The following is a 429527-nucleotide window of genomic DNA, read 5'->3' as shown; positions in this document are numbered from 1 at the left end:
AACGATCCCTTTGACAAGGGACAAATTGTGATGGCTAGATGACTGGGTCAGAGCATCTCCAAAACATCAGGTCTTGTGGGGTCTTCCTGGTATGCAGTGGTCAGTACTTACCAGAAGTGGTCCAAGGAAGGACAACCACTGAACCTGTGACAGGGTGACAGGCGCCCAGGACTCATTGATTCATGTTGGAAGCAAAGGCTAACCCATCTGGTCTGATCCCTCAAATGACCTACTGTAGCGCATATTGCTGATGATGGACAAGTATCAGAACACACAGTGTATTGCAGCTTTCTGCATATGGAGCTGCACAGCCGCAAACTGGTCAGAGTGCCCATGCTGACCACTGTCCAATGCCAAAAGTGCCTACAATGGGCACATGAGCTGCGCATCAGAACTGGACCATGGGGTAATGGAAGAAGGTGGCCTGGTCTGTTGAATCACGTTTCGTCTTACATCATGTGGACAGCCGGGTGTGTGTGCATCGTTTACCTGGGAAAGAGATGATACCAGGATGCACTACGTGAAGAAGGCAAGCTGGTGGAGGCAGTGTGATGCTCTGGGCAATGTTCTGCTGAAACCTTGGGTCCTGGCATTCATGTAGATGGTACTTTTACATGTACCACCTACCTAAACATTGTTGCAGATCAAATACCCTTCATGGCAACAGTATTCCCTGATGGCAGTGGCCTCTTTCAGCAGGATAATGCACCCTGCCACACTGCAAAAATTGTTCAGGATTGGTTTGAGGAACATGACAAAGAGTTCAAAGAGTAGCTTTGGCCTCCAAATTCCACAGATCTCAATCCGAACAAGCATCTGTGGGATGTGCTGGAAAAACAAGTTCGATCCATGGAGGCCCCACCTCGCAACTTACAGGACTTAAAGGATCTGCTGCTTACGTCTTGGTGCCAGATACCAAAGGACACCCTCAGAGGTCATTCGGAGTCCATGCATCGACGGGTCAGAGCTGTTTTGGAGGACCTACGCAATATTAGGCAGGTGGTTTTAATGTTATGGCTGATCAGTGTAAACAGTAGTAATAGTGTGCCATAGGTTGACTAGACACTAGGTGGCAACAAGAGTAATTAAAAACATATATAGTGTAATAATGTAATAAGAGGAATACCACATGCCATGTATGTATATAGAGCCTAGAAAAAATAAGACAGGAGACAAATGTTTATATGTATATAAATATACACCTGGACTAGGACTATATGAGTGAATAACCTACAAGAAGTGTTTAATATCAATGCAGTTAAACAATGCTGAGCAAAATAATGAATCTGTCCAGAAATGACAAATATACAATTAACTCCATGTGTGAGTCAATTTGTGACAATAAACTGTTTTGATATATAACATTTAATTACAAACATGTTCTCTATTACATCTTAAAGGCATATTATTTAACTTTTGCTGAACAGTGCAGTTAAATGAAAATGGACCATTGAATGTCCCTTTATTTAATATTCCCTTAAGTTACTTATGTTACAGTCATTTGGCGAACAGTAACACAAGTAGAGAAAAGTCTTCATATCAATATTCAACTCAAGTTTGCTATAGTTACATTAACCACCATAAGGTAGTGGTCATACCAGACCAAGTTAGACATTGGTAACAAAAGCCTCTGGGTGTAATGAAATGAGCTACTGTGTGTTTTATTTCTTCTGAATTCAGCTTTTCTTTTGTAAGAGGAAGATTATGTTATTTCTTCTTTAGTCTCACTTTGTATGAGCCTACTTAGAAATACAAAAAAAAGTGTGCTGTGTAGTTACATCTGAGTGTTGTAGTTACATTTCTAAACTTCTAGGGAAAATATAAAAATGTTATGCTGACCCTGAGCTCTCCTAAATGGGCATTTCTCTGATTTTATGCATGTGGATTGATTTACTTGTCACAAGGAGTACTATTCAACCTGTGATGACAGGCTATAATGTGTTTTGGCGATGTGATCAGGGTTATCTTGGTTTAGGTTTGAGACTTCAAAATTTGAACAGACTGCCTAATATAAACTTGGGCCCTGGGGTTTGAAAGATGTGGGCATTTACCAGACAGAGAGGGTTTGATAAACGATGCTATTGAAATGCATTATGGACACTGTAGGATCCAGTTTTTTAGGAACTTGACCCATACTAAAAGACTAAGTCTAAGACTAAGTCAGGATATCTCAGCCTCTGCTGCATCGATTTTGACAATTATTTTTTAATTCTGTCTCTTTTGAGTCCCTCAATGATTTGACTGTTATCAAGCTATTACATACACATTATCATCATACATCTGTCCCAAATATATGGGCCAATAGGGGCCTACTAAACCTTCCCAAATTGGGTGCAATGAACACTAAATTGCTGGGGTTCCCCTTTAGGCTTCTCGTCAGAGGCTACAGTATTTTTGTGGATATGAACTGGATTTTTCACACTGCGGGGAAAGTGAAACCTCTTATCAAAACAGACTAGAGCCAGGCAAAGGTGGACAAAAGTAATGTTACTTTTATATATCTATATCATATTTATGTAACAAACTAGAACTTTAGACTATAAATCTAGTCTCAAATAGATGAAAAAAAACCCTCTAAAAACACATCTTTCTCTCAATGTACCAAATACAAACAGGCTGAACTGTGTCAGTTAACTATATTAAGTTTCAGGGATCTGTTTTACTAGCCTTGAAGGACCCGTTGATCTTACTTCAGGAACCACAGAATCAGAGTGCGAGACTGCAAATTATTTCCCTGCTGAATTAATCATTTAAAGATAAAAAGTCCCTGATTATAGTGTCGTACACCCACATAGCCGCAGGTTCCTCATGATTAATACTGTTAATGATTTGCCTTCAGGTTGAGGGGAAAAAAGCTAATTTATTCTTCTGTGGTCCAACCATCAGGCCACTGTAGTTAAAAAGCAAAGATTTGTGTGGGGAGGAAAATGTGAGCAGTTCACAGTTTATTAGCTGACTTGTATGTAAACAGCGACCGTAACTGCAACTAAACTAATTTGCAGCGTGCGTGTGAGATTGAGGGTGACAGAGGAAGCAGAAAACAAACAAGAATCCAAATATTTTAAGTGATATTTATTGCACCACATCATAATAAATGCACCTGGGCTTTAACATTAGTAAAATAGTCAAAGCCTAATTTAAAAGAAAGGCAAGAAGTTTCCAAAACTCTTCCAGAGGTAGTCTAACTAATCAATCCAAACATCCAAAATTAAAGCAGAAAGTAGGCTGAAATACAAAGACATTAGTCTGGTTAATATTTGAATGTGTAACATTTTGTTACCTTCAGTCAGTCTTTTTCAGTACATTAACTCCACCCAAAGCAAACATCAGACCAGGAAACAACAGTCAGTAAGAAATCCTCAGTAACATACAATACCAGTGCAGATTTGTTTACAGTGTAAACAATTCCTCAGAGAGCCTGAAGGGAAGGTCATTTTAACATACTGCTCCTTTAAAACCAACACTAATTTAAGCTGCGTGTCCCAAGAGTGGAACAAACATATGGCTTCAATATTCTGCATATTTATTTATAGAGAGGTAATTCCTGCCAGTGGCATGAAAATAGCACTTCTTTTTTAATACCCGAGGAGGAAAGTGCTCTTTAGTAAGAAATGATTAACACTGTTAGCTGCCTGTATTTAAACAGTGAGAAACACAGACTGAGCGAGTGTGTTCAGGCCTGCTGGCTCTGGGGGATCCTGGAGGATTTTAGCTGCAGCGCTTTGGGAAAGAGGAGGAGGAAGAGGAGGGGAGGTGCTGTCCTAAGCTGATCTGTGCAGGGGGCTGCAGAGCCAACAGGAACAAGTATGTAAGCAATGCTGCCGCCATACAGAATCCGACTTGGGACAAAGAGAGAGTCACGTTGGCAGAGCAGTAATAAGACAAAGTAGAACTTTTAGATAAATAAATAAAATCCGTGTTAACAATCATAAATTAATAAATATATTTACAAGTAGATGGATCAATAGTGTAATATCTTCTCAACAGACTTAAGAGGATTTTCTCGTTAGATTCATCATGGTCAAATCTTGCAACAGCTTCCCATTAGACTAACCACATCCTGTTTTGCCACATCCTGTTTATTCTAAAACTAACAGACAGTGCAATAAGATGCTGCAACATGCATTAACTCTTTTATCCTGGTCGAAAGCTTGAAGGAGGCACAGTTCATCCAGTTTGTAAGACATGCTCTGATGTTGGGATTTTCACCTTTTGACGACACAAAGAGAAAAAGACAAATTAAAGTCCAGCGTGACACACGGTAAATGTAAACCGACAGCTTGTGTTCATGACATTATGAACACAGAGTGGGATGGATAATCTGTATCACTCCTACATTAGAGCTGCAGGCAGTTGTTTCTTGCATATTATACACCAGAAAAAAGATATTGAAAAACTAGAATACATTAGAATACTGAGACATAAAAACCCTTGCATCTCTTAATGAAATAGTCATGGAGCACAAGTGCAGCAGGAATTCTGCAAGTATGCAGAAAAAAATCTGAGTCCTCTCTTTGCAGTGACCACAGCTGCAGATTTTCAGCATCCAAATACCCACATGAGTTTTAAACAGGCAGCTACCCCTAACTGCTCGCACATACAGTATATATACAGATTTATCTCATTAATTTTAAGGCAGTTTTACCAGCCAAGAAGTTATTTTACATGTGTAAAATTATTAAAAATGGCAGCAAGAGGTAAAAAAAATCCAAATTTCTGCGATAAATAATGCAAAATATTAAAGGAATAGTTTGACATTTTGGGAAATACATTTATTTACTTTCGTGCTGAGAGTGATACCACTCTCATGTGTGTACATTAGACATGAAACACCAAAGTGTAAAAACAACAACTTGTAGTTATGTGTGGACTTTTTCTTGGCTGACCGCAATGACTTCCTGTAGTCTCCACTGGTTGTCTGATAACCTCACAGTGTCAAAAAGACTACGGGAAGTCACTGGTTCCTGCCAAGAAATAGTCCAGCATGTAACCCCCCACAAAACCACAACATGTCAGTTTTACACTTTGGTTTTTGTACGAATTAAACAAATGAGAGATAGCGTGTTAATTAATAAGCTACAGAGGCATTGTTGCCTGGATTTTGTTACTTTTGGACAGAGCCTGGCTCGCTGTTTTCCCCTATTTCTAGTCTTTATGCTAGACTAAGCTAACTGGTTGCTGGCTATAGCGTCATATTTACCATAAAACTGTGAAAGTGGGATCTTATCATCTACCTCCTGGCAAAAAGCAAATAAGTGTATTTCTGAAAATGTCGGACTATTTCTTAAACAGCTGACGAGGTTACATGTATGTCAAAATGACATAAATGCTGTACTAAAGTGAAATATTGACTGTTGACAGCACTTGATCAAAATATTACAAAAATGTAGCTAAATCAACACTATTTTTCTCTTTTCTCTCAAAATATTTATTGTCTTAAAAAACCTACAGATTAAGTCCTTTCCCAAGTTTTATCAGGGCAGATTATCAAGTCCTCTACTGAGAGGTGCACTTCCTTTGAAACATTTATACGGCTTTAAATTGCACTGCTCGCTGCTCATGGATGCAGACTTAAGCTGGTATCTGGTGGCAGTTGATCAGGCGTTAATATTACAGTGTAATTCAATGCTTTGGGTGAAGAGAGTGTGGGCCTCAACTACATCTGAAAAGACCGACTATATACTGGGACAGTGAGCCTGGGAAACTCCCGTTTAAAGAATGCACAATCACCATTTTAAAAATAGCATATTTTCATTGTCATCTCATTTTTCAGAGAATGCTGACAGTGTGAGAAAAGACTTACCTATTTGCCTGAAAGCTCCTTCTTCAAGCAGGACTTAAAAGAAGTGAACTTCTCCTCCACTCTGACGCCCTGTGAGTATATATATACATATATATATATATGTACGTGTGTGTGTGTGTAGAGAAACAGAAGGGAAAAATGTTATGAGAGGATCAATTTCCTGACATCCCACTAGATGGCAGTATAATTTCACAATAATCACTAACTCAAGGTGAGACGTGTTTCAGTGATAAAAAGTGGCAGAGGGTAATTTAGACATTATGGTACAGGGTATTTAAGTATACCACTACCTAAAGGAAAAAGACTCATAATTAGTGCTCACTCAAAGCCATATTTAAACAGGAAAGGTGTCATTTGTGTTACTAATAGTTGCTTAAGTATTACTAATTGTGTACAAGCACCCTATTTTAAAATTAAACGTGTTTCTGAGCTCAGCATCCACCCATATTTTCTTATGCGACCTCCATTGTGTTAAATTCGACTTGAATTTGCATCCATGCCTCCATCTTTGAGCCCTATTTTGGAAGCTCAACACGTATCTGCCCTGACTGACATTAAGAAGTAGCTGACAGAAGGACTGATAATGCTGGTATCTTTCAGATCAGCCCGCGCTACTGTGGAGTCCTCACACCAACACCTCTGTGCTGCTCTCCTCCTGGTCAGTCCTCCGAGAAGCTGCTCTCTCGGGCTGACGAGGGTGGAGGGGAGCTGAGTGGGCCGTGTGGGCACATCTCTTGTGTCACCTTCAGTGTCATAAAACAGAGATAAATGTCCTCAGCTATCTCACCCCGTCGCCGCGATGCAACCGTTCCTTCATGATGCCGATGAACTCCTTGTAGCTGAGCTTATCATCGTGATCCTCGTCAAAGATCCTGAAGACTGTGTTCACCAAGTGGTGGGTCAGCTTGATGTCTGTGGCCACATAGACAGCACGGCTAAACTCCTCTGCGAGAGAAGAAAAACAGTTGATCAGGTGACTCGGAGGAGAGTATTATTCATTACAGATATATTTGTTACCAATATTAACATCAGTATATCCCCTAATGTGACATTTAAATGACTAGTTTTGTTTTTCAGGAGTTGCTTTATGCAAAAACACCCCTAAATCCAGTAACTCAGCCGTACAATCAGTGTTTGACGTTACCTTGACCAATAGAACGGTTGGCAAAGTTGTACATTTGCATGGCGATAGCAAAATCCTCCAGGTTGTTCAGAAACTGGAAGAAAGACCTGAATTCCTCAAAGGTGATTCCCTGCAAAGAGTTAGAAACAATAAAACGAATACCTTTATTTTATGAAACATAAACCTTGTGAACTACAACTTGAGAAATTATAGTGACATGAAGCAAACGGCTGCATGTGTCAACACTCAAAAGGATAGCGCTTCAATTCACACAATACATAATCTGCTTTCTTTCATCCTGAGGGGGAATCCTTTAGTGTGTGTGGGACCTTGAAGCCATCAGATAGATAACACACCCAAACAGACAAAGTATACATTGCTGGATTTTCCCTGCGCAGTATGGACACGCTGAGCTGTCAGCAGCTGGGGGAGGATTGTAGCTTTTGGGAAGAGGTCAGGCTGCTTGCAGACTTTTCTAAAGCAGATTAACCTGATACTTGAATAAACAAAAACAAAAGTGATGAATCCCCAAACATCTCAGGCTTGGCTGATGACTCAAACACTGGGCCTATTGATCTCCACTCAACCATCCTGCGGCTACTAGCTCCTTCTCTCGCCCGGGGCCTCGCCAAACAGCCTACACACACAGCCTAACAAATGGAGTAATGACTAATCTGTGACGCTTTGCTGTTTTAACAAGTTGAGGGCCATAAAATATCTCTTAGCCTAATGATGAGACCCACTTGATTATCAATGGAGATCTAGCAACACGCTACTCGAGGCGGCTGAGGAGCTGCTGGTGTCTTTTCATGCGGGTCAGCGTGCCAAGGAGGAAAACAAATTAAAGCTAAAATGAGGATGCTTCACTCAACAGCTTATTCACAGAGCAGAATCAAAAGAAACAGAGCAGAATACTCCCGTATTCACATGCAACCATATACCTACAAACTTTTAATAGTTAAAGCTACATGTAAACCATTTATGTTATGTAAACTATGTGTCTGTAGACAAATGAGACAAAATTGCTGCAATTCAAGTATTGTGAAATACTGATAAATGTCTTTTTACTGATACTATGTGCCGTTCGAAATTTAACACATTGTGGCTTTCAAGTTTTCCTAAATTAAAAGCTCTCAGAAAAAAGGAAGGGAGCTGCCAAATGTGAAACAGTGAGAGAATGAATTATGCTCAATATGTGCATGAATACAGACTCTAAATGACGAAGAACACAGCATCGATGCTGCCTGAGGAAGCTTGAAACGCGTTGCAATCCAGAGTAGCTTCTGATTCAAGCCTTTTCTGTGTTCTTCATGCTGTTAAGTGCCTGTATTCGTGCACATATTCAGCGTATCAAATTCTCTCACTTGTTTTACATTTGACAGCTTCCTTCCTTTTTTCTGTGTATTTTCACTGACCCACTTGGAAAGCCTTTTTCCATTGCTTTCTCATGAAAATGAATAGGTCACATTTGGGGATTAGCTCATTCATTTTCCTCCAGAGAGTGAGATGAACAGATTGATACGACTCATGTCTGTCCATATGGAGCTGAAGTCTGGACGTACTTAGCCTAGCTTAGCATAAAGACTGGAAGAAGGGGAAACAGCTAGCCAAAAAAACAAACAAAAAAACAAATAACACAAAAATGCACCTACTATTACCTCTAAAGGTTACTAATTATCCATTTGTATTTTCTTTGTTGATGTGGTCACAAACAGAAATGCAATTCCTCAGATTTTAGGTGGAGTTAAGTACTTTCAGTACTTCTTGGCAAACAACAGCAGTCTTGTTTTCACAGTGAGTTTGCCTGCAGATATACCAAAATATGTGCTCACTGACTGTATCTGGCACACTGGTATGGCTGTAGCCGGAGACACTGCACAGAACTGTTGTTTGTCAGGAAAATACTTCCAATACTTCCCCAAAAATCACAAATTATTTTTACATCTTTGTTTATGTACTGGTTAAATGACATGCATGGTGAAAATAAGTTTTAGAGCTGTTTGTAGGCATATATTTTAACTTAATACATAGCCAGGTGAGCTGTTTCTCTCTGCTTCAAGTCTTTATGCTAGGCTAGGCTAATCCTGTCCTGACTCCTTGTTAGTGGGTGGTGTAGCATGAAGGGAGTATGAAGGATTATGAGAGGTATAGGATATGAACATGAGTAGTGACGTTAAGTGCTGGACACAAATATAATGCAATACAATACAATAGTCCTATTACTTTTGTGAATCTTATAATGTTGGAAGTCATTTTTGAGGCTGCCGTTTGACGTTGCTCTGTTAGATTGCATCATATTGTAAGACGTTACTGTCAGATGAGGAGTAGGAATTGTCAACTTTCAGGGTGACTAATTGAATCTAGGGGAGAAATAGTGCACCTTTTCTTCTGGCAAACTGTGGTGAACATTCTCCAAGTATCCACTGACGTTGTCCAGGTTGGTGAAGCGAAGAAGGATCCGAGCGAAGTCCTCCTCGCTGATGGTGGGCATGCCTTTGGAGTAGGAGAGGAACTCTATCTCAAGCAGCTCTGTCTGCAAGTTGTCCATGAACCTGGAGGAGATAGGACGACAGCTGCTGACAGGAAACGCCACCACCAGAGCCTTGCACGCACAAAGGAACACTTAAGATGGTGACTAAGAAAACCACAACAGGTTTATTTGTTGAGGGTTCAACGTCGTGTGAAATTGATGAATGGTTGTATTACTGTGCACTGTAAGATAAAGATTTTCTCAGGGAAATCAACATCAATCACAGAGTAAACAAAAGGTTTCACAACTCACTTGTAAAAGTCTTCAAACTTCAACTCAGCCTTCCCTTTTTTCCCAAAGAAGTGTACCAGCAGAGTCGTCTCTGTATTTTCATCCATGTGCTATCACAGAATAAAGTTGATCATGTTATGCTTCCTCATAGCTTTAATTATCCACCTCACATTTGATTTATTCTGTAAATGCAGCAACCCACAATGTACAACTGATTACTGCAAAACTTTATGTTAATTTGCACAAAATCTCTGTTCCAGCAGTCAGGGTGAGCTGTTCTGTCACACACTGCATCTATCACAAGTGTATCATGGTACCACCAGGTAAACATTAACAATGACATTTACTTAACCATGCTGTGAGCTTTAAGTAAAGATGTTAGTTAATAGCTATGCACTGATTCAGCTATTGAATAATTTCTCAGAGTTAATGGTTAATGCTTCACTGTGCCTGAAACCAAACAGAAGGTAAGCATTTCCCATTTTCTGCATGAAACAAACACGTGCCATGCAACAGACTGATTAAACATGCTACTAGGCCTTGGTGCAGATGTGCTTCTGTTACAGGAAACATTAGAGGAACTTTCTTTGAATATTTATTCTTACTAACAAAGACGGTAGATGCATAAATCAAGAACTTGTTCCACTGCTCTCACTAACACAGAACCTACAAGACTTTCTTTGAGAAACAAAAGGATAGTGAGACGATACATCAGGATCTGTTGTATTGAACTGCTGTAAAAGCAAAGTCATGAAGAAGCAGCTTGAAGAGAGCATGACTACCTCAGTGAGATCAGAAAACAGAACTTGACTTGTGCCACGTCTCAGAACATCCCACATGCCCCGGGCCTCCACATGCTGACTGTCTTTTTTAAGGATCTGTGGCAGCAGTTGAAGCACAGCTGTTAGAAGACAAAATAAATCTGGTACATGTTAGATTAGGGAGAGGGTGACAGACAGACAGACAGACATCTAAGAGGGCATGCTGTGGAGAGCAGGACTAGATAGAAGATGAAGCATTTGACACATTTTAACAGAGGACAGACAGGTGAGCATGCCGTCCACAAAGACAGAGGGACTGACTGGCATTTATCCACACTCAAACAGGCTGAAACAGACCGAGGCTGACACCGATGTATCTGGCAGGCCCCTCAGCCCTGACATGAGCCTGTTCTGCAGCGATGCATGCAGGACATTGAGCCAACACAGCTAACACATGCCCAAAGCATGCAGGGAGACAGACCTGAAGGATGACTCATGCTGGGTTAACTGAACCACCCAATACATCATCATTTGATGCTAAGTTGCAAGGTAAATGCTGGTTATCAGGCACCTTCCATCTCACTGTTGTGAAATTGGGTCAGATGTTGATCATATGCATTTTCTGGAACACTTTTAGTCTTTTATCTGTCTCTCAAAGCTCAAATTTAAAAGATGATGGTGCAGATTCTAATGTTTCTGATGTGATAAAAAGCTGTCTGGAACAAAGAAGCCACTCTGTGCTATTTTTCTCAATGAGGTCATGCTCCTGATTTAGGATTAACCAATCATTATTATTATTACAGTTTACTTACTCCCTTCACTCTCTCAGCTGCTGTGGTGCTATTTTAACTACAGCTACACTAAAACACAACTGTCAACAACAATTTGCTTATAATTGGGGTCATGTGCAATAAAAAAAGATCCAAGTAGTGTAGAGAAACTCAGATTTCTCACTCCTAGTTACAAACTAAACCATGTTGGTGCCTCTTGCTCTCATTCTACTTTTTGAACCTATCATTTGATGCCTCTCAAGTCTCGACATCACCTCATTCGAATGCAGCATGAGCACAACAGAAACCAACCAGAGACAGCCAGCCGCTCCTCGACACGTGTTCTTAAATATGGCTTGCTTCATTTCATAATATTTATTTATCTTATTCAGTTTTTTTTTCATCTCTCAGGCCTGAGGGGGAATGTGAGACAGCTGATAACTGTCTGAACAGCTCTTCCTCTGCGCCTCATCGCTTTTCACCAGGGAGATTTACGACATGATCCCACAGCTAATTACGGAACAACTCTTTAATGCGCCACACCGTTCCCATCTCATCCCATGAAAAGATCCTGATACACTTGTAATTAGAATATGCTGGGGAAAGCCCAACCGCAGGACTAAAGACATGTCTGTTATGTGTTTTTTTGAAAAGAATCGACTTTTGAACTTTTTCTGTAAAGATACCTACAGTGATGGCGAAGGAATCAAAACAAAAAAGACACACCTAGAGGTAAAGTCTTCAAACAGTGCTCTGAAAAGATGGGTCTGTCCCTTGGTTAGCTGTAGTGTGTGCTTTGAGTGCTTTTCACAGTGCTGCTTCTTCTCTCTGACTGGCATCTTCATGGTCAAACCCATCACAAAAGGTAACCTGAGCCCAAATACCACTCCTCAAGAAACTGTAAAAATAAAACATGGGGGTCTGGGAGAAACGATGTCAGTCTTCAGGTAAGAGCTTTTTGAAGTGGAATCTCTCGCCCGACGTTGACAAAAGCCGAGTACATAAATCATCTGCACTGCACTACCACACACACACAAAGACAATATGTCAGATAATGTTGTAGTAGGCAATGATGTATTTCAATTTCAGTGAATGTGAATGAGGTTATCTGGTGTTAACAGAGACAGATACGGGTGGTGTCAGCCCCTGAGATAGATTTTCGGTGCTAACTCACTGTGAAAAAACATTTTCAGGACAAGAAGACTGCATGCCAAAAATACATGCAATAAGCAGAACAGGGAAAAAGAACAATAAATACACTGTGAGGCTGAGATTTGCGTTGACCGTACAGCTGCAGGCTCTGAGATCCAAAAAGAGAGAATGTGCATGCGTGACAGAAATACAGCAGAAAGAGAAAATTCATTCATAATTCATGAAGTATTTCAGAAGAGGAAGATGGTTTGAAATAGCTTTCAACTGATTTTTAAGTCACAGCCATCAAGTTTATATGATGTGCCTTTACCTGTCATCTAAGATCAGTCCTCCTATTCTTAAGCTTTATGAAAGCACCCAGTCTTCATCCTCAACTTTGTTTTCTTGCAAAGCATCATTATATTTCAAATCTAGAGTACCCATTCTAATGATCTTTTTGAGGGTTATATGGGCTTCAGATTAATGCAAGACTTTCCAGAGATACAAACATTTGTCCCAGCAGAGTAAGCTCCTCCATGGTTGTGTTTGTGCGATAAGACCTCAAAGAGTTGCTCTTATCGCTCTAGTCAGCTCTGCCTGTTTACATCCACCTGCATGCGGCATAAGACTGCCCTAAAGAGATGAAAGCCTCAGGCATGTTTTACCCTGTATGACCACATTCACCTCTGTACAGCCTGTGTTCTCTCTAGGAACGTAGTGTTACATGCAAAATCACTGCTGTGTTAAACATCGCTTCAAAGTTAAGATGCAGACCAATGTCTTAAAGGTGCATTAATTGATCTTTTAGCCATTTGGGGGCAGCAGCAAGGCATAAACAACACTGACATATTGTCACTTTATAAAGTTAATGTGCTAAAGCTAATGTGTTAGCAAACTGTTGTCTGTTTATACCATTGACTGTACATAAAGATGGATGATATGACAGCTCCCTAAAAGTGAAGCCAAAACATCTCGATTGCCCCCTGGTGGCTGGCTGCAGTATAGGTCATAAGTCCCGCCCCCTCCATGTTAGTGGATGGGACATGAGCCAAACTAAAAATTAAAGTACAAGTCAAATGAATTTTTCCCAAAGATGGTTTCTGTCATTTTAGGTAATTCTTATCACACTGATATTTGTCCAAGTGCTAATTTTTCTGATAAGTTTGTTTTTAATAAGTTATTCAATGATATAAAAAAGGGGGTGTGACATCGTGATGGCAGGGGGATGGCTGAGGGGTTGTGTCCCGTGGGCCGTCATCCCGCCATCTGACTCTACTGCACAGAGTCTGGCTCCAAATGATGTCACACAAGAAAGATGGCAGCTCCAAGAAAGGAGATATTTTGGCTTCACTTTTGCATAGCTGTAGGAAGTGGAGACGCGTAGTCCATCTTTATATAGCCTACAGTCTATGGTTTATACATACAGCTTCAAAATTGTAGTGGCTCCACTATGTTCACCAGCTAGTTGCTAACTTAGTCTGTCTGCTGTTTGGTGGTGGGAAATGAAGAGTGAGAGTGGACTTTGTGTGCCATAAAAACAAAACAATGAGCTACAAGGGGTTAAAATGCTCCATAGAGCTGAGAGAAACTTCAAAGTTAGGTGTTAACCCTTTGTGAGTTGGTCACTATGAGCAACCCTTTCACATTACATAGTCGTTTGATCCATTGTGCATATAAAAAATTGTGATTAGAGCAGCATTACAACTGTCGAAAGGCATGTGAAAGCAACTCATACCTGCTGGTCAAATCTTTGCCCCTCTTCAGTAACTTCCTTTTTGTCCTTTTTCTTACGGAAAATTTCTTCCAGCTGGTAAAAAGATGATAAGTTATGCAAAATATAATTAACTATAAATAACTGATCGAATGTATTTTAATATATCAGATCATCAAGATGAAGCTCGTACTACTAAGAACTCCCTCTTGTCCACCATTTCATTCCCATCTGCATCAAACATGTTGAAAGCAATCCTGAAGCCTGCATGGGGCTCTGAAATAAAAACAATAATGAATTATATAGGAGTTAAGTTATTTTTCAATCTGTTAATAATTTCCAAACTAACTCTGCCAAAGTAAGTTAAAACATATACTGACTTGTTAAAATGCAGAGCAGGAAGAGGTACTCTGTGTAGCTGATGACACCTTGAACAGAGAGAACAATTAGTCAAGAAACAAAAACCAAAATGTTCCTTTTTGCACACAAGACAGCATCAAATACCATTAAGCAGTTAGCTCAAGGTGTTTACAGATGTTCAAAGTCATGCGTCCCAGATGAATAAGCCATCTAAAGAAACGGTGCACGCCTTCAGACAAGAGTAATCTTCTCGTGCTCACTGATAGCATCTTAAAAGGTGCCTTTTACTTCATGCTTGGTGTTCCTCTCACACAAACACTAGGCTTTACAACTGAGCTGACCTATCTGGACACAAACCCAAACAAATTTAAGGCCTACGGCTTCTGATCGTGTTTGGGTAACAAGGTGTAATACATTCTCTAGTGATCTGTCACTGATTGAGAATGGACCGATTCAGGTTTTTGTGTCGTGTCCTTCAGCTCCCTTTGTTGTGTGACACGGAGAAGGGAAGAGTAAGTGTCAGGAGCCATCTCAGTCGACTCAGGAGGCTTCTCCCCTCTGCCTCTGAAAGCATTCCCAAGCTTTTGTTTGCTCGGGAAGATAGAGAATCGAGCACAGATAGTTCTGGGTGACTGCTCCTGGTGTTATGGGAAAAGAATTCAGGTTTGGGGCTTGCTGCAGGGAGATTTCCAGAAAAAGGAAAACTCAAAGGAAAAAAAAACAACACTGGCAAACAAAGATGTAGTGACAACTTTTTCTTTTTGCTGATCTTCTACATTTCCTCTAGAGGATAAACTAAGCTGCTAATAGGATGATGTAAATGCCAGTAAAACACATGTACAGACTGAGGTGTGAAAAGAAAATTAGCAATGCGTGCCATTAGGCAGAGTATATCTAAAAATTCCCCACAACAAAGTGCTCCGTCTTCTCACCCCAGCTCTATCTGTTTGGCAGGTACGGCCCTATAATGACAACAGATCTCTAGCTTCAAAGCCTTTAAAGCTTAAATGAGTTGAGGAGAAAGAGAAAAAAAAAAACTTTTAAGATTCCAGCCATGTCTCACCAATACCACACACCTTCACTCCTGGAGGGAGCCGCCCCCCTCCCTCCAGCTCAGCCTCTGAGCTCAAGTAGATGTTGTTAGACAATACAAAGAATTCCACAGAAACACTTCATACAGAGTGGCAGTCCCGGAGATGTAATCCAATGCCATTCTTAGGCTTCATAATGTCCGTGGTGATCAGGGGGGTGGCCAGTGGGACATGTCTCGACATAGCTGGGTTCAAACAGCTCCCTCATTCTCTAAAGCAGCGCTTTGTTCACAGATCAATCCAGTCCTTTTTTCCCTGACAAAGCCGCAACGTTTAACAGCAGGATTAAAAGCCCCAAATCCCAGCATTGGCACTTAGCTAAAGCAACAGGGGAGAGAGAAGAACAGTGAGATCTGATGCTCCACTGGCTCGTCTGACCCGCTGAGAGGGAGTGTGCAGGTCCAGGTGGGAAAATTACAAAGATCTTTGCTCACACTGACAACGACATTTTCTTCATCCAACGTTACTATGAACTGTGCAGTCAGTATTATTTAACAACCCGCATTAACAGAAGCAAGATTCTCTTTTTGAAACCTGACCATGAAGTCTCCAAGTCCAGTCCTTATACATGGTGTCATATGTTTACAATATTTAAGTCTGTGCAATAACTGTCAACTGACATACTGACAGTCTGAGAAGTCCTCAAGCCAAGGCCTGTTGCTTCCTTCCCCTAGTAGTCAGGATTTGTTGAGCCACAATATGGAGAGTTTTAAAGGCCTTAAAGGTATGTCAAAGTGTTTAGGGCTGCAATAAACGACAACTTTCATTATTGATGAATTGGACAAATATATTCTAAACTAATCGGTTACATGTTTTCTCTATTAAATGTCAGATTATAGTGAAATATTCCCATCACATTGTCCCAGAGCCCAAGGTGACGTCTTTGAGTTGCCAGCAGTGCTAAACCTAAAATTTTTTGTTAATGGTCATATATGACAAAGCATAGCCACAAATTGAGCAACTGGAACCAGTAATTTTTTAACATTTTTGCTTCATAAAATACTGAAACAATTAATGGATTATTCAAATAGTTGCTGATTCATTTCTGTCAACCGACTAATAGAATAATTGACTAATCATTTCCGCTCTAAACATTTTAATCGTGCATGGGATAATGCACAAAAGGAAACATTGGGAAAAGGAGAAAACAACTTTTTGTCATTAGCAGTGGGAAGTCTTTTCAGCTTGCAATACTGTACAATGTAGAACTGTCACATAAAGTGCTGCAAAAGTCATACTTAAGTCTAATTAGCAATAGCTTTTAAACATTTCAGTGACGCTTTATTCTACAAATCTGCAATTTTAGAATAATTTCATCGTCATTTCCAAAACATTGGAACTATGTAATTTGGTACTGACTGCAGGGAAACTACAGACAGCGTTCAATTGAAACACTTCCAATTAATTAATTCCAATTAATCGCTAGAGAGCATGCAAAAATATGAAATTTGTCTACAGGCGAGCATATATAGAAGAACAGAATAAAGTTTCCTGTAATAAATGAATATTTAAATTGAGTTTTTCTTTCAAGAAAGTTCCTAATTTCCGTATATTTTAGTAGCAAATTATATAGTTCTTGCATAAGAAACTTCTTAGGTAATAATCATAACAGACCTGTAAAATAAAGCATTATCACAGGGAGGATCAGTCTGTAAATATTATCAATGGACCAGGCCCTCCTGCAAAGGTTACCTGAGAAATAAATCTACAGCATGTTACCAGACTGTTGGAGAGATAAGATAGCATTTACAGCACACACTTTCTGTTCTGGATCATACAGAGATGACATGAACAACAGAGCTCAAATGGAACAACAAATGGAGGGCCTTAACATGACGGCTTAAAAACATTACAGCATAAAAGGGAATTACTTATATTCAAGGGATTTGTGTGCGCAGCTGCAATACATCATGACAGACCAAACAGGTTACTCTACCTCGTTCCCGGAGATTTCTAAACAAATTAGATGATCCTTTCCAAACAGGTGGGGTATCAGCTAGCATCTTGTCTAATTCCTGCGAGAATAGAAGAAAATCCCAAATCACTCATTCTTTTCCAAATCCTCAGTGCACTGGCAAATCACAGTGTAATGCAGTGTTGTTGGCATTACTGTAATTACAGAGGTTTTACACAGATAAAGAGGAGATTCACCTCAAATCCTACAAAAGGGAAGAAGTAAGAGTCTTTTTTATTGAGAATTTCTGTAATTGAGCGTTTATTTACCTCTTAGGCTATGTGAAGAGCATGAAATACCTCAATGACAGACCAACTCACCTTTTTTGTGAGGGACTTCCATGTCCTCTTACCTAAAGAAATAAGGAGAAATAAACACTTAGTGGCTGATATTCTTGTGACTTATGATAATACATTTCAGTGGTGAGTTCTATATCGGGAATACAGAACCAGGAAACAAAAGTGAAAACAGTGTTTATGTGGATGGCTACACAAGCCGTGTCTTTCCATGAATGCATTCCGATGGTCAATAAAGCAGGAGATAAGACGGAGACGTCGTAAAAACACCTGGCTGGGAAATTACATTGATAACCATGGCAATAACCCTCCGCTGACACTTTTTAAAGCTTGCGTCTGAAGCCGGGATTATGATTGCCATGTGATTGCCTGCTCTCCACCAAAGTGAGGTGTTTAAGTGAGCAAAGTGAAGATTAAAGGGGGATATTGTCCTCAATGTAAGCACTAATCTGACGCTTTTAATTAATGTTTCATAACCTGCAATGCCTATGAAGCTGATATGAATAACTTACACGACAGTGCTTAAAGTTTTGACTCAAACATGAGATGCTACAGCAGGCAGTTCACTTATTTAAAGGGAGTGGACAATCTGCCAGTTCACTCATAGGGTTCACTGCTTAATGGCCATAACTCTCATCAGTGATACAATGGTCATGTCCAAGGCCTTCCTAGACATAAAAAAACCCATCTATTTTCAACCACAATATAACCATAAACTACCATGATTACCATTTTTCAACGCATTAGCAATTAGCAAGCAGAAAATAATGACTAAATGTATGTTATTACATTAGTGCTTCCTATTTACTTTCCTAAATTATGTGGCAGTGAAGCCATGTTCAAACCATTAAACCAGGTCACACACCATCAATCACAATCAAGCAAAGTAATCAGAATGTCTTATCATTACATTTATGACAACCATGCAGTGTTGTTTGGTCTCTCGGGTCTCGAGTTTGTTGCCACATAAGTGGGCCATAAAAGTGGGGTTGCTGGTAAAGATGTCTATCTTTATGCAGGTGTTTTGACTGAAGCACTTTAAGCCACAACTTATTGTCCGATGACACTTCACAGGCCCACAGCAACAAGTACTTTTACAGGAAACAACACTGGGACTTTTAGAAATCTCTAGTATTTGGATGGATGAAGTAGCAGGGGTTTATCTGATGACTTGACGTAAGTGTAATTAATCAAATGGCCACTGATTAATGTAGTTAATTTATCAACAGAGCTGCAAAGATTAAACAGGCTGTGTGGCATTTACAGAAACACCCACAGTTACAGCACAGGAACACTGAGGAAAGACAGGCTGCCACCTCTTACAAAATGATTGATAGCAAACATTGAAAGATCCACTAATATTTTTAAATTAACAATGTATTGAATGGGAGAGAATTATCGCCGATATTTTCATTACCCCTCAGCTCTACAGAGCATTTTAAAATCTTTCAGCTTGTTGTTTTGGCTTTATGGCCACAACTTCATTGTTTTGATTGATTCTCACAGCTCTCATCAACCCTGCCAGAGCAGGCAGCTGTTTTCACAAAAAAACCTCTCATAAACCCGCTATACACTACCTGTCCAGCACCAAATAGCAGACAGACAAAGTTAGCAACTAGCCTGTGGGGACAGTGGTGCATTTAGCAGCTTAAGAGCCAGGTATCTCCTTCAGGAGTTGGTGGAGACCAAAAACAGAGCAAAAAGGTGGCCAGACATGATTGATTGATTGGCTGATTGATTGTAGATTGATTAATTAATCAATGATCAATTAATTATTGACATCCCTAGTAGATAGGCAACTGTTTGCTTATTCATTTGCCACATCAACTTTGTAGTGTAATAGTATGCCCATGTTTTACAGTTTACTTGCTGCCGAGTGTGGCCAAAAAAACAATGAATGCAGGTTTAAAACAAATTTTTATAACTTTCAAAAAATATCAGGTAACTGATATTTATAACTGTCTTATAAAACCACTTTCACAGACTTTGTTTTTGTTAACAACGAATCATTACATTCTTTTAATTATTATTTCAATTAATTGATTCATTTCCTGTTCTATCAGATGACAAAAGCAAAAAACAAATAAAGTCAATCATTGTTCCACAGTGATGACTTCAAATTGCTCGATCAACAGTGCAAAACCCAAAGATAAGAAAAAAATTCACTATTTTACTGTCACTATTTAGAAGCTGGAGCTGGAGCTGGAGCTTTTGATAAAATACTTCAAATATTGATTGATTATCAAAATGCTGATACTCTTTCTGTTGATTCCCTAACTGATTAATGGACAAAATGTTTCTTCACTAAACATCAGTACTAATTCTTTGTTCCTGCAGAGGATGTGTGGTATATTAGGAAGGAGCTGAGTATTAACAGCACACTCACTCTTGGGTTCATTCAGTGTGATGGACTCGATGAAGTTGAGCGGAGTCATGTAGAGTTGGCCCTCATACTCAACAGAACTGAACAGGCGGAATCTGTTTTCATAGGATGACATGTGCACATCTCCATCATTCAGGCCATAGGTCCTAGCCTGTAAACACACACACATACACACACACATACACTCATGAAATATTGCAAATAATATCAACAGTGATAATACTGTCTGAAAGATGCTTTTTACGAAATCCACGGGAGCTTTTCTTGTCACGAAAAGCCTCGCTCACACGGAACAACAAAGAGGCCCATGCTTTAATTCAGTAATGGGGCGCGTGTTATGTCAGCCCTATTTTTCATCCCTGTGCACCAGATAATGTCCCTACAAATGTTCAAACCCAGCCAGATCAGAAGGCTGGATTGGTGAAGACAGAGTGGATCTCTCTGTCAGGTGGCACAGTGCCAGGTCCACTGGGCACAGAGCAAACACCCAGGGAATGTGTGCCCCCCTCTGCTTAACCATTAAACCCCCTCTAACCACCCCCGCCTCTCATCAAATGTCAACCCCTCCGCCAAGCCCCAGTGTCCAGTTTCCTGTGTCCCTGGATTCCTGCTGCCTGTGGACACCAGTCAAGGTTAGCTCCCTCCTTACCGCAGATATGAAATAAGGAGCCTGCTCTCTGGGGAGAAATGTGCAAACCAGACCTGGTTTACATGCTTACATGGTTGTTCAAATCTCCTGTGATCTGTGAAATTCTTATCAACACCTATATTTAACACCTGCTGTAATGCAAACAATTACAACAGTGCCGCAAAAACCTGTATAAAGCTTATAATTACTGCTTGAATAATTTGTCCATTAATCAATCAGTGACTCAACATGAAATCATGTAATTAACACTTTAGATGATTGATTAATTGTTTAAGACATTTATCGAGCCAATGTGCTGACATTTGCTGGTTTTAGCGTCTCATGTGTGAGCTTCTGTACCTTTGGGAAACCTTTAGTCTTCAGTTTTTGTTGATAATGTACCAGAAAGGTGTTGATTCCATTCTGGGTATTTTTTCAGGCCAGATGTTTGTGGTGTTGTTTTTAGATTTAGTGTGTGCCTATTTTCTGTCCATTTCAGGTATAAAGAGTTGAATCAGTAAGTCTCGTGCTCATTTTCTGCTTTTGGGATTGTTGGTCAAACAAAACAATCAATGTGAGGACTTGACCTTCAGCAGGATGTTTTATAGACTAAACAATGAATCTGTTATTTAAATAAATACAGACTAGATTAACCAATATCAAAATAATCATTAGTTGCAGCCCATGTTTGGTTTTTTCAGACATAATAACAGATTAACTGATTCAACTGTTGTGTTTATATATCTGATAGGAGATATATCTGGTATACCTCTCTAGATAATGGACAAAATAACAAGAACATCTCATCCAAAAACATCAACAACCTAAAGTATGGCCTCAAAAATTGTCCCAAATTTAAACAGATGCATATCACTCTCCAGTCAGTCTGTCTCTATACTACCCACTGCCCAAAAACAGAAATTTCCATAAATTTGGATCAATACTTCTCTGATATCAACAAAGCTGAACACTGAAAACTTCCCAAAGCTACTAGTCATTGATAGGCTATTGGCTTACATTTTACAGTCAGATGTTCGTGTTATTTTGTCCACCCCCCTATGTAATGTAAATAATATAAATGTTGGCACAAATAAACATGCACACTTTATCTTAATTTGCATGAGGTTGGCACTGAAGTAAAAAAGTAGACCTTTAGACCTTTAAACCTTTAGTTATGGCAGCTATTAGGTCACGTGATCTAAAACGCCTTTGACCATTTTGCCATTTCAGCACCAAAGGTCGCGGATAGCTCCCTATGGTGACGACACATCATGATTGTGGCTAATTTCACGTGCACGAAATGATGTCATTATCCATCTGATAGAAATGCAGACGCTGTAGTTACCGTGCAATAAAAACCGATATTGAAACTGAATCATTTTTCAGGACTGCGGGGGTTTGGGGGGCAGACTTTATGTGAGCTGAGTGTTGTCACCAAAGCCCCGCAGCTTCACAGATGTCCCACTGTACCTTGTCGGTGGCAGACACTGATGGCAACGCCAGATGCAAGAGTCGAGCCTCGACATGGCTCGCCAGTCCCGAGCGCCTACCGACAAACGAGCGGCAGTAATAATAAGCAGCACCGGCCGCGGCGGTGACGCACGCTCCAGCTGCGATAACTCTCAGCGCTTTTGTCGCCTTTGAATGTGTTTGTTTCCGCGCCGCAAACGTCCCTGTTTTGGAGCTGTTGGTGAATGAAGGGATAAGTCTGCGCAGGGCAGCCATGGCTGTTTACACTGAGGTGTCGTAACCGATGAACGAGCCGCCTGCTGCTCCGAGCTCGCGAGAAATGCCGTGGGTATTTCAAGTCGCTCTGGGATTAAAGGGCGTCAAATTCGTGACAGTGAAGGAACATGTTGAAATCTTTGGAATAAACATAGAAATATTCACTAAATTATGCATCATCTAAAGTGGGTGAATTTTAAGAGTCTTACATGTTGTGTATGCAGGTTTAATTTTAAGTGATGCGAGAGCTCAGTGTAAGCTACCGTCAACTCTCTCCCCTTATGACTCTTATTTTATGCCTTGGGAGAAGGAAAAAAAATCCCTGCCAGGGCACGTCTGAACTGTGACAGCCCCGCCCATTACTAGTCCTGTGGTTTTGCACCTGCCTCACCACCCCTGCCACTTTGAGGAGCTCCTTTACCTGCACTGCAGCGTTTAACTCAGCCCTTCTTACTAAATCCTGCTCCGCTCTGTCTCCTCCACGGACCCACTAAGGCATCACCATCCGCTATGAACAGGTATGCAACATGAGGGCTCTCTGAGCAGCAACTGTCTGCAGCCCACCTCCAGCTGATGAAGACGCAGCGTTAAAAAAAGGAGAAATCAGTGCAGCCAGCAGCGGAGATTTGGTAAGTGTTTCATGTCAGGGGAGAGAAATCCGCGCGTCCGCATGTCCTTGCACAACGGGGACATGTGCTAAGTGACGGAAGAGGTGGACGTAAACATGCAATAAGTGACAGTAGCAACCAGGTAGCCTACTACGCAAGAGCGCTCCCTCCGGACCTCCTCACTGAACTTTACCCGCTGCGGTTTGCCGCGATGGCTGCTGCTGCTGCTCTGGGGGAAGTTGGAGGCGTCTTGCACGGTATTGATGGTATCGCTCAAACCGGGTCCCATTTCCTCCTGACCCCTTTTGGGGACAGTCCGACCCTGATGGGGGAGCACCTCATACCTGGGGACAGCCTCTCCCGGAGCACCCCGGCGGATTTAACGCACCTCAAAGGGATTCTCAGGAGGAGACAGTTGTACTGCAGGACTGGATTTCATCTGGAAATACTTCCGGATGGCACAGTGCAAGGGACGAGAAAGGACCACAGTCGTTTTGGTAAAAACTCAGACACTTTTATATACTGTATTTATATGTGTGCAACAGTTTTGTATTATAACAATGCTAATAATTATCTAAATAAACAGCAAGAATAAAAGTGAACATGAATTATTAGAGTAACAATGTTTTAGTATATTCCTATTCTGTCAACTGTGTTCATTCAGATATTTTCTTTTGCATAACTGACATGGCTTAATTATGACTTTTGAGCTTCTTTCTTTCATCTTTGTCAAAGTCTGTAGAGAACAACTGTGTTATTCTTCTCCAGGTATTTTGGAATTCATAAGCCTTGCTGTTGGGTTGATAAGCATTAGAGGGGTGGACAGTGGACTCTATCTGGGGATGAACGACAAAGGAGAGCTGTATGGCTCTGTAAGTATTACTTTGCTTATTCATGTTGCCCAAATCATCATTTCTTTTACCTGTGATGATAAACAGGGAGTTTTTTTTTTCAGTCCTAATTTTTGTAGAATTTGCTTTTCAGGGAGATAAATACAAAGAAATAATTAATGTGTCATGTGTTTTTCTATTTCTGCGTCATCAGCCAAGACTTCTCTTAATGTTGTCGCATTTGTTTTCAGGAAAAGCTCACGGCTGAATGCGTCTTCAGGGAGCAGTTTGAGGAGAACTGGTACAACACATACTCCTCCAACCTCTACAAACACGGAGACCGAGGGACGCGATACTTTGTGGCATTAAATAAAGACGGGACACCAAGGGACGGGACTAAATCCAGGCGACACCAGAAATTTACACACTTCTTGCCCAGGCCTGTGGACCCTGATCGTGTGCCAGAGCTGTACAGGGATATCCTGGGACACAGCTGAGACCTGTGGAGGCCTGGTCCAGATCAGGAATAGCCGCTGCAGCCCTCGCAGGCAGGGAGTAGAGAGAGAGGAGGGATGTGGGGAGGGATGTGGCCAGTGCAGGCTGGTGGACAGCAGCCCGACCGGCAGGGATAAAGGCATGTCTCTCAGCAGCCAGGAAGACAGGCTACAATGTCTGACTCTGTCAGCCTGCACGCTCGGCATGAGGGGCTCGTTTGTTTCAGAGGATGGACGACCCTAGAAGTACCTGCGCGGAATAGGAGATGAATGGGAAGCAGAGGTGAACGGTCAGGGAGCATCTCCTCTGGTCGGACGGAGACGTCAGCTGACATGGAGTCTATCACAAGATGGTGTTTTTATTTGGTGTCAGAGAGTTTGTTCAGAAGGACTTTGAAGGAAATCTGTTTTTTTTTCTAACCTGTGTCTAGACCTGTTTGAAAAGAGCAAAGTGTAACAATTTATTTATTCATTTTAGATACATATATTTATGTTATATATTTATTTATTTGAGAATATATTTTTACAGTTAGATACGAGCAATATAGAAAAAACCACTAGAAACTGTATCAATTATGTAAAGACTGAGACACTGACTGTACCACTATGACTTTTATCCCGAGAAACACTCCACTATACTGTAATATGACTAAAAATATGAAACATATTGGCAGAATTTGGAACAAACCCCCATATCCCAAATGCATTTTATCACTATATGGCAACTGTGAATCAAGTTTTTTTTTTTTTTTGAAAGAAATCTTTGTCTTTTAGACTTGGTAATTATATCCAAACTACTGTTACATATGTCACAAACAGAATCTAAAGTCAACAAACTGAAAACTAATTATTCATGTCAAACAATAAATTTATCAGAATGTGATAAGCATGCTTGTTCTTCTCAGCCAACGATCAGAGATATTTTGTATGTTGCTCACTATGTGTCCACTCATAACCAGATTTTTACTTTTAATAGAGCAATATTTTTAAAGAAGTATACTTTATTGGTTGCCTTTTGTCTTTCAGAGTTTAAACATATAAACCTGCTTACAAGATCAATGTTGTCTTTCTTTATGGACACCATTATGCCGAGGGACAAGTCGTAAGACCTGATGCGCACATAAAACTTCAAAGCCTCCCTCCTGAATCCTGTGAACGCCGAGGCTGCACAACAACACGATCAGGGCCAAATAAAATCTGACCTTTAGCTCAGGCCCAGAAACTTAGCGGCTGCATAAAACTGGAGGTCAGAGCGATAAGGATTAAGTAACCTCTGCTGACAGTTTCGGGGTTGTCGTCTTGTTGAAATGTCATATTAAACAATGGAAGTCAAGGCAGCCAACACATCTCTACATAATGCATTTTTGCTTCTTTTTCTGTGTGTTTAAAGGACGGGTTCAAAATTTTTCAAATCTGTGCTGAAACAGCAGTCAGGTGCCCACATGAACATCAACACGTTTTTCTTGCTGTAATCATTCATCCTGTTCATACTGGCCAAGAGAAGATCCCTTCATAATGCTTTCAATGCAAGTGATGGGGGACAAAATCCACAGTCCAAAAGTTTACTTGAAGCCAATATGAAGCTTCAGCCGTCCAAATTAGTCAAATGAAGTCAACATCTTTCAACGTCACAGTCTTTTTAGTGCCAAATTCCCTCTTTTTGTTACTTTACTTCCATTGTTGCTGAACAGGAAAACACGGTCCACTGAGACACAAAGAGAGAATTACTACAAAGACTAACTGTGGAAGATATTCACTTTATTTGACTAAACTGAAGCCTCATATTATCTTCAGATTTTGTCCCCCATCATTTACATTTAAAGTGCATTTGGAAGCGATCTTCTAATGGTCAGAATGAACAGGAGGAATGATTACAGTGGGCAAAACCTTTTTCACTGTTCATTTGGGCTCCTGACTGTTATTTTAAGACAGACTTGTGAAATTGTGAAGCTATCCTTTAAAAATGTTTCATGAAAAGATGGCCTTACTATTGTCACGTCTTTTTGACCAACAGAAGAAAACCATAAGCAGGCGATGATGGAACAACAGCTGAATTATTTGTAAGAAGCCACTATCTCGTATCTGTGCACAGTTTCCTCCACGGTTGGGAGCAGATCTGTGTTGAAGCATGAAAAAGCTCAGCCTGTGATCTCAGCGCGTGTGTGATGGCGAGCCAGGGGGGTGTCTCGATACGCGGAGTCAACCCTGCTGCCAACTCTCTCTTGTCTACAGCGTGATACTGTGGGACTTTCCCACCTGCACACCTTGAACATCAACACGCTTCTGTCGTCGATTAATGACAGCACCCAGAGTGTTTTATAACCTGGCATGCACGTGGACATCCCCTGTCCACCGTGCATGCCTATTATGACATGAAAAAGGATTGTGGAGCTTGTTTTTGGAAATATACTGTCACTCCTCACCTTTCATTAGCTTCACACAAAACTTAACAAGCGCAGAAGTGATCGACAGGGTGTGTGCGGCTGTCTTCATTCCTGTCCGGTCCCATCTTTCCAAGGAAAAGTTGCGGTACTGTAATAGTTGTTTTTCTGGTGTTGCAATACATCCAAAGAGACTGAAGTTTCAGTGCAGGGCTTGTAGCCATTACCTTTGTGGTCATGAAAAGCAGACTTTGTGCAAATTTAAGAGCGTAACCCCCTCCACCCCCTCCTTTTTTTTGACATTTTGAAGGTCATCTCTCTAAACACGCTGGAAATCCTGACTTGTGATACCTGATGCCCAGAAGTGCTCTTTGGCATTTGTTTAACCGATGTTTTTGGAGTCTACCTGGCCCTGAGACAGATGCTTTTGTTCCACCTACTCCGCCTCCTCCAGGTGGTCTGTGGCTCCTCGCTGAAAACACTTAAACCCCTCATCCGCACCCACTCTGAAGGCCGTCTCACACGCTTAATGGACGCTCCCTGACTTTCATCACCTCCTCAGCAGCGGCCTTAAAGGGCTCTCTCGAGGAAACCCAATCAAGTGTGTGTGTGTGTGTGTATGTATGTGTGTGTGTGTGGCATGGGTCTACGGGCAGGTGTGGAAGTCAGTGATCTTCCGCGTCTATCTTCGCAGTCCGGTCAGACAGCGCAGGTGTTCCCTCAGCACTCTGATCTCAGCCCTGCTGTTTGTCAGCTGGGGATATGACTTAGCAGGTAGAAGGGTGGAAATATAGCCCATAGCTTTGTTGTCTGCCCCCAATTATCAGAGAGCATAATTTCTATATTTAGAAGGCTGCGTTGGGGAAGACAGGGGAGGTGCCGAGAAGCTCACCTGTTGCTCTAAAGCCGTGGCCACTTCTAAAGAGTGTGTTTGCCCAGGGATGGTGTCTGCAGCTTTGTGTCATTTGAATCCTGCAACTATTGATTTCAGGCTCTTTGTTGTTTGTTTATTCCTTAGTAAATTGCCGTGCGCACAAATTATCAGCTGCATGTGTGTTTATAGAGATTACACCAGCAGTGTAAGTATAGCGTTATCTACTTGATATTTTGGAGTCCACTGAAAGGCATTCTGGAAAAATCTGCAGCCAGTCGCTCCAAATATCATCCATCAATCCAGCCATCGTTCATGTTTTGTGGCCTGAAAAAAAAAAAATCATCTTTCACACTTTCACCGCATTGTACTCCGTTTGAGTTCAATCATTTTTAGTGTCATAGCTAAGAGGATTTTGTGGTCTGCCTTCCGCAAGCGGCAATTAGAGCAGCATACCCGATTTACTGACACTCCACATCCCAAGCTGTCAGCTCCAGTGGAAAATATGCTCCTCTGTTTGCATCTCCATGGAGACATTAGTAGAAAACAACTATGTTTAGTTGTTGTGGAGAGCAGAAAAAAGTAGTAGAAGAAGCCGGGGGAATGTCATCTCTGCAGAGTTTAGTGTGTCAGTTAAGGAATACATAGTGAACAATACACTGGTGCGTTTGCAGTGGCTGCTGGTGACTGACAGTGTCGTGTTTAACTAAAAGGATGTGAACACACAGTACCTGAGGGAGGCTGAGCAGAAGAGCCACACAGGTGCCATCTGTAGCATCTGCAACACAGCACACAGATACAGAGGCAGGTCAACAAGAGGACAGGATAAACAGGATAAAGTTGTAGTTATATAATACATACAGTACAGTATACTATAATATGCTGCATATTTTTGTGTAGATGACATTGTTTTGTTTAACTAAAGAGATGTGAACAGTTTTAGAATATTAAACTTTGGTGTTTGTGGACAAAAGGATTTCACACTCTGAAGTTTACTCATGAGGGGCAGCAGTAGAAAGTAACTGCTATAATTGTGCTATATTACAAATTCAACATACTCACTTTAGAATTATTCTACTTTATACTTATATTCCATTTCAGAGACAAATATTGTACTTATTATTACACTACAACATTAATCCGAGAGCTATAGCCACTAGATTTAGCAAATTAAGATTTTACAAAACAATTTAGTGTTTTAAAAATATGATTTATCATAGTTATAGATTAAACTATCTGTCAGTTTGTAAAGTTGTTTAGGATATATGAGCTCCATCTTTACCAGCCACAACATTGCTGCTAATATGTTCATCAATTGGAATTGTGCTTTACTTGAGTATATCCATTTTCCACTACTTTTTACTTCTACTCCACCACATTTCAGGGGGTAATTTTGTACTTTTTACTTTACTACATTTATCTGACAGATGAAGTTTCTAATAATAATCCAATAAAATATAATAGTGTAAAACTCACAGGGGTCATTTTTCTGCACTGGGTACTTTTTTAATGCTTACATAGTTTACCAGAATTAACATTTAGCTTTTACATATAATGGAGTATTTTTACTTTTGGATATTGCTACTTTTATTCAAGTGAAGGGTGCAAATACTCCTTCAGTCACTGTTGAGGGGAATCCAAGTAAAGCCATAATACACTGCAAGCTCAAAGCAGATGCAGATAAACAGTTAAAAAGGACGTTTTTAACCTTTAAAACAACAATTTTTTTAAAAGGGGGCCCGACATGATATCAGACTATTTTCTCTAATCATTTATAAAATTCTGAAATACAGCATCACAGACTCTTTAAGCTCTAAACGCCCCATGCTGTAACGCCTCCAGCCTCTCACATCTGCTGACCAAACCGGCGTGTGAGTCCCTCTGGAGCAGCCGTGTCACCCCTTCCTCTGGCCCATGTGTGTCCACATTACAGAGTCACAAATTAGGTCTTGACATTTGGGCGCCATAATTGCCCCCTGAAAAGCATGAGGCATCAATTAGGCTCTCAGCACCATGACAGGTTATCCCTACAGGACATAATCACCCTGCTGGACTCCCCCGCCAGGACACACACACACTTTCTACTTCACTGGTGAATTTTTGGTGGCAAATTTCAGCCAAGATGGGTTGTAAAATTTGCCAACATGATGTATAAACAATGTGACATTTTCAATAAAAGTTAAATAATCATTTCAAAGTGAGAGCTGTGTGACAATAATGAGTATGTGGAGGCCATGCTGGAGGAGTGGCAGTAGGTCTCAGGGTGCCATTGCACTAATAACAGCGTAGATCCCTTTGATTTCCCGACTCTGCTGCCGCCTGACAGTTTCTGCTCCCACAGGGTGTGGAGATCTTTAGGGTCAGAAAAAAGGTCAATTGGTTCATTTCCATAGCTTCCACTTTAAACATTCTTCTAGGCTTTGGAAGCAATTCAATCAGCAGTGAAAACACTGGTTAGCAGCGTGGAATTACCAGCCGTCGTTAACGATGCAGCATACTCATAAACAAGATGGATGTATCCCTCAGAGAAATACAACATGAACTGTGTGAAGCTCTGCGGGATTTGTTGTTTGTTTTTCAGTGCTGAGATACATTACACATAATAGTCACAATATTTATTCTGAATGTTAGGCATAACTGAATACATTCAACACTCAGACTGAAGAGGACTGTCATTTATCTTTAAATCATTTCTACTAGTGTTGTGAGATGGTAGATGATGACTTCACATATTAGATTTCATATTAATTATTTGGTTTTATGGACAAATACACAAACTTTTACTTGCTTTACTTTACTTTTACTTACCATTTAATTTTTACTTTATCCATTCAATTATCATTTTCTTTTCACTTATTCACAGCAGATATTCTTTCTTTTGTGCATGTACACATACACATAGAATAACAAGACAAACTCCCAATCAAAAGACAAAACAACGCAACAGAACAAATAAAACAATACATCTTCAGTAGATCAACAACAACAACAGCTCAGCACTCTCAGATCATGACAATCCATGAAACATAAAGAAAATGTATGGCAAGACATATATTTTAAATTAAAGCTGCTATAATCAATATTTTTATATTAACAGTGGATCAATTTACTATGTCTAATGTGAAAGGGGTTGCTAATGGTGACAAACCCACAGAGAGCTATCACCTGGTCTTTGGAGCGTTTTAGCATCTTTCAGTTTATTGTTTTGGTTTTACGGCTCACAAATTTACTGTTTTGCTTCACTCTTGCTGTTCTCATCAGTGTTGTTTCCAGAAGCAGCAGGAGGCAGCTGCATTCAGCAAAAAAAGCTCTGGTGAACCCATTGTACACTACCTGCTCAGTACCAAATGGCAGAAAGACAAAGTTAGCAACTAGCTGGTGACTATAGTGAAGGATTTAGAAGCTAAAGAGCCAGAAACTTCCCTCAGGAGTTGGAGGAGACCGCAACTGAGCTAAAAGGACTTAAAATTCACCATGCAGGTGGCCAAAAACATGACTCAAATGTTGTTCTGTGTCTGCCTGATGTGTAATTAGGCGATTGCCAACATGCTCGTCTTAACAACTTCATAAGGTGATGATGATGTGAATGATGTGTACAGCTTGTTTCAGGATGATGTCAAAAATTAGATAAGTGAAAAACAGGCCTTCCTCTCTTCATCAAGAGATCCCCTCCCTGTGTGAAGTCTGGAATAGTTGTCTTGATACATCACTTTATTTGTATAATTTCTGGCTGTAAGAGTGATAGCTGCAAATGCCAGAGTAAAGAATCCAGCTGTGTGTAATTCTCTCTGCCTGGTTAAAGAACATGATAGAGGAAGACTGTACTCTCACTGCCTACCAGTGAAAGTGGAAATGTGCTTTGTTGCCCCTCAGTCAGGCGGAAAATTGCAAACCCATTTGTCATTGTGTGCCAAGATGCAGAGGTCAGTCAATGGATTCCTTCATGACAAGCTTTCGGAATCGAATGTTTTTCCACGGCCTCACCCTTTCACACCTGCACCTCCAGGTAAAATAACAAAACATGGGAGAAAGAGAGAAAAGAGGGCTTAGAGCAAGCGACTTAAAGACAGGGAAGAGAAAAACGATACGCGAGAAGAATTTACCGTGAAACCCTGCACGTCTATTGGCCATTTCAGCTCATTTGAGCCCAACATACATTTAGCTCACAGTGGCAGATGAAATGCCAGGTTTTGGCCATCGTCCAAAGCTGGAGAATACCACTAATTATCCCTGCCTGCAACCACAGAACATTCTTACAGGCTCAAAAGGATGTTGTTTGTTATCCTCTCGCTCAAAACAGCAACTGCTTGATTTGAGGTAATAACAGAAACACTTAACAAAACTTTTCCAATGCTTGATTGACTGCTTAATCCTGCAGAGAGGCTTCGGGCTGCAGCCGTGTTCCCCACAGCTCTGATGCACAGGGAACATCAAAGACAGATACAAAACTGATTCGGCTTTTAAATTAGTCATTTTAATAGTTTCTGTGCCGCAAACAAATGATGTAGTGTCTGCAGAAGATAAATAGAGATCAATATCAAAGAAAAATATGTGTAAACGTGTTTCTGCTTCAGAGCAGCTTTGTGTGAGAAAAGGCTAAAGTCATATATGCTGAAATAGTTTGTGTCAAATTCAATTTTGTTGTGTTGGGATTTTGTTTATAATGGCATTACATCTAATAGTTGTTTAGATATTACAGTCTGGACCAAAGTTGTGGACCAACAGACCGATAGACTGACATCGCCATCTCTGTAGAGCTATGCTGCTAGCATGGCCCAAAAAGCATTTTCCCAATGGACCACCATTATAAAAGATACTTCTGTTTAAAAAAAAAGGACACTTCAGTCTGCAAACAAGGTCCATTATTACTCTTTGTATTATACATTTTCAAACCATGATGATTGAATGATTTTTATAACATTTTCAGAATCTGGAAAAGCCATTTTTATGCATGAGACGTAACTTAAATGTAAAGTCTATCAGCCAAGCAGAGGACAGACACACAAATGGCTGCACATCAAACCAGCAAACCAAGATGAGAGAAATGTTTATGGAGGTATGCGCTGGGTGAGCAACTTTCACCAGACTTCCATCACAAAAGGGGTGCCATCTTGGAGTCAGGTAGCCTATCCAGTTCTTACAATATGTTCATGGATCACAAACAGCGAAACAACATACACGTCTCATGGTGAGCTAACATGTGTTTACTTCTTCTTAATATGCTAAAACATAATGTAACAGTAACACAAGTAGAAAAGAGACAGTTACACAGGAAAGTATTTCTATTTCTTTAAGTTAGCTAACATTCGCTACTGGTCATACAAGTAAGGCTGTAGCAGCAAATCTCCTGAGTGTATTGAATTGGACTAGGCTATACTTTATTGCTCATGAATTCAACCTTTCATTTGTAGTAGGAAGAGTGTGATATTGTTTATTTTAAAAATTAAATAGTCTCACTTTAAGGTGTGAAATCCCTTTTGCACAGGGCTTAGATCAATTCTTGTCAAGTAATCCTCAAATTAAACAGACGAAAAACATTTCCTCTCCAGACGAGCAATTGTGAACATCATGTGTCTTTTGACAAGATTTCTGCCCAGATAAAGTTTAAACAGGGCTTTGCCATACAGTACATTAATCTGTAGCTCTTACAAAGTTACACTGTATAAATCACAGGGCTAAACATGAACAAGTCCCGGCGAGTTACAAGGCACAAGTGATCCAAGAGTGCCGCTTGAGTCCCAGTTGTTTGGGGGAACAGAAAAGAGCCTGAGCCAACAGAGAAAAACCACTTCAGAGGAATCAATGTGAATAAATTGACCTGTAATCTGTTGCACTCCAAACGCTACATTCAATCCCTAATTACATCACTTATACATAGTGTATGTGTGTTTAATATAAAAGGTGGATAAAAGTGGATTTAACAGATTACACAACTGTCATGACGATTGTAACTTCAGAATGCATTAAGATGGATGTTTATAAAAAAGAAAAAAGAAGACGTTATTGACTTTTCTGTTTGTGAGCTCATTGCTGCTATGGCTGTGATCTCTGGGAGGGTTAGCAGAGCAAAATGTTGTGGGGGAACTTCAAACAGGCGTTGCAGCAGATCTCAGATCCTCCTCCACAGTAATAACTTTGAGTGCTTCTGGAAGAAGGAAATCCCCTGGCCAGGAAAGACACATCACTCCACTACAGAGTCAACGAGCCGGGTGGTTTAACACAGCCAACCCACAGACTCCACCTTGAAATAACAACACACAAGACTACTGGATGGTTCCAACCAGCGTTGTAGTTCGAGAGTACATGTTAACTGCATGAATCCAACAGTTCCTGCAGATTTTAATGACATTTAAATACTGTTGATTGTATTTCATTTCAGTGAGCTAATCCCTAGGAGGTGCCTTCACGTATTCATGTTTTCAACTGTGTGTACTGTACGAATTAAAATAACATTAAGACTATAAAATAACACATAATATAAGAACAATGAACAATAAAAGGTATAAATTACAAGTTTGTCTCAGAGAGCTTTACAGTCTGAACACTGTACAATCCTTAGAGCTTTGATTCAGATAAGAAAAAAATCCAGAAAAAAAAACTTTATCAGGGAATGGGAGAAACTTTATGAAGAGCAACAGAGCAAAAGCTAATTATTCCAGTTATAAAAAAGGTAAAAGTAGCCCTATGAAAATTACCCTAAAAACTCAAGAACCAGACATGTTTCACATAGAAGCTCTGACTTCAGTCACAGAATCTACAGAGGACTTTCAGACCCGTATCCACTCAAATCCATCTCAGCATGCTTCTTACGACTGCTGATTTCTCCCAGCTTATCACAGATTCAGACGTTAATCAGGAGATTTTTGCCGAGGCCTGCATTTCCCTCAGTATCAAAGGCAACATGAAAAACCAGAGTAAGAAGCTGCAGCAGGTGATAAGCTGCAACCACAGTGAAGATTCACCCTTCAAAGAAAACTTTTGGACACTCTTACACTCCTGTCGTTAGAGGATTAAAGGATAATTCATGAAGTAATATAATCATGCAGTGTAGTTCTTATGATGTAGTTAATGCATTTATATAATGTAGATATAATGTAGTTACTATGGATTTTATGAGATTAGCATATTGACTTTTTTTTTCTTTGAGAAGGTGCAAAACACACAATTAAAATCTAATTTTGTCCAATTTGGAATGAAAATTGGATGTAAAGAATGTAATAAGTTTTCTTGAATTGCATAAAAATGTGCATGAAAAGAAAGGAAATTTTGGAAAGTCTATATATCAGATAAATCTTGTCAAATTTAAGTACAAAATCTGTTAAATTTACTAAACAAGGACTTAATGAATTTGCTCTCTAAGTGTTTTCCAGGAAATAGAAGCTTTCAGGGTCCAGTAATTGGTATAACAAGAAAATATAGATACACAGCTGTTAGACTCAGGGGTTTTTGATGATGCCTTAGCCTTCTCCTCCTCCTCCTCCTCCTCCTCTTCTTCTTGCTCATAAGGCATGCATACCTTTCCACGTCCCAGTAACTAATCATCATACAGATCTGCCCAAGAATAGAGTAGCTGTTTCATATTCAAGCTTTCTAGAGTTTCACCTATGCTTCCCAAGTTCATTTCCCATACCTTGACCAAGAGGATGTCAGTATTGTCTGCTTCAGTGGTCAGAAATTAGACTTCAAAACCATGACACTCCAAAAGAGCCATTTATTTCTCCACAATAATGTTTACTGTGCTTGCTTTAATAGGCTGCTCCAGCCCACATTATTCTGTCTGGTGGCTCTTACTAAGCCAGGTGTGTTTTTATTAGATTCAAACTTATCAGTGAAGTGATCAGAAAGCTGTTGCCAACTAGGCAGGTCAAACTTCAATGTTATGAAACCAAAAACAGCTGTTGCAAAAAAAAACATCCTCATATTTCTAAAGGAGGGTTCAAACATAAAATGTCCCATAGTATGTGGCCGGAAAAAAAGGAATATGATCAATTTACAAGTGCAGATAAAGTTTAAATCAAATTTATTGAAGCTACTTTTAAGAGAAATGAGCCAGAACAAGCCGCAGCCCTTCTTCTCAGATAGTTGACACCCGCCTGCTCGGGAGGATCAAAGTGCTTCTCTGTGCACATTAGGAAAATACAGGGGACTCATTTCAACCGCTCAAAGTGCCACCTAGATGCTTAGCCACACATTCCCCCTGTCAGAGGCAAACAAAGACAGTTTTCTGGGAGGAGAAAGGCATGCCGTTTCACCAACATGCCTCACATGTGGTGACCAATCACAATTGTAGTTACAATCCCGAGCCCTGAAGGTAGATAGGTGAGGGTTTATGTTGTCATTGGTGGATGTTTTACAATCGGGTGTAATACATCTCGCAGTTAATGTTTATTTTCACAGGGACAGCCTCATTCCTTTGGTCTGACCCAGAAAGATGCAGCGTGTAATCATAACAGCATTGATAGGGACACGTTTAAATGTCTGCAGAGCGGCAGACTTGTGCTGTGTCAACAAGCAAGCTGTCAATCTGTGAACTGGAATATTAAGTAAAAAACATGTATATCAAAATACAGGCGCACAGCGCTAGATAATAGAGTTCTTGTTTTGTCTTCATAGTGACTTTTAAAAGAAATGCGTGAAACAGAGGCTGGTTATAGTGATAGTGAAGGTGCAGCCAAAGGGAAACATTCGTGCCAAGTTCCTGCAGGCAGCGAGCGGTAGCTCCCATATTATTGTGTTCCTTTATTCGTCACAGTGGGTTCACCTGAACAAAACCATGTTAAAGGGTTAGTTGAAACCAAATTACCAAAAGCATATTTTCACTCACCTCCCTGGTATCTAGCCATGCAGAATAGATAGATAGAACAGATAGACAGGTGATAAATTAAAGGAAAAACCAACATAAAGTGTCTTAGTAAAGTTTAGATTCTACAGTGTCTGAACTCTACTGGAAGGAGGAACATTTGGTGTTTTGATGATGGTGGTGGAGAGCACTGTCTAACATGTCAGTCCAAAATCTCCCATAGGTGTTCAGTTGGGTTGAGATCTGGTGACTGTGAAGGTCATGGCATATCATTCACATCATTTTCATACTCATCAAACCATTCAGTGACCCCTCGTGTCCTGTGAATTGGGGAATTGTCATCCTGGAAGAGACCACTCCCATCAGGATAGAAATGTTTCATCATAGTATAAAGGTGATCACTCAGAACAACTTTGTAGATTTGCAGTGACCCTTCCCTTTAAGGGGACAAGTGGACCCAAACCATGCCAGCAAAATGCCCCACAAAGCATAACAGAGCCACCAGATCCCCTCACTGTAGGGGTCAAGCATTCAGACCTGTACCGTTCTCTTGGTGAATGCCACACATGCCCACTTTTCAAGAATATGGTGAAGGATGAGTCGTATCGTATGACCATATCACTTTTTTACACATCTCTGTAGACCAGGGCCTTTGGTTTTGCACCACTGAACTCTCAAATGTGCATTCATCTTTGTAATGAGGGGTTTATGCACTGCAACCCTACTATAATATCTCTCTCTATGTAATTGTCGACAGACTGCTCTTGCTGACACAGTCTGATCATGTCCTGCATTGACATTCTCAGTCACCTGAGGAAGAGTTGCTCTTCTGTCTTTCCTCACACTGAGTGTCACAGTCATCAAATGTGCGCAATTTCCTATTGACCCTATTTACTGATGTCTTTCCCATAGATCTAAATGCAGATGTCACTTTAGTCACTGTTCCTATTGAAACACCAGCCAGTTGAGCAGTCTTTGTGACTGAAGCTGCTGCCATTGGTGCCCCAACAATGAACCCTCTTTCAAAGTCACTTAGATGTTTTCCTCTTGCCATCTTGATAAAAAATCAGAATCAACTGTGCCTGCTCAGCATTGTTATACATGTACACAGAGCATGACTGGATGTTAATTGCTTAATTGTACCATGCAGTGCAGTTCTCAACTCATTTATTCAGGCAAAATGTACTAAAATATTCACAGTAAAGTATTCATTATGCAGAAAGGCCCCTTTCTTAGTGTTATATTATTATATTATTGGATTATTATGATCCTTAAAGTAGAATTTTTGTGTTGTATCTGCAGATTATTTGAACTATTATCATATACTACTCTACTGTTGGGTAATTTAATCTATGACGATGCATCAAATTTTAATCCAAAAAACAACAACTCCACACTCATGCAGTGGAGTAAATAGTACAATGTTTCCTCTGAACTGGAATAGATTATAAGTATAAAGTTGCACAAAATGGAAATACTCAACAGCACCAGAACCACAAAATTGTACTTAAACTTGCATTAACTAATGTTTTGGCCTCAGCAAACAGTGTCTTATTTACCCATCCAGCAGGCACGGAGCAACATTAGCATTCATTCACCGTGAGTCATATTTATGGCCGCCTGCCAAATATGCAATATTCACTCTCCTTTCTTCCTCTGTTTTGCTCTCTACTAACTGAAGGATATATCTGACTCTTTAGCTGCTGAACTCTATATTCAGCAGCTAGATGTTAACTTTGTCTGCTGTTTGGTGCTGGGCGGGTAGTGTACTGCCTGTTGGAGCTTTTTGGCTGAGGGCAGCTTCCTGCTGCTGCTGGGAATGAGGTTGGTTGATGAGAGCGGTGAGAGTGAACCAAAACAGAAAAGTTGCAGGCCCAAAAACCAAAATAATGATCTCAAAAATAGTCGTCAGATGTGATAATTCTCTTTGGGTACATCTCTTCAAGCTTTTCACATTACATAAAGTCATTTGATCCATCATTTATATAAAAAAATGTATCATAGCAGCTTTAAGTATAACACTTAGTAAATGTTTTAGTGACTTCAGTAATTCAGCAGCAATGTATCTTTCCAAATATGCCTCAGTACTCTGGACTATGTTGATAGCATCATCTGTGCATCATACAGAGTTTCAGGGACATGGTTTCTCAAAAGTCCAACATTTGAAGACTTATACTGCCTGAAAAGAAAAGATTGATTTATTGAAAGAGACCACTGATAGATATTACAGCTGAAATAGCACTATCCATGTTTTAAAAAATAACATGAAAGGGGCCCCTCAGTCTCACAGGGAGCCCGTCGCTGTTTTCAACAGATAAAGTAAGATTAGCCAACTTTGAAGAAATGCTGTTTTAAGGGCGGAGATGGAGATTGTAAATCTGCTGGCTGATGTGTTGGCACTGTGGCCCAGGACCTCACTGCAGCTCACAAATTACAGGACACACACTGGAACTCAGGGCCTCCAGTAATCTGACAGAGCATCAGATCAATAATAAAACATTACCTATAGCCTCAAGCTTTAAGCTGCCCAGAGACCATGTAATGGAGAATATGCACACATACATTTATGATGGATACAACAACAGACGAGCCAATGAGGTAGATAATTATTGGAGCAGACAGCTGAGCAGTCTTTGTGAAGCCAACATCTGTTTTATTTTGCTTCTGAAAGCAGTAACATAAAAAAGTATTGTCTATTCACTCTGCTGTGATGTTGTGGGACAGAAAAGGAGAGAAGAAAAAAGCTGATGACAGGGTACTTTCATGTTACTTATCGTGACACCCTATCAGAGTGATCTAGATGGGCCAGACAAAGTACCACCACGTCCCGTAGCTTTGAGCAGAATTTCATCTGTTTCATCATATCTCCCTGTCTTTACTCCTCGGGGGAGATGAGAGGTTGGTGGTCCACGCATTTGGACCACAGTGGAAAAAGGAGAGCGGGCCTAAATGACAGATAAGTCTAGTCTCATTCAAGAGGAGGCATCTGTGTTTTATGAAGAACTTACAAATATGGAGCTGGATAAAAAGAGAGAGACAAAAACTTCTGATAAACTACACACACGCCGTCTCACGCAACACTTCTCAGGAGGAGATAGTGGGCTCATCTCTTAAATGTCCCTAAAGCTTTAAGAGGGTGCATGTCAGGATGGAGGCGAGAGGAAACATGCATGGACTGTTGCATAGATTTTGGCGTGTATTTCTGCAATAAAAAAAAAAAAAAGCACACCAACACGTCAGTACAATGCACCAGCAAAAATAAACATTATGAGAGACAAGTAATACCTCTGTGGTTGACTTATCAGTGTCAGTGTATCTCTGACTGTGACGTGGAACAAACTGAGCTGGTGCTTTCATCTTAGAAAGTACTGATTCCCACGCAGCACATCTTGTCGTCTCTCTGGGCCTGCACCCTTCAGCATGTGCTGTGATGATGTTCCCATACGTCAGTAGATGTATATCACAGAGTCGGGAGGGAAATGTTAACATGAGCAGGAGCTCCAGCCTGCCTTGAGAGTGGTGTCAGACACAAGGAGCCAGAAGGCAAATCCTACTCTGTCGACCTCTGAATAAATCTAAAATCCACATCTGCTGCACTAATTTTCTGTGACGTGGTAATGAAAGATGATAAGACTAGTCCACAGCCATGCTAGCAGCTCTATGAGGCTGTACTCAAGCAAAGCACTGCTTTCAGTTCAATGCTAATGTCACCACACTAACAGGTATTTGGCAGTGAAGGTATGTAATTTCCTTTTTTACCGTAGCTCTTGTTCAGTGCTTGTTCCTGCATGGAGGTGTTTGCAACGGGAAACCCCAGCTCCCCAAGACACAGCGCACTCTGCTCACCTGCAACAGTGCTGCCAGGTGTCAACTTGTGACATTACTGCAATAAAAAAGCATTTTTTCCACACTAGTAATGCCTGAGTGAGAAGTCTATAAATAGTTTGAATGCTGGCTTGATTGGATTTGTCATTTCTTCATTCCTAGTGTAGACTCTGTCCTAAAGGAGTTAGTTTCTGCTTTTAGATTTGTCCCGGAGTGGTATATTTGGAACATTGTGCACCGAAGAAGCTGTCATCCTTTATCGCACTCTCTCTCCACTCTTAAATATAGTACAACTGCTGTAAATGAAGCAAATTTGCAAATGAGACTAATTTTAGACTAAGCGTACTCTGCATTATTCAGAAACTTCAGACGCTGCAGTCCTAAGCAGCATCAGCAGCGGTGGAATTTTTACATGGCAGAGATAAGGACAGACTGCTCTATTTGTCAGTGCATGGGGCCCCTTAAGGGCCCAAAGAATCTGATGTCCACACACTCTTTTCTCCTGCACTCTGACATTTTCTCAGCAGTATGAGGTTACATACAAGGGAAAAGACATCTACATCATCAAGCCCCCTTTTCTGCAAACAAAACGGCCTCTTACTCTTGTTTCTGGTGACATCAGGACAAAATGTCAAAAGTTCCCAAAAGGTTGCCCGCAAAACAAAGTATTCTCTAAATGAGAACGGACAGGAGCTAGTATTTTTAGACGACCTATGATTCACTTGCTATTTTTATCGGCAGCTTCTGTTTAGTCCGCTGACCTGTGCCCCGTTAGGTTCTTACTGAATTTTAGACAAGGGCAAAGAGCACAAAGTGTACTGAAGTACATCCCCAGGATTACAAGCGTTCCAGGGTGAGAGTTTGTAACCTGCGGTGGCTGCAGGCTAGCAGGGTCACAGCCCACCCATGGGGGAGGGAAGATCGGGTCACAAAGGCTGAGGAGGATGCATGTTCCCAGACACAAAGTAGACAGCTCCAGAGCCTAAACACAAAACAGGAAAACACTCAAAGACGGGCAGGAGAGCCATGAAGAAGGATTGCCTGTAGAAATCTATGGATAAATGTGATAAATGCAGAAATGTGATGAGGCCAATAAAGAGACAAATTCAGGTCAGATCTTGCTCACAATTGCACTTTGAATCCAAAGATACATCTAAGCAGTGCAGGAAAGATTACAATTTGGATAGCAAAAGCAAAACGAATGACAATCCTTTCTTGCATACTTGATTGCAGCGCAGTCCCTCAGGAAGAAAAGGTTATAGGATCTCTGAAAAGGCAGCCATTGTTTGTCATCTCCAGCAAAATGACTTCGTAAAATTGGGAGGAAGAAAGGCAAACCACTGGACCAATGTGATAGCAGCCCCTGAAAGTGGAGAGCACTGATGCATGAGTGAAAAGCGCCTTATGTCAAATATAATTGTCCTGCCCTGAAAAACAAGCTAGCGATGTCTGATTTGATTCCCTCCTGTTCGGATCAAGTTACTTCCTGTCTACTTTAAGCATGTTTGCCGTGACAATGAAGCTCCCGGAGAGATCCTGGGACGCTCCATTGTCTTTGTCCACCAAAGAGCTGAATTTAATTTACCTCTCATTTCCTTTTCTTTAGCCAAGTAAGCTAGGGATGGCTATATGTGTTGGTCAACCACTTTCGTTCAGACGAAATATCTCTTCAACTTTTGGTTGGATTGCTGTGAAATTTCATACAGACACTCGTGATCCCAAAAGGAAGAATTCCTCTGACTTTGGTGATCCCTTGACTTTTCATCTAGCTCCACCAGCAGGTCAAAATTTCACTTTATCCTATACTTTTGTTTATGACCAAATTCCTGCAAAACAAATGAAATTCCCACCAGCCTCAACTGTACTTTATGTGTAGTTGCTAATTAGCAAATGCTATGCTGATTAGATACAGTCACCCAGCAGCATGAAGTCAAAAGATTTGAGGTGTCCTCAACCAGCACCTGTCTACCTGTCACGTCCATGTCATCATCTCGATATTATTGGTCTTGACGTCTCCCCAGTAGATCAAATTGCCAACCTAGCGAGGTGTTGACCATCCCCACTCCTTCAATCCCATCCAGATCAGGAGCCATGTTATGCTAACACACTAGATTAAGATGGTGAACATGGCTAATATTACCAGCTAAACAACAGCATGTTAAAGCTAGGGTAGGAAATTTATTTTAGGAGCATTTTTTGCTATATTTGTTGAAATTCTCTTTATATCCTGACAGCAATCAATAAATCAAATGCTTTGACAATAAAAAGAAAAAATCCGGTATCTGTGGCTGTCTAAGGCCTGTAACAAGCCCATCCAATCATTTCATTCAGCCTGCATGTAATGATTGGATGGCCGATCTGCCTGTGAACCTACCTACCTGCCTACCAGCACACACTCTACCTGTGCACTCATTGCGCATTGCTCCCAGAAGTGAAAAGCAGTGATAGATTTTTATGCATCACTGCAGCTTCAGGTCAGATACTGACCATCTCTGCGCCCTGTTGCTTTTCACCAATTTGGGACTCGGTTCAGAGGTGCAGGTCTGGGTCCAGCTCTCTAATGGACTGGTGAATGAGGAAGTTTTGGAGGCAGACATAGAAAGAGATGCAATATCACTTGAATTCTAGAAGGCAGATGGGACACTCATTATGTTACGTATGACTTCAAACAGGTGAGAGGTGGTCCTGTTTAGTGTATACTGTTTACTAAAGGTTGTGCCTTGAGAGGAAGTTGTGTGTGTGAGTGAGCGCAGTAGTAAACACTGTTGTGTTGCGTGCACGTATGAAGCATGTGCATATGTCCGTGCTTGTCTGGTGGGAGGGGCTTAGGACAGAGAGCAGAGGGGGGAGAGCTGCAGGAGGAGGGCTGTATTTTCAAATACTGGCGTTTTTTTTGTTTTGTTTTTTGTTTGTTTGTTTTGTGTTTTCAAGAAAACTGCCTACCCCAGCTTTAATATAGTCATTATTAGCATGCTGACATTAACATTCAGCTCAAAGAATTGCTGTTCCTCACAGAGCCGCTAACATGGCTATGGACTCTTAACCTTTTTTGAGTTTGAAGTCATATGTTTCATTTCACATCAGATTTTAAATTTAAACAAAGAAATAAACCAGTGTCATAAAACATACTCAAAACAAATCTGTTCTTTTATTCTAAACTCTGTGACTGGAGATCCATGCAGTCGATATGGAGGGAGTGGACGTCTCCTGTGGACACTTGTCATACTCCCTGCTACTTCGCTCTGCTGTCCAGAGTTGTTGGCTCCGTGCTGAGATGTCTGCAGTGGCCCTTCTCTTGGCTTTTCTTTTGCCCGTTGCTGCTGGCCTGGAAGCATGTCCAGCTGTCCCATCATTCTGTCAGCGCCGCTGTCTCCCTCAGCCCCAGATTAAAAACGCCAAAGGGGCCGCCAGGAAAAGTGGCTCGCCCCGTCTCTCAGGACTTATGTCAAAAATGTTTCAGTCCTCAGGTAATTTGCTACAGTCTGGGATCCTTTCACTATTTACTTCAAAGAACCTTGCAAAGAGGGGGACACAGAGAGAGAAATGAAAGGGAGGAAAAATGATATTTAGTTGTGGGTAGTGACAGATCTACATTCTTGAGTATTGACATGCGATCTGAGTGAGGAGTCCTTCTCCTCCTCTGTGCAGGGATGCTGACTGAGTCTGTAGCCGTCTGCAAATCTAACTGATAAAGAGCAGTGTGTCCATGGACTGTCTTTCTAAAATAAGCTTAGTTAAACAAATTGACTCAACTCCAAAAGAATGCACAGCCACTCCTACACAAATAGACACCATATTAAACAAATGTTCTTTTTATTGTTTCAAGTTTTGGAAAATCATAGTTACTCTATTGAGCCATTTATCATATGATTAGTCACATTTAACACATTATAAGATATAAACGAGTAACGCTGACAAGGTTTCCCTGAATTGTAATCTAGCCTGAGCAGCTACTCTTACAGGTAGGCCTAAAGTGTCTAAATTGGCCTGAAATGTTCTTGGAATGGTACACTCATGTCTTTTATTTAAACGTTGGCAACAAAAGTGAGTTCTGCCCTCTCTGTAAGATAATCCTCTGGTGTTGGAATTTAATACAAACTGGTTAAGACCTGTGGAATGAGGAAGAGAAATTGGAAATGTCAGTGCAATTAAACGCAGGCTTGGTAAACCTCACAAGGAAGTTTGTATTATTTAAGTGGATCTGTCATTGTTGACATAGTAAAAGCCACTGAATCAGTGTAAATGTGTTATTTACATTAGTTTGAACCAAAAATTAGACATGACATCCAGATCTGGCATGTGTAGCAGTAGATTTTTTGTTTACAGGGTGTGGACGTCTCTGTCAGGGACAGTCATGATGTATATCTGTCCTGTGTATCTGCTGGGCTACATACCAGCAAAGCACAGTGTGCACTCTTGCTGTTTAGTGTGTAGCCTATACATTCAAAGTGCACAAGTGTGCACATGCGTGATGAAAGTGTTTGACATCAGTCCCCTCTCAGCATTTGGATTTTGAAATGCACCAACACGAAGGAATTCACAGATCCTCAGCAGGCCATGACAGACCCGTGACATCTCTGCAGCACAACATCTCCAGTTTTCCCCAAATCAGGAATGCATGGACGCGTTCACGGCAAACAAAACGGTGATTAAAGAGAGTAACAGGATCAGCTGTAATCAGTGTGTCCTGAGAAAATGCCAGGGAGTTTTCAACAATTGTCAGGTCACTCCAAGAGGTGATCTTTCTCCCCAGCGTAAGGGACCTTCTCTGCTTTCATAGAGTGATCAAAACATCCAGAGAGACTGTGTGGAGAATCAAGCTCCAAATGACGTGCCTGCCCTCTCATTTCTCTGACAAAGAACAATGGTCGCCTCATAAGTAGGCCTAATGGTACTCGCACAGACTTCTTCAGCGCAAAGGGGAGCAAAGAGGGGGAAAAAATAACCATTATCCAAAGACATGTTCTATCATGTGATAAATTCTGTTTTCTCAAGCCAAATCCTTCGGTGCCTCCCTGCTGAAAATATTCAGAGCTTGTAATAGAGATTTGATCATCAGATAAAAAGTGGGTTGAACATTTATGCAAGGCTGAGAGACAGACAGAGAGAAGAATGATGATGTGAAGACTCATGCATCTTGGGCTTATCACTGATGGATTAGCTCAATGACATCCTCTATTTAGCCGAAATGACAGCCCCTTTTATTATCCCTGTTTTGAGAGGTCAGGGAGGGACAGAGATCACCTACTCTGCTCCTCAACTACACTGTGTCAGTGCTGCCCTCTGTTGATCACAAGTCAAACAGCCTCAAAACCTCTCAACCTTTGGGTGCTTCTCACTTCTTTTCTCTCTTTTCTTTCTCACATTTAGTTCAAGTTTATCACTGGGTGACCAGGTGATGTGTTAACATGAAGAAGAGGACAAGGTGCTGTATAAATGTATTTCCAGTTGAAATGTTGCAAAGGACATTCTCCATTAAGATGCTAATGGACTGATAAAAATCTTTTTTTCTCAATCTGAACAATCTTCAGGGGCTCTGTGGGCCCTGGAGAGCGTGACATGCTCCCAGTTAGGCTCCTGGTCAGAGGAAACAAGCAGGCTTAGAGATGAACAGGAAGTTCTTTGATTGCTAAGGGCTTCCTGTGAATGTTATGTACATGTTGGATTAGTGAGACTCTTCTTTCATTCATCATCTATTTAACTCAGACCCCCCTGCTTTGAAAATACCATGCCTCTCTATGGATACACTGTGAGAGATCTGCTCAGTGGAAGGAAAAGTACAGGTGTAAATAATAAAATGAATGCTGGCTCACTGCCATGACTTACTGGGAAATTCAAGTTCAACCTTGTACCTTTACTTTGTTGGTTAATTAGTTGTTTAAACTTTATTTCTTCTCTTCAGGAATGCTATTGTTTGGACAGATGTTAAAGTTTTGGGCATTTGAAAATACCACAAGTTTTTAAGTGGTCTCTTTAACATTATCACCAAGTCAGTCCTGCAAAATGGAAACTTTATGTTCATGCTGATATATTGCATATCTTATGCAGGATTGAAGTTGAATTTCTTACCATCATTAAACAAGGAAAACACAGCCAACATGGTACTTCAAGTGTGAATCTTCTACACAGTACTGTGTCCAAAACACATAGTAATCTTCTGATATGGGACTAAATGTTTACATATAAAGTCTGCAGCAGCACTGCTGAGGTTTTCTGCACGCTCAGTTTCTAACTTTGACGACGGATTAGTCATGTCACAAATAGATCATCACCATATACAGAGTACACAAAACAACATCATCTTTTTAAAATAGTTTATCAATATTAACTCCTGGTGGATACATTTACTAGAGAAATATGAAATGACCATAAATACAAAACCTTCATTATTACAACCAACTTTTCTAAATATTCTTTACCAAATAGAGTATTTCACCTAAACCCATCAGTAGGTAAAAAGGTTGAATCTACATTTTGAAATACAAAGCAACAAATTCTATGTTGTTTTGCACACATAGTATCTGTGGTGATCTATAAGTCACATGGCTGATTGATGTAAACTGGAACTGGACACCAAGATAGACACAAGATAGCGCAAAACATTAGGTGAATAAAGTATGGAGAAGAGTTGTGCTGCATAGTTAATTTTGATAATCTTCTGCACATTATATACATACATTACCACGGAAGAATCTGGAGAACAGGTTGATAAACGGCCCTATCTCTCTGCTGGGTTAGGAAAGGATGCTTGAGGTAAGAAACCATCAGAGGTTTCTTTGCTTTTAAACAAACACTACTTACTACTTACATTTCCAAATGTTCCCATCCACTCTGTGCTGTTCTGTGATCAGCATGGTTCTAATGTTTTACTCAGTACTCTAATATCGTGAAGAAGTGCTACAAAAACACATCTTACTTGGAGCCCCAGTAGCTAAGCACTGAGAGCAGCTACAGTAAAAGTTACAGCTCAACAACAACAAGTTAAGGTGTTCATGCCTGAACACCAGCTATGACTTTTTAAGACAAGAGATATCACATTCCAGCTTTTCTTATCTCCAAAGAGACTCCTGAGAGATTCATCAAAGTTGTTTTTTGATATAAATTACATCTCCATAATCCAAAAATGAAAGACAGGTTGTCTCTCTAACTGTCCTCCTGTAAGTCTTGGGAATTCAAATCTTGAGTAAATCTTACTGTAGGCCTTTTTGACATGACATAGCTGGAAAATCACAGATGTAATCAATAACATTAACAATGGTTGCATGTTATTAGTTCCACTTGTGTGTGTTCTGCTATGAAGAGTCACAATACCTGCAGTGAAAAAAGGTCACAATGTTACAGCTTATAGCCTCAATTAAACATTTTCTTATTTAATTTAATTCTGCTATTCTTGAAATGTAGTAATTTATTTCTTTTTATGAAAGAGTAAATATCATAATGCTCTTGCAGGTTAATATAAACCCTGTAATGATGAGTGATACTTATACTTTATCAAGTTCAGTTTTATTTACAAGCGAAATACAAAATATAGACAATATTAATATTATATACACTATACACTGCAGGCATGGAAAGGGATCCATCCTTTTACCCTGTTGTTACAGTTAGTTCCCACTGGAGGGCACTACACTTCTTGGATTGTCAGTCTCTGCTTCATCTTCAAAACCAAGGTCTCCACATGAGTGAAGGAACTGATGACCCCTCCCTCTGTGCAGGGTGTGGGGGGGATCTCAGTGTGGTGAGTGGGGGGAAGTGGGCGACTGTGGGCGAGAAAACAACAGGAGCGGGCAGGGTGTGTAGGGTCTGTGGAAGTGTGGAGAAAGAGGTGTTGGAAGACGGAGGTGACAGGCAGGGGGGGAAGGAGAAGTGACAGGCAAATGATGGGAAAGGAGGAGAGGCAGCATATGTGGAGAAAGAGGGGGAAAACCAGGGAGAGGTGGGAGGGGAGAGGGTGTCGTGGCATGGTGTGGAGCAAGACTGAGGCTGAGGCGGGGAGTGGGACAGGAACAGTGACCTGCGGGACTTTACTTTACTTTCAGATGTGTGGATGACAACTGCTGATGCTGCATCTGGCATTTCAGTCATTCTCTGGCTTGATTGTGTAACAGAGGATGAAGAGTCCTGTCCTGGGCTTGTGATGTTCGGCTGTTGATTCTCTGTGTGATCTTTCAGTCTCTCAATCAGGTTCGTCCTCTGTGCCGGGGTTATCTTGTGCATGTAGCTGGCCAGTTGAGCCACACACTGCTGAAAACCTGCACTCTCAATGGTGAGGTGAGAAGGAGCCCTGGACTCTGAGTGATGAAGGCTCACCACAGGAGTCTTCATCTGACCATAAGTTGCATCTGCAATAAGTGAAAAGACACAAGGGTGAGGGATAAAAAACATATGATACTTTGCTGATTTGTTGCTGCAGAATTGGAATTTTTCTAAACATTATTATACATTTTTACAAGATAATTAACTATTTTGTTTGACTAACCATTGCTCAAGTTCTTCCCATCTGTCCACTTCTGAAGATACTCCACAACCAAGTCCAGAATCTCTGCTTTCTCTAGTTTAGGATTCTGCAGCCGCTGTTGATGATCAACGTTGAAATATGGGGAAAAATACATGTCGTTACTGTAAGATTATGGTTTCTGCAAGTACATGTAGTGACTAGATGTGATATTTTTTTATATGACTCACTGGATCCGCTGTATAATTCAACAACATAGTTCTCAGTTCCGCAAGACTTTTATTTATTCGATCTCTTCTCTTCTTTTCCACAGCTGGTTTCAGAATCTAGAAAGAGATAAACAGTGTTGTATGAGCATGATAAAGCTGTGGTCACTCATCAAGGTGTCTCATCTACTTATCACATAGAGTTAGTTTCATTAACTTCTCTGATCAGTAACAAATATACAATATATGCGTTTTTCCAGCTCTAAGTCTTTCTTCTATACGTTGTAAGAGATGCTTTTATGCATGGTTTGTTGATCAGTTACAGTGTATTGAGAAGTTCTGAGTTGCCATGTAAGAAAGTCTTGTAGGTTATCATGTCTGCAGTTACAAATGTTAGTATGTGTCATTAATAAAGGACTTGCCATCAAGTCTGCACTTATAAAAGTTAAAAAGTTTAATGGATTTTGGTCCAGGTGCTCCTCAACTCTTTTCAGGAAGCTCAGAGGTCAAACTGTCTTTTGGAGGAAACTTCCTGATCAAATAAAGAGCTAAAAACACAAAGCACCTTGAAAAGTGGAATTTTTCACAAACTGGAAACCAAAGATCTGTTCTTATTAGATTGTAACTGATCTATAAAGCATCAGTAAATCATTTGAACTTTAAATAAAGCATTATTACATAAACTTTTCAATGTTCATATTATAAAGTGGTACCAAATAAAACAAGTTCTCACCCTTTTTCTGCTCTTGGTATCATCCACAACTGGATTTTGTATTTTCCTGGTCATGGTGCAGTGTTTGGTCCTGACTGAGAGCTGCAGCAATGAAGAAGCCTCCTGACGGCCTGCTGGCGCTTTTAAGAAGACCTCGTGCTGACTCTGATTGGCTGACAGGTGTGAGTGACGACACTTAACCGAAAATGGTTTTATTGTGGGACTTAAACAAAAAAACGAAACTAATGTTCAAATCAGGTCATTTAAATGTCTCTTTATTATGTGAAACCGAAAATTTAAGGCAAAATAAAAAAAAAACCTTCATCAAGTAGGATTATCTCTAGAGCTTTGGGTCAGAAAGTGCAAGAAAGTTTTTTTTATAACTTGTCGATGGTTAATGTATATATAACACTTAAAACATCTTTCAAACAAAATCAAGGTTGCTTGACTTTCTTATATTTGCATATTATATATAAAGCATATATGAAGTAAATAATAAACACGGTGTAATCAGTCACTGTTAATTCACACACCAATTATCACTAATTTAATTTTACGCTAATTGTAAATATTCAACGCTTCCCACAAAATGCAGCCGTGAAGTGAGACTATGGGAAACTATTTCTTTCCCGTGGGAACAGAAATGAAGTGAGAAAGTGAGCAGCCATGGTTTTTATGATGTGTGAGACATCAGCACTTTGCATTAAGTGATGAAAAAGACCAAATGAGAACACACAGAGTGTTGGTCCAAATAAAGAAGATTCTCCTATTTATCCATACGTTTTGATGTATACATATGGGTGAAAACTACATTCATGTAACTAATAAATTAAATATTTTTTTAGTGTGAAACCACAAAGTAGCTAAAAGCCTCATATGGAAACTGAGGGCCAAAGGGAGCAGGTCACGTTTGGCTGCTGATGTGATGAAGTGTGAGGATGATTATTACACCTGAGTGTCAAGTGTGCTGCCTCGGGTCAGCTTCGTACCTGATGTTTACACTTCACACACAAGCTCTTTAAAAAAACAAAAATCAAACCAGTTGTTGACTTCAGTGCACACGTCCCCAAACCTGCAACTGATTTTGACTCTTTTTGTCAGTGTGGCTGATACACCCGAGGAGTCACGATATTAGAAGTGAACGGTCCATTTCTCTGCCAACAAAAGGACACATTTTCACTAATTAGTTTCCATCACAGGCTCAGGCGAGCACATTATAGGACTTATTTATGGGGCGGGTCCACGTGGCTTAAATCCTTTAGACACACACACACACACACACACACACACACACACACACACTTGGTATCCTTTTGGTATCATTAATATTCAGACTTGTTCGCTATGATAATCTTAACATCATATCAGACTTTAACTATACTGACATAATGATCACAACGCTTGGGGACATAATCATACCATAATAAAGTAAGAAAACTACAAAAACACATGAAATATATATATGTTTATCCCTGCTATAGCCACGTTGCCATAGTTTTCTACTTCGTCCTACAAACAGATGCCTAATGTTAGAAATAGCTATTGTTACAAAGCTATGTGGTGGTTTTCTTTGCTCTTCACTGGGCTGCCATAGCTACCAGCAGTGATCTCTGAGCCTCCACTAATCGGCCTCTCTTTGATTTTAAACGGAAGTATCATTGCCTCTGAAAAGCCACTTAATCTCTGCGGGATACCCGTGATCCGATCATCCCAGTGTTATCTCCACACTTTAGCCTATTATGGGGATCAGGGTGACCATAAATGCAGTGCAGAGAGAAAGCTACCCCAAACCCCAAAGCCCAGTCACCTCTCACTTCTCCCTGCATCACTACGAGGCAAAAACAGACGGATTGTGAATATTAAAAAAAAATCAGGATACACGCGCATGATCTTGTCTAATCCACAAGTGTCCTCGTGCAAGTATTTCTGAGGAACCACGCCCACTAAAGACAAACACAACACGAGCCTTTAAGTGTGAATCCAGCAGTTTGGTTCAGGCAGGTATGAGGGTGTGGTGTGGGGGGGGGATGGGGGTCGATGGTTTCAAGTCAATAAGAAGAAAATGTTCCTTCACTAGTTATCTTTCATTCTAGGCTGGTTAGAATTTACTTTCATTTGTAGGAGTATTGTTAGCATTATAGATGGTGTTTGTAGTAAATGTCTGCTCCAAAACCTCCTTAAAATATAATTAAAGTCAAATCAACTGAGGAAAAACAGTCTGTACAATCATTAGACCTCACATTTAACGATCCTCTACAGTACAAACTACTTCCAGTAAAATATAAATTTACCTTCATTGTATTAAGGTGGTGGCTTCAAAGGGAGGTATCTCAAAAGTTTTGCACAATTACACATATCACTGAAACTACTGTATCTGAATAGCTTGATACATTTATTTGGGTGAACTGAACTTTCAACGGATTAAGAAACCCTTAAAAGACCACAAGGCACATCCTATCTCAAGCTTGATGTATCTTATAAATAAAACCCTTATCATCCTCTTGCTAATTCTACAAATCAGATAGAATATACCGTGATATTATTAGTGCAATATATAAATTCATGCATTAGACTTGCAGCAAAGACTTTAAAATGTATGTAATTCAGCTCTTCAGTGTCAGTGTGCCACAGTCAATGAGGGGCGGGTCCAGCAGGGGCGTGGCTGTCTGCAGAGGGATCAATATATTGCAATGTGGACACAAACATGAAACCTACCATTTTCAGTTTGGACTTCATTAAACACGGACAGATGCGAGTCGGCTTTGGCCATGAAAGTCTTAACTTCACCAGCGTCTCATGGACAGAGGACTGTGAGAAGGGTAAGCTGCTGCATTCTGACTATAATGAGGTTTTCTGGTGAAAGATAAATAGTCTAAAATGTTCAGTGTTATTCAGCGTTTTCATTCTCGTGTTTAATTCTTCTAGGTGTCTAAACCTGTGATGGAGAAACGCAGACGGGAGCGGATCAACCACAGTCTGGAGACACTGAGGCTTCTGATGCTGGACCACACCCACAACGAGGTTCGTCTGCGTTATAGTTTGATTTTGGGTTGATCTTGATTCCTAATAGTATTATTATTACTATGATTATTGTTGAAATCAGGAGATATACAGTAAAGCCTCTAAAAGGGACAGAGCTATGGCGGCAGTTTGTTGCAGTTTTAAATCAGGAGCAGGTAGGTGGCAGGGAAACAGTCACACACCAGGTGTGCCAGCTGATTGCAGTTGGGCTGATGATGCCGCAGGCCTACAATGATTGTGAATTAATGCTCACAACTTCAGTTCTTTAGAAGCGCTGTTCAATGAAGGTTTGGTGATTAATTTGTACTTCATTTCTCCTTTTAGAAACTTAAGAATCCGAAGGTGGAGAAGGCAGAGATTCTGGAGAGTGTGGTCCACTTCCTAAAGACAGAGAAGGATGTGGAGAAGGGTCACCACACCGTGAAGAGAGTCCTGTCCAGAGAGCAGAGACCGACCTGCGCCCGCCAGCACAACTACCAGGAGGGCATGACCTCCTGCCTGCTGAGGATTAGCCACTTCATAGCCAGCAAGAGCCAGGACCCGGAGGAGGGCGGCGGGCACGCTTCACTCCCCGAGCCCCAGACGCGCCCCTCTTCTCCCGGGCTCATCCACCACAGGGCGCTGATACCTGCCGGAGACTCAACTGCTCTGTCTCCTCAGCATCTGCCCCAACATCAGCGTCAGCGCGGGGTCTCTCATCCCTACCTTACCCAGAGGACCGAGCTGTGTGACACCAGGACGCTGCTGTCCTCCACAGCTGCCTGCACGAACATCACTGATCCTGTGTGGAGGCCCTGGCCGCAGTGACACACTTTAGATAAGCCAACAGACTGTGTAAATATGTATTTTATTGTACAGCCTGGATTCTTTTGTACAGTGAATATATTTTCCATGAAAACTCTCACAAAACCTATTATGTGGCGTTTTTACTTTTCTTGATGATTTATTTCCATAGTGTCACATAAACGTGTTTTACACGTTCACATAGGCCTATTTTTTTACTTTTTACGTTTTCGGTGTAAATATGAGTCAAAGTGGGCGTGTCCACAAATGTACGTTTTAACACCATTTTATTGTATTGGTGTTGCTGAGACTTGTATGTAAATGCATTATTTGTTTACTCTGTTATTTTTCGATAGGGAGTCTATTTTTGATCTGCTTTGATAAGTCACATCATGACACAATGGAACAAATTTTATAAATGTGTTTGCTGATGTGGTGAATTCAATAAAAAGCCTACAATTTCCCGATCATCTGAGTGGCCAATCTGCTCCGTGAATAGCTTGTACTTGAGCATTTACAGCTGCACTTTTGAAGAAATGGGGGGAACATCTACAAGACAGTTAACACATACTTCATCCAGGCTGGACTGCAGTTATGACACATTTATCTATTGAAATGTTGATGCTGGAGAGCTCGTTGCTTCTATGATCTTTAAGAGTTGCAGAGTGGCCATTCACACACTGTCCAGCATCCAGACTGCTTCTGTAGCAGCCAATCTACAAAACCACAAAACCACTTCACGTCTAAATTCTGCTGGAAATGTTTAGTAAGACAAGTACATTTGTATTGATCTGCCAGAGAGAGCATCCCGGAACCAATCCGATATCAAGTTTAGTAGCACGTGATTTTAATTTATGTTTCATTCATTTTCATTCATTTGTAAATATTAAATAGGCTAATAGCCTATTGTCAAGCATTAAAACAGTCGAGGCCACCAAAATATGCTGCTGTTTGTGCAACTATTTAGCTTGATGAAATGTTTGGATTTTCACTTTATTTCACATAATCTGTATTTCAAAGAAGCATTAGTTGTAATAGTCATACAGTATATGTCTATTCAGTCAGTTTTGGCTGACCAGCAACACGTGCTTAACTATTTTTACCATCTACTCAAACTCTCAGGTGCTGATTTGAGTCTCCAGTGTGTGTGTGTGTGTGTGTGTGTGTGTGAAAAGGCCTCTCAGCCAGCTGCCTCTCATAATGTGAAACCAACATGTCTTTCTTGTCTTTTTTTTTTTTTTTTACATTTTAACAGTTAAAATTACACACTAGTAACATTAATGATTATTGAGTCTCATAAAGCACCAGATGAACAATTCCAGCTTTTTATTGCATATTTGGAGTCAATTTATTTTTTCCTGCCAATAAAAAAACATCTATCAGAATCAGAAATGCGTTTATTCCCAAGTAGGTTTACACAAGATATTTTCCTTGATGTTGTGGTGCATAACAAAACAAAAATATAAGGCAAGAGAAAATGAAACTACCACAGAAATCAGGTAAGTCGTCAGATAAATAGTATAAAATTGAAGGCTACAATAACAAGTAAAAAAATATATATTCTTAGTGAAAAGAGCTGTTGGAGTTTTAAAAAGTAGAGTTACCATCAAGAATTATGTTAATGTACCGTTCATGTTGGATGTGATGGGTTCACAGTATGTGTTGTATGTGCAAATGATTACATTTTTACGTTAAAGTAAATAAAAATAATAGTATATATACTACAGACCCAAAATGAAACCAAGCAATTTCACACTGAGTTATTTGGGGCTGTTGGAGCTCTAAAGTGGTTTTAGGACACTTGAAACCATCTGGATGCTGCAGAGTGTGGACAGTGTGTTAATGGTCGTGTGTTTTTCTACATTTGAATACTGCACTGAAAGCAGCGGACTCCCCTACATCAACATTTCAATGCACAGTTTAATGTGTCATAACTGTTGTCCATCCCGGATCAAGTGTGTTAACAGCCCTGCAGATGGTCCCCTCTCTCTGGAAATGTTTCAGGTAGACAGTTTATCAAACTTTCAGTGGCCTGATCGTTTGGAGTATTTGAAATACACTGTGGTATCTACCTGGATTTGGGGCTGCAGTTGGTCGATACTGATGCTCAATAAATACCTTACAGGACAATAATATGCAGTTATTTGGCGTGTGGCCCCTAAAAACAAAACACCAACCCATCATCACAGGTTAAACCATGGTCATTTCATAAGAAGTTTCGAAATATAATATAAATATATCCCATCATCATCATCTCGTGCAGCCCCATATTTATCTTCTGGCCCTCAGTGGGTCCAGACCCCGGGCTGGTCCCACTGAGCCAGCATTCCTTCAAAGCCTGTTTAACATCTTCTATCAAAGGAGGTGTTAGTCCCGCTGCGCTGCTCTCTGGACAGGATGCTCTTTTGTGCGTTTTGAGGCTTAAACCCCCTGGAGAAAAGTAAATCAATTAAAGTTTGAATCAGATTAGTGTTTCATTCGATGGGCAGCTGTCTCAATGAAGATTAAATGGATCCAATGGCAGAATTTATTGTCAGTGTGAAATAAGGATTAGTCCAATGCGGATATTTTAGGTCACTTGTTTTGGCTTTAGACAAAAAGCGCACGGAAATTAATCTGACCTTAAACTTTACTTGGAAGAAACTGCAAACTGCAGTTTATGGACCTACAGAGAGATGAAGATTTCAACAGTCTAAACACTTCTGCACGTGTTGGTTTTTACCACCACAACAACACGATGGGTTTGTTAGGTGATAAATCACCTTTTGGCCTCATTAACAAACCATTTGATGCCTGTAGTTTATAAGCTACATAACAACACCTGAAATCGTTTTTTTTTTTGTTTTTGTTTTTAAAATATTATACATAATATACCTCTGGAGTTATTTCAAGTTTGTGTAGATGGATGCTATTTTGAAACTTTCTTGAGGATTTATTCCTTATTTCTGCCAGCTTATGTTTGTTGCAACATAAATGAGTTTCATAATTAACCCACACAGATACAGAAATACAGTTTGACTTTAAAGACCATGATGTATTATTTTAAGCTGTATTTGACCAAATGTGTAGGTGATATATCTCCTACAAGTGGCCACGTGTCGGTCAGCTTTACAGCCGGAGTCTTGATGTTAGGGTTTGTTGGCACCCGCGCGCCGTGAGGTGACAGGCTCGTGCGCCAAACAGCTTTGTGACAGTGTTATTATTGTGGTGTCAGTTATTTTTAGCCCACATTCAATACAACCTCCAGCATATTGATGTATAAGCCTCGACTGAAAACAAACGGAAACTTTGGGTACGTTTTTACAAGGAAACAGAATTGAGGCTGAACAATATTCTGTCTTTAATTTGAAGAGCTACAGTTCTTTGTACATTTATTTATAATGTTAGTTAGCTTGGTCAGACTAATTTGACTTAAATGCCAAAACTGTAGGTTCTGCATAATGATGTTAAAATGTCGCTCAAATGTTCGGACGTTTATGTTGTAGCCTTCAGTACAGATAGTTTATTATAAATGAAGTCTATATTGTCTGAAATGATTTTATATGGTTTAGTGAAAATGTAAATATAGGCAGTCATAATCGATATATCAGCCGTTTGGCTTGATTTGGCCGTTGCTATTGAGAAGTTTTGTTTCTTACTCTTGTAAAAGGCTTGTTTTTGATTAGCTATTCATGTTGTCTTAATCCCCTGCTGGTGGTAAACGCGGAAAACAGACTTTAACACACATTCATGAATGTGAACTGTGCTGCACCACTGCCGCAAACTGATGGGCGGGTCAGTGACAGCACAACATCTGTTCCAGTGGTCACCAGACTGCCCCAGTAATTAAAGCAAATGTGCGACAGAAACACACACAGACCTTTTTCTGATATATATTAGTATCTGTGAGTTAAGAGAGAACACTGCTGACACAATGAATAATGAAACTGTTGAAAATGGTAGGACCTTTCATGAAAAACATGTTTATTAGTTACAAGAGAAAAGTCACAGTAATAAAACTGCACATTAATGACAAGATACAAGCAGAATTTACTGGGCATGATGCTGTAGATTTATTCCATAGTACAATACCGACTAAACTCCCTCAGTTTTCTGTATTGGTTCGTGTGTCAGAGCATGCATGCAGCATCATCACTTGGTCAGACTTTTCCAACAGCGAGACCCTGAGCTTTCTGAAACTCCTGCTGTAAACTGGACAAGACTTCTCGGTGCTGTTCAGATTTCTTTTCCATGTCTTTCAGGAGCGTCTCATACCTTTGACTGTCATGGAAAAACAGAGAAAAACAAAAAAGCATAAGATTAACTTATCAGATGTTAATGAAACATTACAATAAAATACATATAACCTAATTAACTTACACAATTTTATATAAAATAAAACATTTTTCATTCCCTGCCATGGCATTGAGAATCTATTTTGTGTAATGATCCATCTCCACAAACCTAATTAGGGGACCAGCATAACAGAAATATTATAAAAACACTGTTATAAAATGTGATACAATTTAACAGCATTGAATTATAAAAACAGGATTTATTGCAGGACTGTTGTATTGGAGTGTAATAGACTTAGCAGGTGAACCTGATAAACTGTAACAGAATTTAGACACTGGACTTTTTTCTTTAAGATTTTCCGTCTCCATTAGTGGCATAAGTAAAAACGATGCACTAACAGTGTTCATGTGTAGACAGAGATGCTGTCAATCATCTATCCACCATACTCTCTAACATGTACTGCTGTTTACAGCTAAGTTGTGTCCCAATACTCATACTTCAGCTGTCATGTTGTTTTCTGAAATCTTTCTGGAGCTGTCACACCTTCATCAGCAAATTATCCTAATTTTTTTGTACTGTTGTTTTTAGTGTGCATACTGACAGTTTTGAGTATACCTCATTTTGTCACGTTCTAGTCTCTAGTAAAATACGTCAGTGAACTGTAGTAGACCCTCACTGCAGTCTATTACAGAAACATCTCCCCACTTCTCCTTCACCATTACCACAGCATGTACATTTTTACAAAACACAGAGTGAAGGTACCTGAGCAATGATCATAAATGACCTTTACCAAAATCAGGCTGAACATGGATTTTTCTGTACAGTATGCTATAGGACTGCACAATTAATCAAAATAAGCTCACAATTTTGATTCAGGCCTGTTGCGTTTGTATTGGCGTGGAGATCCACTGTATCCAAACAAGCACTCTTTATTTCTTCCTGTACTGCATCAGCAAATGACAAGTGTGCATTGCTCGATGTGACAAACTGAGCACAAGAAGAGCTGAGTAGGTCATCGATGTAAATACATCTAACGTGTGTGAGAGACAGTAGAGTAACACAAAGTGAGAGAAAAAGCTTCTCAGGTACAACAAAAATATTTTAAGAGTGGCAAAAACACGGTGATGGTGAGGAAGAAGAAATATATTTATCCAACCCCAGTTCTGACAAATATGCCTCTCAAAAGCACCGGCAATAATTTGCAAGTGAAAGCAACACTGCAAATGTGCACAACCACCTGAAAGGTTAGAAAAAGGCCAGGAACACTTCAGGAGAAAGTCTGAGTTGATCAACCACTCAAACATCCACAAGTGGGGAATTAACACACTATGTATAGATTACGACTTATTATTCGAGTTAGATAAAGATATGGCTCTGTTCATTACTGCAAAACAAGGAATTAAAGCTTTGCTTGACAAATGCTACTGAAAGTCTTAAAGCAACTGTTACTCAGCAGATTTATGGTGAAGCTGAACTATGAAATCATACATGAGTCTGACAGTCTGTTTTGATCAGTAATTACTTTACAGACTGTGAGGATCCCTACATGAAAATATTATTATTATTATAATTTTGATTAGAATTGTGCAGTCCTAATACGCCGCTGCTCTTCTACCATTAATAAATATCAAACGTTGTGCTCTGTAAGGGGCAGTAAATTGCAGTGTGTCTTTTTGTGCACACCACACACTTTTGAGATGTAAAACACATTTCCTGTGCAGGTTGAGGTCCCATAGCTTCAGTGAACAGGATGTAGAACATGACTATTATGCTGGTCCATAGCTTGAGTGACTCACATTTCTCCATTAATATACTCCAGCCTTTTTGCGACTGTGGCTTTGGCCTCATCAAGGTCTTGCTTCACTAAAACGGGGCCAATAAGCTTATAAACTGTGTTTGTGCTGTCCAGTAGATCCATCTCCTGTGAACACAAACAGAGGGAGAGAAAGATGTAAAGCTTAACTCTGCATTTATTCAAAATGAAAGGGGCTAATAACACTGACTCCAGTCAAAAAACAGGTTTTTAGAAGGAGTTACCTCTTTGACAATGTTGTTCTCTGTCAGCTGCGTCTCCAGCTTCTGTCTGGCTGACATGCTCTTGCTAACATCTGGACAGGAAGACAACACACAGTGATTACACGTATTTTTAAAAGGATGTAATGGAAGTGCGAACATAAATAACAGTTTAAATGTAAAGGAAATATCTCAATGTATGACTGACGGTCCTAATATGGTCAGTTAGCACGCCACAACATGGCACAATATGAGAAACCATGCAAAGCTAACTAGCACATACCTTTCTGCATCTGCGTATATTTTTCTAATTCCGCTTTCAGTTTCTTTTGAATGGCCTCTGCCATGTTTGCTTCTAGTTGGGGAAAAAAGTACTAAAGACTGAGTAAATATACCGAAGAACAAATAAGTAGCTGGCTAAATGTGGTAGATGAGAGCTCTGGTGGCTAACAGGAAATGGCTGCGGCTAGAGAGGAAGTTACGTCGGGTGTCTCTTCAAAGTAAGAGCCTCCGCTACATTATGGTTTTATCCTGGGTGTATTGGGATTTATTCATGTGCTAATAACAATAATAATAATAATAATAATAATAATAATAATAATAATAATAATAATAATAATAATAATAATAATAGTTACGTTATGAGATCATGTGACGATTTCACAAACCAATAAACGGTCACAAAATACCGTTCAAATTAAATACGTTCTTGTTGGATTCATCCGGTTAGTTATTTCTTTATACTGACAACAGTCAAACTCAAAAACAGTAATATATAAATAAGTTTGAAGAACAAAAAGAGGAAACTATAAAAGTGCCAGTTGATTCAGTTATGACATTAAAACATTCTGTAAAGGGATTGTACAAGAAGCTTTCGACGTCGAATAAAAGCTAAATAATACATGTAAAAATGCCGACTAATGTCACTTAATTATTAATCTGTACCCTTTATTTATTTATTTGTTTATGTGATTTTTTTCCGCTGTCATGGTTGCGGCTGTTTACGACAGCGTTTTACGACACTGCACGGAGCTCCTCGTCACCCTGGTTCAAGATGGCCTCGTCGTTCTGGAAAGGTGTCGTCGGTGTCGGACTCTTTGCCTTAGCTCATGCAGCTTTCTCAGCGGCACAACGTGAGTGTCGTTAGAGGGGGTGAAGGCACAGGTGTCGGTATCTGTGTCTATCACCGGGGAGGGGGCTCCGCTGTCACCGGGCGGGCTGATAAAACAGCAGATTGGGCCTCGCGGTCCTACGGCCAGCTAACGAGATGCTAACGCAGTTTAGCATCTTTATCTGCAATTAATGTCACAGTATCATTTGCTACTTATAACGCCTGCTATGACTTGTATAATGTTAAAACGTAAAAACGGTAACGTGTTGATCAACCTGTCCTCGATGCTTTCCTTTGTCACTGTTTAAAGGTGTAACCGCTAAAATAATCTGTAATCTTGTCCCATCAGATCGATCATACATGCGACTCACAGAGAAGGAAAACGAAACACTACCAATCGACGTGAGTCAATTTCATCCCTGTAATGTTTATTTCTAGCCTCTGTACTCTTATCAAACTGGACTCAACATCTCTCATCCCTCTTTTAATCTCTTCACTGGTCACTTTAATTTATATCACTACACTGGACTTTGCATTGTACATTTTATATATTTTAACGTTTATTTGTATAGGGACAAGTAAATAGCATGAACTTAATGCACACACCACCACAGCATTTATAGCCTGAGCTAGTTTGCTATGCCTGTCCCTAGACAGGCTTTTAAAATGCATATGAAACTGCACCAGATTCAACAATACATACACATACATTTAAGAAGGGCACACATTCATTATTCATTAGCCGGTGAACAAAACAGTTAATTTTGCACTCTGCATTTAAGCACAAAACACGAGACTCAACAATACATATACATACATTACAACATGAAACTCAACTACAAAGTACATATAAAGCAGCACAAAACACAAACATACCATAAAGTTTCATAAAACAACATGCAGCAGATCAATCATGATTACATGACTGATATCTCTGTAAAAGTTTGAGTTTAAAATGTTCTCAGTCATGATCCACATCACATCCAACCTCCACTGTTACATAATTTAATTCTTTTTTGCACATGTTACATTTAATTTTTTCACTTGTCACCTTCATATATTTCATACACTTCACACACGCACAGTCTATATTTCCTTTGTATAAAGTTTTATATCCCATTTCACAACTATAATTATTCCATTCTGTAAATAGATTTCACATTTTTGATTTAATTTTAATATTACCATGTTCATGTCATTATAATTATTACCTTACTTGTGTTCTATTTTTATTCTTCTATGTTGTGTTTGTGGGAGCAAACACCAAGACACATTCTTTGTCTGCTGTATACTTTGCTAATTAACTTATTCTGATTCTTTGTACATCAAAGAAGTGTCCACTCTTTACCAATGTCTGTTCTCTTATTGCAGATTGTATTACAGACCTTATTATCGTTTGTCATGACCTGTTACGGTATCGTCCACATTGCTGGAGAGTTCAAAGACATGGATGCCTCCTCAGAGCTGAAAAACAAGTAAGTTAAGATTCACTGCAGCACCTTAATCCCTTGATAATGTGGTTGTTTGTGTCCTCTGCCACAGGGGAAGCTTGTCACCTCAACATTTATAGTAACAACACTGTTACAATTCCCACAGACACACACTAAAGAACCCTCCGCTGCTGTTAGAGAATACATCTGTTACTTTAGTAGCCTGCATACTGTAAAAGTCACATGCAGCTTGATTTCATACACCTGTACATACTCTACATATGTCAACAGCAGACACTCTGGACAGAAAAGATTGATAATATGAGCGCACTGAAGGAATATTCTAACAAAAAACAACAAACAATTAAGTGCAGAGTTTCAGATTTCATCACCTTATTCTATCTGCCCAAATGATTTGCATCAACTGTTTTTAAATCATTAAGATATAAAGAGAAAGACTAGTGATCAAACCAAAATAGCTTGGTTTCCTAAAGCTATTTTATATACAGTATGAGATTAATAACTGCATCACCACATGACGTGGTGGCAGTTTGGATTTTCTGACAAAAACTCAGGCACTTCTCAGTGCCCACCATGACACATAGAAGCGAGCTTTGCCCAATTGGTAGGAAAAATGAAAAAAGGGACAAGTTCTTTCTATTTGTCAGCTCCAGTAGTCTATAAAATGTCAGAAAATAGTGAAAAATGTCCATCACGCTAAAGTTACAATGATAAAAAATTGTACAATTTTATATTTGACAAGCTGTGATAATAGAATGTTTGATAAACGACTAGAACAATTACTCAATTATCTAACTGTTGGAAATTAATAATCAACTGACCAATTGACTGACCAGCTGTTTCAGCACTGGATGACCCACAATATTGTGATGTAACACACACAATATTGATGAGAGTGTAAGGATTTTAATATCAAAGAGTTTTTCTATTATTACTCCTAGTTTTTCAAAGGGGAAGATTTAAACATAATAGGAGTGTAAAGATACGTGACCTGCCATTCTAACAGAAGTTAGTCACGTCTGACACGTGCAGTCTAATACACCTGCTGTGATATGACAACTTAAGACAACTTCCTGTTTGTCTCTTTGAAAGCAGAAGAATATTTTTGCAGTGGTTGTATTTTCATAACTTTTTTCTTTCTTTTTTCCCAGAACATTTGATACACTGAGGAATCACCCATCTTTTTACCTTTTCAATCACCGGGGTCGGATGCTATTCCGCTCGCCGGAGGAAGAGCCCTCCTCCGTACGCAACCAGCAAGCTCTTCCCAACCCCATACGGCTACGCAAGCTGGAGCATTTGCACTGAGACTGGCCTTTCCTGCCTGTAACATTATCAACGTCAGATAAGATTTTTTTTTTTTTTTTTTTTTTTTTTTTGTTAGACAGAGCGGGCAAAGTGAGAATTCCTCTTCCTCTACTTTAATTTGTATTTGTACATAAACTAATATGCTGTCTAAACATGCATCTCTGTCCATAAAAGTGGTCACCACCATATTCAACATTGACTGTGCCAACCCTTCAGTTTTTCAAGCAGATTTGTTTGTATATACAGTATGTAAATGCTTTGGAGTCTTAAGATACAGAGACATCTGCCATTGTTGTCCCTTCTGAACTGAATCGGGATACTGCTGTCCTTTGTACTGTATATCCTCTTTATGAGGGGCATAAAAACGCCTGTTTCATTACTGTTTCATTTCAACCACACATCAGTCTTCAGCAGCCGTCTGGGCAAAATGCAGTTTAGAGTCAACTGAAAAGAGTTTGTTTGTATGAACTGAGGACCCTTTATTTCCTTGATGATTTCCTGGAAGCATAAAGCTCATCTATACATCCTGTATTCAATAAAGAGGTTTGATTTATGTCACAAGAAATCAGCTCAAGGCGAGATGTTAGAACAGAAAACATTAGACCACTGTTCTAATGATGCTGTGAACACTACGGTGAAGTAGAAAGTAATGGTACATTTATTTGGGTGAAGTTTATTTTTCCTTCATTTTACATTTTGTTAAGATTCAACAGATTGTTTTTAATTTAATAAAAGCATACTGATTTTACAAGGGTGTCAGAACCTTTTTTCCCCCTTATAGCTTATTTTGGGAGTGGGAATATTGCCTCTGCTAGATAAGTGAGTAATCTCTCCTGAGAGCTGGAGGGACTGTTAAAGAAAGGGGTGGTGGGGGCTCATTGAATGTGATGAAACTGGTTGCTAGTGCTATCACCAATTAAAATCCTCTTTCTGTGTTTAAAAGTTCTTAAAAAAAACAGTTATGACTTTGCAGATATGTATCTGACCTTTGATGTTGCTTGACTGCTGCATCATAAAAGTTTCCACCTGATCAAAGACCAATTAGCTACAAGTTGGGATCTATGAATGCAACTGAGGATCTGCAGAAGTCTGAATGTGATTCAAAAGTCTACTTGCAATGCCATTCAGAAATCTGCGAAGGCCAGTCAGGATCAGCAGAAGTATAGTCAGGGTAGGAATTGGAAATCTGTGAATGTAAGTCTGGATGGGCAGTAGCCAAGCTTCAAGCCTGGAATCTGAAAATGGAAGTCAGTTTCTGCGGTAATCTTGAGTGCAAATCATAACATACAGATGTTTGAAAACAAGTCAAGACTGCAGATGTCCAGTTGCACTTTGTTTTGCAGTGATTAGCTGCTGCGTTCTGTAATATTTTCATAATGTGAGTTGTAATCTAAATAAGTCTGAATGCAAGACTTGAATTTGCTGAAGTGCGAGTCAAGATCTGTGGAAACTGTAGAGCAAACCACCAATCTCCAAATGTAAGTTGGAATCTGCTAATGCAAATCATCTGTAGGAGTCTTGACATGTCACAACTCTGCAGATGTAAGTTAGTTTCTGCAGAAGTCCGAATTCACATCAAGATCTGCAGTAGTTCAGATGCAAGTTGGTACTTTGACTCACAGAAATTAGCCTCCACATCACACCAACAAATTTGCTTCTTTTGTTTTTAGACGCCTGAATTGGGGGAAGAGAAAGATTTTAAAGAATTTGAAGTCCCCCCGTTTCATGCAGTGAAAAAGACACAAAGTGCAATTTTGGAATCTCCAAGAAGGAGACTAAGTGTCTCAGACCAAATATCTCAGGCTGTTATAGGATTGTTGAGAAGTTCAGAGGTTGTGGGTTTGTGCGGGTTTGTGTGGGTTCAGTATATTTTGAAGTCCAAGACCCAAAGTGAAACTCAAGTTCTCAGAGAGAAATTCCCAGTGTGCAGTAGTTCTCAAACAGCCTGAGCTATCTGGCCAGAGCCACTTAAAGTTTGTTTTGTAGAGATTTTTACTCTTTCCTTTGTTGACTGGACCTTATAATTCACTTGAGAATCTATTACTCTATTTATATATTGGGTCTGAGACAATTAATACATCTTTTTTCAAGCTTTTCATGCTCTCATTGGTACATCTGCCTTCAAAATTCACTAAACCTTCAACCTTTAAACTTCAAATCAGTCATCTAACATCCTGAGCATTTTGGTCTGAGACAGTTTCTCAGACACTGTTTCTTAGAGCATTTCACATTTTTTTCTTTGTAAATAGGACTTATATTCACGAAGCCTCACAAGTATATAATTAGTGACCACAAAATGCCTGAACAGTCATCTACTTCATTGAATCACTGGGTCAAAGATACTGAAAGCTGTATTTCATAGAGCTTTTCAGTCTTTCCTCTGGGTTTTAAAACAAACTGGCTGACTCAGGATCAAACCTGCAACCTCAAAAAGTCTAAGGATTCTTGTAACATCTTGAGCTACGGTGGTTTGCCTTCTAAAAGTTTCTGAATCTTCACTTTGGTTGTTGGACTTATATACATCAGTTTTTGGTGAGGATTGAACGCACACCCTCAAAATCTTCAAGGGGTCTTCCAACATGTTGAGCTACAGATTAAAGTAACAATTGTAGAAAGGGAAATCAGTTCCCAAAGAAAAACAACGGTTGAAGTATGAACTATGATATACAATATAAACGGAGTAGCTACGGTGCACTCCTCTGTTGTTTTAATCTGCTGGCTTCCCTTTAGTAGACTCCACATGATTCTCAACTATATGAGTACAGTACTGTCTTTAACCACACAGACTGACACATTTGCTAGCTGTTGCCATTCAGAGTGGCGCTGTTTCAGTCATTTGAAGAAACTCTGAAAACTGAGGAAGAGATGAGCGCAGCATTTTTGGTGTCTGCTCTTACTTTAACTGTCATTGAAGTCAAATTAAAGCCAAACATCCTGTTATTTAAAATACAAAGAGGGACAGACAAGCAGAGTGAAGGTATTTCAACATTTCCAGCACCTGGAGGATGTTAGCTCACTATCATTCTTCATCCTCCCACCACAGAGAGCCAAAGTCCCTGTTCACACCTGGCATTAACATGCGTCTTGGTTGAGCTGATCACAAGTGGACAGCTCCAAGTACATCAGTTCACACCTGGCATTAGAATGCATCTTCACATGCATCATGAGTGACCACTTGTGATTGGATCTCACTTCCCTGCTCTATATGCAAATAATACACATACATCATTTCCGATTGCAAAGACCAAATGTGGGGCAGAGGAGAGCAAAACTCAGGAGAGACTCAGCAGCCACACATTTCTCCATTGGGAGCAGCTTAGATTATCACTAAAATGAGAATAGCTGGTCCACTTTAAAGGTCAGTCCACCTTTAATGAGCCTGGTCAGGTAAGGCTAACCCATTGTCGTTAACTTTAGGGCTAATCCCCTTCAGTTTTTATCAGCAGGTGGCAAGTGAGATACAGGAACTTGGCTTAATTGGGTCTTGAGGAGTTGTAGCATTTATTCACTGACAAACAGCCTAAACTGTACACACAGTGCACTGCTACATTCACAGCTATACTGCTAACTTCATACTGTCTGCTCAGGTCGCCAGTCCCCATGTTGTTCTGTAGTTAATATGGTGCCGTTGGCATGTGAATGAGGTTGTACTTGCGCTTACACAGGATGTCAGTTGAGTAGGCAGTTCTTCAGTGTGGCTCAGGACACATTTGTGTACACACTGCTAAAAGAATGTGGCCATATGCACCTCCGAATGTGGCCTGAGCGATTGGATCTCAATGCATCCTGAATGCATCTTGGGTGCATTCACACCTCTGCTTAGAGCTGTCTAATTGTGATCAGATCACCTAAGACACATTTTAATGCCAGATGTGAACAGGGCTGTGAACAGGGCTCTGAAAAAAACTTCAAAATCCTACACATAGTGTCAGTGAGATTGTTTACACTTGGTTTTAAAATGTGTTTCGGTGATCCGAACACAAGGGGAAAGCCAAGACACATCAGCGTCATACTTGCGTCTATCATGCGTTTCCAAATTGCGCAGGTGACCACTTGTGTTCAGATTTTGTCACTGCCTACATCACCTCCACTAAAAGGTCAAAGAGCCCCGCACACAGTTATTACATCAGTTTGTCACCAGACAAGTGCCAGATATGTTTCACATGGGTTAGCTAAGAAAACATAAATGTTTCAACAACAAATATACATGTACAGGCTATTCCAACTGTTGAGATTGGCAGGACAAAGTCATTTGGTGTTGGGGTGCTGTCACCAAAACAATCACCACGACCTGCATTGATGATATATTTTCCTGTTACGTCCTTGTTGAGGACAAATCAGGACCCATTAGCGTTTACACTACAAAAGACAGGTGGTCAAATGCATCGCAGACTACCTCGGCAAGTGGTTTGAATGATCACAATGTGTCTTGGTGGTTGTTTACACTTGTATTTAGCGCTGTCCACTTGTGATCAGGGTTTGTAAGAACATTGTTCTGATCATTTCTCTCTGAATAAATATGGATCATATAGTAGGATCAACATCAGAATTAATAATGATAAGTAGTAAAAAGTCTTCATTGACAGACAGTCAAGGACAATATGTAACACAGTTCAGAAGTTCATAGCAATGCTCAAATACAATGTAATAAACAAATATTGAAATTATTACTTTGATATAATGATAATCCATTATTTATTTATATATTTGAAACATGAATCTAAAAAACACAGTGTATAAAGCTTACAAAAACTGCAAAAATACAGTCACATCATCAATATCAGGTTGATCAGTTTATCGGTAAGAACCACCACCTCATCACCAACTGGATAATCATACTACCACCAACCAAGTTAAAAACAATAGCAAAGAAAATAATCAGCACAAAACCAACAATGTTACTGCTCTGGTGATACAACAAGTAATCAGTGGAGATGTAGACTGGAAACATGGGAACAGAGAGAGGGGTATGACATACCATTAAGTTCCCCTTACAGAATCCATGATATTATGGTTACATGATATTTATCTGATGGGTCTTAGTTTTCATTTGTTCATTCTGCTGATGAAAACTGTCGGGTTTAGACACTGCATTTACAACCAGTGTGAGATCAGGCAGGTACTAAATAACATGTTTTTCTAACGGGAGACTCTCTGTCCTACAGAGAACACAGAGACAGTGAGGAACCAGGCTGACCAGCCCAGAACCCTCTCCCAAACCCAAATCCAATCCCAGCATAAAGAGGTTGAGTGAATGTGGTGTTGAAGGTGTGGAGGTGAATCAGTGTGTCAGAGGAGACTTCATAGAAGGAGAGAATGCCAGCAAGACAGTCCACATACACTGCTACTCTGTGAGAGACAGAGGATGAAGAGGAGGAGGGGATGACTGCTCCATTGTTATTGTAATTGATAGAGTAACCACTATCACAGCAGTACAGACTCCAGGACTGATCATTCCCTCCAAACCTGCAGTCATTACTGCATCCTCTCCTTCTGATTCCTTTGTAAGTCACTGATACATAAGCCCTTCCACTCCACTCGACCTCCCAGTAACAGCGACCAGTCAGACCATTTCTACACAGCAGCTGAGGCCAGACTTCAAATCTGTCTGGATGATCAGGATATGACTGATCCTCTTCCACATATGTCACCTTCGTGTTGCTGTCAGACAGTTGGAGTTTTCTGTTTACTGTGTTTGGATCCAGTGTGAGTTCACAGGCATCTGATGGAGAGAACAAGACACAATACAGCTGCGGTTATTGATCTATCACCTGTTTGAAGATGACATCATCTTCATCCTCAGTGGGATGTGAATGAGTGATGTCACAGTTTGAAGTTCTTTTTGTTTGCATGAATGAAATTAAAAACACACTTACATTTCCTCAGACCTGGTGTCAACCATTGAACTCCAGCGGGCTGCATCCTGAAAGGAGGAGGTCAGAGCAGCAAGTTTTATTATTCTATTCAAATGTGGGGTTGGGTTTTCATAGCATTTTATCCAATCTGAATCCAGTATCCCAATCCTTCTGAAACCCTGATTGAAGCTAATCAGGTTTAACTTTCAACATTTACAGGAAACTGCATTTATAAATTACAAAAAGTCAGAGATTTAGTTGAGATCTACACAAATTCATTCACCAAATAAAAAAAAGCTGCAGGCCATATCTCATAATTATACAAAGCCTGGGAGGTGTCACAAAGAAAAAAAAGTATTCATGAGCATAATTTAATATGTGTTGAGTTTCTGATGGTGCTACCTGATTTAACTTGCTTTCCTCCTTAGTTTGAGACACTGGGAGATATTAATATCACTGAATAATGTGTTCAGGTGGAAAACACTCTGAAAGCTGAAAGTTGCTCTATTCCTTCAGGAGCAGCTAAACCAGGACAAGATGCTTCATGGACTCTGACCTGGCTCTTAATTAACAACTTATTCATGTCAAAAATGCTCTAAAAATGCTCCCTATAAAAAATTTAGAGTAAAGAATTGTTCTAAACCTTGGTTCTCCCCAAACATTTTGAAAGCTGTAACTGTTAGAATGGAACTGCATGGAAGACAAATCTGCCAATAATCTGACCAACTGGCAGAATTTTAGCCATCAGTGGAATCACTTCTTTAGTCTTATTTGAAAAAAACAAATCTGACCACTACTTTTCCTCCTTTGGTAATGTTTCTGGTAATGCAACTGAGTTTCTGAAAGTTACTAAATCCTCTCTACCCCCTAAAATCTATTTTGATAATCAACTAATAATCAATAAATCAAATATATATAAGACTTTTAATCGTCATTTTATTTAATCTGGCCATGTTTGAGATACAGCAGTAGTTTTCAACGGCTCCATAACTAGTGCTCTTAAGGTTAGTATAGGAGTTCTTCAAGGGACTACTCTTGGTCCCCTTTTATTCACCATATACATTAACAATATCATCTCTGCCACTCAAATTGTAATGTACACTTTTGTAGATACATAATGTATCTAATGTATGCCACTGACCTTTCTCTTAATCTGGCCATTGCAAATCAGTCCGCTTTTGATACATTTTTTCTGACAAAACAAAATGTATGCTATCCTCAAGGTCACTTAAGAGTATCCAGATTACTGCCCACATTCAAACTCTTGTGAGATTGAAACTGTTGGATGTATTAAATATTTGGGAATCTAGTTGGATTCCAGACTCACTTTTAAGACCCAAGTGGAACACCTGTCAAGCAAAGTGGTCACAGGACAGTTTAACATTAGTTGTACCACATGTTCAAACTAAGTTTTGAATAACTGGTTTCAAATACTTTGCTCCCTACAGATGGAATGAGCTGCAGAAAATATTGAAATTAAAATGTCACTTGATCATTTCGCCTCAAAAACCCTGCACCTGCTCAACATGTTGGATAGCGATGGCCTACCCCGGAGCTAACGGTGCAGAGGCTGCTCTCCATTGCTGGAGACATGACATTAATAACAACACAGCGGAGCACACCACCTCCTCCTCAGTTTTTTATCAGGCAGGAGTCTGTAAGATTCTTACAAATTAATTTAATCATTGATTAATGCAGTAAACTTTTTAAAATAAAAAGGCTGCGGACCATTTATCTTCTCTGCCAGTTACATTCCATATTGTATTTCAGTGGAATAAGGACAGCAGTGTATGGTTTGGCATACAGTATACTGGAGCAAGAGACTGAAAATAGTGCCCCCTTTTCTATTCATTCAATCGAGAATCTGTTTTAAAATGAGAATTGATTCTGAATCAAGTAGTATTGCATCAGGAGATAAGCATATTGTCCCAGACTAACAAAATAGACACTGGCATTTGTAACAACCTTTATTTTTCATCTTTTTGCTCCATCTTAGTATAAAATTTAAATCCCCTCACTTTTAGCTGTCGAATCATGATTTTTTTTTCACTTAAGTGCACAACACTCTAAAGGTATGCACACAAACTGTACGTCACACCACACACATTCTCCAACCTTTGCCACCATTGTCTCAAAAAACCCCAGGGAAAACCCTACTCTATTTGACAGTGTCTCTCCATACCTGAGAGTTTCCAGTTTCCAGTGTGGATCCTCCCATCCAGCAATCAGCAGCCTTACTCCTGTGTCTCCTGGTTGATTGTAGCTCAGATCCAGCTCTCTCAGATGAGAGGGGTTGGAGTTCAGAGCTGAGGCCAGAGAAGCACAGCCTTCCTCTGTGATCAGACATCCTGACAGCCTGAAAACACACATAACAACACACATCAAACAGTCTGAGTACTGTTGTGTGCAGTCAGGTACAACAAAAAACTGTCTACAAACAAACTAACTAAAAGATGAATTGAATCAGGGAGGTCCAGAAAATTGAGCATCCAGACAGTTGTGATCTGTGTCCTAAATGTTAAAAAACATTCAAATGTGGTTATGAAGAGTGAAGCTTTAGCTTGACATTGGTTGACAGTGGTTGACCAAAGTATCCACCAGACAGATGCAACTAGTCTGCTCTTTAGCCTGCAACTGGTGCTTGAGGAACCCCCTGTAAATACTTACTTGTCCAGGTACAACAGGTTTTAGACACATTTAGAAAAAAAATATTTAAGATCATCTATGGTATTTAATAACTCAACAACAAAGGCAAAAACAAAAAAATTAAAAATCTGCATGAGAGTAATATCTCTACTGCTGTGGTTTAGTAAAAACCTGTTTGACAAATCAGAGACTATCCAACATAGGTTTAATGGTTGTCCTCTAATATCATTCAAATTTTAAATGGTCATCTGTTGAACAGGTTGAATCCAGACCTGAGAGTTTCCAGTGTACAGTGTGGACTCTTCAGTCCTACAGACAGCATCTTCGCTCCTGAATCTTGCAGGCTGTTGTTACTCATATCCAGCTCCCTCAGACTAGAGGACTGGGAGCTGAGGACTGAGGACAGAGCTGCACAGCTTTTCTCTGAGAGGTTACAGACACTCAGTCTGATGAGGAAATAAAAAGAAACAAGCGAGAAGTTATTTATTTTCTCTTCTATTGAAAAGATAGAGTATTTAAATGATGATGAATAAATCTAACTATCCATATACTTACAAAGCTTTTTTGGAGGCTTTGACCACTGGCAGCAGCCTCAGAAGAGCCTCCTCTGAAGCAGAGTATTTCTTCAGGTCAAACACATCCAGATCTTTTTCTGATGACAGTAAGATGAAGACGAGAGCTGACCACTGACCAGGAGAGAGATTATCTGTGGAGAGACTTCCTGAACTCAGGTACTGTTGGATCTGCTCCACTAGAGAACAGTCATTCAGTTCATTCAGACAGTGGAACAGATTAATGCTTCTCTCTGCAGACAGATCCTCACTGATCTTCTTCTTGATGTACTTTACTGTGTCCTGATTGGTCTGTGAACTGCTCCCTGCCTGTGTCAGTAGGCCTTGTAGGAGAGTCTGATTGGTCTGTAGTGAAAGACCCAGAAGGAAGCGCAGGAACAAATCCAGGTGTCCATTTGGACTCTGTAAGGCCTTGTCCACAGCGCTCTGGTAGAGATGTGTCATTGCAGATTCTTGTTTAGTTTCAAACTTCTGGAATGTTGATTGTTCTGCCAACAGATTGACTCCAGAGTCGATGAATGTCAGATGGACATGAAGAGCAGCCAGAAACTCTTGAACACTCAGATGGACAAAGCAGAACATCTTTTCCTGGTACAGCCCTCTCTCCTCTCTAAAGATCTGTGTGAACACTCCTGAGTACACTGAGGCTGCTCTGATATCAATGCCACACTCTGTCAGGTCTGATTCATAGAAGATCAGGTTGCCTTTCTGCAGCTGCTCAAAAGCCAGCTTTGCCAGAGATGCAATCATCTGCCTGCTCTCTGGATTCCAATGTGGATCTGTCTCAGCTCCTCTTTCATACTTGATATTCTTGAGTTTGGACTGAACCACCAGGAAGTGGATGTACATCTCAGCCAGGGTCTTGGGAAGCTCTCCTCCCTCGCTGCTTTTCAACACATGCTCCAGAACTGTAGCGGTGATCCAGCAGAAGACTGGCATGTGGCACATGATGTGGAGGCTTCGTGATGTCTTGATGTGGGAGATGATTGCATTGGCCTGCTCCTCATCTCTGAATCTCTTCCTGAAGTACTCCTCCTTCTGTGGGTCAGTGAACCCTCTAACCTCTGTCACCATGTCGATACACTCAGAAGGGATCTGACTGGCTGCTGCAGGTCGTGTGGTTATCCAGAGGCGAGCAGAGGGCAGCAGTTTCCCCCTGATAAGGTTTGTCAGCAGCACGTCCACTGAGGTGGACTCTGTGACATCAGTCAGGCTCTGATTGTTGTGGAAGTCCAGAGGAAATCGACACTCATCCAGGCCGTCAAAGATGAACACAACCTGGAACTCTTCAAACCTGCAAATTCCTGCTTCTTTGGTTTCAATAAAGAAGTGATGAACAAGTTCCACCAAGCTGTACTTTTTCTCTTTCAGCACATTGAGCTCTCTGAAAGTGAATGGAAATGTGAACTGTATGTCCCGGTTGGCTTTGTCTTCAGCCCAGTCCAGGGTGAACTTCTGTGTTAAGATTGTTTTCCCAATGCCAGCCACTCCCTTTGTCATCACCGTTCTGATCGGTTCATCTTCTCTAGTTGAGGCCTTAAAGATGTCTTCATGTCTGATTGTTGTTTCTGGTCTGACTGGTTTCCTGGATGCTGTTTCAATCTGTCTGACCTCATGTTCATCATTGACCTCTGCAGTCCCTCCCTCGGTGATGTAGAGCTCTGTGTAGATCTGATTCAGAAAGGTTGGGTTTCCTGCTTTAGAAATCCCCTCAAACACACATTGGAACTTCTCCTTCAGGCTGGATTTGAGTTTACGCTGACAAACTACACCAGGAGTTTCTGAATAAACACAGAAATACGATCAATAATTGATTAATAAAGACATTATGACAAATAATTCCACCAAAAGAATGCATACATGAACACATTTTCCTCCATCTCCTGAGACTTAAGTAAATGTCTCATTTATCCAGAATGTTTAATCTTAATAGAAATCCTCTTACTGCTCTGCAGACAGTCAGCCAACTCCTCCTGCTTCATTCTCCGCAGGAAGTGCAGTGTGATCTTCAAAAATGCCTTTCTGCTGCTCCTGTTCAGCTCTTCCTCCTCCCTGTCCAACACTTCCTCATCCTCCCTCTGACTCTCTAAGTATTCTGGGTAATCTGAATTCAGAACCTTCTGCATATTCTTCAGCTCCTTCTTCACAAAAGTGAAGATGTTCTCCTCCAGCAGCTGGAACAGAATACTATATGAATGACACATTCAAACTAAAATCATGGAAGCAAATATCAGATCCATGTTTGACAGACTGACAATCCACTGGTCTACAAAGTGCAGCATGGAGATGATTGTGAACAGAATAGATGTAAAAGTAGTTGTACATGTACAGACCATAAATATGGAGTCCAGGTGTGTTTGATGCTGCTGGGCAGACTGAGCACTGGGAACATCTGAGCTCTCCCGGTCCTCTCTGTGGAGGATTCATGAAGAATGAGCTAAGATTATGTCTGTCCAAATAGAGACAAACACAAGCTAAAGGTCTATTAAAAGATATTTGGATGTAGACAGTGAATCAGATAACTCAGGTAAAGCTTTACTAGTCCTGCTGATCCCACTAAGAATCAAAAGCTCAGTCTCTTTGTAGCTTTCAGCTCAGTGTCAGTTTGGTTTAGTCCCAACAGCTCTCACCAACCCTCCGTGAAGCTCTCCCTCCCTCACTGCATACTACTGAAGTGCCCTGGAGCAAGGCAGCTAGAACCAGTGTGTGGTTGTATCAGACTGGTTGTACTGGGCAGCTCTCAGAGTGAATGTGTTTGACTGTGTGAGTGTGAGTGCTGCTAAAATACAGCGCTGCTGCTCACAAAACTTAACCTGACTCAGTAAGTTTTTAAAAACTCTAGATATCATACCTAAGATCACCATTTAGACTGTGGCTGCCTGAAATATGCATATGCATTCTTTTCATTACATTTATAAAGCTATGTGTAAGCATGATTCAGTTTTATAAATTTCACTGAGATTTGAGTCACTGAGGAACTGGGGGCACGTACACAAGCCTCATTTACACTCCCACAATAGCCATAAATGGATGAAGACACGCTCTAAAACAGCCATTTTCATACCAGTTTGTTGCCTATTCTACCTGTCTGTACACCTGTTATTGAAACAAACGGGAAAGAAGTGCAGATTCACCGATTGTATTGCATTGGCAAGGGTCACCAACAGCAGAACAGCTGTCTTTATGCGCAACCATTACGCACAGCTGTACAGCTCTTCATACTGTACATATTATTAATTCATATTAATCACATGAACTGTAAACCATCGTCAGCAGTGATATCTCAGAAATGTAATCAATGATTAGTTTGTAGCACTCATATCTAAACCAACTTCACAAGGTGTGATAGAATAAAAAGAATATTAAGAGCAAAATAAAATGTTGACTCCTATGTAAATTAAAAGAATGATAAAATTATTCACACAAAATTAATCAATGTTATGTTTATAGATATGCCTTTGATTAGCATTTTACAAATCTCTGTAACTGCAGAAAAACAATTACACATTCAGTGCAGTTGGTTATCAACATAAACAAACAACGTTTTACTAAAAGATTCCATCTCTCAGTTTATATTTCATTCAATCTCTTCACATCACCCTCAGATCGCTAATGGACCCATGCATATGCACCCTTTGATCGCAGATCGAAATGGTGTATGAATGGTTTTTGAGCATCACATCATTTATGCATCTGTCCCCTTAATTTTGCTCTCAATGTGCACCATATTGATGCATTTAACTTTCCTGTGGGAAACACTGCTGATGATATCAAATAATCTTGTTTTCATTATCAGTTTTAAATCCTTACCTTTGATCAACAGGGCGGTGCCTTTTCCTTGAATTACAAGGATGTTTCTCAGTCTGGTCACCCTTCATGGACACACAGCTGGGTTCAGGGCAGTCTTGTTTCTCCAGCTTCCTCCTGATAAAAATAGAATAGATTCTGCACTGTACCCAGAAGACACTAAGACATTTACTGGTAGTATATTTGATCAAATATTTTTTTAAATTTCATAAAACATTGTAAAAACATGTTTCACTGTCCATACTAGACTGACTGGCCATTTTCAGTGGTTCTTCACCCAAAATGGAAAACACTTTTTGACCTATGATAGTCAACCCCACAGATATGACTATGTACATCCAAACAGCAGCAACATAAAAAAATTGATTGTTCATCTAAGGGATAATGCCTAGAGAGGTTTATGTTCTACAAGTGAACTGGATGACCGACCTCAACTTTGCATCAGTTGATTCTTTGCTTCTTTGTAATCTATTACAATCATGGAATGTACACCTCAATGAGTATTATCTCACTTAGACCATGTCCACTTGCAAAAAAATGTCATCCCATGCAGCCATTCGTCCATTTTCTGAAGTAAACCCAGATCTGGGTGACAGTGGCAGAAGGCTACCCAAGGATATTTAGGAGGCATTATGATGAAATGCCTAAACCACCTCAACTGTCTCCTTTTGATGCAAAGGAGTAGCAGTTCTACTCTGACCTCCTGCCAGATGTCTGACCTTCTTGACATCATGTGAAGGAACTCTTTTTGGCCGCTTGTATCCACAATCTATTTTTTTTCAGTCATTTCCCAAAGTTCATGGCCATAGATGTGGGCTAGAATGTAGATCATTCAGAAACGATATGGACAGCATCCTGGGAGCTACACTAGCAAGGCGAGTTTGCAGGAAAATTCACTCTCTCTCATGATTTTCTCTCACTTATTCAACTAGCTTTCTGCCATTGCCTGCTGAGTTGCTCACTTGACTGCATGGTGGGCCAGCCATGCACTGAGAATAAAGCAGACAGAAACTAAACCAAAATACTTCAGGGATGTGGGTTATCATTCAGTGTACATCACTGTCCCAATGAAAAGTTGCTTTGTGGTATGCCACTCTCAAGTGTTCATATCTCCACTCTCTTCTCACTCCGCTGGCATCTTCTCTCCGGGCGGCTCATATTATGTAAGACCCATCCTCTTAAGTTGGCAACCAATGAAAATGAAAAAATACAACCTGTATCCGTGCATTAGTAACTAACCACAATGAAATGCAGACCAAGTAAAGTTGCTTTGGTTTCTGTTTAGTTTTGCTTTTATGCTTTCTCCACTCTCTCTCCTCTGTGCACTCCCTCATATTTTTTCTCACATTTTCTAACAAGGAAGTGAGGCTTTTAATTCTATTTTGGGAGTGCCTGTTTTAGATTTTATCTCATATTGTCCCTATTTTAATACTGAGAACAACTTACTTTTTATCAGATGAATGTCGTTGTTTAAAATTAATATTGGAACGCTTTGACCTGTCGCTCATGAAGGACACACAGCTAGGTTCAGGTGCAGCAGAGTCTGGTCTCTGATGGATCCTGACAGAAAAGAAACACTTATAGTTATATTATAGCTCACGTATTCAGTAAAATTCTCCCTGGATGAAAACATTCTGAAATTATGTCATTTTAACTGTTTTAATATAAACAACAACAAACCAAAATGATCTAATTACAAACATTATGGATCAACTCACTTATTGTATATCAAAAATATCAATTAATTGTGTGACTCTCTAATAATTAAACTGACAATTATTTATCCCTTTTTAGATTTTATCTCATATTGTCCCTATTTTAATACTGAGAACAACTTACTTTTTATCAGATGAATGTCGTTGTTTAAAATTAATATTGGAACGCTTTGACCTGTTGCTCATGAAGGACACACAGCTAGGTTCAGATTCAGGATCAGATCCAGGTTTAGGTTCAGGTTCAGGTTCAGGTTCAGGTTCAGGTTCAGGTCCAGGTCCAGGTCCAGTGAAGTCTGGTCTGTGCTGCTTCCTTGTTCTTCAACACAATACACACAGAGCTTTGAATGCGAATAATGATGGTGGAGTGATGTGAGTGGAGAACAGTCATGGACAGAGATCCCCCATTTACACCTAAGATACAATCTTTATCTGGATACATTATCAGGATAAGGGAAAACACATGTTAATACATGTGTAAATGCACTCAGAATGCATTGTGATCAGAATGCGATCAGATCGGTCAGAGCACATTTGGAAGTGGACATGCTCACATTGTGATCTTATCTGAGCAGGTGTAAATGCAATCTGTACAGCATGACCACTTATAATAGATCCATGCTATATCCATGAGAAAAAAAACGGCCTAGTAAGTTGAAAGGTCACCTAGCTGCACCTCTTATTGCCAGCTAAAGCAAGCCCTGCAAAAGCTACAGGTAGCAGCACCTCAAAAAAAAGAATGACATCTATTCATGGCAGCAGTTTCTTTGACTTGGGACACGTCATGTTTCTTGACAAGTCCACAAGCTCCGCCCAGCTAATTCTCATTTTTAGATCCAATCACAATGCAGGCACAGCTGAGAAAACAAGAACACATTTTAAGACCAAATGTAAGCAAAGTTTGATTGATTAGATGTCATTATGCAGATAGCGTATCCAAATACAGATCACACCCTACCAGGTGTAAACAGGGCCTTAGAGATTCTTATCTTACCTCTGAGCTTTGGTCTTGCAGTCTTGTTCCCCACACAGAGAGCTTTTAGAGGGAGGGACTCCCTCCCCTCTGTCCTCATACTGATCCATGCTGCTGAAGTCACATCCACATCAGTCACACACACTTTCTACCTTCACCTGTAGAGGATACACAAATCATCCTTTCATCATCATCATTTCTCCTGTGAAATCCTAAATATCAGCTGCTCCTCCTGTGATTGGCTGTTATTCTTCTTTATTATGAATATTTATTAATTTCAGTAAGTTCAACACCACTAAACATTTAAAGGACCATTGTGTAAGATTTAGTTGCATCTAGTGGTGAGGTTGCAGATTGTAACCAACTGAATACCCCTCCTTCTCCCCTTCCAAGTGTGTAGGAGAACCTACAATGGCTGCAAAACTTGCAAAAAAACGCCAAAGTTCCTCTCTAGAGCCAGTGTTTGGTTTGTCTGTTCTGGGCTACTGTATAAACATGGCGGTGCAACATGGCAACCTCCATGGAAGAGAACCTGCTCCCTGTGTAGATATAAAGGGCTCATTCTAAAGTAACAAAAACACAATGATTCTTATTTTCAGGTGATTATACACTAATTAAAATATACTTATGAATTATATATTCCATTTCTGCCAAGTCTGCTCTGCACCCATTCTACACACTGGACCTTTAAATAATTTCAGCTGTACATGATTATGAATGATCCACGGTATTAACAAAGGAGTCAGAGTGTGCATGACACAAAAGCAGATCAGCTGTTCTAAAGCGTCGCCCCTATAATTTACTTTTCATGGGATTTCTTTTACAAATAACACAAACATAAGTAGGCCTAGATGTGACATGTTAAACTTCTCACACCAGTTAAGATTTAATAATGTCATCTGATCTCAAATTCAGTTTGATGCTAAGTAGTAATTTTTTTTACATTGACTGTTTTGAACGTAGTGATGGAAACCTGAGAAAAACTGGATACTGTCAGTGATGCAAAGCAGTGATGATCTTTTGATCTTTTCCTGCCTCCTCAGACACTTTGATGATGAACACCAAGCAGATATTATTTGATCTGAAAAGTGGCTGTCAGCAGGAACTCTGACACCCTGAAGTCACAAAATATCTGATAATTCAGTTACAGATGAGCTTACAAAAGGAGAGAAACTGATCAATCAAACATCAACATCATTACAGTCTTACTGCATTAAAGCAGTGCTCATTTAATTTACAAAAACTATGATGAAAAATATTTGTTGAAAATCCTTAAAAAATTTAAAATGTCACTGAGGAAAACTACTGAAATATTCTTAGTTTTTGTTGACTACAATTAACAGGAACACCTGTGCATATGAAGAGGTGTTCTCCAGCTCCAGATCTGGAACACTGCATTTTATTTTAAAAGGTTTCACAGGAAACAGTGGTATTGGCCTACTGTTGTGTCTGACTTTGCACTTTATGGAGACAATGTAAACAATGTCGTATGAGTTTGTTTTCTGTCAGCTGAAAAAGGAAATAATCATCAGCTGTTTGTTAATATCTTTGATTCCAAGAAATCAATAATTTCAGACATGAGAGTTCTCTAAACTTTCTGATGAAGTAAAAACATCAACACATACATACATACGTCATACAGCAAAAAAACAAACTCTGAAGTTACTAAAGACAAACTTAAACTATTAAACAAACCAAACCTTCAGTTTATACAAACAGTCCAAACTGTTGAAGACAGAGACTCTTCACTCGACGTCTGTCAGAAAAACGTTTGCCATAGGTGAGCTGTTTACTGGAATGAGTCAAGAAAACTAAAAGAAGGAATGAGTCAGGGCTGGAGAGGAGGCGGGGCCTTTAGAAGGTTTCTGAACACCTGTAAAACCTGTTGTTGTTATCAACATTTCTGTCATTTAAAAAAAAACGTTCATGTAATCTGTGTTTAGAGCTGCAACTAACAATTATTTTCATTGTTGATTAATGGATTAGTTGTGGTCTATAAAATGTCAGAAAATGGTGAAAAATGTTGATCACTGTTTCCCAAAGCCCAGGATGACGTCCTCAAATGTCTTGTTTCGTCCTGATCAACAGTCCACAACCCAAAGATATTCAGTTTACTGTCACAGAGGACTAAGGAAACCAGAAAACATTCATATTTAAGAAGCTGGAATCAGAGTAGTTTAGCATTTTTTCTTTAAAATTACTCAAAACAATTAATCGATTATTAGAATAGTTGCTGTCAAATGAAATAATTTTCTGTTGATTCATCAATCAATTAAAGGATAGGTTCACAATGTTTCAAGTGTGTCTTAAAACATCAGTGAGGTGTCTACACAGTCATTTTGTGCAAAAATGCGTTTAAAAGTTCTGAAGATCTGAAGCTTATATGAGGCTTCAGCAGTCTGGGTTAGTCATATCAAGTGGATATTTACCAGATTTACAGTTTTTTTAGCATAGAATTCCCTCTTTGTGTCTATTTGGACAGACTGAGGCTCATTAGCTTCAGATAAACTTTTAAATACATTTTTGCACAGAAGGAGCACTGTAGATTTTGGCCCCCAGCACTTGCATTATAAGTGCATTACCCAACGGGTTATTTTACCCATGTGCCTACCAGGGTGGGGGATGGGAGGAGGCAGAACTTGAAAGACTGGAGCAGCAAAGAGGAGCCCTTGTTGGGCAGTTGATGAATGTCATAATGTACATGGATAGACAAGAGTATTATGTTTGAATGCTTATGTTAAAATAATCTATAGTCAGTATTATATGTGTATGTAAAGGCTGATGATCTGCTGTTATTTTAAATCTAACCTCTAGTACTGAAAAATAAAAATTTCATCACAACCCCCCCCCCCCCCCCCCCCCCCCCCCCCAAAACTAACAACAATCATAGAGATAAAGTCACTCACCTGAGCAAGTAAAATTGTTTATTTTTAGTTTTTAGGGATATAAAATAAGGCCATTTGTATTTTTAAATGTATCAGATAAATGTATCTTTATAATTCCTGCTGTGGTTAAAAATAAATAAAAAATCCCAATTAAGAGAAAAGGGGTGATATATTTGAATACATTACCTCAGTAAAAGTACTAATACCATTCTGTTAACATATTCTATTAGTATCAAAAGTAAAATCATGCAGAATGGCCCCTGATATTGTTGTATTATTATATCATTATTGCATTAACGCATTGTATGCATTTATGTGTTAACATATAGTACTTTTTGTTGGTTGAGATGGAGCTAGTTTTAACTTTTTGCGTAGTTTAATCTATAATAATGTAGATTGTGCAATTGATAGATGTATCTGTTTTTATTGTTGTTGCTGAGATGTTATACTGCAGACACTGTCTAAGGCAAATTACCCACTGGGACAACAAAGTCTAATCTTACCTTACTCATATTTTATAGACAGATCATTTATTTTTTATTTAATCATAATCATACTTAATCATAGCAATCAAATAAAGGTAGTGGTGTAAAGGGTAAAATAGAGGGAGCTCTGTGATGTAAGTTAACTTAGTGGAGTGAAAGTATAAAGTAGCAGAAAATGGAAGTACAAGTACCTCAAGACTGTACTTAAGTACAGTACTGGACTGAATGTATTTTAAGTTAAAGCAGATGGATCCTTCCAAAAACTTCTCAACAGTTCCAAAATAAATGACTAACAGTCTCAATAAAACCTTTCCAAACACATTTGATGACAAAATTACATAAAGAGGCGACACTAGTTCCTGTTGGAGAAGTGTCAGTAAACCCTCTGACGCAGCTGTTTTACTAAATACGGCACCTGACAGACCCTTCACCGACACTGCTTTCAGTTAATGTCTCAGACAGCGGGAGAGCAGCGGCTTATTCCATACACTGATTCCACACTTTCAAACTCCTTAATTACAAAATGGCGGAAAATGTTCAAACGAGTTCACTATCATTTTCAATCGACACTTTTAACTTTAACTTTTTTAGATATCTGCTGTTTCTAGAGGAGCTAAGCTAACGGCAGTTAAGTTGGCGCTAACAACATGAACAAAGATCCACTTAAGTGTCAAACACTAAAAACTGTCGGTTACATTACCTTTAGATAGAGAAAAGAATCCGCACTGCGATAACAAGAGAAAGTGAAACTATATTCCCTGATTTGAACCTCCCTCGGGCCTCATTTGAACCGGAAGTCGCTCTGGTCCGCCCATGGATGTATTATAGGAGCTCTTATTATACATCCATGGGTCCGCCATCAGAAATCTGTCTTTGTGACCATGGAGTTTGCCAAAAAGACACAGCAATTTTATCAAATTATCGACTTCATCATTGTTATTGCATTCAAAAATAAGACCATACTCTCTGTAATAGTGACCAAAACTTTTTGAGTCTCCCAGATCAATAAGGAAATTTGAGTCCAAAAGTTGCTTGAATGAGTACAGACATAAAATAAATGAGAAAAGGGCTTATCCTCCTCCTTGCAGAGAAAACAGGGGAAACATCGGGTCTAAAATTATGAATCAATTTATTGCCGAGATGGCACCTGTATAAAATTTTAACATGAATTTCTTTAACTTTATTGGTGACAAAAAATCTATTAAATTCAGTCCAAACATCCCTGCTAATGTTAGGAAACATAACCTTCCAACAATGGATTAAGGATTATGGGAGTGTAGACGCTACTAGGCATATTAACCATTTCATATATAACCCTGAATCATGCAGGAGCTATAAAACTGCTTTTGTGATCAGCTGGTGGTTCTCATTTTGGCCAAAGAAAGTTTTAATAGAAAATGACAAAACTCCTAGGTCTGACAATTTCTTAAAAACATTTTTTTTGTCCTTTCTGTATTATATTTGCTACATTCCAACATGCCTGATTGTTTCAAGACGGCCACATAATCCAGTAGGCTGTTTTCCTATAATGTGCTAAAAGTTCTACCTGCAGTGTCCCAGCCTCAGTCTGCAAATTTTAACAGAATCTCTTCGGGTTCCAGAGCTATAACTGGCTTCTTTAATCTGAGGATGAAGAGAAAAATAGTGCCTTCCTTAGGTCTCTTTTTCCCATAATCCCTGACATTCTCTTTCAACACTCACCTTGATTTTTCCTGTAAATTCCATTCTTCTCTGGGATATATTTACATCTATTTCTCATTTCTTTAGGATTGTTTTTGCTATAGAATTGGCTATTTCATTACACCCAGCAAAACTTGACTTCACAGCCAGTCCTCCCAATTCTGAACAAAACAGATAAGATCTCATTAATAAGGTCAGGTCGAGCTTTTGATTTAGCTCCTCTTAAAGCCATCAGAGCAGCTGCTGAATCAGAACAAATGTGAACTTTGTTTGGTCTTATGTCCTCTGTCCACCACAAAGTCCAAGTAATTGCTAATAGTTCTGTGGGACACTGACTTTGAATAGAAGTAAGAACACTTCTGATATGAGCATTATTACAAGAACGTTCCTTGAGAACCTTTCCACCAAGCCACAGTCTAGGAATCACCCCTGAGAAAGGTTCATATAATAATGTCGCATTAATGAGAGACAGTAATTCAGTGGATATACTTTTAAGTACTTCCCTTTCTTCTAAACAAAAACTTGTTTTATGTTGAAATTTTATTCTACATAATAAAATATTCTGATTCTGTCCCTGAGGTATCTAAAAACAAAAAAGCTTTTAAGACATCTCATCTCTTGAGAAACATGGACAACATTGCTAGATGATTAATGTTGGTTTGCAATATTGCTTATTCACTTACATTTATTTTTCTTTCTTAATTTCTGTATCATGTATATTTTTGTTTGTACAGTTGTACAATTTTCTGTCTACTTGTAATTTTGTGATTATTTAACTTTATATATAATACTCCCTGTACAGTTATTTGTATTGTAATATTACTATGTTGTTAATAAAGTTCATACTTTGGTATTTTAGAAAAATAATTGGCGTGTCAGAAGTATTTGCTCAATCTAAACTCAAGGCTTTACAAGATATTTTTATGCAAACCAGCAGATCACAGAGATAAAGTATAACTACATTTCTGTGTCAAATAAGATGATTTTCTTTTCTTTGAACTCCTCTGAACACGGAAAATGTGGTAAGATTCAGTTAACACATCTGTGGATAAAAATACATTGATCTATTTACAGAAAACTAATTCCTGAAACGAAGCAAAATACTCAGTTGTTCTGTATTCAGTTAGAAATACACACACTAACACACAGCAGTAGATACCATTCTACTTGTGGTTTATTCATTTGTAAAAAGACAGTCGCTCAATAAACTTTCCACTTTATATATGCATTTAACAGTTTACAAAATTGGCTTCCAAAATATTTCTTATACTCTGAAATAAACAAATTCACAAAAATAATCTATTTTGTTTATGAACATTAAAAAGTAGTGTACATCTGTCATAAAAACAAAGAGAGAAACGAAGGAGGGCTGCTGTGTGAAATGTTTAACAACAGGTGACAGACAACTGAGCCCAGACAGATGCAGAAATTCCTTAAAATAAAGCTGCAGTTCTGGGAATCAATGGAGGGTTTGTGGTGCTGTGGAGGAAGATGTGTGTGTGTGTGTGTGTGTGTGTGTGTGTTGGGGAGTGGAGGGGTAGCCTCTCAAAGTGGACACCAACAGCTGCATACAAGTTATACTGAACATGTGTTCTTCTATTGCTGTAATGGCAGGTAACTGTCCTGTGTTTCATGAACACAATAAATTCAGTTTGACACAGTTTTGTGCAAGAGCCTTAAACACAGACACATATATATACTGTTGTATGAAGTTTGTTTCCAGGAGCATGTCCGTACACAATATAGCTGTCGAATCTGTACCCAAATTAAGAAAATTTGGACATTTAAAAGTCATTTATTTACCTTAAGACTGGCGTGTGTGAAGTTGAACCTTTTACGGACAAAAAACTGTAATTTAGGGTTGTGCAATATGACAATAAGTACTGTGAGATGAAAGATATTCGTCTACCATTTGAGATTTTGCTACACCATTCATACTGGGGTACGCATCAGTTGAATTTGGCGATTTTGGATATCCAGGATTTTTGCATCAATTTGATGAAGTACCTTCATTTGTTCTGTATTTTATTGTCTGGATTAAGCAGAGATAGGCAGTAGCATCTGGTTGTTTTATCTGTCAGTGGTTTCTCAATTGAATTTGCAGAAACGTGTATATATTGCAATCACGATATATAAAATGACATACACTCATACGCTCACACATATCAGTATCAGCTAGTAGGAATGGGATCATATTGTTGAACAGCATCAGCTTTGGAACAAAATAAACATCAGTGCATCCCAATGAAGGTAAAAAATATATCAGACCAGATTTCTCCTGTCAGAAACAAATCTATGAAACATTTTATAACTCATAAAACAAATTGTTGCAGTCTCACAAACACTTTTCAGACCAGCTGAAGAAAGGTCTGTTTTTAAAGAATAACGAACAGGAATAATCCTGTGTATCCCTCGCTCTGCCATTCAGGGATCTGTCGGCTTATTGTGTGTGTCTGACGGAGTGTGTGTGTCTACTGAATGAATGTGCCTATACAGACAAAAGCCATGTGGATGTTTAAGGCATCTGTCAGTATGAGAGGGATTATATTTAAAGTCTCTTTACTCATCCCCCGGGGGTGGATCTGTCCTGAAGGCCCCTCCTCCAGTTGAAACCCTTTCCCTCCACCTCTAACAGGAAGTGATGTAACAACACATTGAGAATTGAAACATCTGCTATCAGTGCATTTGTCCTCTCCCCCACTCCACTTCCCCAATTTGTCTTTTTGAGGCTACTCAACAAGGACGTCTTTTAAGGTGGTTTATCCAACGTTCAACACAATGTTCCTCCAAAAAAAAAAGGAAGGATTCCTTTTTTCTAGCAGCAAAACTATCTGCCATGATCATTGGGAAGCTGTGAAGATGTTGTGTGCTTCTCGTCCAACTCGGTGAGGGCTAACTCCAGCTGCTGGATCAGTACCCGCTTCTTGAACCTGGCACAGAGGCAGAGGGAATCAGAAAACAATCCAGGGATGAAACATGTGGGAAAACCTATTTTAAAAGACTATGAACATGACTGCAGTGTGGCTGTGACTCAGTAGTAATAGCTGCTGAACGTTGAGGACATTTTACAGATGTGACTCACACATCAGGCATGTTCTGTGTCATGTGACGTCCACTTAAACCATTTAAACTTACCTGGAAGCCTCTTTGATGGCATGTTGGATGAAGTACCTCTGTACATTAACCGGTCCTTTCACCTGCTGCAGTAGTCCGAGTATTGCGTCATAGTCTGAGAAAAAGCGTGCACACACACACACACACACACACACACACACACACACACACACACACACACACACACACACACACAAATATTCAATATGACAGCTTCTTCAGCAGATCAGATTGAATGAAATCATGTTTCTGCTGTTTCTGATATGTGACACACTGCACTGGCTCATACTCACTTCGTCCAGGTTTGCGGACCTCCTTGATGATCCTAGACCGCAGCTCCGCTTGGCTGCCATCTAGTGGGGCTATGTATATGGTCTCAGACGCAGGTGGGTCAGCTTCAGCATCCTCTAGCTGGCTCTGCGGACTCAGCCGTTCGCAGTTGAGTTTCTCCTCCAGCGGCTGCTCATCTGGATGATCCTCCACAAGTCTCTCCTCCGTCATGTCGACGTCCTCCACCCGATCCGTTGCTCCCAGCCTGGCCTTCTCCTCCAGGCTCACTGACGATGGGTTCCCTGCTGCAGTGTCCATCTCCGTGGGCCAGATCTCCCCCGAGTCAGGCCCAAGAGCCCTGTCACCATTACTGTCAGTGACAACAGCGTTGTTGCCATCCACTCCTGCAGGAGTAACAAAGAATGTTTTAAAAAGTCTATTTCATATCATGTGGTGCAGACAGTCTGTGCGTCTGCAGTTTCATGCTCTGTCTGACTCCTACCTTTGTGTTGCGGGATGGGTTTGAGGAGGTTCTGCTGCCCCGGAACCCCTGCCGGACTCTTTCCAACCACCACATGGTTTGTGTTTCCTGGTGGAGTCTGCGGCCGCCGCAGCAATGGGGACATGCTCCGCCTTCTCTTCATCGTAGCACTTGAGTTGGAATCACTGGAATTTCCTCTTTTCTTGTTTTGAGGGCCCACTACAAACTCATCTGCCTCATCGATCATCATCCCCTGAGATAAACACATAAGACAACGGCACATAAGGGACTAAATGTGACGGAACATTAAATAAATATTTATTATTTTTTAACAACATGGTATGAATTGTTGAGTTGTATCAATCAGTTTTTATCTTCATATATTGTTACCTTCTTATCCTGCTTGAAGGGATTCCCAAACGTGTGCAGGCGTTTAGGTTGATCAGGGTCAATCTCTCTCAGTGGGGACGGCATCATTTTTAAATACTCCTGATAGTTTCCCATCTGAGCCACTGGAATACTGTGCAGATAGTCTAACAACCACAGGAAATGTTATTAGTATTTACAAAATACTGCAGTAACTACTGTGCGTATTTCCTTTAGATTTTTTGGTCTGGTGTTTGGGATGTTTCAGATTGACATCATTCATTGTTTAACGGCTGCCTCTCACCATGTATGTTGCAGCACAGTGTTGGACAAATTAACAAAAAGCTTTACTTGATGTGTTTGAATGAAACCTTAAATTTAAGAAAACAGAAATGATAGAAAAACTGAATATTGTTATAGAGAATATTCTGTTGCAAATTTGTTTGAACTTTTGTTACGACAGAATTGCAAAGTCAGGAGGTAAAGTTAGAGTTTCAAGATGACAGTCAAATATAAACTTCCTCTCTTGATCTCCTAGTGGAGACTCGAAACTCAACACTGACCAGATCAAAGTCAATTTTCAACTGACATTAAACTAAAATTCAAGGTTAAACTTTCTTTTGATCGTCTCTTTAGTGTTAGGATAATATACTGTACCTTCATCTTGCCCTCTGATCAGTTTTTGTGATGTCCGCAGTAAATTGGAGCGCATTCGTGTGAGTTGATCCAGAAGGTTCCGTCTTGGGATGTCGTAGGCATTTCGATAAGCTTGAGGCTTTAAATCCTGTAAACACATCATGTATCTAGTCAGAGAAAACCCACCGGACATTGCGCTTGCCTTGTGTTTCCTGTAACCTTTCCGCCCCCACATGAGGTACTTTTCAGAAGAGTTCTTGTTGTTTTAAACTTGCCTTGTTAAGCAGGGCGATCTGGAAGCCGGCAAACTCTTTGAAGTTCATGTCCACCAGGCGTAGTGGCCCCTCCCCGGTGATTCCCTGAAGTAACTGCTTAAAGTCTCTCCGGTGAGCCAGAGACAGTGAGCTGGAGTGGTTCCTCACCTTTATGCCTGTTTCTTGGGGCGCCTTCTTCCCCACGGACACGATTAAGCGGTCTGATTCTATCTTTGCCTTGATACCAACAAGAGACAGAGAGAGACTACGTGTTACTACAAATAATCTCTGAAATCAGTTTCTGATCAGGAATATTGTTTAGAGCACAGGCACAACTAAATATTCTGTCTGGATTCAAACAATGCTGCATTATGTTCACAGCAATATGATAATATATAAAGAAGGATAAACATTATTTAACTGCCCTACCACATAATATAATTTTGCTTTCCTAATTTTTGGGTGACAGTGTCTAAGGTACATTGCATTACAAACTTAATTTTGTGAACTACAATCACATCATCAGTGTCAGTATCTCTTATCTTAGAGCAAAGACACATTCCTTCTCAATCTGCTCAATCTATAATTTTTTGACCATCAAAATAATACCCATATTCATATACATGCTGCACTCATATTCATGGTGATGTGTTGATCATACCTGAAAATACAGGCTTGTTTTATTACTGTGTTTTAAATATTACTAATGTTACTAATAATAACTTAATTCTGAAGTTATTGTCTTATATGAAAAGACTTGTCAATCAGTTTAGGGATTCCATGCGTATGAGGACACTTTGACCTCCTTTACACCCTGCATTAAAATATGTTTAGGGTGATCGGATTGCAAATGGATAGAGCTTGACCACATGCAGATGCACTGAGGACGGATTTTGATCTGATCGGCCAAACCACTTCCGGAGGTGGTCAGGGATACTTTGTGACCACATTGAACACAAATGTAAATGCGATTGTGTTGTCAATCCACATACAATGACGACATGGGCAGAAATACGTAATCGCATGTGACTGTTCCAAACCAGTAGCCATTAGCCAGTTAGCGCGCTAAGCTACTAGCAAGAAAGCAGCAAGAAAGCTATGGATATTCAAGACACTCCTGGATGGAGTCAAGACAAGACCAAGTGTCGGCTTCTTTCCCCGCTTCGAAAAGCAAACAAAAGTCCATACAATAGGACAGCTTCATGGGTGGCTACTATCTTTTTTTTGTTGTTGTTGTTGTTATTATTTTGGACCCTTGCAAATGAGAAGAGGATGTGACGTTTAGTTGTTTGAGCTGGACAGAACGATCAGTTCTCAATGTGGACACTGGAGACACACATTAATACCAGGTTTTAATGTAAACAGGTTAAATCCTATCTAGATACAATCAGGATATGGGGACACTGCTTGGAGGGTGTGTTTACCTGCTGGCTGAGCTTCTTCAGGTAGGAGATGACACTGTAACTTAGGCCGCAGTCCATGGTGTCGGCAATAAGATTGGGTGCACCCATCATCCTTAACGCCTTTTTTAAGGGCTGTCAAAAGATGGTGAGAGGACATTGAGGATGTTAGTTATATGCAAAAACGGTATTTGTAAAAATGATGTGATTGAAGTATTTACTGCAGTCAGCAGGAGAAGAGACATTCATTTACCAAGAGGTAGTATGGAGGCATGGTCTTCAGGTACATCTCAAAGGCCTGTCGCCACTTGAGGTTGGGTTTTAGTTTGTGCACTTTAAACAAATCATCTGAAAGGAGACAAAGAATTAACGCATTAACATTTAAGCAGTGAGTCCAAAACAATCATCAAAACATACACTACCCACTACTACCCTGGAAAAATCCTCATTACCTCGACTATTTCTTACATACTATTATTAAAAAGTAAGAGTTTATAATGTTGCTCTGTCAAGTTATTTGTGATTATGTTTATAGCTGAAGAAGATTGAAAACAAGATCCCAGATGAAGATGTGCCCCAGAAAAGCTTTTTAAATTTAAAATCAGCTCAGACCTACTGACCCAGAAGTTTTGGGGCCCCTTTAAAAACAAAAAAAGCTTTATTGCCATATGTCTTACCGAGGAGTGGGAGAAGGACTGGAAAGTTGTAAGGCATGACAAAGAGGTTGACACAAGTGAGAGTGGTGCTGGCTTTAAGGTAGCCAAATGGCTGTCCCAGGTCATTTTGCTTCCCACTGCTGCTAACAAACACCTGAGGACAAAGGGGGTGAAAAGGTAAACAGCTTTTTTAAATTACACAGTCAAACATCATTTTATCTACCTCTGTGGCTCTGTGCGCTTCATAAGTGTGGCTCATTATTCATTCACCACTGACAAAAGGTGAAAATATATTTTGATTAAAGCTAGCAACCTCATTATTTCTTGTTTTCAGAAAAGCCCCTGAGGCAACACTAGTGACAGTACAAGCCAGCAGAGCTGATGGGTGTGTGAATGTCTACCCTACCTGCCAGCACATGTGTGGAGACTTCCTTTCCAGAATGTACTGAGTGAGTGGAGAGGGCTCCAGTTCATATTTGTCAAAAGGAAGCTTGTCTATCACCATGGGCTCACAGTCCACACACGAGAAACGGACCGTGGGATGAGCAGAACGAGGCGGCTGAGAGCAGATGACAGAGATAGAGAGAGGCAGCAGAGGGAGAAATTGTTAAAACATATTTTTCTGCGGTAGGGACAAGTGTCCTTACAACAGCAACAGTGATTTAAAACAAAGCATTTACAGTTAATAGAAATCATAGAGTGAGTTTGCAGAGTTGTACACTTCATTACATTAGCTGTAAATCAAAATTATTGGCAGATGTTAGGTAGAGAGACCAAGGACTGCCAATAAAAGAGAGAGAGAAAGACAGAGAAAGACAAAGTGAAAGTCAGAGAGCAAGTTGGGGCGTAAATGTGTTTCTGCACCTACACAGACAATAAAAGTAGCCAGAGAGGAAGAGAGAGGAACTGTTTCATGTCACACACAGTCATGACTACATGTAATGTAGAATGCAGAATAACACACTAATGGTGCAGCTAAGATCTCTAAACCCTCTCTCTGCTCACCAGAGTAGGAGAGTTCTGGTCTGGCCAGAAGGACTCTGGTATGGGCCAATGTCCAACTGGCACCCCTGTCTTTGGGTTCGGCCGCACATAGATGAGTTTGTGGCAACTGTGCCACGGCTGTGGACTGAAGGATGAAACAGGACGACTTGACTCCACAGAGTTCTCTGTAAAAACAAGAGAGGAAATTAATCAGTCAAACGCTGACAAACACAAAGCCTGTGCAGTAATAGCTGGATGAAACTCCACAACCTCACAAAGATGAATTAGCTTTTATCGTTTTGTAAAATATTTTTGAGCTCCGACTTAGGTGTTGCGAAAGTCAAAAGTATTTCACTGGCTGTGAACATTTAAGGAGAATCTTCCTGTACACAACATTATTTTCATACTCCTCAGATACAGAAAATGCACTCAGTTCTCCTTTTAGTGTCAAACTGCGCTATAGAGATCCATGATGATAAGATTCTCTTCTGCTTTCTTCTGTTTTACTGCCCACAGTATCTTTGTTCCAGCTAACTGTATAATATGTGATAAGATATGTGATAAGAGGTAAATATTTTGTCTATATCAAACTGTAATGCATTTTAACTGTTCACGCAAATGTTTGTTCATTTTTATATCATGATTTTGAAGACAAAATTTGCACAAAGGAACAGCTGTTGCCTTTTGTTTATTCAGTGTACATCATTCAATAACTCACCGTCCCCAGCTAGAGGCGGATCTGGCCCAGTTTTCTCAAAATTAATGACGACACCACTTTGAACCTTTTGGACCAAAGACTCCAGACACTGGTTCAGCATCCTCTGTGTCCGCACACAATATGATCGCCCTGCGTTAAAAACAGGAGCACAGAATCAATACATAAGTGCTACTAAAAAGAGCAAACCAAAGTTATGACTTTAAACATTCTGCTGTAATACAACGGAGGAGCATCAAAGCGAAAGAGAATACCAAACCTCCAGTGACTTCACACATTTGGGTGATGGCAGACTCATCAGTGGGGACGCTACCAAGCTGCTCGTTGTCTGGTGTGGCTGCTCCTGGCAGCCTCAGCACCAACGCAAACAGACGCTGGTCCCAGCGGAAGGGCTCTTTGGTCAGCTCACTGCCCGCTAGAGGAGAGTTCAGAGGCAGGTGCAGCTACACGGCCAACATGGGTGGGAAAAGGTGATGTTAGATGAGCTCTTAGGTCACCAATCGCACAGTTTTACAAACAGTAATTATATAATTATTTTATAAAACAGCAGACAGCATCGGTGGTACGTTACATAGCGGCACTACTGCATTTGTTTATGTTCTCACCTCATCTGGCACCCCAGAGCTGTGTGTGAGTTTGTTCCCATCAGTGATAGTGATGATCACAGATGGCTCAAGGAAGAAGGGGTTACAGCCCTGAGGAGGAAATAGTAACATTCAGCAGTTAATTATAAGTTCAGGCAAACAGCGACCCCATTCATTCTCACTAATCCACTTTCCCTGTCTTTACGTTCCACACCACAGACACTGCTCTAGTTTGTGTCTAGCAAAACATTTTCATCTCCTAAAACACAAAATCTAATAGGTCTTTCATGTTTGGAGAAATGGAGAAATACAGGTAGAATGTTTGAACAGAGTTCGACTTAAACAGTAATTAGTGTGGTATTAGCATCAGATTTATGAAAACCTCCTTGATACTAATATGATCCGTGTTCTGCAGCTTATAATCTTTGCTTTGTGTCAAATGCATCGAGTGTCCTTGTCCTCCTCGTTGAGGACAGAGGCCTCTACTGCTGTACCGTAGGGGTCATCCTTGTCTAATTCGAACATACAGAGAATGCCTAAGTAGATTTACACACTCCTGATGCACAGAACTTGTGTCACTACTTGAGCGTAGTAATCCATCTCTGCCTTCAAGCAGAAAAGATGTTTGCCAGGAGCTGATGACAGGGCTAACTGAGGCAAGATGGAGTGGATTAAACTGCAATCAAAAGTCAATCTTCTACGATAAAGCAATGCCAACTGCAAGCTTCGTTACACTCATCAAAACCTTTATTTATGCAGTCCACATACGGCACTGAAATTCACATCTTAGAACAACTTTAATCTTTAACAGGGCTTCCTTTTCATGGATCAAAACTAGCATTATTCTGTTTCGAAGCCTTTCTAGTTACTTCTAGTCCCACCGCAATATTATTCTGATGACTTTAAATGTTAAGTTGGATTTTCTGATGTGGTCTCACATGCCTAATCCTCACAGAAATTAAAATCACATCATCAGAGGGGAAAATATATCTCAGTCAATATCAAAATAAAAATTCTTCACTGGATCACTGTGGCCAGATTCATTTTTCCTATTAACATAACCAATTTATCACTGCATGATCTCAAAAACATAACCTTGTCATCATCTCATCTATCAGCGTGTATATTAAAATGTTCCTGATGTCTGAAGGTTTTATGAAGTTATAGTACTTGCTCTATAAAAAAGTAATAATTAAAATGATTGTCAAACAAAACACTGACACTACTACGGAGAGTAATTCTACTTTTCTCTCATGGCAACAGATGACACTGGAGAACAGGATGTTGGTGTCAAATACCTGTCCGTAGTTGTCGATGCCTGAGACAAGGCGGTTGAGGTTAAGCAGGTCAAAGGCTGTGCGAAGAGCATGGCCCAATGTAGTCAGCCCAGATGCCTGCAGGTTCTTCAGCTCACACATGAAGGTTGCATGGTTCTCCTTCCAGCCTGCCTGAAATGCATACATACATACATACATCAACAGTGTGCTGAATGTGCTGCATAGCAAACAGCCATACAGCTCAGCAGAGGAGGCCTGAAGTCACAGAGGAGGGTGAACAGCCACAAACCAAAATAGACACACACCCACAGATACCCATACTGTGTAATTACAAAGACAAACACTAAGAGTTCTGTTCACCGACATACCACAAACTGATGGATGTCAAGAGGACTTTAAATCTCAGCAACCCACTAATTCTGCATCTATCATAACATAATAGTAACCATAAAATTAAATCAGGTTATGTCAGGCTCTGGAAATAGAAGATAATATTGTGAAAATACAGACTGTTCAGTCCCACGTTTGAGCTGGATAGTTCTGTTTAAAGAGTCTAATTTCATACATGACAAGCATCCAAAAATACACATCCCACTGCTGCCTGTCCTCTGTCACGGAGATATACTCCCCCAGGAGAGGATGTGGGTGTGAAACTGTTCTTGGACTTTTCTCCAGAGAGGTCAAGTACCTTACTGCTGCAGCTTCATGCTTAATCTATGGATGACCTGCAAGCTTACCACTTCCTCTATCAGGAGAGGGAGGGGTAGAGGCTAAAGACACGGAGAGATGGAGACCAAGAGAAAAAAAAGCTTCAGTATCAGCGTGTTTACTCTGAATGACCAGTGAGTAGATGTTGGTTGATTGGTTGTTTTGGATTCTCATTCCAAAATCTTGAATTCTGTGGAATTTCTAGGAAAACGCAATGTGTTGACATAAGGTCATACGAGCAATATCACTGAGCTGCTGAAGCAAAACTGACGGTGAACACACATTCACTGGACTAGTAGCAGAGTAATAACCCAGACATAGACCCTTGTGTAGGCCAGCAGAAATGTAAGGCTTAGCTTGCACTCAATAATTCAGACTACAGAATATTTCTATTTTCTTCCTGCCCAACCTCCTCCTCTCTCCCTCTACATCAACAATTTATTGCCTCTGTAACTGTGCAATCAGAGTAGCCCCATTCAGTATAACCTTGTCCTTTCATCATAATACTGAGTACACAAAGCAGGCAGAATCAACAAAGGAGAAGGCAACAAAGACAAAGAGAGGAAGGGCATGAGGAAGAGGAGTTGAGGACAGACTTTACAACGAGGGAAAAGCACTTCAGACATCAGCACCTGAGGGGAGGAGGATACGATCTTGGATTATTTGGCCACGTTTTGATATGATCTGGACTCATGGTAAACTGCAAAGTTAATTTGATGATTGAATACAATAAGCAGCATCACATGAATGTCAGCATCCACACACAGCAGTTTGTCATGATGACCCTGTCCTGCACACAGACCTGCAGCAACACAATAATCATTATGCAATAACGGTTTACGTGCTGAGTAAGTGAGCTGAACGTGGTTTTATTTCCTGTTTTAATATGGAGGTCAATAAAGAGCCTGACAGTTACTAATAATGTCACAGTTATATCTCTAGTCTCCTTCTACTTTTATTTGTTTTTATATATGTTTTATAACTAAGTCAGTCTTTAGTTATTGTATATATTTTAGCCCCCTCTTACACAGCTCTTAATATTAGCACTGAGCCAGACTGTACATTAGTTGATTGAATACATAACTTGGTATTCAAATAGTTATTCTAGTCATATCTTTAAAAAACGTGATGAATTATGGAATGAAGTGTTGAAAGTTCACTGTACGTTGCAATAGAAGTACACTCATAAATTTAATTTGGTCAGAATTATTTTTGACCAAATTACATGTTTTCTAAAAACAGCTCTACTTCTTTCTCAAAATGTAGGGTTGTCAGACTATAATAATGCATTAGTGTTTCAATGCAAGAAAGCATTTCAATGTAGATTTATTTACCTAATATGGATTAATATAGACATTAACTATATAAAGCTTTTTCCTTTCTCAAAGCAAAATGTAAGGTGCCCAACAAGGGACAAAGACAGACTAGTCAAAAATATATAACTGAACTGAATACAGATACCATAAGTAAAATATTTTTAATTGGTTGTAAAAAAACAAAAAAAAAACAAAAACCCAACTAAAACAAAAAGCTGTTTTACTTTACTTCAAATCAGTTGGTAAAATAAAAATAATTTATTTTACTCCTTTTCAACTTACTAGTTCTATATTTTTACTCCTAGCACATGTTTCTAATTCTTTACACATTTCCTATTTTCTTTGTAGCTTGTATGATTCATTTAAAGTGCATCCCTAATCCCCGGGAAGATAAATGGCAGTGCAAAATATTACATTATTTTTACATAGTTAAGTTATTCAGTTATCATGAGACAGACTGTGACAGTGGGGCTCCATAAAAAGCTGCAGCTGTTGGGAAGATGCAGTGAAGTACACTCTGAAATTTCAAAGAGTATTATAAAAACCAGAAATATGTTATTAACTAGTTATTACTAGAAACTTGTAACTCGCAATGTACTTCATACAAAAAATGATGCCTCTGTATCATCTCTAAACCTCATACCAGCAACTACTTATTAAAGATGAAGTAATTAATTACTTTCAAGCTCTGGCAGAATAATTTGTTTATGAGGCATGCAAAAATATATGTTAACAATTTAATAGGAATGCAGAGTGTTTTATGTGTCGTCAAGCATTAATGACATGGGATGGAGTCAGCCTCCAGCATACTGTGTTGAGAGTAGAGTGTTGTTTGTTGACAGTTAAGAAAGCCAAGAGATTTCTACTACAGAAGAGCCACTGAAGCAGACCTGGGACTTCAGGGATTCATGTGGGTACTTAAGGATTGCATTTTATTGGGCATGAAAAGCTTAGAGAAAGACGGGTGCCAGGTCATAAAACAAGTCAATAGATGAGTGGCGAGGATAGCTTTGCTGACATGAAGCCTCTGAAATTATTGAAGTGATTCACAGGTTGCATGAATATTTTTTTCCTTGAAGTGTGAGGAAAACGATAGTGTTTTTGCATGCTGGGCTTTAATGCTCATAGTATCGGCATGACAGATAATTATCATATGAATAATGATAATTTTCTTCTAGCGAACTCACATAAAAAAATACAGAAAAAAATCTCATGATGAAGAGGGCTTATCAACTTTCAGCCCAGATTGGCCAATAGGAAAGCGGGGATGATGCAAGGGGCGGGGTTAAGGATGATTGGCGGTCTCCTTGACCAATCTAAACATTGTACTGTCAAAAAAAGAGCGACGTCATAGACGATAATAAATCTCTCCGCCTCCATCTCGACGCCCGAGAGTTTTCTCAACACAAAAGCAAAATGTCCGCTGGATGTTAGGAGGCAGTGCAGCTCCGGGTCTGCGGATATTTGGAGCAAAAAAAGACGTTTTTTTCGCCACCGGGAAGCCGCCCGACACTGGCTACAAACCAGAAGGACAATAAAGTCTCACTGACAGAAAAAAACGTTGGGCTTGACAGTGTAATAATTGTATCAGTTGCTAATTACCTTCACTCCGTATGGTGGATCATCGAATGTAACTAGCATGTACCTGTCGCCTCTACTAGCCGGGTCTCGGGCACGCAGCTGTCAAAAACAAGAAAACCAAAACAACATATATTAATTTCGACCGATCTTGCCCAAGGAACCCTAAAGCTCACCAAAAGGTGCATACTTGCTGAGAAAAGTCGGGGGTAAAATCATTCCTTTACCTTCATAAAGACCTCAACCGCGCCTTTAGCAACGTCCAGATACGTCGTACCCAAATAAGTGCGCTGATTCATAGAGGCGGACGTGTCTAACAGGAAAAGTAAAATAGGCATTTTAAATGTAAAGCCGCGTTTGTATGCTTTTCTAAAAATAATTGTTATCCACATATGACCTATCGTGCGGCTACACAGTTCACACGTGTGTATATATTTGTTATAATAAGCCCCCCCCTCAAGAAGGGGCCGTTGCCTCTGCCCTCTCTCTAACCGCCTTTCCAGAGCTCTGTCTCGGCTCGCGCTGTTCAACTTCTGCTCCTAACCGAATGGAACGCCCCGCTCCCTCCACTGCAACGCCATTGGCTCAGCCCGATCACGTTGACCACGCCCCCTCTATATAAACATATATAATGAGGTCGACATGGCTTGTGTTGTGTACATTTGCCTTCATGTTTATCTTTCTATATGCCAACAGGGTGGATATTCAAAAGCAAGGTGTATGAGCTGATTGTATGGCTCTGGTGTCCATTATTATGTTTGTTGTTCTTACTATGTAAACATCTGCCTGTCTTGAAACCAGACAGTTAACAGGTGTAGATAGAGGTCATTCTCACACCCGAAATGTCTTGCCAATTATTCCCTTGCACCCCTTCCACACACACACACACACACACACACACACACACACACACACACACACACACGCACACACACACACACACACACACACAAACCTTTCTTCTGTTACTCTATTGCTAAGTTCAAGGCTCCTCAAAAAAAACACAATATATCAAGACAGGCATGTGCAGCAGTGGGGTAGGGTGGGGGCCGTTGCAACACTTATTGCATTTTGCTCAATTACTCTGAGACTATATCTACAGTAGACTACCACAATTTTAATAGATTGAACTCACACCTGTCAGCTTAGTACCCACATCATTAAAAATATGTGATAATAAACTCATAATTTGCATTGAAGAGAGGAAGTCAGGTGTTGCAACCGAGCGCCATACCTGGGAACAACGGTCTCCAGGGACGGTTGCAACATACATTAAAATGCATTAAAATAGTTGGCTAAACATGGTCTAACCAAGTAACAAAATATTTTTGTTGGAAATTGTTCATCAAGAGTCGGAATAGACAGAAGATTTTAGGTTACAAACAAAAACTTGAAGAAAAATACACATATATTAAGATACTTTAACAAAGGAAAAGTATTTTCCATTATCAAGCCTGTAACACCATTACACGTCCCGCCTTAATTTTTGTTTGGTTTGGTCATATTCTCATAATCTTAATAAATCCGACAGCACTTGAAGGCAGCATCTCTGTTACATTAAATGGTATTCTTGATGTGTCGTTTTAAGACTTAATCTACAACTTTACCACAAAATTACATATAGCACTGCAAATGTATATTCATTGTAAGGACTTTGTATCAAAAGAGATTAGAAAAATGCCTAATAGGTTTAAAGGTCAATGGAAAGTCATATTAGCCCAACAAAGACACAATGTCTGTAGAATTAGTGTCACCTGGTCTTTCCTTATGCAGCATTTACCTACAGCCTTTATAAGTAAACCGTTTACAATTGCATTTATTTTGCCTCCACTGCAAAACAGAATGATAAATTAGATAGAGGCAATCCAATAAACTGACTGTGAAGATGTGTTTCAACCCTTTCACTTTCTGTCTGAGCAACGTGAAATACACCAGTAAAGTGTGATCTATTGTCCTTATCATCGTGATGTAATACTTCAAAAAAAAACAAAAAACAATTAGCTATATTTTCAGAAAAAAACGCGAATGTGTGCTGCTGCTTAACCAATAATTTATCAGTTTACAATGATTGACAACAGGAAATACTCCACTTTGAGTGTTTTTGTGTCTTTATACGTTCGTGTATCATGCTTCCCCCCAGGCACGTCATTAAGTTGTAATAAACATCTTGTTTGGTGTCTTTACGTATATTTACGTCTGTTTTGTTGACGTCTTGCACGTTGTCGTTCGCCCTTCGCCATCCCAGCATGCACCGCGAAGTCTGCATTGACAAAGAAAAAAGAGCTGAAGAGAAACAACAACAGGGTGGGATCAGGAGCACAAACCCCGGCGCTAGCGCAAACATTTAGACAAACAAACGCGCTGACAACAAGGTAAAGTATCACCTTGACTTTTTTCTTGACATAAACAACTTTTGTTTTTTTTTCTGTAATGACACCGCGTGAGGACAACGTTTAGTGGCTATCTTAGCTGGCTAACGTTAGCCAACGTTAACACTATTACACAGCCTTACACTATTTTATCTTATGTTATTACAATGTCAGAGCAAGAAAATGTCATAAAACTGCAGGGTTCCGTTAGTGATTAACAGAAGTTATGGCTTATTTTGTTCTAAATGACACTGCCGAAATGTATTATCAACACATATGTTTTAAAGACCTCATTTTTTTGTCAGTTTACGGTTCAGCCTATGATTACACTGCAGTTTAACGGGAGCCTACATTTATGCTTAAATACCATGTTCACACGAATATAAAGCTTGCTGGATAATCACGTAATCATGAAATAATATGCTGTAGATAGTGAAAAGCCACTTCACAACAGCCGTGTTGCTGAAAAAATGATAAATTAACTGTGATTTTTTATGTGTAAGGTTACGTGGAGAAGAAAAAGTGTTGCGACATAACGATGTAAACACACACGGACACGTGACTAGCCACATGGCGTGTACTTAATGCTGTTGGCCTTGTTGAACTGCCACTTAAACTTGAAAAAGTTTCAAGAATCAAGTTGCTGTGGCCCTCTCTTATCATTTCCCTGCACGAACTCTTAAAAGCTCTGAGATACCTAACCTAAAAAGCTAAAAACCCATTAAAATCATGCATCAAGTGTACAGTTCTGAAGAATGGTACACATATATTGGCTTGTAATATTGTGCTGATAATGTCAGCCAATATATTGTTTGTAGATTTGTATAAACTTTTCAATATTATATATGTGTATGTATAACACTATAATAACCACTGTACCTTCAAATTATATATACATTTATTTAGGCTAAAATACAAATTGTGCAATATACTTTACTCATTACTGTATATCTGAGTAGATTGTATATACTGTATATAACCACGGACTACAGCACTCTTCACTTCTTTGCACTATTTGTATCCTGTTTACAATTCACAGAAACGGTTTCAGCTGTATATAGTCATTCTTTGTGTATATTTTCGATTGTTGTGTTGTTATATTTGTGTAAGTACTAGGGCTCGACCGATACTGGATTTTTATGGCCAATGCTGATACCGATATTAGGGAGTAAAAAAATTCCGATATCGATATATCGGCCGAGAATCTTATATATACAGAATATATACATAAACACATTTTTTTTGCAATGAGCCCTCAAATGTGGTTATCAAACACTTGTGACAAAGATATGTAATGGAGGCATGATATTGTACAGTTTAACAATAAACTTTATTGTATAAAATTACATCAGTGCACTGAAACTGTAACCTTCACTGGGAATTTAATAATTGTGACTACAAATAAAAAAACTCATAGAACAGAAAAACATATGTACATATATATATTAAACTTGCTGCCTTTATGACTTAAAAAAAAATCGGTGCATATCGGACAACATATATGCCGATACAGATATATCTGTGATAGGCCAATATTGGCTGATAATAGCGGCTGACCGATATTTCGGCTGACCGATATATAGGTCAGGCTCTAGTAAGTACATTGAGACCCACCAAACAGGAGTTAAATTCCTTGTATGTGTAAACATACTTGGTCAATAAAGACAATTCTGATTCTGATATTTTGGTATTTGCCTCAAAATCATCAGTATCATTATCAGTTGGACTATAGTTCAATGGATTGGTTCATGTTTTTTTCAAATCCGTCTCAAAATACTTTATATATTGGACATATTACTAACAAGGCCTTACATATAATACATTGAAATAGTCTTTGGTTGCTGATTCTCAATACTGGCATAAGGAGATCCCATCCAAACACAATCCAAATGTAAGTGAAAAAAAAGCATTTTAAAGTTCAGCTGAAGCCAACATGAGGCTTCAGAAGTCCAAGTTAGACAAATCAAGGTGGAATTGTACCAAAGCTGACTGTAACTTTGTAAGATTCCCACTTTATTTGACCAGTTCTGACTGCCGAAGCCTCATATTAGCTTCAGATAAGCATTGGGATGAATTTTAAACAGAATAAGGACTGTGTATTTTGTCTGCCATCTGTTACATTGGAATCACATTTGGAAGCAATCTCTTTATGGCAAGTATGAAGCATAGAGACAGTTACAGCCACCAAAAACTGTCTAACTGTATGAGCGTCGTTTTGGGACAGACTTGAACAAATGTGAACTTATAATTTAAACATGTAATTTGTCACATGCAATATATTAATCTTCATAGTAACTAGAAACAACAGCCATCGGGTAAATAAAATGAATAACAACTGTGATATTTTCCTCAGAAATGTAGTGGAGTAAAAATATTAATAAAAATGTAAATAAGTGGAATGCCAGTGCCTCGTGAGTAAATGCACTTACTCATTCTCCACCTGTGTCTTTTCACAGTACCATGTCATGGCCTTAAGGAGCTGATAGCAGGAAGTGCCATTTTCACCTAAAGGGAGTTTACACAGCTTGATAGTTTGTGGAGAGAGGGGTGGGGGGCCCAGGCAGACCGTGGACGGGGAAGGGGAAGAGCTCAGCTGGAGCCAATGCAGCAGCAGCATCGACAGCCTGAGCTGGTGGAAGGAAGCCTTCCCGTGTTCGTTTTCCCCACTGAGCTCATCTTCTACGCAGATGAGCAGACGTCTCACAAGCAGGTGCTCACCCTCTACAATCCCTATGAGTTCGCCCTCAAGTTTAAAGGTCAGTTGGCAGAGAAGTTCATTAACTACATTTACATATATGGGTTTCTGTGTATGCTTTATTATGTTTGGTATATATCCCAGATGATTTAAATAATCTATGTGTTTTTCTTCTTTGTCAGTGCTGTGCACAGCGCCAAACAAGTACACTGTGGTGGACGCTACTGGAGCTGTCAAGCCACAGTGTTGTGTTGACATGTGAGTTTCTTAGGTATCATGATTGTAATGGTATAGCACCGTAGGGGCCAGGTGTCTTATCAGTGATGTTCTTGTTGGATTCCTGTTTAAGTTGTAAGTCAGGTGGTTCTTTACAGCTTCCAGCTCTAATTTTCATGAAACTTTGTAATTACATGCTGTGTGATCTTTCCAGCGTTCAGTGCTGTTTGTGTCCCATATTTCACGCTTCTCGTCTATCTCATTTACTATGTCTTCGCAGAGTAATCAGACACAGAGATGTGCGGGCGTGCCATTATGGGGTGTACGACAAGTTCCGACTGCAGGTGTCGGAGCAGAGCCAGCGGAAAGCTCTGGGTCGCAAAGAGGTGACAGCCACGCTCCGTCCCTCTGCCTCACAGGAGCCGTCCAGCCCCCGACCCCAAGATGAGGAGCGCAGAATCAGAGAACAGCTGGCAGACAGCGAGTTCTTTGAACAGACTGCATTTCAAACGGGTAGGAAGTAGGACTGATGTGTTGTGGCCACTAGATGGAGCCAAATACTCATAAGACTCATATTTGAGCATGTTTTACTATTCACAAGACATGATACCTTATATTCCTTTAAATGGCCTCTACACACTTATATACCCATCTATATTATCTAGTGTTAAAATGATCATTTAGTTCACAAAGTAAGACAATAATAATAAAGTAATGTTCATCCTCTCCTGCACTTATCTTTTAGCAAGGTTGGTGTACACTATGTCTCTTGGCTGATCTCCTGTTTACCAGCATACTGTTAGGATAATCATATGCAAAGACTTTACTCTATAAAATCTAACATAATCTTTACACAGACCAAGCTACTGGTGGCAGATAGTCACAATCAGGCTGTTATTTAAAGTTGAATGACAAGCTAAAGTAGTTTTGCATACAAATTCAAATTTATCATCATTCATATGTGCGTGCTGTAGATGCACCTGTCTATACTGCATACTGACAAAATACATAGTGTATTATCTGTAGTGGTTAGTTACACTCTTGTATCAACACCAGAAGACTGTTTTGCTATTCTGAGTGCTGAGTGTAGTTATTATAAGAGCGTCAATGTCATAAAGTCCATGGTTGTTTAGCTGCAGCGCTCTCACTTTCCCCCTCTGACTCAACTGCAAACTAAATAATAAGTCCATGAAATGTGTTTGTTAAAGGATGTAAGTCTTATGAAATTAAACCATTCTGGTATTGTCAACAAATACAAGATGCAGGGATAAAAAGACCTTAATTGTCATCTCACCACAGTTACATTTATACTTTTCAGTTCAAATGCTACATATGATGATATGCAGTTGTGTTTCTCAGAGCTTTGGTGATAAGGTAGCGTCAGTGCAACAGAGGTATTTAAACTTTAGAATAATTAAAATTAAGGTTTAAAAAATGTAGATCAATAAAGAACATAGTGTGCAAGGTTGAGCTGATGCAGGCTGTTGAAACTGTAGCAGCATTCATGAACATGGATTGTGAAAAAGATGTTTTGCTAAAATGCTTCAATACATAAATATAGAATATAGAATAAACAGATTTCAGTAGTGCTGTGAAAAGACCAAACATAGCAATGAATAAGAACTGTCTTTGTATCCAAAGCCTTTTATATCTTATCTCTCTATTCCATAGACCCTCATTGTTGTCCTAAAACTATTAAAAACACATCAGACATGTTCCTCCATTACCATGAACATGGGCGGTGTGGTTTATTTTGAGTCAATCCCACACACACACCATCCTGCTGCCGTAAATACTTCACATCTGAGAATGCAAAAAAAATCCCCAACTAAGGCACCGTTTACTCATGTTAAAGTTACATTAGCTAAAATTGACAATGCTGAGCTTTCTTTTTCTGAAAGCGCATTTTGGTGACTTACATGTTCAGTAGAAGCCCATGAGCTCAGGACTGAGAGCCATGGACAGACAGGGGACATCAGAAAGTATTGAGAAACCCATTAATGGTTTGTTGGTTTTGGTCTTTTCATGACGTGTTGACATTAACAAAAAAGTAAAATATTGTCAGCCTTGTCTTTAAATTGCTTGTGTAGCGTTCTCACGTCTGATCGCAGTATGTGCGTCTGTGTGACTGACAGAGAGCCGTCCTGTCGCTGGAGGACCCAGTCTGTTGACGGTGCTACTCGGGCTGGTGTGTATGGCCGCCCTGATGCTCCCGACGCTGGGGGAGCAAGAATCTACTGTGCCTGTCTACCTCCACTTAAGTGTTAACAAGAAACTTGTAGCTGCTTATGTTCTCGGTGAGTTGAAAAGATTTACACCAATGTACGCAATTAACAAAGATGTTCAAAATGGATGTGTTCTTCATGAAATCATATTCTTGTAACACTAAACAGCATCCCTGTTGCTCTGTTTTCTTTCTTGTTATATTTTAGGTCTTCTTACAATGGTCATCCTACGCACATGAGGTGCCCTGAGCTGAGAGACGAGGAGGAGAAATGATCTAAAAAAGACGGAAGAGAACATTCTCACACCAGAGGCACTACTCCACTTCAATGAGTAGAGCTGACAGCGGTGGGGACGGGGGTCTCCTGTCCCCTGAAAACATTCAGTACATTTTAGAATACTTGTTATAAAATCCACACATTTGTGTTAATACATAAATTGACACAATAGTGAACTGATGCAAACAGCGGAGGCCCTCCGGTGTGCAGGTCAAAGGCGTGGTAGTGTGAGAGGAGCTGTCCCGTGAACGGGGCCCGTGAAGAAACTAGAGTCCATTCAAAGTGTCGTCGGGCCTCATATTCCCCGTGTCTGTATTTCTATTGCCATTATGTAACGGAATATGGTTAACTTGAGTGTGAAGGAATTTACATGCAAACATGATACATGTATATAAAGCCATTAAAAGTTTTCTTATGGTATTCACCTGTAACCATCATTATATTGATGTTTCAAAGCATTTTTAGTGTAGACTCTGAGGACTAAATGCAGTTATTTGCATGTGTGGGTACCTAACTGAATGAGTTTTTATTTTTTCAGCAGTAATATACAGAACTTTTACATGTCACCAAAGGAAGGTCTTCTTCTGGAGATAATGGTTTGTCTGCCGCAGTATATCAATGCTACAAACGTTTAATAAAGTCTCAATGCATCTGTCTGGTATAATGTTTACAGGTTGGGTCAGGAGGCTGTAGAGCAATGTTATGTTACAATAAGACCTCTGTTAGCTTTGTGATGATGGTTACTGAAAATAATACAGTCTCTCTCTCTTGGGGTCGGGACGTTGTTGTCAGGCCTCACAACTGAAAACATGATTTGTGACTGCTTGCATACCATTTAGTTCCAGAGCTGTAAATAAAGTTTCCTTGAAGCAGTGTTAACATTTTAACTGAGTAGTGTACTTGTTTAAATGCTGCGGACAAGAATAAAAAAAAGAGTTACATGCATACACGTATAATAAAGAAATAATTTATTTAGTCCTGATGTCTGATGGCAATCACAAAAGACACAAGCAAAGGCATGGTGTTCGCCGTCATGGCGGATTACAGCCTTTCCATTACAGACATTACTAAACTCGCGCCCTAAACACTTCCTAAGATGACTCTGGGGAAAAATAATCATCTTGGAAAAAATATCTTGTTGACAGCAGGGCGAGCTGACTGCTTTTTCCATTTTCTTTTTTTGGATAAAAGGAAAAACAATCAGTGAAAGAACTGCAACCACACTTTTCTTTATATTAAAAAAAAAGGGCACACTTCCATAAAATGATTTACAATCACTTCCTTGTTTGCACATAAACATCAAAGGCTACAGGAACCACGGAGGGGTTCAGACATATTCAGTCACACAGAGGATATTTGGACACTGGGGCAAATGTAGGTGCAAAAATTCATCACAGTACAGGCTTAACCTCATACTGCACTCCTTTGATTATTTTTTTTAATTACAAGAAGGTCAAGTTTAACTTCATCCCTGCTTTAGACTAACACACAGGCTGAGACATTACAGGATTGAGTGTCTTGGGCAAAAAGCTCTTTTAATACATGTAACCACAGCAGAAACAGCAGCCTCTTTACTGACAATGTAATGGTGCCATTTTGTTTTTGCTGCATGCTCCAGCAGTTCATGACGACACGAATGGTTCATTTTTACCGGGGGACAGAAACCTATCAACCTCTCATTTTTATAATAAATTTTTACCATAAATAAGAACATTTTGCCAGAAGGAGAAAAAAAAAAAACAAAAAAAGGAATCATTACTATAATCTGTTCAACTACAAAAACATCCTGACAAAAACACAGGATACAGAGCAGCCTTTAGTGTTGAAAGCCCAACAGTGGTGACCATCTGATTTTTGTCCACAATTAACTGCTCATACAGGGCAATTAAAGCTGCAGCATGTCATGGGGAGGGGGACGTCAAAGCCAAAATTATAAAAAAAAAAAAAAAAAAAAAAAAATCACCACAGTTCACAGCCTATACCATAAAAATAATCAGAATATCTGTTGAAAACATAACTTCTCTTACATTATAACAGTAAGGAAATCTCCATAGTTCTACCCTGGAAGTAGTTTGTTCCTTTAAAAAGAAAACATTTGCTGTTGAGGACCTGTGCCCACATTCATCTCACAGCCACAAACTTAAAACTATGTATGACATTTGACAAGGTTAATATGTACATAATTACAAACAAAGCAGGAAAACAATAAGTTAAATCTTTTCTTACAAAATCTGCAGACTGTGTACATACAGAGGCCTGTGGACAGAAGTTCTCCAGCACTAAACAGGTTAATGTACACATCCAAATAGTCTTTTTTTTTTTTTTCTTTTTGTCCAGTGCTCGATGTCTCTCTCCAGTGAGGGGAACTGGTAGGACAGATTTGCAGGATAGCCACTTATGTAAAAACACAATATCACTATGAAGCCAAGCACCATCCAAAGATCCTCTACTAGCAGCTGGTGCTCAGTGTCTTCAGTCCATCCCAGTTCGACTAGGTTTACCTCTACACACACACACACACGAGAACTCGTCCATGGCTTTTGTTTCCTTAATTCAAACATATCTGGACCCTCCCAGAAGAAGCCATGAAAACTGCTGTTCAGAAGCAAACATGGAATATTTCACTTCAACTAAATCTATGTGATGGTGAGGTGGAGGGTCTGAGAAGAAACTCGTTCCCTGGAGAGAGAGAGAAAGAGAGAGAGAGGGAGAGAGAGAGAGGTCTGCTTTTTTGCAGCCGTCCTTTTTGTGCGTCTCTTGCTATGCCACGCTCACTTTGGAGACAAGTCCTGGAGGGAGGCGAAGGGCGAGTTGCTGGACGAGGAGGGCGACACTCCCTCCATTTTGCCCGGGGAGTCTGTGGAGGAGCCGACGCTGCTGAGGCTGCCGTCCAGTAAATCTGGAGAATGACTGAAAGAAGAAGAAGAAGAAAAAAAAAAAAAAAATTACGTTCTGTAGGACTGCAGGCTGTAAGAACAGTGACTGTTGCAGGAGTCTTTTTAAAGCACTGCTGACTTATACAGTACATCAGTACATATGAATAACACTCCATCAACAATTAAGTGATGCATTTTTCTAAAAAATAAATAAAAAATCCCATCGTTCACATATGAAGATAGTGACTAATCTTTAAAAAAAAAAAAAAAAAAAAAAAAAAGATGCTGATATTGACTGGGCAACTAGGTGAAAAATACCAAGTTGAATAACATTTTCACAGCATTCAAGTATTAATATTTAAAGGAGCATAAGCTCAGCAATTAGACAAGATACATTATGTAGCTACAGTATATCTTATGCTTGGTGAAAAGCAATATTTCTCAACCATTTTCAATCTCCAATTTGAGTTCAGTAAATAACTGAATATAAGTAACGCTTCAAATGTAACAAAGTTGATCCAACCATGCTCGAGTCATAATGTGGCTGGTTGGTTTCTTGCTTGACTGTTCACATGACTCATTACCCAAACTGGGGGAAAGTTCTCGTCTTACCAGGAACTGAGATCTGACAGGTTGGAGACGTCAGAGGACAGCATGGTGGTGGTTCCCTGGAAGAGCCTCTTGGGTTGACTCTCCGTCTCCATCTCACCTGTAGCAGAAGAAATGGAGCCTCACATTTAGAAATCTTTACAACACATGTGGTTTACAGCTGATCTACCTTGTGCAATCCTAATCTGAGATACAGTGAATCACAGATTACTTGTCAGAAAATAACCACATGGTCAACACAGTCCATAGCGTGATACATCGAGTGTGAACAGATGAAGATTCAAGTGTAGCATTACTAGTGTCCAAGTATCAAGAAAAAGACTTCATAAATCACAATTCCTGAAACATTATGTAATAAATGTTCATCAAATACTGTATGTAAAGAAAACACTATGTTTAATTTTTTTTTGCTTTCAGCATTTTTTTTTTTTTTTTTTTTTTTTAAAAACACATACTGAAGAGCAGTTCTCTCTGGTGAATAAAACTGCACAGTAACGGTTTTTGACCTCAATGTTGATTCCAGCCTTTGTGCTCATTGATGTTTGTGGGAAACATGAACAGCATAGACATATTCATTTTGAATGTCTTTACATTTGCTTTGATAGTTACACTTAGAATACAAAAATTAAAAAAAAAAAAAGATTCACATTTCTGTAAATACAGTCTAGACAGTTACCGTTTAAACATTTAGCAGCCAAGTGTCCAATTATGTTTGAACCCCTAAACTTTGGGCGCTATGTGTTAAAAGGGCTACATCTCTCACAAGGTTCTCTCTATATTGATGTAACCCTCCTCAAATTAAAGCTGAGACTTTTAGCTTTAATGTAGTATCCATTATTCTATTTCAAATATACTGTGCTGAATCACAGAGCCTGTAAAAAAGTAAAAAGTAACTGTCTACATCCTTACTGTCTGGACTACATGTCATCTTCAGTGTCCTGAACAACCTTTAGTTTGAAGAGGTCAATTCTGTTTTAAATGAGGTGACTCTAGTTGTGATATTTATTAGATATTCTAAAAGCACACAGTGAAGCATTTAGGCTTTCAAGGCATATTAAGTACCTCACCTTTGCGTTTTATTGGCCCGAGTATGCTGGCTCTGATGCAGTTGATTGGGCTTTGACTCCGTCGGCTGAGGAACACAGAAAACATGCAAGTTTACACACCAGTATATTTGTTAATTAAAAGCCTTAATCAACTAGAGCTGCTAATGAACCTGTACAAATGCATCAGCCATATTAGCATTTATCACAAAAAAAGGTACAATTATTTTAGTCATAACGGCACAGAAATCAGACATTCATTACAGCAGACATTTTAACTCACAGTAAGAAAAGCACAGGTGTTATTGATAACAATGACGGCCCTGTTCCATTTAACCGCCTCAGTAAGTCATGACAGTGTGACAGTGAACATACACAATACCAGGACCCTGAAACTGAAGCAGCTAAATGGAATTCACTCCTCACTTGTTAAATTATTTATACCCCTTTTCCTACGGTGACATGTCAAATGTCTTCTATGAAAAAGGCCTGTTATCTTATTTTGTACGCACACTGGCAAAGACAAATCTTTTTTATGCCAACAGGGGGAAATTACAGTCAAATTGGAGCCAGCTGTTGCTAGTGTAGCCTCACAACAAACAGAGTACTGCAGATGTCCATCAACTACATACTGTTTAGTATAAGAGTACAGGAAAAACTGGTTAATTATAAAGGACAATAAAGCTATCACTCAAAGACTTGTTGCTCACCTAAATCGCCGTGTTGGGCTGGGTATTGGGCTGGGTGTTAGGCCGTTGCTGCTCACAAGGATTTGTAGTGAAGGAGAGAAACACTGCTGCTTGCAAAAAAATAAATTATAAAAAAAAAAAAAAAAAAAAAAAAGACACTTAGACAAGATGGTAATGAAGCTAAATATGTGCTAACAGCTCAAGCATCAAAAAGTCTCTTCAAATGCACATAAATACATTTACATATGGCCAGATTACAGCTACAGTCAAGTTAATGTTCTATAGAGGGTATCTTTGTAAAATAAAAGGGAAAGAAATGGAGCATGTGTGACCTGATTAGCAGACAATTTGCTGTTTCTATACACACAGTGACTTGGCCAGCAGTATATATGAGAAGATGTTACATATTTCTGGAGCTGCATCAATCAGAAACAGCTTTACCCAAAATGCTAAACAGCAACAAGGACTCTTGTTTACTTGTTTTTTTCTGTGGCTAATAAATTGCATCCTGTAGGCTACCACAGTCTTCCATTCATCAATCTGGATTGTGACTTATTGGAGAAATCAGGTTACTGCCAACCATGGAAATACTTTAACCATTACCTTCATCTGGTTATTCACAGTATAATCAGGTTATGTGCATGTAAACAAATTGAGGTCAGATGTACCTTTTTGCCTATCCCTCTGGTTGGGGATGGTGCAGGAGACACAGGAACAAAGTCGATGCGCTTTGGAGATGAAGATGCAGACTTCTCCAAGTCATTGTCACTCTACAAACACACAATTACCAAACACATTCATCATGTCACAGTGTTTCTATGATACTATGTAGTGAGGTAGTAAAAAAAAAAAAAAAAAAAAAAAAAAATCAACAAAATCAAGAGTGTTGGAGTTTTATACTACCAACTCAGTCTGACCTTGAGAGACTGGTGGCCCTGTTAACTCCCAACTGTTAATCTAGCATGTTTGTACTTGTCCACTCTACAGAAATACAGAGAGGCCAACAATGGCCCAGGGCCAAAAAATGCAGTGGGAAGGTACAGAGCAACAGAACATATCAACGACACTGATGTGGGTTGGACAAGTTGTAATGAAGTCATTCTTTACCAGACTCAGGCTTTCTTCCCAGGACTGGCTCATCTGCATAGCGGCTTGAACTTCCCTATGTGTGCAGAGGTAGAAAACAAGGAAGAAGTTGGCAGCGTTCTCCTTGAAACAAAACAATTGAAGCAAATCTCTTCATCCAGCCAGTGTATTCATAAATACACAGCTTACCGCTCATGAGCAGTTTCTCTGTTCATCACGTCTACACCCTCCTCCTGCAAGGGCACACAAGAAGGTTTAAGGTTGTAAAGTCTTAGTTTACCAACTTATTTAACATTTTCTGGATTACATGTGTCCTTAAAAAGCATTTCCAATTCACCAATTAAAAATTCTATCATTCCTATCGTTGCAGTTCAGGCCTGATTCATGCTCACAAGTTACAAAGCTTAACTTGTCCATTACTTCAAATATGGAGATGAAATTCTCTCTGTTGGAGTCTGATACTACCAATTGATCAACTCTGGAAGATCGATGGCCCTGTTAACTCCAAAATGTGTTATTCTAGCATGTTTATTTGACACCGTCACTCCCTATGGCTTGAGAGGGAGACGGTGGTCTGACATGCCCACCATCAGCATGAAACATTTCAAAACATGACACGGTTTTCTTACTTGTTTTATCTGATGAAGTCTGGTGCTGGGAACTCGGATGGGTGATGAAGGGACCTGTAAGGAAGGATGCGTGTGGATTGAACACTCAGCACTGAATAATTCAAGACACAAATTACTTGAGAAAACATGTGTTTAATTTAAGTATTGTACCATGTTGGGCCTGTTGACAACTGTAGTGCTATTTCTCCGGCTACGCAGGACCTCTCTCTGGAACACTTGGGAGTTATCGCTGTAATGACAAATTCACAAACCAACCATATGTCTTAGTTCATCTCTTCTACCCATGAGGTCAGTGCAATGTGAGTACACCGGGGAGTTACTTCAATGTATATAAAAGGACATAAAACACATTCAATGAAAGATTCTGCATTAAGTTATTGTAACTGTGTTATATTGTAGAACCTTAAGCCATTTATCATTGGTGCACTGTTGGATCTCCTCAAGTGTCCATCGGTCTGAACTAATGAAGATGGGATGTCCAGATCCAGATCCATCTTTTCTTGTGGCATGACTCCTGAGTTGTTCATTTTGCTTGCTAACGCTGCCTGTCACCAGCTCATTAAATTAAAAACGGTGTTACATTGCTGCTCTCCAAACTTTGCCAACTTTACACGATTCGAGGAATCATCATCATCACCATCATCATCAACATCAATCAAGGCAACTGAGCTGATGTGAGACAAACCAGCTAACGCAATGCCGTCAACAGTGAGCTAACTTAGGCCCTTTGCTCTATGCAACTCCGGCGTTTTAACAACTTCACACTGGCTAATAAACACAACGTCTCCTCATATCGCAACTATACAGTCAGCTTCACCTGGCCTGTGCTAACGTTGCCTGTAACGTTATGACCAGTCACCAACTTTCCTGATGGATGGTTAGCATGCCACGGCTACATACCGCACAATGCCCGGTAACTGTTAGCTACCGACCGGATAGTCTGCTGGTGCGACTGAGACACTGCTGAACTACTGCTGCATATTAGCGCGGTGAAACAGGTGACGTTAAACTCCCGACGCTGCTGTTAAGTCAGTCTCATAACGCGAGTGTACCTTCTGACTAACAGCAACAACCAGCAAACCCCGCTACCTAGCCGCACAGGCTAACTAGCTATGTTAGCATTAATAGCCACAATGCCATGTCCAGAGAGAGAGGCCGGGTCACCATTTCACCGGCTAAATGTTCCCGTCCATCGGCCTAATTGCTGCTACGGCTCAAAAAACTAACTAAGCCGTATATGCTGTAAATATTAAATGCTACACTGTTTCGTCTTTTCGTTTCTGCAGAGCAGCGCCAAGAATGAACTGAATCCCACAGCGGCTAGCGGTTAGCAGCTAAGTTCACGCCCCTTTTAACGTCAGCAGAACTGTCCAATCAGACAGCGTCATCCGCCGGACCTGTCCAATCAGACGGCGTCATCCGCCGGACCTGTCCAATCAGACAGCTTCCTCTGCCGGCGTGCCCGTTAGGAATATAGTTACCTGCAGCGTTTGGTTCCTGGACTAACAACTCGACCTGTAGATACACATCTTTTAATTTTTTTTCCCATCTGGGTGACTGGACTGTGGATTTCAACATCTCGTTTACTCTGTGACAGTAGGCATACGCTATCTACAGTATATTTAAATATGTTTATACAAAAAGATAATCTTTTTGTATAAACATATTTTATGGTGAGCTTGGAAGCTATAGTCTATGGTTTTGTTTTGTTTGTTTTTTTCAGTTATTTTCTATTATTTTTCTATTTGTAGCCAAGAGGTACAGGGTATAAGGGGTTGGGAGAGTACAGGCTGCTTGTTTGTGGAGTTGTTTTGGTAATCTAAAGACCCTGGACAGAGATGCTTGATACATCTTGACTGAGATTTTGATTCACATGGAGTGCATGTTTTTTGCATGGCAATTCCTTGTGTGGTGTGAGCCCTGTACCAATACCAAACTACATAGGGGAAAAAAGCAATAAAAAAAGTTGGTCACACAAAAACCAAACACAAAAATTGCATTGACTGAATTTGATTTTCCTCTAATCCAAGGCTGTAAAAACTATGAATGCCTGTTTTTGTTTAAAATCTTTATATGAACTGTAACTGCCTCTTGCTCAGAGTTTGTTTGTTTGTTTTTAAACTTTTCTTCTGCAAACAGTAAAGTGAATATTTTAAGATATTGATATTCTGTATATAATCACTTTGTGGTAGAGGAAATCGTAACTCTTTTTTATGTCAATAACGGCAGAATGTCTCATCACAAATTATGTTGCATATCACAGGTTTATACTGAAACAAATTTAAAGTCTTTTTTTTAACCTTGTCAACTTAAATCTTAGCCTGCAAGAGGCTCTAAGCAGACAATTCAAGGACAGAGATATAATTGTTCTGGCAAATTTTCTGTTTTCATGAGTGTTCAACAACTCAATAACTTAATAACTGCAATGTGGGCTGCAAATAACTTCATGTGAATTATCATACCACTTTCGTGCAGTCTTGAATCTTCCTTCCAGTAAATCTATTCAGACTATTAATGTTTAAACTGATGAATGCCATTTCCTCAACCAACTGTACAAAGTAATCAGCAGCAGAAAAGTAAAGTATTGATTCTAATATGAAGCAGATTAAAGAAAGCAAATGTTAGCATTCATCAGACTTTTACCAACAAATGTTTGTTGCTGTCTTTAACATGACAAATAAATTGACAAAAGGCATAACATAGAAATGATGATTTGCAATCTCTAACTCATCTTTTGTCGATTTGCAAAAAACACAGACACCATCAGTACATAAACATGAACAGATATAGGGAGACATTTCCAATGAACTTACATTGCAACAGGACACATGAAATATGTAATGTGAAGACGCTTTGCAAAAGACTCTAAGTGGTGACACATTAGATAACACGTTCTTTCTTTGGTCTTAATCAGTGACCTTATGTACAGTTAGGCAGCTTGTAGGTCAAAGTTAGGTGACAACATCAACAGGTCAAACATGCATGGTCTTCACCCTCACTGAAGGCTGAACTTGTCCAGACAGTTTATTTCATTCTTAGAAAAATCGGAGCTCAGTTAGCTCCTGGACATGATGCAAGAACACATAAATCACACTTTTTAGGGGGAAGCTACTCATCTTCTCTGCACTACTGCATTTCCCTGTATTTTCATACATTGACCAGAAACTATTTTAATGTTCCATGTATTTGGTGTTAGATTATGTACAAAGCTTCTTTTTTTTTTAGTAAAACCCACTAGTCACAGGAAGGGTGTGAACATTTAATGGCTGGTGTTGCAAAATTCAGTTGACAATTGTTTAAAGCCATGGCACCATTGAATGAGAGTGATTTATATAGTAGCACAAAAAAAGGTAGTTAAATTATGTCAAGTCTGCCTGATCGAATGATAGGTAGATACAGATGAATTGTTTCAAACATACGATTGAATAACATTTAACTTCAGTTGAAGTTTAAATATTTTCCATCATATAAAATGATGCTCGGTGGTACACAAAGAAATTGGATGCATGTTCAGACAAAATAACCACTATACACTCATAAATAAGAGGATATTTCATCTTCAGCATATCCATGTGTTAAATTAGGGACAGCAACCAGCATTTGTGTTACTTTTTTTTTTTATACACAGTTTCTATTATCATATAACATAACACGTAACATAAAAAAGTCTTCTGTCCCAAAATATACATAGAGACTTAAAGAAAATGTAAAATCCTCTTCAAGAGTGCCCATAAAAAGCAGCTATTGATAGTTCCCGGTAAAAGTAGGATTACAATAAAAGCAATATTTTATAAAATAGGAGGTTGTCGAATGTTGGAATCTTATAGTAGCACAAAAATTGTGATATTGTACCTCAAGCTAGCAGCATTAAATTACTCCATTGCTTAAACAGTGATTAATCAGTGTTGGGGCTTAGAAGCATTGTACTAATTTCAAGCAAACTGGGCTCCATGCTGTATAACCCAGACATGGTTCTATCTAAAGGCAATTCATTTACTCCAAAGCGTGTGTGGTGGCCTAAAACTGTCAGGATTGTCACTATACCAGTGTATCCTCAGGGACCCTGAGCAGGCTGATTATTTTTTTTATGTCACAAATATGATGTAATAAAATATAAAATGAAACTCAAACAGAAAAGATATAACCATACGTTAAAAATTGTTATTAAGTGCTCTTCATGCCTTGTACTTCTCCTTCCCAGTTTCACTAATGACGCAGATATGCTGAAACAGAAAACAACCAATTACTATTGCAGCATGTTATTGATTTACATTATTTGTTCTGAAGGTTCTTGCCCTGGTCAACATTAACACACAAACTGTTGGTACAAACTGTACAAACTCTAACAAGCATGAAACATGAACTACTTTATTTATTATGCTCTTTTATCTAGCTCACATACTTACATTTAGATCTCTAAAGTACTCGTTGTAGTCTAGTGCATATCCCACCACAAATTTGTCAGGGACCTCAAATCCTACAACTGAAAGAAACAGGTAAATAAATCAGTTACATGTCTTTGTAGTGGTAAACTAACAATACTGATAAAGTTATACAAAGCCTCACTCTCTGGAAAACTTTGTGGTAACTATACAGTGTATCATTCAGTATAATCTACTTACTACAAATTCAACAAATAGTCTGATTAAAACATTTTAAACTCACAGTCTGGTCGGTAGCCAACACTCCTTGGTGTTCTCTTCACCAACAAACTGAGAACAAGAACCAAGTTGATAAGCAAAAAAAAGATACAGTCTGAGACAGGTTTCCGGTGAAAACCACTACAATCTGCTGTTATGAAACATTCATAGAAAACATGATCACGAGACACAGGAGTTTGTACTGGAAAGGCAGCTGTGATGGGATTAAATTACCTTGCTACTTTAACCATTTTGGGATTGTACTGTTTGAGGAGTTGCAATAATGTCTTCATTGTCTTCCCTGTGTCGATAATGTCCTTGAAACGCAGCATGAGAGAAGCTCGTGTTAGTGGTATTGAAATAGTAAGTTGATAACAACAATATTAGAAACAAAAATCAATACATACCTCCACAATCAAGACATTCTGTGAAAAAATGGAAAGAATAACAATTATTTTAGTTGGAGACTCTGGACTGGACACATTTCATGTGAGTGTGACTCTCAGCTGTCTCTGTCTCCATGGCTGTGGCCTTTTGGTTACACTGTTGCATCAGTGCACAATAATGAGAGTGGTAGGGAGTGAGACCGCTGAGAATAATGCTCACAGTATCATAATAACCAGATTTAGTCATGATTATGCTCCCCTCTTCCCTTCTTACCTTGCCTGTCAACGTAGACAGATCATCTCCTCCAATTACTTTGATTTCACCTGTCGACTGGTCATTCTGTGAGGATAAGCATGAAGCGGACTTCTCATTATATGTTGTACGAGTGCAGAAAGTAATTCAAGGAAATATCATGTCAAATTAACAAATAAACAGAATATTGTGAATTATGTAAATTGGATATGCATCAAAATATACAAATCCAGATATTCTGCAGAATGGATTGTATGTTTTTAGGCAAACAAAATGAATGTAATAAAAAGTGATTGCTATGTACACAGTAGCTCTTCAGGCGGATGAAGTCCACTGTCATTGGGATGGAGCGGTCACTGTTCCTGTTCAGGGCCTTGATGTAGTCCAGCAGGTCTGCAAAGAACTTGTAGCCCCCTTTGAGCACGCAGAGGGCCACGATATGGTGTTCCCCCATTTCCTTCATAATCTCTCTGGCCAGTCTCTCTGTCCTGGGATCACGTGTGGGGAAAACAGAGAGTGACAGAGAGCAGGACACAGACAGAGAGGATGGTCAGCTCAGTTTTCTGCTACAGTCAGCAGTAGTTTCCATTTCCTTTCTGTTTGTGTCAGCAGGCCCAGCCGTCATTTCTATAGCTCTACTAGAGTCTAAACTATAATACTGTAACACCAAAGATCTAGTTTTCAGAAGTTAGTTTTTTTTTAAAAAACACAACTATGTATCATTAAAGCTCAAATTTGAAAACTAAGGGAAATAGAAATAGAAAAGCAGAAATGAAACAATCCCAATAAAGTCCAACTTACAACATGGGCTTTTGACACAGACTTAAAAATGTGAACCTGTGCTTTAAGATTAAGTAAACAAAACATCTCTAATGCACTTTAAGCCACCAGTTACATCTTGGAAACCCAAAGTTCAGTATATAAAGTCTTCCTTATGCCCGTCTTTTGTTGAGGCAGACTAGTCGACCAATCATTCAGACAACCCCCCTTTAAGTTGACCCTGACAATCCATCGCATTTTTTACAACTGTGCTACAAGCTGCTAAAAAAAAAAAAAGTGGCAACCCACCTGTCCAAGATGAGTCCATGTGGGATGTAGACCTTCTCCAAATCGGTGGCGTAGTGCTTTGGTATGCAGAAAAGGTCCAGGTCGTAGCCCTGCTCCTCATCACTGATCTGAAATACAGCATGACACAAAGGGGTTAAAAAAATCTCAGGGGGTATTACCTAACATGGAACACGGGGCATTCATCTGATACAGGGCAGTACGAGGGGAAGGAGGTCAATAGCGGTCTATTTTCCCATCCACTCCCTCCATATATTTCACTGTCTCAACAGTTTGTCTGCAGAGAAACACAAACTGGGAGGACAATGCCTGATTCTGTACAGTTTAGCGAGCAGCCAAGCTCGACACTGAGACAGTTGTTATTGCTCAATACTAACCTGAAGTTATTAGAGAGAGGAATCTGTTAAAATGTCAGTGAATCCTTCCCTTTGCCTCTAATGAAAGTCTCTTCGAAGTAGACCTTCTATCCAAATAGCAAGATCTTCACACCTTAACACCGATGTCTTTCCTAATTCTTTAGAAGATTTCTCATATTTTGTAAAAAATAAATAAATAAATTAAATTTCCTGCTCTCGCACAAACTGCTTGCCACATGAACCCAGATGACATAACGGGTATCATGTGACAGCTGAGAAGCTGGTGCAGAGCTTGGAGGTGCTGTGGGAATGATATGAGAGACCAGAAGCAGACTCACAGTATTTATAACAGGGCAGTTTTTTGAATCCTCTCATGTCAACAAATCCACATTGCTGTAATCCAGTGGTAAGCAAAGCACCCGCCCTGACATCACATGTGGTTGAACTAGAATAAAGCATTTCCTCTTATGCCCGCCAAAATGAAAAACACGTCCATCTGTTTGGGCTACACCCTTTAAATTCCAAATAATAATGACTTATATTGAGCAGATGTCCTCGGAGTCACATGATCTGAAAGAGTGTTTTCTACTGTTACTCAAAGGCTTCTTGTCTGTAAGTTAAGAAAGCAAAGTTGGAAAGCAAAATACGGAAAACAACCCAATGAACTAGACTGAGGTCAATGGCGGGGCGACCTTGTAGTTTGTGCTGGCAAAGTCCATGTTTGGCAACGGTGCACTGTACAGCTAATTTCATTTGGAATGGGATACAAGAGGCCGGATCTTTTACTGACTTTTTAAATGCAGTTTTCGCAAAATGTGTATTAAGGTTCATTATCTGTGTCAGCAATTATGCCTGCTGCAATCTGCTGGCAAGGTTTGACCACAATAAAAACACTAGCTGTACTGGAAAAATTTATTTACTTATTCCAGGAAGTCAGTTTATCTATATTGCATTAGAAAATGGACACAGATCCCATGTGTGTTGACTCAAACTGACACAAAATACCACAAAAGAAAAGCCTTTTACTTGCACCATTTTAGATCTTTCATGCCATTTACTCAGAGTGTGGAATTCACGCCTATTCTTACTGCCAGTGAAGCTTAAACAACAAACTGTGTGTTTTCTTTGGAACACACATTTATTCCTGCTAAAACTGATTTTTGTTCTTAAGCAAAACCAGAAACTTTCCCTACATAATCTTCATTCTGTTATTAAAAACATGTCGACACTTTCAAAACTGTGAACACATTCTTTTGAATGGCCTCAAAGACATGTTGCATATGCGTCTGAAGCCAATCAGTCAGACATTTTGTAGGCCAGATATACACATAAACATCTGCGTTGCAATGTTACGTGTAACCCAAAGACGCTAAAGCCGCGCGCTCACTCAAACACGCCCCCCTGTTTGAGACTCGTGCATTTCTTCCTGTAATTGTGTATAATCATGTAATTACACTAGTATAACCTGTAACCGGCTGTCAGACACATAGACACACACACACACACACACACACATAAGGTTTTAACGTGTCCATCCAGAAATGTCTCTTGCGTCACGTACGCAGCAGCGTGGAGAGCGCGTGTCTCCGCAGCTGCAGGCCACGCTACTAAGGAAACACACCGCGTTATACGTCCAAAACGTGTTACCAAGGTGAGCATACAGCTCCTATAGACAGGTCATTAAAGACAAACGACCTATAGTAGATTTAAGGGCTTTATTTAACGCAGTAGCGCCCGCGTACGACCCGTTATTGCAGTGTGGACACAGCAGTAACCTACGACCAGCACCTCTGTCTGTTCATCTCCGTCGTTGGGGGGGAAACTTACCACAACACAGGAGCTGGATGTCGCCATGTCTCTGTCGGTGCCTGCCGTTCCCTTTGATGTAGTCTACCGTGGTCTTCAGAAAGAGAAGGTAAAATATACAAGTGTCAGATTGGTTTCGCAGACCCTTTACCCTTGTGACAGCACACACATGGAGGCTGCTAGCTCCGCTGCTACAAGAGGCGCTTCTGTCTTTTTTTCCGGGCTGCAGTCGGCTCTGCTGTTGTATATATGACGCAGGAGCGCGGGGGGCCAATCAAATGAGAAGGAGCAGGTTAGCCCCGCCCCGCCAGGTGATAAAAGTGCTGGAGCTGTGAGCGGCTGCCAACACCGACCCTCATCAATAGCGTACCTTCATTACCTTCTGTGAATATAAATACATTGTTCAGTGGCACCCATGAGCCTGACTCTTAAAGTGAAGTCTGCACTTCATTACATTAACGCAACTTGTATTATTATTATATGCACACAGTACTGTTTACTCCTGATCAACACTTCATCTTATTCTCTTCAATTTGAACCTGTAGCAGCTCTTCTAACTTAGAATGTATTTTACATATTTTTTTATTGTAATTCTTTCTTTTTATATTACCTAGGCATACTTAATTTTGTGGATATTTTTGACTTTTTGATGCACAACAACACCAAGGCGAATTCCCTGTATGTGAAAACCTACTAGGTAATAAACCTGAATCTGATTCTGATTACTATGACTGACTGCTGTTTACCTTTTTAGGGCAAGGACGGCTCAATGCGGGACAGTATGTTTATACAATTCTCAATGCTATGCTGAGAAAATACAGCATTTGTGAAGAGCAGTGAGCAGGGCTGTAGTTACACTTAGGACAATGAAGGCATGAGTATAATAACAAGCCTCTAATATTGCATGGCAAACACCAACACATTTTGGCTGAAAGCCTTCATCAGGGTATTAATAAAATACAAACAAACTTGGTTCACAGGCCAACACAAAGGATGTTTCCAATGTGGAAGATGCAACCATTGCATTGTCGCCTCTGGTGTCTATACAAGATAAATGTGATCAGTGGATTTATTAACTGCAACACCTCTTTTGTTGTTTATCACTGATGCCACTGTGGATGTTTTTATGTTGGCAGGCTGAAACTGGAGCTGAAGGAACTGAGGTTGAACTGAAAATTGCCTAATATAAACATGCTAGGAGTTGGCAGTGAGAAACATCCCAGGGCCAGACATAATAAAAACTACACAATAACCCTGATTCTCTCAAAAAGTTGGCATTGAAGTCATTGAAGTCATCCTGCAGTCCATTAGAGGAGAGATACTTTTTTTTTTTTTTTTTTTTTTTAAAGCACTTCACAGGGAAACTTGGTAGATGTGGTGCAAAAGTGGTGTTTTAGGGTGTTGTATTGTATTTCAACAATCTGATAAAGGCTTTCAGCCAAAACATGTTGGTGTCAGAATGCAGTATTAAAAGGGTTTTTTGTTATTTTTCCCATTTGTTTGCAATTGTGATAGGCCTTGACTCCTAAGAGTATCTTTGTTCACTAAGTGTGATTTTTTAGAAAAAAAAAAAAACCCAAACACTTTTAATGTTTTTTTTTACAAGACAAAGACACACTCCAGTTTTTTTTTTCTTTTGAAAATGAAGTCATGTTGAGGATTTTTGGGGAATTAGGGAGTTTTAGCAACACAGGAGGAGTTTACATTCCAAAGTTATTAAAAAAAAGAATGCAAAGTGTGTTTATTTGGCTGATTAAAGTTTCAGTATATTTAAATTTGACAACTTTTAAGCCAAGGAAATAAATAGAGATTCAGTATTTCTCCGAAGAAAAAAAAAGTCAATTCCTCCACACACATCAGGACTTTCTGAAGACAAGATGTCTTCAGAAAGGTCCATGTGACCAAAACGTTGACACTTTTTAATAAATCAACGCAGATGTGATAAGTGTGCGCAGGAAATGACTTTTTTTTTCTTTGGACTTGAATCTTCGGGGGAATTGATCCCTGCGCCACAGAAGACACTAAGCAAGTGGTGTGTGTGTGTTGCCTTCTACTCTTGATTCAGTATTTCTCCACCAGAAGTTTGTTTATGACTTTATAGTGAAGCCTTTAAAGCAGAATTTCAGCAGATGTTTTCAGGAACCATAATATAACAGTTGTTAAGATAAAATATATATTTTTTAATTTTAAAAAATGAAACTTTCCTTTTAGTGTCTGATCAGAATGTTTTGAGGGGAGGTGTGGTGTGGGTTGCCTATATAAGTTACTAACATCATATAATAATGTTATTCACTAACAAATATTACTACCATTAGAGGGAAATCATATCTAAAAGAGTTTACTGTGGTATATCAATGTTTTTCAAAAATCTAACAGGACAAACATCTCTTTAAACTGGAAATAATGATGTCATTTAGTTTTTTGGGGAGTTTATCCTCTAACACTGAATTTGTGACTAACCACTTACATTTTATTCAAATGTAAAATTGTAGCTGTGAACCGAAAATTGTCCATATCAGAGCACCACTGTCACCAGTATCCACAAGAGTATTAGTTGTACGACTTGTCTGACATAAGCTGCTCCCAATTCCGTACTACACATATATAAACAGGTTTTACAGGTTTTTGAGTTTGTAGTGTGATCACAATGGAAGTGGCAACATTAAGTATACTCAAAGAGTCAGTATGCATACTAATCAATTCTGGATTTTTAGTGTGATATTAATGTACATTGCTGTCTGACAATAAAATGCACAAAGGAAATTAGGGAGATACTGCTGCAAAAACAAAATGCTGCTGATGGTCAAACAGCCTGAGGAGTCTGTTTAGATTGATTTACAGTATCTTCTTAAAGTTGTACTCTGACTGATGTTCATTTCCTATTAGTACAAAACAATAAAAGGACTTTTGATTTCTTTTACACAAACTGCAAAAGCTGTTGTACTACACTGTATACAACATAAAATACTATATACATTTAGTATGTTGTATGGAATTGGGAAACAGCTTAACAGAAGAAAGCTGAGCTGCAAACACTGTCAAATTTACATATGAATTCTTTTGTTTACTTTTTTGTCTGAAGGAATTTCATTTTGTCTGGATATGGAGTGTTTTGAAGGGAAACATTGTGGCTGCAACCAAAAAACACGTTTGTCCTGTCCTGTCCTGTCCTGTCCGTCCTGATGACGACTTGTTTTTTTAAAAAGTCATATGCAGTCAGTGCATAAAAAAAATGGGCATTTATATGAGTTAAATGCACAAAATGATTAATACAAAATACTACAAAGAACGAATGAATGTTCCATATGGGAGGATGAGAGGACTTAGTCTGAATGGAGAATGTAAAACTAAGGTAATCTCACATACTCACAACTCTACAGCCGGTGTGACATTCCTCACTCTTCAAACCACACCAGACAGCTTCACAACACCCTGTTACCAGCCATATGAGTACTTTTACCCCACAGACACATCGTTCAATAAAAGACTCAGTTTTTTCAGTAAATGTGTAAAATAAAAATATTTTCTATTTCCAATCATTCATGGATACATTTGTAGAGATACAAGTAACAGTACATCAAACAAAGTCAAGCCAACTCTTCTAAAGAGCTCTACTTTGCCCTTTAGCAGCTAAATAAAAACAATGCCACCTTTAACAGTGGGGAAAATCCAAGTGCATGCTGGCAAAACTTGTACTCGTGACTGTCTGAAATCCAGATATTCAAAATTACTCATGATGATAATACAGTAGCAAAATATTACATATCAAGAAAGAAAGGCTAACGAAGAGTTTTTAAGACATGATTACAGAAACAAAGTAATCAAACTGCACAACTTTATAGAGACTAGTAACAAACAGACCCCTCTTAAAAGTGAGTCCTTCAAAGCTAAGGAAGAGGAAGAATGTACAGTACCAGTCGAAAGTTTAGACACACCTTCCCGTTGAATGAGAGAGTGTGTTTTTGAGTGGTACTGTATCTGTTTTCAGCATGTGTAGGTCATATAATCTGTGGGGACATGGGCAGTGAGTGACAATCGAAACATCAGTCCATTCAGCTCTTATTCATGGCAATAGTACACGTATTTGAAACTGAGCCCATAACTGACTCTTAGGAAAGATAAGCCGTGGCTTTTCACTATCGTGCAGCGGTCCAGAGTGCTGCAGAGTACAACCAGTCTGTGAAAAGCTCATTCAGTCAACTCAAAAACAGGGTTTCATGAAAAAAAAAACAACATCTGGGACATTGTGTCCAAAAAAAACCCAAGAAAAACAAAACATGTGAACGACTCGTGGGTGCTTGTAGACCACGACTTTGTGAGTAGGCTAAGATTTAGTATAAAAAAATATTTCTCCCCCATCTTTGAGTTCTTCTGTTTTTCCCCCACGTCACATCCATCAGGCCAACCTGTAAGAAGAACAGCACCGATGAAAACACTCAATCCTCATGTTTGACAGTGAAAGTGGACAATGAATATATTTTTAATGATTGTTTTTTTTTACTTTAATAACCATAAATGGTAATATTGTACCTAGTTGCCATTCACTTGCGTTGACGGTGTTCCTCCGTGGTTGATTGCTGCCCTTTCTCTACTGCGATTCTCTCGTTCCTCGTCTTCCTCATCCCTCTCCTCATTGCCACTGTGGTTCTTACAATATAGTCTAAAAAACACACAACAGCATTATTTAGTGATTCTGAAGAGCTCTAATGCAAACGAGTGATTACTCGAAAAGTCTGATGCAGTTCATTATGTATCATGTATTGAGTTACAGAGGTAATCTCAATCTGTGATTGGAACCTCCATACAAAAAATACATTATACTATAATATAGTCAAACAATATCGTCTCATTATGCTTCCTCTGTGAAAGTATTTTATGTTCAACTAAAAATCAGTTTATCAGCAGTAGAAGTGGAGCTCACTTGTAGATACCACGCGCCATGTTTTCAATGTACTTGGCTTTGTCCTGCACGCCGCAGTGATAGTGGTAGGTCTTCACACATGCTTTGATTTCACACCCAATGGTAGCACCCAACTGAGTGCAGAGTGTGCATTTCTGAAAAAAACAAAACAAAACAAACAAATCCAACAATTTATTTGATCACACATTTAAAAACAAAAATTTATAAATAATAAAAAACTGAAACTAGAAAAATATTCCAACCATTCTTTTCCCTCTCTTGATTTCCTGGATGACTGTTTTCACGTCAAAGTTCCCGAATTCAGCTCGTGATGTAGTGGTCAGCTGGACCGTCCCCGATGAAAAAAGCTGCAATGAATCGTAGAAAACAAAGATGCAATAAAAGTCATTTAAAGGACTATAGTGCTTTGCAACATGTTGCACGACAAGATGCGCACACACACACACACACACACACACACACACACCATCTTACCATGCACTTGTAGTGTGCAGCCACCTTTTTGGAGTTATCACTATGAAGCATGCCCCTTGTTTCGTTCTCTTCCTCACCAGCGTGGCAAAAGCCACAGCGTTGGCCGCTATCTCCTGGGCTGGACCGAAGAGGTGACCTGTCCCGCTAGAACACATAGCACACAGCTCAGAAACTCCTAGCACACATGCAGCGAACACACCAAGCAAGTGAACTTCATAGACCGCTTCTGTGAACAGGCGTGTTGCCTTACATGGGAAGAACTCTCCTCGTCCGCAGCCTGTGAGGAGGTGGAGCGAGTGTCTTCTGATTGGCCACGAGATCCAACCTTCACTCTCCCCTTCTCAAACCTTCCTCTTCCCCTGCTTTGTGGAGGCGATGAGTCTGAATCGTTGGCCACACCTTCCTCTTCATCTGGTAAGAAAACAACAATCATGCTTGAAGGAGAACTCTACTGTTTTAACACATCACAGTCTGTCTACAGATGTTGGGGAATAACTACTGCATATGTTAAAATGTTGTATGAAGCCTTTTGTGGCTCCAGAGGGAGCTGTGTGAAGCCACCAGTCATCGCTTCAGTTGGGGGCCGAAGAGAAGTTTGAAAATGTAAATTAGAGGGTGTGAGGTTAGAGGTGAGGTTATAGACTACATTAGCTGCGTAACACGTCTGAATCTCAGATCCAACTATTGGCGGTAGAGTTGCATTGTGTGTTATGTAGGTGTCCAGTTTTGACAAGAGGGAAGAACGTGTGGGATAAAAAAAAAAGACGATATCTGAATTTTTACCTTTTTAAAAGAATCTGAAATGAGTCTGACGATGTTAAAGCTGAATCTGTGACGTTCTCTCTTTTTCTGCCAGATATGTATTCAAAGCAAAGAGCTTGTGTGGATGCATTTTTGATGACAACTTTGACAATAACAAAGATGTAAAAATCAGATCAAAATGAGACTAAATGTAAAGCACAAAGCAGATAATTGGGGTCATGTGAAATATAAAACCTCAATGATCACCATATTATTGATGAGTACAGTACAAATGTATCTGGAATCTAAGTGTTTGTATTTGTGTTGTGACTGAAAGCAAAAACAGATATCCAGCTGTAAATCTCATTACATAGCCTAGTAGTATAACAGATGTTAAAGCATACTTTACCTTGAATGCCATCCTGAGAAGCATCCCGGTGTTTGCGACAGTAAACACTACATTTAGGAGCAAAAAGAAATATATTTTTATTGAATTTACATTAAATGAAAACAATATTTAGAGTACAATGACATGCAGAAGAGTTCAAAGGTGAAGTGACTTACAGGTAAATCCCTTGTGAGGGATTCTCTTTGATCTGGGCTTTGTCCTTTACAGCACAGTAATAGTGATACGTCCTCCGGCACGTCTTCACATCACAGCCGATGGTAGCACCCGGCCGGTGACATGAAGAACACATCTGTCGGGGAAGAAAAGAGAGCATGCGTGTAGTCCCCACAACCTTTGATGTTCATTCTATGATGAACAATAGCTGACAACCAGTGATGTGATTTTAATTCAATTAGTAATGTGAAATTTCTCCACAAAGATCACGGGGCCTGACGGACACACGCAAAGGCCATATGCAAATATCATGAAACGGTGCTCCCTGTGGGGACGATTTGATAGTTGCAGGGGCAAATGCAATTCAGCAGTGGAGAATATACAGAAAACAGCAGAGAAACAGTAGAGACAGCTAAATATTAATAAAGTTGTAAAGTAAAATATAAATTATTTTAAGATTATGCAAACTTCATTACTAACATCTAACATTTATGGATTAATTTAGATAATTTGTCTGCTTAAAATACTTGCTCTGTAATACAGATTTCACAATATAAACATGAATTGTACATGTAGGTGTAAACAGTAATGTAAAAAACATGTTGGTATAAGTCTACAGTACATAAGTAAACACAATGCTTACAGCTATGTGTGTAAATTAACACTTTACTTGAAAATATATAGATCATCTTTCACAGCGTGGTATGAAAGTTTCATATAAAATCATAATTTAACCTGCATGAGCTGGTGGGAGCGCAATGATAAATAAGAATACAAATAGCATGTGAAACTGATTCATTTACAGCAATATACATGCAAATGAAATGAAATGTGCTGCAAATTAGATGAAACCACATTTCAGTGTCAGACTCCTTTGAAATTCACACACACACACACAAGAAATAAAACAGCACAATCTTACAAACAGCTACAGCGCATCCCATTAACATTCAGTGTCTGACACACACACAGGTACACACTGCCAGTCTTCTTCACACAGTCCCATTTCCCGCCTAAACGCACACCACCCGTCCTCCGATTCAGGATGATGAATAAATTCTACTAGCTGTTAAATCTGACCTGTTGAACTCTAAATCTTATATCCAACAACAAAAGCTGATGTTCCCAGATAAAACATGAGAGAGATCTGGTGTAATGCTATTAGTAATGTTGCAATTACAATTATTGCAAAACCTCTCTTGAGTTCACCACAGTGTCCCATTTCATGAACTGCACTGAAAGCTGAAACAAAGTGAAGTATAACCTGCAGCCAATAGTGAAATTCTTGTAGAAAATAACCATTTGCTCCCAAGATTATGCACATTTAAATAAGCTCAAACTATTTATAATCTGCACATAAAATATCTCAGAAGTAAATGGCTTCTTGTCTGTTACTGTGTCACTAATGTTACACTGAGAAGGACAGCAGCACATACTCACCAATTTATTTCCCCTCTTGATCTCCTTTTTCACATCCTCAATGGAAAACCCTCCAATGTTTTCACTGTCTGAGTGAGATGTGACCAGGGCAGAGGAGAAAAGCTACATGCAAGAAATAAGAAAACAGATATGAAACGAGTTGTGCTGTCTTCTCTTCTCTAACATACACTGATGTACAATAAACTGTGATGATGATGATGCTACAACACTCCAAAGTTCCTTGTGAGTTGCTGTGTACAAAATCTGCATGTTTATTTCCCATTACCACTTCTGGTGCATCATTTCCACCTAATTAAGATATTTTGAATTCAAATCAACAGATTTGATGTGTTTGCTAATGTCTGACAGTGATATACTTAGCAGAAAATCCTACAATTGCCATTTTCACTCTGCCAATTTTTCTAGTATACTTTCAAGATCATGTATCAAGAATAACTGACTTATTTCTACCATAAGGATGGAATTTTCATAATTTCTCTCACTTTCATTTAATGAAACACATATTTTTTGTAAAGCCTCTAGGCCTTCTGAACAAATGAAACAATATAAAAAAGATAATATCCTCCTTTGGCAGAGCTGTTCACCATGACTGTGTTTTAAAAGGATCACAGGCTATGAGGCTTAAAACCACTTTGCTCTCCTCACCATGCACTTGTGGTGGGCTGCCACCTTCTGGCTGTCGGACAATAGCAGTTGTCCACACTCCTTGTCCCGGTTGGTTCGGCAAAAGGCACATTTAGGCAGCCGCGCTGCAGCTCCTTTCCTCTGTCCTGACATGGCCGAAGGCTTTTTTGTGTGCCCAAGTCTCTAATGAAAAAAAGAAACAACACACAAATGACGAAAAGTAAGAATGACAAGATAACTTTGAATTGCATGTGCTGGTACATCCTTTACTAGATATTATCTAAGCAGTTATAAAAACCATTGTCCAGTCTACAGTAATCCACGAACAATGCCTATATCATTAAAACAGCTGAAGTGATACACGTTGATGCATACGTTTAGCTCATAATCACAGTTCATATCTGATTCAAACTGCATGCCAGAAGATTTATCAATGCAAACAGTAAATGGGTAATGCTAAGAATTTTTTTGACAAAGTAGATAAAAGCGATGATGAAAATGGTAGCGCAATATGTTAGCAGTAAGATAACAGATGTTCAGATCATATATGCGTCCATAATTAGGGAGAAACATTATAAATGTGAGAATCTGCATAACTGTTCATTGTCTGGTTGTCAAACATCCACTACATACTCAGTTGTAAAAGAGTAAACTGTGTTGTGGAAATTTTTTCTTATTTAACCTAAATAAAAGTGAGTATTGTGAAATAATGAATAAAATTCTGGGAAATGAGCCACTAGAAACTCATTCCCAGAAACAGCTGGAAACAAAACTTTGACTCAACTACCACTTCGAGTGACTCCAAAATAGAGCAACGAAAGTCACAAAAGAAGAGTGGTGTGTCCTGAAAACACTGTTAAAGCAACTGACTTGTTCAGCAATGCCTCTGATGGATCACACATGGGTCCCACACTTCAGTTGTAGAACAAAAACTTGAAACTTTTCCTACATCTGATGCTGGCTAATTGAGTCTAACTGAGCTATGGAGAGTTTCTGATTGTTTGCAGTATGAATACTAAAATCAAGAGAGTAAGTGTATAGTACGATTGCTATCAAATGCCAGAATTTTGTGAGATCTTGATTATCAAAAATGTTTATGTGTCCTGGTTGAAGGTGTCTATTCCAGGGTATATCTGCATAACGCAGGCCTGCAATAACGACATTCACCAAGCATCCCAGGTCTAATGTGATTAAACAGGAACATGAAGGGAAAACAGCAGCAGGACTCAGGACCAGTCTGACTAGATCTAACTTAATGAACAAGGAGCAACCCAGTTTACCTCACACACAGGGACTACTTAAAACACCCCCACATGAGTAGTTTTGCTGAAAAATGATGCAACATGTTTCTCATTTTGCATTCTCAGTCTGTTCCAATACTCCACCACATCTCATCTGCCCCAACTTGCATCCACCCTTTAAAGAAAAGAAAAAAAACAACAACCTACGATTCTGTGGAAAATGTGCAATTTTAGATGTGTGTGATGATGTGATGAGCAGTTTGCCTTGAAGACATACACATCTCCAGGAGCTGAGGTGATTTAAATAATAGTGTAGTTATTGTATCATAATCAGCTGCATTTTAATTAAAACTTTTAAATGTGTATTAAACATTTGCTTAAAATTCATGCAAGATTGGTTGCAAAATCATCACTGTATTACAAAGAGAAGTGGATCAACCTCCAATTTTGTGCTGTCATTTGCAGAGATATGTCTATTTGATGTAGTAATAATGTGCTGAAGGCGCCATAGATACATTAAATATGAGGATTAAAAAGATCCACTCAGTCCACAGACGAAAGTGGGTGTTTTTAAAATCACAATAGCAGTGTGCTGCGACGCCTTGATAGAGCCATTACTGCCATGATAGCAGGGCCAGGATTTCACTGCGGCGGCTACAGCGGCGGAGCCGGCGTGCAAACACACAATACAGCCCATGTAAATAACACCAAATATCCTTTATTTCAGCCTCTGGTCTCCACTGAAAGGCTCACATGTTACATTTGTGAACTACATGGCGATGTTGTGGCCGATTTGTAGCTAGAGCAAGTGAAACGTGAAAAGTCCCCCAGATTTCTCTTACAAAGTTTTGAATTAAAGGGGGTGTGTGTCTCTTTCACCAGTTAAAACTAGCTGTTACTGAAAACAATTTTCACTAAGAACATCTCAACGCCCCGAAATCCAAACCAAGGCCTTTTCAAGCAGGGAAATAAAGGTCGCTGGTAGGAAAATATGACACTTGGACTTTATGTTTCTGCGGGAACCCGAAAAACTGCGAATATTTCCCTTTAAATGTGGGAAATTATCCTGACAGGCGCGGGTCTTTGCAAACCGTTTCGAAGGCAAGAGCGCCATACGTGATGTCTGCCTGCGAAAAGAGAGCAGCTCGGCTTGTCCGCCAGCAGATACGGCCTGAAACGACTACAGGCCATAAAACACAGCAGCTACCATCCAGCCGCTGATACACAGCTCACATCTTACCTGCTTCTATAGTTTTATCGCGCCAAGATGTTAAAAAGATGGAAAAGTGTTCCGGGCAGCGGCTGTATTTCTCCCCGTCCTTCACAAGCTATCGTGTGCTTCTTTCACACTAGCATCAAGTTAGCTGCAGCCGCCATGACAGCTTCACTTCCGGGTGTGGCTTTCACAATGAAAGTCCTGTTGACGAGTTTGTGTTTGCGATGCTTTAAAGGTGAAAAGCTGCAGGAGGCTATTGGTGTAGAAATTGATAACACTTGACCAAAATACCCCACGGAAATGACTAATTTTGAACTATCTATATCCCAAAAAAGCAAATATGACTTTAGGGAGGGTCTTATTGCATGCATGCAGATTTGACAAGCACATTTTTTTGTCAGATTTCTATTTATAGTGCGAGTTGTTGCAGGTAATTCCAGGTCTATTAGGTACCAAAACTGCTGTGTATTTTATGTGGCATTACTTAAACCTGCAGTGTGGAACTTTTACATATAAATGAACGTCTGTTACATTCAAGCCCTTGCCAAACGAATTCACACAATGCTGATCAAGCCTATCACCGCCAGGTAAATCTGTATGTTTTTCACAGTATAACCTGGTGTCGGTTTGACATTCCCGCTCTAGCCGGATGAATGCTTAGTGCGCACGCTCTATGGGCAGAGCATGCGCACTAGAGACTTCCGCCAGCAGGGCTAACTTCCTGTTAGCTCTCTGCTAATTTCAATAGTTTAATGGTGCCGCTCTTCGAGACTTTCCAAATATTATCAGACTGAATGGATCACGTTCTGATAGTGAAATGAATCATCTCACGGAGGTTGTGTGACGCTCAAAACAATTTATCCACTGTTTTACATCCGCAACTGTAGCGGTAGAGCCTATAATGTAAAAACGTGAAGATAAAGACTTTAAAGGTGCAACATACAACATTCAGCCCCACTAGATGTCACACTAGAACACCAGCATCTCAGACCAAAACAAATGCGTATGTTGCTTACTCAATAAAGTTGAGAGAAAAAGAAAGCGGCCCCGGAACTGACAGCTCACGAAACTCAGATCAAACAGTGCTGATCAAATATGAATCAAGATTCAGTTACTCAAATGTTTTCAGAAACATATTTTAGTGTGCTGTTTAGCTGTAATATGAGAAACTTTGTGACCCAGCCTCCATGTTTTAAAACAGATGCTGGAGGACACAGAGGGACTCACATGCACTCACATGCACGCGCGGCCGGACTGGCAATTGAAACAAAGAACAGAGGTTCGGATCACAACCATTGACTGTATATAAATATGAATGATGGATTTCCACTTACTACCACTATGCAAAAGTGAAGCCAAAATATCTCCTTCTCAGAGCTGCCATCTTGCTTGTGCAACATCATTTGGAGCCAGAGTCTGCGCAGTAGAGTCAGGCACACACAGATGATGGCCCACAGGACATGCCCCTTCAGTCGTCCTGCCGTCTGACGGAGGAGTGGCTATCAAAACTGTCAATCATGGTGTCACACCCCATTTTTATATCGTCAAATAACTAATTAAAAATAAACAAGAAAAATGAGCACTGAGGACAAACATCAATGTGATAAGAACAACCTGAAATGACAGAAACCATGATTGATTTTTGATTTTTTAGTTTGGCTCATGTCCCATACGCTAACATGGAAGGAGTGGGATTTATGACCTGTACTGCAGCCAGCCACCAGGGGGCAATCGAGATGTTTTGGCTTCACTTTTATGGAGCTGTCATGACATCCATATTTATGCCATTACTCCACAATATCTTTACATAGCAAATCGTTTTCTGACATCTAGTGGGGTTGAATGTCGTATATTGCCCCTTAATATTGCCCCAAACAAGACTAAGCAAAAACCTAGTATATGGTTGGACTGACCGTGTATGGTCAATGTGTGAAATTGTGGCCAATTTGTTACAGGAACAGTCAGTGGTAGAATCTATAATGTAAATTCCTGGATATTAAATGTTCATCTGCAATTTTCTGTCATGGTCCCAGTAATATTTGTTGTTAAAGTGTACTGAAGGAGCATATCACATGACATGGTTAAGCTACGTTTGAGTAAAAATAAAAAAAGTTATAAATGCAGTTGCCAGAACAATACTTTCAATTCATATCTTGAGACGTTTGATTTGAAAGAGAACTGATTTTAATTCCAATTATAAACTATTCTAATTATCTGTTAACTCCCCCTGCTCTTTCATCTTTTTCACTCTGCAGATGTCTCTCGTTTCTCACTCAGAATTGAGTGTTTTGTCAGAGTGATGTTATTTGGGATTTAACTCTACACTCTCATGCCTCTATGCGCCTTTTTCTCTGCCTCTTTCCCGGTTGATGATCATGGAGGCTGCACTGGAAATTGTAAATGAAAGTTTTGACAGCATTTTGGGTGCAAATTCAGGAGGTTTATCTCCACCCAATTACTGCAGTTATAGTCAAATCAAGCGCAACTGCAGAGCAGCTGCCCGACACTAAAACTGATGTAACCGTTACATAAGTTGCATGTTTTATCTTGTGTTTTAATGCTGTTGTCCATCGTTTGTGATGTGAAAACATCAGAAAAATAAAAAGCTTACTTCCAAACGCACCGTGGAGCAGGTTCAGCCAAAAAGCAAATATGACTTTAGGGAAGTGTTATGTTGCATGAATGCAGATTTGACAAACACTAGTTCTGTCATTTCTAATTACAATGAGGATTGTTGCAGGTAATTTGAGGTCTATTAGTCACAGAAGCTGCAGTGTATTTTATGTGGAATCGCTTAATGTTGTCATAAAATCCTAACAAGATAAAATTCATATGCAAAGGGAGCAGAGACATGGGTCCCATCTTGTTCACTGTGTGGCAAATTAGTATTTCATAATTGGATAACTTTTTACAAATGTTACACATTTGTTATAAGTGTTTCAAAATTGCCCCGCTGAGGTACAATATCGACTATTGCAGGCCCTGTATTATTACCTAATCTTGGGATCCTGACTTGGAGTGGCCCTTATGATTTTAGTTTGTTATGTGGTCATATGGTTCATATTCCTAAAAGAAAAAAAGTTGTCACAGTGGGGTGTATAATGAAGCCTCTATGTATAGTCTACTGCTTGAAAATGCACAATGCAGAGTGTTGAGATCAATAGGGACTGAGGTTAATCACAACAAGTTAATCTAGTTGTCGGCTTGACAGGTGTCAGAACGCACTGCAGCTCTGAGTTGATGAATAAGTCTTTATTAATGTGAAGAGCAAATAACAAAGGGTCTAAGGGTGCTTTCAACACCTTTATTGACAATTAGGGAACTGATTTAAAACCATTAGTGACAACAGTCTGAACAAGATATTTAAATCAGCTGTAAGCAGAATATTCAAAACCAGTGCAAAGTGTATTTACCAAAATGTTGTGATCAATGTAATCAAAAGCCATGGACTCAATGCTAATCAAATCTACAATGTCATCCCCAACAGCATGAGGCAGCAGTTATTACACTATGGCTAGGTCTAAACTGCTAAAATAAATGATCATCCTCCAGAAAGGCATAGTTTTGAGTTGTCTAGTGATTCTAGGATTTTAGACAAACAGGACATCTTAGATATAGTCTGAGTGTTGTTTACTGTCATCACCTTTGTGCAGTGGAACTACCTGAACTGCCGTTGCTTACTTGTGACACAGTTTCAGTCAAACTTGTAAAATGAGCTCCAAAAAGCTGGATATTATTTAAAAGTATGGCTGGTATTTAGAAACCATTTATATAAATAAGAACACACTGAGATACATTACATTCTATAATGAGCACAAACCTGATGTTTTTCACTAATGTTTTCAACATCTGTATTGATTTACTGTATGTTTGGAGAATGCTCAAGGGTGATTTCCACCCACAATGCCTGTCATGAACTGTTGTGGGGATCTGAAATAATATGGGCGTCATATTGGAGTCATAAGGACCAAAGAATGTTAAACATGTTTCATGCAGCATTTTGCACAAGTAGAGACTCAAAAGTTTGAATCAGAAGAGCAAATACATGGACCAGCCCAAGATTGTGTGATACCACTGTGATGAGTTTCAAACTGAGGGAAACAAACAGGATATTAATGAAGAGACAGCCTCGATAAGACAATGTGAAATGTTTTTAAGGTGGAAGCTTAAAACATGAGAGGAGGATCCTTGTGTTTTAGGCAAATAGAATTATAAAATATTTAGCGCTGTATTATTCACAGGTGCAAAGCAATTTCCGATTGGGTTATCTATCTATGAAGATTAGAGTTTAGAAACCAGGAAATTGCTTTTTTGTCATATCTGAAACTTGGAGGATTTTACAGCTTTAAAGAAGTTGCCAAAAAAAAAAAAAAAACATTTTAAAGAAATTATTGAGTGAATATTAGTGTATGATAGCATCATAGCTCAAGGATGTTGCTTTTGTTGGGGTTCTTTAGGGAATAGGAACTTGAGATGCTTAAACTGTGTGTTAAATAGATTCAAGATGTCTTATTGTCACATGCACAGCAACACAGCAGATGTCAAATTTGGCTTCCATTTAGAGTATATAATACAATGAGAGAGAAATATACAAATATTGCACATAAGTAGTAAATAGATAAATAAGTGTATTGTGATGGGTGATAAATATTATAAAATACTGTGTGTTTACATCAAATATATCCAACAATTATCCAAAGAACATGACTTATAGGTTTATTACATTATGAATATTCTTGTGACTTCTGTGAGGAGTTATGTTTTTTAATCCATCTACCAAAATATGTCGAACTGATGTTGAAGACTTGTGAAAATGTATTTCTCTTCTTGTTCCTTCAGTTGTATGTTTGAGCTTTACTGTGCAGAAAGATGTATGTACAGAGTTTGACACCAGAAGGCTGTTTTTACAGTCATCTGGTGAAAGTGAAAGTTTCTCTGTGCTCACTGAAAATGCGGTTAAAAAGGGGTGTGTCTACAAACATGATTTGTGACATCACAAACGGTTTGGAAACCTATCCTGGTCCAATATTCAACTTAGAAGTGTGATGTGGAAACTTGTAAGAAACCAGTATTTTTTTTAATGAACAGTATTTGCATATTCATTCATTCTGGATTTTTAATGAGGGAGAAGGAGTAGATGTCATTTTAAGGATTTTAACAAGATAATCAAACTTTTTTTGTGGAAAACCCATTTCAGACACAAATTATTATTCAAAGGAAAGTATGTTATATACATCTTACAACATGTCTGGAGGGGATCTTTAAGGAAAAATTCTTCTAATAGATATAATAATAATGTTATTAATGTTCTAATGTTAATAGTTATAGATACTCTGCTGTGCTTTAAAATGCCTCTTCATTCAAACTGCTTGTGATACTCAACGTTTCATTTACATAAGATGAAAAGAACTGACTCAAATCAGTCTGTTTCTAATCAAAAAGTCTTCGCCTCGTCTTTTCTCGAGAATTCAGGTGCACTTGATTACCATCACGGGGCGGTCCGGTTGTAGGGGCTTCCCGTGTAGTGTTTAATGTGTCCACCCACACGAAAAAATGCGAGCTGTGAAACATGCGCACCTTCAGCGGGGAGGGCGTTTCAACGTCGTCACTGTGGTTAAAGCTGACTGGCTAAAAGTAGTGACAGTCTTTTTGTAAAGCAAAACATACCCGCCCAGTGTCCCCGGGATGAGGAGAGGACGAGAGCTTCAGCAGAAGAGAACAGGGAAATGAAGTTGTCAGACTGGCCAGCCCAGCAACTCTCTCTTCACAACTAGGCAGCTAGCAAGTTAGGTGACAGACGGTCACGGGTGGAGAGATTTACATGAAACATCACAGCTATGAAGGTCGTCCGTTTGAGCAGTTTGTAGCTACAGTTAGTACGAGTTAGACAGCTACAGATCTCAGATAACGTTTCAGACATTTCAAAGTTAACCTGACAGTGGTGAAGCAAAGTGGAAACAACTCGCTAGCCTGCCAGCTAACCTTTAGCCACCGAACCTCCTTCAGCTTACAAACTCGGTTCAGTCGGTGAGTCTTGACAGCTTGAGCTGAATATTTCAGCAGTGTGTTGTGTGTGTTTTCTGCGGTGCTCGCTGCCGACGTACCGACGCTAGTGTTGCTTGTTTCTCGCTAACTTACAGCTAACTAGGTCACAAGCTAGCTGAACTTTGCTGTAGCTTTGACATTTTCAACGTCTTCTAACCTTGTTTCAGTACAAAGTTCACGTTTTATTTCACTGGGCTAATATTAACGAGGGGAAACTATAAACCCAATGCAAACTTAGCGTCTAAGTGTTATTTTAGCATTTAATGTTCCCTCATTATTTTTTAAAAACTAACTAGTGTAGGTTAACGTTAGCAACGTCAGCTAGCTGTGTTGTTATTGTGTTCAACACTGTTACTTAATAGTTCACTTTTGAGTGTCGACAGTATATGTGAACTAGCTGCAGCCTTGTTTTCTTCAGGTGTGAGTGTTTCAGCCATTTCCTGATGCACAAAGGTACAGGAAGTTGAAGTGCATTCAATGGCACATTATAATGAAACGGTGTTTTTATTTCTTCAGAGATTGGGCTTGGTTTACCCTCTTTTCAGCCATGCCTTTTCCTTTTGGGAAGTCTCAGAAGAGTCCAGCTGAAATAGTGAGGAGTTTGAAGGAGCATGTGGCTTATATGGAGAAGCTGGACGCTGGAGACAGCAAGAAGTGTGAAAAGGTCAGTGCTGGTGTTTCCTCTGCTCGTCTTTTATTTTAAAAGCTGCCTCTTTCTCTAAACATGATCTGATGGTCCTGCTTATCGTCTGTTTTTTCTGCCAAGGTTGCAGAGGAGGTGTCTAAAAATCTGGCTTCCCTGAAGGAGGTGCTTTGTGGAACAGGTGACAAGGAGCCTCAGACCGAGGCAGTGGCTCAGCTCGCACAAGAGCTGTACAACACCAACCTCCTCATTGCTCTCATTGCAAATTTGCAGAGGATTGATTTCGAGGTGGGGAAAATGTTCTTCTTCTGCAATGACTGTGTGTCTGTCAGAAGTATTGATTACTTTGTGCAGACAATGAATTAGTCAGTGGGCATGTGTATGCCTGATATGAACATCTTTGCCCAAAGCCAAAATGTCATTGCATATCATCAGCACTCAGTCAGATTTTTTTTTTTTTTTGCACAGGGGAAGAAGGATGTGGTTCATTTGTTCAGCAATATTGTGAGACGTCAGATTGGCACCAGAACACCCACGGTAGAATACATTTCTACTCACCCTGAGATCCTCTTCATGCTTCTAAAAGGGTAAGTCAATAGTTTCAGGCTTCAGGAACTGTAAGATATGAGTGCTTTTTCCCATTTACATGTTTTAAAGGCAGTCCACTCTTACGATACTCGTAAATTGTTGGAATTCACCTGACATTACGTAGAGTTATTCTGTAATTTTTTTGGTATAATCACTTTCCCCCAACATGCCTTGTGATTTTCTACATTACCCAGAATGTGTTTGAACAACTCCCAGAGAACGAGCATGAACTTGTTGCATTCATCTGTGGGTTACCGACACATGTACTGTAGATGAAGAGAGTGATAGCAGAGTGCTGGTTTTACAGCTCTCAGAAACTGAGTCATCCTGCTTACTCAAATAGCAACATGTCTAACTGCTGCACTGCATTATGGTCAACTGAGGCTGCTGTCAGTTGATCAAACGCTATCTTTTCCACCTGATTGATTTCTCCTGCTATGACTTTTGAACGTTGTGACTAAATGTCACAGCTATAAAAGAGATTTATTAGTTTGATTGTGAAAGATAGCCTGTTTGACGGCATTAAAAGTTTTTAAGGTGGATTTCCTTCAATGAATACATCATTATTTGCTGTTTTTAATTTGTGTTATGTAAGTTTTTTTTTTTAATTGACGTATGGTGACTCCTGATAATGCTAATGGATTGACCCAGACCTGACATGTATTAACCTGTACAGATATGAGAGTGCAGAAGTGGCTCTGAACTGTGGAATGATGCTGAGAGAGTGCCTGCGTCACGAGCCTTTGGCACGAACGGTGCTCTTCTCTGAAGAGTTGTACTGCTTTTTCCGTTACGTGGAGCTCTCAACCTTTGACATTGCCTCAGATGCTTTTGCCTCATTCAAGGTACATTCTTTCAATTTTCTTTGTGTTTCCAGCGTCACAGTACTAGCAATTTTAATCTGACATCCTGGTCTCTTCTGTTCCCTGTCAGGATCTCCTCACAAGACACAAGATTATGTGCGCAGATTTCCTGGAGAACAACTATGACAGGGTGAGCTTTCAGTTGTCATTCATGCTATTTAACAGAAAGCATGTTCATGCTTTATCTAACCTACTTTTAAAATGTTTTATCAGGTGTTTACAGAATACGAGAAGCTCCTGCATTCTGACAACTACGTCACCAAACGACAGTCTTTGAAGGTACTAGCTCCACCGCTCTGCCAAATCTACACACTTGAAACTACAAAGTCACTGTTTAAGTTTTATTTGAGCTACAGTTTAAATGTAGCTGATATGCTTGAGTTTATTATATATTATTTTTCAGCTCCTTGGGGAACTTCTCCTGGATAGACACAACTTCACTGTCATGACAAAGTACATCAGTCGGGCAGAGAACCTGAAGCTGATGATGAACTTGCTAAGAGACAACAGCCGAAACATCCAGTTTGAGGCGTTCCACGTCTTCAAGGTGTGCACTCGAGGACATTCAATTTTAAATCTACACAATATCTATGAAAGTGTCACTCTCTCTAACACAGGAAAATAATAGTAAAATAGTGAAAGTGATATTTAAATTTAAACACTGGCCTTTGGATGAACAAGCCGAAAAAAAAATCTAATCATTATTTGTATTTTTTTTGTTTTATAACCTTTGAATTGTCCGTTCTATGATGTGTCTCTGCTGTCACAGGTATTTGTCGCAAACCCCAACAAGACTCAGCCCGTGCTGGACATACTGCTGAAGAACCAGACCAAGCTAGTGGAGTTCCTGAGCCACTTCCAGACAGACAGATCTGAGGATGAGCAGTTCTGTGACGAGAAGAACTATCTGATTAAGCAGATCCGGGACCTGAAGAGGCCCACGGCACCGGAGGAAGCTTAAGGCATCAGGGTCGACTGCTCCGTCAGGTGGTAGATGTAGAGGTGGTAGCTGGAGCTGCAGAGGGCTAAAGTGAGAGTCTAAAAGTCATGCTTCATTAAGATTTAATATTAACTACAAAATATAGGAAAAAAAGTAAAGATTACTTCCTTCACTTTCTGTTTTTAGTGTGGATCTGGAGGTGATTTCCATCCAGAAACCTGAGTGGGCCAAGAACTGTTATATAAACCATAGTGCTTCTTTAGTGATCATGAAATGCATTTAGTCTGTTCTTGTAATGTTGGACCTTAAACTGTTACCCTTCCACATTGTTGCTGGCAGAGACCTTAGAATGACAGAAACTTCACCCCATTCACAGTCAACACAAGCTCTGAGGTGTTTTCCTGAAAGGGTTTTGTTTTTTTTTTTCAGAAACTTGTCTATATTTTAGAGATTGAAAAACCGGGGAGAAGAAAATATATTATTTTTCTAATGTGTCTTCATGGTAAACAGTAACTCCTTTCTCTGACCATTGCTTAGTCTAACTAATTGCATAGGTTTGGTTTATTGCCTTATTGTACGCTGGTCTGTTGTACAGGGATTTGAATGATCTTTAGAAATATGGCTTCGGCACAGTGACACATGAATCACATTGGCCAGGTCAGCACGTAGTAGTTTTTGGTGATTAATGTGTAGTTAGTAGGCCTTGGGTTGCGTGTGTGAGGTTACAGAGGTCAGAAATGATCCTGCAGTGCTGTACTCGCCAATGCATTAGCTGGCACAGGAAGAGAAAATCAAAACCATAGAGGAATCAATTTATTGTGCTGTGATTTTTAGGCTCAGCGAGGCTTACATGACTGAAATAGAAACGGGGCATCAGATAATGCTGCAGGGTACCTGCCATCCATTCACTGCTAACATGGACAGCTAGGATACACCAATTGATCTCACTGAGAGCACTCCATTTCACCCTCACATACTGAGCACAGATGGCGCTGATTCATTTAAAACAAATAGACTTAAACAATTAATTCATGGGTTGATGAACTATTTAATGTTTCTCCTTTTTAAAGCATAAGCACTGCTCAACAGAAGAAATAACATTGCAGTTTACTCCGAGGGGTTGCCCATGAAGATGCATCACAAGTATGTTATACTGACATCTATTATATTCATATCAGAGTTTTGTTATTTGATATGTTGAGGAAACTTATACTGAATTTCATTAGGGATTGCCTTTTGCTTGAATACATTTACTGATTTCCCTTTCATTTGACACATATTCAACATCTGCTTCATTTGATTTGGGACAGACTGTAGTTAACTATATCTGTCTAATCTTGTATAAACAATGTCTCTCATCCATATAGTTAAGCTTCTAACAAAAAGAAAAGACACTGGCAGATGCTTCAACAAATACGCATGATTAGAAAAGTCATATTTCTGTGTGACTTTGTTTTCTGATATGATTGTAATATTACATTTGAATCACTGTAACGTGCCTGTGATGGATCAGAAAGCACCTCCCATCAGATGTCACCAAAACTGTCAAAATACCAACACGCACTGTTAAAACAAGAAAGTTTTGGATGACGAGCACTGAATTTATTGAATTCCTCACATGCTTCACTGATATAGATTACTTCTAAAGGATTCTGTTGAATAATTGCCTTATTTCTGCCATTGTAAGTAAAATGGCACATTAGGGATTTCAAGATGTGTTTTCTGTGCACACAGTCTTCTAGTATATACCTCATGGGATTTGAGTTTGCAAATGCTGTGTTCTTTTTTTTTTCTTTTTTTTTTCCTTGACAAGATATTTTATTTGACATTTTAAATACACCACAGTGGTTTGTATGCATGCCTAAACTTGATGTATATGTTCAAACTTGAATAGGGACTGCAAACTGGTTTTCACAATGGAAAACTAGATTTTTAAACTTAAATATTTCATTGGGTGGTTCCACACAAATGTTAATTCATAATGAATTGCAGCGTGGTACCTCGTAATGAATGTTGCCTTATTTAAAGACATTTAATAGATCGTAATGATCATGTAAATTTCCAGACCTCTAAATTTGTTTTTGTTTTTTTTATAACCAAAGTCAATATGAAAAGGGGTAAAATGTACATTTCAAATCCCAAATGCATTGCAAGTTAATTTCTTCAGATCCACATCCAGTGTAGTGTAGGTCCGTCAACTGCATTACGCTCCAAATGTGATCTGTGAGTGTAAATAAAGTTTTAATAGAGATCAGTAGACGACACTCAGGATAGTGTTTTAGTTGTAGTTAACTGGCTTTTTAAAAAAATTACTTATAACTATTTGGTACACTGTTCCAAACAGTCCTGAGTTCAGTATCAGGCCTTTTAGGATCTATAAAATAATTTGGGGAAATCAGCTGATACAATATGCACAAATAGACTGAAGTCATGTCACCAGTTTATGAAAGGTTTGTCTGAAGGTGTGTTTGAGTTTCTTAAAATATCTGGACTTGTGTTCCATTTTTTTTTCCAAATCATTTGTGATATTAAATGTGAAACACAATTTTCTTAAATGATATTAATGCATTGGGCTTAAAGGACCAGTGTGTAGAATTTAGTGGCATCTAGTGGAACAGAATAATATTCATAAGTATGTTTTAATTAGTGTATAATCACCTGAAAATAAGAATCATTGTGTTTTCGTTACTTTAGAATGAGCCCTTTATATCTACAGAGGGAGCGGGTCCTCTTCCATGGAGGCCGCCATGTTGCACAGCCATGTTTCTACAGTAGCCCAGAACGGACAAACCAAACACTGGATCTAGAGAGGGACTTTCCCATTTTTCACGAGTTTTGCGACCACCGTAGGATCCCCCTCACACTTGGAAGGGGGAGGGGGGGAGGGGGGTATTCAGTTTGTCAGTTTGTTGCAATCTGCAACCTCACCACTAGATGCCACAAAATCTTACACACTGCACCTTTAACACACATACACATCAGTCATTATTAATGTTTCAATGGGCTCAAACAAATTTAAAGTCCCAGTGAAATGGAAGTTAGATCGTCTTAAGTTTCTGTACTGTGATGTATTTCCCAGTGAAATAGAATATTTGAGTGGTGTACAATTACAAGAGGGATTTAAGACAAATCCTTGGCATTTGATTGGACCGCTAAAAAGTGGGTGGGGCTTACAGAGTTAAGCGAGATATGGAGTTACAGAGGACTGTTTGCTCCACACACACCTCCCTCACCTGTTAGATCAGGAGGAGGATGAGGGAGAGATGAATGAATTAGACCTCAGCAGCCACATTGTTTTGGAAATGAAAACAAAGTTTTTGCATACTGATATCCAAACACATCTCTTCTATCTCTCTCCACATTGCTCTGTTAGCTACTACGACCCGCAAACGGTGAAGTGCGGTTTTATGTGACTGGTTACTCGCCCAAAGTCACATTTGATTGGATGAACTTTTGTAATGTAAAAATACTCTGATACTGATTTTTTTTTTTTAATATATATTTATCATATAACGAGATAAATGAACAATTAACCCAGGGACACAAGATTAAAACTGGGAAAATGTATTCTTCATTTCACTGGAACTTTAGCGTGAAACAGGCCTTTCCCTGTAATAATATTCTTTTGAAAGAAATACCCTGCAATATCACCAGATTGAATGTGTGACTATTCATCCAAACATGAGTCCAGTCATGACATGCACTTTGGGAAGGATCTGCTGTACACAGCTGTACCACCAGAGGGAGCTGTTGGCAACAATTGGCACCTTGTATTAGTTGTACAAACAAAGCATTTCATGTTTCTGTAACCCTACCTCTAATTATGACTATATAAATCACTGGCAATATTATGTAGACATCAACTCAAATTCCTTAAAATCAAGGCTATATATTTCCTGATTTAGAGTTTTCTGTTTTAAATATTTGTTGTGTTTTACTTTCTTTTTTTCTTTTTTTTTTTTTTACTCTCTCGCCTTCTTTCCCCCCCCCCTATCTTTTTCCACACTCTGGATATTTTCTTTATTTACCATGGGAGCAAATTATGTGTACATAACTTTATAAAGGACAAAAAGTGTGAAAGCATTCATGAAAATAAAACTTTATGGCAATTTATTTTTTGTGTGGTGTTAAGAAAATGATTTTAGAGAATTGGAAACAACCACCAGAAGAGATTATGGGGATAATGTTCAGTATCCTTAATTCTAAAATTTATTTATACTAACCTTTAAACATAACTTATTTTGAAAACTGTAATCTAGATCATGCAGGCTTAAAGTAATGCTTCAGTACATACACTTGTTGTATGTGCAGATCACTTCTGTTTGAAGACATTTTGAATTGAATATGTAGTGGTATCTATGCTTATTCATTAACCATGAATAGAAGCCATGTATGGCTGTTTTGTAAAATGTTGGGATATTGAGTCAAATAAATGCCTCACACAGCATCACCTTTGGTAGTATGGTAACAAATTGTCAATATTGCCTACTTATTTCTTATTATAAGCAACTTATTTGATTCAAATATGTGATCTGTAGTGTCAAGAAGATACTTGGATAACCTTCTTCTATTAAAATGCACCTTTATCTCCCTCTGGGAAAGTCAGTGACCATTTGCATCTGCTTCAACTTATTTATCCAGAGCTGCATATTAATATTGGCACAAATAACCCCTCCTCCCTCTCTTCCTCCTCCTCCCACCCTCCTCCTCCTCCTCCTGGTTGCAGCTCTGAGTGTGGAGCCGTTCAAAACACTGGGACACATTCCAGCCTACCAGGAGGTATCCAACATGAGGCCTGTTCAATAGGCTGGCAGGCTATTGTCTGTGTGGAGGTCAATTATAATTTGCGCAAACTTAAATCAACCAAAGAAACATCACCGTCGACTTCATGAGACCACGATTTAATTGATGTTAAAAGCAAAACGACCCTCTATCTTTGAAGTAACCCTAGATTTCTGCATTAAAACGCTCAAAAATGTTACAGACCATAATTAACCCTCTTCCTCTATCAGCGGCAGGCTTTATGAGATCAAACATAGGGTGAAATGTATTCAGCCAAAATGGGCAGATGCAATTTTTCTTCCCATGAACCCAATCCCAGCCTACAGAAGCAGAGCAAACGCAGTATGGGAAAGTAGGTTAAAGTTCAATCAGGGAAGAAGGCAAGTGAGGCAACGCTGCAGCCGGTTCCCACAGTGCAGGGAGTGCCAACCATGCTTTGACATGGCTCTGCACCTCTCAGCGTTGTTGGTTAGGATCACAGTTAAATACACTGTTGCAAAAACACAAAGTTACTGTGTGATATTTGTGTGCACATGAGGCGGGATTGTGGAGGGGACGTGCTCCTGCAGACAGAGCAGAAGGCTATGTGGGGGCAGGGTTTACAGGGGTTACAGGTCACAAGCCTCCTGGGTTTCTTTGACCAGCACGGTGCTGAATGGAGGAGCGAGATGGGTTATGAAAACTACTCGCAATTTTCTCTGCAAACTCCGAGTTTGCAGGAAAACTTTGCAGGGCCGCTGCTACAGAAGAGAGGTTTACAAATGTTGCGCCAAAAAAAAGGAAAAAAAAAAAAAAAAGGCGGCGTGTAGCGTGTTTGTGTGAGGATTTGAGGACGACATCCGCAAAGACTGCGTCGCCTAGCTGCGCTCCTCTCCCCACCCCCACAAAGAGAAAAACAACAAAAAAGATGCTCTCACAATTTCATGCATGACAAAACTTTTTGTTTGTGCGAAAGGGTGGCAAAGAGGGCTGCAGAGGACGCAACATCTGCGAGGTAAGGTACGTATAGCAATACTGGAGTTTTCTGCATGATGGGGAGCAGAGTAGTGGAGGGATTAGTTCACATGCACCAGCAACATCCGAAGGTAGGTTATCTGCAGCTTTTCCTCCTTACTCCATTGTCCACTAAAGAAAGTGTTGTATAAATGCAGAGATTTAGAGGTGTTTCTTTAAAAAAAAAAATCTCATAAGCAGAAAAGTGTTGTGACTTCATTGCACTTTATTGGATTTATGGTTCATTTGGCAGCATGTTGAACATGGCTGGTGCAACGATCTTTATGTCATAAATGTGTTTGATGATAATTGATACCTGGGAGAGTCATATATTTTGTATTTCAGGAGCGACAATAGCTTTTTAAAACTTGATTTGTTGAGATCTTTGTTGGCACATTAAACTCAACACAAGGCTCCACTTAAATAGTTTGTAAAGAGTGAATAATTCAGCTACTCACTGCGTGTCTATCTGGGAGTGTGTCTGTGTGTGTGTTTGTGTGTGTGGGTGCGTGTGTGTGTGTTAGTTACGTAATTGAATAAAAGCGGATGTGATTGTCATTGAGACCCATTTTTTAATTAACGGGAGTGGACGCGCTCATCACAAGGCGCTGCTGTTGGCGCCACTTTATCAAAGCTGGACACAGAGACTTGGACCGCATTCATCAACCTGTTTATACCTCTGCTGCTGAGCTCTGTAAAGTTGTGGTAGAGACATAATAACCGACAAGAAAAAAAAAATCTGATGAACTGTTTTTGCACTTTTTTTTTCTTCTTCAAACTGGACCCTTTAAGTTTAAACTCCCCCCTCATGGTGTGCTTTACATCATTGTGTTCAACCTTAACAGTGAATGAAACCTTTTGCACATTGGAGGAAGTCAACAGGCACAGAACTGAAAATACATGTATTGAGTAATGCAAATAATCAGCACTGTAATAAGAAAAACAATAGCATTATCTTAAAGACTAATTGGTCACAATTTTTCAATTAAACTGATGTAATGGTTGGATTGAATACAATTTCTGAAGTAGCCTATTGTAGACTATAAGTACAGTTTTAGTTCTCCTGCTAGTAATTTACTTGAATATTTCCATTTTATCTTCTTTACTGCATTTTAAAGGGACATATTGTACATTTTCTCTCTACATTTATTTCACAGCGATAGTTACTTTGAAGATAAAGATTTTACCCATATGCTTAAAGATTCAACTACTTAATATATAGTTATACATAAAAAGTAGCTAAAATGAGCACCACCCGCCAGCTGCAACAATGCTGCTTATGCGTGTTAATGCACCAATAATAATAGCAATATATATACATAGTATTATGGCACTGTAGAGGACCATTCTTTATAGTAAGAACTTTATTTACTTTATTATTTATTTGAATACTGTATATATTTTTGGTGATGATACTTTGAGTTAAGTAACTATGTGAATGCAGGGCTTTTACATGTAGCTTAATGGAGTGTTTTTTATATTGTGGTATTGCTACTTTAACTTAAGGATCTGAGTAGTGATTGTTGAAAAATCCATCTCCAGTCAGGCAGCAAGAACTTCAACAAAAATCATTCTGCTTTCAGAAGTGTTTTTTTTTTTGTTGTTGTTTCTTTTTACATATTATTAACAAGATCCTATCTTAGTGTTTTGTGCTCAGATTTGAATTTTAAAGGTTTGTCATCCTTGAGAATCTGTAACTGGAAGTTTTGCTTGGTTATTACATCCCTAACTGTGTAGTTTTAATGCATTTATGTTCATTTAACACATCTGTTGATTTTGTTCTTCTTCAGATCCACATTGGAAGTGTCTTGCCTGAACCACGAAGTGATCTGGTACATCAATCCCCTCCAACCTCTCAAGCCTCTGCTGACCTTAAGGTCCTCCAGCTAAGGTGCATCTAGTGTAGTTAGTGAAGTAGTTCAGTATCTACTGCCCTAGTTGCTCCTTCTGGCTGGAGGGCTTGTTCTTTTTCAGGGTCAGAAATGTTTTTTGCTGCAATCTACTTTATCTCTTGTGTCTTTTTAAGTGTTTTTCCTGTTACTGAGAGCCAGCGTATTGTAGCTTTGTTGCAGTCATTATACAAAACATATTCTTAAAATCTTAAAAACAAGAAAAATCTTAAGAGGCTTGAACCAGCAAATGTTTGGTATTTTTCCTTCATAAATGAATATATAATTTGGTTTTATTGATTTTTATTTAAAAAATAATCAATTGTTTCTGCAGGTCTTGCAAGTGCAACATATTACAACATGTGATCGTTCAAAATTAAAGGGTCAAACCTCTTTCGTGACTCATGATTTTCTGTCTCATGTTGTCGACTTGGCAGTTCCAAAGTGCTCACAGTGCAGGTAGTACACTCTGATCTACTGCAGTTTGTGCACTTCAGGTACTGCCGGTCACCTTCCTTCACACGTCAGCCTGTTGATGGTGGAGCTCATGTGGGTTGACAGCGAGTTTTGTTGGTTTGCTCTCAGCTTCTTCCAGTCTGTGCTGTGCAAATCCATGCAAAGCTCTTTGTTTCTCAGACACACACCCAAAGAAAGAGAAGTGGTTTTGTTTCCTGTTGTTCCAAGCTTTGATGAACACTTGAAAGAGTTTAAAAAATCGTATTCACCGCGGGCACAAGAGAGCAGCTGTTGTTTTTTCCCCCTCCTGTTGCAGCCATTTTAGACTATAAAGCCATCTTTACATCAAGTTTCCTTCACACTGCTGTTTGTCTTGCTGTTTTCGGGTGGATGACTTCGCAATTTCAACACTTGACGGAATGAAAGAAATTGCACAGTATCCATCTGCAATCCGCCAGATGTTGTGAACAGCTACACATTTGTCAGCTTCTACTAATTAGCATAAAAACATTTTAAAGAAACTACCGCAAGAGAATTTCTCCAACTGCAGACAGGGTGAGATTTAAAAAAAAAAAAAAAAAAAAAAAAAAGTTGACACGCAGACTGAACACTAGATGGCATCATTTCAACTTTATTGGCTCTGTCCAGCCGAGAGGAGGTGAAGTAAGTGTCCACTCAAGATGGGATTTAGATAAAGAAGTAATCATTGTGGAAATAAAATACTGTTAAATAAAGCCACCGAACTGTGGTTTGAACAATTTAATGAGACTCTTTTGCCTGGTTTGTGCACATTTTGTGAGTCAAGAGGGATTTTGAGATTGTTCCATTTGTTTTCTGTCTGTAAACTTACAGTTGAATAATAAAAGCTTATTTTCCAAATAATATACGCTTTTGTGTCATTTTCATTGTAATATATGTGCATCTCCTGTCCACATTATGCGCCTGTGTTGCATGAATAGTAAACTGCACAGGTCCTGTGCCCTAAATGCATCCTATAAAATACAATGCCATTCATCTAACACGACAACAGCTCGTGCACCGCATTAATCCACTCCCGATGTCTCCAGTCCTGCAGCCTCATAGGACCAATGTATCAGTTCAGATCTCTACTTTTAGGCTGCATGAGAGGGGAGATAGCTCGCTATACGCGCAGGTTCACGCGGTGGCGCGCGTTTTGGGGGAGCGCGCACATCTATCCGGGGCTCGTTCATCTGTGCAGCGAGCTGAGAGTCAGTGCCGCAAGTGAAGAGGGACTCATAAGTTATCAGCATCGGAGTAGATTCACCAAGAGGCTCAACCGAGCTGCTTTTCCGGGCGGACGGGCCGTTGAGCCAACTCTGGTCGCGCGCGGAGGAAAGGAAAGCGGAAGGATGCTGATCCGGGCAGAGTCAGGAGCCGCAGCCTCACCTCATCAGCGCCAACACGGGATCCTCTTGTAACTTTTAATGTGTTGAAGTTTATCTCAGCTGTTTATCTAGCTTGTTCTCTTCTGTCCGGTGCCACTCGCCTGCCATGGTTGGTTTATCAGCCCACAGCGCGCTCTTTCTGTGCGCCTTCCTCCAGCTGTTCTCCCTGCCCGGCGGACAGGTGCCAAACTGCCAGGAGGTGCGCACAGTGTTTCAGTCTCTGCACCCGGGCTCCAAGTGGGTCCCCGAAACTCCGGTGTCAGGTAACTGCCATCAACCTAAAGCTTATACATATAGATCTTTACGCACATGATGTCTGGTCACTGCATCCTTAGATTGTCTGCACTTCTTTTTTACTGAAGGTTAGAATAGCTTTGTACAATTTTACCACAGACTGAGAACACTTCAACTCAGTTCCACTCCTCAGTTTCAGCGGGCATCACCATTACAACAGCTCTCTAACCACTATCGAGCTTTTCTCGCATTTCATGGCTGCTGACCTCTTCAGTATCAGCAGTAAGAGCCAACCCACACACACTCTCCAGCCCTCTGGCTCAACATTTACCAACCTGCTCTGGACAAAAATAAAAAATCAATCGCTTCATATTAAGCATCTTGTTAAACATGCAGGTTGACTTATATAAACCACCCTTAAATATCAAGCTTTAAAAAATTGATTCCTTCTGGTATTGATCCAAACATGGAGCCAAGTGAACCTTTCCTAAAGCCCAACTTTGATTTGGTCAGTACTTTTAAAGATGGGAGGCAGATACAGGCATCTTTGTGCAGGTATTTGTTGTGTGGGTTTGAATCTTCTCCCAAGTTTGAGGTTTGTTCAATAGAAAGATCAGCACTCTTCTTTTATGAGAGATGTGATTTACAGTCTTGTTCAGCCTTGACTCTTGGCAGCATTTCCTCTGCCACATTGTCCCAGAATATAGATTAGTGGTGAGTACCCTGAAGACAGTTCTGTAAAAGATGCAATCATCCAAACAGGATCATTATTGCTCCCTGGAGTTCAAATGTCACTCGGATGAAAGGAAGGAAAATATCTCGACAAACTTGAGGACTTTTGAGACTTGAGAAAAAATACCACACTGAGCCAACGGTGAAATAATTCAAGGCTTGTGCGATGGAGTAACAACATCATCCTGTTTAGCAAAACGCAGCATGTTGATGTGCTGCTGGAGCCTGTTGCATGCATTCTGATTCAGTATGTAAATGGATATCTCTCTCATGTGGCTGAATCACAGCCAGCTGCAAATGTTAATTGGTTATTTTAGTGTCATGTCAGCATGGGGGAAGTGCTCCAGGTTAAGTTAACTGTTTTTTCTCTCCGTTCCCAGCGTGCCTTCCTCTCCACACCTCCCTCCCACCTGGTTCCGATCAGTTTACCAGCAAAATAATGCTAAATGTTCTGTGAGCATGAAAGAGTGTGACGAATCCGAAAATGCTCCAAATCAAACAGCAGGAAAGATGTGCCACGCACTTTGAAGCATATTTTGTCATGCTCCCTCTACTTCGTATTAATCTCCCATCTGTGGATGCATGTGGCTCCCTACGTTTCTCCATACATCCATCTTTAATCGCACAACCTCCACCTGGGCCATCAAGCATTTTATCCGCCAGCCAAAGGGGGGAATCATCCGAGAAGGCCAAGAGAAATATTTAGCCTTCTCAAGTCTCAGATCTGTCTTCATGGAGGAGTCTGTCTGAGCTGGATGCCACGCACACCGGGCAGTTCAAAATCATTACTTACACAGGAAATCAATTCACCAGTCAGCCAGAGCACAATACATCTTAGCCAGTTAAGAGATATTTAGATATACATGTTCCCATAGTACCCATGGCTCCCCTGCTGCAGACTAATTGCTGGTTTTATTAAGTGTCCTGGTTGTACAGTGAGTGACTGATGACAAAGTGCCAAATTCATACATGTAAAGTAAATATTGATTTCTTGATTAGAGGAACTGTAGAACAAACACAAACCTGAATCTTGTGATTGGGGTCCTGGAGACCTCAGGCTCTTTAACAGCTCAAAAAAACCATGCTCAACATTGTTCTCTCACTTTGATATTTCATGTCTTATTCTAGTTTGAAGAGAAAATCTTATACACATGACTGATTATGTGTAAACGCTGCCAGAGAAAATAATGCATTACTCAGTCTGGGGTTAAACACAGAGGATTTCCATCTTCTAAAGGTCTGTGATTGATGTTAACAATACTTTTTACGCAGCACTACCTCTCCTAAATCTTAATTAAGGCGATAGATTTCTGTTGTTGGAGTTTTCTAACAGTTTGTTAAAAAGAAGACCAAATACTGTACACTTTTTGCCTGTGAATGACTTTTTGGCAAACAAAAGGAACATAATTGCTCATGTATAGCTCATATGACTTATAAAACATCAAATATCTGCTTATTTGATGTGATACAACAAAGCTTTATGGTCGTTTCCATATTTTGTCACAATCATCAAATGTGAAAACCCAGTTAGTGGCAAAGGGAAGTGTCGCGGCTTCAATTCTTCTCAACATATTGTGGTTTAATAAGATCATAAGAGAAGACAAAAATATATTTTTGCAATTATTATTACAGACACAGCAGTGGGGTGTAAGGAAACCCAAACCTCAAAGGAAGTAAACATCAAAACATGAGGGTTAACATAAGATTACGAATTGGATCAACCAACATAAACCTCTTTTATTACTCACCCCATGGTGACTAGGGAGTAAAATAACGCAGAAATGAAAGAAATTCTGATTTTCAGTCGTCTTTCTGAACCCTCTCAATCACAGGGGATCTCAGGACCCGACTTCATCGTAGTAAAATATAATGGGATGTGAATTCAGGACTCAGAGGCAAAACAAAATAAGTGAGAAATGGAATGCAGATGGAAGACAGCTTTAATTGTAAAATAATTTAACAGTGTTAGGATTTGCAGAGAGAAAGACTTAAAAAAAAAAAAAAAAAAAAGATCCCCAAATCACCTCGGCTAATGGAGGCTTGCAGTAAGGATGTCACATGGCCTTGGCTGTGCTGCAAGAGGTCTTTCAAACACTAAATTACTGAAGCCTTTTCACTCTGACAGCAGTATTTTTGTAACAATAAGGTGAGAATCCAAAGAGCAGTGATTCTAACCTTGTAAAATGTGATGATTCTTTTGATAGAATGGTGGTTGCTAACCTTGTATTCCATGGATCATTTTCAGAGGTAACATAGTTCTGTAAATCACAAGAAAATACGCAAAGATTAGAAGAAAGTAGCACAAATATGTCTTTTCTGCTTCCTCATTCTGTCAATCATCTTCCAACCCTTCAGATATTCTTGTGCGACTCTTGCGACCCCTAAACTCTAGCAGTTTGGGAACCGCTAGAAAAATGCAATATTGATTGTTTTTCAGTGTGTGTGCATAAATACTGTAGTTGCATTACCAAACATTACATCATCAAGAAACAATCACTTTTTCTGCTTACACTCTAACATATTCAACATCTGTTGGGGATTTTTCTGTGCGGATCCAGATATTCACATACTGGAGAAAAAGGAAGAGTAGCTACTGCAAAAAAATGTTTATTTCATTATTCTCAAAAGCATGTAAAGTCATATGCTAGTTCTAAATAAATGATATTCAGCTTTTTTTAAATGGAAAAATGTGCTTCCATTATTAAAAATATAGCCCATATTAAACTTTGCAGGCATGTTTCCAGTATTTGTGATAACACTGACACTTCTATAAAAATTTCAAAAGTAATATCCTGAATGAGACAGAGTTATGATGCAAGGCTTGTACTTCAGGAAGGATTTCCAAAAATCGCAGCTCTTCCTCTTTTGTCTTAATGAGCTGACTGTTTTGGGTTTTTTTTTTTTTTTTACGTTTTCCGAAAGCATAAAATATGCAGTCACTTTTCATGTATTTAGTGCATTTTTTGTCCAGTGTTACTTTGATTGTGCCTCATCTATAATATATCCTTGTCACTAATTTATACAGAATAAGTTGGAGGTTTTCAGTCACAGTTAAATCATCTGTAATTGTTCAGAACTTTGTGCTTGCATAAAAATTTGGCAAGTAAACGCGGAACAGAGGGCTTGTCATGCCCCCTAATGTAACACCAGCTCCTCACTCAGCCAGAGAGCAGATGAAAGATTGATGAAATTCAGTGTTGAGGGTGGCTCACTGTGATTTGACTGAGGGAAGAATCACTTTCTGTATTGATATGGTGCATTGTGTGTGTGTGTGTGTGTGTGTGTGTGTGTGTGTGTGTGTGTGTGTGTGTGTGTGTGTGTGGTGGGGGGGCTGATTCAGAGAGATGTCCGCAGGAAGGCAGAGCAGAATTCTAATAATGCTGCATGTGGTGCCAGGGGGCAAAACACCGAGAAGCAAAGTTTTTCTTTCCACCAACATGATTCAAAAAGAGATACAACATTACAGCGAAGACATGAAAAAAAAACAAAACAACAACTGTGTTGTGGGAGTAGCTACCACTCATGTTTGTTCTGGCGTTTGCTGTGGGTGGTTGTAGCGTCTGAAGGTGAAATGGAGGCTGGGTGTCACTTCGCTTCATCGTGTCATCATATATGTGCAAGAGGGCATGTGAGGAGCACGGAGCACTTACCCCGGGACATGAGCGTTAGAGCGACTCCATCAGTGTCAGCAGCGGTTTGAGTGGAGGACGTGGTGGATCTCTGGCAACAGCAGCTGACCTGATTCATGAGAGCAGCATCAGATTCTCACTAAATGGAAGAGTAATACTAGTTTGCTGGAGGCTCAGCTGACAGCTGCCACTTATTTCAACAGAAAATCCCCAACAGTGGTCCTGCATAGGAGGAGGTTATGTTTCCCTTTTTTTGGCTCTGAGCTGAAACAATTATAGCTTCGTGTTGTGTGATATTGCTTTGCAGGATGCCAAAATGAAGGTCCAAAGGATGCGTACCTCTCTGTAATTAGCTGCAGGGTCAGCTCGTCAGGGCAACATGGAGTCTAGGCTAATTGTTTATCATGAAAAAATGAACAACAAAGAACAAACGTCCCTGCTGTTTAAATACCACTGGACACAGCTAATAGGTGGATCAGTCTGACCCAAAGCGAGAGAGGTCTCTCTGTCTAATTAAACACTGATTTGTTTATTCGGTTTTTCTTTTTTAATGAAGCGCATTTGTGTTTGCTGCCTCATTGTTTTGTGTACACTTTTTTAAAAACACAGAAAGCGGGCTCTTTCACATTCATGCTTCCAGCTTTCAAATTATTGCTTCATCAAACGACTTAAAGTAGAGCAGTGAGCAAAGCACTAAAAATACTTAAAACAATTGTAATCCCCAGTAGCTAATGATATTACCATTCCTTAGGTTGGTTGTAAATTACGCTATCTTCATTTCATTTATGCGTATTGTCTTTGCAAAGTGACATTGGCTTATTTTGCCCTGGAGAGGAAGCCATGGATTCCCACATGCTTCCACCTAACACTGGTAGATCATGTATAATTTATACTCATAATGAACAGCTTTTAACATATTCTATATCTTAATACAACTTGTTTTTCCCCCATGGTCTCCGTCATTAAACTTGCATAGTGATAGCTTTCTAATTGGTGCTGGGAAACTAAGAGACACACTGTATTTGTGGCTACCCCGGTTCCCCTCGGCTTGCAGTCCACAAGCTTGTTAGAGATGCGAGGAGAGGGACTCCTCTCATCTGTGTGTACACAGGACTGTTTGAGCCCCAGCTGGAGTTCTCATCCATGGCATTTCTAGAAAAACTTTCTGTCATGTGACCGTGTGAGGATTCTCAGATAAAGCAGCAACAAACTGAAGGCCGGTCAATGCCTTTTTAAAGAGGCATTCAAAGACCTTGACGCTCATGACAACGGCAACTGTTCTGCATGTTGAATTGTCTGGCCCGCCATTTCAGTGTATTGATTGAGAGCACGTAACAATTTTAAAGGTGTCACCTTGAACTGAGATTGTATGTTGGGGAAATTTACATCTAAATTGCTACTTGCCCACACCTTGTCTGTCTTCATTTTGTTTGAGCGAATTGGCCATCAGGACACAAAAATCAGCTAATTAACCAATAACAGACTGATAGAAAAGGGCTCTGGGCGCTCAAGGTAGGTGAAGTGAAACAGGCGCAGAACAAAACTGTGCAGGGATGACAAGGAATTCAAAAAAAAAATGGGGGAGGAGGAAGAGAGCTGAGCTTAAAGCAAAGAGGAGAAGCAGGAAGCTTATTCCCAAGTGATCTGTCAGTCAGAAAGAAGGCTTTATTTAGACGGTGTGATTTTATTATTTGCGAAGCTCTACGGGGAATCATTTTCCTGCCGAATCTTTCCCTTATTCCCCACCACTGTGGAACTTGTGTAATGAAACACATTTATCATCTGCAAAACGACACACGTGCAGATGAAACTGTCTGTTTTGTCGGAGGTAATTGCTAAATCCCTGTCTCTTTCTCCACCGGGTGCGCTCACCGCACCTTTGGTGCTATTGACAGCTTAATAATTTTGCCCCTGCAGTCTGAAATTAACTTGATCTTATCTGTCAGGAGTCCTTTGTCGGTATTGATTTAAGATATTAAGCCTGTCAGTATGCATACAAAAGGTGCAGTGTGACAGATTTATTGGCTGTTTCACTCATTAGACTGTGCACCTGATGGGAGTCAGGAGTGAGCTTGGAGTTAGCTGAAGCAGCTCCCTGTGTGACTCCCCGCGACTTGTTAATTATCAAGACTGTCACTCTGTTGCGTCTCCCGCTAGTTTAACTTCCCCTCAGTGCTTGCTGTTTCATTGTCACAATCTGAGCTCTGTTTCTGAGGATCTATTGTTTGAAGATCTCAAAGAGACAAAGCCTCAGACCAATAGATATTCACTTTTCATATTAAGATAAACCCTCTGTCTCGACAAAAGCCTTTCCGCTGTCTTTTGACACGCTTGTTATCGAGACTTTTCTGATATATGTATATGTATATATTTATATATATACATTCACAATCCGAGCCCTCCTTCCAAATTAATCTCTCCGCTTCTGTCTCTTTATCCTCTGCACCCCCGAGCAGCAGCAGCTGAAGCTGGCAGACTCCCCTGACATTTGTTTACCACGCCATCAATCAGGCCCTTGTCACTGACGCTTCTTAGGCAGCAGATCCTGCAGACAACTCCTCGACACAGTTTGGCACGTTACGGCTGCAGCCTCCACTGAAGCTTTCGACATCCACACGGGACAGACAGAGAAGGAGCACAAAGGAGAGGGATTTTCACAGGAACTCCTCTTTGTATTTAAATATCACATTCTTGTGCCCTATTTATGTCTATGATGTCTGTGTAGCTGGAAATTTATGGCTCGTGTATAGAAGGTGTATTTTCCACTAGACTTCTTTTACTGTTGAGGTGTTTTGACACAGAAATGTGTGTTCTTTATTATTTAAGGGTGGCATTGTGTACACACCGCATTCGTTTGACCCACAGTATAATCTCTTTTTCAAGCTTTACCATGATATTGTGCTAGTAAAGGCATGTTCACATAATAAGACATGAAAACATGGCTTTTTTTGAGAGTTGTCCTTCGCCGCATCATCACACAAACCTGCAGTTTATTCACCATCGCTGTGGCAGCAGCTGAGGCACCTACACTATCCTTGATCAGACTAAATTCAAACCGCGTAGTCTTTATCTCCCTCCTTCTTTCAAATTGAATTAATTTCTTCAGGGTGTTTTTTCTTTGATCTGGTCGTGTACGGCTACATCGCCCCAATGAAACATCCTTGTCACCCCAGTTTAGCTTTCATTGGCTTACATCTGCACCTTTCAAAAAGTGCTCTGGGAATCCAATTATTTCTCATGTATGTGTAAACAACCTTTAGTGTCAGTGGCCAGGTGCAGAAATGTTCTTTCATTGCCTCCAATCTTACTTGTGGCTGTTTTGTTTAATGTCATACAAAGTGAGAACATGCTGGAACCTGGGTTTGTTTGTCTGTACACTGCTCTGCTCCCGGCTCTCATCTTTGTGCCTAAAGAAATACTTTTTAAAAATTTTTATCCTCAGTGTGAAAAGTGTAGCCTCGAGTGGGAAGAACGTTTCTGTTGACCAAATTGATCTCTGAGGGAAACAACATATCGCTTGAATCTGTATCAAAGTGACGCTTTTTTTTAGCTGCAACCCTGCTAAATAACACTGCCTACATAATAATCATAAGCTCATTAAGGCTGCAGAATCTGCTGTGGATGGTGTTCCCTGTGTGTTTAGCATGCAGAGGATGTTTCTGAATCTTTTGTGGGGATGTGTGAAGGAGCAGGCTTTAGTTTGGAAAATTAAACATCAGTGGCTCTGCTCATCCACACTCCTGTCCTGTCTCTGTTGATTTCCTGCCAGGTGCGGATCTGCAGGTTTGCCAAACCAAAGGCCCGAGCTGCTGTTCCAAGAAGATGGAGGAGCGGTATCAGGTAGCCGCACGCAGCAACATGGAGTCTGGTCTGCAGGTTGTCAGTGGTCAACTCAAGCGTCTCATCATCCAGAACGCCGCCATATTCCAAGGTAAGCAGTAGAGTTTGTCCAAACCTGCATCAAACAGATGTTTTCTTCTTAAAACAACATCATAGTTATCCTGAGATTTTGGCGCAGTGCAGTGATGACTGAAAAATGCCAGTCAGCAATGGTCCAGAAAACCACTGACAGATGAGAGAGGTCACAGGAGGCTGATTGGTAGGACTGGTTCAAACTAACAGACAAGCCACAAGTATTCAAAATCACAGCTCATTCAACAGTACAAATCCTCAAACCTGGAGGCTCCAGTTCCACTCCTGTCAGCAGAGAAAAAGAAGATGAAGGTACAGGAGGAAGGTGACTCCTTAAAGATGTACTATGCAGGATTTTCCTAAAAAAAAAACACCGTGCTCATACAAAAGTAATCCCTCTCAATCATCACTTATGACCCACTAGAAGTGTGTGGCAGTGTATGTATCTACAGAAACTCTCTCTGCCTGTATTTTCTTATTTTCTTATTATTTTGCTGTGTTTAGGACGTTTGTGAGTGTAAACCTTTGGGCAGTGGGTGTGTAGCTCCCAGTCAATAACAGTGCACAGGGTGTGAGGTCTGGACTCGTAGTGACCAGGTTACATTGCTGTCTCCGTGTCTCTCCTCTGCTCCGCTCTGCTCTCTGTCTGTGTGTCATAGACATACAAAAAGCTGAGCTACACACGCAGAGCAGAGAGGCCACAGCAGACAGGATGAAGCTTCATTCACACAAAATCCGGCAATGTGGCACCTTCCCGCAGGGTTGTGTGGAGGTGTGGGCATGTTTGTTTGTGCTGTAGAACAAAACTGCAGTGAAACAATCAGAAAATAACGTTTTATTTATTTGATTTACAGCTTTGTTCTCGCTAGCGCTGCTCCCTCTTTTCATTCACTCTCTAGCTTGCTTGACCACTAAATGAATGACTGAAAAGTGAAATGACACCTGGTCTAATGATGGTGGAAGCAGATATTGTAAAGTCAGCAGGAGCTGTACATGTGACACAATCAAATCCGCATTTTTAAAGACCTGAAGCTTCTCTGGAGAAAAAGTAAAGTTACAACTGGTACTACGTAGGTGTACATAATGGAGCACATGCAGAGTGTATTTGCTTTAATTGCCACATTTGCAGCTGTGCCTTTACCCTCTCTTACTTTTCCTTATTCTTGGCTAAACCAAAGTTTCTCAAAGTCCCTTATGAAGTTCTTAAGTGTTTGAGAAAATCTTCAATCAAGCAGCAACAACAAAGTCTGACTCTATGGGTAAAAACTCCTCGTAAAAGAACAAAAGCTCAGTAAAGACTGGCTAACTGGCCGCTGCAAGAAAACAAATTTGCTGCCTACCTTCCTCAAACATATCATCAAAGGAGTGGCCTGTGAGTGGCCTTGGAAGTGATCACATGCAGTGCATTCTGGTTGTTGTAGGATTTTCCCCCTTAGAACAATAGGGTTTTTTTTCTCAGTTTTCTCTGGCCATATAAACTGAGAAAATAATTTTGAAAATAATTGCTCATTTGTACTACATATGTGACCCAGTTTTAAGAAATCAGTCTCTTTCCAGCTGTCACATTCATCTTTAATAAGGCCTATTAATCTTGTTAAAGGAATAGCTTGACATCTTGGGAATTATTGGCTTTCTTGGATGAAAAGACTAATACTACTTTAATGTCTGTACAGTAAAAACGAAGCTAAAACCAACAGCCCGTTAGCTTAGCATATTACAAAAACTGTAGAAAGCTTTAGAGGTGCTGGTAAGTAGATTTTGTTACCTTAGGACACAGCCAGGCTAGCTGTTTCCCCGTCTACACTCTTTATTCTAAGCTAAGCAAACTGCCTCCTGGCGATAGCTTCATTTACCAATTTTTACTGTTTTTTGCGAGTTTCGCGGCCACCATAGGTTCACCTTCACGCTTGGAAGGGGAGGGGAGGGGGAGGGGTGTTCAGTTGGTTGCCATCCACAACCTCACCGCTAGATGCCACTAATCAACAAAGAGGTACAAAACTTTTCTTTCACTCTGCAGCCATATTAGAAACAGTTGTTTTGAAATATCCTTTTCACGTTTAATGTTGACTTTTTGTTATCACACTACACAGGCCTTTTCAATCCAGCACAGCAGCTCTGTTTACTGTCTCGGGGTTTCCACTTGAAGTGGGATGTGCGGACTCTCTGGGCCAACTTTTTTGAGAGTGCAGACTCACAGGTTGTGAAACGCAGCACCACCCTGACATGCCAATTAAAACTTGAGGTTTAATGGGGACCATGGGGTTTGCTTGACTTGGTTGTTACGCACTAACTATGTTAGAGACTGCCGCTGTGGTTTGGCTGCACTTTCCTAGAAGGGGTTCAATACTAATTGCTTTAGCATAGGGCTACAGAGAACTCCCCAAACAACCCCCGGACTGAAATCCTTTTAACATCCTGGTCTTATCTGTTTCCCTCTACTTTATTTTCATCCTCTCTCTTCTCCTCCCTTCTTCTCTATCGCTCTCTCCGACCCTGTCATCCTCTCTCTCCGTCTGTCTCGCTCAATCTACTTGACTTTCTTTCTCCTTCTGTCTTTCTCTCTCCATCTGTCTCTTCCTCACGCGTTCCTGCCACTATTGGGAATTGAGTGCATGCCTTGTTTGCAATCTTCTTTGCTGCTCTCTGTGTCTTTTCTTCAGCTCTCACTGCTGCCAGAGATCAAAGGGCTTCCCCTCTCCACTCCTCTATCTCCCATCTCTTAGCGCTCTCTCTATCCCTGCATCCCCCTCTCCTTGCAGCTCCACCTGCCTTGCTCCGCTTTCCCAAGCCTCAGACTACACCAGAGGTTTTCACCCTTTTGAAGTCAACTTCTCCAAACAACAGAAAAAGTAATGGCTCTCTCTATCTTTGTCTTTTAAGCGGTAAGATGACAGGCTGCTTTAACATTAGGCTTTTCTTCAAGATCAATACCAGGAAATAGGTAAAGCATTAGGAATTTCTAATGATGCGTGGCGCAGAATGTCTCATATGCCATTTGACAAACTAATGAGCCTTAGCCGAAATCTTTATGGTATACCAGGGAAATATACGTAATGTATAAACTGCAGCATCCACTCTGATATGTAACAGACTCCTTGGATTTCATTCTGATTCACATTAGCGAGATCATAACACCATCTTCCCCGGCGTGCTGTGATTGCCTCTCTCTGAATGGGCCTGATGTTGTCAATTTAGTCCAAAATGAGAATCTGGAAACCTGTGCAGGATGCTCATTTTTAAATCTAATATTTTAAAATGAGAAGCTGATCTTGTGCATGCTGAGAATTAAATTTAGTAAATTAATTGTGAAGTCCAATATTTCTGAAGAGTGTATCACTACGTGATGCAGCCTGACGATAGCTTGTCTTACATGAGTTTATTGCAGAGTTTTGAGTCACTGCTGAGGGCAGAGGCCAGTGCTAAATGTGACATAAGAGTACTTAAAGGTGCAGTACACATCTATATCAGTATACTTGTCCTATGGAGTACTACAGTACACTGTCTCGAACTTTCCAAAGCCTGAAAAATAAAGCCCTGATGACGTCACTGATTAGATGGCAGGAGAACTCCTGTGTTATAAACTGTGCGTGGAGTTTACAGCTTATGGGCATTTACAAGGAATGGATGTTCTAGCAAAGAGATGCCATCAAGTTGCATTATGGGAAGTGTATGATTCACTGTTTTTGGAGCTTGACCAAAAACACTGGGCACACTCGGCCTTTACTGTACCAATTTTGACCATTTGTTTTTTAATCTGTCTCTCACAAGTCCACCAACTTTATGGAAGTTTTTGAGTGCATCTAATATGTTGAAATATATCTAAATATTTAAAATGAATATATTTGAATATCTGAAATGCTGAAAAATGGTGAAATTATTCATCACAATTTCTCGGAGCTGAAGCTGTGAATGGTTTGTTTTGTCTAACAGTTCAAAATCCCCAACGTATCTAATTTACATTGCTACAAAACAGACAAAAGCACATTTGAAGAGCTGGAATCAGCAAATGTTTGACATTTTTGTTTGACAAATGAGGTAAAACTGAAAACTTCAAATCTTAAGTTTTCTTCAGATCTTCAAATCAAATTCTTCACTCTTCAATTCTTCAAATTCTCCAAATCTGAATAAATAATTATGGCCAAACAACCAAATTGAAAAAAAACAAATCCCCATAGGTATCATCTATTAAGGTGGAATAAAAAATACATTTTCTCAGTCCTAAATTTGCATCCCTGGGTTAATTGTTCATTTATCTCTTGTTACATACTAAATACATGTCAACAAAAACATTTTTGAGTATTTTAACATCAAAGTCCCTGTCTTTTCTCTTCCTGTAAAACATTTTCAAATGTTTTATGACTCATCTTGAACTGTGACTTTGGGCGACTAGCTAACCGCACACATCATATAAAACTCCACTTGACTGCTTGTGTGGGTCGTCGTAGCAAGCGGTGTGTGTTATATCAGTGAGCAAAAACTCTTTTTTCATTTCAGGCCAACAATCCTCTGCAGCTCCATATATCAAATCCCTCCTGTGATTCTACACCGCTCACATATTCCGTTTCACTAGAAAATATGGCAACATGAGCAAACAGCCCCATAACTGTCATCAGATATTGATTTAAATGTTACTAAATCCTGATTTCTCTTAGTGTGCTCGCGTTGAATCACATCACTCAGTAAACAGCTGAAGAGAAAATAACTTTCCATGGCCTTTAAACAATGTTGATTAATTTTCTACTGGTCGATTTAGGGATCAATAGATGAACTATTTTAGCACTGAAGTACTTCACCTAGTACACTATTTAGAAAAAAAGAGGGGTGGGGACAGAGCGTATGTGTAGAGGCCTGAGATGAACTCACTCAGCTCTACTTTGGGGCTGTAACGATTTTCTGATTCCAAAACAACGGAAAACAATAACTCAGCTGACTATGGCATAGATTTATGTTTGTGATGCGATTATACTGCACATCTCATGTCATCTCCTCTCTCTCATCCATCTTCTCTCTCTCTATCCGTTGTATAACTGCCCGACATAGCAGAAACTCATACAAAACCATCTTTTGGCATTTTGGGTGACTGGCAGCTTTAATTGTTGTTATTTCCCTAGTGATGTGTCCTTCAGAGCTGCTCTGCTGCTGTGACGCTCACCCTGAGCCACATCCTGCAGATTAGAAATTAGATTATCCTCCTTTGTTAATGAGACAAGCTTTTACTTAACTTCCTTAAAAATGATTTGTTGCGGGTAATTATTGTGCAAGAGCTGAATGCCAGTGCGGCTGAGTGGCAGTGCAGACAGGATCTGGGTACTTTTAGTTGTGCAGTGCTTGTGTAAAACGACACATCAGAAAACAAGCTTCCCCTGACTGCAGTGCTAGTGGAGAGAACAAGACCACACTGCTGTCTCCTCAGTTTCATCACAGCCCAGTGCTCCTCTGCTGCCCGAGGAGCAGTTTTAACCCAGAGGGGAGCCACATTCAAGTCCAAAGAGCAAACCCAATTAATAAACATGAGAGGACAGGATTGGCCCGATTGCTTATAAAGTCAAATATGTGGGGAGGAAACTTGTGCAGCATGAGTGTGTGTGCAGATATCAGAGAGTCTCTGTGATATCTGCTGAAAAAAGTGGGACAGCCAGCCTGGTGCTCCTGGAATGACTCAATGAGTCCATAGAAGGCTGGCACAGTGGGGTGTTCGAAAACAGGTCTGACTTGGACTACTTTCAGGCAGCATGAGGGCTATCTGTATGTGGCTTCACTCGTTGCGGCAAGGCAGGGGAGCTTTCTCCAGTTTACTCTGAACTCAAGGGGGCAATGCTCTGTAAATGATCGGGAGTTTTGAGGGAGCTTAAAAGGATTCTCATATCTTTTTATCAAACATGAAGACACTGGGCAACCTGCGGTGTGCACTGCTCAACAAACTCGTCGAATATCTGCGAAGACATATACACACACACACTCACACGCCATAATTTAAAAAGTTAACTGAACAGAAGTGTGAATAAATCTTCTTTTGTGTCCTTGAGTTCCTCATACCTCATTCCTGGCGGGCCAACAAATTAGCATCTCATTAGCAGTCTCAAAAAAGTCTATCGACTTCCCCCGCTTCTTCTGGATGCGTTTTAATTACTCTAAGTGTATAAGGAATTAGAATGGCAGACCCCCTGTGGCCCTGGTGGAGGTGGTTGTTGACCTTGAGAGGAGTTTGCCCTCATTTGTCTCCGATACTGCTGAATGGACATTTGCCATGGCAGTAACCCAAAAGAGATGTGGCAGGAGCTGGATGATGCAGAACCTGGCAGGCTCGAGCTGCCTGTCCATCCAGCAGCCAATAATCAAAATCAGACCTCGCTGGCCTCTGCATCCATTCCCCGTCTCTCGCTCGTTAGCCGGCTGCTCGATCGTAAGTGCTCCAGGCGTCTGGCCTGAGCAGACCTTTCCTCTGTTCTTCCCATCATCTACTCTCCAATAATAACCCCCTGCCTCTCTCTCTCTCCATGGAGTCATTTTGTCTTCTGGAGAAGTTTCCCCAAGTAATCCAATAACAGCAAGGACTGGTGGGATGTATGCCTGCTGTGAGATGTCTGAAGTTGTTTACCCACTGCCCCAGGCTAATCTAATAACTTAATGATGGGGAGAGGCAGTTTTGCTATGTCCAATGAGCTCCTTCGAGCATCGTTTACCAGACTCGATGGGGTATACCAGCCATTACCACATCTTCTTCTATCAACTTGTAATTTGCTTTTAACTTAATTGCTGTGTTTTATCATTATGCATCACTTATTAGTTTGGTTGTAATGAGATTTTCGGATCTTTTTGAGCACTCTGCTGGGCTGACAAACTGTTGTACAGATTGATACTACATAAAGCAGTGTATTTCTGAGGAATGCGCTGTCTGTTTGAGTTCTATGGTTTCTTGGAGCTCTGGAGGCACAAAGGAAAAAAAGCTAGTGTGTCTCTTTGCAGTGAACAGCCTGAAACCACTTTCTAGTGTTTGTGAGTCTGTGAAAGAAACATCATCCGCAGTTACGGACCCACAAAGCACCAAAACATCGAAGTACAGCAAATGCGCCAGTGATGCCACCCTTCTTATTATTTCCCCTCATTATCCAGTCTGCTGTTTGTGGAGAGAGTCTACTATGGAAGTGTGTATCTGGCTTATATCACCAGAGGCAATTACAAAATAGATGTTTGGGTGCAATTTGCCACCAAATTATGATGACATGGTTTGCATGTGAATCTATTAGCAGTGGTTGTGGGGTTTTTGGGTTTTTTTTTTCATTTTGTCTTTTCTCCATCTGTGTCTGCTGTACAGGACAGTCTGCCTAGACTGAACTGAACAATTCATTAATGTAACATGTACTGGCATCGTGGAAGTGGATAATGTGAAAGTGTCTAAAAAGAGTTTTATTCTTAAACATATACTTGCACAAAAAATATGTCTCTAAATAATCATAAATGACTTTTTGAAAAAAAAAAAATCACATTTGAAAAAATTTGAACTAACAAGTAATATATTCATCTGGCAATTTTATATATTTTTCTTACTGTCAACAGCTCTTGTGTAGAGCCAAACCAACAATGAACTCATCCTACTTACAAGTATTGTATGTGTATCCAAAGCCTGATATATCATATTCCTCTGTGCATTGTAAATTTCTTAAAGAAATTCAGTACAAAGTCAAGAGATTGTGATATGCAGCACCACGAGCTAGCGAAGCTCTGTAAGCGAAACCCCGTTCTCACGCACACGCAGTGGTGCCTGCAGTACAAGGAACTAGTCTCTGGAGAATGAAAACATGATTTCTCTTACTAGTCTTTGGAGCTGTTTCTAAACAAACTAAGGTGCCAAAACTCTTCATGGCGAAGGAACATGTCACCAGTGCAGCGGTGTGGCTCACTGGCGTGTTTTTAATGGTGTTTGGACAACAAAAGAAGTCTACGGCACAGAGGAATAAGATCAGGCTTTGGATACACACACAATACTAGTAAGTAGGATGAGTTCATTGTTGGTTTGGCTCTGCACATGAGACTTGTTGACAATAAGAAAAATATAGAAATATCGCCAGGCTTATCCTTTAAGGATAGTTTGGGTAGTTTTTTTCTGTCTTAATATAATACTGCTGTGCTGATATGTAGGTGGAATTAGGTCTTGGTCACTGTAACAAATACTCTCCATATCGGCCCTGAAGCTATTCTCCAGAGCAAGACTACAATGTACGAGATGCAAGGTTAGGGTCACGTTATAAACATCTCAGAGGACGACTGGTTGAGGTTAAGGATAAGGTTGAGTGCAGGTTAAGGTAAGATATCATCAGGGAAACAGACTTCGACACACCACCAGCAACAGATCTACACATGACTACTAGAACGTATTCCTCCACTGCAGCTTGGCAAGGAACATTTCAGGAAAAAAAAGAGGGAATTTCATACTAAACAGACCTTAACTTTGGAAGTTACTGACTCGATTTAGTTAACTTAGACTGCTGACACTTCATTTTAACTTTAGCTGAACTTTGGTGCATATTTGCTCAGAACGAGGGCTGTGGGTTTTGTCCTTCATCTCTTACAGAATAGTCGTGTTTCGGTGGAATACCTTCAGGGCCAGTATGGAGAGAGTAGGAACTGTTACAGCGACTAAGACCCATTTCCATGTACATATTGGCATGTCAGTATTGTATGAAGACAAACCTGTCCTTTAACATACAAGCTAACGTTATTGTAAAATAGTCATGTTATACGAAAGCAGTAAACAGCCTTACCTTTGTCCATGATTTTTCCATTTATTGTGGAAATGCTTCTACACGTTACTTCTAAGATGGTCTGGTGTCACAATTATGCCTTTAGCAAGCTAATTTTCTCTATTTGATGTTAGCATAGACATCAACAGTCTCCTAGTTTACTTTAAGTGCAACATCTTGGTCATACTTCAAGAATGCCTCCAGCTGGGGTACAAGGTAAGCCATGCTGCATCTATATATTGGAAAATTTTGTATTTGAACTGATCATTATTAATCAAATGTTTAATTGTTTCCCATGTTCAAATGGTGGTCTGAGTTTCAAATAAAACGTGACAACGGTTTCATGGTTGAGCTCCATTGTAACATTGTAACTAGTTTCATGATAGTAACAAACTGCAGAGAGAAAATCTCCACTTAAAACAGAAAAATACACAGGTTGCTGTTGAATGATTTACATATTAATAAACTGATAGCTGCTAACAGAATGCTAATCTGGCTTTGAATGGGGTCACTATGATTGTCTGAACAAGGGTTTCTTAAGCAGGTGTCAAGAGCATGGAGGGATTCAAATGTACTGTATAAATATATACACATTACATTTATTAGACATTGTAATTTTAATATCATATCATTTTAATATGTCAAGGGATCCCGTTAGTGTTCCAACTCTTAGCTTTAGAAACTCTGGTCTAAAATAAAACAGGAACTTGGGTCCAACTTGGGTCCTGACTCACTGGGGGAAACAGTAAAAAAGGAGGTGAGTAATCGCTGCGGTCGTCTTTCTTAAGCCCAAAAACCGGGTGGAGAGGCTGTTGAAAAACTGAACACGAAATCACCTCTTCCCTTTAACCATTTCACTTTTTTCTTTACCCAGATAAAGCTTTGTTTTTATTTTTACATGCTTTCATTTGTCATTGTCTGGCTTTCCAAACTGTCTTATCTCTCCGGGCTTTATGCAGGTTGCCAGGCACTCCTGTCTCCACAGGAGGCCTCAGCATCCTATTCCCAACAGGGCTGGCATCCTGTTTAAAGTGCTCCTGTTGTCTCGTGCGCTTCGCAGTACACCTTTTTAATCGTGCCTCCGTCTTTTGATTTGACCACACTGAAACCCAAATGCGACGGCTGCCTCTCTGCTGATAATATGTCAGCCACTCAGCACCCCATGGGGTGGATATTTGCATATTATTTCAGCTATGGCTTTGCAAATCTTCAATAGCAGAATTATCACCTCTGAAAGAGAAGAAGAAAAGAGCCAACTCTTCCAGACTTACACTTTGGGCTGTTCATCTTACGCATTTCCTCTATTATTCTTAAACAAAGGCTGATTTCTCGACTGAGATTAAGAGTCTGTGTATTAAGTTTATATTCAGCTTGGGTAGATCTGTGGCGAGGAAGATTGGTTAGCTCTGCTTTTGAGCTTGTTTTGGAAATGAAGGGAAAAGAAGATAAAAAAAAAGAAGCAAATTGACTTAAAAAGTTGCGAATTTTTTTTTTATGTCCATGCTTGTTCCAGCTTGTGTCCTTGAATGTTTTCTTGTGAACAACAATGTCTTAGTTGATAAAGAAAACCTTTCATGGATTTGAATTGAAGTTTTTACTAGTAGTTGCGTCTCCAAATTCTTATAAAGTCTTATTTTCTTTAGCTTTAAGGCAGGAATTTGTGACTTACTCGTCCCAGACCAGAGACAACACTTAGCTTTGACAGATATGCCTCATTAGATTCATTTATTCTCGTTCAGTCTTTGTAGAGAGGCCCGAGTTTTGATTCAGCTTTGGTGTCACCTCAGCGGAGTGTTATCTGCAGGGAGAACACATAATTTCTGTTCATCTCTACAAATCCTGTGCCACCTACCCTGTCGTGTTCTTTACGCCGATGTGACACAAAATTGTCATGAGCGGTTTCTAGGGACGAGCATGGCTCTCCACGTTTGAGCCACGTTTTAATGATGTGCCCTGTTGCACGCCTCTCGAGCTGAATTTCATCATAGAAGAAAAACAAACAGTGTGGAGTGAGGATCAAAGTGTCATTTGAAATGCTATCATCAAACAGAGCTGAAGGGACTGACAGCTCCTCCCTGCTCCAGCTGAGTGAAGGAGCCTTTGTTTCTTTGGCTGTCTGATGACTAGTGTATCAGCCGGGACAGAGAGGAGAGGAGAGGAGAGGAGAGGAGAGGAGAGGAGAGGAGAGATAAGGGCAGGGTGATGAGTGAAGGCAGCATATTGACATGTACACATCTCATACTGAGCTAATGAGCTCCTTTAAATGAATCACCCAGCATCTCCATACATCATGTGAGACTTTTTTCCAACCTAATGGATGATACAGATCTGCTTTTCAGAAATGCCCTCAGTTCTATTTAATCAAAGCCGGTTCTGTGAGCTAAATCAATGCAAATGTAAGATCACATTTGCACAGGCACATCTATTAACAAGACGTGTTTGAGAAAGTGCACAATGGTCTTCATATTCACCCAGATGGAGGCTATTCTTAGATGCTGCTTTCTTTATTACTGGACTATTTACCACTACTATACTACTTAATATTGACTGGACTGGTCTGGGAGCACAGACACTGTGTTCAAAAAGGACCAGAGTCGACTCTTCCTACTGAGGACGTTTAGGTCCTTCAACATCTGCAGGACCATGCTGTGCATGTTCTACCACTCCGTGGTGGTGAGCATCATCTTCTGTGCAGCGGTGTGCTGGTGCAGCAGGGTGAAGGCAGCTGATGTCAGTGTTAATTTTGTCAGTGAAAATTTTGACAATAAGTATTTGTTGATGTCATTTTATTTCATGACTAAATTGTAATGACAATATAAATGAAAACAATATTGACAACAAAAATTATGGCAAAATCTCTGTTCATTATGCCCTGACGAGTAAAGATGAGACGAAATAGTTGGCTGTGTTTGGGCGGACAACCTCAAAGCATTGGTTGGTTTCCTTTTTAACCAATCATTTATCTGCAAGTGCAAGTCAAATTCTCACTGCCCCATCTCATTGGATGATATTTTTTTCCTGCTCAGTACATGTAAGTGCGCGCTCAAATGCCAGTGACTGTGAACAAGCTAATCTTGTCAGTGCCAGAAACTACTAGTAAATCTAAGCTAGCTAGCTATAGCTAGCCATACGAAACCATTAGCTGCTGCTGGCAGCTGGCCTTAAACCGTGAGTGACTCATCCTCACCAGCCTGTCAGGTGGGAAGAAAGAGGAGAGACAACCTGCGGACACATTTCTTGTATATTCAAACTGAAAGAAAGACTGAGTGTATCATTCCCAATGAGGATGGAGTGTCTTGTGGATTCAAGAAAAAACACAACCAATTTTTAAAGACACCTGAAGATACATCGTTTCCGCCAAGGTAATCATCATTTTTGTATGTTGACTGATTCGATAACATGTATATATATTAAAGCCCTTTTCGGACTAAATTTAATGTTGTTGTAATGTTATAGCTCAAAGTTGTTTGTGGATTCAGGGTGCATTAGTGATTAGCTTGCCTTACTCTGTTAACATATTGTTAATTTTATTGGAGCTGAGCTTATGGTAAACATGTAGCCTACTGCCTCTAAAAGATCATTTAAGATTTCTTAAGACTCATAAACAGCTTTAGTTCAGCTCAGTAATGCATAAGAAGTCTTTATAATCTATATAATAATCTGTTTTGACAGATTATAAACATTATTAGTGTCTGATCACCAATAATGACCCACTGCCATTATTTATGGTTAAGGTCTGGTTAGGTTTAGTCACAAAAACCACTTGGTTTGGGTTAGAGAAAGATCATGGTTTGGGTTAAAATTGTTCAGAGCAACAAGCCCCAAATAGTGTCTGTGTGTGTGTGTGTGTGTGTGTGTGTGTGTGTTTGTGTGTCTGTGTCTGTGTGTGTCTGTGTCGCAAGTGTCAGTTGGGGGGATTATGGGAAACCCACAAGCAGTGAAAAGGTAAAAAAGTGAAAAGTTGTATTTCAGAGTCTTGTTAAAAATATGACCCTCCAGTCAATGAGTAGGAAAATAAGATGGACCAAATAATTTCACAGTATTTGTAACCTTTCTGTATTTCTTCAGGTTTTATGCAGATGAAGAGGACTGTGTGCCCTGTCTACAGGGTCTGCTTCACTTTTATTGTAGATCCAGTCACATGTCAACATCGTGCCAATGTATATATGCAGACAATAAATATGACCTGTGAGGGAATATGATTGTATTGCACTTTTTCCAGCAAACTTAAGGCATTTTTTTTATATGATATATGAAAGAAGTACAGTAAATCAGTAACGCATTCTCAGCCTAGATGACTCAACACACAGTTCAAAGTATGCTTACTTCTCATTTTTACAGTCAGCAAAATACCTTACACTATCATGAAAACTGTCTAAAATTAGACTAAAATTAAAACGTAGCTCCACTGACTGAATCTTGACTAAAACAAAACAAAACAAAAAGGCTAAAATGTAACTTTAAACCAACTACAATTTTCAGTAAGCGACTAAGACTAAAACTAAATTTAAAATTCTTGTCAAAATGAACACCGGCTGATGCCGACAGACTTAACAAGTCCATTAAGAAGGCTGGTTCTGTTCTGGGAGACTCGAGACTACAGACTCTGGTGGACGTGTCTGAGAGGAGGATTATGCAGTAACTTCTCAGCATCATGGACAATCCCTCTCACCGCCTGCATGCCTAGAAGGACAAAAGAGCAAACGCAGCAGGAGACTCAGTGCTCCTCAGTGCAGGACTGAACGGTACAGGAGATCCTTTCTGCTGGAGGCCATGAGTCTCTATAACTCCTCACTTTGCAGGGAGATCACCTAAAAACCCTTTCAGTAAAGACGATAATGTAACATTTTATGGGCTTAAACTGAATATGTTCAATAAGTAATATACTTTCCACATTGAGTGCAGTATCTATAGAGGGAGAAGTATCTTCACCACATGTGTTTTGCTCCTGCTATCAGTACTGTGGCCTTCAGTCTATCATTTGATGTTTTCAGTATTAATATGAAATCTCACTTTCAACTCATTACTCACAACTATTTTGCATTGTCACACCCATGTCCATAGCTGCGCTATGTAAATATTTTATTCTATTTTTATTTCTTCTTCCTCTTAATTTTTATTTATTGTACATAGTATTTAGATGTGATTAAATCGTACCTTATCTTATATTTGTCTGCAGTCCTGGGCAGGAATATTCAGTTTAAATGTAGAGCCTGAATAATTCTTTACATCTGATGTGTTGTGGCTGCAAAGGTTCCCGCTCCCTTTTTACTCATAACTATCACTCACTCAATCTAAAGCTATTTGAGTTCAGCTCTATGGGGGCAACCCCAGCAAGAAGGTGTTGGCATGTCAATCTTTTTCTTTGTGCACAACGTTTGGCAGGTTGTGGCATGGGACCCCTACTCCAGAATTAATCTTCAAGGTCTCGTTGTTTATGAAAAACATCCCCGGCTTTGACAAAGTGCACTCTGCAGTCGGTTCACTCGCAGGTCTAAGTTGTTTGAACTTAATTCAGGTTGCCGCTCCATAATATCAGAGCAGAGTTTCCCTGTATATGAGCATTATAAGGCTGTCACGGTGTCCCATTTATTCCTGCTCATCTTCTTTTCATAGTTCTTAGCTCACCTCGCGACCCCACAAGCTTGCCCTCTTCCTCCTATACTCCAACCGTGCACTTATAGTTCAAAGAGATGCATTTTTCATTTCTGCCCATTAAATATTGAAACGCTTATGTAACATGAGCTCAGTCATGCAGACATAACAAGCATGTCAGGTCAGGGTGGAGCAGGGCACAGGGGCTGATCTTACATCTTTGGGATCTAATGGCTTATTTACAACAGTATAAATATATAACAATTAGCCAAACTTAACTTATGCTGAAGACATAGACTCACCTGAAAAATTACAGTCAGACCTCTGTTTAAACACTTTAATTACACTTACACTTTTCTGACAAGTGACCTTTCGCTGTCATGAGTTATTTCTGTCTACTTAGTTTAGACAGAAATAACTCATGTAACTTTGACATGGTAGACTGCAGTTTTTACATCAGCCATCAAAACCGGTGTATTTAAACATTGATGGCAATGTTTTTCTAACCTTAAGAAAAGGTTACCCTTAATCAAGGCTATCCCTAAAGCAGCCATTGTCAATATATTTTAAAATAACAAATGACTGAATGACTGTTTGTAATGTGACAGGTTTTGCACGTAATGACGGACCCACATATAATTATTGCCCAACTCTACAGTTCCATCAGCACTATGTAGCATGTTAGTGTCTTTCAGCTGTTTTGGTGTGCCGGCCCCCAACTTTCCTATTTTACATCACCCTCACAGAGTTGTTTTTGGCAGCAGCAGGCAGCTGTTTTAAACAAAAAAGCTCTAAAAATCAACTTTACACAGCCTGTCTGGCACCAAACAGCAGACGAAATGAATGTTAGCAACTAGCTTGTGAACACACTGGAGCATTTAGCAGCTAAAGAGACAGATATTTTCAATAATAGTTAGTGGAGATGTAAAACAGAGCTAAAAGAGAGAGAGAAAATACACTAATATTCTCCAGGTTTCCACAGCTCCAAATGTGAATATTCCTTTATATCCACTGAATGTGTAAATAGGCAACTGTTACTTCATCAACTTAAAAGGTGATAATATCTCATTGTTGTGTTTAAACGTTGATTCTGCTCCTCCCACATGGACAAAAAAATTCAGTTATTGCAGGTTAAAGGATATGTTAGTTCCCTAAACGTGAGTGAAACTTGAACTTTCAGGTTCTGTTCCAGAAACAAGAAAACCTCATTAAAAATCACACTGGCGTTTGTAAAAAGGCAAATTACTGAAAATTCAGCTTTGGAACATAACTCCACTCTAAAGTATGTATGGTTCACTCAATATATGTAGATAAGGATGGTGCATTTTCTAAATTTGTTGTATATTTAAGTTGTGCACATAAGCCTTGTCCTTGAGTCCTTGAAAAGAAAAAGTTGGAAAACGACTTTAGAAGAAAGTGTCTGTGGATTCATTTGCTGTGAAAGACATTGAGTTACAATGATGTTAGTACCCTTGCTGCCGTGCTGTTACATTTTTATGAGAGCTATTGTTTTTTTATGCTAACAAAGTAATTGTGGTTTATCTTTGTTAAAAGTACAAAGCTCTCAGCTTCTCAGCTCTCAGGGAAGCCACCGCTTATATTTGACCTCCTGCAGTGTGTGCAGAACGCAGTAGTTTCATTGTCGGGTACTTTATGAAGGAAGAAGTAAGCCTCCTGGAGCTCTTTAGAAAAGACCGACTGACTCTCTCTTCAGCATGATAGCTAACCGTTAGCATACTGATAGACTCTGTCGCAAGCATAGGCTAGCAACATCCTTGACAATGACACATTGATTGACACACATACAGACAAATCAGTGTTGAATTCAGATGCATGGTGCATTGTTTATGTTTTTATATTGGATTAGGTAATAACGAGTGGGACAGAACATGATAAATGTCTATGTAAACGCTGAAAACAAGTATAACATAATTACTATTTTAATTGTGGGGAAACAGGGACAATTGGGTAGTGAATGTTGAAAACCAGGACATTTTAGTGTTTTACAGATATTTGTTGAGACTCAGCACACCCAGCTTGAAACTGGAACAATCCCGGCCAAACTGGGACGTCTGGTCACTGTAGGTATATTTACAGAACTTTTATGGACAGTGAATTGACAAATTGGAACAGAAAATGTGACTCATGGACTCTTTCTTTTATTATAATCACTGAACTTTCTTGGTCTCAAATTGTTCTCTCTTACCAGTTTGCTTCTTGCCCAGGTGCACAGATTGGGGGGACGGCCTGATTTGACAATGTCTGTATTGTATGATTCTCTTTCATTGCTTGATGATATGGTGGACTGTCCCCATGTGGTTCAGAGACTGAAACAATTTTTTGTACATTGCTCCTCATATCTGCTTTGTTATAACTTGGCTCTTTTACTTACTTTGGAAAGTTCTGGTCATTGTGATTTTCTTGTCTTTGCCTCAGGTTTCACTAACTGACTGAGGGTCCTCATTAAAACAGGTGTATTATATTGAAATCTGTGATTGTTCATTTTGAATTATTATTATTACACCACCCAACTAATTAGGTTGCTTCTAAAGGTTACATTGTGTACCTAATTGAACTGAGGTTTGCCACAGTGAAAGGCGTTGGATACTTTTCTAAACAGCATCTTCCATTTTTCATTTTCTTAAAAAATATTTTGTGGCATAAAACTCATGTTACTTACTAGTAATTCATTAAAAGTATTATTGTTATAAATCATATAAACTATAGAAAAATATTGATATATTGTTGTCCAGAGAAATTAATGATTTAGCAGGGGGGGTGAACACTTTTGCAAGGCACTGTATGCATGTCACATTCTCATTAGGAGCTGAGCCCCCCTAAAGGTCTGATCCTAGAATCGCTCTAAACTCATATTGTTCCTCTATAATAAAAACAGTACAGCAGCAATCACATGTAGTTTAAAAAAAACACCGCTGGCACCACTGAGCCTGCAGCTGAGAGCATAGTTGCCCTTATTGAAGTGATTGACCCGAGGAATTATTGATGAAGCAGGACACCATGTTAGCCCAGCAGGAGTGTGTGAAGAGGGCACCGCAATCCAAGGGCGCGCCAGGACTGAACGGCTTAACGAAGGAAAGAAAGAGAGATGGTGGAAGGATCTGCTGCACGCTTCTCTGCCCTCGTGGCGTGACTGATGTGAGGAGAAATGTTTGGGTGGTAAGGAGTCTGCTCCGAGTCCCGGCGGAGCCTCATCAGTGGAGCACCTCTACATCCCCACCCCCTCCCCTACATCCCTACATCTCCAACCACCCTGGCTGGACGAGAGGCTAAGTGGTGTGAAGCAGGGAGCTCTCCGACAAGCTCCATTACTCCTCCTCAGCCAATTCCCCGGTTCGCCTGTCAGTGGAGAGGTGATGGGGCGGGTGCTGGGGTGTGGTGGGTCGATCAAAGAGTAAGAAGAAAGAGTCAAGTCACATTCATTTACCAGCTCCCTCGTCAAGTGTATACGCTTTTTAGCAACTTCATAACGATGGCTTTAAAAGTAGTTAATTCTGCCTTGTTAGCCTGACTCTTTAGCATTCAGTTTGAGATCAATTTGTCATTTTTTTTTCTTCTCCTGAGAGGGAAAATCAGGCAGTGCAAGTGGCGGGAAGATGGGAGGCAAAAAAAGAAAGAGGGAGAACTGTGTCATGGCTAACTCGGACCTTGTTAGTATCGATCCCTTCAAACCGAGTACCCTTTCATTTATAATTCATCTCCGTCTGATGGGCTCAGATGGAGGTTGGAGAGGGTGGAGGTGAACTGCGTTTTAGTATGTTTTCATTAGCAGTCTGCAATGTTTTGTTGTGAGGGTGCAGTTAATAATGAGCCACCAGGGGGTTGTGTTTCAGCCTTTAGTGAGAGCCCGTGTGGCTGGGTGTCCCAGGCCTGAACCCTCCTCTGTCAGGTCTGACGGGTGCTGTAGGCGGCATCTGCTGCGTTACGGGAGGTCAGGATGTCTGTTCCCAACTGCGGCGTTGCAGTCCACTTCGGGGAATGTCAGTTTGAACAAGGCGAGTGGAGGGGGGTCGCTCCTTATTAATATTTGAGGAGCTCTCGTTGCTGCAGCTGTTTACTTAACAGAACACGCTCCGGGGCTCCCCTGAAGAGCACGCCACAGAAGAGCTGACAGCGTCACCCTGTCACTCACTCCTCTTGCCCCCCACCCCCCAGTCTCTCATGGGTGCTGTACTGCTACCTGTCTCTTTTCCCCTGAGCTTCATCTCCCCCCTCATCCATCACTATCTCATGGTGTTGTTTCCTACCTGTCACCCTCTGCAGTGACTGTCATTATTTTTCATTTGTACAGCGGTGTTCCACGAGCTAAGTGCGCCCGCTCGCTCAATGAATGATGTCATTTTTACCGTCTGTGTCTCCCTTTCAATTTGTAAACGTATCTGTATCTGTGATCTGCTCAGTCAAGATCTCGCCGATGTGTCCCAGCACCGGTTGTCATCTCAGAGCAGTCAAAGTGGATTAATGACTGTTATGACCAAACTCTGTCCTCCTGCGCCACTTAAAAGAAGATGACAAGCATTCACCCGTTCAGGCCGGGACACTCCCAGCCTCATTCGCTTGATGTGTATATCACTGCTCTGAAGTCAGACAGAGTTCAGGAGTTCATGCAGTTTTAATAACTGAGTTCTCCCCCCCCCTCTAATTTCTCACTGTCTCATTTCTGCGCTTATGACACAGTTTCATCACTGTTTCAGCAAAGCGAAGGCCCGCAAAGGCGAAGAGGCTCGTCATCGAGAAGGCCTCTCTGCGAAAACACAGACGTGAATTAATGGAACAGAAAAAGATGCAATTTAAAATGGCCTCTTTACACTTTTAAGTCAAGTGTTTTTTTTTGTCTCTGTCTGCCTTTTTCTTATTCCTCCTCTATGCTTTCCTACTATCCGGAGGCTTTCTGTTCTCCGCAGTTGAGCAGGATTTGTCACAGGTGTTAACAGGAAACTCTCGTTCCCATTAAACCGCAGAGTCTTTTCCTGTCCTGCTTTGAACCGTGCTTCATTTTGGGCTTTCTCATTATTGGAAGCAGGCTTGATATGCGTGAATAGATCACTAATCTTAATGTTTGAGCCAATATCAGACTGAGAGGTAAGGTCTGTGTGTGTATATGTATGTATGTGTGTGTGTGTGTGAAACGCCCCATTAATTGAAAGAACAAGAGCTTTCCCTGAGCCGGTGCAGATTTCCTCTCATGTTGAGCTTTGTCTTGTAGAGCTTAATTTGCACACCTTATACCATGCTGTTAGCTCTTATGTTGTTTTTTTTTCCTTGTTTTTTTTTGTTTGATGCCAGACTGTGTTTTTCTCTAAGTGGGCTTATTTGTTGAGCAAAACTGCACAGTCAAATGCACCAGGGAAAGTTTTAGAGGCTGGTCACGTGTCTGTCTCTGTGCAGATACTGTAGGTTGTATACAGGTTTGTTTCATTATCATATGTTTCTCTACCATTTTCTTACTCTTGCCACATTTTGCCGTATGAAATCAGTTCCTGATCAGCTTCTAATGTTGCAGGTGAAGGTTTGATGTTGGTTTGTTAATTAAATAGTTCAAGCTGAGAAATGTGGGCTTCTAAAATGTTTCACATTTTTTAAAATATTTGTAAAAGCAGCACACTGAGTTCCTACATTAACGTGGAATGAAGGACATCGTTGGACATCGTTATGTCAAAGGTAGAAGGACGGATCATTTTTCTGATTAATGACGTTTTTTTAAATTTGAGGTTTTAAATGTTCTTCTTTTCTTTTTCTTTTTCTTTTCCATCTGGATTTGTAAAGAATTGTACAACATTGATCAATTTGAACTTGATAAAATATCATCATAATGGTTCGAGCAAAGTGTTTTGTTACATCGAGGATATTTAAAGGGTGAGACGCAGTGTTCCTGCTGGTTAAAAGGTAGCACACGCAACCTTGTGTTAATGACAAAATGGCAGCACTTTTTTTGATGTTATTCATGCATTTTTCAGAAGGGCAGAGAGTTTTTTTGAGGAACAGAGCAGTTAGTAAAGATGACACACACACACTAAGAACTGTCCGAACTCTGGTAAAACCCCAGGAGAGGTGTTGGGTTTAACCACGACATTTCAGAGCAAACTGTAGACAAGACCCAGGGGGTGTGGTGGTGACTGGATCTCCTTACAACACTCCAGTACGAGTACAGATGCCCTCATGAGGTTAAGAGGGTAAAAATTAGAGCGGTGCATGTGCAGGCTAATGACCAACCCAGGGGAAAAGCTTGGAAGCAGCTGCTAAGAGGAAAGAGAAGCAGGCTGGTGATGAGATAGCTGCTTGTTTGAAAATGAAGAGGATAAGGAAACATACATTTTCTCTCTTATAGTCTAGACTTAAAAGCTGCCCTAATCAATATATTTATATCAACGACGCATTAAGAGTCAGTGTGCAATGTTAAAGCTGTTGCTCATAGTGAGAAACCCACAGAGATTTATGACTCAACTCTGCAGTTCCCCTCAGCTTTATGGAGCGTTTTAGCGTCTTTTAGCTCATTGTTTTGGTGTTATGGTCAGTAAATTCTGTTCTTACCAGCCTTGGTTCTAGCAGCAATAGGCAGCTCTTCAGTGAAAAAGCACCAAACAGCAGACAGACAAAGTTAGCAACTAGCTGGTGAACATAGTGGAGCATTTAGTAGCAAAAATCCCAGATATGGATTCTTAAACAAGAGTGAATATTGCAACTAACATTTGTCAGATGGACAGAAACACACCTCTGAATTAATGTTTATGTTGCTCCATGTCTATGGGATTTGTTAATAGGCAACTCTTTGCAAATAGATTCACCATTAGCTACAACTTTGTAAGGTTATAAAATGTTTAAATCTTGTTCTGTTGCCCTCAAGTGGTCAAAAAATAATTTATTGGAGCTTTAAACCATAAGACATGAATGCAAACCCCAAAGAGACATGACTTTAAAGTCTCTTTGAAGTTTGATTTGGTCTGATGAACACAATAGAATTAAAAATAAAGGTACATAAATGTTCAGTGTTGAGTTGGGAGTTACAGTGGGTTTCTGCATGGTACACAGAGTAATTAGGGGACGACTTTATTTTGGCAAGTTCAGTCCGGACTGTGACAGCAAGCAAGAGGATCTTGACTTCCAAGTGGCTTCTCTATGGCAGCAACTTGATTGTGCATAAACTCTACTCACTGAATTAAACGCTACGTTAATTGGGCCGCACAACAAGCTGAAAACACAACATCTGACACATTTTGTCCTTATAAAGTTGTTGCAGCGAACGTGTTAGCAAACAGTTGCCTATTTACACATTCAGCAAATAGCAACATTAGCATTCATTTAGAGTCATGTTTGTATCCACCCGATGAATGTAAGTCTAATATTCACTCTGCTTGTAGCTCTGTTTTGGTCTCCACCAACTCCTGAGCGACATATCTGCTCTTTAGTTGCTAAATGCTCCACTGTGTTCACCAGCTAGTTGCTAATTTTGACTGTCTGCTGTTTGGTGCTGAGCAGGTAATGTACAACTGGTTTATAATGCCTGTTTCTGAAAACAGCTCCCCGCTACAGCTGGAAATGAAATTGCTGAAACTGAACTAAAAGTTGTGGGCAGTAAAACCAAAACAATGAACACAACATGTTGAATAGCTCCATAGAAGTGAGAAGAACTGGGAGTCAGGTTATAATTCTCTGAGTTGATCGCTGTGAATGATACGTTTCGCATTAGACGTGATCATTTGATTCATTGTTATTATAAAGATATTGATTAGTGCAGCTTTAATTAGAGCAAAAATAAGACTGAACTGTTTTAGTCAAGGAGTATGAAGTCAGGTTGATTGGAGAAAAAGATCAGACTACTTGTGGACAGCAAAGTGATACAAATAGAGCAAAAAATAGAAGAAATAAGAAGAACATTGAAATAATCTACTTTATTACTTTAATAACATAAATAACAGACTTCCATGGGCAGTTGAAAGTCGACCTTTGTGTCCTAATCCCACCCACCCATAATCTATCTAACATTATGGGTGCTGTCCATAGCGACATGTAATCATAGTTTAGTGACTTTTTTTTTTTTTTTTTAATTTATCCTTATTTGTACAGGGTGGTTTGACTGAGCAAATGTGCTGTTTTTCATCACCATGTTAACAGTTACACAGTGAAATAAACAGGAACAAACAGAACAGAAGTAACATAATTAACAAGGTCCAGGCTGAATTAAAGCAGCAACAGACAGCTAGAGGACAAGTACTGAGAAAAGTTTTGTTGGTACAAAGAGGTGTTTCGTGCATTTTAGTCGCTATTCATTCACATCAACTGTATCATCGCCATCTTTGTTGAACTAGGGTTGATTTTTTACACACAAAAATTGCCATGTATAGCCAAAGAACCTTGCGTTCTTGGTCGCTGCAAACAAGAATTTTGTGTGGCTGATAGTAGATACTGGCCCTGGCCAGCTATTCTTTGTATTTCTTTGGTTCATCCTGGCAGAAAGCTCCACTGTTCTTTGAAAAATAATAGGCAGCCTTGGGAATGTACTGAAAGAACAAGACAAGACATGTCAGGAAATTACTTTCTCTCTAAATTATATTTTAAAAAGAATTCACTTCTCTGAGGCAATGTCTCCTATTGACTGTTTCGCTTTGGGTCTTTTTGTCAGTCTCTTTGTGTCCGACCTAAAATAATTATTTAAAAAACACACACAAATTGAATGAGGCTTAAACTAAATAAGTTTCCTCGTAAAGAAAGCACAATCAGTAGCTGTTGCTGTCATTTGCACGGCAGGAGAGACTTTGACTGTCAATGTCATTTGAAAGTCTGCGCAGTTTGAATGACAGTAGGGACGCGGCTGCTTTGAGGCTCTCAGTGAGACACTGAAGTGAGGAACACAGAGAAATTAAATCTACGACACAGAGCCGGAGTCTGACTGACGACGGCTGTCACTTCGCCTGTGACTCCTTTTCAACCAGCGTGACACTGCACTTACACTGCTGAGCCTCACACACAAAGTTAAACTGTATTACTTATGAATACTAAATAAGGAAAACCTTCAGCTGTAAGTTTTTTCAGCTGTACTGTGGGAAATGAACGTTTGTTTATATGCGTGTGTGTGTGTGTGTATGCTGCTGTACAGCCGGGTGTGTGTGTCATGCTCTTGTAGTTGTGGGTCTAATTATTGAGCCTCAGCTGGAGCCAGAGGCCAACAGGTGTCTAGGAGAGGCTGCTCTGGATCAAAGCCAGTGAAAATAATTACACAACCCAACTCTCCCCTCTCCTAGATAAGACTAACAGCCTGCCGCCCCGCACTCGGACATGCTCTAACCGCAGACTACATATCCGCAGCCCTTTCACTTCGAGGCAAAATCGCACAATCAGTTGCGTTTGTGCACTGTGGTGCAGATGACGTCGGGCAGACAGATGGACGGACACCCTCACGCTTTGTGTTTATGCGTGCACATATGTCTGGGTACGCAGAGCGCTGGGGGTGAGCGCAGGCAGACAGATGCCGAGTAACGCCACTCAGTTGAATATTTTATCTGTTCATCATTAACATGCAGCCAGGAAGCCAAGAGCAGACATTAAAGGACACAGACACACGCTCCACCAGTGCTCTGGCATTTTCATGGCCTCATTTCAAAGCGTCTCTTTGAAGTCTCTTAACTATCTACATTCGAGCCACATTTATCTAAAACTACTGTACGGCGATAAAACTGATCAGTTCATCAAAAAAGGAGTTTGATTTGATTTGATTCAACTCTGACGGACTTGCCCCACCGTGACGTGACTAACCTTGACGCGGTTTGATTAGATTTTTAGTCAAAAGGAGATATGAATGTTGAAAAGATTTCCAACTGTGACCGGAAAATAGCACGTGGAGGTTTTGGAAAACATGATTAATAAAATACCAGCAAATAACAGGAAGTATTTAAAACTGAGTGCATCGGGAGGTTAAATTTCTTGTTTTTAAAATCACACACAGCCCGACCGTTCTAAAAACTAACTGCGCATGAATAAAATATCATATATGACAAAAATTGAGTTGTGTCAATTGGCTATTAATCAGATATGTATTCATATGAAAATGTTACAGGTTATAACTTCAGCTCTGCACAATGATGCTCGAGTGATATTTTATCTGCGTGTTCTGCAGCATTAGCTCAAACCCTGCAGTTATACACAGGGATATACGGCCTCTGGCAAATATGAATATGTAAATGAAGGCATATCTGCCTTTATATTATGATCTGATGTCTGATTCTGACTTTGACTCCTGTCCTTGCAAAACTAAAATCCCCAAACTGTGACTGTCTCTCTCCTCAGTTTCATGATGAATATACATTTACTCCCAGTTCATGAAAATGAAATATTAAAAGTATTTGAAGTCATAAACCTGGAGTATTTGTACTGTATATTGTGTACTACTGACATCCCTCATATGTTGCTCCAAAGGGTAAACCTGTGTGAACAAAAGTATATTTTGGGTTGATCTAACACGCCTGTTGTCCGACCCAAGACACAGTTTAACACGATCAAGAACAGATTATTCTGTATTGTGTGCTTTCCAAATGTCATCAGTGATATTAGCTGTACACATGAACCCTGAGGGTACAAAGAGTATTTGTTGGCTCTCTTTATGAGAGCCCTACCTACGTTTTTCAAAAAGAGGCGATTAGGTGTGGGTGGGTGTTGGGTGTCTGGGGGTGATGTTGGTCTGCTTGTGGCACTATGTAGGTTCAATCATACATTATTAGCTTAGATTTACTGTCACATCCTGAGTGCAGAGGTGACTGTGACTCATAGTCCATGGCCTGTGTATTGTGTTGGGGTCATGGCAGCCCTTTTAAGCCTGTATAGCTGTTGGAGGGTAAGGTCATGTGAAAGAGGACAACGGTTATTCTTTGTAACCAAAGTTCTGTGAGCAGAGGTGGAGCTCTCTGAACTTGTCCTCCCGCTGAGTCAGGTTAAATCCAAATGTCCGGAGTTCATTGCATTTGCAGACGTTGCAGGCATGTTCCCGTGAAGCCTGCGAGTGCAGAAGGCTGTCAAAATCCACAAGGGGCCTCAAGTGGATTTTCTTGGGGACTTCCAGTGAGTCCACTTGGATTGTAGACTTCACCAGACCTTGCATGGACAATTACACATAATCCAATAGGAAAGTGACAATGTTTTATCAATAATTTTAAAAAAACCCAATAATGATCATCACAATAATATGTACAATATTCACTTTTGATGACAACTGCTTTTTTCAGTTCTGTTGTAAAAGTTTTTTGCTGCTTTGAGGTGTTAATATGAAAATAATATTGTTTAGCAGTTCATGTAATTGGAAAATATCACTGAGAATTCTGACCAGATTCGTTGTAGCTGCTGTGTAAAGCAGCAGACCTGCTCGTTATTTATGAGTTTCCAATATAAAAACCATTAAGAACTGTTCAGAAAAACACTTTGAAATTAATTACAGGGTCAGGAATTTCAATTAATCTCCATGGAAACACTTGACGTCTTAAGTCTCGTAGCGCATGTTGTCGCCTCGTGGCCCAGCGCCCTCGCAGAGTTGACAGGAAGATGTTGAACACGTCGCGGTACATACGAGGGTTCACATTTGTATTCAGCTTCACAGACTTTGTGGATGCTTCGCTTTGGTACAACTATTTATACATCCTAGTAGTGGGAAGAGTTGATGTGTCTGTTCAGGTACCTGCAGGGTTGAGCTGGTGGGCCTTTATAGTCTGTTAAAATGATCCACCTGTACTCACAGAACTACAGATACAAAGCGTACTATACTTTCTTCATACTCCTTCTGTGCCACTCTGTGCTGTATGGTATTAGTATGTTGGACTTTGAGGACTTTGATTGATTGAAGAAAGCAGCATTGGTTGGTTATTTCTAACATGTTAACCGACTTACTGACTGCTTTGCCGGATGGTGTTGCTCCAGCTTTCCTATGTTAGCACTGACCTGGGAAAGACAGATTTTACATTTTGTGCTCCACATACCTGGAACAAATTGGAGCATAAACTGAAGGCTGATGCTGTGAGTGCACTGGGACAAATCAGAAATCTGATGAAAACCTGATTAACTTTGAACGTGAACGTTTTAACTCATTTATATTGAATGTTTCGACAATGGTGAATTTTGTTTGTGTTATTAATGCCTTTTTTTTCTTTGGATGTAAACTTGTTAGAGATAAAATAGCGTGTGTTTCTTAGTGTTAGGTATGAATGAAATGCAGTAAAAATGTGAGAACATTTAGGTGTGTATGTGCAGTTTGTCCTGGCTTAAAGTGGAACAGTGAAGCTTTTACCTCACAGCTCTGATTTCACAGAGTGGCAGGGCTGTGTCATGGCAAGATCAGGCATCACTGGACGCTCGAGCTCGGCAGCCTGATCCGCCCGCGAGCCAAAATCCCTCCCTGGGGTCTGACTGCCAGGCTCAGCGCAGACTGTGTGACAGACAAACTGCGTCTGTGGCAGCCCACAGCGGACCAGAGCCATAGAAGGACAGGGCCCAGCAGGGGGAAGAGTGTGAGTCTAAGTGTCTGTGTGCTCACATGTGTGTGTTTAACTGTATATGTGTGTGTGAATGTATTCATATAGTCCAGGCTCTGGCTGAGCTACTTAATACAGGCAGAAATGTGACGGGACCCCCCAGTGAGACCTGAACTATCGGCCCTCATGGCTCAGGCCCAGAGGCTGTCAGGGGCTACTGTTAAGTCTCTCTGCTCTGTGATCATATGATCAGAGCTGGAAAGACCCGCAGTTTTCCTCTCAGGTGGAAATATAATGTTACTTTAATGAAATTTCATTCAAGTAAAATGAACACTTTCAAAGCTGTGACTCATAATTTTCCACATCTTCAAGCTGAAGCCAAGATGACAGAGCATATCGTATGGTGGTCATCAGTTGTATCTTGTTGCCAGTCTGTAGTGATTGTAGTGTTGTGTCATTCACTGCAAATGGACCTCACTAATGTATTCATTTAATGGAAAAACTAAAGTAGTCACATGTGCAAAGCATGTGAGTTCAACTTATGAAGTGCAGTCCTTCAAAAAAATATCAATAGTTAAAAGGAAAATTAAATTAAATGTAAAAATACAAGCACACATGAAGTTACTGGGTTACAGTAACAAGAGTAAATGTAATTATTTACTTCCAACCTTGAATATGATGAGCAATAATCTTTACTTACATGGTGGAGCTCAAAGGTATCTTATAACATGTTTTACATCAAGAACAGGAACATGGTTCATGTATGTTAGGCAGGATGTAAAATACACAAGAAACAGACTTGTTGCTGTGCTGAAAGCTGGATGCAGGTTAAATTATCATCTGTAAAAGAGCAAGGCTCGTCTAATGTAATTATTTCAAAACACTAAAGCACCTTCAGTCATTGGTTTGACTAAAAAAATAAAAGGCTTGCAGGTTTCACACTGTAATCTGGCTCATAGGGGATTAAAGACTCTGGTCTAGTGCAGCCATTAGTCAGATCCAGCTTTATTTAAAATGGAAAAAAACAATTCTTTACACACAAAACCTACTGACAGAAACTACTTTTTTATGTGATATTACTGTAGATGAAAAACATTTTATAGTTCACCTTGTAAATAATAAAGACCAAGGCCTACTGTACGTGTTCTTGATGAGATGCTGAACTACATGTTGTCCATAAAAGAAAATACTATGAATACTATAAAAAACACGATGGTCACGGCTCAGCAGTAAAATACAATGAAATGACTTTGTGTGAAGCTGCGGTTGTTAATGTAATCTGTGTTTGGTTGTAATCCATGTGCTCCAGTGCAGTTTTAATTAGACACAAACACAATAAAACGCACATAAAAGCTGACATAATTCATGCCGTTCCGCAATTTTCCAGTGAAATCACATAATAATTGTACGCCAAAATCTGTAGGTTTTTTTTTATAGATGTGCGGATTTTCCGGTTGCTCAGAATTTCCACAGCTGACGTCGGCAACATTAAGGAAAGCACAACACAAAGGAGTCTGTCTCTCGCCGTGTGTCGGTGCGTGTCATTGTCCAGTTGATATATTTACTGCGTGCATTCTTTGGCGTGTCTACTGGTTACCATTGAGAATGACAAAACACAGAGTAGACAAGAGACTCTTCATCTTCCCTCAGCATCACATCCTGTCTGTCAAACCACCGGGGAGACTGTGACTCAGGAGACATATGAACTTTTTTTTTTTTAATATTAGTGAATATATGCATTAAATTTTCACTCTCTTCCTTAAGTTTTGAACTACTCTAACTACCAACACATGGGCCTTCATTGGGAAAGAACGTAATCTGGCACTGAAAATCTGGTCAATGCCCAGAATGAGAAACAATGACAAAGCATACGGTCATAGATTATAAACTAACTTTCCTATCAATCTCATGATTAAAGCAGTGTAAACTCTCTGCAAACCATCAATGAAAAAGACATCACAGCTCAACCGGCCTGCTCATGTGTAAATGATGGATGTACGGAGGAGTGTGTGTTAAGCTCAGCACATTTCTCGGCTCCCTCCGTGCGCCCGGGTGATGCCGTTGCCTTTGATGATTCCTTAAAAAGTCAATCGACTTGTGTGAGAGATGAAGCTGTGTATCAGAGTGAGAGCGAGGAGCAGTGAAAGTGCACACAGAGCTTTTCCGCTGTACGTTTAGTGGATTGAATCTACTGTGAGTAGTTTAACTGTGCTTGTAGTTTAATAATGTTTACTGTTAAAAGGCTGCAAATGATGCCATAATTGTTGCTTGGTCACAGAACATTGCTCAGTCGTGTGAAGTCATCGGAAAGTGCGAGTGCAAAGTCGACAACATTTCTTTTGACTGTTTGTTGTTTTTCTCGAGCAAGGACCGCACCATTGACTGGTATGCTAATGAACTGTTGGGACTGGTGGAGCAGGATGACGGCCGCAGTGTGGGGAAGGCTTTGGGAAGGATCTATCATGGCTCCCAGGCTCAGCAGACCCCCCAAGGGACCCTATGAGAGATGACAGAAGAGAAAGAGAAAAGAGGGAAGGAGGGTGGGGATTTCTTAGATGTGTGACAGGAAGAGGAGAGTTTGAGGTGTGGTCCTGCTCCTGAAGTTCAGCTAAAAGTATCACCAGTATCCAAAGTGATGCAGCTGAAGTTTGCCAGTGACCAGATTTCTTGTTTCACCTCGAGAAACATATGGGAGCGCTCGTAATGACCAGGTGGACAAACATTGATTTACATATTTATCACCTGAATGAATCTCTCAGGCTGTTTTACTACAAGTTAGTTTGCATTTTTAACTCAGATTTTTGGTGAGCACACAGAAACTTTCCACTTTCAGTAGCTGAAAACCACCTTCAAGTGTCAAACTCTTCACAAACATCATTCACAGTGAGGCTCAAACATCACAGTGAGGGGAAGGCAAATTTAAACAACAAGCATTTTTCTAACTTTAACCAAATTGATTCAGCGATATAAATGAACCTGTTAGCTAAAATTTTCAACTTTATTATCCTCAAAGCGAAATGTGTCTTGCCTGAAAATCTACCACAAATATTCATATAACACATGATGTACATGAAGCAACAGCATTATGTAAAGCCTCCGGCCATGACTGCTGACCCTAAAAATGTTTCTGGAAGACTCATCATCAGTTGACAAATGAGCATTTAACAGTTTGATGAAAGAGAGAGAGATGAGAGAATTTCTCTCCCTGTTCTCAGATTTATTTATTTTTTCAGATTTATTTTGTGACAGAGCATAAATTTCAGCGTGGTTTGAAATTCTGTCTGATGTTTTATTGTTGACCCATTTAGAAGAATCTGCACAGCTGAAAATATACACATCAGACACTTCCATTATCCTGCTGCCTTCAGCCCGCCACTCATGAGTGGTGACGCACACGACAAGTGACACATTGATGCTCTTGGTTGTTCAGTGTTTACCTGTACATTTATTCCTGTAACATAACACTATAGGACTGATACATTGAGGTGTTAATATTGTTGAAAGCCTGCTGAGGTGGACGAAGTTGAGGTAAATCATCCATAATCACAATTCAGACAGATTCAATAGTAATGTAATTATTTACGTGTACACTTAGAGTAAGTACAAAAAAAAAAAGTCCTCATCATCACTCTAAAACTATTCTCTCTTTCCTGTCTTGTGTTTGCTGTTGTGAAACATCTTGATGATCAGTGTTAGTACAAATGCATAGCATGTCATTTAATCATGCAGTCAAGGACAAATCTCAGTTGACTAATTCCTCTCTGGCTGTTTGTGTTTAGTCGGTTGAACACAATGATGTTTACTTTGCACTGTCACATCTCATTTTCATTATTTCCTCAGTCTGTGTTCTGCCTCTTTGTCTGCCTCACTTTCATTTTTCCATCTCATTTTGTTTCTCTTTCTGTCTGTCACTCGCTATCTTCCTCTCTCACATCACTTCAGACACATATTTCAGAGAAAACAAGCACTAAAACAGAATGCAGAAATATTTCTCTAGTAATGTTGGGTACTTAGGATCATTCGTTGGGAACGACTACGGCTCATTTTCAAAGCTATAAAGGAGAGGAATAAAGCTCTAATGCCTCTGATTTTGTAGATATAAAGACAGGAAAAGCCTCCTCTGATGATATTCAGCCTGAGCTTCGGTAACTGAATCCACATATCTTTGGGTGAGTATGACATTCAATAGTGTCGTGTCAATAATGTGTCCTTGTGAAGAACCTTCTCCCCAAGTTGTCTGAAGAACATTGAACACACAGACGCACTGTTTGAACATTATTGTTATTATTATTATCATTTGATATTTTTAGCAGTCAAGTCAGTACATATCTAATACATCCTCATTCAGTAATGTAGTAATTATACTTCTTTTGTCATGTCTTCCTTTCTTTTGGTAGCATACTGTATTTTTATCCTTTTGAAATGACATCAATTGTGAAGCCGAGGAGACAGGAAGGTCCATTATTGACCTTGGAAATAGCAGTTTGACAATAAAATCTAAGCCTTACTGGAAATTACCTGGAGCTTACAGCAGCATCAGGTGCCTCAGCTTTGGAAAATTTCCAATAAATGGACCTTGTACTAAGAATTTCTCATCATAAATAAATAATAATAATTAATCTTGATGTAGCAGCCAGAGCTACAATTGGAGTGTGTGTGTGTGTTTTCAGGTTCATATTTCTACAACCTCTCTCAAACCACATTTTGACTGAGTGTTTATAATGGCAAATTTCCAACTACGTTATGTTCATTTAACCGATGCTTTTGTTCAAATTGCTTTACAATAAGTGCACTCAGCCTCCATAACTACATACATAATTTCTCACTTAGTACTTTTGCATTAGGGGTATAACACATTGCACATATCAGTCAACAGAGGCGCCTAAGTCAAACCATAATTTAGCTGCACATGTGGCTGAACAGAACAGAGATGTGGTTGCTAAACTGAGATGATTTCTTCTGTTTATGTCCTCTGCTTGTTTGAGCTGTTCTGAGCTGTATTGTACCGTTGCTTTTGTTTTGCCTGCTGCTGAGAAAGAACTGTGATGTAAATGAATAAAACAAAACTTTTGATGTTTGAAAGAAGAAATATCCTGACCTTCCTCTAACAAATGAAAAGTTGGATTTATAAGAAAAAAAAACACAAAGTTGCTCAACTCAGTGCACTTGTTATGCTGCTAAAGCCTCACTTGGTCTGGTGTGACCTCTACCTTATGGTGGCTAATGTTGGTTGGTAACGTTAGCAAACTGTAGATAAATATTGTGGTTAAGACTCGCCTAATGATGATGCCTGTAACACAAGTGACAAGATGCAAAGAATCTTTGAAAATGAAGGATATTCAATGATTCATTATCCTTTAATAGTGTTGTTCAGCAAAAGTTACACAGTCTCCCTTTAAAGAGTTGAACGTTATAATTAAATTAAATTCAAACTAATGATTTTTGTTGCACATGTCAAGTAAAAGGTTATTCTAAGTGCATCATCTCATACGTACATTATGTCATACTTATCAGCACTGTACTGTTTTTAAAAAAGGCACATTATCAAATTGCTAAGAAAAAAAGGAGTGTAAAATTAGAAACAGTAACCATAGTTACTGTATTATAAATGATAAAAAAAATTGTCATAAAGAAAACAGTAAAGTGCAAACAGAGAATTATTACAGACATGTTGAATCTGTGCAATATGTCAAATTCAAGCCTGAATTTCGGGAATCTATACAAATGACAAATTATTGCCTCCTTTTGTCTTAAACTTTGAGATTTTTATGTCATGTTATTGTTTTAAGAGGACATACTGTGTTATACAGTTTGATTTGTTTTATAAATTGGGCTTTTAGAAAAAATATGTGTTCCTTAAAGTAAGGTATCAACTCTGTAAAGTAATGTTTGGACACTGAAACTCAGGTACCATATTGACAGAAGTGTTGACCAAGATAAATTTAGTCTTAAGTCTTGTGTTTTTTTCCAGCACTCAGCTCCCTGTAGAGATGAGTTCTTCACAAATAAAACCTGAGCTGATTAACATAATCTGAATAAATCTTCTTTTAGGCTCCGTTTTTCCTTTAATTCTCTACTCTCCACCTTTGTCTTCTGATTAATTTGTTGCCTCATCTTTAGACTCTGTAAATCACCCCTTTTAACTCCTGCACTCACCTTTCTTTCCTTTCACACCTTCGCCTCTGATTTCCTGTCCTCTTCCTCCCTGAGCCCTGCCACTCCTCCACCTTTCACCACTATCCACTCTCTTTTCATCTCTCTCTCCATCCTTTCAGCCTTTTAATGTCAAAGACATTAAAGAGCTTTCCTGGAATGATAAATGTTTTATTAGGCCTCACTCCCCTTTTTTTGAAGGGTAAATACAAAGAGGAAGTGAAGGAAAAGTTCGTATCGCTGTCTCCCTCTTGACTTCATTTCCATATCTGTCAGTCTGCTCTACCCCTCCGCTGTGACCTCTCATCTCCACTCATCCCTCTTTGCCTCTCCTCTTTCATCCAGTCTCTCCATTTTGCTCCCTCGTCTCCGTGTACTGGAAACCAGCAGCTATGCACTTACTTCATAAAAGTCTGGTAATCTCCTATGGTTTAAAAAAAATGTCTCATGATGGTTAAAACCGTAGAGAAAACCACATTTCTGTCTTTCTGCAGTTATAATACTGTGCAGTGGATTGTCCTCAGTAGGTGGACAAGTATCTTTGATCAAATCTCGAAGCAGCTCAAACACATTTAAGAGCTAGTGGGGGGTTGCTGGTTGGACTTAAAAAGGACCAAACTCCTCTGCTGCACTGTTGCCGAATCTTTCATTTAGCCTCTGGGCTCGTAGATGATTGTATTTCCTGTGCTGTAATAGCTGTCTGTCCTCTGGGACTGTGTGAGTGCTCCCTGTCTCTGGTGCCCCTCGGCTGTGCTGCTGATTGCTCCTCCTTTCTGAAAAAATAAAAATGGGTCACGTTATTTGGGCTGCAGTACGACACCTGCTTCTACCTGTATTCAGGACACCTATCAGTCCATGCACACCCCCCCCCCCCCCCCCCCCCCCCCCCCCTCCCACTGAGTAACATTTGAGGACGCTCCGTGAAAACATGGAGAATGTTCCATTTTCTCAACTTTAAATAAGAGTGTGGCACCTTTCACCCGCCGATCTGCTGCGGCAGAAACAGATGAAAGCTCGACACGAAGCATCCAAACACGATTTCCACTCTCCACAAAGGCCCGCGCTGTCAGCGACCCCTCCCCCTCCGTGTGCACTCACACATCCTCCATGTGTTTTTCATGTTTGCTGCGAAAATCCAATATTTCTCAGCTATGTTCCATTCAATCCCGGAAGGTTGACATATTTCCTTTCCAACTTCATTTGTGCCGTAATTGGTGCGGCCTCGTCCATTAATACTCGAGCACAAAAACCTGAGAGACCACACACTCAGAGCAGCTCTACAGCGTCGAAGTCATTTCCTCCATTTCCCCTCAGTTATCCCATTATGCTATAGGGACATGTGATTGGTATGCTGGCTAGGCCAGGACTAATGATGCATACAGCTGTAGCCTCTGGTTAGGCGTCACAGACCAGAGTTTTGCAGCCAGGCGCTTGTGTACGCAGGCACTAATCGGTCATCCCCCGAAACATTAAGCACGTCAAAGTGGGTAATGGATTGGCCCAATTAGCATGAAGCTTTGATGGAGAACACACCTGTTTATACATCCTGACTACTACACATCTTTCATTTACCTAGTAGTTGTCTGAGTGACTCTCTTATCAAGGTGAACGCAATTTAATTTGGAAGCCGAGTCCTCACTGCCGTCCGCAGACAATTAGAGTTGTGTGATTATTCTGAGTAACAGCACCGACAGTGGATTTGCCCAAACAAAGGAGCTGAAATAATGGCTCACACCCCCTTCACAGTTTTAAAAAGGCTCTCCCCAGCCTTGCTCTGCGTCCTCATTGATGTTGGAATTCATTGTGGATGTGTGTTATATGTGTGAATGTGTGTGTGTGTGTGTGTGTGTGTGTGTGTGTGCCGCTGTTTCAGTGTTTGACCCTGGAGTTCAAGGACAGTCTTGTATGTGCTGCCTCTGGCTGCTCCTGTCTGTACCCAAGTGGTGTTTATTTAAGGAGCTCATCTACCCACACACACGCACCCACGCGCGCGCGCGCACACACACACACACACACACACATACACAGTTGTGTTTCCATCACTTCAGAGGATATTACATTGGCTTACATTCATTTCCTGGAGACTTATCCTAACTATAACCACTACTTGTCTAACACTAACCTTAACATAACCCTAAATTAACCTTAACTTTAAACCAAGTCTTCACCCTAAAATTCATGATTTACGTTAAGGGGACTTGCTTTTCGTCCGCATAAGGGAGGCGAGTCCCCACAACATGAGGAAAAGCTGGTCCACACACACACGCACACACACACACTGGCCTAACCTTGTGCTCTGAAACACATCACCCCCAGTTCTACGCAGATAAAAACACTCTGTCTGGAGTTTCTATCTTCTGTTTCCAATAATGTACTCCAACACGCACACACACACACTGTGTCCTGAAGCTCACAGTATGTCCTGCAACCCTGCCTCCTATCCTACTGGATTAATTACTCTCCTCCCTGCCTATGATCCCTGAGAGTGTCTGAGCTGCGTTAGCCGGCCTCTGCCTCTCGCTGGTGGGCACGGAGATGGCAGCGCTCACCCATTCATCACCGTGACTTTGGGAAGGGAGACACGAGGGATGGGGTGCGTGGGCGAGTTAGAGTACGAGAGAGGGAGAGGGTAGGAGTGAAGGTGAGAGAAAGGTGGTGGGAGAAGGGGAGCGGAAAAAGCCAGGTCCCTTCTGACCAAAGCCCTGATTAAAAATTAAAAGTGTTGCCATTTCGCTGGTTCCAGAGGTCCAGATTGTAATGTATGGATTGCTGAGGTGATTCTCAGAGGAGGAGGAGGAGGAAGAGGAGGGGAGTGAGGGGGCTGAAGAGGAGCACTGTGGGAGTACAGGATTGGGAACCAGGGAGGAAAAGTAGGGGATGAGACACATCTTTACCAAAGATAAATAACCTAGCATAGCACAGCGCTGGTACTATCCCCATTGTTTCCCCCCCAAAACGTTGTCATATTCATTCTTTATTCCACTGGAGATGTCTTTTTCACAGTAGATGGATGAAGGCTGGGGTGGAGGGGTGAAAGAGGGAGGAGGGGGAGGGCAGCACCGAAGGTTAGAGCAGCTCTAATTAATGGAGATGGAGAGAAAAGTAAAGACAGATAGAGGAGAAAGAAAGACAAACTGTGCAGTGTGTATCTGTGTGTCTGCGTGTGTGTCGGCCTTTGATCAAACCAGGAACTTGTCACGGTGTTTGTGAGCCCTATTTGTGCCTCCGTGTGTCTCATTTGTGTTCTGGTGACTGAGACGCACACCGTGCAAAACTGACGTCAACCTTAACAAGTATGTGTGTGTGTGTGTGTGTGTGTGTGTGTGGGAGGGGAGGGGGGGCAAACAAGGGAGTCCTGTTCTGTTCGTAGGATGAGAGAGATGCAAGAGAGGAGGCAGTGAAGAAGAGAAAGAGGATGGGTGGAGGAGTGGGGTGGGGGTGAGGTGTGTCTCAGCCATTCAGGCAGCGTAGGCGTTTGTCTTTCATCTCCTCTCTCACACAAACAACAAAGACGCTCCGTGAGGGTTTTTTTCCCCCCCTCCATCATGTACAATACCCTTTCTTAACTCTCACCTATTTATACTAGTGCAGGTTGAGAAGTGCCATACAGTTTGCAGCATCATTTAATTAGGCGCTTGTTTACCAATAAACTCGGCATGATAAACAAAGCTCGGAAACTGATTTGTGTGAGCAAACAAGAGATTCAGCTTTGTTGCAGTGATCCATCAACTGACAGAAGGAGAAGAAGAAGTGGCGCACTTGCAAGCCAAGAAGTGTGTTTTTCCTGCTGTGGAAAAGAAGGATGATCATTATTACAGTTTCTGGGATTCCTTTTTGGCTGGACCACATTGGGCCAGCCCTATAAGCGTGAATGTCCCTGACTGAGTCACTGAGTCTCAGCTGGTGTAGGTACCAGATCAGCTCAGGGTCCTAGCTGTGTGTTCTGCAGAGTAATGATGATGTACTTCCTTGTGGTCTTTGTTTGTTAGCTAACATTAACTGGCTAATTAGCCTAATTTGAGAATATTGTCCTTTACAAAATGCAATGAATTATGTTTGTTTGTGTGTTTGTTTGGAGTCATGCTGCAGTCGGTAATCCTCACTACCACTCTAAATGCATCCCAGTGCATCTTCTCTGGAAAACATGGATGCCTGAAGCAAACTGATGTTTGAATGGCAAGTCTCTGAACCTCTACTACTGAGGACCTATATCTACTGAGGACCTATATCAACTACCACAGCTGATTTAACAGATTAGCACAGTTAAAAAGAGACGGGAGGAGTAGGCTAGTACCACATGTTCACAAAGACTTCTGTCAAGCACACATCAACTGAACGGAAATGGCAACTACAAAGTTGTTACTGCACATTTCACAACACAAACAGTACACAAAGTAAAAATTGATGAAAAGCTAATTCTGCACCATTCAATGTGTGCGCCGCCATATTACTGTGATGTCAGGTGTGTTTCTGTTGACAAACTCAGTTTCTGACTTGGAATACTGTTGTAATACTGTGCTGTTTCCATGTTGGAGGGTTTTTTTTTCCAAGTCCTGAGGACAGTGGATTGCAGATTGTAATTAGGATATTGTATTAAGAGACAGCTGGTATGAGATTTGAATGCCTGAGACACAACTGAGGTTTCCTCTGTCAAGACAGGGCAAACTACTGATTTGTCACAGTTTTTGCAGCATTTTTGCCTCACTGAATTCCATTCTTGGGTTGTACATGTTATTTGTTGTACTTTTCCTAATAAATAATGGAGCAGCCCATGTCCCAGACTGCAGCAGTACATTTATGCCCAGTACAGAATTAAATAAAGAATTTAAAAAAACAAAATCTTGTGTAAAGATGGGTCACTGTCTGCATTAAACATAATTAACATATTAAAGAAAGATGTATTTTTTAGATATAAATATTGCCAGTGATATTTGTTCTAATAAATATTAGTCCCAGACTGCAGCAAAACATTTATGCACACACACATAAATATATACCCTCACCACCCACTCCATTCAGTATACCTGTGTAATCTAATGCAATCCAATACAACAGCGCTGCCATAAATTCTACATTTACAAAGCTCATACATCTTCAGTTTTTGTTGAGATTGTCAGAAAGGTGATAATTCTACTTTATGTTTATTATTGAGGTTGTAGTGGGTGGTGGCGATGTACTGGGGTGCATCATATTGAAAAGTGTTCCTCCTCATGTATGTTAATGGAGTGGAGCCAGCAAAGTTCTGTAGTAATTGGGCTCAGGCATGGCCAGTGGGCTCCATAGCGCCCCCAAATGCAGGGTCATGTTGGGATAAAGTTGCTTTGATGTTCGTGAAATTCAGTGGGGTTATTGCTCTCATTATTCTTGACATCATACATATTTTTGAAAAATATGTGACAAAAATCATCTGATTTACTTGAAATTTACATGGTGCTGTCTACACGTGTTATACAGCAACATATCCAACATCTCCAGCATCACGTAGTCCATATGGGAAATAATATTTTCCTCATTCAAGCAGTGTCCAATAGTCACAAAAATGAAGGTTTTTATCTAACATGATGCTTGGGCTCGGATGTGGCAAGATGGCATGATAGCACCCCCTACAAATTTTCAACAAAGTAGCACTTGTGCACTTGCCTCTAAAGCTCTGATTGCTCAACTGTTTCTCCAACCAAAAAGAACAACCATCAATCAGCTCAACAGCAATTCAATTGCTGATCAAATCAGAGATGTGGGTGCTGAATCAGAGCAGAGGTCTGGAACCAGATTACACCAGCACCACTAAATCTCTGATTAACACATTGTATCCTGTTTGTAATAAATAAAACGTCAGTCAATGACAGTTTGTGGTTTTAGAGGGAGTTTCATAGTGTAGCTATTCCTTGATGAACAACACAACACCATAGTGCCTCTTTGCAGCATGACTACTGGTCTCCTGGGTGCTTTACACATTTTCTTTGTGTAAGGATTAAACAAACAATATATAACATGTTGAATTATGAGCTTTTGAGGAGCTGGTAGGACTATACTTGAACTTTAGACTGAGCCAGAATAGCTGTTTCCACCTGCTTCCAGTCTTTATGCTAAGCTAGGCTAATCGCCTCCTGGCTCCAGCATCGTACTCAATTTACAGAGATGAGACTGATATAAATCCTCTCGTCTAACTCTGAGAAAGAAAGTAAATAAGAAAAGTTCCCAAAATATTGAGCTACTTACTTTGTTTAACTGTACTGTACTTTCTTTGTATTATTTATTTTCTGTGTCTGTCAATGACAATTTTAGCTCCGTGTTCGCCGTTCACTGTTCTCACAATTTTTATTTTTGTTGTTATAGGTTTTTGTCTAAGATTTGCTTTTGTTTTCTAATCCTTATCCCTTCTGCTGCCCTTAGTTGTAAAATAACATTTTCCCCATGTCTTTCCAAATGAATTCCTTCATCACCTTGCTGAATTTAAAAGGGAGATTATGTTGTGTGCTGTAATGACAATTTTGAGGAAATGCAATGTTGTGGTAAATTACAGCAGTGAAACACATTTGAATGTCCTGTAAAAAAGGTTTTAACCAGATTTTGATGTTTGTTACTCGAAAAGATGTTTGTGCTGCACAGTGTTGCTAATCCAAATGCATTTTTCAGATGTCAAAATACAACATGGGAATCTCTGCTCTGTTGTTTTGCTGATTGAATTTGGTGCCAATCATGCTTGTGTGTTTATATACCCAGAGATGTTTTTACTTCCTGCGTGAATGTAAATTTGCTGGTTCATTTGTCTACCTCTGTGCCATCGTGCTTATGAAAATATTTGCTTCTACGTTATAAGGGCTTATGGGCAGAAATCATCAGAATTCCTCCTCCTCTTCCTCCTCCTCCTCCTCCTCTGCCTCCTCCTCCTCCTCTTTGGTGGAGAGATTAATTGTTTCTCTCTTTTGTTTCATAAATTGACATAATCCCTAAATCTCAGGACATCTGGTGTGCTTGTAGGAGGAGACACCAGGGGCATTGTTAAACTCATTTGTTGGGGATGGTGCCATATCAATATTTTAGTGTCGTGTAGTAAAACAGTCCTGGAAAATAAATACTTGGTTACATCATGTCCAACAACATGCCACTAGCAACTGGGGCCAGTTTTGTAGTGATAACAGCAAAGCATATGTCCCTTTGTTGTTTGAAGCTCTTTCATTTGGCTGCTGGGTAGTGATGTTGATTTTAGCTTCAGATGACTCAGAATAATTAATCCCACTGATCACAGTTGTGACCACATTTTCATATCAAGTTGGTGAAGCTCCAAAAGAGCTGTCTATATGCTTGTGACTGATTGTCTTGACTCCACACAAAATATAAGCAATATTACATACAGTTACATTACATATAAAGCTAAATTCATGTGAGGGGTGTAAATGGCCACATGATAATAACCAAGTAATGAATTTATAACTTATATATTTGCATACTACATGTACATGTACATGTACATTCATAGTATATACTGATACATTTATACCATGCACTCACAACATGTAAAGAGTTTTGTTTTTTATTTTACTGTAGAGCAAAGAGTAAGAATAAACCACAAATTGAACCATCTCCAGGTCTCTGTGGAGCCATTTTTTTTAAAATACTTTTATGACCACTGGGGTGCACAAAGACTGAAAAAAACAACTAAAAAAAACAGAAACATGGCCCTGATATACCACCAGTTGAATAATTACACACATAGTCGGACTGGCCACTGGGAGAAATCCCAGTGGGCCTGTCACTCTGTGGGCTGCTTGAGCAGCCCATTATACAAAAACAAGACCGAGAGAGATGGCCACTTTGATTATGCACCAGCCCGTGGTGGAGTATCCACAGGCTGGTTATGGTGGGCTGGTCTGGGTAAAAAAGTCCAATTTTTAGTCCCAGTCCATCCCTGCTTACACATCCAACAGTCAGTCCCAGATGAGTTTCTGGCTCTGTCTCCTAGAAATTTTGTTCATATACAACTAAATTGAAACAGCAAATACATTTTGCGAGAAATGTAATGCTGGCTGAATTACGTTTTCTCTCAACATAATGTTGTTAATTCACATATTTGGCAAGTTGCAAAAAATATTGACACTGAACATATCAGTGAAAGGTTCATAGACAACATACCTAGTCATGTTTTTACACAGAAAAATGGCTGCAGTGACTTGAAGCATAACATGTTCATTAACATTTAACCAAAACCACAATCTTTCTCTAACTTTAGCCAAAGTGCTTTTGTTGACTAAACCTGACCACAGGTGAGACTCCGGATGCAGGTCTCTGTGTCTCTAACTGTGTATTGTCTGCATAACAGTGAAATAAGAAGTTGTGGTTTTGAATGATACGACCTAATGGTAGCATATACAAAGAGAACAGAATTGGTCCAAGAATTGATCCTTGAGGTATGCCACATGTTGTGTTTGGAGTTGAAGACATGAATGAATCAATTGAGACATAAAATTTTCTATTTGACATATAGGAGGAGAACCACTCCAGGGCCGTTCCAGAAAAGCCCACCCAATCCTTAAGTCTATTAATTAGCATAGTGTGATCGATGATGGTAAATGCTGTGCTAAGGTCAAGCAGCACTAGTACATAGCAGTGTCCAGTGTCTGCAGCCATTAATAAATCATTCTTAACCCTTAGAAGACATGTTTCGGTGCTATGTAGCTTGCAAAATCCAGATTGAAATTTCTCAAAGATGCTGTTGTTATTGAGCGCTTTCAGAAGTTGTTCTAAAACCATTTTTTTGGAAATGAAAGGCAATTTTGACTGATGGATCAAGGACTGGTCCTTTTAGCAGTGGATAGATACAGGCTATTTTAAAATAATCTGAGCAAAGGGAGCTGTTCAGAATTTGGAGCAGAACCAAATAAACCAAGCAATGATTACACTTACATCACATTTGCCAACGCAACATAATTGGCAAAATAATTTAGTTGTATATGAATGTAATTTCAAGGAGACAGGGTTGCATATAATGATAACAGTATAGTTGCTTTGAAAAATATATACACAGCATCCATAGTGTGTTGTGGCCTAGCCTTGACTGAAATTCAGTCAAAGCAAAGTAAAGTGTGCACTGTCACCTTGGTACACAAGGAATTCTTCACATCTGTTAGAAACTTACAGTAAACACAATATAATGTGAGGCTTTGAAAGATCAGGCACTATTGTATCATAAAAATGAAAAGATTGTAGTCAGTGTAAGAACACGAGAAAAAGTTGTGATGCTTACAGCACAACAAATCCGGTGGCAGTTTGTTGTTGTTTCCATCTCCTCGGCCTTTCAGCTCCCACAGTTTGCTGACTGACTTCTTGCTTCTGAGCTATCTGTGTGGGATGATTGAACAAGGCTGAAGAACACTCGTTGCGTGTTGGTTCTGATTTTGGTCCTCTTCAGATAACCCTATTTTCTATTTTCACTATCTGCTGGTGACTGACAAAAAAAAGCTGCAATTTTTTTTTTTTTTTTTTTTTTGCAACGATTTCTGGCAGCATCTCATCCTTTTGTGTCTGATGTACAATTTCCTCTGGTGTTATTAGCACCTTAGATGAAAAACATTATCACATCAGAGCTTAACTTAAACTTGTTTTTTGATGGATGTGAGTGCTGTTGGCCTCTGTTCCAATAATGGTGTGAGTACAGTAATGCCCCTGAGAAACACAATTTTGGATGTTTTTTGTCATCTAACACATTCACTTTCAGTTCTGGCTACTCATGTGATCGCACATCTGAATTAAGATTCCACTTTGCCAATATGTCGACTTTTAGAACAGTTTGCCCTCTCCTTTGGTATTCCTACATTTCACACTGAATTTTAGCATTGCGTCACCTTTTCTAAAAAAAAAGTCTTGATATGAAGGGTTAACAGATAAAAGATTGCAGCAGATAAAAGGAAAAGCCACTGTATAAGCAACATGAGACCATGTGTGATTATGAAAAAAGGCAACAATAGGCTGATGGGCTGTCAGCTGCAACACAAGAGGTTTATGTGCAGGTATACTGTTGCAAAGAGGATGAATAACTCTGTCTGGATTGTTTGTACACTTAACTCATCTCCACAAAGAATAAGTGACGAATGATTTCATGAATTTTAAATGATCCTTGCAAAATGCTGTCTTAGCTCATTCTTCTTCTTGGTTTCTTCTTGGCATCCTTTGCGGTCGTTGGTGTGATCAGGGATTCTTTCAGTTTACTCTCAAAGCAGCACTGATGCATTCTTTGTCATCTTCTGAAGTCTTACTTTGTGAGCTGTCTTCTGCCTTGCTCTCGCTGTTGAACTTGTTGCTGCTTCCCCAACATTTACTTTTTGTTTCTGAGACAGCTGCCTCCTTTCCCTTCATAAACTCCAAAGCTCTCTGCACTGTAGCTTTACTCTGATAACTTTCCCGGTTTTGCTGAGTGTTTCTCAGCTGGCCTGTCAATCAGTGTTTTTAACAGCATAAATCAATTCCTGCTCCCTCTTTTTCATAGCCTTTGGCTATTGCAGTTTTTTCTCGCTGATCATTTTCCTCCTTGGCCGTCTGACCTCCATGCATTTCAGTCCTGATATCTCTCTCCTCTGTGACAGCAGTGCTGATAATCTGAGAGAGGCAGTTTGCAGCCTGTTGCTGAACTGCAGGGGTGCCACTTTTTTTCTCCACCTCTTGTATCTTAAGGCCTGTTATTCTGGGATCAGACTACATGATATTCATGTCTTTCACAATGGTCACCATGTCAGATTAGGCAATCAAAGTGCCACAAATCCTTGCTGTGTCTTGCTCGGGAGACTGGCAACACTACAAGTATGACACCGACCAATCATCGTTCATGACCTTGCACAAATTCATAGGTCGGTCTAGAATTGGGGGAGGTGCTACAGAAGCGCCATGTGTCATGTTGGCAGTTTTGTGTTCCAAAAAGAAAAAGAAAAGAAAGAAAAAATGACTGTGGACCAAGGGACAGTGGTGGCTACGGTATGGTCTATCCTTCAAAGAGAACTTTAGATAACAAATGTGTTAAAATGTTAGAAGATAACATAAATGTAGCTAGCTACCAGGTTCACTGTATGTAAAAAAAATGACTGGGTTTTGGGAATTGGGCACTCTGGTAAATGAAGATACAAAGATATGTCTTAATATCAGGTGGTTTCACAATCACTATAACTGAAGTGCTCTCTGGTGCACATATGTCAAAGAAAGTCAAAGCTATCCAGCGGCTGTCGGCCAAGCTGACCGCATTTAGTGTCTCAGACAGATGGGAGAGCAGTGGCTCATCTCCTCCTCCTCCTCCTCCATAGGCTGATTCAGGCAGGAAAACCTGCCGTCAGTCATCAGTGACCGTTTTCTTCATCAGGTTTTCCTGCCTGAATCAGCCTGTGGAGGAGGCTGCTCTCCCCACTGTCTGACACACTAAATGTGGCTCAACTCGCCCAGACAGCCGCCGGACAGCTTTGACTTTCTGTGTCGGTGTTTACATATGTGCACCAGAGAGCACTCTGTCATCCTATTTGTCAACATCAAGGAACACGTTGTAGTGGATGTCAAACTAGGCATGAAAATGCAAAAAATTCTGACATGCTAGACTTTTCGTTGCCATGTCATGAGGCGTCCCACACTGTTATGTCACACTACAAGGCCCAGTTGTCGCTCCTAATGTTCATAATCGGGCCCGATGCTGGAAATTTGTCGGCAACAACAAAATCATGTCAAAATCAGACTGAATCTGTGTAGTCTGATCCCGGCATTAAGGCAACTTTCCATCAACCACAAAAAGCCCAGCCAGAGCTTTTCTTCCTCCACTCCTCTTTCAACTGCTGCTGGTAAAAAGCTGCATATTTTCATGTCTACATCAAAGTCTGTTGGCATGTTATTTCTCCCTGAGGCCATCCTTCCTTTCACAAGACTAAAGCTGAAATATTCCTGCTGAAAAGGGTTTGTTAATTTTAATTTTTTTTTTTTTTTCCCCACATTAACGAACTCCACTTCATCACACATGACACCCTCGGATGAAATGTCGTGTGTTGCATTCAAACCCTTATTGTCACAAGGAAGAGATACAGTAAACATTGAAGCCCTTACGCTGCACTCTGCAGTTCGGTAATGAAACTGTCATTGATGTCCTTCAATCCTCAGGGGTTCAGGCAGTCAATTACAAACACAATCACACACTAACACGCACACACATACTCACAAACCATTTGATCTTATGACAAAGTCATCTTCAAGTAGTCTTGCACGGCAACAGAGAAAATACACTATGTAGCAGTATATCACAGTACATCTAACATACTGTGCATCATTATAAAGAGCCCATATAACTCAGAAATTAATTATTAAAGCAGCAACGCACTGACCTTTCTAATCTTTTATTAAATTCAGCTTGTATCAATTAAGAAGGAAGGTAGACTTTGTTCTCATCTGATTTGTTCCATTTTGTAAATTTTTTTAACACACAAGCATGCACATACACACGCACAAACATCACAAGGGGTTCGAGTGTAACTCAATGGGTATAATGTGACTTGTGTTTCGATTCTAACCTCTACTATTCTGAGGTCATGTTGACAAAAATGACATTGTGGAGCACCAGAGCTTCCAGTCGCAGGTCAGATACTTTACAGCGAACAAAAATCCGACATCATAGTTTTCAACATCATTTTTTTTTAAGCCTCTGAAAGTCCTTTGTCTTGTAGCGACTCTGCAGCTTCCCATTCACAATTAAGGTAGCGGTCGACCAGCTTTCCCTCCTGTATCCCCACTCTTTCTCTCCATCTCTCACACTCCTTGTGTCTCTCTCTATCTCACACTGTGCACCCATCTGTTTCAAGAACTTCAAAAACACTCTGTATCCCCTCGCTGCTTTTCTTTATAAGTTCACTTCAGTTCAGTTCATTGCTCTTTTATGTCTTATAAGCCCGACTTCAAAAAGGAAAGAACCTCATCTTTCGTTACTATTAAAGCACTTTATAAAACGGCAATACAAATACTTATTCTATAACATTTGTTTCTGTTACGAAAGCGAGCTGTGCAGAATTAAGCCGATGCATGGGCGTGATGCGTTGCGAGCATGAAAGATAGACTGAGGGTGAATGAGTGGGAGTGTATTCATCTTAAACCACAGGATCTACTTAGAGATGCATATTGGATTAATAGAGCTTGGATGCTTGATTTGGAGTGGAGCACTCAAGCTGTGTTTGTCGTGACCTCTCTCATCTCCGCTCAAATCATCTCCACTCTGGATGGGCTGCAGGCTTTTTATCCACGTCCTCAAATCACAACCCTGGAGAGCAACAAGAGCTGTGGGTGTGTTTATGTGTGTGTGTGTGTGTGGTGGTCTGTTTGTGTGTCCTGTGTCTCTGTCTCGGTCTGTGTGCTGGAAATGAATCCATTATTGGAATAGCCTTTCACTCAAGTATCACTTTTCTGAGTGGTAGGATTCCTCAGAGTCTGAAGATGTATCTACTGTATGCGTATTTTGTCCGCGAGGCGAGTGTTTGATTGGGGTGTCAGGTCTCTCTCACCCGTGGCTGAGTTTTGGCGAGAGGTGTGCGATGTGTCTCACAGCTCTGGCACTGCTTGACTCCAGCTGCCTTTGAATGCAGCTTCAAAGCCTGCCTCGCTGAATGTTTCTCTCCACACGTTCTGGCACTTTTCACTAACCCCCACCTCCTCCTCCCCTTCAGCTCTCTGCTGTGTTTTTCCAGTTCACTTTTGCCCTTGCGTCCTCTCCACCTCACTGTGTCCTCTATTCTGCTGTACATCGTGTCCTCTGACAGCGCCAGTTTGCCGGTATGAGATAGAGCACGACTCAACTTTGACCTCGGCGAGGACCGCAGCACCAGAGATCAATGGAGTCAATGGTGAAAGGCAGAAATATGGCAGCAGAGGAAGCAGCCTGGCATATTCTGTATCAGCTAGAAACAGCAGTATTGGTCTGTGTGCATGTCCAGTGCTTCCTGTTTTTATCAAGATAAGATGGGAGTAGGTGTGGTTCATTGTTACTAGACCTACTATCACTTCAAATTAGGTGATGTGCTTTACTGTTTATGGATGTTCACAGGGTTGGAAGGATTACTTTAGAGATGTATTCTAATGCAATTACTAATTATCTGTTAAACAATATTAAAGTAACAGAACTTGATTACTTTCCATTACTTTTGGATTACCTCAATACCAAATATGCAAATAAAGACAAGACAAAAGAAATATCAGTAAGATGACTTTTATTTAAGTGTATTCTGTAGGACAACAGAACAATGTAACCTTAGAAAAGAAAATGTGGAAGCCAAGATTTTTAGCATCAAAAATCTTTCCTCTGCTCAGTGTATTTTAAAGAAAAACAAAAAATGCTTTTCATTTGGCCAATTCAGGCAGTAGCCTATAGACCTACAATGAAAGTGCACAACACATGATGTGCATTACAGAGAACATTCTCAGGGAAAGCCTCTGACGAAACAGTGCTTTGCCCACTGGCTGTGTGAAGCTATCACACAGGCATACTGTATGTCGCAGTGGGAGAAGACCCCCCACTGGGTATTTGTGCCCACTCTACAAGAGATTTGTCCTCCTCCACAGCTCTTCTCAGAGGAATGGCAGTGGTAGATATATGTGCAGCAGCATCATGGGCTTCACCGTGTCCTTTTATTTGGTTCTATCTACATGATGTGTCTGAGTTTTCTCTAACTCATTCAGTATTGAACAGGCTCAGCAACCAGTGACACGCTGTTGGCTCACTGTCAGGGTATTGTTCTGATAATGCAAGTTGAGTTGGTCAGGATAGGCTATACATTTTCTAATTCCCTGTAGTGGAGTAAATATGTTATATGTTACAGGTTCAGAATGAAGCTCTGGGTCCAATCTTGTGCAACACATTTATTCACAGGGGTTAACTTCAGCTTACAGTCCTGTTTTAAAGTTTTCAATGGACTTCACTTACTTTAAAGATCCCGTACACAATGCTACAAACATCTACATATGTCCATATGAACTATTTCTACGCAACAGAAACAATATGGAGCATAAACAATCATAAACATATTTTCTTATCTGCATGAGTAAATCTCTCTTATGTTCCACATACTTCTCTTACTCAGTTCAACTAATGGAAAATATCACATAACACCTTTAACTGTGTTTACTGAATGACCTCGACAGTCTAACAATGACTGGAAAATACAATAAACCTCACTTTCCAGCCTACATCTCTACAGGCTCACAGCTTTAACTGGGCTGGTTAAGTGTCTGTAGTCTAGCAATAACCTCACTCTTATGCACCCTGAATACAAAACTGAACAAACTACTGTGGTGGCCGTAGAGATATCTCTCATCACTCCAGTACAATGGAGCTGAATGGCACTCGGTTTGTGGCACTCAAAGCCCCAAAGAAATATATTTGAAAAATTCAAAAGCATTGTCTCTTTACAGAAATCATGACCCAGTTACTTAAGATAATCCACAGGCCTTGTTCTGAGCAGTTTCATGTAGGAACTATTTTCTATCGAAGTACACCCCCATTCATTATAATGATGGGTGTAGTTCAGTACAGATGACGTAATATTTACTAATAGTCTATTCACTAGAAGTTAGCACAATGTATAAGAATGACTATTCTGATCAGAGGTTTCACCCTCTCCAACGTTATCTCCCCACCTACAGTACAGACACTTTCTCTGCTAAATAATATGTAACAACTATCCTCTCAGATAGAGGTCCCAGGGGGAAAAATCTGATCAAATAGGGGTCTATGGCTTGTTACATCAATTTGGGAGTCCTTGACATGAAAAGGTTTGAGAACCAATTGTCTAATTACCAATGGTTCAACAGTTAACTGAAGGACTGATTAAGAATAAGCATCGCACTATAATATTCAATAAACAGATTCCAATTCTACATCATAAAGATAAATAATAACCATGTTAATTTAAATTGCCAAAAATCAAAATATATCCAAAGTGCTTATTCTGTTCTGTATAGCTATCATTAAATGTACAAAATGATCATATTCCCTTAGCAACTGTCCAAATGTCCCACTCATTTTTTTCTAAATCTTTATTGGTTAAACATCCCATTCATAAGGGGTGAAGTGTCCCTGTTACAATGACTAATGTTGCAGTAAACTAACATTAACTGCATTTAGAAATAAAATAATGTGCATACTACAATAAAGTGGATCAATCATATTGGGCTCTTAGATCATTCCTATTTTCTGTGGCTTCAGTTCGGATTTGAGTGGGTATGTTTGCTCCAAAGATTTGTGTTTTGTCTGTGGTGGCTTCACAATCGCCATGGTCTCGGATCATATGAGACAAACTGGTTTTGAACTGCCCATTGAAGGTATTTTCTTAATTTTACGCATGTAACTACAGTCATTGTGTATTGGGCTCTGAAACAAGAAACATGAGCAATAAGATGATCAGACTGGCGTCAAACAATGCCCCAGGTTATCCAAAGTTATTGGGAGAAGAAAATAAAGGTTAACCATAAAAATCATAACCCAAACTGTCCATTGCAAACATCCATCACAGTTTCAACCTAATGTGATTACTCTGGTTGTGCAACCAAACAGTTTTCCTGTGCAATGAGGAATCATTACTGACTAGACTGTTGGTTCTGTCAGAGACACAGCTACACAGTTAAATTTGTCAGAAAAGGCTCTGCTCTTTTAGGGTTTCTCAAAGTATCAGAGCAGCAACAAGGATTCTGCTGAGAGAGCTAATCCCCCAATAAACCACTAAACCTAAATAAATCAACAATACAAAATACCACATTAGGAGGAAGTTGGGATGGTGGAGGGAGCTGCAGCACCAAACAGAGTTGGCATGAGCATAATCAGCAGAGTAATATTAGGTTACGCATGAATGTGATTGGACATTAGTCACACAGCAATGAATTAACCAATGATTATGAAGCATATTATGGAAAAAGCTGATGCCAATCAGTTAATACAAGCATGACTGAAGTGCCTGAACTAACGCCACGCTTTATTTTTGAAGCACAATTAACACATTTAAATTGGAGTTCTTGTGTCTCCATTTTCCCTGATCATGAGTACAATTTTATAAAATAATGGACAAAACTACAAAGTTAGACCTGAACTTCAACTTAAAGTACAGAAAAGCGTTGATAGGTATGACTATGAAAAAAATGTATCGGCTGGACTGTGTAAGATTTATTTGTTTGTGGGGAGCAGACTACAGGTAATAAGACCAGAGGACAAATTTTCATTGTTTCCTACTTGGTCTGGCTGCAAGGAAACATTTTCCAGAAGCTCATGGAGAGGCAGATAAATGAATGAAAAGGAAATTATGCCTCTGTGTGTGTGTGTACGTGTGTGTGTGTACGTGTGTGTGTGTATGTGTGTGTGTGTGTGTGTGTGTGTGTGTGTAGCTCTAGCCCTTACACCTGACTCACACCTTGCCCTCCCACTACGGTTTGCCAAATGTTCGCCCACACTTTCACCACCTGGCTACTGCTGTGCGCTGTGTGATTGCATTGTGTATGTCTGTGTGCATGTGTGCGTGCGTGTGTGTGTTTGTATGTGCAGCGAGGTGCTCTCTAACAGATGGAGTAACCTAATACACATCTCATTTCTGCCCCGCTGTCCATTGGCCCTCATGGTCTGCTGGTGATGCTATCTGGGCCTTACCAGCATCCTGTGTGCTTTGTTCCTGGAATCAGCCAACCCCACCCTGCCTCGCCGCCCCCGTCCCGTAAGCCCTGGGCTACTGGACTCAGACACACACCGGTCCCGCAAGAGCAGCTTGTCAGGTGGAGCAGCTCTCAGGTTACCTGGGACAGGTTGCTGTGGGGGAGCTGAGTGAAATGTGTCTGGAAAAACAACATATTGTTTACAGTCAATGAACAGATGCTGCTTTTGTTGTAGACAGACTCATAATATCATAAATGGACGCAAAGGCTGCTGGGAGGTTTCTGTGTGTGTGTTTGTGTGTGTGTGTGTGTGTGTGTGTGTGTGTGCTCAATACACTCAGGTAAAAACCTTATAACTCCTGTTTAGTGATGTGCATGGTGAATAGTAACATATCTGTCTGCATAAATGAGAAAATTTAGAAACCTCTTTCAGAAAATTCACTGTTGCATGATCAACAAGCTAAAAATACTAAAAAAAAAAAAAAGAAGCTAAAAATTCTAATAATACTAATAAAAATATAAAACTTTGCAGATACAAGGTTTCCACCTGACACACAGTGTGCTGGCATGTGGCTTTGTGAATGGCTCTCCAGCTCTCCTGCAAGTCCTCTCTCTGCGTCCTGGACAGGTACTATTTTGTCACCGCGGGACCAGGTGGCAGCGGCCTCTCCATCCGTCTCTATGGCGGCTAGAGGTGACACTCCATCAGCCAAATGGATTAGTCTCATTGGCTGGGTAATTTATTGATGTTTTCCTCTCCTGGGGATAATGGGTGTATGGCCCGCTGATTGATGAGGCAGCACAGCACATGTCTGCCTTCTCAGCGTGTCAGCTGCAGTCAGCGGTCAGTCAGTCAGTCTGGCCTGTTACGAGCTGCGGAGTTGAATTATGTAACATCCAGACTGATGGCTTCACCGACATCAAATATGTTCATTTGACAGGTCATTCATAGATTATGTGAAAAACCTGTTTTATGTCGGTTGTGCAGTCACTTAGAGCTTTTGGATGTCAAAAATAAGTGACCTCGCTGTGACACAGATTTATTATATTTCTTTTACACTTTAGATAACCTGAAATCTGCAGGACCTGATCGCAATTTAATTACCGTCTTTGATTAATGACACGATAAGCTCAGAAAGTAGATCTGCCTCTCATAATGATAAAGCATTATAATATAACACTGCTGACTTATGACGTCCTTGCTGATGACATAAGTACCTGTTGAATTTTACTAATATCCATATTTTAATGCACAAATGAAATCCTTAGAGCAAACATTAGCTAACTGGTGAAACGGGTGAACAGAGGTAAAAGAGGAGAGGCAGAGACATTTCCCTTTGTGTTGTACTGCTAATCTGTCTGTAAAAAGCCTTTCGTCTCAGAGGGGGAACCGTTTTCCAGCAGCCAGCCCTTGCCTCCATCTGACAAAATAAATGCTACTGCTAATTTTAAGCGTGACCCAATATGTTGCTGTGGGCTCCTGCTCTGGTAATGTGTGCTCTTGACCTCCTATAGTTGTATCCAGAATGTCACAGGTCTCTGACATACAGCCCCTCTCCCCTCCATTAGAGGATACCTGATCCCGCACAGGCTCTCACTGATGAAAGAGAGTGAGCAGCATGCGCAGGAAATGGGCTTGCAGCGGTTCTTGCCATGACCCCGGCTACTTAGAGCCATTGAATTGCATTTATGAAGAGCCCTCTAGTCTTTCTCTTTACCATTACAAAGTGGCTCCCCTCTTTGTGGTGTAAGAGATACTACAGGTAGCAGCTGAATTACAGGTTTTATGTAAGAGGCTTTCATAGAAACCAAGAAAAGGAGAAGCAAATAGCTTTGAGTTAGATGTGCATTTTGACACTTCCTTCAATTTTCAAGCAAATATAAGGAGCTTCTACTTGTATATTACCAGAATAGATATGCTTAGTATTTCTATTTACATCTGTGTATATGTTCTTGTGTGTGTGTGTGTGTGGGCATGTCTTCCTTCCTCTCAGTCTGTCTCCTTGTCTCAGCTGGCAATCTGCACATCTGTCTGCTCACTGATCACAGAGGGAAGTGTTTCGCAGACGCAGCAGGACAACCGCAAATCTAAACAGATGTGTGCTGCTCCCGAGCATCGTCTCACACTCACCCAAACATCCTCTAATGTTTTTCTAAACCTTCATTCACCCAGGAGCATGAATGCTGCTTTCCACTTTGCTTCATGTTCACACACACATTCAAACCTACGACGAAGGTTTGCTTCTGTTTATCCCTGAGACAATGTCATGTTTGCTGAACAGTGGCCACTGTGACCACATGTGGTAATTACAGGATAATAGTGTATTGAATTTATCTTTATTTCCCAACAGCTTAAACACATCCCATATACGTAAAAATGCAATTCAAACACAGACACACAGCCTCCACACACTCTGTCTCTTTTGTAAGTGACATCACCTTGTAGTTTTGAGGTGTGCAGTACAAGAAAACATCATAAAATGTTCACTTTTTCCTTATCTACAGCACAGCGTTACTTGATTTTCAGGGCGAATAACTGCTGTTGCAATGAGCACTACACACTGGGACCAGAATCAGTTGAGAGTACACTAGAGTGACTGTACAAGACTGTCTGGACTGTGACGCAAAGAAGTGAATTGAATTTTAAGTTACTTTTTAAGGTGTGTTCAGTATCCTCGTGTAATTTGTGTGTATTTGACCACTGGGGTATTGCAGTCTGTGTTTGTTTGCCCCAAACAGCAAAAGCACTGACTGTACAGACTAGCTGTAGCTAACTAGCACCGTGTTTGTGTGACAGACTCTCCAGCTCGAGTCACACAGCCCAAAGTGAATTTGTGTCCGTCCATGTCCACTTGTGTTTTAAAATAAGCTTAGTGATCAGTCTGAACTGTTGATATGACTGAAAGAGAACTGGTGATATCCAGCGTGTTTACTTCTTGTTTTACTTTTGTGAGAAAGCCATTAGGTTAATATGTTTATAATGACATGCTAAAATGTAGTGTAACAGTAACACAGTGCACGAGAGTCATAAAATGGTTATTTAAGTACAAACTGGGCCAATAAAAGCAATGATAATAAGGTTAAAAGCTTAGAAACCAACCCTCTTCACTAGAGTTCACACATCATGATTGTTTTTATGGCTTCTTCAGTCTTTCAATAAGCTCCTAACAAGGACATAAATTACTGTTTATCACAGTTGATCTGCCATCAGTGCCGCAGTCACCAGTAGAATGAGCTCCACTGCGAAAAGATACTGGTGACACAGCCAGTGACAAGAGGATTCAGTATAGTCTATAGTCAGTTCAGCCTGAGGGTTTGAAGACTCATTCGTATGTGTACTGAAAACTAGTTGAATGGAGCAAAAAGCTTTTGTTTCTTCGATCGATTTAACTCTTCTTCGAGTTGCACAGGTTAAAGGCATACGGGCAGTTAGTAAAGGCAAGGGAGTGATGCTCATTTCCTCTGCTCAGACATCGTCATATACTCATATAGACTTTATGTGCCCTGAAAATGCACACAGCAAAACACATTTTATGTTCTACACAAAATAGAGCTGTCACATTGTCTCTCAGTGCTCTCCAAGGACCCAGAGCTCCGTGCGTCTGCCGAGCTTCATTTGACCTCAGAGTAGCATGAAGACAAAGAAATTAAACCATCCGAGCAAGAAAAATCAAATAACAAAGATGGAATGTCTGGCTGTTGTAGCGCACAAACCAATAACTTCCTCTAATGTCCCCTAAACCCCCCCCCCCTCCACAAAGCAGTTGTGACTATCACCCTCAACAAAGTGATGTAGTGGACTAGCTGCGGTATAAATGGGATTTCAGCATCCCTCACTATTCTCCTGCCCAAAGCTTAATTTCACTGACTCTCAGCTCCCCTGCTAAGTTCAGTAATGGAGCTTTAAATCCCCTCTGTTGTTGGGTCCTCACTCATTTTGCTACTGGGTCGATGATAGAGCTCTCGCTTCTTGTGCCACCTTCTTGATAAGACTTCACTTTGTGCCTTGAAACACCACCGATTATTTTCCCTCCTCACATCAACCACGCACTCCTCCCTCCCGCGTGCTCTGTATGCTTTTCTCCCCGCAGACATCCTTGTGGCTATGCTTCTACCAATATGTTGAGATTAATACGCTCTTTTTAAGGGACTTTTATTAACATTCTGTGAGTTCATTTTTATTCCTCTCTTTTGTTGTAGTGAAAGGTTAAACCCCAAATCTTGCTTTTCATCTGCTGCAGCAGCTTTGCTCTCTTTATATTTGAAGTCATCATCTATTACTGTGGTATTCTCTATGTGTGTGTGTGTGTGTGTATTTTGTGCATCTGTGAACAGTCCCATTAGAGAAAACAACAGATCGAGAGAACCTGGGGGAAAGGGGAAAGGAGGCTGTGCGTGGGAAGTTTTCTCTGACTGTGATCATTAAGAATGGATGGGTGTTTGAGGGGGATTGCATCTATTTGTGTGTTTCATGTTTCGGAGATAAACTGCTGCCTGGTTTTTGACAGCTTGGCATTGTTATGGTGATTATCGAGGCATATCTGCTGAATGTAACAGCTTTCAAGAGGAGGCCTAACTTTCACCTCATCTTATTCTTCTTCTGTTGTTTTCTTGCAGAGGCTTTTGACCTGGTGCTGCGTCATGGTCGTAACTCCACGCTGGCCATGCTGAAGTCAGAGTTCCCAAGTCTCGGAAGTGGGGCCCAGAGCTCAGTGGGGCAGCTCTTCCTGGACATGTCACTCTACATCCTGGGCTCAGATTCCACAGTGGACCACATGGTGGCGGTGCTCTACGGCCGCCTCTTTCCCCTTACATACCGCCGCCTGCTGGGGGGCAGTGGATCCTCTGCATCTGAGGAGTGTGTAAGAGGCGCCTGGAAGGACTCAGGAGCATTTGGCCCTTATCCCAAACTGATGATGACCCGTCTGTCCCGCTCCCTCCTGGCCACTCGAGTCTTCCTTCAGGCGTTGAACCTGGGCATCGAGGTTGTCAACACCACAGACCACCTGCGGCCTGGCCGGGACTGTAGCCGTGCCCTGCTGAAGCTGTGGTACTGCCCGCACTGCCAGGGCATGCTGGGGCCGCCAGCTTGCAGAGGCTTCTGTCAAGCAGTGATGCAAGGCTGCCTGGGGGGAGCAGCCGAGGTGCAGCCTCACTGGAGGAGCTATGTAGACGGATTGGGGAAGCTGGCTGGCGCCATGAGGGGGGAGCAAGACATGGAGGCTGTTGTTCTCAGACTGCCTTCAATGATCAAACTCGCTCTCAAGCACGCTGTGAATGCCCGTACTCGCCTCAGCGCCCTGGTGAGTCCAGTACACAGATACACATACACATTTTCTAACTAGGTGTCATAATAAATGCAAGAGGCTGCGTCGATGCGGGTGCCTTCCTGAAGGTGAGACAATAAAATCCAGGAAGTCCAGTTGAGAGTTTGAGTGAACCTGAAGTCAGATGTCAGAACATGGCATAGCAGCTTTTATAATAACAGAATTTTACAACTCTGGAAATTTATCAGGGAGATAATAATGTTGTTCTCTGTCTCAGTGGTTGTGAGGTAAACTGTAGAATTAAGGTACAATCACGCTAGAACAAATTTCTGCAAATTCCAGCGATCATCATTTGACCTGCAATTCTGATGCCAAAATCACTTTGCAGCCCAGTGTTTTTCATCCTTGTTGAACTTCTACCTGCAAATTTGTAGTTGCCTAAAAGAAATAAAGATGCATTGTGTTTGGAGGAGGAGAAGTCATTGTTCTAGCAGTGTCATCACCTTGTTTGGTAAAGTTTCACCTTGTTTGGTACTAGACTACAAACCTCAGCCTTGCACTCCTAGACTGGTTTCATTTTATAAGTGTGCTGCTTAATATTATTTTCCATGTTAGACCCATGTCATCACATCCTTTTTCACTTGGACTGAAGGCTATGATGTTCATGTCTCAGTGAATTTAGCCAGAAAGGTGCACTTGCAAGTAGCTTGTTAACCAGACTGAATTACCATTTAGTTTCACTTAATTAATTCACTCAGACATTGTGTTCATGTCAGCTGAATTGTTGTTGCCAGGAAGGGCAGTTTTCTTTAGTTTTGCCCAAACCAATCAATAGCAAGTGATGTATCCATCCCGCTGTCATTTTCAGTTGATACAGAAGCCATGATACTGGATGCTGCAGCAATCATTTTCACTTTTTTCAGGATGTCTGAGGAAATTTTAGAGTTTGAGAGTCATTATTTCCGTAAGTCAACTGTCAACAGCCTGTACAGCTGGCAACATTCTTATTTCCATTTCTCAAGTCAATTTATTTCTGTGGGTATTTTTCTGTCTCTACTTTTCATGGAACAGGTTTCTCCGCACATCTTCCAGCAAACAGCAGCTGACTCAGGTGCTTCTCAGTTCGAGGACAGCAGACTTACAGAGAACAAAAGAGACTGGAGCACACCGATTAATTCACAGCCTTTAATTGTACAAACAAACTAACGTTTCTTCTTTATCAGAGTCAGAGACTCTGACTCTGATGAAGACACAGTAATGTTCCAGTGCTCCAGTCCCTTTTGTTCTCTGGAGGTCTACTTTTCATGGATGTGAAGCCGGGATCAATCACACACAACAATTTGTGGGATCTTTATTGTCTTTATTGTCTGCTATTCGTGAGGTCTTTATTCTCTCCCTATTTAGTTTTCTTATTCATGAAATAACAGTAAAATGAAGCATGGCTTTCACAATGGTTTCCAATATATAAAAGAAACTGTACAAACACAGTTTCCTACCTAGCTCACCAATAAGGAGCTCTGGAAGTACACTAGGGCTGTCACTTTTTCAAAAAGCGAAGTTCAAACAAATTCAAACTAAGAAGTCATTCAAATTAATTTGTTGTGTTTGACAACTCATATTCCATAAGGTGTCAGAGATACAATTTACTGTGACTGTTATAAGCACATTTATAGCCAGCGACGTCCATCCGTCAGTGGTCAGAGAAGGCATCTTTCTGCTCAGTATAGTCTGTATGTTTTCCCATGTGGTGTCATACAACTGCACTATGTGTCTTGAGACTGAACTGTGTCAGACGTTTGTTTGATCACTTGTGTGGTACACTGGCTGGTGAGTCCTCAGATTTGTTGGCATTGTAGAGTAAGACAGCTGCTTTCATTGGTCATTTTGACGTCTATGGTGTAACCACCAAAATACTTCCACACACTGCTTCTCAGTAACTTCAGTGTCGTCATTATCCAATCAGCACGGCTTAACTCGCTGCTGTCCTTTTCCGCTTTTGTTTATTAGCTTAGTTTGCTAATAGGTCAAAGATTGTGTTTTAGAAAGTAGATTTCAGACTGGAGGACACCTATTAAGTGAGGGAGGATATGTTTTTTGTTGCAGGTTGCAAGTGATCCAGGCTAAATTTCTTCACTTGTGATAAGACATCATGTGATAAGACACACTCACAGCAGACAAGCAGTGGCCAGTTTATTCATTTTTCTTAGATAACGCAACACATTTTTCCTCCACATTCAAACCAAGATTGTACCTTTTGTCAGGGTCGAATCAAGAAAGAGAAATAATATGAATGAACGGGAGAGAGGAGAAAAAGCATGTATTTTTCAGGTAGTCAGACAGATGCTCCCAGCACGTCTCGCTGCAACACGTCTCTCACTCCTCAGCAGCGGTGACCCGTTATGTGTGGTTTCCACTGCAATAAAACCGTCAGGTTTGTTCTTAGCCCATATGTGAAGTCAGGGAGAAGTGCTCATGAAATATGAAGGTCTTTTTCTTGCAGAGTTACAGAGCTGGATGTGCTTTTGCTCCTGTATATCTGCTGAACTTTTGACTCTCACACCCTGAATCCCCGCGGTGACCAGGTTTCCACTCAGAAGCCATCATTTATTAACACACAGGTTGACCTCACTTACTCTGCAGCCTGAGGGCGTGGCTGCATCCATGAAACGCTGACTTGGGGGAAATCACTCTTCCTCTCTGTGTGTGTGTGAGAGAGAGATCCTTATCCAAAATTAAATAAGTCTGTGTGGGTTTATTTAAGACTGCAGCTCCAGTCACCACAGATTACTTTACACTATGTTTATGGCTCGGAGTCTGGTTCCAGTATATGGGATTAAAGCTACTATGTCAGTGTATTGTTCAGCTCTGTGACAAGGTCGAGTGTGTGTCTGTGTGTGTGAATGTAATCTTGCAGAGACACTTGCTCAGTGGTGTCATTGAAGGGACAGAGGCATTGTTTCCCTAACAGCTAATTTTGTCTCACTGAAGAGTCATGGGAGATCAACCAAAATTAGACAACACCTGATTACTTCAAATAACAGTTTAGGATTTGGCTGAATGGACTTGGGGATTAAAGGACAATTGCAATAGTTTTTCATGTTTTAGCCCATTAACTACAAATTGGGTATGTAATGAATCAAAACCAACTTGTAGAGTTGCTTAAACATTTCATCAAGTACATTTTTTTTGTCAGTCATGCTATTGTTTTCACTGTAATGCAGTAGAAAGCAGGGACAGTGTGAAAACTCTTCTTGGTGGTGGGTTTAATGATCGAATTCAGATTCATCATATCTCATTTGAAGTTTTTTGATGACTTTTATGAAAAATACAATTCAATTCAAATGTATTTGTATAGCACCATCTCATACAAAAGCAGTTCAAAGTGGTTTACATGAAGAAGAAACAGCAAAAATGTGCTTATAAACAGAAACATCATGCATACATATGCATAAAATGACATATACATCCATACATATTAACCCCTAACCCGTACAAACAGACATGCTGTACAAGTACGGTGTGTTCATTTAAGAAAGTGCTTGACTGAAAAGGAAAGTCTTCAGGTTGCTTTTAAAAGAACTCGGTGTTGGAGCAAGTCTAAGTTCAGCAGGCAAACTGTTCTATTCTTTAGGTGCATAAATACTGAATGCCATCTCACCAGACTTTGAAAGTGCCCTCAGCACATGGAGGAGATTTCCACCTTGTGACCTGACAGAGATCTGCTGTCTGAGATGTACTGTGGAGTCAGACCAGCAAGTGCTTTGCAAACCAAAAGGGGGATTTTGAATTGTAACCTGAAAACAACGAGTGGCCAGTGAAGGTTCCAGGGGACTGGAGTTATATGGTCTGATCTTTTTCTCCTGGATATAATAGAAGTAAAGGAAGAGATTCTTTTAATAGCATTTTCCTTGATTTTGCCCACGCATCCACAATTTAATATGTTTTCTGCTGCAAGTGGTTCTCTGCAAATGATGTGCTTATAATCAGTTTTATCACCTCTATTTTAAAATTAAAGATAAGAATGAACGAAGGCCACTAGCTCTAATCACTAGAATCCTCATGTGATTAGAGCTTCTTCAAAAATTATTCAGATGACGTAAGTTTTTGTTTGTAGAAAAATTAGACAGTCCTGGTGAAAATCGTCGCAGCTCATATTTTGCTTGCAGCCTGATGTGGCTTAAACCTGTGTTGACTGTCTGTCTGAATGGGTCATCAAGTGTCAGCTAACCTTCTCTCACAACTCTTCTCCTGACCTGGGTTGAACTGAACTTTTGGTAAACAGGCATCTTTATTAGGGACAAAAATGATATTTCCATTTCCAGATTTTTATGACAAATAAACGCCTACACTAATGAATCCTAGTTTTGTTGTCAAAAAAACAAGCCCAGAGGACAAACAATATGCAAAAATGAACATCATGAAACCTTTTCGAGCATCACTGAGTGCATTAAACAGTCCAAGACTGTCTGGATATACACATTCCCAGTCAGGTCGGTAAATGTAAACACACAGTTAAGACCCCTTGTGGTGCCGGGCCAGAGTAAAAGGTCTCAGTACTTCTTCCAAATGATTCACCTGATGTGAAGTCACAAACCTTTTGTGTCAGCTGTGATTCAATGTTCCAACTCTGCGTTCACATTCACCAACCTGACGGGGGAATGTGTATAGTCAGTCTTGTGTATAGTCAGACAGTCTTGGACTGTTTAGCGCTTGTTGACACTTGACAGAAATCCATTCATCATCCTGTTATAATCAGAATCTCTTTATTTTCCAAGTACATTTTATATACAAGGAATCTATATTCTGCATCCTATCCTTACCCATCCTATTATGTTGTTGTGCTATATACCCATCCTAACTATGTAGGCACAGTGGGCAGCCACAGTCTGACACCCGATAGTTAGAACAGATGCATTCATGCTCTGGGGAGAAAGGCTGGTCTATTGTGCTGTGTCTCTGTATATACACTTATCTCCTGCACACAAATTAACCAAAACGTGGGGATGAATTGTATCTCGTGCACACACGATAGCATTTTGAGTGCTCGATGTAGTAAATTGTGGCCTCAATATATATATTTTTTGCCCATGTCCCCTTAGGGAATCTGTAGTATTTAAAAATTTCAATAGTCTGAGTTAGTCAAATAAAGTGGATCATATTTTAGAGATACTGCAATATTTTGTACAGCAACATTATGGATCTACTACGTTCTATGGCTTGTTTGGTGGTTTCATGTGATAGTAAGTGGCGCAGCTGCAGATGGTGTCTCTCACTTAACCTCACCTCCACTGAGAGTTCAGACCCCCTGATACTGAGGGTGACAGACAGATCGACTCTATCTGAGTAAAAGAGTCCTCGAGGTGTGAGAGAGACGTCTCTTTCCTTCTCTGCGGACTTGAAACATGTACTATACCGGCGAGATGACCACTCATCGTCTGCCAGCCCGCTCCCCAGCATGTTAACATTCATATCCTCCATCCGACGCAACTCCGGCGTGAATCAACCAATGTTCAGAGAGACAGAGAGGGCAGTCGAGAGCCCTGCAGCTCCAATCTATTCTCCTGTGAACTTCCCACCCCTCTCCTGGAGTTTGATGTCATCCACCTCCATCTGTACATCTCATCTTGAACATCCTTCTCTCTCTATTTCAGCCCCCCCTTCTCATTTATTTCTTTTTCTCTCATTCTTACGTGCTGCTGTGAGAGAGGATGCATGATTTATGAAGCTCTATTTTTACCAGTTACTGAGGAGAAAGAGAGGAGAGAAAGAGCGACAAAGACAGGGAGAGAAGAGAAGAATGGAGAGGAGAGTGTGTGAGGAGCGAACCCAAGGGGAAGGAGGACAGGGGAGTGTGGAGGAGACATCCATCACCCTGCGACCCCTCGGCTGAAAATGAAGATGGGAAGTAGGTTGAGACAGAAATGTGATAGATCCTACCAAGATTACAGGAGATGTACGGCGGAGTACATGAGTTGTGTATTGTTACACACTCGACACATTCGGGTGCTATCAGTCTTTTACCACATATCTCTTTGTGTGCCTGCAACATTTTTTGTCAATAACACACTTTTCATCAGCTCTTGTTTTTGTTGTCTTTCCTTTGTGCACAAAAATAGCTCAAGCAGATCAAATCCCATCCAAGCGGTTGCTTCACTGAGGAAACAAGAGCGCTAATTAAATCTCTGCTGCATTTTTATTTCTGATTAATCCATTCAAACATGTGGGCCACTGTAGACACGAGAGTCAGACTTTTTAAGCAGTTAGAGCCATTTGAGCTTTTAAACATGCAATAAATCATTAATGTTGTAAAATCTCTAAGTCATTATTTATCGAGTCATATGGTTAATCTGAATTATAGAAGACAAACTGTGGTATTTATAAGTCCTTAAAGGCTCAATCTGTCATTTGTTGGCCCGTGTACATTACAGATATAAGAGTCTGAAATAATTATGAAAAATATTTTTGCTTAATTAACTGATTATAATTGACAAAGCTGGATTACTAATAAACCGGGCAACTTCTCTGTGGCCTCAGAAACTTCAGGCTGACCGAAGACTCCAGGTTCACCGCCTGGTGTTTGAACATTATATGACACATATTCCTAAATAAAACAAGTTACAATGACTAATTCCTATTTACTAACTAATACTTCTGCATACATTACATACACACAATGCACAAAGAATGTGACAAACGGGGGGCCCAATAGGGGCCCATTTTTGCCCCAGGGCCTCTGAGATGGGCAATCTGGCCCTGTAATTGATTTTTTTTTTTTTTTTTTTGGAGGGGGGGAGACAATATCAAAGAATATGCAAACATGTTGGATACCTGTCCAGTTTTTTAAAAGATGAAAACATCCATTCCAGATTAAAAACACAAAGACTGGGGTGTTTTTGTATACTATCTCAACTTTACTGGCATATTTCTTATAAATATGACTGTAACTTTAGATAAAACCAGTTTGCTCAAGGTTGTTGAGTCTTACTTGTATGTTATTATTTATATAATTTATGATAATTATTGATAAATTAGTCACAAATCTCAAGTAAACATTTTTGAATACCATACCAGAGTCATTTTTCAAATCTTCAATGCAGACAATTACCCTCTCATTGCACCTTCTTAATGACTCACATTAGACATGTTTTCTGTCCTACTTTGAAGAAAACATCATGTTCTCATACTTCAGTCTCACAGATCCGGCTGTTTCATCTGCATCCGAACGATGTCTATAAAATCAAAAGAAGAATTTAATAGCTTTTCACAGCTCTGAATGCTACAGGAATTACAGACCTGTGAGTGAGAAGTGTGAAATCAATTTTGCATCTCTCTAACCTTGATGCACAAACGACTAATGTCTCATTTTGAACTTGAGTCTGATCTGCACTGTTGCCTCGTCTATTTTAATGAGATTAACATTTTAGGTTCAGTATGCAGGTTTTAGTAACAACAGTTTTACCATGCAGAGCGGCTTTTGTAAGCCAAATTTGTCTTAAAATATCAATAATTCATTATTTTTCAAACTATTTGGGGATTTGTTGTCATATCTCGTTGATGTGAAGCTGAAAATTTGTGAAGCGGCGGATTTATTTAACAGGCGTATTGAGCTGAACTGATTAGTGAGATTTGGAGATTAGACTGAAAGAATCTGTGCAGATAGTGAGTGTGAATACAAGTTTTACATTTCGAAAAGCTTTGATCAGTGTAGGAAAATGCTTAATATTCACAGTATACACCTGCATGCACACATCCATCATATTTTCCCTCAAAGCCCTGCATTTTTTATTCAAATCTGGAGACATTCTGACATGTTAAAACTACAATTCGAGACATTTCTTAAACCATTTACACCACACAAGACTTAAAAGAGTCTGTTGCACCAAATTCCTCATTTACAACCCAGACTCTGCAGTATCCATTTGAAGATATGACCCTGATAGCTGTCTGGTATTACTTTCCCCTCTGACGTAATAGTGAGACTTTCTCCCTCATTTTCACCTCGCTGAGAGACTCTGAAAGGGAAGGTTGAGCTGAAATAGGATGCCTATAATGTGTGCATTTCACCAGAAGTCAGTTCCTTTGCTGGTGACAACAAAGCAGGGAGGAGGAGGGGGAGGAGGAGGGGGAGGAGGAGGAGGGCCGAGTGCTGACTCAGTCTCTCCCTTGAGCCTCGACTCCCCTGGAACACAAACATTACTCACCAAATATTCTTCAATATGTTGTTACAGCTGGGCATGGCACCTCGCCATGTTTTCAACACTGATTGTATCATCCTTCCTCTTCAAACCGTTTGCTTATTATTAACTTCCTTATGATCGAGATGAACGTATAATCCTGATCATACAGGAGTGTCGGGATCCACATGCGTTTCCATTGATCTGTTTGGAGTTTATCTTTACACTGTGTTTGCACAAGCAGAGCGCCACATGGAACCTGAGATGCAGGTGAGCAAGTGTATGCACACGTGGACTGCAAAGTGGCAAAGTGTGTGTGTGTGTGTGTGTGTGTGTGTGTGTTTGTGAGTGCTGTATTACTGGCCGTCAGCATCTCTCTCTCTTAGCAAGGCGGGCTGCTCAGTGCAGATAAAAGTGTGCAGATACTGTATTTCAGAGCACTCAAGCTGAGGCAGGCTTTATCTGCAGACTCTCCTGTTGGTTGTGTTAGTCCAGCCCTGGGTGATATTAATACCCCACTAATGAGCCCCTTCCTTGAAGAATCCGGAAACAATCGGCAGGGGGGAAGGTGTGGGGGGAGGGGGGGATGTGCTGAATCAGTCTCTCCCTTGTGCCACAACTCCCCTACGGCTTCCCGGGAACGCACAAACAAAAGGAGGAACACAGCTCCAATCACATTAATCATGGCCTGTGGGAGCACCGGCGCTCGCTCCAGGCGCAGGAGGACGGGGAGAATTACATGAGAGGAAGATGTTGAGGGAGAGAATGGGGTGGCAGAGACAATGGGCTGAGGTGTGTGTGTGTGTGTGTGTGTGTATGTATAGACTGTGGTGGCTATCATCACACCGTATCCTTGGATGACAAGGCTGTATTGATTAACCCTGATGATTCTGTCTTACAGCTGATCAGCATTTGTGTGTGTCAGCATGCATGCAATAAACAAGTTGCTGTGTTCGGAAAGCTAATCCTGTTCCAGGCCAATAGGTGGTACTGTGTAACTGCTGTTATACTACTTCATAAGAAAAAAAGACAGGAAATATTGCAGTGTCTGGAGTTGTGAAATTCACATCCACAGTAAAGTAACATGGAACATTATCCTCTGTCCAGTGCTTCTTTTTAAGTGCTTTACTACAAATACTTAACAAAATTAGTGACGAGGATGGCTGTGGCTACTACTCCTTTGCCTCCCACTTTCCTACAATGTCCAGGAGAACCTGCAATGCCATTTGAAACATGACTGAAAACTACCTACTTGTGATTGACGTGGAAGGAGCCAAGTGGCCCGATACCCAAAAGTGAGTTGTGCTGTTGCATAGCATCAGAACCGAAGCACAGAGGATCTTCTATACCTTGACTGAAACAGGTACCACCTACGATTATGCTGTGGCTGCCCTGCAAGCATATTTTGTGTAGAAGGTAAATGTCATTCTTGAGAGACATAAGCTTGGCCAATGAGCACAGAGACATGATGAAACTATTGCAAAATACGTCTCTGTGCAAGGTGAGATGCTCACTTTGTGTGAGTTTGGAAATGCAGAGCAAGATATGCTATGAGATCAAATCATGGAGAAAGCCCACAGTGGACACATACGTGAATGTTTGCTACTAGAAGATAAACTGACACTGGATAAGGCCATTCAGATCAAGGGGAATTGGCTGAGCGCAATGCCAGTGCACTCCCAAACAGTGAAGTGCCAGTGTGGGAGATAAAAACACTGCCAAGGACGGAACAAAAACGCTCCAACAGCGCAAATAACCAAAGAAAAGGTGAAACAAAGTCTGAACATACACGCAAATGTTACAGATGTGATTCAGAAAAGCACCTGACAAATTCCACAAAATGCCCTGCTACAAGCCAAATATGCAAATCATGTGGAAAGACTGGGCACTCTGCAAAAGTGTGCCGCTCAACATGAGGTGAGGGAGGTTGTTATGCCCGAGCTGACTGTGCTTTTTCTGAAAGATGCTGTCTCAGTAGAGATGAAAATAACGTGCACTGTAGAATTAGGCACATCCCCTAACATGATAATAGATACTGGATGTCTGTGAAGATTCTCAGGCATCCAGGTCATGGTTGAATCGAGGGCAACTGGACTAGTTTGTGGATACTTGAAGACATCCAAGAGGCTTCTTTAGTTCTAAGTGCCTGGTAGGGAGTCCCAGGTATTTATCCTCTGTGGGGTCATTATCATTGATACCACTTGGTTCGTTAGTTCTCCTGGCTGTAGTATTGACAATCGTTAGAGTCGTTGGAGTCACCTGAGGTGAACCACTAGGTGTTAACGACAGTCATTGGAGTTGTCACATGAGGCCAAATGTGAATGGTTGTTAAATCTCCTGGGAAGGGATGAAAGGACATCATTATAGGTGGGGTATAAGTGGTGTCGTAGACCTCCTCCTCTGTTGAGGGATGGTTTCTCTACTTTGAAACCATTTATCCTCCCTATCCAAAATATGCACATTGTTGTCCTTGAAAAAGTGTCCCTTATCTTTTAGGTGTAGGTAAACTGCTGAGTCTTGACCTGAGGGGTTGGCCCTCCTGTGTTGAGCCATGCATTTGTGTAGTGGTTGTTTAGTTTCCCTGATATAAAAGTCTGTGCATTCCTTACTGCATTGGACTGCATACACTAGATTGCTTTTCTTGTGTTTGGGTGTGCGGTCTTTCAGGTGGACTAGTTTCTGTCTTAGTGTGTTGCTGGGTTTGAAAAACACAGGGATGCAGTGTTTGTTGAAAATCCTCCTGAGTTTCAGACACGTCCATGCACAAGTCACTTATTCTGAGAGGGAGTCACAGAATAACAGTGCCAGTAAGGCTACATTCCCACATGGTACACCTAGTGCATGAGAGCCACCGAGGCATTGTCAATACTAAAGAGAGACTCAGAGACTTGTATTGGTAGCCTAAGATGGATGCTCTGGTACAGCCTGTCAATGCCACCTGTGTGTCCTGACAGCTGAATGACAAGACAACAAGAACCGCCTCCTGCACTAATAACACCAATCCCTTTGCCTGATGGGCCCTGCCAAAAGCTTGCACTAGACATTGTTGTCCCATTCAAGACTGGCTCTGCTGGCTGCAAGTTTGCTATCACCATGGTAGACTATTATTCAAAGTGGCCAGAGGTGTGTTTTGCTCCACAGTGCACTACTGCTACAGTGATTAGCTTCATGAGATCTGTGTTTACTCAAAATGGAAACCCCATAGCCTTAGGTGCATTATGTTCAAATGACTGAGATAATGGCCCACAGCTAATCTCCTCAGAAATATCCTCTTTCCTGAGAGATCAAGATATCCAACACATCGGGACTACAATCTACCACCCAGAAGGAAATGGGGCTTTAGAGAGGCTAAATAGTTAAGAGAAAGCATCTTTACTGCACAGAGAGAGAAAGCTCCGTGAAAAGCTCATGTCACTGAGTTCCTTCAAGTCTAAAGAGCTACACCACATGCGACCACAGGGACATCACCCCTCCAGCTCATGTATTGAAGAAAGATGAGAACCAAACTCTCTATCCAGCCAAAGCTCACAGCTGCTCAGGATCATGAACTGAGAGACAGAGTTGCAAAGAAACAGTTACACACGAAAACATACACTGATGCCAAGAGACATGCCAAGACTCCTAAACTGCACCCAGGAAGCCTTGTGTGCGTGAGAAACCCTGTGCATGTCAAGAAAGTAAAGTCCAAGTTCAATGAGCCTCTTAAAGTGACACAGCAGAAAGGACCTCACAGCTACACGCTGACTGATGGGCAGATTTGGGACGCTTCACACCTGTCTGTGCTGCCGGAGGCCTTCATTCTTCCACCAGAAGAACAGAGGCCTACAGAGTCTGCTACAAGGGACTGTACAAAATAGAAAACAGCCAACTTGAATCAAAGACTATGTCACTTGAGAATACAAGAGGGACATATAGTCTGTTGCTGTAACAATGTTCAAAGAAAAAAACTGTTCTGCTTACTGTTAAAGGTGAAGTAACACCCAGGTTCTCACTGCAGAGGATATTTATTTTTGAAAACATTTTGTTACCCCACTTTCTTTAAGTGTAGACGTAACACTTTGTACGAAAGGGGGGAATGTTGTGTCCTGAAAGTTAATCCTATTCCAGGCCAATAGTTGGGACTATGTAACTGCTGTTATACTACTTGATAATAAAAAAAGACAGGAAGTATTGCAGTGCACGCCCACAGTAAAATAACATGGAACATTATCCTCTGTCCAGTGCTCCTTTTAAAGTTGTTTTGCTTCAAGTACATTACACAAGTGTGTGTGTGTCTATGTAACATATGTGTGTGTTGGCAATGAGTATATTATGTAGGAGTGCATGTTTATCATGTTAATGGCCCTTTGTGCATTATGTTCAAATGAACGATTGGATGAAATTTTTATTTATGCAGGGAAGTGCATGCCTGTGTGTGTGCATGTGTGTGTGTGTGTGTGTATGTGTGTGTGTATGCCCGTTTTTATTATCTCATTTGAACCTTTTCCAGTATAAACAGTGACCTTGTCAGGACCAGTAGTCCTCATGTGGACCAAAGCCTGGTCCTAATGAGGCAAAACATCATTTCTGAGGTCGTGGTTAAGTTAGGGGTAAGGTGTGAATTGAGGTCAGGTAAAGGTTACGGTTTGGGTTAGGCTGTCCACAATTAATGGAAGTCAATGCAATGTCCTAACAAGGATAGCTGAGCAAATACACTGTGTGTGTGTGCGTGTGTGCGTGTGTGCGTGGCCTCGACTGCCACTATATAAAGATGTCCGGTGCTGCTCTATCGGGTCCCATCAGTATTCAGCAGCAGTGGTGCCAGCCTATTCACTTAAAGGGGAGCTGGGCACAATTAGCTGTTAACATTACATGGCAGATTTCAGCCTCGGCCAGTATCCCCGGGGGAAATTAAACCACCCGCAAATCATTAAACCACAAGCTAAACATTAACATCCATTTGCATTTTTATTGCACCTGAAAAGAATGTGCCAGGTCCATTATCTCTGAGAGACAGAGAGGGACTTCTTATTTATTATTGTTATGTGCGTCCCGCTAGGAAACACAATGGCATTTATATGGGGAGAGGAGCAAACGAGAGGCCTTGTTTTCAACGCTCGCGTTTTTGGAGTGTTATGATTACAAATTCGAACAAGGCGGAAATGGCTGGCAGAGGATACAATGACTTGTTTGTTATGCAAATCCCCCACTTTCATCCCTCCCAAAAATAAACAAACCCAAACTGATGACAATTTGTGGAGTGGTTCAGCTGAGTAAGGTCGGCAGTTTGGCTGCTGACAGGTTCTTACTGTCTGCAGTGTCATTGTTATTAAGAGTTTGAATAAACAGGCTTAGGTCCAGGAACTGGAAGCAATGAAACATAAGTGGGGTGAAGAGGTTTGGGGAGCAGAATACCCTCGCTCAATGCTGGTTGCTTATATTCTCCGCCTCTCTCTCTCTCTCTGCTCGGCAGGTGAGCGGGATGTGTGGACACACTCCTCAGCGGGCCTCTCGCTCTGTTGCATCCTCTCCTCCTCAACCTCCCGCTGCCTCTGCAGCCCGCAACACCCAGCCCTCATCCTTGGACGCAGATGAGACTTTGGCGGGCCTCCGCAGGTGAGGAAATCAGGGACTGTAATCCAGGCTGAGACCCTTCCAGTTGATGAAGCAGCACTTCCTCTACAGATTGCTGCCTTTGTCTGACAGACAAATATTGCCCCTGACACTGTGGACAGGTTTCCTCCTGTTTCCTTGTGACACTCAATCTTTCTCCACTCGAGTGTTTTTAACACCCTTGATGCAGTAACAGGCTTAAATGAACAGTGTAATAATGCCCAGCGGGGCCGCTGGCCTCAGCTGCACAATGGCTAGATTAATGTCAATTAGGAATAGAGACACTGCTTATTCTAGCCTCTTTCACTCTCCCTCTCTCGAGGGGGATCTCATCGACTTGCTTTCACCGTTAGCAGGCTGAATTCCCTCTCGCGTTTTATCTCTGCCTCTTCTTTGTCTCCCTCTCTTTGTTTCTCTCCTCTCTTGGACTCTATATCTTTCTGCTTTTCTCCCTGCTGAAGTGTGCAAGTCATATTAAAATGAACCAGTATCATTCTTTGTCCATCTATGTGTTGAACGTTTTCTGTCTTTACCTACTTCAGGGAGTTCATATCCAGCCTGAAGAGGTTCAGCTCCTTCTACAGTGGTCTCGGGGAGGCGCTGTGCAGCCGTGAACCTGCTCCAGCAAACCACTCCCTCTGCTGGAATGGGCAGGAAATGACAGACAGGTAAATCATGTGTCCCATTTGCTTGAATTTAAAGCGCATCCTAAATGCACCCACAGACAAATACACACAAGCTACAGCCAGCAACATGGTCCTTCTCAGGTGTATTGGCTTTCTAAATAATACAAATAGTCTCCTCCGATTCTTGAATTTGCAATATTCCAGCCGCACATCTAGCGGAGTGTAGGTGAATTGAAGGGTAAGTTTGCCTTGAGCTGATGAGCTTCACACGGGGGCCTCACTCTCCCACTGAGTGTGAGTGTAAATCTTGACTTTGGCTCTATGGGATGTTATTAATATCAGGCGTGCTGTCACCTTCTTCTCGCTTAGTTAATTGCCATTTCGATCGTTCTCTCCTCCTTTATCCAACATCTCCTGTGCACCCTGCAGAATCTAATTTGGTTTTTGCAATATTTCACTTCACCCCTGTCCTTTGGCTGCACACATCATAACTTCTTCCTTTTCCGCCCGCGCCGTCAGCTGGTCCTAGTTTCAATTTGGCTTAGATAGTTATAGATATCCGGTGTTTTTTTTTTTCTTTGTGAATTATGTGTGGAATTTAATCAATGCAGAAGCACACATTTCAGACGAGGAGTGCTCCAGGTTAATGTTTTACCTCTTGTTCCAGAGGAGGGCTGTGAATAAATTCTGTGCGTTTTCTCAAAGTGCTAAAAGAGAGTCTGTCACAAAGATAGGAAAGAGCCTCAATCTGAGGAGGGGACATCAGGTTGGCAAGTGGGCAGAGCTGTCCTGAGGGGATGATTACAAGCTGGACCAAACAGTGCGATAGGAAGGTGCAGGGAGGCAGAAAAGGAGACAAAATGATGGAGAGATTACAATGTCTTGCGGCAAGCAATTCTCCATGTCATCTCCGAGGGCATATGCCTGCAAATTCACTCCAGGTACATTTTCACTCCGAGATTTGTTCTGGATCATCTTCCATTATCCTCCGAGATAGGACCTGCTCCAGAGCCAAACGTGGCATCCATTCTCATATTGTTTCATGCAGATAAATTTAGATGCAGTGTGTGTGGGGGTAAGCGCTGGAGGGGTCGGGTACTGAATGTCTCTGATACTTGAGGAGTGATCTCGGAGCTAAATGTGGCGCTTTTTATCAGGCGTGTTTACCATCCCCAACTGGAGCCAAGATCAGAGGAGCAACACTTTTCACCACATCAAAGAGCGTTACACTGATAACTATGATAATAGATGTGATGCCGTGTCAACTCAAAACATCGAGTTTCCATTCCTCTTTTGGATCTAATGACACTGTAAACTCATGCGCGTGTGATAACTGATAAAAGATTAGATGATATGTCAACTGTAAACATTTGATTTAGGGACTGCACTGAAATTATTAGTGGGGGAGAGTCCGTCGGAAAGGGGGAGGGGTATTGTAACGTTTGTTTTTGCTGAAGTTAGGGTAGTTTGACTTTTTTGAGAAAGCAGAGAAGGGTATTTTTTTCTTGACCTACATTTATATTTTATTTAATTAAATTCCTTTGCAAATCAGTTAAAGGTGCAGTGTGTAGAATTTAGCTGCATCTAGTGAACGGACTTGGCAGAAATGGAATATAATATTCATAAGCATGTTTTCATTACTGTCTAATCACCTGAAAACAAGAATCATTGTGTGTTCATTACCTTAGAACGAGCCCTATATATCTATATAGGGAGCAGATCCTCTTCCACAGAGTCCGCCATGTTGCGCCACCATGTTTCTATAATAGCCCAGAAGGGACAAACCTAACACTGGCTCTAGAGAGCGCCTTTTGCGTTTTCACAGCCATTGTAGGTTCTCCTACATGCTTGGAAGGAGAGGGTGAGGGGTTTTCAGTTTGTTGCAATCTGCAACCTCACCACTAGATGCCACTAAATCCTACACACTGGTCCTTTAAATGAAAGGTTAACAGTTCATCAAGTCTGTTTTAAAACAATAGTTGGGCTTCCATATGGACATTCAAACAAGTTTTGCTCACAGTAATCAATTCTCCTGTTCATACTGACAATTAGAAAATCCCCTCCAAATATGCTAACAATGTAAGTGAACAAAATCGACAGTCCTCATTTTGAGCAAAACTGTGTCTAAAAGTTTATCTGGAGATAATATTAGCCTTCAGCCATCTGAGTTAGTCAAATAAAGTGGATCTTCCACAGCTACAGTCTTTTTAGTAAAGTATTTCTGTGTCTTAACAGACAGTGTTTTCCTGTTTAGCTTTAGTGGAAATATAGTAATAAAAAGAGGGACTTTGGCACTAAAAAAGCATCTTTGAAAGATATTGATTTGATTTGACTAATCTAGATAACTGAAGCTTCATATTAGCTTCAGATAAACTTTTAAATACATTTTTGCACAGAAGGAGGACCGTGGATTTTGTCCCCCATCACTTACATTAGAAGTGCATTATGAAGGGATCTTCTAATGACCAGTATGAACAGGAGGAATGATTACAACAAAAAAAGCACATGTATTATTTTGACATGTTGTAGGGAGGTTGTATTTTTTATAGGTCAAGAGGAGGGTTTTAAAGAAAACTTAACCTTGGGGAGGGTCTTTCTTTTTTACAAAGTGAAACATAAAGTTCAGTCCCCTTCACCACCCCAATCATTTTCATACAGTCCCTTACAGATCTTTTTATATCGTCTAAATGTGATTCTTTTTTTTTGTTCAACATGACATGCTGCCAGAACAAGTATAGTATATTAACAGTAACAACAACGGTGTTTACACACCGCAAACCCTGACCTCTGACCCTGTCTGTATGCTCGGAGGTGGAGGTGTGATCCATCAGATGGTGTGAAAAACATCAGACTCCATTATGTATTCTTTCAACACCTGCACTCCCACGCCTCTTCCCCCTCTGGTGTTTATTCTGATGTGAGAGGCGACTGGCTCATTCAGACCGGACCTAATAGCATAGTAATTGGTGTTAGATTAGATTAGGTTAGCACCAGAGTTAACCGATCTGATCATCTCTGCTGGCGGCGAACAATAACGCTGCAGAGATTGGATAACAAACTAAAAGCTGAAAACTGAGACTATCAGCAGTGGGAAGAGTTTTATGGTGATAACACGTTAAATTACAGTAGCAGTCGAAATGGAAATGGGAAGGTTTGTCCAAACTTTTGACTGGTACTGTATGTCTCTGCAAAATTATCTGACTGACATCTATCATGTGAAACGCTAACCTGTCTCGGCTCCCTATCCTCGCTCAAACCCCTCGCTCCTCTTAATCCTCCTTCCTCAACCCATATTTCCTCTTCTCCTATCCTTAATGGATCACACATCTCCCTCTATTATTAATGTGATAATTAGCAGCGGAGAGGGGATGAGATCATGGCTAATAAGAAGAATAAATAACTGGGGAAATGTAATTTGAGTTTAATGAAAAGTCTGACTTAGGGGAGAGCGGAAGACTGATAAATGGAGATGGCAGGTGAAAGGTGTGTCTATGTGTGTGTGTGTGTGTGTGTCACAGAGTTGAGAACACAGTATGACCTCATGCTTTGCACACACACACACACACAGACACACAAATGCTGACTTTTTTCAAGGCCCTTTTCTCTCTTACTAACCTTTTCTCTGAAAATCATTTCTTTACACTCCGGCCCATTTGTCCTTCATCATAGCAGATGACATTTACATTGAGGTATGACCTCTGCCCTCATATCACTGTGTTGCCCGGGAGCAGATATGTTTTCAGTCTTGTAGATCTAAACACATGTGGTTTAGGCATCAACCCAGCGCTATGAAGCTGCGGTGGGAAAGGGTTAATTCCTGGCATTGCCAAGAGCGTAGAAACACCTGCAGGGAAGTCTCAACATGAAAGATAACAACTGGAGAGAAATCTACCTTTCAGACTCACCAGCTCCTCCTCTTGATAACATACACAGACATCAACAGAGCAGCGTTTCCTCAGTTACACATAGAGACATGTGAGCACCTGCCTGTTGGCTGGTCGTACCTAAATATACGCTCACCGCTACAGCAGGACAAAAGCACATCTCTGCTAATGTCCTCTCATTTACTGCACATATGAAAATGCCACTGACTGATCAGTTTAATGTACATGAAATGAATACCAGTCAGACTTATGCATAATGGTTCAACTCCTTTGAGGATGTTTTGCGTAATGGAGAAACTCAAAATTTTATATCGACATGTAACTGTGTCTTTGTGTTGATTGAAAACATCTTTAAACATCAAAGTTAAAAAAAAGTTAATCCCTATTTAAGTTTATAGACCTAATGTCTCCAGTGAGGGGAAAAGTTAGCTTGAGTTACAAATGGACTTTCCAGCTCTTCAGATTGACCCCTAATCTAAAAACCAGAAGAGCTGTCGTTCATTTTATCAACACTAGATGGTGATAAACACTCTAGTTTGGAGAGATGTAGCAGTTGGTCAGTTCTTTACGTCTTTCACTCATGAAGCTGCCTTTGAGCTCTCTGCAGTGAGTGAATCTGCTCTAAACATTTCTGTTGAATGAAATCATTCTTCCTGTCCTGTCAGGTTTGCAAGTCCCGGCCTGAAGCGGTCGAACCCCGGCTCAGAGTCCCGAAGCAACAAACCCCCTGAGCCAGTCATCAGCCAGATCATAGACAAACTCAAGCACATCAACCAGGTGAGCTGTGTGTATTTCTGCTCATGTGTTTGTACAAGTCTCATCTCTACTTGTGCCTTCTCTGATAACACTTCAAACTCTGTAAAATAAAGTTTTACCCACTCATTAGTTCTTCTTTTGGTTCACATTTGAACATTTATTCCCAAGCTGCTGCAAGACTCACTCTGCGGCTCCTGTGCGAGTCAGCGCAGGACAAGTGAAGATGTGAAATGAGGATGCTGTGTGCTTCTCGCATTTAAGAGAAACTCCACAAGGAACCTGTTTTTAGGGCGATGTCAACTACTTGCTCTTTATAAACACATTGTTGAAAAGGAAACTTCTGAATAGTCTTTATATTGTGTCTCATCTGCACTGGGGGGACAGTATTGTAGGGATGACCATTGGTGTGTTCAATAAATATTTACACAATGAGATTTTTGTTAAATAATCATCAGTAATGTGGATATAATGACTAAGTAGGTGAAGGCAAATAATAGAACAGTCTGGTAAGTTCAGAAAATTACATAACTTTACAGTAATGAAGCCTTTAAAACCAGGAAAAGACAACACAATATTAAAATATCCAAAATCTAAGACAATATCTAGTCTCATATCATGATACTGATATAATATCAATATATTGCCCAGCCCTAGCTGTGTTGCAATTATGTTTTCCATCCACAGTAAGCCCCAGCTGTCGTCAAGGCCAGAGCCCCATTTTTCCCTGCTGCCGTCACCATGGAAACCACCTTTTGGAGTGGGCTGGCTGAGTATAGAGATGCTTGCATGTAGGCTCAAAGTCAGCCTCTGTAGGTAGATGTATCAGCCCACAGATCTGTCTGTATTTCCTGGTTCCTGGTGGTTACTACTTGTAGCTGTCGACACGTCAGATTTCCACACACGCACTTCGTCGTCCAGCGCTAAAGTGTGTTTCCATGTGTGTGTGTGTGCGTGTGTGTGTGTGTGTGTGTGTGTGTGTGTGTGTGTGCATCTTCGTGAGTGCTGCGGGCCTGTCTCGGTGGATTACAATCCTTCTCTCTTGTTTAAACAACCTGGGAGATCTAAGCTGTAACTGTGGACTTTTCTCCACTCCTCCTCTGACAACCAGAGACCCTCAAGAAAAAATACACAGGGTTGTGGGTTGAGACTGTAATTTTCTCAATTACTTTTGCTGTATTACCTCATGCATGCTTAGTCCTGCTGTAAGTGAGAAGAGCGAGACCTCATCGTGAGTGTTGGAAGTTTCCTTACCCTTTGCCCTCTTTCTTCAAAATCCCCCACACATGATTCACTCTGGATCTGTCTCTCAACATTTCATCCAGGTTTAAAGGATAATTCCAGTTTATAACAACTCGTTATATAAACATTGTTCTCACTTAAGTAATTGATGAGATCTGGGAACACAACGACATTGCCACAAAGACAAAGAAGCATGAGCTGTCAGACGGGTTGTAAACAAGCTAACTGTTAAGCTTAATTATCTAAACCGCTTTATTTGACAGTAAAACTGCAAGTAAACACCCCCAAAATGTCTCATTGTACAAGAAAACTGTGTGCACACACATCTATGGTAAGTGGGGTGGGTCAAAGTTGAACCAGAAAGTTGGTCTTTAAACTGTGATGGATGTTTGGGTAATAATTCTACTGTCTACAAATAAGTTTGACCCAACCTTAGAGTTTCTTTAAAAAATGTTTGATCGCCCCATTGGACAATCTTTTAGTAATTGAAAGTTTCGTGATCTCAATAATTAACTTACAATGTTATTGCCATTAATATAAAACATGGCCAAAACTATGACAGTAAAACACAAGTTGTAATAAACAGGAATTATCATTCAATCTTGAAAATACAGGACATACACATACGCACATACTCTAATGTAATAAGCCTTTCAAAACTTCCTGCACTGACAGGGTCAAACTTTCGTACCAATATGATTACAAGCAGAGCTGCAGCAGTCGTCATGGGCTGTTTACCATGTGGATCAGGTTCTTGATAGGCTTTTGATGAGATTTTGCAAGAAAATGCAGTTTGGTGAAATGACTGAACTCATTTTGTTACAGACATTCAGACAATTCCTCAGAAACATGGACACACACTGACTTTGTCTCCCGCTGTGTGTGCGTATGTGTGTGTGTGTGTGTGTGTGTGATCAGATGCTCTCAATAACTCAAAACTAATTTCTCATCGGGTCCCATGTTGCACTGGTGACGTGGAAGCCTATATATGTGAACATTTATGGGTTTTTGATTCTGTTTACATAAACACCTGATATTTATGCAGATTGACTATTCACATGGGAGCTTTTAATCCCATATCTGATGACCATACAGCAGAGTCAAGCACATTTCTGCTTGAACTCTAACTTCCCTTTAGATCTCAACTTCAATGGGCTGGATTAACATCTGACAAAAAGACTTGCTGCGCTTGATTGCATATTTCATGTGCAGTAAAACTGTTTATGACTCATAGCGGTGCTTTTTTCGGTTTCTGCAGAAATCAGATTACACAAATATTTTTATTACAAATCATCACTATACCAGTATAACAGAAACGCCCTATAATGTGATACAATCCAATATAAAAGTCCTGCAATAAATAATCCCTTTCGTGAAGTTTACAATATACAGTTTTTGTTGAGCCAGAGAGTGCAACTTTCTGGTCACTTTTGAGGCTGCACTTTATAATATTCTTAGCCAATTTTAGTCAGTTTGTCTGTTAATTCACCGCCTGGATCCACACTGAAATATCTCAACAAGTATTGGATGGATTACTATAAAATTTGTTACAGATATTCAAAGTCCCCAGAGGATCAATCTTAACAACCTTGGTGATCCCCTAATTTTTCTTGACATGTACCAGATGGATTGGCACTATTTTTTACAGAGAATCATGGTTCCCAGAGGATGTATCCTACTGACTTTGGTGAGCCAGACGTTTCCTCCAGTGTCACCATGATATTTAAATGTTTTGTTTTGTGTGGTACATCTTGACATGAAATTTGCCAGTTATTCAAGGTCCTTAGTAGAGATGTGCAGAGAGCCCAGTATTTGTATTTCTATCTATAATTGTTGAGGCAGCAAAATTATTTGTATTTGTATTTTAATAAAAGTGGAAGGAGGCTTAAAAATCCTGTTTTTGTTTTTATTACACGTTTATTTTCAGAAAATGAAACATTTACAATAAGTGTTCATGAATAAACTACCTCATGAAGGAGGTCCCCACACTGGGTCTCTAACTGGAGTCTCCCAGGTCATAGATGACTGCACTGACTACTGAGCTAAATAACACAGAGACAGCACACTGTGTCATGTGTAGAGAAGAACTTCAAAGGCGATTCTTGCTTTGCCCTATTCATTTATTGCCTATTTTTTACAACCTAACTTTGGAGAAAGGAGAAAGGGAATAAGGTTATGGAGGGTCCCTTGGGAGCACTTTGTGTGTGTCAGTAGTTCAGCTTTATCTCTGGGGAACAACCCCAACTCTAGGAGAGATGTCCAAATTAGGAAATGTGTGTCATGTAGCAGGTGGATGTGACTCCCCTCGTTGAGACCTGCTGATAGACGTAACAGCGGAGCAGAGGACAGAGACTAAATATTCATAAAAAGCCACTATTTGTGCTATGCTGAATAACGTATTTGTATTCTTCGAGCACACCCCTAGTCCCTAGAAGATACATTCAAATTACTTGTAATTTTAACTTACTTTTGACTTTTGATGACCAAATACCTGTGAAAGTGACAACACTCTCATCAGCCTCAGCTGTACTTTTTATTGCTAATTAGCAAATTTTAGGATGCTAACATACTAAACTACTTGCTAAAAGTCAGCATGTTAGCATCGTCATTGTTAGCCGATTAGCATACTGATGTTAGAATTGACCTCTAAGGACCTCTGTGCATTAGCATTAGCATTAGCTAACATTAGCTACGTACAAATTTGCTAATGTGAGGAAAACATACAGTACCTATATCAGCCAATAGATACACTTAATGTCATATTTGACCAAAGAGGCAAAACCTTAAACATGCTTTATTATCCTGCAAAAGGTTTATTGACTATACACACAATTTCATGGCCCAAGCTGCTCTGAGCCGGCATGTTGTAAACAACCTTTGAAGGCACTGGAGAAAGTGATGTTGTTTAGTTAAAAGCAGTTTTACAAGGTCTCCACCTCCCTGCCAGTTGTAAGACCACCGGCTCTGGATGTTGCAGGGCTAAAAGCAAATGGACTAATTAACCATCTGATATGAGAGAGTAGGCCACGACTCACAGATAATTACTTTCATCTGCCTTATTTATGCAGTGTGTACGAGGACAGGCCAACAATGAGATAGTATGTGTAATGTTCCTGGAAGTGGACCAGCACAGTGCCATGCTGATTAAAAACTGCAGTATTTCAGTCTCATGATGTCGTGTGTTGTCGTGTACAGTATGTTCAGAGCTGCAGACTGAAGAATGTGTAGATTGTTGTCCTTTATATGCATTCAGCTGCACATTCGGGACATGGGTCCCTCGCATTCTGGTCTTTACAAGTCCTGTAAGGCTCTTTTATCCTGCTCACGGTTTCCAATTGAATGAACATTATACTCCTTTTGGCTCAAACACTGAACACAATCAATGGTTCTTCCAGCTTGTACTGACCCAGTTTTTTTTTTACCACGAATCAGTCCCAGCCCAACAGTATGTGAGACTATGTCATAAAATATAGGGGCTACACTCTCCAACAGTGAGGGGAACATGGGACCCCTCCAAAGAATCCACTTCCTTCCAACTTTAATCCCCCTGATGTTTCATTCCTCCACTCCTAAATGCCCCGTGACGATGGCCCTGTGAAATGCAACTATGTGGCGGAAATGTGTCATTTCTCACGTTGTCAGCGTTGATCAGAGTATCAGCAGATACAGAGACGGCCTGGCAGGGAGACCCTTGCCTTTGTGCCTCTGTGAGGCTAAACTAAACACTAGAAGAAAAAAAGTCTCCAAGCCGGTCGCCTCAGCTTATAAAACAACGTTTTCTCACGCCTAAAACAGCTGATGTCATGACTGAGCCGTAGCCAAGTTTAAAGTGAACTGTGCACTATAAATGGATGAAGAGAAATGGCTTTCTCCTTCGGTTATTGCTTCTCGACTTGGAATCTCTAAACAGTACAGGACTGCGAGGAGCCATGGACATTTTTGTGCATGCTTACACTGTGTAACAAATTCCTGTGTGAGGTCCTGTCTGTGTGTTTGTGCCCTGTATATGGACTATGTCAAAGCTGATAAAGACGAGTGCACATCAACACGCTCTCCTCGGCTCTGTTGTCAAGTTGATGATACTCTGCGATGCCAGTCAGACAGGATTTTCAGTTTGCTCAATGAGAAGTTCAGTATAACCGTGACAATGGGTTAAAGCTTTCGTTTTGTGAAAAAAAAAGTCAGTTCTTGTGTGGGGAAAAGTTGGAGTTTGTGGTCTTAAATTAGAATATATTATTTTGATGATGTGTTCTTGTTCTGAGGAGATGAGTTTGTTTTTTTGCAACATCTGTTTAACTTCCCAGAGTATTGGGTTTCTCCTCTGAACAACTAATCTCACAGGAGATGGTTGAGCTAGTGGCAAAATAGAGCAATTATGTGATTGGTCTTTGATTACAGAGCATTTCCCACTCATTTGTCAGATGAGTTTGCCATTTGGAGGGTCAGACCTTGTGGGATTATTCTGACAGCCTCTTCTTGGCTATATGACACTCTTTGGAGAGATACATTTGGGATATGAAAGACGTCTTTGTTGGAGAATGTTATGAATCCCTTTTGGCAAAATACAATTATTTGATCTGATATCGTTAAAATGGCTCTGTCATTTGAAGAATATAGCACATCTTTACATTGCAAGCTTTCGTTTTTTTTAGCACCTTATTTGAACATTTTAGTTTTTTTACTACCACAATTCTCTATCTCTCCCTGTTCGTTGCCTGTCTTTCCATCTCCCCAGCTGTGCTGAGTTGTGTGTGACAGACTCCAGCTCTGTCGCCCCTTCCCTCTTCCAACCCCCTCCTTCTCCTTCTCTCTTAAACCCTAGATCCCCTCCTCTCCTCCCAGCTTCCCAGCCTAATTGAAGCCAGAACCTGGGAAAATCCTGCAGGTAGGACAGGGATCCAGGGTGGAAAATAAACCAGATCCCGAGCGCCACAAATTCCATCACGCAGTCTCACTTCCTCCGAGGCACCAGAGCCTGGGCAGCGTGCGCTCGACACCTCGTGCATGCTTGCACAGAACACTCTTTAATATATAACTCACACACACACACACTTAAGGATGGACAGTTTTTACTTTGAACACTTAGAGAAGTTAATCTTATACACACATAGTTAGTCATATAATTACAACAGATACATTTCCAGCTCGTATACAACAGTGACATATTAACATACAGATGGCTATAAAATAAAGTGACACTTCAAATACTCTTTGAAATATGTGGACAAACACGGTGATATGTGTGTAATAATGACAGTATGGAAGCTGCTTCATAACCGGGCCAGCATGCGGTGGCCTCGTCCTACAGGCTGTGCTTACAATCAGACTAATAGACACCATGGGTGTCAGACTAGGCCTGCTGTTTTGTAAACTTACACTTGCTAACCTAGCCATTATGCTCGCCCCAGTCAAAGAGGCTGACTTCTGTTTGATGTTATTTACTGAGGGGTTTTGAAGCGTTATTTAATATACCCCCTCAGGGCCTTCGTCCTCTCACCCTCCTAGTTTTTATGTGTGTGAAGTACGACTGCTCTGGAAGCGAGGAGGAGGAAGGAGGGCTGTTATGCCGCTATATTTGTGAGCAGGGATAAGCCATGAGAGTTCTTTAAATGAAGTGTGACACCTGGTGTAAACCTCTGAGGAGCTGCAGGGCGTTTGTGCGGCCAGAGTCGGGATCCCTGTTAGAGCACCACACGCATGTTATCCTTTCGTTTTCAGGAGCCTTCTGACTTCATCCTAAGTTTAGGATTTGAGGAATTATGAAGAGTTATGGTTCCTTAACTTTAGGAATCCGACTACGAGATACCACCCCCCGCACCTCCACATACACACTCACACACCCCTCTCCCACCCCAGCTTTCTCCCCTGCTGGCAGGGAGGTCAGACAGAGCATGTGAGGGCCCTTTTCCTCCCAATTAGTCTGCCTGCTAATGAGGCCCAACCATCCCTTCTACCACTGCCACCCATTCCTCCTTACCTCCATACCTCCACCTCTCCCTCCCTCAGCCTTGAGGCCCAAGTCGGGGTTGCCTCCCTCTCTACCCACTCCGCTTCTGCTCCCACCCCACTACCACCCCACTGGGTGTAATTATCACGCAGCCGGCTTATAAAAACCCTGCTGCACAAGCCAGGCGCCTGGCTTGCTACAACACACAGTATTTCTACCTGTGAGTGTGTTTCTGGAGATCTCTTCATTCTCTCAGTCTAATATTGCTTCAGCTGATTCTTTACTTACATTTTGTTGAACTGTCGTGGAGCAGAGATATGAACAGCTGAGTCTTCCTGCTGTGGTTTCTGATCTGATCCACATATTCTGGGCTTGCTGTCACTGGGCACAGTCACATGTTGCTGTGTAACAGGATCCCCCCCAAAGAGGTCAGGGGTCACACTTCCTGTTTCCTGTCTGTGCTAGGTCATCAGAGGGTCTCCCTGTGAGGGTCAGAGACCTCCTCTGTTCCTCCTCTGCCTTTTGTTTGGGGCGACGGTGCTCTGGGGGGCACTGCAGAGTTTGAGGCTCCTCTCTGGACCTGTCAAAGTGTTAACACTCCCTAACTTTATCATTCCCTCACATGCTCCCTGGCTTTTTCATCTTGCCAGCCCCCCCATACCCTGTCAGCTCGTGGCGGTTCCTTTCCTCTGCATCTGTCTCAGTTTTTCTTGCATTCTCTGCCTCTTGTCAAGCCATTCTTTCTGTGTCTCTGTTAACTACAAGCTAAGCTAGCCGACGGCAGTACAGCTGCTTGTAGGCCCACAGCCCGCTGAAGCTTGTGCAAACACAGGCCTCTCCACCCTTTACTATCCGCTTACCCAACCGAGCATCCGCTGGCTCCCGGTAGGTGTGATCATGGGACAGGCAGTGACAGTCTGCTGATATCGAAATGGAGGGTTTCTTAGCAACACATGACTCTGGGAACCGCGGCGATAACGTGTAAAGCAGACGAGCAGCAGACAAAAAGAGATTGTCTGAGGGACGTAATCTGATTTAGCAACCAGCGTCCTGTGCAGGAATGAGACTTTTTAAACTATTAAACCCCATGCAGACAATCAGGCACATTCACAGACATTAGTCAAGATTTTCATTTGGTTAGCCTCAAAAAAAGATTGAAAATTGTTGTCATACCAGATATATTTAATACAAGGGCAGTTAACCCTCTGCATTCATGCTCCGCCTTGATCTGAGCTGCGTATGTCTGAATAAACAGAGAGGACACTGTGTTTTATTCCTCCAGAAGATGAAATGGCAACAATTTATCACTCTTTAATGTATATAGAGGGATTAGGAGTTTCGTTAGCTTTTAAAGATTATCTACCAGTGGAACAAAGTCCCTGCCAACAAAATCTAAACATCCATTCAGGTTTCAGTCCAAACTAGAGAAATCTGGAAATAGCCTTATGGGCTTACTCAGAAAGGTGGAGTGGACACACGCCCAGTTTAACGCAGGACTGGAGAGCTCTTTTTTTTCCCCTCTGTGTGTTCTGTTCCAACTGGAATTAACATCAGGAAATTAATCTTGTCTGCATTAACTGTCTGAAGCTGAGCTCCCGTTGCGTGACATACTTGACCGCGGACAGATAGAGGAAGACGAGGGGGGGGAGGGACGAAAAAACAGAGAAGAATGAGAGAGCATAGATCCCCCTCCTCTTTACATTTCAGATTCAATAAAAGTTGAGTAATGAGTCGGGGAAAGCGGGTGGGACTGCAGGGCAGGGTCTGTCGTCCGAAACGCCGCTCTGCCTGTCAGCGTGCTGAGGAGCTTTCCATGACTCACTCTGTGGAAAGTGCCTCCTGTCATTCCTCTGTCTGACTCTCTCTCTATCTCTCTCGCTCTCTCCCATGGTGTCTGTCATTCATTCCCAGTCTCCTGCTTTTTCTCCTGGCTCTGTGCTCCAAACAGCACGTCTGCAAACTTGATACAAGCGCAGCAGCTCAGTGTACATGTGGGGATTAGGTGTAAGGAAAGTCCATTTCCTTCATTTATCAAGAAAAATAGGCCCCACTGAAAGGTCATGTGTTTGATTTGTCTAACATAGTGACCCGGGCATTGGCTCCTACACTGCTTTAAAAATATACAATCTACTTTACAATATGTTTTTGGTTTTTCATGAGCTCTTAGCAAAATAGGACCCAATTAAACCTCAAAGACTAATGAATATAAGAATAAGAATAATGTCAGAAGTTTGAATGCACTTTATTTGAGACCATAAAAAGACAAAGACAACTTTGTACCACATGAGAACCAATTTCTTCATCACTATTAAAGTTAAAGGCCTAGTCTGGTTTATTACAACTGGGGTCTTATTTGCACTGTTTTGGTCGTCATTCCTATTGGTAATAAAAACATTGTACTCACCAAGTTAATTGCTCAGATCTGGGAACAAAACAACATTACAAAAAAGAAATCAGATGGGGCAAGAACACAAGAGGTCAGACGATCAAACTTATCAAATTTAAAGCTTATTTATTACTCCCTCTTCACCTGCCTCAGCAAAATATCCCTGGATCGTTTACAAGTGGTCCAAAATGCTGCTGCTAAACTCTTGATCAGGTCCTCCAAAAGGTCTCATGTGACACAGATTGTGAATGCTCTTCACTGGCTCCCCATCAAATTCAGAATCCAATTCACAGTTCACAATTCACACCTATAGAGCTCTGCATTGTCAGGCACCTGCCCACATTAGAGATCTACTGCAGCCGCACTGTATGTCACCAGCAGGTCTCTGAGATCCTCTGATCAGGGTTTGCTGGTTGATCCAAGAACGAGCTTTAAAACTATAGCAGACTGCGCTTTTGAGGTTGTGGCTCCTAAACTTGGGAACTCTTTCCCACTGGATTTATGATCTGGTGACTTTGTGGACTCTTTTAAAGAGTAGTTCAAGACCCATTTGTTTAGACTTGCCTTTGTGTAATTTTTGTATTTTCTATTCATTCTTCAGTTCAGTTTTTTATCTGTATGTATGTTTTTGCTTTATCTCCTCTGTGAAGCGCTTTGTGACGTCTCTCTTGAAATGTGTTATATAAATAAAGTTACTCACTTACTTATTTACATCCATCACAGTGTACAGACTAACTTCCCAGTTCAACATTGACCTAAAATACTTACTGTAGTTGTGCTCACACACAGTTTTTCTGTACAATGAGGGATTACCACTGACATTTCAGGTGTACCCACTTTTAGTTTTTACTTACAAATAAAGTGATTTAGATAATCTGATTAAACTTTTTTACGGTCTGTCTGACTGTTTGTCTTTTTCCTTGTTCCATTTGGACTTTGTTGTTGCAATACTGACGTGTTCCAAGTTCTCAGCATTTGCTTTGGTTTGTACGATGTTATCGTAACCTATAGAAATGATAGCCAAAACAAAAAAATAAAAAACAAGTCATGACAAATCACAAGTATCCTTTAAATCTGCAATTGCAGATTTCTTGGCTGAGCACAACAAGCTGTAAACACAACACTGTCATGTTGTCACAGTGTAAAGTTGTATTAATATTAAGTCTAATATTCACTCTCCTTTTAGTTCTGTTTTGTTTTCAACTCCTGAGAAAAAACATCTGTCTCTGTAGCTGCTAAATGCTTCACTATGTTCACACTAGCTTGTTACTAATTTTGTCTGTCTGCTGGGCAGATAGTGTATGGGTAGGTTTTAACCTTTTCAGCAGCTAGAAACAATGTTGATGAGAGCGATTAGACCAAAATAGTATTTTATGAGCTGTAAAACCAAAACAATGAGCTAAAAGACACTAAAAAGGCCAGATGAGATGAGGAGAACTGAGTCGGGTGATTGTTTTGTGGTTTTGTCACTACAAGCATCAACTTTTACATGACACATTTTTTTCATTGTTAATATAAAAACATTGATTACAGCGACTTTAAGGTCAGCAAATCAGGAAGCCTCCAACTCAAAGCAAATATAGAAAACATCAACATTAGATGGTGAAATCAGGGCTTTTGTATTTGAGCGTATGGTAAGCAGCCTGTTTGGGAACTTAAGCCCCAAGTTCTGTAGATTAGATTTGTAGACAAGATGTGTTGAGGCATTGATAGAAACATTCAGAGCAGCAGATTCCGTCTGGGCCGAGTCATGAGCAGCTTGTCCAGACAAGTCCTCTGCGTGGAGAGGAGGACATAACACAGGGCCTGATCCCAATCACACACTGACAAGAAGCCCCTTTTTTCTATACACTTTCTGTCTTCATTACTCATTCGCTCTCAGTTTCACTCCAACATCACTCATTCACTTCAACACGACCTATATTAATACTAGGATTTCACAGGCTTATCTTTAAATTTACCCTTTTTCCCTGTGATTTATGGTCAAAGAACAATCAGGATCATAATCCCAGCTCATGTAAAAAAACAAAAAAAAACCACAGCTGATGAGCAGTGAGTGCAGGTTGATTCCTATCAGCACAGGTCAACCAGTGGCTGGGCTCTGAGGCTCAGTCGCAGCTGTCGTGTCGAACACTGACCCTGTGTGGAGTTCATGTCATGTGTGGGAGGCAGTGACAGACTTGCGGTTTCTGTGTCTCTGTCTGGGCTGGCCTGCATTGAGCAATGCACCACATGTTTGGGCTTTGTGTGCAGCCTTTGAGCCCGTGTTTCCTTGGTGTGACTTGTGCTTTTGTGTTAAAGGGAGGTGAACCCTGTGGCCTGCGGGATGCCTATAGCCGCGCTGATTACATGTTCTGTGTGTCCAGCTGTCTGTCGAAGCCAGCTCCCAGTGCAACTTACACAAGAACTCAGAAGAGAGAAAAGAAGAGCGAGAGCGCCAGATTTCCTCTCTTAATGGGAAACATACTGAGCATTTCTCAAAAAAATGTCTTTTTTATTTGTTTCCTCCCTGCTTCCTTTTGCTTTGGGTTTTTTGTTTAATTGCAGAAGATTCCAGCCCAGAGCAACTTGAGGTTTCTCCCTCTTGTGGTAAATCTGGAGGCTCTTGTCGGATCACGCTGTGGCTTGGCCATGCCAAAAGCGCAGCGTCACTTTCGACACAAACATACATCCCACCCCTCCCCGCTACCACAGCCGTGGCAGAGGCAGGCAGCCAGTGGGAAGAAGCCACAGCGCCCTGCCACAGAAGCTCAGAGAGAGTTACTGCCCTGCCACCCCTCTATGGAGAAGGGCACTGCTCGGTGCCATGGCTCATTTGGGCCACTGCTATCATTCTTCTTTAATTCCTGAAAACCCCATTTTTACTCTCATCTGCTCTTCATCTGCTGCTATTCATAGCTGGTATGTTCTTATTCCTACTTCCCTCACATGTGTGACTGAAATTTGAATTCCAAAATGTTCATATGCTGCTGTGTTTTTTCTGTGAACATCAGTATACAGTGAGTCAGAGGACAGCATGTCTGTTTATATGTTGAGGAGCGTCGGTGTGTATGCTGGCAGGTGGTGAGCTACACATGGCAGTGTTCACACAGATTCAGGGCACAACAGTTGCTGTCAATGTTTTTCCCTTCGCTCCACATAACCTTTTTTTAGGTTTTGTTCTAAAATACCCCTGAACCACATCTTTCTCCCCCTGCTTTACAAGTGTTTGTTTGCCTTTTAATTGGTTTGCTAGGCTCCCCTCCCCTCCTCTCCCCTCCCAAAGTCCAACTGAGTTGCCAGGATACAAACCATGAGAAGGAATTTCAGGACCTCAGTAAATCTGCAGAGGACTCCAGCAAATGCAGGCAAACACGATTCTGTCTTTAACAAAGCCGTTCAGTACATTAAACGCCCATTCATCACGGGGAGAGTTTGTTTCTTGGAGATAACAGGGTGTTTTAATGTGACACCTGAGGGCTCTTGCTCTCTCTCAACAGGTGGCGCTTTTGCTAGGCGGCCTCAAACAGAAGTCAAAATGTTCCTATAGATCAGCCGTCCAGTCTGTGAGGTACTGTTTGTCCATCCCTCGGTCTAAGTGACCAGGCTTTTAGAAATGTTGTGGTCATCGGTCGTGTATGGCCTCAATGTTGGGAAATGAATGGAGGTTTGTTGGGCAGCCATGCTGGGAACAAGGTGATGTGTGTTCCCTCTCTACACTTTAGAGTTTATGTCACTTGTAAAACCCAGATCGACTGGTTTGTATATGCAGGCGAAGGGAACAGGGTTGTTTATCTTCTGACTGACGTAATTCTGTGATTAGCTCTGGGTTTTATACCTCCGCTCTCCCTCTCTCGCTCACATACACACATACACAGTCTGATCCCAGGCAGACGTCGCAGCTGACCTGAGACAAGGCCCATATGAACTCAATTTTCTCCCATAGACAGCCAAAACAACTAAAACAACAACAAAAAAATGCATGCTGACGTATGCAGATAGGAAGGAAATCAATAAAAAACAAACAAGGAGGCAGAGCGGTGAGATGAAAGGGGGCTCGGAGGGCAGGCGGCTGGAATTTAGCACATCTGTTACCTTGGCAGGGCTCTCAATCATGTGTGATGTTGTGGAGTCTGAAAGATGGTCAGAGACCAGCCGTGTAGGTCGTCTCCAAGCTCGCTCACATGTTTTTCACCAGTAGATACGAGACAAGAACGTTTTTTTTTTCTCTCTTGTTTCTATGTTGCTTATTATTGCTTCAGTTCATTTATAGCATCACAAGAAAAAGTTTCCTCTTTCAAGTTGTAACGTTTCACTCAATTTTTGTAATTAAATGTATAAACTTTGCTATTTCCTCCCTTTTATATTTGGTTAAGAGGGAATTCAAAGATTTTTAATGAAATTATTTTACAGCTCTTGGACATTTCTGTATTATTTATGAGTTGATTAGTTTGCCGCAGATCTCAATAAACACATCTGGTATGTGTTGCTCAACTTATTATGAGCTTCTGTAAATCACTTGGGAAAATATCTGAGTTGAACAACAACTGCTTTTATAGCCCAGAGGCCAAACTGCATTGAGATTCTGTTGCAAAGATCTTATTTGTGTTAAAAATCCTCTATGTCTGCTTGTTTTAGATCCTCTGCTGCATGTTAGATACAGTATAATCCGAGCATAACAAACATTAACATGAATCCCTCTTCATCTTTCATCCAGCTTTCTCATTTTAGATCTTGAGGCCTTGATGTCCGCTTGCGCAGAGCATGTTATGTGGTGTTATTGTATCCCTGTTGCCCTGGGACAACCACTCAAGACAATGATGTTTGCCAGTAACAACACGATCTTACCGGTCTGCTCGCCCCACTGTTTCTTTTTCTACCAGTAAATTACATGGAGCCACAGCCACAGTCCTTTGAATGAATTACGTTTGGACAAAAATAACAAAACTGGGACAGATAACCAAACTGTTTTCCCGCCTGGTGATTATAATTAGAGTTTGGTAAATACCAGCGTATTTAGATTTCACTGACTTTTTGTCTGGAATTCCCCCCATACTGTTATAATCATACATTGCACGCTCAGATCAAGAGACATCCCTTATTTATTTTCACAGCTTTGTTAAGCCATTAATGCACAGGCACATTCCGGCCGCAGAATGATTCATGGAGAGGCTGAGGAGGGTGGACTGTTTTTTAACATCATTACCTTTAACCACTTCCTGTTTGTTCCACAGCTGCTGCGGCTTGTGACGGTATCTGAGAAGCGCTGGAGAGCCCGGTCGCGTGGAGGTGGAGGAGGAGGAGGAGTGGATGGGTGGAGCGACGAAGGGGAAGAGGGATTCGAGAGCGGTGACTGTGACGATGAAGATGAGTGCACTGGAGTGTCCGGGCTGGGGCCGCCCCCGAGACGCAAACGGTTACGCATCTTTGCAGGTTAGAAGCACCGACCTCATATCCACACTGGATCTCAAAATTAACTTTAACTGCAACTTCTTTGGCTTCAAATGAGGTGCTGCATCCACATTGATAACTTGAAATTACCTTAAATTGGATTTATGAGACAGTCTGTGAAAAAATGTCAGACACAAGCTATTAAGTTGTTTACGTTTAAGCCTGCTAACCAAATTAGAGCGATTTACTTTAAAACTGGTAAGTGCGTGAAAAGGTTTGGCTTTTTCTGCAGTGAGTCACAGCAATCACAGTCCAAACACAGGCAGTGGGCACAGCAGAGAGGTGTTTACATGACTACTGTACATGTTGACACCACCATGACACTATGCAGCGGGAGACGTGAGACTTCCTCAGGTAGCCGCTTCACCTCGACCCCTTGACCTCACCAGCCGTCAATCCCTTGAAAACGTCAGACGTGCTCTCCGAAAACCAAACAAAGAACAAATGAGGCTACAAACTGTTCGAAGAAAAGAAACCAAACAGAAAAGGAGGAAGAAAACAGCCAGGGAGCAGGAACAAGGGGGTTCGATACGCCGACACAAAGCCAGCGCAGCTGAGCAAACACGGCTGTGGGAGTAGTCCTCCTGTCGGGGATGTTGTGGCAGAGATTTGGGTTCGCCGGGCAGGGAGCGGGAGCAGGAACCCAGGGTTAACACAGGAATCCTGCAGGGCCATCACTTCCAGCAGGCTGGGCCGTGAGAGTCTGATGCCCTCTCTTACACGCTCCTGTTAGCCTGACTGTACAGTTCTGCTTCAATACACAGTCATTATACTGTCTCCTCTTTTCTACAAGCTGCTGAGGGTTGACACAGTGGGAAATTAAAGCTCCCTTTATAGTCTGACCTCCATCTCAATCTGAGTGTCCTCTCAATGTTCCCTCATCTGTGCTGTGAATTATGTGAGAGTGTGTGTGTCTGTGTGTGTGTGTGTGTGTGTGTGTCTGCAGGCTCATATACGCCTGTTTGTACCTGTTTGTACATGAGCCAGTAATGTTTACAGACCTTGGAGAGTCCCTGCTCATTGGCAGATACACAGATAGCTGCTGATAGCCTGTGATGACCCAGCAAAACGCTGACCTAGCATGGCCGTTCAACCCATTTTGGTCAAACAGGGGACTGGGGTTCAAAGGTCAACCTACAGAGCATGAGGCCTAATGGGCTGGCTGTCTGTGCTCTGGTGCTCTGAGATGGACGAGGCAGATCTGGTTTCACAAAGCGTAGAGTGTGTGGCACAGCGCGCGCACACACATGGAAAGGTGAGAGAAACCACAACAACAAGGTGCAGACAGTACAGAGGCAGCACTGAGAGACCCCCACTCAGCCCGGCTGTCAACCTACTGACGACACAGAGGATGTTCCCAAACGTGCGTAATGATTGATCTGTCCTCAGTCAATCCCAGCACAGACTCCATAACCTTCTGATCACTAATTCCACACACACACACACACACACACACACTTCCCCTCCCGACCAATCAAACCTCACACCACACATTCCCCAGAGCATTCCAGGCCAGTGGAGCTATTCCAGGACAGAGACCCCTACCCCCACCCCCCCTTCAAAGCCAGACTAACAGCCAGGCGCACCAGAGTCACAGATCTCTCTGTACTGTGACCTCTCTGGTGATGTGTCAGTTAATACTATCACTTGTGACATGGGCCTGCAGAATTAATTTGAGGATATACATTTTTTTTCATAAAACTGCTTCATCTTATTAGAAAAGGGAATTGTAGTATTCTGGCACTGAGTCCAGTTTTGTTGGCTTAAAACGACCTGCATCAAATCTTGTAGACCACAGTTACACCAGCTATAATCAACTGAAACTTCACACATGTGATAAGGTTAAAAAAATCACATGGAAAGGCAGTGATAATGGTCAGATGATCAAATGATTTGTCTTTAGTCACTTGATGCACTACATGCACTATATGCACATTTACAGCTGTGTGTCTTTATTAAACAATTAAAACTATAGATTATATAGTTACAGGTTGAATAGTCAGCAAATACCCATTGCATTCACACATAGACAATCTTAAGAAGAAACTTCTCACTTGAAAGAAATAAATCCAAAATCATTTCAATATGTGTACCTGTATGTGCATAATTGTCTTGGTCAGCAGTGTATGTGCCTGTACCTTATTATACCAGTAATCTATGTACCATGTGACTGTCTTTCGCTCATGATGAGGGCTCACCTGTGATTCTGTGCTTTCATGCACACCTGGCCTCGAACTGTACGGCCTCTGTAAGAAACAAAGAACCCGCCACCATCTCCACCAAAACCTGCTCGCAGATTTATCTCAAAGCCTCTCTTCATTCCCTCGTCTGCACTTCATTTTTTCTCCCGCTGTCACTTCAGATTTCTACTGAGCTGTTTTCAGAAATATAGCCTCACAAAACACTTGCAAATATTGAGTAATTTACTGCATAAAAAGTGAAAATCTGCCAGTGAACTGAATTATTTCCAGCTGAGTTTTAGCTCTTGATGTTTTTTGAAACAAATGCAGCAAAACAAAGTAAATCACTACACTAGTCTCAAGGTAATGTCTCTTGACATGCCTTAGCTCTTGAGACAAAATGATTCACACTGAGAAAAAGTGGAATTAATCCACAGAAATGTCTCTTTTTATAACAGGAGTGGACCACTCAATTCTAAACCACTTATAAAGATGGCTATTTGAGAGTCTAAGACTAACTGCTAGACTAAATAACTTGTTAAAATGGGTTTTTGATGCAGTTTGGAAACTGTCAGCAGAAAGCCAACAGTTGGTGGGCTCTGCCACGGCTGAGCAGCCCAGAGCTCTGCCTTGTGTGATTTCTTGCTGAGCTGGATGGGCCTTTGCTGTGCGCTGTACCTCGCCATGCTCAGCAGGAGCCGTGTGAATAGACCTCTTGTTATGTTCCAGCGCTCAGACGTTCGGTCACTGTAAGCACCCCGAAGGAAAGCTGTTCTTTTGGAAGCTCTTGAGCATTTTATCAGCGCCAGGGGTTAACAAAATACAAAGTGGAAATATTCCTGTAATGTGAAACATGCGGCTTACGATGAGAGGCTGGGCTGGGCTCACCTTTCAGGTCTGCTACAATTTTTGTGGCTAGAACAAAGGAGTGAGTAAAAGAAAGAAGAAGGTGATGAAAGAATGCAGCGAAAGAACAGATAGAGACAAAAACACCTTTGATAACTCTAAAGGTTGATACACGGGGAAACCTAAACATTCTTTACTCTGTATGTGGGTGGAATTAACAGCCGTGCGTGCTGCCAGTACGAGAACCTGGCATGTTAATTAACTGCAGCTGTGACCCCTGACCCTCAGCACCTGATAGGTGAGTCACACGGCGCCGGTCCTCCACAGTAGTGTTTGCCACATGTCTTCATCAAAGCAGCCATAATCCAGACACTGTTGACATTAGCTCCGGCGGCTCAGGATGCATCCACCATATATGCCGTTTCCCCCTCGTTTAAGCTCCATATAGTTTCATAGACCTGATTATCTGAGCTACTGTGCTCATGAATGTCCTCCCAGTTAACGTGTCTTCCACATGTGCTTGCCAGGTAGAGGGCCCGCGTGCCACAGGTTAGCGTGAGACACAAGGAGACAGGCTCAGACGATGCAGATGTGTGAGGAGGAGCGCAGGTGCTCGGGTGGAGGGATGGATGGGGGGATCTGGGTGCCCACATGGTCTGAGTCTTCCATGGTTTTCATCAGCAAGCAGAGTTGGATCGTGCTGAGGCACAAAAACATGCGGACTTAACCAACGTATCTCTGTCACTGTCAGGACTAAGTAATCTACCGTTTGGATAAAAGGCAACGGGTGATACAGTTGAGTCCATTTTTCATTTAAAATGCCAACAGATCCAGAGATCAGAGTGGAGTCACATGACTTGGACACAAGTCTGACATGATGTATAAGTTTATTTAGTTGAGCTCTACTTTACTTAATGACCCCAACTACTTGAAAAGATTTTTATTTACAAGCAAAAAGCAAAAAGAATTGTTTATTATACAGATGATATTGATGATTAGGCTTGTCAAGAGCTTTTGGCACTTAGACTCTACAGGGAGATTTTGTAATCGAGGGACATCAGTCCTGAGCAGCAGCAGCAGCAGCAGCAAGATAAATCCACCCACCGAGTCCAGACACTGGTGGTGGTGGCTGATAAGTTCTGCTGAGGATGATAAGGCTGATGAGGTTGATGAAGTGATGCACTGATGAATCTGCGATGGGGAGGTGGTGGGGCGCACAAATCAGCAGCCTGAAAGCACTAAGGCAGAGAGGGAGAAAACATTTAAAAAGACAGCCGCAAGATGATAAACTGACAATGAAGGTGTGTCACTGTGCTATTGGTTCGATGTGACCAGCTGATGTGAACAGCTGACATCTCAATTGATGGCCCCGGGCAATGATAGCAAGGGAATTAAGAGTGAGCATGCGTGAGGGAGGGATGGGAATGACAGATGGTTTGAGAAATAAAACTACAGACTTGGGCGTGCAAAAGATCTTCCTGACTGAACTTTGGCTAAAGCTCCATGACAACTGAAAATAACAGCCAGAAACATTACAGTCGAGACAGAAATCCAAAACATCTCCAACACTAAAAGCTTTGTTGTGATTGCTTATATTGTTTTTTCAGTACAAAGAGAATTTACCAAATGTACATGTTATTCCAACCGTTGATCCTGGGTGTTGCTATGAAACAGCAGAATTATGATTTTCTGAGAAAGTAGCAAACAGATAAAAGAACAGATGCTGTGTTTAAGGCAAACTGTAGCCGTACACAGCTACAAATCAAAATCTTCCTTCCAAAAACCGACAAAATGATCATGCTTTGGACTGAAATCTGTTTATTTTCAAGAAGATTAATGATGAACTTCAAGCAATGACTGTTTTCCAGAATTTATGATTACGGACTAAAAGCATGGGGTAGAGGAGGTGTGGCAGGGTTGATGGGTGGTGGTGTAGAGGCTGATAATCTGTAACACACTGGAAGTGTTCTGACCTGATGTTCTCCACCTCCATCCCTCCTTGAGCTTATAAACAACCTCTGAGATCAACCTGAATGTACATTCAGCCAATCCTCCTCCTTCTCCACCTCCTCCACGCCCCTCACAAAAATAATGAAGCTTGCCACCATCTGTGTAAACAGGCTTGGCTAGTGTGAGCAGCAGACTCTCTCTCTCTCTCTCTCTCCGTCTCTCCTTCTTGCAGCCACAAGGCTCTGTGTGTCCCCAGTTCTGGAGCAGAGCGTGGTGGCAGTGGAGGGAAAGATGGGAGAGGAGAGGGGGAAAAGAGGGAGGAGAGGAACAGGAGGATGAAGTTACCCTCTCATTGGACCCTTGTTGGTCTTCCGCCATGGAGCTTTCTCAAATCAATCCAGGGATAAAACCCTTAAGATTAGCCAGAAGGCAGGAAGAAGAGCCCTGGTTTTAATTTCTGTGGATACAAGCACACAGAGCCGACCGGGTTCTCATCATCTACATGAGGGGGGCCCACCAGCGTTTGATTCATTTTGTAGGCCTATGCATTTTTCTGTGTTTGTGTGTGCCTCTCGGAAAAGCGTTTGTTTGCTCAAGAGCTTTATTTACATTCACAGGCACTTTTGGACGCACTAAATTGATTCCAGGCCCGTTCCTGGGTCGTGTCCATCAGCTCAGCCACAGTCCACAAACACTCTGCACACAGCGGGACCATTCTCGAGGCCCGCTGCTCCACTGCTGGCCGCCGCAGTGACACACAGCAGCCATTTTGTGGGAATGTCTTAAAAGCCTGGTTGAGGATTTGGGTGGTTTGCATTCTACATGTTAACCCTCTACTCTCACCTTCGTCCTCCTAAATTCTCCCTCTATCCATATGGCCTTCTGTCTCTTCCTCCCTCCAGCCGGCTAACACTCTGTTTTTCCAGCCCATTCTTGAAAGTAACTCAACGATGCAGTGAACATTGCAGGAGTCCTGCTGTGGATAGACTCTGAGCTGCTGGAGGAAACCACAGGATAACCACTAAAAAGGGCTTGGATAGATAGTGAAAGTGCTCAACAGGAGCTCTCTGTGTGTACAGTCAGACCAGCCAAATTGTCACTCTTGGCCGAATATCTAGTCTGCCTTTCCATGACAGGAATGTAGGGAGAATTCTGCATGTTTGTTGGCAGGGACACTTGCACAACAAACACATGTCTCAATCTGCCAGCAACAGTTCCTCCTCTGGACTGGCTGTTGGACCTAGGATGAGAAATGTAAACAGATCTGTGTGGGATGTCAGCTTCCCTCATTATTATAAGATAAAGATAGTATACTGAGAATGTGTTCCCTGACCAGTGCGTCCCCCAGTCCGTACTCGAGAGCTGACCCACCGGTCATCAGCTTGGCTCCGTGCACGGCCTCTCCTGTCTCTCTGCCTCTTTCTCTCACTCTGATAAGAACCACCATTGTCCATTCCTCCAGAAGCAGCCCAAACTGGCGCTCCCTGTCAACCTCTGACCCTCCGTCAGCACCGACCTCCGAGCTGCCGAGGGTTACAGGCCTTCTCTGTAAGCGGCAGAGCTCCCCACCCTGAACGAGCCCCATTGCCCTCAGCACAGAATCAACTCTTTGTATGTTTGATTTGTTATGGTTTTTACCTCTCTCACTCGCTCGCACACTTTCCGCCCTCACAGCTCTGGCGCTACCAGGAATTCTCGGTTAAAATTTACACCTCTGTTTCGAGCTTTTATTTCTCTTCAAGCTCCCTCTCTTTCTCCTTTCTACAATCATATTAGCTGTTACTGGAAGCGAGGACTATAAATACATCGGAGTAAATCTAATTTGTACGGCGCAGGGAGAGGCCAATGGGTGCAACACGCTGGTCATCCCCTCACTGACACCACCTCCCTTCCCGGACTATGTTAATTAATAGGTGTTGACTTGCGTTTGTCCCACAAAGCCACAATTTAGAAAGCGTCTGGGAGATTTTTGGTCTCCCCTTTTTGACAGCTGGGAGTATTCCTTTCTTATCAGAGCAAACCCATGCATGCAGTATTCAATTTGAGACTCATCCCACCATCTGTCTCTCCTTTCCCCACCTAAATGTTCTCATTATGTTTTCTGTCTTGCAAAATTTCCCTTTTTCTCCCAACTCCCTTTTATTACATTTGCACCTTTCCTTTTTAAACTTTCCTAAACTCCATTACCTCTGTTTATGTCCTGTCTTCTGTGGCATCACGTCTCCCTGTCTTACTCTCTTGCCCTCTGCGTGGGAGGGTCCCTCAGCCTAGAATAACAGTGAGTGTTGTGGAGGTTGTGAGGCCAGAGCAGCTCAGAGAGCGGTGCTGTTGCAAAGGCCGGGGCAGGGCCTCCTCTGGGCGTCCCGTTTGTCTTGGCCCGACATTCCCAGCCTCTCCGAGCGCCCCTGTGGTCGGCCTGTGGGTGTGGAGGCAGACGGTCACATTCCCGCCAGCCCATGGACAGAAGCATCCCGCGCCGCTCCCTCAGTTCCTTCCCAGCTCTCAATCAGCAATGTCCCGAGACAAACAACCCTGACCAAGTCAGAGATGTAACAGACCAGACCTTTTGCACAACAAGCCAATAATCACAGTCCAGCTCCTTATCTGTTACCCTCTACCAGATAAGACGTAGTCAATCAATTCAGCAGCTCCTATCATGTTATTACAGGAGCATTGTCTTTGTGTGTTTCCAGCTGTAAGGGTGGCTCCTAAAAAAGGATTGCACACACACACATAAGCACACATGTCCTTTCAATTTCTAAATTTGCTGAGTGTAATATCTAAGTGAATAGTTTGCTCTGTGGAGATGAGATGAGTGATAAAATATTTGCTTTACCTCGGAAACCATAATATCTTTTAAGCTGTTGAATCTTGAAAACCTAGATCAAATTTGACCAGCTTAGGTGTGTTATGTGCACACAGCGTCTGCCAATGTAGCAGCAATCTAAACCATCTCTCCAGTTTCATAAGAAGCACCTGTGTTTGGAGACTTAACATTCCACATACTTAGCTGACCAAAAAAAGGCCTTTGTGCATAGCACACATGTACTGAATAAACTGTACTGGACCATGAAGGTACACGCTTGGAGAGGGGTTATAATATGCATCAACTGGCCACTGATGTTTCACCGCCATCCAAAAGTAATTCAGCCACATTTAAGTGAGATTTTTACTGAAAATGCAAGACAGTACAAATGAACCATTTCCTGTGATTTTCTGTATCCTATGATCATCACCTGTAGTTGTGGTGTGCTGGAAAATGTAGCTTTCCACTCACTGTTGCAATTTTTCTACTACATAGTTTGCTTGTTGTGACAACTGCGAACTGTAAACGACAAGCCTCAGGCATTAGGCACTGTTGAAAACAAAACTCCAGACTCTCTCCTCCTCCTTTTTTCCCTGTTTCCCTTTGCACAGACAGAAACATACACCAACCAAACATCTATACATGCGTATATACACTCTCCAGCCACTGTTTGACCTGCTAGGGGGATTCAAACAAACATACACACCCCCCCTCCCCTTGCGCTGAAAACCGCAATGCCTGTTTTTATTCGCTTATTCTCCTGAGGAATGGTCGCTAAAGAAGACATAAAGTTAAAGCTTGACTGCGTCCCCGTCTGTTGACTTGCATGTGACTTCCCTGTCTGCTCATTCTTAGTGTTCAGCCTTAGTGTAACCAATCAATGGCTGGACTGTTGACCTCTCCCCTGGGTCGTAACTCGAGCTCATAAGGCCACGGTAAAGCTAGCAGGGGTACGCTAGCAAGGTGGCGTCCTTTGAGGAGTGATAGTTTCAAAATGGAAGGTTTGAATGGAGGAGCAGGAGGAGGGCTGCACTCTGCTGAAAGCCACAAGAGCTCACACTGGTCACATTAATCACAGTCGGGATTGTGGCTCTATTTATAGCCCAGAGTTATCCATCTATTTGGCTAATTGTCCCTGCCTGTCCACTGTCCTGACTCCTCCCTAAAAGGCCTCAAAAGGAAATGATAAAGAAGCTGAATCTGTTGCCAGCAGATTACTTTTGTCTTTGTTTTTCACTCTTACTCTGTCTATACTTTGCTACACACACACACACACACATAGGCACAGGTGTTCATCACAAATTATACCGGGATATTATTAGTCCAAGCATTGCATAGGAGTGTAGGGGATCTAAGTTTGCATAGTGTTCAGTCCCCGTTGGGTTGTTTTTAAAGCCTGCAGAACAAGGCCCCTCTGTGGTGCTGCTCATGTCGAAGTGTTTAAACTAGCAAGAAAGACCCTTTTTTCCCCCCGTTTGAGGGATTTTTTTCACAGCCTGAGACTTTTTCTCTGCACACATATTATTGCCGCTGTAAAGCACACCAACACAATGCTCTCCCACTTTGTCTCCCGCTTTTTCACAAACACACACACACACACACACACACACACAAGGACAAGCGCACACACCCCACTCAATCATCCGCACACAAACACACAAATGCAGACGCGCATGCCCCCCGCCCTCCCTCTTATCCACAGTGTATATAAAAGCTGTATCGAATTGCACCTTGAGCTTAATTGGCTCGCCAGTACAGTGCGCGGCTGTCGACAGTGACAAATTGTTCTTTCAGAGCCCCGAAGAATGTCTGCCCACTGCCATGTCAGAGGACACAGGAGGAGAAAAAAAGTTAATTGTCCCCTGGCTGGCGTTCAAATGATGTCGTAACTGCAAAGAAATTCGTAGGAGATGCAGTTTGGAGCTTTGGAGGTTTATTTATTTGCCTCCTTCCTCTGTTTAAGATGGTGCCTGGCAGCGTAGGACCTGTGGGCACCATGGGACCTGGGAGGAAAGCCCCCCCCCCCCCCCCCCCCTTTCTGTCTTCTGTCTTTCTATTCAAGTAGAGCAGGCCAAAGCTTTAGTTGGACTCCTAACTGCTCCCTCTGATCACACAGCGGTTAAGATCAGCCACTTCCTCCCACTGGATGACTCCCAGTAGGCAGAACAGAACACAGATCAGATGAGACAGCTAATCCAATTTGTGGCTATCTGCTATTTTAGCAGTGCAGGTATGACACTGTGCATGTGTGTGAGTGTGTGTGTGTGTGTGTGTGCAGCCATCAAGACTGTTTGAGGGGTAAGTATGTCAGAAATGCTCCAGTGTGTGTGTGTGTATGTGTGTGTGTGTGTGTTTGGAGAGGTGCAGACTGGCTTGACAGGGGACAGCTCAGCTCATAGTTGGCGTTCCTAACCATAGTGCTGCTTTATTACTGATATCCTCCTGCCCTTGCTCATAACCCAACCTTCTTGTTTCAGGCTCCCTCACAGCTTTTTGCCAGACAAAACAGCACAGAAAGTGTCACACACACACACATACACACACACACACACACACACACACACACACACACACACACACACACACACAGAGAGAGAGACAAACACACACACAGGGAGGAAGAGCTCTGCTCAGCGTCAGTAGGAGAGCAGCTGTGGATGAAGAGCAGTAAGACAGCAGTAAGTGAGAGCAGAACAGCAGGTGACCATGAAGTCAGTGCAGCATACAGAACAGATGGAGAGGAAGGGAGTACAACAGGAAAATAAAGGACATGGAATATGGAAAGAAAGTGGAAAATATCCACTAAAGATTTGTTTATTAAAAAAGTAGCCTATTTGTCTAACCAAGGCTTTCTACGTCCTCATTCAACCAATGTGAGCACCTCATAACTACATATCAGAACATGCTGTCACCTGGGACTTTCCCAGTCTAACCACAGTCTACTTTAAGCCCCTGAACAGCCCTGTTAATGCAAATGAGTTAAGTACCTTGCTTGAGGGCATCTTTACAGTAATTGTGGTGGGAAAAGGTGAAAGTGAAGGATGATGAGCTGGCTGCAGTGGACAGTATCACTGGTGGCATAGAGAGCACGAGTCCCTGGTGTAATTTCCCCCTCACTGTCCCTGAAGTCATTTGCCTATTTTCTCAAAATCCCAGAGAACCTCATCGAGACACGTTACACTGTTTATGATTAATGACACAGTGAAGACAATAGTGTTATCCACAAAATAAATAATAGCTGCATGTAGGAAGAACCGGATGTCCCCTGACAGCATTGCCGCAGGACTTTGGATTCAGTATTAAGCCAACTTCTCTGCTTACTGTGTTTTTATAAAGGAATTTCACATTTTAGGGTTTCATTCAATCTACAACATCTAGATTCAGACATTCAACTAATTTATTACAGCTGAGGGATATATTTTTTACTCAGAAAGATTCCGGAGTTTTATTTTACATTAAAGAACAACATGACAGTACAATACCTGACTGTCATTTTGTCTTGACTATTTCTGCCTGGTGTGATCATTTTGCTTTTTGGATATAAAGTACAAGAGGCAGCTTGTTTTCCAATCACTTAAACATATACTGAGGCCAAGTGCTCAACCTGTTTCAGATTCAATAAATCCAGGGAGATTTAAGATGCTCTTGAAAAGAAAAAGATTTTGGCTGTGCAACTGCAAGTCTTTGCGCTAACTACAGGGCTAGAGCCAGGAGTCAACTAGCTTAGCTTAGCATCAACACTGGAAGCAGGGGGGGAAGCTAGCTTGACTCTGTTCTAAAATACACCTACCAGGACTTTTTTTAATTCCAACTGAAAACAAATTTAGTTGCACCTTTTTGCAGTCAAAAATAATGTCAGTGTTTTATTTATTTACAGGTAACACAGATGGTGGTTTAATTACTGAATGGTGTAAATATCCTATAGGATGCCTTGTGGGCTCCTGTAGAAACATGGCAGTACAACACAGCCGATCTGTAGAAGAGGATCCACTCCTTATGTAGATATAAAGGCCTCATTCTAAGCTAACAAAAACACAACGATTCTTATTTTCAGGCGATTATACACTAATTAAAACATACTTATGAGTATTATATTCTATTTCTGCTAAGTCGGTTCTGCTAGATGACACTGAATTCTACACACTGCACCACTAAGAGTTGTAAGGCTACTAGCACCAGCATAAATTTAACAGGCTTGAGGCGCTGCTTCATTTGAGTGTTTTATTTATTGTCAATAGTTTTTTTGTTAAAAGGGGGAAAAAAAAGTCTTTGGGGAAATATCCTGTGTAGCAGGATGCTATCAGGCTCAGTGTGACCTTGAACTGTGATGTTACTGCTGTTTGCAAATATGGTTCAAAATGAAGCGATTTGACTGACTGTATGACTGTATGTAGATGGAGATGTTACGCTATTCTAACAAATTCATGCAAAGAAAGGCGGCGCCAACATGACACCAAAAAATATGAGAACATAACATGTGATTTACGCAGTAGCACGAAAAAACATTGAGTGTATTTTCAGTTTGACTTCAAGCTCTCTAATTAAACACATTCTATAACGTCTGTTTACTGTGTACACAATGTAAAAATGACAAAATGTTGTTTTACATGAAGGTTTTATGCTCTTTGCAATAGTTACTGCACGTAACTGCACCTGTAAAACCACCACTTTTCTACATTACTGATTACATTACTGAATGAATTACACAAACAAGCTACAAATGTTAATTAGCTTTAGAGGTGCTGGTGGGCAGATTTTTTTAACTTTATAGAGAGCCAGGCAAGTTGTCTTTATGCTAAACTAATCTAATTGACTGCTGGCTCTAGTGCCACAGTTAACACATACTGGTTTCGATCCCAGCGGGTCTTCAGCAGGGCAAAGATAACTAAAAACACTGTCTTGTCACATTTGGAATCACATCGCCTCTGAATGCTTTTGTTTGTCACGTGATCCTCATCACTGACTCTGGAGTATCGCCTCAAACACATCTATAAATCCCCCTCCTGGCACCAAAAACTGAACTGCTGTGATTCATCAAATTAACAGTAAAAGTCAGATGTAGTAGTTCTCTCTCGTCACTTTGAATTTAATAACTGATTTGGGGATTCAAACTGGTAGCATCCTGTAAAAACTATAAATATCCCATACATGTACTAACCTAAGCAGGTTTATAAAACAAGTCTTTTTTAAGCAATTAGGTTATATTCTAACACAGACAGAAAACATATATCAGTCAGAACAGTTGTATGTTTCAGATTTTGAGACGTGACCTCACGCAGCTGTCTTTGGTTTGTATTTTTTTTTCAGCATCTCACCACTTAATTCACATTTCAACACACACGCTCAGTAAAATATATGTCTGTGTGATTCAGCATGTGTCTGCAACAATAACATATGGCATCTGGTTATATGTGGAGCTTGGGTTTCTGGTTCTCCCAATGTAACATTGTTTTTACAGCTGTGAAAGACATCATGCAAAAGGAGGACAGACATACCACACGTGTTTTTCAGCTTTGTGACAATGTTTGTTCTAATTGTCTCCATCCTTTTTCCTGCTTCTCTCATATTCTTCATTCTTTCGCCTCCCCTCACTATCTCCCATCCATCTCCTCCGTCTCCGTCTCCAACTGTCCCTTTCTCAGACCTTGCTGATAACCTGGCAATGGACGACTTCACCTTCCAGGAGCAGCTGCTGACCCCTCGGTTAGCCACAGCTGGCGTGGGAGGCGTCTCCTCACCTGCGGTTCCGCTGTTGAGGAGCTACCTGGTCCCGACGCTCCCTGTGACGCTCGCTTTGCTTCTGCTTTGTCACCACTGACCACCTGACCCGTGCACTCACATGCTCCCGTCACCACTTTTCCCTAGGATTCAATACAAACTGTGGAACGTGATAAACTTTTTTAAAGTTCTGGTTCCCGAATTAAGTTCGGTGGCTCATCAGAAGAAGCATGAACAGCCAGAAAATGCTACTTTCTCTTTATCTGTCTCAACAAGAATCTGTTGTGTTTTATTCAAAAGCTGTTAAAAATCACTGGATCTTCTTAACAAACCTATTAAAGCACACCAGATAAACTTAGGGCATCGTGTAAATAAGAAACCTGCCCTCTGGTCCACTCTCACTACTGTTATCCCAACATTTGTGCCCTCCAGCACCTCTCCCTTATGCTCTCATACTGACTTCTGGGTCCTCATCATTAGAGAGCGTTGTCATCAACCTGCAAGCGAGGAGCTACTTGGAAAACAGACACACAACAGACCTTTTTAAAATGCTCCCGCTCTCAGTCGTCACTGAGTTATCGCCCTGCAGGAACTAACTGGAAGAAAAGAAGAAGTCACCCTTTGCAACTCTCCTACATGGCAGCAAATTAATTCCTGCCAGGACTGACCATCAGCTGAGAAGTTTTAGTCAACTCACGGAGGTGAAACCCCTATTTAAAGATGCACTGTACCTTAAAACGCTCTGTTAGTACTAAAATCTCTCTTTTCTCTCTCTCTCTCATTGTTTGTGTCCTAGCGATAGATAAATTCAGACTGATTCCCTCAACTCAAGTTTCATTCCAACTGTCAGTGTTTGCTTCATTTTGTAATGCTGGTCCTTTTTTAAAACAGTAACAGCCCTATAATAAAAAATATTCAAGGGCTATCATAAGAGTATAACTCAGCCTGATAACTGTACATATGTATGTTTCTCTGTGATGGTGCCATGTTTACAAAAAAATGTTGATTTGCAATATTGGCATATTTCACATGAAATTTGTGGATTGAATTATTAGCTGGACTGTGAAGCATTGCTGCAAATTTCTAGCTTATTCTTTAGCACTGTGGGTAAAGTGAGGAGTAATATGAACTACAAATATGTATAAAAATATGTGTAAATTAGTTTTGTTTTGTTGGTTTGCACTGGGCTCACACATTCTCAGTGTCAGTCCAGTCCTATTATTTATTGTTGTTTTTGTTTTTTTGTGAACCGTGAGAATTACGTTTGGTTTTCAAAAGACTGGCAGACATGTGATGACACAAATGAAAAGCTCGCAGTGTATCTGCTGCTGCTGCCACCCAGCTGACTTCAGAGCAGTGAGTGTAGAATGCACTGATGGTAGACCATTTGACTTGTCTTATCAGGAAACGCACAGGTGTAACAAATAACAATAACGACGGCTCTGCTCCATTTAGGTGTGCCAGCAAGTCATGTCAGTGAGCCACCATGCAGAATACCAGAACCTTGACACTGGTACACCTAATCAGAATGTAGCCTTAATTAGCGTCATTAGTCACACCAGTGTTTGTCATGAAAAAGATCTGTCAAATGTGAACAGAGGCTGGTATTAATTCAATGACCGGTAACATGTTTCTTTAATTTATTTTTTCAGTTGTAATGTTGTTGGGGAAAGTAAAATGTAAAATAAACACACATCATGTTTTACTGTTTTGTGTCAATGCAACATGTGTGTATGTGTGAATATTAACAACATAAGAGACATTTGGAAAGACTTATATCTTCTAATTTAATTATTTTCATTCAAAACAGGATATTGCATGGAAGACGTGGTGACTTTGTTTATTAGCCAAGAATATATTTGGCACATACATTTTCTAACCGTGTAATCACATTATAGTCATCAAAATTTGAATAATTCCTCCAGGTTTGCTTTCGTCAAAAATTATGACTTCAAATATATTTCTGATATTTAATGACTATAGTTCATTTACTTTAAAGAGTGGCTCCACATTAAACTGTAAACTTGCTTTCAAGTCTTAAGCTTTTAACTTTGACATTAAATATTTGCTACTAATGTCTAACACTCAAAACCTGCTTCATCAGAACAGTGTTTTAGTGGTTTAATCGGATTTCATCAGACTTAAATTCAAATATTGCTAAATCCTGATTGGTGCACACCAGTATGTGACATCACTTTTTCCCACCCACTTCAAACCAGTAAGAAGAGCGCCAGTAACAACACAAATACTTAAATCTCTCAGTTGTAATAACCAAAACTCTTCTAACTTTAGCTGGAGATTCTGTGTTGATGTAGAACTCCATTGTGTACAGTAAGATGTTAATTTGAGGACATAAGTTTTCAGGGCCTTTAAAGGAAAGCACTGCCCTGTTAACCCTCCACACTACATCCAGTATTGAGTATCAAAAAGTGTTGAGTCAAGAGACACTGGACTTGTTGGAGATTCAAGAATCTGGATATGTAATTTGGATATACCACGACCTGGATGACTGAGAACACAGATGCACGAACCTTCACACCTGGCCACACCCATCATTACGGAAGGGTGTGGTCTGTTGTGCTTGTGGCTACCCCCAACTGTGACGTAGCATTAACACAGTCCTATACTGGAACCGCTAAATGGCAGCACATGCTGAAAATCACTGGAGCCTGAAAAATGAACTGACTTTGTACTTTTGGTTGTTCTTCATTGCAGCAACACAGTCAAAAACAATTTCAGTGGTCTAACACATCACCAGTAAATGTTAGGTTTTGGTGTCAGTTCCTCAGAATCAAAGACCAGAGGCTTCTTCCTAGTCTTTGCACAGCTTTCATCAATCAGGGAGTGATCCATTGTACAAACAACAGATGCCACTTTGTACACCAACAGTAGCCTCTGTAGACCAGATTGCAATGCATCTACCAGACTTGTGTTTTGGGTAAGGGGCATGACTTCTGTTTTTTTCTTGAGTAGAAAACACTTACTTTATTCTATTCACTGACATACAGTTTGTCATCAGTTAATTGGGAATGCCCAAGTCCTGTACCACTTCCTGATTAGCTAGTTTTCACTTCTCAGTGTTTCTCACCAAAAATTCTGTTTCTCTTGCAACAAATACAATTCCCATGACCTTAGCCATAAGTACCTATCAGAACCTCATGGTGGATGTTGTTGATGCTGAGAAAATATTGGTCTTTGTTAAAATAATGCTTGATTCTTACAAAAGTAGATATCCACTAAAGCCCATATGTGTAGATTTTCTTATGTGAGCATAACATTTTGTAAATTAGTCTGGTAACAAGATTTTTTTCTAGAATAAAGTAGAAAAAACGTCTCTGATACCACTAGGAGGCACCAAAATCAGAAATGTTCAGACCTCACACATAGGGGCTTTAATTAGCTTGGTACCAGACTTCTATGGATTTGTTCAGCAATTCATATAAGTGTGGTGTTGTGCCCATTGACAGTTATATCACACTTGTTTGCACTGGTTAGAGAGACAATTGACCAATCAGAGGTTATTTAAGCTCGTTTAGGATTAAGAATGAGGATATTTTCCCACATAGCTAGCTAGCTAAATACTGTACAGCCAAAAAACAGCAACAGAAAAATTGTAACCAGTCTTGATGAGACTGACGCAGCTGTTCAATCTCATCTCGCAGCTGTTGTTGTAAATCGAAATTACAAATTTTAAATTGACATATTTTTCAATCAGTGTGAATGATTTTAAGTTAACTGATGCTAGAGAGATAGACTTGTTACTGATTTATTAGGGCAAAACAAAACAAAATAACGCTCTTCAAGCAAGAAATCAGCTTACATGAATGTCAGGCTGAATGATTGAGGAGACACAGTTCAGTCAGATTATCAGGCTAGCTTTACATTAGAATATGGACAGAAAACATCAGTATCATGCGCATCACTTGTGGTCTCCGCCCAGGGACTACAGATGGAAATGAGCTTTTAGCTACGTATATCTGCTACATTAAATGCATTTTACATTGTCCCTGTTAAAAGATAAACAATAAAATAAAATAGCTGATTCAGCTTTCCAGACAGATGGAAATGTGTATGAGAAATAATACACTGTCAGCTAACTAACAAAGTGAGCTGGACTTTAGATCATTTATGCAAAAAGTTCTCTGGACTCAAAAGTGGTTGTGGGAAATGTAGGAAGTCATTAACGGAGATAACTGTGACTGAGGAGGGTTGAAGTAAATTTAATAAAATAAAAACAAAAATGACACATCAGAAAATATCTGCTGAAGCACCTCAACGGTGGGTATTCAATTCTTTTTTTTAACTTTAAGTATGGAAAAAGAAAAGGAAAGAAAAGGAAAGAAAAGAAAATAAAAGAAATTGAAAATGTCTGACATGCCTCAGAGGTTATAAATAGGACACACAATGTTACAAGTATATATGTTACTTTATGTGCTTTTCACCCTCTGATCCACTTCAAAGCCCTCCATGAATCATATAATTTATGTGTCTCTGGACTGTGCTCGAAGTTCTCCGAATCCTCAAAGCAGCATGTGAATCATGTGTGTTTTTCCTTGGATCTGTATTTCTCACTCCCAGCAGATGATGAACCACTCTGGGCATAAGATCTCCTCTGCCCCCTCAGTGCAGGGTCTTTCTACATTGAGCCCTATTAGTTTTACCCCCGGAGTCACCTTAACCAGGTAGCAGATACTCGTCTAATGCTCAACAATGAAACGAGGTTCATTAGTCCTAATTGTTTGTGTTTCTCCTCCATCTTTAAAGCCTGTCAACTTTCCTAACAAGGCCAATCACTCACAGCTCCACACATAACACGCCTGTCACTGCAAACACTCTTCAAAATCCTGTTTCTGTGTCCTGGCGCTCTGCTGTAACTTTTCACACCCACGCACCCTCTGCTCCCCGGATCCAGATAAAAACGCCATTGTTATCCAGCTGTGCCTTTCTCTCCAGAACTGGATTGCAGCTTTTAAGATGGAAAAGAGAGGCTGATTATTAGGAGATGAGCAAACGCTGGCTGCAGAGAGAGCAGCAGCTAACCCAGGGTGGGGTGGTGGGGGGGGTTATACTCTGAATGCTAATGCGAGGCTGGAGAAAGGGCAAACAGGCCTATTGAAATGCAGAGTTCACGTGTTTTCTTAGGGTAATATTGGGGCAATGTTGAAACAGCACGCATTATGAGAGTGAAAGGTCAATTTGATGTTAGTCAGCAGGAACAGTGAGAATAGCTGACTATCAGGAATTGTTGCATTTTCTGCCTGAGTGATTGCCACCCTATGAATATGTATTTCAGCACTATTTCATGGTCACACAAAGATGTTTGGGCTTGGGTACCTTTGCAAGCTGTAGGGGTCATCAAACTGTGCATATAAATTAAAATAACAATATAATTCAGGTGCTGCAGAGTGCATGAGCTCCGCAGTCCAGTCCAATTTTTACCAAGCTGGATGTTGAAATTCCTCCGCTGCAGAGAAAAGCTTGAGACATGTCACGTCGTTCAAAGCTCATTCATGTCTAATTACCATGGCACTGGACCATTTTCTTACCTTTTGTTGGCCTATTGAGAGGAGCGCCGGGCCCACGCTCTCCCATGCACACAGCTCCAGCATCCTCCTCCTGCTCCTCAGCAACCCCTGGCTTCCCCTGCAGCAGCCGCAGTCACACAGAATGAATGGAGCCGCCTGAGGAATGTGCACACAAAAGGAGGAATGTCATTTTGCTGAGTGCTACCCCCCAAACTAATGGACGTGTGCGCACACACACAACACTCACACACACACACACACACCCCACAAGTCCAGGCATGTTTAAACGCAGGGGGTAGAAAGTTTTATTATGACTTTTTCTTTTAATTAAGGGATTTTCTTACAGGACAAGACTACAATCTGTGCACATATATCCCACAGATGAGACTTTCTAATAAAAAAAGGCTAAATCTATACAGTTTTTGATATAAAGTGATATATATGTGATTATGGTTGAAGAGCTGTGAAGTGTGGTTTTACTTTTTGACATTTTACTGATCTTGGCAAGTGTTACACAGGTAGTGAAATAGTCCAAAAACTTAAATTTGCAAGGAGGGCAAAGGTCAGAGGCATGACAGCAGATAAATTCAACTGCTGGTACACAAATGTAAAAGAAATGTGAGTGGAGAAGTGAGGAGATATTCTCAGCAAGTAGAGGACAAGGATATGCAGGATATTAAGTATCTGTTGAACAGATGACATCCTTGAAAATGCGATATTAAATATTTCCAAATGGAGAGACAAAGGTTTCAGGACACATACGCACAGAGATTTACCTCTATAAGGAGAAAACTGCTGCATTGACGCAAAATGTGACAAATTTCTGAGTGACGTTTACATCATTTCAACAGCAGCTGCTCAGAAGGTTGATGTTAAAAACCAAATGTACCCTATTTCCATTTATTATAGTGATTTTCCTGTTCTGTTTCAAGTCTAAAACAATATATTCTGACAGTTTTATAAATCTCCCATTACTTTTTGTCACCTCACAGAGCTCCAACATGCTTCCAGCAGACTGTTTACTGTAGTTTACAACACTGGACGCCCTATGACAGGCAGGCAGCTGCATATTAAAAACACAACTGCCCCGTTGCTAACAGGACACAGCCTGACCCGTGTTTGTGTTAAGAGCAGGCCTGTAATTTTGACTCCATGGTTACTGTAACACTAGCAAGGTTTTAATCCGACGGTTTTAAACAAACCAAGATGTGCTGAATTCTAAAGGCTGAACAAAATAATGTCTTCAGTGCCATGTGACTGTGATGTAAATGTCATGTAATAAATAACCTTTGGAAAACTATTTGTCAGATAAATGATGCAGTAACACAAACTCCATTTTCCCTCATGATGAACAACATTCAATTACAAAATGTGGCTGTTTTCAACATGGGGTGTGCGGCCCGCGAACGGCCCTTGCGGTGTTTCTGAGAGGTCCTCGACAAAGCAAGAGAAAACAGTTTATCTTCAGTAATTATTTCACTTATTTTACGTTAGGACAGTGAGAGAAACATGTGGGAAGTCTGTTTAGTTCAAAGGATTTTTATCTCCAGTGTTATCTCCACCCCAACAGTAAAAACAGATAAGAAAGACCTCTCTAAAAACCCAGGTCAAACGGGGGTCTGCAATGAAAGAGATTTGTGATTGTACAGACTTTTGACTGTGTAATGTTTCCTTTATTTATGTCATGCGGAGCTGTAATAAGTCATCATGTTAACAGTGCAGCTCCAGTTTGTGCTCCAGTCCTGATTTTCAACACTGGTTAGCACAAGTCTAGACATTATAAAGAGAGAGAGGGATCCAGGGTTTGAAGTCCCTGCTCCATACTCCACCCCTGGTGTTCCTGCTTTCCAGGTCTTTGTCCCCGGAACTCGCACTCACTCCTGGGTGTCCACCAGGGTTTTTTTTTTCTCTCTGCTTGCATCTGGATCCCAGTACGACCAGCATACAGTCCAGTGTCCTGTCCTACAGAAACCACGGCCTCCTCAAGTTTGGAAAGAAAGAAGGAAAGAAGAAAAAACACCTTCCCGGCAGGCAGCTTTCTAACGCCTCCTCTCCTCCTGTGGTTTCTCCTCTCGTCGAGGCTGAGAAGCAGCAGTGTGACTCTGAGATTCTTGCCTGCAGTTAAGAAAAAAGTTTTAAAACTGTTCTTTTGTCGCTTCTTCGTGTTTTTTTCGATTGAGGCTGGAACTCGACATTTTTCCTAAATATCCGAGCTGTTAAACGGACGACGTTAGAGCAGTGTTTCGTTTTATTTTTCGTTTTTTTTTTTTTACATATATATACATATATTCTCTCCTTCCCTCGAAGTTGTTGCTGCTGTGAATGAAGTATCTGTTGAGCTGAAGAAATCAGCGCGTCTCCATGAGGAAACTCAGCGTGGGAGGCTGAAACTTTGTCCTAGCTCACACACACAGACACACACACACACACATACACAGACACCTGAGCGACTATCACTTTTTGTACTCTTTGTGCTGGTTACTTTGTAGCTTTTGTAGTTTTGGACTGACAACATGAAGACGCTGTTGGTGCTGTGTGTGGTTTGCACGCTGGCTGTGTTGTCTGTTTCGGGCACCGCGGAGCAAAAGTTGAAAAACTGCAACGAAGTCCGCGATGCTTACAGCTCCAAAGGCTTCAACATCAACGATGTCCCCAACAAAGGAATAAACGGTGAGTTTCACCTCTACTTTTAGGCCTGTTTTTAACTCGCTACACCACAGTTAGGAGCAGGGGTTCCCAAACTGGGGGCCGGGGACCCCCCAACGGGTCGTGGAGAGGTCTCCCGGTGGTCCTAAAGCTAGTGAGAACTATTTTTTTTAAGATAGAAAAGTTAGCATTAAGTGGTACTAGCTTGGTGGTTCTCAAAGTGGGGTTCCCAGGGTTCCTTGAGGGGGCTCCCCAGCAAAAAGGAGAATAATTTATTTTAACTATAATTTGTTCCATAAGTAACACAATGACAGAATGTATGACTAGTTTGGTTATGGGTTTCATACACTTTATGTAATAAAACACTTAAAAGCAGATGGGGGACCCTGGACAAAGTCTTATCAAATGGGGGTCTGTGGTCTCATTTGTGTTTGAGAACCACTAAACTAGGTGATCACAAGTTTTCTGTGTCCCATTGTTAGCTTCAGCTCTGCAATGGAGAACGCCAGCTAATCTGAGTTATAACTAACTGTTTTCCAGATGGTTTTCTTGAACACAAAATCTTCTCAAATGTAGCAAACATAAAGAGTCATTGGCATGAAAAAGTATCGGAGGACCTACAGCAAACAGTTGAACTGTCACTTTTGGTTAATCATGTGTTTCAAGTTACAGTGCAAGTTGGGGGAAGTAGCATTGAAGCGTTTGGGGATGTAAGCTTCAGGCAAATGTGCGGCTGGCAACAGTTCACTGCCCCAGTGGGTAAATATAGTCTTCATTTAGGAAATAGTTGTAGGTAATTCATAACAATAAAGAGGTATAATCAACACACAAAGCCTGCTCCCCTCTGAAAGAAGCCAGGCCTGTGTTTATTCCCAAGCTTCCTCCATAGACTCCTATGGCTGTGAAGTGAAGGCAGCCGGCAGTGATTTAGTAAACATTCCTGTGTATTGTGAACCAGGCTTATGGATTTTTTTTCTTCTTTCTGGGTTAATTTGAGTTTGTGGTTTTGACATTTTCAGTGTCGGCACATGTTGTTCCCCTACATCTGCCTCTAGTCTGCAAGGAAGGATGTAATGCACCAGTGAAGACCTCTTGGTAATAAATAGGAACTGTTTTCTTTATAGTCGAGACAGAGGTGAGAAGGCAAATCAATTTAGCTAATAATGAGTTAAACCCAAGTAATGGAAACTTACGTAGGGGGGCTTTTACAGTGAAGACTTGAGGGGAGCAGGGGAAGGGGGTTGGGGTTTGAAATTCCACTGTGCCCTGCATACTTTAAATCCCTCCCTTCTCTCCTTTCCTTTTCATTTTTATGGTGGTTAAAATGAATATGCACACTTATACTCAAACCCCTAAACTCAGGCCAGTTTGGTTGCCATTTGTGCAGCGGCTTCAGCATGACGGTCATGTTTAAAATTATAGAAGTAGGTCATCCAGGCATGGCCACTGTCATGTTGCTGTCTTGTTTTCAGCCTTTTTTTTTTTTTAAAGACATTGAATGGAGATTTATCTCAGCGGACTGAGAATTTCTCTTTTTCTACAATTCTTTTCTCACCTTAAACAGTTTTTTGACAAAGTGCCCACTGCGTTGTTTTTACTGACAAGGGTGACCAATTTGTATGTGTCCTCTTTATTGTACTGATGTCCCTTTATGAGTTTACTTTGCATAGTAGTGTCTTTTTCTGTTCAGGCCTCAAGGGCTCATTAGAATTTGAGTCAGGCGTAACTGTCAAAAAGGCCGAGAACTTATTTTTTTCCTGCATTTCACACAAGTCTATAGGTCCTTTTGTTTTCTGCCTGTATGTCTTTGTGATGCTAAATGTCATTGAGAGTACCCCAACATGTCTACATTGGTTGGATTTAATTGTCTTGCATCTGTGGGTTTTGAAAGAAGGTTCTGAATAAAGCCAGTTTTATTGTGCAGGTTTGTGTGCTACACACACGTGCCTTCTCCTTACAATAGATTCCTGGTGTATGTCTGGGTCTTAGGCAGGGCTGACCTCAATGAGCAGCTCTTTGTCATTGATAGAGACTGAGATAATTGATCCATAGAAAGCAACAAGGTCTACTGTCATTAAAGGGAGTTGGGGGTCTCCAGAAAGCAAAAAGCGGATACAAAAGCCCCCGCGCTCTTGAAATGTTTCATGTTGCTGGGGAGAAATGGCTCCAGATGTGTAGTCTGATTGAACTTCAGTCATGTTTGTCAGAGCTTCAGAGCTTCAGTTCTCAACTTTGTAACGGGTCAAACTCCAAACATTAATTCTGTCATTAGCATAACACAGTTTGAACTGGATGTGAAGGTGCAGGAGGGTTAGACTATTAATTACGCGCATATGTACGTCACCATTTCAGTTTCAGCAGTTAATAATCGAGGAAATGGTTCATTGGAAAAGGTTGTTTCACTTGAAACATCTGGAGAAGTTGAAATAGTCATTATATAATGCAAAAGTTTGCAATAAAATGTAGTTCCTCATGAGACTAGAAGTTGTGATCAGAATATTTCTACTAAAATATTATTATATTATTTAAACTGCGCAGACTTTGGTTGAAGACATACTTTAAAAATTATACAGCGTCTCTGCCAGTTGTTACAGAAGTAGTCTCTGTAATCTTTACCTTCTCTTATATATGTACCATAAATCAGATTGGAGGAATATGAGTCTTATTGGAGACACGGGATTGAAAACTTGTCTCTCATAACCGCAAACATCTTGTGTTATTGTTGGCAGCGTGGAGATAAGGATGTTTGTTACCCTTCACATTACTGATGGGCTCTGCTGAAGCCAGACTTGAGATTCAATAAAGATGTTTTAATGCAGTAAAACTGAAATGGAAACCCTGACTGTTTCAGCATAGACATAATTAAGTGATAGGGAGAAACGGCAGGCTCATTTGGTAAATTCCTTGTTGATCCCATGGTATCAATCTTTTACCACTCACATGGAAACAGTTCTAGACCCACTTTCCAAGTTCCTTGTCTGCTGGATGATGATTTGTTTAGGGCCTGTGGTTGAATACCTCCCTTAAATGGCAAATAAATGATGCTCACGGTCTTAATGATGACAGATTAATATTGTGAGTAATCATACAGGATATAAATGGTGGTTTTGCTATCTGAAGCCATCTGCTAGTAGTAGGTGATGTTTATTGTTTCTTAACAGTTATATTTGATACTGTGAGAAATTTTAAAAGGTATCTGCTTAGCGCTGCTGCACAGTTGCTACATGGACGAACTCTTATAGCGCCGCCTCAAAGCAGAGCAGTTAACACTGACCAGATTGGTATTCGCCATGTCAAAAGGCTACTCCTTGCAAGGCCGGGCGCTGCGCTTCCCTTCTTGTAGCTCTTCAAGCAAAATCTGTTTTGGTTTACTCTGGCAGTCAGGCTTGATGTCATGCTTCAGGTATGGGACAATGGCAGAGATCAAAGAGAAGAGGGTCGTTTTCCCTCCCTTCAGCAGGAGGAACATCCCATGCTCATAATCAGTTCAGTGCATTATGACTGAAACTCAAAGCGTGCATGACCTCATCACGTTGGCCTCTCGGTAAGCTCGAGACATTCTGCAGTCTTGCATTGTGAGGGCCCTTTAGTCCGGTGGCAGCATGCCCTGCATCATTACGGTTTGGGAAATAACAGGTTGTGTTATTGCAATGACATTCAGCAGATAAGATAAGAGCAGGGAACTGGGGCACACACACACGGTCTGCAGGAGCTTTTATAGCTCAAAGGCCAATATTTGAGTGGCTCTGCTCCAGAGAACTGTGGCTTGGTATTTTAACACCTGTAATAATTAACTAATAAACTACCAGCCAAGTGTCTTGCTTGCCTCTCAAGGTCAATCCCATAAAACTGCAAAAGGCCCTCTCCGTTTTATGGGACAACACTTTGCAAGTTAGGAATCACCTCGGTGCTGCACTTTGTCACAAAATCTAATTTTCAGTCATTTCAAAAATTGGTTATAAAAAATGGCAGAATTCCTGTCTGTGCAATGTTTGTCTGTTGCAGTGAAACAGACTCATAAAGACGTGTATGTAGCATAATCTGCAGCTGCTTGCAAAACCCAACTGATAGATTTTACAGTTATGACGTTACTTTTGTACTCTGATCTCTTGATGATGTTACACACGTGCGTCCTCCAATTGGTGCAGTTTAGGAGGCCAGTAGTTGAAAGTTGGGAAGCTGCTCATCAAAGGAAGAGCTGACATACAGATAGAGAGTAGTAAAGTTGTTGGTGATATTGCATCACACATTATCACTCACTTTTAAAGTGATTAGTTAGATTATCTAGAAAATCCTGCAGTGGCTTTTAATATGTTGCATCATATACATCAGAGGGTCCATGTGTAGTCACATGAAGTGTAGATATTGAGATATATCTTTTAACAAGGCTGCGCTATGTAAGATCATCTTACTTAAAGGCATATTATAAATGGCAAAGGGTCAGAGAGATACAAAGAGGTATTAAATATAATGTTGTGTAAGATGTTGACTTTATTGTGCTTGAAGTACAATCATTCTGTGTCAAATTTGTAACTGTGGGCTATAACTTTCAAATGGCTTAACACTGTTATGAGGCAGAACTGTTTTTGTGTCTCTAGAGACATCAAATGGAGAAAGGTATTAACAGTAAACTCCCACCCATAGATGTGGTTACAACCAACAGTAAATTCACACATGCAAAATTGAGTCATACGTGAACAGTCATCTGAAAACTATTACAGAAATGGATTCATCAATGCTTGAACTATTGGGAAGAGATGAGCTAAGCTTGAGTCACCCAACAGAGTTACCAGTCTGATAATGTCATCACAGATTCGTATGGAAACACGTGGAAATCTGGATTTGTGAAAAGCAAACTGTACACAGTCATAAGTCGTAAGACTTGCTGCATGATTACTTATAGTCTAAACAAAAAGGTTCTTTGGACATAATTTTGTTCCCCGGAGGAATAAGTTGCACAAACATTAATATCAATGATTGATTTGAGGAGAAAATTGAGAAAATCTGTGTGGGTTGAGATTAAATAAACACCCCGCATTAAAGGCAAAGCCTGCGCAGTAATCTCTGATAACATTCCTGAGCGATGGGATAGACCTCGCCTGCTGCAGAGTTTGAAACACTTATTTTCAGTTGCCTTGGATGACTTTTTTTTTTTAACCTTTTTTGAAAACAGGTGTTATAATTGTAATGGATTTTTAATGTTTCAACACACTGATTATTTTCTTTTTTAGTAGAGGCTAGACTTGAACACAGGTTTGTTTTTCCTGTATCAGATAACTGTACAGTAATGATGTAGTGAATGGGTTTGAACTTTAAGAGCTGTATGTGTTTGTCTTATGATTGAAGGTGAATTCAAGATTTCCATATCTTGCATGTGATAGTGTTCCAGGAAACGGTCAATAGGTTCATCAATAAATAGTGATAACTTGTTGGAAGAGGGACCTCTGTGGTAGTATTCATGGAGATCAGCTAAAAGCAGCGATAATGTGATGGTTCCTGTTGCTCTCTGCCCTGTTTATGTGACATCTCCTCACTAACCGTTACGAGAGCCTTTAGGATAATTGAGTTTAGGTATCATGAGGCTGAGGTCTTGTGAACCCAGGGGGAGCCGGTCTGTGACTTTCCAGCGTCCAGATGAGCCGGAGGAGGGAGGGCGCCTACACGTGCCAGCCAGCTCTGCGGTATCTCGCCGCTCTTATCAGCTTCCTGCGATCACAGCGTGGCAGCTCTGAAATCAGCGGTGCCCCGTTCTGCTCTGCCAGCAACAGCTGCCTTATCATTGGTCCAAAACAAATGAGTTTATCACAACCTACAAAAAAAAAAAAATTCTGGATGTGCACGGAAGAAGGTCAAGCGTAGCGCTAAAACTAACTGGTTTTGCTTCTGTGTGGATCCTATCAGGTGGATACTGTCACTCTAGAGCTGGTTTGGGTTTGGGGTAGCCTTCCTCTTCAACATGTAGGACTGTGGAATGTTAAGTTTCCCACTTACACTCATTTAGTATGCTCCGAGTGTAGCATCAATTCAATAGCAGTGCGTGTGTGTGTGTGTGTGTGTCGACGGAGTGTCCGTAATTCCATCTCTGCATCTTTTTTGCTTTGGCCCAATCCCTCCCCCCCTCCCGCCCCCCCCCCCCACACCCCCAAATGGCCAAGTGAGCGACAGATCAGTGGGGGGTGGATTCTGTGTGTGGGAACAATTGAGCACCCCCTTTTTAGGCCAGCCTGCCACCCCCCCCCCCCTTCCCCTCTCTCCCTCCCTCCCACTCCTCCTCACCACATTCCACACCGGACCACCAAGACCCGCACACAGGGAGCCCCGGAGCTGGGAACACACGGCAACAAAGAGAGAGCTGGAGGGACTGACTGAGGCATGCAGAGAAAGAGAGGGGGGATTTGACTGACAGGAAAGAGTTTTGTACCAGAGCGAGTTGAACTGAATATCCAGGAGAAATGGTGGGCCAGAGTTAGTGACTGTGTGTGTGTGAGTGTGTGTATGTGTGACACAGGCTTAGGGAATTTGGGGAGGTAAGTGGATGCATGCGTGCACTGTGACTCATCTTGGCTCAGCCATACAAGCATGTACATACAGCCTGCTCCTCTCGGTAATAACCCCTGAGAGTTACACGTGTCCGTCCAACACAATATAAGGTTTTTAACAACAGTTATAACCTCAGAGTACATTTTTGTGGGTCTTTGTCTGATGCAAACTGTGAGAAATCCCAATCTGGCTTTGTGGTTTTCCGTACATTGAGTAGAGGAGGTGCCCCCCCCCCCCCCCCCCCAAACTCCTTGTTAACACGTCCTGTTTGCACACTTTTAAGTCCCCCTACTCTGTCCCGACTGACATATCAGTTCATTTTCTTCTCCCCCCGCTCCCTCTTTAGTAGCTCCTCTGGGAGGTTTTGTTTCATTCTTAGCCTTTCCTTTTTTCTTCATCCCTGGGTGATTTCCTCTTGTTTTCACCATCAGCAGTGGTCTACTGGTATTTCCCTGGCCCGCTGCATTCAGCCCACCTAGCTCCCTTGTGTCCGCTTTTTCATGTTTGTCAAATTTTCAGGTGTCTACATGACGAACAAGCCAAAACTAGAACAGGCCTCTTGTTAACACACATCTCCCCGTAGCTTTGATATGACTTCTGAATGTTACGGAGACACCAGGAACAAGTTTTGATACCAAGTGCAGAAGAGTATTTGGATGCACAGGCTTTGTATAAAATAAAAAGATGCATACAACATGAAAATATTTAAAAGTACTGGATGAGGTGACTTATCAAAACAGTAGAGTTGAGGATGTTTCTGCCCTGAATCAGATCATTAGTCTTTCTCTTTGGTATCTACTTAAACATTTGAGGTCAATATGGGCTTAATCAGATAAGCGCATCCCTGTTCAGTATATGAGAGAGTTGTTTTATCACAGCCACTCCTACGCCTCCTATGCCGAGGCTTTAATCACCTCTCCCCCTCCCCGTCGTTAGACTCCTCTGGTCGCTGAAGTCCTTTTATGCAACCGGTGCTCGGTGGTGTAATATTTTTTTTTTTTTTTTGTTCCTCTGATATTCGAGCCACCGTGCGTCTCCTTTTGTGTTGATCACCTCGCTGCTGGTGTCACTCAGCCAGCTGTGAGGAGTGTGGCGAAGGGCCGCAGGCTCTGATCCCAAACTGCAGGGGTGGGGGGGCGGGGGGGGGGGGGTGTGTGAACCCCCTCGTCCGACACAAGGAGACTCCACTCACTCAACTGAAGTCATCGCACCGCTGTGATGCCAGAGAAGTGAGTGCGGTTATGATGTAGGTGTAACTCAACCAAGGTTAATTGATTTCCTATGAAGCCGCAGCGGGCTTGATGTCCGTGTTGATAGTCATGATCATAATTAGGATTTGTGCGACGCGCCAGAGGCCCGTGTGGTTAGGGAGAGCGGTGAGGGAACCAAGCCAGGGACTGGCCTGGGTGTTTGGGCTGAAACCCCAGTGCTGGGTGCAGGCCAGATGCGCTGTAATCCCTGCTAATTACTCCCAAGGCCTACATCAAGACTCCCACTGACGGGGCAGTCACTCACACTTAGCTCACTTTTCCAAACTGCAGTTAGCTTAATAGGTTTCCTAATATTTACCTAATCCCTCTGTGTGCTGCTCACTCTTGGATTTATTTTAATATAAATTATATTGTTTAAGAGTTTCTTTATTTTTCAAAAGTCCTTTCTTCGGTCAAACAGAAAAGCAATAGGCAGGTCTTTGGCCGTCTCACGTAGCTCTGTGAAGTTGACGAGTTGATGCCTTGTGTTAAAAGCAGGCTATCGAAATTTAAAAGATGAAGAAAACAATGGCAGACGTCTCGCTGGCTGACGGCCTATAAGCGAGGGAGGAAAAAAAAAACACACACACACACACACACATGAAAGCAGCAAATACTTTGTTAAATGATGGCTCCAAAGCTGCAAATCATTTGGTCAGTGTGTTCTGAGGGTGGTTTTTGCTGGCAGAAAAATTAGTCGTTATGTGGGAATGCGAGTCGACCCGCCAAGGGTTGAAATATTGTACATCATCGGAATGGCAAGTAGCTATGATTCATGGTCACATTCAGTACATATCATCAGGAATGGACTGAGCCATCCATGACTGAGGCCCATTAAACCATTGTGCCGTAGACTTTCTGGTCTCTTTTGACAGTCTGCGATGAGTGGTTCTCTTCCCACCGCCTACGCCGGTGTCCAGTTTCGTAAGGCCCGACAGGTATATCAGAATCTTTGTTGCCCTTTTGTAGCTTTGAGCTTCCAGAAACTTGATCTTGTACCTGACCTCATTCTGCCTGGGGGGCTTCACCGGGCCCCGTCCTGCTCTCAACATCTGGTGGACTTCAGCTGCTTTTGGATGTCTGTTATAAACATTGTCAAAGAGCTCCCTGTCCTTAAGAGGGGTTCGCTGGCTTTTACTGGCAAAGATGAAATGTATTGTTTGTGTGTCAAATCTTTTAAAAGCTCTCATATGTTTCAACAAAGTTAGATTTTTTGAATTCTTTTTTGGTGGAGCCGGAGGGAGGGGTGTCACGATTTGTTATGTGGAACTTGAACACAAAAATGCATACGACCGGCCCACAAAGACGTGTTTTTTAAAGGTAAAGCCCCCTTGGATAGTCTAGTACGTGGCTCTCGAGCACTACAAGCACGTTTTAAAGAGGACTTATTAGTAAACTCAAACAGTAGTCCATTTCTCTGACAGCGCAACAGTGTTTGCGTAGGGTCCCATGGTAAAGCACTTGGCCTTAAGTAGAGTGTTTTTCATCTTCTGCTTTAAAGTCTGTTTTCATTTGTGTGCCATGAGTCAGTGGAAAGACGGAGGGCTGGTGTAGAGGGACAAGCCAGGAAGGTCTTTTGTGTCTTTTTTTTTTTTTTTTTTTTTTTTTGTCTTTCTTCTTCTCCTCTTCCCCTTGTGATAATCACGCTGTGCTGTAACATGTCCTCTCCGTTTGTCTGCAAAACCTCTGCCTGTCTCTGCAAATCTTAAACATAACACAGTCTCGCACTCTCTTTCATTCACTCGCACGCACACACACACACACACACACACATAAGCACGCACGCGCCCGGCTAAAGCGTCAAGGTGCAATCTGTAGTAAAAAAGCAGCAGATCAAACACTGCAACTCTGCGGCTCATCAAAAGGCACGTAACTAAAAGAAAGATGTGGAAAGGGTGAAAGATTAGACTAGTTGTTAACGTGAATCATTGCCTCCAGCTCCCCCTGATAGATGGTGCTGTTTTTTAAAGAAAAGATTCCCAGTGGAGTGATGGTAGGAAGGAGATGTTTTTTTTTTTCCTTTTGTGTTTGAATTAAGGCTGGCCAATATATGGATGTTATATCAATATCATGATATGGCAGAAGTGTCTTTTTTCCTGGTTTTAAAGGCTGCATTACAGTAAAGTGATGTAATTTTCTAAACTTACCAGACTGTTGTAGCTGTTCTATTATTTGCTTTTACCCATTAAGTCGTTATACCCACATTACTGATGATTACTTATCAAAAATCTCATTGTGTAAATATTTCGTGAAAGCACGAATACTCAATCCTACAATATTGTGGCAATATTGAGGTCAATATATGGTGATATTTGATTGAGTCCATCTCGCCCAGCCCTAGTATAAATCTGTAGTCCATACGTTACCTACTTGACATAGGCTCTCATGTCAAAACCATCTGGGTGGATGGAGAGAGAGGGTTGCGCCGGTCTGAATGGCAGTCAAGCCAATCACCAGTGGTTGCTGTATTTACCAGATGGAAGTTAAACAAGTTGCAAAAACATTTGTGTGGAGCACGCTATGAAACTGGCCAAATTCAATCTCGCCCCGAAACAAACCTCCTGTTTGAAGTACGAATTCCCCATAACTGTGTTAACATGAATCATGGTCTCCAGCTCCCTCTTAGTTAGAGACAGAGCCCGCCGAAGTGTTGAGAGTTTGACCTTTCGTTTATATGATCTCATCTCTTCGCCGCTATGTTGTGTGTGTGTTTCTTGACCTCTGGCAGACCTCCGTGCTGCTTTTGGGCCAAATTTTTGCTGTGATAGGTTTTCCTGCTATAAAAACTAAGTTGTGTTATGTTTAAAAATGGCCAATGGCATTTTTTTTTTTTTTTTTGACAATTAACATAGCAGCAGATTTACTTGTCTAGATTAATGACCTCTAAGTCCTTTTCTCCTTCTTTAATTCTCACTTGTCTGCTCAGCTTCGAGGTTAGCTGTGATGCTTTTTAAATCTCTACACACTAGTTATTTTGCCTTCATTATTTAGGTGTGAGGTAGAGCTCTCTGGGTTCTAATTGCTAACACCTGAACTTTGAATCAGCAGCTTCCAACTCTCTTGTAAATTTCCACTCTGATATCAGGAAACTTTATGGCAATAATTTCATGCCAAATACACAGTCGGTAAGGTCAGAGAATCAAACACAAGACATTTCTTATCAAGTGTTAAGCAGGTGGACTGTCCGAGAACAGCCCCCGAACGGTGGTTGGCATTTGGTCTCTGACTTTTTAAACGCACTCGGGGAAGTGCAGGAGCGAGTTGAAACCCTGACAAAGCAGTGACCTGGGAAGTGGTGTAGGCAGGGAGCTTTTGTGTGGGGAGACAAAGCCGGAGATGCAGGGCCGGGACGGGAGAGGGAAACAGACAGAGCGAGAGGCCAGGGCAATGTTGTGGAATCTCCCCAGGGGCTTCTGGGTAAATGTTCATGGATGACAGCGTTTTGGAATGTTCACAAATGGAGAGTTTTAATTGGCCAGAGGCCCTGACTGGTTTAGTAATCAGAAATGGACTCCGGTGGCAGAGGGCTCCGATTTATGGATCCCAGTGTGTGCTTTGTTTGTGAGATTGTGCGGTCTTTAGAAAAAAAATAACTCAAAAACACGGAAGATTTTGCACAGATGAACATATTAATGTGACAAATTGTGGGTCTGAATGAGAAATAGACTGTGTCAAGAGTTTTTCTGTGGCTGCAAAGTGCTTCTTTGTAAAAAAAAAAAAAAGCAGCAGATGAGACATGGAGATTGTAGTGAGTTGTGCTGTGCCTTGTGCTGTGCACAAGCAGGCATGCCTTTCTTCCTCATCATAGTCATGCCATGTGACAAGCAAATTTTGGCAGTTTGGTGTTTTGACAGCTGCCTTGTGGAAGAGATTTTAATTCCTGATTTATTTAAGGAAACATCATTTTACACTGACATTATCCAAAGCCCTGTGGCTGGCGGCGTAGCTGAAAATATTCACTCCAGAGAGTACTCCACTAAACCAAAACTTCCTGCCTCATAAATGGATGGTGAGCATTGTTCTAAGTGGAGTAAATCTCTCATGTCACAAGCGGTGCGAGTGTTTCCTGAGCTTGGCACTAGTGAGACGCTTCCTCCCAGTAGTAGATCCTGTTATTTATGGACGTTACTGATGGTCTATGCGATTGTTCTTTTGCATTAACCTCTAACACCTCGGGTTAAAGCTGAATCACAGGTCAATTCAACATTATTGTCTCGACTCGTTATGTGAAAGATCGCCGCTTTTTCACGTCAGCTGACATCATGCCAAGTGACAAACATGATAAATACTACATGACGCAAAGTCAGATGCATCCTGGTGTCATGTCTTTATTAGATTAGATTTAGGTTAGAGTCGACTTTGTCCTTGCACACAGAGGCATTGTAACTATGATTTGTACAGTATAGAGAGAACTAACAAGTCATATGACTGTTGTATGAAGTATAGATTCCTGCATACGCCCATTATACAGTTCAGCCTTTATTTCACAGTACTCCGTTGTTCTCTAACTCTACATTGTTATGCATAATGTCAACATGTGGTCGATCTGTGAAGCTACAATAATTACATATATTCTTTCTTCTATATTTAAATCTGCTTTAGATGAATATGACATGACCAATCATTTCATAACTAGAAAATCTACAGATACAGCATATATACACTATGAATCTGGAGACAAACGCTTATTCTTTATTTTGGCAAACATACAGACGTTTAGGTCGCAATTTCAAACAATTCCTATAAAAGATTTTACAACCTAACTTTAAATGTTAAAAGCCATCGCCCTCTTCACGGTTCCATCCTTTATAGGTTATGGGCTAGTTATGGCAGTAGTGTAATGTCTGAGTCATGGGACGGCTGGAGCCTCGCTCTAAAAGCGGTTTCTCACTCCATGCGAGTGTCAGCAGATCTCCAGTATGTGTAGCGGAATATCCCGGCCTTATGAAAGGAGATAGCTTATGTAGATCATCAACATTTGAATGTCCTTCATCCCAACTGAAAATAAAACCCTCTTCAAACATTCACCATCACAACTTCAACTGTACTTCCTGTCCTTTTTGGACAGCTTTGTGGTCCAGTTATGCTCAAGAGATACCGAGCGGCGGTTAAGTGAAACACTTCACATTAAAGGAAAGTAATGGACCAGGTTTGGCATCGCTACCCACCATTTTGTTCAGACACTTCAATCAGATACAGAAGTCCCCCTGCCAGCAAATTCAAGCTCTTTTAAACTTTCCTTATGAACTGAGAGCTGAAAATCATTATTGGTTTAGCCAAAACTGCTATAAACTTGTCATTACTCTATTTTTGTAAGAGACTGAAGTGCAGAAACAGAGTAGGTGGAAGTATCGCCCTGCCCTGATTATCTCCATATGAACAGCCCGGTCTCTAATAATGGTTTCCGCTTACAGCATAATGTTATTGAACATTTTCTCCCTTTGCAGTGATTCAGTCATAGCTCTGAATACACCCATGCACTCAGGATATTAGTGTGTAAGATAGATGTATGTGGACGGCTGTCACATTTAGTTTGGCTTTTAAAATTGAATTGAAATAGTTCTTGCATTGTGCTTTTTTTTTATTTTACAGTTTCACATACGAGGCCCTATTACGCTTTCTGAAAACTATTCGGTCTGGACTCCACATATAAAGTTGTTGCAACAGTTTTTTTTGATTTACAGTACTGTAACTATTGTCATCACCTAGTATGATCATGCATTTTATTTGTATTTTACTGTGAAATAACATTTCAATCATTTGGGCAATTCCACACAATGTAGTATAACTTTAATTTAATCTTATTTGACTGGACAGAACGTCTGAATGTGTTGTTGAAGCTCTCCTCGTGAAATCTGAAAGGTTACTATTAGTGCGTCAGGGTTACGGTTATGCCGTCTTCAGGACATCCCTGGTTTGGCTGCTGAGAAAAGAACTGGGGAAAAACTGGATGGGGAGGGAAAATGAACAAGACACACTCCCCCCCCCCCCCTCCTTCAGCTACTACTGGCATCAAGCCCTTGAGCCAAGAGTCTGCGGTTGTGCTGAGCAGCAGCCCGGCGTGAATGTGTGGATGTTTGTAACCTTCCCTCCCCCTGCAGCTACTCCTCCAGGTTGTAAATAAGACTGAGCTCTCCGTCCGTTCGCCTCGTTAAAGGATTTCTTGTAATACGCCGGGAAATATCATGTTGTACCTTTTAGCTCTTTTCCTTAACAGCACTGTGAAAGTATGAGGTATAAACGGGACACTAGTGGCTCAGATATGTGCTTCACTTTATACTTTGGCTTTTGCACGTTTTTATTTTTACGGCTCTAGACTGATCTCACGAGGGAGATTCCCCCCGCTGAACGCTGCACAATTACGGAGCCTTGAAAACATTTACTCTACTCTTTTTTTTTTTATATATATGTTGGTTTAATTTCAAAATGACACATCCAACGTTTGAACCGAATACTGCCTTTCCAAGTTTTTTAGTGAAAGCTCATAAAAGTAAAGCATTCAGAGACTTTTGCTTTCATATCAGTGATTTATTTTTATTTCCTTCTTTATTGAAGACAGAATTATCTGAATTGTTTGAAACATTGAATTACTGACTGGGGAACTAATTGGAAAATCTTTTCCAAAATGGATAAATGGCATTTTTAAATGAGTAATGGCTGAAAGAATTCACTTTTTAAGTCAAGATATAGACCACAATTGTAGGGTTCTCATAGATGAAAGAGGAGTGGAGACAAAAAGAAAGGGGTGATTTGACAACATGCTGAAACAGGAAGGAATTTAAGAAGGGAAAAGACTCAGAACGAGCAATTGCTATGATTTTGGAAATGAAATATGCAACTGTTTACAGCCTTTTTTTTTTTTTAAATCTCTCCTTTCAACTCCAGCCCTTTTACATATTCCTACGCCTATCACACACGTCACGCTTATGAGTTAAACTTAACACCTTAAAAAGCAACAACGGGGGGACTCCTCAAAAGACCACAGGTTGAGCTCATGTGATTGTGCATGACAGGATGTGGAGCAGAACAGAAAGCTACTCAACAAATGGCACCAGTCCCCCCCCCCCCCCCTCTCTCCCTCCTCCTCCTCCTCCTCCTCCTCCCTCTCCAGGATAATTACACCGTAGACAGGGGTGAGGAGCAAGAGGAGAATGTTATGGCTGCAGGGCGTGCAAATTTACAACAGTCTCGGTGAGTAATGCTCCGCAGACTGGCAGCTCCTCTCCTTTACATGTTATAGCAAGGAGCATAATACGCCAATTAATAGTCAGCCTTTTGTATTCATAAGTGTTGTCTCTTTACACCACCGCTCGGCGCGTTTCATACACAGCGCTCGTCTCGCAGTCCGACTCGGGATGCGTTCACACGATTGTCATTTGTTTTGAAATGAAATCGCCCCGGTATCGTATGTCCATCATCATCATCACACCCACTGCCTCAAATGACCTGCTTTCCCCCCCCCCCTGGGCTTGAATTAGTATGTACATAAGCTATGAGCAGCTTACAGTTCATTTAATTATTTACAAATGTTGATGGCTGTGTGAACGCTCAGAGGTTTTGGTTCAGTCACAGACCACCAGGCTCCAATTAGTGACAGAAGTCTGTGGATGGTTTGCGACATGTGGTACCCCGTGGCTTCCTTCACGTCTCTCTTGGCAGTCTTTAGTGATGTTCTGAGTTCAGGAGGGTACGGAAATAATCCTTGAGGGACTTTTATGACTTGAGATCGGGGTGTATGACCGTCGAGCTTTTCTATTTATATTTTTTGCACATGTTTGCGACTTTTATGGCTCCGAATTGCCTGTATGTTTTTTTTGTGTGTGTGTGGGAATGTATGGTGGTGGTGTTATTATTGGAGTGATTGGGGTTTGGTGGTGGTGGTGGTGGGGGAGGTGGGGGGGGGGCTGTGAGTTACTGTGTGTGGTGGATGTGCTGGCTGGCGGACAGGGAGGGTCAGAGGACAGGACCTCTCTCAGAGGAGTGGCTGTTAACCCCTGACCTCGCTGGTTAAGCCTGCAGGGTGGTGGCGGTCGAGGTGGAGGGTGCGCAGGGAGGTGGTGGTGGTGGTGGTTTTGGGGGGGGGCACCCTGAGGTCCGTCTGGTTCAGGGGCACATGATGGCAGGCAGAGGGGGCGGTGAGGTGTCTAATCTGGTTTTTGTCTGTGAGGCGTTTTCACCTCCCCCACCATCCTTCCTCTGAGAACAGTTTGAGAGGCAGGACAATGTCAAAGGGAAGTGACTTATTTTATGAGCCATTTAAAGGGGATGGTGGTCTCCCCACAAAGGAGAAGCAGAGAAGCGAGCGGAGTGTTGATGAATGCCACGACACACATTCACATGTTTGTTTACAAGATGCCGCTCTCTTGTTTTGACCGCCATAAATGGCAGTTTTCCTCTCCGGAGTGACACTCGAACAATGTTCTGCCTCTGTGTCTTATTACATCTTAAAGCACTCGAGAAGCTGACGGCTTGAGAGGCCCCTAAAAGGAACTCCATAAGGCAACAGAGAGCCAGGTCACCCATCATCACACAAAGACTATTCATGCTCGTGACTGTAGAGAGACGACGCACCCAGCTCGATTGTGAAACAGCGAGGCCCGAAACATGTCACACAAAGTCCAGCGTGATGTTGATTTTTATAGGATCTAACTCTTCTTTTTAACTTCGTAACTCTCTTGTGCTCCGGCTTCGGTACGTGCCATTTTTCTCCCAGTGGTTTGAGAAATTGGCTGCCAAAATGTTTTCACAAAGTATGCATTAGCTAAGAATCTTCAGTTTTCAGAGACTTAATCCTTTGGGCTAACAATGTGACATTTGTACAGACATTCCTGTGAAATATTGACCATCTCACTTTTATTTGTGTACTTTGGTAACTAGGGCTATTTTCCACGTGGATATAGCCCCTTTTGATTGTACGGGCTGTGCTGCGGGCAAGCAGGGGGCCCTGCTGGAGGAGAGACTGGAGGGCTGTTTCACCTAAAAGTTCAGTGTGTGTGTGTGTGTGTGTGTGTGTGTGTGTGTGTGTGTGCGCTCCCTGTACCTCCAATCATGCTGGTACAAAGAGCCATGTGTTGAGCAGTGATGTGATGTGTGAATATGTTTAGGTTGGGGCTGCCAACTGTGCCTGGGTGTGTGTGTGCGCGTATGTGCATGTGTGTATAGTGTGGGGGTGGGGTGGGGGGGGGGGGGGTCTGGTGGAACGGGTGAGGGTTGGAGGGAGAGAGATGAGTTTGGAGAGAGGACTGTGAGAGAAGCAGTGACTTGAGGATTATTTGGACTTGATCCCAGACAGAGGGGTCCAGTTTATGGCGCCAGGGTGCATCCCTCCCTCTAGTGCCCTGTTTAGATGATTGTATCACTGAGTCACTTCTGACCCTACACTTAGATTTTTTTTTTTTTTTTTGAACATTTTAGCTACTATGCTTGACATGCAGGGAACTCTTCTAAAAATATTTTGCTCCGTTACTTTCAGTGAAATGCCCAGTACGCTGAGGCTAGTATCTGAGATGCTTTAATAGCTCTACCAGTACACTTCAGACTCTTGAAGCTGTAGGAAACTTGATCTAGAAACCAGATTTTTTTTTTTCTCCTCTTCCATATAGAGGTATACATGTGTAAAATAACAAAAAAAAGTCACTAGTTATGTCTCGCTTCTCCAACGGAAGGAAAAGGGTGTTTCTATTACATCCACAGAAATACTAAAACAACCTCACCGTTGTCACAGAGAAACAAATCCACATGGCTCAGGTTGTCATGGTGATACATTAAACATGGCAACCAGCGGTGAAGATAACAGAAAAACCCCACAGTGGTATGCTGTGAGATCGGGCCAGAGGAACTGTAACAAGCCAAACAGCAGAGAGTAAAATACCGCAGGGCTACCTCTTCATGTTCAACCCGACGACAAACAGAAATGAAAGTTTGTTTTTGATGATGATGATACTGACGGAGTAAGAATAAAACTGAGAAGCGGCATCGGCTTTAGTTATCAAATCCCTTCAGCTCAACGAACGACATAACAAGCCTTGTTGTTTAGATATTATAAGCCTCAGGTATGTTTTCCCTTTGCTCTGTTGTCACTTGTTGCTTTGATTTTTTTTTAATAGTGAATTTTATGTCTGTGACAAAACGACTCACAACTGATCAGAAACATGTATAATAATCAGGGAATAAATGATCAAAAAGCTAAAGTAAAGAAACAGCAAGAAGCGGTTAACTGGTATGATAACATTAGAGTGGATGTCAAGTTTACATAAAACATTCATGCATTTCTACGTTTCACATGTAAAGAACAGGTGCATTACGCACAGTTGAAAAACGTGCAAAGCGGAGCCGCCGTTATCACTTTAGGCTAAATTTATGTCGTTGAGACGTTCAAAGAGTCTTTCAGAAAACGCAGCATACCATTACAAGTCATTGAAAGCTCCAGTCCATGTATGACATGCAAGTAGCAAGAACCTGTGCAGACACACAGGCCTCGAGTCAGTGAGCGCGAGCTGGTGGGGAAAACTAAACAGGCCGTTGGTGCCTGCATGCACTGAAAGGATCTCTGTGTTCTCCCAAATTCCAACAGCCACGTTTAAAACAAAACATTATTGCAGCTGCAACTTTGCATTCGTCCTCCCCTGACCCTCCCTTTAATTGGATGTTAAACTCACTTTTGACAAAGTTGGCAGTTACTCTTGTATCAAACGCAGTATTTACATCTTGAATAATGGTTCTGATGTGAAAGCTTTTTTTGACTCAGTCCACCGCCATGTTCACAATTCTGCAGACCAGTTTTGAAAATGTTAGAATGTTAAAGGTTGTCTGTCTAGACTAGCATTTTCAGAACATTTCACAATCTACATTGAAATTCCAAAACAACAGAAAAACACTTCACATCTCTCTTGTGAGAGACACTTAAGCCTGCAGCTCTTCACTGTTTCCAGCAAGTGGATTTATGTTGTTTGGTTACTGAGCAAATGGCGAATAAAAGCGAGCATCACTACTTCAGAAATGGATCACATGATCAGTCAGATGCCTGAGGTCACATGGCAGTCATACATATGCATGTTTAAAAAGGTGCTTCCCCACGTTCATGATACAACAGTGAAAAAAAAGACTGGTGCTTTCCTGTGTTATTTCAAATGTCATTTCTCTTCAGTTGTTGAAATGCTTTTTAGATTAACTGCATCTATGTGCACATGGCTGGATTCTGTCTTCTTACCTGCAAAGTGGGTGAAGAGCTAATCCTCTTCCTCTTCAAAGTCTGTGTTTTAGAGGGACATGGCACTCTTGGAAAGCTTCAGCTCTGAACTATCAATCAGGACAGCGGAGTGCCAGGATAAGAGCAAGGCTCTGTAAAGTGGCGAGCTAAAGACCGCTCTGAGCTGAGTGTTGCAATTAATCCACTTAAGTGCAGTTAAGGGGGTTTTCACACCCAAGGTGCGTTTGATTTTGTGAGGGGTGAAGTTGTTACTTAACAATCTTAAGGTTTTATTTCAAAGAAAAGCAAGGATTAAGTTGATGAAACAAGGAAAATGTCCATTAAAGTTGGTTTATTTAATAGTAACACCACAGATGTTGACAAAGCCTCTCTGTAGGTCTACAAAAGTTTACTTTAGAAATTGAATGACTTTTAGAGGCTTTACGTATGTTGCAGTTTGTGTTGTTTTGTGAGAAATCATCCCGCAGAGCAGAGCAGATTTGTATTCTGACAGGCTACTGACTGGATGTATACTGTAGCGGTGTGACTCGTGATCACAATCTCACACGGTGTATAATAGTGTATTCTCCTCGTCTTCTTCCAGGAGCCCCCCTGAAAGTGTGTCCGCAGGGTTTCTCCTGCTGCACCGTGGAGATGGAGGAGAAGCTGAGCCAGCAGAGCCACTCGGAGATCAAAGCTCCCGTCTCCAAGCTTAGCACCAACCTACAATCCATCTTCAGACAGAGGCACGACCACTTTGACAGTAAGCAAACACACTTACACAAACAAACACACACATGCACACCAGCCACCTTTCAGTCTACATTCTGCTGCTGGCCACAGTGTCCTCCGTTGCAGCAGCAGCAACAGCAGCAGCAGCAGCAGCACTTGTGCCGCATGATTTTTGACGGACGCTTCCACCTGCCAGTGCACTGCCCCGAACGGAGACAGTCAGTCTGTGTCCGTTGGCCCGTCCACCTGTTTCTCAACGTCTCAGCTCCCTGCCTCATCGTCCCCCTCCCTCCCACCGCCCAGTCCCTCACCACCCGCTTTCCTTCTCTCTAGAGAGACACACGCGCTTCCAGACGGACCACACACATTTTCAGATCCAGTCTTCTCTGTACTTCCTGTTCCTCTATGTGTGTGTGTGTGTGTGTGTGTGGTTGTGAGAGAGCACATGTGTGTACGCCTGTAAATATTGGGATCAGGTTTCGGTTGCTGAGGGTGGGAGCGCATGGGAACATGCAACAATGCTGAGTCACCGAGGAAGTGGGGCAGCTTTGAGTACCCTCGGCCACCCAACCGTGCCACCACCGCAGCCCTTCTGGAAAGAGGCTTGATGAGGAGAGAGGATGAAGATTTTGCCCCAAGAGACTGAAAAACAACGTTTTGCTTGTAAATGTTCGGAAGTGTTCTTACGTTGGGTGGAGGGTTATCAGTTATGTACGCGTTGTTATGCATTTGTGTGTACACGTGCGTGTCTGCGCATATGCGGGTCATAGACCCTCAGATCTTATGTGTCTGTGAAAGAGAGCGAGGGATCGCCAGTATCGGGGAACGTGTGTATTGCAGCCAGATGTGAACAGGAATGTGACGTGTCGGAATGCAGTGGCTGCTCGAGCTGTCCCGCCCCTCTTTTTCTCCTCTCTTACTGCCCTTTGTCCCCATCTCATGCCTCACTCAGCCCTCTCCCAAAAACCCCTCTCTTTGCCCCTCAGACCCTTCTTTCTCTTTCCATCTCTCTCTTCTCTCTGTCTCGCCGTTGATCACGTTTCATGTTTTTTGTGCTCAGTTCTGTCCTTCACTTTCTTCTTTATCACTTTCTTACATGACTCAACCGGTGCTTTCTATGACTCTTGTTTTAGGGCTGCAACTAACAACTATTCTCATGATCGTCTTTTCATTTCTCAGATATGTTTGCTCTTATAAAATGTTGGCAAATAGTGAAAAATGTCTCTCACAAGTTCCCAGAGCTCATGGTGATGTTTTCAAAAGGCTTGTTTTGTCTGACCAGCAGTCCAAAACACAAAGATGTTCAGTTTGCTACCATAAAATAAAATAGTAAGAAAACCAAAAAATACACATTTGAGAAGCTGAGACCAGTGGATTTTGGGCATTTTTGCTTAAAACATAGTTAAACGATTATCAAAATGGTTGCCGATTACTTCTCTGGCAATTAAGTAATTGAATAATTATTACCTTAAGGTTTAATTTCTTATCGTGGAATCCCAAAATCTAGGTAGATCATGTTTTTAGCCAGTCAAAATGCCTATTTAAACATGAAGTCTGGCTGCAGAGTTTCCTTAGTTGTCTCTTCAGAATTGCATGTAATCTGACACACTTGTAACATCTTGTAACATCATCTTCAGTAAGTGTTGGAGAGCAGGATCTGTCGCTGTATGAAAGAGAGCAAGTTTTCCTGGTTGCATAAAGTGAACTTTCTCGTAGCTGCATTTCATTTTGGTGTAATAGGGCTACAGTTGTAGAAGTTATTTATTGTGTGCAGATTTTGTGATGGATGTCTTCCTGCACGATTGTTTAAAGTAATAATCGCCAAATGAGGTAACACAATGATGATTGAGCATATGGCCCACTGATGAAAGCTCTTGCATTTGCGGTATGATGAACTGGGTGTTGGTGGCGACATTACTGGGAAAAATCACAAGCGGAGCACAATTAGTGACACGTTTTTCCATCACCCAGCAGTGGTTGGTCTGGCAGAGAGGGGTAGGCAGAGCTAATGCAACAGACCCGCTCTTCAACTCACTTGGGTGTGAAGCAACATAGTGTTTTTTTTTCCAGTCTCTGCTAGTTTTGACATCACACAGGTGACAGTGTTGGAAGTGAGGTCCAAAAACACACCTGCAGTTACCGCTTATTGCCATAGGTGCCGCCAAAGAGAACTAAACAGAGATCTTCAAGATTATTACTTTAAAGGCATCAAAAAAATCCCCTAATATTTAACATCTAAAAAAAAAACTTTCACTGTGGCTACAGGTGAGCATTTTAGTGTGAAAGTCCATGTTGACCCTCTTATATCACACCGCCAAACAGCAAGAAATGGAAGGCATATTTTTTAGGGCATTTTTTTCTCTCTAACACGATCATTACAACCAACCAATCATGTAAAAACCTTCACAGCTGTAGGATCATGTAGGTGGCCTACAGGGGGCAGCCCCGGTGTATCCCCCCACCTCATCACTGCCGGCAGGATGCTGCTGTCTCTGAACTGTTAGATGTAAGATCTCTTTACAAAGGCCTGCTGTGCTTTCTTCCACCTGCACCATTAGAGACCGCTCTCTCACTGGATACGGTGACTGGCTCAGGTTGCTTTCCTATTATTTCCCGTTGTCACATCGAGACACCCAGAAGCAGGCCATTTCCTGTCGGAGAAAGCGGCAGAGGAATTGCTTATCATCGCATTCGCTGTTACAAAACATGAACAGTAACACGGATGACGTCAGCTCAAGCGCTTGTGAGGAGTGGAGGTGCAGATGTGCATAAACACAGCTGCAAACGTACATGAAGACAGATGCAACAACATGCACCCACACACTAACAAACTCAGGAAGTGGTGTATGTGATTAGGCAGGCTCTCATCATGCGCCTGGAGCTGGGAGTCATGGCCAATTAAGACCAGAGCCAGAAATAGTTCTCCCCTCTCTGTGTCTCCTCACTGTGTGTTTGTCCTGGCCTCAGCCTGTCTGTCCTGTTGCACTGACCCCGTCCAACAGAGCAAGCATATGTCTGGGATTTAAGCACTTGGATTAAGGCCCCTCGCCTCCAGACACACATACACACACACACACACACACACACACACACAACAAGAGACATCCATCCACAGCACTGAAGTCCAACAGCAGGAGGGACAGAATCCCATCCCATAAGAAAGGGGAGAAGAGCAGGGACTAATTGGCACAAATAGGACGCAATTACTGCCTGGGCTGAGATTGGGAGGAGCAGAGTTTATAGGGACACGGGTGGGGGGGGGGGGGGGGGGGGGGGTTGGAGGTGGGGGGAGCTCCTCGGAGGAGGAAGTGGGAGGAGATCGGTCAGCTCCTCTGCTCCTGTGATGGATTGGGCCGAAGATCATCGCTCATAATTTAGGGCTCCTCTGTAACATGTGGGAACAGTGTGACAGGGTGAGAGGAGGGAGGGAGGGAGAGAGAGGGGGAGGAAGGAAAAGACAGATACTTACAGAGGCAGGAGTCGTTCTTCTTCTCCTTTACATTTCTCCTACAGCTTACACTCTATCCTGTGTAACCTTTCACCCACATTCTTGCAGACCACTGGCTGAGCGACAGGCGCATTTTTTTAATGGAAAAATCCGGAGGGAGTGCTCAGCTCCTCGGCCTGTTGGCAGACGGCTGCGTGTCATAAACTGTTTTTAATGACAATGCAAGATGCCTGTGTAATGCTGCTCATACTTCAGGCCCTCAGCTCGGGCCAAAGAGCCTCCACACTGCTTCCCCCCCCACCCACCCCCCCGCTGCCACTGCTAGCACACACCCACACACACACACACACACACACACACACATCTCTCTTTAACCAGTGAATTTGGCCAACTCATTACAGGGCTTATCTGTTTAGCATATAGGCATTACCGCTCTGCTAAACTGTAGAAAGGAAATGGAGAAGTTTTGGGTTGTTCTCCTGCTTCTCGCCTCCTCCTCCTCCTCCTCTTCACCTCCTCCGTCTCCTTTCACTGACTTTAAACTTGTGGCTACTATGACATTCCAGGGGTGGGGGTGGACCTTTTGTTTTAATCTCTGTCAATGGAGCGTGGAACTTGGTGCCCTCTCCCCTGGCTTTGTGCATGTGTGTGTGTGTGTGTGTGTGTGTGTGTGTGTGTGTGTGTGTGTGTGTGTGTGTGTGTGTGTGTGTGTGCTGGAGGTTGGGGTGTGGTGGAGGTGGGGGGGGATGGCAATGATGGCGGGGAGGTAAATGGAGGGGCTGCAATGTTTCCGGTATCCTTGGTGACACAGTGGGGATTTGGAGTTAAAAAAGCCCTCAACTTAACCCGCCCCAAGCCGCCCTCACCCCTCCCCTTCCTCATTTTTTCTTTTTAGTGTGTCAGTCTGAAGTGGAAGTGACAGCGCTACTTGGGGACTGTGTGTGTGTGTGTGTGTGTGTGTGTGTGTGTGTGTGTGTGTGTGTGTGTGTGTGTGTGTCCGCTGGTGGCAGGGAGCGTTTAGTGACTCCCTCTGTGAGAGCATGGGAACTTTACATTTCAAAGCCGAGCAGAGGGCACCCAGAGAAACTGCAGCGGCACAGAAGTTCTGTGCGCATGGGGTAGCGAGGGGGAGACGGAGAGTGGATAAAAAAAAAAGAGAGAGAGAGAGAGAGAGATGATTGAAAAGGTGGTGAGTGTATGCTTGCGTGCACGCGAGACTGAAGGTGAAGCATTTTTCAGAGACGCTGTGGAATTCTCATTTTGTTCAGATTAAGAAAGTTGGGGGGTGTTCGTGGGAGAGGGGGGCCTGGATTATTGGGGGTGGGGGAAAGCAGTGAAGGGGGGTGGGAGGGTGGGGGGGGGGGGGGTGATGGACATTCCTCAGGATGAAGTAGGTCATTGTTCCCTGTCTCTACTGAAGAGAGCTCTCTGAAGGAACTGATGAAGTGAAAGCAGAGGAGGGGAGGGAGATGCAGGGCTGGATGGGGGGTACAGGTCCATATACGGGAGGGGAGGGGGGTCGCATTATTCAGTAATCCTATTGAAAATGCCTCTGAAGGACAGTCCAAGAGAAGCCGGGGAGAAAAGGAAAGCGAATGGAATGTGACAACAGAAAAATGCCATTGATGGTGGTCAGTTTGAAGCGGCTTGATGTGGAGAGACGTCTCGGCTGAATGGCAAGTCCACAGAGACGAGGAGCAGCGCCGCTCTCATACTTGGCTGCTCGCTCAGCCTGACACAGATGCTCCGGCTCCACCTTTCACCCCCTCCTGCTTCACTACTCTCATCTAATTTCTAACTGTCCCGCATCCCAGCTCACATTCCTTTGCCTTTCAGCCAAGATTTTCTGCTTAAACTGTTTCAGTTGAGATACTCAAAATGTCAGGACAGGGGCACAGGTGAATAACCATCAGTCTGATTTCAAACGGTGGCAGCAGTTCAGGCATAGTAGGATCAAGTTAAAGTGTTTTATTGTCATATGCACAGTTAAAACAAGTCATAAATAAAGAAGAAGAAGAAAATAAGTAATGTCAGGAGAGATAAATGAATAAAATATCTGAAGAACACTGTGTGTGTGTGTGTGTGTGCGTGTGTGTGTAGAGGAGGTCTCCAAATTTCAAGATCTTCAGATATGCTTTTCTTTCTGCAGTATTTCACAGTTATTTACATACACTGTGGTCATGTTGGAATGTGTATATTATAATAACCTGATGGAGACCCAACAATATGTTTGTGTGTTGTTTTGTAAAAGGATACCCATGAAGTGTGAATCTGCTGTACCCAAACAAGTGAAATAAAAAAAAACAAAGGACTGATGAAATCAGGCCTGAGTATTTGTAAATGTTCTAAGCAATATGTTAACCATCATACAAATTGAATTTCCTTCCTAACATATCTAAAATAAATCCTTCCCTGTAGACGAGCACTCAAATGTTAACAACGTAAGATTGTTTGTTCTGGCTCTCTGGCAATCTCAGCATTTAGTCATCACACTAAACCTCACCAACCCCTCCCCTCTTCTTCTCTCCACAGAGTTTTTCCGTGAGCTTTTGAAAAATGCAGAGGTCTCGCTGCACAACATGTTCGTGCGAACATACGGGATGATGTACGTGCAGAACGCAGAGCTGTTCAAGAACTTCTTCGAGGACCTGACGAAGTACTATGTGTCCGGCAGCGCCGCCGTCAACCTGGACTCCATGCTGTCAGAGTTCTGGGCCGACCTCCTGGAGAGGATGTTCCGGCTGGTCAACGTGCAGTACGAATTCAGCGACGCCTACATGGAGTGCGTCAGCCGGCACACGGAGCAGCTGCAGCCCTTCGGCGATGTGCCTCGAAAGCTCCGCATTCAGCTGACACGGGCGTTTGTCGCCGCACGGACCTTCGTGCGTGGCCTGGCGCTCATGCCAGAGGTGGTGAATAAAGTTTCTACGGTAAGTAAGATAGCTTTAAAGCTTTTGTCTTTGTTTCAAAAGCAGTCAGAGATGATACATCTTTAAATCTACTTCTGGGTACTGAAGTGGTTTCCAAAAGCACAATCCATCCATCCCTCCCTCCTGTGACTTCATATCTTTCTGGGAAAATCTGGCTGCGTTTCCATTACTGTGTGTCTGATAACATAAACCACTCTTGCTGTTCTGGTATGACATGTTTTTCCACTGCACTGAGTGATTAATTGATGATTAGATTATACTGCTTTGTGGTGTTGGCTTATAAAATTAATGGTCATGCTTTTTCAGAGTTTAAGTATGTCTGAGTGAGTGTTTCTCCGCTGTGAACTGTGGTGCAATGATAACAGTCTGCTAACTGCCCTCCGCCTCCTGCAGGTCAGCGCGTCTCCCAGCTGTGTGCGAGCGGCCATGAAGATGTTGTACTGTCCCTACTGCTCAGGCCAAGTGGCCCTGAAGCCCTGCCAGAATTACTGTCTGAATGTGATGCGTGGGTGTCTGGCCAACCAGGCCGACTTAGACACAGAATGGAACAACTTCCTCGGTAAGTGACCGTCATGTGAACAAGAACACCTTATGCAGCCATTATGAAATTAACCTATAACCATAAAGGCTTAAAGTGTTTGATTTGGCAGCAGGGTATGTTTATATAACTCCCTGCTTTTGTGCTCTTTAAAAGTTTCCGCTCCTACACTCGTATCAACCTTATCTAATCCATCTTTATCTAAACATGCACCCCTCTTTACCTTTGTGGGCATGAAACCAGTGCGACATGTATAACAAAGAAACACAGTGTTTATTGTAAAAAAAAAAAAATCATGTACAAACACATCCCTCATTCTTTAGTAATCTGTATAAGTAAAGCAGAGTGGGAGGGATTGTACAAATTGTACGTGTTGTGGCCCACAGGATGAATGCAGCTCCTGTGTTTAGTAAACACAGCAGCAGATCCGTTTCTTTACATTTAGGATGGTGTATATGTCCTCTGCTCTCCTCTGTATGTATTATATTTATTCTACGTGACAGACTTATGTGACAAAAACATGTTCCCTGGTTTCTATACCACCATTACATGAGTCTGTCTCTGCCTGCTGACACTGCTCCTGTCTGGTTTCTGCTGCCTCCTCACTGTGCAGCAGCTTCACTCTGCCATAATCTGACGGCTCCTTTCACTCTTTAATGATCTCCCGCTGGTGGGCATGTGCTTCCCCCTAGTGGCAGTTGTTTGCAACACCACCCTCAGTCAGAAGATTTCCCAATGAATCACTTTCTACAGTGTTTTTAAATGATTATGTTCTGTTTTTCAGATGCCATGCTTAGTCTAGCCGAGAGGCTGGAAGGTCCTTTTAATTTTGAGTCTGTTACGGATCCCATCGATGTGAAGATTTCAGAGGCCATCATGAACATGCAAGAGAACAGCATGCAAGTTTCACAGAAAGTCAGTATCTTTTTCTCTTCTTTTTGACACACTGAAGAAATAAAAAAGATTCAGTTTCACTTACTCTGCTTTCTACTTTATGTTCACCTGTGTCAGGTTTTCCAGGGATGTGGGCAGCCTAAACCAAGCATGAACTTCCGCTCCAGACGTTCTGTCAAAGAAACAGGCTTTACTGGCCGCTTCCGCCCCTACAGCCCTGATGCCAGACCCACCACCGCCGCAGGGACCAGCTTAGATAGACTGGTACGGACTAAGAAAACACACAGCACAACCAGACTCATGTGTTTCTTTTCTTGAAGTAGTTGTGTCTGACTGTTTTTCTGTGTCTGTGTGTGTTTCCTACTCAGACAATTGATGTGAAGAAGAAGCTGAAACAAGCAAAGAAGTTCTGGTCCACACTGCCAGAGACGGTGTGTGCAGATGAGAGGACTGCACCTGGGGACGACTGCTGGAATGGAACAGCAAAGAGCAGGTAAGGGTACCGTGCATGTAAAAATCTCATTTTCATTTATCACAAGACAATCCAACATCCTGAACATCTGCTTGTTCTACACAGGTACGAGTCAGTTGTCATTGGCAATGGACTGGCCAATCAGGTGGCCAACCCTGACGTGGACGTGGATATAACAAAGCCAGACACTGTGATTCGCAGTCAGATCGCAGTTTTGAAGGAAATGACAAGTTGGCTGAAAGCCGCGCACAGTGGCAACGACATCTCTATTGATAACGGTGAGGATGGTAGCCGTAGGACTTTCTTTACGACAAGATATCCTAGTTGTACAAATCTGACCCCTCTTGTCTTTCTCGTGTCCAGATGAGGACGGCAGCGGAGGTGAGGAGAGCGGCAGCGGTTGCGACTCTGCGTCCTGCGACACAGACCGGGACATCTACTTCTCCACTCCACCGAACCCTGGCAAACCCATGGTCAATCCGGTGCAGAGTGGAGGTTCATCATCCGGAGCCAGGGCTGCCTCACAGGGAAGCATGGCGCTGGCGCTCTGCTCGCTGGCCCTGGCCCTGCTCGCTCACCACTTGAGATAAAACTGGCTGGGCAGGGAGAGGAAGAGAACGACCAGGAATGACGGAGCGAAGGGGAAAACTGTCAGAGAGACTTTAAAAAGACTGCCTTCAGGACCTTGGACTGTCCGCCATTGGGGGGAAGACTCTTCTTAATATTACAATAACTTCACTTTTAATTATTTGTTTGTATGTTTTTAAGGACATCAGTGTACAGCAATATGATTTTGCCACCTTTTTCCCCCTTTTTCCCCCCAGGTAAACCTTTACTCCTTATGGCTCTTTTGGAGCTACAGTATGGTTCTGGCTGCAGCATTACAAACATTATATAATTGTCTTATTTTGGCAATTTAATCTCATAATTCAATTTTGTGCCTTCTTCAATGATTGCCATACTAATATTGAGTGCCTGTGATGGGACATATCTTCATATTTCTGAGGATGTTCTTTCTTTTCATCAGTCTATTCTCGTTATTCTGAGATCAACAAATAATATAGCAAGTAAATCAGTGATTGTTATTAATGTTAATTCATAGCAATTATGAATGTGCAAAGTGTAAATGTTTTTTATACATTTGCATACATCAGCCAGTCAGAAATGATGAAGCTAGCTACAGTAGTATAGACTTGTTGATCTCAGCGAATGAACAGTGTGAGCTTTTGTCTGTTTGCTTTGGAGAGATGTTGAAAGTCCTCTCAGGGCTGCAGAACGCAGCTCATCTCTCAGAAGTACAGTGAGAAGTTACAGCACAGGTATTTGTGTTTGAGCTGGAGATGGAATCATTCTTTAGAAGAGCTTTTGGGGCTCTCTGCGAGCCCAAACATGCATAGTGTATGTCTGCTATGAGCATTATCACAACCTAACTTTTAATTGTTTCATTAATTTGTAATTTAATTGTTTCAGCTAAACAGTTCAATAGTATGGTCATACCTCATGCATGCTCTCATTGTCAATGCAATCTAGTGATGAGTTGAAAGTGTCTGATAGAGTTGAGATGCGTGGCTGGCATCCTGGTGAAAGGTAATCACGCCTTGGAAGGAGAGGGACTCCCCTGGCGTTACCCCTGAAGAAGGCAAAGCTGACAAGTCCCGAATGCCCTGTTTTTGTTTTTGTTTTTGTTTTTTTTTTTGTTTGTTTGTTTTTGTACTGTAAGCTCAGTTCAGCACAGAGGATCTGACTCTGTACAGTCTTACATTTGAAAAGAAAAGGTGGCGACATGTACGTTCAGAGCGTTTCACATTAAACTAGAGAAGAGGAACAAAAGACAGTGCTTTGATCAAATGAAATCAAGAAAAGATTATTTTAATACAGGGTTTTATGTTGAAGAGGTGTTGTTATTTTTAGCTATTTTTGGTATGAAGATATATATTAGGTACTACAGTGGATTTTACTGCTAGTTTTAGGTGGTGGAAGAGGACAACGTGCACAGATAATAGGGGCACTTTTGGTCAGTGTGCACAGTTTTGGGGGGCTCTTTTTTTTTTTTTTTTTTTTTTTTTTTTTTTTTGCCCACATCCCCTGTCCCACAATACACACTTGTACCTCTTAAATGGCCTGTGTCAGTATAAATGGACTCATCCTGAACCATTTGATCTACCTATCCTCATCCTCACATTCACATCATTTCAACTTGAATGTTGAAGTGTTGTTACAAGAGCTACCAAAATGAATGCAATGTATGGTGCCTGATCTGATCTTTTTTTTTTTTTTTTTTTTTTTTTTTTAAAACCTCGGTACATTATTAGCAACTTCTTAAGGTAAAAAAGAATGTAGGTGTTAATGGTTTATATCTGTTATCTGCTCAGATTCCTTGTTGGGTTTTGAGCACGTTGTTACCAGCTGACAAGCACAACATAAGATTTTCTGTTAATTTGATAATCAGGTCTGTGAGTTGCATTACCTGGCCATTTCATCTCTAAAAATATGCTGCCTCATGTAGCCTTTGTACAGTAACTTATGTATGTGTCTTATTGTCATTGCAAACATTCTCCTAGAACTGACATAGATGATCCAAAAATACAGTATTCAGAACGTTTTGATATGCGTAATGTAGGTGAAAAATATTATTAATGTCACAGAGTATTTGATTTAATTGGTATCAGATTTGGGGGCTTTAAATATGCATTTTGTTAAATTTAAAAAATGGATTTGCATGTTAGACCTTTGCTTGCAAATCTGAAACAACCAGCCGCAGTCAGGACAGATGATAAATACTGGACACAACTTTTTAGCCTCTTGTTTGGCTTTGAAATTGACAAGTTGATTGTAAGCTTACATTAAATTTTCTTCAAAAAAAAAAAAAGTGATGTTCCTAATGATCAGTTCAGTTGTAAAGACTTGGAACGAATCAATGAGGACATCTTTGTTAAGTATCTGACTTTGAAGGAACATCTATGCAACCCACCTAAAATACTGAAGCCTTAATTTAAAGTGAAGCTGAGCTTCAGCAGCTCGATTTGGCGTTACTTCTGCATGTGACCGGTTCAATTCTCCTGCTTTTTGTGTACCACCAACATTTCTACAAGGGCTTGTGCATGTGTTCTTGTCATGTGGAAAAGTTGTGTTGAGTGTGAAGAAACGCAACTTTTTGAGAGTCAGAGGAAATGTTTTGGGGCGATGATGGTAAATGTCTGTGCTTGCGGGCCAGGGCAGCAACATTTTCCGGTTGGCGGGAGTTGTCCGGCTGCTGGATGTTGCTGTGGATCAAATGATCCACAGAGCAACTTCAGTCTAGTGACTTTGAAGTTGAGTTGGACGGGTGTTGAAACCTTTCCATCTGCCTTTGGCCCACAAGAACAGAAAGAACTCACTTTCTGAGGAGAGAGTGAGTGACTGACTGAAAAGAATAAAAAAATGTGTAAATAAAGAGCAGCCGTTTTAGATGTCTCTAAAAGAGGCCATAACAGTACACCAGATTTTTACTTGTCAGAGTATCTCCTAAATGTTATGGAAAAACAAGATGAGATAGATGTTAAATTGTAAGAGAAAATGTATATTAAACAACATTTCTTAGTCTTGTTGAAATAAAGACTGCCAATATTTAGATGGTTGTGAATGTCTTCTTTTTATCAACTCTCTAATACACTGGTTACACTTTATTTGTCCAATGTTGGTACTCAGCTTTTGTATTTTATTACTTAAAAGTCGACAGAGTTTCAGGATACAGTGGAAAGTATTCAACAGATATTGGATTGACATCACTTGAGGTAAATATCACCGTGTTTAAATAAAGTTGGTGAAAGATGGTTTTACATTTTAGGTTTGTCAAATAACAAATGACACTTTGATTTGGGAAACACCACACCCTAAAACGTTGTATTGTATTTGAAACATTGTAAGTTCACAGACAATGAATTGCATACCAGGTACAGAATAGACAGATTTCTTGTTTTCAGTTACTGGGAACCAGTAAAATTACTTCTAAGAGCTAAACTTGTATGACAGACATCCATCTACTCTAGCTAGTGAATGTGACATACAGAGTTCCAATGAAAAACCCATTAGACAATTACAAATCATTGTTCAGTGGCATATACTTCATGATTTAGGACAAGAAAGGGTCACAACATTATCTAGGTGATCACATTTTGGGTAAGCCACAAAGCAGTGCAAGAAGAAATGTTTCAGTACTTGAGGGCATTTTGAGCCCCTTTACTGTTAAGTAGTCAGCAAACAACTTATTTCACCACACTCTCCCCCTCAAAAAAAAAAAAACAGCTGAAAAATGTGTCTTTGCTGACCTCCAGTGGTTTAACATTTCACTTGCTGCAGTGATGTAGAAGAGTACTAAGGGTGTGTCAGTACACTGTGACATCACTGGTGGGTGTGGTTACAGGTACAATAGAGCGAACTTCTGACCACACTCATCAGTGAGGCTGACCATAGTTACCAATGTCTCTCTCTTTGCCATATTGTCTTTCCCCCAATTCAAGACATTCATTAGTTTTGTGTGTCATTAAAAAATAACTTACAGTTAGAAAATAACATTAATCCTAAATTAAGGTAATCAGATTTGTCCTGATTGGCACTAACAGAACTTCAGTGTTTTAGTCTGTTACCAATCATTTCAGTTAGCAGAATATATCCAATAAGCTCTCCAGGCACTGGCTGCCTCTACCTTACAGTAACTAAAGTAGTAACACATGAACAATTTTCTTACTTTTTTGCCTGACATGAGAAGTGTGTGAGAAGATGAAGACACTAAATGCAGTTCAGTGCAGTTCAGCTTAAGGATTTTCAGAAGAACATCTGTAGTCAGTGATCATCCAGCAGATTCCAGCACACACATACAGACATTTAGATGTTAATGTAACTGAGCCTGCAACAACAGCTGGTTACAGGATGTTTTGAACCTGTGACTCTTACTCTTGTTAAAGCATACAGTCAGCTCTATTTGTGACTGCATAACAAGGGCCTTACATACCTTTGATGACACAGACGTATGTCCTCAATACTGTTTCTATCTGGGGGTTTTAAAGATGAAAGGAGTTTATATTCTACAATGGTGGCTTTTTAAAAAGCTGATTCTGATATTTATTACTCTCATTATCTCTAAATCTGAGATAGATCAACAAACAAAAATAAATTTACATTAACTTTAAGGACTTTGTATTTTTCCACCATCTTACTGACAATGTAGAGAGGACTTTGAAACAACATTTAGACAATCACATAGAGAGATGCAAATTACAGAAAAACACACAATTAAAGAAATAAAGAATGTGGGAGAAAATGTAATTATAATAATTTAATTTAATTATATCAGAAAATCAACTTTTTTGGTGTCTAGTCAAAAATGTCCTGATCAGGTGGTGTTTTGTTGGGGGACTTAAGTCCAACTGGACTTTCTAAAATCCTGTCTACAGCCATGCTCACAACACCAACTCACATTTTCACTTTGGTCATTGCTCTCTGGCAAGACCCAATAAGCACCTGCTTGTAACACTTGGTTGAGACGTTTATAAAAGGATTCATGCGATCAAAAAATGAAGGAGGATCAAATGTCATATCACACTATAGGCTTTAGTGGCTGACTGGGCATGAAAATGGAAACCGCACCGAGCCTTTATTCAGTTCAAATGACAGGTTCACAGTTTGTCAAGTCTTTCTTAAAACAACAGTCAGGTGCCCAAAAAAACATTTAAACAGTTTCCATTAGAAGATCCCTTCGTAATGCACTTACAATGTAAGTGATGGTGGACAAAATCCACAAGCCTTCTTCTGTGCAAATGTCAATATCAATATCAATCAATATCTTTCAACATTACAGTCTTTTTAGTGCCAAAGTCCCTCTTTTTGTTACTATACTTCCACTGCAGCTCAACACTACCCGAGGAAACACAAAGAGGGAATTTGATGTTAAAAAGACTGTAAATGTGGCAGATATCCACTTGATATGACTAACTCAGACGCTGAAGCCTCGAATAAGCCACACTTAAATGTTTAAATGCATTTTTGCAGAAAATGACCGTGTGGACACACTAGATTTTGGCCTCTATCACTCACAATAAAGCACATTTGAAGGGGATCTTTTAACCTGTATGAACTGGAGGAATGATTACAGCGAGGACAACCTCCTTTAGTGTTCATATGGGCATCTGACTGTTGTTTTATTTATATTTTGGACCTATCATTCAACTCTCTTTACTGCGGCTCTGTCAAACATCGGTGTACGAGCTTCATTCATTTTTAAATCTTTTTTCTTTCCTTTTGCGTTCAGTTCAGTTCATCTTAACGTGTGTGCAACTAAAACCAGTCCGGCGGAAGTTGGGCTCGCGGCCGTGTCACAAAGGAAATGGCGAGCGGGATAGGCAGTGAGTAATGTTTTCTAACCCTTTATCGGGTTTCTTGTGATTTTCGATTATGAACAAACAGCAAACACACTCTAAACATTGTAATTCATGTATTTAAGTTGGGCAGAGTAACGTAGTTTGTTGATAAAACGTTACGCCGAGTAGCTGTGTGTGTCTCATGAATGTGTTCCCCCAGCTAACGCTACTAACGTTAATTAAATATTAGCAAACTGTATGTTATTATGTGCAGAAACGTAGCTTATAACTACTTTCATTAGTTGTTAATGCTTTTCAAACTGTTTGCGAGCCCCAAAACTTAAATGAATAAAAAGTGCATTGCTATAATGAATCTTAAAAGCATCCTATAAACACGATACAAGCTAACAATAGCGAGCTAACTTTGATAAATAATAAAATGTTTTATAGTGAACAGCCGGTGCTGCTGCAGGTCGTTTTAATGTTGTTTTTTGTTTTAATAAACCACAGACTGTATAGTTTATTTGGGTTGTATGGGCATTGGACCGTCATATTCATGTGTGTAAACAAATCGATCAAAACAACAGACAATACGAGCTGAGATTCAGTTGTAGTCAAAAAGTAACTACAGAAACATTTGTTTATTAGATACTGTTATTTGTTTTGTACACTGTGTAACTTATATATATGTCGTGTATATTGTTTTATGATCAGCGGTAGAAGCGCTCAAACAAAAATGCACCGCAGGGGTTTATTTGTGTTTTAGCAAAACAAACACTGAAAATGCACTTAGTGTGTTCTGGGAGTGAGGTTTATATATGATCATGTGTTGATTTTGATTTCTCAGTGTTTGTACGCTGAAATGAAAGATTGAATCTAACTAAGAATACCTGGACATGTTATAATTTCTCTGTATATGTAGTTGACTCAGGTTCTGTGCAATAACCCTGTACTATAATACCCATTGCACCTACAAATTATACATACTTATTTTAGTTTAATTAATTTAAATACAAAATGTGCAATACATTTCACTACATACTATATGTATATAAAGTAACGTCTTTTTTTCACCATTTAAAATTGCACTATTTGTATCCTGTTTATATTCCACAAAAACAGTTTCACGGGTATATAATTCCTTGTGTATATTTCTGAAGATTGTTGTTATTCTGTGTAAGTACATTGAGAGCCACTAAACGGAAGTCAAATCCCCTGTATGTGTAAACATACTTGGCCAATAAAGATGTTTCTGATATTTGTGTTTTTTTTTCACAGAACACAAGATACTGAATGTGGGGCCAACGGAGCCCTGGTCGGTCAGGGAGAAACTGTGCCTGGCCTCCTCGGTTATGAGGAGTGGCGACCAGAACTGGTAAACAGAAAACCCTCTCCATAATACACTCAGCTGTTTGTCAGTCGTAAAGGGCGTAGCCACAGAGATTTAAAGAAATATAGAGAGTTCTGTCTAACATATTTAAATATTGTCATGGAGGTACAGTTAGGAGGAGACATAAACTGTAAGAGTTTTGTGTTTAGCTGTACGTAAAAACTGTTCTACAGGCATCCCATCATTCACCAGTATATTTATGTCTTTGTTATTCTTTGAACACAAGGTGTACAACCACAAGATAGCTCACACTGGGATATAAACGGTTTTCTTCAAGATTTCAGTGTTTGCCAGCATTGCTTCCAAAACCTGTTCTAGACTAAACAGAACGATTGTATTGTCCAGAAATGATAAAACTCACCTGAACTGATGAATACAGATGTGTCATCATCTATAATGTCATTAAGCTGCTGATAACCAGTATCGTGTGCTGATATTTGAACCACTAAAGCACCAGTAAACAAAAAAGAAAATGTATGGAGAATGAATTTTAAAAATTTCAATTTTTAAAATTAGAGTATTGAAAGATACTGTCTAAAAAAAATTAATAAAATTACCAAGTTTTACTCTTCAACAGTAATCATTATGTGGTCATGTTCATTCTTCAGCCCATGTTCTGTTCAGTGCAGCAGTTATTAACCTAAATTTTGACCAGCAGAGGTCAGACTTGGGCAAGCTGTCATGTCTAAAAAATGACTGATAGGAGTTTATTCAGCTCAGTCCCATGACATTGATAATCAATATGCAGTTTCTAAGAGAAGCTCAAGTACTTGTATGAGCTGAACCATATTGAAAATGAATTGAAATACAAATTTACAGACACAAATGTGTCATTGTGGTTCCCCTTTGACATCAGATGTGACAGAGCTGCCCAGAATTTTGTGTTTTTGATTTACTCTGCCAGAGCTTATACAGTCGTGATTTTTTTTAATTCTTTTTTTTTTTTTTTACAATACCTCGATTGCTTAGTCTGTCTTCATGTATATTTCTAAATACATATGTATTTCTAGTTTGAATGAGTTAGTTCAATACCTGCATGCATTTATTCTCAGATTTTCTCAACAAGTGATTTTTTTCTGATTCTATTCTGAGGAATTTCTTTGTCTTCCAGGGTGTCAGTAAGTCGAGCCATCAAGCCTTTTTCGGAGCCGGGTCGTCCGCCCGACTGGTTCTCACAGAAGGTGACAGAGATATCATGCAACACAACATGTTCAAAATGTGTCTCACAATAGTTCTTTTGAGCATATAACAGTAATTATATTGTGACAAACATTTGCCTGAGGATAACACATTTTCTCTCTGTTTCTCAGCACTGTGCCTCTCAATACTCTGAGCTGCTGGAAGCCACAGAAGCACCAAAGTCAGTACCCCAATACACAGACACACATAGATGCATAATCATAAAAATGTGTTGTTGCTTTTGAGGTTTTTTTTTACCATGGATAAAACATTTTGAGAGTTGACTTAAAGTGTTTGTGCTCTCCTGTGTTCCAGGCGTAAGCGTGGCGAGAAGGGTGAGGTAGTCGAGACTATCGAAGATGTCATTGTACGCAGGCTGACCACTGAGAGGATAGAGGAGCTGAAAAAACTACTGCGAGACACACAAGAGCAGTACAGGTACCTATGCGCTTGAAAGAAACACTTGCAAGGCCTGTGAGATATGACCTTTAAACCCCTGTGTGCTCTCTATTCTGACAGGAAGTTGAAGAAAGAGGTGGATCTGATACAGACGGGTCACATGGACTCCCAGCTGAAGGAGCTGTGGGCAGAGATCACTGTGTAAGACTCTTATCTGTTAGTTCTTCTGTTTGGTGCAAATACTTTAGATTATTTTGTCGCTATATAGTTAATATGACTTACAACATATTTTCAAGCGGTGGTTTTCAGATTCAAAACACACAATCTGTCCAGAAAGTGAAATACTTCAACATCTATTGGATGGATTCACATGTAGTTTGGTACAGATATTCATGGCTCCCAGAGGATTAATCTTAATAACTTTAAATGGTAATTTAAAATAACACCAACTGGTCAAAGTGTCCATTTGTCCAACATTTTGGCTCCTCATCACTTCAACAGTAGTTATTAAAGCACAGCAGAGGGTTTTCCCAGTTGGTTCTTGTAGCCTTTCAGCCACAGTCTCATGTCTCTCCTTTTACATCCGCTACCATCTCCTCAAAAATCATTAAAGTGTTTGTTTCCCCAAATCTAGAAAGAAGAAACAGGATGAAGAGGAAGCAGAGCAGAAGAGGAAAGCCACAGAAACTGCATATCAGGGTAGGTTTGGTTGGTTTCTGCTGAGATTTCTTCAGGAAATCTGAACATCATTGTACCATGTGGGGATTTATTGGAAACATCACATCCTTATCTCTGTAATAGATGTAGCTGCTGTGTATGTTGTTGCTGTTGTCATTCTCCATACAGGGCCTGGTGTGCTGTGATAGAGATTGTGACAGTGCATCAAAATATTCCTTTGATAACACATTAGAATATTTTAGTTGTTTTTTTTAAATACTCTCTAGGACAAGGGGTTGTTTCTCTGATGTTGGGATGACCATTGTATCACATGATGCTTAAGGGTTTTGTGTTGCCTCCTTCTTTTCTGATTTCTTTGAAATAATCTTCCCTATAACAAACAGATCAATTCATTCTCTCGCACCCTCTCTGTCTCTCTCTCCTTGTCACAGCTCGTCAGGCAGTCAAAAACACACCTAAGCGTCTGCCCAGTGTAACTGTACGTTCTCCTCTGGGTGCCAGTCCCCCCACAATGGATTCTCAGACCGACTCCTCGGTCTCCACACCGCCCATGGATACAGGAGGTGTCGCCTCTGATGACAACAGCATCCACCCTGTTGTAAGAACATCCTCATATACACTATGGTGGATTTTGGGGCCCTCATATGTTTTTTAATTCAACATCATGATCTTTGGTCAAATGAAATGTCCTTAGTGTAGCTGTTTTATGTTTGAGTTTGAGATTAGCAGGAAATATTTCAGCTATTGCAGCTCAGTATGCCAAACACTGATTACTTGCTGCCTTTGCCAGGCCCAGGGGGTCGGAGTGTTTCTACCAGCGACAGAGGCTCCAGGCCCAGGGCCCAAAGATGGAGGCCTGGCCGCACTAGTAGATGACTCACCACAGAAGAGGCTCCTGACCCAGAAGGCCACACCGCCACCCTCTCCTCTCCTGTCAGAACTGCTGAAAAAAGGCAACCTCATCTCAGCCAGCCCCCGCCTGGTGAGAGCCAGCTCAGCTTGCGTTTAAACATCAAATATTACAAGAAAGAATAGTTCAAGATGACGTTAAATCACATGAAGCAATATGCAAAATTCAGTTGTAGCTACCTCACACTTACTGTATGGAAATAGTTGGTCATCAGTCATGATGAGGCAGATTTCTTGCAGACTTTGTTGGATAACAGCAGTGCTGGATGAAAACATGTATCTGTTGATGTCAGGTTGCGGATGGAGACTCTACTGGAAGCCTTACCAACGGAGTACAGACAGCCACTGCTGCCACTCCTCTACCACCTGGTCATGAGGTCATCACAGGTAAATACTGTGTACTTGTCATAACAGTTTGGCAGGCTGCTTGATACTACATGTAAATGAATAGTGCCTTACCTGACTGGAAGGATGAAGGTAAATCATGCTCTGCCTTTTGTTAAGCCCTTTATTTCATGTTACTTTTCTACTGTCTATCTTTGAATAAAGAAAAAGAGCCCCCTAAAATAATTAAGCAACAAAAGCAAACAAATTGTAGAGTGGTGTTATGGCTGGACGTTTAATTTTGTGTCACTGAATGTTTCCATCTATGTAACCGGGTGTTAGGTCTTGTTTTAGGGTTGCTGTTTTGTGGCACACAGAAGATGATGATTCTTGGTTCAGACCCAATAATTACTCATAATTTTAGATTGCAGTGAGGTTTTATTTGTGCTTGTGTTCTTATTTATTCTTCCATGTGTGTCCTGCAGAGGGGGAAGCTGAAGTGAAGGCAGAGCTCGGTGAGGAGACGGGATTAGTAGAAGAGGACCTTGTTGCTGTATCTTACATGGGAGACGAACTGGACCTGGAGACAGTGGGAGATATCATTGCCATCATAGAGGAGAAGGTACATACTGTGTCTGTGTGTGAAAGGGTCCACGTCATTTTGCATCAGTCCAGACCAGGTAGACAGTGTAGAGAGTATTTATATTTCTAGAGGACTACTTTGCTCCTGTGATGCTAGTTTGTGAGGACAGTGTAACAAGATTCATATGAACAGATTATAGACAGTAACTGATGGAAAATGTTTTATGTATGAGGAAGAGTAATGTCTTAATCCTCCACATACATCAAAAAATTAGACAAACTCCTTTAATCTCCAAACTTTGAAAATTGTATTCTTAAACTGAATACCAAAGAGACAAAATGCTGCTGTTTATTACAGCAACACTCATTTGTTTCATGTTGAATCACTTGTTTGGTGACTTTTGGAATGTGTGTGTGGTTTTTTTTTTCTTGCTCAATCAATTTTTAAGGTAACCAAAACATTGAAATGTTTGACCTCTTGTGACCAATTCTCAGTGCAGAAAAATAAAAGAAGGTTGTGTCTTTAATCATCTTGAACAAACAGAACCAGGATTAAACTTTCATAAAGCCAACCCATAGCTAATGCGATCAAGTCAAGCCTGGTTTAAAAACATAACTTAAAAGCTTGTTTATGACTTTGAAACACAGTTCTAAGACAGTTCTTCACAAAAACGGAAATTGACATGTAAAGACAAATGAACAAAACCACTGCAATTACAAAGCAAAAGAGAACTCTTGCCAGCATGTTGGGTGTGTGTGTGTGTGTGTGTGTGTGTGTGTGTGTGTGTGTGTGTGTGTGTGTGTGTGAAGTTTTCAGCAACTTCTTACATCTTTTTTCTCCCTGCTTTTTCTCTCTGCTTGTCTTTCTCCCTCACTGTCCTCCCCTCCTTCTCCACAGGTGGATGACTCTGTGGAGGCTTTGGATGCGGCGGCGGTGGAAGCAGCCCTCTCTCTGTGCGAAGAGGCCGTCTCAGAAGGACACACCCTCCCAGGCCCCTGGGAGACACAGGAGCTGAAGGCTTCAGACCCCACACCCACAGTCCAAGACTCTGACCCCACACAGGAGCCTCAGGATGTGGCTGCAATGGCCGCCCCGACCGCTGCTGGTCTGGAGACCCAGAATCAACCAGATACAAAGAGAGAAGAACAGCTCAAGGGAAACTGTGAGGGACCTGAGGTGACGGGAAGTGATGTCACTTCTTCTGTCGCCTCTGACGACGGTGCGACAGGAAGCGAAGTCACAGAAGAGGGGGCAGCGGGGAAGGAAGCCACCGAAGCAACGGTGAAGAGTGAAGGAGAGGAGTGGAGTCAGCCTGAGCCCAACCCGCCTTGTCTAGGTGGGTGGCGGAAACACACACATACACACACACAAATCATGCTCATATGTTTGTTGTCTAATCCTCTTCTCATTTTTTTTTTGTCCCACAGACTCTGAGGACAGCTCTGTGTCTGGGAAAGAGTCCAAGGTTACACACTTACGTGTACTTACACGCATACACAGCACGGTTTGTGAAATGCAGGGATTTAACTCTATTTGCGTGTCTTCTTGAATCCAGGAGGTGAAGGAGGAGGAGGCGGGGAGCGAGGGCGACCCTGAAGAAGGGATGGAACTGAAGGAGTGTGGCGAGGGGGAGGGTCCCTATTTGTCGGAGGTGGAACGGGCAGCCAGTGAGAGTGAAGACGGCTACGGACCTGCCTCCCAACGCTACACAGCAGATTCACTGGCCAGCAGCCCCGCGTCTTCCTCCCAGCTGTAAGTGTCCAGGTGTTTTGGTGGTTGCAGGAATGACTTATAACTGTGTCTCAAGAGCTGTATTTTCTAAGCATTTGTGTTCTATATATAGAGAAAGTGAAACCAGGAAACTGTGTAAATGCAGGGGCATGTACTGAAATAAACCCTGCCCTTCTTTTAGGAGAACTGCAGCTTTAAATCTAGATAAAGCTTAGCTGGCATTTGTCATGAATATTCATGTCATGACCTCTGAATCAGATTAGGATTCCATTTCTCTGAGCTAAGCAGTCTTTGGCTGCTGACATAAAAACTCTTAACAGTATATGCTTTTGTCTCTCTGCCACTGTTGTTTCTCTTCTGTTTTCTATTTTCATTCACTGTGGACTTGACATTTCTCTCTTCACTCCCTGCCCTGCCCTCACTTCCTCTGTCTTCTCTCTGTCTGCATCAGGTCTACATGCGGTGAGGATCAGGAGGCCGTGCAGGCCCAGAAGATCTGGAAGAAAGCCATTATGCTGGTGTGGAGAGCCGCAGCCAACCACAGGTGGAGCTCCTAGGCGTGTCTCGACCTCAACAACAAATCAGAGTCCTCACTTTAATGTTATCACACAACCAGGCTGATTGTTAATGAGCTGTCGTGTCATCAAATAGCATGTAGAGGTTTAACTAAGGATAAATCTGGACCAAACTCCATATTCTGAAAATTATTTATTCAACATTTTTGTTTTTTATTTGTGCCTTCTCTATTGACTAACTGAAAACACTGGGATTAAGAGCAAGATTGCATTACAATCTTCGACATAGTTGCACTAAAACTGATTTTTTTACCTCTCTGTAGAAATAAAATACATGCAAACTTAGTTACATAACATGTAACATGGTGTGGTTTAGAATAAAAGCTGTTAGAGGATAACTGGTGTTTTACTGTTGCTGATGTCTTGTGTCTCTCAGGTATGCCAGCGTCTTCTTACAGCCTGTGTCAGACGACATCGCTCCCGGTTACCACAGCATCGTACACAGGTTAGATCACACACGCTGCTCTGAAATTATCCTGGCAAAGCAAACGTTGTTTAGTAAAGATGCTGAATGCTAATAGTACTAAAATTCTGTTAAACACACTGTTGATTGTTTATGGTAGACACAAACTTAACACCCACAATCTCCCTCCACCCTGCTACTCCACCCACCCGTCCTGTTCCAGACCCATGGACCTGTCTGCCATCAAGAAGAACATCGAGTCCGGTGTGATCCGTACAACCGCCGAGTTCCAGCGCGACATCATGCTGATGTTTCAGAATGCCGTCATGTACAACTCGTCAGACCACGACGTGTACCACATGGCGCTGGAGATGCAGCGTGACGTCCTGGAGCACGTCCAGCAGTTCCTGGCCACCCAGCTCATCATGCAGACCTCAGAGAGCGCCATCTCCGCCAAGAGCCTCCGTGGCAGGGAGGGAAATCGTAAGCCAGGCGAGCCGGCCGAGAAGGTGGGTTGGGCAACTCGGTGTGGGGGGGGACTAATATTAGCATTCCCTCAAAAGTCTCCCAAAGTGTCAAACACATCTTAGGTTTTCATGAAGTGCTCTATAACGCCTCCAAATCCTCACATTTTCACTGACTTTGGCAGAGGAAGCCTCTTCTCTGGAGTGTTTGTGAAAAGACTGACATCTCTCTGACTCTGTTAGTTTTGTTGCTCCTGTTAGGCCGAGACAACAAATCCTTTTAGGTACTGTATAACAAGTTTTGTGACCTCAGAAAACTCCTGCACACAGTAGCTCCACCCGACCTGAACCTGAGCAGAGGTCTAATCAGCCCAGACCTCAGAACACGTGTGTGGGCGTGCAGAGCCCTTCATTAATCAGATTATTTGCAGGTGGTGAAAGGTCTCAGTTGTCTATACAACACAGATAAATGTTGTTAACACTCCCCATTTATACAGTTGTGAATCTTTTGCTTATAAAACAGTACAGTAATGTCAAGCACCTGAAAGATTTATTTTTGTTCAGCTCTCAGTTAATCAACTACTGTTGACTGACATCATATAAAATCTGTATGAAAATACATAAATATACATGATGTAAAGGGAAACTAAACAACTGATAGAATTCCTATGTTAATTGAAGACAGTCATGGTTTGTGAACAAGAATTTTGTGAAATGGACATGTAAAGTCATCCAGTAGAGAAGTTTGTGGCCATAACTGTGTAATTTAATCACAAATTTGTCAACTTCACACTGAGCCTTTCTGTTGAAAATGCATTTTTCTTAACACATTTTTACTGTCGAGTTTCAGTTTTACTGAAACAACCTCAAACAGTCATCTCTCAGGGTGGCAGCTGTAACTAGCTTGGATACACAGTTGTTCCAATGAATTCTATTAATGACCATCTGTTTGGTCAGTATGACACATATATTCATAAAAATATAGCTGAATAAATACATTTCCTTGGTACATCACTTCTGTTGTATTTATTCTATTTTATGACTTTAAAGGAGTTCTTTCCAACTTTTTGGCTTTAAATGCTTAGTCTTCTCATTTTGGCTTCTGCTGAAAACTTACTATCACTGAATTGTGAATTGTGAATTTATGCTGAAATAATAACATGCAGTACCAGAGCCAATGCTACACTGAGCATGCATGAATAATTTTGGTGTCTATGATGAGTTAACCACAGGGTCAATTACTCAAAAGCTTGATGCTGATTATATTTGAAATACACGCATCATCATATTTCCACTTATTGTACAAAAGTCAGAACTTCCCACACTGTTGAACACATGGGACGGTCTCGGTGCCGCTGTCACCAGATCCACGCTCCTCTCCGCTCGCTATTATGTGCTTCAGTGGAATAATCCCTGGCCTTGAGTTCCCAGCTACTTCATGTCCTGCATGCTGGCTGCTCCTCTCCTCACTAACTTCTGTCTGTCTGCATCTGCCTGTCACTGACTCAGCTGTTTGTCCTCCCCTGTCTGACAGACTGACTGTCTGCTTCTGTCTGCAATTAATTTTCTTATCTGCTGTTGTGTGTGTGTGTGTGTGACTGTGTGTGTCTGTGTATTAATGGTGGATGTATTGAGTGTGTCTCCAACAGGGTTCCTGGTGATCACAGCATTTTTGAAGGATTAGGGAATTTAGAGAAGTCATTTCCAGACAGGGAATACTTAGTAATGTAGTCAATTTGATTGGGAAGTCCAGAAGTATTATTGGATTTTGAACTTTGCATAAAATATTGGACAAATTGTTCCATAAATGTTTTATGATCTTTGCTCAGCTGTTTTTCCAAAGTAAGACCTACACTGCTGACCTATTAATAAACTAGCAAGGAAAAACATTAGTAGTTCCTGGATGTGCTATAATTAATTGAAAGTTATGATGTTTTCATAGGCGTCATGATAGGAACTGTAGTATAATGTTTATGAGTTGTCTTAAATACATGTTTGTGTGTTTTGGGAGTGAACCTGCCTGTGCTTGTTTGTGTCTGATGCCTTTATGTACTTCTATGTGTCTGTCTGTGTGTTGTTAACGTCACTATTTACTGCCTGCATATAGGAGTCTGTGTGTTCGTGGGTGTGTAAATCTGTCTTTTCGATGTTTCGTATGTATGTATGTGTGTGTATGTGCCGTGCAGAGGTCAAATGGACGCTCGTCCCTCCGCGTGCTTCTGTGTTGGACGCAGACTTGTATGAATCTTGCTTTCTCACGCACATGTGTGTGTTTTCTCTCTCTTTCTCACACCAATGTTTGTCCTTCTACAGGACAGTGTCCCAATGGCCTCTCCTGCTTTCCTTCTCTCTCTCTTTGTAAGTATTCAGGTTCTCCCTCAGATTTCACCAGAACCAGGCCACGCTCCGCACACGCTTGTCTCAACGCACACACACACACACACATACACACACACACACACACACACTGAAAAACACTGGGTACACATGCCTTTACTTTTCACCTCTCTTCTTTTCTTTCTCTCTGTTCAGTTCATTAGTGGCCTGAAGGAGGTGAAGTAGTGTGGATCTGAATAATATATGAGCCATAAAAAATAAAGCAATAATATTCATGTTAACTAGTAATTAAGTACAACCTTTTTGGTAAGTGTACTGTCACAAACACATTTAATTTCATAAGCAGTCACTGTTTTCAGTGAACTGGATTAAAGGTTATTATATATATTAAATAATAGTTATTTTTTCTTTTCAGGAGCACGAAAAACAAAATGCTTAAAGGCAAAGAACGTGTTTGTTTGAAATATAGTTTCACTGCAGCGTATAACCAGTAAAGTAGAGCTGCAACGATTAATCAATTAGCTGATCAACAGAAAATGAATCAACTATTTTGATATTGAATAATTGTTTCAGTTTCTAGTTTCTAGTTCCTGCTTGTTGTGTGTGACAGTTTGTTGTTTTTCTTTGTCATATATGACAGTCAAGTTAATAACTTATCCTATCTGACTGTTAGTCAGACAAAACAATCAAATGAAACTGAAGACGTCACGGTGGCCTCTAAGAAATTGTGAATGCAATTTTTTCACAATTTTTTAACATTTCATAGACGATTAATCACGTAATCGGGAAAATAATTGACAGATTAATCAATATTGAAAATAATCCTTAGTTGCAACTACAACTATTCAAATAAAATATCAAGTTCAAGTCATTTATATGCAGTTAAGTGAAGGTCAATATAATTTAGGAAAGTTATAGCTCAGCTTCCTTGATCTTGAGCAAACACTGCACTATAAGTCTGGTTAATAAGTTTCTGTGTCAGTTTTATAACTAAGATGACAAACAGTAACTCTGACCATTTAAAGTGAATCAAACACTGGAATCACTATTAACAGAGTGATTAAGAGATAAGAGTCGTATGGATAAGAGTTAAAGAACCTCTCTCTCACTCTTGCTGTCTCCTACAGTTTCTCACACACACACACACTCATTTACACACATCTCTGCAAACACTGTCTGTATCACCTTCATAAACTTTTAAGTTCTGTTTGCCCACTTGGACACACACACACACACACACACACACACACACACACACACACACACACACACACACACACACACACACACAGGCTCCAGTAACCTTTCATCACTCAAGCTTCCGTCGACCTTCGGTTATTGACCCCATGCCGGTTTCCTGTGTTTTTCTGTTGACGTGCGACCGTCCGTGTCTCTGCATGTTCTAATTTCTTTTCTCCTTCTTTTCTGTTGAATTATTCCTTTTTGATCATCATTTGTTTTTTTTTTCTGTTCTTCATTTGGGGAGGAAGCCCTCCGAGGTGGACTGTGCTGTGTTTTTGTGCGGAGGTCAATCACATCGGGCCTCCCATCACTCGGCCCAGCTGACCTTTGACCTCTCCACCCTTTATGTTAATTATTCTTCCCGCTCTCCCTCTCTTTCTTTTCCCTGGTTTCTCCTCGTCTGTTTCTCTGCTACAGGATGGAGGCACCAGGGGTCGCCGTAGTGCCATGGAGGCAGACCTCAAAATGAAGAAATAGACTTGAGATTTCAGAGAACGAGACACTAAGAGAGACAAAGAGCCACTCTTGGAGTCAGAGAAGGTGGAGCTGAATACTTACTGGTCACTTTGGTCGTTTTCTGTGGAGGACTGTGCCGTCTCTGTGTGCCTGGTGTGTGAGTGGACACACTAATGCATTCGTGCTTTGGCGTAGACGAGGGTATGTGTGGATGTGCGTGTGTAAATGTGTCTGAGAGAGCTGCATTGAGTTTCCTCTTCGACGGTTCCTACGATTGGTTAACATGCAGCACCATGGGATTTCACTCCTGGCCAAAAAAAGGCCAGCGCACCCCCTTTCCCCAAATATCATTTCACCAGCGAAGGTAGTTCGCTGAGGAGGTGCAGAAAAGAAGAGAAAGAGAATATTTTCACCAGCAAATGTTTGTTTGGGATCAGATGATAGAGAGCAGGATGAGTTCTTCTTGATAAATTTGATCATGTTGAATCACAGATGCATTAATACTATAACTGCATGTTGGTCTAACATCAGACAGATTAGTTTGATCACTGCTAAAATGTGATACTGAGATCAGCTAAAAACATATCAGAAATCTCAACAACTGGATTCGCTGCCTTTTTTCATAGATGAAAGAATGGACGTCTTTCTTCATTGAGAAATTCTAATGACGTCACCAAACTTGTGGTTTTTGACCACGTAGTTTGGCAATTGATCAGACTGTGTGTTGGCCAACACACAGAGGAACTGCAGTGGTTTTAGCCTGTAACTGCGTATACTTAACAGTTCTGCTGACCTTTTTTCCAAAGAACAAGATTCGATTGACAACCTGCATTCATGCAGCCCTGAGCTCTGTTAAATTCAGGATCCTGTGAAATTAAACGTAAAAATCAGCTTCATAACCTGCAGAGACATGAAACCTTCTTGATGTGTGTAATCCATCACAGTAAACAGTTTGGTTTGTTAAGTTTACATTAACAGTGTCACGTACCCCATTTTCAAAAGTCTCTTTTTGACATTGCATTCAAGGACACCTCGTCATCTGGAAAAAGACAAACTAGCTATTGTAGATGTGGTGAGATGCGAATTGGGCTCTTTTTTTTTTTTGTCTTTTTGATAGTACATAATTATTCAATACATTTTCATGTCAATTGACAAAAAATTAGTCAACATTTTTTATTTTATTTTTGGGGGACACTTTTTGCTTTTTATTATAGGGACAGTGGAGAGATGACAGGGATTGAAGGGAGAGATGGATGATGGGTGACATGAAACAAAGGTCCATAGCCGCATTCAAATCATGGACATCGTGGTTATATGGCATCCGTCTTAACTAATAGGCTACCAAGGCGCGCCATCAACAGTTATTTTGATAACCAATTAATTGTTTGTCATTTCCTGGTTTGTGCTTCTCAGATGTGAGCATTTGCTGCTTTTCTCCATTTTAAATGATTGTAAATTGAGTATCTTTGGTTTTAAACTATCGTTGGGACAAAACAAGCATTTGGCTGAAGGGAATTCTTTTTCACTGTTTTCTGACATTTTATAGACTGATTAGTACATCAATCAACAGATTCATCATTTCACGTCAGCGTTTTGTTGCTGTTCAGCAGCAGATTTGAACATTTCACGTCTGTCCATGAAAGCACCAACAGAGTTTCCAAACAGAACAATCTTTGCTCGGAGCTGCACAACCATGTGATGATAATGTAACTTCAGGAAATCAATCTAAAAACAAAACATAATGTGCTTTTTTTTTTTTAAACAGCTGGCCTGGCAGTAATGAGTGAAAACATAAAATGTGGAGTTTGTTGTTGCTGAAATAGTATTGATGCATCCCTATGTGTCACTTAAGACAGTGGTTCCCAACCATGACCCCTTAAACTAAAGCAAAGTCTACCAGGGACCTGTCGTCACATGTTACATTGTCTACCAGTTAAGTTACTGATTATTGTCTTGATTCATCATTATGTCCATAAAACATCAGAAAATAGTGAAAAATATCCTTTAAAGTTCCCCACAGTCCAAGGTTACGTCATCAAATGTTTTTTGACTAAGAATCCAAAACCCAAAGTAATTCAGTTAATCATCATGTTTGACAAAGAAAAGCAATAAATCATCACATTTGAAGCTGAAACCAGTTTATTTTTGTCATTTTTTGCTTATAAAATGATTATTTAATTATCAAAATAGTTGCTGATTAATCTTCTGTCAGTTGACTTAATCGATTAATCTTGCAGCTCTAGAAAAGACTTTTGTTGTATTTGAATAACTTTTAGAGGTTTGAGGAGGTAAAATACAGAAATCTGCAAGAAATAAAGGAAAAATTAGAAGAAAGCTGGATGAAAAACACAATTTTGTGTCCAAAAGGTTTTTTTTTCTGTATCCTATCATCTCACCCTTTGAGTGAGCCAGCGACCCCTTGTGGAGGTCCCGACCCCAAGGTTGGGAACCACTACTTAGGACGTAGCCAGACTGCTACAGTATGTAAACAGCGTAAGAAACATGTTTGTGTAATGTGTTAGTTGGGAGTACAAAACAAGTTTTGTACCTGTGTGATGGACCATGTAGAGTTTTGTGTTTGTTTAGCTGATACATGTATCATGTGTTCTGTTGTACATTTGTTAAATAAAAAGATTATTTGATCTAAACTCAAAACTAGTCAAAATAGTTTTTACTGTGGCGTAATCAGTCTGTGGTCACTTGTCTTGTAATTGTAAGAGATTTCACAAGAGACTTTTCTTCTTCTGCAACATGTCTTCTAGCAGTAACTGGAAATTGTATCAGCTGCATGAACTGATCTAAACCTGCTTTATGATGAGTGATGTCACACCAAACAACCTTGTGTAATCATTTTCCTTACTCGTAAACAAGTTTTGAAGTTCAAAGATCTTTTGGTACATGAACCGAGGAAGAGGGCCAATGTTTTATTAAAGGTGATAAGTGAATTGTAAAAGTGCTGTAAACACAAGAGTGAAAAAACAAGGATGTAACAGTAGTGTAAAAAATTTATTTAACATTTGTATAACAAAAGTATGGCACAATTAAGGAATGAGACCTGCCCATTCCTGAGAAGAAGTTTTCATCTTTACAGTGTATACTTTGAACATTCAACCCATCTGTGCAAAATCCTGTGGTTACAGGGTGCAGAAAAACACAGTGTGACTTCCTGCATTACATTAGACATTCATACAACATAAAATATCATCCACTTCCCTACAGCTAAAATACATCACAGTAAACTCCAGTGCATGCCAGGCCGACTCTTGTGCATGTAGCCTGACATTTAAAACATGAGGTCAGGAATGATATTAACACAAAAAAGACAAACAGTGAAACGGGGGTTCTTATCTTCACCCCTAGTTGAAATCATGAACAACAGGACTGGCAGAGGAGTAGAGCTTCCTCTTCACCAGCCGGTACTCTGGTCTCAGCTTCAGCACTTTGTTGGTATCGAAGATGTGCTTGAGTGGCGGCCAGCCGTCATCTTTGCATGCCTTGAAGACCACAGACAGTTCAAAGGTAGGGGTGACACTTGGGTCTGGAAAGATGCTCCCCAGGGACTTGAGGCCATCTTTACCCTCTATGTAGACCTTGATGGAGGCGCCCCGCAGCCCGCAGGGTTCATCAGCTGATGAACGCATCACGTCCTGGCCAACCCTGGCGGTCATGTGGCGAGGCAGCAGCAACACCTGGCAGTGGAGGATGGACGCCTTGGCCTCTGTCAGACAGCGCTCTATCTGCCGGGTCACGTCTTGTTGAAGGAGCCTCTCTCCGTCCTCCAGACCAGCATCCAGGTTGGCAACTGTCGAAAGACAATAAGGGCACTGTTAGAACAAGCAGCATTAATTCACAATAAGTACATTTCATAAGTGTTTTTGTGACAGCTGCTAACAGTAAATGCAATTCTAGTGTATTCCTATATTCTCCCCTGACATCATCTTTAAATATTTCACAAAAGCAGGGGTATGGTTCATGCCCTATTTTATTTAAGGATACTGCACTAAAATCTTGTACTCATCAGAATAAAGGCTGAGTATCAGCAGCTGAGAGAAGCAGTGACAACAGCTCAGCACATCAGCTGACCAGAGACCTGTTTCTGATGTAATACATCAGAAACATCACCATCAGGGAGATTAACCAAATAATTTGTTCTTCTTCCGCCAAATAATACATAGTGTTAGTTCTAATTATGATGTTAGCGCATTAATATCTAAATGTAGTTAGGTCAGTGTTTAACGGTTCTGTTTTCTACTCAGCTCATTATAACTGATGTTTTAACCTTACATGTACTGTTTTTATTACTTTTCTGCCGTTTCATCTTTGTCTACCATGAGAAGAAAGAATAAACATTGTCTTTCATTAACAAAACTATCTACATTCAACTTTTTAAACTACTTACAAAGCGAGTTGTTATCCGTCTCATCGCAGCTCTCGACGCTTCCCCGCCGGGCTGAGCTCCTCTCTCGGCCCGGGGATGTGAGCTGGAGGAAGTACTTTCCTATCATGTCCATGACACTTTCTTCTTCTGACAAGACGGGCACTCCGTGTCCAAAGAGCAGAGCCGTGGTATACACCATCCTGATTCCTGTTTGTGTAGCTCCGGTGTCTCCTCCAAACGTTTGGTCTGTATCTTCTCCATGTATTGAGTTAGGTGAGCTGAGCGACTACGCCGGTGAGCAGAGAGCTTTTATATGGTGGCGGGGTGCACTCGGTTGCATCAGCTGAGCTCTCACGTGTGGGCGGGGCTAACCGGTTCAATCGAGAAACTTCCCGAGCGGTGGCTCACGCAACATGCCCGGGCATTGCACAGAGCTGAGCCCCGTCACGTAGGAGCAACAATTCCGAGGACAATAATTAAACTACAGTATTATACTTTAATAGCTTTATTATTTGTTCTCCTCTTCTACAAACTGCTACTTACAGTAGTTTCATTAATATTCATAGTGGTGGAGTGTAACTAATTACATACATTTAAGTACTGTACTTAAAGATCCCCCCAGACATGTTTTAACATGAATAGAAAATACTCTACTTTGAATAATGATTTGTGTCTGATATAGTTTTTCTGCAAAAAGTTAAATTATCTTGTTAAATTCCTTTAAATTACATCTTCTTCTTCTTCCTCATTAAAAATTCCAGAGTCTGTAAATATGCAAAAACATTTCATCTCAAAAGTTTAACTGCTGGGCACAAGATGTCTCCTACTTTAATGTAAAGTTTGTTCTCAGTGTTTGTGCTCTGGAGGCTTCAAGTTTCCACATCACACTTGTGTAAATTGAATATTGGACCAGGACTGACTTCCAAAGCAGTTATGATGTCACAAATCCTGCACATAGGCCCGCCACTTAAAATCAGATTTTCAATGAGTTCAGAGAAACTTTCCACTTTCAGCAGATAAATGTGAAAATAGCCTTAATGTACCAAACTCTGCACAAACATCATTCTGCACAGTGAAGCTCAAACATCACAGTGAAGCAACAAGAAGAAAAACACATAAATTATTACTTGTATTTTTTTAGGGACCATGTACAGAAACAAGGAGAGGAGATGTATTGTACCAAATAAAGTTGCTAAATGTTGCTCCATCTCAACCAACAACAATAAATGCTGCTTACATATTAATGCATCATTTGAATTATCCAAAAAAATAACATAATAATACTCTCACTCACTCATAGGGGCCATTTATGCACAACAAGTACTTTTACTTTTGATACTTTAAGAACATTTTGCAAATAACATACACATAACACTTAATAACACAAACACACCAGCACTTTATCTTTCTTAAAAAAAGATTTTGATTCAGGACTTATAATGTAGTAATTTTACATTGTTGTATTAGTACTTTTAATTGGTTTAAATACTTCTTCCACCACTGTTGAATGGGCATGTGGGCTGCACTGGGAAATCACCAGCATGTTACTCATAAATACGATACGTCACAATGAGGTCTATTCAGTCAAAAGAGAAGTAAATGACCACAGACACCCTTCAGAGGTTCAATGTCCTACAAACTACAGGCTACTACTATGGCTAGTTGTGATAATAATAAAAAATGTAGTAATAATGCATATGCTTTATATGATCACATAAAGTACATGTAAGGTGAAAAACAAAATTAAGATAAAACATAATCTATTCTGTTATTAATTTAATTGAGCATATTTTAGTGGGAAAATTAGGTCAATGCAACAACAAGTCAGAACACAAATGGAATGAAAAGTAAGTTTAAACACTAGAAATGATCGAGTTTACAGTTACCTCTACTGTAGATGTTTCTTTAGACAGTAAACTGAGGTGTTTTTTTAATTTACTTGCACTTTTAAGACAGACAGACAGACAGGGTGTTGTCCAGTCTTGGGGCCTTCATGGAAAAAAACCCAGACAGAGGGACAGTCAGAGGTGCCCCACCTGATTTCTTTAATTTGAGAAAAGCCCCGATGGCAACAAGAGGGAGAGGTTCCTCTACTGTCCTCCAAAACACAAACCAAACTCCCTGACAACCAGGCAAGCATGCAGGACTCCTGTTATTGTGCTTCAATTGCTGAATTACAAATTATCTCCTGAACTCTTGAAGGAACTACAAAATATTGCACTCTTAATTTCCTAAGTTGTGGCAGGTAGTAATGTCTCTGCTTTTGGGTTTGCTTCACTGTTCTGAATTGAATTAAGTCAACAGTACATTACATCTAAAATAGGCCTGCTGCCTCTATAAAATGATTTCTCCAGAATCCAGAATAGAATAATATTGAAGCTGTAGGCAGTCGTCCACAGATGGCAGGAACAATGAATCATTTTTATGTACAATAATTATGTTTGTATTTGATTAACTAGTGCAGATTTTGATCAATTCCCATGACACAAGTATTCCCATGATATTTTATCCAAGAACATAAATAGTTGTTAAGGATTTATAGCATTCAAAGTGAAATATATTTTCTTTGACGAGTCAAGTAAAAACCTGCTTTTTATTATAGGGACATCAGACATTGCCAAGTATTTTATTGAGACAGAATGTACCAGTCTATCAAATTACCTTCCTGGTTGGATTGTAAAAAACACCTAAATTATCCCTCATGTAATTTCATGGTAAGTTCCTACTTTCATTTCTGCTTACAGTGTATGCACACATGATTCCTGGGAGGCTGTGAGCGTGCGCATGTGTTTGTATGAGCACATCAGGTCCAGACATAGTGGCATGAGCCCTGCCTTACTCACAGGTGAGTAACACGGTCTGACTCACGGCACGTAAACACACACGCACACACACCTGGTGAAGAGAAGTACCTTCTCCATCCACTGCTTAAGATTTATGTAACCACCACATGAAACATTCTCTTAAATTAGATTCACAGCTTGTTTTGAAAAATGTATTAATAAGAAATACTTATTCACAAACAACTCAGAGTACTTCTTGTGCATGGATCATGGAGATGTAATCCATCGCACTGGTCAGTTTTAAAACTGATTTAAAGATTTTGTCATAAACTTTTAAGAGACTTTGTAGCTTTGTCCCTGCTGACATCTAGAAAACATAAAACTCCATCTGGGACATTTATTCTACAGTTAATAGTGAAATTAAACAATCTCTGGACCACATGTAGGATCTTTTGGTATCTGTGGAGCCCAGTTCACACACATAAAAACACACACAAATGAACCTTTACTGCTAGTAAGACTGTTAGCTGACAGTCTAGCCCTCTGGCGTGACATGACACCAGACACTGAAGAGGAAGGTAGCTATTGTGCAGGTTAACCTCTCACACCTGAGTCACCCTCTCGGGAAATCTCCCTGCTGTGACATCACCGCTGCTAACCAATCACATTCAGATAAGATGCTGTCGTCAAAAAAGCCTTACCACTAGGGAGGAAGTGTCTTTCTGTGGAACGGCAGGGGAACTACAGCGTGTGGTGAGACTATGTGTTCACCTTATCTAAGCAATATCGCCAGCTGTTATGTTAGTTTGTCTTGGCTTTAAGACAGTATTTCACACACAGTGTTGCAATCCATTTGCAGTCTTGCAAATACAGAGTCAAATGGAGGAAATATTGCACAGTACAGATAAATATTTAATTTGTCAATCCACAATGAAAATAGCATTTTAAGTTATGTCTTGAATAAAAAATCTGAAGGTCTGTTGACTTCAAAAGTGTTTTTGCAAAACTTCCAACTTCCAAACCTAAATTTCTTTATAATGTGGGATTCTTAGGGTCTGACTACTAATCAGAAATGTTTGTAATAAACCCTTGACTGCTCTGGTGTTAACAAACGCATCATTTTCTAGTTCAGATGACTGATATTCAGTGTCCCGACATCTACTCAAGTAAACAACCAGCGTCCTGCTGTGTATAAACTCAGTTACAATCCTGTCAGTGTTATCCATCTGTCAACATCAGTGTGTCAGCTGATGTCAGCTGTCAGGGATGTGTGGTGTTTGTTAGAGAACAGGTCAGACCTGTCTCTGGTAGTCATCCATCACCGTGGCCACGATTAAAACTCACGTGCCTGCAGCTGGGTGTGTTCTTGATAAATAACAGAGAAGCAACGTGATCAAAAAAACACAAACAATCTCATATCAGTATCAGTAAGAAAAACAAACAAACAAAAAACATAGTGGTTCTTAGTTTACAACAATATGAAATGGAGACAAGAAAGCAAATTTTTCCCTTTTGAGAAGAAGTCAAAGCAAATGTTTGATGTTTTTAGTTGATAAATTACTCAGTGAATTTTTTTATGAAAATTGCTGTTAGTTCATTATGTGTTTATTCATTGAACATAACTGACTAATAATGTATATACTGATATGATGTACACATCATTTTCTATATTGCAGGCTCCAATATAACTTAAACACAATCCAATATTGTTTAATGGTCTTTACAGCTGGCACTACATAATCCTTTACATAGAATTTACTACCACCGGAACTGACCAGTAATAGCTGATAGGTGCCGCTGACCACTCCAATAAATTAGTCAAACTTTATTTGTATAGCACCTTTCATACAGGTTAGTGCAATTCAAAGTGCTTTACAGATGACTGACAAGTAAAACAATTTCATACTAATGCACACAAGATAGAAATGATAAAAGCAATAGAATACATTAAAAACAGTCAAACAGACAACAGATAAAATAAAATAGATAAGAGGAAATAAAAATATTTTAAAATATGAATACAGTACAAAAGACTTGTGCCAAAGGACCTGACGGGCTGTCCTGGCTCATACATTTCCAGCATGTCTGACAAATTGTTCGGTGCAAGACTATGAAACTTCAAAAACAAGTCAAAGACTTTTAAAATCAATATGAAAACTGCTGCTGGAGGAGAAAGCTTCTTTTGTTTACTTCATCTGTTCAGATTTGTGTTATCAGAGGTGTTAGACTGGTGACCTAGGCTACCAGATTGTACAGTACAAAGTAAGTGTGTGTGGATTATCACAGCTCCTGAGTCAAGACAAGTGAACTGTAGCCTATTGAATTCCCAAAGCCTATAGAGACTACCTATCGGCTGGTGTCTGAGTAAGTGCTCTTCATGCACAGTGCAGTTGAGGTTGAAACAATGCTCCATTGTTTGGTTTCAGTTTTGTTTTTTAATTTACATGCTACATTTGCACACGTTATAAACCATTAAAATAAGCAGAATTCAAATGCAGGGTAGTTTGGATCAGATCACGCTGTCCTTCTTCTCACCTCAACCTTGTCAAGAAGACTGACGGCTTGTAAACATATCTGATGCAACAAAGCAGAGCAGTTTCAGTGGCTGCACTCCCAGTCAGGGGGTGTGTGTGCGTGTGTCTGTGATAGGCTACTTGTGGGGACAAATTTCAGACTTAAGACCAGTTTCTTGGAGACAGCTTGTCCAAATTGGGGACAAAGGCCATGTCCCCGAGTGGGGAAAAGCTGATTTTTGGGTCAGCGGTTAAGGTTAGGGTTAGGGTAAGTCTATGTAATGTCCCCAAAAGTGACCTAGGGCTGTGTGTGTCTGTGTCTGTGTGTGTGTGTGTGTGTGTGTGTGTGTGTGTGTGTGTGTGTGTGTGTGTGTGTGTGCGTGTGCGTGTGAGAAGCAGATAAACAGGCGTGGTGTCAGGTGTCTTGTGACTGATTCTTTTGTTTATACAGTCATAAAATGCACTCTTGTACATCCTTCTCTTCCTCCCCCCTCTCCCAGCAAACACCATGTCTTTATCTGAGTTCTCCTGCCTGCAGCCTTTGTACTTTTTCCCGTTTCCCCTCATCTCATGTCCTTATACTCTCGGTTTTTCATTTAGGAGGACAAAATTTGAGCATTTTAAAAATCCCAAATAAAAAAAGACATTTAAAAAAATCCTGCAGAGAGCCTTAAATGCTGTAAAATGAGGCTGAGACTATTCAATGAGCTAGCCAAAAGAGCACTACAGGACATCATACAACCTTTGTTCTTCTCCAGACTCATTTAACTATATACATTAACCCTCAGATGGAAAGGTCCAGGGTTTTTCCACTGCCTCTAACAGTTTGAATGTCTTTGCTGTTGCGGTTTAATTGATGATTTAATTATAGGAAAGGTCAAAGAAAACACACATTCATAGTAAATGTTAACATTTATTTAGTATTTCACATTTGGGGGTACCAGACACCAGTTGATTTGAACTCATTTAGGGTCCATATATAAAACCTTAAAGAAGTTCAAATGTCAGAAAATTTCAGAGAGTATACAATATTTTTAATCTCTAATGTCAGGTTGGTATATAACATGACTACAGTATGACAGGACAGGAACTGATGAGGTGTCTCTGTGTGTGTGTGTGTGTATTTATGTTTTTTCCCTGTGGTGTGTTTAAGGTTATGTTCTTCCTTGATAATGGTCAGTATTCTCAACAGGTTCCCTGAGAGGCAGAGGTTGCTCCAGGCTGAACATGAGCGTGGGCTCCCTGCTCATTGGCTCGGGGCGGTGCCAGTCACGGTTTATGGGCAGGCCATTTGGCTGTGCAATTGAAGTATCGGCACACGGGTGCGCCGTCTCCTGGTGAGGTGGTGGAGTGAGGCAGAACTCCTCTTTCTCCTGCTGCTCCAAGTGTCTGAGGATGGCTTTGGACAGGAAGTGAGGGTCGTCCACATGCTCATCTAGGAGAAGAAGAAGAAGAAGAAGAAGAAGAAAACATGACTTCTATCCCTTTTCATGTTAGTTTTCTGAACGGTTGACCTATGCAATATACTCACTTGTTCAAAAGGTTATCTTTGTTAATAATAATATAAGGTGGAACATTTATGCAGTGATACTGGGTTTGTCACTGCCAATACAAAGATAAAAAGTTCGCATTAGGCCTAAGATCATCCTTCATTTCAGCTGCACACTGCGCAGCTTAAGGGTTCTATCAACATAACCTTTTTAAAAACACATAAATTGCAAAAGAATCCATAAATACACTAATCCTGATTGTCAGTCCTTGTGGGAAAGTGGATAAGCTAAAAGCTGAAATCCCCCTAAAAGCAGTCTGTCTCATGGTTACACATTTAACTCAGGCACACACACACAATTGGCTGTCCTCCTACCATTGAGAAGGATGAGTTTGAAGCGGTTGCGACACTCCAGCGAGTGATCCAGTATTTCCTGCAGGGTCCTGTAGAAGAGCAGGACCTGCTGCCTGCGCATGGCCTCCCCGAAACCAGCGCTGCTCTCCTGGGACATCTTGTAGAGCGTCAGCAGTGGCGTTGCATATTCCACCACACACTCATGGGCCTGGTTACAAAAAAAGACACAAAAAGATGAGATGAATGCATTTCCTGGACAAATAATCTTTTAAAATCTAGTAATACTGTAGCTCCACATATGATTACCATGTTTTACAGGTAGATGGTGCTGTCACTGTGCTTTACTAAACTAGTGAATTCTCAGGTTTAACCAGGAGGTGGTACTAATGCTATGCTATGGAAGGTGCTGAAGGTAATGTACTGGACTGTGAATATGGTCACTTCTCTAGGTCTGCTAATAACATATTTATTAAGTTATTTATGCCTTTCAGCTATATTTTCATAGATAAGTCTGTTTGGCTCGTACATTGTTTATTTATGTCCCACATCACAAGACATCTGTTATGAAAAGCCGTCACAAGTTTCAGTTTCTTTTATAGTCTCAAAATATATTTTAAACAAGAGAACAAAATCCTTTTCAGATAACGTTTGAATGAAAATTAATTGTAATAAATATACCAATAAAGCTATCAATTTGAATAAGGTTCAGTGGTGGAAGACGTGCTTTAATGTTTTACTTAAGTAAAAGTAGCAATACAAGTCCTGCTTTCACAGTAAGTAAAGGTATGTAAGTATTATCATTGGCATTCTGACTTATAAAGTATAAAAAGTAAGCTCATTTTAACTTAGACCTGAGACTCTGGGACACTGATGGACATTTATCACTTTACCAACTTTACCAACAATGAAAATAATCATCAGTTGCAGCTAATTTATAAGATTGTCTCATGTTTTGTATGTAAAATCTTCATCTGTAAAGTAATCATAGCTGTCATGAATTACAATTCACAAGTAGAAACAAATAGAATTAAAGCTGCAAGCAGTGCTGATCGGGCCCTTGCACCCTTGCGTACGCCGCCGCGTGGCGCAGTCGAAGGGCTTCTGTTACTCGCATGTAGATGTGTTCAGACCCGGGCTGTTTTCAGACAGTGCAAGAAGATAAACTTCACTTCCTTAGTCCACTATTTTGCCTGCTGCCGGGGCTGCTTCCTTGAAATTTCATAGGGGGCGCTATGGAGCCAGTTTGCATTACTGATTGAATATTGTCTTGTAGACATTTTCAGTCTCTTATCAAACATGTAAAGTTTGGGGCAGATTGGAGCATTTACACTAAAGTTTTGCAATTTCCTCTAGAATGGCAAAACATCAAAACTCAACGCCACGCCACAGCCACATGCTTCAACGATAACTAAATCTTTTCATAACCTTTGATCACAAACTAGTCTAGATGACACACACTAATTTTGAAGTCGTTATGATGAATTCTGTAGGAGGAGTTCGTTAAAAGTGTAAGACATGCGAAATCGCCAAAATTGACAACTAAATTCAAAATGGCTGACTTTCTGTTGGGTTTCAGCTATGGGTCCAAGAGATTTTTTTGTGTGCCCTGGCATGATACATGTGTGTACTGATTTTCATACATATAGGTTTAACGTGGCGCGGGGGCTGCTTTGTTGAAATATTGTAGGTGGCGCTGTAGAGCCATTCTGCCACACTTATGCCAGCCACCGATACAATATCATAGACTGTAAGACCTGCCACGTGTGTGCAAAGTTTTGTGAGTTTTCAAGCATGTCTTGGCCCTTAAAAACAGCTTTGTATTTTGTGGTGAACAATGTGTTGCCATGGCAACGGCTTTTGATGAAAACTCAAAGGCTTCAGGAGTTATCATCATCAAGGTTTTACACCTTGGCTTCCCAAATTTTATGTGTTTCTGACTAACCTGCTAGGAGTAGTTTGCAAAAGAGTGGCGCTTAAAACTTCCTGTTGCCAGTAGGTGGCGCTATGACTGTCATTAAATATGGGCCTTTACATGTCTTCAGACCGGGACTCTTAACAAGCATATGAAATTTGGAAAAGATCAGACCATGTGGAGTCAAGTTATAGGGCTTTGAAATTTCATGGCGAGACATCGAAATTTGCCGTGTCGTCATGGCAACACCTTTCAACAAAAAGTCACCAACTTCAGAATATACAAACTCAAACGTCTTGAGACTATTCTGAGTAAAGTTGAGGTAAATCCAATCGCCGTGCTACCCACAGGGCGTCAAAGCGTAAAACATGTTACTTCCTGTTGCCAGTAGGTGGCGCTATGACTCAGATTCAGTATTGACACATGGATGTGTTCAGGGTTGGACTCTTTACAAGAACAAAAGGTTTGGATCTCTTCGGATCATGTATGTCGGAGTTATGGCTGTTTCACTTTTCATGGCGAAGGATCGAAATTCTACCCCCGGCCACACCCCCTTCGCAATGTCGAAAACTCACCGTTTTGATAACTTTTCATCTCCAAGGTCTGTAGATGACACTGACTGAATTTGAAGTTGCTGAGGTCAAATCTCTAGTTCAAGACACTTTTTGATGCGTCTGGTCATGATACATAAGCATAACGAATTTTGTTCTTCTACGACAATCCGTGTTGAGGGGCTCAATTTTCCAAATTTTCTAGAGCCATTTTGCCCCGCCTTTTTGCGAGACCCATAAGATATCAAATTTTTCGCCACTCTTGATGTATGTGCAAAGTTAAACAACTTTTCGTGCACGTTTAGGCCCTCAAAAATGCATTTGTTTCAGAAAAAAAATAATAATAGAGAAAAACTCCTTGAGTTACAATAGGGCCTTCGCACTGTCAGTGCTCGGGCTCTAAATATAAAGTAGCATGAAAAGGAAATACTAAAGTTAAGTACAAGTACAGTACTTGAGTTAATGCTACTCTCCACCAGTAGTCTTTATCTTATTTTAGTGAGACATTGTTCTAATGTCACTCAAAGAGGCATGATGGGAGGTCAAAAAGTCATCTTTCCTGTGTATTGACTGCAACTGTAGAATACAGCCAGAACATAAGTTTGGTAATCACTTTGAAATAATTGGTGGCTATTTTGGTCTCACATGAAACTCAGGCTGCCTACATGAAGCTGCAAACTTTCTTTCCCTCGACTAGACTACAGAGGTGGTTTTGAGTACAATCATTCTTAGATTTGTGACATCAAACACCTTGAATATAGAGCACATTGACATCTTGAAATGTTGAAAAAAATATACTGAAAGAGCCCCTTAAGTTACTTTACTCTGACTCTCTCTCTCTTTCTCTCTCTCGCATTTAAGCTGTGCAGTCTTTACAAATCTGATCAAAGGAGAAAACATGAGCACACTGAGTCTTTCAACCCACACTGGCAATAAGAAAACCGACACTGACTTGAATTACAGCACAAGCAGCTCAGTGGCATTCAAACTGCAGCTTCTCTTCTTACCTTATTTAATACTGACTGAATAGTTTACGCTGCATCTGAGAGACATTTGTGTAGTAATCTGCTTCAGATTGCAGATTATCTGGTGAAAGGTATGATGGGTAATCACTTTTTTGGAATACAATATCAGATATTTAATTTAAAATAACAATGGTATACAGGTCTGTGATGAACTCAAGACCTGTCTAGGAAGTTTCTGTGCCTTTTGCTCAATGCCTGTTGGTTCTTTTTCAGCCACACTTGACCCTTGCAAGCACAGAAAATGATGTCTTACAATACCAGACATTGGAGATCTCTGCCTACCGAAGTCGGGGGATTTCTAAATGCATGGTAGTTGCTTGAACAGCAGTGAGAACGTTCATTTTGTTTCTACCCAGTTTTAACAACGAAACCTGGGAAATTGTCCTCAGTCTCTATAAGTGAAGCGTTTACAGACTAAAGAAAATGGATTGATGGAAAACATTCCCACCAACCTTCCCATGCTCATCCACTACTCTGTAGACACTGTGCTTGTAGACCCGTCCCCGCACCCCTGCCCTGTCTATTTCGTTGTTAGGGAGGTTGTCATAGAAATGAATGTTGTCGTCCTCGTCTTCCAGCTTGTGAGAGATGTTGGCGTTTAGAGGTATGAGGATGAGAAGCTTCCTGGAGCCACGACCCCAGTAGGGACAGCTGGCCTGGTGTGTGGCCTGAAATGCTGTGATGGAGTCCTCCAACCCTGAGTGGACACACACAAACACACACTCACTCACAGATTCACTCATATCTGTTTATTCACATGTATTCATTCCTGTAGGATTATACTGGTTAGGGTGTTGGAACAAAAGAGGTTGTCTGAAAACGGGCAGCTACTGTATAACCAACTAAATTGTTAACATAATACAGGTAAAGTCCACAAACTGGTATTCAAATGATCACTGCAGAATTTGAAAGAACAGGAATCAAATGGGCATGGTGTGTGTGTTTGTGTGTGCTTTAATGTTACTGACGTGGCAGCACCAGACGCAGGTAGCCCAGGTAGAAGGACCAGGCCAGGCCATGGGCCACGTTCATCTTCCTCCCCTCGCAGATGTCTGACACCTCCACATCCGACGGACCCTGCACACCGACCACAGAAACAGCCAGGGAGGATGTCACAACACCTCACCTTTTGGATTTCTGGAACAGAAAAGGGCATCCCTGTACCCAAGCTGCCCTTTCCTACGTAGGACAACTATATTTTTATATAACTCAGTACAAAAGCAGAGGACAGAGACAGCTACACCCAAGCTTGAGCTGGATTTGAATCTATAATGCTGCCAGTTTCTATAAGGAGTCTGAGGGAACACTGAGCTTTGTTCAAAATTATACATCAAGTCTTTGAGGGCAGTATGAGCACTTGGTCATTCTTGCTGGCGAAGGCATATTTTCCGCCTATTTTTACTCCAGAAATGTCATATCAATTACAATCAACTCATGCTTCAAGGAGTATCTTATATAGGAACCTTTCTGTCTGAAGTATAATCCTTTTATGTTAAAACCAAACTATTTTTCACATGTACCAAACTCTGTTCGATCTGCAGAGTCCCTCTCAATCTTTAAGAAAAGACTAAAGACCCAGCTCTTTCACGAACACCTCTGCACTTGATGGACTGTAGGTGGAGAAAAAACAAAAAGACTATACTTAAAAAAACAAAAAGAAAAAACTTGCTCCTATGCAATCTGTGCATTTCCTTGGTGCACTGCCTGTTGGCATCTACGTCCTATCGGACTCAAACTTAAGCTTTATGGCACTTACGTATGTTGTTGTCTCCTGACTAGATCCCTGCGTATTGTATCAGTCTCAGATGTGCATCACTTTGGATAAAAGCATCTGCTAAATGAAAAATGTAAATGTAAATGTACCACGGTGCTCTGAGCTGTAACAATGACAATTATCTTTCTATATTACATTACATTCATTTGCGATAAGCGCATTTTGTTAAGGAGGGCACCCCTCTAGTCCAGGGGCTTATTAAAAGTCCTGACTAAATGTATTTATTATTTATGAGTTATTGGTTTTGCATTTAGTCATTAGTATTATTCTTGTTTCAGTGAAATAAAATGTTTTTTCACACTTAGTTTTTAGTGTAGTTTTAGTAAACTATAATACCTGTTGTATCATCCGAATGATTTTGTTGAACTTTACTAACCGTGTTTTAGGCCTTACAGGTATGTTTATTTGAGTAAATGTTTAAACCAGTTACAGCCTGTTTAGAATCAAGGTCATAGCATTGCTTTGTGTTTGTGTGTGTTGCATTATAGACTGTCCTGTGTGTGTATATGAGTTAACTTACAGCACGTTCTGGGATTTTCCATAAGTTTCATGTCCATATAAGAGTTTTCTGTTCCCCTAATTGGGATGATCAGCTCATGTCGCATGGGTATATAAAGATAAAGAAGAAAAACAGCTCTCTCTCTGCTATACTGAAACCCTACATTGGTTTTGGACTTGACTTTGAATAGCATTTATATTGTAAAGGAACAAGAGCTAGTTTTCATCAAGTATATGAAGTGCAACCCTTCTGAATAGATAAAAGCTGGAATAGATTGACATGGCAGTTACGGGTGTGGAGGCAGGTCTGATCTCAGTGAAGAACTCTAAATTATCTAAATGAACCAGGATTGTGAAGAAAAAGATATATTCCCTCTGCCCAGTTATGCCAGTTGTCCAGGACAAAAAAAAACATACACCTTAAACCTCTAAAGACATTGTTTTAAAGTATCAAATTTCCTAATCTCCTAAATTAGACTCAAAGTAGACTAAAAGGTTGCTTGTTTCACTATTTGGTAACATTTTGTAATACAGCCTGTGTTTTAGAGAGTAACTTCCCTTCGTTTACCATGTCATTTCTTAGAACTTATGGTGTAATGTAGACTCAAAGTAGACTAAAAGGTTGCTTGTTTCACTATTTAACATCAAATGAGTGTTGTAAACTGACAACATGTTGCTGGCTGTCGTTAGCTAGCTTGCCCTGGAGGGCTGTATGAGTGCGTGGGTGCATGTAAAGAGGGAGGTGGTTCTGGCTCTTACAGTCACACACATAATGAAACTATTTTCTTTTAAACTAAAACACGATACATGTGTGGAAAAGCGTGAAAGAGTGAAACTAGATTGAAGATAAGAGTTGCTCTTTGCTCGTGAGGTTGGTTAAGGTCTAGTTAGAGAATCATGTCAGTAAATGTATATCAGACGTCATTTAATGAAGGAACGCTCAGCCAACTTTCAGCATTGATAAATGACACGACGGACGTCCTCAGTGAAGCTCAGTCTGAGAACGACATCTGAGATCAGGCTGTTGTACAAACACTGGTCTCATTTCTGACTTTGTGTGACAGCATTGAACATTCACCTTGTCAGAACTCTCTTTGATTTGTTTTTTTTTTCAAAGACTCATAGCCACATCAGAGCCATTTTTCTGGGCCAGTGACAGGCAGTGAGGCAGAAACTTGTGAGATAAATTAAGTATTTCTAAATTAATCATAAAATTGGTTTCCAGTAGCTGTTAAAGTGTAAACAAAGTTGAGATACTGCAAATGCTAATGCCCACTCCTACCTGGTTTGGTAACATGCTTGAACACTGGCAGAGTCCTTTAATACAGAATAAGATTCTCATATTCAGAGACCAACATTTATGATTACGGCAGAGAAAAAGAAAGACAGAGAGACCCCAGAAAAACAAAGATGCTGATGTTTTTGTGTCAGGTCTGGATCTCACCAGGACGCCCAGGCTTTTCAACAGTGCGTAAAGACCAGAGGCTAAGAAGAGGAGTTTCCAGCTTTGGCCTTTGTGTGGGAGAGGATCTCCACCCAGGTAGAGCAGAAGTACTGCCAGCCCTGCAACCAGCAGGGTCTTCCCCCCCAAACCACAGGCTGTCAGCACCTGGCTCCACAGCGCTCTGCCTTGATACCTGGAAAGAAAAACAGAGAGGAGAAATGTGTTGTTGTCCCTGTAACCATGTCGACGCTGTGGCACTGTGCTGGTGGATGTTCAGCACTTTAACGTAGATGAAACCATGCCATGTAAAGTCTTATAAGTGTTGATTTCAGTGAAGCGAATGAGAAAGTTTGTACACACAGTGATGCCAGAAAAGGGGCGGGCATGTCACATGTTTTATGAAACCGAAATGTGGGCTTAATTTAGCAAAAGAAGCACCAATTATACCACTGTGTACCACACAAACATCCCCATGTGTACCACAAATGTGTCCCATGTGTTTATAAGTAAAATTGACACACCTTGCACATATTAAAGGAAAGGCATTCTCAAACACGAGCACACCTCTCTCTCTCACCTAGTGTTTGCATGGTGCAGTATCTCCTCTGCCATCAGACAGACTCCGTGCATCAGAGGGCCAAGGGTTAGGATGAGTGTTACCATGGCAACCCAGCCAAATAACCTTTCAGGGGACAAAACCATGATGCCTCCTATTGTTATGGCAGCCAGCGCCGCAGCACACACCTTAGGCACATCCCCACGGGGCTGAGGGATGAGAGCATCCTGATCTCGGAGGCACTGCATCTGTGAGGGAGCAGTCACCCGGTGTCAGGGAGCGCTTTTATCATTCAGTGTGCGCAGCCAGCTCACGCACGAAACATTTCAAAACCATTTGAACCAAGTTTTATGTGGTAGTTGAGTGAGAAATATGGCTGTGTTGACTGTAAACACCTTGGACATTCAACGTTCCCCTAACAAAAACAAAATATTACATAAAGACCACTGTTTAAAGACCACCCCCAGACATGTTTTAAGACATATAAAAATACTCTGCTTTGAATAATAATGTGTGTCTGATAAAAAAAAAAAAGTTTGGTAACACTTTATTACACAGCCTGTGTTTTAGAGTGAAACTTCCTGTCACTTTCCATGTAACTTCTCTGAACTTACAGTGTAATTTCCTTGTTCTCTACTTCATTGTATGAACTTGAAAAAGGACAAGTTGAGAAATTTGTTTATACTTTTGAATATTAGCTCCTAGCAGGCATGCTGAAAACAAACTTACCTCTCTCAAGTGCACAGCTATGGAAGGCTTGTACTGTCATAACAATACAGTAATGTAATAATATACAGTTTAGTATGTCTTTAATTACACAATAATAAGGTATGTAGACAGTTCTTTACCCAGTAAAAATAAACAATCACAATGAACACTATCAAGCATTACAAGACCTTTGACCATCTGATTTTATGAAAAGGGACACATGCTGTAGGTTTTATTACCTTTCATGTCATAAATTAAAACTAAAACGTGTCATTTACAACAGACCTGACTAACATTTTGAACAGATAGTGAGAAAACATTATTGAACATGTCATAAAAAACATTTGATTTTATTGCACTAAATCCATATATATGTGTACTGATTCATACGAAGATATTACACCAGAAGTTCTAAGAAATTACATGGAAAATGAAGGGAAGTTACTCTCTAAGACACAGGCTGTATTGCAAAATGTTAGCAAAGTTCAATTACCCAATTATAAATTTTTGAAATGACATCTTCTCCTTCTACCTTATTAAAAATCCAGAATCTATGAATATATAAATATTGTTCATTTTAAAAGCTTAACTTCTGGACACAAGATGTCTCTGCTTCACTGTAAAGTCCACTCTCAGTGTTTCTGCACTGGAGGCTTCAAATTTCCACACCACACTTGTGTCAGTTGCACACAAGTGTGGCTTCCAAACTAGTCACAAATCATACACTTAAACTCAGATTTTCGATGAGCATGTTGCATGTGTGGCCAGTCATGTGACAGTGTGTGTTTTTCCATCACCTGTTAATAGATACACAGATGCTGTGACATATCTGGCAGTGGTGTGGTGAGAAATGCATTTTCACAAGTTACACACACCCCAGGTGCATTCCAGTAAAACCGCATTTCAATGAAGCAACGAGAGAAAATGTTCCAGTAAGATGCACAGTATAGTATATATATACTAGTTGGTAGTAACTATGTTTGTAATAGATAATACAGTTTCATATCAAATAATAAGGTTATTTTTTTTACACCACACACCACCTAGCTTGGAAAATTGTCTATTAGAATTTGTTCTCAACATTTTCAAATACAATAGCTTGTGTTAATACTGTGTTCTCCTACTGAGATCAGAAAACATCTGTGGTTTCTCTCACTGTTAAGAGTAAACGTCCAATCTGATAGTGGACAGTTGGTCTATCTCCATACAAGTTACATTTTACTAGATAAGAAGAAAAATGTATGCAGGCACTCACCTTGCTTGCTTGATTGCTTTATCCACATGAGCGTTTTCCTTTGTCTTTTCTTTTTTCCTCCCCTCTCCTTCTCTCTCCGCCCCATCAGTCATCATCCAATACTTTCAGTTTCAATTTCCAATACATAAGCCTGTGTATTTGTGTACCAGAGTCCCCGGAACATTGAGAGAGGGAGGGGGAGAAAGAGAGAGAGAGAGAGAGGGGTGAAGAGATTGAAGGTTATGAAACAGGAAGTTCTCACTTTAAAACTATAAATAATTTTGTGATGATGCACAGATTTTTAACATTTTCACGTGACAGTGGGCCTCTAGTTAAAATGTTGTTAGTTATTTCACACTAGAAGAGGCCGACGAAGAGACTGTTGTTGTGGTCATATTTTGTCCCCTTTGTTGAATCATTTGGATACCTAGGTGTCCATGTAAGGTAAGCAGTAAGGTTTTAGGCCATAACAATCCTCCAAAACTGTGTTGATGCTCCTTATCATACATTCTGAAAAGTCTGTGGAACTCTACTGGAGGGATAAACACCATTTTTTCCAGAAGATATTCCCTAAATTGGTATTTTGATGATGGTAGTGGAGAGTGCTGACTCCCAAAATCTTGGGAGATGAGATCTGGGGACTGTGAAGGTCATAGTGTATGATTTACATAATTTTCCTTCAAATTATTTTTGGCATTTTGTCTTCATTTGACAGTAGACAGCAGAGATAGATAGAGAAAGAGAGCAGGTAGTCCTGAGCCAGAATCAAACCAGATACAGAGAGTATGTGTCTGACACCACGACCATAACTACCATAGAGGACACTGAGGTCATTACTTTATTTTGGAGATTTGGGGGGTTAATCATGACACAAAGTGAAATTTACATTATACAATTACATACATAACATATATATATGTTTGGGTTTTCTTTAAAAATGTTGGTTCTAGTGTTTTTCTTTTCACCAAGTTTGACTGATTTTATGCTAAATAAATTAAAACAAAATAAAATGAATTTATAATTCACAAAACATCTGAATAAAATGCTTTTTTTTAAACCCAGATTTTTTTATTACAGATTTTGGTTTGTGGCTAGTTTCTTAGGTGTGAGGGGAATTTTAATTTAAAGTCCATCTCCACTCAAAAATGTGTTTTTCTTCTTGTTCCTTCAGTTGGATGTTTGAGCTTCATTATGCAGAATGATGTATGTTCAGAGATTGACTTGAAGACTGTTTTTACATTCATATGCTGAAAGTGGAAAGTTTCTCTGTGCTCACTTAAAATCTGATTTTAAGGGGTGGACCTACGAGTGGGATTTGTGACATCGCAACTTGAGGTGGCTATGGCTCAGGAAGTAGAGTGGGTCGTCCCCTAATTGGAAGATTGACAGTTTGATTCCTGGCTCCTCCAGTCCACGTCAGTGTATGAATGAATGGTGAATTTGGCTTGTAGTGTGAAAGCACTTTGAGTGGTTGGAAGACTAGAAAGTCGTTCTATAAATGCAGTTCATTGGAAGCCAATCCTGGTCCAATATTCAACCTACACAAGTGTGATGTGGAAACTTGAAGCCTCCAGTGTACAAACACTGAGAATGGACTTTACAGTGAGTCTTGTGTCCAGTAGGAAGACTTAAAAAATCAACAATATTTACATATTTATATATTCTGGAATTTTTAATGAGGAAGACGGAGTAGATGTCATTTTAAGGACGTTAACAAGATAATTTGACTTTTTTTTTATTTTGTAGAAAAACTGTGTCAGACACAAATTATTATTCAAAGCAGAGTATTTCATATACATCTTAAAACATGTCTGGAGGGGATCTTAAATGTAGCATGTAATTAGTTACACTCCACCAGCACAACAATATTAATCAAACTACTTTAATAGTAGTTTGTAGAAGAACAATTAGTATTGATGCTAAGTTTGCTCCTGCATTTAGTCCAGCTATAGGTGCTGGTGTGTAAACTAAAATACATGAAAAACGCTATTGAGGCAGAATTATACTACAGTTTTATTTTCCACAGAACTGTTGTTTCAACATGACGAGGCTCAGCTCTGCAACACCCAGGCATGCTGCTGTGTAATCATGTTCCTCTGTGATTTTGCAATTGTATAACAGGTCGAGTCAGTACGACTGGCTTTGATGAAGCCTTCCTCGGTATCATCATGGGGGTTCTTGTGGTTTATCTGTGTGTGTGTGTGTGTGTGTGTGTGTGTGTGTGTGTGTCCATGCTCATTGGTAAGGAAATAAAGGCTCAGTATCCATACCAAAGGTTCATGCATATTTTATTCAAGAGTAAAAAAGTGGATCGTCCCATGGGGCATGCTTACAGTGTTAGTGACTGGGGAGTCAAAACAGAAAGAGAGAGAGAGAGAGAGAGAGAGAGAGAGAGAGAGAGAGAGAGAGAGAGAGAGAAAGAAAGAACCGTGGCACAATTTCTATGGCACAGGGTCTCCCAGGGGGGTTCACCTCTCCCAAAGAAGCACAACAAGATCAACCAAGGAGCAACGCAACATGAAGAGCAACCAGCAGAGAGAGAGAGCTTAAATATTAAGAATAATGTCCATAATAAATAGAATCATAATAATCATAGAATCATAAATATCAAATAACAAGAGGAATCATCAAGAATTATGATCAGAGAGTACACTTTTTTTTCCTTTAAATTGTGACGGCAACACACCGGCTCTTCTGTTAAAATGTGTCTTGCTGCTTTTTGCTTTGAACAGCGCAAATTGTAACCATGCAATCATGCTTTTGGCTGCCTGAATGCCTGTGCCTCTGTATATAGTATGGTCATTCATCAATGCTAGTTTAATATTTGTTTATCGTTATTCATATTTATCATTAAAAACAACTCCTGTACATTGACAAAGAAGAGAGGAGAGAACGTGGACTCGACACTTTGAATAGAAGCGTACTGTCATTCTGTACAGCGTCGAAAGAAAAACCGGAAACACAGGTCGTGAAAAAAAAAGAAAGAAGAAAAAACATGAAAAAAATCAACAAAATATAACACAAAATGAATACAAAAAAATAAATAAAATTAACATTATGTACAAAATAAATTATTCATTATTCCTCAGTTCATTTATATTAGCCAGCAAAACAAGAAGAAAAGAATTTCCTACCATAGTGAAACACAGAGCACAAATATAATCTTCACATTATTATCAAAGAACTTAACTCTGCATGCACTGATGCGTTAATATAAATGCTTTACAAAGACCTTTTTCTTCTGACTTCTTCTTGTTGTCTTGGCTGCTGCCTTCACCAGAAGAGTCTGTTTCCTCTGTAAAATATCATTTCCTGCTTTTTAGGCCGGAGATTCCCGGCCATCACTGCTGTTTGGCAGCAGACAGCAACGCGGGAAGAAAGAGAGGATGTAGAAAGAGAATGAATAGAGTATGACTTCACATTTCAACTCCCCCCTGGTTCCCTCACATATATAAAGCATCCTACTTCCGCTATACTGCATCTTGCAATCCATGTGACCATATGCATCAGATGTGCAATAAAACCTCTCTATGTATCCTATTTACACACGACAGGTAGGGAGAAACACTTGCTTGCAATCTGACCCGGGGCTCAGTTTCAAGCCTTTCCCGAGAGCTAACCGGCCTTGGACCAGAGGGGATGAGGGAGGGGGGGGGGGGGCTTCCACTCGACTTCAAGTGGAGGGTGGGTGCAGTGTAGTGCTACAAAAGCAACTGGGAATCTCCTCCCGAGAGTAAATGGAGGGCGAGGGCTCAGATTAGACTGCAGCTGAGATTATCTCCACACATCTCGCGGCGACAGATAAGCCAACCGCACCACCCCGCACATCAAAAATTTCTCTCGCTGTTGCCCGGCCAATCGGCTGAGATCTGCACACGTTTGCAAACGAAAACACATTTTTCAAATATAACCGCACGGACATTTACATGTTGAAGCATGTGCACGCACGCAGGCAGGCATATCCACAACCCTATAAAATCAATCTATCGCAAAGTTTGGTTCCACTTCCTGTTTTTGGATGCAAACAGGAAAAAGAAGCATACATATCTTTAATGCACCCCGTCCCCCCCCTCACAACCCCCACCCCGTGCAAACACTTGACCCCGCCCGCCCTGCCCGACACAACACATTCCACCGACACGGCCACATCATGCTGACACTGTCAACCCACTGGTGATCCCCAACATACACGGTGAACAGCAGCTCCTCCTGTTTTGCATGGGGCATGATTTTTGTAGTTTCTTTCCTGTTGTTGTGCAGGTACATGGGAGTTGTAGTTCTCTAAATAGGGTTGATCGGTTCAGTGAAGAGACTCAGCCTTTTGGTGGAAAAGTCCGGGTATGCTCATGCCTTTACATACAGCTGAGGGCAACGGGAAGAGGGTAGATAATCATGTCTGTGTGTGTGTTTGTGTGTGTGTGTTTGTGTGATTGCCTGTGTGTGAAGCCTATTTAATGTATGAAATACTTTTTGTGTGTGTGTGAGATGCGTTTTTCTTGTGTATATATGCCTATGTACAGGTATCTATAAATATGGTACCATATCAGTGTTGTAACTGCAGGTATGTGTCTGGGCATGTGGGAGCGGATGTCCATCACTGTATATTGCTGTTGCTGTCGGTCCCATTGGGCTCTCCCATGTTCATGCGGCCCATCGACAGGCCCACGCTGTTGACGGCGTCGCGCCGCGGTGGCATCCTCTCGTTGATCCGGTCCAGACCTTTGGCCTCCTCGAAGCTGCTGATCCGATGCTGCGGGGAGAAGCCTCGGATGGCTGCGGAGACAAGCGGCCACGCACCCACACACGCAAGACACACAAACATACATACGTGCACGCAGAGTTAATATTTAACAAGACATTTAGTAGAATCTTGTGTATCCAAATCCCTGGAGGCTTGAAGGAAATATTCAGAGCACTGAAATGGATTGAAATTCCAAACCACATTTTATTCATTTATGAAATGAGATAGAGCACACTTTTACAAAGCATTCAGTGTGTGTCTTGAACTGTATTTCACCTTTTAATACTTTCATTTGAGCGCACCGGTAAGGACATTGTAATAATTTTGATCCGGATTTTGCTCCCTTTAGCTTTGGGTTTGGATAAACAAGGTTCTGTCATATATTCACATCAACAGGGTTCTTAAACCAATATCCACACACATCAGCCAGTGTTCATCTGTTGTCTGAACGCTGAGCTAGGATTAGCTCGACCTCTGGCTCACAGTGAACGTAACAGTCAGTGCGACCTGGCCATTGATCCTAGATCAGTAGACACCTGCTATGGAACAAAGCACAGCTGCACAGAAGCGGTCGTTCATAAGTCATTAAAATGTGTTTTGAATGCGTGATGAGTTTTTGACAGGAAGCCAACTGTTTAAAGAGTTACCACTTAATCCTAAACTGAAGTCGTCTATGAACAAATATTCAAAGGAAAGGTGTCAGGCTCTCCTTTTGTCTGAGCTTGCCAATTTTTGAAGTTCATGACTAATTTGTTCACATTATAGGTTTGGCTACATTTGATCAAATTTGTCAGTTTTTTTGAGATAATGAACTTGACACAGATTTGCAACTATTCCTCTTTCTCAGTGTGTTCAATTAAATAATGTGCCGTTGCACACAAAGTTCTTTCTTAAAGGGGCGCTCCATTGATTTTACACATGCAGCTCAGTACTAGTCATGGGGATGATGTCATCAGGGTTACCTCGGCTTGGGCTTGGAGAATTCAAATTTATAAAGGAAGTTTGACATTTTCGGTAAAACCCTTATTCTCTTTCTTGGCGAGAGTTATATGAGAAGTTAACCTGGCGCTGTCCTAAAAACTTTAAATGTTGTATACAGACAGTTTGTTGTTTTAAAGGGAGTTGTGTGCTGGAACTACTTCTTGGCCCGGCGCAGTGACCTTTTCTCTCTGCTGGCAACTTCATGATAACAAAACAACAAAAAGACTTAAAGAAGTCACTGGTCTTTGCCAAGAAATAGTTCCAGCACACATCTCTCCCCCATAAAAACAACAAGTTATTTTTACTTCTCTGCTTCTGTTTGGATTAAATAAACAACATACAAAATGTACAACTATTCCATTTAACAGAAAGCAAAAACAAAAAAGATGTTACTGGTTACATTATAGGAAATCCAGCATTTTTGGAGCCTGAAACTAAAACTCCAAACTAGGAAACAAAAATCATGATGTCTCGGCTTCTACTGCTTCAACTTTGACCATTCTTTCTTTTCTTTTTTTAAATCTGTCTTTTTTGAGTTTCCCAGGTTTACTGAAGTGGAGTAATGAATTTCTGTGTCATGTGTCAGGGGACAATTAGAGCCATCACATCTGATGGTGTTTGTTATCAAAACTAATTTCACTAAAACAAACACGAATCCCACAACTTGAAGTTGTGAGATCAGCTGAATTGCACTCTCTGTGTCAACAGATGCTCCTGTGCTGTTCAGGAGGTCTGTCTGGACAGATCAGCGCCACTTTTGAACAACGGCTACTGTCACGTTACCTTTGCATGCATGCAGCTACTCACAAGTACAATATGCCACTGTGTTACACAGCTTACACCCAGCTAACAAGTCAAATTACATAACAGAAAAAAAACACACGAGAGATGTCCATAATTTATTTGCTTAAACAAATTATGGACTCTAGTTCAGGTAAGCTATAGACAATAATACACAGAAGACTACAGTTAAGTAAAGCGTGGCGTAATCTATAAGCCTGCACAAAATACAGTATACTAAACACAAAAACCATGAGCACAATCTGTTCAGAAGCACAGCAAGAACCTGGCAGACCCGTCCCGGCTTCTTTCAGCCGTTCAGTTTAAATTTTTTTGGGCGGCTGAAACCTCTTTCCATGAAATGTGCATGAAATGTGCACACATGCCAAATTGATCTTCTTTTTCCTTACACTGAAGTTCTTAACCATGAGAAACCATATCTGTGGTGAAATATTTTACACTCAAGGTTAACTTACTTAGCTTTCCACAGACTTCAACCACATCCTACTGTCTTCTCCAGCAAATGGAACTTACTCAGCTGTCGTCACATGACCAAGTACAGTACAAAGAGACCTAGATCGCATAACCTGTTATCATGTGACTGAAGCTCTGTGCTTTGGTCATGTGACCATTTGTGGGCGAAGACCATGGGATATGATCAAAAGGTCAGTGAAAAGCGAGATCTTGAGTTTAGAATATTCTACCGAACACAAAGTTTTTGGGGATTGGTTTGTAAAATGAATACAAATATATATTTCTGCTGTTCTGCCGTCGCTTGTAGAGAAACAGATTGATTGCATGTTCATCTTCTACAGAACTACAGCACCTACGGAATATAAAAAGAAAGACTAACACACTGCAGACGATACGAGGCCCGAGTGCCCCCGTCCCCCTTCACAACACCCACTCCCACCTACAGCCCCGCTCTTCTTGTGTGTGTGTGTGTGTGTGTGTGAAAACACAGTGTGTGATGTGCAGTGTGTGTTACATCTGAATAAGATGTAAATAAATGTTTGTGTGTATGTGTTGGGAGAGAGGGTGTAGTTGTGTTTCCTGTTTCCCAAGAAAAGGAAAGAGAAGAGTGTGTCTATATTTGCATGTGAGTGTGTTTTAATGTGGCGGCTTCAGCGTGCAGCGGTTTTAGGCTTTGTGGTGAGCACTGATGCGGTTAGAAGAGCTCAGTGCATCGTGGGTAAAAAAAAATCTATGACCTTATGAGCATGGGTGGCTGAGAGCGCAGCCATGCTACACACACACACACACACACACACACACACACACACACACGCACACACACACGCACACGCACAGTGAAATGAGTGGGGGTTTTACCTTCAGCATCCTTAACTGTCTCGATGGCTTCTATGGCCTCAATGGTAGCTGAAGGATGGTCAAACATAAAAGAAGAAGAGAAAGAGAGGAGGACAGGAAGAGAGAGGAGATGACAGAGTCCGAGAGAGGAGGTGAAGTACAAAGAAAGAAAGAGGAGAAGAAGAAAGGAGTGAAGGCTGAAACATGCTTCTGTGCAGATATGTGTCTTTGGTTAAGAACGCAAAGATGGGGATTATGGGTAACCATTGCTCGCGGAGGCTTGTCGAGGAGTTGATGTACACACAGTCATCAAAATCTCAGTTATGTGTTGCACTTATATGTAGGTATTTAAAAAATACTGGTTGGTTGAGAGGAAAAGGTTATCAAGTCCAGCAACCAGCAAGTCGAATCTAATCACAAAATCACACAGATGGAAATTGTAGCAGATCGATGTGCGGCTTGCAGTGAGGTGACCTCTCTTCAGATCATTGTAAGACCTACTCTACACGTTCTGGTTTGGTAAATGCAACACGTCTTCTACTGCAAAACACCGATACGAAGGGCTACACAAGACACCTCCAGATTTGTAAACTCAAAAGCATGTTTCAGGCTTAATTCATGTGAAGCCCTCAGAGCAGCACTGAGGCCATCGCAGGTTAGAGGGCACCTGGTGTTAGCAGTAGCTGGTGTTAGCTCTCTCGCTCCCTCTCGCTCTCTCTCTCACACACACGCACACACACTCTGTGGCTGTCCTTCTCTGTTGCAGTCTGTCTGGAGGTGTCTATCTCTTTATGCTGCTACTCCTTACTTTCTGTCTCTTTCTGTCTTTCTCTCTCTCTCTCACACATACTCATACACAGACACACAACCAGCAGGCTGTTAGTATCCTCAGCGCCGGTGAGGTGAGGTGGAGAGAGTGAGTTAGGCAGAAGGGATGAGAGTAGATAAACAGCAGTTGAAGAGGAGAAGAGGAAAGAAGGCAGGAAGGAACCTGAGGGTGGTCTGCGTGTACTTGTGGGTGTTTTTCTATGTGTTTGTGTGTTCAGGGTTAAGTTTGAGAGTGTGTTTGTGTGTGGGCGAGTAAAACACTCACCGCTCTGCAGGGTCTGTTTGCCCCCAGACAGCACTCCGCTTGGCAGCATGCCTGTAGGGGTCAGTCCCTTCAGGGTCAACACGTTCTCACTCTCCTCCCTGAGAGACGGACAGACACAGTATACGTGTTTGTGACAGGTGTGTGTGTGTGGATAGAAAGAGAAAGCAGGTGATAAATAGAGAATTACAGAGAATTACACACTTCCCCACACTGTGCACCTGCAAACTCACAAAAACACCCTTGCTGGTTAAAACACTCGACTCAGAATGTGAGTTAAAGAAAGCAACAATCTGGTGACTGATGATGAACGTCTGTAGAATAATCAGAACTCGACCCACCGTAGAACCGAGAACATTTTGGCCATCTTCCCAATGGCTCGGATTTTGTTCTTGATCACCTCTTTCCTGGCTGCTGCTGCGCTGGCTGTGAGAGAGTCAAGTACAAACGATGCGATTTCTTGTAGTATCATCGTAAAATTCCTGAATATATTTCAGTTATTTATTTATTCACACTTGCGTGGGGTTGCATCACACCGCTTTAATGTCAGCGTTTAGTGTTCCTTACCATCGAAGATCTCCTCGCCATCGTTCATGAGTTCGTCGTCGGAGCAGATACTCAGGACATTGACCAGCATTTCAGTCACTGCAGGGCAAATAGAGACACAACCGTACTTAACCAGGGACGTAGCGAAGGACAAATCCGACTAAGCTCCGGCTACCCACCAGTCTCTAATCCTGTAAGTAAGGGTTGTCCACTTTTTTTAAGCTGATATAATAGCTGTATTCAGACAACGCGTTTTCAAAAGTGATATCAGAGCAATATTAAGTGTATGAAAGGGATCTAAAGGTGTTCAAGGTACATGACAGGATGAAGACAGAGTAGAAGGATCACATGCTATCAACTTCAATCTAACAAAAACCATTTGCACCTTTATCAGAAAAGTTCACTGCACAATACTTCTTCTGTTTTATGTTCATAGATGATCCAGAAGCTACAGTTCATACAAATGTATCACAAATATAACTTAGAGTGATATTACAAAGATGACTTATATTTTTGCGTCAGACTTCATTGTTTCAATTTATTGCACAAGAGTGAACTGAGCCAGGAAAGCTGCTATTTTATAGTGCTTTATGTGAGATTTATGCCTCCAAATGAAACTGTAAAGCAGCTTATCAAGAGTGAAGTTTATAGTTTTTTGCCTTTACTGCTTCAGGCTACACAAGTCTGACCAGAGTCAGTTTAAATCAAGCATGTTGCACAAAATCATGTCAGCCCCAAAAGCAGGATTTATCATTCTTGAGGCCCTTTAAAACCTGGTGATCCGTCCGAGTTCGAGCCTGAAAGCCAACAAACCCCAAACAGCTCAGATTTAGATTCAGCGATTAAATCATTTAAACTGACCTGTAATAAACCAGCATTTCAGCTCAAGTCTAGGAGAGGATTCTCCAAAAACTCTATAATAGTATCGTATGTGTGAGACTCCAAGAAGAAGGATATGTGAGTGTGTGTGTGTGTGTGTGTGTGTGTGTGTGTGTGTGTGTGTGAGATACCTTTTTCTCCCACGAAAGGCAGCGACCAGGTGAAGACGTCCATGAAGTTGGGCAGCCAGTAGGGATGAGGAGAACAGTTAAACTGACGGATGTTCATCACGTTGTTCTCATATTTCAGCACCGCCGCTGGACACACACACACACACGTACATTAGTCTTTTAATTAGTATTCAGTTAGTTGGTGTTTTATTGTGTCAGCTGATATGACTTTTGTCAGACAGTATTCCCAATATGGTACATGATTACATTTTGTAAAACAAATCTGCAAAATAAGTTAATTTATTGGGGTCATACTGAGAAGAACATTATTTGGTTTGAAAATATCTACTACCTACATTCAGTGTGTAGTTATTAATATATAACAAGTTCATCATCAGCTGTTTCACATGTTATGTAACGTTCAGTCTTGCATGAGGAATAACATACTGTTCAGTCTACAATAATTGCACAGGAGTGCTCATGCTTCACTATGTGTGTATAAATGATCTATGCCAGTGTGTGTGCATGTGTGTCAGACCTTTGTTATTGTAGACATCCAGGTAGTTTGGAGCAGAGAAGATGGTGATGAGGGAGGGGAAACCTGTAGTCTGACTCTTCCTGTACATACGGTACCTGAGGAAAGAGAGAGACAAACAAGCCGTCTACGTTACAGCGACTCAAACAAAACACCACAATGTGGATGAAAACTGAGGATTTGCTTCAGAAGTCTTTAAATCAGAGAGGAACTGGCTGAAGGCGAGACAGCCACACGTTTAAAAACATATAGGGGGAACAGAATCCTTGGCACGGCAGGGGAGATCAAGGTAAGGTAAAAGTACCATTGAGCAGGGCGCTGAAACTTCATAACATTTTGTTTTTAAGGCCCAGATCTAGAGACCTAGTCATAGTAAAAACAAGTGTGGGTGCAGTTTGTTTTATGTACACAAAGAGCTGAGATCAGGTATGCAAATGCATACAAGCAAGCACACACAATTCATTAGTGCCCACAAACAAAGCACAAAAGCAGCCTGTTCTAGCAGGGTCCCTAGAGGATTGCTAATTAAGACTCTAGTTTATTTATTATTAAAAGATAATCCAGGTGTCTAGCAGAATGTGTTGGCTGTTTTCTTATTACAGTGATTTTCATTTTGTCTTGTATTGCAGTATTATTGTCAGTGTTCAGTGCAGCTTCTCCCTGTGTGGCATAAACACATGCTAATACCTAATCAATAAGTAATTCATCATCAGCACATACTCTTTATTTTAGTCTTTGCCTGTTTGAAAACTTTGTCCATAGCTGACCACCGTATACTGTGTCTGACCATGAGCCAATCGAATCAAGGTTAACTAATGACTCAGTATCAAACAGGCTCCTGATTGGCTGCCTGCTACACACAGTCCACACTACAGTCTTTTATATGGTTATGTTTTCAAACAGGCAAAGACTAATATAAAGAGTAACTGAACTTTATGATCAACTTAAAATTATTTTATTGTAGGAAGTCACTTTGCTTGATTATCCTAATGTATAAAAGTGTAAAAACCATTTTAAACATCATCTATAGAATAACTTCTACTCACAGGTACAAAGGCAGAACCTACTAAAATATAACTTCTTTAGACCAGGACAAGATTCATGGACCGTTACCCAAACTGCCCAGCTGCATGACAGACAAAATGTTGCTAATGGGTTCACAAACAGCACAAACCAGAGCAGCACTGCCTGAAATGCTGCATTATATTTAGAGGATTTTCACAGATAACAGATGCCAGGAATGGATTTGTGGGTCAGAAAAGCCACTATTTTATTATAACCTTCCATCTTACTGCACTGTTTTCAAGAGATGAGTTAGTTACTGTTACTGCTGTTGGTGCTCCTCAGTCAGACAGTCTTTGATAACAAACTCTAACTATGCTAACTACAATGCTAATAATAATGATATTAGGGTAACAGAAGGAATAATGTGCCAATTCCCTGACAAAAGAAAAATAACAGCGCGGCACATGAAATGTCAAGGAACAGTAAACCATTAAATTAAATGCTGAAAGAAGGACTGAGGCGTGCCAGTCAGTCAGTAAAGCTTACCCAGCATCCTGTGCTTCATGCGCTCTGATGATTGACAGCAGGTTGTTGGTCTGTAAAAACTCACAAACTGCTGGGTAACTGGAAGAAAAGAGACAGAAAGAGAGAAGGAGTAACAACAAGTAAACGCATCCGAACTGGGACAATGGGAAAAAAAATATCCAAAAGATCCAGTAAAAACCGCTTCGCATAACAAACATGTCATGTTATTAAAGCAAGTACACCACAAAACAGATGGAAGTATTTAGAGTCTGCTAGTGGGAGATGAGTAGGCCTCTTGTTTTCTCATGTCATGTCTGACTGAGACCAGCAGGGGGCATCAGTGAGCTCAGGCAGACCTGAGCAGGGTTTAAGGCCGCCTCAGTGCTGTGGGGGCCGAGTGTACTCTGGTTGGTCGATTGATGCTGTGTCTGCTCAACAAGGAAAATCACTGTGTTCGACCACAGACAACATGTCACAACACCGACTTCTACAAATGTAGAGTGCGAACGCTCCGACGCCCCGTCTGTCTTTCAGCTTCCGCTCCTGTCTTTACATTCCTCCATTTTTATTTATTTTTTTTTCTATCTTTCATCTTCCATCCCCACCACCACCACCACTATCACCACAGCCACCCTCCTCCTATGTTGCTCTCCTTCTTTCTCTCACTGTATCTTAATATCACTCCATATCTGGCAGGAGTAGCCAGTCGTCATAGCAACAGAACCGTGCAGTCTCCCTGGGGATTGTGGGATATCGTTTCATGCTGAAACCTAACTGTGTGTATCTGTTTGTGAATGTGCTGTGGTTATGTGTTTGCTCTTATACTCAATGTGTGTGTGTGTGTGTGTGTGTAAACTGGCCAAGATTTTCAGTCTCTTGCACAAATCCCAGTGACTGTTATTGGATCTTGGATGTGGTGTAGCCATACAGGAGACATCTCTCTCTCTCTTCTCATCACCAGCATCCCAAACCAATAGCCTGAAGTCCACCTTAAACTTATTAGATTTATGATTTGTAGATGAAAGTCACATCTCGCTGCTGGCAGGCGATCACAAGGCGCCGAGATCATTCAAACATATCGAATAAGCCTAACACAAGGCACACAGGAACACATGCGAGGGTCAGTCTTATGTGTGGCTGCATCTGTCAGCTGTTAATTTAAAAAATATTGCTCCCAATGTGTATTTTTATACCAGAATATTGCATTCACTCTGGCTTGCTTGGATATCAGGTTAGTTCATATCTCTGAGCTTCATCAGCACAGGGATCTATTGCGTCAAGGCTACCAGACTATATTCACTCACACTGGAGTCCAAAATAAACTGTCAGGACTCTTATGCAATATTTCTTTATGTTGGTGTCAACGTGGACAATGTGAGGAGTAATTCTGTCACAGACTGTGCGGCCCTGTACCTGTAGAAATAGGAGCAGCCTCTGACTGTGTTATGGCCAAAGTACTCCTGGGTCTTCTCGTTGCCAAAGTCTTCCAGGGGGTCTGCCCACAACAGGTCGCACATGGGCCCAAACGCTGGGGGCTCCTTGAACCGGTCCAACTAGGACATACAACACACACACACACACAGAAATACACAAAAATATAAACACAAATGCTCCATCACACACAGAAATAGACACAAAGAAACACAACATTTTAAAAAAGTGATGTAAACCACACACACACACACAAATGCACCAGTACCTATAGTATCAGAGGAGAAAGAAAAGCAAACACATAGTGTAAACACACACACGCACACACACACACACACACACACACACACACACACACACACACACACACACACACACAAACATACTGTCAGAGCATCTCCATGGCAACCCTAACCACATAGGAGGGAGAAGATGTCACACCAGCAGATTCACCATGGAAACACTGCCATTAGATGAGGAAGTGTGTGTTCTCATGTCTGTGTGTTCATGTGTGTGCCTTTGTATCCTGTATTACTGTGAACTCTATACATACAGTGTGTGAGTGGGTCTCATTCACTGGTATTTGTTTCTTATGAAACCTCTGAATATGCAACACATCGTATAAAAACTTACACTGAAAGTTGTTATCGACATAAGTTGCAACATGTTAGATCAATGTTATTTTTTGTAGCAAGCAGAAGTGTGATAATTTTATATTGTTGCTAATGTGTCTTCTTCCCTCCAGAAGCAGAGAGCAGTAACCACAGAAGCAGGGAAGTTTAGAAAAAAATGGACAGGCCAGTTGCATAATAGTTAGAAAGGTTGTAATTCCTTCATTTTATGCCTTTATAGGGTCATTATTATAAATACATAACACCCCCCAAAATACTGCACTCTGCCTTTAGATTTTAGCATGTGTGTCTTTAGCTTCAAACATTTTAACTGGTTTATTTAGGAAAACAAACTTTGATTATTTACAGTCCATAGTACATACGGATTAAATTAATTTACATTTAAAAGTAACTTAAGCACACCATGTCAAATGATGAGCGATGGCACCTACTGAGATCTGCTAGGCTAGTTAGCATTAGCATGTTTAGCTGTTTTCTCCATTGTGATCGAATTTAAATACTATCTCATTTCCACAGTCATGTGGACAAACAAACTGAATTACATGGGTGTCAGTTTTTTTTATTCATTCACAACTAAGGAAAAATCAATAAATGACTGTAGTATTAGCTTTAGCTAAGACCAGCTAGCTTTGTATTAACACAGTTCTCTCTCTGTAGCAGAGTAAGTGTGACAGCAGTTTCTAGTTTACCGAGCCAAAGTGCAGTTACTACAGCCTGGGCAACCATACAAAGCCAGAATGCAGTAACTACACAGCCAGTACAGCTGCAGTTTGGCTTGGTCTTAAGTCAGCTTTGTTTTGTAGTTACTGTAAATTTAAAAAGCTGTTTTCTCTGAAATGATACATTTCTTTGACATAATATTTTGGTGAGATTTGGATGGTAAAACAGATGCTACAAAGTCAGATTCTTGTCTTCATCAAATCTGACCAATAAGTAGTTATTGTGTTTTGCTTTTGTGGAGCAGAATTGTTCACTCTAAATTGTATGTGCGTGTGTGTGTGTGCCTCTTTTTATACCTTCTTGATGTCGTCCAGCGTGTGGATCTCTGGTGAAAGCCCCCCATGCACACACAAGAACTGCTGGTTCATCAGGGCTGCCAGGGGCAGGCAATCAAACGCCTCCATGCAGGAGTCGTACACCTGCTCTGAGTACTTGATCTTACCTGGAGGTGGTTAGAGGAGGGGGTGGGGATGGGGTAGGTATTTCAAGACTTAAGACAAAGTGCATTTTGACATGCTTTGAACTGCCATCATCCCTGCCAACATACAGTCAGTCCTTGTCACTGTCTCACACTGCACAAGGAGCGCAGAGAACAAACAAACATGGAGCTTTTACATGGACGGATCTGAAGAAGCTCAGTCGTCTGAAGGCTTCAAACAGACTCGTACGGCTCCTCTGAAAACATAATTTAGTTCACTTGGATGTAAAAGCTTTAACATATAGGATTTTCACATTACACATTACTAATTTATGCAGCCATCTCTTCTCCAACAGTCCCATATGACCTGTGTCTCTGCTCTCAGATGATTTAAAAATGCCACTTCTCAGAAAAGAAATGTTCATTTGTGGAAAAATGCTCTATATTATAGTATATTATTAATGCAACAAAGACTGTAATTCTTTTTCTAGTGAACAAAATCTGACCCAAAGGTAAGCATGAAGCAGCGGAGAAACACTGTGAGGCAGATTTTTTGATGTATAAAAAACTCCTTTGATTTGGCAGCGATATCAATGAAGACATCCAACACGCAGCATCTTTAAAGTACATTTCACACATGGGCGTTACAATAAAATCTGACACAAAACAATATCACAGGATTAAAATAGCTGAAAGGAGATCGGAGGAGAGAGAGAGAGAGAGAGAGGAAGAAAAAGAGAGAAGGGTGGATTTTGGATGAGAGCGAACAGGAGGGAGGAGAAAAGGGGAGAATGATAATTTCATAAAGAGAGAAGGAGAGAGATTGATAGAAGGAGACAGGAGAAGGCGGAGAGGTTAAGAGCGGTGAGAGAACGAGAGAGGAAGGAGAGGAGATGACGAGGGAGGAGAGAAGAGGGATGGGAAGGAGACGGGGGAGAGTTTGAGGACATGAGAACGACACGTACACAAATCAAAGCCAGTATTGCGGAGTACCAGTGTACAGTAGCAAGCATTTGTGTGTGTGTGTGTGTGTGTGAGTGTGAGTGTGAGACAGTGAGGAATGTGTTTGTCAACCTCTCCATCTGCCTTGTGTGGAGCAAGAGCTCATTATTGCTAGTCCACCAGTTGTCAACTCATTCCACACACACACTGACACGCTCAAACATTTATGAAGACAGTCATAGTACATGCACTTGCACACACTTGTGGTACACACACACATACACACTCGCACACACAGCAGATGGTAATTGAGGGCGACCACTATTCGCTACGAGCACCAGGGGAAATTAGCTTCATCGTCCCATGGCCAATCAGACACAGAGGAGTAAGTCCCTGAGCCAATCATTAAGGGCCAAATTAATTTGCTGCTAATCACCCACTCTCGGACAGAACGCCGAAACACACAGGGAGAAGAGAGAGTCAGAGAGGAAGAGAGGAGGAGAGATACTGGGGGAGGGAGGAAGAGGTGGATGAAAGCTGGAGGAGGAGAATAGACAGAGAGAGAGAAATAGGAAATGAGGAAGGAGAGAAGGAGTAGAGGAGGGATGGATTGGAGTGTGGGAAATGAGGGCGGGAAGAAACTGCCAGTAACAGAAAACGGAAGCGGAGGAAGGACGGATGGTGATGGAATTTGGGGGGATGGGAAGTGGTGTGTATGAGGCTGTAGTAAGAGCTATACTCCATACATAAAGGATTTGGAGAATGGTGTCTTTTAGCCTTTCCAAAACCAAAAAATACAAAAAAACAACAAAAGCGTGAGTAATGGAGTGTGTGATCAGCTCTAATGTAAGCTGCAAATGGCCAGCTAACTAGTTTGCTATATATTGGAGAAACTTAACTTACTATTACTTCCAAGACCAAAGAACAGTTCATTAGCTAACTACATTTTGTAGGACTAGAGGTTGTGTAATAAAAAAATATACTAACCACACTAATAGCGTTTGACAAAGTATGTGAGCTAAGAAGCCACACAGGGTGAAACAGTCGTATCTTACATTTTTCCTTATCATGTTTATAAGACAAGGACAACACTGAAAACAAGACCAATGATGTTTCTTTCTTTCTATGTTTTCTACATGGATCATCAACCAACTCATCGAGCATAATGTTACCGTAATTGGCTCATTTCAGCTGGCAAAATTGATGGTCTCCGGCAAAAATGAGAAGCCTGTGTTTGTCTACTTCTGTCATATTGTCAATGACTCATTGTTTCAAAAAATACTAGGAATTTCAATGGTATAGCTGCCACTATTAGCCTTGTTAACTGCATACATGCCATATGAGAATGAAAAACTTGACAGGCATAGCAACAGTAACTGAGAGAGGAGAGGCTTAGCAAATGATCAATTCTGATAATTGATTTATTTTGCTTAAGTTAGTGTTTAAGCAAAAATTCTCTGTTCCAGCTTCCCCTATGTGGATATTTACTGGTTTTCTTAGTCTCCAAAGATAATAAAGTTGATATCTTTTGGTCTTGTACTATAAGATGGATATTTTCACAATTTTCTGACATTTTGTAGACCAAAGGAATCATCAATTTATCAAGCGAATAACTGTACAATAACTTTAAGAGAAAGAATATATAACACTCGAGGGAGTAAGATGGGATGAGGTTAAAGAGTGAAAAAGAAAACGACAGAAATGTAGGGGGGGATAGGTAGGTAGAAAGAGAGGAAGAGCATATAATAGTAAAAGAAAACAGCTACTCACATTCTTGTTTGAAGGTGAAATATTCTGTCAGATGTCTACATTCATGGTTTCCCCGTAGAAGAAAGAGCGTCTTTGGGTAGAGGATTTTCAGTGACCACAAGTACAACACACACTAAATGTTCACCAGGGAAGAGAAAGCATAAAAAGTGATTAGAGATCAACAGCTTCACAACTTGTCAAAAAGGAGGTAACCTCAGAATGAATTTTGTTTACATTTATAATGCATTATAAAAATCAGTGCTAGCATTGTAAAAACAATTTCAGCTAATCACATATTTACTTATATTATACACTTCTATTAAGGAAACATATGCAATTATATTGCCTATCTTAAAGCATTAGTTTGGCATTTGGGGAAGTAAGGTCCAGTCATACAAGCACAGTAGGCTTGCTAGGTGGATTTTTAAAATTTTTTTTTAGCTTTGGACAAAGCTAAGCTGGCTCTTTGCCCCTGCTTCTAGTCTTTATGCTAAGCTATGCTAACCATCTGCTGGCTCTAGCTTCTAATTTAATGGACAGATGTGAGAGTGATATCAATCTTCCTCTCAACTCCCTACAAGAAAGTGAATAGTATTTCCCAGAATGTTGAGCTGTTCCTTTAAACCACACACCACAGTGAAACCAGCGTTTGCTTTAGCACACCATTGCTTGTGAGTGGTTGTGTGAGGTTATTCCACTTTCAGTTCTCCTCATTAAACTCAAACTGGAAATTCAAAGCGTGACACGGAGAATCACGATGGAGCTGTTACTAGGAATTCCCTCTCTGAATGAACCATCCGCTGCCTAAATTAATTGAGCTGAAAGCGAATTGGTTCTTACCCTTGTCTAAAGATAGACGTAAACAGGATTTTGAAAATAATCATCCCAAATCAAACCATGCTGATTAACAGGAAAAAAAGAATTGAAAACAGTAGTTGTTGTGTGTGAGATATAAAATCAGACAGCCTATTACTCAATATGTTTTCACTGTTATCACTTTGTTAACCCTACAACTGGATCAGAGGGTGTTCTCTCACCTTTACACAGTAGCATCCCTGCTCTACATTAAGTCCTCTGTCTATGTGCCCTTGAAGTGTGTTAGGAAGGTGGCCTAAATATTGCTCCCTCCCCTCCAAACTCACTCCATGTCAATGATGCGGTGGCTCAATAAACAAAGGCGTTCACCATATGCTTGTATAATTATGGATTCAAGTCACATCTGTGATGCATTTCTGACAGACAACTTAATCACAAGACTACCTTATTGCACTCACGTAAAGAATCAAATGTCCAAATAGTCCTGTAGGTAAACACAGGCCACTAAATCTGAACAGTGGGTGAAAGCTGATCTTAATAATGGTAAGTCCCTGTCAGTGAATTTGAAATTACATCACCTTGGTATGAACATTATCAGAAACACATTCTGGTGCGTCAGTGCTAATCTCAAGTACCTTTTGTACATTTATAATACATTAAATACTGCACAGTGTTGTAACTATACACCTCAACAGTGAAATAAACCTTGACCATGGAAAGTGTATAATAGACTTCTGGGCAATAATGGACATTGATTTAGTTATAAGCTTACTGTATACACAATAGAGCGAACTTACAATGTTTTTTAATGAATGCATGACCAGTAAAATGAGAACATGGCCAGGTATATGCTATTGTGAAAAATGCACACTGGTAGTGAGATAGTGGGTCCATTCTTACCTCAATACTGAAGTAGCCCCTGTCCACATAGTCCCCTAGGAAGAGGTAGCGTGTGTTGGCAGGAGAACCTCCCACTTCAAACAACTTCATCAGGTCGAAGAACTGGCCGTGGATATCTCCACACACTGTGGAAACAGCACACAACAGTGTTAAGATCATCATCACAGTAGATCTGCAGTCACATAACCAGTTTCCATAATTCAGTTACTGTAACAAATGTGTGTCCATCCCTGCTTCAGTGGCTCCATTTTGCCGGCTTTGAATCTATATCTGTCCTGTCTGCTGATTTACAAACATCACTAATTTATCTGACAAAATGACAGATTTTGGAAAAACCTGCCAAAAATGATCTTTATAGAAGAATCCAGTCATTTTGTCCTGTTAAAAAATGCCTACATGTCAGAAAAGGGATTCCTCAAGGATCTGGAAAAGGTCTTCTCATTTAGTTGTTATCCATGCTAGTAGGCATAGCTCTATGGATGGCAATGTCTGTCAGTTGATGGTCGACCACTTTGTTCCAGATTAAAGTATTTCAACAATTATTGGGTGGATTGGGATGTAAATTCGTACACACGCTCATGTTCCCCTCGGGATGACTTGTAACGTTGGTGATCCCCTAACTTCTCATTTAGCAGCATCATCAAGACAAAATTTTAACTTGTTCAATACTTTGGTTTGTAACCACCTGAATAACTGCAAAATTAATGACATCAGCCTCAACTCCACTACTGTATTTAGTGCTGATTAGCATGCTAGCATGCCAACACACAAAGCTAAGATGGTGAACATGATAAACACAATACCTGCTAAGTATCATCATGTGGGCATTGTTATTGTGCTCATGTTAGCATCCTGATGTTAGCATTCAGCTTAAAGTACAACTGTGCCTACAGTCTCACATACCTGCTAGCATGGCTGTAGACTCTTCCTCATCTGGCTAAAATGTCTAAAATGTTATTTATTTCTGTGCCTATGTGGTACTCTCATTTGCTGTTGCACTTCAAGTTTCAAAATACAGCATCCATCACTGCATTTACATCAGCGGACATTTATTCCAATCAGGATATAATGAGACTTGACAGCAAGTAATTATTGGTGTCTTGCTTCTTTACTGTAAATCATTATAAGCTTTTTAAATATTCTCATGTCTTTTCCTGGCCCAAACATTTTCCACAGATTTGTTCCATTTCACATCCAGGACTATCAGATCTAATTCAGATCAGACTTCATATTCTGAATACTTCATATTTTGAGAGACTTCAGGACTGTCTGTATGATCTGCCAGCGTACATCTTCCTATCCGCCTCCCTCACCATCTGTCTGGCCTCTCCTTTCACTTTTAGTTGCTGTCATAGTTCCCTTCTGCAGCCATTTTACGATGGCCATTTTGCATCTGTCTGACTGGCTACGTCTGTCTGTCTCTCCATCTGCTTGCCATGTTAATGTCTGGTTTTGTGCCTACTCCTAAAGTATTCACTTTAATTTGAACAGGGAATTGGGAATCCAAAATGGCATGAGTGAAATTGAGCCATACCTGTCTGCCTCCTAAGACCTGTCTCTTTATTCTCCCTGAAGTCTTCGTGTGACATCTAAAAGCCTGTCAGCTGTCCACCTGCCTGTCTGTTCACAAGTTGGTCTATCTTTCCGCATTTTAAAAAAGAGACTCCGTCAAAGTCCTAAACTGTTCAGAACTTCTCCTCAACACTGTATATGCATTATATCTGCATTATTTTGCCATAGTTTTATCTCTAAAAACTAAAGACTATTTCCAATTGTAGCTAACTAAGACAAAAAATCCTCTCAGGTGGGTGTTTCTGGATCAGGATCTGTAGAAGTGGATAAACTTGAAAACAGGGATCAATATGTTGCTCCTTGGGAACGAGCAGGTTTGAGAACCTCTGCACTAAGCTGCTTATGATCGACTGTCTCTCCATCTTCCTGTCTATCTGTCGTCGTCCCCGGGGATCTGTACCTGTGAAAGCCGAGCGATGTTCCCACACTGCGTGGGCACGCAACCCACACAGAATTATTCGCATTTGCATAAACGCACACACAAACACAGGCAGATACACACAGGTACATTAACCAAGCAGTGTCAATAGGTGGAGAGTGTCTGAGTCTGCCCGCCTGCTTGTCTGTCTTCTCTGTCATCGTCTCAGAAACTTGTTTTCCATTTTGTTCTCCATCGATTTCAATCTCCCCCTCCTCCTCCTTGGTTCATACCATTTCCCTGGCAGGGGAATACATGCAGATATTACCAAAGCAAGCACCCGCTATTGTGAGGCGCATAAGTGCCAATTGGTTCCCTCAGTGAAGTGCGACCGAACAACAGTTCATATTAAAAGGGTGGCAGATACATATGGCAGATTAATGAATCGACGAATGGAATCTGATTAATACATAATTACTGATCTTTCTGCCTTTTGCTCTGCAGCTCCATTTCTCTCCATGTCTCTCTTTCTCCCTGTTTGACTGTTGCTATCTGTGCACTCACTGTGCAAGTGTGTGATCTATTCGCCTGTCACTCAAGCATGAATACAAGCGCATACACACACACATAGCTTTTTTTAATATGAGTGGCCTGGAGTTTTTCACACTGTATTTAACTGATATCACGTTAAGCTTTAAATCAGCTATTAACCATTTTCCGCTGATTAAATTACAGATTAATTTACATTCATCACCCTCCCCCTCAAATTTTAGCACTCCCTGATTCCTCATCCCTATACCATACCTGTGACTGGCGCCTCAATGTCCAACATAGTGCGCTCCTGGCGCAGGATGGCGGCGCCCTCATCGATGATGCGCAGGGCCACGGCCTCTTCCAGCCGGCCCTCCTTGGTGAGGTGAGCTTTGAGCAGGTCCACCCGCGGCCGGCCCTCGGCATCAAACACCTCCTTCATGGTCAGCCGGTGGGCCAGGGGGAAGGGGACCGCTGAGGAGGGAGGAGAGGAGATGGAAAAGAGAGGAAGATATGAAAGAGAGATTGAGCCATATTAAGAAATAGCACAGGAGGAACATTTGAATGGGTGTATGGATGTATGTAAAGGGAGTAATTGAACACAGAGGTGTAGAAAATAAGGTGGTTTATAGAGAGAATGAGAGAAGTTGATGCAAAAGAAAAGAGAAGAACATTTATTATAATGTAGAACATGATTAACTGATATTTCCTGTATTCTTAGACAAGCTCTACAAATATTACAAGCCCTCAATCCTCAACATTATCCTGCTACAGGCTTTGACTCTGTGTGTGAGGGAGTTATGGGGGCCTAGGCGGGTTGTATTGAAGCAGGGGCTGCCAGAGTTATCAGGGCTGCCTGCCTCTGTTCTGCAGTAATGTCTCTCTGCCTCTCTGCCTCTGTTCTGCAGTAATGTCTTTCTTACATAATGAAGGCCCCCAGGGCGCTGCTGGAGAGGGGGGGTTGACTGACGACGGGGGTGATACAGCAAGAGTGCACAGCTGCACGTGAGGAGTCACATACACACATGCGAAGACACACTCGACAAAACGCAGACACATACACGGGCATTCTTAACAAACAGGCACAAACTCAGTGGCAAGAAACAAAAGGCAGAGGCGCAGGGGCGCATGCGTACATCATGTATGGCACAATGGCGTTAACACGCATGATCGCATATGTGTGTGAGCCTACAGTGGTACACACACGCACACACATACAAGCTCATAAAAGGTATTGTTATGTAGGATCCACAGAGTCTGTTGGAGCCCCACCAGTGCTAACACAGATAATGGCCTAGATCACATACTAAAAACTAGGCCTGGCTCTCTCTCTGTCTCTCTCTCTCTAACACACACATACACACACACACACACTTTCACTCTCTGTCACTTTGTCTCTGTTTTGCACTCTCTCCTCTTGCCCCCTCTGTTTTTTTTTTTCTGTTTTTCTCTCCTCTTTCTCTCTTGCTGTTTCTCTCTCTTCCTGTCACTGTAACAGGCCACAGTCTCCTCGGCGAGCATTCACACTGATGTCCATCATTACATTTTAACGTTATATTCACATTTCTTCTTTTATTCTCTTTTTTTTGCAGTAAAACTCAACAACCACATGGATCCAGATTGTTTTATGTAATCGCCACAGAAACATCAGCAACATTTATCCAATGTTGCTAAATAAACCATCATGAGGAGCATGATAAATGTTGATCAAATCAGTTAAAATCGACGTAAATCAACACTTTCTGTGTAAAAGTGAGGTGTAAGTTGGTGTATTAAAATGTTCTCATATTAAAATGGCTTATAACAAACCATACAGCCTGCTCTGGTTTTGAGCTTTTCTCAGAATAAAGGACTAGGATCTAGCATTTGGATCTCACATGTAAAAAAAGGGGGATTTGTATTAAGCTTTTTGTTGGTAGTAAATCCTGGATCACACTAAACAAGAACAGAACTTTAAGCATCCTGACACCCCTGAACATCCTGTATCACCATAACCAAAATACATCTGGAGGTACCCCGAGGCTGCTGTGACACACAGACACAAAAGGACACTCCACTTGCACCTTAGGTCTGATTAAGCGAAACCCTTCCACACTTTTACACACCTTAAGACTGAATACAACACACACAAGCGCGCTGAGACATCCCAGAACACCACGAGCTGCCAAGATGAGGAGTCTGCTTTCCATCTCTTCAGGGCAGCAGTTCCACATGTTAAAACCAGTTTTGCCTTTCAGGTTAGGACTGATTAATATTTTAAGAGGTTTGTGCGCCCCAGGCTGTCAGAGAACATAAGCCAGAAAAAAATGACTCATGCATGTAGGTATTTGTGTGACTTCATATTTATTTATAAAATGAAACAACAGCTAAACCCTCTTCTTTCATTGTACGGTAATGCACTGTCCTGTACTACATTACTGCACCACACTGTGTAACAAACTGTAATGATGTTTGTACAAATCACAAGAACCTCCATGCAAAGTGGAAAAGAAGCTATAGCGGTCTTTCGAAGGTAGCACATACACATGAACTGGATGTGTGTAGGTATATTTCTGGTTTGGGGTAAAACTGAGGCTTCTGGTGCGTGTGTGAAAGAGAGAGAGAGAGAGAGAGAGAGAGAGAGAGAGAGAGAGAGAGAGAGATGGGAGAAGCAGGAGGGAAGGAGTGTGAAACTCGTAAATTGTGAGAGCAGTGTGAAAGTAGGGCAGGTATGAGAGAGTAGAGAGCAGCAGAGACACAGAGCTTGGGGAAAGGAACTATACTTGGGAAAACTATACTTGGCAGTTAGGGAATGGAAAGAGGAGAAGTTCAGATCCAACACAGTCAAACCAAAGAGGTCTTTCACACCTGATGACTGACTGTTTGTTAAGCGCACAAATATTACTTGAGAGGCTCCAGCCCACATGAAAAGGTTGAAGACTGAAAGCTTTCTGTGGTTAAGTTGTAAGAACCCTCATATTCATTTAAAATAGCAATTCTGATATGAAATTATGAAACATTTGGGTTCAGCTCTTTCTTCATCAAAATAATGTTTGTAAGAATCAGATGCTCTGCGCAATGCATTTGTAAGCTTGGAGGTCAACATTAGTGCAGAAGATATGCGTTTACATTAAATACAGCACCCTCATTTATAATCAGAAGTACGGTATATTAGATGTATTCAGTGGTACAACTGATAATCACATTTGAACCATTTTGTGGGCCATCTGAAGGTCTGTGCATCTGTGTATCTTATTACTTCAATGTCCTGGACTGGATTTTACTAAATAAAATAACTAAATTAGAAGGAAATGAATAAAGCAAATGATGATTTATTTCATGAAAATGGTTGATGATGACACACATTGCACTGACCTCATATCAAAGAGTTGTGATCATTTTAGTTTGTGTATTCTGGTCATTTCTTGCTGAAACCCTTTGTGATTAACTAAATTTGTAAAGGACTCCATCAATAAGTTTGGAGCAAGGCTAGCATGATAAAGGTTGACAGAAACATTTGGTATTTTTTTTTGGCAAAAAAAAAGGCTTGAGCTCCTACTAAGCAGCAAGAAAAACAAAAAGTTCACACTCACATTGACTGTCAGTTCAAAATATGAATAATTACAGTTGATGGCTAACTGTGTTTCATTCTCACTATCAACATTTTTATCACAATAGATTTCTACTTCAATTTCAACGATTACATTCAAACTGCAGTGACCCTGAAACACACACACACACACACACACACACACACACACACACACACACACACACACAATTATGGCTTTATCACCTTAAAAAGGAAGGAATTCAGAGACAAAAATCCTTTTTTCCCAAGTCTGTATGAAAAAAACTGTCTTTTTATTATCTAACGAAGGATCATTGTGTCATGTGGAGGCAACAAGTACAGACTCTGTACAAATTTTGTTCTTGAGCTTGTGTAGAACTAATTGCACCCACTGCCATTTCAATACACTGAGTAGTTTCAAGTGGTCTGGAGAGACCAGTCTATTTACAGTTGCTATGTGAGACCAGAGAGATATCGCTAGTCTGGGTAGTTGTTTGGTGCACGAGAAATGATGCAAACTAGGAAGAAGACAAGGCCACAGGGATCATTTTTGGATAATTAAATAGGTAGTTGTTGATATATGTAGAGATGCACTGATACCATTATTATCGATATTTAAAATGTTCCTCTTATGTCTTAGCATCCAGTTAGAAACATTGTTAATCTGGTGCACAGTTATTACTAAAGCTGTCAAAACTCACATAGGAGTTCTGCATTGCAGGCATCATCCTGAAAGAAGTCTTTCCTAGATTAACTTCAAATATTAACAGTCTATTAGTACAACGGCCAAAAACAAAACTCCACCCTGTCACAGTCTTTCCCAACACTGCGATATCTTCTGTTCAAAGTCAAAGCCCCTGCAGGAGGAATTCCCCTCTGTAGCGCTCCAACTTCTTATATTTTTGTTTGACTTTTGTCTTCCTGAGAGAATATTTACTGACTGTAACTCAGCCTGGTGCTGCCAAACTACAAATCAGAATAAGGAGTCTTTGGGCAGGCATGTCATTAGAGTTCTTACTTCTCATTACAGATGTGTGTCACTGATATAACATTTTCAGTCATCAACATGAACATGAGCAGTGGCTGTCCCTTTTGCCTTGAAAACACTGTGCTGTACTTACAGAGACTAATGGGACAACTAATCCTGTGAGCTTGATACACACACTCAAGCTAGCACTAACACACAAACACTGTTATACCAGATATTGTCAGCAGAAGGCACGGCAGACCTTTCTGGTCTCACACTGAGTTAACCTTTTTGAGTATAAGACAAATTGACCACAAACTTATGTGATCTTGTGGTAGTTTGAGGATGAATTCCAACACCTTTAGCCTCTGAAGCTAACAAATACTATGAACAAATAATGTTGGCATAAAACAGGGCCTGTTCTGGCTTGAGATGTTGTGTAAAGATGACAAGCAGGTAAAAACTGTGAGAGATGGGATTAATTAAAAATTTTTGCAGATGAGGACTTGCTGATTTATTGTTGATGTTGTATATAAAGGAATTATAGAAGTGCAGAATCTTGTAAATGTAGCAACAGTAAATCAAAGTTTTGCAGCAACTGGAAACAAAGGACAAGGGCTCACATAAACTAAATATCAGCATGGCCTAGCTAATAGCTAATAGCTAGTGGCTAATGGCTAATGGCTCATAGAGAGCCCAGGTGAAACCAGAACTTCCCACTTCTGCTCCAGAAGAAAAAAACTCATTCAAAATCACATTGACTTTTGTAATAATGGAAATAAAAATCCAGCCTGGGAACATAACCTGACTCAACAGTAGGTCTATGTTGTGTGTTTCACTTCATATGTAAAGTTGGTTGGTTCAGACATCTGTATTATCTGTAATGTCAGCAGGACACGTGTGGACGTTTTTAGATAGCAGATATCTCGGCTAAAAAGTTGGAAAAAATGTCTTTAATAGACAAAATCAGGTTATGATGATGCTAGTATCACAGTCAGATTTTCATGGGAGCTGTAGTTTTTTGCATGTTCACAAAGAAATCCTTGTTTAAAAATCACCAAGGTTTCCATTTCTAAAAGCAAGTGCTGTAGTGGATGCCAAACTGTCTTAGAATATGGAAATTAAACTCTCGGTATGTGCTTTATTTTTTCAGAAAGATCAATGAAAGCATTGAGTTATAGAAGTTAGTGGAGTAGAGGCTAGCCCGAATATGGTGTCATTACTTTGGCTCTCTATAGGCTACCTATGGACAAACTATGGATTAAGAAGTTTTTTTGTGGAGTCATCTATCCATTCTGAGCAGTGTGAAAATCAAATATTGGATAAAAAAAAAGTGATACAATAGTGTCAGAATAAGTTTAACATCATTTATCCTGCTTTAGCAGTGTCAGCAGTGTGGAGGTGGTTTTAGTCTGATATACAGTAAGCTCAGACCATAAATGCTACACCTCCAGTAAAGTGATAGTGGGTATATTTCTCTCAATTGCTTCTCTGAGGCATTTTTAACACTTTGTGTCAACTTTGGGAGGGAACTTGCTTTCTGAAGGCGCAGTGCGAGTCAAAGCTGCCCTGTGTCTGAGCAAAGATGATGAACACAGTGAACTTCACTCTCTGTAGTGGAGGCAAGTCAAGCGAGAAGCATGCAATTCATCCAGAACTGTCCTTTTCACTGAAGCAACCAGTCACATGATGCATGGCGTGCGTGCATGTGAGGGGAGATGGACCAAGAGGTGCAAGATGAGCAAAGAGGTGAAGGCATTTTCAGCTACTTCCTAAAGTACTTTCTACTGTTTTTGTCCTCTGGCCCACTCTCCACAGCTGAACTCCCTGGTGTGGAATTTATTAAGCGCCAAAGCTGCCAGCTCAGCCAAAAATCTCAACATCACAGAGCAGCGAGGGGGAGCCTGAGAGAAAATCTATGACATAGCTTTCAACCAAATCTCCTAAATTTGTTTGGGCTGGCCTAATAGCCTAACTGGAGCAGAATCTGATCAGAATCATCTCGTTATTGTGTGCACCCTTTCCTAATGGCTAAAGTTAATTATGTGGATATTCCATCAGTTTTAATAACACGGGCACGCCATTCACAATCAGAGGGACTGCTGCAGGATGGAGGAAGTGACGGGAAGCGAGAACAGACAGATTGCAGAAATGACTGTAGAAGTCACCCGTGATCCATCTGTCCTCATTTGTGCCTGTCCTCCAAATGTTGCAAGATGTGACTACATAGGCATAGATTGTGATTCTCAATCAACTGCTTGTCAGATAATTGTAAAGAAATCATCTTTGGGGCTGCACACTGCAAATAAAGAGCAGTACTTACTGATGCATATACAGTAATGACACCTATATGCGCAACATGCAGGCAGTGAATCAATTCATTACAGTGCAACATTATGCACAGACTGTATCTGTCTGGTGTTCATCCAGTGACATTGACCAGAACTGATGGAACGCCTGTACGTGTGTGTGTGTGTGTGTGTGTGTGTGTTTGTATGTTAGATGTGTTGCCCTCTACAGGACCTCATCTAAAGTGATCACACACACATCTCCCGAGATCAGTTCATCCCGCTGCCTGTCTCTGCATGAATAAAGGAAGGAGGGAGAAACTGAGGGATGAAAGAATGAGAGCAGCGGATGAGAAGAGAGGGAGAGCAAAAATTGGGGTGTATATGAGAGAGGAGGGATGTGACTGTTCGCATGCGTATTATGTGTGTATGTGTGTGTGTGTGTCTGTGTTTATCTACCATCTTTGACCCAGATCAGCTAACACAGATCCATGGGTCTTTGAAGGTGGTGGTGGGGGGACAACTAAAGATGCGTTTGAAGTCGTTCAATTAATGCACACTACACACATGAAGGACCATCTGTGAACACAGACACACACACACACACACACACACACACACACACACACACTCACACACACACGAACAGAAACAACGGCCCATCCCCTAACAGCCTGTCCTCATTAGACAATCCCTCTCTCTCTCTCTCTCTCTCTCTCTCTCTGGAGTACCTCCTCTATAAATAGCCCGTGCCCTGCCACCCTCCCCACATGGCACACAGAGACCTGTCAAGGTGGGACCCCTGGCTCACGAGACAACACCAAATCCAACCCTCTTTTACACACACACACACACACACACATACACACACACACACACAGGGCTCTGAGGGAACCATGAGGGAATGGGACAGCATGTTACACTAAAAGGAAATATGCCCAGTGTGCCCCGAGCCTTGCCAGAGGTGGTGTGTGTGTGTGTGTGTGTGCGTGCGTGCGCTTGTGCATGCATGAATGCATACATGCATGTGTGCATATTGGATATGGCTCCACTCAGCTTTGGTGAACGCTCCTCACACATTCATGGATATGTTTAAAAGGTCTAAACTTACAAAAGATTAACACTACTTTTTCACACTGAAACTGTATTTTCTTAATAGGAACTACTTCCTCAATGTGAGTCACGGGTGTTAGGCCTTTGGTCTGATTAAGGAATTCTAATGATGCTTGTTATTTGAGGACATGATAGCATGTGAGGACATGTTTGAAATGATCCAACTGCTTTTGCTCTTTCTAAATTGTATCATCAGGCTGAGACTACAAAGACTTTAAGGCAGTTTGACACATTGCTCGCCTTAAGCAATCATTTGGCAAAATCGTGTCTATATAGCTGTGTACTGAGTATATGCTAACATGCATACAGTATGCTAAGTAGTCAAATTATAATATCCTAAAAGTGACAAGTGTAGCAGCTGATGCTGGATGGTTTGTTAGTTTTAAATCATCCTGAATTGTTTCTGGAATAACAACAAAAAACTCAGCAAAAGGAATGCACTCCTGTTAGCAAATAATGACAGACTCTGGCAAGAAGCTGAGATGTGTCACGCCACAAGAACAGTTTCTTCCCGTCTACAGCCGGATACATCAACAAGACCCGGGACCCCCACTGACACGGACTCTATCTAACCCACGGACACTATGCATTATATTAACTTAAGACCCCATAATCTTATATTTGCACATCTGTGATCTTTGATCTAACATGGTGCATTACATTAACACAATTTATATTATTATCACTACTATTATTAATTACACAGTTTACTCCTGTTCAATATTTTGTACATCTCATCTCATTCTCTACAATTTAAAATTTAAACCTGTAGCAGCTCAGCTTTACATATTTTTTTCTGTAAATTCTTTCGTTCTTTTTATATTATTTAGATTACTTCATTTTGTGTATATTTTTTACTGTTTGGCACCACAACAACAGCAAGGCAAATTCCTTGTATGTGCAAACCTACTTGGCAATAAACCTGATTCTGATTCTGATGACAAGACTTTAAGCGTAACCTGTGTTTCAACATAATGAGAAGCTATGGACACAATAGTGTTTTTTCGTGCAATAACCCACTTTGGATTACTGAAAAATGTATCCTCATGCTTTAGATGATGGTGAGCACATTCAAATATACATAGTTTACTTTTTACTCAAGCCTAAGTAATAATGTAGGCAGTACCCGCATCACAGACTGAGTTACCAGTTTATTAGGTACAACTGTACAATCTGATGCAACTCAACAGCCCTGCAGTAAACCCTAAATCCTCTTTACGAAGCTCATTGTGTACTTTTTTGCTGACACTGAGTCAGAGTGATGTTCATTCAGCCCTGTGGTCAATTTTTATGTTGTATCACAGTTTGACTTGTCGTAGCATAAAGCACAGGTGTAACTAATAACATCATGATGTATGATGAACCAGTTAGCCATGACAGTAAGCCGACATACACATTTCCACAGCTCTGACACTGGAGCACCTAAATCGAATGCAGCTGTGGTTAATGTTATTAGTCACACCTGTGTTTTATAAACTAAAATGTTCACCATTATCAATGTCTGTTGGATTGCACTGTTGCACATTCGCATACACTGTGTTTACCAGACACGATATGACGTGAAATGTGTGTTCCAACTGGTTGGTTTCCTCACCTGTTTTTCCACCTTCTTACGTGCTATCAACAGTGTGACAAATAGAGATATTATTTTCCTTTTCACTATTCTACTGATTTAAAAATAAAAAAAAGTTCTATGTTTTACACTGAGGCTCAGTTCACTTGCAAAACCCCAGCAGCCTTTCTGTAGACCCTTTTGCAATAAGGATGTGATAACAGTCAGAGTAGGACAGCTATTAGTTTAACATTTAATTGATAATCAACATTGTTGTTGATGAACTTTTAGTGAAATCAATGGATTGTTTCTGCACTGCTTTGACCCTCACTTCAGTATTCTTGGACAAGTGACAGTGAGATGAAATGCCTACAAAGCTCCTAGTCCAACCTGCATGCATGGATTGGCTGACAAATCTTTATTGGTGGGATTGATTAGGCAGTTTATTGACAGATAAAATCCACATTTTGTATATCCAAGGTTCCTGCTGATTAAGGGTTTTCTTTTTGCAGCAGTGAATACGGACACAATAAGGTAGCAGTTAGGATCCACAAAGTCCTGTTGTAGATACAGTTGTGGGTCTGGTGTGAAGTCCCATTAGCAGAATTCATTCTTTAAAATATTCTGTTCTGTCCTACTTGAGCCTGTCTTACTATGTACAACTGAAAAGGAAGCATGTGGTGGAGTAATTTCTTATAGATGTGGACAACTTTGCAGAGACTAAACTTTTCAGTAAGAGCTCACATGTTGCCTCTGAATCCTGGTTGTTTTTCTCACACACACACACACACACACACACACACACACACACACAGACGGGTTTGCATGATAAGTGATTCAAATAGGGTGTGAGAAGTCCATTGGTTAAGTCAGAGGATGCCATCCTGCCACTCAACAGTGTGAAACACCACTTCCCTTGTCTTGCTGTTTTTCCTCTCTTTCTGTGCCTCTCTATCGCTCTCTCTCTCTCTCTCTCTCTCGCTCCAGCTACTTCACTTCCTCCGTGGCCTTGTCACATTCTCTCCTTCCCTCTCTCCCTCACCTCGCCCCCACACTCTCTGCCCGTTCCTCTCGGTATGCTTTGTCCTTTGGCTCCATCTCTGTGCACTTCTATCCGCTGAACACCGCTAAAATCCATAACGCGGGGAACTACTGAGCAGTCTATCCGGGCAGGAGTGACGTCCCTTTGACTGATGCCCCCATCTCTCTCCAGCCCTGTACACGTTAAATCATTCTCACCTGACTGATGAATTGCTGTGTTGTTTTGCTGCATGAGAATGTGCATTTATATGTGTGTCTGTGTTTGTGTTTGTGATGGATGATGCAAACAGGCTGCTTAGTTTGTTCTAGTGTTGAGGCAGCTGAGCTCCGGTGGCCCAGCTGCATTACAAAACACATGCAAACAGTAATGAAGATGTAAAAATACACAAACACATGTAAAGGGAGATACTTGTTTGGAGGAAAGGGGGGGGGGGGGCGTTTTAATTCAGTATTGTTTCAGGGGATCCAGATTCCTAGCACCGCCCCTGCACATCTGCATCCATGTAGCTACACACACTCACATACACACACAGCCATACTGTAGGCATATGCACATGCAGTCCTGAAGTCGTACGTGCAAAAACTGCAAGAGCCCCCCTCCCCTCACGCCCCCAGCCCACCCCACCCCCCCTCCTAAGCACGACGCACGCACGGAATACCGGGGCATGCCCGAGCGACGCATCCAACTGTCAGCTCCGCTTCTTCCGGCAGAGAGACCTTGTGAGTTTATTAAGGGGAGCCAGTGGGAGAGAGACGGGCAGCCAGGCATCTTCGCATGTGACAGGCTGTGTGCGTGGAAGCGCCGCTGCCATGCCAGCCTTGTTGTGACCCGATAAGCACGACAATCTGTGCAAGCTCCGTGGATCGTAACCCGAGCGGAGCCCCTCCTCGCCTCCCCACCCCCCCCTCCTCACCCCCCCACCTCCTATAGCCTACAGCCGCCCACGCGTAAAGCAGAAACAGACACTCTCATAAACACATTAAATATTCTATAATCCAATGATGCAATAACACCATTAGGGCGGCACGCATCACCATCGTCGGGCAACAGACTCGGATACGCAGCCCAGCATCCCTAAACTCCATTTTGTCTCTCATTTGACACTCGGGGAAACAAGAAGGGGGAAGCCAGGGAGACCTTTACGGAGACGTGGAAGAACGTTACGCACGGGAGAAGCACAATCACCCGCTGACATTCAGGCCTTTAAGGAGAAAACGTCGGCTTCAAACGACTCGTACACCCATCGTGTGCACTCGTGGCTTTTAAACGTCACATCAGCAAACATCAGGCTGATTTCAAGCTATAGGCCTATATGATTAAAACCAAACTCACGGGTATGAAGACGCGCACGGGGCCTCGCAAAGTTGTCACTCTACCTGCCATTTAGCTTAACGAATCGATTACCTGACTTTGGTTGAGATTTGGCTTAAAATAAAACTAGATCGCCTATGTAGGCCACCGTATGGAGGTAGTCGGCACATCTCAACACAGAGGCATCACTGTTACGTGCAGCAAGAGATACAGTACATGAACACTAAGGCAGAAAGCTCGAAAATCCTTCAGAGTCTCCGAGTGACAAGTCCCCCATAGCATCCTACCCTCCCTCTCTCCCCCTCTCTCTCTCTCCTTACACCGATGCTTACATGCAACATCATCCCGTGACACCATCCACATCCACGGCACCACCGAAAAACACCAAAGATCGCAGGTTATGCGTAACATTTATTTACCTTTATGTCTGCCTTTCGCTGTCATCGTCACACTGCTTGATGTTTCATTGGAACAAGACGCTCATCTCCCTCTCTCCCTTGCCTTTTCCTCTCTCTATCACTCTCTCGGTGTCTCTGTAGGGTATTATTCAGTAACACGAAACCACCACTAGGAGTGGAGCGCGTAAATGGAGCTCATGCAGCACAGGGTGTCGCACAATAGCTTTGGCTATACATAGAGGGAGAGACATCCCCCCGTTAGAAAATGGGGTAATGCCTCCGCTCGGTGAGGGGGTGAATTCTAATAGAATAACGAGGGAAGACCCTGATTATGGCGTATCGTGCTGGATACCCCCCACCCCCTTCTCCTCCATCACCACCACCATCACCACCTCCCTCCCTTAAAAGGTTCAGAGGCACATGCATGGTGACTCGCCAGCCAACTAGGCTTCATTTATTATAAGGTGCTATAATAATAAAGAGGGATGGACTCAAAACAACAAGAAAAAACGTGCGAATAAGAGATACTGGTGCAACGACAGGGATGCAAACAGAAAAAAAACCCCCAAAAAAACAAAACGATGAGTTACAGCAGAATTATTGGCACAGAGGTAGCTCTCACTGGCCGTGCAGGATTTGGCATGCCTACATTTGATCACCCGGTCGGTGGGACTTGCGTTGCAGTCGGACATCCTGGAGTCGGGACGGGAACGAAGCCGAGGGGGGGTAGGGGGGGGCCTCTCTTCTTCTGTCAAGGGCCGAGATTGTGGTGTCGGGTCCTTCGGCAGGCGTCGAGAATATGCGCGGTTGCTGGGTGCTTTTCTTGCTGCAGTAGTGGCATCACTCGGTGGAGTCTCCGCGCTCTCTCGGACGGGGGAAGCCTGCTGCTGCGCCTGCGGTGACTCTGGGGGAGGATAGGCGGATACCTAGCTGCTGTTGTGGCATGCTTGGATCCCGAATTTGTTTTTTGAGTGTGTGTGTGTGTGTGTGGGGTGGGGGGGGTGGGGGGGGAGGATGGGGGAGGTTGGGGCGGGTGGGGGGGGGGACGCGCTGGCGTGTGGTGGTTCTGGTGTTGCGGCGGCGGCGGTGGTGGAGTAGAGGGAGGTGGGGAGGGGGGACGGACTCTGGAGGTTAGAGGGCGAAGGGACGCCTTGGAGAGAGAAGAGACGCGCAGGCTCTACCTCTCCAGGACGCCTCTGCAAGTGGTGCCGTGAAGCTGGCAACACCCCGGAATGGCGAAAGAAGGAACTCCCACGCAGATTCACTCACTCACACGCGGGAGCACACACATACACACACGCACACATACACACACACACACACACGCACACACTCAGACTCATACTGCCATCCTGTGGAGGCATTGATTACAGGGCTTCCCCCCTTTACAACAGCTCTGAGGAGTGTGTGTTTGTGCTTGTGTGCGTATAAGTGCACAGTAGGCTGGTTGGCAGATGATCACGTGGTCTATGGGCTACTCAGTGTTTTCCTTTTATGAGATATGACTGAATAAACCAAAGGCTACGGGAAGTGTAGGAGTTCATGAGACGTGACATTATATTGATCATGTGAAAGAATAAGCACAGAGTGTGTTTTTGTTTACACATCATTAAATAGTGACAGAAATAGATGTTGTATCCAAAAACAACACAAAGTGAAATCCGGCAACAACTGATAAAAACAAATATGTGCACAAATGAATACATATCTACACAGAAACATAAATATATGTGTACAAGCATATACATACACACACACGCACATATCAAAAAAATGTTGGTTGGATAACAGAGAGAAAGCTTTCCTTACTTACTTACACTACAATAAATAAAGCTTGGTCAGAGGGTAGCACCAGAGGAGAGGCCATGCTGTTTCACCTGCGTGCAGCAGTCAGTTTGTACATCTCTGACTCAGCTTTACACTGTTATATAGTGTCCACATAGCTTTGAGGGTCCAAAGTTTATGACGCTGGGACTGTACTTGCCAGCTGCACGTGTGAACATGTCTGCCTATATGCAGACACCAAAACACAAAACCATGTCCGTTGTCTGTCAGTATCCGTTTTAGAGTTCATCTGGCCCTTACGCTGTACTTTGTCAGGCTCAGCTGTTGTTTGTGATCCTCTACTATGCTTAAGATCCATTGTGCTTTGAGCCCTACATTTAGGATTAGAGGATTTCAGACTTTTGCAGCTCTTAGTGATAAGACAGGAACGTGCTTGTGAAGAGTTAGTTCCTATGACGTGTTGCCTGAACAGCCACACTCACAGGTGGGGTGAAAAGCCAGCCTTCATTGAAACGAGTGAGATGTAATAATCTATGAAATGTGGACAGGTTTTTGTGTTCTTCTTTTGGTGAAAGAAGACTCTCAGATACCTGGGAGGCATTTATATTGTTGCATTCAGTTATGCACACGAAAGGTGCAAGAAAAAGCTGTGTGAAGAATGAAAATTGTCTAATTTTTCTGCAAATAATAATCTGTGGCATCCAAATAATTTAAAAGATTGGATGTTCACATAACATTTCTTCATGTTGGTACTTTAATGTTTAGTACAGCTGAAGATGAACAGACTTTGATGGAAAGTTTTTGAGTTAACTTTTGATCACCAGGTGCCACTTGGAAGAAAAGTCAGGGGGTCACCAAAGTCACCGGGATAGTTGCACATGATATATTTAATTTAAGAGGGACAAATAGCGTTATTATTGGGGTAACATGTCTACCAATAAAACCAGTCACACTTTGGGCATTTAGTCTCAAATAGCCAGACATAAAAGTGTCGTCTGACACTATAAAACCAGGTAAAGAAACAAGTTCAGCACAACTGTGAATGTTCACTCTGAACTTCCACAGTAAGAATTTGGAGTTTCTGGACCGGTGTGAATATCGTGGCACAGAAGACATAACCAAACCACTTGTCAACATTTGCTCAAAAAGATAAACTCATTCAGTGTCAAAAAACACTATGTCACCTCTTCATTAAATTATAACCAGTGCTGAGGTGGTTTCAGATTCCAAGATTCCTGCTTGTTTGCTAATGCAATAATTTTTCAAATCAACTTTGGCTTTTTTTTTTTTTTTTTTGCTTCATCTGACGACTGTCCACACATTTCATTGGCACTGAAAGCTTAAGATTAATTATGAAATGGAGGAAAATATTCTTGTGGCCTTAAATCTTAAAGAATTCTGTCCTGTTGAAGAGAAGTAAGGCACATGCAGGTTATACAGGAGGTATATACTGCATAAAAAACTGACAAATGCCATACTGCAATTATGTGGATAAATACCAATATTCATTAGGAATGGTTTACTTAGCTTCTTACTACATGTGGCTTAGCCATTTTCTTGTAAATATGAGGATCCAATTATTTTGTATGCCTTAATATGGACTTAAATGAAATGTGTATATGTCCGGCTTGCATTTGGGCCTTTGTGTGTTATAGCAGTGTTAAGAATATGTATATGAAACAACTTTTTAGACACTACACTACTATATTGCTACTACTATATTGAAAAGTAGATTTTCATATACTTTACATTCTGTTTATTAGTAGTGGCGTATATTCAGTCGCTTCTCCTGTATTTTTATTCCTGTACGTGGAAGATGTGTCATGTTTTGCGAGCTTGAAAGGACGGTATTGTTTGTGTATTTCTCCGGCACCGCTGCAGGCAAGGCAAGTGCCTGGGAGAGCTGCAAGTGAGCAGACATGAGGACACGGGGAGATGCTGGTAAAGGTCAGAAGACTGATCTTTATACTACCCCTATTGTGTTTTTGTTACTTGCAACAACGTGTTTGCTTGTCCATCACTGTAATAAACAAAAGAAGTGTTGTTCTGAGGTTAATGGAGGCCGAGGATTGAGGATGAAATATCAGTTTTCTGCTACTACGATCCTCCCGCCTACACATACCTTTACCTGAGAGTGTGTGCTGATAATCCATCGGCTGAACTGAACACCGGCACCTGGAAAAATAAAGCATGCTACACGAGCATGACACCCAGTGATCTACACTAGAGGAAGCATAAGGAAATTCAATTTCAAAGTATTCAAAACTTACAAGTAAGTTGTGCTATAAATCACGCACACAACCTGTAGTTATCTAAGGTCTAACTCACACATGGCACCATGACACTTCCTCAAAACAGCCTCACAGTCGTATTAATCATATCACTCCGCGCTGAGTGTAGTTCATCTATATACTACCCCCTCAAATATCACCTTCATATCGTTAGACATGGCCGCCAGACCCGGAGAGATATAACTACAACCGTGTCCACTGTCTCTACATGTGTGTATGACACTGTATGTGTAGTAGTGAACCATTTTGGCACCGGTTCTCCGGAGTTTACCTCATGCAAAATACGTGCAGGGCAGACATTTTGGCTCCGTGCGGACCATGTGAACACACAACCTTGCAGTCGCATGCCCGGAGCCAAAATGATGCGAGTTGCAGTAGTCCGTCGCCAGCGTGCACCGTGAGCCCTGTGCGCATGTCGGCGGAGGGCTTTCTGGCTGTAGCGCAGTCATAGATGTCTTCCAACAACACGACTTCCGCCTGGCCTTTACAATAAAACAGGGATGATTTTTTTTTTTATGGTTTGGAAGTCTAGCAAGGCACTCACACATCATTTACTGGTTTATGAAAAAAGATGGTGAGATTAATCACATTTTTAGTCCGTTTTTGTTAATCAGTGATTGTATGAGTTTTTCTAAAACAAAGAATCCAAACATTCTCTGGTTATTTATTTTCGAATGTATGGATTTGCGGGTTTTCTCAGTTTTACATTATTGCGCATTGAATGGTTTTTGGTTTGGACTGTCGGTCTGGCAAAACAAGCATTGATTAAATGAAGACAATGACTAGCAGATTAATCAGATGTTGTATCTCTCTCTTCCCCTCCTGAACACCTACTCACTCCCCATCAAACATACACATTCTCTTCCCCACTACATAATATTTATATTTTTATCAGAAGTATTTATCACCCAACACTTATGTGTAGTATTTATCTATTTACCACTGATGTGCAATACTGCATCTGTGCACCTATGGGCAATATAATGTATATTTATATATTTCTCTCTCATTTTATTATATACTTTAATTGGAACTAGAGCTCAAAGAAATCCAATTTAATTTCCTTCAATGTTGCCATCTGCTGTGCATGTGACAGTAAAACCTCTTGAATATTGATAGTCAAAGAGTTGTACAGTGTGATTGATTTAGAGGGCCAGCATTTTTTATTTTTTTAATTGATAATATTAATATTGACAGACACATACAACCACCAAACAATTTCTTTTCTTTTCTTTTTTTTCTTTTTTTACAAACTGTTACTTTGTCTGTTTTTTGTTAACCAAGCAGAACAAAAAGAAACAAAAAAACGAAAAGAACAGTCTGGTAATATCCTCCACATGACTAGACATCATTTATATCCTTGATTAATATAAATCAAGTAACATAACCAATTTAAACAACCACAGCAACTCGTATGAACACAAACAATATAAACCAATTAACAAAAAACAAAACAAAAACGACAACCACCAAACAAAAAAGAGCAAGAAAAGAGAAAAAAAAGAGGGTCAGTATTTTTAAAAGCAGGTGCAGTTTAAGCATAATGTGAGGCTAAAGTAACGATTTTTCTCTATAATTTGTGAAGTTCATGTTTTAGTTCAGTGGTTCTCAAACTTTTTCACGTCGAGAACCCCTAAACTGACACAAATTAGACCACGGACCCCGTTTGATAAGATTTTTGCTTTTGGATGTCTTATTACAGAAAGTGTTTGAAACCCATGAACAAAACAGACATTGTGTCACTTTATTATAATTTATATAAATGATTCCCATTTTTTGCTGGGGACCCCCTAGAACTACCTCAAGGATCCCTGGGGGTTCCCGGACCCCACCACTCACCTAGTACCACTTAATGCTAACTTTTCTATCTTAAAAAAAAGTTCTCATTACCCTTAAGACCACCGGGAGACCTCTCTACGACCCATGCCCAGCCCCCAGTTTGGGAACCACTGTTGTAGTGGGTTTATGTTAGTGCAAACGGTGCTTGTATTGTGAAGGGCGGGTGCCGGACGTGGTGTCGGCGCTGCTGCTGGCGGAACACAGGCCGCAGTGATTTGGTAGCCGCTGCAGTAGGAGGAAGGACCGCGGGTCTACCCCTTCTATCTTTCAGTTTCGCCTCGAATTTCTATCGGTGGTTCCTTCTAGTAGCGACCAGTAATTAGAGTGTACTGTAACGGTGCTCTATGATCGATAAGTCGTAGTATTATCAACGGACAGTGATATCAATCGCCATTTTAACCGCACGTTTTCCCTGACAGAAGCGCTAGCACAACAATGGCTCTGAAAAGAATTCACAAGGTAAGGAAGTGAACGACGAGGCCCAGGATTTCGCAGTTTCGTCAGGGGTTTAGTCCCAAGGTTGCCCACCCGAGGCTTGTCTGAGGGGTTTATTATACTGAGATTAATGTATTGATGTTGGCTCAATAAGTAGGTTTCAACTAACGGTGTGTGGACAGCGAGTGACGACAGTGAGGGCAGCAATGCGCCGCTTCTCTGTTCACCAGTGCTGCTTCAAACGGGCCAACTCGACCGTTGACTTACGAGCAACCGTTAGATTAGCTGTTCTTGGTTTTGACACATCGGTTTACTAATTAATATGTTCAATACTGGATATGATTTGATGTTTAAGACAGCTGTGACGGTTACAAGTGAATGATATTAGCTGTGTGTTAACCCGTTAGCTGTTTTGTGGCTATCTGTCCCGGTGGTGGGCTAACAGGGATGAGCTAAAGGTTTCCTCTGATCCAGCGAGCTGCTACATTAACATTTCTAGTACAGGAGCGGCAGTTGCAACACATAAGTGTTTACCTGCTGTCAGGTATGTGTTTAGTAGTTCCCCCACACCGTAGTGAAGGTAGCTAACATCATTTATTACAGTTACTGAAGCTTTACTCGCTGCTTGATTTGACAGCTAAGTTATCCAGTTAGCGTTTTACGCTAACGTTAGCGCGCATACTTTATGTTATAATTTAGCGATTTTCAATTTTCCGTCTGTTCTATGTTTTGTAGCCCACCCTTTAAAAATATTTATCTTACGTGTGTGGATATATTTAACGCTAATGAGACTCGTAACAGTCCAGAGGTGAGGATGGATGTAACCTAAGCTAGTTTATATCCCTTGTTTTTTTAAGATGTTGTCTTCGTAACGCACAACATGTTAGATATCTGAAGTAGTCGTGATAAAACAAGTCTGCTATTGTTTGTGTTTGACATTATGAATATTATTGTTTGAAATCGACAAACAGGAGATACATATGGGAAAAGCTAGCGATAGTGTTAGCAGTGTAAAAACAGGCCCCACGCGTTGCTCGCCTTTGATGTCATGTTGCTGACAGCAGGCGAGCAGCACATCATTATTATACAGTTAGCTGAATGTTGTGCTTTTGTCTTTCTGTTGTCAATTCCTCCTGTAACGTTAGTCCATGTCATAATGTGGCTGAGTAGCCAGCATAATGTTTTCCTTACTTGCCGTCCACTGTTGAACCGGAGCGTTTACGTTTGCAACGTTACACTTACATCCAGTTAGTTAGTAGACTGTGTCTTAGTCTCTGTTGTGATGTTGTCGTGATCTTAGTCTGGCTTTCACACGTGCTACCTGCCCTACCTGGAGAAATACTATTACGTCACACCAATAATCAAAGCTCATAGCGTTACAGTAGTGTTGTTGTGTTAGTAGGAAATGCTTCATGAAGTGTTTCACCTGCAGGGAAAACTTTGTAGCTATTGCAGAAGCACAACAAGTGATTTAATCAACTGTACAGATGACTCACACTCGGCTGCTTGAGTTGTATATTAAAAATATATTATTAGAAGTTGCAGGACATCTTTTATCGGGAGTTTCTTTTGTTGGATGTTTATTGTGCTGCCATTCACCTTTGAGATGTCCATGGGTCACTGCAGGACCTGATCAACTGACTTGTCTTTTTTTTTTTTTTTGTCGCAGGAGTTGAACGACTTGGCACGGGACCCACCAGCCCAGTGTTCTGCAGGACCAGTAGGAGATGACAGTAAGTTTACCATCAAAACCAACACTGTCCTGGTAGCAATGTGTGACTGGAGCTTAAACTTGATTCTTTATTAAAATGATTATTATGACATGTTTGGATGTGGAATTTTGTCAGACTGAATATTGTTAATTGGAAAACTAGATACAAGCAGTGAACGTGCTGGCTTTTGATTTGTGGATTCCAGTGCATTTAACTAAACTAATAACAACAATAATAATAATTTTTATTCATAGCACTTTTCAAAATCTACGTTACAAAGTGTTTCACAAAGGCAGCAAAATAAAACAGACAAGTCATAAAATCATCAGGTTTTAAAAAGTAAACAGATAAAAAAAAAAGCTATTTTGTGTATAAAAACCAATTCAGTGTATGAAAAAGCAAGAATAAAGAAAACTCAAGTAAAATCAGGAAAGGCTCTCCGATAAAAGTCTGTTTTAAGAAGAAACTTAAATCACTGACTCAGCCAACCTGATTTCCTCGGGCAGATCTTTCCAGAGCCTTGGGTCCCTGACTGCAAACGCTCTGTCCCCTCTAGTTTTCAGCCAGGCCTCTGATACAGATAAAAGACCTCTGCCCGAGGATCTCAAAGTACGTACCGGCACGTACGCTAACGGTACTAAGAGGTCAGAGATAGAGCAGGGAGAGAGGCCATGAAGAGCCTTAAAAGTAATCAGTAAGATCTTTAAAATCTATTTCTAAAACATACTGGGGGCCAGTGTAAACAGGCTACAACAGGAGTGATGTGATCACGTCTCTTGGTTCTGGTTAAAAGTCCGGCAGCTGAGTTCTGTACAGTCTGGAGTCGATCAGTGGGTTTTTGGTTCAGGCAAATAAAAAGGCTGTTGCAATAATCCAGGCGTGATGAGCTGATGGTGTGTAAAATGATCCCTGTGTCCTTAAAAGTTACAATAGATTGTTTTTTTTAAATATTTCTCAGATTAAGGAAGTAGGTCTGTTTTTTTTTTTTTTTTTTTTTGAGCATGCAGAATCAGGAAATACATGGACTGCCTGTTGTAAAAAAAAAAATACTCATTCATCGTAAAAGCATAATATTCCCACCTCCATTACTACATGTCAGTTCCGTTTTTCATCTCAGGGTAATTATAAGGGTAATTCTCATCTGGCTAGTATTATATTCTTTCGTAGTGTAGGAGTTGTCTTTTTTTAATCCTATAGAAAAACTAGGACATTTATGAACTCAGTTTTTCTGTGTTAAATACATCTCATGGAAACTGTTGTCAGCAAAAGGAAGACATGGAAAGCAAGTATATTTGTCAGACCAGTGTTATTGGTTAGTTATGTATTATAGATGCCAAGAAACTGTCAAATAGTACAGAAACAATCAAATTTGTAAAATTGAAAAAAAAATCAGAGTATCTTAACCTGATGGGTACAAAGTAAAAACTCCAAGTTGGCTTCTAAACTTGTTTTTTTTGACAGATGATCCACTGATAGTATTATTAGTTAAAAATCAGCTTTAATGTACTTCCACCGTTCTTCAAATGTAGAACAGTTTAACATTTCTGCATGTTTTGTAGTGAATAAAAAGGGAATATTGTTTGTTCTTTCTTTCTTTAAAATCCATGTAAGCAGTAGAACTGATTGCTGTGTTCAGACCGGTGCCTGTGAAGTCTGCTGTCTGTCTCGGAGAAAGTCCCGCACTACCAGTAGTTCAAAGCTCCCCCTTTAACATCTCAGCCACCTGTGCCTCTGCTTCAATTATTCTTCTTGTTCACTCATTTCAACAGTTTTTAGAGCACTTTCTTCACCTCCACAATGCTCAGTCTTGGGTGAAGTCACAGTGGATTTAAATTCAGACGCTCAAAAACCTTTGTGTTTTAAGTTTGACCTTTAATGATGGATGTTTACCTATCAGGCTGCTACGTTTGCTCACTCACCACCACGGTGTATATTATCACAAGGAAGTTTGATTGGTGAATTATGGTCTTGCTAGCTGATAATCAAGGATTACACGCTTATCAGAGTCACCTGCTCGTCATAAAGTAGTTGATGCTACTAAATTGATTTATAGAATCAAATTATTGTCTAAACAATTTTTTTCACTGTGTGGTTTTACAGCAATGAAAGGCAGGCGCCAACAATGAAACATGGCTTTTAAATGGCCATCTTTGAATCAGTTAACATGATAACTGCAGCCTGGAGACGCATGTAAACACCTTATGTGTTATCAGATAAAGGTTGTTTACCACTATTACATCGTGGGGGTTAAACAAAATACATATATACATGTATATACCACACTAAGTGCACATGTTATTTGTGTTTTTTAATTATTGTATTTAAAATAACGGAGCAACAATTTATTTGGAGTGCTGATAATCACAGTGCTTCTTTTTTGTCTGCAAGTTCCAGTATCGATTGTGAATTTCATTGTGTATACAGTATATATACACGATACAAATGCAAATAACATATACAGATATATTTACATGGTCTAATTAATATTAACTATAGTAGTTTGGTAGATTAGGCTACGTGTACAATCTGATGCAAATCAGTACAGAAATAGTAATTATTCATGAGTTTTTTGGAATGTCTTGATTCAGCGTTCTGGTGTTGTATTAGATGACATCACAATGTAATATGTACCCATAATTTAATATCTCCCAAACCCCACCTATCATGTTTATTGTACATAGAGAGGACAAAATATCAGTTTTCTGGGTATGGTGTCAGCTCCGTGTGCATGCCAGAACAATTATTACTGTGGTGCCATGTTGTTATAAAATATGTCACTACTCAGTGCCGATGGTGAGAACAATTTGTATCTGTTACACAACTTGAAAAGGTTTTAGGCTAAAGAGCTAACATGTTGTAAGATTTATACATTTTACTAATATAATGTAATGCAAGGCGGGAACAGAGTGATTTCTATCTATCCTGTATGAGCCACTTGAATAAAACAATGCAAATTTGTCAGGTCCAGTCGGTACAGTGCAATGTGTAAACTTCTTACTTTTATTTGCGAGTAGGATAATCAATATATTTGAATTCAAACATATCTGTCAATTCACATTTGTGAACATTTTCAAGACTATTGTTCTGCTCTGGTGATGCAAGACGAGCAGCAACCATCAGTGAGCTGATGTTTATACTGACAGGTGCAGTTCCCTACACGGGTGTTTTTACTGTTCTTTGTCTCTTAAATAACGTAAACATGAACCCTTGTACTGACTGTGTCCACTGTGCACAGAGAGCCAAATCCTCTCTGTCTGAGGAAAGGCAACTTGCTGCTATTAACGTGATGGCAGTGAAGGTAACACAGATGTACAACTACATGTAATCAGAATCAAAACTGCCCTAAATAATCTCAGTCCACTTCTGTTTAACATCTGTTCAATCAGTTATTTAAAAATATTTTATTCTGAAGTATTTTCTTCTCAAAAACAACATAGCATGAAAGTGTTATGTTGATGACGCCAAGGTCTTGTGTTGGGTTAGACACGATGTGATCACTTCCTCGTCTGTGGTGACAGCTGAGATGGGTACATTTAGGAGATAAGGAAACTTGGTTTTTTTACACAAAGAAATAATCATGTGACACAGTATCTCAAAGTGAAAGCTGTCTAGCACTTGTACTTTCACGCCTCGACTGTGTATTGTCTTAATTCTGTTACATTGAAGTATTCATCTCGTCCACTTTAAAGGTGCTGCCTCTATGGACCACTGATTATCGTGGTTATTTGTCAACATTTTTGCATTAGGATTATTAGGATTTATATCAACAAATGATTTAACTATGATTAGGTATTGATTAGGTAGTGTGAAATTGATTGGTTAATCTCACTTCAATTACCATACAAAAACTTGTTGTGTAATGTTTCATCACAATAATTAGTAGATAAACGCCTGTGTAGTTAGCGGTAGGGGTTAGAATCACAGAACTCACAATACTATCACGATATTCTTCCCATGATAACAATATATCACAACAAAGGCAAATCTGCGATACACGATGTATGCCGTCTGTCTGATTCTGTTCACGGAGGGTAGTGGCGCTCTTGTAGCGGTTAGCCAAAGTAGCTGAATCAATTCTGAGCGGTCATGGGTTTAAAAAAAAAAAAGAAGTATTAATATTGGCACCAGTGTATTGATATCGCATCTCAAGTGGAAATATCACGACATTTTGCAATATCTATTGTTTTTGTCCCGCCACTAGCTCACAGTAGCTTGTTCCGTTGACATCAACAAACTGCAAGTATCATAAACAGTTGACTAGATGCTCATTCAAATGTGCGGCACAAGCGGAAGTAGGTTGATGTAAACACACTAACAGTAAAGCACTGTGGCTGACAGTAAAGAGGTGAGCTGATGCTAATCATTACTGCAACACCTGGTTCCACAAAGCACCAACACCACACCATTATCTCATGACTGAGGTTTGTGACGTTTGTAGGTTAATCAGGGTACGTCTCGGTGCATTTTTATTTAGTCTATTCCTTTTCAAAAGGTACATTACAGATATGAATCTTTCTGGATTGGAGAAGGGATTTTATCCATGTAATTCCCTATTTTTTTCTTTGATCTCTCTCTTAATTTTGTGTTTTCTAGTTCTGTTGTCTAATCTCTGTTTACTACTGTATAAAGTAACAAGTTTGACCTCAGATCAAGGTTGCTCTACAACTACTTGTGAACTGACTCGAACTTGTTCTAAGTAGTTTAAATATAGAAAAAGATTTTTAATTGAGGTATTAAAATATTGTTATAAGCTGTCACAAACACAGCTTTTGTGTATTTCAATATTATTACCAACAGCTGTTTATCCATATTAGTGCTATTAGCATACTTGCTTGAAATCAGTGTGCGGGCATATTTGAACAGTTTTAACTTCATACCATTCAGATGTGTTGCATGAAAACAATCAAAGCCAGCATGCATCCTGCAGACATATGTCTAGAGATTATGTCATCCCAATACACAGGCATTGATATGAGGAATTAGTAGCATCTGAGCTGAAAAATAGTCAGAAATCTGACTACTCAGACCTGGTACGTAATAGGATCCACTTCTAAAACATCATCCATACTCTTGATTTCCTTTTTCATACATATTTTAAGGATGTTTCACTCTTGTATACCTAAAATGGCACTGGGGGAGAAAAAAGTAGCAGCGACGTTGCTCTGTACATCTTGTTTCCTGCTACCCAACATCAAATAAACCACTCTTCTATAAACTGCAAGAAAGTGGTTCTAGGAACACGTAATTGCTGTGGTTGACTTTTCAATGTGACATTTGTCATCAGACCTCGACCGGATGCTTGACTTGGGCAGGTTCAGATGCTCCCAAATCAATTCCCACCACTTGTTTTGTCTAAGACTTCCTCATATTGCATCTTGGTAACGATTTCCTCTTCAGAAATGCTTTTGATGCTTTTGATATCATTCATATAAGGAGCATTTTCTGTAAAAAAAAAAAAAAAAAAAAAAAAAAAAAAAAATTTAAGTGTGAGTTTACTGCACTTGTCTGACCCTTTGCACTCACAATTTAGAGAAAAATGTTGTGTGTGTGTATATACTGTATGTCCTGAGTTGCACTATGTTGTAAGTCTGTTACTCAACTATACAAATAAACATGAGCCCTTCATGTGGCATTATTTATTCTAACACTTCTCAGCCACGCTTTGTGTTTAGTGTTTCATAACCAATTTCTCTGGTCTTTGTTTCAGTGTTTCACTGGCAAGCCACAATAATGGGACCTGTAAGTATTCACTTAGTCACAGTCGTTGGTTTTTTCTGGGAATTAACATTCACACATATGACAGGATGTTCTGCCATTAATTTATACTCTAAACTGCTGACTTTAAATTGTGACTGAACTGCTGACTTTGAATGGTGCTCCTCAGTAAGCACAGTAAATAATCTGATAGGGCCAAAGTAGACTGAACTTAATGCTTATTTTATCAATTAGTTAGACGTCAACTTTAACTCAAACATAAGAGTTTTGTGTGACATCACCGCTAGCATTTCATTTTATATCCCATTTTGTACATATAGATTTGTCATTGCAGTACAATCACTAATGAGATGAATGTTTTCTTTCTCCGTGGATTAGAATGACAGTCCTTACCAGAGCGGGGTTTTCTTCTTGACCATACACTTCCCCACAGACTACCCCTTCAAACCGCCAAAGGTAAGCAAGACACTGACACACACAAACATACAAAGCAGCAGTATAAATAAACAAAGTAACTCGGCTTGTGCTGATTGGTGATCGGATTGTACATCAACATTTGAAGGGATGTTCAACGATTGGTTTAACTAACTTACTATCAGACCTGAAATGTGTTACACAAGTAGCGCGGCTCCTTTAAGGGATAGCTCAGTGTGTGGTTAGCAGTGTGTGTGTGTGTGTGTGTGTGTGTGTGTGTACAGTTTAGGCTTTTTTGTCAGTGAATAAATGCTATAACTCCTCAAGAACCAAGCAAAGTTCCTGTGTCTTGCTTTGCCGCCTGCTGATTAAAGTGAAGGGGGTTAGCCCTGAACTTAGCGACAACTTCAGCCCAGGCTCACTTAAGGTGGACTGACCGTCCAGGGCGATTACATCAGGTGTTGACAATCTCACAGGATGACAATAGAATGATCTATCTATGGAGAAATACGCCCAGCTCTAAAAGTAAAAGTGTGTCTTTTCCTGCTAAAACATGCCGCAGCTATACGTCATTCAGTTTCCTGTTGTTTCTCTGTCTCACGCCCCCTCCCCCCTCTGTCTGTTTTCAGGTTGCATTTACCACAAGAATCTACCACCCAAATATCAACAGCAACGGCAGCATTTGTCTTGACATCCTGCGATCACAGTGGTCTCCGGCTCTCACCATCTCCAAAGGTAGGCCGGTTCTTACTGGCCTTCAGACTCTAAACTGCACATGTGGTTACAGATAAATGGCAGATGCCTTTCTAAACAAGTGTGTTAGGAATGAAGGAACAGAGGAAACATGTTGGTTTCCTTTTGAATAAAAATGCATCCCACAAATAATGCATTTTAACATTTCTCACGCAGAGGTCCTTGTATTAAACTGGAGTACTATCTCTGTAAATGTCAGCGTAGCTCTTTCTGATGGATGATCACTAACAGACGTGCTTACAAATGTCTCTCATGCACAGAGTTGGGGGTTTTTTTTCTACATTTTTGTCAAAACCCCATTTTTATGCATCATCAATAGTTCTATAGCTCCTTACTAAAAAACACTTGCATCTGAAGGAAGGAAAGTTGTCAAAATTCTTAAGATTTTTTTTTTTTTTTTTTTCTTTTATGTGAATGCTGACTGGTCAACCTCCGATACATCCATCCCAGTTCTCCTGTCCATCTGCTCTCTGCTGTGCGACCCAAACCCGGATGACCCCTTAGTACCCGAGATCGCCCGCATCTACAAGACGGACAGGGAAAAGTAAGTTATCTCCTTCTTGTTGTTAAGTGCGTCATTGGTGTCCATTATGGTCTGTTTTTAAGGGTTCATGCCTCTTTGTCAACATTAAACATTTGGGTTACCAGCCTTTATTTTTGAGACACTCTACAACCCAAACTGATCAAAAGTCATGTTCTGATGACAGACAGTGTCACAGTCTAGCTACTGATGGACAGAAGCTCCATTGTACTACCAGATTACTACACTTTAATTAGCTACAATTTCTGTTATTTTTGAGATTTCGCAACAGTCTTTTCTACATAGTTTGAAAGCTACAAAAACACAAGGATAGCAGGTTTCAGTCTGGGTTAAATTATGGAAATGGGCTTTAAAAATATACTGATTGGTTACTGTTCAAAGGTAATAAGACTCTCCAGTTTGTTATATTCACCTTCCAAAATTGGCAATTTTGTCCGTCTGAAGTGAAGAACTGTGGTTTCGACCCCCCCCCCCCAGCTGGCTGCTCTGAATGGACGCAGAGCAAAGAGAGAGATGGAGGAATGTTCCAAACACGTTTTTACATTTCTTTCAGAACATTTTCCAGTCTGGAGATTTAATGTCAGTTGGCATCACTATGTTATCTGGCTGTATTAGAGTAATGCAACTGAACACTTGTTGCAGCACATGTTGCATTGCAGTCCGTATAAAGTCCTTCTTTACTTAAATAAAGCTGATATTTAGCTCCATTAGCTTGTAGCATCTGATAGGTTTAAATATACATTTCATCAGCCCGAGTCAAAATGAGTGTTTCTGTCATTATAAACGCTATATAGAGAAGGAAAGGTCTTACATAAAGTAGCAGTCAGCTGGGGTTTTCTCTCCTGTTCTGTATATTATCAGATATTTATTGGGTTTAGTGAATGCTGGCAGCCCACACTGACCAGTCAGAGATTTGCACTGTCATCTGCGTTTTTTACATACCCACAGAACATTATATGATGTGCCCTATCATAAAACAAGTGGTATTTAACAACTATACACTAGAGATACTACTGTCATTTTGGTTGTGCCATATCTGTTATCACCTATCACCGTTTTCTTGGTACTGATCAGCCAGCAGCAGTGATTTCTGGCCGTTTGCCGCAGTGGCAAGAGGAAATAAAAAGTAACCTCCTGAATTTCAGCACAAGATGGCAGAGCTGTGTGTGCTCTGTGGAGAGCCAGCCAAGCTGCCCTCTGTGCTGCCGCCGCTGCTGCTGCTGCTGCTGCTGGCAGGGAGGCAGCAAAACTTAAATGTGCATATACATCATAAAATGTCAATATGTTGGTCATTACAAGGGTAAACTAACCGTTCCCCCTCTTGGTCTCTCTCTCTCTGTCTCTGCTTGATTACAGGTACAACAAAATAGCTCGGGAATGGACACAAAAGTATGCAATGTAGTGTTGGGGTAGAATCATGGCCAACCACCTCTACGACATAAGGTTAGGGGAGCTTCAGACGTAAAGAGAAAACAAACAAAAAACCATACAAACAAATGAAAAGTTTAAAACAAGATCTTGTTGGTTTCCATTGGAGTGCTTTCTTTGAGCCACGCCTCCCCTTCACCAGAGTACCTGTAAAACTCCCTCTGCCCCACCTTCTCTCTCTCTATCTCTCTCTCTTTCTTTCTCTCTCTCTTTCTCTGTTTGGCTCTGTCTCCCCCTCCCCCCTCCCCTCCTCTCACACCTCTCAGCTCACCTGCCCACCCTCCAGTGTACATATTGTCAACTTGCAATGGTTACGCCCGTCTCTCCTTGCCCTTTCTTCACCTCGTCCCTTCCTTGTGACCTCTGCCCCCTCCCCTCCTGACCTCTGTATTCCTTTTACATTTTGTCACCATGCAGGTTGGGCTGTCGCAGCCTCCCCGACTCCCCCTTTTTCCTACACACCCCTGCATCCTCACCCACTTACCCCAGACGTTAATTACTAAAAGCATTCCTTTGAGCATCTGTAAAACTTTGAGGGGACCTTTTTCTTCTTTATTTCCCTTTTTTAGGGGGGAGGGGGACAATAATATGGAGGGATTTTTACACTCTGCTCCCTTTCTTGTTCTGTTGTCCTTTATAATTCCCATCTGTCGAGGTGACAATTCAAGAAAGCAGTTTGGCACGCGAGTCGAAGGGCACTCTGTATTTTATACAATGAATACTTAAAAGAAATCATCGCAGGCTATGTAAAATGAAAAAAAAAAAAAAAAGATGCACATGGCCTATTTTGGTCTTCTGTTGGATTCTACGAAAGGACTTGAATTTATCCCCACACCTCCTGCTCCTCACTCCCCCTCTCCCACCCCACCTTACCCGAGTTGACCTCTTTGTACACACACATAGACACACACACACACACACACACACACACACACACACACACACACACATGCACGCACAACTGTAAACCCATGTCACCCCCACCACTACCACCACCTTTTCTTTATTCACAAAGTGGAGGTTCTGGACCAGGTATTTAAGCAATTTATTTTTCTTAGTTCAACCTGTGTTTTTATCCCCCCCTCTCCCCCCCACCCATAACTCTTTAGGTTGCTTTTTTTTTTTCTTTTCTTTTTTTGTTTTTTGCTATTGTTAAATTAGAGGCTAACATCTTAAATGGCTATGGGACTGGCTTGGGCTCTGGGTGCGAGGAGAACCCACTCTTCTTGCACAAAACCTCTGTATATTGAATTACCTGAGAGGCTCGTTGAGCTTTGTGTGTTGATTAAACTGTGTAATAAAAACCCATGACTCCTGTGTTGACTCATTCTCAGCCCCTTTTGGACGACATGCAGAGGTAGGACAGGGACATTTTATAGCCAGGTCAAATTCACGGCCCACTTCTACAGAACCTCCGACAGAAGAATACCTGCCAGTACCGCACTGGATCACTGTTATCTTATGGTTAGATTGCTACTATCCAAATCTGTGTGGTTATTTCTGGGAATTTCTGATTAAGTAAAACAAGACTAACATTTATTGACGTGGTTTAAAAATTTCCCCAGAATAAATATCTTAAAGTGGGTGGGGGATGTAGTCACTATCACTTATTCCGTTAGTGGGAACCTGAACTTAAAAGTACAATAATGGATTCACAGAACAATAAAACTGCATCAATGTGCATCTTCTTATATCTTCAGACTTCACTCATGTCGCAGTACTTCCAAGTGCAGTGAAGTCGCTTTGTCGCCCTCTAGTGGTGCTTTTAAATATTTATCTTAAGTGCAATAAATTCTAATTGATCGCGATTCTGTGTTTATATTGATGAAAATAAAATCATATATTTGTCTTATAAGCTATTAGAGTTTACCCAGAGATGGTTATCATGGTTCAGTAAAGCATGTATTTTATTCAGAAGGAAAGCTTTTCCTGAAAGGCAGAAGGGAATCACCAAAGATCGCAGCCGTCAAGATAGTTCTCCTTCCTCTACAGCCTTCCTCTCTGTGCTACGTACACGTCACATGGGCTGGATGGAAGAGACGATTCCCGAGTGTTTACATCATCCAGAGGATCGGATGATTACATATTTGGTGGTGTGAGGATTAGAATACTTGACCGACAGCCTTTGGCTGATGTGGAGCATCTGTATTTGTTAGATTTTTAGGCACTTCTGTACTATTAAGTGCCAATTCAGAAATATAGGAGCTTTTAGGAAAATCCGAGTTTCCCAGTTGTAACAATGACCGATGTTGTCTTGAACATTATTCACAAGTCGAGAGACTGGTTGTTACGATAAATCCGAAATGACATGAACGCAGAATAACTATCTCTAATTCTACTACTGCTGTTCCCAAATCATTGTCAAGACATTAACTTTCACGTTCAAAAGTTAGTATATTCAGTCCTATGCGGATATATTTATGTTAATGAGCCCTTCATAAATAATCCCAAACTATTTCACCACAGTGTGCAATTGTTTTCACTGTTTTGATCTATTTGACTCTGTATCTCGACATCATAGCAAAAGATAAAATCTCAATGATTTTTGAGGCTTAAACGAAGGTTTGAATGAATGAAGGTTAACGTGTCTTCTTCCCTTTGTAATAAACATCTAACGAAAGAAACTAATGCATCATATATACGGAAATCAGTGTTTTAAACGGCCCCAAAGCGAAGTAGGTTTTAGTTGCGGAGTGAATGCTCTCGCATTGTTAGAACATCACTCTCCGTCCTCGGCTATGATTGGTTGTTGCACAGTGACGTAAGCAGACCGAACAGACGGAGTTCTACCGGAGCTAACGGAGTGCGGTAAGACTCCTCGGTTGACCTTGCTGCTGAGAGCTGACTACAAATAACACACCGTCCAGCGAAAACATGACAGCCCCGAGTTTACCTGCTATACCCGCATTACCCACCCCGGGAATCAGGTTGTCAAAAGGTAAAGTATTAACGCCAGCTAATAGCATGCTAGCTTGTAATGAGTCTTTTCGTTTGCCGCTCAACGTAAACATAACAGCGATCAACGTCACTGGCAAACATGTTTGTATGGCTACAGCACGGTGTATGGAGACTACAGCTAAATTCAGTGCTCTTACCTTTAAATTATCAGTAATTTAAGAATCAAACTAACTTTTTTGCTGCAGTATCACTAATCTAACCGCTCCTCAGCTGGCTAACAGACACCTAGCTGGCAGTGACTTGTGTAAAATACAGCCACAGGTTGTGTTACCAACTTTAGACGGTCACTCAGTTTTGGCCCATGAGCTCAAGCCATACTTGGAGGTGATCCCAACATCCACGGCAGGAGTATCTGAATGTTTGGTGGCAGCTAATCACTGAACTTGCTGAGCCAGACTGGCAGCAAGGGCCCCATTTCCCTCCTCATGTCTCTGCATCATGTGATGCTGAATAATCCTACTCACCGCTTCGACAAAATACTGGAGAATTCACAATCCCTGGTTGAAATGCAAAGCCACAGCACATAACCCTCAAGTTGTCAGCTTTCTCTGAAGCTGAGTCCATCCCCAGATGATGCAACAGGACGGAGCAGGAGGAAGAGAGGCTGATTTTCGTCTGAAGGATGTTAAATCATCCTCTGAACTGGCTGTGAGACCTTTTAAAAGCATTGATCATTTTGTTACTGCTTGACTGGTTTAAGGTTTAAAAAAAATCATTCTTTAGTTAAAAGGTTCAAGTGTTTTCCTCCTCTCCAGATGATGATAAGTACAATCATAAAAACACAATAACCTTGTCTAACAGTTAATATCACAAATAGAGTCTATGTAACACTATGAATGGATTTCCCTTTCAGTGTTACAACAGAACATAATAGTGCAGCAAATCCAGGATCTTTAGACATTTTAAAGAGGCTTAAAGGCAAAGAGTTAGTAGAAACATGTGGAAAACCGTTCTTAGTGATTAAAATCTTACATTCAGATAGTACTGAACGGTCAGTTGGGTACCATAAACGCCTGCAAGTTACTCAATATACACAGTTTCCTGTTTATTAGGTACAGTCTTTTGCAATCCAGTGTAACAGGCCTACAATGAATCATGTGTTTGTTCAATGTCAACGTCTTCATCCAGACACTCACTTATTCATATCACACACTTATTCTTATCATCACAAAAGCTCATTTATTCTCTGAGCACACACACACAAATATCAACCTCCAGTCCTTGTTAAGGTGGTAGCTAAATGTTTTGTAACTTGTATGACACGATGGACTTTGTCCTTTAGTTTCTGGCTTTAGGACAGAACGGTTCATGTTGACTCAATTGTTCATCAGGATCATATAAAAGAAGAACAATCCGATTTCTACTGGACTCGATGAGCTTGTAAAGCATACTCAAGGCTTGTTATGTGAATTGTTTGCTAAAAAGATGATTAGCAGAAATCAAAAACATCTATAGCTTCCACCTCTTTATGTTTCTATTGACGTCTCATTAGAGAAGCTGCGTCTCTCAGGGTTTTCCCTGCATCTTAAAATCCTGGGCGATCTGCCTGACTCCTGTTTGGAGCTTACCTCTAAGTGAATTTAAATTTGCTCAGAAAATTCATAAGCCTGTTTTAAGAGAACCCAAAGTGGACTGTAATGCCACGAAGCTGTTTACCGATAGAGGAGTGTTTTGGCCACAAATCCAAATTACGTCAGTGTCGACGCGAGTCAATCAAGGTGACTGATAAAGTTTTTCTGTTCACATAAAACAAAACAAAACACTGAGGTCACCTGAGGTCTCTGTCACGTGTCTTTACACAACAAAAGCAGCTGAGGGTCTGGGTGTCCTTTATAAAAAAATGACCACACGGGGTCACAAAGGTGCATTTACACCAACTATTAACTAAGATCTTCACATGACAGTGAGGTGTTCATTCAACTCTAGTTAGTTTTCTTAACCCTTACCTACATTTCATAATACACACATAAACACTTAACTTTACTACATTTTTCTCTCTCCAGAGCATTTGGTGGTTGCAGTGCCAGTGGCAGTGGTTGCAGCTGTAGGAGGTTTTCTAGTCAGCCATTACCTGAGTGGGAGAGGCTGCAAGAAGGCCCAGGTGAACACATCCGTCAGCAAAGACAGTCCCAAAGTGGTGCACAGCTTTGACATGGAGGACATCGGCACCAAAGCTGTGTACTGCCGCTGCTGGAAGTCAAAGAAGGTTAGTTTACTCTTTGAATACCTGCCAGTCATTTCTCTTATTGGGTTGTCTAAGTCAAAAAAAAAAATCAACCAGTGAGGTTTCCAGAACATGATTAAAGGTCTGTTATGCTTTCACACATGTTGCACTTTTGGGGTAGTCATTGATGTCACAGCCAGGTGTTCTAACCTTTGACTGCACATGGACATCTCCAGCTTAGATTCCAGACATGCAACATGCAAAGTTTCAACCCAGAGTATCAGCTACTGACAGCGTGTGGGGCCCTATGAAATAAATTTAGAACTTTTTTCCAGATTTCAATTTATTTTTTCCCCGAATTCTGTGTTTTCCATTTCAATTGTCCTGAATTCTGTGATATATACGATTTAAGCACATTGTGTCATCAGAAAGAGTGTCTAGTTTGCTCTGTTCATTCAGCTTAGACGCCGTGAGAGAACGTTTATAATGGCAGGAAAACCCTGATTTTTTTCCTAATTGTATCCACATTTTGGCAAACGTTTTACAGTTGATTCTGCAATTCCGGTCGTGTTTTCCACAACGCGGGCCCCGCGCGTGCTGTCGGCAGTGTTCGATTAAGTACCACTGCAGGGGCAAATTGAACACTTAGAGACATCTGAATTTAACTGAGCGGCCAGTAATTGCCTTGTGTGGAGGTCATATTTTAAAATTATAGACCTCACTCTGAAATGGACCCGAGTGGCACTTTATGTCCTCATGAGGGAGAGAACTCATTTGCATAACCAAGATCCACAATTTGCTTTCATGGACATATAATAAACACAAGGACAGTGTAACTCTTGGTTTACCTCTGCAACGTTGAATGTTTTGATCATTTATAGTCAGTGGGTGTATTTATCATAAAGATGGTTCATTGTTTGTGTGGAGGCTGTTATCATGTCTTATTTCCTACTATTTGTGATATTTAAAATGTGATTTCCTCGCAGCGGTTTCTCTTATCAAAGAACAAAAGTTCTTGGACTTTTGTTTTCCTCTTAACATTGTGTGTCCTCCTTGCAGTTCCCTTACTGCGACGGTGCCCACACCAAACACAACGAGGAAACCGGGGACAATGTCGGACCGCTCATCATCAAAAAGAGGGACGCTTAAGCCAACCAATCAGAAAAGCGCGCCCTCCCTTGACCTCCCCTCCACCCGGCCCCAGTTTGTCCAGCCAGTTATCCTCATTACAGTGCACACTGATGGTTACGGTACGACACAGTATTCTTCATAGACCAGAATAGAAACTGAATTTTTCATTTCATACATTCCCACACTGTTCCTACACAAACCCGCATGACTTTGAAATCAAAGGTCATGTGCGAAGAGATAATAAAGGGACTTTGACAATCAATACAGTCAGACATCGGGGTATTACGACTGCGCAGTCGCTTTTTGACCCACTTAACACGAAGGTCAAAACGGCACTGCACAGGCGTCACACCTTCACGTCTGGCGTCCCTTTCTCTCTCCGCTCCTCCAGGTGTGGAGCAGGTGTTTGGAACACGAGGAGTACGGCAGATCTTTGCCTCAGTCCGGTTTTTGCATCCGAATGCAGCGCCTTACATTAAAATCAGAAGTCAGAACACACACACACACAACCCATATGAATGTTACATGTCATGATTTTTGCACCAAGAGCTGCTTAGTCAGAGGTAGAAGTCATGTTTGTGTTTAATGAAATAAAAATCTATCTTGAGAACTGTTGAAACACTATCTGCTGTCTGTAACCAGTTACTGTCTTTCTGAGGAAACTGTTGTATTTAATCTGTAAAGTGTTGGGAATTCTGCTTATAAAGGATATATTTTGCTTTTTCATCAGATTTATTTTCTACTGGCTGCCGTGTGTCTGACTTGATGATTCATTGTTCTGTATATTGTGAATAAAACTTATCGAGTGATCTGATTCGCCGGCCTTGTGTATTTATTTTTCAGGAAGCTGTTCTCGCTGCAGGGCCAGAAGCCAAACTCTACATTTGTTTGTGTTTTAACCTCCAGATCTAATGCAGTCCACTTAACCACTTCACTTCTGTCAGCTGCGAGGTAGAGCAGCGTGCTCATGGATTAACGGTGGATAGAGATAATGAGTAAACAGCCCTGTAGGGTAACTGCAGTGTGTGTGTGTGTGTGTGAAGCCTCGGCTAAATACAGGGCCGCATTTTACCTTCAGGCAAGGTAGGCAGCTGCCTGGGGCCCCCAAGTATAAGGCCCCCAAACACCTATAGATTTATTATGATTAGATATGAAAGATAATATGTCATGTTACTATTCTAACTCATTGGGCGGATGTGGATCAGGAAGTAGAGCAGCTTGCCGCTAATCATTGCTGGCTCCTGCGGTCCGCATGTCAAAGATACTGAACCCCAAATTCCTCCCAGAGGCTGTGCCATCAGTGTGTGTGTGTGAATGGGTGAGCATAGAAACATGGTGGAGCGCTGTACGGCAGCCTCTGCCATCAGTTCATGAACGTGTGTGTGTGAATGGGTGAGGGTGTAAAGTGACGTTGTGTAAAATGGGTGTAAAGTGCTTTGAGTGGTCGATAAGACTAGAAAGGTGCTATATGAATGCAGTCCATTAACCATTTACCATTGTTCCATGAAATAAGTGACAAAAGGCCCCCAAAATATGCAACTGTGTACTTCTACTTCAGAGGAAAACAATGTACTACATTTACCTGACAGATAAATATTACTGGTTATGCTGCACATTCAGATTTCACTCACAAAATACCACAAATAAAATATGATGCATTATTATTGATTAAACTATCCAGCATTATATAAACTAATTGGACTCCACTTGTAAAGTAAATTGAAGTGCATTGAGCTGATAATACCTGCCTTTCACTCTTCACTTTTAAGTAAAAATGTGAATGCAGGACCTTTACTTTAACCAGACTTTTACAGTATTCTGTGTTGTATTAATAGTTTCACTGAAGAAGTTTTGAGACATTTCCCACTTAGAGAAACAGTGAAAACAAAGCAAGACAGTTTGCCTGTGGCCCCCAAATCACTGAATCCGGCCCTGGCTGGAGGTGAGGGGGGCCTCCGCCGTGCTGCAGTGTCCACCAGCACCAGTGGCCATTTTAAGATGTGGCAGTATTAGTGGTGACCACTAGACGACGCTGTGTTTGCACGGATAGTCCTGGCCAAGACAGTGTACGCGAGTACACGGTGGGCCCCTGCTCCCATAGTGACACGCACGCACACATACACACGCACGAGGTATCTGGCTGCGTGCCAGATGCAACGGAGGACTCTCACAAGAGGTGGAGTGGACTCCAGCATCCCTGTGTGAGGAGTCACCTTAAACAGACAGCTCAACAGTGTGCTAATACACACACAGGAGGACAATACTGAGTGGAAAGACTTTCATTAACATGTGTTTATAATAAACTGGAGCAAGACTGTGTCTGTTCCGTGAGTATGTTTGATGGATCAGTAAACGTTTATTGTTTTTAAATTGTTTAATTGTTCATTTTTGTTGTTTTTAAACGTAAGCTTCTTCATAATGTTGACTATATGTGACACCAACATATGTAGTTTAGCGGTTATAACGCAGGAATAAACGTGTAAGTGTCATTGACAGGTTTATTATATCCACAACTGTCACTTTCTGCTGCTGTAATGTTTGTTTACTTTAATGTCACATTAAAAACATGACATTTTTTTGACTTTAATGCACTTCCAGTCCCATCATCACTAATTTGCTAATCAACTCAGACCACTTATGCTCAGATTTTTTCCATTTAAATTAATTACACATCACATTACTCCACTGCCACTAGACCCCTCCTCCTTAACACATACATATCCTACATTTACATATGTGTAACTGCTGTCATTGACTGCATTCATGAATGAATTAGGATCATTCACACGGCCTTAGTGGCAGTTTATTGAGATTGACTCTAATGAGCACTGCTGTAAATTTAGCCTGTTGTAATAAATAATGAATGTGCTAACAGAGACACATCAGGGCTTTACATTATCCGGGGAGACACTGGACTTTATCATATTCTGCTCATTTTTAAAACTATAATATTAATTTAATCATATAATTTTGCTGTAAAATATGTTAAGAAGCCTCAATTATTTATATTAATTATATAACATTAGATTAATTGGTGTTCCTTTAGAATAATTGACACCTAATGCCTATGCTCATTGACTGTGTGTGTGTGTGTGTGTGTGTTGTGAATGAGTGTGTGTGTATGTGTGTGTGTGTGCTGGATATGTAATGTCTGCTTTAAATGCTCTAGTGTTCAGACTGTCAGCTGTCTGTGCATGTTGGACTGTTGCTGTGGACATTACGGGGTCGCTCTGACCACGGTTTCGGCTGCAGAGTCCACTTCGCATTTTGAGCGACGCCCCCAAATTCCGTGCAGAGTGTTTGCAGACCCTCCGGGACGGAGAGGTGGAGGAGGAATCGGCAGCTCCGCCGTCCATATACACTACAATCACCACGCCATTAGTTCATGACTTCATCATATCTTTGACAGGAGAGTTTGGACGGATTTTAGAAGGTAAGAGGAGACATTTTCCCGATACTTCCTGATTGATTTTCGCTGTTTTTGTTTGGTCGCCTTTTCCTGCGCGCAGCGCCGTGTCGCAGCGACCACTCGGACTGTGGTCAGCTCGCCGTGGCGTCGGCCGAGCACCGTCTTCTTAGGTAACCTTAATTACGGTCAAATGATCGATCGGGCCCCCTGATCGACCCGTCAAATGGTTTACACACTTGTCATGTAAAAAACGTATATGTCCCGTGTTTAATCGCCAGAATAGTTCTTCTACAAATGTGGACACGGAATATAGCCTGGTCTTTTTTTATCCACAGCAACCGCATCGTTGCGCACCTCGCTCCTCGTCGCCGATACCAGACAAAAGACAGCCTGTTTTTTTTACGCTTCACTATTTAGTCTTTCTTTCTTCCAGAGCTTAAGCTTTGGCTGGCACACATAACAGCAGTCGTCAAAATGTATTTGAAAAGCGCGCTCCACATTTGACCTGCGCATATGCGCATATCTTTGCATATTGTTGTCGCTCTGTTATTGATTGCATTGATATACCGTGAAATTCTTAAAGGGATACTGCCTCCTGTATGCGGAAATCATTGGCAAAGCATGCACTGTGTCTCATACATGAGCCTGTTCATCTCTGTTCAGGGAGTTTTGTTTTTCTAAACATATCTACATATATGTTAGATTTCTCTTTTTTTCTTTACACTGATTCTTTGACACTGTGTTTAGTGCCTGTGGTTGAGAAATATCTTCCAGTCTCATCTCCTCTGTTTACTCTCCCTCTGTTTTCGTCTCTCCAACATTTCTATTCTTAACCTTCCTCTCTTCATCCCCTATTCATTTCTAGCTCTCCAGGACTGTGAGGCTGCTGCAGAGAATGGGAATAGGGACACAGGCCAAGGCTTGCCATTTTGGCTGAAGTAACAGCAGGACGGTTGTCAACCCCGCATCGGCTTCAATCCCCTTTTCCCTCACCTCTCCTCCCACACACACACACAAACACACACTCTCACAAGGACAGACACTCCCACACACAGCCACTGCTATGTCCACCGCCGTAGACATCGCTGGCCCTTCCTCCCCAGATCAAGCCCACAGCAGCGCTAAAATCCCCAACGAGCCACTGAGACCCAGCCTTAAGCGCTCCAACCACCCCTACAGCCTCTCCCATTACATCTCCACCCCTTCCCCAGCCGTGGACGTCAAAAGCCTGATCCAGCCCTCCCCGACCCAGCAGCGGGCAGCCCAGCCCGGGCACACTAAGCCTCGCCGGGCCCCCTCCTGGCCTGACATGTGGGAGTCGCCCAGCGGGCTCCACCTGGCCCATGCCGCAGAGCTGCTGATGCGCGCCGGGCTGCTGGCTCTGACCCCCGCCACCACAGAGCAGGCCGGCCTAGGTGCGCAGAGCAGCCCACCAGCTAAAAGGGAGGCTGCAGAAGCGAAGGGGGGGAAGGGAGATGGGGAAGGAAGCGGATCCGGGCCTGAGGAGGAGGAAGAGGACTCCCCTGGATGCGGGACTGACTTCCAACCCTTCTTGGGCGCCTGGTTCCCCTTCAGCCCTGCTCTGTTCCCCCTGGCAGGTTTCCAGATGGGGGGAGGCCATTGGAGGAGCGCAGCCATGGGAGCTGAGGGCATAGAGGGGCTGGTGGCCGAGGGCTACTCTCCTGGTTCTCTAGGCGGGGGCAGCGGAGGGAGGAGGAAGAGGAAGAGGTGCGGCGAGTGCGTACCGTGTCGGCGTCAGACGAACTGCGAACAGTGCAGCAGCTGCCGCAATCGCAAGAGGGGACACCAGATCTGTAAATACAGGAAGTGCGAGGAGCTGAAGAGGAAGCCAGGAGGTCCTGGGTTTGAGAGCAGAGTGTCTGCGTTTGATCTAAGGGGGTCCGACTTTACTTTGGGTCTGGCACAGGAGAGAAGCAACGGAGCCTTGGATGGATAGTAATGTTTGTGGTGGCAGCATTTGTCAGAGGATCCTGGTTGGATGATTGTTGAGGGGCTGCAGTTTAAAAACACACGGGACACCATGTTAACACGCTCGGACTGTGGTTCAAAGATCTTCAGATCTTGTGTTTAGCGCGGAGCTGCAGCTCCATTTCAGAATGTTCACACTCGTTCCCATCCTTTCTTTTGACAATCAGTGAATTGGAGAGGAGAGAAAGAAGGATACCAATGTGTGTCAATATTTAGATGATGACAAAAATGCTGTAAATAGACTGTAAATATCTGGAAAACATTATGTCTTTTTTTACATCCCTTTCCAGTTTGGATGTATTGTGTTTCAACATTTAAAGAAGGAGCCAAATGTTTTGTTTCTAATGGGGAGTTTTGATTCTGTTGTTCTGACGTCACTGCATCAGTAAGAAATGAATGAGTTCAGCTTAGGCTAAATTATTTCATGTGCAACTTGTACTGTCTGTTTGCCCTTTTGAAATAAAAGAAATTGGCCATGTGCACTTGTCTACAGGCTGGGTTTATACTACGTGTGTGCGTCTTCATATTTAATTGGATGTATGTGTCTGTTTGCCACCGTGTTTCAGCTTGTACACGCGCGCACACGTGTGTTCATGTGTTTGTGTGTGAGGTTGTGTGGATTATGAGTCACCTAATGGTGTGGCTGAGAGCCTTATCGCAACCCCACAGACACACAAACACACCTACACGCTGCTTTGGCAAGTCCAGTGCATGCACTCAAACACACCTAACCTGACATGCACACATAATCACAGATACTCTCTCCTCTATTCACACACTGATGCAATTTCTCCTTTATTCACAAGTATAGATCATATACACGCACACACACAAACACACACATAATAAACCAAATGCAGAGCCAGCTGGACTGAGGCTACAGGGTGGGTTTTTGCTTGTTGCCGTAACGATGGCTGATGTGATAAGACCTTCTTCCTCGGCGCCACACTCCAGGGGACCGCAGGGAAGACGTAACCATGGCAACGGCCGGCCCGAGGTGTCACGCTATAATTGGGCCACGGCTGCACTTCCTGTGCGCCTTCAGTCAGGGGGATCGCAGAGGGACTGTGTGTGTGTGTGCGTGTGTGTGTTTGTGTGTGTGTGTGTGCATCTGTGGGGGTGGGGGGGTTGTGTATGTGTGTGTGTGTGTGTGTGTGTGTTTGTCAGGCAGGGAGAGAGAGGGAGAGAGAGAAAGCGCAGCACGCCAGCCAACGCAGGACACTGCCAACTCATGGAGAAAAGCAGTGAGCTCCAACATCACGCTATTACAACGCTCCCACTGAATGAGAAACACACAGTCTTTTAGTAAAGTCCACAGTCTAGTGTTTCTTCATCTCCCAGACAAAGGGGGAATTTCAAATTCTTGGATCTGCAGCTTTTTTTTCTCCCCCTCTTCGGTGCCTTTCTAGTGATTTGGAGCTTAATCCCCCCTCCCTGTTCTCGTCACGCATGCACACACACACACACACACACACACACACATACACACACACACACACACACACAGACACCGGAAATCTGTGTCACCCGCTGCCCAGCAGGTCCAGTGACTCCCTGAACGCCTGCAGTCTGGCTCCACTGGCCTGCAAGATGGCAGGAGAGAAAGGGAAGAGGAGGGGGGAGGTGGAGGGATTGAACAGAGGACGGAGGGGGTGGGGGGGTGGGGTGGTTGAGAGAGAGAGTTGGGGGAGTGGGGGAGGAGGAGGAAGAGGAGGAGGGGAGGGGAGGGGGGGTCGAAAGTGGATCCAGGGAGAGGGAGAGAAGGTGGAGGGGTGAAGGAGGGGTAGAAAGAGACGTGGTGAAGGGCAGAGAGGGAGAAGGGGGGTAAGAGAGAGTGGGTGAAACTGGGAGAGATGAAAAGCAGGCCACAGGGGGAGAAAAAAGAAAAACGGGAGAGATATGCAGGGAGGAGGACGGGGGAGATGGACAGCAGGGGATAAAGATAACGTGGGCCAAACAAAGAGAGGGGAGAGATGAGTGTGAGAGCCAGCGAACGGAGTGATGGAGGCCGATTGAAATGCAGCGAGACAGGGACGCAGGTAGACAGGGAGCGGGGGTTAATGACGGATGCATTGTCCAGATAGCCGGTGTGTGCCGTCACAGACCCCTGCGGAGCTTACATATGTTAGCACCAGCGGCCCTGCCCACTCTGGAGGAAAAACTCCTCTCACACTGCAGTGGAACAACCTGCCAGCCCAAGGCAACCTGCACTGGAGCTGGGCGGACCCTCACTCACGAGCCAGACCTTTGAAATTTTGGCCACTGCGTCTGCTTGGAGACACTGTGTCTCATTGTGAATGTTTTTTCCCCTCCATTGGCTGTATCCCCAGCGTTAGAAAATGTGTAACAGCTTTGCAGAAACAGCATCTTTCTGAGATCACTCCTCTGTTATCCATGTGTGTTCACTTTTATAAGGAGTCCACACACACATAACATGTCACTCCCAAACAGAAACACAAAGGTTTCTTACATCCTTGAAAAGCTCAGGCTCATCTGCCCTAAGGTTATATTTTGGTGACACTGGGGTCAAAGGGGACTCTTGACCTTTGACCCTCAAAGCTGTTAAAGGTGGATTCAAAATAGGCCAACTTCTATAAACAGCTTCATCCACCCCTGCTATCGTCTAACGCCGCCTATGAAAAACCGCTAAATAGCTTTAAAAGCAAACAGAAACTTATGTATTTCAGTCCCTGTGAAATTAAAGAATGACTATCACTCTCACCCAAACATAACCATAAAATCAGGTCCAAAAGAAATTAATTCTCAAAACATTCTCACACTTCAATCAACATCCTCGGGCAAGTTCACACAGTGTCCGTTTCTGAGGTAATGTGTACACAAAATTCTGTTAATCTTTAGCTTGCTGCTGATTTCAAAAAAAGGCACAGTGGTTCCAGGAAGTTAAGCAAAGCATGCTGATAAAGTCTGTCTGCCTGCCTGCAGTGATATTTCATCACAGCTTCTTTTTCACGCCACCTCGTGATGTGGAATTGATTGTTGCCATTGAGTATTGAGCTCGAAGTTGCTCGCACTCTTCAATTTGCATGATTCCCACAAGCGTTTCCTTTTTAACGGGGAGGTAAATCACGAACAGAGCTGCGATGTCGGTTACACAAGGTCTTTAACTGTGATTTTTATAGTGTGGTCTGTGATTATTAGTTGGAGCTGGAATTTAGGAGGTCCATTTGCCTCATAATCTGCGTATACTGATTCATAATGCAGGCTAGTTTACTATACGATAACTCTAACGTCGTTTTAGAATCTATTTGAGGATATCTTCCAAGAAAGTTTACTGTGACGCTGAGCTAATCTGTTTTTTCTCATTGGATCTCTACTGATCTCAGTATAGCTGCTAATTCTAAATGGCTCCAATTATTATAAATTCAATCTGTGTTTGTTTACATGATAATTTCATTTTTCACAATTACCGTTTTGTAACAATAACAACAATAATAATGTTGTATTTATAACTACCGAAATGTATTTTCAACTGACCTATCCAAAAATGATGCTACATCTATTGAGTTTTGGTTTAGTTTCCAGGGATTAAAGGGGAACTGCTCATGAGTTTTTCCAATAGTGTCCGCTTCTGTCATCAGGGTTATCTCGAGACAATACATTTTTGTGGGCATGGAGTTTGAAAGACAAGACCATTAATTAGGAGAGTCTAACAAAAAGGTGTTATCAGTTGCATCGTGGGAAATGTAGGATCCAGTGTTTGGCCCAGACTCAGGACTCAAAGTCAGGATATCTCGGCTTCAGCCACATCAATTTTGACCATTCTTTTTTAAATCTGTCCCTCATGTTAGTATTGAACTTATGGAAGTGCAAAACTAAATCATTGTAGTGCCCCTTTAATTGTGGTTGGGTCATGTTGGTTAAGATTAGAGTAAGACTGGTCATGTTTTCACTTTTTTTTCTGTAAAAAAAGTTTAATCCATGACTTGCAACTTTTTGTGCATAAAACATAAACCGCAATGTATTTTGGTAAAAATAAGTATGGAAGTCTTGTGAGATCAGGCCAGAGTGACACAGCATATTTTAGATATAAAATGTATATCGTAATTTCTGTTCTGTTAGGAAATTATACAAGAAGCACAGAGCCATTAACTGACTGTCTGATCTCCCCACTCTCCACTCATTCAGAAAATGGGATGTGTTTTATTGTTCCAAAGGCAACGGTCTCAGATGTGCAGTATCTATTCCTGGTTGGTGTAATCTTTGAAGTTTACTGTCATACAGATGCTTAGTCAACACAGGAAGAGTGTCCTAACTTCACCTCCTGGGCCTAAAGAACATAAACAGGAGCACTAGCAGACTCTTAACAGCTACAGTAGATAGGTTAAAGGTTAAAGTAGAAGCATTACAAGTCAATGACACACACTTTCTTATGGGACAAAGATGACCGGACTCCTACAATGCTTTACTGGGAAACCCAACACTGTGAGACTATATATAGCGGGGCTTTTCACACTGTGTGCATGACTGTTGTGTCAAGTCAAGTCACATGATTCAAGATATATGGGGTGGACACACACACACAGATACACGCACACACTCACACTCACACACACACACACACACACTGTCGTGTTTCCATCACTTCAGAGGACATTACATTGACTTATATTCATTTTCTAGAGAATTATCCTAACCTTAACCATAACCTCTATATGCCTAACCTTAACCTTAACATAACCCTAAACTAACCTTAATTTTAAAAATCTTCACTCTAAAATGAATGATTTACATTATGAGGACTTGTATTTTCTCCCCAAAGAGAAGCAAGTCCCCACAACATGAGGAATACCTTAACTCCACACACACACACACACACACACACTCTCCACTCCCATACAGAAGCACATACACAGAGGCTGAATCCTGAGGCTGAGGGCGTGGAGGTGGTGAGGGAATGCGAGGAGGTTTATTGAGTTGGCTCTGACGTGTTGCTTCCCCGTGACCTGACTCCCATTTGCTCTGTCTCCTCGACCGTCTCGCCCTCTGTCTCTCAGTCTTAACCACATGCTAATCAGCTTTCTGTGCTCTCTGTTTGATCTCTGATGGGCTGTTTTCTGATGCATCCCGCTGAATAGATAATCATTGTGTAAGCGGCCACTATCAACAACTTCTCTGTGTCTTCCCCGCTCAGCCTTCCCCCCCCCCACCCCAAACTGAATGCCTGCTATAACCATAAGAACAGACACAACTCTGTTCAAATGCAAGAACAAAATAAAATGAGTTATTAAGTGTCATTAATTTGTTCTTTTTCATACCAACAGCAGACATACAATCCCATTAGGTGAATACAAATAGAAGGTGAAATACTAAACTCAAAGAGTCAGCAGGAGCAGGATCTTAGCAAGGAATTAGTGACCAAGTAAAGAGAGCATGTGACCAAATAGTTAGGTAGTAACTACAGCTCTAACGTCCCAGTCTAAAAATGAAGAACTGTTACATCTCTTATTGTAAAACAGTTACTCTCTGATGTCATATTACATGTTAGTACAAGGGTGATTCAGTCATTTTCTTTAGTTACTTGCATTTAATACCACTCAAGAGCTACAGTGTAGTCAGTAAATATTTAGTCAAGGACATATTTTTAATGGTTTTGTCTCCAGGACACTAGAACTAAAACGAAACAATAATCATTAGGTTAAATTGCTGACTCTGCTTTCGGGTTGTTTGAGGGTGTTCAGATTCATAATGGGTGACCAGAATAGCAATTTTTGCCATATTTATACATATTCCCTCCAATTTTATGACAATGTGGCAGGATCAGTGATAGTAACATACAACTAAAGCAACAAAAGATATGTTTAAGGCAAAAAAAGTGTGTAATTTATTTTACTGCTTGGTCAAGTCAGTCACCTGACTATGTCATCAACTGACCTCCGCCCATCTGATCATGTGTTTCACTTGCTGGAGACCAGACTTCAGGCAAAGAAACCCCAAAATAAGCAAGAAGTCAAGATTTTTCATGGAGGATACCAATGGTTGTAGTCTTCAGACAGTGACCGCTGCAAAGAATGTGCAACCAACCAAATATTAAATATAATATCATATGGTCCACTTACTTTCCAAAGCTTTCAGCCATATATCATGGACTGCATCAGCAGATGGAGTTAGCTCATTTGTCATGGAAATGTTTTAGTTGTTATAATATAGTGACCTGAATATGGATTTATATGTACATGACCAAAATATGAAAATCCTGTAATGGATTTTCATGTGATAAAAGTTTATTTTGCCAAACTGCAAACTGTCAAGGATTAACCTTCAAACTCAATTGAATATGATAGATTTATTAAAATCTACCTTAATTTGTGAAATTACCTTTGGTCCACTAAAACTGGATAAAATTCATAGGATTTCTGAGGATGTAAACATCATTAATTTTAAGATATGAGGCAGATCTTTAACCTCATAGTTAAGTTTCATGTCACATCCAATGTGCTGGAGAAAACAAAAATGTCTCACCAAATGCTTCACTGTAGGTCTCTTTTGTGATACTTCATAATCTTGGTAAATTATAATTGTACTCATGACACCATTATATCCTATTCAATCACATAAGAACACTACTTTTATAGTCATCAGACTAATTAAGGGGTGGTTCACGTAATGAGGTGACAGTAGCTCAGGTGGTAAAGCAGGTCAGCCACTAGTTGCAGGGTTGGTGGTTTGATTTCCTCCAAAAACAGCATCCAAAAAGACTTCTTGAGCAAAAAACTGAACCCTAAACTTTCCTTGATGAGCAGATTTGAGTGTTCATAGACAAACGTGAGGGATTGTAAAATGAGAATCAGAATAAAGACTCTATATAGATACAGTCAGACCAGACATCATGAATTCAGTCCTTTTACTTAACATAAAAACCCTTGCACCAATGTGATTATTGCAGATATAATGGATGAAAATGTTGTCAACGCTGCTGAAAGTCAGTGGAGTTAAAGCAGTACAGTGACAAGTTACATGCACTTTTTGATTAGTACAAAATAACTTTAAAATGAATTCATCAAATAAAATGTTTCTCAGTTCCCAAAAACCTGCTCATGACATCTCAATAATAAAACTTTGTTAACACTTATTTAACAAGTAAATCACCATACAGGTGCTTTTTCATCCATAGTCAAAAGTCTCTGTGAGCATCTCTCTGGACATCTCTCTGCCTCTGCCTGTCAATCACAGAAACTGTGTGAGCGTTATTTGAACTCAGCAACATCAAAGCTGCTACTTTTTATCATTCAGGTTGAATTCAGTTCAAAAGCTTTCAAGTCTCACTCCACCCCCAGACGTTTCTCCGTCTGTAGGTCGGTCCTTGAATTGAGGCCTAACAAACTGTATCTCAGTTCACCGCCCAGGTTAAAGTAAGGATCCTGTTAAGGAATTGTATGCGGCCTCGGCCTGGATCAACTGTGTGTAACTGAGTCATTATTTTCTGCACAGGGCTTGTTACACTCAGTACAGTAAGCTCTGGCTCTTTGGGGTCACCGTGTTGTCTCTAAGCAGGCTGGATACGCCTTAAGTCCTAATGGATCAAAGGTGCGCTTCTTCCCTGTAGATGAGCAGGCTTGGCAGGTACAGGAGGCTTGGTGTAGGCAGGTGGTGTGCTGTGAGGATCGTCGGTGAAAGCTTTCCTGAGCTGCGCCACGCGACCTCTGTATTCTGATTTCTTCCCTTCGAAGCACACAATCTCTAAGACGGAGAGAAAAGAGTAAAGTGAATTCCTAAAATCCTGGTTTTATCCAAGTGATATCAACCTGCTGATATCAACTAGATTTGGGGGAGAGTCCACCAATGACCAAATGACAGGCTATTGTTTGCACAGTGTGATAAATGATCAGACATACACTAACAGCACTAGCATCAGCTAGGTGTGGAAGACTGAGGCTCTATCACACATTAACCTATAGCAGGACAATCTGGGCCACATAGGGGCAGAGTAACAAGCTGTAACATTGACAAATCACCTTATGAAGCTGATATAGCTAACATGTTTGCAAACACTGTATAAACATCCAGCAGACACAGAACATCGTTAGTGTTCATTAGGAGTCGTGTTTCTAGTGAATGTAAATCCAATATTCACTCTTATTATAGTTCTGTTTTGGTCTCCTGAGGGAAATATCTGGCTCTATAGGTGCAAAATGTTCCACTTTGTTCATCAGCTAGCTGCTAACTTGGTCTGTCTGCCAATTGTTGTTGTGCAGGTAGTGTACAGTGGGTTTATCTGAACTTTTTCTTTGGAAACAGCTGCTTGCTTCTGCTGGAGACAATGCTGATGAGAGCAGTAAGAATGAACCAACACAAAAAGCTGTCCTTCATAAAATCAAAACAATGAGCTGAAAGATGATAAAACATCCCATAAAGCTGAAGGGAACTGAATATAGCTGGGTGAAAATTATTTGTTGGTTCATCACTACAAACAACCCCTTTCACATGATACATAGTCATAAGATCCTTTGTTAAAATCAAAATGTTGATTGGTGCAGCTTTAAGCAAGCTATTCCTACCATACAGCAGGTACCGTTCAGGATCAATGTTTTGTCTGAGCCGAAAATTAGAAATTTACTAACCTAGTTTTACTGAATGTCCCTCCAGTTTACAGCTGTACTTTCCTGCATAACCTGACAGTAGTCTTTTTAAGCAGATAAAAGAATTGCTTGCAAATTATTTATGATGGAAGCTAGCTAGACCTTGTGTTTACAGAATTGATGATCTTGGTAACTAAGTTATGATACATGGTTTGATAAGATTACTGAGATCTCAACATTTTTGTTTTGTTTTTATGTATATAATACATTTCTGGTCATTTTTGTTTACTCTTTGTTGTCTTTTTTTTACATTAAGGAATGATTAGCTCAAATTTAGACACATACTTCCTGTGTATGACAAGTGTCACACCTTACAATACACAAACAGCACATATCATTTAAAAATTATAAGAGAATTTTACATTTGCAACCTGTTTTCATCATAAAAACACATAAATCTGTATCAGGTCTCTCTCTGCCTCTTTCCTCTCCTCTTGTTTTCTCACCTCTGTCCTGTGGGCCGGCCCTCTCTGTGTCTGACAGCTGGGATTTGAGTGGCGGCTGGTTGCCATGGCTACTAAAATGGGGCCTGTAGAGAGGAGCCCAGTCGCTGAGGTTTTCCGAGCTGCCGCCGGACTCGCTGTCGCTGTCCTCGGTGGGGTCCTTCAGGTCGTCGTAGGCGCCGCAGGAGTCCATCTCCTCCTCAGACAACTGGTAGCTCAGTGAAGTCGGGTCATCCTGTGTAAGTGGGACACAATTTGATGATAAGATTTATTCAGTGACTGTCCATCTTTACCATCTTGACTTTAAAACCCACATGCAAACACATGAACTCACACTAACATCTGTGAGGGGCAGCTGAATGTCTTCTTTAAAGCCGAGCTGCTGGGCCTCTCTTCCTGGCAGCAAGTCCACTGTCTGGATGCCATTCATATTATCACTGTGGAGTCTGGAAGACAAAGACGTCCATTTTTAGTCCCGGGCAGACAGTCGTCCCAACCTTTGAATCAATCCTCCAGTTAGTCATTTGGCAAATAACTTCTATAATCAAATTGGGACGAGGAGACGGCTAGCTGACTGAAACTCTTTAGTTCACTGTTCATCTTATCAAAGACAATCAGAGTTATGTAATGTGTGGCAGAGACTGAGGGCTTCATTAAGGTGCAGAAACTTAGCGTGATGTTCTTGTGTGATGATTCAGAAACATGCTGCACTGGTGGTAATTAATTTAATTTCCACATTCTGATGTTTCGCCTTTATCTTGAATAAGTAGGAGTAGAAGTAGTTATTTTTTCTTTTTAGCTTTTCATTGGTTGTTTTTAAATTAATTCATTAAAACATAACTACACTTAAAAGTACACTCTCCTCTCTTCAAACTGCTGCTGCAAAGCAAAACAAAGCAGCTCTGTGTTGCTTCATGTTTACAGTAACAAAACAGATCCTGCTGTTACACAGTCTGGTTTTATGCTTCCTGATCACATTTAAGCCGGTCAATCAGTGATACCGTGACATTTTTAAGAGTGCTTTGCAGGGTTTTTTTGTGTCTACCTATTGTTGATGAGGCCCTGAAGGAGTTTGGAGGACCTGAACTCATCCACCTCTCCGATCACGATGACGCTCACATCTCCGTCCCGACCGAGCAGCCATCTCACATGCTTATTGGAAGCTGGGAAAAGAAGAAAAGAATGGAAAAACAACATAAACATGTTATCTTCTCATCTCCATGTGTCTGATGGAAGTGGCTGCCTCATGAGTTGTTATTCTGGCTTTTATCCAGAAGGTGGTGCTGTGCTATAAGTTTAAAGCTTGGCGAGCCTCACACAAAGGGCAACACTTTGTCCTCTCTTCATTTGCACTCTCTCTTCTTCTTTTTTCTTTGTTTTTGTGGCTATTTGTCTGTCTGTCATTTCAAATAAAAATAAACTCATCCTGTGTCACTGCAAAGCATAATTCATAGAGAATATTGGGGAATATAGTAAATACCAGATACCCTCCTTCTATCAGTGAGTACGCAGAGCTGCATGAAACTGACCTGGGTTAGTTTAACAGAAACTGCCTCTGAAGTTTGAATTGGAAACAGCCCACATGTTGCCAGTGTTTAGCTTTGCTACACAGTGTGTTGACTGAGCTGAGCAGGGAATCCATTTCATTCTCTCTGATTTGATCATTAATTATACTTCACTGTATATTCATACAATTTTATGTATTATAAATCAATACATTTAGTAATAATGGAATGCATAATTTCTTTTTTGTTATGTAACTTTGTGTGACACAATATATAAAAAACCCAGCAATATTTGTTCTTATGTCATCAGTTTTGCATACTGGAAAACAGGAGGGTATTTTTAGTTGTTACATCATTGTGACACAGTAGGCAGAAATAGACCCCACACCTCAGTGTGTGATAACAGGTGTTTCCATTACAGTGTCTTTAGTCAAAGGTAAAGCACCTGCTATGACATCACTGACTGGGGTGTGGCTTGAAAATTCAAATCCTCAGAGATTTCCTGTACAGCAGCTGTTTTGTACCTTTTGTACATCAACATGGACTTACTCTTTAACAGCGACAGTAGACTCAATGAATAAATAATGCAGGAGAAACAATCACCTTCTAACAGTGAACTGACTCTACGCATTTCTACGTAACCAGATAACAAGAGCAGCTCTGTTTCTGTTCATATTTGGGGGGGCTGACTCGTATTTGCGTACTGTCACACAGCACATGAGGATACATTGTGTAGATGTCTCACCTGAACAAAGACCATCTCTGACGTTAGTCATAGTCTGTCTGTGAAACACACCTTTATGTTCACAGTCACTCTGACCGCTCTAATAACCAGACTTACTCAGAACTGAGGTTCCTTTCTTTATTACAACCACACCTACAAATTAACCAGAAAAACAGCTCATACTCGAAATATTCATTGCTGGGAAAGATTTAATTGTGTATTTATGTTACAGGCCTGTATGTACAGGTAAGGGTTGTCTTTCCTGCACCGAGAACAAAGAGTGAAAGGTGCCAAACTGGACTGTATGTTGTGTAACGAAAAAACACACAAACAACACACACTCGGTCGCCTCTCAGGTGACATGGCAGAGATTGGGTAAACAAAGACAGTAACTTAATATGTGGTTTAAAGCGTGGCGACGCCCTAAACCAAAGGGCTTACTCAGTCTTATTCAGCTTTCAGCTGGTAGAAAGATTCGACCGGTCTGTCACACACACACACACACACACACAAACATATATGTCAGTGCATGCATGATGGCACGCATACATATACATACTCTGACACCACGGCCACGCAGGGTCTCGGTGAGTCAGATAAATATCTTAAATGCAGGAGGGGTGAATAAAATGAGGAAGAATAAGAGGCAGAGCAGAACTCAGGGCCATATTTCTTTGGATGTAATCTAAACACATTAATCAGATTGGTAACCTGAGAGTGTTACTACACAACCTGTGTATCTGTGTTTCATTACTCATGTGCACTCAGGGCTGAGGGGATTTTCTGATCAACATCAGCTAGTTGTAAAGAGAGCTCAGATGTACACTTTTACAAAATCTGAAAAATGTGCCACCTGTAATAATAATAATAATATTTTGATAACAAATGTGTGTGTTTGTTGTGCCTTCATCCTTCCTCAAATGAACAGCACAAGGGAGATGATGGACGATATGAAACTCAAGCTAAGTAATGATGCTAATAGTAATTAATTACAGTTACAGTAACTCTGCATATAGATTCTTTTCAGAATATTATTAGAGGACTAAATGGAGCCAAATCCAAATTCCTTCAGCGCCACCCCTCGTCCGTCAAGAAGTTGTTGATTAGTTCAATCAGTTCAATCATATTTTCCGCTTATTATATTCCCCTTAATGCAGTTTCAAAGCCCTCAGACTGCCAGGATGTAATTCTCGGGGGGAGAAATACTAAATACCTTGCCTAAAAATAACCACATTTAAAAATCTTTATTCAAAAAATAACCCAATCAGCCTCCGGTACGCAACACATTTCCTGTTATTTGTCTCTAACTGTGGAATGTAAACTTCTCTTTAAGTTGTTAAAACCCCCAAAATTCCCAGACACAATACTGAGGACATGACCTCTCCTCATTGTCTACAATCATCGCTACGGCATTGGGAGCAGGCTAAAGATATTTAAAGGCAAACTGAAATTCAAGCAATAGTTTGACATTTTGGGAAATACACTTATTCACATTGTTGTCGGCTAAATATAAGGCCACAGCCAGCAGCCAGTTAGCTTAGCTTAGCATAAAGACTAAAAACAGAGGGACACAGCTAGCCTGACTCTGACAGAGTCTTCAGTAAGTTACTGTATGCTGCAAAAAGAAAAAGCCCGCCACGTAACCTCCCGTAAAACCACAACTTGCCTTTTTTTTACACTTTGGTTTTTGTACTAATTAAACAAATGACATATAACGTGTGAAATAGTGAGCTTTAGTGGAGCTGGTAGGTGGATTTTGTTACCTTTGGACAGAGCCAGGCTAACTGTGTTCCCCTGCTCCAGTTTTCATGCTAAGCTAAGCTAATCAGCTTCATACAGACAGAAAATAAACGCACTGCAGTCTGTGATTTTATAACCCTTTTGTCAATACATTATTGTGAAATTTATGACACCCTGTTATTTTTCTGTAAAGAAATGAGAAAAGCTAGTATCTCTGACCTCCTGTCACAGTTATGTTACCACATTTCATTACCTTGTTCCTTCCTCTTGTTTTACTGGAAATCATACTCATTCAGTGTAACTGAATGAGACACATGTTTTCTCCATATAGCAGTTCTTCCTGCCAGTTTAACCAGTACAATAAAGTCAGTGTTGGGCTCTCACCTTTCTTTGGCCTGGTGTTGTTGTTGTCCTGTGCTTCCCTTTCCTCCCTCTCCTCCCTCTCTCTCCAGCGCCGTACCTGCTCCTCTCTCATCTTGAGGAAGAGGATCCTCTTCTGCTCCTCACTCAGGGCCTCCAGCACCTCCGGCTCAACCCACATGTCCTCAAGGATTTTTGCCAGCATCCTGCCTCTGTTCCCCGGGTACCAGAGACGTCCGTCAGCCCCTCTGTTTCTCTGTCCAGTAGGTCGTGTTTCAGCGGTGGGGTATGAGCGCTCCTTTTCCTGCTCCGCTCAGAGTCAGGTTGCCTTTTCTTTGAAGGAGTCTGGGAGTCAGGTACGGTCCAAACTGCTGGAGGTCACTGTAGTGTCCTTTGTCAAGTGCTCTTCCTCAGTGCAGTAGGAGTGTATGGAGAGTGGCTCTCTGGAGGTGAAGGTGCAGTGTGTCTGGATCAACTGAGTTCTGAAGGTTGCTGTTTTGGTTTTTAAAGAGAGAGAGAGAGAGAGAGAGAGAGAGGGAGGGAGAGAGAGAGAGAGAGAGAGAGAGGGAGGGAGGGAGAGAGAGAGAGAGAGAGAGAGAGAGATTATATCTAGTGTTTTGTTCTCTTCCCCTTCATTCAGTCCTGTTCTGGCTGGCAGAACACAATGGGCCCTAAGCAAATAAGCCACAATGCCAAATGTAATGTGGTGGTCTGTGTGTGTGTGTGTGTTTGTGTGTGTGTGCTGGTGTGCATGCAGTGTTTACTCTACATTACAGTAGGCAACGAGAATGCCACTGTGCTTTCAAACACTGAAAGGCAAACAGGGGCAGGTTCAGTATGTCAACACACACACACACACACACACAGGGTGGGGTGTTAATGACTGTGTGCTATCTGGGGGTAACAGACAGAGATAGAGAGCTGAAGACAGCTACAATTCCCTTAAATTTCTGCACTGACAGAGGCTCATTTCCTCTCACACACACAATTTAGAGGACATTACATTGGCTTACATTAATTTCCTGGAGACTTACCCTGAACTAACCTTAACCTTACTGTAACCTTAAACCAAGTCTTCACCATAAAATGTAATGATTTACATTATGGGGACATGTGTTTTGTCTCCAAAAGGGAGAGAAGTCCCCACGTGACTGTGTATACAGACTTATATCGCCACATGAGTGGAGTGGAGTAAACACAAAACAGTCCGACTGTTTTTAGCACCTTATTACCACACGTGACACTGATAGCCATCAACGGCCCTCCCAGTTAGATAGAAGTCGGCCAGGAAATACTCAAGAGCAAAACCTAAGTAAACAACCTTCATGATAAACTGTGTGTAAACACAGCATATAAAAGCAGCCTCCACCTACTGCACGCCTTTAAAAGATCTGAAACCGTGAGTTGCTGAACCAGAGCCAATAGAATCTGTGATAACGGTTCAAAAATCCCTATTTGAGGGCATTTTGATATTACCGTAAAGGTGACACAGATAAAATATCAGCCCTCATATCAGTGTTTCAGGTGTGGCCACGTGCACCACAGCTGAGGGTTTTGAACCATATACTAAACCTTACACCAGACTTGTATGATTGTGCAGTTTCAGGCTAAACAAAGAAGTACAACAATTATTTTCTGCCTCTAGGAGCTGATGCAGGACAAAATCAATTGCACATATTAAAAGCAACATTGATTTTAAATACCACATGCAAAGCAAAAAAACTTGATACTGTGCTGGTTTTCTTTGGAAAGGAATATTTAGATATTACACTTATTTGCATTCTTGCTGAGAGTTAAAATGTCTCATGTCTGTATGCTAAATATGAAGCTACAGCCAGCAGCCAGTTAGCTCATCTTCATAATACAGGAAACAGGGAGAAACAGGTTTCCTGGCTATATCCGAGGGTAACAAAATCTGCCTATTAGCACCTCTGAAGCTCACTAATGAACATGTTAAGTCTTCACTGATGTGACGACAAGACTCCAGGAAGTCACTGCGCCCGGCCAAGAAATAGTCGCATGCATAACCAAAACCTCATCATCTTTACAGTTTTGTCAGAGCCAGGCCAGCTGTTAACCCCTGCTTCCGGCCCTGGCTCTAGCTCCATATTTAGCATATGAACAGGAGAGCGGTATCAAATTAACTCTTGGCAATAAAGTAAAGAAGCCTATTTCCTTCAAAGTTCAAATATTCCTTTAAAGAGGCAAAGAACATGGAGGGAGCATCTTACTTTAAATCCATATAACAAGGATACTTACAGTGAATTATGTTGTGGTATTAAAAACATAATCAGATAAATCTGCAGCATCCAGGTTCTCAGTTCACTGTCCTTAATCTGCTTCTTCAAGAGGTAAAACTAACTCTTCAAGCTTGTTGTAAGACCTTATGGCCATTGAACTGTTGTCATTTCAGTGAATTAATTCTAATTATGAATAATTAGTCTGAGAACCAGCATCCATTCATTGATCTGATTATTTGACCCACTGAATGTCACACTGAGATTCTCTTTCAATATTAGTGAATATCTTAGTGAGTGAAGGGTATTTTCATTCATTCTTTTGTAATGTAAGAGTTGTGAAGCCCTCTGAAACAATTCAAACTGGGCTTGACTTAAAGATTTACTACCAAACAGCCTACTCAAGTTTTCCATACCAAGAATCACACATCAGAGCCGTATTATAGCTGCATCACAGCTCCTATAATTAACTGTACACATTTGAACTTGGGCACAAAGGAATTATTCAAATCAAGGCATAAACACGCTAAACAGAGAATAACACATACAGCAAATCAACATCCACACACTCAACTCTGTTATTCACATATATAGACAAAGCATCCAGCTCTGGCTCTGCTCCAACATGCAAATAGGTCCGGGATTTGCTTCTGCCTCCGCTCACATGCAGAGAAAAGAAAGAAAGAAAGAAAGACAGAAAGAAAGAAAGAAAGAAAAGCAGGCAGAGGAGAGGAGAGGAGAGGAGAGAAAGGTGTGTGTGCGTCGCATACTGAGAGAAAAGTTTGAAAAGTCTCTGCGTGTGAGAAAACATTGGCCGTCTCACAGTGACAGAGGAGAGTGGGAGAGATAAATGAACTCAGACAGGTCATAGAATGGCAATTACGGCAAAGACGGACAGAGAAAGAAAGAAAGAAAAAAAGAGAGAGCAGAGGAAGGAGAGTGGACTTACTCAGTGGTTGCCAGCCGGTAGCATCTCCAGTCTGGGTTTCAGTGCCTCTGTGAGTGTGGTATGATGAGTGTGTGTGTGACGTGAGAGCGTGTAAGAGTGAGCCTTTGTGTGTGCGTGTGTGTGAGTGTTTGTGTGGGGTCAGGATCAGTCGTCAGCAGCGGTGGAATGCAGGCTCAGCTCTGCTGTGCTGCATTTGTACTGAATAGGAGTGGGACGGGCTGACATTGGAGCATTCATCTTTTTCTCTCCTCCTTCCTTCTTCCTTCTTCTCCCATTTACATTCCTGCGCTGCTACAAAGAAAAGAAATGCCATCAGTAGATTATCACATAGTACTACACACTGTGTACTGCTATAAAAACATGTTTCTAATCTGCTCCCTGGTGACATTTAGAAACATGCAAGGGCACAAGGACTTTAATTTCCCCTGACAGGCTCTGTAACCTTCCCATATGTAGCAGCATGGGAAATGTGGAAGCAAAGAGCAGGAAGTGGGAGTAATTCTCAGACTTTTTTTTTTTCTGTATTCACTGTTTTAATTTTAACTGACTGAGCTATTTAAACCGTTCTCTGTCTCTCTTCCTTAAGGAAGTCCTGCCAGCTTTGTATGAAACCATTAATCCCAACACCACATGTGCAGGAAGGAATCTGGATATTTATTCCACTGGACTGTTCTGTCAACAGGTTGTTGACACACTTACGAATCCGGCAGTCATTGTTTTGTGTTCGCTCCACCTTCACGGTGCCACATCTGATGAGTCCAGTTGGATGGTGTAAATGTCAGTTGTATGCCTCTGAGTAACTATGACTAATAATATTTAGTGTTCTCTGTTATAAGATGACTAACCTGTTGGCTTATTTTTACTGACTTGTCAGGGTTATGCAGGTGTGACCAACACAGACTGTAAACACTGACAGCAAATTTCGCTGTAAATATTAGTTTCTTCTTCCTTGTTTCATTTTTTGTCTTGGTTCAGTAGGTACTTGATATTTGCAGTACAGATGTGAAGTGAAAGTGACAATTTCACTTAAAGTGAGACAATGTAACTTCTGCTTCTGGTAAAAGCCAAAATGTAGTGTAAGAGTAGCACAAGTAGAGGAAAGGGTCTGTAATTTCTGAATAGTTTTGAGGGAAATAATAGTGAAATTGTCATTATTAACTTATTATTGACAACTTTATTTCCAATTTGTTGAATTGTATGCTTTCCTGTAGACAAATTTCATACTTTAACACGTATTAAATCAAACAAGCTTGCAATTTATTCCTTATGGATTCAACTTTTCGTTTTTAACTGTTAAGTTTGTCTTTCAAAAGTTACATAGTCTCACTTTAAGCCTCATGACCTTTATTGCAAACTTCTCAAAATGATCCTGCACACTATGAAAAGATTATGGTTCTAGACATGTTTTTCTTTTGCAAGGATTAGATTGAGTCTTTATATTATATTAGCTATAAAAGAACATTTTCAAAACTGAGCATGACTATAAAACATTGTCTAACAAACATAACTTCTGCTCATGTACCTACAGTATATGATCACTCTGAAATACATTATTTAGAAAGGGGATGTTAAAGAAAAATCATCCAAAAACTTAAAGCAGACCCCTGGAGTAAAAACAGAATCATTACTTCAGTGAGATTTACCCCAGATTTCAACCACACTAGGCATTACGCAAAATGAAACCACAGCTATCACCAGTCGGGTTTCCCCCAAAACCAGTGTTGCAGTGATACCAGACACTCGTTTGTTTGTCTCTCAGTTTGTCACTGGTATCAGGTCAGAGAACTCAAGGTCTGGACTCAGACACATGAATACAAACAGCTGTGTTCGTCTACTTCCGTGGGGACTGATATTTAATTTTTGGAGTCAGTTCCCATTCATCAAATCAAGCATAACTTTAATGTCTACACTTGCCCTGAAATAACCCAGATGTTCTTACTCACACTTTTCCTTATCTTAATATTGTTCAGTGGAAAAAAGATAAAAGGAAGAGCATGCACACAAACGCACACAAATACTTTTTCCCTCCTTCCCTTTGGGGTCAAGGTCAGATCTGCTGGGGGAAAACAACACAGTGATACGCATATGGTAGAAGACTTGGGGGGGAAACATAAACACATCAATCATATACCAGCATGAAACTTTCTGGGTCAGTTTAAGATCAGGACAGCAGAGCAGGTCTGTGTATTTATTTATGTATCATGTTCTTAATCCTGCACATGGCCCTTATAACCATAGGCCGCACCTTTTATTATTGTTTATAATAAATGGAATTACTCATAAGCAAGAAATACTTCTCAGGAAGCAAGTCATTTATCCTTGTCAGCCCACGTTCTCACCTTTAGACTTCCTTGGTATGGCACACCTGGGGAAAGTCCCAACATTTATCAACACAGTGAGTCAATACATGTGAATACACGTGGAAAGATTCTGACCATGTGGTCACCATGGTGGTCACATTCAAATGGTAATTCTGCATGCACAGCACCCTCTGCTGGAAAAAAGGGAAAATAGCAAGCCAGTAATACATGAAGGGATACCAAATGTTGTTGGGCCACAGAAGAGCACTTCATAAAACCTGATTAAGTACTGGAAAAATAAACAGATTTTTGTGGTCATAGGACAGAAATAATTCAGCATATTATTACCTGTTGATTCTCAGTATGTATTAAATTTTGAGCAAATTTGAGCAGAGAAAGTCACATTTGTTGGTTATTGCATGATGCTGCATGAGGAATCTGATGGTGACATTTTATGCTGTTCTTAGAGCTGTAAAGAGACTTCTAATAACTTAAACTGCATTTTTGCAGAATCTTGAAGTTTTGTAGTGAGGCCCAGTGTCAAAATCTACTTTTAATGCATAAAAATCAAATATTATTACACATCTAATTAATAAAGTATATGATAAATAATCTGGGAGGTCTCTAACTGACTATATGTTCATCATGTTGTTGTTGGCATCTTTTCCTCTGCTGTACACACTGTGTGAAAAGCTTCTTTGTATTTTCACAAGTTTTAATCAGTTTTATGTTGATTTTATGCTAATATGGTGGAGACACTTAAATAAATGGACATTGAATCAACTTAAAGGTTGGGGAACAGTATGAGGGGGGATTGGGGCCAATATTGGACATTTTTGCACTGGGTCTCACTAGAAGTTTAATCCTGCCCTGTTCCAGTCCACTTTGGTAGGCAGTGACCAAGAATACACAGTCAACAACATTCCCCATGACCTTTGACCCCTAAAATCGAACGTGCATCCTTAGACAGAAAGAAAGCAGATTCTGCCAATAAATCTTCATTCTCTGTTGAGACCAAATCTACATAATCTATCTTGTTCCAGCATCGACTGTCTTTAATTCATATCTGAATACAACACAAAGAGTAGAATTACAATATGTCTCAACTGACATCAACAGCACATGCTCGGGACGGCAATTTTCTCTTTTAACCACAAGATTACACTTCCCATCATGCTTTTGGGAGCCTTATTCAGCAACATGGTCAGGCAGATTTTCCATGGCAAAATTATTGGTATTCCAAACATGTTCTCCCCTCAACCTCTCCATGTTTAATGCATGGACCCCACTGACATAGAGCCCGCTCTGTGAAGAGGATGTGCATTAGCATGGATTCACATGAGAGGTGTTTGTGGTTAAACAGACCGCAAAGTAGTATTGCTTTAGTCCCCAAAGTAATTTAACTGGCAGAACAAGCTGTGCTGGAGCAACTACCCTTGGGTGGTCGATATGACATGCTGCAATTGTTGCAACGCATGTTGACTGTTTTTGCATGATTTGCATAATGAGTTTTAAAGAGTTCTTCAGCAGACTTTAGCATCATTACGCCACATAGGCTGTTATTATCAGGCAGAAATATAAACATCCACTGTAGATATTACTGTACTAAGATGCCTAAATGTCACATAAATACTCGGAATATTTTATTATAATCAGGTTTTGTATTGATTGGAAATTAGGTCATATGCTGCTCTGAACACAACACTGACATATTATCAGCCTATAAAGTTGATATGGCTAATAAGTTAGCAAACAATTGTTTGTTTATACATCCAGTAGACACACAGCAACAATAGCATTCATTTGGAGTTATGTCTCTGTCTACCTGATGAATGTCAGTCCAATATTCATTCTCCTTTTTGCTCTATTTTGGTCTCCACACACTCCTGCTAGAAACATCTGGCTCACTAAATGCTCCACTATGTCCACCAGCTAGTCACTTACTTTGTATGCTGTTGCGGTGCTGCTGTGTTAGCAAACAGATGCTTATTTACACATCCAGAGTTGCATTTCTGGCCAAATGGCAAATGTTAAGAATGCCCCCTTTTTTTCTCTTTTGGTCTCCCTGAACTCCTGAAAAGATTATTTGGCTCTTCAGCTGCTAAATACTCTACTATGTTCCCCAGCCAGTGACTAACTTTGTCTGTCTGCTGTTTGGTGCTGGTCGGCAGGTAGTGTACAGTAGGTTTATCAGAGCTTTTTCACTGAAAACACACATACTACTATATTACACATACTACATACTACTAATACTGCTGAAACTAAGTTGATGAGAGCAGTCAGAATGAAAATTATGGGCTGTAAATCCAGAACGAGCTGAAAAACGCTAAAATGCTCTGTGGGGCTGAGGGGAACTGTAGAGCTGATAGTTTGTGAGTATGTCACTGCAGGTGACCCTTCTTACACTACAAATAGCCATTTGATCTGTTGTTGATATAAATATATTGATGTGATATTGAAGTGCAGCTTTAATTTACAGTTGTTTGGTTTGAAATGAGTGTTGCTAATACAAACCTGGGAACATTTTGGAAAAAATTTGCAGCAGATGTGTTGATATAGGTTGGAATTCTCATTACTATCAGTAAAAACATTAATGTTTGCAGCTGGTAATCACTGCTAGTCCTGTAGCTTGATTATTGGTTGGTAGCAAGGCCCGAAGAGGAATGTTGCGAAAATGCTCCAGAGTTTGAACAGTGACTGAAGAATAATTGTACAAACCACAACATTTGAACCACAGCTTAGACCATCTTTCTGAAATATAAAGTGAAATGAAAACACAAGCAAATTTCCTTTTGACATTTCAAGTAGTGAGTGTGTGTTGGCTTCTTTTTGGGGAAAACTAGCAGAGAGGTAGGTGAGTTTGCTGTCTATTTCCTGTATACCAGTTACAGTCCACATGCTCCTTTAGCCCAACTAAATGTTGCACTGGCAAGGGTTTAATACCCCTACACATACACATACACTGTATGTCATTCTGCTATTAGGTGGTTAATATAAAAGCATATCTCAAATAACCCATTGGAGGGAAACACTCAGCTGGAAGATGTATGGAGGTTAATGGCACACGAGATTAACTCCTCCTGTGTATCATCATGTTGTCATTCATAAACTTTTTGGCCCCAGACAGTCAGCCTTCCATATTTTTATACGACTTCCATATTTACAACTTGGCACAGAGGGCCCAAGTGTGGCACTGTTGCTATGGTGACTGGTCTGTCTGTTGACCCGGCTGCCCAGCAGACTCGTAGTTGGCATGCAAACACACACACACACACACAGACACACACAGCATCTCTAACACAAATGGCACATTCTGTCACCACGTTGGCAAGGTCGCCAGTGTTTTCCTTGTTTGTCTGTCTGGCTGTCTTTCCCTCACACTCTCTCACACACTTACTCACACATGTGTGAACACAAATAAACACAGAATGGGTTTCTCAATAAACAAACAGGCAGCTCTTTGGGATGTATGTACATTTTTGTAGATCGATCGATAGATAGATAGATAGATAGATAGATAGATAGATAGATAGATAGATAGATAGATAGATAGATAAAGATGCATCTCTTTTTCTCTTTTTCATTACCTCCATCTTTCAGCTCAGTCTTAAGGACAAGTGGTCACAGGTGGAAGTGACTGATGCTCAAATGAAGACCCTCCCCCTCGCTCTATTTGCCTCTGTCACGTGGAGAGATATGTGTCATTGTAACCCGCTTTTTCATGCCTGTGGATATAATGACCCAGATGAGAGCCACACATTTTACTCACTCACACACACACATGTGCTGACACGCCGTGTCCCCTCCTCTTCAGTGGTAATGAATGCTGATGAGGTTGTCAAGGGAATCACTGTAGTCCAACACAAAGCCGTGCAGCTAAGTAATGAAGCCCAAGCTGAAGAAAGAACTCCTACCTTGGACAAGTTGTCCACAAATTCAGTTAAAAAAGAAAGAAACATCATTCCTGCCATGGGAGTGATGTTTCTTTCTTTTTTACTGAATTTGTTACATTCAGTGGAGACCAGAGAAAGATATATGTTGTAGAACAGAAAATACAGTTGTTGTGTCTTGAGTGGTGACCAACATATTTATCTTGAGCTGTTGTTCACTTTTAGAGAGCCTAAGTGACCTTGTAACATCCACGGGTTTTTATTTAATAATTTGACATCCATCTACTGTTAGAATTAAAGAAATAGTTTCAGAGAGAAATATTGTACTTTCTACTCCACTACATTTGTTTGATAGCTTTAGTTACTTTTCAGATGATTTGACACAATTGATAATATAACAAGTTTTTACAATACAACATATTGTTAAAGATGAAACCAGTGGTTTCCAAACTTTTTGGCTTTTGATGTCTTACAAAAAGCAGTGTGTAGTCGGGGTCACATTTCAGATGTCTATGAGTTGTTAACAGCTCCACTAAATAGTGATTTTTCCCTCTAAACTTCTCACATGGTTCCATTTCAATAAATGTTCAAATGATCAAAAAGGTTTGTGTATCAGAACTTTATTTTTTTTCCTCTTTCATCTCCCATTAATCATCTCACAACCCCTCAGATTTATCTGGTGACCCTTTGGAGGATCCCAACCCATAGTTTGGGAAGCACTGGACTAACTATATGAAGTACAGTACCAGTAACATGCTGCTTACACACTGATGCTTCAGTATTAATAATCTTATGATGTCATATATAATAATATATCAGTCAGAGGGACCAAACCACTACTTAATACGTTTAAATAATACTTATACTTGCAGTTTTACTTAAGTAGGATTTTTCATGCAGGACTTTTACTTGTAATGGAGTATTTGTACATTGATGTATTGATACTTTTATTTAAGTAAAGGATCTGAATACTTCTTCCACCTGTGCAAACAACCATTGGACAGATGAATAAATTGTCCATCAAGAAACAGCTACACCATGCAACAGTTCCTGCTAAAACCACAAATTGTTGTGATTACATTTCTGTATGCAAATATATTAAACCAAATAGATACAACATGTTAATTCGTGAGCTTTTTTTGGAAGTGTTGTTTGTGTCTTTGTATAGAGCCAAGCCAGCTGTTTCCTCTGCTTGCCGTCTTTATGCTAAGCTTCATGCAATAACATCAGAGTGGTATTGATCTTCTTATCTAGGACAGAAGGTAATAAATGTTGAAATATTCCTTTAAGTGCAGCAGCGCAGGTGAAAATCATCTTGTAAAAAAAGCTATTTCTCTCCAGTCTAAATATCTCTGCTATCTCTTATTACACGTTAAGCTAAAACTTGTTTACTTTCTATAAACATTGCATGAGCATCTCTTATCTATCCTGCAAAACAGGATAAAGAAATTATTTACTCAATTTTTCATGAGAAACAACTTCTTAAATGTTGCCATGGGAGGTTTGGCTCATGATCAGTGAAACCAGCTTGTAGAGATTCTGAAGAAACTCATCTGCTCATCTTCAGCAGTCAATAGGCACACACACACACACACACACACACACACACACACACACACACACACACACACACATGCATGTCAATTTAATATCAAATATCAGAGACACACACACGCTCTTACACTCTAAAGCACATTCTGCTGTGAAGTCCTCTGATCAGAATCAAAGACCCACACCATGTGCACACACATATTGCAACGTGTGTGTGTGTGTGTTGTATGTGTGCCTGCAATGCCTCCTGCCTGTGTGTGTGCACCCCATCTGTCTCACAGAGCTCCCTGTTGTTTGGCCTGCCGTGGCAGACGGAGCCGGCGCTGTAAACTCTGCGGATCGATGCTCGTTTAGAGGATTTCTCCCTTTAATTCCACCTCAGTCAGCAGCACTGCATCCTCTTCTAAGTGTGTGTGTATGTGTGCGCACACACTTGGGTGCATGTATATGCGTCTTTGTGGGTGCACAGTTGCATCTCTATCTTCATATTGAGTTGTACGTGTGAGCATGTGCAGAGGAATGCTGCAGGAGGTCTTGGTGTGTGTGAACACTAAAATACTTGTGTGCACTTCTGTCGCCCACACACACACACACACACACACACACACACACACAAAGACAAAAAGACACACACCATCAGTCTGTCTAGCACCTCCCCCTTGCTTTGATTACACTCACAATGTTATTACTTGAGCACACCAACATCAGCATATTGATTTATATTCCCCACTATCTGCTTTCATTTAATATGCTAACACACGCACATACACACACATTTCATGCCAGCACACCACACACACACACACACACATGCACGCACACACACACACACACACACGTCAGTGCATGCATGATAGCACACATACATATACATACTCTGACACCACAGCCACACACACATTAACACACTTATGTGCACCATCACAGCAGACCACCCACCCCAACAAACCAAAATGCAAGCTGTTAGCTTTTCTCCTCACCAGTTACCTCCCCCCTTCCCTCCCTCCCTCCCTCCCTCCCTCCTATTGTCACATCAGGGACTTCCAGTGTTCCCAACACGTTGCCGCCATCACGGCCCTGCAGATGTCACTTAGCTGCAGACACACCTCTTCATCTCTCCATCCATCCCTCAGCCTCTCGTGGGACACAGAGGAGGGACAGAGCAGGGAGCATTGAGTGCATGTGGGTGTGTGTGTGTCTGTGTATGTGTGTGTGGCTGCGGGAGGGGGAAGGGAGCCCGGCAGGTTAATGAATTAGTAATTAGGATTGACATTGCGTCTGCAGCGGGTTTCCCCCAAACTATTTTCACCACTCTCTCTTTCTCCGTCTCTCCCTGGTCATCTATGCATCGTCTTTGTCATCTTTAGCCACCCCCCCGCCCCTCCTCTCCATCTCTCTCCTTGCATAACCCCCTCTCTCCCTCCCTCCATCCCTCCCTCTCCTCCCCCCGCTGCCCCCTACCTGTCTCGCTGTGGGCCTCGCCTCTCTAACCTTCTCCTCCCCTTGTCTTCAAACACACACCAGGTTCTTTTGTTCTGTCCACGTCCTCACTATTGCTTTATACATCTCTCTCTTCTTCTTAATCCTATCTTTTTCAGCCACTCCCCTCTTCTTCTGTGTCCTTCTAATGTGCTATTGATCACTGGAGATCACTGGATTGGTAGGCTGAGGTTCTCAATCCATGCAGACGTTACATTAAGGCTTGGCACTGCTCTGCATTTGAAGGGCTATGTTCAAGATCCCAGAAGAAAACACTGTAAAATTTTGGCAGCAGACAACGCCGTGTGTTTGATTGTATACTGCTGCTGTGCTTCTGTTTATGACCTTGAGTTGCCCCTACAAGAAGATACTGTCAAAACACTGAATGTTATAAAGACAATGCAAATGGTTTGAGCTGGCTCTGGGGTTAATTTAACCATGCAGTTTTACATGTGGGGGATAAAGGAGA

The 429527-nt window shown here is 40.9% G+C and overlaps 23 protein-coding genes, 1 long non-coding RNA gene and 1 other non-coding gene across 40 annotated transcripts; 11 read left to right on the top strand and 14 right to left on the bottom strand.

Annotated features, from left to right (window-relative positions):
• Nucleotides 1–4136: 4136 nt before the first annotated feature.
• Nucleotides 4137–22547, bottom strand: micu3b (mitochondrial calcium uptake family, member 3b). Of its 3 annotated transcripts, none has more exons than XM_044363824.1 (14): nt 22243–22547; nt 20148–20295; nt 17786–17817; nt 17448–17526; nt 14441–14488; nt 14254–14336; nt 14085–14156; nt 10470–10565; nt 9709–9797; nt 9307–9478; nt 6948–7056; nt 6591–6748; nt 5804–5872; nt 4137–4209 (listed from the first exon to the last, which is right to left on the bottom strand). In XM_044363824.1, exons 1-13 carry the CDS (start codon nt 22495–22497, stop codon nt 5804–5806), a joined length of 1410 nt encoding a protein of 469 aa, XP_044219759.1. In that variant the 5' UTR covers nt 22498–22547; the 3' UTR covers nt 4137–4209. The 3 variants fall into 3 exon arrangements, with proteins under 3 accessions (XP_044219759.1, XP_044219760.1, XP_044219761.1); XM_044363825.1 differs by lacking the exon at nt 10470–10565 and adding an exon at nt 12477–12518 and having other exon boundaries at nt 22243–22543; XM_044363826.1 differs by lacking the exon at nt 10470–10565 and having other exon boundaries at nt 22243–22543.
• Nucleotides 22548–23298: 751 nt separating this feature from the next.
• Nucleotides 23299–25484, top strand: fgf20b (fibroblast growth factor 20b). The gene is made up of 3 exons (XM_044363827.1): nt 23299–23602; nt 23874–23977; nt 24187–25484. Exons 1-3 carry the CDS (start codon nt 23317–23319, stop codon nt 24430–24432), a joined length of 636 nt encoding a protein of 211 aa, XP_044219762.1. The 5' UTR covers nt 23299–23316; the 3' UTR covers nt 24433–25484.
• A 22387-nt stretch (nt 25485–47871) lies between these two features.
• her11 (hairy-related 11) lies at nt 47872–50513 on the bottom strand. The gene is made up of 4 exons (XM_044364110.1): nt 49701–50513; nt 48992–49087; nt 48786–48879; nt 47872–48648 (listed from the first exon to the last, which is right to left on the bottom strand). Exons 1-4 carry the CDS (start codon nt 49752–49754, stop codon nt 47966–47968), a joined length of 927 nt encoding a protein of 308 aa, XP_044220045.1. The 5' UTR covers nt 49755–50513; the 3' UTR covers nt 47872–47965.
• A 1867-nt stretch (nt 50514–52380) lies between these two features.
• On the top strand, nt 52381–53951 carry her5 (hairy-related 5). Its single transcript, XM_044363776.1, has 3 exons — nt 52381–52498; nt 52605–52700; nt 53025–53951. The coding sequence occupies exons 1-3, from the start codon at nt 52448–52450 to the stop codon at nt 53505–53507; spliced, it is 630 nt and encodes a 209-aa protein (XP_044219711.1). The 5' UTR covers nt 52381–52447; the 3' UTR covers nt 53508–53951.
• A 3474-nt stretch (nt 53952–57425) lies between these two features.
• Nucleotides 57426–60279, bottom strand: pfdn6 (prefoldin subunit 6). The gene is made up of 4 exons (XM_044363628.1): nt 60055–60279; nt 59796–59866; nt 59555–59679; nt 57426–57743 (listed from the first exon to the last, which is right to left on the bottom strand). Exons 1-4 carry the CDS (start codon nt 60116–60118, stop codon nt 57623–57625), a joined length of 381 nt encoding a protein of 126 aa, XP_044219563.1. The 5' UTR covers nt 60119–60279; the 3' UTR covers nt 57426–57622.
• Nucleotides 60280–60776: 497 nt separating this feature from the next.
• On the top strand, nt 60777–64389 carry mmgt1 (membrane magnesium transporter 1). Its single transcript, XM_044364612.1, has 4 exons — nt 60777–60904; nt 61232–61284; nt 62254–62357; nt 63485–64389. Exons 1-4 carry the CDS (start codon nt 60826–60828, stop codon nt 63639–63641), a joined length of 393 nt encoding a protein of 130 aa, XP_044220547.1. The 5' UTR covers nt 60777–60825; the 3' UTR covers nt 63642–64389.
• A 3939-nt stretch (nt 64390–68328) lies between these two features.
• Nucleotides 68329–78517, bottom strand: LOC122991045 (NLR family CARD domain-containing protein 3-like). The gene is given in 10 exon segments (XM_044364641.1): nt 68329–69363; nt 69518–69564; nt 71679–71852; nt 72415–72699; nt 72701–74495; nt 74660–74888; nt 75048–75126; nt 76525–76638; nt 77968–78081; nt 78361–78517. Coding segments are annotated over 10 exon segments (3462 nt in total). The 5' UTR covers nt 78423–78517; the 3' UTR covers nt 68329–68800.
• Nucleotides 78518–78534: 17 nt separating this feature from the next.
• Nucleotides 78535–83344, bottom strand: LOC122991046. The gene is made up of 3 exons (XR_006405519.1): nt 83277–83344; nt 79228–79364; nt 78535–78552 (listed from the first exon to the last, which is right to left on the bottom strand). It is a non-coding gene; the product is annotated as an uncharacterized LOC122991046 (long non-coding RNA).
• Nucleotides 83345–85408: 2064 nt separating this feature from the next.
• ints6l (integrator complex subunit 6 like) lies at nt 85409–99123 on the bottom strand. The gene is made up of 18 exons (XM_044364350.1): nt 98823–99123; nt 98620–98697; nt 95015–95164; nt 93738–93827; nt 93392–93575; nt 93136–93264; nt 92439–92602; nt 91840–91992; nt 91455–91587; nt 91031–91125; nt 90802–90912; nt 89399–89614; nt 89145–89271; nt 88512–88654; nt 88143–88374; nt 87664–88044; nt 87392–87485; nt 85409–87186 (listed from the first exon to the last, which is right to left on the bottom strand). The coding sequence occupies exons 1-18, from the start codon at nt 98985–98987 to the stop codon at nt 87084–87086; spliced, it is 2748 nt and encodes a 915-aa protein (XP_044220285.1). The 5' UTR covers nt 98988–99123; the 3' UTR covers nt 85409–87083.
• A 1700-nt stretch (nt 99124–100823) lies between these two features.
• On the top strand, nt 100824–107263 carry mospd1 (motile sperm domain containing 1). Its single transcript, XM_044364354.1, has 6 exons — nt 100824–100967; nt 103421–103720; nt 103842–103917; nt 104156–104388; nt 106011–106172; nt 106308–107263. Exons 2-6 carry the CDS (start codon nt 103567–103569, stop codon nt 106337–106339), a joined length of 657 nt encoding a protein of 218 aa, XP_044220289.1. The 5' UTR covers nt 100824–100967; nt 103421–103566; the 3' UTR covers nt 106340–107263.
• A 326-nt stretch (nt 107264–107589) lies between these two features.
• pabir2 (PABIR family member 2) lies at nt 107590–114670 on the bottom strand. Its single transcript, XM_044364352.1, has 10 exons — nt 113711–114670; nt 113459–113537; nt 113309–113362; nt 112869–112912; nt 112701–112755; nt 112262–112363; nt 111615–111700; nt 110929–110993; nt 109865–109961; nt 107590–109286 (listed from the first exon to the last, which is right to left on the bottom strand). Exons 1-10 carry the CDS (start codon nt 113833–113835, stop codon nt 109148–109150), a joined length of 846 nt encoding a protein of 281 aa, XP_044220287.1. The 5' UTR covers nt 113836–114670; the 3' UTR covers nt 107590–109147.
• LOC122991465 lies at nt 112475–112600 on the bottom strand. Its single transcript, XR_006405862.1, has one exon. It is a non-coding gene; the product is annotated as a small nucleolar RNA U109 (small nucleolar RNA).
• A 1288-nt stretch (nt 114671–115958) lies between the features above and the next one.
• On the bottom strand, nt 115959–122115 carry hprt1 (hypoxanthine phosphoribosyltransferase 1). Its single transcript, XM_044364353.1, has 9 exons — nt 121836–122115; nt 119656–119762; nt 118892–119075; nt 118609–118674; nt 118356–118373; nt 118183–118265; nt 117974–118020; nt 117715–117791; nt 115959–117531 (listed from the first exon to the last, which is right to left on the bottom strand). Exons 1-9 carry the CDS (start codon nt 121860–121862, stop codon nt 117484–117486), a joined length of 657 nt encoding a protein of 218 aa, XP_044220288.1. The 5' UTR covers nt 121863–122115; the 3' UTR covers nt 115959–117483.
• A 3208-nt stretch (nt 122116–125323) lies between these two features.
• phf6 (PHD finger protein 6) lies at nt 125324–133224 on the bottom strand. The gene is made up of 11 exons (XM_044364284.1): nt 133058–133224; nt 130598–130759; nt 129953–130054; nt 128515–128648; nt 128360–128406; nt 127460–127620; nt 127210–127353; nt 126978–127082; nt 126736–126869; nt 126345–126474; nt 125324–126220 (listed from the first exon to the last, which is right to left on the bottom strand). The coding sequence occupies exons 2-10, from the start codon at nt 130727–130729 to the stop codon at nt 126345–126347; spliced, it is 1089 nt and encodes a 362-aa protein (XP_044220219.1). The 5' UTR covers nt 130730–130759; nt 133058–133224; the 3' UTR covers nt 125324–126220.
• Nucleotides 133225–138600: 5376 nt separating this feature from the next.
• cab39l1 (calcium binding protein 39, like 1) lies at nt 138601–144523 on the top strand. Of its 2 annotated transcripts, XR_006405416.1 has the most exons (10): nt 138601–139060; nt 139595–139742; nt 139845–140009; nt 140190–140308; nt 140986–141154; nt 141243–141302; nt 141386–141451; nt 141576–141719; nt 141942–142202; nt 142299–144523. XR_006405416.1 is itself a non-coding variant. In XM_044363983.1 (9 exons), exons 2-9 carry the CDS (start codon nt 139626–139628, stop codon nt 142131–142133), a joined length of 1032 nt encoding a protein of 343 aa, XP_044219918.1. In that variant the 5' UTR covers nt 138601–139060; nt 139595–139625; the 3' UTR covers nt 142134–144523. The 2 variants fall into 2 exon arrangements, 1 of the variants encoding a protein (XP_044219918.1); XM_044363983.1 differs by having other exon boundaries at nt 141942–144523.
• A 6824-nt stretch (nt 144524–151347) lies between these two features.
• On the top strand, nt 151348–265244 carry gpc3 (glypican 3). Of its 2 annotated transcripts, XM_044364523.1 has the most exons (8): nt 151348–151901; nt 160003–160164; nt 215356–216041; nt 229632–229774; nt 230314–230439; nt 234947–235058; nt 249823–250021; nt 263464–265244. In XM_044364523.1, the coding sequence occupies exons 1-8, from the start codon at nt 151745–151747 to the stop codon at nt 263637–263639; spliced, it is 1761 nt and encodes a 586-aa protein (XP_044220458.1). In that variant the 5' UTR covers nt 151348–151744; the 3' UTR covers nt 263640–265244. The 2 variants fall into 2 exon arrangements, with proteins under 2 accessions (XP_044220458.1, XP_044220459.1); XM_044364524.1 differs by lacking the exons at nt 249823–250021; nt 263464–265244 and adding an exon at nt 235206–235519.
• Nucleotides 265245–270578: 5334 nt separating this feature from the next.
• On the top strand, nt 270579–303312 carry gpc4 (glypican 4). Its single transcript, XM_044363969.1, has 9 exons — nt 270579–271734; nt 291293–291451; nt 297401–297798; nt 298192–298357; nt 299121–299251; nt 299348–299494; nt 299599–299723; nt 299808–299980; nt 300066–303312. The coding sequence occupies exons 1-9, from the start codon at nt 271578–271580 to the stop codon at nt 300290–300292; spliced, it is 1683 nt and encodes a 560-aa protein (XP_044219904.1). The 5' UTR covers nt 270579–271577; the 3' UTR covers nt 300293–303312.
• Nucleotides 303313–305980: 2668 nt separating this feature from the next.
• Nucleotides 305981–321362, top strand: brd8b (bromodomain containing 8b). The gene is made up of 18 exons (XM_044363147.1): nt 305981–306082; nt 307316–307412; nt 308539–308608; nt 308738–308787; nt 308922–309044; nt 309126–309206; nt 309640–309704; nt 310115–310281; nt 310474–310665; nt 310886–310979; nt 311402–311538; nt 312397–312835; nt 312927–312964; nt 313055–313251; nt 313682–313774; nt 314182–314250; nt 314432–314717; nt 318669–321362. The coding sequence occupies exons 1-18, from the start codon at nt 306064–306066 to the stop codon at nt 318726–318728; spliced, it is 2277 nt and encodes a 758-aa protein (XP_044219082.1). The 5' UTR covers nt 305981–306063; the 3' UTR covers nt 318729–321362.
• Nucleotides 321363–321694: 332 nt separating this feature from the next.
• On the bottom strand, nt 321695–323399 carry si:ch211-39i2.2 (DNA damage-inducible transcript 4-like protein-like). The gene is made up of 2 exons (XM_044363148.1): nt 323107–323399; nt 321695–322509 (listed from the first exon to the last, which is right to left on the bottom strand). The coding sequence occupies exons 1-2, from the start codon at nt 323282–323284 to the stop codon at nt 322064–322066; spliced, it is 624 nt and encodes a 207-aa protein (XP_044219083.1). The 5' UTR covers nt 323285–323399; the 3' UTR covers nt 321695–322063.
• Nucleotides 323400–329277: 5878 nt separating this feature from the next.
• sting1 (stimulator of interferon response cGAMP interactor 1) lies at nt 329278–340017 on the bottom strand. The gene is made up of 7 exons (XM_044362793.1): nt 339948–340017; nt 338006–338232; nt 337429–337621; nt 334681–334789; nt 334165–334409; nt 330246–330432; nt 329278–329816 (listed from the first exon to the last, which is right to left on the bottom strand). The coding sequence occupies exons 2-7, from the start codon at nt 338230–338232 to the stop codon at nt 329536–329538; spliced, it is 1242 nt and encodes a 413-aa protein (XP_044218728.1). The 5' UTR covers nt 339948–340017; the 3' UTR covers nt 329278–329535.
• A 4022-nt stretch (nt 340018–344039) lies between these two features.
• Nucleotides 344040–379169, bottom strand: ppp3cb (protein phosphatase 3, catalytic subunit, beta isozyme). Of its 10 annotated transcripts, none has more exons than XM_044364320.1 (15): nt 379067–379169; nt 378627–378679; nt 362772–362972; nt 360038–360162; nt 358343–358454; nt 355509–355654; nt 353843–353982; nt 352451–352528; nt 350903–350997; nt 350386–350511; nt 349397–349474; nt 349171–349255; nt 348833–348930; nt 347761–347808; nt 344040–344699 (listed from the first exon to the last, which is right to left on the bottom strand). In XM_044364320.1, the coding sequence occupies exons 1-15, from the start codon at nt 379093–379095 to the stop codon at nt 344521–344523; spliced, it is 1593 nt and encodes a 530-aa protein (XP_044220255.1). In that variant the 5' UTR covers nt 379096–379169; the 3' UTR covers nt 344040–344520. The 10 variants fall into 10 exon arrangements, with proteins under 10 accessions (XP_044220255.1, XP_044220256.1, XP_044220258.1 ...); XM_044364321.1 differs by having other exon boundaries at nt 378633–378679; XM_044364323.1 differs by lacking the exon at nt 379067–379169 and adding an exon at nt 378775–379001 and having other exon boundaries at nt 378627–378697.
• A 1646-nt stretch (nt 379170–380815) lies between these two features.
• On the top strand, nt 380816–392949 carry ube2d2 (ubiquitin-conjugating enzyme E2D 2 (UBC4/5 homolog, yeast)). 2 transcript variants are annotated; one of them, XM_044363662.1, is made up of 7 exons: nt 380816–381093; nt 382739–382802; nt 388489–388520; nt 388875–388952; nt 389540–389645; nt 390114–390207; nt 391561–392949. In XM_044363662.1, the coding sequence occupies exons 1-7, from the start codon at nt 381070–381072 to the stop codon at nt 391604–391606; spliced, it is 444 nt and encodes a 147-aa protein (XP_044219597.1). In that variant the 5' UTR covers nt 380816–381069; the 3' UTR covers nt 391607–392949. The 2 variants fall into 2 exon arrangements, with proteins under 2 accessions (XP_044219597.1, XP_044219598.1); XM_044363663.1 differs by lacking the exon at nt 380816–381093 and adding an exon at nt 381351–381613.
• A 1437-nt stretch (nt 392950–394386) lies between these two features.
• Nucleotides 394387–398699, top strand: zgc:110843 (uncharacterized protein LOC541492 homolog). The gene is made up of 3 exons (XM_044363561.1): nt 394387–394570; nt 396594–396796; nt 397814–398699. The coding sequence occupies exons 1-3, from the start codon at nt 394507–394509 to the stop codon at nt 397901–397903; spliced, it is 357 nt and encodes a 118-aa protein (XP_044219496.1). The 5' UTR covers nt 394387–394506; the 3' UTR covers nt 397904–398699.
• Nucleotides 398700–401083: 2384 nt separating this feature from the next.
• Nucleotides 401084–403763, top strand: cxxc5b (CXXC finger protein 5b). The gene is made up of 2 exons (XM_044363560.1): nt 401084–401318; nt 402160–403763. Exon 2 carries the CDS (start codon nt 402358–402360, stop codon nt 403249–403251), a length of 894 nt encoding a protein of 297 aa, XP_044219495.1. The 5' UTR covers nt 401084–401318; nt 402160–402357; the 3' UTR covers nt 403252–403763.
• A 6368-nt stretch (nt 403764–410131) lies between these two features.
• zgc:92242 (uncharacterized protein LOC436899 homolog) lies at nt 410132–420256 on the bottom strand. Of its 2 annotated transcripts, none has more exons than XM_044364526.1 (6): nt 419839–420256; nt 416677–417144; nt 413369–413486; nt 412664–412769; nt 412327–412558; nt 410132–410981 (listed from the first exon to the last, which is right to left on the bottom strand). In XM_044364526.1, the coding sequence occupies exons 2-6, from the start codon at nt 416855–416857 to the stop codon at nt 410815–410817; spliced, it is 804 nt and encodes a 267-aa protein (XP_044220461.1). In that variant the 5' UTR covers nt 416858–417144; nt 419839–420256; the 3' UTR covers nt 410132–410814. The 2 variants fall into 2 exon arrangements, with proteins under 2 accessions (XP_044220461.1, XP_044220460.1); XM_044364525.1 differs by having other exon boundaries at nt 412658–412769; nt 419839–420254.
• Between the last annotated feature and the right edge of the window lie 9271 nt (nt 420257–429527).

This window comes from Thunnus albacares, chromosome 10 (genome assembly GCF_914725855.1).
Source record: "Thunnus albacares chromosome 10, fThuAlb1.1, whole genome shotgun sequence".
NCBI lineage: Eukaryota > Metazoa > Chordata > Actinopteri > Scombriformes > Scombridae > Thunnus > Thunnus albacares.
Note: the sequence above shows the minus strand (reverse complement) of the source record. Positions and strands in the feature narration are given on the sequence as shown.

What these genes read in the sequence shown, in the direction of transcription:
- micu3b (XM_044363824.1), bottom strand. Translation starts at nt 22,497, where the DNA reads ATGGCTGCCCTGCGCAGACTTATCCCTTCATTCACCAACAGCTCCAAA. An exon ending in ACAGTTTGCCAGAAGAAAAG is followed by an intron (nt 7,057 to 9,306) that starts GTGCACTATTTC and finishes AACTCTTTGCAG; the next exon opens with GGAATCACCTTTGAGGAATT. An exon ending in GGTTGCATCGCGGCGACGGG is followed by an intron (nt 5,873 to 6,590) that starts GTGAGATAGCTG and finishes ATATACTCACAG; the next exon opens with GGCGTCAGAGTGGAGGAGAA.
- fgf20b (XM_044363827.1), top strand. Translation starts at nt 23,317, where the DNA reads ATGGCTGCTGCTGCTGCTCTGGGGGAAGTTGGAGGCGTCTTGCACGGT. An exon ending in AAAGGACCACAGTCGTTTTG is followed by an intron (nt 23,603 to 23,873) that starts GTAAAAACTCAG and finishes ATTCTTCTCCAG; the next exon opens with GTATTTTGGAATTCATAAGC. An exon ending in AAGGAGAGCTGTATGGCTCT is followed by an intron (nt 23,978 to 24,186) that starts GTAAGTATTACT and finishes ATTTGTTTTCAG; the next exon opens with GAAAAGCTCACGGCTGAATG.
- her11 (XM_044364110.1), bottom strand. Translation starts at nt 49,754, where the DNA reads ATGACCAGGAAAATACAAAATCCAGTTGTGGATGATACCAAGAGCAGA. An exon ending in ATACCAAGAGCAGAAAAAGG is followed by an intron (nt 49,088 to 49,700) that starts GTGAGAACTTGT and finishes ATCTCTTTCTAG; the next exon opens with ATTCTGAAACCAGCTGTGGA. An exon ending in TGAATTATACAGCGGATCCA is followed by an intron (nt 48,880 to 48,991) that starts GTGAGTCATATA and finishes GATCATCAACAG; the next exon opens with CGGCTGCAGAATCCTAAACT.
- her5 (XM_044363776.1), top strand. Translation starts at nt 52,448, where the DNA reads ATGAAAGTCTTAACTTCACCAGCGTCTCATGGACAGAGGACTGTGAGA. An exon ending in GACAGAGGACTGTGAGAAGG is followed by an intron (nt 52,499 to 52,604) that starts GTAAGCTGCTGC and finishes TAATTCTTCTAG; the next exon opens with GTGTCTAAACCTGTGATGGA. An exon ending in TGGACCACACCCACAACGAG is followed by an intron (nt 52,701 to 53,024) that starts GTTCGTCTGCGT and finishes TTCTCCTTTTAG; the next exon opens with AAACTTAAGAATCCGAAGGT.
- pfdn6 (XM_044363628.1), bottom strand. Translation starts at nt 60,118, where the DNA reads ATGGCAGAGGCCATTCAAAAGAAACTGAAAGCGGAATTAGAAAAATAT. An exon ending in ATATACGCAGATGCAGAAAG is followed by an intron (nt 59,867 to 60,054) that starts GTATGTGCTAGT and finishes CTTCCTGTCCAG; the next exon opens with ATGTTAGCAAGAGCATGTCA. An exon ending in GAGTATATTAATGGAGAAAT is followed by an intron (nt 57,744 to 59,554) that starts GTGAGTCACTCA and finishes TTTCCATGACAG; the next exon opens with TCAAAGGTATGAGACGCTCC.
- mmgt1 (XM_044364612.1), top strand. Translation starts at nt 60,826, where the DNA reads ATGGCCTCGTCGTTCTGGAAAGGTGTCGTCGGTGTCGGACTCTTTGCC. An exon ending in ACGAAACACTACCAATCGAC is followed by an intron (nt 61,285 to 62,253) that starts GTGAGTCAATTT and finishes CTCTTATTGCAG; the next exon opens with ATTGTATTACAGACCTTATT. An exon ending in TCCTCAGAGCTGAAAAACAA is followed by an intron (nt 62,358 to 63,484) that starts GTAAGTTAAGAT and finishes CTTTTTTCCCAG; the next exon opens with AACATTTGATACACTGAGGA.
- ints6l (XM_044364350.1), bottom strand. Translation starts at nt 98,987, where the DNA reads ATGTGGATAACAATTATTTTTAGAAAAGCATACAAACGCGGCTTTACA. An exon ending in AATGTGTGAAGTCACTGGAG is followed by an intron (nt 93,265 to 93,391) that starts GTTTGGTATTCT and finishes TTTTTAACGCAG; the next exon opens with GGCGATCATATTGTGTGCGG. An exon ending in ACCAGAACTCTCCTACTCTG is followed by an intron (nt 91,993 to 92,438) that starts GTGAGCAGAGAG and finishes ATCTGCTCTCAG; the next exon opens with CCGCCTCGTTCTGCTCATCC.
- mospd1 (XM_044364354.1), top strand. Translation starts at nt 103,567, where the DNA reads ATGCAGCAGCAGCATCGACAGCCTGAGCTGGTGGAAGGAAGCCTTCCC. An exon ending in GTTCGCCCTCAAGTTTAAAG is followed by an intron (nt 103,721 to 103,841) that starts GTCAGTTGGCAG and finishes CTTCTTTGTCAG; the next exon opens with TGCTGTGCACAGCGCCAAAC. An exon ending in CCACAGTGTTGTGTTGACAT is followed by an intron (nt 103,918 to 104,155) that starts GTGAGTTTCTTA and finishes ATGTCTTCGCAG; the next exon opens with AGTAATCAGACACAGAGATG.
- pabir2 (XM_044364352.1), bottom strand. Translation starts at nt 113,835, where the DNA reads ATGAACAACTCAGGAGTCATGCCACAAGAAAAGATGGATCTGGATCTG. An exon ending in AGCCCAACACGGCGATTTAG is followed by an intron (nt 110,994 to 111,614) that starts GTGAGCAACAAG and finishes TGTGTTCCTCAG; the next exon opens with CCGACGGAGTCAAAGCCCAA. An exon ending in CGGGCCAATAAAACGCAAAG is followed by an intron (nt 109,962 to 110,928) that starts GTGAGGTACTTA and finishes CTTCTGCTACAG; the next exon opens with GTGAGATGGAGACGGAGAGT.
- hprt1 (XM_044364353.1), bottom strand. Translation starts at nt 121,862, where the DNA reads ATGGCGACATCCAGCTCCTGTGTTGTG. An exon ending in TCCGCCTGAAGAGCTACTGT is followed by an intron (nt 118,675 to 118,891) that starts GTACATAGCAAT and finishes TTATCCTCACAG; the next exon opens with AATGACCAGTCGACAGGTGA. An exon ending in TGTTGGCTACCGACCAGACT is followed by an intron (nt 117,792 to 117,973) that starts GTGAGTTTAAAA and finishes TGTTTCTTTCAG; the next exon opens with TTGTAGGATTTGAGGTCCCT.
- phf6 (XM_044364284.1), bottom strand. Translation starts at nt 130,729, where the DNA reads ATGTCAGGACAGAGGAAAGGAGCTGCAGCGCGGCTGCCTAAATGTGCC. An exon ending in CCCTCACAAGGGATTTACCT is followed by an intron (nt 128,407 to 128,514) that starts GTAAGTCACTTC and finishes TCCTAAATGTAG; the next exon opens with TGTTTACTGTCGCAAACACC. An exon ending in ATGGCGCGTGGTATCTACAA is followed by an intron (nt 126,475 to 126,735) that starts GTGAGCTCCACT and finishes TGTGTTTTTTAG; the next exon opens with ACTATATTGTAAGAACCACA.
- cab39l1 (XM_044363983.1), top strand. Translation starts at nt 139,626, where the DNA reads ATGCCTTTTCCTTTTGGGAAGTCTCAGAAGAGTCCAGCTGAAATAGTG. An exon ending in ACAGCAAGAAGTGTGAAAAG is followed by an intron (nt 139,743 to 139,844) that starts GTCAGTGCTGGT and finishes TTTTCTGCCAAG; the next exon opens with GTTGCAGAGGAGGTGTCTAA. An exon ending in CCAAACGACAGTCTTTGAAG is followed by an intron (nt 141,452 to 141,575) that starts GTACTAGCTCCA and finishes ATTATTTTTCAG; the next exon opens with CTCCTTGGGGAACTTCTCCT.
- gpc3 (XM_044364523.1), top strand. Translation starts at nt 151,745, where the DNA reads ATGGTTGGTTTATCAGCCCACAGCGCGCTCTTTCTGTGCGCCTTCCTC. An exon ending in ACTTTGGCGGGCCTCCGCAG is followed by an intron (nt 229,775 to 230,313) that starts GTGAGGAAATCA and finishes TACCTACTTCAG; the next exon opens with GGAGTTCATATCCAGCCTGA. An exon ending in GGGCAGGAAATGACAGACAG is followed by an intron (nt 230,440 to 234,946) that starts GTAAATCATGTG and finishes CTGTCCTGTCAG; the next exon opens with GTTTGCAAGTCCCGGCCTGA.
- gpc4 (XM_044363969.1), top strand. Translation starts at nt 271,578, where the DNA reads ATGAAGACGCTGTTGGTGCTGTGTGTGGTTTGCACGCTGGCTGTGTTG. An exon ending in CCCCAACAAAGGAATAAACG is followed by an intron (nt 271,735 to 291,292) that starts GTGAGTTTCACC and finishes GTCTTCTTCCAG; the next exon opens with GAGCCCCCCTGAAAGTGTGT. An exon ending in AATGGAACAGCAAAGAGCAG is followed by an intron (nt 299,724 to 299,807) that starts GTAAGGGTACCG and finishes TGTTCTACACAG; the next exon opens with GTACGAGTCAGTTGTCATTG.
- brd8b (XM_044363147.1), top strand. An exon ending in CCGACTGGTTCTCACAGAAG is followed by an intron (nt 308,609 to 308,737) that starts GTGACAGAGATA and finishes TCTGTTTCTCAG; the next exon opens with CACTGTGCCTCTCAATACTC. An exon ending in CCCGCGTCTTCCTCCCAGCT is followed by an intron (nt 313,252 to 313,681) that starts GTAAGTGTCCAG and finishes TGTCTGCATCAG; the next exon opens with GTCTACATGCGGTGAGGATC.
- si:ch211-39i2.2 (XM_044363148.1), bottom strand. Translation starts at nt 323,284, where the DNA reads ATGGTGTATACCACGGCTCTGCTCTTTGGACACGGAGTGCCCGTCTTG. An exon ending in GACGGATAACAACTCGCTTT is followed by an intron (nt 322,510 to 323,106) that starts GTAAGTAGTTTA and finishes GTCTTTCGACAG; the next exon opens with TTGCCAACCTGGATGCTGGT.
- sting1 (XM_044362793.1), bottom strand. Translation starts at nt 338,232, where the DNA reads ATGCAGTGCCTCCGAGATCAGGATGCTCTCATCCCTCAGCCCCGTGGG. An exon ending in CCTGCGTCTGGTGCTGCCAC is followed by an intron (nt 334,410 to 334,680) that starts GTCAGTAACATT and finishes GTGTCCACTCAG; the next exon opens with GGTTGGAGGACTCCATCACA. An exon ending in TAGTGGATGAGCATGGGAAG is followed by an intron (nt 330,433 to 334,164) that starts GTTGGTGGGAAT and finishes TTTTGTAACCAG; the next exon opens with GCCCATGAGTGTGTGGTGGA.
- ppp3cb (XM_044364320.1), bottom strand. Translation starts at nt 379,095, where the DNA reads ATGTCTGCCCTGCACGTATTTTGCATGAG. An exon ending in GGGGCTACTTCAGTATTGAG is followed by an intron (nt 358,455 to 360,037) that starts GTAAGAATGGAC and finishes GTGAACATTTAG; the next exon opens with TGTGTGTTGTACTTGTGGTC. An exon ending in CAAACAGACCCTGCAGAGCG is followed by an intron (nt 347,809 to 348,832) that starts GTGAGTGTTTTA and finishes ACCATCCTTCAG; the next exon opens with CTACCATTGAGGCCATAGAA.
- ube2d2 (XM_044363662.1), top strand. Translation starts at nt 381,070, where the DNA reads ATGGCTCTGAAAAGAATTCACAAG. An exon ending in AAGCCACAATAATGGGACCT is followed by an intron (nt 388,521 to 388,874) that starts GTAAGTATTCAC and finishes TCCGTGGATTAG; the next exon opens with AATGACAGTCCTTACCAGAG. An exon ending in TACAAGACGGACAGGGAAAA is followed by an intron (nt 390,208 to 391,560) that starts GTAAGTTATCTC and finishes GCTTGATTACAG; the next exon opens with GTACAACAAAATAGCTCGGG.
- zgc:110843 (XM_044363561.1), top strand. Translation starts at nt 394,507, where the DNA reads ATGACAGCCCCGAGTTTACCTGCTATACCCGCATTACCCACCCCGGGA. An exon ending in GGGAATCAGGTTGTCAAAAG is followed by an intron (nt 394,571 to 396,593) that starts GTAAAGTATTAA and finishes TTCTCTCTCCAG; the next exon opens with AGCATTTGGTGGTTGCAGTG. An exon ending in GCTGCTGGAAGTCAAAGAAG is followed by an intron (nt 396,797 to 397,813) that starts GTTAGTTTACTC and finishes TCCTCCTTGCAG; the next exon opens with TTCCCTTACTGCGACGGTGC.
- cxxc5b (XM_044363560.1), top strand. Translation starts at nt 402,358, where the DNA reads ATGTCCACCGCCGTAGACATCGCTGGCCCTTCCTCCCCAGATCAAGCC.
- zgc:92242 (XM_044364525.1), bottom strand. Translation starts at nt 416,857, where the DNA reads ATGCTGGCAAAAATCCTTGAGGACATGTGGGTTGAGCCGGAGGTGCTG. An exon ending in CAACACCAGGCCAAAGAAAG is followed by an intron (nt 413,487 to 416,676) that starts GTGAGAGCCCAA and finishes TTCTTTTCCCAG; the next exon opens with CTTCCAATAAGCATGTGAGA. An exon ending in TGCCCCTCACAGATGTTAGT is followed by an intron (nt 412,559 to 412,657) that starts GTGAGTTCATGT and finishes CCACTTACACAG; the next exon opens with GATGACCCGACTTCACTGAG.